The 484,865-nt window shown below is 56.9% G+C and overlaps 141 protein-coding genes across 141 annotated transcripts; 79 read left to right on the top strand and 62 right to left on the bottom strand.

The window, feature by feature from the left end:
- Positions 1–6,573: 6,573 nt before the first annotated feature.
- On the bottom strand, positions 6,574–8,508 carry PLICBS_000236 (uncharacterized protein; the record flags this gene model as incomplete). The annotated part of the gene is made up of 1 exon (XM_018318782.2): positions 6,574–8,508. The coding sequence occupies one exon, from the start codon at positions 8,506–8,508 to the stop codon at positions 6,574–6,576; it is 1,935 nt and encodes a 644-aa protein (XP_018184307.2).
- A 1,756-nt stretch (positions 8,509–10,264) lies between these two features.
- Positions 10,265–11,440, top strand: PLICBS_000235 (uncharacterized protein; the record flags this gene model as incomplete). The annotated part of the gene is made up of 3 exons (XM_018318783.2): positions 10,265–10,458; positions 10,539–11,206; positions 11,265–11,440. 3 exons carry the CDS (start codon positions 10,265–10,267, stop codon positions 11,438–11,440), a joined length of 1,038 nt encoding a protein of 345 aa, XP_018184308.2.
- A 4,813-nt stretch (positions 11,441–16,253) lies between these two features.
- On the bottom strand, positions 16,254–17,690 carry PLICBS_000234 (uncharacterized protein; the record flags this gene model as incomplete). Its single annotated transcript, XM_018318784.2, has 6 exons — positions 16,254–16,256; positions 16,310–16,862; positions 16,914–17,180; positions 17,240–17,380; positions 17,441–17,548; positions 17,599–17,690. 6 exons carry the CDS (start codon positions 17,688–17,690, stop codon positions 16,254–16,256), a joined length of 1,164 nt encoding a protein of 387 aa, XP_018184309.1.
- Positions 17,691–26,195: 8,505 nt separating this feature from the next.
- On the top strand, positions 26,196–31,815 carry PLICBS_000233 (proteasome component M29; the record flags this gene model as incomplete). Its single annotated transcript, XM_018318787.2, has 3 exons — positions 26,196–26,360; positions 26,423–26,469; positions 26,520–31,815. 3 exons carry the CDS (start codon positions 26,196–26,198, stop codon positions 31,813–31,815), a joined length of 5,508 nt encoding a protein of 1,835 aa, XP_018184312.2.
- A 966-nt stretch (positions 31,816–32,781) lies between these two features.
- PLICBS_000232 (uncharacterized protein) lies at positions 32,782–34,474 on the top strand (the record flags this gene model as incomplete). The annotated part of the gene is made up of 2 exons (XM_065599559.1): positions 32,782–33,349; positions 33,411–34,474. 2 exons carry the CDS (start codon positions 32,782–32,784, stop codon positions 34,472–34,474), a joined length of 1,632 nt encoding a protein of 543 aa, XP_065455631.1.
- A 1,381-nt stretch (positions 34,475–35,855) lies between these two features.
- On the top strand, positions 35,856–38,076 carry PLICBS_000231 (putative protein serine/threonine kinase; the record flags this gene model as incomplete). Its single annotated transcript, XM_018318789.2, has 4 exons — positions 35,856–35,937; positions 36,004–36,034; positions 36,092–36,408; positions 36,458–38,076. 4 exons carry the CDS (start codon positions 35,856–35,858, stop codon positions 38,074–38,076), a joined length of 2,049 nt encoding a protein of 682 aa, XP_018184314.2.
- Positions 38,077–39,142: 1,066 nt separating this feature from the next.
- Positions 39,143–40,736, top strand: PLICBS_000230 (isocitrate dehydrogenase (NAD(+)) idh1; the record flags this gene model as incomplete). The annotated part of the gene is made up of 3 exons (XM_018318790.2): positions 39,143–39,175; positions 39,550–40,589; positions 40,652–40,736. The coding sequence occupies 3 exons, from the start codon at positions 39,143–39,145 to the stop codon at positions 40,734–40,736; spliced, it is 1,158 nt and encodes a 385-aa protein (XP_018184315.1).
- Positions 40,737–42,396: 1,660 nt separating this feature from the next.
- PLICBS_000229 (uncharacterized protein) lies at positions 42,397–43,295 on the top strand (the record flags this gene model as incomplete). Its single annotated transcript, XM_018318792.2, has 4 exons — positions 42,397–42,448; positions 42,656–42,702; positions 42,794–42,857; positions 43,042–43,295. 4 exons carry the CDS (start codon positions 42,397–42,399, stop codon positions 43,293–43,295), a joined length of 417 nt encoding a protein of 138 aa, XP_018184317.1.
- Positions 43,296–43,533: 238 nt separating this feature from the next.
- Positions 43,534–44,904, bottom strand: PLICBS_000228 (uncharacterized protein; the record flags this gene model as incomplete). Its single annotated transcript, XM_018318793.2, has 1 exon — positions 43,534–44,904. The coding sequence occupies one exon, from the start codon at positions 44,902–44,904 to the stop codon at positions 43,534–43,536; it is 1,371 nt and encodes a 456-aa protein (XP_018184318.2).
- Positions 44,905–46,149: 1,245 nt separating this feature from the next.
- Positions 46,150–48,277, top strand: PLICBS_000227 (lysyl-tRNA synthetase; the record flags this gene model as incomplete). The annotated part of the gene is made up of 8 exons (XM_018318794.2): positions 46,150–46,371; positions 46,438–46,503; positions 46,559–46,714; positions 46,770–46,988; positions 47,041–47,404; positions 47,458–47,819; positions 47,867–47,991; positions 48,040–48,277. 8 exons carry the CDS (start codon positions 46,150–46,152, stop codon positions 48,275–48,277), a joined length of 1,752 nt encoding a protein of 583 aa, XP_018184319.1.
- Positions 48,278–48,560: 283 nt separating this feature from the next.
- Positions 48,561–49,498, bottom strand: PLICBS_000226 (uncharacterized protein; the record flags this gene model as incomplete). The annotated part of the gene is made up of 2 exons (XM_018318795.1): positions 48,561–49,383; positions 49,476–49,498. The coding sequence occupies 2 exons, from the start codon at positions 49,496–49,498 to the stop codon at positions 48,561–48,563; spliced, it is 846 nt and encodes a 281-aa protein (XP_018184320.1).
- Positions 49,499–51,178: 1,680 nt separating this feature from the next.
- On the top strand, positions 51,179–51,697 carry PLICBS_000225 (uncharacterized protein; the record flags this gene model as incomplete). The annotated part of the gene is made up of 1 exon (XM_065599558.1): positions 51,179–51,697. One exon carries the CDS (start codon positions 51,179–51,181, stop codon positions 51,695–51,697), a length of 519 nt encoding a protein of 172 aa, XP_065455630.1.
- A 547-nt stretch (positions 51,698–52,244) lies between these two features.
- Positions 52,245–52,947, top strand: PLICBS_000224 (erv26 superfamily protein; the record flags this gene model as incomplete). The annotated part of the gene is made up of 2 exons (XM_018318796.1): positions 52,245–52,548; positions 52,619–52,947. 2 exons carry the CDS (start codon positions 52,245–52,247, stop codon positions 52,945–52,947), a joined length of 633 nt encoding a protein of 210 aa, XP_018184321.1.
- Positions 52,948–53,648: 701 nt separating this feature from the next.
- Positions 53,649–54,140, bottom strand: PLICBS_000223 (uncharacterized protein; the record flags this gene model as incomplete). The annotated part of the gene is made up of 1 exon (XM_018318797.2): positions 53,649–54,140. The coding sequence occupies one exon, from the start codon at positions 54,138–54,140 to the stop codon at positions 53,649–53,651; it is 492 nt and encodes a 163-aa protein (XP_018184322.2).
- Positions 54,141–54,577: 437 nt separating this feature from the next.
- On the bottom strand, positions 54,578–55,627 carry PLICBS_000222 (uncharacterized protein; the record flags this gene model as incomplete). Its single annotated transcript, XM_018318798.2, has 1 exon — positions 54,578–55,627. One exon carries the CDS (start codon positions 55,625–55,627, stop codon positions 54,578–54,580), a length of 1,050 nt encoding a protein of 349 aa, XP_018184323.2.
- Positions 55,628–56,840: 1,213 nt separating this feature from the next.
- On the bottom strand, positions 56,841–61,496 carry PLICBS_000221 (uncharacterized protein; the record flags this gene model as incomplete). Its single annotated transcript, XM_065599557.1, has 8 exons — positions 56,841–57,285; positions 57,352–57,885; positions 57,948–58,074; positions 58,135–58,318; positions 58,378–59,496; positions 59,555–60,046; positions 60,105–61,310; positions 61,383–61,496. 8 exons carry the CDS (start codon positions 61,494–61,496, stop codon positions 56,841–56,843), a joined length of 4,221 nt encoding a protein of 1,406 aa, XP_065455629.1.
- A 1,033-nt stretch (positions 61,497–62,529) lies between these two features.
- On the bottom strand, positions 62,530–63,357 carry PLICBS_000220 (uncharacterized protein; the record flags this gene model as incomplete). The annotated part of the gene is made up of 1 exon (XM_018318800.2): positions 62,530–63,357. The coding sequence occupies one exon, from the start codon at positions 63,355–63,357 to the stop codon at positions 62,530–62,532; it is 828 nt and encodes a 275-aa protein (XP_018184325.2).
- A 1,193-nt stretch (positions 63,358–64,550) lies between these two features.
- On the top strand, positions 64,551–65,658 carry PLICBS_000219 (uncharacterized protein; the record flags this gene model as incomplete). The annotated part of the gene is made up of 3 exons (XM_018318802.2): positions 64,551–65,034; positions 65,097–65,330; positions 65,402–65,658. The coding sequence occupies 3 exons, from the start codon at positions 64,551–64,553 to the stop codon at positions 65,656–65,658; spliced, it is 975 nt and encodes a 324-aa protein (XP_018184327.2).
- A 1,453-nt stretch (positions 65,659–67,111) lies between these two features.
- PLICBS_000218 (uncharacterized protein) lies at positions 67,112–68,889 on the top strand (the record flags this gene model as incomplete). Its single annotated transcript, XM_018318803.2, has 2 exons — positions 67,112–67,326; positions 67,410–68,889. 2 exons carry the CDS (start codon positions 67,112–67,114, stop codon positions 68,887–68,889), a joined length of 1,695 nt encoding a protein of 564 aa, XP_018184328.1.
- Positions 68,890–71,415: 2,526 nt separating this feature from the next.
- On the top strand, positions 71,416–73,287 carry PLICBS_000217 (uncharacterized protein; the record flags this gene model as incomplete). The annotated part of the gene is made up of 5 exons (XM_018318805.2): positions 71,416–71,848; positions 71,927–72,030; positions 72,088–72,176; positions 72,231–72,636; positions 72,754–73,287. The coding sequence occupies 5 exons, from the start codon at positions 71,416–71,418 to the stop codon at positions 73,285–73,287; spliced, it is 1,566 nt and encodes a 521-aa protein (XP_018184330.2).
- Positions 73,288–73,707: 420 nt separating this feature from the next.
- Positions 73,708–75,034, bottom strand: PLICBS_000216 (uncharacterized protein; the record flags this gene model as incomplete). Its single annotated transcript, XM_018318806.2, has 2 exons — positions 73,708–73,710; positions 73,775–75,034. The coding sequence occupies 2 exons, from the start codon at positions 75,032–75,034 to the stop codon at positions 73,708–73,710; spliced, it is 1,263 nt and encodes a 420-aa protein (XP_018184331.2).
- A 1,484-nt stretch (positions 75,035–76,518) lies between these two features.
- Positions 76,519–79,172, bottom strand: PLICBS_000215 (fungal specific transcription factor; the record flags this gene model as incomplete). The annotated part of the gene is made up of 5 exons (XM_018318807.2): positions 76,519–76,965; positions 77,027–77,933; positions 77,993–78,838; positions 78,892–78,928; positions 79,010–79,172. The coding sequence occupies 5 exons, from the start codon at positions 79,170–79,172 to the stop codon at positions 76,519–76,521; spliced, it is 2,400 nt and encodes a 799-aa protein (XP_018184332.2).
- A 1,963-nt stretch (positions 79,173–81,135) lies between these two features.
- PLICBS_000214 (uncharacterized protein) lies at positions 81,136–82,453 on the top strand (the record flags this gene model as incomplete). The annotated part of the gene is made up of 2 exons (XM_018318809.2): positions 81,136–81,139; positions 81,192–82,453. The coding sequence occupies 2 exons, from the start codon at positions 81,136–81,138 to the stop codon at positions 82,451–82,453; spliced, it is 1,266 nt and encodes a 421-aa protein (XP_018184334.2).
- A 249-nt stretch (positions 82,454–82,702) lies between these two features.
- Positions 82,703–84,298, bottom strand: PLICBS_000213 (uncharacterized protein; the record flags this gene model as incomplete). Its single annotated transcript, XM_018318810.1, has 1 exon — positions 82,703–84,298. One exon carries the CDS (start codon positions 84,296–84,298, stop codon positions 82,703–82,705), a length of 1,596 nt encoding a protein of 531 aa, XP_018184335.1.
- A 3,307-nt stretch (positions 84,299–87,605) lies between these two features.
- On the bottom strand, positions 87,606–89,469 carry PLICBS_000212 (uncharacterized protein; the record flags this gene model as incomplete). The annotated part of the gene is made up of 4 exons (XM_018318812.2): positions 87,606–88,442; positions 88,518–88,654; positions 88,724–88,977; positions 89,057–89,469. The coding sequence occupies 4 exons, from the start codon at positions 89,467–89,469 to the stop codon at positions 87,606–87,608; spliced, it is 1,641 nt and encodes a 546-aa protein (XP_018184337.2).
- A 2,993-nt stretch (positions 89,470–92,462) lies between these two features.
- On the top strand, positions 92,463–93,602 carry PLICBS_000211 (uncharacterized protein; the record flags this gene model as incomplete). The annotated part of the gene is made up of 1 exon (XM_018328679.2): positions 92,463–93,602. The coding sequence occupies one exon, from the start codon at positions 92,463–92,465 to the stop codon at positions 93,600–93,602; it is 1,140 nt and encodes a 379-aa protein (XP_018172747.2).
- Positions 93,603–97,512: 3,910 nt separating this feature from the next.
- On the bottom strand, positions 97,513–99,219 carry PLICBS_000210 (uncharacterized protein; the record flags this gene model as incomplete). The annotated part of the gene is made up of 5 exons (XM_018328678.2): positions 97,513–98,148; positions 98,206–98,640; positions 98,701–98,872; positions 98,924–98,990; positions 99,048–99,219. The coding sequence occupies 5 exons, from the start codon at positions 99,217–99,219 to the stop codon at positions 97,513–97,515; spliced, it is 1,482 nt and encodes a 493-aa protein (XP_018172746.2).
- Positions 99,220–105,647: 6,428 nt separating this feature from the next.
- PLICBS_000209 (uncharacterized protein) lies at positions 105,648–110,829 on the bottom strand (the record flags this gene model as incomplete). Its single annotated transcript, XM_018328676.2, has 12 exons — positions 105,648–106,912; positions 106,985–107,146; positions 107,229–108,098; positions 108,160–108,213; positions 108,285–108,449; positions 108,502–109,267; positions 109,328–109,490; positions 109,568–109,635; positions 109,710–109,872; positions 109,949–110,046; positions 110,133–110,342; positions 110,401–110,829. 12 exons carry the CDS (start codon positions 110,827–110,829, stop codon positions 105,648–105,650), a joined length of 4,413 nt encoding a protein of 1,470 aa, XP_018172744.2.
- A 1,699-nt stretch (positions 110,830–112,528) lies between these two features.
- On the top strand, positions 112,529–115,856 carry PLICBS_000208 (uncharacterized protein; the record flags this gene model as incomplete). The annotated part of the gene is made up of 3 exons (XM_018328675.2): positions 112,529–112,848; positions 112,921–113,184; positions 113,258–115,856. 3 exons carry the CDS (start codon positions 112,529–112,531, stop codon positions 115,854–115,856), a joined length of 3,183 nt encoding a protein of 1,060 aa, XP_018172743.2.
- A 674-nt stretch (positions 115,857–116,530) lies between these two features.
- Positions 116,531–118,567, top strand: PLICBS_000207 (ankyrin-2; the record flags this gene model as incomplete). The annotated part of the gene is made up of 1 exon (XM_018328674.2): positions 116,531–118,567. One exon carries the CDS (start codon positions 116,531–116,533, stop codon positions 118,565–118,567), a length of 2,037 nt encoding a protein of 678 aa, XP_018172742.2.
- A 2,939-nt stretch (positions 118,568–121,506) lies between these two features.
- Positions 121,507–121,840, bottom strand: PLICBS_000206 (uncharacterized protein; the record flags this gene model as incomplete). Its single annotated transcript, XM_065599556.1, has 2 exons — positions 121,507–121,741; positions 121,806–121,840. 2 exons carry the CDS (start codon positions 121,838–121,840, stop codon positions 121,507–121,509), a joined length of 270 nt encoding a protein of 89 aa, XP_065455628.1.
- A 506-nt stretch (positions 121,841–122,346) lies between these two features.
- Positions 122,347–123,593, top strand: PLICBS_000205 (uncharacterized protein; the record flags this gene model as incomplete). The annotated part of the gene is made up of 5 exons (XM_065599555.1): positions 122,347–122,816; positions 122,884–122,995; positions 123,052–123,142; positions 123,203–123,287; positions 123,368–123,593. 5 exons carry the CDS (start codon positions 122,347–122,349, stop codon positions 123,591–123,593), a joined length of 984 nt encoding a protein of 327 aa, XP_065455627.1.
- A 1,264-nt stretch (positions 123,594–124,857) lies between these two features.
- PLICBS_000204 (uncharacterized protein) lies at positions 124,858–125,179 on the top strand (the record flags this gene model as incomplete). Its single annotated transcript, XM_065599554.1, has 2 exons — positions 124,858–125,134; positions 125,160–125,179. The coding sequence occupies 2 exons, from the start codon at positions 124,858–124,860 to the stop codon at positions 125,177–125,179; spliced, it is 297 nt and encodes a 98-aa protein (XP_065455626.1).
- Positions 125,180–125,391: 212 nt separating this feature from the next.
- PLICBS_000203 (uncharacterized protein) lies at positions 125,392–126,143 on the bottom strand (the record flags this gene model as incomplete). The annotated part of the gene is made up of 2 exons (XM_065599553.1): positions 125,392–125,709; positions 125,775–126,143. The coding sequence occupies 2 exons, from the start codon at positions 126,141–126,143 to the stop codon at positions 125,392–125,394; spliced, it is 687 nt and encodes a 228-aa protein (XP_065455625.1).
- Positions 126,144–153,322: 27,179 nt separating this feature from the next.
- PLICBS_000202 (uncharacterized protein) lies at positions 153,323–153,724 on the top strand (the record flags this gene model as incomplete). The annotated part of the gene is made up of 1 exon (XM_018327290.1): positions 153,323–153,724. The coding sequence occupies one exon, from the start codon at positions 153,323–153,325 to the stop codon at positions 153,722–153,724; it is 402 nt and encodes a 133-aa protein (XP_018173986.1).
- A 1,457-nt stretch (positions 153,725–155,181) lies between these two features.
- Positions 155,182–157,104, top strand: PLICBS_000201 (uncharacterized protein; the record flags this gene model as incomplete). The annotated part of the gene is made up of 4 exons (XM_065599552.1): positions 155,182–155,559; positions 155,614–155,961; positions 156,539–156,601; positions 156,682–157,104. The coding sequence occupies 4 exons, from the start codon at positions 155,182–155,184 to the stop codon at positions 157,102–157,104; spliced, it is 1,212 nt and encodes a 403-aa protein (XP_065455624.1).
- A 1,749-nt stretch (positions 157,105–158,853) lies between these two features.
- On the top strand, positions 158,854–160,321 carry PLICBS_000200 (uncharacterized protein; the record flags this gene model as incomplete). The annotated part of the gene is made up of 4 exons (XM_065599551.1): positions 158,854–159,014; positions 159,098–159,165; positions 159,233–159,238; positions 159,324–160,321. 4 exons carry the CDS (start codon positions 158,854–158,856, stop codon positions 160,319–160,321), a joined length of 1,233 nt encoding a protein of 410 aa, XP_065455623.1.
- Positions 160,322–160,421: 100 nt separating this feature from the next.
- On the bottom strand, positions 160,422–162,666 carry PLICBS_000199 (uncharacterized protein; the record flags this gene model as incomplete). The annotated part of the gene is made up of 3 exons (XM_065599550.1): positions 160,422–161,043; positions 161,179–161,486; positions 161,566–162,666. 3 exons carry the CDS (start codon positions 162,664–162,666, stop codon positions 160,422–160,424), a joined length of 2,031 nt encoding a protein of 676 aa, XP_065455622.1.
- Positions 162,667–164,252: 1,586 nt separating this feature from the next.
- Positions 164,253–165,488, top strand: PLICBS_000198 (uncharacterized protein; the record flags this gene model as incomplete). The annotated part of the gene is made up of 1 exon (XM_018327294.2): positions 164,253–165,488. One exon carries the CDS (start codon positions 164,253–164,255, stop codon positions 165,486–165,488), a length of 1,236 nt encoding a protein of 411 aa, XP_018173990.1.
- Positions 165,489–166,159: 671 nt separating this feature from the next.
- On the top strand, positions 166,160–169,192 carry PLICBS_000197 (uncharacterized protein; the record flags this gene model as incomplete). Its single annotated transcript, XM_018327295.2, has 1 exon — positions 166,160–169,192. The coding sequence occupies one exon, from the start codon at positions 166,160–166,162 to the stop codon at positions 169,190–169,192; it is 3,033 nt and encodes a 1,010-aa protein (XP_018173991.2).
- A 779-nt stretch (positions 169,193–169,971) lies between these two features.
- On the top strand, positions 169,972–171,554 carry PLICBS_000196 (uncharacterized protein; the record flags this gene model as incomplete). The annotated part of the gene is made up of 6 exons (XM_018327296.2): positions 169,972–170,049; positions 170,107–170,239; positions 170,295–170,432; positions 170,485–170,577; positions 170,631–170,640; positions 170,699–171,554. The coding sequence occupies 6 exons, from the start codon at positions 169,972–169,974 to the stop codon at positions 171,552–171,554; spliced, it is 1,308 nt and encodes a 435-aa protein (XP_018173992.2).
- A 924-nt stretch (positions 171,555–172,478) lies between these two features.
- On the top strand, positions 172,479–172,888 carry PLICBS_000195 (uncharacterized protein; the record flags this gene model as incomplete). Its single annotated transcript, XM_018327297.1, has 2 exons — positions 172,479–172,722; positions 172,779–172,888. 2 exons carry the CDS (start codon positions 172,479–172,481, stop codon positions 172,886–172,888), a joined length of 354 nt encoding a protein of 117 aa, XP_018173993.1.
- Positions 172,889–174,692: 1,804 nt separating this feature from the next.
- On the top strand, positions 174,693–175,960 carry PLICBS_000194 (type I transmembrane sorting receptor; the record flags this gene model as incomplete). The annotated part of the gene is made up of 2 exons (XM_018327298.1): positions 174,693–175,404; positions 175,467–175,960. The coding sequence occupies 2 exons, from the start codon at positions 174,693–174,695 to the stop codon at positions 175,958–175,960; spliced, it is 1,206 nt and encodes a 401-aa protein (XP_018173994.1).
- Positions 175,961–180,174: 4,214 nt separating this feature from the next.
- On the top strand, positions 180,175–182,727 carry PLICBS_000193 (uncharacterized protein; the record flags this gene model as incomplete). The annotated part of the gene is made up of 1 exon (XM_018327299.2): positions 180,175–182,727. The coding sequence occupies one exon, from the start codon at positions 180,175–180,177 to the stop codon at positions 182,725–182,727; it is 2,553 nt and encodes an 850-aa protein (XP_018173995.2).
- Positions 182,728–183,247: 520 nt separating this feature from the next.
- On the bottom strand, positions 183,248–184,093 carry PLICBS_000192 (uncharacterized protein; the record flags this gene model as incomplete). The annotated part of the gene is made up of 1 exon (XM_018327300.2): positions 183,248–184,093. The coding sequence occupies one exon, from the start codon at positions 184,091–184,093 to the stop codon at positions 183,248–183,250; it is 846 nt and encodes a 281-aa protein (XP_018173996.2).
- A 419-nt stretch (positions 184,094–184,512) lies between these two features.
- PLICBS_000191 (uncharacterized protein) lies at positions 184,513–186,488 on the bottom strand (the record flags this gene model as incomplete). Its single annotated transcript, XM_018327301.2, has 2 exons — positions 184,513–186,286; positions 186,442–186,488. 2 exons carry the CDS (start codon positions 186,486–186,488, stop codon positions 184,513–184,515), a joined length of 1,821 nt encoding a protein of 606 aa, XP_018173997.2.
- Positions 186,489–187,865: 1,377 nt separating this feature from the next.
- Positions 187,866–189,728, bottom strand: PLICBS_000190 (uncharacterized protein; the record flags this gene model as incomplete). The annotated part of the gene is made up of 1 exon (XM_018327302.2): positions 187,866–189,728. The coding sequence occupies one exon, from the start codon at positions 189,726–189,728 to the stop codon at positions 187,866–187,868; it is 1,863 nt and encodes a 620-aa protein (XP_018173998.2).
- A 524-nt stretch (positions 189,729–190,252) lies between these two features.
- PLICBS_000189 (uncharacterized protein) lies at positions 190,253–191,619 on the bottom strand (the record flags this gene model as incomplete). Its single annotated transcript, XM_018327303.2, has 3 exons — positions 190,253–191,087; positions 191,140–191,273; positions 191,332–191,619. The coding sequence occupies 3 exons, from the start codon at positions 191,617–191,619 to the stop codon at positions 190,253–190,255; spliced, it is 1,257 nt and encodes a 418-aa protein (XP_018173999.2).
- Positions 191,620–192,765: 1,146 nt separating this feature from the next.
- On the bottom strand, positions 192,766–196,074 carry PLICBS_000188 (uncharacterized protein; the record flags this gene model as incomplete). The annotated part of the gene is made up of 1 exon (XM_018327304.2): positions 192,766–196,074. One exon carries the CDS (start codon positions 196,072–196,074, stop codon positions 192,766–192,768), a length of 3,309 nt encoding a protein of 1,102 aa, XP_018174000.2.
- Positions 196,075–198,661: 2,587 nt separating this feature from the next.
- Positions 198,662–203,298, bottom strand: PLICBS_000187 (uncharacterized protein; the record flags this gene model as incomplete). Its single annotated transcript, XM_065599549.1, has 15 exons — positions 198,662–198,666; positions 198,744–198,934; positions 198,995–199,373; positions 199,428–199,453; positions 199,509–200,124; positions 200,187–200,251; positions 200,304–200,354; positions 200,405–200,476; positions 200,542–200,665; positions 200,715–201,058; positions 201,497–202,079; positions 202,139–202,372; positions 202,427–202,706; positions 202,765–202,985; positions 203,043–203,298. The coding sequence occupies 15 exons, from the start codon at positions 203,296–203,298 to the stop codon at positions 198,662–198,664; spliced, it is 3,447 nt and encodes a 1,148-aa protein (XP_065455621.1).
- Positions 203,299–206,003: 2,705 nt separating this feature from the next.
- PLICBS_000186 (uncharacterized protein) lies at positions 206,004–206,624 on the bottom strand (the record flags this gene model as incomplete). The annotated part of the gene is made up of 1 exon (XM_018327306.2): positions 206,004–206,624. The coding sequence occupies one exon, from the start codon at positions 206,622–206,624 to the stop codon at positions 206,004–206,006; it is 621 nt and encodes a 206-aa protein (XP_018174002.1).
- An 8,580-nt stretch (positions 206,625–215,204) lies between these two features.
- Positions 215,205–216,608, bottom strand: PLICBS_000185 (uncharacterized protein; the record flags this gene model as incomplete). The annotated part of the gene is made up of 1 exon (XM_018327307.2): positions 215,205–216,608. One exon carries the CDS (start codon positions 216,606–216,608, stop codon positions 215,205–215,207), a length of 1,404 nt encoding a protein of 467 aa, XP_018174003.2.
- A 1,732-nt stretch (positions 216,609–218,340) lies between these two features.
- PLICBS_000184 (uncharacterized protein) lies at positions 218,341–218,697 on the bottom strand (the record flags this gene model as incomplete). Its single annotated transcript, XM_018327308.1, has 1 exon — positions 218,341–218,697. The coding sequence occupies one exon, from the start codon at positions 218,695–218,697 to the stop codon at positions 218,341–218,343; it is 357 nt and encodes a 118-aa protein (XP_018174004.1).
- Positions 218,698–220,610: 1,913 nt separating this feature from the next.
- PLICBS_000183 (oleate hydroxylase fah12) lies at positions 220,611–222,114 on the bottom strand (the record flags this gene model as incomplete). Its single annotated transcript, XM_018327309.2, has 2 exons — positions 220,611–221,023; positions 221,097–222,114. The coding sequence occupies 2 exons, from the start codon at positions 222,112–222,114 to the stop codon at positions 220,611–220,613; spliced, it is 1,431 nt and encodes a 476-aa protein (XP_018174005.1).
- Positions 222,115–226,616: 4,502 nt separating this feature from the next.
- PLICBS_000182 (uncharacterized protein) lies at positions 226,617–227,906 on the bottom strand (the record flags this gene model as incomplete). The annotated part of the gene is made up of 1 exon (XM_018327310.2): positions 226,617–227,906. One exon carries the CDS (start codon positions 227,904–227,906, stop codon positions 226,617–226,619), a length of 1,290 nt encoding a protein of 429 aa, XP_018174006.2.
- Positions 227,907–228,806: 900 nt separating this feature from the next.
- PLICBS_000181 (uncharacterized protein) lies at positions 228,807–230,990 on the bottom strand (the record flags this gene model as incomplete). The annotated part of the gene is made up of 2 exons (XM_018327311.2): positions 228,807–229,310; positions 229,362–230,990. The coding sequence occupies 2 exons, from the start codon at positions 230,988–230,990 to the stop codon at positions 228,807–228,809; spliced, it is 2,133 nt and encodes a 710-aa protein (XP_018174007.2).
- Positions 230,991–233,545: 2,555 nt separating this feature from the next.
- PLICBS_000180 (T-complex protein 1 subunit beta) lies at positions 233,546–235,324 on the bottom strand (the record flags this gene model as incomplete). The annotated part of the gene is made up of 4 exons (XM_018327313.2): positions 233,546–233,605; positions 233,658–235,032; positions 235,105–235,256; positions 235,322–235,324. 4 exons carry the CDS (start codon positions 235,322–235,324, stop codon positions 233,546–233,548), a joined length of 1,590 nt encoding a protein of 529 aa, XP_018174009.1.
- A 541-nt stretch (positions 235,325–235,865) lies between these two features.
- On the top strand, positions 235,866–238,240 carry PLICBS_000179 (translation initiation factor 3 subunit b; the record flags this gene model as incomplete). Its single annotated transcript, XM_018327314.2, has 3 exons — positions 235,866–236,137; positions 236,203–237,736; positions 237,800–238,240. 3 exons carry the CDS (start codon positions 235,866–235,868, stop codon positions 238,238–238,240), a joined length of 2,247 nt encoding a protein of 748 aa, XP_018174010.1.
- Positions 238,241–241,338: 3,098 nt separating this feature from the next.
- Positions 241,339–245,182, top strand: PLICBS_000178 (bifunctional endoribonuclease/protein kinase ire1; the record flags this gene model as incomplete). The annotated part of the gene is made up of 2 exons (XM_018327317.2): positions 241,339–243,991; positions 244,044–245,182. The coding sequence occupies 2 exons, from the start codon at positions 241,339–241,341 to the stop codon at positions 245,180–245,182; spliced, it is 3,792 nt and encodes a 1,263-aa protein (XP_018174013.2).
- Positions 245,183–245,758: 576 nt separating this feature from the next.
- Positions 245,759–248,288, bottom strand: PLICBS_000177 (uncharacterized protein; the record flags this gene model as incomplete). The annotated part of the gene is made up of 2 exons (XM_018327318.2): positions 245,759–247,774; positions 247,836–248,288. 2 exons carry the CDS (start codon positions 248,286–248,288, stop codon positions 245,759–245,761), a joined length of 2,469 nt encoding a protein of 822 aa, XP_018174014.2.
- Positions 248,289–249,345: 1,057 nt separating this feature from the next.
- On the bottom strand, positions 249,346–250,360 carry PLICBS_000176 (uncharacterized protein; the record flags this gene model as incomplete). Its single annotated transcript, XM_065599548.1, has 4 exons — positions 249,346–249,534; positions 249,592–250,059; positions 250,138–250,277; positions 250,348–250,360. The coding sequence occupies 4 exons, from the start codon at positions 250,358–250,360 to the stop codon at positions 249,346–249,348; spliced, it is 810 nt and encodes a 269-aa protein (XP_065455620.1).
- Positions 250,361–251,493: 1,133 nt separating this feature from the next.
- Positions 251,494–252,853, bottom strand: PLICBS_000175 (uncharacterized protein; the record flags this gene model as incomplete). Its single annotated transcript, XM_065599547.1, has 5 exons — positions 251,494–251,724; positions 251,790–251,894; positions 251,954–252,474; positions 252,527–252,689; positions 252,743–252,853. 5 exons carry the CDS (start codon positions 252,851–252,853, stop codon positions 251,494–251,496), a joined length of 1,131 nt encoding a protein of 376 aa, XP_065455619.1.
- A 1,621-nt stretch (positions 252,854–254,474) lies between these two features.
- PLICBS_000174 (type I transmembrane sorting receptor) lies at positions 254,475–255,851 on the top strand (the record flags this gene model as incomplete). The annotated part of the gene is made up of 2 exons (XM_018327320.2): positions 254,475–255,240; positions 255,352–255,851. 2 exons carry the CDS (start codon positions 254,475–254,477, stop codon positions 255,849–255,851), a joined length of 1,266 nt encoding a protein of 421 aa, XP_018174016.2.
- A 715-nt stretch (positions 255,852–256,566) lies between these two features.
- PLICBS_000173 (uncharacterized protein) lies at positions 256,567–257,556 on the top strand (the record flags this gene model as incomplete). Its single annotated transcript, XM_065599546.1, has 1 exon — positions 256,567–257,556. One exon carries the CDS (start codon positions 256,567–256,569, stop codon positions 257,554–257,556), a length of 990 nt encoding a protein of 329 aa, XP_065455618.1.
- Positions 257,557–259,139: 1,583 nt separating this feature from the next.
- On the top strand, positions 259,140–259,725 carry PLICBS_000172 (uncharacterized protein; the record flags this gene model as incomplete). The annotated part of the gene is made up of 2 exons (XM_018327321.2): positions 259,140–259,223; positions 259,297–259,725. The coding sequence occupies 2 exons, from the start codon at positions 259,140–259,142 to the stop codon at positions 259,723–259,725; spliced, it is 513 nt and encodes a 170-aa protein (XP_018174017.2).
- A 3,202-nt stretch (positions 259,726–262,927) lies between these two features.
- Positions 262,928–263,808, top strand: PLICBS_000171 (uncharacterized protein; the record flags this gene model as incomplete). Its single annotated transcript, XM_065599545.1, has 3 exons — positions 262,928–263,134; positions 263,197–263,426; positions 263,565–263,808. The coding sequence occupies 3 exons, from the start codon at positions 262,928–262,930 to the stop codon at positions 263,806–263,808; spliced, it is 681 nt and encodes a 226-aa protein (XP_065455617.1).
- Positions 263,809–264,161: 353 nt separating this feature from the next.
- On the bottom strand, positions 264,162–266,179 carry PLICBS_000170 (uncharacterized protein; the record flags this gene model as incomplete). The annotated part of the gene is made up of 2 exons (XM_018327323.2): positions 264,162–265,615; positions 265,669–266,179. 2 exons carry the CDS (start codon positions 266,177–266,179, stop codon positions 264,162–264,164), a joined length of 1,965 nt encoding a protein of 654 aa, XP_018174019.2.
- Positions 266,180–267,962: 1,783 nt separating this feature from the next.
- On the bottom strand, positions 267,963–269,051 carry PLICBS_000169 (uncharacterized protein; the record flags this gene model as incomplete). Its single annotated transcript, XM_065599544.1, has 1 exon — positions 267,963–269,051. The coding sequence occupies one exon, from the start codon at positions 269,049–269,051 to the stop codon at positions 267,963–267,965; it is 1,089 nt and encodes a 362-aa protein (XP_065455616.1).
- Positions 269,052–269,155: 104 nt separating this feature from the next.
- On the bottom strand, positions 269,156–269,889 carry PLICBS_000168 (uncharacterized protein; the record flags this gene model as incomplete). Its single annotated transcript, XM_065599543.1, has 4 exons — positions 269,156–269,379; positions 269,435–269,487; positions 269,540–269,738; positions 269,793–269,889. 4 exons carry the CDS (start codon positions 269,887–269,889, stop codon positions 269,156–269,158), a joined length of 573 nt encoding a protein of 190 aa, XP_065455615.1.
- Positions 269,890–270,757: 868 nt separating this feature from the next.
- Positions 270,758–271,400, bottom strand: PLICBS_000167 (uncharacterized protein; the record flags this gene model as incomplete). The annotated part of the gene is made up of 3 exons (XM_018327325.2): positions 270,758–270,787; positions 270,847–271,158; positions 271,224–271,400. The coding sequence occupies 3 exons, from the start codon at positions 271,398–271,400 to the stop codon at positions 270,758–270,760; spliced, it is 519 nt and encodes a 172-aa protein (XP_018174021.2).
- A 558-nt stretch (positions 271,401–271,958) lies between these two features.
- Positions 271,959–277,118, top strand: PLICBS_000166 (swr1 complex component; the record flags this gene model as incomplete). Its single annotated transcript, XM_018327326.2, has 1 exon — positions 271,959–277,118. One exon carries the CDS (start codon positions 271,959–271,961, stop codon positions 277,116–277,118), a length of 5,160 nt encoding a protein of 1,719 aa, XP_018174022.2.
- A 1,998-nt stretch (positions 277,119–279,116) lies between these two features.
- On the top strand, positions 279,117–282,090 carry PLICBS_000165 (uncharacterized protein; the record flags this gene model as incomplete). The annotated part of the gene is made up of 4 exons (XM_018327328.2): positions 279,117–279,271; positions 279,331–279,448; positions 279,521–279,668; positions 279,734–282,090. 4 exons carry the CDS (start codon positions 279,117–279,119, stop codon positions 282,088–282,090), a joined length of 2,778 nt encoding a protein of 925 aa, XP_018174024.2.
- A 504-nt stretch (positions 282,091–282,594) lies between these two features.
- Positions 282,595–283,411, bottom strand: PLICBS_000164 (uncharacterized protein; the record flags this gene model as incomplete). Its single annotated transcript, XM_018327329.2, has 3 exons — positions 282,595–282,977; positions 283,058–283,196; positions 283,274–283,411. The coding sequence occupies 3 exons, from the start codon at positions 283,409–283,411 to the stop codon at positions 282,595–282,597; spliced, it is 660 nt and encodes a 219-aa protein (XP_018174025.2).
- Positions 283,412–284,487: 1,076 nt separating this feature from the next.
- On the top strand, positions 284,488–285,953 carry PLICBS_000163 (uncharacterized protein; the record flags this gene model as incomplete). Its single annotated transcript, XM_018327330.2, has 4 exons — positions 284,488–285,081; positions 285,140–285,185; positions 285,243–285,559; positions 285,645–285,953. 4 exons carry the CDS (start codon positions 284,488–284,490, stop codon positions 285,951–285,953), a joined length of 1,266 nt encoding a protein of 421 aa, XP_018174026.1.
- A 302-nt stretch (positions 285,954–286,255) lies between these two features.
- On the top strand, positions 286,256–286,646 carry PLICBS_000162 (uncharacterized protein; the record flags this gene model as incomplete). The annotated part of the gene is made up of 2 exons (XM_065599542.1): positions 286,256–286,344; positions 286,424–286,646. The coding sequence occupies 2 exons, from the start codon at positions 286,256–286,258 to the stop codon at positions 286,644–286,646; spliced, it is 312 nt and encodes a 103-aa protein (XP_065455614.1).
- A 586-nt stretch (positions 286,647–287,232) lies between these two features.
- Positions 287,233–290,610, top strand: PLICBS_000161 (uncharacterized protein; the record flags this gene model as incomplete). Its single annotated transcript, XM_065599541.1, has 7 exons — positions 287,233–287,367; positions 287,467–287,751; positions 287,822–287,902; positions 287,955–288,457; positions 288,507–289,633; positions 289,682–289,800; positions 289,849–290,610. 7 exons carry the CDS (start codon positions 287,233–287,235, stop codon positions 290,608–290,610), a joined length of 3,012 nt encoding a protein of 1,003 aa, XP_065455613.1.
- Positions 290,611–290,923: 313 nt separating this feature from the next.
- PLICBS_000160 (uncharacterized protein) lies at positions 290,924–293,510 on the bottom strand (the record flags this gene model as incomplete). The annotated part of the gene is made up of 16 exons (XM_065599540.1): positions 290,924–291,107; positions 291,197–291,265; positions 291,324–291,370; positions 291,448–291,536; positions 291,596–291,698; positions 291,757–291,902; positions 291,926–292,037; positions 292,108–292,329; positions 292,403–292,518; positions 292,587–292,651; positions 292,705–292,776; positions 292,831–292,901; positions 292,967–293,042; positions 293,115–293,124; positions 293,183–293,292; positions 293,377–293,510. 16 exons carry the CDS (start codon positions 293,508–293,510, stop codon positions 290,924–290,926), a joined length of 1,626 nt encoding a protein of 541 aa, XP_065455612.1.
- Positions 293,511–294,095: 585 nt separating this feature from the next.
- PLICBS_000159 (uncharacterized protein) lies at positions 294,096–295,381 on the top strand (the record flags this gene model as incomplete). The annotated part of the gene is made up of 5 exons (XM_018327333.1): positions 294,096–294,305; positions 294,374–294,586; positions 294,643–294,750; positions 294,815–295,009; positions 295,082–295,381. 5 exons carry the CDS (start codon positions 294,096–294,098, stop codon positions 295,379–295,381), a joined length of 1,026 nt encoding a protein of 341 aa, XP_018174029.1.
- A 1,223-nt stretch (positions 295,382–296,604) lies between these two features.
- Positions 296,605–297,880, top strand: PLICBS_000158 (uncharacterized protein; the record flags this gene model as incomplete). Its single annotated transcript, XM_018327334.1, has 5 exons — positions 296,605–296,655; positions 296,731–296,816; positions 296,889–297,302; positions 297,370–297,599; positions 297,681–297,880. 5 exons carry the CDS (start codon positions 296,605–296,607, stop codon positions 297,878–297,880), a joined length of 981 nt encoding a protein of 326 aa, XP_018174030.1.
- A 328-nt stretch (positions 297,881–298,208) lies between these two features.
- PLICBS_000157 (uncharacterized protein) lies at positions 298,209–299,476 on the bottom strand (the record flags this gene model as incomplete). Its single annotated transcript, XM_065599539.1, has 3 exons — positions 298,209–298,693; positions 298,803–299,255; positions 299,341–299,476. 3 exons carry the CDS (start codon positions 299,474–299,476, stop codon positions 298,209–298,211), a joined length of 1,074 nt encoding a protein of 357 aa, XP_065455611.1.
- Positions 299,477–301,078: 1,602 nt separating this feature from the next.
- PLICBS_000156 (uncharacterized protein) lies at positions 301,079–301,854 on the bottom strand (the record flags this gene model as incomplete). The annotated part of the gene is made up of 2 exons (XM_065599538.1): positions 301,079–301,755; positions 301,851–301,854. 2 exons carry the CDS (start codon positions 301,852–301,854, stop codon positions 301,079–301,081), a joined length of 681 nt encoding a protein of 226 aa, XP_065455610.1.
- Positions 301,855–304,575: 2,721 nt separating this feature from the next.
- On the top strand, positions 304,576–306,698 carry PLICBS_000155 (uncharacterized protein; the record flags this gene model as incomplete). Its single annotated transcript, XM_018327336.2, has 4 exons — positions 304,576–304,699; positions 304,756–305,294; positions 305,705–305,983; positions 306,057–306,698. 4 exons carry the CDS (start codon positions 304,576–304,578, stop codon positions 306,696–306,698), a joined length of 1,584 nt encoding a protein of 527 aa, XP_018174032.2.
- A 2,046-nt stretch (positions 306,699–308,744) lies between these two features.
- PLICBS_000154 (uncharacterized protein) lies at positions 308,745–314,338 on the top strand (the record flags this gene model as incomplete). The annotated part of the gene is made up of 8 exons (XM_065599537.1): positions 308,745–308,932; positions 308,988–309,408; positions 309,478–309,686; positions 309,747–310,236; positions 311,771–312,376; positions 313,252–313,437; positions 313,494–313,629; positions 313,689–314,338. 8 exons carry the CDS (start codon positions 308,745–308,747, stop codon positions 314,336–314,338), a joined length of 2,886 nt encoding a protein of 961 aa, XP_065455609.1.
- A 212-nt stretch (positions 314,339–314,550) lies between these two features.
- Positions 314,551–315,930, bottom strand: PLICBS_000153 (uncharacterized protein; the record flags this gene model as incomplete). Its single annotated transcript, XM_018327338.2, has 1 exon — positions 314,551–315,930. One exon carries the CDS (start codon positions 315,928–315,930, stop codon positions 314,551–314,553), a length of 1,380 nt encoding a protein of 459 aa, XP_018174034.1.
- A 5,100-nt stretch (positions 315,931–321,030) lies between these two features.
- PLICBS_000152 (uncharacterized protein) lies at positions 321,031–322,819 on the top strand (the record flags this gene model as incomplete). Its single annotated transcript, XM_018327341.2, has 4 exons — positions 321,031–321,047; positions 321,111–321,184; positions 321,250–321,780; positions 321,837–322,819. The coding sequence occupies 4 exons, from the start codon at positions 321,031–321,033 to the stop codon at positions 322,817–322,819; spliced, it is 1,605 nt and encodes a 534-aa protein (XP_018174037.2).
- A 3,429-nt stretch (positions 322,820–326,248) lies between these two features.
- Positions 326,249–328,077, top strand: PLICBS_000151 (uncharacterized protein; the record flags this gene model as incomplete). Its single annotated transcript, XM_018327342.2, has 2 exons — positions 326,249–327,916; positions 327,976–328,077. 2 exons carry the CDS (start codon positions 326,249–326,251, stop codon positions 328,075–328,077), a joined length of 1,770 nt encoding a protein of 589 aa, XP_018174038.2.
- A 319-nt stretch (positions 328,078–328,396) lies between these two features.
- On the bottom strand, positions 328,397–329,862 carry PLICBS_000150 (uncharacterized protein; the record flags this gene model as incomplete). The annotated part of the gene is made up of 2 exons (XM_065599536.1): positions 328,397–329,304; positions 329,436–329,862. The coding sequence occupies 2 exons, from the start codon at positions 329,860–329,862 to the stop codon at positions 328,397–328,399; spliced, it is 1,335 nt and encodes a 444-aa protein (XP_065455608.1).
- A 113-nt stretch (positions 329,863–329,975) lies between these two features.
- On the top strand, positions 329,976–330,794 carry PLICBS_000149 (uncharacterized protein; the record flags this gene model as incomplete). The annotated part of the gene is made up of 1 exon (XM_018327344.2): positions 329,976–330,794. One exon carries the CDS (start codon positions 329,976–329,978, stop codon positions 330,792–330,794), a length of 819 nt encoding a protein of 272 aa, XP_018174040.2.
- Positions 330,795–331,251: 457 nt separating this feature from the next.
- On the top strand, positions 331,252–332,476 carry PLICBS_000148 (uncharacterized protein; the record flags this gene model as incomplete). Its single annotated transcript, XM_018327345.2, has 3 exons — positions 331,252–331,541; positions 331,617–331,890; positions 331,952–332,476. The coding sequence occupies 3 exons, from the start codon at positions 331,252–331,254 to the stop codon at positions 332,474–332,476; spliced, it is 1,089 nt and encodes a 362-aa protein (XP_018174041.1).
- A 606-nt stretch (positions 332,477–333,082) lies between these two features.
- Positions 333,083–335,035, bottom strand: PLICBS_000147 (uncharacterized protein; the record flags this gene model as incomplete). The annotated part of the gene is made up of 1 exon (XM_018327346.2): positions 333,083–335,035. One exon carries the CDS (start codon positions 335,033–335,035, stop codon positions 333,083–333,085), a length of 1,953 nt encoding a protein of 650 aa, XP_018174042.2.
- A 1,560-nt stretch (positions 335,036–336,595) lies between these two features.
- PLICBS_000146 (uncharacterized protein) lies at positions 336,596–338,164 on the top strand (the record flags this gene model as incomplete). The annotated part of the gene is made up of 3 exons (XM_065599535.1): positions 336,596–337,672; positions 337,730–337,831; positions 338,048–338,164. The coding sequence occupies 3 exons, from the start codon at positions 336,596–336,598 to the stop codon at positions 338,162–338,164; spliced, it is 1,296 nt and encodes a 431-aa protein (XP_065455607.1).
- Positions 338,165–338,314: 150 nt separating this feature from the next.
- On the bottom strand, positions 338,315–340,325 carry PLICBS_000145 (uncharacterized protein; the record flags this gene model as incomplete). The annotated part of the gene is made up of 5 exons (XM_018327348.2): positions 338,315–338,602; positions 338,662–339,334; positions 339,394–339,834; positions 339,898–339,939; positions 339,997–340,325. The coding sequence occupies 5 exons, from the start codon at positions 340,323–340,325 to the stop codon at positions 338,315–338,317; spliced, it is 1,773 nt and encodes a 590-aa protein (XP_018174044.2).
- Positions 340,326–341,155: 830 nt separating this feature from the next.
- Positions 341,156–341,890, top strand: PLICBS_000144 (uncharacterized protein; the record flags this gene model as incomplete). Its single annotated transcript, XM_018327349.2, has 1 exon — positions 341,156–341,890. The coding sequence occupies one exon, from the start codon at positions 341,156–341,158 to the stop codon at positions 341,888–341,890; it is 735 nt and encodes a 244-aa protein (XP_018174045.2).
- A 1,001-nt stretch (positions 341,891–342,891) lies between these two features.
- Positions 342,892–343,499, top strand: PLICBS_000143 (uncharacterized protein; the record flags this gene model as incomplete). Its single annotated transcript, XM_065599534.1, has 2 exons — positions 342,892–342,971; positions 343,031–343,499. 2 exons carry the CDS (start codon positions 342,892–342,894, stop codon positions 343,497–343,499), a joined length of 549 nt encoding a protein of 182 aa, XP_065455606.1.
- An 83-nt stretch (positions 343,500–343,582) lies between these two features.
- PLICBS_000142 (uncharacterized protein) lies at positions 343,583–344,353 on the bottom strand (the record flags this gene model as incomplete). Its single annotated transcript, XM_018327350.2, has 1 exon — positions 343,583–344,353. One exon carries the CDS (start codon positions 344,351–344,353, stop codon positions 343,583–343,585), a length of 771 nt encoding a protein of 256 aa, XP_018174046.2.
- A 2,884-nt stretch (positions 344,354–347,237) lies between these two features.
- Positions 347,238–348,356, top strand: PLICBS_000141 (uncharacterized protein; the record flags this gene model as incomplete). Its single annotated transcript, XM_018327351.2, has 1 exon — positions 347,238–348,356. The coding sequence occupies one exon, from the start codon at positions 347,238–347,240 to the stop codon at positions 348,354–348,356; it is 1,119 nt and encodes a 372-aa protein (XP_018174047.2).
- A 1,889-nt stretch (positions 348,357–350,245) lies between these two features.
- On the top strand, positions 350,246–353,886 carry PLICBS_000140 (uncharacterized protein; the record flags this gene model as incomplete). The annotated part of the gene is made up of 5 exons (XM_018327352.2): positions 350,246–351,957; positions 352,014–352,291; positions 352,364–352,369; positions 352,426–352,617; positions 353,468–353,886. The coding sequence occupies 5 exons, from the start codon at positions 350,246–350,248 to the stop codon at positions 353,884–353,886; spliced, it is 2,607 nt and encodes an 868-aa protein (XP_018174048.2).
- Positions 353,887–353,949: 63 nt separating this feature from the next.
- PLICBS_000139 (uncharacterized protein) lies at positions 353,950–354,546 on the bottom strand (the record flags this gene model as incomplete). Its single annotated transcript, XM_018327353.2, has 1 exon — positions 353,950–354,546. The coding sequence occupies one exon, from the start codon at positions 354,544–354,546 to the stop codon at positions 353,950–353,952; it is 597 nt and encodes a 198-aa protein (XP_018174049.2).
- Positions 354,547–356,386: 1,840 nt separating this feature from the next.
- On the bottom strand, positions 356,387–356,972 carry PLICBS_000138 (uncharacterized protein; the record flags this gene model as incomplete). Its single annotated transcript, XM_018327354.2, has 2 exons — positions 356,387–356,425; positions 356,481–356,972. The coding sequence occupies 2 exons, from the start codon at positions 356,970–356,972 to the stop codon at positions 356,387–356,389; spliced, it is 531 nt and encodes a 176-aa protein (XP_018174050.2).
- A 973-nt stretch (positions 356,973–357,945) lies between these two features.
- Positions 357,946–362,536, bottom strand: PLICBS_000137 (uncharacterized protein; the record flags this gene model as incomplete). Its single annotated transcript, XM_018327355.2, has 6 exons — positions 357,946–358,811; positions 358,896–359,010; positions 359,071–359,875; positions 360,687–362,051; positions 362,098–362,160; positions 362,223–362,536. The coding sequence occupies 6 exons, from the start codon at positions 362,534–362,536 to the stop codon at positions 357,946–357,948; spliced, it is 3,528 nt and encodes a 1,175-aa protein (XP_018174051.2).
- Positions 362,537–362,842: 306 nt separating this feature from the next.
- PLICBS_000136 (uncharacterized protein) lies at positions 362,843–363,293 on the top strand (the record flags this gene model as incomplete). The annotated part of the gene is made up of 2 exons (XM_065599533.1): positions 362,843–363,218; positions 363,274–363,293. 2 exons carry the CDS (start codon positions 362,843–362,845, stop codon positions 363,291–363,293), a joined length of 396 nt encoding a protein of 131 aa, XP_065455605.1.
- A 1,128-nt stretch (positions 363,294–364,421) lies between these two features.
- Positions 364,422–365,022, top strand: PLICBS_000135 (uncharacterized protein; the record flags this gene model as incomplete). Its single annotated transcript, XM_018327356.2, has 2 exons — positions 364,422–364,518; positions 364,584–365,022. Coding segments are annotated over 2 exons (536 nt in total), but the record flags the coding sequence as incomplete, so codon positions are not given.
- A 2,475-nt stretch (positions 365,023–367,497) lies between these two features.
- On the top strand, positions 367,498–370,592 carry PLICBS_000134 (putative NRPS-like protein biosynthetic cluster; the record flags this gene model as incomplete). Its single annotated transcript, XM_065599532.1, has 2 exons — positions 367,498–369,516; positions 369,570–370,592. 2 exons carry the CDS (start codon positions 367,498–367,500, stop codon positions 370,590–370,592), a joined length of 3,042 nt encoding a protein of 1,013 aa, XP_065455604.1.
- Positions 370,593–373,870: 3,278 nt separating this feature from the next.
- On the bottom strand, positions 373,871–377,400 carry PLICBS_000133 (uncharacterized protein; the record flags this gene model as incomplete). Its single annotated transcript, XM_065599531.1, has 5 exons — positions 373,871–374,748; positions 374,832–374,919; positions 375,190–375,359; positions 376,582–376,958; positions 377,021–377,400. The coding sequence occupies 5 exons, from the start codon at positions 377,398–377,400 to the stop codon at positions 373,871–373,873; spliced, it is 1,893 nt and encodes a 630-aa protein (XP_065455603.1).
- A 1,544-nt stretch (positions 377,401–378,944) lies between these two features.
- Positions 378,945–380,460, top strand: PLICBS_000132 (uncharacterized protein; the record flags this gene model as incomplete). Its single annotated transcript, XM_018327360.2, has 6 exons — positions 378,945–379,073; positions 379,123–379,192; positions 379,243–379,341; positions 379,403–379,556; positions 379,611–380,123; positions 380,178–380,460. The coding sequence occupies 6 exons, from the start codon at positions 378,945–378,947 to the stop codon at positions 380,458–380,460; spliced, it is 1,248 nt and encodes a 415-aa protein (XP_018174056.2).
- Positions 380,461–382,112: 1,652 nt separating this feature from the next.
- Positions 382,113–383,237, bottom strand: PLICBS_000131 (uncharacterized protein; the record flags this gene model as incomplete). The annotated part of the gene is made up of 3 exons (XM_018327361.2): positions 382,113–382,236; positions 382,289–382,564; positions 382,633–383,237. The coding sequence occupies 3 exons, from the start codon at positions 383,235–383,237 to the stop codon at positions 382,113–382,115; spliced, it is 1,005 nt and encodes a 334-aa protein (XP_018174057.2).
- A 674-nt stretch (positions 383,238–383,911) lies between these two features.
- PLICBS_000130 (uncharacterized protein) lies at positions 383,912–384,969 on the bottom strand (the record flags this gene model as incomplete). The annotated part of the gene is made up of 2 exons (XM_018327362.2): positions 383,912–384,762; positions 384,816–384,969. The coding sequence occupies 2 exons, from the start codon at positions 384,967–384,969 to the stop codon at positions 383,912–383,914; spliced, it is 1,005 nt and encodes a 334-aa protein (XP_018174058.1).
- A 2,338-nt stretch (positions 384,970–387,307) lies between these two features.
- On the top strand, positions 387,308–389,908 carry PLICBS_000129 (uncharacterized protein; the record flags this gene model as incomplete). The annotated part of the gene is made up of 1 exon (XM_018327363.2): positions 387,308–389,908. The coding sequence occupies one exon, from the start codon at positions 387,308–387,310 to the stop codon at positions 389,906–389,908; it is 2,601 nt and encodes an 866-aa protein (XP_018174059.2).
- A 245-nt stretch (positions 389,909–390,153) lies between these two features.
- Positions 390,154–392,748, bottom strand: PLICBS_000128 (uncharacterized protein; the record flags this gene model as incomplete). The annotated part of the gene is made up of 1 exon (XM_018327364.2): positions 390,154–392,748. The coding sequence occupies one exon, from the start codon at positions 392,746–392,748 to the stop codon at positions 390,154–390,156; it is 2,595 nt and encodes an 864-aa protein (XP_018174060.1).
- Positions 392,749–393,348: 600 nt separating this feature from the next.
- On the top strand, positions 393,349–395,541 carry PLICBS_000127 (uncharacterized protein; the record flags this gene model as incomplete). The annotated part of the gene is made up of 2 exons (XM_065599530.1): positions 393,349–395,017; positions 395,237–395,541. 2 exons carry the CDS (start codon positions 393,349–393,351, stop codon positions 395,539–395,541), a joined length of 1,974 nt encoding a protein of 657 aa, XP_065455602.1.
- Positions 395,542–396,028: 487 nt separating this feature from the next.
- PLICBS_000126 (uncharacterized protein) lies at positions 396,029–397,725 on the top strand (the record flags this gene model as incomplete). The annotated part of the gene is made up of 2 exons (XM_018327366.2): positions 396,029–396,917; positions 396,974–397,725. 2 exons carry the CDS (start codon positions 396,029–396,031, stop codon positions 397,723–397,725), a joined length of 1,641 nt encoding a protein of 546 aa, XP_018174062.2.
- Positions 397,726–398,167: 442 nt separating this feature from the next.
- PLICBS_000125 (quinate dehydrogenase) lies at positions 398,168–399,322 on the bottom strand (the record flags this gene model as incomplete). The annotated part of the gene is made up of 2 exons (XM_018327367.2): positions 398,168–398,988; positions 399,085–399,322. 2 exons carry the CDS (start codon positions 399,320–399,322, stop codon positions 398,168–398,170), a joined length of 1,059 nt encoding a protein of 352 aa, XP_018174063.2.
- Positions 399,323–400,430: 1,108 nt separating this feature from the next.
- On the top strand, positions 400,431–401,507 carry PLICBS_000124 (uncharacterized protein; the record flags this gene model as incomplete). Its single annotated transcript, XM_018327368.2, has 1 exon — positions 400,431–401,507. One exon carries the CDS (start codon positions 400,431–400,433, stop codon positions 401,505–401,507), a length of 1,077 nt encoding a protein of 358 aa, XP_018174064.2.
- A 66-nt stretch (positions 401,508–401,573) lies between these two features.
- PLICBS_000123 (uncharacterized protein) lies at positions 401,574–402,083 on the bottom strand (the record flags this gene model as incomplete). The annotated part of the gene is made up of 1 exon (XM_018327369.2): positions 401,574–402,083. One exon carries the CDS (start codon positions 402,081–402,083, stop codon positions 401,574–401,576), a length of 510 nt encoding a protein of 169 aa, XP_018174065.2.
- Positions 402,084–402,479: 396 nt separating this feature from the next.
- PLICBS_000122 (uncharacterized protein) lies at positions 402,480–403,800 on the top strand (the record flags this gene model as incomplete). Its single annotated transcript, XM_018327370.2, has 6 exons — positions 402,480–402,663; positions 402,726–402,777; positions 402,863–403,315; positions 403,372–403,443; positions 403,499–403,630; positions 403,683–403,800. 6 exons carry the CDS (start codon positions 402,480–402,482, stop codon positions 403,798–403,800), a joined length of 1,011 nt encoding a protein of 336 aa, XP_018174066.2.
- A 66-nt stretch (positions 403,801–403,866) lies between these two features.
- On the bottom strand, positions 403,867–406,764 carry PLICBS_000121 (MutS protein msh4; the record flags this gene model as incomplete). Its single annotated transcript, XM_018327371.2, has 6 exons — positions 403,867–404,715; positions 404,767–405,167; positions 405,221–405,578; positions 405,626–405,666; positions 405,719–406,040; positions 406,087–406,764. 6 exons carry the CDS (start codon positions 406,762–406,764, stop codon positions 403,867–403,869), a joined length of 2,649 nt encoding a protein of 882 aa, XP_018174067.2.
- Positions 406,765–407,345: 581 nt separating this feature from the next.
- On the top strand, positions 407,346–408,563 carry PLICBS_000120 (uncharacterized protein; the record flags this gene model as incomplete). Its single annotated transcript, XM_018327372.2, has 2 exons — positions 407,346–407,745; positions 407,800–408,563. 2 exons carry the CDS (start codon positions 407,346–407,348, stop codon positions 408,561–408,563), a joined length of 1,164 nt encoding a protein of 387 aa, XP_018174068.2.
- A 222-nt stretch (positions 408,564–408,785) lies between these two features.
- On the top strand, positions 408,786–410,476 carry PLICBS_000119 (uncharacterized protein; the record flags this gene model as incomplete). The annotated part of the gene is made up of 3 exons (XM_018327373.2): positions 408,786–409,007; positions 409,078–410,150; positions 410,224–410,476. 3 exons carry the CDS (start codon positions 408,786–408,788, stop codon positions 410,474–410,476), a joined length of 1,548 nt encoding a protein of 515 aa, XP_018174069.2.
- Positions 410,477–414,903: 4,427 nt separating this feature from the next.
- On the top strand, positions 414,904–417,791 carry PLICBS_000118 (uncharacterized protein; the record flags this gene model as incomplete). Its single annotated transcript, XM_018327374.2, has 3 exons — positions 414,904–414,926; positions 415,007–417,675; positions 417,748–417,791. The coding sequence occupies 3 exons, from the start codon at positions 414,904–414,906 to the stop codon at positions 417,789–417,791; spliced, it is 2,736 nt and encodes a 911-aa protein (XP_018174070.1).
- A 2,059-nt stretch (positions 417,792–419,850) lies between these two features.
- PLICBS_000117 (uncharacterized protein) lies at positions 419,851–421,113 on the top strand (the record flags this gene model as incomplete). The annotated part of the gene is made up of 2 exons (XM_018327375.2): positions 419,851–419,920; positions 419,987–421,113. 2 exons carry the CDS (start codon positions 419,851–419,853, stop codon positions 421,111–421,113), a joined length of 1,197 nt encoding a protein of 398 aa, XP_018174071.2.
- A 434-nt stretch (positions 421,114–421,547) lies between these two features.
- Positions 421,548–422,069, bottom strand: PLICBS_000116 (uncharacterized protein; the record flags this gene model as incomplete). Its single annotated transcript, XM_018327376.1, has 1 exon — positions 421,548–422,069. The coding sequence occupies one exon, from the start codon at positions 422,067–422,069 to the stop codon at positions 421,548–421,550; it is 522 nt and encodes a 173-aa protein (XP_018174072.1).
- A 3,599-nt stretch (positions 422,070–425,668) lies between these two features.
- Positions 425,669–428,609, top strand: PLICBS_000115 (uncharacterized protein; the record flags this gene model as incomplete). Its single annotated transcript, XM_065599529.1, has 3 exons — positions 425,669–425,964; positions 427,011–427,525; positions 427,684–428,609. The coding sequence occupies 3 exons, from the start codon at positions 425,669–425,671 to the stop codon at positions 428,607–428,609; spliced, it is 1,737 nt and encodes a 578-aa protein (XP_065455601.1).
- Positions 428,610–428,891: 282 nt separating this feature from the next.
- Positions 428,892–430,831, bottom strand: PLICBS_000114 (uncharacterized protein; the record flags this gene model as incomplete). The annotated part of the gene is made up of 4 exons (XM_018327378.2): positions 428,892–429,714; positions 429,770–430,016; positions 430,075–430,209; positions 430,276–430,831. The coding sequence occupies 4 exons, from the start codon at positions 430,829–430,831 to the stop codon at positions 428,892–428,894; spliced, it is 1,761 nt and encodes a 586-aa protein (XP_018174074.2).
- Positions 430,832–432,292: 1,461 nt separating this feature from the next.
- On the top strand, positions 432,293–433,526 carry PLICBS_000113 (uncharacterized protein; the record flags this gene model as incomplete). Its single annotated transcript, XM_018327379.2, has 2 exons — positions 432,293–432,483; positions 432,551–433,526. The coding sequence occupies 2 exons, from the start codon at positions 432,293–432,295 to the stop codon at positions 433,524–433,526; spliced, it is 1,167 nt and encodes a 388-aa protein (XP_018174075.2).
- Positions 433,527–433,544: 18 nt separating this feature from the next.
- PLICBS_000112 (uncharacterized protein) lies at positions 433,545–435,548 on the top strand (the record flags this gene model as incomplete). Its single annotated transcript, XM_065599528.1, has 2 exons — positions 433,545–433,961; positions 435,231–435,548. The coding sequence occupies 2 exons, from the start codon at positions 433,545–433,547 to the stop codon at positions 435,546–435,548; spliced, it is 735 nt and encodes a 244-aa protein (XP_065455600.1).
- An 82-nt stretch (positions 435,549–435,630) lies between these two features.
- PLICBS_000111 (uncharacterized protein) lies at positions 435,631–436,707 on the bottom strand (the record flags this gene model as incomplete). The annotated part of the gene is made up of 2 exons (XM_018327381.2): positions 435,631–436,437; positions 436,498–436,707. 2 exons carry the CDS (start codon positions 436,705–436,707, stop codon positions 435,631–435,633), a joined length of 1,017 nt encoding a protein of 338 aa, XP_018174077.2.
- A 2,158-nt stretch (positions 436,708–438,865) lies between these two features.
- Positions 438,866–440,010, top strand: PLICBS_000110 (uncharacterized protein; the record flags this gene model as incomplete). Its single annotated transcript, XM_065599527.1, has 3 exons — positions 438,866–439,379; positions 439,630–439,721; positions 439,765–440,010. The coding sequence occupies 3 exons, from the start codon at positions 438,866–438,868 to the stop codon at positions 440,008–440,010; spliced, it is 852 nt and encodes a 283-aa protein (XP_065455599.1).
- A 198-nt stretch (positions 440,011–440,208) lies between these two features.
- Positions 440,209–442,258, bottom strand: PLICBS_000109 (uncharacterized protein; the record flags this gene model as incomplete). The annotated part of the gene is made up of 7 exons (XM_018327383.2): positions 440,209–440,396; positions 440,454–440,649; positions 440,861–440,868; positions 440,926–441,429; positions 441,487–441,757; positions 441,837–441,915; positions 441,972–442,258. 7 exons carry the CDS (start codon positions 442,256–442,258, stop codon positions 440,209–440,211), a joined length of 1,533 nt encoding a protein of 510 aa, XP_018174079.2.
- Positions 442,259–443,383: 1,125 nt separating this feature from the next.
- Positions 443,384–444,553, top strand: PLICBS_000108 (uncharacterized protein; the record flags this gene model as incomplete). Its single annotated transcript, XM_065599526.1, has 1 exon — positions 443,384–444,553. One exon carries the CDS (start codon positions 443,384–443,386, stop codon positions 444,551–444,553), a length of 1,170 nt encoding a protein of 389 aa, XP_065455598.1.
- Positions 444,554–445,684: 1,131 nt separating this feature from the next.
- On the top strand, positions 445,685–448,892 carry PLICBS_000107 (uncharacterized protein; the record flags this gene model as incomplete). The annotated part of the gene is made up of 4 exons (XM_065599525.1): positions 445,685–445,851; positions 445,933–447,056; positions 447,108–447,355; positions 447,408–448,892. The coding sequence occupies 4 exons, from the start codon at positions 445,685–445,687 to the stop codon at positions 448,890–448,892; spliced, it is 3,024 nt and encodes a 1,007-aa protein (XP_065455597.1).
- Positions 448,893–449,310: 418 nt separating this feature from the next.
- On the bottom strand, positions 449,311–449,750 carry PLICBS_000106 (fungal hydrophobin; the record flags this gene model as incomplete). The annotated part of the gene is made up of 3 exons (XM_018327385.2): positions 449,311–449,352; positions 449,434–449,519; positions 449,591–449,750. The coding sequence occupies 3 exons, from the start codon at positions 449,748–449,750 to the stop codon at positions 449,311–449,313; spliced, it is 288 nt and encodes a 95-aa protein (XP_018174081.2).
- Positions 449,751–454,294: 4,544 nt separating this feature from the next.
- PLICBS_000105 (uncharacterized protein) lies at positions 454,295–456,720 on the top strand (the record flags this gene model as incomplete). The annotated part of the gene is made up of 3 exons (XM_018327387.2): positions 454,295–454,810; positions 454,873–455,846; positions 455,904–456,720. 3 exons carry the CDS (start codon positions 454,295–454,297, stop codon positions 456,718–456,720), a joined length of 2,307 nt encoding a protein of 768 aa, XP_018174083.2.
- Positions 456,721–458,712: 1,992 nt separating this feature from the next.
- PLICBS_000104 (uncharacterized protein) lies at positions 458,713–459,660 on the top strand (the record flags this gene model as incomplete). Its single annotated transcript, XM_018327388.2, has 1 exon — positions 458,713–459,660. The coding sequence occupies one exon, from the start codon at positions 458,713–458,715 to the stop codon at positions 459,658–459,660; it is 948 nt and encodes a 315-aa protein (XP_018174084.2).
- An 859-nt stretch (positions 459,661–460,519) lies between these two features.
- On the top strand, positions 460,520–461,363 carry PLICBS_000103 (uncharacterized protein; the record flags this gene model as incomplete). Its single annotated transcript, XM_018327389.2, has 2 exons — positions 460,520–460,972; positions 461,034–461,363. 2 exons carry the CDS (start codon positions 460,520–460,522, stop codon positions 461,361–461,363), a joined length of 783 nt encoding a protein of 260 aa, XP_018174085.2.
- A 2,963-nt stretch (positions 461,364–464,326) lies between these two features.
- PLICBS_000102 (putative serine/threonine protein phosphatase) lies at positions 464,327–465,337 on the top strand (the record flags this gene model as incomplete). Its single annotated transcript, XM_018327390.2, has 1 exon — positions 464,327–465,337. The coding sequence occupies one exon, from the start codon at positions 464,327–464,329 to the stop codon at positions 465,335–465,337; it is 1,011 nt and encodes a 336-aa protein (XP_018174086.1).
- Positions 465,338–468,133: 2,796 nt separating this feature from the next.
- Positions 468,134–468,653, top strand: PLICBS_000101 (uncharacterized protein; the record flags this gene model as incomplete). The annotated part of the gene is made up of 2 exons (XM_018327391.2): positions 468,134–468,286; positions 468,369–468,653. 2 exons carry the CDS (start codon positions 468,134–468,136, stop codon positions 468,651–468,653), a joined length of 438 nt encoding a protein of 145 aa, XP_018174087.2.
- Positions 468,654–470,112: 1,459 nt separating this feature from the next.
- On the top strand, positions 470,113–471,859 carry PLICBS_000100 (uncharacterized protein; the record flags this gene model as incomplete). The annotated part of the gene is made up of 3 exons (XM_018327392.2): positions 470,113–470,717; positions 470,774–471,388; positions 471,754–471,859. The coding sequence occupies 3 exons, from the start codon at positions 470,113–470,115 to the stop codon at positions 471,857–471,859; spliced, it is 1,326 nt and encodes a 441-aa protein (XP_018174088.2).
- Positions 471,860–471,934: 75 nt separating this feature from the next.
- On the top strand, positions 471,935–473,689 carry PLICBS_000099 (uncharacterized protein; the record flags this gene model as incomplete). The annotated part of the gene is made up of 1 exon (XM_018327393.2): positions 471,935–473,689. The coding sequence occupies one exon, from the start codon at positions 471,935–471,937 to the stop codon at positions 473,687–473,689; it is 1,755 nt and encodes a 584-aa protein (XP_018174089.1).
- A 233-nt stretch (positions 473,690–473,922) lies between these two features.
- Positions 473,923–475,581, bottom strand: PLICBS_000098 (uncharacterized protein; the record flags this gene model as incomplete). The annotated part of the gene is made up of 1 exon (XM_018327394.2): positions 473,923–475,581. One exon carries the CDS (start codon positions 475,579–475,581, stop codon positions 473,923–473,925), a length of 1,659 nt encoding a protein of 552 aa, XP_018174090.2.
- Positions 475,582–476,927: 1,346 nt separating this feature from the next.
- PLICBS_000097 (uncharacterized protein) lies at positions 476,928–479,019 on the top strand (the record flags this gene model as incomplete). The annotated part of the gene is made up of 3 exons (XM_018327395.2): positions 476,928–477,538; positions 477,725–478,302; positions 478,403–479,019. The coding sequence occupies 3 exons, from the start codon at positions 476,928–476,930 to the stop codon at positions 479,017–479,019; spliced, it is 1,806 nt and encodes a 601-aa protein (XP_018174091.2).
- Positions 479,020–479,774: 755 nt separating this feature from the next.
- Positions 479,775–480,777, top strand: PLICBS_000096 (uncharacterized protein; the record flags this gene model as incomplete). Its single annotated transcript, XM_065599524.1, has 3 exons — positions 479,775–479,981; positions 480,162–480,355; positions 480,585–480,777. 3 exons carry the CDS (start codon positions 479,775–479,777, stop codon positions 480,775–480,777), a joined length of 594 nt encoding a protein of 197 aa, XP_065455596.1.
- Positions 480,778–484,865: the final 4,088 nt, after the last annotated feature.

Below are 484,865 nucleotides of genomic sequence, written 5' to 3'. Positions count from 1 at the left end.
GCGCTTGCTGCTGGACAATATCTGGTCCAGTTTCGTGCAGCTTTCGATCTGCGGCTCAGCTCCTCCAGAAGAATTATCATCTGGATTTTCAGTGCTTTTCCCAGCTCAGGATCAGTTATTGCCACAGCGCGGCAGTGTGGAACGGACGATCTCAGACGCCGACAAACGGCTTGGGGAGGCACTGGCATCCCATGGCTGTTTGTGTGGCCCATTCACCACGCAAGTTGGAATCTCCAGAGGCAAGTCTGAATGATACTGCACATTGTGCTTTGCAGTCTCGCCTCTCGTCACTCGTGCCAATTTTCTTCCGACCATGGTGCCGCGGATACAGGAACCTGTCACAAGGGCCAAGCAGACACAGAATTATTGCTGAGGAGTGATTTTGCATTTCATGTCATCAGAGTACAGGAATCCCCAGAAAGACCATCCTCCCAAAACTCCAAGCCCCAAGCCGGTTTCCTCCGCCTCCACCATGTCCCGCGTGAACCAAAACCCTGTTGTGGTGCACACTGGTTAGCAGACCATTCCAGAAGACAGCGCAAACAGCAAAAGAAAAATGTATTCAAGCCAAATCGCCTCAGAGAAACTGTTGTCGCCATCGGAAAGACCAGCTGTGCTGGCCGAGGTCCCATGATGTTGTGCGTGAGCCCTGACAGCCCGCAGGCATCGCGTCGGCATGTGCACAACGGGCCTCGTTATCTCCCTGATGGGAGCCTAACGAAGAATGAAGAAGATGCTCATCATTGGCGCGAACCAAAGATCCAAAAGACAAAAAGAACAACTTGAACTTACCAGGTAGCAGAAGACAGAAAATGTTTGGAAAAAAAAGTTGCCCGCCACCCACCCTCCCGCACACCCGCCCCGGAGTCGGGCCACCTGTGCAGAAGTTAGCAAGTGATCTGCAAGCGGGAAGAACAGAGACTTAGGTGAGTGCCCGCCGCCACCCTCGTTCCACCCCACGAGTTCGGGGATCGGTCGAATCTGGCTGAAGTTAGAACCGCGCGCACGACAAAGGGGGGATTTGAAACGATGCCGCGGTTGCTGTTGCCCACCCACCCACCCAAAGGTGCGTGAAGAGAGATGCGAGTCGAAATCGGTCGAATCTGACTGCAGTTAGTATCGCGCACATCACAAGGGGAGAATTGAAACGATGCCGGGATTGTTTTTGCCCACCCACCCACCCTGAGGTGTGTGAAGAAGAACGCGAGTCGAAAATGATCGACCTGGAAACTGGCTTCAGTTAGAATCACGAACACCACGAGGGGAAATTTGAAACGATGCCGCGATTGTTTGTTGCCCACCCACCCACCAAAAGGTGTGTGAATAATTATGCGAATCGACAATGGTCGAAGCGAAGGAGATGCAAACGAGAAGGAATCCTGCAAAGAAAGAAGCTGTAACATCGTCCGACCAAAACAAAAGCATGCGAGCAAGAAGAATGATTGTGAAGCTCCACGACGAGGCCACTAGCCATCGGTACGCTGGGAGAACGCAAGGACAAAATGGAAAGAACAGGCAAATGCAAACGACAAACCACCAGACAGCCATGACGCACCACACCAGGACAGGATGAACAAATTGCACCACCAACAAAAACCACACACAAACAAAAATACTGGAAAGACGAATGGAGAAAGACAGAAGGAAAATGACAGAAGGAAAAAGACAAAAGGAAAAACAGAAGGAAAAACAGAATCAAAAAATAAACCCTTCGCTGGCCGGATCAGAAAGTAGAACTGGGTTATCCCCTGGTTCTGTATCATCACTTCCGGCCGCGATCCCAAGGACCAAGTCCTTTAGGAACGGGTAGCCCCCAGTGCCTCTAGAGCAAGTTTAGCACAGTTCTTTTCAGCAGTCTCTTTTTTGGGGGAGGGAATTGGACTTGCCCGGAGGTTTGCCCACCCGCCCGCCAGAAGTATTGTGTCGAAGTGTTTTGTCGGTCGAAGTGTCGAGGCGTCGAGGTGTCGATCGGTCGGCCGGGTACTATGGGAAAAAAGAACAAGTTAGCACTGTTCACGAAGAAAACGCAAAAAAGGTAGACTCAGCTCTTGGAAGAGTTGTATTTGCCAGAGCCTAGAGCACTATGGAAAAGAAGAAGTCAGCACTGGTCACGAACAAAGGCAAACACCAGAAGCAGGAGAGACTTAATTTTTTCACAAGGCAGAAAGCAGTTTGTGTCGAAAAAGCCCACCCGCCCACGTTCCAGAGGTCGAAGACCTGCAAGGCTGATCAGCCAATGTTCAAACGAACATTGAAGGAAGAAGGGGAAGCTTGTTGATGTCGGTGGCCTGGGCCAACCGAGCTTCATGTTGAAGGTCGAAGATGGTCGAGGTCGAAGACGAAGAAAGAAAAAGAAGAAGCCGATGTGGAAGAGGGAAGAAAAGGCGAGAGTTGGGAGGGGGGAGAGAGCTCCTTAAGTACCTCTCTGGGCGGGCGGTCTGGCGAGGAGTGATCGGGGGCGTGCGGACTGGCAGCCAGCTGCACACCTGGCTCACCTCGGCGTGAGCCAATGAGAATTCGGGGCCAGCAGCGATTCAATCTCGAATGTTCGCCTCTGATCCTTTTGGGTAAAGGCCATTGTGATCGCAGTTTGCATCCAGGAGCAGGGAGCGGTCAGGCGAGGGATCAGTAGCAGAGGCGCTCCCCCCCCATCGCCCACCCCCTCGAGGGGCGGGACCGTGAGGCTCTTGGTGGAGCGAGAGATCGGGTATCTCGGCCCCCCATGCGTGTTCCTGGCGTGCAGGGGGGACTGCCGGCGCGATGTGACGCAGGTCGTGATGGGTCCCGGGCAGGGGGGCAGCTCCCGCCTTGGCATTGTCCCCATTGGGGCACCTGGGGATGTGCCCTGCACCATGTTCGAGGTGTTGAGGGGGCATTGAGGCTGTTCAGGGTCCCCCCCACCCCGACTGGCAGCACAGCAGCAAGATTGAAGCCGTAGAAGCACCACACAGTAGCTGTGCCCGCATGTTTGTGCCATTACTGGGCACCTCGCACCAAAGTCGAAGGCATCACCACGCTGGACTGCAAGAGCATGTCCCCATGCTGTCACTGCACATTCCTCTCACGTTTCCATAATGCAATTGTTCCCCAGAAACCGTCTCTACGTCTACCAGTAGCTACATTTCCGTCGAAAAGATACTGGGCCATGCTTGGTGGCTGCTGGTGCGCAGTGTGTGATCCCCTGCCAGGTGTTTGATTTCTGTGCCGCAAGCTTGCCCCCAAATTCAGTGTCACTAGCCCCAGATACCGCATTTTGCTGGGGTGGCCCCCCATGGCACTTTCTGGCCCCGAGGGACATTGCCTGACTGGGTCCCTGAGTACTGCTGCGAGCACGACGTGATCACTCACGATGGCGTGGCATACAGGGCCAGCAGTGCGTCACGATCATGGTCATTGAGCTCATGATGGCGTGTGCAGGCTTCTCAGCGTGAAATGGGTCTGTACTGGAGAATGGCAGAAGAAACGTTCATTGGAACTGCGATCTGGTTTGTTGTGTTTGCCTCTGGCCCTGGCGCCGCTGCCTGTCCCAACAATTTTGCCACAATCTAGCTCCCTGGGTGCGACTGGAAAGAACTCCCGAGTTTGCCAAGGATACGCGGTCAAGAAAATCCCATCAGACTCGTCCCAGCAGTCCCTGTGTGTCTCCAAATGATATTATTGTCACTATTGCGATCGAGGGCTCGTAATCGTGGAGTTCAAGGTGGCCGCTGCGCGTTGCATTGCCTGGCGTTTTTCGGGGGTGCCACACCCAAACTGCCTGGCTGGAAATGGCGCCGATGTTTGCGTTTTCGATTGGCATTCGTGGTCCGTGGAATCGGCCACACTGCTGGGCAAAAGCTTCAGACGTGTCGAAGATTCGCGGGAGGCAAAGAATAAAGTCAGACACCACGGCCATCACTGTGAGCATCACCAAAACATCCCAACTACCCTGCTGCTGAAGTTTTCTTGCCTGCTGAATGCCGCACCTCTGGCAGATAGGTCGGTTCAGGGGGGGTGCAGCAGGCTGGCGCTACCCTAGGTACCCCGGGCCGCCACTATTGCTGTGCACACTCGCCAATTTCTCCGCCGGGGGAAACGCCCGTAAATCGAAATGTATGTGGTAGCAGTGCTGGAAGGTTCTGGTATTGTTCCAGCACAAGTCTGGCGTCCGAGTCCACTCAGAATGCTGCATTTGCGCTCTCAATGCGCTGTACTGTGTATCCCACGTTCACCACGAAGCCACCCCATGTCTCACTCTATGCAATCCGGGGTAGGCTCAATAAGCTTTGAGACATTCGCGCGCGAGTCCAAGACAGCCAAGGGTTCATCCCCAGGGCCTCATCCACATGGAACTGAGACATCTGTAGAGGGCATCAGGCCGTGCCATCGCCAGTCCCCCATCTCCAGTGCCTGCTCACGCACCTCAGAGCCAGACGAGGGAGCAGCCCAGTTCTGCACGCCAGAAAGCGAGAGGCACACCCCTTTCACACGCCCCTGGCACACGCCCCCAGGCAACAATGGTCCCACTGGGGGGCCAGGCACAACAGGACCGCCCCCCCGCGAGGCGTTCGTCTGAAGCCTGCACCCGGGTGATCCCCCCGGTGTGCCGCCGGCCGAGCAACGCCCATCACTAGAGCTCCTCGCTTGAACTGGCAGCCGGTGGGCTGGCCAGCTCTGGCATTAATTCGTGTGGCAATTGGCGCACTAGCTTGAATAGGAAATGCATGTGCGCCGATTTTCTGCGAGGTTCGTTGATCTGTGTGCGCGCAGCTGGTCTGCACTGGTGGCCCACCCAATTCCCCCTTTTGGAAGGGAGGTGCCGCGATCAGTAGCCACCTCGGGCGAATTACTCTGCAAATTGCACTGTTCAAGCGAACTTGCCTCCTTCACTGCCGAGTTTGACGGGATGTGGTGCTGGACTGCTTGGGCACATCGCGTAAAGGTCTGTCTGCGCGTGCCCCAGGGCACGCTATCCCGGCCACAGCCAGCAGAGACTGTATTGAAGTGTTCCAACGCACGTAGGCATGCCTGCTATGAGGCCAAAGTCGGGTCCTGACGATTTTCTTCCGTGTGCGGGACATTTGCGAGGCGTTGTGGTGGTTGTTTCGTGCCCGGCTGCCCGAGAGGCCTTACCCCTGAGCGACAGCTTTGTCCCTTCTCTTGGGAAAGCAGCCTGCTGCCCAACTACAACGGATACAGCACGTAAATCTTTGATTGTAAAATCTGGGGAGAGTGCACACTTTGCGAGAAATCTTGTGTTCGGGGTGTAGCGTTCGTTAGTGGTTGCGTTCGCTGCCAGGCTGAAACCACCCCCCCCCCCCCCCCCCCCCCCCCCCCAAACGAGCACCAGGGACAAACACCAAAACTGGGCAACAACATTTCCCTTCCCGCCAGCCTCGTCGAGACGGGAAGCGCCAGGCTCGAAATCTAGGACAAAGTATTGGGCATCTGTTCATTCATCACGGCAAGGCTGTGGCTCGCAATTGTCGCTGCGCTGGTATTGTGCGGAATCCAGCATCGTCCGCTTCATTGTGTCGTGCCATTTGCGTTCACCGTTTCTGTTGGGGCAAGCGGTTGCGTCCTGTCCCAGAAACGGGATGCTAACCGAGTGCGGACGCTGGGAAAGCTACATCCACTGCACGATTTCAGATTGGAGAGGGTATGGCACTGGGATAATGCACCAAAATTCAAGAAACAAAATAATTCCTGGCTTCTGCCTGCACGATAATGCACAGATCCCCCATCCTCCTGCCCAGTGCAAGATACTCGCCCTGTCGCTCGTTGTATTCTCATCGGGCTGTGCCCACCCATTCTGGGACGCTTCGTAGACGCGGCAGATGGCTTGCATGGCCGTTGGGCCTTGTTCCACTCTCCGGCTGCAGGTAGGCGAACAAACGCGCTGGGTTCAGTCTGCAGGGCTTGGGCAGTCGACCCAGTCCTTCAAGAAGCTAAATATCCAACACCGCTGCAAATGATAATCAATCAATCCCTTCAGATGCACGAGGTCAAAGCATTTCTGTTCCCATGATCCTTTAATGCGTTTCTAAGGTTGTGGCCGCGTTCTCGGCGAGTGTTCACATGGGAGATTGGCTGGCTGCAGCTCGCCTAGCGTTCCAGGCGCACAGCCAAAACGCATTTCCAGGCAGCTGTCCGCCATACCAACAAGCGACCTCGAAACCCCCCCCCCTTTTCTTGAAAACATTCGCAGCAACACCAACGTCGAAGCCCTCAAAAATCCCGACGCAAAGCACATCTTTGACGTCCAAATGGCGTCTCCAGAAATAAGTGCAGACCCCTGCTCGTCCGACGTTGTTTCAAGGCCCGACCCGCTTGTCGCGCGTCCGGGGGGCGTCCAGTCGTTTTCGCGTCCCACCCTCCACATCTCACGTCAACGATCGATGGACCCCAAGCCAAGAAAAAAAAAACGTGGGGCGGCCATACCCCAGTGCTGCCGTGGGGGCGCAAAAGAAATCGCCGACCAACGATCTTTATAATTCGAAAACTACATAATAAATCTGGGTGGAGGAGGCGCAAAGAAGCGGGAGGGGGAAGAAGGGGGGGGGGGGGGGGGCCTGATCCTGAATTGATGCCAGTTCACCAGGTCACATCAATGCCTTGGAGGCCGCCGGCGGCCCGCCACTGCTCCAGCGTCTCCTCATAGGCAGGAATGCCGCGAGAGTCGTGGGCTCCCCTGAGCGTCTTCATCATTTCCTCGTGGGTCTGCTTCTGGCCCTCGTTGTTGAAGTAGCTCGGCCCGCACACCTGAAGCGACGCCAGCCAGGCCACTCGGGACGTGATATGGCTTGTCCAGGCCTCCTCGGCTTTCTTGGCCGGCTCAATAGCAACCGTTTGTGTAGCGTCCTCTGCACGACGGAACGCCTCGGACACAATGTGGGTTGCATGGCGCGACAGAACGTCCTGCACGTACATCCAGTTGGCCGAGGCCGCGGCCTGCGAAGGCCCTGTAAGCACCAGGTTGGGGAACCCATGGGTGAAGACTCCGTGTAGAGTGCCAGGTCCTTCCTCCAGCCACTTTTGCGCAAGCGTTCTGCCATCTCTACCCGTGATGATGGCGTTGGAGCGCCTGCCCGGCTCAGATCTGCTGTCATTCGGGGCACGGTATCCCGTGGCCCAGACGATAACGTCCAGCTCGTATTCGACATCTCCCGCCACAATTCCGGAGGGCGTCACTTTGTCGATCCCCTTGCCCTGGGTGTCGACCAGACTGACGTGGGGGAGATTAAACGAAGGCAGGTATTCATCGTGGAAGCAGGGGCGCTTGCAATATGAAGGGTACCATGCTTTAAGCGCCTCTGCAGTCTTCTTGTCTTTGGTGACGATTTCTTCCGCTCTCTGTCTTAACCTTTCGGTCCGCGGCGCATCCAGGGCGAGGATATGGCCCACGTGTGCCGGTATGTCTTCCATTCTCAGCGGGGGCTCGTGGGGCGCTCCACTCAAGTACTTGTAGGCATCGATGTTGGTCCAGCCATCGTCGACGAGATTCTTTGGGACAGGAATGCCGGCCATGACATGGTGAAAGTTCTTATTACGAGAGCGCCACCAGCCCTCGCCGGCTGTTACTGCTTTCCATTCGTCGGCTGTCATCTGTCTCTGCCCGCGTTCATCGACGGCGGATGGCGTGCGTTGGAAGACGTAGAGCTGATCTGCCCATTTGGCCAGTTGGGGGACGCACTGGATAGCCGTCGCGCCAGTGCCCACGACACCAACCCTCTTGCCCTTGAGTCCATCTAGGTTCCAGTTTTCGGGTGATCCGCCACTGATGCCGTAGTCCCATCGGCCAGTGTGCATCATTTGCCCCTCGAATGTCTCGAGGCTCGGGATCTTGGGCGCCTTGGGATGGTTGAGCACCCCGTTTGCCATAACGACAAATTGCGACGTGGCGGTCATTGTGATACTCTGCTCGTCTGGCCCACGATCCTGGGTCATGGTCACCCTCCAGCGCCGCTTAGCATCGTTCCATTCAACGGAGCGTATTTGCGTACGGAAGACGGCTTTATCAGCCAGATTCCATTTTTCGGCGATGTCATCGGCGTATTGCCTCAGCTCGGACCCGTAAGAAAAGCGATGCTTTGGCATATATCCCGTCTCCTCCAGCAAAGGCATGTAGATAGAGCTCTCCACGTCGCACATCAGGCCTGGATAGCGGTTCCAGTACCAGGTGCCTCCAAAACCGCCTGCCGTGTCGACTAGTCGAATGTCTGCCGCTGCGAAGCCTATCTCCAGGAAGCGTACAGCATACAGTAGCCCACCGTAGCCTGCGCCAAGGACAAGCAAGCGCACGTCGTCTCCATCGCGAAGACTTGGAGCCTGGGCATTAAGAGCCGCGTGGTCTACCCATGGGTCGTGAGCCAGGGCTTTGAGGCGTGAAGACGTGTTGAGATTCAGCTCAAGGTACTGGGCGTTGCCATCTGGGCGTAGGCGTTTCTGCTTTTCTTGTTCGTACTTTTTCGAGAGGAGCGCGAGGTCAGGAGCGCCATTGGTGGTCTGGGGCGTCGCGTCGACTGTCATGGTGGCGCGTAGGACAGACAATGGGTCGCGACGGAGAGGCAAGAGGTTGGTGATTTTGGGTGCGCAGACTCAACTCGGTCTCGGAAGCGACACCAAAGGTCGCAGTAGCTGCTGCAAGACACCACGCGCGCCCGGGTTCCAGGGTTTTATACCATGGCAAGAATATGCCCGCTACGGTCCGACCGTCACATCAGAAATCTGTTGGGCTCTATGCCCGGGACCCAAGCTAAGACGTGACCAACTTCTCCGCGACACCACGAGGCCAACATTGCTGGGTGCCATTCCGACGGCACTAATCTGTACCTTCTACTTATGTGCGTCTCGCGGCGTTGTGCGGCGGAGCGGAGTTATGACAGACGGCACGACTCTTGGCCCGAGACCCTGCATGTCCCAGGAAAGATCCCCAGCGACGGCATGCCAGATGTGCAGCGAGCGCCCGGGCCCTATCAGAACCGACTGCCTTTTTATGCAGCACGTAGCATGCAGCTCGTTGGGGCCACCGCGCGTTCCGCGCCCTCGCGGCCGTTGCAACGTCGATCAGGGCCGCGGCATGACTAGCTCGCTGGGTGGTGTTGCCACCGCACTTCTTCGTGTTCCTCTTCTGCGAGTTGGGATTTTGACACCCAACGAAGAGTGTCCAAAACGACGAGTCATCTAGGCTGGGCCGCCGCCGAGACCGATGTTACGAGATGATATTTGGCGGGCGCTGACGTGGAATTGCCGACAAGTGCCGTCTGACGACGGGTGAGGCGCAAAACCCAGACGCCAACGCCGTGAGGGAGCATGGGCCCAAAACGCCGTGGGATCCCTGTCACTGCAGATCTGTGTGGGGTTGGCAATCTTGTCCCCCATTTGCGTTGGCTACTGACGTACAATTCGTACGAACAATGCGCTTCGAGACCGGACCGCGGTTGGCCAAGTGGGCTCGTGCAGCGCGTTGGACCAGACGTCAATCTGCCGCGAGTTCCAACCAGCCCCAAGATGGGCAACTCAAGTAATACTACGATCGTGGCAAGGGATCACCCTTGCGGGGTTGCTGCAGGTGCCGTTGGCAGGCGGCCTGCTGCATCGTGCAGCCTCGCCTGGCGCAACAGCAACGACCTGGAAAGTTTGGAAACGGCACGAGCTGGAAGCCGCCCCGCATCCCACCGCCTGGCTGTCTGGTGGGTCAGGCACAGAAGTGACTGCAACTTGAAGCTGCATGGAACAAGTCAATGTGACCCAGGCTCGGGGTCACGCAAGAAGCCGACGCCGGGCGGCCATGTGCCCTCGGTTTCATGGTCTCCGGCAGGAGGTATTCTGCCTCGAGTTGGATTTGAAAGGGATTTGTAGATTAAGGTGGTACCATGGCAATATGAGGCTGCTCGCGAGAGATGTCGCCTGGCGTCAGCTGCGGCTCCTACCTGCCTGGGTAGTAGTTTCTCTGTACGACCTGGACACGCCAGCTGCCGTTCCGCATCGACGCCAAGAGGGGGGATACAATGTTCGGTCCAAGCCCACATGCAAAAGCCCCAGTCCCCACCGCATTCCGTCATGGGCGGGCAGTGCCAGGTTGACAGGGAATAGCCCCATACTCTCGGGATGGGCTCAATGCAGTCTAGATTCTACATATAACACAAGAAGACAACGCTCGCCACGGTTTAACGTTGCTCGTTCAATTTCTCGCGCTCGGACGTTGTGCAAAACATTTCTGTGCAAACCGCCGACTGCAACTTTCCGTGTCGCAAACATCACCCTGCGCCCACAACTGACCACCATGCCCGTCGCCCCAAGCTCCGTTCCGGATTTCGATGACCTGCCCAAGGTCAAGGACATGCCGCAGGGCTGTGCTTGGGGTATTTTTGACCAGGACGGCAAGAAGGATCTCGTGGGCACACTCAACTTCTTGACGCCGGAAATTGTCAGATCTGCGGCCGGCGAGGTCAAGGATGGAATGTCCATTTCTCTGAAGTACGGAACCACCTTTCCTCTTTTCCTTGTTTGTCTGCAGCTAAATACTCTCGTGGTGCCTCTAGCTAATTATCGCATAGCTGGCCTCTCAATGGCTTGTCCAAGCTCGGCATTCCCGGCCGCAATCCTACCAAGCACAATGTGCTGTATCTCCCCGAGTCCATGGCCGGTGGCGTCCCCCCCGACGCGCCATCGTGGGACGATGAGCTGTCTTTCAACACGCAAAGTAGCAGTCAATGGGACAGCCTCTGCCACGTCCAACATCTTCCCTCGGGCCTCGCCTACAATGGCAACAAGCCAACCAAGGAAAACCTCTCCGCCGAGACCACCGCTCAGAATACCCAGCCGACGCTCGATCACTGGCACGAGCACGGTGGACTTGCCGCTCGCGGCGTCTTGCTCGACTACAAACGCTACGCTGAGGAGACGGGGCTCTCCTTCCACGCTTGGGGAGGAGACCGACTGACGGTGGAGCAGCTCGAGGCCTGTGCGAGACATTTCGGCGTAGAGTTTCGCTATGGCGACGTGCTTCTCGTGCGTACCGGTGCGACCGATGTCATTGCCGCCCCGACGCCCGAGGATCTGCAGATGATGCAAGCGCAACGCATGAGCGGCCTACACGGCTGTGTCGAGACAGCGCGTTGGATCTGGAATAAGCGTTTCGCCGCGATCGCTTCTGATTCGATGGCTCTCGAAGCATTCCCTCCTCTCAAGGCTGACGGCACCGACGGCGGCCTGGAAGACTTATGTTTGTAACCTTGCATATCCTACTCCAGGCGATCATTGGCTAACAGTTTATTCCACAGTCCTCCATCACTATATGCTGAGCCTGTTTGGCATGTCCATTGGGGAATTGTGGGACTTGAGCAAGCTGTCCGAGTACTGCGCCAAGAGGAAGCGATACTCGTTTATGCTCACGTCGATTCCATTGAACCACCCTTGCCTTATTGGCTCCCCGCCCAATGCCATGGCCATACTATAGATACCACCTTCGGGTATCTACCAAGTAGACGAGGGCATAATGGGGAAGGCCCAGGAACTCGATGCGCAGTTATCGGCTCGTTTGTACTCAGTCTACGCAGCGTTGAGGAATACCATAGTCTAGAGGAAGGTGGCAGTGCACATTCCCAACCCTACTACGTGGATACATACAGAATCATCGATATGGCGGTTTCGTCTTCACGAGGGCGAAGATAAAGGAGCCCAGGCGGCGCTGGGCGGCGCTGAGCGCTACATGTGGATGAGAGAGGGGGAACCCGAACGCAATAGAAATCGAGTATGCCTCGCGCCGGATCCCCCGTCTCGATTTCCTACTGCTCTTCCAGCCCGACACGGTCTATGTCCAGAGATGCTTGGCTGCTTGTTGAGTGTCATGTCACCGCTGCAGTAAGCTTGCAGACCCCGGTTTGCCGCCGCAAGGTGTGGGCGTTCGGCTCGCAGCTGGCGAAGGCATGTCTCGCAGATGTCTTGGCACGGGGACACTGGAGAGTGAAGCACAATTCGTGAACCAGCAGGTGCTCATGGTGTTTCGTGAGGCGCCGGGGCTCGTCCAGGGGCGTCGAGTGCAAGCCTTGCTCCATGATCTGCGAGAACGCGTTGTAGCCTAGTATTGCCATGACCCCCGTTAGAGGAAGACACGGCGTGTCTAACGCCCATGGCCTATTAACGCCGGGCCTGGCGACCCGCGGCTCGGTTTCGCCCGAGAAAGTTGGCAATACGATTCAGGACGTCGGCGGTCGATTTCTGGTGCCCTGGCCGGGGTCGCTGGGCAGCGCGCTCGTGGGCAGAAATCAAACGAAGCTACGGTCATTCGACACGTCAAGTCGAGGAAGCGGCTCGCAGGGAGATTCGTAAAATTAAAGCTGCAGCGAAATGGCGTGCTGCGACGAGCATTTTGGCAGCGGTGTCTTGTCTGGTGGCACGGGGGAAGCGACGAAACGTGGCGATGGGCGGCGGGTGTGGGTGGTGCCCACTGCCAGGTGCCAGGTGCCAGGTGCCAGGTTCCACGGGTGGCGACCAGGGGCCAGCGCTCACAGCTGTTCAATTGTGCGACAAGCGGAATGCGTTACCCTCCCCCAATCGAGCCTTGGAATTATCATCGCAAAGTACGGAACTTAACAGAATGATTTCGAATTGATGCAAGGAGCTTTTTGGAACCCATGTTGCCTCCAAACGTTTGGCCCATCAGCGGCTCAGAAGGGGGGGGGGGTTCAGGCGGCGCCTCAGCTCCGTCGCTGGCGCAGCCGCGTGACGCCCACCAGCTGGCCACACAAACGCCGGATTTATCTCAGAAATTAACCTACAATACGGCCGAGAGGAACACCAAGAATCTCATCGACTGACCGGGTGATTTCGAGCTGCAAGTTGCCGCGGTGGTGTGCAGGCTTCCGTCATTTGCTGCCACCCCCAACCGAGCCGGGTGTGTCTCCCATGCAAAGCACTACAGGTGAATAGCTATCCAAGCCCGAGAAACACCGCAAGAACCGCCAGCTACAGATTCTTCGTCTTCGCGAGAAACACTGAGAAGTGATAAGCGGTGGGGGACCGGGGGGGTCGTGCCTGGCTGCGCCGAGACTGCGGCCCTTCCTAAGACCAGCCAGCAGCTTCACCCGCGTCACTGCGGCGGGGAATCCCAAATGCATCCGAGCCTAGGCAGCAAAGTGTTCCAGAACGTTCCTTTCTCGTCTTCTCCATGCGGATTCGGCATTTGGCTCGCATTCGCTAAAGCCCGTCGCCCTTGCTCCAGAATCCATTTTCCCCTCGCGCTTGCCCGGACGCGCCACAACAACAGCGGCCAATATTGTCAGTGCCTGCCTTTGGACGTATGTTGTACCTCTCGGATCTTTCTACAAATGCCATTCAAGGGCGTTGGAAAGTCTGCAATGATGCGAAATCTTAGGACGAAGGGGGGGGGGGGGGGGGGGGGGGGGGGCGGAAACTCAGGCATCGGGTAGCAGCATCGAGCGAGACGTGTATGGGTTTGTTTGGCGCGTTTACCTACGAGTCAAGGCAGATAAGCATGGAACAAACAGAAACCAAAACACGGAGAAGAAAATAATTTGCTAGAGATAGCTTATCTGAAGGCCTGCTTGGGGCTTTGTAGCACCATGCGAGTCGGGTTCGTTGCGGGTGAACACGCCGATTCCATGAGCAAAGCAGATGGGCTTGACATCGCAAATCACTCTCCCACGCACGTCTCTGCCAGTCTTCCTTTGAGCGCTGTACCCGTGCTTTCCCCCGTAAGCGATGTATTCCGCTGCCCACCATTCTTCATGGAGTACCGGCTTCCACGCGTAATTTGAGCAGCCCCTGACGCAGCTCTGCAGCCCCTATGTAAAGATCCAAGTGCCTGAAATTCGCACCACAGCCCAATGCAACTGAGAGCGCAATCGATGTTCCATTGTCAGCAGTGCTGACCGCTCTCCAACATTGTTTTCCTCATCTGCGGGTGTGTAGGGTAGGACTTTTCGGAGTTGGGCGTAGAGCACCATGTTTGCACCGCTGCCGATCACTCCCACTACGAGGTGGTGGTAGAGCAACACGCCAAGCGTACTCAACGAGTACGTGTCGATGCATTCTGTCCCCATGATTGCAGCTCTTGCAGTACATCCCTGGGAGTTGGGTGTCGGACCCCCGTGAGAGACACGAAAGAGCGCCGTGGACGGGCTGTTGTGAACTGGGTCACCACTGACCAAGCATAGGTGGCAGACAAGCAGTCATCTCTCAATTCGCAACAGATGGCCCTTTGGTATCTTGAGCATGGAGTGTTTGCGGCGGCTGTCGCGCCAGAGGATCATATTGTGAATCTGTGGCGGTTGCTCCCTACGGCAGTTGGAGGGGGGGCGTGCCGGCCACCGAACACAAACAACAGACCCTCGCTCAGCAGCACCGCAATCTCATGCAAGCAGATCATCAGCCATCGCATATGGTGCAGGCTCCTCACACTCCCGGACCTGATGGCCTCGCTCAGATGATAGTCGCCATCACGCCCGGACGTCCCCCTTTGATGCCGACACCCTATCGCGAGCCCCAGGTATGGCACGCAGCCTGCCTGTCGACGGACGCAGCCCTTTCTTTGCGAGATATTTATCGATAAACGGCCCTCAAGACCGCGAAGAATGCGCTATCCCCTGAGCGAGGATCTGATTCCATAAATCTCGCGTTTTGGCCGAAGAGGACGCGGTCGCCTATTCTCGCCGCCACGCCTGGCGCGCCTGTGCCACCACAAACCCCCAAACACTCGACTCGACATTCACAACTCGCTGTCGTCAATTATATATACCCATGCCCCCAGAAACCGACCCAGAGAACGCCGCACCTCTCTCTCTCCTTCTTTCATGTTCACGACCGCAGTGCGTGCCTCGCCAGAGCCAGCCTACTGTCGTGACGCCTACCCGCCCTCCCGCCAGCCACCACGCGACACCAGAACCATCACATCACAGCAACCCCACAGCCCTCGCCATCAAGAATATTCGACCATCACAATCCCATTGCTATACAATCTCTACTACATGTAGTCTTGCAAGGGGAAACGAAACAAACCAAAAACGCCCGCGGCGGTAATACCAGACGGTGCAACTCCACGTGCCTGCCGCCCATCGTGCGGCGGAAGAACCTCCCCGGACCAGCAGGACAACGACCGCGTCGCGCGGCCATGAAAACGCCTGGCCTCTGCCCCATGCGTCCGTTGATTGCTCTTTCTGCCATTCTTGTTTCGTTCTTGAGCTTCTTCATTCTTCATTCTCCATTCTTCATCCATCATAGATTCCAGTCTGTACCAAGTTCAACGCCTAGACACACGAAACAGACCGTTCTTTTCTTGACCCAAAAGAAACGACAGACCCAGAAAGAAAAGATATAATGAAAGAACGAAAGGAATGAGAAAAAGGCGCATCGATTCATGATATCTCATCGACAGGAAAAGAAACGCAACAGACCGCCCTCCCGCACACCCAGAGACCTAGCAACTCCGACGCCCAGCCCGGCCCCCTTCACGACGGGGCCCCATGTCGTCCCCAACACTGACGTACAGGCCAAACGAGCGACGCCAATCCTGCTCCAAGTAACAGCCATATAGCCCTATCCAAAGACAACCTATTCGTACACGGAGAGCGGCCCAAAACGCAAGTAAGCGGTACATGGGATGATGTACATATAAAGGAAAGACTAGGCTCGCTGTTGATGTAGCACACGCCATGATGATAGAAATACATCAGACTTAGGCGAAGGAATAGAAAGGCAACGCAATAACGTCGAGGATGACGACAGACCTGCTTGCTAGAAAGAACGGAACGGATCAGAGGTCCAATCAACTCAAGTGGCCAAGCGTGCCGTCGACCGAAGGAAATGTCGGGAGCGACATACGGACTGGGACAGAACATAGTTCCCCCAGAGCAGCCCAAACGAAGGTACGAGCAATCATCACCAGCGCAAGTATAGAAATCCGAAAATGACCGAGCATGCACAAGGAAAGAAGCAAACGAGCTAAAGCAAGTAAACTGTAAAATTGACTGCTGACCATCCACCGGAGGACTAAAATCTCCAACGCCGGTCGTAATCGAGACTCGGGAAAAAATCGAGAGCGTTCATAGAGCCGTGCAGAGCAATGTTGAAAAATGTCATCCGACGTGTCGATGATAGGATTCAGCCCCAACGCCTCAACGTCTCACCAGGCGAATGCCCTCCCAAAGGTGGAAGGCCGCCACGAACCAAAGAACATCAAAACGAACCCCCCAGCGTTTGCTCGGGTCTGAATGGTCCAGCCGATCTTCAACAAGTCAATGCAGGATCATCATTTACTGACACACGTTAGCACGCACTCGATCCGCCATCTGCTTCGTCTTCAGCTTACCTGCGGCGGGCCGGGCTGACCAGGGCCAGGGGGGCCCGGGGGACCCTGGAGGCCGGGAGCAGGGCCGCCAAAGTGCTGGGGGCCATAGGGACCGGGGCCGGGCTGGCCGGGCATGCCCATGTAGTGAGGCGGAGGAGGCGCCGGGCGGTAGGGAGTACCAACGCCCGAGTTGTTCTGGGATCGGCCCCAGCTGAGGCGCACGCGAGAGTTGCCGATGGGGTAGCCCTGCATCTGGTTGATGGCCATCTCGGCGGCGTGGCGGTGGACGAACTGGACGAAGCCGCAGCCCTTGCCAGGGGGGATCTTGACGTAGGTAATCTCGCCGAAGCCCTGGAAGAAGGATCGGAGCTCATCCTCGGTAACGTAGCCGGACAGGCCACCGACAAAGACGGTGGTGTTGTTGGGATCCGTGAACTGGTTCATCTGGGTGGCTGGGTTATAGCCACCATAGGGAGAGAAACCGCCCATACCACCCCACATCTGCTGCTGAGGCATGCCGCCACCCATCATGGGGCCGCCTTGCTGGCCGTGGCCGCCGAATCCGTGGTTGCCACTGGGAGCAGTTAGAACAGGAATCAGATCGGGCACAGCAGCTGGTACATACCGGTTCTTGGGCGTGGCGGTCGAGATTCTCATGGGCCTGTTGCCGCAGTACACACCCTGCATCTCGACGAGGGCGCGCTGCTGGTCATTCTCGTCGGAGAAGCGGACGAAGCCATAGCCGCGGCTCTGGCCAGACATGGCGTCCGTCATGATCTTGGCAGACTTGCACGACGGGAAGCGAGCCTGGAAGAGTGAAACCAGGACGTACTCGTTGACCTCGGGGCCGAGATCGCCGACGAAAATGCTGTACTCAGGGCCGCGGTCGTCACTGCATCGAGCCTTGTCAGCATCATGATTGAATCCCCTTCCCAAACGGACTGAGCTTACCGGCGGTCAACCAGTCCGCCACCAGAAGCCCAGTTCAGCTTGAACTGACGGGAGCTGTTGGGAACGGGGGTGCCGTTAAGTCCCAGGGCCTTGGTGGCCGCATCAGGAGTGGTGAACTCCACGAAGCAGTAGCCAGCGTTACTGCAGCAGAGATTAGCAAACCAAGCCCAACAATGCGGTGGCTCGATAGTGCCAGCTTACCCGGAGTTCTTATCGCGGATGACCTTGACGTTGACAGTCTCGCCGGCGGCGGAGAGGAAAACACCCTTGATGAAGTTCTCGTCCATCCAAGGCTCAAGCTCACCCATCCTTTCGCACCGTTAGTCACGGGCGACAAATACCCGGGGGGAAACACCAACCAGAGAGTCGTCTTGGGCTGCTCCGGGCCGCCAGGAGGAGGGGGCACAGCCGACATGTCGGTGGCAGGAGGGGTTCCGTTCGGGAAAGACATTTTGGCTGCGTGGAACTTGAAAGTCGTTTGAAGACGTTACTGAAGTTGCGCGTAAGGTTGAAGCGGTTCTTGCCGAAAGAAGTCGTCGACGGAAGTTCTGAGAGAAGAGATCTTCAGACGCTGGAACAGAGAGAAGTTAGCCATGTTTCCTAGCCCCATGGGACTGGGCAATCCCTGATCCGGAGGCGACAGTGAACGCTGGGGGCTCCCATGCAGAGTGCGCCGCCACCTGCTGCCGGTCGTAATGGACAGCCTGATTCACTTGACCGGTTCGGATCGAACAATGCCCTCCTATGGCAACGGCCCCACATCCACGTCCGCACACCGTTCAGGGTTGCAGGCAACGTACCAAAGAGTGGATAGAAATGAGAAACCGTTAACGACAATGTTATCGCTATACAGTCTACACCTGTTAGCTGATATCAAATGGCGCATCGCGGCAGGTCTTCTCACCTATTCGACGCAGTAGAAGCCCCAAAAAGGATGCTGAGCGGTCGTATTGAAACGGGAATCGGGAACGAATCGAGAAAGGCTGGTATCCAGACCTAGTGCCGAGACTCCGAGAAGTAGTCGAAAGACAAGAATTCTGTCAAGACACCGACACGCCGCGTTTGGAGCTGCAAGCGAATGCGTTTGAAGATTCCTGCGGGAGAGACGTAGCAACAGTGCCCGAGAGCTGACCGAAGCTGACGTTCGACGCGGGAGGTCGTTGGAGATTCGTGAACGGAACGCACGCGTTACCAGAGATTCCGAAGGATCGTGGTTGTACAGCTGAAACGCTCTGAAATCACAACCTGCTTGGACGGTTAGCACGGAAGCAGTGGCATGAATTCCCATGCCCGCTCGTGGCCCGGTCTCCAAGATAGTCCTGGCCGCGCAGCTTGGTCGAGTCTTCGCAGTCGCAGCTGAGGAACGGCGCAGGGTCCCCTTGGCTGGCCAGCCGGGTTGGTATCGCCACGATCCTCGTTGCGACTGCAAGTTGCCATACCAGGTGGTCTTCGTAGAGTCCGCGGGCGCGCAGGATGGCATAGCCATTGACAGCACCATTCCAGAGTACACTGCGATTCTAGGTGTGCGTGACTGGCCTCGACGTCGGTGCGCGCCGTCGCGCATGTCCATCCGTGCGGTTTTCTGTGCCGTCGGCCATTCAAGTGTGGGGGATGATGTCCAATCAAGTTCTCGTACATGTCGTGACATGTGCGCGTGGTGTCGTCGCGTCGGCTGCGGTCAAGCGAGCTCGCCTGCGAGGCCGGAGGGTCCCTCAAGCCGGATCGGGGGCATCGCGTGTGAGACCACCGTCGATGGGTCCGCGGAAGTCGGCATGAGCGCAATAGATGGAGCCATCGAGACGCTTCTCATCGTGGAAGAGAGTATGCGCCGCCGCTAGCAGCTGCAACTCGAATCTCGACGGCGCACCGCGCCCGACGCTGCACACGTGGCGCTGTCGGCACGCGAGACCCAAGAGACAGCGCAACCAAAGCGCGCCCGACCGAGTCGCAGGACACACCGCATCGCTGGCCAACTGCAGCCCAAAAGGGTGCATGGCGTCGCAGAATGTGGCTTGGGTCGGGATACACGGCGACGACCCTCGAAGCTGCCGCTTGGGCACCCGGGGCATGCCGCGGCTCGTCGGATCGGTGCGAATTGCGCGCGCGCACGCGATGGACCGGTTCGATGGCCATGGCGTCGAAGTCATCGAAGTCGTCGAAGTCGCGTTGTCGTCCACGGAGGGGTCGCAGTCGGTCGAGGAAGGATCCCATCCGGAGGGGTGGTGCAGGCCAGGCGGGCAGGGCCGCACACAGGGCGCGGGATGCGCACCGGGAGACCGGAGAACCACGAGATAGGGCAAGGGCAACGCGAGGAATCAGCGGAAGGGGATGGGGAACGCTTCAACTCACTTTTAGGCGCCGGCAAAACCAACCGTAACTCTCTCAGCCAATGTCCGAAACACGCGCAAAGGAAGAGCCGTGAAAGGGTGATGGGATTGTGAGGTGAGGGAGGAAAGGGAAAGGGAAAAATGGTCGTGGGACAGCGGAGAGACGGAACGAGCTTTTTTTCTGACGACTCGTGCTAGGTGCTTGCTGTGGCCCTCTCGTTGGACACGAAAGTCTCTTGCACAGCCTGGGCCGCCGGGTCGCGCGGGGATCAGGATTAGGCGAAGGCAGGGGAAAATTGTCCACCAGGCCAGGCCAGGCGGGCGGGCAGGCAGGCAGGCAGGCGGGCTGGGCAGGGGGTGGAGGGGGGGCGTGTCTCTTCCGCGGCCAAGGATCTTCGATCTTTGGGCCAGTGGTTTGGGTTTGGATTGGCGTGCGATGGCTGGGTTGGTGTGGTGGGTGGGCTCCTCCTTGGGCTGGTGGAGGGAGGGATCGCGTCCTGCGGGTGGGCGTCAGTCGGGGTCACGATGCTGCGCCAATGCCTCCAGCTGGGCGCCCAGTCCCGGTATCCAGTCAAGCCGGCGGGCGTGGACATGGGCATTGCTTTTGGGGGATTGTCTTTGGTGAAACACGCACAAACAAATCGATGTCCGATGAGGCAGGCAGACAGGCAGAGCGACGCCTCGATGTCTCCGTTGCGCGGGCCCGACGTTGTTTGCAGACGGCAAGCCAACGCCGAAAGGTACTCGTCGATGTACAAGCACCGGTGCGGGTACGGACGGGGCAGGACGCTGCGTCGTCGAAGTGCTGACGGCCAGGGGGCTGATGCGCTGAAACTGCCGCTCGTCGGTATCGAGATCGGATGCTGTCGAAACAGGGCGCGGACGAGCGTCGACACGGTGATGAGTCGCAGTGCACGCGGTACTAGTCGGCCATGTACAGGAACGCAGGTACGGCAAGGTATCAGTAGGTCAGCGCCCGGGGGCTGCGAGGTTGCTCCTGCGACCAGGGGCAAGCCAAAAAGACGAAAAAAGGACTGCTCTGGAGGGCAAAACAACCAAAGAAATCCTCGACGTGATCAAGCGAAACAACGATGATGCCGGAGCGAGGAAGAGGAAAGCTACGCGAGCGGACGACGAGGGCAGTATGTACTCGTACGAAGGACTCGCGGCGGCGGCGGCGGCGGCGGCGGCGGCGACGGCGACGAGGACCACCTTCACACGGCGTGGAGGGGACTCGCGATGGACAGCGCCGGGCGTGCTCGCGCTGGCCTGGTACAGACAGGTCGATCCAGGCCAGTGGGCGGGCTGCTCGATAGCCGGACGATGGCGTGCGTGCACAGGCGTGTTCGGACTCGTTCGGCTGGGGGAGGTGGTGGTCACTGCTGGGCAATGGGCAGAAGCGACCGACGATGGGTGTGAAGCCGGTGGACGAGTGGGGAGCAGCTGGTGGGTGAGGAGATGTGGAGGAGTGGCGTGGGCGCAGTAAAACCGTGGACGAGGTTGAGGAACTGGCGCTGGACGAATCGATGGATGCGCCAGGGCAGTGCCTTCCTCCAGCAGGCTCGCCACCCGAGGGATGTACCTGCCTGGCGAGCTCCATCCTTGAACTGCCCTGTGGTGTGCCAGGGACGACAGCACAGCTTGGCAGGGCAACTGGTAGCTGCTCGCTTCCTTCCCTCAGCAAACTCGGCCCCGCTGAGCCGGCCATGATGCGCTACAAGGGAACGCGAAATGTCGCCAGCGGGCCTCTGAAGGTCCAGTCGAGAGATGCCCCTGGACTTGGTGTTGATGTCTTGAGGCACAGACATCCCCGCTACCCACAGCACAGGACAAGACCCGCCGAGATCTATGCCCAGCGAGCACAACCGGCATAACAGAATCCAGGAACCAGAGCTGGAACCCGAGACTGTGCTGGGTACTCCGGAACTTACTTCGTGGTCTTGAGACCCGTACCTACATCGAAGACGCCGGCGACTGCCCAGGGGACACCCCGGCCTCGCTTGGGCCGTTTGCAGCATCCATGATCGGGTTGGGTCACGACGGGGCCGCTGGACGCCAAGCAACAGTGCTGCCCGAGCTGTCTCTCCCTTGAGCAGCCCACCTGCAGCCCTGCGCTCCATGGGCTACTGAGGCGGCCTGCTGAGGTGAGGCGCCCGTGCCGTGCCCCTGCTGAGAGACGCCTGGCGGAGTCGGCCTGGCTTCAGCGCTGGGCTGTGTTCCAGGACTCCCGTCCAGGAGGGTGCCTGAGGTCTTGGAGGTGCAACCGTCGGCCTGGGGGCAGCTGCCAGAGCTCTCCCGTGGGCTTCTGGCGCCTGCTTCCTAGAACTTTACCGGATAGGTACTACCTCGCGCTTTCAGGGCATTGCTATACCTCAGAACTTGCAGTCGAATCACACGTGCACATCAGCAATGGCGGTCCCTTCCGCACATGCATCTGGAAGAAGTTGCCCTGTTGTGCGACGGCGAGAAAACGTGGCCGCTGCCGGCAGTGGGAGCCCGCCCGTCGGGAGTCGACAGGCCGGGCAAGGGCGGCGGTCCGAGTCTCGACGACGGGCACCATCCAGACACGGATGGACAGCCGAGGCTGCGCAAGGGACGGACGGGGGAAGCTCCAGCACGGTGGCCGGTACCTGCAACAGCGCTGAGCACAGAGCAGGGGCGACACACAGGGGAGACACAGCATAGCACCAGAAGCGAGTGCTCGGGGCAAGTCCCAAAGCCACTTTCGTAACCTGGCCAAACGAACAAACGGCAACGACCTCAAACGGACCTGCGTACGACTGCTAACATGACTCAGGTACAGTCTACCTTGGCCTGCTCCAACGCGCGACTCCGGCGGCCGGCAACCAGCTGCCCACTCGCCCGCCCCAGCTCGTCCAGGACCTCGTGGAATGCAAAAGACACTGATGGAGCCCGCCTACATGGGTCTCACCTGGCTCGCAGGGCTGTTCTGTCCGCTGACTGGCCCCAGGCCCCCCTGTCGCCGGAGGAGCAGCGTTCGAACTACGAACGACGCGCATCGTGAAATCATGCACCCGATGTGACGGCAAACTGACGACCAGGACGACTGCAGCTCCACGTCGGCCCCGCGGGCATCACTCTCCCTTTTCCTCCCTGCCGAGCGAGTACGAGCACAGGATGCTCGTATGCCCCTCGCCTTTGCAAACACCGTGGATTCCAGCCGGCGTGTTTTGTGGTGCGACCGTCGGCGGCCGTCCCCCCGCTCCGTGAGAGAGGGCGATGGATGGATGGCACATGGAGACGCGAGACATGCGGGATGCCCCCCGTGTGTGTGTGTGAGTGTGTCTGTCTGTCTGTCTGTCGACGGATCCGGCCCCGTAGAGCGAGCCGCCAATAGTCGCAATACCAAGCGCGATTAAATATGTACGAAGCACGTAGTTGCAGCTCGGCTCGCGCTAGCATCTCTCAGAGTTTCCGACACCTCAACTCGCCCATTCCGTACGAAGCAGACGTGCGCGATATCACAAGAGAGACGACAAGGTACCTACTTACGCTGCCTCTGCTGACCTGCAAAGGCGGGCTTCGGCATCACATCATGCAGCTGGGCCTGCGTCTGCGCGAGCCAATGTCGTGCAGCTGCTGTTGCGCAGGTACCGACCGTCCCATCACAAAATACGTGCGTCCCTACAGACATGCAGCGAGACACGGCCAACGCGGACTCGTCTTTTGCATGCCATCCGTCGTGTCTCACCAATCTCGTTCATCTCATTCAACTCGGTGCGACTTCCAGATGCTCCCGCCCATGTAAACCCTCCAAGCCCATCTCGACCCGTGTCTCGGCCGGTCTGCCTGCCCCTGCGTCGGCGTCACTCTGCCTCCTTGCAGCCCTGTTGTTCTGTCGTCACCACGGCTTTTCTCCCTTTGACCCAGCGGGGTTATCAACCACCGCATCGACGAGCCTTGGCCCCCGGTTGTGACAGCTACAAACGAGCTCCAAACGACCTCGAATGGCTGGCCTTGTTTGCCTTGTTGTCGACTGCCCCCTTCCGTGAGGTGAGGTCATTGCCGAATGAGCTGTCAACTACCTGTGGCGTCACCATCCCCCGGCACATGTCTTGGATGAAATGGCGACGATGCCTCCCCCGCAGGTGCTTGACCGTGGCCAACGCCGCCGACCTTTTCAGCTTCCGTCGATACCCCAAGCCCAACCAAGTGCCGTGCCGCCAATTGTCGGCGCGTTCCGCACGTCTCAAATTTTGCTGCTGCCAGCGCCTGGGGGTCTGCTGGGTGCTCCATTCGCCATGTGGTTACGGCCCCTCAGCCACCCCAATCGCGCATTGTCTATGATCTGAAGCCCAACCAATTCCTCGAGCGCCTCCGTGTCGTAGCCCAATCAAACAGCCACTTGGTCCTGTCGTCACGGCGGCCCTCTTGCCAGGCGGCGCGCGCAGGGTTGTCTGTTGGCATCCGAAAAGCACCATAATCCCATGGAAACAGAACAGAGCAGGACACGAGGAGCACCACAATAGCCATCCACCACGAGCCATCCATCGCGGGGTTCGTGTGGCGCACCCAGCAGCTACCAACAATGGGCCCGACAAATGGGAGCTTTTCCCACGCCGCTGGAGACGCTGATGAGGGGCGGCGCGCGTGTGCCTGGTGAGAGATTATTCCTGTGCCTTGCTCGTGGCCAGCCGGAGCTTGGTCGAAGGGCCGCTAGAACAGCACGCTACGGGATCCAACATGCCGTCTCCGAACCACCAGCAGCAAGCGGCTCCGTCCTGGTCAGGCCGAAGCGAACGACGGGCCGCTCTGCCACTCTGCCAACGGAGTCGCCAGCGCGAGCGTTTGCGTGCCCGGGTACATCTACAGCGCTGTACTGTTTGGGCTCTGCGCTGCTTGCCTGGTGTTACCTCCAGCATCCGTGCGCCCAATTTCCGCTGCGGGAGCTTTGACAAGACAGAGCGTTTCAACCAGATCGAGGAACTCGGGCCCTGTTGCACCTGCGCGTCCCGCAGGGCCGGATACCGCTGCACGGGATCGACAAGCGACCCTTGCATGCTGATGGCAACGTCAGCTGAAGGGGCCGGCCTCACGAGCTCGGCATAGCTGAGGCGTCGGGCCTCAACACTGCGTCAAAATGCCACCCAAGTAGTCTCTAATTCCATCTACAAGCCTAATGATCCTGGCCGTGAAGCATACGAACGCTTACGCTTCGCTCTCGTCAAAGACGGGAGCCGTGCTGGTCCGCGTCGTGCGCGTTTGCAGAGGCGCCGTCCAGGTTCATGAGGAGGCTCAACAATGCGCCCCCCTCACAGCTGCACGAATACAGTAGCGCAGGCACCAACAACCTGCCGTCAGCCGCAAGCCTGTGGAAACGAAAGCACTTATCACTTCCCAGGTCCTGAGTACTTTGGCACGGTCAAGAGGCGTGTGTCTAGTCGGTGCGGGGCTCAATGGCTACTAGCTCGCAAAGCTTTTCCCGCCCGTGAACTCTGTTGGCGCCCGGTCAGTACGAATGAAGGTAAAGTACTCGCGACCAATGTTGTTTCCGGAGCAGCAACCGTGATCGCGGGACGTTTCTTCTTGGCAATGGCCCATGGGGCGGGTTTTTGGACGTTTGCTGGACATGGTGGACAGGGCGATATCGCGACTTGATGGCCGCCTTGGTGATTGGGCTTGCCGGCAGGATTCCCCGTCTGCTTTCTGACATGTCTGTGTTGGGCCAATACTCGGCAGGGCGCATCGAGTAGTAACTATTTTGTACTGCCGAGCGTCCCGTAGCCGGCCGTTGACGTTGCCGGAGCTGCGCCGCGGGGGTCATCGACTTCGCCTCGGCACAGCTTCAAATCACCTGGCCGTTCCCAAGCGGTCCATGGGACGACGGAAAGAGTGAACATTCGAGACTGTAGGCCGTTGACATCATTCGGAGGAGAAGACTTGGCTCAACATTGCTGCGGCCATGCGTCCCGCGTAGAGAAGGATCTGGGCCCCTTGTCATGACCAGGCCGAGTATCCCGTTCTCCGAGAGACAGACCGTTCCCTGCAGATACACGAACATATTGGGCTGTGCAAAGTAATGCTGAGGAGTTTGCTGAAGGCGCCGGATCGTCGTCAGCAGTTGCCCTTGGGCCGGTGATGGCCGTGAAGCCAAGATCGCGACCATAACGCATTCCCTGGGCCTGAGCAAGTCCCTGAGAATCGTTCACTACCATGGACACCCTGTCCATGCCTCGACCTGATGATGCTCATTGTCGAGCCCCTTGGGCAACTGCATTCGTGCCTCGTCACTGAGATGCCGTGCCCAAGGTTCAACATCTGCGTCACGTGACGCGATGGTGTGAAAGTACGCGTATTTGGGCAAGGTGCGTCCCGCCCTGAACGTGCCTGGTCGGCTTAGTCATGCGGCAACGCCCCCCAATTCGGCCCACGACTCGTCAGACGGTTGCTGGCTGGCGGCATGACGGGGAGCTCCATCGTCACCAAGGAGCTGCCTGCCTCGTATCCCGTTCACCGCAACGGCGCTCTGCTGCATTTACAAATAGATTTGGCTTTCGGTCCTCCTTCTTTCCTGCCCATTGCCTTGCTCTGCGATTTTTTGGCCCTCTTCATGGTCCCTTTGCGCCACATCCCTGCCGCCCCTCCGAGCCCCCGCGGCCGCCCTCACCATGGCTTCGTCAACAGAGCAGCGGGAGATGCAGCTGGTGGAGAGTGTCGAGTTCAAGATCCTCAGCGTCGCAAATAAAGAGGACCGGCTCCATGAGCTCCTCCAACGATACCTCGCTCCCCTGATCCTCAAGGCGGCTAGTGAACATGCATCCGTGAGGGCGCGGGTATGTCTTGACTCTTGAAGATACCCCATCTCGCCTCTTGAGATGGCGCTGATTCCTTCTAGGTCATACAAATGCTGGCCAGGCTCAAGACATTCATCCAACCTCCTCAGTATGTCAGCTTTTCCCAGCGCAGGCTTCCCAATTTTAACATGTTGCTAGGGTCGTCCTCCCCGTCAAGGCCCTGTTGCAGCAGTACAAGACCAGCGACTCGCCTGTGATCAAGCAGTTGGACTTGTCCTTTATTCAGCACAGCCTTGACAGACTAGATGTGGAGGACAGACGCGGTCTCATTGCAATTGCTCTCGAGGGTTGTGCTCGCGATGAGGGCATGCCGCGGGCTGCAACCATGGTCAACATCATACTTCGGCTGCTGCTGGACCTCCGGATACCGCCGCGAGGGAGCAAAGACGACGAAGCCTTTCGAGCCGCCATAGGACTCGAATCTGGGCAAGATGCAAAGTATCTGTCCAAGGTCATTGGCATCTTTCTACGATTGCGCTCCCCTCTGAGGTTGCAGGCATCCAACCCTGCAGTCACCAGCGAGGAGGCGGCGCTCTTCCCCGCCGACAACCCGGACACCGAGAAGCTTTTCGTCCGGCTCTCCGAGCTAAAAGCAAAGCTTGTGGCATTCCTAGCCAGCGGCGCCTTTACGGACGAGGAAAAGTTCCTCCCAGCTCTTTTCGCTGCTGCGGGCATGGACAACCGCGTGGCGTCATCCGCAGAAGAGATTCTCAAAAGGACATCCGTTTCGATGGAAGACGAGGCCCTGGTTACGCGCCTGTTCCAGTCCCATTCTACCCTTCCTGCCTCGTATCGAACTCGAATCCTTACTCTGCTTTCCAAGTCCGCGGTGTCCACGACGATGTCTGACAGCATCATGGCCGCTGTCACTTTAGACTTCATGCCGCAAACTGAGAACGCGGGCGCATCGTCGCTGCAGCCCTCAAGCACCCTCGAGAGGACAAAGTTGCACAAGGCTTTGTTCCATTACCTGTCCTGGGTTGCCAGAGTTGGCCCGTCGAGACCCGGGTTCTCGATTGGGCCTCCCCTTATTCGCAGCATGCGCGCCTACATAGAGTCTCAAGGCTGGCCGGCGCCCAATCAGACATCCCATGACGATATCAACCTCCGTTCCAGAGCGTACGAAACCATCGGGATGCTGGCGGGAAGCTCCGACATCCCCGTGCAGGAGCGCATCGACCTGGGCGCCTGGCTGTTCCGCTCTCTGTCGGAAGATCCCACGCCTGAGGCGGTTGTGAACATTGACGGTGCCCTCTCCAGTCTGACGGCCATCATCCCGCCGAAAGTAGGGGCCGAGGACAAAACTCTCAAGACCATGCTCCTCACATACATGGCTCTACCTGATGACCCTCCCGCCGTGCGAAGCACACGCCACGCTGTTGTCAAATGGGCAAACCAGTGCCTTCCATTTGCCGACATCTGCGGCCGCTGGATAGACATCCTCGCCGTGGCTGGGCGACAAAACGAGCGTAGCGACGTCGTCGAGCAAGGTCACAAGGGCTTGGACCCTTGGACGTACTTTGCCCACAGCGAGTCTCGCTCAACCTTGCCGGACTGGAAAGAAATGACAACCTCCATCTTTGACACGCTCATCGGGCCGTATCAGGAAACAGAAGACCGGCGCAGCACCAAGACGGTCAATCTTTCGCACAACGCCGTGTTTCAAAACTTCCAAGGCAGTCGAATTGCCGCGTACCCTGTCGCTCTCCGATACTGCAAGAACATCATGCTGCTCTCCGCGCTCGACGACTTTACCATCCAGCCGGACTGGATGCAGGCGCTCGACGCGCAGATCAAGTCGGACGTTCAGACTCGCAAGCGAGTCAAGCAGTACCTCCGCATGGTGGACAGCGCGTATCTCGTGTTCTATCTCAAGGCTTGTCTTGAAGGCGCATTCCTCGAGGACTCGCCCATCGTGGAGGAGTGCATTCGCTGCTTTCTCGACGTCGCGACTCTGAGCTCCGGTGGTCCCATTGCCTACCTGGTGGACGGAAGCATGAACCTCCTGAAGTTGATCAAGTCGAATAAGAAGGAGATCCGCGCTCTTGGCGCGCGGGCACTGGGCATTCTTGCCTCTCATCCTGCCAGGGACGACGACTCGGTGAGCAATTGCAGCATGACTCTGCGCTCAATGTTCGCCAACGCCGACGGTCTTGTCGGCTCAGACGCGAATGCCGCCGAAGGAGCGTTGCTGGCCCTCGGATACCTGAACTCGCGATCCGTTTACTACGATCGTGCGTTTCCCACGGATGTCGAATACCCGCTGAAATACGTTGTCGATGTCAACGGGTCCTCTTCGCTGCACACGGCCGCATTGGAAGCCTTTTCGCAGCTCTGGTCCGCAAGGCTGGCTTTGCCCAGTCCGGATGGCGACTACTCTCTCAAGAAAGTCGTCACTTCCTTATCTTCCGAGGCGAAGAAGGGGAACGAGAAGGCAATTGCGGCTCTTGGCCGCCTTGCAGTCGGCCTGGTAGAACCGGAGACCGATGGCGCCGACGAGAAGACGGAGGGTCGGCTAGCCCCTGGCATACTTGGTACGATAATTGAGGAGCTCTTTGCGCTGCACGAGATCAAGCAGGTCGAAGTGCAATTCACCGTTGGTGAGGCTCTCACGGCCGCCATGGCCCGCTGGGACTCCAATGCTGTCAAGCTCACGATGGACGTCGAGGCGCGTGGGACTCAATTTCGTGCTGACGCGAGGGAGGACGTTGTCGAGGCAGTACTGGCTAAGCTTCTCCAGAACAGCAAAGTCACGAAGCCGTCCTTGCTTAAAGCTTCCGGCATTTGGCTCTTTTGCGCAGTCCAATACTGCTCGCATTTGACCCAGGTGCAGTCCAGGCTTCGAGAAATCCAGGCCTCGTTCATGCGGCTGCTGAGCGCGAGGGACGAGCTCGTCCAGGAGACAGCTTCTCGGGGTCTTTCCTTGGTGTACGAACGTGGCGACTCGGATTTGAAGGCGTCTCTGGTTAAGGATCTTGTGTCTGCCTTCACGGGGTCCGGGACGCAACTCAAGGTCGACGAGGAAACGGAACTCTTCGAACCGGGCGCTCTGCCCACGGGCGAAGGCAACTCAGTCACGTCGTACAAGGACATTGTCAATCTGGCAAACGAAGTTGGCGACCAACGACTAGTCTACAAGTTCATGTCGCTCGCAGCCAACGCGGCGACCTGGTCCACGAGGTCCGCCTTTGGCCGATTCGGCCTTAGCAACATCCTCTCGGAGTCAGAAGTCGACCCCAAGCTCTATCCAAAGCTGTACAGATACCGCTTCGATCCCAACACAAACGTGCAGCGGTCCATGGAAGACATTTGGAAGGCCCTAGTCAAGGACTCAAACGCTACGATCGAGGCGCATTTCGACGCCATCATCGAAGATCTCTTGAAATCCATCCTGGGACGCGAGTGGCGTGTGCGAGAAGCAAGCTGCGCCGCCATATCCGATCTCATCCAAGGCCGCCCATTTCCGCAATACGAGAAGTATTACCGGGATATCTGGACCGCCGCCCTCAAGGTCTTGGACGATGTGAAAGGGAGCGTTCGGGAAGCGGCGCTCAAGCTCTGCATGGCTCTCTCCAATGGTCTTGTTCGGCAACTCGAGGAGGGCAATCACGCCGCATCGGCACAGGCCATGATGAAGGAAGCTCTCCCGTTTCTGCTCTCCGACAAGGGCATTGAAAGCTCGGTACAAGACGTGCAAGTCTTCGCTGCGATTACCGTGCTGAAGATTGCCAAGCATGGCGGCAACGCCTTGCGCCCCTTCATCCCCGACATGGTGCCGCAGCTACTGGGCCTGCTCAGCACCATCGAGCCTGAGCAGATCAATTACCACTATCAGCGAGCCGGAGAAGATAGTCGTGACCAAATCGACAAGTTGCGGTCCCAGATGGTAAACCAATCGCCCATCTCCGAGGCTGTCGAAAACTCCCTTCGCTTCATTAACGCCGACGTTATGACCGAGTTGGCACCGCGTTTGGAGGCAACGATCAAGACTGCCATAGGGATGCCAACCAAGATAGGATGCAGCCGGGTGCTGACGACTCTAGCGACGCGGCATCTCAACGACATCAAACCGGTTGCTGGTCGCTTTCTGCAGTTGCTCGAGAAGCAGGTGCTCGACAAGAACGACGAGGTCAGCCAAGCCTACGCCCGCGCAGCAGCATACATGATGCGGGCTGCCCCAGACGCCGCCAAGGTGCGGTTCTGCGAGCGGTGCATCAAGACATATTTCGATGCGGAGGACGAAAGCCGGCGGCAAAAGATTGCGGATGCTATCGTGTCCATGGCAAAGGTCTCCCCCGACCACTTTGCGGCGCAAGAAACGGAGTTGCTCCCGTTCTCGTACTTAGGATCGCACGACCCCGACGAATACACTGCCAAGGTGTTCCAAGAGGTCTGGAGCCAGCACGCGGGCAGCAATCGCACAGTTGTCCGCTACGTCCCAGAGATTGTGGCCTTGATCGAACGCTGCCTGGATACCGCACAGTGGGGACTGCGACATACAGGAGCTTTCACTGTCGCAGCAATGGTGATGGACGTGTCCAAGGCAACTGACGCGACCGGGGCCATTGGCGAGGCAAACTTGAAGGCCATTTGGCCGGTCTTCGACAAGACTCTGGCACTCAAGACGTTTGCGGGCAAGGAGAAACTGCTCGAGGCATTCCCCAAGTTTGTTGAGCACGGCCAGCCTCTCTGGCGCAGCGACGATCAGATCGCAGCGCAGATGAAGAAAATCGCCATCCGTGAGGCGAAGAGAAACAACGACGAGTACCGCGTCCATGCGTTTCGCTGCCTATGGCAGTTTGCTAGGGGACGGGACGACCTGGCGATGTTGTCAGACATCGCCGACATCACGATGCCGTATCTGGACGAGCTGAATGACGAGGACAAGATGGATGTGGACTCGAAGCAGGGTTCAAAGGACGATTTGACACACAAGACAGCCCGGAATGGTTTGGACGCGATTGCACGAGGGTACGCCCGCTCCGACAAGACAGATTTTCGGGCTGTCGTCCGCGACGTCAGCAAGCACCTGCAGGCGTATCTTTCGAGTCCCAAGTTCTCTGTCATCAAGCGGGAGGTCTGGTATGACTGCGTCAACGACGTTATGGCAGACGCGACGAAGATGACGAAGCCTGCCGACTCGACTCCCGTTCCTTTTGACGGCCAGGGCATCCTAGTATGGTACCTGGAGAGCTTGGACCTGGGCCAGGCTGACGCTGGAACGGAGTCCCAAAGGCTGAAGCGGGTGAAGGCCGTGTCGGCGACGATCAAGGCAAAGCTGGGCGGCGTGTTCGGACAAGCGGCCTTGCCAGTCGGCCTGGAGGCAAGCATCGCGGCGGCGTTGGGAGACGAGAGGGCGGCAGATGTACAGCGAGCGTGGAAGGGCGTGGTGGACGAGGTACGCGAGGCGCGCCAACAGGGAGGCTTTGCATAGCGATGATGAACTTGTATTGACTTGTGTCAGACGTTTGTGATTTTTGACGTGTAGTCGGTGCATGTTTGGCGTCAGCATTTGCAGATGAACTCAAAGAATGTCTCACATCGTGTTTCCAGCGCGGCCTTCTTGAAATCGTCGAACATCAAGGCTGCTGACTGGAAAGATGGCAGAAATGAACATGGGCAAACCAATTCCAGCATATCTTCATGACGCCTAGGCTTTACATAGCTTCAAGCAGGCCCACGTCAAGGACCAGAGCATCAGAGGTGATGTAGGGTAGGCCAGAATGCCAGCCCACGGTGCACGGTTCCCGACAGCGGCTCAGCACTGCCCGGGCCCGAGCAGCGGCCCTGAGCTTCTGAGGACACCCTTGGCCTAGCGGGCCCGCCCCGGGGATGAGGTGGCAGATGGACCCCGCCACAGCGGGTTGCCCGCGGTTGCGTCATGGCGGTCTGGTGCCTGCCCGCCCTTCTTGCCATTCCCTACCGCCTGGACAGCTGCCGGACGTGATGTGACGGTGACCAAAAAGCTCCATCAACCTGCCTTCTCACCATCACCCCTCCGCCACATCGAGGCCCGCCCGACAACCAACCGACTGCGAGCCGGTCGCACAAGCAACCGCCAGCAGACATCGGTCCCGAATCAGGGCCTAGAGTGACACGCCGCTGCGGGCACCGGCCGAGCTGTGACTCGCACAAGCCGTGTGACAAGCGCCAGGGGCATATCTGCATTTGCCAAACTTCGCATCTGGGAGGCAACGGCCGCCCCCCAAACCGACCTCCGCGACTACTGCCATTTTACGAACGAAGACCGCCTCGCCGAGAGCGTGCGAGCACCGAGAGCAACTGTTCCTCCCGCGTATCCGCAGATCGCGACCCCAACGAGCAAACACTGCTGCCGACGACGAACACGAGCCCGCCACCCAACCACCAGAGCTGGCGAGGCAACGGGCGACAATCTGCCATGGATGACGACAACATCTCGACGTTCGTCTCCATCACCGGAGCGAACACAGATGTCGCGCGCGGGTTCCTGCAGCTTGCGAGCGGCGACTTTGAGCGAGCTGTGGGCCTCTACTTTGAAAACCCCGAACTGGTCTCGGGCGTCGGCGCCGGCATCTCGGGTGGCGAGCCTGCTCGTACAGACGTGCCGCGACCTGCCACTGGACGGCCCAACATAGGAAGAGAGGACTCAAGCGGTGTGATTCACATCAGCGACGACGATGACGACGACATTATGGAGGTTGACGACGACGACGACGATGAGGACACAGCTGTCGCGGCTGCGGCCGCGCGGGCACAGGAAGAGGAAGACGCGGCCATGGCGAAGCGGCTGCAAGAGGAACTATATGGCGCCGGTGGTGCGGGCTCCGGCCCCGGCGCCGGGCCTGGCGCAGACGACGTGCGTGCCCCCATCGCGCGGACAACGGAGACGCTGGTGGCGCCCGATCCGTCGTGGGGTGGCGGCGGCGACGACGACGGGATGGGGTCAGCGCTCCTGGAGCAACTGAGAAGAAACCGACATCCGCCTAGTAAGTGCTGGAGCCGCAAAACGTGGGGGGACAACATGGCTGACGTGTGTTTACTTTCAAGCACGATCTGGCGGTCCATTTGGCCAGCGGATCTGGGGAGACGACGGCGCCGCGCCCCGGACCTCTGCAGAGAACGGACCGCACGCTCGGAGACTCGAGGACCTCTTTCGCCCTCCATATGACCTCATGGCTCGTGTGTCGTGGGACGAGGCGCGCACGCTGGGCAAGGAAGACAAGAAGTGGATCCTGGTTAACCTGCAGGACATGAACGACTTCAACTGCCAGGCGCTCAACCGCGACATTTGGAAGGACGCCGCAGTGCGCGATCTCGTCTCGGAAAGCTTCATCTTTCTGCAGTACGACAAGGACTATCCGGACTCGCAAGAGTACATCACCTTTTACTTTCCCCATCAGACCCACGAGAACCCGGACAACTACCCGCACGTGTCCATTGTCGACCCGCGGACAGGCGAGCAGGTAAAGGTCTGGAGCGGCCGGCCGTTTCCCAACGCCGTCGAATTTCACGCCGAGCTGGCAGAGTTCCTGGACCGATACAGCCTGGACCTGAATAGCAAGAACCCCGTGGCCAAGGCAGTAACGCGGAAACCGCAGGTCGTGGATGTGGACCGCATGACGGAGGAGGAGATGCTCGAGATGGCGCTCAAGAACAGCCTCGCAGGGGGTGGCGAGAGCAGCGGCTCGGGTTCCACGCCAAACATCCATGACCCGGATGCACTCACCAAGTCTCCCGGGCCCAGCGGCAGCGGCGACGCAGAGGACAAGGGCAAGGGCAAGGAGGTAGAGCAGCCGGCGGCGGCGGCGAATCCATTTACGCAGATCTCGAGCACGAAGCCGCACACCGAGCCCGACAATGACCCCGCGACGACGACGCGGATCCAATTCCGGCATCCCAACGGGCGGGTGATTCGACGGTTCAGCCTACAAGACCCAGTGCGCCGCATCTACGAGTGGCTCAAGGCGGAGCCGCTCGAGGGCAAGGAAGGCGTCGAGTTTGAGCTCAAGAAGATGCCGCAGGGCCAGGATCTGACGGAGAGTCTGGACGCGACGATTGAGGAAACGGGCCTTAAGCAGGGAACGGTGATGATTGAATTTATCGAGGAATGAGGGAAGGGAAGGGACGCAACGCGGCACGGCACGGCACGCATAGTAGTTGTTGACTGCGCGGCACCTTTTGGCCGAACCGACGGGGGCCTGGTTTAGTTTGCTGCGTTGGTGGGCGGCATTTGCTCAACGAACTTGCATGATGGATGGGTTGGGCGCTCGACAACGAGCCGAGTGCACTCATAGACTTGTACCTAGGGTGGCTTTGTTTCTTTGCGTCGTCCACGAGGATAGAGGCTTAGGCAGGGAAGTAACAGCATGAGTTACTTCCAGTGCGCTTTCTGTGTGTTTGTTGCAGCCTCGACTACTAGACCTGCCCGGTACCCAAGGCTCGGAATGGCCACCGCGGATATCTACTTACATCTCATGAGACCAATCACTCAACCAGCATCGCCGTCCAAACGGACCTTGCAAGCGAGTAGTAGGTACTTACTGGATCAAGACAACAGTTGACGGACGACTGGTTGCCGGGCACTGGGCGGAGAGCCCGCCCCCAGGAACTGGCGGGAGGTGCATGAGGTGCCGAAGCTGAGGTAGGGCTGATTGGCTGCTGTGACAACATCGGGCACCGCCAAAGGCCAAGGGCTGTTTGGGATTCAGTGGATGGATGCCCGGATGCCCTGGCAGGGGGCGGGAGGATGCTGTGGCGCCTCGCGCCAGGGACGCGCCGGTGCTGCTTGGCCAGCTGGAGGGCGGACGGGCAGGGCAGCTCAGCCCGCCGGACAGGGGCGGCTCCAGGCGTCCAGGGCTTGCATCAATCAATCGCGGGCGATGCCAGGCGCCCCTCCCCAGCGCTCCAGCTCCATCCGCCCTCGACAACCAACGGACGGGGACCGACCCCACGGCCCGTAAACAAGGCCGCCCACCACCACCTCCAACGTCGTCACGCACGCCCATCCACCCACTTGTTGTTTTGTGCACCGTTGGATTCGACGTCACCTTGGCTTCCTGCGCAGCGTGAGCGTGCGTGCATGCATGCTTACCTCCTCGTCTTGTAACAGTTCTGTCCCTTTGGTCCACCGTCCCTTTGCGAGGCCGCAGACCATCGCATAACACCTCGCACGAGACACGATTGGCGGGGGACCTGAATCATCCCGCTCCCTCGCAGCTCGCAGCGTGAGAGAGCTCGACCCGCGAGACCGACAACGTTTCCGACACGCGCTGTTGTTCCTCCTGGCTTGAGGCCAGAGACATTGACGAAGTCGAGCTCCCTGCGCCCTGACCGCAAGAAGCTATCCTCTCCTTCCCACACCGATTGTGCGACGAACCCGACCACGCGCGGCACGACGGCGATTCACGGCACCGCACGACGTCGGTGACTGACATACATACGCACGAGTCGAGCTGGGCAAGTGAATGCCGTTGCTCCTAGGGCACCAACGCCATGGCGGACCGGAACAGGGAGGCGGACGAGGGCGGCGAGGCTCTTGATCCGGAGCAGCTCTACTCCAAGGAGTATTGCATCGGTGAGCGCTTGGACCAGTCTGATGGGTATGGCGGCATCGCGAAGCTAACGCGAGCTCTGTGAACAGGCGGAGGAAGCTTTGGCAAAGTCTACAAAGGGTGAGTCTGGCCAACGAGACCGTCCTGGTGCTCGTGCGCAGGCGCTGACGCTCGCAGTGTCGACAAACGAACCGGCCATGCCGTCGCCATCAAGATCATCGACATCGAAAACGCCGAGGACGAGGTCGAGGACATTATCCAAGAGATTGCCATTCTGTCGGAGCTGCAGTCGCCCTACGTCACAAAGTACTACGGCTCCTATGCCAAGGGTGCCGAGCTGTGGATCGTCATGGAGTTTTGCGCGGGCGGCAGCTGCGCCGACCTGATGAAGCCAGGGCTCATTGGCGAAGACTACATTGCCATTATCGTCCGGGAGCTGCTGATGGGGCTGGACTACTTGCACTCGGACAAGAAGCTGCACAGGGACATCAAGGGTAAGTTTGAGTGCTTGAGTTTCGGGCCGTTGGACTGACATCAAGGCAGCGGCCAACGTCTTGCTCAGCGCTGGTGGCCAGGTCAAGCTGGCCGACTTTGGCGTCTCGGGTCAGCTCTCGGCGACCATGACCAAGAAGAACACGTTTGTGGGCACGCCATTTTGGATGGCGCCCGAGGTCATCAAACAGTCCGGCTACGATCACAAGGCCGACATCTGGTCGCTGGGCATCACCGCCCTGGAGCTGGCAAACGGCGAGCCGCCCTACGCCGACATCCACCCGATGAAGGTGCTCTTCCTCATCCCTAAGAATCCGGCACCCAGGCTAGAGGGCAACTTCACCAAGGCCTTCAAGGACTTTGTCGAGCTCTGCCTGCAGCGCGACCCCAAGGACCGGCCGACGGCGCGGGACATGCTCCGACACCCGTTTATCAGAAAGGCCAAGAAGACGACGTACCTCACCGAGCTGATTGAGCGCCACAGCCGCTGGGCGCTGACGCACAAGGGCGAGGACGAGGACAACTGGGACGCGGTCGACGGCGGGGCGCCCACGGAGCGCGAAAAGGTGGACGAGGACATGTGGGACTTTGGCACGGTGCGGCTCGTCGGCGATAGAGGCGGCCTGGTCAGCCGGCCAGGGCTCAACGCTATGGACGAGAGCGCGACGAATGCCCGGTCTGTACGCCGGCCAGACGGCTCAGACGAGACGGATGAGAGGCGACGCGACGCGAGCCCGTCCAAGGCGCGAGACTTTGCCTTACAACCAAGCGACACCCTGAAGGCGGCGAACCAAGGCACATCTCGGCAGACGAGTCCGCAGCGGAAGCCCATAGCGCCGGGCATCACGTCACCCACCAAGGTGCCGCTCCCAGCGAGCCCGATGAAGATGGCGGCACGGGACGGGCCCGAGACGCCGACTAGAGGCGCGGCGCACAAGCCCCTGCCACGGCAGCCGACAGGACAATCTCCAGACTACGACCGGGAGCTCCAGGCCCAGTTACAGCGTGATATGGGAATGCTGAACCTGGCCTTGGAGCCGACCCCGACGGCGTCGCCAACTGGCGCGGCACAGATGTCGATGGCATCGGAGAGGCCGATCCCGCCACCGCACAACAACAACACCCCGTCTCGGTCGCCCAGTGGGCGGACGCCGGTCATGACTATTCCTGAAATACCGCCATACAGGGGCCCTGCGCAGCAACGGGTGGTATCACAGCAAGCCGTCGGGCAGCGGGCGTTGAGTGGGATGAACCTGCCGCCGCCACCGCAGTCACAGTCGCCGGCCCCGTCAGAGGCGTCTGCAGGTCCATCATCGTTCCCGTCGCCGGCGCCGGCGAACCCCAACGGAGAGCTGGACGCGCTCAACGACGTGATATTCCCGGCGCTGGAGGAGGCGCTCAAGAGGCGGCAGGCCCGGCTGCAGCAGGCATATGCGTTTAGACCAAACCAGGCGCCGGCCGGCATGGCGGCGAGGCAGCAGCGCGCCGAGGCGTCTCACGAGAAGCTGCGCAAGCTGGTGTATAAGCTGGCGCACGTATGCAAGGAGATCGATACGTGCGACAAGGCGGAGCCGGTCGGCATGGGGCGCGACGTGGGCAGCTTCCTCGAGGGCCTGCTGGAGGAGATTTTGGTGCGCGTCGAGCCTCTAGACGAGGAGGAGGGCGCTTGATAACCAAGAGGGTATCGCGGGAGGCATTGTGAGAACATACTCGTACAAGAACTTGTAGTCGTGGACGCACGCGCAGCGACGGCGACTGGCGGCCCGTCCGTGTATGTGTGAGAGTTATTAGACGGACAAGGGGCCCCCGTCCGGGTGGAGGCTGCGGCCCGGACTGGACGGGGCCGGATCAAGGGCAACTGGCTGAATGGGATTGGGAAGGAAACGGAAGTGGTGCACCACGGGGCGTTGGAGTAGAGTCGATCAATTGGTTGTTGGGCGCCGTTTGGCGTCTTGCAGGATATACACATTGGAAGCCAAAGCTTCTTGCGGACGCACGCGAGCCAGCGTCGCCGGGCGAGCGCCAATTTGTACTCGTCGTGTTTGTGTAACCGTCGCGGAGCCCTTCGCCGAAGCTGCAGCATTGACTTTCCTGTCCCAGATTCTTTGATGGTGGAGCAGCAGCGTCGGGGCAGGACATTATGCCGAGACGGGCTTAGCGCGCGCGGCGGCAGGCTCGGAGCAGGTTCGCATTCCGCTCTTTTTCCGACGCGGTCCGGCCGAACGGCAGCGCCAAACAGCCTGGAGGCCAATCCGGAGCTCCAGGCGCAGGAGAAGAAAAAAAAAATTCTGGAGGGGCCAGCGCCGGCAATGGCCGCGGCGGCCGCTCGGCCCAAGCTGGGCAACGGTGAGGCAATTGGCGGGCTGCTGGCTGGGCAGAGGGAACGTTCCATGCTGGGGGCGCTGGCAAGCGGGATTGATGATGGATCTGCGGCGGGCATTGCGCTGCTGCTGCTGCTGCTGTTGCCGTTGCTGTCGCTGCCACGACTACCACCACCACCACCGACGTGCGCTACCTACCTAACCCACACCCTCCTCCACACCGTCGGCGAGCCGCATTCACCTTGCCCTTCTTTTTTTCCTCCTCCGCGTCGTCGTCCCTCCCGGTTGTTGTTGTCGCCGTTGCCAGTGTACGCGCCCACGCCCTCTCCTCGACGGATCATACTCTCCCCTCCTCACGCGGACACTCCCGGTGTTTGAACAACCCTTTTTTTAATCCGAATTCGAGTCGCCCATCATGCTGTCGCGTGGCTCTATGAGAACGGCGCAGGTACGTGCAGCGCAGGAGAATCGTGTCTTGTTTGTTCGGTCTGTGTCTGGGTGAGGGCCGGGCGCCCACCACCCACCCCCGCGCTCGCCGCTCGCCCGGCAATTTCGTGCTGGACGGTCATGCGAACAGAGGCGAGGGGCTCGTCTGGCTGTTGCACGCCTCTGGGCAAGGGGACTGAGGCAATTGCGAGACGAGCACTGGGTTGCGGCATTGGGCCGAACCCCTCCCCTCCTCGTTCAACCCGGCCCCCGGGACGGACGGAGATGGCGGGAGGAACGAACAAGGAGGGGGAAGTGACGTCGCGGGCGAGATCTTCCTACGTCAGCGAGAACAGAACAAGAGAATGCTAACGCGGACCCCGTTCTCTCCAACAGGTCCTGCGCGGTGCCACCACTGCCGCTGCCGGCCAGCCGCAGCATCTCGCCGCCCGGTCCTTCGCGACGGTCCAGTCCGACATCTTCAAGCCGGCCAAGTTCGGCGGCAAGTACACGGTGACGCTGATCCCCGGCGACGGCATCGGCGCCGAGGTGGCCGAGTCGGTCAAGACCATCTTCAAGGCGGACAATGTGCCCGTCGAGTGGGAGCAGATCGAGGTCTCGGGCATCGACTCGGTGGGCGCCGGTCGCACCGAGGACGCCTTCCGCGAGTCGGTGGCGTCGCTCAAGCGCAACAAGCTGGGCCTCAAGGGCATCCTGCACACGCCCATCAGCCGGTCCGGCCACCAGAGCTTCAACGTGGCCATGCGCCAAGAGCTCGACATCTACGCCAGCATCTCCCTCATCAAGAACATCCCCGGCTACGAGACGCGCCACAAGGACGTCGACCTGTGCATCATCCGCGAGAACACCGAGGGCGAGTACTCGGGCCTCGAGCACCAGAGCGTCCCTGGCGTCGTCGAGTCCCTCAAGATCATCACCCGCGCCAAGTCGGAGCGCATCGCCAAGTTCGCCTTTGCCTTCGCCCTCGCCAACGGCCGCTCCAAGGTGACGTGCATCCACAAGGCCAACATCATGAAGCTGGCCGACGGCCTGTTCCGCAGCACCTTCCACTCGGTCGCCAAGGAGTACCCCACGCTCGAGGTCAACGACATGATTGTCGACAACGCCTCCATGCAGGCCGTCTCGCGCCCCCAGCAGTTTGACGTCATGGTCATGCCCAACCTGTACGGCGGCATCCTGTCCAACATTGGCGCCGCCCTCGTCGGCGGGCCCGGCATCGTCCCCGGCTGCAACATGGGCCGCGACGTGGCCGTCTTCGAGCCCGGCTGCCGCCACGTCGGCCTCGACATCAAGGGCAAGGACCAGGCCAACCCCACGGCCCTGATCCTCTCGGGCAGCATGCTGCTGCGCCACCTGGGCCTCGACGACCACGCCAACCGCATCTCCAAGGCCGTCTACGGCGTCATTGCCGAGGGGTGCGTTTCCTTTCCCACCTCTTTTGATCCGTCGAGAAATACAAAACTGACTTCTTCCTTAGCAAGGTCCGCACGCGCGACATGGGCGGCGAGTCCACGACGCACGAGTTCACCAAGGCCATCCTCGACAAGATGGAGACCATCTAAGCTGCCGTCACCCACCCACCACCACCGCACCAGACAGACAAAGTCCCCGACCGAACGAGCTGATACCACGAGAGTCTGGAACACAAAACATGGGAGGAATATCTGGCGGTGTGCGCGCGCGCGCGTTCGCGAACCCCGCTGACACCGATCGAGGGGGGCCGGGCGCACGTCACACTGAGGTTGGATTATAAACTGTGTATGACAGGGGAGGACGAGATCGGAGAGAGAGAGAGGAGGCCAGAGTGTACCTATAGCGTGGCATGGAGGGGGGAGAGCCTTTGAAATCATAGAAGTTCTTTTTTTGTTCTGCCAATGCGAGGTGTTTGCCGTGCAGCTGTGAAAGGTCCGATGAGCAGGTCCTTGTGTTCTCTCGTTGGCTCCCGCCCGTCTTCGCGACTTGACTTACAAATCCACCGACCGACGCTATCCGGCGCGAGACGGACCGTCGGGCAAGAGGGGAGGAGGGCTTTGAGCCGCACGACTTTCACGGCCCGCTCGCCTGGGCTGGAGGAGACACAGCGCCGCAGCCGCAGCCGCAGCCGCTCTCTCTTCTTCCCCCAGTAATACCACCCTGCCGTGCCTCGTGGTACCTACCTACCTGTTATACGGCGCACCAACAACAGGACAACTCCCCCCAATATTATTATTGCCCGAGCATGGGACCGACACCCGACGGGGCTGAATCGCCCTGATGATGATTAATCCAGCAGCGCGAGATGGCGCACAGGATGCACAGGATGTACGACAGACATAGGCGCCCACCCGCCCGCCCGCTTTTTCGGTCCAAGTCGCCGATTCGGCGGGCGGGCGGCAGCAGCAGCTCAGCCCAGCCCGAGCCAGCTCGTGGTGGTTGGTGGTGGTGGTGTTGCCTGGTGTTTCCTGTAACTTACGTACGTTGTACGTTTCGTATGTGTTGTACTACACCTGGCACGCCCTTGCTTTGCAATTCCCAATTACCAAGCAAGACGGCGGCCCTGGACGGAATAGGCAGGCCTCAGCGCGGGCGAGACCTGGCGAGGCCAGGCCAGGGCTTCGGAGGAAGGAAGGAGTGTCGTTGCGTTTGTTTGTTTTGGTTGTTTGGTTGCGGGCGGTCGGTTGGTGGTGGTGTTGCGGCGGATGTGTGCTCGTACAGACGGGCTGGTGTTGTGGGCTTTTTTTGGTTCTCCCCGCTAGGTGCAGATAGACCAGGTACTAACTTACGTAGGTTGACAGGATGAGGGAGGGGGCGGTTCCCCTTCCTCAATGAGGGGCAGTTGAGCGAGGGGGTTGGGGGCGGGCGGGCGGGCGAGCGGGAAGTAACTGACTTGGGTGCTCCAGTATTCATGTGCTGCCAGGGCGTAGTTGCGTAGCCATTCGATCATTAGGTACGTGGGCCGGTGGGTTGAACGAACGAACGAACAGGCAAGTTGCCCAGGACTGTACAAGGAGGCGGGGGAGAAGGACAGCCAGAGTAGGTATAAATATTTGGGTCTGGCGTTCCCACCATCTCAACTCGCGAACCTTGATGTCTGCAGTTCTCAACTCCCCTACAGTCTAGCGACGAATCGAAGAGCCAGCCCCCTTGCTACATACAGAAAAGGCCCAAGAGTTGATATTTCCGCTTTGGGAAATATCGTCCTGCCTTAGAAAGCGTCTTACACACACCAAAGCGTCGATCAAGATGACCACCACCGGAGGATGTGCCTGTGGCGAGATCCGCTACCAGTTCGAGGGTGCGTGCTCATCCCCCTTCCACTGCCAACATCACATAGATACGCTGCCTTTCGCCTTGTCCTTGTCTTTTATTGTCTTTATTTTTATTGTTTCTTGTGTCGGCTCGTTGGTTGGTCCTCTGGCGTGGGCAACGATGATGGCTGGCCACTGCGGGGTGGTGGAAAGTGGGAGCTGATGAGCGAGGGGCTAACAACTGGGGGTTGTAGGTGAGCCCGCCGTGACGGCGCTTTGCCACTGCGTCGATTGCCAAAAGGTATGAACATTCCCTTCCTGAATAGAGATGCGGACTCGGAGTCTGGACAGAAAAAAGATTGCTGACGTTTTGTATCTGTGTCTTGATGTAGTGGACCGGCGGTGCGTTTACTTCCAATGCTGTTGTGCCGCGCACTGCCTTTAGCCTCACCAAGGGTACGTTCACACCTCTTACCCCCCCTATAGCATCTCTCATGCCCTGTACACCTCTCTTCACATGCACACACAGACACAGAGGGGGGACGAAGAAGAAACAAGAGAGAGATGGGGGAAGAAGACTGGCAAGACAAGAAGAACGAGTTCAATCCAGCTGACACAAGCACGCACGCACACGCAACAGGCACGCCCAAGACGTGGGACGTCCGCGGCGACTCGGGCAAGATCAACAAGCACTTCTTCTGCGGCGACTGCGGCTCCAGCCTGTACACGGAGCTCGAGGTCATGCCCACGGCCACGTGCGTCAAGGCCGGCGGGCTCGACGGCGGCGCCGCCAGCCTCGGCGGCAAGGTCGGCGTCGAGTTCTACGTCAAGGACCGCGTCTCGTACCTGCCCGCCTGCGAGGGCGCCAAGCAGGAGCAGGTGTTTGGCCAGTGAATGGGCATGAGATGATGCAACGACGGCGACGCACGGGGGGGGAGGGGGCTTCACTGTGCTCGGGGATCTTTCCACAAGGCATCGAGGAAACATGTCAGTCATGTCTAGGTAATTAACAAAGATATCTTGAGTAGTATCTGAGCGGTCGTAACTGCGTGGCGTATGTGGCTGCTGTTCCTGTCCTTGCCATGTGCATATATGCTTTTGTATATGGGGGAATCCTGCGTCTAGGTCCACTCTATGCTTTGCCGTTGACGCCGTTGACGCCGTTTGTTCTATATGGCAGTTCGGCGCTCTCCTTCTTGCTGACGCTACCACCCACCGCAGCCAGGATGCGTTCCAGTCCGAGCTCCAGGTACTCGGTCTCGTGCGCAAAGATGATGCGGAACCAGCCCGGCTCCTCGGCGCCGAACCGCACACCGTCGGCGAGAAAGACCTTTTCCTTGAGCAGGCTGTCCATGACGTCCTTGTCCAGGTCCACCTGCTGCTTCTCGTCGTCGGCGACCCGGTTCTTGAGGTACGCGGCGCCGAGATTCACCCATACGAAGAAGCCCGCGTTGCTGCCAGGGGTGTACTCGATGCCGTTGTCCCGCGCCCAGCGGAGCACGATGGCGTGCTGCTTGCCGAGCAGGCGGCGATTGTCTCGGATAAAAGTGTCCACCCACTCGTCGTCGTCCAGCACGTTGGCCGTCACCAGATCTGACAGCGAGCTTGTCCAGCCAAACTCAAAGACGTTTTGCAGGGCGCCCTTGAGCGGCGAGTTCCCTTGCGTGATGACGAAGCCCATGCGCAGCCCGCTGACGCCAAAGTCCTTGCTCATGCCCCAGATGACGTGGACGAGCTCCGGATCGATGATGCCGTTGACGTCGATGGACAGGGCCGACTCGAAGGGCACAGGCGCGGGCTCCGTGTCAAAGGCGTTCTCGAAGACGGACAGGGCGTAGATTTCGTCGCTGATGAGGTGCACGCGATGCTCCTGGCAGAGGCGCATGTAGGCGAGGAGCACGTCCCGCGGGTAGCACCGGCCGAGCGGGTTATTCGGGTGCGCGAGGATGATGGCGGCGATGCGCTGGCCGCGGTCTTTGGCGGCAAGGATGGCAGCGCGGTGAGCCTCGACGGCGGCGAGGCCCATGGGGTCGACGCCGGCGCCAAAGGCCACGGGCCGGAGCTCGACGCCGGTCCGCTTGCCGACATCGGTGGGGAAGGCGCCGTAGTAGGGCCGGCCGATGAGGATGGCGTCGCCCGGGTTGGCGAGCGCCCACGACAGGTTCTCGATAGCCACGGTGCAGCCGTTGCTGACGAAGACGTCGGCGGGCGTGATGGCGCGGACGGGCCGCAGCTGGCGCGTGAGGAAGCGCGCGACGGTGGGCTTGAGGCGCTTGTAGCCGTCGCCGTAGGTGAGCGCGATGGCGGGGATGCCGTCCTCGGGCTCCAGCTTGGCGCGCATGTGCTTCATGAAGCGCTCATGGAGCAGCGTGTTCTCGGCGACGCCGAGGTTGACATAGCCGCGCTGGTTCGTCTGGGCGTCGTACAGGTCGGCGAGGACCTGGATGAAGAAGAAGTTGGGGTCGGGCGCCGTGAGCTTGTTGGCGCGGGCGGAGAGCGACATGCTGGGCGACGATGGGATGGTGCTGCTGCTGTTGCTGCTGCTACCTCATGCGAGAACGGGCGGCGACGGCGACAACGACAACGAGTGACGTCCACGCATATATACCCAAGGCGTGCGACATCCAAAGGGCTTACACGTTGCAAAATGATGGGTGGTGCCATCTGGTGATAGGGCGTCGTGTTGTTGAGCCGGCGGTGGAGACGCCGTGTGGGCACGATACGCTCAGACGCCCCGACAATGGCGCCCTCTGGAGAACACTGGCCACGCCTTTGCACGGGGCGGTTCGTCGGGAGCATCGAACGAGTGGCGTCTACGTCACGGGTTTCGCCCTTTTCTGCGCAGGGCGCCTCGTGCGAAAGGCTCCATCCGGGATCGTAGTGCCGCCCAAACCTTGACGGTGGCGTGCCTGGTTGCGTCAATGCCGTCCGTTTTTTTCTGATCCGGCCCGGCAACTCCAGATGATGGCCATTGACGATCCTGTCGAAGCAGACGAGCTAGAGCCGCGCATCATGCGCAGCAAGGGCGTTGCTGATGCCCGTTATCGGATCCTTGGGCGATGGCGGGCGATGCGACTCATGGCCCCCGTGTCGCTGGGCTGTGCCATCGGCACGCCAAACAGACCTGAGATGCGCTCGAAGGATTGCGTCCGCACGTGTCCAATGTCCGGTGCGAGCGATACGATGACTGACTGCAGTTCGAGAGAGATGCAGATGGACGATCGACGGGCCGGCGACAGGCATGGATCACAGTTGCCAGCATGCCAGCCAGACTGCCTGCTGCTGCGCTGGTTGACTCACGGTCGTCGGCCAATAAAGTTTTTCCGTGCTCTTCGTCGGGTGCCGCTCCAGTGTAACCTGAGGTGCTGAGGGCGCGCTGGAACTGCCCTGCAGCGCTTGGCTCCCTGGAACATTACAGAAGGCCGTGGGCACCAATCTGAGGCGCAAACAGGGGCCCGGCGGGTGGCTGCCCAGCCCGCGAGTCAATGCCCAGGGACCAGTCGGCCAGGGCTTGGCCGACCCCGCCATCCCCTCCTCGACATGGATTTGGCGGGGTGACTGTATTTTCTTTTTTTGCCCTCCGATTCTCGTGCCTGTGACTCGACGAACCTCTTCGACCATCACACGATAAGAGCGCCGACAACGACGACGACGGCACGGCACGTCTCGACACATTCGCATCCCACGACCCGACTACCCACTTCGCAACGCTCAGACTGCCCGTCGCGCGCCGCAGACCACCGCAATCATGGCTGACAACCAACCCGCGTCCGGCGCGGATGCCGCCGCCGCCGCCGTCGCCAAGCTGCACCTCGACGAGGTCACCGGCGAGATGATCTCCAAGACCGAGCTCAAGAAGCGCCAGAAGGCCCGCGAGAAGGAGGCCGCCAAGAAGGAGAAGCAGGCCGCCCACCCCCAGCCCGCCGCCAAGACGGGCGAGGCGGCCGAGAAGGAGTTGACTCCCAACCAGGTGCGCAGCCGCTGCCCCTGACAGCCGATTGACGTCGAGTAACCCGAGCCTAACATGCGACAACAGTACTTTGAGATTCGATCCGGCGTCGTCAACGAGCTGCACGCCAAGGGCAAGGCCTACCCTCACAAGGTGCGACTGACCGCCGCCGACGGAAACGCTCGGGCCTGATGCTAAACTCGCGCAGTACCACGTCACCTACGACATCCGCAAGTTCGCCGACGACTTCTCCCACCTCAAGAACGGCGAATCCGACAAGACCAAGTCAATCCAGCTGGCTGGAAGAATATACGTCAAGCGCTCCGCCGGCAGCAAGCTCTACTTCTACGACATTCGCTCCGACGTAAGTCCCCTTTCCCACGCCGCTCTCGGTGAGCCGAGTATCTGACATGTCCCAGGGCACCCGGCTCCAAGTCCTCGCGCAGGCCGACAACGTCGACGACAAGGCGGTTCCCTTCGAGGAGCAGCACATCAACCTCCGGAGAGGCGACATCATTGGCGTCCGCGGCTTCCCGACCCGCACCAACCCCAAGACCAAGCAGGGCGGCGGCGACTACTCTGGCGAGCTGTCCATTGGCGCCATCGAGGTGACTCTGCTGTCGCCTTGCCTGCACCAGGTAACACGCGCAGCCACACGGCCGGCCTCGCATCCGCTGACCTCTTGTGCAGATTCCCGATGACCACTATGGCTTCAAGAACCCCGAGCAGCGCTTCCGCCAGCGATACCTCGATCTCATGATGAACGAGCGGTCGAGACAAATCTTCATCACCAGAGCCAAGGTCGACTCCTACATTCGCCGCTGGTTCGACGAGCGCGAGTTTGTGTCGGTGCAGACGCCCATGCTGAACCCCATCGCCGGTGGTGCCACCGCCCGCCCGTTCATCACCCATCACAACGACATGAACATGGACATGTTCCTCCGAGTCGCTCCCGAGCTCTACCTCAAGATGCTTGTCGTCGGTGGCCTGAACAGGGTCTACGAGATGGGGCGTCAGTTCAGAAATGAGAGCGTTGACCTGACTCACAACCCTGGTGCGTTCTTATCGCCTCGGCCATGGTTCGTTTTGATAGCTAACTTTTACCAGAGTTCACCTCGCTCGAGTTCTATATGGCCTACGCCGACGTCAACGACCTCATGGGCATGACCGAGGAGCTTGTCAGCGGCCTCGTCAAGCACGTCCACGGCTCGTACAAGACCATCTTCCACAACATCAAGGGCGAGCCCATCGAGATCAACTGGGAGGCGCCTTGGCCCAAGATCGACATGATCCCCGGCCTCGAGGAGGCGACGGGCGAGAAGTTCCCGCCTGCCGACCAGCTGCACACGGACGAGACCGGTGACTTCCTCAAGAAGGTTCTTAAGAAGACTGGTGTTGAGTGCAACCCGCCCCTGACCAACGCCCGCATGATTGATGCTCTCGTCGGCGAATTCCTCGAGTCCCGATGCGTAAGTTTATCATGCTAGTTACTTTGACTTGAAGCTGACATCGGCAGATCAACCCCACCTTCATCATGGGCCACCCCAAGATGATGTCTCCCCTGGCCAAGTCTTCTCGCACCACTCCCGGCCTGTGCGAGCGATTCGAGGTCTTTGTTGCCACCAAGGAGATTGCCAACGCGTAAGTCGACTCGGCGAGGTATCAAGAAATGAGGCTGACTGGTAGCAGCTACACCGAGTTGAACGTTGCCGCGGAGCAGCGCGCCAACTTTGAGGAGCAGGCCCGCCAGAAGGCCCAGGGCGACGACGAGGCCCAGATGGTCGACGAGACGTTCTGCCGCGCTCTCGAGCACGGCCTGCCGCCCACCGGTGGCTGGGGCATGGGCATCGACCGCATGATGATGTTCCTGACGGACAACTACAGCATCCGCGAGGTCCTGGCGTTCCCGACCATGAAGCCCGAGTAGATTCTCACATGTAGACGGCGAGTTGACGAGATAGAGGGGAGGATTGATCTGAATGAAGCCAGAAGTGCATTGGGATCTTTGAGTTTGGCTGTAGAACGAATGCCTAGCAAAGAATAAAAGTGTGTGGGAATCAGGGTATCTATTCCACCCGAAAAATGCATCTACCGAATCCTCATGTCTAGATGTCTGTCGTGGCATATGTTTTGTACCGTCCTGCGCCAAACGCCGTGCCTATGTAAACTCCGTCTCCGTCTCTCATCCACCATAACAGGGCATGCATGCTTTAGAAGTTGGGCCGGCGCTTGCGGCCGGTGTACTTGGACGTCGCCTTGACAACCTTGCCCTTGCGCTCCATCTGCTCTTTCTTCTTGACGATCCAGGCCTTGCTGCCCTTGTGCGCCTTGGAGTTGTTGGCCTTGAGCTTCTTGCGCGCGTCCATGACGTCGACGCCATCCATGCCTGCAACGACGCCCGTGATGTCGCCGCCGCGGCCGCCGGCGTCGTCGCTCGTGCCCGCCGTGAGGACGAGGTAGATCTTTACGTTCTTGGTGCCCGGATCATCCTCGAGGATGCCTGCGCCGAAACCGGCCTTGACGGCAGCCTGGGTGACCATGTTGCGCTGGTCGTCGTTCTTGGGGTAGAACTGGCAGACGGCGCGGCCGCCGCGGCGCAGCGATGCGTAGAGCCCGCTGAAGAAGCGCGACAGGCGGCCCGCGGGGCTAGTGTCGCTCGTCTCCGCGCTGCAGAGCCACTGCACGGCGGAGATGGAGATGGCGGCGTCGAAGGTGCCCGCGCGGAAGGGCACGCCCTGGCCCATGTCGGCGAGCATGAGGTCGCCCTCGACGTCGCGCTGGAGGGCGACGTCGAGCATGCTGGGCGACAGGTCCATGCCGATCCAGGTGTGCGGGCCGCCCTCGTCCGGGTCCAGCGACGAGAGGATCTCGCCCGACAGGCCGGAGCCGCAGCCGACGTCGAGGACGAGCGAGGGGCGCTGCAGGTCGAGGAGGGAGAGGGCGCGGCGCGTCATGCTGGCTTGGATGTTTTGGATGCGCGACGAGGTCGTGTACTTGCGGGCTTCGACGTCGTCGTAGTGCACGTCGGCGGCGCTGTGGTGGTCAGTATCGCCATGTTCGTCACAACTCTGCCAGACGAACGGGCGGGCTAGTCGGTGAGAGGGCGCGGCGCAAGGAAAACGTACAGGGTATCTTCGGGGCGGGACATGGTGGGCGGATTGGGAGGGCGGCGGCGCCCTTGGAGCTGTGTGTCGGTGCGACGAAGGCTCGGGGTGAAGGGCGTGGGCGAGGCGTTGGGCCCAGGGCGAGCGGGTGGATGGGAGGAGCGTGCGAATCTCGAGAGTCGGGATTGAGGACGGTTATCGTCAGAGCTTTTGGTGGAGGAAGCGGGTGGGTGGTGGTGGTCCCTGACTTTTTTTTGTGGATGGCCGTATCGATAGTGGTTGGCGGCGGGGGTGGACAAAAATAACTGCGTCCAAGTCAGCGTCTCGCTTCATGAGGAGACACTCGGTAAACAGGCTCAGTGCTCAGATGTACAGATTTGTAATGAGAAAACTACAGCTAAATGGCCAATTACAAACTGACATATTAGTGCTCAGTTGTATGTTTTGTGAGCCGCTGCACTCTCAAACTTGTTCGCCTTGGTGCGGGTGTCAGGCATACGCTACGCTTGTGTTTTTGTCCACGCACCCCCAGCATACCCTGCAGTCAACACCAATGCTTCGACCATCTGGAAGCTGAATCTCAAAAGACCGTGTCATTGCTGCCATACTCCCAATTGGAACCGACAAGGCGTCAGTTTGCCCTCGAAAAATGTCTCATGCATCGTGATAATCTTTGGATCCGCAGCCTTGCTGTTGCCTCTCGCAGGGAACCAAAGACGTCCAATCTTCTGAGATACGTTCAGTTTGGCACCACGAATGAGGTCGAATGCCTGCGGCGCTGAGATCCCTGATGGCCTGGATGAAAGCATTGCAAGAGCTGGTGCTTTTCTTGGCTTTGGCGGAGAGAGCAGTCAGGTATTGGATAAGATGGTGCTGTGCCGCGGACCGGCGCGAGACCGGTCAAGACGGCCATATGTCACGACATCGCCATGAAATGATTGGTGCCGTCTCAGGTGAGGAGAGTTTATGACAAAACCTCTATAGATATTGATACTCGCGGCTTGATCAGCCGGCATGAAACCCGCTCCCGTGTTACAAACAACGTTGGCACCCTACCTCAAGTCATATGCAAAGTACACACTGAGAATGTCAATACAAGCGTCTTGTGGATTGGGCAACCCTGCCATGCCATCGTGATGAATCATTCCTAATCTACTGGGGATCGAATCGGACGCGTGGTCCCTGTCACATATAGTACGACGCCTACGCGGTTGCAAATGTAACCACAGCGTCGGACGCGGGGTGAACCAGAACAGAAGAACTTTTTGATCTGCCACTTAGCATTCAACATGATGGTTCAAGTTGAGGCTGTTGCCTACCCCGCTGAGCACGGCTGCCGGCAAACAAAATATGCATGCATGAGGGCTCGGCGATCCGGAAGGCCTCCCGATCGCAAGGCAGACTATCACAGGCATCGAGGGCGTGGTTGCTGCCTGCCGCCAGAGGCATGCTGTTGCGTGAAATTTGCCATTGGATGGGAAGAAGAAGCCGGCGAGTGAAGGCGACTTGAACCAAACGATCAGGCTTGTTGTTGTTGTCAGGCAAACTTGCGCCGTAATCTAATCGAGGAGCCCGAGCTGTTGCAGAGGGCTTTGGGTATAAAGAGGCAATACAGCCACTGGGGGAGCTCTCGCTGAACCCAATCTCGGAAATCATCGACACGAGCGTAGTTTACCTGAGCTTTGCTTGCTATACACATTCGGACCAAAGCAAGACCCCGAGCCATGGCTACGAACGTCCCTGCTTCGACGACCTCGGACGGGCGGGACATCAACGTCACCAGCGACTTGGTGGTGAGTCTCGTCGAATACCAGTGCCTCGCCTCCCACGGCACCGTGGCCGTGTCGGACGCCTCGCAGCCGACGGCAGTCACGTACTGGCCCGGCAAGGCGGTGCTCAAGGCACCGGGCGCCTCGGTGAACAAGGGGCGAGTGCACATCCCCGTGCACGACACGCCCGAGATCCTCGGCAAGACGTACGCGCTCGAGAACATCCTCGTCTACTTTGACGTGGAGTCGGACGCGGCCATTGACGTGGTGACGCTCTACTACGACGCCGCCAAGATCGTGTCGACCAACGTGAACAAGAAGAACACGTTCCACATTGACTTTTCGGCCGGCGAGGCCAAGAAGTACGCCTACGTGGTGACGTCGGGGATTTGCGTCATGCTGGACGTGGTGTTTCCGAATGCAAAGTCGTCGGTTGACCTCTACTCGGTTACGCTGGTGTACAAGGCGACTTAGATGGCTCAATGAAGAGGTCGTGTGGTGGCATGACTGACTGGCTGGTGGACGCTTCATGTTGTTTCGGTGCTGGTGGTGGCTTGGGCGAGGTCTCGGGACGTAATGACATTGAACTAGCCGAGTAGACACCTGGCCGGGCACGAGAGCTTACGCCGTGCTGTGTCTCCAAGTCAGCAACATTGGCGTTGCCGCCGTCAGCTTGCTGTGCTGTAAAGGTGCAATGCTCATCATCAGTGCATGGCCAATTGTGAGTGCGTGATCGTGCGTCAGTGCCTCTTCAGGCTTGATGCACGTCCGGAAACAGGGTCGACGGCGCTTACATAATACGTCTGCGCCATTGGCTCGTGCGCTGAACGTGTCCTGAAGCTCCGTGAGACGCGAAAAGCCCGTACCTACAGCTCCGGGCAGCTCAAATTAAAGCCCCCCCAGGGGCGGCAGCGTTCCTCCACCAAAATCTCCTCCCTTTACTTTCGCGCCTGCGACTCTCCTCTCTCCTCTCTCATGCCCCTCGATACCGTCGCCGCCAGAAACAACTGAGGACGCAAACATGTGGATCCTCCCGCTCATCGGCTACGCCGGAGCCATCCTCGGCTTCTGCTTCCTGACGCTGGCCATCGCGTCGGGGCTCTACTACCTGTCGGAGCTCGTCGAGGAACACACCGTCATCGCCAAGCGCCTCTTGACGCGCCTCATCTACACCGTCATCGGCGTGCAGGTCGCGCTGTGGCTTCTCGACGGCTTCCCCTTCTGGTCCTCGTTGCTGGGCGTCGTCGCGCACGTCGTCTACCTCGGCAACATGCGCCGCTTCCCCTTTGTGCGGCTGTCCGACCCGCTGTTCCTGCTGTCGTGCGGTACGCTCGCTGCTCCCGTGCCCATCCCTATCCCCGAGGCTCGCTTGCTGACGGCCTGATGCGTGTGCAGTCCTTGTCCTGCTCGATCATTGGGTCTGGTTCCGGCACTTTTCGCATAGCCAGACGCGCGCGTACCAGCGTTCCTCGTACTACGACACGGTCGACGTGCCGAGCTTCACCATGATAGCGTCCTACTTTGGCCTGTGCGTGTGGCTCGTGCCGTTTGCCCTCTTCGTCAGCCTGTCGGCCGGCGACAACGTGCTGCCGACAATGGGCACCGAGCCGGTCCGCGGCGTGGATGGCAAGGCCCGCCCGCAGGGCATGGTCAAGGCTGTCGTGGACTGGGCGCGCGGCGCCATCGGCGAGATTGCCGGCTCCACGGGCTTGGAGCGGCCATGAGCGGCCAGACGGCGAGACGCTAAGATTACGACGAAACGACGACATGCCGCGCCGCAGGCCGTGCGTTTGGCGACGAGACGAGACCGATGGTAAGTCGAGACGAATATTTCTTTGGGTGCCTGTCGAGCCATTGTGATGAAGCAACCTTTACGCTAGATTGTATTTGACAAGGCAAAGCCTTGCATGATCGTTTTAAAGAAGTCATAGTTACACTGAATGGATGTTGGGGCAGCTCTGTTATGATGCATGGCATGGTCATGAGCTCTGCTAACATGGATCCAGGTACGATGGGAGACTAAAGCTCCTCACAGACGAGAGCTGGACCCCCGAGGCTTAACAGGAAAGCCGTGCGATAATCTATAGGGCTTGGGCTCGAATTGATGTATGCGGGCGGCACTACTCGAATGACCGACGAGCACGACAAAGCGACTCGAGGTCGCTGCTCTGCAGAGGCTACGATACTCATGGTATCTCATCTGTCATCACAAGGGATGCATCACGCACCCGCACTGTGACGAGTTCTGTCAACAAAATGTTGGTATCAGCGCAAGGCCAGCGGACCGATCCATATATGCTATAATTGAAACACGCCTCATGGCTACCTAGTAATACATTCCCCTGTGGATATCGTGCTTGTTCCGTTCTCTGTGACGGCTGCGCTGTTCCCCAATTGTTGGTCACGTCAATTTGTGCCAACTGCCTTACGAGTCCTTGCCTTTGGACGATCCGTTGCCTTTCCCATTGCCATTGCCGTCCCCGTTCCAAAACTTCTGGTCCACCTTGTCGTCTGGCGCGCGCATCCCGCGGTCGTGCTTCTTCTCAAAGTGCTCGTTGTGCCGGCGCACCTCCTCCTTCTGCTCGCTCGTCAGCTCGTCGGCGAGCCCGTCGCCGCCCGCGACGCTCGAGTTGAAGACCTTGGGCCGGGGCGGCGCGTTGGGCGACGAGCTGGACAGGGGCTCGCCGCCGCCGGTGCGGCCGCGCGCGCCGGACCCGTCCCCCGCGACGACGTCGTCCATGGGGTCGGCGATGGTGCCCGGGTGGTCGTCCTCTTTCGGGTCCTGCTTCTTTTGAATGTCTTGCTTGTTCTCGACAAGGAGACGGGCGGTGGTGGCGAGGGAGCGGCGTGGTGGCACGGTCGCGGCGGGTCGCAGCGGTCCTGAGGACCGTGGTAGGAGGCTGCGGAATGAGCGCATGGTGATTGCTGGATTCTTTGGATCTGGTATTGTATAGAGATTTATTGCAAGCTTCTTGGTCAGGTAAATCTGCAGCTTTTTTGTATGGAAGGCCGTGAGCTGTCAGTCTTGACGCGCGGTGTTCAAGGTAATCGGGCCTCTGAGACGGCCGTGACGTCAAAGCTCTGACATCACCATTCCGAGTAGCAAAGATCGGCGGCACTGCACAAACACGCTGCATACATATTTATGTGTACTCTGTTTCAATTAGACAATTATAAAATAGCGATGGTGAAAATCCTCGTCGATTTGTGCTTCTCTTCTGCGTCAATGCATTAATTGGCCGTCCCGCCTGTCTATCGCAAAACGCCCCGTATATGCCCCCCCCGCGCCGGCTGTGACTGACTGCTCATATGAACCACAAACAATAGATAGAAAACACCAATAGAGGTTATTGGTTACGAAGAGGCATCGGCTGCCACCCGGATGAGGAGCGACCCCATGCCAGCGCTCGTGCCGTAGCTGCGGTGCGCGTCCTGGATGTCGTCCATGTCCCAGACCTGCTTGATGGGCACCTCGACGGTGCCCTCTCCCGCCAGCTTCATGAGCTCCTTCAGCTCGGGCTGGAAGTTCTTGTCGTCACGGGTGATGGAGTAGATCGTGGTCGACTTGCGGGACCAGAATGCGAGGTTTCGCAGCATCAGCTTCATCACAGACAGGATCATCGAGCGGCTTTGGTTCTCCTCGCCGCTCAGCGCGCCGAGGTTGCCGCCGTAGCCGACGAGCAGGCTGGGCTCCGACGAGCTGAGGATGGCGTAGCTCTCGTCGAAGCTTTCGAAGCCGAGGGCGTCGAAGACGACGTGCGCGCCGCCGAGGTCCTTCATGGCGGCTATCCACCGCTTGTCCGTGTACACAAAGGGATGCGCGCCGCGGGCCCTCAGCGCGGCATGGTTGCGCTCTGAGGCCGTGCCGTAGACGACGGCGCCGCGCATCTGGCACAGAGTCATGAGGGCATAGCCCACGGCGCCGCTGAGTCCGTGGACGAAGACGCGCTGGCCGGCCGAGACGTTGGCCTTGCGCACGGCCATGCCGTAGGCCGTGTTCCAGTCGAGGGCCAGGGCGCACGCGACCTGGGGGTCGAGCCCGGCGGGGACGGGCGTCAGGTACTTGGCGGGCACGTTGATGAGCTCCGACTGGGAGTCGTAGACGGTGACGGCGGTGACGAGGTCGCCGGCGCGGAAGGCGGCAGAGCCGTTGGAGCTGGGATGGTCGGCGACGATTCGGCCGGCGAAGCAGTAGCCCGGGGTGAGGGGCGCGCCGCGCTGCATCGGGTACGTGCCCATGCGCATGTTGACGTCGGCGCCGGAGAAGCCGCTGTAGAGGACGCGGACCTGGACCTCGTCGCGGGAGGGGGCCGGCATGGGCGCCGTGGTGACGGCGAGGACGGAGGGGTCACCGAAGGCGGTGACGACGACCTTGCGGGTTGTGGATGTAGGTGCGGCGACCATGGTGATGGATGGAGACGTGATGATGATGATGATTAGATGCGGTATTAGTGTGAGGTGCTTCAAGAGCCGGGAGACTTTGATGTCAATAACTGTTTGGAGTTGTGCTTGATGTCTGCTCTAGCATCAACGTCCTCATCCGTCCGACGACGATGCTTTATATTCATCATCGTGAGACAGCCCGGACACGACTACACGCCGCAAACGATGCCCTTCCATGGCCGTCATACGCATCACCACGCCCCGAGAAGGGTGCAAAGTCACGGTGCAAGGCGCAATGCGGACACCGAAGTCGACGATGCCGATGGCCGCGCGGGCGTCCGGCCCGTCGTGAGGCCTCAAGCCACCAGACGGCAGCAGCCACCAGACGGCAGCAGCCACCACGCAGAGCAGCCGCAAACGCAAATGACGGAATGAACGCCAGCCACACGGGCAAGTAGTCGCTTGCGTTCCGGGCGGTTCGTGTCAGAGGGCTGCGGCGGCTGCGGCAGCAGAGCGGAGCGTTTGCTGGTCGGCGGTGGAGAAAGACGGCCTCCATCGCTAGCGCTCCGAGTCGGGGGAATAATGGGGCCGTGGTGTCGGTGGTCGGCGCGCCGACCTGCCGTGGGCCGTGGCTGTTTTGCCCTTGTTTATGGGGTCGGCTTCGGGGTGATGTTGTGAGCGTGGGGTCCAAGTATTTGATGGCGCTGACAGCCCACTCGTGTAGTGCGTCCGAGCCCTTGGTTGTTGTATGCTTTTTGCCGACCGGCTGTTGAAGGATCCAACTCATCGTCAGTTGAGCTTGGATGATTGACTTTCAGCACAGAGTCCTCGACTTCTCACAGGGGCTGAACGACTGACACCGCTGTCAGCAAACGCCTCCCCTTTCTTCGGATCAGGATGACGGCAACCTGCCCCCTCTCTCCGCCAAGTTTCGAAGCGTCATTTCCAGGAGACCTGTCTCATGTTCGAAACGCTGACCGACTACTGTACCCAACTATTTGGAGATCATTTGAAGAACGACAATGTATTCTATTTCGTCAAATATATGTACGCAGAAGTTGCCAGAATATCCAGACACTGACACACACCACCCATGCGAGCATCCAACTTAGTAGAGGCCCCATTCCACCTTTTGCTGCTTAATGTTTCCGTTGCACTGCATCGTGCCCTTTGCGCCAACCTTGCCGCCCCCGCCAAACTGCCTGACCGCATCCTTGATGATGTCGACGACGTCCTACGCGCCCACGTCAAAGTTGGAGTTGCCCTTGCGGCCCTTGCCCGTGACGCCAAACTTGCACTCGCCGTAGTGCAGGATCTCGCGCTGCGTCTCGATGAACGTGTTCCACGACCCGGACGTGCCCTCGATGTTCTTGACGATCTGCAGGCAGTCCGCCACGGGCGGCGACGCGCCGCTCGTCTGGTCCTCAAACGTCGACCCGCTGCAGTAGTCCTTGCCGTTGGCCACGTTGCAGGGGAAGTTGTCCTTGTCGCGCGTGCCCGACGTCTTGTCGGCGTTTTCCCACGACTTGCGCGCCAGCGTCTCGCTGCACACGGGGAGCCGGATGTAGCCCGGCGTCGTGATGTCGTCCTTGACTAGGCTGTCGAACGAGCCCGAGTCCGTGGGGTCTGCGAGGTCGCCGCCGTTTTGGTCGCCGTTTTGCTTGTACGTCCTCACGGCCCTGCGTCATCTGGTCAGTAAAGACAGTGGGAGCAGTCGGTAGCCATCTTTATCATGACAAACGTACCCGATGATTATGTCCTCCACCTTGATGCCGCCCCAGCTCTTGCCGTCCAGCTCCTTCTCGCCGTTGAGCCCCGAGAACGAACTGTCGGGGCACTTGCAGCCACCGGGAAATCCGCAGTTGGGATCGCAGGGGTGCGACTTGCCGTCCGGGTCAGCCAGCTGGTACAGCCGTCCATCGTGGCACGCAGACTTGAGGTCCTTGGTGTACTTGGAGCCGTCCTTGTCGTCGCAGTCGCGGCCAGTATCGATGATGAAGGGGTGGTGGCCCGAGGCCTTCCAGACAGAGGGGATGGCGAAGCCGTAAAAGGCCCGAATGAAGCTCTCCTCGACCGACTTCTTCTGCTCGTGCGTTGCCTCGTCTGTGGCGCCGTCGACAAACGTGCCGCCGGAGATGAGCGTCGTCAGCCGCTCAATGGACTTGTCGGAGCCGTCAAAGAGGTCGTCGAGGTCCGTCTTGGTGATGTTGTCCCAGACGTACAGGCTTTGGCCCAGGTAGTTGGAGAACTGATCCTGCGCATCGCTGGTCCAGTCATCGCTAGGGAAGGAACCTGGTCAGTAACAAGCTCGACTGCGAAGCGGGATCGTGTGCAAGCTTACACCTTGGACGAGCCCTTCAGGTTCGTGCCAATCAAGACTCCACCGGAAAGAATGGTGTTGAACGCCGTCTTGCCCTTTTCGAGAGCTTGAGGGGTCTTGGAAGCCAGCGCGGGGAGCTTGGCAATAACTGCAGACAGGGTTCAGCGGTTTACGCAAACAACGCCGAGAGGAACAGTGAGAGGCTTACCATCGGAGAAGAACTTGCCGCCAATCATCGGCGTGCCCATGGAAACGAACCCCAGCAGAATGTTCAACCACGAGTCATCCTTCGGCGGAGGCACAGGGGCAAACTTGTTCTCCAGGTCGTCGAGCGAGTTGTCAATCAGGAGAGCAGAGGCAGAGACGAGCGACTCGTGGTACTTGGCATATGTCTGGACATTTCCCTTATTAGTTGACTATCTCACGGTGCATGTAGGAGTACGTCACATACCGAGCTGAGCTTGACAAACGAATTCCAGATCAGCGTGGCGGCTGGGCCCGTCTTGTCATTCTCGTCGAGGTTCTTGCAGTCAATGGTCTGTCTGCAGCTGCTGCCAGACAGGATCTCGCCGCAGTCCGCACCAGGCGGACCGCCAATGAGGTACACGACAAAGGCCGTGAAGCCCAAGCGCGGACTGCCATTGGCATCGTCTCGGTACTTCTTCCAGTCGTCGACAATGTCGCTCCACGCGTCGCCGCCGTCGAGCCCAGCCCAGCGCTCGGCGGGCGAGTAGTCGGCCGTCTCCTGATAATACGGGTCGTCGCAGGTCAACTTGGTCCAGTTGCCGTGCCGGCTGCCCGCATGGCGCACGGGATTGTTGCCCGCCTTGATCTGCAGCTTGAAGTTCTTCCAGCCGTCGACGCCCGAGGGCGCGTCGACGAACTTTTCCAGGTCAGTCGCCCAGTTGACGGAGCCGCCCATGCCGAGCGCCTTGTAAAGCGTGGTGCGCCGGGAGCGGATGTCCGGCGTCATGTACGCCACATATTCCGTGTCGTCGTAGACGAGGATGTTGCTGTTGCTGCCGGTGTCGACAAAATGCTTGTTGACGCGGGACGAGTCGGCGATGATGTCGTTGATCTCGGCGTTGGAGATGTAGCCTGCCGTGTCGGTGCACTCGCCCTTCTTGGCGTTGGAGCTCAGCCGTCCGCCGGTGTACTTGCAGTTGGGGCCGTCGCAGCCCGCCGAGGCCATCTTGAAGGACCGGCCGTAGCTGCTGACGCCAACGACGATCTTTCCAGAGTCGGCGCCCGCCTTGGTGACCATGGCGAGCGAGTTCATCGTCTCAGTCAGGTTGACGTGGCTGCGCAGGCACATGCCGTCGTTGCAGCCGAGTTGCGCGTTGGGGTTGCCCGCGTCCCACTGGCCGTGCAGGTCGTAAGTCATGAAGACAATGTAGTCGACAATCTTGCTGATCTTGTCGATGGGGAAGCCCTTGAGGTACCAGTACGAGGCCGGGGCGGCAATCGAGACGGACTTTCCGGGGAGGAGGTTCTTCAGCAGTGCAAGGAAGGCCACGTAGTTTGTGCCTTCACTCTTATCACCAGGAGGAACACCCGGAATATCGGGGGCCTGCATAGTACAGGGTCAGCGTCCGTTTGAGGCACAGGGGAGAAATACCATAACATACACCCGGGTATTCCCAATCAATGTCAACGCCATCGAGGTTGTTGTCCTTGATGAAGTTGGCAATGTTGGTCGCCAGCTTCACGCGGTTGGCGGGCGTAGTTCCCTGGCGAAGGATTTGGTACGTCTCGGGCTGTGTCGAAAAGTCCCATCCACCAAAAGAGAGAATCTTCTTGGGCCCGCGAAGATACCTAAAGTTGTTGAACTCGTACTTCGTCATGTCGTCGCCAATGCTGATCTGGTAGTCGGGCGAAATGTCGCCAAAGCCAAAGTGCAGGTGCGTGTACTGGGACTCGTCAATCTGCAGAGCGTCTTGGAAGAGACACTCTCGCTTGAACTGGAATCCCTCGTAGTAGCCGATGCTGCGGTATTGGGTGGGCGCGTTTCCCTTGACGATCTTGGTGCCGCAGTTGGAGATGCAGCCGTTGGTGCCGGGCTTGGCTGTGCCAGGGGCGCCGGTGCCGGTGTCGGTGCAGAACTCGTCTGTCGTGCCGCACTGTCATATTTGTTGTTAGCTTGACTCCGCTTCTTCAAGATAATCTCAAGGAACTTACGTGGCCCCATGTGTTGCAGCAGGCCTTCAATGGACACTGGTTGAGATCTGCGAGCTTGGTCATGTCTTTGGGGGGCTTGGTGCCAGGAACCTGAGGGCCGCACTCCGCATCAGCCACCTCGGCGGGCATAGGCGGCGAGCCCTTGCTGATGCAAATGACGGCATCCTTGAAAATGTTCTTGCACCCGGTCCAACCCCAAGTATGCTTGTTGAACTCGTCAATGTCGTCGTTGGTGAGGCTGTTTGCCGCGCCGATGGTGGAGCAACTCTCGCCGTCGCCAACCGTCGTCGTGGCACACGAGCCGTCCTGGTTTGGCTTGGGACGGAAGTCGGGCATGTCGCCGGAGGAGCAGCAGACGTGCTGGCCGGGCTTCAGCTTGGAGCAGAAGCCCTTCTCTGAGTTGTACTTGGTGAAGTCTGCGCCCGAGATGCCGCATCTCTGCGCGAGGGCGGCGCAGCTGTCATCTTGTTGGACCTTTTCGGTTCGGCACTCTGCTCTCGGGGTGAGCATGCCTCTGGCCCAGCGCCGACTAGAGTTGGCGAGTGAAGTAGAGTTTCCGGCGGCCGTGCCGTTCGCCGTGGAGTTGCTGTCCTTGATGGAGGAGAGCATGGGCGCGGTAAAGTGCGTGCTGGCGGTAAAGTTCCGATTGTGCTCAAAGTCGAGGCACTCGGCATTAGACCAAGACTTCAGTGCGGACTGAATAGCCCCAAAAGTGCCGTTGGTGACGGCCATGAAGCCAAACACGTGCTGAGAGTCATAATCGGTGCCGCAGAGCTGCATGGCCAGGGCGTCGCGATGTCCATCAAACTGGTGTGTATCGTCCACGAGAGGATCCAGAGCAAAGGAGCTAATATCCGTGCTGCGGAGGCTGTTGCCGATGTAAAGACCGGCTGCGGTGCCGTCAAACTCAGCATAGAGCATTGTGGTCTTGTTGGACGGAGCATGTCCATTAGCAATGTAGTCGCGCATCTGCTTGATCAAAGAGCGGTACCCGGTCTCAATGCCGGGGGACTGCGACCACCATCCAATCTCATATTTGACCTGGTGCTCCTTGGCAGGGCGCTTCGTCCCGGCCTGAGCCTTTGCATCATTACTCCAGTCATCGCCATATGCAGCGCAGGCGAAGATTCGGTGGTGAGACTCGGCATCGTCCACGTCGTCGTACAGATTGAAGCTGTAGAACATGGCCTGCTTACAGCTCTCAAGCTGATCCATGCTATGTTAGGCAGACCAGTTGGACGGATTGGGGCCCGACACGATGCATCGTTCCGGACACACGCTGTTGAGACCCTGGTAGCCGGGGCTTGCACCCTGCCGCGACGGGGTCTGCCCAGAGACCACTGCGGCAGACAGCGCCAGGCTCACTGCCGCATTGCCCCAGAAGGGAGCCATGGCGATGTATTGTCTAGTTTACAACAAAAAGTGATAAAAAAGGAGCGTCGTTGAGAACTGTAAAGGAGTGACTTGTGCAAGACGACAAGGAAGCCTGGTCGTCTCGACGGCGGATAGAGAGCGAGACGGCAAACGCCATGAGCAGATTCTACAGCAGTCCTAATTATATAGGAGGCTCGGTACTCTCTCTACTCTCCGAGAGAACCCACCGAAGCTCTCCTGAGTGAACGTCGTAGCATCGTGGGCACAGTGCGCAGACCATATAGGTGTGGTCGGCAACGTATGCCGAGGCTCGGTCTTCGTTCCACTCATGGGCTTTATCAAGGCCGACGCTTTTTTCTCACGCAGGAACGCACTTAGTCGTAGAAACTCTGGGTCAAGCCCCTGCTGAAGACCATGCCGACGGGCAGCGAAGGAATCGGAGTCATCGTGCCTGCCTTTCGCGCGCAACGGTGTTGGCGGGTCAAGGTCCAGTGCCTGCCGCACGCAGGACTGGCCCAAGAGTCTGCCGAGATGCGCCGAGATGCGTCGGTCGTAGGGCTGGGCCCGTTTGGAAGAGAAGTCGACCGGGACTCAGCGACTTCCGGATGGAGACTGAACGGCTTGGCGGTGCGGCTACGTCGATCCATCGTCTCTGCCGCGGGGGCGTCCTAGCGGCAAGGCTCGGCGGAGTGGCGATTCACCAGCAGAATGAGTGGTTCGGCCCCTGATTGCCCCCTGACTAGAGCCGAATGTGTTGCTTGGCGAATATTGAAGAATGTGTTTCTCCGCGCTGCATGCATGGTGAATAGGTACGTCATGGAAACGTCCACCAGTCAATGCCCGATGTGCAGTCGGCAAACGCTGAGCATCATCCGGAGCCGACGAGTCGGAGACTCAGCTTGAGCGACCCGGCCCGACAACACTACACACCGCCGAGCGAGTTTTGAGACTATAGGTGTCTGTAATTATGTAGTCTATTGCTGTCGCCAAATTTACCCAAAATAGTATGCCTGCACCACAGCGTCGTCGCTGGCCCGTCTAGCTACTAACGTTAGAGATTGTACATGACCCAGGCTGAACAGGCAGCCAACCACGCCACCAGACTACCTGCACCCAGAGCAGCCGCACCGTCGTCCTTGGGCGGACAGCTGACCGCGGGAGTGGCGCTGCGGCATTCAGTGCTGGTAAGGCTCGATGAGATGCCCGAGGCGGCCTCAGACTCGATACTGGCCTTGCAGGGGCTGGGGGTGGGTGCCGGGCTCGCCAGGAGCGCGCAAGAGGTCACTCCATCGCCACTCAGCTTTGCCGGGACCGGAAGGTACTCCTTGACGTCAAACCCGAGCGCCTGGGTCTTGCCACAATCGTCCCCGGTGGTGATGGTGGTGAGGTTTGGCTGAAGCCCGCCCTTGCGCGTCGTGAAGATGAAGCTCTGCAGAGGCCAATACGTGCGCCTGTGAAAGCCGTGAAAGTCGTTGAGCGTATCGTCATCGTCATAGGCCGTGCCGTTCTCCGACGTAGAGCAGTTGACCCAACGCAATTGCCAGGAAAATTTCCACACGCGCTCCGTGTTGAACAGGTTGGGGATGCCTTTGTACAGAAACGCTGTCGACTCGTTGGGAGGAAGGTACCTGATCCGGAGGCGCTCGAAGCTGCCTTCGTTGGGTGCGTCCAACGGGGCCACCATGTAGTCCAGTGTCGGGTAAAGCTGCTCGATGGCTGCGGGGTTCTGAACGGCGAAGACGACGGGCAGGAGCGGCATGGGCTCAAAGGTGTCGTTGCGCGGGAAGACGACGTCGACCTCTGCACTGCCGGTCGCATCTGCACTTGCTAACATGGCCACCAGGCCGAGCCCGAGAAGGCGCGCCTTGAAGCCGAACATTGCGTAGTCGCCGTGGGAGGGACAGGGCCAGTAGGGCTCAATGTTCAGATGATCAAGGTGTAGGCGAGATCCAACGGAGCAGTGCGGATGCGGAGAGAGATCAAGGGTGTCGACTGATAGGGCCAATTGATGTGCACCGGGGATGCAAATGGCAGTAATGGTCGATGCAGGAGAAAAGGTAGACCACAAGGTCGCGGCTACATCGTCAACGACATGCCGTCAAAGCTAACAGAAGCCTGCAGTTAGCAAGATGAAAACTCCTCGACAAGCTAGGTTGCAAATGCAAAACACAACGCCCAAAAAATGGACATGTTCCGACGGCGAAGACCGAGCGCAACGTCGATCTCCCGGGCGAGCCCCAAGGGGTCCTTGGCAGCTATTTCCAAGTGCCGCATATCCGGGCGGGAAAGGCGCGCGCTACCGAGTAAGCTTGTCTGCCAAGCCGAGCGGACAGGCGTCAGGATCGGGCTAGCAAAACCGATCGCTGCGGTGGTGGCTCTGCCGATGTGGGTATCCGGCTTTGGAGACTCCACGCGGATGCTACATCAGGGCTTCCTTGGGGGCCGAGGGAGAGAGCTAGGCCTGGCAATACTCGGGTATGAGACGGGCGAAGAGTGAAGTAATGAGAAAATGCAGGATCCCGAACTAATGGCGTGTACTATAATATTATACCGCAAGCTCAACCAGCGTCGGCCATTCCCGTTGGGCTGTTTGCCTGCCGAGTTCAACCACCAGACGAGTCCACATAGCACAAACGTGTCTGCTCCGTTTACCTAAACAGGATACAGGGCGTGATGCTTCTGTGGATATCACACTACTGTCCTTCAATATTGGTTGGGCCTGGGAGACGGCACGCGTTGGATCAGTCTCAATTTGCCCCAGCGCCCCGACGAACCCTCCTCGTGGGCACAAAGCCGTTGGTAACTCGACGTTGCCCGCGGCTATGTCAAAGGCAGCACAGTGTTGCGCACTGGTGAACATTGATGCTGAGGCAATTTTGCGCAGTGTGACAAAGGCAAAGGAACGGCCAAGACTCGAAGCGTCATTTAGACTTGTTTGCATGCGGGTCGACGAGGAGGAACAATTACAGAAGAACGTATAAAAGAAACAGCAGAACAGTTGCTAAGATCTCAGTCTTCCCATTGCAAGGACAGTACCATATCATTTTAATCCCATATCTCTTTGCCAACAACATGTATGCTCAGTCTGCCCTGGTCCTGGCCCTTCTCCCAGAGTTGCTGGCCGCCCGCTCCGTCGGCAACGCCCGACGCGGCGTCGACTGCACCTTTGCCACTGGCGCCAACCCGGGCGACACCTGTGACAGCTTTGCGAGCAACTGGGGCATCTCGGTTGAGCAGCTCAAGTCGCTGAATCCCGGGGTCGACTGCGGCAAGTTTGACGGCACCAAGGAGTACTGCCTCCTCGGTGACGTAAACAACGAAGAGCCGACCAAGGCCAGCACCTCCTCCAAGGTCGTGCAGACAACCTCTACCAAGACTACCCCGCCGCCTACCAAGACCACGGCCGCAAACGGCCACGAGCCCACACAGCCTGGTCTGGCCGAGAACTGCGACAAGTTCCACAAGGTCGTTGACGGCGACAGCTGCGACGACATTGAAGCCAAGGCTGGCATCAGCCACGCGCAGTTTGCCAAGTGGAACCCCTACATCAACGACAGTACGTCTTCCTCCATGCTTCGCCATGCCCTTCTCGTCGGGTAGCTGACAATTCGTCTTCAGAGTGCTCCAACTTGTGGCTCGACTACTACGTATGCGTCCACGTCCCGGGAGCCACGACTACGGCTCCTGGCCCTAAGCCGACCGACGACGGTCACTCCCCGACCCAGCCCGGCATCGCCAAGAACTGCGACAAGTACCACAAGATCGTTTCGGGTGACCAGTGCGACGCGATTGAGTCGCAGAACAAGATCACCCACGAGCAGTTCCTCAAGTGGAACCCCGCCATCGACTCCAGTATGTCTCACCTTTCAATATTCTGCGCAGCCCCTGCTCCCCATGTGACATCAGTTGACCATGTCAAACAGACTGCTCGAATCTCCTGGTAGACTTCTACGTCTGCGTCCACGTCCCTGGGGCTCCCGTCTCTGGCGGCCCTCAGCCCCAGATGCCCAACCTCGACTCGAAGTGCAAGAAGTACCACAAGGTTGGCGACGGCGAGGGATGCTACGAGATCAACAAGAATGCCGGCATCACGCTCGACCAGTTCCGCAAGTGGAACCCGACCGTCGATGCCAGGTGCAGCAACCTCTGGGCCGGGTACTACGTTTGTGTTGGCGTATAAGCGAGCTTCGCCATGCACTATCGCACGATCCCCGACACGATGCAAATGAAAAGCAGATAGAATAGACCGGGCGGCACCACCGTCGTGCATCGTTCTTGTGGAATTTGGTTCCGTCAACGCTGTAGTTAGGAATCTGAACCGGTTTAGAACCACGCAGTGCTTATGTTGGCATAATGGCCAGTGGCAGAACTGGAATGTCAGAGAATGGAAACCACTGACTTGCGACAAAAGGTTCAAAGAGGAGCCGGAGCTTTCGCGATGGGCCGCTGAGCGAGGAGCAACGAGCAGCACGAGATCGCCTCCCAGTGATTGACTAGAGATCTGGGCGGGGCGGGACCTTCACCTCACCATCCCAACCAATTCACCGCTTTCTCGTCTCCCTTTGTCGCAGATGCCCTCCCAAATTTAGCGCCCAATGACATGTCAAAGTATGGCAGACCATTCAATCGGAAGCTTCGGGGCCTCGGCACCCTCCCACCACATTTCATTCAGGCGAGGTCGCCTTGGCTTGCTGAGGGGAAATGCCGTGGCGCCGTGCGTTGGAGGGGGCGGGGAGCTTGTAGCTCATCGAGTCCAAAAGGTCGGTGCTCTGGTGTGGAGGGGAAGCTGCAGCTCCAGCAGCTGCGCCTGGGCATTAGTTGCAGGCACAAAGCAAAAAAGCTCTCCTGTTCCGCATGTACAGAACCAAGACTGGAGTCACACAGCATGACGGCAATTGCGACTCTACAATCAAGCCCACGGTGCATATACGAAGGGAAGTTGATGTCCCTCTTTTTCCCGTGGGGATTGCCGGCATGCTCCATGAACCCCGCAAACCAGGGTCAAGCCGCTTCCTGAGGCCTGCCAGGTCCAAGTTCATCGCCTCCGCTGGTAGCGTTTTGCCCTTGTCCCTGATGTCATCGTCTGGCCTCATATCCTCGCATGGCCGATGTACTGGCGGCTAAGGCCCTCGCCAAACTGCAAGCATTCAACCACATGCGTCGGGGTCACATACCGAGATACGAGCACTCGCTGCTACATGCTTCGGGCATGACTAGCCCATGTTGGTGCTGGCACTGATGGGCACAATTCCAGCGTTGATGCCGCGTGGCGCCACAAAAGAAAGTTTGGGCCTCATGGTGAGACTCACGACACAGGACCAGTCAGAACGGCCAAGGCAGTACGCCCAGCACAACCGCTCACACCGGCAGATCTCGCTAAGCTTCTTGTCCAACGGGAGGGCATCTGGGCCGGTTACACAGGTGGGGAATGCCCAACGGGATATTGGAGGCTATTGCCTTCATTCTGATGCAATCGCCCTGAGGAGCTGCCGGTGCCCGAGGGCTATAACCCCCGCACCCCCAAGGCCACGAGACAGATCCCATTGTTCACTTGGAATTGCTCACAAGCTCTTCTTGAGCCCAATTCATCTTCACGTTGCAGAAACCCCATAACGGGAGAGCGAGCCATCAAGATGACCACCACCGTGACCACCACCAACCGCCCAGATGAGTGGAAGATTGAGCAGGGCCTGTCGGGCGCCGTGCTCCCCGTCCTCGACATGACCAAACGCAAGACGGAACGTCTGGCGATCCAAACCTTTGGTCCTCTCACCAAGGACGAGAAAGCAATCAAGTCCGTCGGCAACCGCAACAAGCTCTTTGCTGCTGAACGGAAGGGTTGGACTGGGTGAGCTACCTCTATGTCGTGCCCTTGCCTCGGCCCTTGTCTGCATGCTCTCCTTGGCTAAGACTTTGTCCATCGCACCTTAGGTTCGTTGAGTGGGAGAACTATCCGGACAAGAAGGCTGCGGCGCACAAGATCTTGACCTCTCAGACCTTTCCCCCGAACCCAGAGTTCCAGCTCGGTGCAATTCCAGGCACCAACCCGGTCCTGCCTGGCACTCACTGGAAGATGTGGCACCACGCCATTGGTGGCGAGCTCACCAAGGTCCCTGAAAGCTCTTGGGAGACGGTCCTCAAAGAGAAGCACCCCGATATGCTGCATCTGTTGCAGTTCCCCTACAATGGCGAGCCCCCCAAGCGCCTTGTCACGGATGAGGAAATCACACCCAACTCGCTTCATTTCGTGAGAAACCATGGCGGTATCCCTATCATCGAGAAGGAGGACTACAGTTTTCTGCTAGATGGCCTTGTGACAAAGCCCCGTTCCTTCACCTTGGATGACCTCATGGATGAGTCCAAGTTCCCACGCATGGAGAAGACCATCACAATGCAATGTTCGGGCACTCGTCGGATTGAGCAGATTCTCAAGTATCCTGGACAAGGCGACGAGGTTCCACAAGCACCCTGGGCTGAGGGTGCTATCGGCACCGCTCGCTATGTTGGCGTCAGCCTGAAGAAGGTGATCAAAGCCTGCGGCGGCTTGAAGGACGGCGCCAAGCATCTCGAGTTCTATGGGGCCGACACCTATTTCAAGGACGACAAGACCATGAACTATCTCGTCAGCGTTCCCTGGTCCAAGGTTAAAGCGAACGAGGTGATGTTGGCCTGGGAGATGAACGGCGAGGTCCTCCCCAGGATCCACGGGTACCCACTGCGTGTCATCGTCCTGGGCTACATTGGGGCGAGGAGCGTCAAGTGGCTGTACCGCATCAAGGCCATTGAGAATCCCTCGCTTGCGCCTGTACAGAGCCAGGAGTACCTCTACTTCCCGCAGCAGGTCGGCAAGCACAACTTCAAGCTCACAGACGGCATTCAGATCCAAGAGATGCCAGTTAGCTCCGCCATCATGTCGCCGTGGACCAAGCAAGTCGTCGTCCACAACGGCAAGATCCGTTGCAAGGGCTGGGCCTACTCCGGAGGTGGTCGATGGCCGGAGCGTGTCGAGCTGTCGGCCGATGGCGGTTTCAACTGGTACACCATTCCGGACCAGAACCTGTCCAAGAAGCGGCGATGGACCTGGCGTACCTGGTCGTACGAGCTACCCTGCGACGTCGAGGGCTGGGTCGAGGTCGTCGTGCGATGCTGGGACAACGCCCTCAATACCCAGCCGCCTGAGGTGCGCACGGCGTGGAACTGGGGCTTACATGTTACCAGCTCCTGCCACCGACTCTCGGTCTACAGCGTCAACAAGTCCAGGCCACTGACCAAGGCTCGCCTGGCCGAGTTTGAGAAGGCCGGAATCCCCTTTGGCCCAATTACTGTCCCTCTCGCGTTCCCGGCTCAGACCTGGGAAGACTACGAAAAGTATTGGAATGAGCATGATCCGCGTGATGCAGAGGACGACTAATCCGTCAATTACCTACACCAAGCTGGTGGCTTGCCTTTGGCGCGGACATGCAAGCAGGTCAGGAAAATTGCTCTATCAATTGAATCTTCGTCCCATCGATATGAGATAGCCAGAAAGGAAGGAGCCTGCGCCTTCCGTCCGCCAGTCTGTCAAGGCTCCATGTGATCAATGTGCGATCGGGCCGTCGTTCAGCGGCCGCCATGTGAAGTTTGGGCAAACCACGACGGATTGGTCGTCTGGCAGACAGTGGATATGGTCTCAATAGCTAGCAAGACGAGTCGAGGACGATCACGACTTCCTTCATAAAAGTTCATGTTCTTGCTCAACTGGTAGCGATCCACTACTAACACAAGTGTCAACGTGACTTGATCAATGATACACACAATCTGTTGTACATGCCCACTGCTCGACAATCCATCCAAATCACTGGCAAGACTAGAAACTGCTTCAACACCGCGCCACCTTCTTTGTATGTTGGTGTTACATTGCCTGCTTCGATGTCGCTTGCTGGTCATATGTCCTAGTCGACAGGGACCGCCCGCATCTGCTGCAAAAGTTGTCTTGCGCGCTGCACTTGGTTCCGCACTCAGGGCAAAAGGCTACCGCGGAGTCCGCAGCGCTGGTGCTCCGGGGTCGGGGAGGAACATCTGCCATCGCCCTCGCGGGTTGAAGGTAGGGCGAGGGTGACGCTGGCGAGCCGAAGGGGTCATTGGCCGCATAAGTAGGAGGCACGCCGGGAGGCGGTTGCACAATGACTGGGGCAGGTCCCTGCCCAGGGGACCCAGCTGGTTGCTGCATCTGCTGGCCGCTACCCCCGGCCTGTTGCTTGGCGATCGCCTCGTTCACGGCTTCGTCAACGGCGCGTTGGCTGCGGAGACGTTGGTTCTCCTCAGCATACCGCCTCAGCTCGGCTTCTTGCTGCATCTGGTACTGCCTGTCGGCCTCCATGTAGGACTGCTGTCTGGCGCCATGTCTGGCTGCGGCCGTCGCAGTACCGGCAAGGACGGCCGCGCCGAGAATGGGGGTGCGTCGTCTTCGGCCAAACATTGTACTCTGCTTGCTGCTGGTGGGCTTATACGCCGCGAATCTTGGGTGGAGCAGGCGTCTGACTGCTCTTGGATCGGTGCGAAATTACACGAATGCTACTCCTCGGGGGCAGGCGTGTATTCCAAAGAAACTGGTGTCAAATGTGTTAGCGACACGTATCATGTATGCGTATAAGGTACGCCAGAATAAAGGAATTGTTCGACGTACATTTATGTCGAAGGGTAGGCACTATTGGGTTTGTCCGGCCCAGAGAGAAGACGCAAATGCTCTGCCAGTTCATATATACGGGGAACCCATCGCCACACGGGACGTCAGCGGTACGAGCGGGATGTGTGGCTTGCGCCAATTGACATGGCCACGAACCTTAACGCGCGCTACCCTCACCACAGCCAATCCCGCACCGACTGTGAGATCTCAGCCCCAATCAATTGGGCCATTTCTGGGGGCTGAGCCCAAGCTCTTCGCACCCGCTAACGAGACCGTTGACGACGTCAACGCTGGAGGCCAACTTGAGCGCCGGGCCGGCGCCGAGAGGAGGCAGCGACACATTGAAACCGAGGGCCGCGACATCCGACATGTGTTGGACGGCGTTGCCCGCCCTGCCGATTTCGCAAAACGGATCTCTGTTTTCTTTCACCTGCGTCCAGCTTAACATGTCCCCCCCCAGTCTCTGGGAGGACTACTTGAGCGTGTCCACGGCCAAACCTTTGTGTAATCTGAGTTGTGACTGCCCAACTGCCATTGAAAGAGGTTAAATGGCTTCTGCTAGATAATGGACTCCTCTCAGCTCACAATTGCTTGCCTATCGCAATTTCGTTTCCGGATTTTTACGACTAACGAACCGATGTTCACATGGTCTTGGCTCTGGCAAACTACCCTAGATAGCACATCTTTTGAGCATCGGGAAAGGGACCACGCGAGCTCTGAAGATCTCAGGCCAAACGCAGAAAATCATCGTGATACACCCACAGCCGGTTTGCCGGCTCACCTGCCGTTGCTTGCTTGCGGGTCATGTTCATGAGCGACCGCGACGATTTGATTCACTCCAATGCCCGTGTCGGCATGAGTAAGAGCCCAAACGAGACGCGCGAAGCTTCACGATTGGACACGCTCGCACTCAACGGAGTTGCCGAGGCCAATCAGGTAGCACAAACCAAGCGTTGGGCAACATCCCGTTGGGTTCATCAACCTTCTGCTGCACCAACAGCGAAGATCGCTCCATCCCGTATGCAGGCTCCCTCGGGCATCCCCGCCAACAGCGCATTGGTCACGTTGTACAGAGAACCAGCATCATAAATATGCTCAGGTTTTGCCTTCCGCGAGAACGGAGAAAACGTAGCCGAGGTATCTCAGCTGCGCCAGTACAAGCCGATTCACCCATCATTCCAGATCTTGCGTCGCCAGTGTCTGAAGCCTGTGCTGTCTGCAGTCATGGGCCAGCCAACAGAACATGAAGCCCATGAGCTTCCTACGAGAGATATGGCAGACGAGATTGACCGACTGGCTGATGCCGCGGATGCCAACGCCCAGGAACACGAGCTCACATTTTGGGAAGCTCTGCGGCTGTATCCCAAGGGTGTACTCTGGAGCATTGTCATGTCCACGGGAGTAGTCATGGAAGGCTATGATGCCAAGCTCGTCGGCGCGCTTTACGCCCAGCCGGCGTTTCAAAAGGCGTTTGGGACCCATGTCAAGGGCAACTCGTACCAGATTTCGGCGCCATGGCAAACGGGCTTGAGCAACGGCTCCGCTGCTGGTCAGCTTATCGGTCTCCTCCTCGCTGGTTACCTGAGTGAAAGGTTTGGCTTCCGCAAGACCATGATGGGAGGACTTGCCACCATCGTGGCGTTCATCTTCATGACCTTTTTCGCGCCCAATATTGTTGTACTGGCAGTCGGACAGACTTTATTCGGTGCGTTGGCCTTGGGTTTCTCTCTTTACATGTACCTACTTCACCCTCGTATACTTACTCGTGTGTGGGCATCTCTAGGCGTCCCATTGGGCCTGTTTCAAACAGTTCCTGTAGTCTATGCGTTGGAGATCTCTCCGTTATGTCTACGGCCGTATCTTACAAACTATGTCAACTCTTGCTATGTAAGTGAATCGAAGGTGTTCCATGAGGGAGCGGTCCACTAAGGCCTGGTGTTACAGGTTATTGGCCAGATTCTCGCCACCGGAATTCTGCGTGGCGTACTTGACATTGAGAACGAATGGGCTTACCGGATCCCCTTTGCGGTGCAGTGTGTATATCCCTTAGCCCGATCATGGTCGCCGTCTCTGACATAAAGGTCAAGGTGGGTCTGGCCTATCATACTCATCCCGCTGCTATTCTTTGCACCCGAGTCCCCGTGGTGGCTCGTTCGGAAAGGCCGCTTGGAAGAAGCCAAGAAGGTTTTACAGCGTCTCACTTCACCCCAGAACACCAACTTCGACATCGACAAGAACGTTACTATGATGGTGGCGACAACGGAGCACGAGCGTACAGTGAATGAGGAAACTTCGTACCAGGCTTGTTTCCAGAGCACCAACCTCAAGAGGACGTTGATTGTCATTGGTATTTACTGCGTTCAAACCCTCAACGGCAATCCCCTACGTGGATACTCGACCTACTTCTTTCAGCAAGCGGGCTTGCCTACTACTCAGGCTTTCAATCTGGGTGTAATCGGATATTGCGTAGCCTTGATTGGCGGTATCGTCTCGGTAAGAATGCTCCATGTCAACATTCTGACATCCTTCAGAAACATCACTCTGAGAGGCCTCAATCACTGTACTATACCTATGCAGCGATGCCTTTACCACTAATACTGCCGCTTCTAGTGGATGATGTTGCCCTTTTTCGGGCGACGAACCATGTACTTTTGGAGCCTGGTACTGATGCTCCTCATCATGGTTCTTGTCGGTGGTATCGGAGTAGCGCAGTCACACTCTGCCAACTCCTCCTACGCCTGGGCCATTGGCTCGCTCATCGTGATCTCGTCATTTCTGTATAATTGCTCCATCGGCCCCCTGACAAACACGTTGTGTGGCGAGCTACCATCGACTCTCCTTCGCAGCAAGTCAATCGTCCTCGCTCGATGGACGTATATCGTCACCCACATAGTGGCCGGCGTGCTCACGCCATACCAGCTGAATCCCACGGCGTGGAACTGGGGCGCTAAAACAGGATTTTTCTGGGCAGGCGGGTGCTTGATCTCAGTTGTATTCGCGTTCTTTTATGTTCCTGAGCCGCGAGATCGAACTCCGGCAGAGCTTGACATCCTGTTTGAGACAAATGTTCCGCCGCGACACTTTGCCAAAACCAGGGTGGACTTATCCACAACGCTCTTTGAGCGCGATGTCAAGACGGCTTGAGACAGAGAGTCTGTAATGACTGGATATAGCTCACAGTTGGGGAAGCGCACCTCCACGGCCATTGCGAGTTCGAGCGGGGAACGGGGGATCTGTTATAAAAGCATCTGTAGCAGGGAGTTCTTCGTAAAGATGTTTAGCAAAAATCAGAACTGTCGCACCGACCTCGTACGGCCAACACTCAATTCGCCCTGTCCAACGATCCAGACAATGAGCCATCATCCAACAGGCTTCCAAACATGGCTGCCTCCATCAAAAAGTTCACCTGCCAAGCGTGCTGACTGGCATGGGCCAACAGCCAGGACATTTCATGGGTTATTCCCTCTTCCCAGCACTGTATCAGACTCTCCTGAAGCCCTACACAAAGCTCTCTCTCCCGCTGTTCGTCGACCAAGCCGCCACGAGCATACTCAAGTGGGTCGATCACTAGGCTCGACCATAGCCGGCCCAAGGTATCACAGGCTGGATGGACCTCAGTGACTTCCTTTACCTGATTGCAGGTGTCATGGCCATCGCAGGCGTTTTGAAGTGACCTGCTAAAGCCCGTGGTATGGAGGTTCTCGTCAAACGTCTCGTTCAGGTCGGCCTCACGCTGGTCTGGCTTTGTCCGCCGCACCTTTGCATACCCTAGCACTATGCGTCGGAAGAAGAAGTGGCGGTCGTTGAGCATGTGCCAGGGATACAACTGGGCGTTCATCTTTGCAGTTGGTGTGGTCCATCTCTCCGTGAAGATACGAGCGCAAGTATAAGAATACGCGTCGTACACTGTCCTGAGAATATCCTCTGTGACGACGCCACTGTTTGTAACGTCACTGGTATTCAGGAATGAGTTCATGATCTCGCTGTTACCGAGATCTGAGCCAACATCAACCACATCTGTTGCAGGTGACGAGAAGACCATGTCTGCCATCACAGCTGCGGGGTCAAAGCCACGCTTCATTGCCTCAGCTGCCATACCGATCAGGCTGCTTTCGGAGAAACTGACGACCTGCATTGTGCGACGATCCACTCTTGCTGATTTGCCAGGCAGGTTACGGTAATGCATTGTTTCCAGGTCGACCTTGCCACGTATGTAGCGAATGCCCTGTGCGGCGGCCTTGCGTCGATACGGACCAGCAAATGTCGAGAGAGCGTGACGGTGGCCGTGCCCAAGATCGTTAATTGTGTCCTGGAATTCGGGAAACACTTTGTGGTACCCATGCTCGTAGTAGAAAGCCATGTCGCCGCAATAATTGGAGCAAAGGGTCTCGAAATCGCAAGCACCAATCGCCAGGTTTGCCCACACAACTCCGAAGACGGAATTGTTAGTCTGTAGTGGCAGTGGCCAGTGCTCTGCTCCAAGGCTCTTGAGCATGCTTTGAGGCGTCCGTTTGAGCCCAAAGCCCTTCCTGGGTAGCGCCCGCCCCGCCTGATGTTGCTGTCGTTTCCATGTCTGGAGATCCTCTGACAATCGGATGGCGGCAAGTTCAGTAGCCTCTTGGGGAGCGGACAGCTCCGCGGTGTCGTAGATGTGAGCTATCATGCGTAGCGCTTCGCTCACGAGCCTTTCCACGTCCTCGTAGGTGCCATCTCCTATAAGAGAGCCGGCCTCTACATTGCCGCTGTGAGTGGGAAGGGACTTGGCGTATTGCTCGTGTGATTTCTCGCCCCACAAGTATGTTGCAATTGGGATGGAACTGTACCGAGCCATGTATTTGGACGATGGCTTTAGACCTGGGCTTACCTGGTACTGTGCTGCCTCGGTCTCCATGTTTTCAGATTTTGATGTAGTCACACACAGGTAAGCTGGGGAGTGCAGGCAAACAGGTTGAGAGAGACCTCCCAGAATCATGGGCGGGCTACAATTGACTATTTGAGTGCTATTTGGAACAAGGAGACTGTGTTCGTCCCTGAACCGTACCGCCACAGCACTCCGTATCTGCGACCCGACGGAATATGTGCCTCAATTGTCCTTGAGGTACCAACTCCTTTTGCTTTGTCGCGACCAACAGAGCCGTTGGACAAGTGCATGGGTGGGGTTCTAGGCACCATGGACCTAATGCATCCCGGCTTTGGCCAACGGCTGCGCTCTACCGCGCCTGTATCATTCCGTCTGCTTCTTTTTGGAGTGGCCGGCCAGTTGAGGCTGGGCTACCTGTTGACGCCCTTGCGTGGCGTCTCTGTTCATACCGAAACGCTGATAGGAGAGGGCAGGCGGATGGCCGTGCCTAGGCTCCGCTGGGCGTGAATCAGTTCTTGGCCTTACGCCCGAATAGTCCTGACAGGTTGAATAGCAGGGGCATTTAGTGCGGTGGATGAGAAAGAAGGGGCGCTGTTGCCTGAGGTAGCTCTCATTTGAAGGGGATTGTTGCTCCATATCGATCCCCCTGGGTCCAGGCAATGCACCGACGCCTCCAATTGCGACCCAGTTTTCCATGACGCACGGAGTAGCTCGAGACGACAAAACATATAGCCACTGTTAGTGGTCAAGGCTCGTGGTTGGTAATAGCGGCCACTGGCCAGACTTAGGTCTAATATGGTACTGTACAGTACTGTAATGTACTGTATGTAGCCTTAGAGTATTGGGCTTACGCGATCCCTTCACCTGCGCGGGCTGTTCAGCGAAGGGGTTGAGGTGCGGGAGATGTGCCTGCCAACCGCGAATCGGAGACTTAGTACGATGTAGTTGCACAGCAGCTCCCCCATTCATCCACTTGGGCGCGCCAGTTTTGCGCGCCAACAATGGCTCGACCCCTGTGGCGCAACGACCATCCTGCATGCACCAGCACGAAGTTGCTTGGCATGTGAACCATCACTTACACCGATGGCGCCGGTGTGGCGTTGGACGCCATGAACTTGTCAGGACAAGACGCGCGCATTGGATGCCAGTGAAAGCACGGCTAAGAAGTCCTCCTGGCGAAAGCCAGTTGTGAGCAGGGACAAAGGGGATGGATGCCCTGCACGTGAGTGTTGCCGAGCCCGAAGTCAGCATTCGCCGCTGCCTTGAGCCATGACTGGTGAGTCGTCATCTGCGAGCTTTCCTGGAAGCAGTCCTCTGCATCTTCCCATCTTCGGACAATTGTGCAGATTTACGTCCAAGAGTCTCACCGTCTGGTCATGCACAGCGACCTCGTTGGGCCCTTTGGTACTTCTCCAAACGGCGCTTGCGTTTATTTATTCATGTTACGTTTACATCATCTGAGCCCAATACCTCGCTAGAATTTTGTCATGGTAAGGGTTCTCTGCAGGCGGTGGCTATGAGCCGAAGAAAAGCGCATCGAATGTGTCCAACACCCCTCCACCATTGAACGCATCATCCCAATACGGGTCGAAGCCGATGTCTTTGGATCCGTCAACGGCGCTTTCTAAACCGCTGAGGGGCGTCACCACGGGCATTGCGAGCTGTTGTGCCGGTTGCGAAGGATTTGGCGGGGCTGCTGGAGTGAGGGAGGGTTGCTCGGTGCTGAGACTCAGCGGCGTGTTGTCAACGTGTGTTCGGCGTGACAAGGGGGATTGCATTGACGAAAGTCCCGTGGGGGCGATTTCCTCCTGCCGTTTTGACGTGGCGCTGACAATCTTGATGGTTGCACGCGCCATTTGATCGAAAACGTCGAGGTACGCGCTGGCTTGCGGGCACTTCCCTTCCATATCGGCGAACACCGATTTCGCGGCCAGAACTGTAAAGTCGACTTCGTCCAAGGTCTGGAATGGCGCCAATTGTCAGCTTGAGCAATTTTCTTTGAACGGAACATGGCTGACTTACCACTCTCCCTCGCAGCGTTTCAGAGGAATGAATGGCCTCCAGATATGACATTCCTGCCACAAACAGTTGATGCGTAGATATGTAGGTGTATCGGATGAGCCCTTGGAGATGCAGCTGCCGGTACAGGCGAATCACCTTCTGGCCTGCCTCGGCCACTTTGAGGTGTGACTGGTCGGTATCCTCGTCACGATCCGCTTTCCTCCCGTTCTGCTTTCGGTACAGGGCCTTCTTCAGAGCAGGGTTGCTTCCCCTCTTCCCATGAAGGAGTATGACCGCTTGCCAGTACCCCAACTCTAGAAACAGGGTAGAGTAGGCGACTCCAGTCTCTTCCGAGGTGGGGGTCGAGGCTCTCCATAAATGAAGTCGTTTCTCCATGTCCACGAGCCAAGACCCGAAAGAGTCAAAATGAGCTATGAAGGGGCATGGCGTATTTGTTTGCGCCGAGTAGTTGCGTCTCTTCTTTGCCGCTCTGGCGACTTTCCCCTGGTTGAACTGCAACACCTGTACGATCTCGGATTGGAGCAGGTGCAGGCGGAAGTGATGATGTGAAGCATGTTTGTAGCTCGGGCCATTCGCATGCGGGGGTTCAATGAACCCAGACTCGGTGATGTAATCGTCATCCAGCAATGACGGCAGCTCAGTTGTGATGGCGTGCTCGTTGATGCCAAAAGGCCGGCCCACGCATGTGCTCACGAGGCGGTCAAAAGTGTAGGTGCACCACCATAGGCGGCGACGCAGATCACGGGTCCACTGCGATCGACCGTGCTCTGAGTTCGTTCCCTTGCTCGTGGTTTCGCGCGGGGCAGTCTTGTCAGAGTCGAGGGCGTCGGCGTCATCGGCGTCATCGCTGTCTTCCTGATGAAGACCCAGGTCTATCGCTAGACAGACGGCCACACCTGTTATGTACCTGTTCGATCCAGTCAACAACTGTGCAATCTTGGCAACATGAATGCTGGGCTAGCTCACCTGAGTCCTGGTGGAACTGGTCGGAGCAGTGCAAAGTTGGCGAGCATGAGGATGGCTTGTAGCACCTCTAGTCCACCGTTCGTGCCAGTTAGACAAGCCTCCAGGTGGACGATGGCCTTCAGGTAGTAGTCCTCAGGTGTGCTGTTCGTTCCAGAAGTCTCAAGCAAAGACAGCTTTGACTCCATTTCGTCATGCTTCCCTGGCTGAGAGTCCGCAACCGTATCGGTAACATCGCAGCCCATGGCAAACACCATATTGACGATGTACAGCTCTCTGGAAGTCGTATTCGCCTCGTCGCCATCGTAGACGTTGTGAAGCATGCCCATGAGATCACCTCGGTGGAGAATAGGGATGTGGGGGTTGACATGCTCAAAGTAAAGATTGGCCAGGCGCATCGCTACCGTCTTTGGTGGGAGGGTATTCCGTACGGTTGGTGAATGGCCCAGGCTCTTCGTCATGCCGCCCCTCATTTCAGGGCCCCTGCGTCGGGCAGGCCACGTTGTATTTGCCTCGGCATTCTTTGACGGAGGCTGTTGTAGGGCGGTGAACACTAGTGACGAGAAAGACACACCGGATACCGATGCGAGCCATCCTGACTTTGGGAGACTGAACTCGCTGAGCTCTGAGCCCATGCGAGAGTCGTCTCGAGAGACCAGGCTCACATCTGACGCATCCGAAGGGCTTTCATCGGCGTGCCTTGACTTCTTTGTACTTGACTTCGTTTGATCTTTTCCTTGGGACGCGGAACATAAGAGGTCGAGATTCTCGGATGAGGGGAAGGAAATGTCATGTGAAATGAGGATGTTCTCAAGCTGCTCCACACGACTCTCTAGATAAAACACGTAGCTAGGCGTGGAGGTCAGTGGCATGCCTCAAACACGGCGGAGAGGTTTGCGTACCTGCGGGGGATGGCGCGCTTCGTTATGGGGTCATCGCCTACGCAAGCTACGCCAGCCTTTGCGCAGCTTGCACAGCTTGGCAAACGCTGGTCACACCGGTTCTTGCGCATCCGGCAACGCGTGCACGCGCTGACATTGCGGAAGCTGGCACATTGGCCCGCTTTGCTTCGTCCGGTCGTGCTGTCGTGGTCAAAGTCGCTGTCGTCCTGACTCGGCGACGCTTGGCGACGACGTTTGGCCGATGGTCTGACGCCCGGCGAAGGCGAATCGCGTGTCGGCATTGTGCAGTGCCGTATGAGTGCGGAAAGGATGTCGAGAGATATGTGTGATGAGACTTGGAACCGTGCAAGGCTTGGAGGTGATGGGGTTGTTGCACCAGGGCAACGTCGCTGGCGATTGACTCAGTGTCGACACCAGTGGCGTTGGCACAGCGGGCGGTACCGCTAACGCGTCGGTTCTGCTGCAAAAGCGATGTGGCCGGCTGCGGGGATGACAAAAGGTTCACCGTAGACAGCAAATGCTGAGAAGCCGTAGAATGACCCCTCTGTCGACGTTGTCTGAGCATTCAAAGGATGGAAGGTGTTGGGGGATTGACGCCAAACTATCGATGAGGGGAACTTCGCTAACAAGCGAGGCGGAAGCGGCCGGGCTCTCCCGCCGATGACGGAGCCAAATTTAGGAGTCCACCGGCCCTCACCGGGGTCCATGACCCACCACCGCCGTCCCAACCAAGGCTAGTCCAGGACGGGATGCGAGGCACAACGCGGCAGGGCAGTTGGACTGGCCAAGATGTGATTCAGCGAGGCAGATCGAGGCCGTAAAACTTCAGGTCTTGCCCGATAAAGAGTCCTTGCATGGACCTAAGTATCTCTGGAGTTCTCGAGTGTCTGCCGACCCGCCCACACATGCAGTGACCTGATAGCCAGAGCTCGGTCATCGGATGCCTGTGGTACGTGTTCCCCACGTTTGATGATCCGGCGGCGCAGAGGTGGCAAAGGATTCGATCCACGCATGACTTGCTTATCGTGAGGCACAGCAAACGCAAAAGACAGGTGCTTTGCCCCGCAACCACACGTTTCCAAACCGGCGTGCGCGTCCCAATCAGCAGACATGGCTCGATACAATCGAGTAATTGCGGAGCTCATTGACTCGATAGAATCGAGTAACGGTGGGGTAAGAAACGCGGGGTACTGTGGAGTCGGGACTTACACTACCGGGCACTTCACGATCGGCCAAGTGTGATTGAGAGGGCTTCCGCCCAGTCTTCGCGCTGCCGATGCAACAACTCCGCAATCTCACGACTATTTCATCCGTGTTCCTAGCCGCATTGCCGGCCGGCCTATCATGGCAATGACTAGCTGTTGTTGTTCGCGGTGACATGGCCCAAAGCAAGACGGACCGGCTCAATGCTAGCAAACGCCGACACGTCAAGGGGGAGATTGATTGTGTTGGCACGAAAAGAGACGGACAAAACCCGTCAACCCGTAGCGAATTCGTACCAAGCCAGAAGGCACCACAGATCTACAGCGATAGCCCAACGACAATATTCTGACTTCATATGCCCAATACCCCGCTCAGTGTCGCTTTAAAAGGCCAGCGAAGCCGTTTCTCGCACCCGTCTGTTGTAGTAGGCCCAAACCACTTGTCGCCATTCTATGGCAGGTGCTCACTCCGGTCTCGTTACACCATTCTCATATCTTGAATTCTACGTATCAGATACGGCCATATCTGTATCTGCTATCAATCAGTTCTATCAGCGTTGTTGCCCTGTCTCAGCTGTGCCTGAACTCCCGTCACCATGCGCCGTATACCCTGGACCAGGCCTCGACTAGAGATGCTTGCTGTCCAAACACAGCCCGGACTGTCCGCTGCGCAGCTGATGGTGTGTTAGCATTTCTCGCTCTGTCAGAGCTTCGCTAACATGTGGACCTGCTGTAGCTTGTGAATCATGACCTAACACCAGTGGAAAAGGAACGTCGACAATGGGGCTCATGGAATTTCGTCGGATTCTGGATTGCTGATTCCTTCAACATCAACACTTGGATGATAGCGTCTTCCATGATTTCTGGTGGTCTGTCGTGGTGGCAAGCCTGGCTTTGCGTTTGGATCGGATATGCTACGGCTGCTGCCTTTGTCGTCCTCATCGGGCGTATTGGAGCTGTCTACCATATCGGCTTTCCCGTCACCAACCGAGCATCCTTCGGTATATGGGGAAGTCTGTGGCCGGTCTTCAATCGAGCTGCTATGGGTATGCTCCTTGGTCACGTATCATGTTCCCGGGCACAGGCTGACGTGCATAGCGTGCATTTGGTACGGCGTGCAGGCTTACATTGGCGGCCATTGCGTCTACATCATGATAAGAGCAATCTGGAAATCCTGGGATCGTGAAAAGATGCCGGGTCCGTTTGATCCCGAGGCAAGTAGCGTGCCCGAGTATGTTTCCTTTTTCCTCTTCTGGCTTGGCTCTCTGCCTGCGATATGGTTTCCGGTCCACAAGATTCGGCACCTTTTCACCGTCAAGGCCTTCTTTGTGCCTCCGGCTGCCATTGGATTTATGGTATGGTGTATTGTCCGTGCCGGTGGCGTTGGTCAGATCATCAAGCAGCCAAACACCATACACGGCAGTGACCTGGCTTGGGAATTCGTCAAGGGAATCATGTCGTCAATTGGCAATTTTGCTACTCTCATCGTCAATGATTGCGACTTTGCTCGGTTCGCACGCCGGCCGAAAGATGCGCTCTGGTCTCAGCTCATCGCCATTCCAACATGTTTTGCAGTCACATCTTTTATCGGGATCATTGTTTCGTCGTCTTCCACCGCCATTTTCGGGCACGCCATTTGGGATCCACTAGACATTTTGGCCAAGTTCATCGACGATGGGTCTTCTGCAGAGCGCTTTGGTGTCTTCGTCATTGCACTTGCGTTCTCCCTGGCTCAACTGGCTGCCAATATTGCTGCGAATTCTGTATCAGCAGGAAGCGATCTTACCGCCCTTCTACCGCGATTTGTCAACATACGACGCGGAGGGTATATATGTGCGGCCATCGGTCTTGCGATGTGTCCTTATAACCTCCTTACCAGCTCGAGCAACTTTACAACCTATCTTTCAGCCTACAGTGTTTTCCTGAGCTCTATAGCTGGCGTGATGGCCACAGACTATTACATCGTTCGAAAGGGCTATCTAGATGTCAGAGGCCTCTACGACGCTCGCAGCTCGGGGCCATACTACTACACCATGGGCATCAATTGGCGCGCTTACGCTGCCTACATTTCCGGAATACTTGTGACCATTGTCGGCTTTGCCGGGGCTGTTGGTCAATCTGTCCCGATCGGCGCCGTGTACCTCTACAACGTCAACTTCTTCTGCGGATTCATTATTGCCTCCATCATGTACTGGGCGCTTTGCACGATTTGGCCGATACCAGCAGTGAGCACCTGTTGGATGGAGGTTGGGGACGTTCTCGATGATATAGACGTTGCGTATGATGCCAAACTTGGCGACAATTGCAATGATGCCACGAGCACGAGGGAGGGTAAGTTAGGAGATCGGGCAGATGTCTAGGGCCTTCAGCAATGAGCTTTGAAGAAGAGAGGGATCAAGCCCTGCACTGAAGTGACTTCAGCTCGGGGATGATGGCACAGTGATCATGAGATGACAGAAGTTGGACGAGTGATGACAACGATAGTGAGAAACAGAGCCTTCAATGTCATGCAATTTTCAGACTATATAACGAACTCCTGTAGCGGAGTAAATTTACATGTATGGTACCTTGAAATCCCCCGAAGTCTATTCTGAGCCTCCATACCTGCCTTAGCAGTCTCGCATGCATTTATAGCTGTCAGAAGATGCCTTGTCTCCCCAGCCTTGGTACTTGGCAACCAACGGATATCGGCAGATCTTCCGCGTGAATTGCACCGCCGAGGTGGGGAGAGTCTTTGCCTCAATCTTCTCGGGCGCTCGCCCCTTCTCGACCCAAGACACAAGGTCGTTGAAAGGAGACGGTACGGCTCCTGGGGTAGGACCATAGCCGCAGTGATCGACGCCGGGAGCCAAGAACAGTCGGAAGAAGTCAAGCGTGGCCTTGGAACCGCCCAAGACACGCTTCACTTCCTCGTAGTAGCGCACGCTACCTTGAGGGAAGATGAGCTGGTCAGCCAAGCCGTGCCACATGATCAGCTTGCCACCCGATTTCTTGAACCGCGAGAGATCAGGGTTCGCAGAGCCAATGATCTCGTCGAATGTCTCCCTGGACTCCCGGAAAAGCTGCACCAGGGCATCGGTGTCAACCGAAGCTGTGTCGAACTTGGGATCCCGCTTGACGAAGAATCGAGTCCAGCCATCAGCCACAAAGACTGGCTTGCCAAATCGCGTTCCGTTCGCCTCTCCAGTTTCGGCGAGATTCCAGAGGCTTGCACCAATCTCGAGACCATACCAAAGGCTCTTACCGTGACGGTCTCGGGGCCCATCCCAGATTTTGCTGACGATGGAGGCGAGCTTCTCGTTGATCACCACTTCCTCCTTCGCGCTAGGGCATTGGAGCTTCTTACCGACCACTGTGAAAGGGTCAAACTTGCAATGCGATGGCTGAGTGATAACATTGTCCTTGACTTTGTCGAGACCATCGCATGCTGCAATGCCGGCCTGGACAATAGCCTCATATTCACATTGAGTCGGGAAGTAGTTCTCTGCCTTCATAACGACCTGGGGCCAGAGCTCCGCAATGACGTACTCGGTCCAGTAAATCGCAGGCGAGCCGGCCAGAACGCCGTCAAAGTCCTTAGGGTACTTTTGGGCAGCGACCATGCCCTGTCGACCGCCGGTCGAGCAGCCGTTCCAGTACGAGTACTTTGCCGCATGTGAGTAAAAGGAGGCCGTTACTGCCTTTCCAACAATAGCCATGTCGTGGATGGATCTTGAAGCGAAGTTGGTCAAGAGATCCATGTTGACGCTACCGTCTGCGTTCAAAGCCCAGAGTTCCGGGGAGTAAGGCGATCCGATGAGACCGCCATCGGTTGTGGACGCTGCGTAGCCCTGTGAAGCTGGCTCTGCAAGGCTGACGAGGCCGGTTCCGGCTGCCCAGGCGCCGCCCCCTACGGCAACGAATCGCTTGTTCCATTGGTGTACCGGGAGCCAAGTCTGCACAGACACGGTATCGTTGGCGCCGGTGTGACGTAGAGTGACGTTGACTTCGCACACATTAATGTTGTCGATGGTATGGTCGAGGATCGGGCTCGATTGCGGTTCGGTATGGTTGAGCCTCAAAGCCGAAGAGATGGAGAGGACCTTTGCACCCGGAACTCGCGGGGCCGGTATCTTCGAGCACTTCGCGGCCGTGTGGTCTAAAGCCTCTGCCCAACACCGGTGGAATAACTGGCCGAGGACCAGCACATAGAGCAGCAGTGCCATGATGACGAATGTGTTTATTTGTTCCGCGTCGAAAGCGGCAACAACATGATGAAACCAGCTGTGAAAGGCTGAATAGCTTTGCTTTATATCACCACTCTGTCATCTCTCGGACTCGTGCAACTGTCCGCGGTCAAGCAGGTGTGCAGTACGCTCATCAAGCCGCTTGGCAGTGCTGTTGTCGGTGACGTTTGCTCATAGGCCAGATTCCAAATAGCATGGTGCCGTTACGTAGTCAAGCCACAATTGTCCTGTGTTCAGGGATTTGGGCATTGGCACGGCCATACTGCACCGGTCGTTTCTTTGCGCAACAGCCCAGACACGCGTCTGATGTCAGCATCCTGCCCAGAGTCAGGCAACCGTCGAGTGAAGCCCTGCAGGTGGCTGCATGGCTAGCGTGACAACAGGGATGATCAAGAACACAGGCTCAGCCGCACAACCGACAACCGGGCCAATTCACCTGATGTCAGACTCAATTTGTTAATTTGTGATCGCCGACCATGAGAATCTCCAACAGGTCGGTGTTTGACCTCCTTCCTACGTCGAAGTACTTACGGGAAGGCCTCATGGGGGGCCTACGAAAGTAAGTCGGAGCTCCAATGTAGCTACGTCATGTTCCGGGTTCGACACGGAGGTCACTACCAAAAAATCTGGGACAGATTGCCGGCATCAATGGCTACTGATGTAGATGCGAATGCGCGACATAGACATGAAGTTTTGCCATGAGCCCGCATGATCGGCGAGAATCAGAAGCAAAAGGTAATATGGCAGGGGCCTCTAGTGAAGATCTATGTGACGGCATGGAGTAGGTGCTACCAAGATATGTTCGTGCGACGTGTGCGACCCTCTCCAGTCTGGCGCCGGCATTTGGTACGGATGCTCTAACCTCTCGGGCGCTGAATTGTTTAGTGTGCAGGGCTTCAAGTCGACAGCACTTCTCCAGTACCCATGCAAACGAGAAGCAAAGCATACAAAAAATCCGTGGGATATGATGTTGCCCCGTTCTTACTGCATGCTTCACAGCCGGCGCAACCACCGTAGTGTTTACAATAAATGGATATATCATGGACTTTAAGCTTATTGTATCTGGGATCCAGGTGCTTGTGGCCGTGACCGAGCAGCAGCGGTGAGCCGCAACCCCCGAAAAGCCAGCGCTGGGCATTGCGGGTGAGCCTATGGGGCGATCAACATGTCAATTTAATGGGAACAAAGGGGATGCTATGACATAGTACCATACAAGTACGGCTGTGGCCGTAGCACGCAAAACACCACATGGAGGGGCTTAGGAGAGTGGAAGGGAATTGGGTTCCACTGATGTGGAATCAGTGCATCAGCGACGGACACTGGCCGGTGCTAGGGGCACCTGTGGCTAAGCGCCAACTGGGACTACGACACTGCTAGAGAGCTTTAGTGACAAATCTTCAGTGGAACGTCGTGGTCCCCAAATCCCCATGGAGGCGCAGTGCATCCCCGCGGATCGACCCATCAAAGACCACAAGATTGCGAGGCGAGGGGGACTCGAGATGTCAGACGAGCATCATAAGGTCTTGGTCCTTCGTAAGGCTGATTCAATTGAAGGTGAAGCGCCAATGTTCAAGGCTGAGTGATCCAGCACCCGCGCCACCAAACCGGATCGCGTGCCGGCACGCCAGCCCTTGCATTCATGTCGGGCCGCACGAGTTCGGCAAGTGCAACGTACTGTTTTTCCCTGCCTGTTACCCAACCAATCCTTCAACATGTTCTCATGCGTTGCCCTGATCTCTGATCCAGCGCATGGCCTCTGTTCGCATACAGTGACCCACCGTTTGTCGGTACATGCCAAACCTTGGCTTTAGTCCTATTCCTGTTTCGCTGCTGACCATAGATATGCAATTAAACCCAAGTTGTTTTCTCTAAATTGCATTGGAACCTCGAGACAACTTGGGAACTGGGCTATAGTGATAGCTTAGGAGTGACGGGCTGGCGCTGAATGAGCGCCTCCGTTCGCACAACTGATCGGAGTCTTGGCCAAGTCATGCACCTCAATCATCGCGGGTCAGGCCAGCCAGGGCTTAGATTGTCCATCAATATAAATGATGTGGGCGGCATTGTGTATTTATTCCTGTCCGTTCGGAGAGCACGGCTTCCACCAGTCATTCGCAACTAGAATCCAATTCACTGTTTTAGCCGCCTGAAATCGCAGCAGCGTGTCGCAAGCTTCCCGAGCTCACAACATGGACCCGAGAAACCATGCCAAACCTGCTTTACGGCAACGTTTGACAGCGCCCGACGACGGAGCCCCACGATGCTCACCGCAACCAACGCCCGCTCGACCACCGCCTGTTCTCTGTCTTGGGATGGCCCGCACAGGCACCGCGTCGCTTGCCGAGGCCCTGCGAATTCTAGGCGTTGGGCGCGTGCATCACGGACTCGAGATTTACCAGAAGGAGTTCAATTACCAATGGCGCATCATCAATCGTGCCGCCGATGCCACCTTCCCGGTACTGCCAACGTACACAGGGAAGCCTTTCACAAGAGAGCAGTGGGACGAAGTTTTTGGAGATTACGACGCCGTCACCGATGTCGCTTCATTCTACGCCATGTCATTGATTCACGCATACCCCGACGCCCGCGTCATTCTTGTCGAGCGAGATATCGAGTGATGGCACGAAAGCATTAGCCAGGTAATGAAGGCGTGGGAGGATCCCTGGCAGCGGCGCATGGTACGGCTGCTTGGCCCAATTGCAGGGAGCGACACCGGGAAGGCCAGTCTCAAGTTCCTAATGGGATGGACTGGGTCCAAGCGGGCTGAAGATATGCGCAAGAATGCCCGCGCGGCCTACATCCGGCATTACAGAGACGTACGCGCTGCAGTTCCGCCTGCGCAACTGCTGAACTTCCAGTTCAGCGACGGATGGGAGCCACTCTGCAAGTTCTTGGGAAAAGACGTACCAGATGTGCCCTTTCCGCATGTGAATGACGCGGCGGCGTATGCCGAGTTTCTGCAGACAACAAAAATCGACTTCCTCAAACGACTGGTAGCGAATCTCAGCCCGCTTGTGCTGCTGCTGACGTTCCTGCGTTTCGTGTCGCAAGGAGCGGCCTGGGGCATCTCTAAGTGTATAGGGTACCTAGTACATCTCGTGGCTCCAGAGAGAAAACGATGACAATTTCCTACTTAGTGGAGGAAGGAGAGTGTTAGAACATAGCGATAGTCTCTTTGGAAGAGGGGCGGGTCAAGTCAGCACATGCAGAGCCTTGGAGCCATATCACATAACTGAGTTCCTCGAGTCATTGGGAGCATTCGCAACCGGTGCGCTGTAAATTATGGCTACTCCTGACCAGCAGTGAGGAGCGTCTCCATAGTCGCCTGCGGAGGAGCCAGAACGTACTCGCAATCCAGGTAAGGCGTGGTGTCGCCGTCTTCCTCAAACTCATATGCCGCGAATCCATTGCCCAGAAAGCCAAATCTGTTGATCGAATGGTATTCAATGTCAAAGTCCTCCAAGTTCGGCGTTTCAACAACCTGGAAGAACGCTAGACGAGATCCGGGCCACATGACAATGAGGCCGTCTGCTCGACCCTGCTTGAACCAACTCGTACAAGGGTCCGCCCAACATGTCCGAGCAAGGTATGCCCTACAGTGTTCCATAAACTGCTCCACTACCTTGTCTTTCGGAACAATACGGCGAATATGTTGAGTGTACATCTTGCGGATTACCTGGATGAAGTATTTGCTCATGTGTGTGTGAATCGGCAGGATTGACCCCTGTGCGACGGGTGTGAATGGCCCCGTGAACATGAAATAATTTGGCATCCTCGGCGCCGCAATTCCGATGTATGATTCAGGGACCTCCTGCCATCTGTCTGCAAGATTGGTTCCGTCAAGTCCGATAATTGGGAATTGTGGGCGAAAGGATGTGTCGAAACCGGTGGCACAGATAATCACGTCAACCTCATACTCGTTTCCCTGCTGGTCTTTGAAGCCTGCTGGTGTTATGGAGTGAATGGTTTCGGTGAAACAGGTCGTCTTATCTCCAATAAGAGATTCTAGATACCCGTTGCCCGGTGTCGGCCGTCGGCAACCCACATTGAAGTTCTTCGGGATGATCTTGTCTACTAGTCGCTTGTCGCCGCCTAGCTTGCTGTGCATTTCTCGATAGGAAAACTACCGAGTCAGCAGCCGGGCACTGTTGACATAGAACGGTAATCGATGAATGTACCATAGAAGGGGATAACTTACTTCATTTGCCTCCTGGGACTCCATGGTATTTCGTAAAGTCGATTTGTATCGCTGGTTGAGCTCTCCCTCTATTTGCTTTCGATACTTCAGATACATAGCCGGATTTTGACGCCACTCGGTCTTTCTGTCTTCGGAATCTATACATGTAGTCAGTCACGACGCCCCGATGGCTTGAGTTGATCCAGGCCTGGAGCCTCTCAACTTACATGCAAAATTCGCACCGTGTTTGCCGGCAAACTTCTGAGCGAATCCTGCCGTGATCCAGGTCGGGCTGCGAACCCAAGTGTATAGCTTCGATACATCTTCATACACTGATGCAACAGTCTGCACGCCAGAGCTTCCTGAACCGATCACGGCAACCCTTTTGCCCTTCAAGTCAAACCCTTCTTCGTACTGTGCTGTGTGAAAAAGACGACCCGAAAAGGAGTGGAGGCCGGGTATGTCCGGCCACTTCCAGGCGCTAAGGGAAGTCAGTGACTGCCTTAAGTAAAAGAAGGGAATCTTGACATAATTGTTTTGTCATGCTTGATCTTACGTACTTGAGAAAGCCACCACCATTGAGGAAGATATCGCATCGTTCTTCCCAGTGCCTTCTGCCATCAGTTGTCGCCAGTCCCACCACCCACCGAGAATCAGCATCATCCCATGTTGCCCTGACGACTTTGGTGTTGAGCTGAATGTACTTGTCAAGCCCTTCATCCACTACGATCCCTTTCATGTATCGCCAAATCTCCGGCGCTTCGCTGTAGAACTTCGTCCAGTCCGGGTTTGGGCACCAGGGAAACTGGTAGCTCGCGCTGGGCCCGTCGCAGGCACATCCGGGATACCGGTTTTCGTACCATGTTCCGCCAACATCAGAGTTCTTCTCAAAACATTTGATATCGATATGAAGTCCCTTGAGGGCCTTGGGGGCTTGATGTAAGAAGTCGATTCCCGCCGCACCTGCGCCCATGATGATGACTCTGAACGGATCTCCATCTCTACCAGCCCATCCGTCGCCGACCAAGGTTTGGCCACATTTATATCCCGTTGGTAAGTTCTCGTGCCATTCAGGCAGGTCGACTGGACTCTTCAGGGACGAAGGGTGGGGACCTGCGTGGTTGCTTCCAATTCCGACAGCGGTCAGTTTGCCGTTGCATCCTGAAAGGTCACCCATGCTGTGAGAATTGGGATAGTCGGGGACTTGAGGGAATAAGCCCAAAAAGCGCCAAATCTGGACTTAGTATGCGTGGATGGTCAACTTGCCGTCACAGGAAAGTGCAGCAAGGATAATGAAATATCAACGGGTGGCGGCTGGTCTGCGAATACGGCTAGGAGTGGGGAGTAAATGATATAAAATGTCTCCCAAACATGTAACCCAAGCTTCACGTCACAGCAATGTAACGATTGAAGGACACATGCACTGTGCTCGGCGAGCACTGACCATCGAACACAGAGCGGTGACGAATGAGTGCATTTCATGTCCGAAGCTTGCATCATTGGATCGGAGAGTGACTCTCCGGTTCCACAACTCCAAAGGCATGCATGAGACGCTGGTGGGCGTGGGTGGTTCCATGTCCGGTCGGTAAAAACGGCCAATCTTTAGCTCTCGGTGGCCATCCAGGGCAGACCGATTGATTTGTACCACCCGGGGATTTTTCACCCGTTGACATCCGGACAAGCTTCCCGTGCAGTGTACCTAGTACGAAGTATAACCGCGCCATTTCCACCATCCTCAGCGGAATTGCGTCGCACAAGCTACGGACAGCCTATGTGGGGTAGTCTTTAAGGTCACAGTCGCCACGCACCTCTGGATAACCTCGGCCTCTTCGATTCAACTAGGTTTTCCACTCAACTCGTGTCAATGGAACGGAAACCAGCTGCTTTTATCACCGGAGGCGCGAGTGGACTGGGGAGAGCTGTGGCAACTCATCTCTCTCGTGAGGGTGTTAATGTCTTTATAGCGGATCGCGATGGCATGGGTGCAGATACAACGGCAAGAGAGTGCGGCGGTATATATGCTGTCGTGGACGTCACTGTGTGGGAGTCACAAGTGGCCGCATTCCAGCGAGCAGTTGACCTATTCGGCCGCATCGACTACGTTTTCCCATTCGCAGGGATTGGAGAGAATGATTGGTCTCCTTCCAAAGACGACTCGGGCGAACCGCAGGATTTCAAGAAACCAAACCTTAGTGTTGTGGACATCAACCTCACCGGTGTCTTATATACCGTCTCGATCGCCGTGCAACATTTTCGCCGTCAGCAGCTAGACTGCAACGGATTTCGCGGCAAAGGTGAGCGTGTTCAACGAGATTCCTTGGCATAAGTCCGATACTGAACAAGAGGTTTTGCCTTTGCCCCGATAGTCATTATTGCTGGATCCTTTTGTGGCATTTACTGCTGTCCGAGCCTTCCCATTTACACCGCCTCCAAACACGCGATCACGGGTCTGGTCAGATCTTGGGGCAAACACTTAAGCAAGGAAGGTATCACGATTAACTCCGTCAACCCGAACGTGACAAGAACAAATTTTACTACCAGCCACTTCTACGACACCCTGAGTGAAGAAGATCTGTTGACTCCCATAGAAGGAGTAGTGGAGGCTTGTATTCGGCTACTTGGTAAAAATGGGGAGAGTGGGATTTGTTTCGAAATCGGCCCCAACTATCATAACGGCCAGGGGCTATATCAGCCTCAATTTCCACGTATTTTGGATGAGAAACAACAAAGGGTGTATGACAAGCTGGAGGCGCGCGGCACAGTGCGTTGACCGACGCAATGGCGCCTGAATGTCACTGAGGCTTGCTCAAGGGAGGAGAACTGAAAGAGCTGAAGCAAACACAATCAGTTATTTCCTTTAGAATATCACGCAAAATTTAAGAACTTTTGTCCGAAATGCTTTCTCGTCCTGTCTCTCTTTATGCAAGTTATGACCCAGACTCCACCACGGTCCTGCAGGCCCTGCAACATCTTCAGACACAAGCCGAAGTTAGTTGCACGCTCGTATGTATCGGCTTTCTTGATCGCGACAGATTAGCTATGCAGTCATATGTACTTGGCTCACTCAATAAATGCCCTGTCACGGTCACGCATGTCAAAACTTTGGCGTCCTGACTCCTGAGTGGGCATGCGCGGGAGGGCCGCCCCCACTGTCGTTGCGTGTTGAGTGGGGGCTGCGAACTGTCTGGGGGCACCGGGACGGACTTGACCCTCCCGAGTCCCGAACCTGGTAAGGACCCGCGGACTCGGAGGGTCATGGGCCGTGGTGCGGATCCGGGCAACATGGCCCATGCCATGTTAACGCCGAATGCCCATCACTTAAAAAGAGGTGGACAGGTGTGCAACCATAATCTTTCGCTTGGCATAGGAAGATTGACCATCTAAATAACATCCCGTATTCTTCTACCTCTTTTGAGTTGACAGTCTTGTACATCTCGACATTACCCGACTCGACCGCATTCCAGAAAGCGAATCTGGCGACATACAATGACCACACAGCATCGCACCGCATGTGACCCCCTGCCTGCTGCATGCGATGTTCTAGTCGTTGGTAGTGGCAACGCTGGATTCGTCGCAGCAATATCGGCCGTCCAGTCAGGCGCGGAGCATGTGCTGCTCATCGACAAATGCCCCGACGAGTGGGTAGGGGGCAACACGTATTTTACTGCTGGTGCATACCGCACGACACACAGCGGATTGCCTGATCTTCTACCAATGGTGAACAACGTTGATCATGAGACAGCACAAAAAATTGAGCTCAGCCCTTACACTGAAGCAGACTTCCATGCCGACCTGGAAAAAGTTTGTGATGGCCGCTCAGATGCCGAGCTCGCCAGCATTTTGGTCTGGCAATCAAATGATACGATCAAGTGGCTGTCTCGCCAAGGCATCCGCTTTCAGCTCTCATTCAATCGTCAGGCTTATGAAGTTGAAGGCAAGATCAAATTCTGGGGCGGCCGATCCCTCATGACTGAAGACGGGGGGAAAGGCTTAGTCGCGGACTTGCGCAAGGCAGCACTGGCCCACGGCGTGCGAACGTCCTGGAACACGGCCCTGGTTGACCTTCAACCGCCTCGCCGAATGGGCGACGAGATTATTGCAATGGTCAACAATGCTGGCAAAGAAACTGCAATCCGAGCTCAGGCCATTATCTTGGCTGCCGGTGGATTTGAGTCCAACCCACGAATGAGAGGTCAATTCCTTGGTCCAGACTGGACAAGGGCAATGGTTCGGGGCACTCCGTACAACACAGGCGATTGCCTCGAGATTGCCATGTCTAGACTTGATGCGCAGCCATACGGCGATTGGTCTGGGTGCCATGCTGTCGCGTGGGACGCCAATGTCAACCCAAGCATGGGCGACCGCGTGGCCTCCAACGAGCATACCAAGTCCGGCTATCCACTCGGGCTCATGCTCAATACTGACGGAAGGCGGTTTGTGGATGAGGGTGCCGACTTGCGCAACTATACATATGCCGAATATGGCCGAGCAGTTCTTGGGCAACCTGATCACGTTGCGTTCCAGGTTTGGGACTCACGAGTGGCGTCCATGCTTCGTTCCGAGGAATACCGCGAGGAAAGAGTTGAGCGTATCACGGCCAATTCCATTGAGGAGCTCTCTGAAAAGTGCTTGGCACGTGGACTACGGAACAGGGCAAACTTTGTCCAGACAATTCGGGACTACAATGAGGCGGTGTACGCCAACAGACAAGAGACCTCTTCGTGCCCCCGGAAGTTCAACCCTGCTATAAGGGATGGGTTATCGACCTTGTCGTCATCGAAGAGTGTCGACCCTCCGAAGACGAATTGGGCCCTTCCACTGGACAAAGGTCCCTTCCTCGCAGTGAAGGTTACCTGCGGGATCACGTTCACTTTTGGCGGACTCAAACTGTCGGCAGATACGTCACAAATCATCAACTCGATCAATGGCAAGCCTATACCTGGATTCTACTGCTGTGGAGAAATGCTTGGTGGTCTTTTCTATCACAATTATCCTGGGGGCAGTGGTTTGACCTCGGGCGCGGTGTTCGGTCGCCGCGCCGGCCAAGCCGCTGCACGAAGAGTGTTGGCTATTCGGCAGGGTCGATCCTATCCAGGAAAGCTGTGATGTCGGGTAGAGGAATAGAGTGCTGGAGACGCGATTTTGCGCATCCTGTCCCGCATATGGGGCTTGCTTACCCGCCTTGTCATTTCATTAGATCCAGAGTAGTCATAGACAACTTTTCATGTGTAAATTGCGCTATCCCCGTCCGTTTCGCTGCCTTACACATATGTAGCCTGCGATTGCTAGAAGAAAGCTAGTCAAGTCTAAAGCTAAATAACTGCAACGCCGTGGATTGTGATTTATCACTGCTAAGATGTACAGCCCAGCGGAAGGCAACGGCGATATCACGTACTAGACTCGTACTGCTAGAGCCCGACGGTGATTGACTTGATCTCAAGAAACTCATGGAGTGCCTCCATGCCACCCTCGCGGCCCATCCCGCTTTCCATGATGCCACCAAATGGCATTTCAGCAGCACTCACGAGTCCAACGCGAGCCCCTACCATACCAACATTCAGAGCCTCTGCCACCCTCCACAGTCGGGAAATAGACTCGGTATAAAAGTAGGCGGCCAGTCCCAGGTTGGATTGATTGGCGATCTTGATGGCTTCCTCCTCTGTATTGAACGGTATCATGAAAGCGATTGGCCCAAATGTCTCTTCCTCTGTAAAAGTCATGAGATGAGAGTTTGTCGCCGCCTTCACTATCGCAGGTCGCAAGAAGTTGGGTCCCAGCTCTCTAGCGACTAAATCTTTGGTAAGAAGAATTCCTCCTTTCGAGACCGCATCCTCAAGATGGCTTATTGCCTTTGACATGCCCTTACTCGAATACAGTGGTCCAAAGTTGACGGCTTGATCCCAAACGGAACCGTAAACAAAAGTGCTGTTCACTGTTTTCTTCAGTAGCTCACCGAACTTGTCAAAAACAGCCGCGTGAACCAGTATACGATTGGCGCAGACACAGGTTTGGCCGGACGACCGAAATTTGGATGTCACGAGCCCTGGAGCGAGTGAGCATCGTGAAGCACTTGAAATGAGGGCTGATGGTGGCAACACTTACCTTTAGCAGCCTCCTCAAGGTCTGCATCGTCAAACACGATAAACGGCGCGTTTCCGCCAAGCTCCATGCTTATTCTCTTCATCGATCTGGCACATGCGACATTCAGAGACTTACCGACGGCCGTCGATCCAGTAAAGCTGAGGTGCTTAACAAGTGTATTGGAGCACACCTCCTCGCCGACGGCCGCGGTGTTTTCGGTGCTACAGGGTATGACGTTCAGTACTCCGGGAGGGCCTCCAGCTCTCTCGAAGAGTTTTGCCAGAGCAAGTGCACAAAGAGGCGTCTCTGGTGCCGGTTTGCAAACTACTGAGTTGCCAGCCGCGATGGCCGCGCCAGCCTTGCGTGTAATCATTGCCAGAGGAGAGTTCCATGGTGTGATAGCTGCCACCACTCCCTGGGGTTGCCTGATTGTGAAGACCCGATTCTCTCTTCGTGCAGCGGGAATGGTATCACCAAACGTTCGTTCAATAGCGCCCTCAAACCAGTCAAGAAAGTCAGTAGCGTATTGCACTGACACCAGCGACTCAGTATATGGTTTGCCTAGTTCAAGCGTGCAGAGTGCCGCAAGGTCTTCCCGGTTTGCTCTCAGCAAGTCGGCCCATCGGCGCATCAGCCATCGTCGATCACGGTGTTGCATGTGCCGATACGAGTCAAAAGCTTTTCGCGCTTCATCTATTGCGATTCTCACGTCCTCACGCTCAAGATTTGCCACCTGGCATATCTCTTGGTCGTCTTCTGGGTCTGCGACAGCAGGAAATCGAGTGAGCGGTCGCGTTCGCGAGTTTCGAGCTAGCTTTTCTCACCGAAAACCGAGAAAGTTCGACCAGAAGAAGCGGGTACCCATCGCCCGCCCACGTAGGCGAGGTTACAAACTAAAGAGGGGTCGCGGAACTGATACGCGTGGTGTCAGCTAGCTAGTCTGAATGGGCGATACAACGCAGCGGTAATCGTTTGCACCGCGTTTGCGCCTCAACACGTGCCTCGTACGGTATAACCTTCCGCAGAATGCCAGGCATGCCGGGCAGCTCGTACAGTCAAACAACACGGTCGTAGCAGCGATCCTATCTCAAACGCAAGAGGCGCAATAACGGCCAGGTCCTATAGCACAAAGTTGTGATTAAATCGGCATACTAGCTACGCCTTCGACATGGTCAAGCTGCTAATAATGCCCTCTTCGTCCAATGTCCGGAGCCAAAGACCCCGCGATACGGCTTCACTCGGGCTATGAGTATCCGAGACCCCGGCAATAATGTGGAGTGCCGAGGCACCACACCCACGCAAGGGTTCCCCGCAACTTGGCACCCGTGGGGGGCGGGGGCGGGTCCGGGTTCGTCCATTTCTTCGTGCATCCTCATCACAAGGAGTCTCGCCTTATTACAATACAAGCAACTAGATTCGATCCATCCCAAACACGCAAGTTGCAATTTCTCATTCTCCTGCACCATGTCTGCTACCAACGCAATTACCACTACCATTGAGGCGGCTCAGGCTCCGCAGCTCCATTCTGTCGCTGCTTCCGCCGCCAGCAGTGTCCCAGCTGCCGAAGTGGGGGACGGCGCAGGAGCGGCTTCCCAACATGGCGCGCCTGTCAGAACCCAAACATTTCCGAAGCCCCCCGTCTTCCAGAATAAGCTTGACGAGCGCGAATATCTCAAGGGACGCCTTGCTCTGGCATTCCGACTCTTCGGTCACAACGGATACGAGGAAGGGGTGGCAGGCCACATCACTCTCCGAGACCCTGTGCTACCTGGCCATTTCTGGGTGAATCCATTCGGGGTGCCGTTCACCCATATAAGGAAATCGGATCTCATCCTTGTCGACTCTGAGGGAAACGTCGTGGATGGCGGTGAGAACCGATTGCTCAATGTCGCTGCATACATGATCCACTCGGCAGTACACGAAGCCCGTCCCGACGTCCTCTGCGCTGCGCATTGCCATTCCCTGTACGGCCGAACCTTCAGCACATTGGGGCGAGAAATCGATATTATTACACAAGACTCGTGCGCATTTTACAAGGACCACTCCATTTACAACTCCTTCAAAGGAGTGGTCCTGGCCAAGGAGGAAGGCCACAATATCGCCAAAGCCCTGGGAAAGAATAAAGCAGTCATTCTCCAGAACCATGGACTGTTGACAGTCGGGCAGACAATCGAGGCCTGCATCTTCTGGTTCACAACTCTGGAAGGCTGTTGCAAGACCCAGCTGCTAGCCGATGCCGCTGCTGCTGGTCGTGGTGGGGGCAGGCCCATTGAGATTGATGCTGAAGATGCCGCATTTACTTTTAAGACTATTGGATCGCCATTAGCTGGGTGGTTTGCAGGCACACCGGCATTCACTGTCTTGGAGAGACAATGCGGCGCAGATGTATTCCACTGAAACGTGCCCTAGAGTACGCGAAGCCGGCCTCCAACTCCTTGGTGGTTTCAATGGCCGGTCTGGCTCTCTTCAAGGATCGCGACAGGGCACTGTAACTGCCGAACTAGCTGCAGCTACCTAATGCGATCTGCCATCATTTTAACTACTCCAAAGCCTTAATAGCGCATGCGGTACTTCCTGGTCATGCACTATCGCCCCGAGATGACACAAAGCTTTGAGGCCCGAAAGGCACACTGGGACTTGTTCTACGCGCGATACAGACGGGCAGGGTTTTCCCGCAAGCATGCTTTGCCGGTCCTGACACTCAAGGAAGCTGAAAACTGTAATCATACTCAGTCGGCGTGGCATAGGTCCTGCAGGCCAAATCAAGGCAGCGTTGGTTTCAGCATTTCCGTAGTCGCGACGGGGTGTTGCTTTCTTTATGAGGTTGTGCAGTCTTTGAACTCTCGATTCCTTGCATGTCAGTGTTGCCAATCCTCCGACAGATCCATCCCATCGCATGCTAAATCGGCTGTGGCAGACAAGCCACTTCGACGCATCAAACAATATACCTGAACAACGGGCTCTTGTCCCCCATCTGCAAAAGCTCCTCATTAGTGTACCTCTGTCTGACCTCAGACCCAGACCATTCTGCCTCCCGCTGTCGATTCAACTTCTCATAGGCTGTCTTCAAGACCATCGTTGCAATAATCGCTGCCGTGCACATCCCAAGTCCGAAGCCATACCCAAGCCAGTAGTGTGGTTTCTGCCTCTCCAGATAGAGGTTCGTACCGATAGCTCCTCCGAGGTTCCCTACTGAGATCAGTAGAGCCATACCGATCGCGCGCTTCCAAGATGGCGCTAGATTGTTGCCAATCCATGTGACCAAGGCCACCAATGGTGCGCTCGCGCCGAGGGGTGTGCAGAAGAGGAAGCCGTAAGTCACGCCTGGGAGACCTGGTTGAGGAAGTGCCAAGAGCGCAATGAACCCAACAGCAGCGAGGGCGAAGGGTCCTACGATAAACGGCCAACGAGTCGCATACTTGTCCGAGTAATACGCCAGCACGGGGATTCCTATAGCCGAGAACGCGTAGATGGGTATCGTCAAAAGCTGAGCGTTGGCCGCAGTGTAGCCAAGGTCGAGAATGACAGTGGGGACAGTATAGTTAAAACCGTAGAGGCAGATAGTGTGTGCCTATTCCAGCCGTTAGCCAAGGGTTCCCACAGCGGATGAACTGGGCGACGGTCTGACCAAGTATATTATGATAGCCACCCATATCTTCCAATCCGCAAATGCCGACTTAATTGTTGGCCAGTGGAACTTGTCATGTAGTTCGACTTCTCCAGATTCGGTTCCTGCATCGGCTCGCAGTCGATCGTAAAGGATCTTCTTCTCCCTGACTGACAAGAACTTTGCTGTTTCGGGGCTGTCCGGGAGAAGGAGGAACGGGATCGCACTGAAAGCCACCGTTGCCAATCCTTCGATGAGGAAGATCCAACGCCATCCCGCCAGGTTTCTAATCCCGTCCATGTTTCCGAGGGCGAAAGCGAGTAGACCAGAGAAGGCGCTGGCTAGCGACCCCGCACTGTAGAATATTGCCAGTCGCTTCTGCAACTCGAGACGTCGGTACCATGTCGTCAGAAGATAGGCACTAGCTGGGAAGAATCCCGCCTCCGCCACTCCAAGCTAGAGCGCGTACTTCTGTTAGCAAATGATGCTCTAAGAAAGATGGAGCAAAGAACGTACAGCTGCTCGAGCAACCGTCAGTCCCGCAAAACTTTGCACAAGGCCAAACAGTGTCATTATCGTGCCCCAGGTAAACATGAGGACCCCGATCCAGAGGGATGGTCTGAGCAGCTTAAGGACAAAGTTGCTGGGCACTTCTAGGAGAGCATATGGGATAAAAAAGAGAGTAAGGCTGCGTAACATTAGGACTCATTTTATATCGAAGCATGGCCTATTATCTTACGCAATATTGTATTGCGAGCCTGTGAGATGAAGCTCGGAGTTCATTCCCGCGACTTTTGCATTCCCGACTGTACATTCGTTAGCAATCAAGCCTAAGAACGACCAGAGACACGACTCGAACTCACTGTTGCTTCTGTCCATGTAGCACATGATGTATAGGAAAGTTAGGATGGGAATCACCCGCCAGTCAACCTTTCGTAGCACCTGGGCAACCTCATGTGGTGCAGGGGCGCCATCCCTGGAGCTGCTCTCTGGATCTGCATCTTCAACATGATCTGCCTTACTGTCCTTCTGCATGATGAGGGAGCGTTGGGGATGTCAGTCTATACTCTTTGCTTACTGTAGCGAACATCAGATTGAGGTATCCCAATGCTCGTGGTCCCACCAGAGCTCCGAGTGACAAGTCCATCCTTTCTTATAGTTGCATGGCAAGCTGAACTCCGGCTGTTCGGTGTTTAGGTAGGGAAGAGCATCCGTGCTCAATCATTGCAACGTGGATGACGACAGTCGAAACCATTGGATGACCGGTGTCCTTGCCGTGTGCGCCGTCACCTCCGACGTTAAGGCATGTTTCGGTATGCAGTTGGCTGGTACGACGCCCAACAGAGTATAGAGTGGAGAGCACATGAGTGGACCATTTAACGTGCCAACCCGTTTGAGATTCTGTCCTCCGCCACGGCAATTTTATTGGTATCGTTGGGAGGCCAACGTCACTCCTTCTCACGTTGGGCTGTTGGCACTAGCTGGCCACATACATGTAGTACAAAGTACAGGCCAGTCGTTCGTGTCCCCAAAGGCACGCCGCGCGTACTCTGGTTCCGAGTCGCGGAACACAGCAGGGTGGCCCTGTACGTCGTACAACTTGAGGTCCATATCCGTCGGCAGTCGAACCCCGCAGTAGAGGTCATCGGTTGGCCCCACCGGGCGAAGGGCAAAACACATGCTGCAGATTGCGGATGACGGGGGATTATGACTGGAGTTCCCACCTGAACCTCAACTCGAGCGCGAGCGGATTCCACCCCTCGCTGAAGGCAGGAACAAACGACTCCATTCAATGGACCACAACCTGACCCCCTCTCTCGGACGTGGCGTCTTTGAGCCCCTGCTCGTCTTTCGTAACCGGGTCGGCACGTACAATGGTATCTCCGCCCGACTCGCCGAGGCGGCCAAGGTCCATGGCGAACGCATGCGTATCTTGTCGCACAAAGAAGATCCGCTGTGACACGGTCCATCCGCGCTGCTCTGCATGCTCCAGTCAGAATCGAGAGTGCTTGTATCGGGCAGAACCACCCCGTAGACGGTAAGCTTTGATACCCACCTGTGTGCGTTGTAACTTGTCACCACATCCCGGTCGCCTTTCCCGATGCGCCATACAGGGAGATGCCGTCCGGGGAAGGGGGTCAGGTGTGCTCGCCTTGGTGTGTCAAGTCCCGTGATCTGACACTCCATTCCCTTAGTCCCCCCTGACTCTGTGGAAGATGCGGATTTTGCTCCGGTGGGGTCGCGCGAGCTGACTGAACAATGCATGGATGCCTGGGGCGAGCCGCCCCAAAAGGTCGCGCGACCGTCGCGCGACTAAGGATAATGCATCCGATAACTAACATCCGCATTTCAGCTACTAGGAAACGGTGCATCTACTAGCATGTCGTCTTCGATAGTCGCGCGCGGAGGAAAGGGGGGAGCATTTAAAGGCGAGGCGCCTCCCCTTTACGCCTAACCTCTTCCTTAGATCCTACTGCTATCTGCATTTATCTATAGCCTAAGTAGCTACGTCGATAATATCTACTAAACGCCTATGCCCTAAATAGATTGCGGATCGAGCTAGATATAATAGATATAAGAGCGGTAAATACGAGGAGCGCGATAGATAGACTAGCATTATAAATTACTTACCGTAGATACTTATAGAATAGGAACGGGTCCTTTATATCTATATAGTATAAGTAGCGCTCTCTTTCCTAAGCTTTCCTCCCTTTAATCGATCCTCTAGATAGAACTAGAATAGAAACGACCCCCGAGGCGACTTCGATAAGTATAAGAAACGCATCTTTTACGATAGGTCGAAAGCCCTTAACCTCTTCGAGTTAAAGGATTTCTAGAGGTTCTATAAGGATCAATCGATTAGCAGACTTAGTAACTATATTATTGCTACTTCCCTCTTAGCTCACGCGAAATAATTTAATGCTAGGTATAAATATCATATAGGGAGCGAGATTAAGGAGGCGACTATTATAGAGATTAATTACGTATATACGCCGGCCTTTATATCCTTTAACGCTAATAAGTCTATAGTAGCTTAAGCGTATTCTACCTTATAAAGCGGGAAGTAGCGTTTAGAATATAACTAAGCCTAAGTATAACTATAAACCGGTAGACTTAGACCGAAACCTAAAGGCTCTCTAGCTATATAAGGACTTTAGTTTTATCTATCCTAGAATTCTATTTTAGTTTCATTTTATTCTACTTAGTTTTTATTATAGCAGAGCCCGGAGGAATGCGCTTCTTAAGCCTAGGGTAAAGTATAAGGTACGTAATGATATATAGGCTAGAACTACTAGTACTGACTATTCTAGGATATTTAACTTATTCTACGTTAAACGCCTAAAGGAGATCTAGAGTTCTTCTTTAAAGTAGACTAATGATATATTAAGAATAATAGAGACCTAGAGAATATAAAGTAAGTATCCTTTAAGTAAATAAGTAAGTAGATATTAATACTATAATAGATTTAGTATTACCGGCCAAGAGCATTACTTACTTCGCTATAATACTATCTTCTTCTTATTATAGCTTACTATTACTAACGGCGCTTTAGACTATAAATTCTTTCTTAAGATTGTATAAGGTAAGGGTAACGGGCCTATTCCTTAGTAAAGTGCCTAGTAAGATATACCTATCTATTAAGCGGTAGACCGATAAGGCGTACTTTATACTATAAAACCTATAGGCGAGAACGCTTTTATAGGTATCTTTAAGCGTTTACTAATCTTAGAATACTACTATAATAATATATCTATATATACTATTCGGCGAGAACTCGGTAAGTAACTTAATAATAGGTATTACGCTAGTAGTCTCGCATTTTTCATCAGGCCCTAATATAATACTTAGAACGATATATAGAGACGGAATGATCGTAATATATCTTATATAAAGATAATAAAATATTTAGGACGAGTTATATTGCCTTTATCTTATTATGCGATAGGTTTATTGCTTTTATACGAGAAAGTCCTAACTATTTAGTTATCGATTACTTTTAAGGACTCGGCTAATTTTAGCAACCCGGTCTACCGATTAGTTTACTTATATCATTAGAGATAAAAGTGCTCGAATATCTAGAGGTTATCGTATACAATTAACGGATTTAAAATACAGTCAGCGAAGAAGCTAAGGCTAAGGCGATAACAGCCCGGTAGAATACTATTAAACGATAGAGAAGAAGTACTCTTAAATAGCATAGAGTAGACGCTATAGAAATAAAGTAGCGTAAAAGACTATTATATAGTATTCTATTAACTTTAGACGACGATTATAATTTACTTAATGACCTTATCCTAGAGAAAAGCCGCTTTACGTAAGTAATAATTAGTAATATATCCTTAAGCTATAAGGAATAGCTACGCTATATACGAGACGCCCTCTTCTTGCTAGAAAATGACTAGAGTATATATTATTACCCTAGAGAAGAGCCCGATAAGGGCGCTTGCCGATTCTACTATATAGCATTAGCTAGGTAAGTATCTATATTACTTCTTAAAGAGCATGCTTTAACGTTAATGCTAGTAGCATTAAGAAACGGGATAGATATAATTATATTTATCGTTATCGGAGAGTAGCGATAGCTAAGCTTCTCGGCGTCCTCTAATCTAAGGTTATATTCTACTATTTCTATATAGAATTCTTAAAAATAGATAAATAGTAAGAATATTACCGTCATTACTTATTAACGGTTAAGAAGTATTGCGGCGTGATAATATACTAATATACGTTAATTTAGCCGGCATTTTATCCTATCTATATATAGGCGGAAGACTTATATCCTAGCGTTAGACTCTAGTACTAGGAACGTAACGCTAACGCTTAGAAGTATATCGAACTATGCTATAGCTAGAATTAGACGTGCCGAGGCTATAACTTCATAGCTAACGGGCTAGAGTTAGGGTATAGCTATCTATACGATATATATTATTATAATATCCTAAAGCTAAACTTCGCTATAAAAACGAAAACTTCTATAGAGCATATATCTAACGCACTTCTCGATCTAGTAATAGCTTCTATTAGTAAAGCGGTTAATTTTAATACGGAGTTATAGGACTAGCTTATAACTAACCCGAGCTTACCCTTAAGTAGACCTATAGCGAAAGCGATAATATCTCTAAAGCACTTACGTAATACGATACCGGACTATCTCTTACTATTAGTATTTATATAACGCCTAGATACTATAGTAGACGCGCTAGATATATTAATATAGCTCGTAGAATATAGTATATTCCCTAACGAGTGCTCGATACTAATATAAAAGATCTACTCCTTTATACCTATTAAAGAATATTTATACTAGCGATACGATAGTATTAGCCTTAGAGCTAGCGACTATAAGTCTAAGACTGCTTAGTCTAACCTCAGGTATGGTTTATAGCTATCGTTACCCGTAACGACTAATAGTCTTTATACTCTATTAATGGGATTAGCTATTAACTTCGCGTTATACGTATTAAATATATTATTCGTACTCGATATAATAGATATAAGTATAACCGATAATAATAGCGAATGCAGCAATCCGTTAATAAGTAGTCCTAAGATGCCTTATAGGGGGTTATCGCTATCTATATAAGTTATCGCGCCTATAATCGTAGATAAGGAACCTAGTAGACTCGCGTTAGAGCTTCTATAGGCGTCGCTAGTATGCGTCTTATATAACGTGCCTAAGTGGCTACGCATTAAGCTAAGACTTAGGCTAACGTCTGGCGGTATACTTTAGTCGGTTACTAACCGCCTATAGTCTATTCTCTCCGCCTCTAAAGCTATAGCGCGGCTATGAATTCGAATTATATTGAAGACCGGATCAGTAAAGAGACGGATGGCCCTATGTTAAGATGTAGGATATAAGGAAGACGAAGGGAAGTCTTATAAGAAGCGGAGGATACTGTTGAGGACGGGATAGTGCGTTACTGCTAATGGCTGGGGCTCGGTCTTTGAAGTTACCTGTATGAAGGTAGGAATCAAGCAGGTGCGAGGTGCAGCTGGTCTTGTCCTTGCTCATGCTGGGGTCGGCACTAAGTGTTCTTGCTGCTACGATTGACCTCTGTATTTTACTGTCACTCCTCTGATCAGAATCGGGGTGAAGATAACCCACTACTAATGCTCTTCCATGTGCCGATGAGCTCCGGACCCGGCCAAACTTGTCAGGCCGGCTTCTCGCGGTAGCTCAGCGGGGAGAATCGTGTCTCCCACGGTGACCACCCCCTCATGCTTCTCAAGCATCAGTCACACCACATCTTGGCGTCCCACTCCACCTGCCGGGCGGTAGACCGACAGGGCGTGCTTCATGCTACAAAACCCATGGGGGATGACGAAGCCGCCAAGATTTGCACGCACTTGGGCAGCCAACCCATCCACCTTGTGTCACATTGCAAGAGTCGTTCACGGCACCAGACCGGGCGGTACCTTATCTGAACTGCTCTGTAATTGAGTAGACGGACTGACGGACTGCCACCGCAGGCGGGGCGTGCGGGCGCTGTGTCGATGGCTGATGCGCTGGTTGCGCTCCCGCTGTGCACCCGTGTAGCTTCAATCCGCTAGGCTCTTGGTTCAGGGAGGCATTTGATCAGCTGCACTGCTCGCGGCAGGCTCCAGCAGTTGACCTCCACGATGGGGAATAAATGGGGCGGGGCACCGCCTCCTCGCTAGTGAATCTGGGGCACACTAGCCGCACGTCAGCGGGCCGAAGTGTTGCCGAGCCGTCCCGCCCAGCAGCCAAAGCGGAGATCTCATGTTCCCAGGAGAGCTCAAGAGTCTGTTCAGCAGCGTCGAGGAGATCGGCACGACAACCGCTTGAGATACTGTATTCTGAGCCCACGGACAACAAGGATAACGCATCCGAAGTTGAGTAAATACTAGTGGGCCCTGGAACGGAAGCGGACCTAATAGAGACAGCACAATTGCTGTGCACGCCTGACTCTGACTCCCATTCGTCATGGACATGGAAGGACGGCGAGTGACCAAACACAACGAGGAGCTCGTTCACAGGGAGGTACCTTTACTTAGTCACTAAACAACGCGAGAAGCCCCGCTCTGGTGCGGCCCAGCCTGGTCGAACTTGGGGAGACGAGACGCGTCGCGTGTTGGCTTAGGTGATTTGCTTTTACAGTTCAGTTCAGTCCGCCAACCTTTTGACATTCGACATTCAGTCAACCAATCATCCTCGCACATCATTTTGCTGTCCTACATTGAGCCCGCTCCTCTCGAATTCGATTCGAACGTCGGCCTATATAGAACCATCTCAGATGCACGCTGGTTACGGAACGGTGAGCGGCGGTCATCAGCGGTCATCAGCCTCGCGGCCTTGCGCGCACATGGCCATGCAATCAATATACATGGTCGCGACGGGTGAGTGGCCCATCAGGGCCCACGCCGCGGATGGAAATCATTCACGAGTATGCATTACCACCGTGGACGATCCGTATTCAACTGCTGCGCGAGGATGTCCTTATCTAGAGGTAATACATCCTGATGGCGTCAAAGGTCGCCCCCGTGCGATACACGCGGACCCCGTTCATGCCACTCCTGTAAGTCGCATCCTGCCAGCTGATCTTCGGCGTCTTCTTGTCGTCTAGGTAAACGACGATCGACGCCCCTGCCGCTTGCACTACGAGTTGATATGCCCGGCCTGCTTGGATCGAGACCTGCGCATTCGTCAGATGCGTCCAGCCCCGGTTCGCGCGACCTAGGGTGAGGAAGCCGTCGGTCCCGAACCCGATATAGTATCCGCTGTAGTTATCCACGCCAGGTCCCGGATTAGACGCGCGGAAGATTAGCCCTGCGTTTCCGGTACCAGCCTGGGGAATGGTTATGTTGGCTTCGAACGTGAAATCGGTGTACATGGTTGAGACGAAGGCCTTGCCCTCTGTATCGCTTGGGGTTGCCGCCACTACCCGCTGCCCAGAAGTTTCGAAGGAGCCGCCGAAAGTCGTCCATGCGAAGGTCGGCGTCGGCGACGTCGAGCTTGTTGCCGTGCCAGTTGTCGTCGACGGCTGGTGGCGGCTCCACGTGCTGTTCCAGCCCCAGAGCGGACGCGCGCAGTATGCGGAACCCAGGACCAGATCGTGGTCGCAAGTGGTGTTGCCCAAGGACGGGTTGACATCAAGGAACAACTGGTATGTTATCCTGTTGCGCACGCAGACCCCGGCACACGAGAGGCCGCCGTCGTTGACATACCACTCGCTGCAGTTCCGGGTCGTGCCTTGCGCGATGGGGGCGTTGCTCGGCGGTTGAGCGAGTTTGAGGCCGTATCCGTCGCCGCCCTGCCAGGGATCGATACTGCCAGTCCCGTTCACCTCCAATGTTGGCGTGCCGCCCTGTGGCGCGATGCACAGGACATGCCCCCATCCCCCGTCATGGAGGTTCGAGCAGTTTTGTGTGAGTCCCGCGTTCCAGGACACGAGGGACGTGTATTCTACCCCTGCGCTGATGGAGATGTTTGTGCACGTCTCGTCGGCCTGAACGATGCGCGTCTTGCCACACGCCAGGGGAAGGCAGACGTCAAGACCTGCTCTTATATTCTCGCATTCTGGCAGCGCGGGGTTGATCCAAAACAGACTTGCTGCCGAGATGGACTGTGCTTGAGCAATGGAGTCGCACGTGTCTCCTTGACGCGTCTTGTACGCCTTGCCAGACACGCAGACTGCCTCTGGCGCCTCAACTTGCGGAGATAGCCCGCCCGAGCGTGGTGTGAAGTCGGCGCCGTTGACGGCACAGGCTGTACTTGATCAGCATGTCGTAGCAAAGCCACGGCAGCGTCCCGCCAGTGAGGGTAGCGAAAGGTACTTACTTTGAGCGATGGTCTCATACTGCGACCGCACAGTGGCATTATCGTAGGCCGAATACGGTGAATCTTGCATCATGCTGAATCGTTTCACGTTGCAGTATGAGCACAGCTCGTCCCGGGGCATGTCCGAGATTTGGTCCACGGGTTTGAAGTTGCCCATGATTTCTGCTCGAGGTCAAAATTTGTTCCGTCCGACCCCGATATAGACGGAAGAAGGACTGGGGCATGGATTGGTTGGTGAACTGACCGTTGCAGTATTTTCCAGTGGTAGTGTCCTTGAAGCACGTCTCGTTCCAACGGCTAGAGAGCATGTCGACGAACCCAAGCACCGGCACCCCTTCGGCAAGGTCGGGGGTCGAGCGACAGGCCTCGGCGATGCTTCCTCGCATGTACCTGATAGACTCGCTACACGTCGAGTCGCACATGAGCAAAAGTCTAGTCGAGTTCTGAACCAGGCCGACATATGCAGAATACATCAACCGCCGCACCGTCTCGTCGCACTTGACAGTTTGGTACAGCGCCGCCTCGCAGTTTGGAGACAACCCGGCGCGGCGCAACGAACCCTGCTTGAAGATGGGCCAGCCGTCGAATCTTCTACCAATCACCCTCTCTGATCCCTCGAGCCAGGCCAGGATGGAAGACAGAAACCCATTCTGGTTTTTCGCTGCAATCGTCGCCGATGCGTTGAGAGGACTGACCATTTCCAGGGTGGCCTTGGTTGCAAGACCGTACAGCCAGATGTGGGAGCTCTGCTCAACTCTAACAACGCGGGCCTGGCAGTTCTCTCGAGCCACACAGTCTTGTGAGTAACTTGAGAACCAGCTGTAGAGCCCTGCACTGTACACCAAAATGTCTGTGGAGTCCAGGACGCGCGCAGCCCAGGCCATGGGGCAGGTATTGGAGTCGGCAGGGCAGTCTTCAAACGTTGGATCATTCGGAAAGACGCCTGGCGTGAAGGGCTTTGGGGCTCTTGGCGTGGGTTGAAAGTAAGGACTCTCAGTCTGCATCATGCTTACGAAAACCTGCGACGCGCCTGAAAACTGGTACTGGTAGAGGACGTTATGTTCGGACGCGGTTCCCCAAAGCCATGTTGGCTTCTTACTTTCGACCAGGATCCCTACAAGGCATCAGGCCTTACATATAGATAGTCGAGCAGGTGAATGAGTGCATTTACGTACCTCGCCCGGAATAGACGTCAATCTGCTCCTGTGCCGTGGAATCGAGATCGTGGTCTGATATTCGTGAGCATGTTGCCACTTCGTGTCACCCAATTGGGACATGGATCAGTTGGCACGCGGCATACCTGCAGTCCAGGCCCAGATATTGTCCAGGTACGCGGACGACGTCGGCGTCAGATGGATGAGAAGAGACGCAGCAATACATTTTGGGTTTACCGTGCCGGAGAGCTTGGGACAGTTCTTGGCCTGGAGGTTGGAGCCGACAGAACCTCCCAGGCGTACCGGCGAGTCTGCTCCTCATTAGCTGTCGTGGCCGAGGCCGTGACGAAGGGAATCACTCACTCCACATTGCCACGGAACCCTTGAAGATCTCATGGACGTTCCACTGCACCAGGACAGCTCCCGCAGTAGCCCCCCTAGTCGTGATACTAATGTCGGAGATCTCGACGATGCCTGCGTCGCCAGGCGCGCCCACTTGAAGCACCGGCTTTGGCAAGCGCATGTTCTCAAAGTTTGACCCGTAGGCCATGATCTGAGGCCAGACCTGTCCAACTATCCGACACCCAACAGGAACCCGAATCGTGTCCGAAACCATATAGACACCAAACGGAATAAACAGAATGCTGCTCGTGTTGGCAGCTACCTCGAGAGCTCGGTTCAATGCCGCCGTATCGTCGGACAAGCCGTCGCCTTTTGCTCCGATGGACTTGACATTTATGAATTTTCGAGCTTCTACACCTTCGTAAGTAGGCGCGAACCTCGTGTAGATGTTCGAGTTCGTCCCAGAGGCGGTAAGTCCCTTCGGGCGAAGAGGCGCGGGTATGTCGTTTCCATTCTGAAAGGTCGATGAGCCAGATTCGCCTGCAACCGTGTTCCCGAACCCCCAGGACTTGACGTAAACGCTTGAGCCCCCAGCGATTAGAGTAGAACCCTGGGCGACGTCTTTGAGCGCTGCATTTGTGTTGCTGAACTTGGTGTTTTGGACCAGAAATGACGTTGAGTTCTCCTTCTTTAGCGTGGTAGCGATTCCCACGTCCAGATCTGAAAGGACCGAGTCGACTAAGACGAGAGAGCCGACTCCCTGTCCGGTACTACCTGGTCCGCCCGCCTGTTGTTACCATCAGTCAGCATTGCCTAAGTATCGAGCAGAGAGTTGCACGTTACTCACGCCTCCAACCACCGTGATGCCTGTATTGTCAGAACTTTGTCCGGAGCCAACGATCGTGAGGCTGTGCATGGTCCATGCCCAGTCCCAGTGGATCTGGATCGCAGTACGGCACTTGTACGAGATCAAATAGCGACTTGTGAATTGCTGATTACCGAGATATGCTCTTGACCAGATGTGTTAGCACGCACGAGGAGGTACTCCCGGCCTGCCGCCAGGGATGTATCGTGGCCTCTGGCTCACCCGATGTTGCCGCCGGTAAAGTAAAGCTTCGAGAGCGAACCTCCACTCCCGTTTTCCATGTAGATGCCCTGCACCGCACGTATTAACAGTATTAGCCGGAGCGTTCGTTCATTCAAGAAGCACGAGATGCACTGGAGCGTACTTGTTGGGTCGTGCCGGGCTTCATGTAAAAGTCGATGTCCTGGAGGTCTGTCGCCTGCGCAACCTGCCAGTGGATGCCACAAACATAGGCTTGCGGATCAGTGTTGGTAATATCAATGACGAAATTTCGAATAGACCGCATAAAGTTGTTTTGCGGGATATACCTTGACACGTAATCATGTGAGAACCTCCATGTTCATGCTGCACGTTGTTGAGCGCAAGAATGAGCATAAAGCTTACCACTCGGCGCCATTACCGCCCTCGATGTATACGTTCGTCGATATGACGCCCAGCCCGACGAAACTGGAGGCAGCTAGAATGATGGGCCGGAGAGAAGGCTAGTGAAGTATCCCTACTAGTTAAGTCGCTGGTCACTCTCCACGAGGGTCGTTGGGGCCCAATCCCCGGAAATAAATTGACTTACGTTCCCTATGAACTGGGTATTGTAGTACTGGATTATAGAGGAGCTGACGAGGTAGGTGCCGCTCGGAAAATATATCACAGCTGGCTTGGCCGTGCTGGAGCCGCATTCTCGCCCGCAACGACCCCCATCTGTGACAGCGCGGTTGATCGCGGCCGTGTCATCAGTCTTACCGTCACCTTTAGCACCATAATCTTTGACGTTGCGGAACACCTAGAGCGAAATTAGCTGGACTTTCGCCCAAGATACGCCGAGTCGGGTTTGGCATTACCGTGTACCCTTGCTGAGCATACGGGGCAGCACCGTTCATCAGCATGCTTTCCATCCAGTACTTGGTGGCAGCGGCTCGTTTTACGGGAGCGGAGCCGCTGCCAGGTGCGTCAGACGGCTCTGGGGTGTTCGTGTCATTAGTCTCCCGCCAGTATGTGCTCTTCAGCGTTTCTGCAGTCGCGGTCGACTTGTCGTTTGCCGCTGAAGGGTGCCGTGTCAACGAGGCTACTTTCTTAGCCGCAGCGGCAAGCTCGAGTGGAATAAAATAATCATGCACAGCACTGGAATTTTGCCGCACCGCCCTGCGGTCGCTCTGAGTATCGATAATAGACACTGGTACGGCCGTCGAGTTGGCTGCCGTGGGAAACTTCCACGTATTGAGTCGCGGGTTTTCAACCCGATACTTGTTAGCCCTGCGAAGCGCAGGCATAGCTTTTGCAAGAAGCAGTGCGGCATCTTCGGCCGTTATCTCTTCGGTGGAATGGCTCGCAGCTCGGCTATTGTGGACGTGGGCATGTAAGTGAGCATGCCCACGGTGTCCATGGCTGGCGAGGGCGGACCCAAATAGAAAACAGAGGGAAACAAGAAGTAACCAGAGACCAAGAAAGGAGGGCATGGCACGCAAGCGAAGTCTTCCAAGAAAGAGCGACATAGTGTGGGAGAAACATGAACCGCAGCGCCGTGGATGCCGCGTAGAAGGGCTTGACACTTGCTTGGCAAGACGGAGCAGGGGCGGCGGCCGCATAGTATAAGTCCTCCGCAAGCACGGACGGCTGGTTTCTCGCCTGGTGTCTGGTCAAGTGCCACCACTCCAGTCTGCAAGCCACTAGTACATCAATGTCGCGGCCGAGTTGAGCAGCATCATATACTGGACCCTTCTCGTAGTAGTCGCTTTTGGCGCAAAGCCGGCACGGACTTAACTAGTTTGCCCATCCTCCTCGGAGGCGGCCGAACCCTTCCTGCAGAATAGGCTATGCATGATCGTGGGACAACCGGGGTTGAATTGATGGGTCTCATTTCGCCTGCATCTGGCCTTTCCCCATAACAGAACTTTATACCAGGGACGGAACCAATATGCAGGAACCGGACATTAGGTCCGCGGCCAGACTATTGACGAAAAATTAACGCAGGCTCGTCGCTTGCGCAAGGAATTTCGCATTAGGTGCTCGAATACACATGCCCGCGGCGGACGACATGTGACAGGTGTGTGAGCCCGCTAGAAGGCGACATCGTCATGATATGGCCGCAGGGCGTTGCCGTCACTGTGCCTGTCTGAAGCTCCAGGAACCGACCGATGTACCGCAGTAACAGGCTACAGTACCGAGGCATCCCTTCCGTTTTATGAAATGAAAAGGTCCCTCGGACGGACTGCAGGTTGTGGAATCAAAAGTGCCATGTCCATAAACTGATGCACGAGTCTAATCTCCAGGAACGCCTTGTCCTGGGTGTTCGGTGTTGAATCCCAGATAGTCCCGGAATTGGATCCGGGCATGCTTTAAGGCATTACCTCCCAGATGTTGTCGTTCCTCGCCGAAATCACAGCCCGTTCCACAGCAGTTCATTTCCATGTCGCAGACATGCCGCTCCTTTCTAGAGGTTTCCCCGTGCACACCTTATGCCGGGGCCACGTCCTTCCTTTTCTCTTTCTCCTGTTGACTCTGTATTCTGTAGCCCTCGGCCAACAATGCAGCGTGTCAGTCCCCTGTGAGGTAGGTTGCTGCTCGAAGTTTGGCAACTGCGGCTGGGGCGAGGACTTTTGCGGCTCTGGTTGCGTTGCGAGCTGCGACGCCAAAAGAGAATGCGACAAAGACCGGCCATGCAAATTCGGCTGCTGTTCCAAGCATGGTTTCTGCGGCCTCGGAGGGGACTTTTGCAACAAGGACAACGGTAACTGCGTCGCAGGCTGCGATACAAAGTCTCAGTGCGACCCCGGCTGGGGCTTGCAGTGGTCCAACCTCAGCAGCTGTCCCCTTAACGTCTGCTGTTCCAAGCATGGCTTCTGCGGCACGACGAAGGACTTCTGCGGCGACGAAACAGTAGATCGACCGTCCTGTCCCGGGAACTCCAATGGCATTGGGAGAGTAATAGGTTACTACGAGGGTTGGGCAGTCAAGCGGCCTTGCCATTCCATGGTCCCGTACGAGATCCCAGCTGGCGTTTACACCCACATCAACTTTGCCTTCGGCAGCATAAGCCCTCAAACTTTCCAGGTCATTCCTTCGTCAAGATTGGATGAAGATTTGTGGCGCAAGATAAAGACTGTTAGATATCGAGATGTTGGCGTCAAGATCTGGCTAGCAATCGGTGGGTGGACGTTCAACGACGCGGATCAACCCACACACATGATATTCTCGGATATTGCCGCGTCCACAGGGAAGCAGGATGCCTTCTTTGCGTCACTCGTCAGCGTTATGCAGACGTATGGCTTCGACGGTATCGATATTGACTGGTGCGTGACCAGCCGAGTCTCGCCAATGACGCCTTAGGTCGGCGTGTGCAAATACTGATCTGAACCGCTTAGGGAGTATCCACGCGCTCCGGATCGGAGCGGACGAGTTGAGGACTACCAAAACTTTCCCAAAATGATGAGTCGGCTACGGTCGGCCCTCAAGAATGCGAACACGGAATATGGCATATCCATCACCATCCCCATCAGCTATTGGTACCTTCAGCACTTCGACATCAAGTCGCTTCAGCGGAGCGTGGACTGGTTTAACGTCATGTCCTATGATCTACATGGCGCATGGGACTTGTCGACAGATTATGGAAAAGAGCACGGCGCGTTGTGAGTTGACCCCACGTCCGTGCGTCCATGTGTGCGGCTATATCGCTGACCACTCGTGCGTCCGCAACAACAGCGTGAACGCTCACACGAATCTCACGGAGATTCGCGACTCGCTAGACCTGCTTTGGCGAAATTCCATCCACCCGAGCATGGTAACGTTGGGTCTCGCGTTCTACGGTCGAACAGCCACGCTTGCAAGCTCAAGATGCACTACCCCAGGCTGCCAGTTCCTGTCACCGGGCCTGTCTGGGAAGTGTAGCGGAGAAGCCGGCGTCCTGCTCAAGACAGAGATAGACGACATCATTGACGAGTACGGCTTGACTCCCACTCTCGATACAGCTGCGGCCGTAAAGATGATATCGTGGAGCGGTAACCAATGGGTATCGTTCGACGATGGTGACACCTTCAAGATAAAAGGGGATTTCGCCAAGTCCCAGTGCCTCGGTGGTGTGATGGTATGGGCCATCAGCCACGACAACACCCAGGGGACCATGGCGCTGGCTCTCAACCAGGCGTTGGGCAGAAAGTCCGTCTCGCTTCCCGGAGGCCACGGCGTCAACGTTGCGCTCCGGCTGACGGGCGCTGAAGAGAACCAGAAGAACTTCTGCCGCTGGTCCAATTGCGGCGCTGACTGCCCGTACGGGTTTTCTGAAATTGTCCAGAGCGACGGTTCGGACAAGATCATGCAGGACAAGCAAGACTGCTATACCGGCGCACGGAAGCTGTGCTGCCCCAAAAGCCAGTCGCTGCCGAAGTGTCGCTGGCGTGGATACCACAGCAGTGGCACCTGCAAGCCAGGGTGCGAGAGCAAGGAGGTGGAAATTGGCACTCTCCGAGAAGGGTGCACACAGTCGGGCTACCAGTCGGCCTGTTGCGAGGGCTCCAAATCTACAGAGCCCTACGGCCAGTGTAAATGGGTCGGGGACTACCCAAACTGCTCGCCCAAGGACAAGTCGAACAACTGCCCGGAGGACTACCCTCACGGAGTGGTTGTGACCGATCTCGGGTCCGGCGGAATGCCGGCATGCCAACAGGGGTCGCGATCGCTCTGCTGCAAGGGCTCCGACGTGCCGGCTCCGTTCCAAGGCTGCCTGTGGCAGCGGAACTTCTTCAATAACCTGCCGTCCACCAATGAGCTTTGCGATGACAGCTGTCCGGACGGTCAAATTCGAATCGCGCGGCTCGCTTGCATGAAGGGGTCGTTCGGCTACTGCTGTGCGGGATCTGATACCTATGACGACTCGAATGAGAAGAGATCACTCCCAGCGAGCATCAGCGAAAAGCTGGAGCGCGACCTGGATCGCTTCCTCGCCGATCCGACCTGCCCCAACTATCGGGGACCTCTGCGGCGAGCGACCCTGGCTTCAAGGGCCATGTCTTATAGCGACTTCTATATCATGGCGGAAATGATAGCCGCGGCGATAGTTCAACCTAAAGATAACTACTACATGTTCCAGGCCCTAAAGCGAGGGCTAGAGGACGATGACGCGTATCCAAGCGCGGAGTCTCTGAGCGCCTACGCAGCAAGCATGACGAGTTCGTACTCGGGCAACAACTGGGATGTTGTAGGCTGGGTTGAGTACATGCTCTGCAATCCAGGCGACGCGAAGACCGGCATGGATCGTCAAAACCAGGCGGGTGCACAGACTTGCTCACGCCCAAGCCAGGCGTCGGGCTCAGCAAGCCGCTTGCGACGTCACGGTTCCCGTCACTATGAGCTCCTAGAGGGCGACGTGGGTAGCCATGCGACGACGCAGACTACCGACTCCAAGTATGATGCGCTGCTTGAGTTCGCAAAACGCCGCTTCGTCCCGAAGACGGACGGCCTCGAGACTGCGAGCGGGGAGCCGACAGTCATCCGGGCCATGCAGGGAGTTCTCGACGGCGATCTGACACTCCATTACGGTCGTTGGCTTCGCTACGCTCCTGCAGGGGGCCGGCGCTTTGCGCTCGAGCTCGCGTTCTGGATCGGGCCTTCTCTTTTTAACGCACCGAGCCAAGAGATCGCGAGACGATATCGCAACCCGGCCTACCCCAACCGTCCTCCTCGATGGGTGGTGTTCCACATCCATTTCGAGGCGGATAGTATAAGAGTCGAGAATGCGGCAAGTGCTTCAGATCCCACAAATGCCGAGCTTGAGCAGGTCCGGATGTTCCTGCGCATCCCGGGCACCACTGGCTCCTCCAGGTACAGAGCGGGCGCTACGGTCGTGAACGTGTTCCATTCCGACCGTGTAACCCCGTTCATGCAGGACTCGAACGGCTTTGATCACGAATCCCGCGTCGAGTACGCGGACAATTCGAGGTTTGGTTACAATTCCAGAGCTACCATCTTGTCGTGTCCCGCCGATAGTCGTTGGTACATCGGAACGCCTCCGCCGGAAAACGCCAATCTGCTCGAGCGAACGCTCGGGCAGTTCGGAGAACTCCTGTACAACCGGCATTACGCGGACATGTGGCGGTTTGCGTACATATACCACAACGAGGCCGACAAAGATACCGCCGATGGGAGAGCCATGAATCGACGCCGCCTCACTCCGGACAATTACTGGTTCGGAGGCAACTTCGACGGGGACGGCTGGAGTGAGCGAGGGATGCCGGAGGAATCGCGGGTTCCGCGAACCCAGGCTGCCGACCCCGACTTCCCCATGGACCCTGACACGAACTACTAGTCGTCCATCTGCTCAGTGACTGATGTCTGATCTACTGCTGTCGGTTGCCGAGTGGGAGGGAGCTGTTGGTGGTCGAGGGTCTATCGCAGTCGTAGTCATTCATGATATACACTTGCCTTCAAATGCGCCGCGGCGTCTTGTATCACATCTCGGTCTTCTATATTAATGCTGGTACAGAAGTCCGCACCTCGCTCTGACTTGGCTCGACTTGATTGCTGAGAATCCACGTCTTCACCATCGATATAGTTGATGCCTGGCGCCTCTGCACCTTGCCTCGCAGGCTCACACATACGTGCCTTTGAGTCTGGGCCCTGGCTTCACGTCGCCACGACATGCGACGGCCGTCCTGCTGGGCACCAGAGGGAGAGAGTTTGCGAATCGTGCGAAGGCAAGTGGATTTCACCTTGATGTCACATCAGTCAGTCACGTGACGCCCTGCTCAGTCACTGAGCTAACTAAGAGTCTTGGGAACAATTTCCGTGCCGCCTCTCATCCAAGTTCCGAGGCACTTTCGACTCAAAGCCCAGCCACCACATCGTGATCCTCCATGTCTACAGCTAGCAACAATCTGCCCACCCATTGTCATCATGAGCCCATGATTCTCAGCCGAACAGCGTTCCTCATGCACACCCCGACGGTTTTCTCGAGCATTAAGACCTCGGAAGTACGGGAGGATGTCGAGCCCTGGACCATCCATCGGCGACGCCCGGGACGGCGGCTCGGGCTCCGTGTACAAGACGAGTGAAGCCGCGACGGCGCTCATGAACGCGATATTCGCCCAAGACGTCATTCAGGTCGAGGCACTGTTGATGCGAGACGCGACGCTAGCCAAGGCGTTCGTGACTCACTACCACAAACCGTGTCAAGACGATGATGGGCGAGACGAGTACACCTCGCGCCCCCGGATGGAGCCCGACACGCCACGTCCCCGGACCGAGCCCGTCATCATTTTCGCCGGCAGGGTGCCGCTCTACTTACGCCGTCCGCGACAAACAGGTAGTCGAGCCGCGTCGACGCAGATCCTAGCCATTGCGCAGCTGCTGGTCGACTCGGGCGGTTCGCTCTGCGCAATACCGGACGCGGCTTACTGGTCAGAAAGAGCGCTCATTGATGTCTGCGCCGACTACGACAGCCCGGAGATGATGCATCTCCTGCTGCGCGCCGGAGCTAAGATGCCTCGCAGCACCGAGGTTTGGTCAAGGACTGGCGGATTCCTGGAGCACGGCCGCATGACCGGCGGTATTGGCTATATTGCAGGGTGGAACGGCCATGTAGGGACCGTTCAAGCACTTTTCGGTCTCGGCTTCCAGTTTACGGCCTTCGAGCGTGGACGGCTCGATTATCCCCTCGCGCTCTTGTCTTCATGCGAGCTCCGCCCGGGCGGCGGAACCTGCATGTCGGCACTGGCAATTACGTACGGTCATCGAGACGTCGTCGCTCTGCTACTGCGCCAACTTGGCCAGGCCGAGCTTCGACGAACCCTTACACCGGGGGAATGGCCGTGGAACCCAACCGTAATTGATGCGTGGCTCGTCTGTGCCGTGGCCAAGGCCTGGAGTAGGGGCGAGACCGAGGCTTGGGCCTGGGAAAAGCCACAGTTGCTCGCTCAAAGCGAGGAGATAGTGCATTTACTCCTCGATCATGGCGCCAACCCGGCGGTGGAGCAAGAGTTCGGCAATTCCTTGCTGTTTTGTGCATGCAGGTGGGCGGGCTCGTCGGTGATTGAGCGCCTCATCGTGGCCACGGCAGTAGACGTCAACGCTCGTCGTGCTCATATTGATATCTTCGAAGGGCCCCGGGGTGGCCGCCAGGTGACGGCATTACAGCTAGCCGCAACGCATCATAACCTAGGCGCCGTTAAGAGCCTCGTCGCCTTAGGCGCCTCCGCCCAACTGACGGATGAGAACGGCCGCAACGCGCTTCACTGGGCGCTGATAGACCGGAAACGCCACGTCGTGCCGGAGGTCCGTCGTAGCGGTACGGATGGTTGCGAGGCAGCCGTGGTCTGGTCGCGGCCCCTTGACATCATGGCCGAGCTTCTGCCAGGCGTGACCGACGTCAGCGCGGCGGATGGCTTTGGGCGGACGGCCTTGCACTATGCGGCCAAGTCGTTTCTCTGGGAGGCCATGGGGGTCTTGATACGCAGCGGAGCGGACGGCTCGTTGCGAGACTCTGACGGTTGCACGGCCGCCTTCTACATGGCGAGGACCGCGCCTCTATGGTGGATGGTCAAGGCAATCCGCGACTCATTCCATAACGATATTAACCTGTCGGATGGCTATCTCCTAGGCCTGCGCGCCCTCGGACAGCAGCTTCAAGACTCCCAGGCCCCAATGGGTCTTGACCTGCGATGCTTGAGTGGCCAGACGGCACTTACGGCAGCCTGCCGCGAAGCAAACGTGCCCATGGTGGAGATGCTGCTGTCGCTCGGCGCGCAGGTCGACATCACCGACGACGAAGGGCGGACGGCGCTGCATCACGTCGTCATCTCGGCTTACGAGGTCGGGCCCCTTTACTGGGAGGCCGAGGCGCGTGCTGAAGAGATGAAGCGGCTACTGCGCGACGCTGGCATCGACGAGTCAATACGCGACCATGCGGGGAAGACGGCGGCGGACGTGCAGAGCGCGCTCGAGGCTAAGTGCCGGCCGAATGGTCGCCGGAATCGTCGTCAGTATGAGCCGCGGAGGAGCAGGTCCCACTACGAGTTCTAGCTTGGCCATAGTGATGGTGTTAGCGTAGAAGTGACGTGTGCATGTTTGGTAGAGGACCCAACAAGTCCGTATAGTATTAGTAGTAGATATTTTCCGTCTAGCGGCCGATACGATACGATACGATAATTGTTTAACGTCCGGGAGCTATAGTAATAGCTGAGAGCACCTATTGAGGCGAAGGACTTGCTAGGCTGCTAATTGTTATGTATACAGTGCGTTCCAATCGATTGCGATGTCGTCCGCTTCCGACTCGGTGAGTCGGTCTAGGATAGCAGCCACTGAGTTGGGGCTGCCTCAGGATCACCAAGCATGGAAGAAAGTATCGATTTTGGAATCTGTTTCTGTCTGTCCTTGAGACATGAGAGAATCTTGCGCTTGGTCTGCTCTTGGAAAGACGGGACCTCCGCCACGGCCGGCCAAAGTCTCCCCGTTATCACAGCAGGCAAACGTCGTAAGGCCGCCGCGAGTCCGGGTAGAGACCGGGCAAAATTGCACAGGAAAGAAGCGTCAAACACGGCTTCCCTGATTGGTATTTTGAGGTCGGGGATGCCAATGTAGTGAAAATGTTCGCCGTAGAAATGTTGGGTAATTATATCAGCCGTGAGTGCTGAGAATGCTGAGTTCAAGTTGATCACCTCTGCTGAGTCTACAGCACATTGCAGTCTTTTGCATAGACTGTCAACGCGCTCATGTATCACAGACGCCAGCTCAAAAATAGCACGGGCTGAAAAGTATGGGCTCAAATACCCACGTCGCGCCCGATGATGATCGTGGTTTATTGTCGCCACGACCGATGTCGGCATTCCGGTGGCCGCGACCATCGAGACATCCTTATCTACCTTTCGCACGCTTGGGGCATAGATATCGTTGTAGAAGTGCGGATCGCTTATATGCAGCTCATTTGCGTTGATCCGCACTATCGGACCTTGAATGACGCTGCCCATCAGGTCGCCAGCCCACGCCGTAGTCTAGTGAGGGGGCCTCGTACCATATTTCTCGTGCATCTTCTCAATCTCCCACAGATACGTGCCATCCATGATCACGTTAAACCAGAATTCGTACATACCACCTATGGCCGCAAATCTAGGACCTGGAAACGCTTTCAATGGGTGCAAGTACAGGTTGTATACACATGTCGAGAGGCCGTAGAATCCGATTATTGCCACAGCTGCCCACAGCATAGCACTTAATTGCTCAGTGCCGATCACAGCCACAGGCCCGAAAAGCAAGAGCGACATTTTGTGAGTGAAGTTGCGGGGGAATGTCGTGCGATGTGTCAAGGACAAATGCGAGTTTGTGGGGGACGAACATGTCCCGCATCAAGGAATTAATCGTGGCCGCAAGTCCTGCAGCGGATTCACAAGATAGACAACGAGCGAGACGCGAGACGGACGATCGCCAAACGCCACCCTCTTCTGATGACATTTCATCTGTCCAAGAGCGGCTGGGCCAAGTTTCGCCAACATTTCAGGGAAGAAGACACGAAAAGGCTGACCCTCACACAGAAGGACATGGCACCACACCAATCGGGGCCATCGGCTGGGGGGGGAAGAGGGGGGGATGGATGGATGGATTTTATTACGCCCGGAGGGAAGTCCCTATAGGGCCCTGACACTACAGCTGCGAGCGAAACCCCTTTCCTCCTTTTCACTCTCTGTTGTTGCGTTTTGGATGCACGGACCATCACCAAACTGGCCAGATAAGTGGAGCAGCTTATGTGATACACTACTCGATTACAAGCTTGATATTAACCAGAGCTTAACCGAAGTAGGTACTGTAGCTCTGCGCCATCGCCAGCCCAGGGGTGTTCACACTAAGAAGGTGGCACCCACAGTGATGGAATCTAGCAGACAGGCCTGGACCCCATCGATTGAAATGCTTGGCAACCAACCTCGACCCCAAAGTGGACCCAACGTGAAAAAAAAAAAACAAATTGGGGCTGTTGACTCACGCCAGTATTCGATGGCGATGAGGGATCAGCAACCACGTTCTGGCCCACCTGCAACACGTCTTCGTTTCAACAATAAGGGTAACGAGACCTTTCTGGAGGCCCTGCAGCACATCGGGGCCGACAAAGTATTCTATGCTTCGAGAACATTCCGCAACCATTATCCAAGGCATAAATTGGAGACATCCCTTCTACCCTCCTTCATAAAGGTGCTAGAATTAATATACTTATCCTTTTACTTTCCTTAATCCGTGAATTTCTCTAAGGTATTTTGATGTAAAAATCCGATAAGCAGTACGCACCCGCTCCGGCAGCCAATCACGATATTAGACCTAGATACCGTAGAGACAGAGGGCCGATATTCCTTAAGCAGCTAGAATAACTTCTTTCCAGTCTATATGATCTAGGTCTAGTCTTCGCTAATGCCGAGTGAGGAGTAAATAGTATCTATTGCATTAGCGATAGCGTTAGCTAGATAATATTTAGATATCTCTACTTATATAGCAATTGCACTACGATCGGTTATTAAACTTAACCTATTATAGCTAAAAGATAGGCGGAACGAAGGAAACCTAGCTTTAAGCGTCCGTACGTACTCGCCCGTAGCTACGCGCTAGAGTCGGATCGTCTTATCGTTAGAGCCTGATGCTACGAGCGTCGAATCGGCCGAGAAGGCCACCGAGGTGACCTAGTCATTATAGCCCTCGAGCGTCTGCACGCACTCGCCCGTAGCTACGCGCTAGAGTCAGATCGTCTTGTCGTTAGAGCCCGATGCTACAAGCGTCGAATTAGTCGAGAAGGCCACCGAGTTAACCTAGTGATCATGGCCCTCGAGCTTCTATACGCACTCGCCTGTGGCTACGCGCTAGAGCCGGATCGTGTTATCGTTAGAGCCCGATGCTACGAGCGTCGAATCGGCCGAGAAGGCTACCGAGCTGACCTAGTGATTATGGCCCTCGAGCGTCTATACGCACTCGCCCGTGGCCACGCGCTAGAGCCGGATCGTCTTGTCGTCAGAGCCCGATGCCACGAGCGTCGAATCGCTCGAGAAGGCCACCGAAGTGACCGAGTCATCATGGCCCTCGGGCGTCTGCACGCACTCGCCCGTGGCCACGCGCCAGAGCCGGATCGTGTTGTCGTAAGAGGCCGACGCCACGAGCGCCGAATCGAAGGACCGCACAAACCCCATCAGCCACCAGGCCGTGTGCTCGCTGCCCGTACCGTTACTACTTCGCACACAGCGCGCAGCTCCATCCAGTGGATTCGCTGCGGCCATATCGTACAATGTACGGCTGCTGGCAAGCTGCACTGTAGCGTCCAGACATGACGACATGACTGGGTTGATCAATTCATGTGGCTCCCGTGGGCGCAAATGAGTCTAATTTACGGGTTTCTGCAGCTGCACTCTGTCATTTTGAAGAGACCAGTACCCGGCATTGAACATCTAAGTGCTGAAAAATTGGGTCAGAAAGTTCATTGTGAATGGGAATGCCATGGTATTTCACCATCTGGATCACCAAAATCGTGGCGCATCCAGTCTCGTCATCACAACTACGTCACGAGCCAATTAAAACATTGAATCGACGAGGAAATCCGTCGCAAGACTGCCAGGATGGCATTCCGACGCAACATGACGTTTCCACGTCACTTGTACCGGAGGGAACTCAAATCATAACTCGATGGAGATCAAAACGGCCGGAGACTTGCTGTATAAAGAGACCTAGATGTGCTGTTGTGGCGTGCGTGTAGTTGCCAAGCCCACCACCAACACCAGCACCACGCCAACAATTCACATTCACAGAGTGGCCGATAACAAGAATTTGCAACAAGAATGTCACGAAAGGTTTGCATCACCGCCGTCGACGGCCACACGGGGTTTGCCATAGCGGAGCTCATCCTTCAGCACAAAGAGTTCTCCCGAAAGGTAGACTCGGTTGCCGGGCTGGCCATCAATCCCAAATCGGAGCACGCGCAGGAGCTCAAGAGCCTGGGGGCGATCATCGTGCAGCACAAGCCTGGCCGCGTCCGGGACATGTCCATCACCCTCGAGGAAATGGGGTGCGACACAATCTGCCTGGTTCCGCCCGCGCACCACGACAAGTTCGACATCTGCGTCGAGTTGGTCGAAGCTGCCAAGAGAGCCGCGATCCCCAACGTGCTGCTCATCAGCTCGGCGGGGTGCGACTACGCCGACACGACCAAGCAACCGCGGCTGCGCGAGTTCATCGACCTCGAATCCCTCGTCTTGCAGTCCAAGGGCGACGCCAGCACCCCTACAGGAGGTTCCCCCTGCGTTATTCGGTAAGTTTAAATGTTATGGGCGGACTGGATGATGGATATCCTTGCTCGTTGCTGACTGCCGCTCAAGTGCAGGGTTTTACGCTGAGAATTTGCTTCTGTACGCCCCTCAAGTCAAGGAGGAGGGCGTGCTCCCACTGCCCATCGGAGAGAATCACAAGTTTGCGCTTGTGGCGCTCGGTGTAAGAGCCTGAATGCTCGCCCTCGCCAGCCGGATGCTGACCGGACTTTTCCGCAGGATGTCGCACAGGTCGCTGCGCATGTTCTCACAGGCAAAGGAAAGCATGGCTTCGACGACCGACACAGAGGCCAGATGATGGTGGTTACGGGTATGTCCAGTCGCCCGCGTACGCTTGACACGTTTCCAGTCTCACGAGAAACGCCCGCAGGACCGATGCTTTGCGCGGGAAACGAGCCTGCCACCGCGGCGAGCAAGGCTCTAGGCGCCGACATGAAGTTTGAGAACATCTCTCAGTCAGTCCCATCGACTCCCATGATCTGTGCAACATGTGCCGCGTGGTTCCACGCGAATAGCAAAGCTGACCGTGTCTCAGGGCCGAGGCCAAGCGAGTACTCAAAGCTCAGTCAGAGAGCGATCGATCGGAGCTGCAATACCTACTGGATTATTACAGCTTGGTCCGCGAGGGCAAGACCAACTATATCGCCACGACGGCATTTCATGATGTCACGGGAAAACACCCCACCGAACCGGACGATTTCTTCCGCATGTACGAGGATGAGGTTCGCCCGCGCAAAAGGGCCAAGCAGAATCATAAGTAGATTGAACAAATCGAATCCATCCGTTCCTGCTGTGAAAAGCCTCATGCCGACAGTGCATCGTTGGCCGCATTGTAAATTGAGCTTTTGCACCGGTGTGGACTCTGCCTGGACCAGGGCTAGGCCATTTTGATGTGGGATCGATCGGAGCTCAGGGCTGGAACAAAACAGGGTTCAAGGAGCATCGCCGCCGCCCAGAAACCTTCCAGAGCTGGGCTTCCCCGCAAGGTACATTTGGGTTTGCATCAGACGTCGGTGAGGGCCGACAGGCAATGGGCCGGGCAACGCAGCCACCATCAAAGTTCCTCGCGGCTTTGACTACGGGAAATCTTCGAGGTTTGTTCCCAATTCATAAGTGGAATGCCAACTGTCACTCTTCCACACTGAGGCGCCACCGTGCTCACTGCTGTCCACCCATGTATTTTCATGTGCGTAGATGTATGGATGTTCTCAGTCAGCGACCACCAATTCGCCTCCCAATGCCATATTCTGACATCAGCTTGACTCGTCGAATGCCCCTGTATCCCCAGCAGGATTGCCGGCAGCCGAAGAAGCGCCCTATACGGGCCTTTAGCGACTCCCACTTGCCGGCGAAAACGGATTTGGCTTATGTTAGTGGTAGGACTGCATGCAACGATGTCCAGGCCTTCTTCATTGATCTTGCCTTTCTATATACTCCTGCTCATATACACCATACAGAATTCGGCCAGTGCACGGATGGATGCTAAAACACGCATAACGCTCGATCCGCGTCGAAGGTGCCGCTGCTTTGCAAAGACAATTACACCGATAGATAGTGTCGGCATACAATTCAGCCAAGCAGAGCACACCGTCGGCCCGGCGATGCCCAGCAAGATGGCAACGCGAATGTCTATCTTATAGGGACGGCAACGACGGTCATCGAATGGGAGGGATTCCGTCTACTCACCGAACTGAACTTCCTGTGCGCCGGCGATTACGTGCATCTCGGCCCTGGCGTGAACGCGACGCGCCGGACCAATCCAGCAATTGGCTTGGATGAGGTCCCTCCCGTGGACTGCATCCCGCTTTCGCACTACCGCGAGGACCACTTCGACAGGGCGATGGAAGATTCCCCCAATCGCGCGTTCCCAATCATCACGACGCCACACGCCGCTCGTTGCCTTGCTTCTCCAGAGCTCAAAGACAACCCATTCCGGCGAGTGATCAGCCTGGACGTTTTTAGACGGCGATTTTGCACACCGCGTCCGGTGCAAATGCGTGGGAACGCGTTGTCCAGATCACGGGCATGCCGGGCAAGCGTGTGCCGCCGGGGCCGCTGTCAAAGGCCAACGACTTCCTTGGTGCCGTGCCTCCCACCAACGGCTGGCTGGTTCAGCTAGGCTATCTCTCCAACGAGGCCGACCAGGCGGCGGAGCGTAACTGCGTACTAAAGGTCGGGTACTGCATATATATCTATAGTGGCACGCTATTCGTGGATGAGCTGAAGGAGACACCTAAGCGTCTGAAAGACCAGCAGCTCATGCTCATTTTACCTGTGTGGGGCTACGATCCCGGGACCATCGGTACCGCTGCTGATAGTTACGATAGATGCCGAGCAGGGCCTGTAGCTGGTTCAGCCCGGCAAGGTAGATGTCACGATTCCGATTCACTACGACGACTGCAGCGTGTTTATGTCCCCGGTGTCTGACTTAAGGAGGAAATGGCCAAGACGCAGCGCAAAGCCGTGTGCCTCGATCGTGGCGAGCCGTACACCTTCAACGTGTGGGATTGATGCCGCGCAAACATGGAATTGTTCGTATAGTATCTGCCATTTCGCATCCTAATCTTTGGGGAACTTGGTAAACATGTCCCTGACCTTGTCCAGTGGTGCCGTCATCAGTCCCGCGACAGTCTCGAACGGCGGCTTGTCTGGAGCACGCGGGTGACTGCGCGTCGGCACAAACATCTTTGTGCGCTCAAAACTTCTTGCCAGCTTCTCCGAGTGGCCATCCTCAATTGCGCCCTCTAGAGGCACGAGGTCTTCCTCCTCCTCCTCCTTCATGTGCTGCTTCAAATCCTTGAAGAGGGCCAGGAGCGTGGTCGCAAACCGGGCGTCACCTGGTTTGAGGTTCTGGAACTCGTACAACTTCTCTTTGACCTGCCAGTCGCGGGTCAGCACAGCCAAGCTGGGTGGGCAAATAGAAAAGACTGAGCTATGCGTACCAACTGGTGTTCCTTGCGGTCCTTAGTAGCCATCTGCTCCCCATTAGGGAGGAATTTCTCAAAGGCAGGATACACCACCAGCTCCTCGCCGATGGAATGGCGGGCCAGCTCCCACACAAACAAATTTTGGTAACGCGCCTGTTCGTCCGGGTCATTTGTGCTGATAATGCGGTTATAGTAGTCCTCGAGCTCGCGGTGGTCATGCTTGATGACCCCAGTGGCGCTCTGCGTCCCACCTGCATTCGTGGCGGACACGATGCCGCGTAAGAATTGAGACTTGGCTAAACCCGTTTTCGCGGTGCCACAACTCGCCAATGCAGAGCTGGTCAATGCTCGCCGTAGCGCAGTGTTGCGGAAGCCAGCAATCATGGTCACAACGTGATGTCACATTTCACCTTGAGCGGCTGTTAGTTCACGAATACGTCCGAGAAACGGGTTCGGCCGACGGTCTTTTATATTGCATGTTATACTAAGCGCGCTATAACGTGCGCGCTATATGACGTGCGCTCATCGCAAACGACATCTACCGCAATGATGCGTCTTAATTGAGCAGATGTGGTTGGCGGATTGTCTTGTCCGAGAATGGCGTGGAGGAGTCGGCATCGTCAAGCCCACGTCATCACCAACAGCACCCTATGATCCGAGTCCAAATTTTGGCAGCCGTATATGGCATGGTACGAAGAACAAATGGAAAATTTATCCGTTGAAATGTTAAATCTTTGGCAAGCCAAGAAGTTCTGCTGCCGGGGCGGGTGAGTTTCAATGAAGCCCAGACAGTGTAGGGTACGTGACCCAAGTGCCCATGCGTGAAAATGGATGCACTTCGACGGTGATCAAACAACGCAAATTCAGCACGTGTACTGGTTCTAAAAATGTTTCATGCTCTTTACCTGACTTGTTCTGCTGTGGCGATTCAGTCACTGATTCCGAAGCTCGAATTCCAACACGCTCCCCAGACTGACCGTCAGACCAAAGCTCTCAGCACACTCGTGCAACTAGCGCACCTCACCATCACGAGCGACTCTCCTGTCCACACCGCATACGATCGGAGCCTGCTATCGAGTACTGTACCGAAGTGAACCATAGAGTACAATTCAGGGAAACAAAATAAATTGTCTTGCTCGGCCATACTGCATTTTATTCTAGAAACTAATTGTAAGGGGCCCTAGTTACGGGTGCCAGGCTCGGGGTTTAGCGACCGAGAAGGGCAGCCTCTCATCACCTACGACCGACACTATATCTAGATAACGGTGCTGTGTAATCCGGTGCTAAATTAATGTCGGATATTTATTAGCAATTCCAGGCGGATAGAAGTTCCGTCTCAAGGCGCTGCCGTATCGCGTCTGGCTGCACCACGCTGAGCAAAAATCTGGTACCAGCCGGAGCGAGGCTCTATCTTCCAAGACCCCACCAGCCCCAACGCGCGTCTTCGCTTCTCAGCAACTCCGTGAGGTGGCAAAATATAAGCGCAAACTAGCTCAGGACGAATCTAGCAAGATCCACCAAAAAGTTGCGAGCGAGGCTCGTCGCTTGAACCACAGTGAGAAGAGGCGTCGGCGGTCGGGACCCTGCCGCACATCGATCCAGCCGCCACAACTGTACTGAACATCGAGGAACTCTTTGGATGTCCATGGCTAGACAGGAATGAACATGAATATGCGTATGATTGCCGTGTTATTGCAGTATAAGCAAGGTCAGCACTACGAGCACAGCCCGCAAGTTCTTAATTTACGTCGTGTAAGAGCTTCGGTAGATAATCAACGGACTGGGCAGCGTGTGGTTGGCAGTTGACTCATGACTGAAGGGGAGCCCCACGAACTGAGGGTAGGAGGCCAACATACTTTGGATGGATGACAATGCCCGCTCGAAGTGTGCTTCCGCTATGGAAGCATTTAGTTGATCGGGACCTGTATGAAATTGCACCTTATACAATTGGAAGACTGCATTTAGTCTCAGGTATGGCGACGAATCGTGGCGAACCCTACAGCAGCTGCGTGGTGAAGCCTCGCGATATTAACATACCACGAGCGTTTCAATCATGAGGACGCACGTCTTGACTGCTTATGCGGACGACGCAAAGCGCCAGAGCACCCATTCTACTGCAGGAAAGTACCGCCACGGCTCTGGATGAGGCTTACACCCTCACCGGCCGAAGCGATACACCATATAGTAGTCAAGGGCTTTAAAGCCTTCGTCGAGATAACGTCGGAGAGCTCCTTCTTCTAAAGGATCTACCCGCGCCATTAGGCGAACATACACTCTCTCCCTCCTTCTTTTTGTTTTATTTTATGTTTCTCCAATTCTAGTCGCGATCGAGCGAAGGGTGCTACTACGCCCCTTACTCGGCCGAGGCCCTCCGCTTTAGCTGCGAGACGCAGTAGGTAAGGAAAAGCCTTCCTAGGCTTATTAGAAAGATGAGTATAGACCGCGACAGAAAGTCGCTTACACCTCTACAACCCGCTGACGGGTACGAGGCTCCGACGAAAGAGCGCCTTTAAGCCGGTAAGATACTAGATGATATTTATTTTAAAATAAGGACTCGTCGGAGATTATGGGGCGGCGGGGAATCGGCCTCTGGCGCCTCAGGCAGCACGCCAGTTTTGGCTGCTAACCTAGACAACCGGCAAGAAACCAGCCGCCATACATCTTAATCCAGCAGCATCTTTGTACATTAGAATCAGCAGCCTAGCACGTCCTTTGCCCCAATAAGGGCTTTCAGCTATCACTATACAGTAGCTCCCGGACGTTAAATAATTATCGTATCGTATCGTATCGTTTCGGTCGCAGCGCCTGGCTGGCTGACCGGTGTGGGTCACCGGCCCCACGGGGGGGTGACTGTCTGACCACGTCACGCAACAGCCGCAGGATGCGTGCCCATCCTCATCAACTTCGAAGGGGCGAGCTGAGTGGGTGCGAAAGTGGTTGGGTAGTTGCTTTTTTTTTTTTGAGTATTTTAAAAGTCGCCGTCTGCCCACGGCGGAACAATCGACTGCGGCCCAGGCACTGTATAGATGATTAATTTTGGTGTAAATCTCTGGAGCATCTTTCAGACCGTTGTGCGATCCACGATCTGAACGCAGAGGGGCCGTGTGTTCCACATTCAACACACCAATTACCGCATGAACCATCACAGCATATCCAACTATGGCCGAAAAGAAGGATGTTTACCGGGCCGTCTCCTCCTTCACTGGTGACGCAACACTGTACCAAGAGCTAGCGGACACCATCTGCGTATTGGCTGCACTCATTCAAGTTGTGCCAGAGACGTACCTGCCCGATGACACGACGCGGACGCAACACGTTGTCCCACGCGGTTCGACGACAGAAGACTATTATTACGACGACACCATAGACCTTGATGTTGATGGTTTGGGCGAGTGTTACTTGCCCAGTAGCGAAGATGCGCAGCTGAGTAAATTGAAAGACGAGTTGGTGGACCGTCTCTCCGAAACTTTGGCGAGGTTCAAGTCACCTCCGTCGCCGGCAAACCAGGACGCGAAGCATGTCTCCAGTGTTATCTTGATAGAGAGCGCTGAGCACAATACGGTGACCTTTCTTTGCGCCAAGAATGAGGGCCTAGATGAGCAAGACAGGGAGCAGTTCTTGCGTGGCTGGAAAGATCTAATGGAAAAGATCGCGCGGTCAGGTGAGTTTGAAGTAATTTCAAGGAATGTTATATCGGGATTTAACTAGGTTCAAAGACGATTCAGGAGCTGGCACTTTCTTCCAGGATATGTTCAACTTGGTCATCGCCCAGCAGAAACCGCGTATTCTACACTACATCAGCTCGCTAGATCAAGCGATGAGGTCAATCCAACCTGATAACGTTATGGGTTCAGCCACCCCACAGCCATTAGGTTCTCCAAGCATCCCGATTCCGCTGCTTGAGGAATTTGTGCGCGGAGCTGGAGAGTTACCTGTGGCACATACTCCGACTTGGATCAACAATCATGGCCACAGGTACTGCTTTGCCCTCAACCCTACGGCTGGTCAAGTGCAGTCGATGGTGACACCGACGTGGTCCGATTCTGGCAATCTGGGCCTTCAAATAGATCGGATCTTATGCTCCGCGCGGAAATTATCCAGCGACACGTGCCCCGAGATTGAATGGCGTCCTGAGCTCGAGAATCTCATGAGGAGCGCGCTACGTCTTTGGAGGTCGGAACACGGTCAGGTGGCTCTGAGATCATGGACCAAACGCCAATTTACGGGCGGATCCTCACAACAGAAACTGTTCCACGACTCTCTGCTGTATTTGGCCCGTATCTACTACGCCGTAGAGGTGTTTATGGAAGCAGCTCGGAAGTTTGTGTGTGGTCGTTCGGTTTGTTACGTTTCCGCACCGTTTCTCGCCATACAATGCCGAAGACGAGGTCGACTGGATCCAGCTGACGCTACTTCGAAGACATTGGCAACTCTTGTCGTCGACAAGAGAAAGATCTCACCTAAGGTCACCAGAGACTTGGAACAGAGTTTGCCAAAGCTGTACCAGCAGAATGAGAATGATCGACATACTCACGCTGAAATTCAGGCACTTTACCACCTCGAAGTGCTATTTCCGAGCCAGGATAAAACCTACACCGTGCATCCGTATATTGGCTGCAGCAGACGCTGCTGCTTCCTCTGCAAGGCCTTCGTCGAAGTCACATATCCCGAAATGAGAGTCCGAGGCACCCACTACTCGCTAATGCACCGTTGGGAACTTCAGCAACACTTCCCCAGCGCTGCACTGAGAGGAAAGTTCGAAAATGGCGCTCGAAGCTGTTGCAAACACTCCGAGATGTATTGAAAACAGCACTTCTTGGGCGAGTGAGCCCGAAGAAGGCTCTGGCACAGTCTTCCTTCGGCTTGCCTTCTGAGGCGTCACTTGAATGGGGGCGGTTGGCCAAGATGGAGCGGGCGCACACAAAGACAAAGTATGTGCGCTTACACTCTGACAAATACCACGTCTGACTCTCTATGATAGACGTATGATGATGTTCTTAGAGACCGCCGTCGACGACGATTTCTTAATCGCACCGATTCCGCGGAAACCAGGACTTGTTACTGTCTCCAGTGGACAGTGGACATCATCCAAAGTCATGAATTTGGGCGGCGCAGAGAAACTTCGGTTGAATTTCACAAGACAGAAGCATGGGCTTGAGAAATTGGATGAAATGCCCCCATTAGAATCTTCCAGGGCAAACATTTGCCGCTTCTGCGACAGCGGACCCGCTCTCTTCCGCTGCTGCGCCTGCCGTATGCTATATTGCTCCCAAGCATGCCAAAGGAGAGACTGGAAGACGCATGTTTTCGTTTGCAGGGTAAAAGATCGTCCAAATAAAGTGGACAACCTGCGGTGGTTTCTCAAGCGATACGTTGGCAGAGATCCCGTTGCTGATGAGCCTGAGCTCATGGAGCGTCTGTTTGCTGACGACGATCTCTGCTACACCTTTGGGTTCAATCAGTGTGTTTCGGCCGGCGAAACACGTTATCTGCTCTTCATTTTGCAGCACACTTTAGGGTTACACAAGCCGCGGGATCTGCAGCGGTGGATTGACGAAAACTGCCTGCATCGGCAGTTGCGCGAGTCTTTCTTCCTATCACGTTCGACTCGAGACAAGAACCTTCCTACAAACGAGGCATTCTCATGGTATTTGAATGAGTACACGACAAACCGTCTCTCTCAGCCATCTATCTATGGGAGATATCGACATCAATTGTTCGCTCTCCAATTCGTCAAGGCGTTGTTCCGACTCGCTCCAATCCCGACTGAGTGGCAAGACCTGCCCCCGAAGGAGAATAGGGTTCTACGATTGTACTCCAGGCTCCTACAGCCATTTAACAACATTCCGACCCCCTTTGATCAAGAGTGGCTCCTTTTTGGGTTCTGCTACTGCAGTACACATGCCCAATGCCAGCAGCTACGATCTGCATACTTGCAGCTATCGGCACGACAGCTGCCTCTTGGCCACATTGCTGAACATCTCGGCTGCCAAGAGCATACTATAGACCTTTTCAGAAGTCAGAATATTGACATTGCAAACTTGCTGGACCAAGGCATACGACCTGGACTTCCAGTGCCCCGAGATGTTAGTGCTTATCGACTGGTCGCCGAGGTCAAGCACGCCCTGTCTGGCAGGTTCTGTTCATGCTTCCACCGCCGCAAATACCCCAGAGGTTATGCGTTCTTCGAAAATGAGTCCCATCTATCTATCCCATCCGAAATAGAATACGGCTTTCACGGGACAGAAGAGTGGGAGCGGTGGCAGTTGCTAAACTTTTACCAGCACGTGTTTTCGCTGCCGGCGTTTGATGTAGGGGAACTGCAAGCAGCAAACGCGGCCAACTCTCTGACGGATTACCTCGATCGTCTAGTGCCAGATTTCAGGTTTAAACTATTTTGCAAATACCGGACGAGTTTAACGTTTCCAGCGCTAGGGGCGACTGTGCGGAACAGAGCCACAGGTGAGCGCGTGCATGATGTGGATTACTCGGTAGTCCACGATGTCCAGCAGTCTTTTGGACTATCCAACCCTCTGAAAAGGCACCTAGTCTGCATACGACATGAACACATGGACAACATCTCGCATCTCTAGATGACGAATCCAGGACACTACTTGAGGCGACCTGGACTTACTGCCGGGCGGTGACACAACAAGCTATGTCGTCCGGGCATTTGGGATGATGACGTGGCTCGCACCTATCGGGGCTTTTCTGTTCCTTTTCCTTTTGCTTGTTCGTCTTTCTTTACCTGTTCTTGTGTTTCTTAAAACCCTTGCTGCTACTGGCTGCGATAAGCTGGTTGGTATACAACGATGCCTGTACGGAAGCCACTATCCCTCTCTAGAGCACGGGTTACGAAAAGTTTTGGCAAGGTCAGCAGCTCTCTGACTGTGTTAAAAAGCTAACTCAGACTCCAAAATGAACGTATGGAACCCAAAGTAATGACATATCCGCTCCTTTCTTACGCACTCGACCTGGGTCTCTCCCCTCAAGTGTCATCATTGACATGTCAGTATCATCCTCGGGCATCTCGCAAGTAGTCACCTCCATAACTTCCGTCCTGTCGTGCACAATCGCGATCCCGGCCGGACCGCCTTCCCTTCCCATTAATCCCGCCCCTAAACCGCTATGCCTTGAGGAACGTAGTTCCGAGAGGTTCTTTAGTGCTTGAAAACTTCTATAAATCTAATTAGCTAGTTACGGTCTGATTCTAGATTAGTAATTAGTTAGGATAAATTCCCCTTTTTAGTTTAGTTACGTTATTATATTAACTATAATATAATATTAATTATAATATATTAATAATAATTATAATAATCTAGTCCTATATCTTATTAAGTCTCTTATATATATCTATATTATAATCCGGCTATATTCTAGTTATAACTAATAGGCTACTTAAAGGCAATATTATATTAATATATTTATATATTTAATAGCTTACCTTCTTATAGCTATATTAATCCTCTAGCTATATAATAATAAGGATAACTTATATATTAATAATAATAATAATAAGGTAAAGACTAAGATTAGCTATTAATAAGCTATAATAATATTAATTAAGTATAGCTTATTTAAGCGCTTTATTAAAATAAAGCTTTTAATAAAGCTAGACGAGAATTACCTAGATTTTTATTAAAAATAAGCTATAAAGCTATAACGTTATTAACTTATTTATTAATAAGTAAATATATATCTTATAATAAATAATATTATTAGGGGTTAGCCCTTAAGATCTAAGCCCGGGCCTAGCCCGGGCTACTTACTAAGTTACGTAGCGCTATAAGGTAGAAAGGAGCGCTACGCGGGGAAAAGGGGCACTATAAGCATAAAGGCAGCCAGCCTATATAACCCTATTTTACCTCCTTATAGTACGTTTAATATTAATAAGCTAACCGGCTCTTACTTATTAGAGCTAGCCTTATTATAATATATACTATCGACCGATAGAATAATATAAAGGAATAATAAATAAGTTTATATTAAGTAGACTAGCCCCCTAGCTAGCGCCTATAGCTTAATAAGCGGGAATAGCTTAATAAGTAATAATAAGGCAGTAATTTACTACCTTAAGTATAGAGTAGATATATCTCTTCGATATGCTTAATATAATTATACTTAATGATTATATAAGAGAGGCTTTATTAAGGACCCTAGAGGGTCTAGCTATAGCTATAACCGAGGGGACCGTAACCCTAACTCTAGCTACTATATTAGCTATAATAAGTAAAGCAGAATTAAAGAAGAGAAAGCTATTTATATAGCTAAAGTAAGATAACTAAGTAAACTCTTTCTACCTATACTTAAAGTAGCTATAGTTTAAATATATAATTAATAGAGCAGAAGACTTAAATAGGCTAGACGCTATAGTCTAGTTTAAGGTCTTATATACCCTCTTAGAGCCTAAGATATAAAGTATAAAGGTATTTTAAAGAGAGGGGGGGATTAATAATAAGAGAGACCTTAAGGACTTCTTTTTATACCTTAAGTAAATCTTTAAGAATATATAAAAGAAGGAAAAAGTATAAGATAAGCTATAGACCTTTATATAAAAAGATAAGTAAAGGTTTAAAGACTTTATCTTAGACTTTAAGAGTACCTTTATAACTATAAGTAGCTCCTTTTAGGATAATACTATAAAGTATACCTAGCTATAGAACTCCCTCTCTTTTATATTTAAGGAGTAACTTATTATAGTTATATTAAAACCTAACTTTTATAGCCTTATTTAATAGTTATATATTATTATAGCTAACTTTAAAGTAATTAATTAATTTAAAGAACTTAAGAAAAAGTAATATTAATACTTAGCTAATTAGCGGGCTACTTTCTATAAAGTAGAGAAAGTAAGGCTTAAAAGCGAAAGAAAGGCCCTATAAGTAATACTAATTATATACTATAAAAAGATACCCTTATAACCTTTATTTATACTATAAGTTATAGCCTTAAGCTTAAGAAAATAAAGACTTAAAGGAGTACTTTCTTAAATATAAATAAGTAAGTTAAGTAAGTATTTAATAAGAAGAGGAATAAATAATATAAATAAGGGCATTACCTATATTATAAAGGGAGTAAATACTTAATTCGCGACTATCTTTATACCTTTACTTACTAGCTAGAGAAGAATAAAGTAATCTCGATAAATTATATAAGGTTTAAACTAGAACTTAAAGATAACTATAATATAGAGAGTAAAACTAAGAGTATAGAGTTTATTTAAGGAAATATATTACCTTAAAGTAAAGTTGCGCTTTAAGGCTATAAGAGGTATTAATATAGAAAGAAAGGCTATAAGAGTATTTTAAGATAGACTTATCGTTAGTCTTAGTCTTAATTAATAAAGGTCTCTTATAGACTATATTTATAAATAAGGGGTATTAATATTATATAATAATAAATAAGAAAGTCGCTTAAAACCTTAAATTACCGCTAGAAAAGATCTACCTTTATAAAATAAAGGGGGTTTTTAATATTATAATAAGAGTAATAATTAAGGGTTTAATATAGTTAATTATAGAAATTAATAAAACCCTTTAATTAATATATATTTATATAATATTTAAGCTTAAGTTCCCCTTAATCTTAAGGAAACCCTAGCTTTAATATATAAAGTTATACTCTATCTTATATAAAGGGAAGCTTTAATATAGCCCTTTATAGATATAAGTATAATATATATATAGCCTATACTTAAAAAGTAGCCTTATAGGGGATATTAAAAGTATATAATATATTATCACTATAATTTTTATAGGCTATATAAAGAGAATTTATAAGAGGGAGGGCTATAATATAATTAAGGCTATAATCTTTATTATTAGCCTAAAAGATATCGAAAGAGCCCTATCCTTAAAGCGACTTAAGTCTAGATAAGAGCTCTTATATATAATCCCTTTATATTTCTATAACTTACTTTCGCTCTTTATAAAGTAAGAAATAAATAAGCTTAACTTATATAAGCCTAGTATTAATTATTAAATCCCCTTTAAGAAAGAGCTTAATAGATAAGACTTACCTATATTATATAGAGTATTATATAAAATATTATAAGAGGAGCTCTTAATACTATAAAAAACGCTTAATAACTTCTTAAATAAAGGGTTTACTTAAGTAAGTAGCTTAAAAGTAATAACGCTAGTCTTATTTATATAGAAACTAAGAGGTAAGCTCTATTTTTATTATAACTATAAAGCCCTTAATATAATTATAAAGGTAGATCGTTACTTAATCCCGCTTATTAATAATACCCTTTATAACTTAATAAAGGCTCGCTAATTTATTAAGCTAGATATAATATAAGTATTCTATAAGGTATAGATCGCGCTTAAAGAAGAGTAGAAAATAGTATTTTATATAAAGTATAGGCTCTTTAAATAAATAATTACGCTATTTAGTTTAAGTAACGCACTTATTACTTTTTAACGCTATATTAATAATATCCTATAAGAGTTCCTTAATAACTTTTACTCTATTTATATAGATAATATATTAATCTATATAAATAAGTTACTTAAAGAGTATTATATAAAAGTATAGTAAGTCTTAAAGCGACTCTAAGAGTATAGCCTTTATTTAGACTTAAATAAATATAAATTTAAGGTTAAGACTATAAAATATCTTAGGTTTATTATCTATATAAAGTATAATATTAAAGTAAACCTTACTAAAATAAAGGCAATAATTAAATAGCTCGCCTTAATAATATAAAAAAAGGTATAAAGCTTCTTAAGGTTTATTAATTACTATTAAATATTTATATTTAATTTCTTAAAGATAATTACCTCTTTAATATCCTTAATAAGAAAAGGGGCCTTATTTATATAGAAATAAGAGTATTAATCTACCTTTTAAGCGCTTAAGTAATTATTTATTTAAGCGCTAATCTTTAGCTAATAAGACTTAGACTTACTTACTTTCTTAAAAGTAAACTATAGCGATATTATACTTAATAGTATATTTATATAAAAAGTTAATAAAGAGAAGAAATTAATTACCTTTTATTTATAAAAGCTTTTACTTATAAAATAAAACTACCCTATCTATAATAAGGAAATATTAGCGATAGTCCGCTATTTAAAGTAATAAGATATAAAGCTCTATAGCTATATAAGCTTTACGATCTTTATAGACTATAAGAACCTTAAATACTTTATAATATAGTAATAACTATTAAAGTAATAAGTATATTAAATAAAGCTACTTTTATATTTTAGTTTCTCCTTAATCTATAAGCTAAGGAGGCTAATAATAGTTTTTAATATATTATTAAGAAAGGACTAAAATTAAGAGATAAAGGAAGACTAAAAGGCTTAAGATTTATAGCTTCTCTTAAAGGGCGCCCTTTATACTTATATATAAAGGATATAATTAAAAGTAAGTAGCTTAAGAGATATATTAATAGACCTTAAGCTTTACTCTTTATAGGAATAAGAGGCTTAATAAGATATTACTTATTAAAGTATATACCGCTTAATAAAAAGTAATATTTATATACTAAACTTAAAGCTTAGGCTAAAGGTATAAGTAATAAAGTATAATATAGATATTAAGAGGTACTTCCTCTTTTAAGATTACTTTTAGGTACTTAAGGCCCCCTTTACTTTAAAGGCTAAAGCGAAAGCTACTTTTATAAGAGCGGAAGGACTTAATAAGCTATAAAGGAAGCTTATTTAATAGTTTTATAACTCGCTTATAATTAAGTACTTAAGTAAAGAGGGTATTATAGCTTTAATAATAAAGGAGTTCTATTAGCCCCTCTTATAGTAATATATTAAGAGGTTCTTTTATAACTATAATACTTATAGCTATATTAAGATTTAGCGGGAATATAAAAAGGGGCTATTTAAGCCCTTACTTATATTAAAGTAATTCTATTATTAAATATAAATAGATTTTATTATAGACTTCCTCTTAATATATAGAAGCTACTTCCTTTAAGTTATAAGAGATAAGTTAAGTAAAGAAGTAATCTTTAAGCCTATATTATCTATAAATATAGAGGCTTATATAAAGCGCTTTTTATAATACTATATCTATTTCTATAAATAGCTAGTAGTAATAATAAGTAATAAAGGCTTTAATTAAATAAATAAGTTTTAATAATACTTATATAAGCTAGTTAATATAAAGTAATAGCTTAATATAATATATTACCTTTAAATAGATAAGGGTATAAAGAGAGTTAACTAAAAGGTATAAATATACCTTAAGGTATATATTAACTATAATTAAGATAATTAAGACTAATAGCTCCTTATAGCTTAACTTACGCTAAATTTAAGGACCTTTACCTCTATTAAAATATCCCCGTTTTTCGCTTTATATAGTTTCTATTTATAGTTAATATTATTAGCCTTTACCCCTTTATAAATAAGAGATAGTAATAAAATAACCTTAAAGTAAAGAGTAAAGGTATTTATAGTAAGGATTAAGTAAGTTATAGACCTCTATAAATCCTTTATAGCTATAGCTATATAAGAATAAGAGTAACGCGCTAACTATATATATAGGCTTATAGATAAGTATAAAGTTAAGGATAGAGTCTAGCTAAACTTATAGAACTACCCTTTAGTAAGACTTAAAAAGAAGCTTAACTAGCTTTACTTAAAATATATTATAAATAAAGTATTAAGTCTATATATAATAGAGCTATCTAAGCTACCTATAGGTATCTATAACCGGTTTTATATAGACTAGCTCTATTAAGCTTTAAGGGACCTTATCTTAGGTTAGCGGATTATTAATTAATAACCTACTCTTATAGAGATAGGAAAAGAAGAATACTATTTAATTAAATAAGTCTTAAGTATATAAAAATATAAATAAAGGCGAGGGAGGAAGTTATAAGCCTTTATTAAATAATAAAGTTACTTTAAGTTTATATAAAAGCTACTTAAAGAGGTATAATATATTATAGCCTTTAAGCTCTTTTAATAATAAATAGCCTAGCTATATACCTCTATAGGGGTTATAGTAATTATAGTAAGGTATAAATATATATAGAGGTTTTACTAAAAATATAATCGTTTATTCCCTTAGCCCCCCCCTTTAATATAAAGGGGGGCCGCTCTTAAAAGAGCGCTTATTTTATTATCTCTTTATCTTTATCTTTTTCTTCTTTTTCTTCCTTTACTTTATAAGAGGCGATAACCTCCTTTATTATTATAAGGTAAGTAATAAGGTCTTAGACCTTAGCGATAAAGTTAATAATAATATTAATAACTATAATAAAAGGGGTAAAGGTAGTAAGAGAGGTAAGAGGGGTATTATTAAGGGTAATTATAATAATATTCTTATTTTAGGGTTAATACTTATATATATAGCGATATAAAGGGTTAAAGTTACTTATTTAAGTATAAAGCCTACTCTCTTTAGGGTTAAGAGATATTACTTTATTATATAAGTAATATTTAATACTTTTTTAGCCTTTTTCTCTACTTTATTAATAATAGCGACCTCTTTCTCGTTAGTAATAATAAAGAAAGTAATAATAGTAATAATAATAGCCTTTTAAGTATATTATATAATACTTATAGCCTAAACTATCGCTTAATATATATAGTTAGCGATATAATAGCTATAATAGCTATTAATTACTTACTTTATATAATTTATATAAATAAGCCTTATATATATATAGTATATATATAATTAAGAGCGGAGCTCTTTTATAGGGTTATCTTTCTTAAGCTACTTTTATATATTATATTAAAAAGGCTTATATATATAAAGGAGGTATAAGCTTAAAGGAGGGAACTTATAGATAAGGTCGATAATAGCGATAATAAATAAGAATAATGCTTACCTTAAGGGGCTATATTAATAGGAGTAATAATAAGGAAGGGGTAATAATAATAAGGGGTAGCGATTAAGGGCGAGGGGGATTTAAAGGTAAGTAAGTATAAGCCTAGCGAAAGAAAGAGAGAGGTAATAAAGGCAAGCGAGCCTAAAGGTATATATAAGGGTATAAAAGAGCTAGAAGAGGCGTAAGTAAGTATAGGAGAGCCTAAAGGTAAATAAGAGCTTAAGGGGTTAAGGGAGCTATTAAGGTATAGCGATAGCGATATAAATAATATAAAAGGTATTTATATCTTAGGTTAATAGCTATTATTACGGCCCTATAATATAGGGTAGGGTAAAAGTAAGGGATATACTTTATTATTATTATTATTATTATTATTATTATTATTATTATTATTATTATTATTATTATTATTATTATAATAATAAGGCTATAATAATAATAGTAGTAATATAGAAGTAATAATACTAAAGGAAGAAAGGGACCTCTTCTTAATATAAGGGAAAGCCCCCTTTATATAAATATATTAAATTAGCTATTAACTATATAGATTATAAATACACTAGCTAAATAGTTATTATATAGCTCTCTTATTTAATAAAAGGCAGCGACTTATAAATTAGCTCTTAGTTAAGCAGCCGCTAATAGCTATATATAGCTTAGCTAGCGTAAATAATAATAATTACGCCTTACTTTAAGTACTAAAGGCGCCTTACTTATAGTTTTACTTAGATCTATACTATTCTATAAGGGCCGCGCTCTCCTATAAGTAAGGTATTATATTTCTCTATAATAATCTATAAGTTAATCTCTAGATCTAAGCTAGCTAAAATTTAAAATTTAAGAAAGGATAAAAGGCAGTAAGTAAGAGTAATAGCCTTTAGGATACTTATATAATACTCTTAGTCTATTATACCCTTAAGTTTAGCTATTATATACTTATAGAGTTTTAGTAAACTTAGAGGTATTTATTTAATGATTTTAATAGCGTTTTATTTATACTTTAATTTAAGCTTTTTATAGATAAGAGCTACTTAAAGAAAAGTATTTTCTACTTAATAATAAAGCTTATTTAAGACCTAAGCTAAGATTACATTACTATATCCTTTTTTATTCTTTAGCTTAATAAGTTTATAGTTAATATAAATCTTAACCGGTTCTTTAAGCCTTTAAGTATCGAGCTCGATTAAGGAACTTATAGTATTTAAAGTTTTAAGCTTAATTATTAGACGGCTAGAGACTATATATTTAGCTTTATTAAATAAAGTTAAGGATATTAAAATAAGCTCGATTAAGCGAGGTATATCTACCTTATATTTATTTAAAGCGTTTACTATAAGGTATATAAATAGTAAATAAGGGTTATATAGTATATTTTAAAAGGCTTTTAAATAGAGCGAAAAACGCGTTTTAACCTATAAAGAACTTAGCGCCTCGTTACTTATACTTTAGTAATAAATAAGAGATTAGTTTTAGCTACTAAATAAGTAAAAGCTAAATTAACGATTATAAGATAGCTATAGCGGTATTTAAGGATATATTTATGCCTTAATAAGAGAAGAAAGAAAGCGCTAATATAAGAGCCGCGGATTAATAAGAAAGTTCGTAAATAATATTAATTATAAGTATAGTTTTCCTTATATTAATAAATCCCTTTACTTATAGTAGTTAATACTATTTTATTAGGAAAAGAGTATAGCCCTTAATAGTATAGGCTTATAGAAGGAAAAACGCTATAAGTAAAGATATTATAAGTTAGATAGATAGGGTATATATAAAGAGGGCAATCTCTTACTCTTAAAGGAGATAAAAAGGCATGCCTTTATAGTTATAGCTAATAATAGATATTATTTTTACCTTATTTAAGTTACTTTAATTATAATACTTTATACTATAATAAATAGCCTTACTTTATAAACTTAACTCTTATATAGTTTTATAATATATATAAATATAAGGGTTTTAAAGACTCTATTTATTTAATTATAATAAGAGCTCTTATATAAGCTACTTTAGACTATTAAAGGTACCTTAATTATAGAGATCTTATTAAGTATTATAAGTTACCCCTTTTTTACCCCTATTATCTTTCTTTTTATTTCTAAGAGATAGCGCTATATTTTCTAAGCTAAGATTAAAGCGTATTATATAATTAAATCTTACTTCGCTATTTTAGTGCTTTTCTTCTCTTAATAAACTATAAGTACTTATATCTATTAATATACTAGTTTATAAAGGCTATATACTTATTAGTCTATAAGATCTATCTATATATATCCTTAAAGAGGTCGTCTTTATTATTCTAAATTCTCTCTATATCGTATTATAGGTTAATAATATAGAGATCTCTTTAATAAGCTACTTTTATATTATCTCTATAAATAGCCTTTTACTATACGATAAAGTCTTATAGGGTCTATTATATATTATTAAGGAGCCTTTATATCTCTTAAGTATAATTTAAAACCTAGCTTAAGGTATTCTTCCCGCGGATCTTATTATATTATTGCTAATTATCCCGAACTATTTCTTTAGCGTTAATAATAGTCTTTAAGTTAATATCTTAGTCGTCTAAATTTATAAGGGCTCGAAGGAAAATATAACCTTAATATCGGTAATAATAATAGACGCTTTTTATTTAATATAAGAGAAGTACCTTATAGAGGGCTAAGACATTCTCTTCTAGCTACTATAAGATTACTATATATATCTCGTCTCTGATCTTAACGTTATCGTCTTTTAAGAGATATATAATTAAAGTATAGTATTACTCTATCCTTAATATAATATAAATAATATTAATAAGGTTAGAGTTTATTGCCTTTATAAGGTTTAAAAGGATCTAAATAGAAATATATTAACTAAAGCTAATCGACGAAAGTAATTCTAATACTTATAGCTTAATATAAACCCTAGCTTATAATAAAGCAGCCTATAATATATTTCTAATAGTAATATCGATAATTAATTTAATTCTTTAAATAAACTTAATAATATTACTTACTCCTTTTATAAGCCTTAATAATATAGCGATCTTTACCTATCTTACCTCTATAAACTTCTTTATAACGCCTTATTATATATTAAGATTATCTAATTTAATAATAATACTACTATCTATACTATTTCTAGCTCTTAAAACCTTACTTAAAGTCTATATATATAACTCAATAAGTTTTACTATATTACTATCGTTTTTAAGGCTATTATATATAGAATTCTAAACCCTTTATAATATATATATAATATAGGCTTATTACTCTTTAAATTCTATCTACGATAATACCTTAATATAAGAGCTAATAAGTAAGGGCGAGATAAGGGCTTATAACGATATAGATAGTAAGTTAGCTATATTTAAGCCTCAGTCTAGTAATATCGCTTAATCTTTAAAGAGATATTAATTAATAAGGTAATAAAGCTCTATTAAGTAGCTAGATATATCTATATTATAGTATTCGCGGCTATATATAAATTCTTTAGTATAGTTAACCTTAATTAACGTATAGCTCTTAAAGGCTTAATAGCGACATATTAAAAGATTATATAAGAGACTATATTAATAAAGTTATATTACGGCCTTTAGCATTCCCTAAAATACTCTTTTTTAGCTTCTACTATATCTTAAGATCGCTTATAATTTTAATTAATATAGCTAGGCTTATTTACTAAAATAGCTACTTAATTTTATATATCTAACTAAGAGAACGCTCGCCCTCGCTACTTACGCGCCGCCTTATAGCGAGTTAAGCTAGTAGACCTAGAACGAGATAATTATAAATATAGGCGATAAAAAGCATAAATTTAATGCGATTACCTTAGGGGCTATAAGATCGTCGTCGATAGCGATACGTATATATCGTCTATAGTTAAAGGCACCCTGCCGCTAGATAGAGCTAACTATGCTTAATTTAAGCGGGCAGTAATTACGACTAACTATCCCGCTAATATCATACCGCGCTAATAGGGCAGGGATAGCATAACTACCGCTATAGCCACCACACCATGCCCCGTCCCAGGCGCTATAGTCCGATACGTCACGACGCGGGACCCCTACTTATATATCTGCCCTAGTAGCTATGCTAATGCGTAAGGTAAAAGCAAATCGACGAGGGGATGAGGCGAGGAGGCATCCAGGACAACTCATTTACACTCACAGCTCGGTCACATAGCCCCACAGTATCAGACGCTAATTGCATTTCGGGCGGCAGCCTAGCCCGGGCTCGGCCCGTGAGTTAATAGCTACACTTTTATCTGGAGCTAACCGGCGTCCGTCCGTATCTCCCGAATCGAACTTTACGGTGTTATAACCGCCCAACCTCAGCCAAGCCACGCTATCGGTTTGCTTAACGGATGCCATATACAAGAGTTGAATGGCTGCGGACAAGCGAGTCCATGCACCAGTGTCGTGACTGTGGCGCAGCGGCTCAGGCCGAGGGTACCCACACTTCCCGTCCGCGAAACGGCATGCCTCAAGGGATGCCCAGCGTCTTCGCAGCAAAGTCATGGAAGGCGCCCGGTGACGACGGACTACCCGCTGGCGGGCCAGCAACCAGTGCCTCGCGGTCCGTGTAACACTCCGAGCAGGCCAGGCCCCGAGACGCTCCCGCCGAACCCCCTCGTCCGCCTACATACCTACGTGGCCCCGACACTATCTGTGATGCAAAGACCAATGAAATGCGCCATCCAACATGGCTGCTAGCCGCCCCTCCCTCTGCGCCACCCACAGCCCCGCTCCTTGATACAGTCTGGGTCAGCAGATGTTCCAAGCCTCCTTCAACAGAGGCGAGGCATCATCCAGCGACTTGTATTCAGCTCTGTTCTTCGGCTTCTTCATAGATCCTCGTGCCTTTTCCTTCCTTCATCACGACCCCAAACACGGTCATCACCGGGGTTCCAGCCCGATCAAAGCTAAAGCCCGAATATGGCCCATCCTCAGCAACATGTGTTACCGCCGCCTATCAGTTCAACGATCAAAGCCCGCCAGCAGATGACATGACGATTGAATGTGAGCTGCAATTCGGCAGCAGCAACCTTGGCCCAGAGAGCCATCATTCACTAAAGAATTTGCTAAAAGCGCCTGCATCCATTTGGCCCTGGAAGGCGCGGCTTCTCGTCGTGGCCGTTATGCTTCCGAATGACTGATCTAGCCCTGGTTGTATTATGCTGGCTATTCCTTATATAGTAATAGAATTGCTATCCGATTTCATATCGCTAAATTTCTGCTTACTTCGCTGCGAGCGTGTTGCGGCTAGACTCCTATGACAGACCTCTTGAAGGGTAGCAGTTAATTGCGCGCTTGAATCTCTGGTAGGGACTGTATTGTAGTCGTCGACTTGTAATTCTACTTCTATTCGGGATAGTTATACGCTTAAGTGGGCTAGAGCCTGCTCCTGGGCGTCGAATTGAGCCCGAAGCTTATCGATAGTTCTAGAGGTGTGGCTCGTTATGACCCTATTCGTTTACTGTTAATAAACCTCCTCCTTGCAGACTAGGGGGTCCTTATAGCGTAATAGACGACAGAGCTATAGTAAGTGTCCTTTGATAGCCGGATAAGTCCCTGTTTAGTCTTTCTATCTATGCCTCGTTGAAGTATACGAGGAATCTATCGCGTTTGCTGAAACCTAACTCCGTCGAATGATTAGTTAACCTTACTATTGCAGCCGTAAACGCCTAATAAAAGGCAGTAATAGATTCTAGTGCCTTACCGAGCTATATCTCGTTTAGGATAGAGTCGACTATACTAGGTTCGGTGTTCGCCTCGAGTGTTCTCGTTAGTGCGCCTAACGTCATTAGAGATTAGGAGAGAAGCCCTTTAGCCTGCGAAATAGAGTATGGCGCATCCTTGAGCCTATCTACGGCATCGTAGAGTGCCTTCGCGCTCTATAACGCCGTAGTAGCTACGGCTATTACGCCGGCTATAACGCTTAGAGGATCTATAGCTGATATTGCAGACCGCCTATTGATGTTAGCTCGCCGTCGCCTATTTATCATGGAATGAGGGCGAAGGCTGTTCAGCCGCACTCAGCCCCCTTATCTACGTGATATATCTGGACGGTAATGCGCGCGGGGCCGCGGTAGGGCATCTCTACGTTCAGCTAGTTATTGCGGGCCTCAGTTATAGAAGAGGCTATATTGCGTCTACGAGTATTGTCCGCTACCGCAATAATACCAGTGGGGTAAAGTATCGACCAGCACTTCGGCAATGCTAAAGCGTCTGACAGCAGCTTTATGTTTCAGGGCTACGTTAGCGGAGCTCTCTATATTTACCGTAAGTCTAAGTAGCTATTATACCGGAAGGGGAAGACGATAGGCAGGCCCTAATATAAAAAGTAGATAAGACGTAGACTAAAGAGCGTGTTCCGTACCGGATTATTCCTTTCCCGCCTAACGAGGACTTAGTAAATCGCGATATCTTCGCTTCGCTTAATAGGCTTCTACCTCCCTCGACCGACTATCGGAGCGTAGCACTCTAGGGGCTCGGTGGCTCTAGGTAAGGCTATCGTGCCTAGTTATTCTATATTTGCTGATAATAATAGTAAAACGCAAATCGCTCTTAACTATGCCTACTGCCGAAGCCGCGATCCGGCTTGCTTAGTGTTTTAGGTCTATGCCGATAACGAGACGACGTTTACGTAAGACTATAGGGCTATTACGACAAGGCTCGGCCTTATAGCTAGTCTAGAGGGGCCGAGGCTACTAATAGCCGTGCGCGAACGAATTAAGGCGTACCTATACTAGCTGCTTATTCTAGACAATATGGACGACCTCGCGTTATTTAGAGTAGGCGGGACGCAGTTAATAGCCGAAATGCATAATCTCTATGATTTCGTGCCGTAGGGTCCCGTAGGGACCGTATTATAGACTAGCCGCAATAAGCGGATTCGTAGTAACCTCGTTAGTGCTAGACGAGTAGTTTACGTTAGTAGCATAACGAAGAGAGAGGCGCGAATACTCCTCGAGACGGTTATAGGCAAGGAGATTAACGAGAGTTCGGAAGACGCCATGGCGCTGCTTTCGGAGCTAGAATACTTACTACTCGCGATCTCGTAAGCGGCGGTATATATATAAACGACTAAAACTCCTATCGGCGAGTATCTTTTAATGCTATATAGACGCATAAAGCGGTAGGAGCTACTTAGCAAAATAGAATTTAACCGATATCGTAGATAGTATATGCCGAATAGCGTTTTATAGACCTAGGATATCTCGATTAAGTATATTCGGTAGGAGAATGAAACGGCATGCGATATACTATATTCGCTCGCGTTTATACATAATTAAGAAATTCCCTTTAGCTTAATCGAAAAGGCTACCGATATTCTTAGGTTAGCTAGAGACGATAAAGCCGCGAGAGCCGATAAGTATAATAAGTATAAGGAGAGTAATATAAATACCCGAGTAATTATCGTCCTTCTATAGAACTTCTTATTTCTATACTTACGTATATCTAACGAATAATAAAGGGCGTATGAGATATATAAGCTTATATAAGAGGCTATGCAGTATAATTTATGTTAATAGCGGCGGAGATAGGACTAATTATACTTCTCGAGAATAGCTCTTTAAACGGTTATAGACCTATTTCCGGATAGTCGGCGAGAGGTATAGGGGGAATGCGATAAGTATCTAGAGTATGCGTAGCGTGCCGCCGGATGGGTAGGGTTGTATGGAGGGGAGATAGAAGTAGCGGGCCTTTTAACCTGACTTTCCGGTTACTTATATGATTGTAGGAGGTAGAGAGAAAGAGAGCCTATAGATAAAGGCGCTTATGAGTATCGGAAAGAAGTTCTTAGCGAGAAGCACCTTAATACTATCGCGAGTAGATTGTCACTCGCTGCAACCTACTATAAATAAGGGAAATATAGCGAGGCGGTAGAAATGTAAGTAAAGACGCTAATACTAGGACAAGAAGTACACGGCGAGAGGCATCCCGACACGATCTAGGCTATAGCGGAGCTAGCTAAGACTTATTACTACTAGGGCAATTACTATAAGGCGGATAAAATATCGCTACAGGCGCTCGCACTACGCCGCGAGGTACTTAAGGAGAAACATCCCGACATAGTTAAGAGCCTAGCAGATCGGGCAGTAGCATACTATATACGGGGGTATTATAGTAAGGCGGAGAGGATCTACTTAGACGTACTAGCGCTATAGAGCGACCTATTAGGCGATAAGCATTACGTTACGATCCGAACTATAATAGAGCTACTTATGACTTACTATATATAAAGGAGATACGATAAGGCAAAGAAGATATCGGTAACTATATTAACGCTTTAATGCGACGTTCTTAGCGAGAAGTATCTTAATACTATCTAGAGTATAGTAGAGCTAGCTAAGATATACTATATATAAGGGAGATATAATAATATAAAGAAGATTAAAGTAGATATACTTAAGCTATATCGTAACGTTCTTAACGAGAAGTATTTTAATACTATCTAGAGTATAGTAAAGCTAGCTATAATATATTATATATAAAGGAGATATAATAATATAGAGAAGATCGAAGTAAATATATTAACGCTATAATATAATATTCTTAGCGAAAAGTATCTCGATATAATATAGAGTATAGTAAGTTTATCTATAATATATTATATAAAGAAGATATAATAATATAAAAAAGATTAAAGTAAATATATTAATATTATATTATAATATTCTTAGCGAAAAGTATCTCGATATTATTTAGAGTATAGTAAAGCTAGCTATAATATATTATATATAAAGGAGATATAATAATATAAAGAAGATCGAAGTAAATATATTAATATTATAATATAATATTCTTAATAAAAAGTATTTTAATATAATATAAAGTATAGTAAGTTTATCTATAATATATTATATATAAAGGAGATATAATAATATAAAGAAGATATATATAAATATAATAGTACTATAACGTAATATTCTTAGCTAAAAGTATCTTAATACTATTTAAAGTATAGTAAAGCTAGCTATAATATACTATATATAAAAGAGATATAATAATATAGAGAAGATATATATAAATATATTAATGCTATAGTATAATATTCTTAATAAAAAGCATCCCGATACGATCCGGAGTATAGCAGATCTCGCTATAATATTCCATATATAAGGGAGATACGATAAGGCGGTGCTATATTTAAAGTCGTATCTCCAGTAGGAACTTGCCGAATAATAAAAAAAGAGCTGCAAGCCGCCGCATCCTTACTCTCTACGGTCTGGCCACCATCCGGGCAGGTGGTGTACGCCTGGGTCTAAGGGACCGTCGGATCTAGGCTGCCTACTCTATGGTGCGCTATGCCGTCGCCTAACCCCGCTTCGTCTAACCATAAAGGACTAGATGGCATGCTAATTGAGGAGCTATCTCCGGAGTCACGAGGCGATCGTGAATCAAGAGATGATAAGAGTCATCAAGGATTATTAAGAGGAAAGAAGAGGGAAGACAAAGGGGAGTCGGAGGGGCAAACAGCGCGACATACCGCTGGGGGAAGAGGCGTATTAATAGCCGGGCGCGCATCCGGGCTTCCTACTTGACCGCCCGAATGACTGGCGAAGGAGCACGCAGGCGAGGCAGCCGCTTCTCCGTGGAAACAGCAGTCGGCACAAGCCTGGTTGAGAGCTGACTCCGCCATGGCGGATGCCGGGCGGAGGAGAGTTGGTCGCAAGGTTATCATGTGCGACGCCTCGTATTACCGATTAAGCGCCTAGCCGAACCCCGGTCACGGCAGCGACCTCTCAGTCTAAGTTGGCCAGCATCACCTAATGATAAGCTCATAACGCATATTGCATTAATATATAATCGTTGTCCGCTACGGCATTATAGGTAGAATCGTCCGATCGGTACGTTAGATCCGTCCGCGGCACATAACGTATCCTTTATACTACTAAAATAGGCCTTAGTTAGTCGTTGCCCTTTACCGTATAGTATATTCGCCCGAGGAGTATCTATCGATACCGAGAAGGGGGATAGAGTTAGATAGAATCGAAATTAGGAGAGTCGGGCAGGTAGCGGTTCATCGAACATTTTATATAACTAACCTCTAGATATCTCTATATAATAACGCTCGGTTAAATTAAGTAGGCGTGCCTCATTCGATAGGAAGCTTGCAAATGGATTATTGATGCGCGCTAAGATAAGGTTAGCGACGGTAGGATCGTAAGCGTATCTTAACGCGGATAGTTAAGGGAGTCGCGGTACCGTTTGCGACGCGAGGACTAATGGCGTATAGGCATATAAGGTGACTGCTAGCCGCCCCTCCTCTTGCGCTATAGCGATGCCTGGCTCGCCTAGGTCGCGCGACCACACCCGCATGGCTCACCCGGCTCACCTAAAGTCGCGCGATTGGCCGGAGCGCCGGAGCTACTGGCGCATCTGCCACGGAGTCCCCCCTACTCGCAGATTGACAACCTTCAGCGCGAATGCTTTGCATTGAAGACGTTCATCCTTACTTTGAAGAACAGCTCCCAGGAAGAGCGTCAGTACCTTCTTTCGGCCGCAATTGGCGACGACGGGAAAGTCACCGTTCCGGATCTTGCGCAACATGGTACTCACCACGAGGTTACATTTGGAGGCTCTGCTGTTAGCAATGCGGCAAACATCCTGGAGCGAGCGGGAGGCAATGTCGACACTCCGAACACTTCCTCGGAAGACGAGGTTGGCATTGGCCACTTCATATCATTGGACGAGAACGGTAAACCGAACAGCTTTGGTCCCTCTTCAGCTCTGCACGTTCCGTCACAAAGCGAAAGCGCCCAGTCGCTTCCTCACCCTATCAACTTCCGATTGCCAGAGGCGGAGATTATACAGCATAGGCTCATAGCGAACGCTGCTCTTGCCCGTCAGATGGAACACAACATAGCCAGTCTTTCTTCCATCGATGGCACGAGTACAGACATTGGGCTCCAGCTCCTCGACCTGCACTGGACACGACAGCACCATACATTTCTCTTGACCTATCGGCCCGCTATAATGCGCGATCTCCGGACCTCTGGTCCGTACGCGTCCTCTTTCCTCGTCAATGCCATCTTTGCGTGCTCCAGCAAATACTCAAGCCTGCCCGACATCAGGGATGATCCAAATGATCCTTCAACCGCTGGCCGACAATTCTTCCGCAAATGCGATGAATTGCTAGCCCGAGACTCGCTTCTTACTCTCCCGACACTGCCAACGGTCGTGGGACTGTTGTTGCTCGGCTCAACATTCAATTCCCGCGGGGAGACTTCCAAGGGATGGCTATATACTGGCTATGCTCTCCGAATGGTGTATGACCTCGGTCTACACCTTGATCCACAGCAAACCACGACCGACGCTGAAGACATTGAGATTCGTCGTCGCGTATATTGGGGAGCCTTTGTGTGTGACAAGCTCCAAAGTTTGTACTTGGGCCGCCCAGTGGCTTTGCATCTTTGGGACTCCCAAGTTTCACTAGACTTTCACGACCTCTACGAGGAAAATGAGCGCCTCCAGCTCCGTACCAATCCCGACCTGACCACATCCCATGGCGAAAGCAGCCCCAACATCCTTCTCTACTCTGTTTCAACTTTCCAGCAGCTTTGCTCCCTATCAAAGATCATGGCCACGATCATCAGCCGCTTCTATATCGTCCGCACGACGTTTTCGAACGCCCAAAGAAGCCTGGAGCAAGTCGACCAAGCTTTGCAACAGTGGAAAAATGACCTATCCTCAGAGCTTGACTTCCAGCCTTGGCTGTCCACGCCGCCAAAAAATCCGGCACCAAATGTCATGCTGTTGCATAGCTTGTATTACACTCTGATCATTTTGGTTCACCGCCCGTTCATCTCTGATGGACACCTGAGGTCAACCTCGCAGCCACTTCAATCTTGGGAACGTTGCACAGTAGCAGCCCGGCGCATCACAACAATTGCGACGGCTTACAGGACAGCATTTGGGCTCTTCAATGGCCCTTATCTGCTTGGATATACTGTCTACGTTGCATGCACCATACATGTGCGAAACGCTGCTTCTGATGCCCAGTCCAGCCATGACCACGCGTCTCTTCTCGCAACTGGACTCAAATGCCTCGATGAGCTGTGCGTGCCAAACCCAGGTGTTGCTAGGCCGGCAAGAGTCATTCGCAAGTTGATTGAAGTGAACAATGTCAATCTCATAAGCCCCGGTAAGGCTCCCGTCCACACCACAACATGCCTAAGATGTGATATGCTGCTGACAGGCGGGCGCGGCCAACAGATGACGTGATAGCTGTAGATCAAACTACGCCAAGGCTCGATCTCGACATGGAAGCCATTATGAGCATGTTTCCACTAACAAATGGCCTGGACGGGGAGATGGACGCCGCCTGCCGAAGAAGCCCGTATGAGGAAGTACCATATGATCCTCTCTTTGGGTTGATGGAAACGCAGATGGGTACCTTTATCGAAGATCTGTGAAGCTCCAAAAACGTTTTGGGGATCCGAATGATGCAGACGTAATCGCCAAGAATGCTCCCACGGGCAAAGAGGCTAGTCTTGGGGTTTCCTGTTTTTGTTACGTGCACGACACCTGATTCCATTCCAGAGATGTAATGGGCGGGGCATTCTCCCCCTGGCTCAGTCGTAACGAGGCCGAACAGCAGAGATGCCGCTCGAAGCGGGAGCTGAAAAGAGTCTGCACAGCCTCACCAACATGAGACCAGCGTGACAACAACACGTTACGATCCGCGCCTAACAGGGACGGACGGCAACAATTAGGAACACCATCAAGCCATATGACCTCTACGCAGCCCATCACTAGGCTATACTTGTCGTGCCGTTAGTCCGTCGTAGGAGCAGACGAGACCCGGAAGCGCATAAATCCGCGATGCTAGCGATACCCCTGGCGATCCTGGGGTTTCAGGCGCTTCCTTTGCTCATGTGCCGCAAGCCCATCATCAGACAAACACCTGCAGCGGGGCTCTTTTGAGCTGAAACTGATGACATGCTGTGCGGTCTTACCCTTGTCTTGTAGCCTTATTCCTCACTTCGATGTGGGCGAAACGGCAATGCCAAGCTTTAATGTTGATCATCGGCCGGTGGATTACATGTACTTCGTACGCTAAGCCCGCAAACCTACTCGTCTCAACCAGAAAGCTTTTACGGAGAGTAAATTCTAACGATGCGCAACGATGCAATTTGCGCGACACATGAATCCTGCGTTGTATTTGTCTGGGTCACTAGGGTTCAGCTTGTAAGAGTTCTCGTCATGTTGATGCGCCAGCTCACCCCACGCCTAGTCACTAGTCAGGGTAGGCTGCGGAATGCGACCGAGGGCGGGGATGTGACACTGGCGGTCGCCCGCCCCAGGTTAGAGTTTCTAAAGTGGAAGCAGTTCCTGACTGACAGCTCCGTTGCTTCGTATGGCGGGATTGGCGCCTTGACTGGGATGGGCGGCAGTCGTCAAACCTGCCATCCCGCTCACAGCCCCTGCCCCTGAGACCTGCGAATCGCTGCGGCAGACCGGCTGCGCTACCAGCCGAGTGTGGCTGACATCGAGTCTGTTACAGCGCGCTGCCATCCCGACTTTGCCGTCCCGACTTTCCGTCTCGAACGAGTCAATGCCCTTGTTTCGATGCGTTTGGCGGGATAGAGAAGCATTGAGTTGGCGCTGGCAGCTTGCAGCTCGACGAGTACAAAAGAGCCGGCATCGTCGCTCTTGGCATCCAATACCCAGCACGCCATCAAGACAACTACAAAGCTCACTCACTACAACATTTTTCGCCTTCAATTCATCACGCAGCGGCCGCTTTAGACAACCGACATCATGAAGATCTCCAGCGCGGCATTCCTCCTCACCCTTCTCACCAGCGCGCTGGCCGCGCCTCATGAGGCTGGACCTCCTACCGACTCAAACAAGCGCGATGTCGCCGCCAGAGGCTTCGAGGAGTCCGGGGCCCAGGCTGTTGGCGTCAGGCACGTCGACGACGCGGCCAGTCTCGAAGAACGCGGGCTCGACTTCGAGGGCGATGAGCTAGAGGCGCGGGCCGCGAAGAAGGCCAAGGGCAAGAAGAAGGCAAAGGGCAAGGCGAAGAAGGCGGCCAAGAAGAATGCCAAGGCAAAGAAGGCGAAGAAGGCTAAGAAGGCTAAGAAGGCGGCAAAGGCTGCAGCGACTACCACTGCTGCGGCCAGGGTCACGGACGCCAACGATGCACCGGGCATTGTCTAGATTGATGCAGAATTGAGTGTTGTGCCTATGATCTTGTCTCGCGTGCTGCGCGCGCCTGAGTTAGCCTAGACTGCATCTCGTTGTAGCGACCAAATGTCAATTCTATAAAATGGAGCACTGCCGGGGCGTGAACCGAAAATGTGATGCTGGACAACCTACTGCGCAGGCATTTCAATCCAGGAACAAGGCGCCGCCAGGCTACTCTGCGCAGAGGCCGCCCCCGGGCTGTTTCCAAAGTTAGAACACTCCCCTGTCCATTTGGCCGTGTCACCAGTCACTTTAATCGAGCATCAACACGTGCAAAAAGCTTGATTTCCGGCAATAGATACGCTCTCCGTGGGCACGGCATGTTCATCAGATCACATCAGTTCCCGCTTGAGTCTTTGCCGGGAGCCTGAGACAGGCCCCTTATAACTAGTGCTACTGGCCAATAAGCAGGGAAGCACCCCCCAGTCCAGCGAGCTGCGTTTGATGTGCACGGTTCAACAGGAAGTGTGCGATTGCTGAAACTGGCGGGGTAGCAAACCTGAAGTACGCTGTCCATCCGCCAGGGGTCGTTCCCAAACGCTCCAGATTCCTCTGCGTGCCGTCAAGTTCTTGCTCGCCGCGATGCGCGCAGCGGGGGGGGCTTTGACAGCCCCTTGACACAACGAACATCCAGCTGTCACAGCCTGGGCAGTTGCGCTTTTGAAACATGGCGTTGCTGAAGACTGGGGTTGCCGACGCAGGTGCACGGTTGTTTCGCGGGATCACCGTCGGGCGGTCGCGGGGTGGCAAGTATGGCAAAGATCTTACTCCAAGGCGATGAATCCAACGGATGCGAACATACAAGATCCCATGGCCCGGCTGAAACTCCCGTCTCGAGACGACGACAGCAATTGCACTCCGGATGGGGTTGTGCCAAACGCGTTGACCGGCTTGCTGCTTAAAATTCGCCCAGCTGGCACCCGAGGGTTACTGCCCGTTGACTCCAATGCCTCACTTGGGTTTGGCCGACCTCTACACAAGAAAAGGGCCCGAAGAGCCAACATAACGCTTGCGCGACCTATCCTAAAGTATGTCATTCTGGGATCGGAATGGTAATTGCATCAAGATAGATCTGACATTGAAATAGTTTTGCTCAAACGATGCTCTCATTGCGCACCCTAGTCCGCCTCTGCTGCGTCGGCTCCGCCATTGGCGGCCAACTGCACTTCATATCCGAAGAAATATGTCTGCGATCACCACCTTCGCTGTCGCAATGCGGGCGAGACAGGCCAGAGAAGTTCCATGGCCTAATGCCAAGTGCGCTCGACGTTGGTGACGCGACTGGACCATCGCTGTTCCATTGGGACTTCAAGCCGCGATGCATCACGCCCGATGAAGCGGATGAGCCGTTTTGTCTCTACTCATCGCATTCTTTCGCGAGCGGGCGAGGCATATCCATATTGACTACTCCGGATCGCATCGAGTCAATTATGCAGTTACCGGCATTCGCCCAATCCAACTACTCACACGGTCCTGGGACGCCCGCATCCCCGCCATTCGAAGAACGAGAGCTCCCGGGGCGGGGCCGAGGCTTGATTGCAAACAAGACGGTGTTCCGCGGTGACCGAATCTTCGCGTACACTCCAGTCCTCTTGCTAGACGATGAGGCATACGAGGCCCTGGACGAGGATGAATGGGTCAAGCTTGAGGCGGCGGCAGTTGAGCAGCTCCCTGCAGCGTCCAGGGCGGAATTTTGGCAGCTGTTTGGCCAGCCGACGGTGAATCCCGTCACCGATCGGATCAATACAAACGCCTTTGAGATTGATACGGCTAAAGGCACGTTCTATGGCGTGTTCCCGGAAATCGCAGTAAGTCATTCGATCTTATCCGCGGCACGCTCAATCGCATGCTCATTCGGTCAGCGCCTCAACCACGATTGCCGGCCAAACGCAGCCTACTTCTTCGATGAAGAGAGCTTCACGCACTACGTGCACGCCACAACGACTGTAGCTCCCGGTACCGAGCTCACGATCACATACATCGATCCTCACATGCCTCGGTCGCAACGGCGCCGCAGACTGTCCTCGTCATGGGGCTTCCAATGCACCTGCAGCTTGTGCACTGCCCACGCGAGCATCAGCCAGGAGTCTGACTCTCGGCTCAAGCAAATAACTGATTTGACAGAGAGGCTAGAGAGCTCGCGTTCGAGCTCCAGCGAGATGGCGAAGACGTTGATCAGTCTGTATGAGCAGGAGCGCATGCACGCCGCTGTGAGCAACGCATATCGGCTTGCGGCGAGGGCGTTTTGCGCGGAGGGCCGCCGGTGGGAGACTATCGCTTACGCACGACTCGCGACAGAGCGGACTATGCTGGATGAGGGGTTTCACGACGAGGAGGTTGATGCGATGAGACGCTTGGTGGATGAGCCTGACAGGCAGCCGTGCTGGCCTGGGATGGCCCCCAACGCGACCGTGGACGCTGCGTGGTCCGCGGGGGCCTTTTAAGCAGCTCTTACCGACGCGAAAATGAATGAATGATGCGTGCTACTCGTAGCGTGCAAGCTGATGTGTATTCTCGGGGGGTAGATGTTTGTCGCGGTACTTGTAACAGCGCGTCCAGGAACCTGTTCCTGAGAGTTCCATGCCGGTGCCTGAAGTAAAGTCTGATCAGCACTGTCGAGTCCACAAATCAGGTAGATCCTCTCACGTGATTCCCCTGAATGCACATTAAGCATCAGGATGCTTGAACCAGAGGCTTGCGGTCGCACAATCTTGAAACCACAATCGAACACAATTCCGGTGGGCCTCAATTGCGATGCCATCGCCGATAGTAGAAGCAACATTGCAGGCCACGGCCCTCTCTGCAGCGTCCAACCTCTGCGCGCAGTTCATCGACGCCTACCAACACCAGGTCCGTGATCCATCTCCCCCGAACGGGCCAAACGCCCCGCTAGCGTCCGACTCTGGGCTTACACGCGTCCCCATCGGCAGCGTGCCTTTGGACTGGATCTGTCACAGCTGGTCCGGTTCCTCGTCTTCACGGTGTTGACCGCGCCGCCCAACTTCATCTGGCAGCAATTGCTCGAGAGGAGGCTTCCTGCGTACCCTGTTGATGCGCGCAGGCAAAAGAAGCAGCAGCAGCGAGACGTCGAGCTCAAGGGCCTGGAGGAGGCGGCTCGCGACAGCCACAATGCTGACCATGGCAGCGGCATGGTGACGCCGCGGTTCAGCTTGCGCAACACGCTGGCAAAGTGGTTTATTGACTGCATGACTGCGGGCGCGGTGATGAACACGGTCGCATTTCTGGCCATCATGGGCTTGCTGAAGAGTCAGCCTGGGTCGCAGATCTGGCACAACATAAAGACTGTATGCCATCCACGCCTCAATCTCGACATTCACGGAGTGGGCGGCTAGGCCGACCAAGACGGAGCTGACGTATCGCAGGAAACGATACCGATAATTGTCGCGGGCTATAAGATCTGGCCGATCGCGTCCATCATAAGCTTCAGTTTTGTGCCGGTCCACCGTCGAATCGTCTTTCTGAGCTTCGTCGGGCTGATATGGGGCATTTACATGAGCCTGGTCGCGGCACGTGTTTGAGCGCTGGAGCAAGCATTTTGACTGAAGTGTGACGCGCATTGCTTGCGGGCCAGGCAGCTATAGATTGGTCGCTGTGTGGGATACAGTATGCCTCCTGAGTCCTGTGTAAAATGGACGAGTTTGTGGGCCGCTGTGTCTAGGGTATTGTTGCGATGCGCGAGTCGGGAAACGTCTGGTGATCAATTCGTACCTGAATGGGAGATTAACAGCCGGGCACGTCGGAAGCTCGAAGCTATCGAGGTTCTTAAACAAAAAATTCTCTATCGTGACAGCTTGATGTGTCGCAGCTTGAGACTTGATGCCAACAAGACTGTAAGGTGAGAACCACTTCAAGCATCAAGATGCTAAGTCACCCACTCAAGATGCTAACGCTGAGGCTTCGAGGGCAGGCATCCCCAGCAAAAGCCTGGCAGGGGCTCGTCCACTGACGCATTGATCCATCAACTGCACTCTCCCACCTTCCATCGCACCACCTCCCGTCGGCGGAACAGAATCTGGCCACGGCCCTCCGGCAGTGACGCTGTGCCACAGCTTTCCCGGACGCCAGGAGAAGGCGTGCAGTCATGTCTGAATGACGAGAAGTCTTTGGCGCAGCCCCAGCGACAGAAGGTGGAGCATCCATCATCAACAAGCCTGAAAAGGCACTGCAGCCAGCCCCCTTCAGGGGTGGCGCAGACAATGCTGAGCCCCAGCACAGGGCGCCTGGAATCGCTCCGGCGTGGACGTGGCTCGACTTCGGTCTGAGCCCGAGCAGGGCCGCCACGACTCAGCGCATCCTCATCATCAGGGTTGATCAGCAGCAGGCCCCAGCCGGCCACGGGAGCCACGACGCACCAGCGTAAGTACTGCTGCCGCGGCCCGCCCTCAGCCTCACCACAAGCCCCAGCGAACGAAGCCAAAACCAACCAGTGGATGGGACCTGGGATGGGATGCTGCTGTGTCCAGGCTGGCGACAGTGCTGTGCCTCGCACCAGCACAAGCCTTTTTTGTTCCGATCCATCCCCTGCCACCACTGCCACCACTGCCTACTTTGCTGGCGCTCATCGTGCTATTCCTCTTTGGACGGGGGCGTCGTCCTCCGGAACCCCCCCGGGACCCAAATTATTTCGGTTGGTCCAGCCTGCGCCCCCCCTGGGACACGGCAGGACGGGGGGAGGAAATCTAGAATCCGAGCGTCGGTCGGCGTCTTTTCGCAAACTTCCTCGCAACAAACAATCATCATCATCATCGCGAACTGCAACAGCGGCAGCAGCAAACGAGGCCCCGGACCGGACATCCTGAACCCCGGCCCCCGGCCAACGCAGCGAGCTCCCTCTCCCTCCATCCCGGGCCACCGGCACACTGTCTCACCCCCCCGCGGCGGAAATGGTCCCCGGCGGCATCAACGTCCCCGTTGCGCATCTCTCTGCGCCAAGCCCCTAATAGCCGGGCATCTCCCCTCCCTCCCTCCCTCGCCGTCCCTCCGTCTCCCGTAGTAGTGGTAGCGGCCCGAGTCCGAATTCCGTCCGAAGTGCCGGCCGTACCACCACCACCAGCCCGGCCTCACTCAGCCTGAGTCTGGCCATGTCGCTGCCCTCGCCGTCGACGGCTTCCAGGTCGTCGACGACGACGACGCTGACGGCGCTGAGCATCGACAAGGGCGACGACGATGGCCCCCCGTGGGATGCTCCGGACAAGCCTGCTGCGGTCGCGGCCGCGGCATGGCAGGCGCCCTTTGGCATCATGTGCGTCGTCCCCCCTCCCCGGCATCGTCAGATCGTCGCATGTCGCATTCCTCATCTCGCTGTTGCTGACACGCCCATGCCAGGTCCTGGATCTTCTTGTCAAACCTGACCATTCTCCTCAACAAGTGGCTCATTGACACTGCTGGCTTCCGTGAGTTCTCACCACCCTTGTCCCGTCAACGCCGGCATAGAGTTCATAGCTAACAAGGACCCTCAAGGATATCGTACGTCTCCACTGACGTTCTGCACTGCACCTATTTTTTGTTGTCTCATGAGGAGACGGTCATGCTAACACTCCCACCCGCGCAGCGATCCTCCTGGCGTGCTGGCACTTCATCTTCACCTCCGTCACGATACACATCCTCGCCCGCACCACCACCCTGCTCGACTCGCGCCACTCTCTGCACATCACCCCGCGCATCTACGCCCGCACCATTATCCCCATCGGCGTCTGCTTTTCCCTCTCCCTCATCTGCTCCAATGTCGTCTACCTTTATCTCTCCGTCGCCTTCATCCAAATGCTCAACGCCGCCAACCCCGTCGCCGTCCTGGCCGTCTCCTGGATCTGGGGCGTCGCCGACCCCAGCACGTCGACTCTCCTCAACATGCTCCTCATTGTCGCCGGGGCGGCCATCGCCTCGTTCGGAGAGATTCAGTTCTCGACGATTGGCTTTGTGTTCCAGGCTGGTGGCATCATCTTTGGTGCCATCCGCCTGGTCATGATCCAGGTGCTCGTCAGTCGGAAGGGGATGCGGATGGACCCGCTCGTCGGTCTGTATTACTTTGGGCCGGCATGTGCCATTATGACGCTGGCTGCGGCCTTGTTCATTGAGGTTCCTCGGTTCCGCATGAGCCACCTGATAGATGCGGGCGTCGGCATGCTTGTCCTCAACGCGGCTGTGGCGTTCTTGCTCAACGTCACAACCGTCTACCTGGTACGCAACGGCCGCCTCTATTTGCTGCCGCGTGCGCCACTGGCTAACCTCGTACGCACAGGTCGGAAGAACGTCTGGCCTCGTCATGGCACTGACGGGCATCTTCAAGAACATTCTGCTCATCGCAGTATCTGTTGTCATATGGAACACCAAGATAACGCTCCTCCAGGCCGTGGGCTACAGCCTCGCCCTCGTTGGCCTAATATACCATTGGATCGGGGGAGATCAGCTCGCAAAGGGTTACAGGGCGGTAACAAGGGGTATTTTGAGTGCCTCATCAGGCTTGCCTCTGTTCGAGGCGAGTGTACGACGACGTGTCGTCGTTGTTTCTGGGTGCGTGTTTTGCCTGGGCACACTGGCGATTGCATATAGACATTTGGGGGGTGGACAGAGCCTTATAGTAGCTCCACCACCCGTGTGAATGGAACAAGAGGGCAACGAATTCGAAGAAACGATGCGCAACGTCGCCTCATCACTCCGTTTCAGTTGGAAACATCCACCACTGACAAGGCATGGTCAAAAGCCCGTCGCCGCTGCCATCCCACAGTCCGTTTGTGACGTCGATAAAGCCAGTCGAGAACGCGTCTTGGCCGTTCGCACCCATCTGCGGTGACATGCCCTGCTGGTTCGGCGGCGGCTGGCTCGCGACGGCAGCGAAGCCAGGCGATGCTCGCTGGCCATTGCCGGCCCGGTTCCTTCCCGGCGAAAGCATTAGCACCTCGCGGGCGATGGTCTGGACCTCTTCTAGGTTCTTAGCTGCCTTTGTCCATACGCCCGCCATGGACTTGTGGTATCCGATGCTGAGGCGCAGCTGGTCGCGGGCGATGGCGAGCTTCTGGTCCTGGAGGATGAACTTGCACGCCGAGAGAAGCGAAAGCGTGCCGGTCGTGAGCATGCACACGGTGAAGGGCGAGTGGCTGGATGAGCCGGCGGGAAGGGCGAGAAGGCGTATCTGTGCCTCGGCTGCGTTGATGCACTTCGCCGTGTGAACTGCCTCTAGCTCGGTGGGCGGTCGTGGCGACCCCTGGTCATCGCCCGCGGTCGAGCAACCTGAGATGCACTCGAGCTGGTCGAAGGAGCATTTGGAGAATGGCCTGTGCAAACCGACCGTCGTTCTAGTTGCGCGGCACAAGTTAGCGTTCGCCATCCCCGTTTTGTTGTATGCACATCATCGCCGGCTCTTGGTCGACCAGTTGGGGCGGCGTAGTCTCCAGGGGGGCTTCACTTACGCGTAGACGGCCATCAGTGCCTGGAAGATGAGCTCATCCACCTCGCCATCCGCTGAAAGAGGATTCCTCTTGGCCTCGGGCAGGAGCAGCATCCACCCGTCAAGCACGGCGTCGGCAACGTCGAGCACCTTGAGGGACGACGACCCCAGTAGAGCTAGCGAGGGGTTGATGATGCTGTTTGCCCGTGCCATGGCCGAGGCCATGCCCTGGACACCGCCAATGAGATGCGCAAAGGACGAGAAAGCGCTATCGTCGGGGGCGAACTCCCGCGCGTCAAACTCTGCGAGTGTCTTTGGAGTGGGGATGTTCTGCAACGACAAAGTCAATATATGAAGGGATGAGGAAAATCGGCAGGGACAACAGTCCAGGGCAAGGCAAAGTACTGACCCCGAGCTCGTAATCTGCTTCCTCACAGGGCAAGTCTGTCGTTGGATCTACGGTGTTGGCCCGGAACGCGCTCGACCGCTTGATGGCGGCGTAATAGGCGTCCACGATGTAAATCTGCCACCAGGTCCGGCGGATGCACTCTGCCAGCACCGCATCGTCGGGGGCATGCCGCATGGCAAAGTCACGCAGGAACATGCCGGACTCGAGCGCCATGGCAACCGCTGTGTCCATGTGAAACCGCGACTTCTGCGGCTGCCCCCGCCAGTACAGGGCAATGGAGTAGAGTAGGTGGCTCAGCGCCAGGAAGTAGTCGTCGCTGGCCACGGGCGACTCCAGGATGGCGGCCTCGACCTGCTCCTCCGTCGGCGGCGACACCAGGGGCTCGGACACGCAGAAGATGGCCCCGATATACCGCATCACGACGACGAGCGGCTTGAGACCTGCCCGGGACGACGGCCCATCTCGCCAATAATGCTCCAGCCGCTTGCGGGGCAGGACGCAGGGATGGAAGCGGTGGAAGCACTTGTAGTAGAGGTGGATGAGTGAGTCGTTGGCGACGGAGATGGACGGCGGCTGGCCCAGCAAGGCCGGCGACCTGCCCGAGGAGGGAGGCTCAGCCGGGGGCGTGAAGAGGGTGCCCATGCCAGCGAAGCGTTGGTGATGGTGTTGTTGCTGTTGATGTTGTTGCTGCTGCTGGGGTACCTGGAGGGAGGGCGCAGGTGGCATGTCGAGGGTGAGTCCCCGATGGCTATCCATCGCAGTGGCGTCCGGGCGCGGCAGCGCAGCAGCGGCATGCGGGTTCGGGTTGCCGGCGGCGGCGGCCTGCTCAACGCGGGACCTGCGCGCGGCCAACGCAGCGCGGTCCAGCCCGCCTCGCCTCGACTTTGCGTAACGACACTCACGACCCTCGGCGAGGCAGCGCTCGCACACGGGCTGCGTGGCATCGCACCGGACGTGTCGGGAGCGGCAGGGCAGGCAGGCCAGCGACACTCGCACGCCTCCTCCTCCTCCTCCTCCGCCTCCGTTCTTCACGCCGGCAGCGGCGGCCTCGTCGTCCATGCTGGTGTAGCTGCTGTCGGGCCCGGAGGCGGCGGCGGACATGACGGAAGGCCCGCCGGCATCCGCGTTGCTGCGGTTCGACATGGATAGGGACTCAATATGGAGCTTTGGATGGGAAATTTGACGGGCGTTCGGTGTGCGAGCGAGCACCGTGCTGTCACCCTCGGGTCCCGGTCCGGGCCAATTGGTGTGGTGGCTTCAGATGGAGAGACATGGATTGGGTGGACGGATGGACGGGGGGAGGCGGCAGGCAATTGAGGCTGAAGACGGGCTTAGCATGACCAAAGTAGCCTCGTGCGTCTAATAAGACGACCCTTTGGGCAGAGGAGCTGAGCTGATGTGAAGCACGTGACGATATTTTCAGCTCACGGAAATGGAGTGAGGTTCTCACAAGTTGCGACATGACGACATGAGCGAAGACCTCCCGGCCGATGCATTGCTCGCTCCTCTAGCGCACGTTTATACGATGAAAACAGTGCAGAACGTGCCGATCACTAGATCGCGCATTGACATGCACCTAATTTTCTTCCACTAGTTAATACGTTGATCTGGAGCCCTTCACGTTACCGGCATCTCGTTATGGTCCCGTCGTCTATGTCGCGATATCAACCAGGCGCATTAGGATCGAACCGGCGTCAATGGCACGCCAAACCATAGTGTGCATTTCTCATTCCGCTCGAATGCCCTGCAAATTTTCCCATGGTGGCCAAGCTTTGGTAGGGACCACCCGAAAAAGAGGCCTGGTACATGTAGCATACGGATCCTCCTCCGCCTGTCTCTCAACGCTAGCTCAATAGTGGTTCACCTTTTCGGAGCTCAACATACCGGGCTACGAAATCTGATGCAGAAAACAGGCCCTCTTATTTTTTACTGACAGTGAGTAATCGGAGGTCACTTAACCCCGACAGACCGGACATGATGACGACGCCCTTTCATGTCTGCAAAGAATCTCTCCGTGTCGACGCAGGCAGCCCGTCGCATTGCTCGTGTCATGAAAGGTGTGACGGTCCCGGGTATCCGATTCGGGTATCGGGTATCCGATGTCAGGCGCTCTGCAGAACGGGTACCCGAAATCTTGATCAACTGCAACGCCGGTGGAGTCCACCGCCAAACCAAAGGTCCCTGAGTCCCTGACTCCCTGTGTGAAGTTCAACGCATGGAGCCGCGCGAGGTCTTGCCATGAGAGCCATGATCAACCCGATGCCTGGGCCGTACATGCACTTGCGTGGGCCTCAGCCGCGACGTTCTCGGGTCGCTTTCTCGGGTCGCTCATGGTGACCCTGCATCACCTGCGTCATGCTCCGCCCATCAAAAGTCGCCGGCATGGATCGGTTGGGGCCATGAGTCCATGACACGAGTCCGACGACCTATTTTCTCCGCCCGCCAATTCGTGAGCATGTTTTAGCGATCTGGCTGTATCCAGGCTGGCTGGCCATTCCGACTGCGCATGTTCTCGGGAACTGGATCACAGACACGAGAGATCCGGGGACCCGATTGTGGGTTGACAGTCTGCTCCCAACAACATTGAAGTTGTATAAATATACCTTAAAGTCGACGAGTTGGAGCCAAGATTCTCATCACCATTATCATCGTAATCATCTATCAACAGCTTTTTCTACACGATCACTATGGCATCTCAACGCCTGCTCATTGTCGGCGCTGGCTTCGCCGGCCTCTGGAGCGCCATGGCCGCCAGGCGCCTCATCGACCTGCACAAGGACCTGTCCCGCGAGCGGCCGATTCAGGTCACCGTCGTGGCACCGGAGCCAGAGCTCGTCCTTCGGCCACGTCTCTACGAGGCAAACGTTGCCGAGATGCGTGCATCGCTCGTTGAGCTCTTCGAGGCAACCGACGTCACCTTCATTGCCGCCCGTGTTGGGGTCATCCGTCCCCACGATGGCCAGGTGGACGCTGTTGACAGCACTGGGGCTGATATCACAATTTCTTACGATCGCCTCATCTTGGCCCCTGGGAGCCGCTTGGCCCGCCCGAATATCCCGGGTCTGAAGGAGCACGCCTTTACCATTGACCAGATCGACGAGGCTGTCCAGCTTGAGGACCACCTTCGGCGTCTCGCCAGCGCCCCGTCAGGGACGTCGCGCAACACCATCGTCGTGTGCGGTGGTGGGTTCACGGGCATCGAACTTGCGGCTGAATTGCCCAGCCGTCTTACGGAGATCTTCGGCAACAATGAGAAGTTTCGGGTTGTCATCGTGGACCGCGCGGACGTCATTGGACCCGAGTTGGGAGACAAACCTCGTCCCATGATCGTGTCGGCTCTTAGCGACCTCGGGGTGGAGATGAAGCTCGGCGCTGCCGTCGCGTCCATTGATGCCAACGGCGTCACTCTGTCGAGCGGCGAGCGCATCGACACCGTCACGGCCGTGTGGACGGCGGGCATGGAGGCGAACCCGCTGGTGAAGCAACTCTCTGCGCAGCGCGACGCCATGGGCCGCGTGCAGGTGGACCGCGACCTGCGCATCCCCAGCCTTCCCAACATTTTCGTCACGGGCGATGCAGCCAGCGTCGTCACCAAAGAAGGTGGCCACCTCGCGCTGCAGTCGTGCCAGCACGCCCTGCGCCTTGGTCGCGCGTCCGGACACAACGCCGCCGCCGACTTGCTGGGCATCGAGGGCCGGCCCTACGAGCAGCTCAACTACGGCACTTGCCTCGACCTCGGCGGCTGGGGGTCGCTCATCACGGACGGCTGGGATCGCAGCGTCCACCAGTCCGGCGCTGCAGCCAAGCCCATCAAGCAGTTCATCAACCAGAAGCTCATCTACCCACCTCCTCCGGACGCCTCCACGGCCTTTGCGGCCGCGGATCCGGCTGATGACCCGCCTCCCGTCAAGGCTTTCTTGTAACTCTTCGAATCGGAGGCATTGGGATTCGGTTATGATCATATGTTGAACATGAAGGGAGAAGACACATGCTTCGGCTCGAGCCGGTTTTCGAGTCGCGTGGACGCCCCTGTTTAACGCAAGAATTAGCATTAATAGAGTCAAGATCTTGTTACCAACGGACCAAGTCCGGTTCCGCTTCAAGTTGTGGATTGGAAGAGGCAACGAACGGTTCAATGTCGTGAATCTCGTGATCGCCCTTGGGTTAGGTTTGCCCAGCCGGTACCGGCAGTGAAGGTGACATTTCTAGTGGACTCCGGAGAGCGGTGCCACGACGTCATGGAGTCTGGCGGCAGCCGGAGCTCCACTGCCAGCACGTCGAATCGCCAGGTCTCAGAGGCACAGCAGCCGATGGAGCTAATAACATTAGCTGGAGCCGCCTCTGCCTCGGCTTCATAGCGGACGTTTTGTGCGCCATGGCACCGCCGTCGCCCACTGCCGGCCCTGATGTCGGTCATTGCCCGCGCGCCGGGCTTGCCGGAAGCGGCAACACCGGAAGGTCGGCACTTGGACGGGAGATGCCAGCCACGCGCGCAAATCCCGATCGCGGGGAGGACAAGGGGAGCTGTTTTCTCGAGGAGCTCCCGCACGCATTCTGCCATTGATGAGCACAGCCCGCGTCCACCAAGTCAGCGATGGCGGAAGGACAGGAACGCCCGCGCGCGCAAGCAAGCGACTCCGTGTCGGGCGCCGGCAGTCCGGAGCAGGCCCCGAAACAACAACACAAGCATCGCGGATGGCATCGTGGGCCGAAACGACTCCCGGGCTGGCTGGATCACTTTAACTCGCACGACCTCAAGATCCTCCTCCGCTGCTGGACGGCAACATGGGTCGCGACCCTGCTCGTCTTCATCGGGCCGTCGCTTCGACACATTGGCCTCGCCACCTTCTTCGGGTCGCTGCTGCTCTACATCGTGCCGCCCGCCAGCATCCTCTTCGGCTACCTGCTCGCCGCCTTCTCGCTGCTCTTCGGCATGTGCTTGGCGTGGGCATGGGGCTTGCTCACCATGAAGGCCGCACTGTCTGCCCGGCCCGTCGCGGATACACAGCGACAGCTCCAGGCCCTCCAGCAGCAGGCTGCTGCCCAAGCCCAGCAAACGGGCCAGAGCCCTGCCGTCGTGGCGCAAATCCTCGTCTACGAAGGCTTCATGCTTGATGCCCGCGTCACGGCCGTCTACTATGTCATGTCCTGCGTCTTCATCTACGCGCTGGCGCGTGTGCGCTGCAGTAACGGGAAGATGGTCGCGCTGCAGCTCTTTGGCACCATCATCACGGACCTCTTCTTGCTCATAGGACCCCTGCTCCCTACGTACACTGCTAATTTGGGGTCAATCCTGGTGAAGCCCGGCGCCATTGGCATAGGAATCGGCATCGCCTGCTGCATCCTCTTCTTCCCGCAGTCCACGTCCTATGCCGTGCTCGACAAGATGGAGAAGCTCGTCCGCATGGGAGAGGTTGCTCTCGAGACGACTCGAAAACGACTGGCAGGCGGCGAGCTCCAGATGGAGGAGCTCAAAGGCGCCAAGGCGAGGATCATTTCCACCTACAAGGCCATGGAGCCGGCGCTGTTGTTCCTGCCTTTGGACTTTTCTCGCGGGCGGTGGAATGCCGACGATGTCAAGGCACTGCAGGCACCGGTCCGCGAAGCCATGCTCGCTGGCCTCTCGCTCATCGATCTTCATATCGCTCGAGTTGCGTCGAGGCAAAAACAGTGGACGCTGGAGCGTGCAAGCGACAAACAGGCAGAGGTAACCGAAAAGGGAATCCACGAGCCTGGACAGCACCAACTCCAGGAGAGCGTGGATCTCATGAATGCCCTCAATACCCCCGAGCAGGCTGTCATGCTAAGCCATGCGCTGGAAGGCCTTGTTGCTACCACGTCCGAAATCCTCCAGCTCTGCTCCAAGTCAATACGCCTTTCTGCAGAGTGCATACACACCGTCAACTCCTGTCGGTGGATTGGAAAGCCATCGCAGGCACAGTTTGATGAGCTGAACAGCGAGCTCCGCGCCACACTTACGGCTCTTCGCGCAGCAACGGCGACCTGCGTGACCCAAACGACCGAGGCAATCATTGAGAGCCACGCCGACCTCTTTGACGCCGACGGCCGCCTCAAAACTTCCACTCGCCCCAGCCCGAATTCGATGCGTGGTATTGTCATATCAATGGTTCTCGAAGAGCGCATCCTGGGTACCGCCACGGCCCTCGGCGAGCTCCTCGACCACATCATTAACCTCAACGAGGCGCGCACGGTTCATCGCATCTGGATCCCTTCCAGGCTTCGCTATGCCCTGTCCTGGATCTTCAATGGACGGCTTACCGTCCCCGTTTTCGGCAAGACCGACGCAGCGAACGATCCCGACGGCATGACAGACGTAGTGCCGCTCGAAGAACAGGCGATAGAGGCCCACAGGCGTTTGCGCATCAGTAGGGTCTCGTACGGCTCATCGGCTCGAAGGAGCTTCGCGAGTCGCGCCATCGTGGCTACGTTCAGGTGGCTGTTCAACCCTGCTGGCATGTATGCCCTCCGCATGGTGATTGTAACCATTGCCACCTCTATTCCGGCGGCCATACCACACTCTGCCGGCTTCTTCTATCGCGAGAAAGGAATCTGGGGCGTCATTACCGCCCAGACTTGTCTTCTCGTCTACATGGCCGACTTCACCTTTTCCCTGGTTTCTCGCGGCCTGGGTACCATCATTGGCGGCGTCATGGGCATGGTGGCCTGGTACATTGGCTCTGGAAGCGGCTACGGAAACGCCTATGGTCTGGCAGCTAGCACTGCCGTTATGATTGCGATTCTGATCTGGTGGCGCCTATTTCTGCCCCCTGCCTTTGCGCAAGCATCAATCATGTCGGGCGCCACCTTCGCACTCGTCGTCGGCTTCAGCTGGGACCAACATCACATCCAACAGTACGGCCTGCCGGGTCTCGGCTACGAGGCATTCTGGAAGCGGCTGGTAACGGTGTTGCTAGGCTTTCTGGCCTCGTTCGTTGTACAGCTGTTCCCCAAGCCTCCCTCGGCCACGAACCACGTGCGCAAGACATTGGCAAACACCGTGCGAAACCTCTCGGACCACTACGCTCTGCTACTGTCTCACTGGGGTCGGAGCGACAAGTCGAGTCCGCTGGGAGCGGTGGCGGACCAAATCTCGCTGGACGTTGCCGACACGCTCATGTCTCTTGATGGCGCCATCTCCCTCTTGAAGGTCGAAATGAGCTTCAGTCCCTTCGATCAAAAGTCACTTAGAGCAACCCAAGAAAAGTGCCACTACATCAACCAGTCCCTTGGGCGGCTGCTCGACCTCTCGACGACGTTGCCAAGGGAGCTCCAGGAACGGCTTGCTCATGTCGTGGGCATCGACGACGACCGCGCCATCGGAGACACCATGGCTGTCCTAGGCATCATTGAGCAGGCGCTTCGTACCGGATCGCCGTTGCCAGAGCGCCTCCCGGCTCCGCTGGTTCGCCGCTTCTTCGACTCATGGCAGGCACAGCATCGCCACGCCATACTCACGAAGACGCTCGTGCGCGACGGAAACTACCGTCGGTACTGCGTCGCCATGTCGTCGTACTTTAAATTCCTCTCTACGGTGGATGATCTGGTCCTGATTCTCAAGGGTGTTCTCGGTGAATGTCACGTCATTCACCAATGGGAAGATGTATAGTCTACATCAAGATATAAACGCCACACAGTCACACGGCGAAACAAGCATAGTACAGAGCTTTCACTCAACCTCCCTCAGCCTTGATTTTATCCTTGTGAAACGTAGGGGCCGTCTATCTCGGCGGCGTGCAGACCAGCATCCATCGCACGGGAGGGTGGAAGCCGGGTGTCAATTGAGGGTTAGGACTCACGGGCACTTTGGTCTTTGCCAGCGCGAACATCACGCCAGAGTCGCACATAACAGTCTGCGATCTATGGTTCCTCCCGCTCCCGCATAGTGACTTAACCCGTCGGCTCTTACGGCAGCAGGGAAGATCCCGTCGATCAGTTTGCGGGGTTCCCCTCTAGTCGCAGCGTTGCAGCGACATCGAGGACGGCCAGTGAATTGGCGAATAGCCCAACGCGTACAGACGTCAGGCGCGCCAATAATGAGTGCTGTACAATCGGCTCGGCCATTTCAGTTCAGCGATACGAGAGGGCGTTCGACGCCCGGATTGTCTCTCTGCGACGCCGAACACAACACTAGCCTCCGCGGGGAAACACAATGACGATCGACAATGCATCTGCTATCCCGGTGTAACTCTACAGATGCGCGCCAATGGCTCTATATTCTCCGCATCGTTGTCAGGCCATAGTTATGCGATGCGAACTTTCGAGAGCTCTCATGCGAAGCCAATGGTATAAAAGCCTGCTTTCTGTTCACTCCGGTGCGTTCCGTGGCCCGGTAGCGACAAGCGAGAAGCAATCTATCAACAACATTGCCGTTCTCTCAATCTCAAAATGACTTGGAACCACCAACTGATCCTCGCGTTGCCTCTGGCGAGCGGCGCAAGCGGTTATGTGACCAAGTCGGGCGCTGTGAGTGTCGCGTACTCGGCCTAGTTGATGGCTCACCTCGCGCTGACACCTTCTCAGGGCAAGCTGCCCAGCCTTGGGTGGAACTCGTGGAATATGTATGGCTGCGACATCGATGAGGCCAAGTTCCTTGCGGCGGCACAAAAGATGATTGACACGGGTCTCAAAGATGCCGGATACAATTATGTGAACAGTCAGAGATACCCTTTGCCCCGCGACTGAGATGAACCACGGCTAATATAGCGCAGTTGACGACTGCTGGTCCCTGAAAACCGGTCGTGCAGACGACGGCCACATCAAAGTGAACACGACCCGTTTTCCCAATGGCATTGATGGCCTTGCCAAGAAGATTCATGACATGGACCTCAAAATTGGCATCTACAGTTGTAAGGACCATCGTGACGTGGGCTGGGGTACACTCATTAACACACTCAACAGCTGCCGGGACCGCCAATTGCGCTGGGGGCTATGCAGGCAGCCTAGAGCACGAAGACACCGATGCTGCCGACTGGGCATCCTGGGGAATCGATTGTGAGACTGCACTGGACGATGAGCTCCTGCGCCCTTGCTGACACCATGACCAGATCTCAAGTAGTGCGTATAGAGCTGTCTCGTGCGCAGTACATGAAGCGCTGTAGCTAACTGCAGCAAGCGACAACTGTAACGTTCCCGACAATTGGAAAGATCAATATGTCTTCTGCCACCCAGACCACGTCAAGACAAACTCGAACGGCACGTGCACACCAGAAACGACAGAAAATCTGGCACCTGAAGGGTACGATTGGCGGACGTCAAAGTCGTTTGAGCGCTTCAACCGAATGAAAGACGCATTGGCCAAACAGGACCACGAGATCCTTTACAGCATGTGCATCTGGGGCACAGCGGACATCTTCTCGTGGGGAAACGACACGGGCGTCAATTGGCGAATGAGCGGCGACATCTCCGCCAACTGGGATTCCGTCACGCACATCATCAACCTCAATTCGTTCTACCTCAACTCGGTTGACTTTTGGGGCCACAATGACGCCGATATGCTCGAGGTCGGAAACAACCTCTCCGATGCAGAGGCGCGTTCTCACTTTGCGCTGTGGGCGGCCATGAAGTCGCCGCTGCTGATCGGAACCGACCTCGACAAGCTCAGCCAGTCCAACATCGACATACTCAAGAACAAACACCTTCTAGCATTCAACCAGGACGATACCGTCGGCCCCCCGGCAAAGCCTTACAAGTGGGGTATCAATCCGGACTGGACTTACAACAGCACCAATCCCGCCGAGTTCTGGGCTGGCGACTCTAAGGATGGCGTCTTGGTTCTCATGCTAAACACGTTGGGCGAGACAACTTCGAAGACCGCGGCGTGGTCAGAGGTCCCTGGCCTTGATGCTTCCAATCACCGGGTCACAGACGTGTGGACCGGCGACGATCTCGGCTGTCTGGGCGAATACAAGGCGGACGTCGCGAGTCACGATACAGCGGCTATCCTGGTGGCCAAGGAGCCGTGCACCTGATGTTCCTCCAGCGAGGACCGCCCGAAGCGAGAGGGGAGCCACTAGTTATCTATGAAGAATGAACCGGCGATCACTCCAGGTCGTGATCACCGACTCGTATGTGTTGTTGATGCATCATCACATGAAGCTACCCCTGGGGGGGATATACCTGCAGACATTGACGGCAGCCAATGACATGATGCAGCGACGCTTTCTGTCCGGCTCCAGGGAGCTGTAGGAAGGATAAGCTGATGTGAGACCGCAATGTTTCTTCCAATGCCTTCGGTCGCGTCTCGATGCGGACACGGCAAGTTGACTGTGGTCGAGTGCCTTAATTGCATGATGTATCGCCACCGCTAAGCGGCAGTCCCTTCGAATACTGGCATGCAGACCTCCATCTTTATTGATCAGACGAGATGGTCATCGGTATATCCCTGAAGATAGAGCCTCAAGTTGGAACTGTCGTGGCATGCGTGAAAGTCAAGTTTTTGCATGACTGCAGGTGGCCTCCAGAGGCTGAGGCTTACTTCAATGTTCAGTCGATACTGTTGACACCGCCATCGCCAATCGAGTCGACGCCAATTTACAGCGCTGTTTGGGTATTCTTTGATACGAGACAATAGACCAATGGTAGTGGCTAAGCCTCACGGGCAGCCCGTGTGCAGCTCGTAAAGCGACGCTGACAGCACCGAGTGTCTCACCATTCCGTGTCCCAAGTTAGCATGCGCCGACACATACGAGATCTGCATGAAGGGCTCTTCGCCATGGATTACTACCCGTGTATTGTTTTCTTTTGGCAATCAAGAGCACATAAAAGGCCCAGTGCCGTCCCAACAGACCGTTGAAGGCATCGCTCTCATCTATCGAATCTTCGGCACGAGCATAAAAGCCCAACTCGGTCCGATCTTGGTTTCGTACGCCCAGTTTCTTCAACAAATCTCCAAGATGCAGTTCAACTATCTTCTCACACTTATTGCCGCCGCCGCGACAGGCGCCAACGCAAACGTCGCCGCCACGCGAGCGCTGCACCTCGCCGATTTCCGCGTTTACAGCCAACCAGGCTGCGATGGCGGCAATCTGGGAATAGTCTCGGTTTACGAGGGCGACGTCCGACCCGGTGGTTGCAAGCAACTCGTTGACCACAACATCAAGTCCGTTTCAACCGTTGACATCAACACAAACTGCAAGCGTGCGTAAAGTCAAGCAAACGTAGCTCATTAACTGCAGCTAATCTTCAGCATATAGTGTACTTCTTCACCGACTTGGAATGCAGGGCTGGGAAGGAAGAAGTGACTTGGAAGAAATGCTATGGCTCTCTCGACGGGATCAAGAGCTGGAACATCAAGTGTGATTGAGATACGGCCGGTCCTGTCTATTGGATACAGTTGAAGTCTTTAACCTCCACCCGGGCGTCGCCGGGAGCATCGCAATGAACCTTATATCCAATTCACCATGTCTTCATTGTCAGTCCGTCAGTGGATGTTCGTGATCCATGAGCTGGGCCTGGAAGCGTAATAGTCATATCAGACACGGAAACGAGAAACAGCTTCCCATAGTGAGATTCTTGCAAGCTCAGAAACTGCGGTAAGAGGCGGGCACAGCCTGCGTATAGGGGTCATATATGCCGTCACGATCCCTGACTTTACGATCCTAGGAGGACTCTCACAGCGTCATATAACCCCCATAGACGGACCCAAAAATGTGTATATAGAGGGCATAACCCCAACCAAGTGGTAGAAAAACAAGGCTCCTTCACATTCGGAGGCAGCACTTTGCAACAGAGTTCATGCCTTGCGGAAGGAGGTGTATCAGCAAGTCCGGGAGTATGTCTCTTGCGTCTCTGGGCATGATGTAGTGCAGCAGACTCCCAGAACTAGCACCTTGAATGCGGCAAGACAGGTTGCAGGGGTAGCACGACGTTGGTTGACGCAACGGCAGTGCATCAACCAGCTGGTGGTCTGAACACCGGCGAAATTTGATCATCTGGACTTACCGACGCACGATGCGACGAGTACCTTTTTGCCAGCCAACACGCGGCCTCGACGACTTCCTTCGGCAGCCCGGCCGTTTTCCGTTGCAATTGTTCTGAGCTGAACATGCCGGGAGAACTGTTCCAGGCCTCACAGCACCTGGTTACATCGGCACCAACGTTCCGGCCAACTCCCCAATACGGCGGTTCTGGCTGCCAGAACCCCGCAATACGTCCGGCAAATCTGCAGCCACTCGAGTGCCTGAGTTCAGCTTGGTGTGTCTCGAAATTAGCGTTCATCACAAGACGCCAAGTCTAGCCTTGATCCGAGCGCTCGACAGTGCTCTGTTGAAGATGATCGTGCTCGTCACGGACTGCAATCTTGGCCCCAGTCTAGTCTCAGATCGCTTGGGATCAGGGTCTCAGCCGCAAAGCACGTTCATGAAGAATCGTCACCGGGAGGCAAGTCTATAAACAAGGTCAAAGGGCGCATTTTAATCCATGAGAAAGCCGCAAGAGTGGTGAACTACCCTTGAGCATCCTGGCTGCAGCGACTTATCGTTGGCTGCTGCCAAACAACTCTACCTTCCTAAACCGGTACCCATGCCGTTATGGCTTTGCTGTAATATGCTTCCGCGCTTCTAATATTACACCGAACAAGTAGGGAGTACTGTTGTCGGCTGATAGCGGTCGACGCGTAACCTGAAGTCCGGTACGAGACGCAGCCGAACGGCGATACTTGACGGAGAACGAACAGAACGAACAATGCCGTTCTCTCCACCACGTGGCCGCAACATGTATCCGTACCTGCCATGTTGGGAAGTTCCATGGCCATGAGTCCAGGGACAGGAACACGAACCCGAGGGACGGCCCCGGGGTCACTGTACAGGGGCAGTACTCAACAGTCACCCCAAACAGGCAGATGCAGTGCCTCGGAAAGAATCTACACAGTCGAGATGTCGGCGGAACTCCCAACTATTGAGCGTGTTTCTAATCCAATTGTCCGAAGCACAGTACGTACATGTGAAGATGTCATGCCCCGCCTCGAGGACGCACATGCGGCTCTCCTGGACACATAAATAGATCCTTCGGTCGTCAAGCAGGCCACCTTCATCACCTCAGCACAGCAACAAGGCCCTAAGCTTGCTTTTGACTATACTACACCATTAATTGGCTTTCTTACTTCCAAAATGCAGAGCTTTGGTGCATTCCTCGTGTCCTTGGTGGCCTTCAGCGGCCTGGCTGCCGCTCGGCCTACCGAGCCGACTGGCACCTTCTCAGTCGCGACGACACAGAACCGCCACTACAAGCCCAATGGGCCTCTTGCGCTCGCTAAGGCGTATCACAAGTTCAACAAGCCGCTACCGAAGAAGCTCGCAAAAGCTGTCGACCGTCTGAGCCGGAGACAGAGCACCGGTTCCGTGGTCGCAAAGCCTCAAGACTACGACATCGAGTACCTGTCGCCTGTGCAGATTGGAACCCCTGCGCAGACTGTGTACCTTGATTTCGACACCGGCTCGAGTGATCTCTGGGTTTTCAGCTCGGAAACTCCGACAAACCAGGTCAAGGGCCAGGCTACTTACAAGCCGGGCAGCAGCACGTCTGCGAAGAAGCTCTCCGGGGCGTCTTGGAGCATCCAATACGGAGATGGCAGCACTTCCAGCGGCGACGTCTGGACTGACACTGTCACTATCGGCGGCCTGAGTGTGAAGAACATGGCCGTTGAGAATGCCAAGAAGGTATCCCGGTCATTCAGCGACAACCCAGCGTGTTCTGGCCTGCTTGGCCTGGCCTTTAGCAAGTTGAACACTGTGCGCCCTACTCGGCAAAAGACCTTTTTCGACATGGCCATGCCGAATCTGAAGGAGCATCTATTCACGGCCAACTTGAACTACCATGCCGGTACGTTGGCCCCCATCGTTACTTGCAAGCCATTGATCGTGCGGTTACTGATTCTGTCAAAGATGGCACATATAACTTTGGATACATTGACAGCGCGGAGCACAAGGGCCCCATCGTTTACACAAAGGTCGATAACAGCCAGGGATGGTGGACATTCACCTCGCCCGGCTACGCCGTCGGTGACGAAGATTTGAACTCGGAGTCCATGACTGGCATCGCCGATACTGGAACCACGCTTCTTCTGCTGCCCGACGACGTTGTCACGGCCTACTACGACAAGATCCAGGGCTCCAGCTTCGACGACAACAACGGCGGCTACGTCTTCCCCTGCAACGCGGCGGCCCCTGACTTCAAGTTTGGCGTGGAAGACTCCTCCATCACGATTCCTGGCAAGTACATCAACTACGCCCCCATCGACGAGTCGGGCGAGACTTGCTTCGGCGGCCTGCAGAGCAGCTCGGGCATTGGTATCAACATCTTTGGCGACATTGCCTTGAAGCCGGCTTTGGTCGTGTTTGACGGGGGCAACAACCGCTTGGGCTGGGCTCAAAAGTAAAAGCCGTCGGGGCAAAAGAGTGAGCGAAGGTCTTTAGTGGTCACATCATTGTAGTCGCTGTGTGTTATTTCCTGTAAATGGTTTGAGTTACTGACCACGTGCCGCGGGATCGGCCTGGATGCGATGCGGCTCAATGGTAGTCAGCGAACATAGGAGCAGATGATTGTCAAAAATAAACGTCGCATTGAATGCTCTTCAATCGCCCAGCAATTGTGCACGAGGAGTGCGTCACGGCCTTGATTGACGACTGGATATGTTGTCCACTTGTCGAACCATCATACGAGGTCATCGCGCTGTCAAAACTGGCGGCAGTAGTTCAGCGCGGCCAGTCCAAAGCCATCCTAGGCTCAATTTCGCTGTCGGCCTCCCCGAGTGCCAATACGAGCGTCGACTAAGAACTGCCGCTGTCCAGTGTGTATGCGGACTGGCGTCTCGTGTGACCCTTCCCGCGATGTGGGCACTGGGGTCAGCCGTGTTCAGCCACACTGATGGAATCATTGAACAGAGCAATTTCCGACTAAGTGCATATGACCAAGATGTGCCTGCACCGAGAGGCTCATTTCAAGCCTCCAGACATTCGCCGCAGGATGACAGTGTTTTATTGTTCGGGCAGCGTCTGTCGCTGAGTGAAACGGAGACCATCGGGCCCTTCACGACATGACATGAATCGCTCAGTCGCTGAAGACTCTAGGATGTACTGTGGATAATGGATATGCAGATGTTGTCACCAACCCTGCCGAGGGGACGGCGTTGTGCTCTCTCCATTATGGGCCGTGAAACGTCAGGAACAGCCGCATCAAGTACACGGGCGACATGCTCAATGTACTTCTCTCGCTCATTGCGCCAAAACGGACACGCGCAGTGAAGGTGCAGCGTCGCGGGCACTCCCGTTCCACCAACCCAGGAAGGTTTCTGTCCAACCCACAGTGCCTGGGTCGCTAGCGATGGACCATGTTGCAACGAAACGACTCCTGTGCGAGGTCCAATCGGTTTCGAAAGCGGCAGAAACCTCCAAGCCGACCAAACAGAGCCAGAAGCGACACATCAAGCAATTGCCAAGACAATATCTGCCGCTCGATGCTCTGTATCCCTCATGAGCCGGCCTTGCACATCACAGCGCCCCGCAGCAATCGATGATGCGACATGCGGCACTGAAGTTTAACCGGCAATGGCGCCCTACTGGTTGCCCATGGGTATGGCGGCCATGGGCGCCGCTGGGTGCGCGAGCACTCCTTCGTACGCTCGAGGTCATGCGTCCAGGTATTCAAAGTTCCAATGCTGCTTGCTTCATCACCAGACCGCCATTGAGGGCGACCCCTTTCCCCTTTATTGTTCTGACACATCGAGCGAAACGATGTCGCAAATGCCAAAAAATCCTTTTATGAGAGAGAGGAATTGGCCGTGCCCATTCTGACGCGAGCACGATCGCGCCACCCCTGGCGGGGCTCGTTTGGAACATTGTGCCTGGCTGCGCTGGCTTGGCTGGCAAAATGTAATTATGTGGGTAGTAAAACGCGCCTATTATGTACAAAGGTCCACGACAAGCCTCCCCGTACAATCTGGGTCCAGGGCTCTGTAGCCTGCTCGCTTGGCCAAAATAGCACACGCGCACGATATCCAAACGTGAGCGCCACTACGCGCCGTGGTGCCGACCATCAGCGGCCGACGAAGGATCATGATGACACTGCTCTCCCTCTCCGGTTCCAAGGCGCGGAGAACTGCTCCGTTGTCGCGGTCCTGCTTGCCCGCCTGCCCTTGCTCCCGTTGTGCTTCTCCAAGCCACACTTTGGGGGGTGGGACCAGTCATGTTGCATTCCGCATTCCTCAGGATCGGAGGATTTGCTTTCCTCCGAGACCCACCGACAAAGGCTGTTCCCGTGCGCTCAGCGGACGTCAAGAAAACCTTGAGGTCATCGCTGGGAGAGCTCTGCAGCTAGCAGCGGGGGCCAAGGCGGTCCCCGGGATTCGGTATCCTAAGCCGCAGCTCAACTGGAGCGCTCGGTCGCTTTCCGGCCCCCACGAGAGATGCACTGGCAGCGGGAAAATACGGTGCGGCCGAAGCGCCTTCGTATGTACGTAAGAGAAGGACCGCGGTCCGCCAGGCGTGGCCCAGCTGGGGGCGGGCAGGAAATGAGAGCGCGGTTGATGGCGTGCCGGATGGGGGAAAACCATCTCCACGTCGTCGGGTCTTGACGACGTGTCTGAGCACAGTGCAGTATGCTTACAATGCTTATTCCTAGGAGCGTGGGCGGCTGTCTCGGCCCTCTGCTCGCAAGGTGATCAGTGCTGGGGTGAGACTCCTGAGTCCCAACCTGCATTCGTCGACCTGGGACATCTGAGACCTCGCGGCACATTCCACCGGTCTCAACATCCATTCAAGCCATTACCACGCGGACGAGGCAGACAGGCCCATCAGTGGCATGCCCGCCTGCCCTCATGCCTTAATTCGGGGGGGACTGGACCGCTGGGGGAGCTCGCGGTGAGCCAACTGAATGGTTGTTGTGTCTACTCATCGTGGTTCAGGCCTGGTCCTTGGCCTGGGGCGATGCGCTGACACGCGCACGCATATCCATGCACCCTGGGGTAGGGGAACTACCGGCACCATTGGTCCATCGAGGCTCCCACCCGGACGGGAGGGAAGACCCTGGTACCGTACCGTGTCACGCGGTCCCAAGAAGCACAGCTCACCTTCCATGGAGGCGTGATTCCTGATGTGACACGGGGAATTCGCTTCGCACACGCGACCGTTGGGCCCCCTCCTGCTTCTGCATGTTGGTTGCTCGTGAGCCCCCAAAGCCCACCCGGAGGATAAGCCACGAGAGATTTCGTCAGGGGCCGAGCGATTGCCTATTCAAAAGCAGCGTAAAATGCGCGGCACAGCTGCCATGGCGCATGGGCCGGCCCAGCCCACGGCGCAGGAGCAGGCACCACTGCCGCCAGACATGCAGAAAGTGGCGAGAGGGCGCTTGACTCAAGGGGCCGACCCGCGCAGAGTGAAAGAAAAAAGGGGAGGCAATCAAAACGGGTACCCATTTAGAATACACTATTGGGTACGCCAGAACCTGGCCGGGTTGGGGCATAGGGCTGGCTGGAAGGATGGACGACCGGAGCTGACAGGTGGCGCACTGCGTGACCACTTTCCGCATTTGACTGGTCCCGGTCGTCATTGTCCACGGCTTGCAAGTGTTCACCTTGTAATAGTACAGCTGTACGAAGCAAGGTGGCACCCGTGCCCCGGGGGGGGGGGGGGGGGGGGGCCAGAGGACATGGCACCCGTAGCATCGCCGTGTTCCACACCCAGGACGTAAGTACCTGCCCGCCTCACTTACACCTCTCTCGTTGAGCATGGAGTGCCCTAGCGGTGCAGAGTTCACGCCGCGCGCGGGCCAGTCGATCAAGGTTTCCAAGTGACAGGTAGTTCCTAGCCTCTGGGCCGCACCCGGCACTGACTTGAAGCCCTGCGGTGCAGACACTCGGTGACGCTCGCTGTCTCACTTCCGCTCTCGGCTCGTGTCAGATGCAGATTCCACCGCCAGCGCTGAGTGTGAGGCATTGAGGGTCGAGCAGAGCCCCCGCACCACACACACACACACTTGGACGCTGCCCTTCATCGAGGCTAGCACGTACTCTTCGTACGTATGCTCGCATCAACGGCTCGCGCGCACACACGCGCGAAGGACCGCAGGAGGGGGGTGGCCGGCTCTAATGGCGAGCATTTCTTGCCATTCCTCGTATTCCTCCGGTCCCGGTACGTAGCGCCCGGCACGCGACACAGCACCCGCCTTGGTCTAGCCATGGATGCCATGGCCTCGCCCCTCCCTCCACCTCCCCGGCTGTCGACTCCGTTTCAACCGACACGAACGGTGGCCCTACACGGTGCACGGGGCAGCTGGTCTGAGTTGGGCGAGCCTGGTCTCCTCTCACTTGGCCATATGCGTCTGCTCCTCCGCCTCCTCTTTCGCGTCTCGGTACATGTACTTCGTAGCCTACTCTTATTTAGGTACTCGGTGACCCATCCTTGCGCCGTACCCGCACCTTGATCTTGTCTCTCTCTTTCCCGCTCCTTTGTTGTGCTCGCGTGGGCTATGGCTGAGGGTGCTGTTTTCGTGTTGCTATAACACCGAGACCAAGGACCTTTCACGGCCCTCCGCCGCATCAACCCGCCCCCCCATACTCACCGGCGGTCCGCTTCAACACCCGGCCGCCTTCCTATGATGGGGCCGACACGCTTCGCCAGCGCAGCAGTCTCTGTGCCGTTCGCTATCCGGAGGTTCATGCTCGCCATCTTGCCCCGCCTCATCAACCGTCGCTTCGCCTTTGCTCTTGCCGCCGCCGCGATCCTCGTCACAAAAGTCGCCCACGTCTACTTCCACCTCGATGCCATCCCGACCCGAGACCTCATCCGCTGGGGCAGCTCCTTCTTTCTTCAAGATACCCTCGTTCTAGTTATACTCCGCGTCCTCATCGATGGCCAAGCCGTCGCATCGATCGCGGCGTCCTTCTTCATCAGCTTCGTGGTGCTCTTGGCTTTCATCAGCCTCACCTTCGCTACCACCGCGGGCTCCGAGCTTCAGTGGCGCAATGTCACCCTGGCTGGTGACTCGTCGTCGTGGGGGATGATGGTGACTGGGTTGGTGTCCGCTGCCCTCGTCCTTGCGGGCCTGCTGGTGCTCGCCGCAGTCTCCCAAGCCGTGTTTTACACCGCCGCAGGGATCGCACTCGACATCTTCAAGTGGCCCGCCTCCGCTCTTCTAAGCAGATTCTCGACGAACCAGGGCGAAATCCCCGCGACGTCCGAGTACAAGCACCTACCACAGAAAGACCTCGAGAGCTCGACCGAATATCTCTATCAGAGCGATGACGGTTGGGAGAGCAGTTCACAGGATACGACCCCAGCTCCCGCGAGATCTCCGCGGTTGCTGTACGTTGTTGTTGGCGTCGGCATCTTCGCGCAGATCTTTACGACTCTGCTGCGCCCGGATGACACCTCACTCGTTTACATGTCGTGGACGCTACCACTCATGCCCTTTGTCGACTTTGCTCACTCTTCGTCATCGCTTTCGAGCCTGCTGGCGTCGTCCAGTAATGTCAATGGTACGCTAGACAATGCCACTGCTTTGGCCAAACCTATTCAGTTTTCTTGGCTGCCCAAGGACACGCCTCTTCCGGGTTTCGAGGATTGGTATACCGAAGGCAAGGAACATTATTCGGCACAGGAGGACCCGCTCAAGATCTCCAATCTCGACGACCCTCTCCTCCCTGCGCTTCGCGATATCAACCTCGCTGACGTGCCAATTCGCCACGTCATGTTAATTAAGCTCGAAAGTACGAGAAAGGACGTCTTTCCGATCAAGAAGACCGGGAAGCCATACACGCGTCTCGCTGGCACACACAAGAACAAGACGCTGCCGGAGGAAGCGAACAAGCTGCTCGCGAACCTCACGCCCGCTGCCAAGTTCCTCACGGGCGACCACGACGACGGTTTCGAAGGCAACGACACCAAGCCCGAGCCGAATAGGCGGCGAGGAGGCATCAATGCCAACAACGCCTTTACGACGAGCACATATACTCTGAAGAGTTTGGCGGGCACGCTCTGCGGATTGAGTCCCCTCGCGGCGGACTTCAACCTTGAGCATGCGCACCACGTTTACCAGCCTTGCCTACCGCATATCTTTGGAGCTTTCAACAGCTTGGATCACTCCCGGGACCACACTCCCAAGGCTGGTGCCTTCACCCCATACAAATGGCGGTCTTCCTTTATGCAGTCCGTCACGTTCCGCTATGATAAGCAGGACAAGCTCATGCCCAGACTGGGCTACACAGACGAGAACCTCATGGACTGGTGGTATCTCAAGGGCACGCCCAAGTTTGGCCCCGTCAACATCTCGGACGTCAACTATTATGGCATGCCCGAAGTGGCCATTGAAGACTACATTCGCGATGCCTTTGATGAGGCCAAGAAGAACAACGAACGGGTTTTCCTATCACATTTGACGAGCACGACGCATCACGCATTTGGAATTCCAGAAGAGGAGAAATATGTGCCTCTTACTGAAGACAAGGACTGGAACGACTTGTCGCATTATCTCAATGCAGTTGGTTATGTCGACCGTTGGTTGCAGAAGATTCTTGGCATTCTTGATGAGAAAGGAGTGGCCAACGAGACCCTTCTGGTTTTAGTGGGTGACCACGGCCTTTCAATCGCCGAGAAGGGCACCATCACCCCGTACAGCAACCCGCACGTCGCCAACTATCACGTCCCTCTCGTTCTGTCGCATCCGAAGCTGCCCCAGATCAACATCGACGACGCAGTCCACTCTACTCAGATCCTCCCGACGATCCTCGACCTTCTCGTTGAGACCGGGTCACTATCAAAGTCGGAGAGCAAGGCAGCGCGCGATTTGGCGCGCAACTACGAGGGCCAGTCCCTCCTGCGCCCCCTCCGCAAGTTCTCGGAGCGCAACTCGCAGGGGGCTTGGCAAATTACGGTCATGAACCCCGGCGGCTCGACATTGGCAGTTCGCGACGCGCGCCAGCCCAACTGGCGGCTCATCGTGCCCGTCTTCGGAAACTACGAGTGGCGGTTTACCGACCTGACGGACGACCCGCATGAGGAGCACCCCATCTCTTCATTCGACCTCAAGGCGCTCATGCGCACGCTGGGAAGCGAGAACGGGACGGACACGTCTCGCTGGGTAGAGGAAGCCGCGGTGGTCACGCGGTGGTGGGCGAATGAGAACTACAAGAGATGGCGTTTCCATCCGTAGAGGATCAAAACGCTCAATGAATGGGTGGGCGGCTATTGTTGCAGACAGGAGTTTATGGAGCCGTGGTTATTTGCACAAGGGCGCTTGGCCTGCTGTATTAACAAGACATTAATTAACATATTACCAACAACATACTTAATATGCCTATTCAAGTCCCTCGATGCATTCGCGTGTTGCCCCCGCACTGACCAGCGCGCAGGAGTTTGGGGGCTGGACTTGGATCTGCGGCCGGCGTGGCCAACATGGGATATCGCCGAAATGTGCCTCGCCAGCTGACGTCTTCCTGCACACGCGGTGCTACGAATCTATTCAAGGAGCCAAGACAATCGAGATTCTGGTGGCATTCGTCATCACAAAGGTGCAGCCGTCGGGCGGTTCGAAGGATTCTGGCTGCAGCGGACTCACTAAGCTGGCTAACGGGATCCAATGTGCATCAATTGTATGCATCAATTGTAATATCGACTCGTACAGCCATGTTCGGCTGGAGATACCCTGGCTACCGTGAAGCGCATGTCGGACGTCAGCGATGCCCCAACCCCTTGAGAAACTTCGAGGTAGCCTTCCCAAGCTCTTCCGGAGCCTCAATTGGTACAAGGTGACCAGAATCAGGAGCAATCACCAGCTCAGAGTGAGAAATGACTCCGCGGACTTCCCGCTCGATTCTTGCGACTGGTTCCACGACGTCGCCCTCAGCGCCTACCACCAACGTCGGAACGTCAATCCTCTTCGCTTCAGCCACAATGTCGCTACCCATGCCGTAAGCAGGCCAAGCTGCCTTGGCGTGGTTGTTTCCCTTGAGCATATCTGTGACGACGCGGTCGACGGTGCCCTGTTGAAGCGGAGAAGCCGTGAGCACATTTCGCGTGACGAACTCGGCGCTCTCTGGGGTGTCGTATGCGTGCACCTGCTGCTCGCGCATCTCGGGCGGGAGCTCCAGCGGCGATGGCGGCGCTGGCGAGACAAGAACAAGGCCCAGTAGCCCATCGGCGTGTTTCCTGCCCGCCACCAGTTGGGCAACCTTGGCGCCCATGGAGTGGCCCATGAGGACGAAAGACCTCAATCCCAGCGCGCGAATGACGAGCTCGACGTCGTCGGCGAGGTGCGCAATCGAGTACGCAGACTCGTCGTCGGGGCCTGTGGATTGACCCCAGCCCCGGAAATCCAGAGCGACAACGGGGTATTTTGGAGCAAGAAGAGAGCGGACTTGCGCCCACGTCGACGACGATCCTCCCCAGAAGTGAAGGAGAACGAGAGTGGTGTCGGTGAGGGCGTCCTCGGGCGTGGCCTCGGCCGGGAAAGAAATCTCCGCACGAAGCTTCACGTCTGGTTGAACTTCAACCACCCTGAATGTGGTTTGAAAGGTCATGGCGGCTATCGTGGGATGAGTTTCGCAGCTTGGGGTTCTCTTCCGGGGCGCACAGCAAGCACTGGTTCCGAAGTTGGATCATGGACAGTCTGAACAGGAGCTCGAACAGCTCTTTGAAGGGAAAGTGCGCTTCATTTAAGTGACAAGATGGCCAGTGCTCAAAGTGCCGCCACAGGGTTGACTCAAAGCCATGGCCACCGGCCGAACCTCGCGATAGCGGTGCCGTTGTTTCCGGGTCGGGAACGGGTTCGGCCGGCCGGCCCCAAGATCCGGCCCCACCCGGAACATAGCGATCGCGGCCGGAGCGCCGGCCGATCGACCGCAAACATTGAATGCAACGGAAAGCTGTCTGCAATTTGCGGGGCCAATTTCACATTAATTGGCAGTGGTATTACGGTAAGTTAAATCCTCTACTCTTATTATCGTTGCTCCCGCACGTTATACACGCCGATCCGGCCATTTCGGTCCGCCATGATCAGGGACCTCCCGTCGGCGGAGAACGCCAGCTCCGAGACCGAGGACAAATCGTTGAACTGCTCAAACCCAGGTTTCGGCCCGCTGTCGATGGCGAGAGCGTCCTTGTCGGGCCAGCACCAGACCTCCCGCCCGTCAACTACGTCCAGCACGCACACGCAGCCCCGCGCCCCGATGCCCGTGCCGCTGGCGTGGCAGTACGCGACATACCGGCAGTCGGGGGATATGCACGCCGCGCAGTTGGGTATCGCGAACGTGTGCGTCGAGTTGGCCGACAGGTCCCACACCAGCACGTATCGCGAGGGCACCTTGACGGGTACCAGCTTGAACCCTGTTCCGTCTCGCGACGGGGGCACCGGCACTGCGCGGAACCCGGCCGGGATCCAGATCGAGACCACGACGCTGCCATATGCGCAGAGATCGCAGGGGATGGCGGTGCCAATCTCTTCGTGCTGCCATGGTCGTGCCACCCGGAAAGGCTTGTTGGAGCCGTACCCATCAGTGTTGGTGTCCCATGCCACGAGCAGCGTCTCCTTGTCCGGTGGCGGTTGGCCGCGGCGTGGTGGCCTCGGCCCAGCTGCTGCGACCAGAAGCGGACTCGTTGCCGAGAGGGCCAGCTCGGGATATTGGGGCACAAACGGTAGGTTGGCTTGCTTCAGGTCGATGGATCGTTGCTTAGCGAACGGCTTCTTGTCTTGTGTCGCCGTAAAGATGTCAATCCGACTGTCGTCGCCGCGATACACAGCCAGGGGGCTGCATCCTCCACCGTACGCCTCGGTGCTCGCAGCGGTCCATCTGTCCGCGTCGTCGATGGTCTGCAGGCACTTTTTCTTTCCCCAGTTCCAGATCTCTATCGTCCTGCCGAAGCGAGTCGCGATGGCCACGAGGTTGGATGCTTCGGAGACGATGGAGTGGCTTCTGATCAAATAGTCGCGCGACCGCGACTGTGCTTCCGTGTACGAGGTGAACTTGATCGAGTTCTCGAGCGTGCCGGTCTCGAGATCCCATAGTTTGAGGATGTTGTTGCCATGCTTGCTGGCCAGGATCTTGGACGCCGGCGAAACGTCGAGGTAAAAGACGCTGTTGTTGATGCGCTTGTCGTCCGAGACGATTTGCTTGTCGAAGCCGAGGTCAAACGACGTGGTCGATGCGATGGAAGCTTTGGATGGCTTCACTTCCGGGATGGATCTCTGGCGGGCCGTATTTAAGGCATTCGGTGCCTGTTGCGTGTCGGAAATGTAAGAGAGTGTCTGGGTCGGCGCGGTATCGGGGTTGGATGTTGCGATGGAGGACCGCGAGTACCGGTCGCCGCTGGCCGATGACTTGTCAAACGAATCTTGCGAAGGCGCCCTTGCTGCCCTCCTTCCTTTCATCGGAATCGGGGGAAGCGGCTTCGTCGGCGGTGGGAAGATGCTGTAAGTAGACCCTACGGACGGGGCGCGTGGAATCGATGGTCTGTGTGCTGAGTGCGACGTCATGCCCCTAGACGCGGGCCGCCTCGCATACCCGTCCGACACTTCTGAGCCGTGGGGCGACACCGGCATGGCAACAAACTCTTGAGAGTACGATCGAGGCTCCTGGCTGTAATATTGTTGTTGCTGCTGCTGCTGCTGGTCGGCAGTGGCAGACGTAGTCCGGTAGATGGGCCGCGACGTGTTGAGGGGCGAAGCAAACCCATGGCGGCTGGTGCTGCGCGGACTCAGCCGGTGAAGCTGGGTTCTGTAGCAGCGGGAACAACAATGTGCTGTCAGTCAAAGAACTATCAGACGTTCACCCTCGAAGGTGAAGTTGTCGCGAGCGCGGCGACACCAGACGACGGCGCGCGTCGCCTCCGCGATGGCATCACATCGGGATCGCGGGGGGAAAGGACTCACGCTATTTGATCTACGTCGTCGGAACTCTGGGGAGGAGGGGGTTCCATCTCGGATCAGACGGGGAAATTCAGTGGGACTGGAGATGTCGCGTGCCTGAGCATAACCCCAAGGTTTCCCCGGGTTCCCCGCTTGGCCGGCGGAGCGCACGATGTGTCGTTTCGTCTCGGCGGGAAAACAGAGAGATAAGAAGCGGATGAAACAGCGCACGGCCGCGCGCGTTGTTATGCACGATGGGGTGGATGATGTGGGAAAGACAATCGCAATGGCACGACGGCTTCTCATTGAGAAACGACCCTCTCTGATGCGTCGTCCCGGTTGTGGATCCCGGGGGCGCACACAAATGCAGCAGGCAGCGTCTCGTCGCCTGAATCATGCCTCCTTGATCCCAGCATGTGCGTCCCGTCCCTCCAGGTCCCCCTCCTCTCGTCACAGCCAGGTGCGATGGATGCCAGGCCCTTGGACGGCTACCCCCCGTCCACACATCCGGGCCACGGCTCCCGAACGGTTCGGCTGGAGCAGGCCCAGGCCGAGAAGGCCCGAACGCGGCCAGAGGCTAGAGACGGGATGGAACCATGATAGGTCATGGCGGGACCGCCACCGCGCCACAGGCACAGACGGGCCGGTGAAGACAAGTTTAGCCGCAATATTTCCTAACCGCTTCAGAGCTTCGCGCCTGCGCCGGATTGGCGACGGAGGCGACGGATGACAGGAAGCTTTGGCGACTGGTGCGGCCCGGATGCTTAGCATTCGCATCAGACAAGACGCTCACCTGTGCGACCAGGGCGCGGGGAGCAAGGTGCTGAGCCCCGCGAGGTAATTCTTGTGGACATGGGGTCGGAGCGGGTCTGCTGCGCTGGTAATTGGTGAAGAGAAGCGTCTTTTCATCTCGTAGGTTCCTCACTGCATTTTCTTCGCCCTCCGAGTCATGCCTGCGACTCCACCTCCAGTCCGGAGTAGATTGCGATAATTGGGGCGTCTGATGCTAGCCTGTCAGCCGCTTCGGGGTTCACTTACCAATTGGCGCATTCCTTGGGATTTGACGTGTGCCGGGCCATATCAAAACGTAAGTGAGAGCAAAAGGAGGTGGCTGGTGTTACATGGCTTCTACAGCCAAGGCCACGACAATAAAAGTCTGTTCATCTGCCGCTGCTCCATTCTATCCAACTCGAGTACACTTGAGATAACTACAAGTATGTGCAATGATGCTTCAATGTTACGTACAGGAGGCCCAAAAGCTGGGTGAGATGCGAACCCTGCAGAATGCCACGCGGGTAACTGAAAGGATCGTGGTTTTGGATCGGACCAGGCAAGGGGACCAGAGACATGGCGGCATGGCAGCAGCCAACCCGCAGGGTTCCCCTCATGTAGGCTGAGAGCTAGTGGCCTGCCAACCCGTCCGACCCTGGCCGTTCTACGAGAGAATGTCACTCCGTGTGCCACCACGCCACCCCCGTGTCTCGCAGCGTGTTAGTGCCGCAGTGCACCTCGCCGCCCCGAACGTGATGCGACATGTAGTCGTCGATGAACCAGACTGTCATGTTCGCCTTGGCGTAGACGTCCACGATGGCTGACTCGAGAACGTCGTGGCCGTCGACTACGGGGCCCCAGGGCTTGGGCGCGACATAATCGTGGCCGAGAACAACGCCGTTGACTGCGTGTGGGAAGAAGGCTTGCAGCTGGCGCTCACCGGGTAGCGCTCGATGAAGCCTCGTGGGGACGCCATCCGGGCTCCGTGGCCAGGGGTAGGTCGTATCCTTCCAGAGCGCCGGAACGCGCAGGACATGCTTCGGGTCAAGCGGGATTTCTTGCAGCAGCAGCGCGAGATTACTGTCAATGAACCGTTGGCCATACTCATTGATCTTGAGGAACTGCTTGTCATCCAGGATGTTGCTGACAGTCTGGTTCCGGACGGAGGGGTCAAGGAAAAGCGCATCCTTGTCAGGGGTCATGCTGCCGTTGTAGCTCAAGATTGGAGCAGAGCCATGTCCGGCTTTTCTGACATCTCTCAGCACCGCCAGTGCCGCCGAAGTGTCAGGCACCGCAATGGTGAAGCCCAAATCATTGTGGTACGGCAAAAACTGCACCATCTCGTCGATGTGGCCGGCCACAAGCCAACCCGCCTCGAGGAACAGGGGTCTCTGGGCACCTTGCGATTCCAAGAAAGTGATCATCGACGCAGCGGGGTATTTGTCGAAGTGCTTGCCCAGGAGAACCCGCCCGTTTCGATATGGCACGCCTGATCGGGACAGGTACGGCGGGATCGTCTCGATGTTGCCGCCCGAGTTGATCTCCTCCCACCCAAAGCCCGACCCCGACCCGGGCTGCCACCCACCCACGCCGTCTCCACGCAGCTCGTTGAAGACTCGTCGGCCGTTGGGGCGAGTGGATTGGGCAGATCGGATGAGCACGCGAAGCGAAACGGGGCCGTCAGGGCCGGGCATACTGACAAAGGCGGGCTCCATGAAGTCCTGGCCCCATACCTCGTTGCTGTTGTTGAGCACGCGGAGCGGCGGCGGCCGATGCAGACGGCCCGCAATATCCGTGAGGGACTTGACGAACGGCGCCTGCCACACCGAAACGGATTCGTTCGTCTGGAGGGTCAGGAAGGTATCGACCTGCTGAAGGTGGTGGTGGACGAGCACTGGCGCCTGCTTCAAGGCCACAAAGTCCGAGCCCTGGCGTTGGCCGTCGATAACCTCAAAGACTATCTGCGCTGAACCATCCCAGATGTTCGAGTCCGAAACCAACTCCCGACCGTCCACCGCAAGGGCCAGGCCTTGGGAAAGGCTGGTGGCGTTGAACTCGAATTGACTATTGATCAACGTCCAGCCGGCCGAGTCGTTGCCCGCGCCACCGTGCCCCCAAAAGACTCGAACGCGGTCGCGAGCCGCCTCCGGCATTGTGTGAATCCGACCGACGGCATCCTTGGACAGGCCGTGGATCGGTTGCGTCTTGGCTCGTGCCGCCACATGCGGTGTGATGAGCCGATCGCCGGCCGCATCATTGCAAGAGGCAAGCTCCAAGTTGCTGAGGGGGAGACCGGCGAGATCGACACTGGCACAGCGATGGGTTCGGTCGCCGATGTTGGGCAGAAAGATGGCCCCGTGTGAGTCGGTCCATTGATGCCTGTGTTCGAGGTCCGAGTCGTCCACGGCACCGTCGCGATTGGTGTCGGCTAGAATAACGGGCGAAATGGCTGACGAGTTTGTCGCTGCCAGTGTGACTTGTAGACTAGCCACGGCGTGCAGGCCCCCAAGAAGGAACAAAGACGAGGTTGAGTATTGCATTTCGAGTTCTACGCCCAGTGGCTCGGCTCAAGCAGAGATGCAAAGGTGCGATGTCCCCAACATGAACCGTTTGCCCTGTCGCCAGGGTGTCCATCATCTTATAGACGTCCGGCCAAGAACTCGCGCGATCTGTTGGTGATCACACCGCTGAGAATTGTCACCGTCGTCCATCGTGAGATGGGTAGTTAATTGCCATTTCGAGAGAAAACTTTGCAAAGGTCCAAGGCAGTGAGAGTCGTGATCATTTCCTGTCCCTCTGGACGGAAGTCATCGCCGCCGAATCGATTTCCCAAAACGGCAAGAAAAATGGCCAAGTCCCGGCACTGACTGAGGGCAATGTCTCACTGCCGGCGCACTGCCACGCAGCTTGGGCGGAGGCTCATGACGCGTGCGACCAAAAGCGTCAATTGAACGACATCGCCCGTCCAAACTCGGTGATTATTCTGTTCAAACTCCCGTCTGACAGCCGGTTTGTGGTGGCTATGTCATCCGTCATTCATCAAATCTAAAGCGAGCATCATGGCTTAAAGTGCGAAAATGTACGGTCTATCAAACAGGCCATCCCAGCTCTGCCCACGCCTCTGGTGCCACGACGCCCGGGACGCCCAAAGTCGCCCCAAGAACTGCCTTCCGATGAGTGGCGATGCAATTCCGAGAGTGCGGCTCATCCACCCTAGCTCGCCCTCTATGAACCGCCGGGAGGCCTCATCCATCGGGTCTACTTCGATGCCTGCCATGACGAGCGGCCAGATGACCATCTTGCGCAGCTGAGAATTGGCGTCGGCTGCGATGACTTGCAGGTGATGCAGCAGCGAGGAGCAGTACTCGATGCGCATGTTGTTAACCCCGACGCAGGTGTCGTTGTATGTTGTCGATGCGGACGGCGCCATGCCCCTCGCCACCTCTGTGCCGAGGAGAGACGAGATGCAGTATAAGGCGATTGCTGCCTGGTAGATTGCGGCGATGCGCTGCCAATCCCACGACGCCGTGAATTTCGGTGAAGGGATGTCGAGGCCTTGGGAGGCGATGAACTTGGTCTGCCGGCTCGCTCCCTGTATTGCCGCCATCTTGATCTCCGCGGCCCAGCTCTGGGGCGAGAACTGCCTGATCTGCCGCAAGAGCTCCAGACCAGAGGATAGGCGGTCAGTCCCGGCACCCCCAATGGCATCTCCGTCCTCCTGAAGTCGAGCTCGCTGGGCGTTGATCCGAATGATACACCGCAACAACCCCGACGGGCACGGAATGCACGTTTGAAGCTCGCTGCCAAAGAGCAGTGGTAGCAGGGGCACAAGCTCCAGGTTACGGCGAGCGGGTTCCGTGCCAACCGACGGCGCGGTGGTGCTGCCTATCACGTCTATGCTTTGAGTTCGTCAGATGGCTGCTGCACATGCCAGACAGGAACTCTTCTTACAGGACAAAGTACTGAAGAAGGTTGCGAAACAAGGGCCGCGACATGACGAGGTTCGGCAGCCCGCCTCGCTCCTGAATGATGGCAGCCGCCCCGTCGAGGTGGTGCCGCCAGTTGGTAGAAATGGACTGCTGGATCTGAGTCTACCCGTCAGCAAAGCAGTCGCCAGTCGCGCCAGTCGGCGTCTGATTGTACCTCGGAGAGCAGAAAGACGAAAATGGACACAATCACGGCGTCGCTTGTCTGCGTCTTGGGTTGAGAGAGCGCATCTGCGAGGGTTCGAATGGCGGCGCCCCGATGCGTTTGAAGTCGGGTCGCGAGGATTGCCGTCTCGTCGCCGGGCCGCTCGTTACTGCTCTGGAGAATGCGATGGCCGAGGGCAGTGGAGATGAGTGCTTCCTTGATGGGCTCGGGGAGATCGGCGGCCACGGAGAGAGACGTGAAGAAGGGGTTGTGTGAGCCGGTCAGGCCCGTAGCCAGCATGTCGGGGCAAATATGTTCGTTGTCTGCAGGTACATGAGCGATTGCAATGAGCAGATGGCGTGCATTTCATGGGCATCCTTACAATACTGGATGGCATCAAGTAACGAAGTAATCTCGCTCGACAGGTCAATCGAAGGCGAAACGACAAGCTGGCGTTCACTCGGGCTCTCCTCCTCCTCCTGCGGTCGCCTCTGGTCGCCAGTTGACTTATCTTTACGCACACCGCGTCGCTTGGACCTCGTCTGCCCAGGCGCGATCCATTTCAACGGCTTGTGGTCGTACCCCGGACATGAGACGCCCCGCGCAAAGCATTTGTTGCATCGCGGTCGCGTGAGATCGCACACGAGCCGCCGCTTCAGGCACTCCCAGCACTGCTTCCTTTCCGTCATTGGGGTCTCCTCGGGGCCCGCGTCGTAGGGATTGCCAGGAATAAGGTCATGACATCGTGGTTAGGGTCGTGAAAATGCCGGTGTCGTCACCGACGTGTATCGCACCACGTCGAGAACTCGGGATCTTGACTTGGAGCCCTGACGTGACCCAGCGTGACCACGCGACGGACTTGGATGTGGGCGGAGGATTGTCCAGTGCGCCTTACAGGGCGGAGGGCGGCTCGTATATGTCGCTGTGAGACCCGAGTGGGATTAGGCTTCCAGCTCCGGCACTGAGGCGCAGCGGAAGGCCGGGCCGCCACAATCATTGGCGGGCCACGCTTGACATGTGTGGGCAACTGCCGGTGGATGACTCAAGGTGATGTTTGATGTGACGACGGCACTGCTGTTGCTGGCAACTGTCTGGTCTGAGGTGGTAGTCTCACCAGGTAATCGACGGGGCCCGACGGCTCTGCTAGCGGTTGCCTGATCATTCACGGCTCTAACCTTCGTTTTATTCGTGAAGCCGACCGTGTGCTAATGACACGCAAGCGGTCCAGTCAAGCGTGTCGGGGCGGTGAGGCGGCATACCCAGCATTCAGTCACAGGGCCAATCCGCAAATGCAAGTCCAAGGTCTGACGGGCAAAACGTCGACAATTTGATGTTCAATTTGATGCAATCTTCAGTACACCTAAGTGCTATGCTAGATCTAATCTCTCCACATCTCTCTCCGCTCGCATTTTGATGTGCGGCCACGCCCCGGCCGCACAATTTGTGTTACCATGCGATGCGAGCAATGGGTCCGTTGGGGAACAGGCGGACAACCAGCTTGCGAATCTCGTCCATGCACAGGATGCCCAGGGCGAGAGGGATCGGAATCACCCAGAACTCGATCGGGACCGACGCAGTGCCGAACAGGTTCTGGATGCCGGGCACCTCGGTGACGAAGACGGCAATGGCCAGGCTGATGGCCATGCTGAGGAGCAGCCACGGGTTGCGCCTCTTCTTGGTAACCGGGTCTGCCTGGAGGATGCTGAGCCTCCTGTTCCTGACGGCCAGGATGTTGCCCCACTGCAAGATGACCAGCGTCACAAAGTAGACGCACTGGCCTGTGTAGTTGAACTGCGTCAGCTCGTCCTGCGTGTACCCGTGGAATCCCTCCGAGTAGCCCTCGAACAGGAAGAAAAGCTGCCTGATCGGGATGCCCGCCTTCTTCCAGTAGTACAGAAAGAACATGGCGTGAGCCGTGCACGTCTCCATGAATCCGGTGAACAGGTACGCCTGAATGTAGATCTTGATAGTGATGAGGTGGTCGCGCTTGTGGTTGCGGGGAGGTAGCGAGAGGAGGTCAAACTCCTCCTTCTCCATGATCAGAGATAGAGAGAGGAACAGGTCGGTAAAGACGCAGATGATGATCATGAGGAACGAGCTCAGGGGTAGAGGCACGCCGAAGAAGACGTTGAGGATGACGGGCCAGATCTCGGACCAGCTACCAGCGGGGAGCAGGTAGGCAATGACCTTTTGGAGGTTCTGGAACACAAGACGGCCCAGTCTGATAGCCTCAATGATGGAGTCGAACCGGTCCAGCAGCACCAAGTCGGCTGCCTCGATGGCCACGTCGCTGCCGGTGACAATGGCGACACCGACGTCGGCGGCCCGCAGTGCTGGGGCATCATTGACACCATCTCCCGTCACCGCTACCACATTGTCGCGCTTGCGGAACTCGTTTACAATGCGCAGCTTCTGCTCGGGCGTCGTTCGCGCAAAGACAATCTCGCCGTACTCGCAGATGAGGTCCCAGTCCTCGTTGACGAGGGCGCCCAGCGACTGGCCCTCGAGCAGGAGGCTGCGACGCTCGCCCGCCTCCCGGGCCTGGCGCAGATCGTGGGCCGTCAGGCTTTCCTTCGCTCGTATCGTCTCGATCGTGTCCGGATCGCGCTCGTTGGTGAAGATGCCGGTGTTGCGCGCGATCGCCGCGGCGGTAAGGCCGTAGTCGCCAGTGACCATGAAGAACCTGGCGCCGGCGCGACGGCATTCGGCGACAGTCGCTGCGGTTTCGGGGCGAGGCGGGTCGATGATTCCAAGGATGCCGATGACGGTAAGTTCACTAATGGCGTTGGCCGCAATCTCATCGCTGAAGGCGTTGGTGTTGAGGGCATTGACGGGACGCATGGTCTTTTCGCAGAGGACGATGACGCGCTCAGCGTTCTTCGACAGCGAGTCCTGGTACTGCTTGAAGGCAGCCCGGGCAGTAGCGTCAAGGGGCTGCACCGAGTTGGTCTTGCGCGACCAGTACTTGGTGCAAGCTGGCAGCAGCACGTCCGGCGCTCCCTTGACGAAGACGCAGAACTCGTTGGTGGCCGCAGGAGCCTGAGGCTCCTGATGGACCGTGAGCATCCACTTGTTCTTGGAGTTGAAGGGGATCTGAGCCACGCGAGGCAACTTCGTGTGCTCCTTCTCGCTCCTCTTCGTCATGGAGGCAAACCTCAGGACGGCAGCATCGGTGGCATTGCCCTGCACCTGGCGGCTGGCAACGGGAAGGTGGATCGTCGCAGGATCGAACGTGGCATCGTTGCAGAGCAGTGCGGCCTGGAACAGCCTCAAGATGCAGGCCTCGGTGGTTTCGGTCTCCAAGTTGTGCTGAAAGTCGTTGACAGGAACAGGCTGGTCGATGAAGGAAGCAGAGTTAACATGCATCTCATTTTGCGTCAGCGTTCCGGTCTTGTCGGAGCAGATGACATTGACGCAGCCAAGAGTTTCCACCGTCGACAGGCCCTTGGGCAGAATGTTGACAGCCTTCATGCGACGGGCCACCATCATCAGAGTCAACGCAACGGCCACGGGCATGCCTTCGGGGATGAACGCGACCACGCAGCCCATGACGTTGTTGAGCATGGCCACAACATTCATGTATGCAAAGTGGTCGCGCCTCAGCCAGCCAACCCAAGTGAAGAGGATGAGCAGAGCGAGAACGATGGTGAGGCACACGATAATGCGGACGAAGCGCCAGATCTCGCGTTGAATCAGTGTAGGACGCTCCTCAGCGGAGGCAGTGGCTTTGGCAATGCGGCCCATGACGGACCTCGCTCCAGTCAAGACGACAACACCAACACCACTGCCGTTGACAACGAGTGTGCCCATGAGAGCAATGTTGCGGCTCTCCAAGAAACTACCGTCCGTGCCATCGACAGCACCTTCGATCTCATCAGACTCTCCAGTGAGGATGGCACGGTCGAATCGGATGTCACCAGAGTGACTCAGGAGACGCATATCAGCTGGCACCTTGTTGCCGATCTGGAGGTGTACGATGTCGCCGCTAACGAGCTCGGTGGCCCGCATCTTCTGGAGTTTACCCTCACGCATGACCAGAGCTTCCGAAGGGAGCAAGTCGGTGATGGATTTCATAGTCCTCTGCGTAGACCAGTCCTGGAAAGCAGAGAAGCCGGCCTGAAGGGCGATGACAATGATGACGAGGATGGCGAGGGCGAGGTTGGTCGGCGACGGCGGGTCGCTCAGGGGGCGCCAGCAGATGAAGAAGATGATGACACCGATCCAGAGGACGGAGCAGAAACCACCGAAGACATAACCAAGAATCTTCTTCCAGTAGTTGGTCTTGGGCTTCGGGAGCGTGTTCCTGCCATCGCGCTGGAGGCGGTTGGCAGCAGCGCTGTCCGACAGGCCCTGCTCCTTGGAGACATTGAGCTGCTGGCAGATTTGATCGACGCCGAGTTCGTGAAAGTTGAGGTTCGAGAAGTAGTCTTGGTCGTCCTTCTTGGCAGCAGCCTTGAGGTCGGCCGTCTCGGTGGAGTCGACATTGCGGGACTCGGCAACGTGGATGGAAAGAGTTCGATATTCGATCTGGACCCCTGAGTAGGGGGAGTTGGGGAGGTTAGAGCGGGAAGTAGTCGAGGTTCGGCTGAGCGAGCGTCTGCGGGAACGGGAGCGAGAAGTCCCGTCGCCGGCACCACGGCTGCCAGCACCAGCCGTACGGCCTCGGCCAGGACGAACGTCGTCGTGGAAGGTGATGCGGGTGTCCCTTTCGGCGGCCTCCTTCTCGGCAGCCTCGGTGGTTGTCTCGGCTGCCATGATGGCTATTGGCGGCGGCGGCAGTTCCTGCAGCAAAGCGTCGTGCAGATTCAGGGGCAAACGATCTCAGACGCCGTACGGGGCGGTCAGATGTCTCGGCGGCGCGGGAAATTCAAAATACTGCAACGTTGGGCGATCGTTTGAAAGTGTAAAGTATCGAGACCAACGATGCAGGTGCAGATGAGGTTGGATCTCAAGTACTCAAATGAGCGATATACTCGAGCCCGCGGCTGGTGGCACAGAAGAACTTTGGTTCAAGCGCAGTGCGGCGTTGCGTGCATTCCAGGGCAGGATGCAACCAGATCCAGGAGAGGGACGAGAACTGCCGGTAACTCGAGGTGGCTATGCCTCCCTGCCCATGCCGCCTTTTATTTGCATGCTGACGAGAGTACATCTGGCAGCATGCGTTGCCAGCCGCACGCGTGGGTTCCTTCCTGCGGCAATTTTTCTCTCTTCCATTTGACTTTGCGCATGTACCATCACGTACAGTATCGCAGTGACTGTACCAGCTTGCCAGCAGAACGGGCACCCTTGGGGACGTGAGGGAGGGGGGGCGAAACGGGCGGCTCTGGCTTTGGCTGAGAAAGTGAAGCTGTTGGATGTCCCGTTTTGGGAATCATGAACTCGATTAACAAATCCCGCATATTCAGTGAGCTCACGGACGATATTGAGGGACCAACCACATCCCTCACATTACCTTTTCGTTTCCTATTTGGGAAAGGCAGCCCAGGATTCGGGCCAGGAGGCCAGGCGCCCCATGCGGCTTTGCGGGCGGAGCCCGGGGAGGGGGCTTGGCAGGGTCCTGGTGCTGCTGGTGGGTGTGTCCGGTCTGGCTGACGGGCTCTGGCTCCAGCGGCGATGCCCACTTGCCGTCTGGAATGGAAGTTTGCCGAGCGCGCTGGCTGTGCTGTGCTGTGATGCTTCCGGTGGGCTCTCGCGTGCATCCAGCCCGCCCGTTCCTCTGGCTGGCACTCGTCACATGCGTCTTTCGTACGTACGTCCATGTACGTGCCGACGGGGAAGCGCTCCCGGCCCAAGCCTACGCAAGGTAAGCTCTGCCCGTCGATCGGCGCTGTGGGCGGCCTCACGGCATCGTGGCCCGCTTCCCTGCCCATGGCCCTTCTGCCCTCCCTTCGCTTCGCTTCGCATCCCATCCCATCCCATCTCTCTTTACCCCCTCTGGCATCGCCCCCGGCCTGGACTTTTGGATGAGCGCTCGCGGCTGGCACCTGGCGCAGCCGTTTACCCGCCCTCTCCTTCGCGCTGTATGACCGGATGATGCTGAGGGAATTATTTCGACGCTGGACAGCCGCCGATGATGCGGGCTGACACAGACACAAAGGGACGGCCGTTGGGAATCCATCCGGCTGATGCATTTCGGTGGATCTGCATTCTGCACCGTCGCGAGCAGCTCCAACCCCACGGCCGCAATGGCACGCAACGGGGTGCTGCTGCAACCAGCTCCCCGTCTCATCATCATCACCATTGTGAATGCACGTGCTCACCCCTGCCGAACGTTGCATCAATGGCATGACGCGTCTGTCTCACCGCTCCCGTGCTGCGCACATTCCGCAGCATACGTACATATAAACCCTTCGTCCTGCTGCCGGGCTGCCCACGCTCATCTCGCGTGGTGGCGCTTGGAGCTGTTCGGACGCCCGCGGCACGCCGCCGCCGAGCTCACGCAGCGGTCTGATGTCATTGTGATGAAGGCGGCCACCCCTGACCGCCCAGCTCCAGCCCAGCCTGGTCGCCTGCCACCCGCGTTGGTGCTCGTCTCGTCCCAGGCCCGGTCCCACGTTTCGCGTGAACGCAACTGAACCCAACCGCCGCGGCTGTCGTCCCGACGCCCGCACGAGTTGCTCGAGGGGCTGGCTAGCTGACTAGCTGACCGGCTGGCAGGCTGGCTGGGTCCGGACTGCCAAGTTCGGGATGACGGGGCCACAGTGGGCTACCCGTTGCTTGGGTGCCACTCGTGGTTTTTTTCGTGCCGGCTCTCGTGTGTCAGTGCTAAATATGCAAGCTATTTTTTTTTTTTTTTATTTCTGGGTCTGTTGCTACGTACGGGGTACTGGACAGTACAACCTCAGACAGCTCCCGTCTTATTTAGGTCCTTGTACTCTGGTGGTTTCGAACAGGACCGTATCCATTTCATAATATTACCTCTCTTCACGCAGACGCCAGGCCGCAAAGGGGGCTTGTCTGTGGATGCTACCATATTTTTGCCGCGCCTGGTGGTTGGCAAAATTTCCCCTTTGACGAGTCGCAAAATGCCTCTCCAGTCTCGTGGAGAAAATTCGCGCGGCAACCCGCGGCTCGAGAAAAATCCTGCCCTGCGATAATTCACTCGTTCACCTGGCTGGCGGCTGGACACGCACATGCAGCCCTGCGTGGAGGCGTCTCCTCGTCGCATGTGCTCGCGTGTCATTTTCAGGGGCTCCGCGCCGTCGCTGAGGACGCAGTCGTCGGAACAAGCTTCCACGTTGAATGTCTACATCGCACTGCCTCCTTGTGTTTGCCTCCTCTGCCAATGGGGTTGGTGCCACTGGTGTGATTCGTGTCACCCCCCAACCGTGCTCATGTCGTGTCACGCTGTCATCGGCACGGGTGTCAACGCCCTTGCGTCGCGGCGCCTCGCCCGCGGCGTTCCAGTGACGACCTGTACAAACCGGCAAACTCGCCATCTGCGGCTATCAGGTCTCGTGGCATCCCATATTCTTTCAGCTTGCCGCTGTCGAGCAGTGCCACCTTGTCATACCTGACAACGTGTTCGAGACGGTGCATGACGGCAAGCACGGTGCAATGCCGAAACTCGGACTCGATTATTCCCTCCATGAGACGCTCCGTGTCTTCGTCCATACTGCACGCCTCTCCGTTAGTATCAGTGATGCTTCCTCACCAAGTGGAGCGAGCTACTCACTTGCTCGTGGCCTCGTCCAGAAGCAATATGATGCACTTCCTCGCCAGAGCTCGGGCGAAGCAAAGCAGCTGCCTTTGTCCTGCTGACCAGGAGGCCGCGTCCATATCCGTGTCCAGACCGCCTTTTGCCTCGACAAGATCCCACATGCGCACCTTCACGAGTGCATCCTCCAGTTGTGCGTGAGATAGCTCACCTAACGGGTCGATATTGGAACGAATCGTCCCTGGGAAGAGGAACGGCTCCTGCGAGACCACGCTGATCTTCGAACGCACAAGATCTGGGAGTATCTCCGACATAACCCTGTTACCGATGCAAATATTTCCTCCTCGTACCTCCATCATACCCAGGAGAGTGAGAAGCAGCGAGCTCTTGCCACTCCCTGTGCGACCGCATATAGCGACATGCTCTCCTTGGCCGACGGAAAACGAAATACCATCCAACGTTGGGATATCGTCCGGGCTTTGAAAATTAGAAGTGTCAGCGCCGGCCATGGTTTATACGGAATATCGCCTACCTGTATGCGGACACGAGCTCCGAAATCTCGATGCTGCCAGTATCTGGCCAGCCACGAGGCAACGGTTGCTTGCTGCCAGTACCTTCCAGAGGTACCTCGTCCACGAAGCGTTTGACTCTCGATACGGCCCCGATACTCGACTCCAGGCCGGTCCACGAATGCACCAAACGCGCCAGAGTCTCGCTAAATCCCACGACGGTGACCAGGCTTACACCGACGCTGCCTGTGCTGAACTTGTCTCTCCACACGACGACCGTTGCAACAAGACCGGCAGCAACTGCCGCGACCGTGCAGTCAAGCACAAATCCGAGCAAGTTCTGGATGCAACTTTGTATATACGTCGGTCTGAGGGAGGCGTCGATGACACCATATTGACGGCGCAGGTACTCTCGCTGCCATCGGAATGCGCGTATCGTTACCGCACCGTCAACAGTCTCGGTAAAGCGTTTGTAGAGAGGGGCTTGGGCCTCAATTCCAAGCAGCCGCACCTGGCATGAGGTCTTGAGGTAGATGCTCTGTATGACGTACAAGGCTAGGCACAGAACAGGTAAGAATATTCCGAAATACTGCGAGAACACTTCTATCAGGACGAGTTTTCCGATGCATGCGAAGACGGCTGTGGGCTGTCAGCAACAAATGCATGTACTCGAACTGGAAGCAAAACAAGGGGCCGGTTACAAGAGACGCAGTTAACCATGGCCGACGGGAGCTCCATGTCGACGAGCTCCATATCCTTGCTGAATCTGTTTCCTCGTCAGAGCCTGCCGTACGGCCGTCGTCTAAGCAACCTCGTACCTGTTTAAGAGACTCCCAGAGTCTGCGGTCGACAAGAATCGAAAGGACGCCCTGTTCAAATCGTCAGTTTTTGTGAGCGGTTGTGGAAGTCTTGACTTTACCGGAGCGTTGTCTGCAAGATATCTGCGTGCAGTTTCATCGCCGAGTTGGAGATGATGTTGAGAAACGCAAACCTACATGGAAGGCGCCGCAGATTCAGCCTCTCGATCAAGGTAAAGAAGGTGTGGTTACAACCAACCATGCAGTACCACATGCACTCATGCTTCCCGCAATTCCGAGAATCGCATAGACGCCCAGGTACATGCCGACATTCTGATTTGGCTGCTCTGCGTTGGCAGCAGACCACCACTTGATCCATATTGCTACTAGCTGTTAGCAGCAGGGGACACCGGCTAAGGGGCAGTGGCTAACCGGAGAACTCGGTGCAAAACGTCCACAGCACCATGAACAAGACGAACATGCTAACTGCCGTGTAGCCAGAGCTGGTGAAGTAGTACTTGTATACTTCTTTGTCCCCACGCCTGCGGCTGTCGTCGTGGCTGTCCGTATCGCTCGGGTCCTGCTTTGTGGATGGCGCAAAACCATTGGCGCTGTGTGAGATGACATCGTCTTCTTCTCCCTGCTCTGAAGAGTCATCTTCACCGTCTTGATACACATCCCCCACTGCGTCCCCTTGGTGTATCAACTTCTGTGCTATTAGGCGACCATTATCAGGTCTTGTGTCCATCATATATCCGTCCTTGAGGACCTTGATACTGTCCGCCAAAGCCATAACGGTTTCTGCATCACGAGCTTAGCCTCAGCCTGGTGAGGGTTCCAGTGCGCACTCACTATTATTCGTTGCCAGTACTACTGTAGCATGTGAATTTCGAAGCAGCCCGTCGCTCCCAAGTAGTCCACTCGCAACCAGTCTAGATGTGCGAGCGTCCATGCCGCTGAAGACGTCGTCCAGGAGGACCAATGACTGCCTTGAATAGACCGCGCGTGCGATTGCCTGCCAGCATCTGTCAGCAGACTTCTCCAACTGAAGGAACTTCGATTGTGAGTGCTGGGGCTTTCGACATACGACTCGCTGCTTCTGACCGCCACTGAGGCTGTGGCCTTTGCTGCCCACTGCTGTCAAGTCCCGTTGGCTCAGCTGGCTCAAGTCAGTATCCAAGCAACAGCTTCTCACAACCCTGTTGAACCAAGACTCCTCGTATGGATAGGCCCCAATGACGTTTTGCCGGATCGTCCCATTTTCCAGCCAAGGCTCCTGGGAACAATATGCCGCGCCGCCGTTTTGGTCCAGGAGACGTTCTTCCAGCACAGCTCCGGCAGGAGTGACTACGCTCAGCTCGCCAAGTAGACTCTGGAGCAACGCCGACTTTCCACTCCCAACCGGGCCTATGAGAGCTGTCACGGTTCCCGGTGCGAACCTTAGTGAGATGTCCTTCAGCACTGCGTCGCCGCCTCGGCGCCAGGCGAAACTGCGCTGTCCCGCAGCACCAGATCCGTCACCGTGGTGGTCGGATTCGCCAGTCGTCAACAGCTCATCTGTGCCTGTGGCGTTGTCGCTGTAGTTGCAGTACTCATGTATGCGATCAAAGCTGCCGATGCACTGAATCACAATTGGCAGGCCCTGGACAAACATGACGACTGGAGTCGTGAGCAGGGATATCAGTGCAATCGACGTGAATGCCTTTTCAGCCAGCAGCGACTCGTTCTTCCAGAACAGCGCAATAATGACGTAGACGGCAAACGTCAGCACCGGAGCGAGATTCAGCGGCGTGATTGCTACCAGTGTCAACTTAGAAGGGGGGTTGTGAAAGCATCCAGTGGTGTGTGCAACGTACAAAACAGGAGTGTCGACACCAAAAGCTTCCTGAAGCTGCGCGACGTATCAACTTCCTCCTTTCGCAAGCCCTGGATCGTCTTATGCATGACGTCCGACAAGTTGAGCATCTTGACAGCCTTGATGTCTCCGAGAAACGCCGAGGTAGCTTGCAGGCGCTTCTCGACCTTTTCAACCCACCGGCGTTGGGCGTCTTTGGCCCGCACAGACAATCGGGACGTCGCGGCAACAAACACTTCTCGCCGGTGAGTCCCTATAAACGAGCAATTGAATCGGATCCAGCACATACCAAGGATGAGGACAATAGGCGCAATGCACGCTAGGTACAGCTGTCGCCCGAGAAGCCAGCTCGCGATGCCGACGTCGAGAACGGAAGCCCACACCTCGTGAACGAACTGCATGCCCATGGCGATGCGCTCGACGTCAGTGCCCATAAGCGTCACGGCCGTGGTGTCGCCCCTATCTGCCGCGCGGAGCTCCAGCGTCTTCTCATACACCAGAGCCACGAGGCTTCCTCGCATTCTAGTCCTGAAACGAGAGTGCTGGTATCTGTACGTGGAGTTGCTGATCTACGTCCAGCATAATTGTCAGCGATCCAGAGCAAGTCGGCAGCATGTGGGCACGAACCGCGATCCCAAGGTAGACAGCCGCCCAGGCCGCAATGAGTCCCCCGCCACCGTGCTTATCCGGCCGCGATTCTTCCACGTATCGTATGGTGGCCGCGATGAGAAACGGCTGCGTAAAGGTGAATGCCGTCAAGCAAAGGCGCGGAACAACCGCCGAGAGGAACGGCCATCGATGGCTGACGAAGCTGGCGCGCAAGAGACTGTGACTTTGTCGATGATCCGCTATCCAGGCATTAGCTCCTACGCGTGCCCCCGGAGACATATAAGAGCGCTTCTTACCCTTTCTCCAGGTATAATCAAGCTGCTCATGCGTCGCACTGCTCCTCAGCGCAGTGTCCAGCGCCGGCAAGTCGTCCACAGAGAGGACCTTGGCGTATCCCAGCCGGAATGTGTCCAGCAGCCAAACAAATGCCGTTCTGCTCCAAAAACTGGCATACTCTTCTGGTGAGCGGACAGACTTTCCAGCGGCCGAGGAGTTTCCCAGGCCGACAATGTCAAGCACAAATATCGCTGCAGTCGTTGAAAGGATGAGCATGCCGGCGAACGCCACATCGCTGCCGGGACTCGCCAAGTATAGCGTCCGTACTCGCAGAGCCCAAGTTAGAGTCGAAGCCGTAAGATAGAGGCTCAGTACTGAGGAGCCGTGCAGCGATCTCTGGTGATCAAGCATGCTCAGTCCGAAGGCCGTGATGACGGCCAAGCAACCCAGCACATCGGCCGCGAGCGACGCAGGCGCAACAAGTCCCCTCCCCCGAGCGCGCAATACAAGAAATGCCAGCTGGGCTCCAAAAAGTCCTATGAAAGTCGCCTCAACGACCAAAGTCTGTCAGCACGTTGCTCCAAACCAGGCCGGGTAGCGGACGCACCGCTTTTGTCAGGACCAACTTGCGCCGCAGGGAGAATGAGCGCGGCCGCCGCAGCCTCGAGGTAATTGAGGCAATCGAAAGCATCAAGAACAGTGTATTCGGCATGCATGCCAGAAGCAAATCTTCAAATTGCATTGTAAAGTCGAAAGGCCGGCAGTCGGGGTCGATTCGAGGGCCAAACGCCCAGTCACTGGCAGGTGGGCAACCCATGATCACAACTTGAAAGGACGACATTTTGCTCATCTGCGCCGCTGTCCCATCGCTCCATTGCTCTGCGAGAATGCTTCTATTATGTACGAGTCTCCTTCGTAGCTTGCCATTGCGACGACGTCTAGTTGCCTGATGACATGATTCCCTTCTATACGCTTGCATCACCCGTTCTGGTAAACGCCGGATTTGCGACGCCAGACGCGGGACTCCGTGGCAGATGCGCCAGTAGCTCTAGCGCTCTGGCTAATCGCGCGACCTTGGGTGAGCCGGGTGAGCCATGCGGGTGTGGTCGCGCGACCTGGGTGAGCCAGGCATCTCTGTAGCGCGAGAGGAGGGGCGGCTGGCGGGCTCCTTGTATGGGTGCACTTCATTGGTCCTCCGTCGTAAATGGCGTCGCGACTTCCTCGACCGTCGGCGTCGAGCCGCGCTCGCGATCCTGCTGTCGCTAGCCTTATCCTAGCGCGCCTTAATAACGCTCTTAGAAGCTTCCCGTTAAACAGATGAAGCACGCTGACTTAATTTGACCGAGTGTCGCCGCATAGAGATATCCGGACTTCGCTTATGCAAAACGCTCGACGGTCCCGCCGCTTGCCTGACTCGATTAATATCGATTCCGTCGAACTTCATGCCCCTTCTCGGTATCGATAGACACTTCTCGGGCGATTACGCCACGGGCGAAGGACGACTAACTAGCTAACGCGCTACTAGCAATACAGAGGACGCGTCGTGCGTCACGGACCGATATGACGCTCTGATCGGACGATTCTCGCCATGACGCCGTAGTGGATGAGCGTCGCATCCGTATCTACTAGCGGTGCAGTACGCGTCTTGAGCCTGTTATTGGATGATGCCAGTTCACTTGGATAGAGAGGTGGCTGCCATGACTAGGGTTTGACCAGGACTTGATCGGTGACACGAGGTGTCGCATATGATGACCTTGCGGCCAACACTCCTCCCCCCCAGCCGGCACATGCATTTTACGGCGGGCGGAGACATCTCTCAACGTGGCTCGGGTCGACTTTCGCTCCTACGGAGCAGCGGCTACTCTGTCAACTCAGGATGGAGCATTGGATGAAGCGAAGTGCATTTGCCAACATTTCTCGACTTCTTTATTGACTACAAATCGAGGGGATGTGATAGGAGGCTACACGGCAGCCGTCAAACTCCGGAGAGCCTCAAATGCTCGCGCGCCGCCCTCGACACCCAAATGGGCTCAGGGCTGGTGTGCTCCTACTGCCGGGCTCGACTATCTCCAGATCTCGAATCATCCGCACCATGTTAGCTGGCAGCCACATGGCCGTTGCAGCTCTCTTACCCCATGGCACGTTTGACCCTGAGCTTTACTACGGCGATGGCGACGACAACGCCTTGTACAACATATTCGCGACATGGCCAGAAAACTATTTTAGCAGTCTTCCCAAGCCACACGGCAATCGCGGGGTCGATGAGACCTAAATTTTTCTGGACGACTGCTTCCGCGGCCGCGGCGCGAGGCGGCTATTTACCACTGTCATTCCTGGCCTCAACAAGCTTGAGAGAGACCACTTGCGCGAGCAGGCAAATTCGAATGGTATCGAGCAACACACGGGAAGAACGGTCGGTTTTCGATCAGCCTTGGATTTCGCCCAAGAGCAAGCCAAGTTCGACAATTCACTTGCTCTCGACCTGGCCTCCATATTATATCGTATGTATTGCAATTGTTTTATTGTCATATTATTAGCAACACTGGGTGCTGTTTCGGCAGCAGCTCGGGCTACTCGTGAATAGGGAAAGAGACGGAAAGAATCTGACGAGCGACTTGCACAGTGTTATTCTTTCGAAGTGGAGAGAGACCCAAGGAGCCTGTCGCTGGCACAGGAATTTGGACAACAAAGGCGGGAGATAACATTACAGTTGCAACAGACTAGTCGAGGTACGGCGCAGGAATTTGGACAAGGTCGTTCAACACTGCCTTAGCACAAAAAGTAGCTGGAACTACAATAGAAGTAAACTCACGCGCGTTTCATTTTGTCGGCTGTGCCTTACTTGCAGTGCATTCTGCAGGCGCGCGATGTGGGAGGCATTGTGGCTGGATGAGGGGGCGTTGGTACGAATTGAGAGATGGGTGCGTGCGTATTAATAGAGTGTCAAAAAGAAAGATCTAAGAGCTTAGAATTTAGAGACTCTAAAGACCGACGACCTTTACGCGACCCTCTATGGGTACAAACGTCTTATCGACAGGCTCGTTGACTTTACCCCCAAAGACAAGCTGTGCATTGAGTTTCCAGGAATCAGGGACGCCCCAAGTAGCGGCTACCTTCTCATCAATAAGAGGGTTATAGTGCTGTAGATTGGCACCTAAACCCTCAACCTCTAGGGCGGTCCACAGGATCCACTGCTGCATAGCGTTGCTCTGACTGGCCCAGGCCGGGAAGCGGTCCGCATAGGAAGGAGCCTGGGCTTGCAAGCTGCGAATCGTCTCCTCATCGTTGAAGAAGAGGATGGTACCGGCGGCACCCTTAAACATAGCCATCTTCTGGCCTGTGGGCTTCCATTTGTCCCGTGGGACCATGTCCTGGAGCATTTCCGCTGTGATATCCCATAATTTGTCGTGCTCGGCGCCGAAGAGGACCAGCACGCGGTTAGACTGGGAGTTGAATGATGATGGTGTATGTAGGGTGACCTGGTTGACGAGATCCTGGATGCGGCTCGGAGGGATCGTAAGGTCTTTCGTTAGGGAGAAGATACTGCGACGGAGCCTAACTAGCTGTAACAAGGTATCGGCCGATGGCTTGATGGCAGACATTGTAGGTACGATAGCGTCTTTGGAATAGGCCTTTTGGCAATTGGATATGGAAGCTGGTCTGCATTGACGGACTGGAATTCGTTCTCGGTGCCGGCTAAGGGACGTGCCTCCGGTATGCCGAATCAATTGCACAAGGGTTAGCAGCCGACTAAGGGTGATTGTTTTGTGTGAAGATGTAAGGTCGTTTAGGTCCTGGGGGCGAGGAGGGATGGACGGTTAAATAATATTCGGCCAACAGGTCGTTCGGCCACTTGGCTCGCACGCCACATATTGGAAACAACCACTACAAGAAGTGGATGCTGAAATTTGTGTACATAGTATTCCTCGACGTGGGCTCCTCCATCGGGTTGCCCGAACCCAAGGATTCCGGATGTATGGAGCCACAGGTGCAGTGGCGGCAGGGTCTTCTGGAATCTGGACACTTATGGTCGAGCTGCGCCATGGCTGGACCAGGTTAATCACAATACGCCGAAAGCACCCATTGTCAGCGATTAGCACATTTGAAGTCACCGCGGCCTTTACCATGTGGTCCCGAATGGCCCCTGGCAGCCGGCCTCGTCCGCCTCTTGCGTTATGCCTCACGAACGCCTTTGCGACTTCGGCTCAACTCGGGACGCGGAAGGGCACACCGGCAGCGACAAGCAAAATGGTTGGGGCCGGCTCTACGGCCGTTGCATACTAAATAAGAGATATGTCTAATTTGATTATGCTTTTGGACACTCTGGAATACCGAAAATGCATCCTCCGGCGAAGATTACTACGTATAAGCCGCTGGAATAGCAGCCTTGACTTCATCTATTTACGAGGGAAAGTGGTCAGCTTACGTTCAAAATTTGAGCTAGAGTGCTTGGTCAGTTGCGACTGACCCCTTATCTTTCCAATGGCTTCGAACACTCTTGCAAAGTCATTCAAGGCGATAATAATATCCTGTAAAGCACGCCCAATTTCGTCGAGGGCGCGTTCTGTGCTTTGGATGTTCCCTTGTCCACCGAAAGTGACTCGACACACCACGCGAAGTCTGCATAACTCCATCAACAAGGCGTAAGCAGCCTGCATTACGCAGCATGACGAAGTTGGCATAGTTCGAGCAGGAACACAACCATCGTAAGATGTTGCTGAGGTTGGTAAGGTGCGAAGGTCTCGTGCTATTGCTAAAGCAGACTCTATGCATATTGCAGCTGCTTGTTCGCTATCGTGGGGTGACGGCCATTGTTCATTAGAGGTTGTGACGGCTGCGTCCATCCTAGATCCGTCTCTCATGGTCGAGATAGCAAAAGCGGACGGGCCAGGGAGGTCACAGTGAGCTTTGCTAAAGGGAGTGATATTCCAGAATGCTTTGTGTCGATGCATGCGGATTCTTGAACTGAGCAGGTGAGTTAGGAGCGCGTCTTTCCTGACACAGGTATACCACCCGCACAGACGCCGGGTGGGAAATCAAGCACAACACACCTGGATAACCGTATTCGAGAAAAGTGTCTCATGACCGAAGCGGTGAATTGCTCATTGTTGTCACCGATTCCTGGGGTAGGTGTCGACAGTGAAGACGCAATTTCTTTTCTAGTCGCGAGGTCCACCCACGTGTCAAGCTTGATAAATTCCTCGTAGACCAACGTGCCGGCCCCTTGCAACTTCGAAGGTAACTTGGAACTGGAAATGAACTGAACAGTGGCCGCCAAAATTTGCACTGACTCAATGAACACCTCCCAGGCCTACACCTCGTGAGCGTCGGAACTACTATGCAGTGGTTTGCTCGATACAAACCTTGGTGTCAGAGCCAAATCGTGGGAGCGGTGTCGTGACACCACTTTGGACATCCTCGAGGGGCGCCTAGCAATGCCGTAAATTTAGTTCCCTGCGCCACTGCTCAAGACATGATTATATGCCACTTACATCTTCACGAACCGCGGAGTATACGTGTGCACAAAAGTACTATCTCGTGTTATGGGGTGGAATCGTCATGTCACGTATAGGGATTCAGTACTAACCGTCATCCACCAAGCTCGTCTCCTTGATTCTGAGAACCCATCTGTTTCAGATCCGAGTCGGTGTAATGACATAGTTTTCGCCGTGATTATGGCCTGACTAGTTCTGACCTCCATTTTGAGTGCATTTCCGCGGTGGGCGTACTCGTAGTTGCTAAGAATAAGGAGTGCGAGCAGACTTTCCAGATCTACTGGAGTCTGCGGGTGGAAAGCCGTGCGAACCAGTGCCAGGCGATCGTCAACTGCGCCCCAATCATTGGCCGCGCTGGGATCGATGAGCTCGTAGTCAACCTCGATCTGGTGAAGCGCGGCTTGGGCGAAGGAGTTTGCGAGAGACTTTCTTGCTGACGTGGATTGCGCCGGGTCCCATTGCCTTTGGTCTGGCAAGGGCACGAGTGCTAGGACGGCTGAAATTGCGAGGCTGAGAGGAGAGTCTGAAAGGGTGAGAGGCGTGTTTGCATTTGTCCAGGTTGTTGGATTATCGATCTCAATTGGCGTCACTGCTGGTGGAAGTATAGGGAAGTAGTCGTGTATATAAATGTAATAGGCATTTAATCTCCTCAAGTTAGATCATTGTCCGCGTGAAAAGAGTAAAGAACAAAACGTACATTTCACGCTCACCGGAGTAAAGTCGAACGCAGTCATTTGGTTCTGTCTCTGCTATGCCCAGTGTTTGTGTCTCTGCGCGTGCCTGGTACCCTTTGTGGCCGTCTTGCGGTTGCCGAAGGCTCGCACCTGGGATTGCAAGATTATTGATCCGATCAAGATCAGCATCTTTATGTGCATGTTAGAATACTCCTAGAAAAGAAATTCCAAATGAACACACTCTGTACTAGAACGTGAGCCCCTAGGGTTGAGTCTGGTCCTTGGACACAGATGTTATCACTTCTCTGTGCGCGCGGCTGTCGGCAGCGGCCCCGTCTACTGGGAATATAAGAGCATTCCCGCCCGCGAAGTATACACTAGAAGCACCAAGTAAGCTAGCTATGTCGTCCTTGAATGCTGTTGAGAGCTCACGCTATAGCAGGTTGGGCCACCGTCACACCGTGTTCTTGATGCACGGCTGGACCATGTTAGGTCGTTTCTTGTTTGACTCCTCAAGGCACGTACCAAGGCAAGCATGCCAGCCTTACAGGTGCCGCAGCACCTTTGACCCTCGATACGGCCCGTTGGGGCATTGTGGAATACTGACTTCTTGGTCTGACGCAGTATTGGCGAGAATAAACCGATGGGCCGGAGGCATGGCTCTTCGGCCGAAATCACTTGTATCGATGTTCACAAGTATCCTTCCACGTGCCATATGTTAACGATTCCAACCTGAAGCCCGCGCTCTATGAACTTTAAACGGCGCGGTGATTGTAAACACCGCGGCTTTGACACATGGCGGCGTTTGACCTTTTTAATCCCCGGACGCCACAGTCGCCCCAATTTGGTAGCACACAGCGAGCCGTGAACTTGGCTAACCCCGTGGAGGCAATTTCTAGCGGCACACGATCACCGCGGCTTTGACGCATGGCGGCGTTTGACTTTTTAGATCCCCGGACGCCACACGAGCGGTGAACTTGGCTAACCCCGTGGAGGCAATTTCTGGCGGCATACAGCTCGACGAGCTGCACTAGAAAGCCCTCGTGTGGTTATACGACCTGCCGCTTGAAAAAATTTGCGGATGAGAGATCACGAACGGAGGAGTTGTCAGTTTTCTGTATCGGACCGTTCGCACATGCTGCGGACCAATTGAGTTTGGGGGACCACCTTGTCAGCGGCACGGGGGCAAGCGGTGGGAGGTGGAAAATATGCCATTACACCCAGCTGAAAGGGGAACGCACGGCAAATGGCGATGAGCCAAGTCAACATTCGCTAGGAAATCGCGTGAAGGTTCGTGGCACGCAATTTCTAGAGCATGAGACCGGCCTTTCGGTGGCTGCTATGGGGTATGTACATGTACCAACATGGCATGGTCTCTTGCACAACGAACCCGATTACATCGACTCCAGTGGAGAGGATATGTGAGCAATCGATTCCTGCATCATACGGGGCAACACAAAATAAGATAGAAGCACACATCCAGCTATTTCGCGGTCCTGGTAAGATCTTGCCAAAAATCTAGAGCGCGTTCGAGATGTAGGGACCAGCGGTACTAGCAACCTTGGTGTTAGCATTGATGCTCTGGCTCTAGCTGCTTTCCGTTTCGAGTTCAGTACACTCGTCTACGGTCATTGTTGATATCGCCCTTCCCATCTTCACCGTTACCATCAAACACAACGCTAGGACAGAGAGAGCGACGCCTATCCAGAAACCGATCCGATACCCGACTGCCGACTCGGTTTCTTTATCGGTGTTCTGGCGTTGTATTTCTGACACAGCGAGATCAGAAATACCGAGCCAGAAGGCGACTCCTAAGTATAGAAGGCTGTTGAGCAATCCACTGGCTGCCGCCTGATGCTTGCGAGGCATCGCCGTAGTAACAAAGATATTCGTTACGTTGAAGGTAATGTCGACGCCGATACTGCCACCCAACATTGCCGGAAAGACATATCCCCAGTAGAGTAAATTCGTTGATCCACTTGTTCCTTGGGCAGGAATCAGAGCCAAGAGGAGAGCCGATAACAGGAAGCCGAGGCATGAAATAATCATGAGAATACGGTTGGGCACAATGTGTAAGATGAACCCTCCCGCAACAGAAAGAATTATACCAGCCATGGCGAATGGGGTAAACCACGCAGCAGTCAATATAGGGCGCATGCGCGCCACTGACTCGATACTATTGGACTTGGTCAGCATGCATTGACGAAAGCGATAACCTCGGTAAGGGCTCCTACTAGAAGCTGGCGTTGAATAGGAATAGCCCAAAGGTGCCATATAAGCAAAAAAGAGCGGTCATCAGACGCTTCATGTACGTCTGCTTGAACATTTCCGGCGGTAACAAGGGCTGCGCGGCAACCCAACCTTCAACGTAGACTGCCGCAAAAAGGAAGCCTGCTCCAAGGAGGAGCGTTGTGTAGATGTACGGCGTTTTCCAGCCATTCGGCGCTTGCCCGCCATCAGTGAGCGCAAAAACGATGAGCACCAATCCCGGGACGATCGTGGCGGCTCCAATCCAATCCATTGTCGCGCTCGTTTCGAGATCGACCGCTTTCTCCGGAATGGTAAGCCATCCTGAGGTGATGACAACAAAACAAAGTATGGAGCCAATCCAGAAATACCATTTCCAGGTGAGATACTCCGCGGAAAGCGCCCCAACAAGAATCCCAATGTAGAACCCGATGCAAGCAAAGGAACCATACACTGCAAAGATAAGATTCTTGCGAGGGCCGGGCCTGTATGTCCGGCCTAGTAGTGATAGGCCTGCGGGTAAGAACGCTGCCGCCCCTATACCTTGCATTGCACGGCAAATGATGAGCATGACTGCATTGGTGCTGAAGCCACTGATAAGTGACCAGCCTAACAGCCAGGTCTGTCCGGATATCAACACAAGGCGCCCGCCCCATAGATCGCACAGGCGCGCGAAAGGTTGAAGCAAAGCGGCGGTTGTGAGGCTTGTCACGGCAGAGGGCCATGTTCGCGATGTAGGTGGTATGGAGAGCGCCTCAACAATGGGTGGCAAGGTGATGTTAAAGCCGGCGATAAAGTACTCGCTCATCATCATGGAGGTGACGATGGTGAAGACGAATCCGACCTCTGACCACCAGTGCTCGAATGCCGTCGGGCGTTGACGGCCAAGATCCTCAACTGTCTGGCTCTCCAAGCCTCGAGAGGTGCTGCTCTGATGGCCAGAGTGTTGGGTGATTGCCGCTCCAGGAGCATCGGCTCGTCGATTGTTGGCATCCGATGGCTGGACTACTTTCTGTTTTAGCCTGTAGTTGGCCATTTTTGGACCGGTTTATTGATTCCTTGGCACTGTTATAAAGCATGCAAGTTGTTTGCTGAGTGGTCGTGCTGCTGATCGGCCAACTGACATGAGCTGTGATAAATCTTGTAGAGATGCTGCAACGGTATTATATATGTGTGTGCGTGTGTGAGCGCAACTCCCCTGTAAAGGAACATTGAAGAGAGGTTTATTTGTTCCAATAGCTAGATAGAGAGCACGACATTTTCTTGCATTTCGCGGCGTCTGGTAATGCTTGTATTGCGCTAGAGACAATCGCCGCGGCGACTACCAGTCTCGTTTTACCTACTAAGGATTGTTGCGCACTAGCACGGACTTCGCAGTCCACGGATCCACCTGTCAGCAATTAACGGTCCCCCATTTAACACAGTCCACCGCTTCCGCTTCGCGGCCAGCGTCCCCGAAAAGGGCACGCGAATTGCTGTCGCGACGAGGAGCATGAGTCGTATATAGGAACAGTCCGCTCCATGGCAGGACGACGACATTTGCGACTGCTTTCCTACCAAACTTCACCGCGCCCGACAGACGCACTCTCTACGTCTACGCCTTGGCGTTCGCCGAAACCCACGTGGAACACCAAGCCAATGTCCTCGCCCATGAGGTTGGACATATCCTCGGCTTCCGCCACGAATTTGCAATGGAGACGGAGCAAAACCTACGGAGCATTACGCTTGGGAGCCGTAATTCCGACAGCATCGTGTCCTACTATCCTGATGCGAGTCAGGTCAAAGTGACGCACCAGGATCGCGAAGAGTGAAGTCATTTTACGCACTCAGCTCCGCCAATTATGCCGGCGTGGTGATTGACTACGTCCCGGATCGCACATCTTATCCCTAGAACAGGGTTTGGGCGACATGGTCTCAGCGGTTGGCTTCGGTAAGCGCCTCCCTCTTCAATTACAGATACCTACGGTGTCTTCCGCGACCTGATCCTTGACCCGCCAGGTAAAGATGCATCAATGGCGCATCGACATCGGCTCGATTATGTCGTCGGTCCAAATGCTGAAGAGGAAGACAATGCCAGAATTTTTGAGCGGCAAGGTTGATGCTATCAGCGAAGCCGAAGGATCTGACAGTGCCCTCGATGTATTTCTTCTGTCATGTAGTGCCGACCGTAACGAGACTGTGGGGCACTTCGATGACTCCATCACTACACGGCCAGTGGTCAGGACCAGCTGCAGCCATCCTGGGGCTGTCAGTGGCTGGTCCTCGAAGTTCGACTTGCAGATGGCAACAGCGGCACAAGGGGTGGGCAGGCTTCCTAGCCTTCTGTCGCTGGGTATCGCGTGATGGAAGACGGCGCTGAGTCTTTGGAGCAGTCGCTCTCCTCGCCGTTGGGAGATGTAGACTTTGAGAAGGTGGATGAAAAGCACGGGCCGATAATAAATGCTCTGGGACAGGAGCAGAGCATTAAGCTCCTGTGTCGACAAGGCTGGGAATCGGTCTTGCAATGCCCTACGGCTCAACTTGTTGGGTCGACCCAACCTGGAAGTGCACCTGATCGGCTTGCCGCAATCCCATCCAGCAAAACAGACGCCCGATCACAGGCAACAGGAGTGGTGACGGCCCAGCAACAGGGCATCGGCTGTGCTGACACAGCCTGTGGAATTGGGTCAGCACAACCGAACGGCGCCAAATAAATCACGTATCCTCCCGACCGGAAAAACTCCAGCCATGTTCCTCTTTCATGGCAGTGGGCACGATCTATGGTGTCAAACTGAATTGACACTAGTCTCCACTCGCAGCCCAATCGTTATCCATCTACCTGACGCTAAGTCAACACATCTTGATGAGAGTCCAACTCTCGTTACTTCCGTACGGCCCACCAGGCACGTATTCCTCCAATATTTGGCGGCTTTGGGATCAGAACAATAATCACCGGCCCTGTCTCAGCAACAACGCTACAAAGGTTATTGCAGAGGATTGTACGTTGGTTATCACTGCAGCAGGTCTGTACTGGTAGTGTCGGTCGAGAGCAGAAGAGCAGTCCTCGATTTACGCGTGCAGGTCACGAGCCGCCGGCGCTCTATGCCTGCTACCTATCTAGTAGCTTCACCGTGAAGGCTTGTTTGGGCAGCCACGCAGCGAATGAAGCCCTGAAGCCGTCAGGTCGAAGGGCAAGGGAGGAATGGATGGGCTTCCGAGATGCATGATGCTACACACACGAAGCGACGCCACGTTTGATTGAATGGGTGGGGAAATGCCATACTCTTCGACATTAACCTCAGTCTCATAATTGGGTTATAGCCGCTGCCTTATTTTCAGATTGCTCGCGCAAGATATCGTAGTTGAGCGTAGCGGATGTCCCTGACCTACTGCCGTCGACGCAAGCTTCTGTATCCTTTCCGAGATGACCCCAGCCGATGAAGGGAAAGTCGGCAATGTTCATGGTGCCAAACCCGAGCCACATTGTTGCGTCCATGCGCCTCATGCTGTACCCCTAGGCATCTATACATTACTCAGTCAGCTTGCGCGACCCCACCGGAGCCAAATCCGCATCTTCCACCAAGTCAGCCGGGACTCCTGCTAGGCCAGGCGTCAGCATGGCGCGTACACGGGAGAGCTGCAAGCATCCCGGCCAAATCTCCAATCTGGCAGCCATGGATATGCGTCAGCAGCTCACCTGCCTGATTAGCTCAAGGACTGCTCAATGCGGCGCAAGACGTCAAATGCAATGTCGCAGCGGGCCTTGGCCGACTACATGCAAGTTGAACTACTCAATAATCTCGTCCACCCACGCTCTCCAGTTGTCGTCCTCGCAGAGCCGCTCCATCGACGGCACATCGAGCGTCACCAAGACCTCGTACACGCCGCTCTCCTTCCTGCCTGGCATGATTACACCGGCGCCCATATTCCACGCTTCCTGGGCCCTGCGCACCGCGTCGGGGTATACACCGCCGCCTCCTACTCCGGCAACGGCGCCCCCTTCCGTCCCCGGGATCCCCCAGACGGTATCGGCGCCGAATCGCCGCCACGAGTTGAAGATGAAGTCGCGAGGATCCGCCGCATCCAGTCGGACCCCAATGACGCGAGGGTCGGGTGCCGCGCGGAACATGGCTGTCCGCGTTGCGACAAACTCGTCGTCGATGGTGGCCAGGGCCGTCTCGATGCGATGCACGAGGGCACCCAATGGGTTCCCCGCTGTCGACATGTCATTCGGTGAGGATCGAGCGGCTTCTGCGAGAGTGCGAAAGTCAACGTCCGCCTCCGGCATTGCCACGGCGTTACCCGCATAAGTCTTTGACACTTCTTGAAAGGCACGACTCGCCCACGACGCCGGCATGAGCAGGCGGCAAGCGACCCCCTTCAAGTCTGTCCTATCGAGCTGCTTCATCCGTAGCGCCTTGGCCTTCTGCGCGACTCTAAAGCGGGTGACGGTCGAAAACGCCCACGTCAGCGCGGCAAGGCAGGCATACGTAGATGGGTATCGGCTTTCGGAACCAATGACGCGTGACGGGAGCCACTGCCGCGCCGCCGTCTTGATGGACTCGATCTTTTCGTAGCTGAATCTGAATATCCTCCCGGTCTTCTGGATCGTCTTGATGCTCGGGCTCTGTATCAATGGAGCGGTCGGCCCGCTCAGGTTGGACAGAGTCGCGTATTCGGGGCATCGGCCCATCAGCTCGCCAAAGGATGTCATCTGTAGAAGCGGCGACGTAACTTCCTCTGGCAGGTCTGTATATATATCAATTGGGCAGTCGTGGATTGATTCGACGTCCTCGAGCCAGTCGGGACCGTCGCAGTCTGACACAGAGCGTGAACAGTCCGCAAAGACGGAGAGAAAATTGGTCATTCCTCTACCGTCCGAGATGGAGTGGTGTAGGTAGATGCAAAGGAGCAGGCCGCCCTCAATCACCCGCGCGTGGACCTCCAGCACCGGTATGCCAGGCCCGCCTTCAACGAGCTGATAGGGAACCGTGAAAGACGGATCGACGAAGGCCTTTGCCGGGAACCCTGCCTCCTTGAGTTTCTGATAGGTCCACCCAAAGAGCTTCCGTTGATCGAAGACTTTGAGCGAGACCTCGTCCGCGCTCGTCCTTCCGACGGATACTTTGCCCATGCTCCCAGGTTCGAGAAAGACTCGGGCTGCGTAGTCCGGGAATTGCTTCGAAGCCATGGCCAGCGCAGAAGCGAGATGCAGGCGCAACGATTCAAGTCCAACTCCCTCGGAGCCTCCGCAAAAGGGAAAGCAAAACACCTGCCGTACGTAGGAGCGCATGGCGGCCTGGTTCCAGCTGTCCAGCTGCCGCTTAACGCAGTCCGCCGCCACGGCAGGCCGAGTCGCATCCGCCATGCTGCACTTGTTGGTCGTTTCGACGGTGGTAGTCGTGGAAGAGAGTCGACCAAGAAGACTTGCAAAGATTCCGCTTCAGCCTAATTACATGTGCGTACTCGAGGGCTGTACCACGTCGAGAAGGGAGCTGTGAATCACACAAACCTTGGCCGGGCATTGCACAGAGGGCCCGCGTGCGTCTCGCCCTTTTCCTTCGTCCGGCTTCTCCTGCAGTGAATCGATCGCACAAAAGCTGCGGCCGTCCCAAAGCTGCTCGCTTGCGAGACGGTTGTTCAACCCGCGAACCCTCCAAAACCCGACGGGGCAGTGGGCGGCGACGGCGACGGCCACGACTCAGTTTATGCCCATCGGGCAGGGCCTCTTGCTTGCTACTAGTCGAGTCCCATGACAGGCCCATGACAGGCAGGCAGCGGTGCACCCTGCTCCGTAGGTGTGCGAGCACTATGCGCCGCCGGCGGTCAGCTGGGCCGGGCCGGCCATCCGCTTCCGCTTCCGCTGTGGCAGGGTCTATGATGGGAAGAGCTGGGGGAGGGCCAGGAGGCCAAAGAGGGAAGAAGAAAAAAAAGAAAATGGACCCTTTTGGAGGGTCCTGGGGATGCTGGACGAGCTGGTGGTTGCACTGACACACAGAGATCATTGGCTGAGCGCGTGGTCACGTCGTCTAGTAGTCGCGCTCTCGGATCGCTCCCCGGAGGAGCTATTGTATGAATCGCGCGACGATCTCGCTGGCGCTACGTCACCTGGTCGGTTGGCCCTGGCCCGGCGCCCAACGGGTAATAGATCCGGTGGGATACATCTGGCAGGGGTTGGGTTGGGGGAAAAGTCGAGTCGTCGAGTCGAGTCGTGATCGGCGAGGGATGTCGTGCGATTAAAGACTTGGCGACGGTCCATGCCCGACGCGGATGCACGTTGTCATTTTAAAAATCCGAGAGCATATCGACTGTCTCAAGTGATGTTCATCGAGCGCGAGCAGGGCAGTTGAAGGGTATCTGTCGACACGAGCCCCCGAACGTACAGCATTGATCGCTCTCTCCGCCTCAATCTATCCTCGGCGAAGCAACGACACCCACGCTCGACTCCTGTTTTCTCACGGCAACCCCGCCCTTGGGCGAGGCGAGTTTTTTTGGGGTTGCAGATGTCGCGTGTTGGTCGTCGCACAGCCTGCAGCTGCGAAAATCATTTGCCGACGCACCGCTTCCTTGGGTCGCAGTTTGCTGCCGGGCCTGCAAGGGGATCCCGGGGGGATCCTGCGTCGAGACGCCGGCCCGGGCGATGGAGGGGTCGTTGCTTGCTTGCTTGCCCCGCAGCAGCTGATGATGATGATGGGTGATTCCAGGTCGGTGATGCCCTGCGCCCATCCTCCGTCGCCGCGGCTGCCGCCGGTGCTACGGTCTCGGTGCGGTGCCCGCGCAGGACTGGAGGTATTCGGATGGTTCTGTTTCTTTGTTTCTTTGTTTGCTTCTCAATTGGCGCCCGGGAGAATCTGTACGGTACAGCAACGAGACGGTCCAGAATCCCCAGAATCCAGATCCGTGCCGGGGAACCTGTCCAGTCCCTACTCCTCCCTAACCTCCTCCACGACCGACTCCCCCGAAGACTCATCGCCGCTCGTCCACCGCCACGTCTCGTGCATGCGCAGGCGCCCGTCGGGGAGCACCTCGGGCCGCGAGACGCACCGCCCCGTCATGAGCTGGCCCTCGCGGTTGACGTGGTGGTAGCGCATGTCGAGCGAGTCGCCTTGAGTCGCCACCACCACGGCCACGAGGGAGCCGCGCACCACGGAGCCCCCCGCGTACTCGGCCCACACGATGCTGCCGTCCTGGTGGTAGTGGAAGGTGGTCTCGGCGCCGACCTCGCCGTTGGCCGTGTTGGACGTCGAGCGGAACGTCTTGCCGTCGTAGGAGATGGACATGGTTGCTGATGTGCTGCGCGGCGCTGCGTCGCGGGAAGCTGACCTCGATCGGGGGTGTAAGAATAATGCGACGGCGACTTTTGAGAGCCTGTGGTTCCCAAGTTGATTCGGTTCTGCAGGTAGATTTGAGAGTCAGAAACGAAAAGGGTCTGCATCTACGAAGCAGAAAAGGCGTCGGTGGACATGATCCGCCCCCGACATGGAGATTGAGTCATATGAGATTATCGGAAGCAGCTCCACCGAGCATCAGCCACCAAACAAGGCCATTTGGCCCTGTTCTTGGCATATTTAGGCTCATAATAAGCTTATCCATGATATTGCGGTATTTGAAGCATGCGAGGCCTTCTTCATGCTTCTTGTCACCTTGCATTGCGGCGCAGAAGCGGACAATATTCGACCGTCTTACTCCCTGGCTGGGGTCCACGCTTGTTTTACAACCCCAATTACACTGTCTTTCCGAAGCTTGGTCGAGAGCCGGCCAAGTCAATTGACCAAGACTCGGCTTGTAATGGCATTTGATGCGTTTCTCTTGCGAATGACACGCTAGAGCGAGATACTGCGCGGCTGCAGAAGGTACTAGACAGACAACGCACCGTTGCTATCTCCTCCCATAATACATGCACTGCCGGCCCATACCGCGTCCGAGGTCCGGCCCGAAAGCCCACCCCGCCTCCGGGTCCGGCACCGCAGTCCGATCCCCGTCAGACACCATTGGGGAGATCCGGCGCCGCGATATGGCATGCTCAGAGAAGCGCCATCCGAGGGTTCTCCCTGGCTTTCACAGACATGTCCAGTCTTGACGCAGCAATCATCACACAGAGTGCAACCCCGTAGCTTCGCCGCGTAACTAGCATCATTACACCCGTCACCGTGACGATTCCAACGTCCGATAGCACAACGTCCTCGACTCGTGACCCCGTCCGCGACTCACGACGCCGCGCCCATCCAGCGCACCATACATAATATATGTCACCGCAATGCACGTCCAAGGCACAGTACAGGCCGCGCCCTTTCGCGAGTTGCACAGCGACAAAACTTCAGCCAGCCCCGTCCCGCGGCCGCGACCGGCGTCCCCCGCGCTGTTTTTGGTGAGCCAGGCAACATTTTCAACGTCAAATAGGTCCTCCCACCCTGCCTCATTCATTTATCCTGGCTCGAGAGTTTGGCTGTCTTCCCGACAACAGCATCGAAAGCCGCCCAGCAGGCCAGAGGGCAGCCTCGCTCCTGAGTGTTTTGCAAGAGAGACCCCGCGCCCATCACTCCAACCAAACCACGCACCATCAGTCCCCGAAACTCCCAATGGCAACATAGCTGCCCGCTCACTGCCGAGCAAGAGCTTCTCCAAGTCTTTTCAGCTACCCGTCCCCGTGGTCATGGGCTCGTGGTGGCTGCGCCTCCTCGCAACCCCTGTTTCCCCGCATTCCTGGCCGCAGAGCCTCAGCACAACCCCCGAGCTTTCCGGCTGGCAACTCAACTCTTCTTCCATCCTCACAACCTAACTCTCCTCTTCCATTGACTGCGTTGGCACATCCGCGCATCCGACGACTTGTGTGTTCAAAAAGGTTTCGTCTCATTACGATAAATCTAGTCCGGTCTATGGCTCGTCTATCCGTCTCGTGCCGCTCCGTCTCGCGCGCCGCCCACTCTATACGCGTGGGGACGAGCCCGTCTTCCCGTCGTCTTTCATTCTGTTACTTTTCCAGTCGTCCTGCGGCTCTTGAGAAAAGATAGAGAAGAAAATCCAGCCAAGTCTCGAACATGATGGACCAACAAAATCCAGGTTATCTGGCCGCTCCAGAACGCGCGGGAAGCGACACGACTCAACGCCCGCCTCAGACTCGACTCGGGCAACCGCCGACGCCATCTATATATGCCGGAACCTGATGGCAGGAAAAGGGACAAGGCAAAACATTTTACTCGGGCTTCTTCATGCTCAACGGCTTGGTGCCCAGGCCGTTGGTGTTGCGGAAGAAGAGAACGCCCTTGCCAGCGCCCTCGGCCTTCTCGCTGGGCTCGACCCACTGGCACATGCGAGCGCTTCGCCACATGGCGCGGATGAAGCCCCAGGGGCCGTCCTTGGTGTCGGACCGGTAGTGCTTGCCCATGACGGGGCGGATGGCGTCCGATGCCTCGTCAGCGTTGTAGAAGGGAATGGTGCTGACGTAGTGGTGCAGGACGTGCGTCTCGATGATGCCGTGGAGCAGGTGGCGGCCGATGAAGCCCATCTCGCGATCGATGGTGGCAGCGGCACCGCGGACAAAGTTCCACTCGTCGGCCGTGTAGTGCGGCAGAGACGGGTCAGTGTGCTGGAGGAAGGTGATGGCGACTGCGGCAAAACGGTCAGCATATCAGCGAAAACACGAGAATCGACCCTCGACGGGATCACGGGCGAGACGAACCGAGCCAGTGGTTGACCCAAAGATACGGGATCATGTACCAGACGGCCAAGTTGGCCCATCCGAAGCGGCTGCCGAGGAAGTACAGGACGCTGGCGGTGATGGCGATGCCCAGGTCGCTGAGGAGGATGAGCTTGCCGTCCTTCTGCTCATACAGGGGGCTGCGAGGGTCGAAGTGGTTGACGCCGCCGCCGAAGCCGTTGTGCTTGCCCTTGCCGCGGCCCTCGCGCTGGCGCTCGTGGTAGTTGTGGCCGGTGACGTTGGTCAGGAGGTAGTTGGGCCAGCCGATGAGCTGCTGGCCGATGAGCATGAGGAGGGTGTAGGCGGGGGCATCCTCAGCCAGCTCGCCGAGCTCGTGGACCAGCTTGCCGAGGCGCGAGGCCTGCTGCTCGCGGGTGCGGGGCACAAAGACCATGTCGCGCTCCATGTTTCCGGTGGCTTTGTGGTGCTTGCCGTGGGAGATCTTCCAGGAGAAGTAGGGGACGAGCAGGGCCGAGTGCAGGACCCAGCCGGTGGTGTCGTTGACGACCTTGGAGGGCGAGAAGGCCTGGTGGCCACACTCGTGGGCGATGACCCAGAGGCCGGTGCCGAAGAGGCCCTGGAGGACCGTGTACAGGCCCCAGAGCAGGGCGCGGACGGGCGTCGAGGGGATGTACTCAGGGGTGACAAAGTTGTGGCAGAGAAGGAAGGTGGTGGCGATGCAGGCCATGTCACGCAGGATGTATGCGTAGCCCTTCAGGGCGGAGCGTTCGAAGCAGTGGGCGGGGATGGCATCGCGGATGTCCTTGATGGTGAAATCGGGGGGCGTGAAGGCGTTGCCGTACGTGTCGACGAGGCCCGTATAGGCGGGCTTGGGGTCGGCGACGTCGATGGAGGAGAGGGAGGAGAGCGACGTGGACGAGGCCGAGTGACGAGGGGAGTCGGAGGGCGAGACGGCGGCCGACGACTCGGAGTCGGTGGCAGTGGCCGAGGTGACGGTCCTGCGGAGGATGGGATTCCGGGGAATGGCGGTGGAAGCCATGGTGAGGCAGGCGGACTGGCGATGTCCTGTGTTGTGCTGTATGAGACGAGGAGGGTGGTGATGGTGTTAGACGGAGTTGCCAATGGGCGTTGTTTGTGCTCGCTGGAACCTGTCCGTCTCCTGCCCGGCGATTCTGGCAAACTTCTAAACAGAAGAGAAAATAAAAAGAGAAGGAGAGTGCAGTGTCGACGAGTCCGAGGCGGAGAGGAAGAAGAGAGTCGTGGCCGAACGATCGGGAGGACGAGATAATCTGGGAGGGGGGGCGTGTGCCTGGAAATTGTTGGGGTCGGCCGCAGGGGTCGTGGGTCCAAGGGGTCGCTGGAAGCCGCTGCAGAATAGACGTGTCGCCCGTAGGCGATGCCGAGCCACTGGCGTGACAGTGGGAGAGGTGCGCTGGAGGGTCCCCCGTCAGGTACCAGGACTTGGGGAGTGGCCGAACCGGTGGAGGCTCGCTTCAGTGTCCTGTGGTTCGTATTGGGAGCCTGAAATATCGGCGCTGTTACGACACGAATTGGACAAGCATGGCACATTAATACAGTCTCATATGGTGAGAAACGAAGCAATTCGAGCGTCACGAGGCGAAGCTACATATACGTTGCCCAAGTCACACGCAGACCTCGGGCCAGCCGCGGGAGCCAGACGGCGCTGTGACCGGGCACCTGCGGGCTGGCGATAGTGCAACTGGAGGCGCCCGCCGGTCCTCCTTTTGCCTCCCGTCTCCAGGACCGGTCCGGCTTTGGGCGATCAATCAATGGACGGGACGGCGGACACACCGCCTGGGGCTGGAAAAGAGGGCCAATTGCCTGAATCGACGTCGGTCATGGGACAAGACGGAGCGCAGGAGGAACATTCACGGCGGCAGAGAGCCGGGCAGCGGCTTGCCTGGTGGGTGTGGCTGCATCAATCCACGGATACTGGGTTACTTTGGTGGAGGGAGGTGCTGTGGTTGGAGAAGCTGCTGCTGCCCGTCCATCCACCCAGGGTCCAGGTCGCATTCCATCTTTTTTTTTTTTTCCTCGCCTTCTTTTTTTTCCGCAGCGGGCGCCGCGGTGGCATTTCCCATTCGGGGATCCACCAGGAACAAGCGCCATCCGTGCCGGCATCCATCCATCCATCCAGCCGGCTAGTCAGCCATCGTCACTGGACGGCGCCAGGCGATTCCATCATCAGCAGAAGCGGACCGACGGGGCATGTGAAGCCGACCCAGGCACGCTTGCTGGCTGAGGGAGGCGACAATCGTGCACCTCTGCGTCTCTGATGCCGTGGCGGCGGCCACCAGAGGCAATCGACGTGATTTATCGCGGCCCCGATTGGTGCCTGTTTCACACTGGGCCCCCGACGCCGGTCTGGTCCAGCAAGAGCTGCAGCTTGTTACATCAAGAGACAGGTGTCACGGCGTCGCCCACTCGCCGCGGCGCACGCGTCGTGAGACATGACGCACCAGCCGAGAGCACTCTTTTTCTTTCCAACAGCCACCACGGCCGCCACCACCACCACGACGACGACCAAGACCGACGACGGCGACGTGATAGCGGTGGCGGATACTCGACTCGCTTGCTGACCAGCGATCGCAATTGCCTTGCGCCGGCAGGCGAGTCAAACGACGAAGCCCCCCGCGGGTGGGTTGGCATTTGTGGGTTGACCGACCCTTACCCTTACTCGTGGAGTCGCGGGACGTGGAGCCGCACGACGAGGAGCACGACCCGAACAATATGCTGTTGGCACCAGAAGGGCAGAAGGGGGGGCGTGTGCCCAGGCCGGGCCCTGGCAAGCCCGGCCTCCAGAACCAGAGAATAACCTTATTGCCGAGCGCCTCCCCTCGATCCGCCGTCGCTGGTCGACGTCGCCCAAGCCGGACGACGAGACACAGGCTGGGCCCGCGCATCGACGGTGCGTCCGACTCCCTCGCGGCGGCCAACCACCACCCACACGCGCATATTCGTCTCGCATGTCGGGAACCGCCCTGCACGTTCGAGTTCCTCCTGCTCCTCAGCTGCCGCCGGCGCGAACCATGTCGTCTGCCCTCCCTCCAAGAGCCTGCTGATCAGATGCCCGACGCAGAGATGCATCTGGCAGAAGAGAAAAAAGTAAAAAAGGGCGCACATGCGGGACGGCTCGGCCAGCGCCAGCTGCTGCTGATACAGGATCACGTACTGTATTACCACAGCATACAGCTCGTCCCGTGAGACGCCATCGCGAATAAGGGCGGCCCGTCACATGCATCTCGACGAAAAGGACCAGAACCCTATGCGACGCCTCGATTGGCGAGACCAGATCCCTCTTTGGCCTGTGCTGATAGACTCACGCGAGCCGTGCGCGCCATGCAGACAGACAGACAGACAGACAGACGAGCTGCTGGCCGATGCACCTCGTCGTACGTCCCGGTGGCTCGCGATGCACGCCCACTTACACGGGAGCTCTCCTAGCCGAGCCAGCTTCATCAGGCGGTCAGGTGGACGCCGCCGCGGGCAAGCAAGCCAGCCAGGCAGGGGAATCATCGTAAGCCTAACCCGGGTCTGGCCACTTTCACATGCTTCAATTACAGGGGACAGAGAGCGAAATGGGCATCGTTTCAGCGAGCGCCGTTTGTCGAGCGGCCTCGTTTAGCGGCGCGCATCGGCACGGAGACCAGGCCCAAACACGCGATAGGGGAGGGAAAGAATTTCTGTTGGGAAATTTGTTGAGGGCGGCACCACCTCCCCTCCCGTCCTGTCCTGTCGGCAGCGGTGGCGCGACCGCCGCGCCCGTGCCCCCCTCATCCGCTCCAAGCCCTCCATAGGTGGGCTGTCCAGGTGCCCTACAGGCCCGGCCTTCCACTGAAGCGCCAGGGCAGGGCACCTCAGGCAGTCCACCAACTGCCCAGGTGGCCTTCCCGCTTGGGGGGGGGTGCCTGTGGGGGCCTCCAGCGGTCGTAGGTACCCGGCACCAAACTCCCGCACTCCACGTGTGTTTTCGCCTCCCGGCCCAACTGCCCTGTGGCTTCTTCTTGGCTCTCTGCTTTTTTCTTCCCCTTGCCCTTCCCTTCCGCCCCGCTCGCCCCGGCCACTGGCGGCGGGTCTGCCCGCGAATGAGCTTCGTCGGTGTTCCATAGGCTTGCTGGAGGCGCTCCCCGCGACCCGCCCCGCCGGCGGCGCTCCCGTGCCTGACCACACCGGCAAACCGGACGCTGTGCTGCCAAATTTTTTGGTGCTCGCGCGCAGCGCTGCCCCGCGCTGAGAGCTGGTCTAGGTTGGAAGGGACGCGACGGATGGAAGTGTCGACAGAAGCCGAGAGGATGCGACCATGGCAGTTGTCCTTGTACGTACGCATGGTTCGGTTCATGCTGGCTTGACTGGTCCATCAAGGATGGCTTCAACCTCACATGTGCTCGTTGGTCATGCCCGCCTACGGGCTGTACGAAGTACCGCCCTCCCACATGTTCCGTCGTTTGCTTGCTTGCTTGCATGCTTGCTTGCCTTGCCTTGCCTTGCTGCTGCTCTGATGGCGTCGATCTGGTCGAGCCGAACCCCTCCCCTCCCCTCCTCTCCCCATCCCTTCCCTTCCCAAGCCAGGTCGCCACGTTTCCCGCGCCGGTTTCAAGCCTCTTGCGTCGTCGTCCGTCCTGCGACGCCCCTCCCTCCAAGCCCCTCCTCGTCTCTCTCACCCGTTCACGCCTGAATTCATCCCAGCATCCCAGCATCCCCCAGATCGGATCGGGGAACCCAGGCCGTCTCGCTACTAGTTACACGAGTATCCGTCTTGAGGGGGGTTAGCAGGCGGGCGGACGCGGAGACAGTGCCCATATACGGCGTGCATCGCGGGACTGAGACCGGCCGGCCACACGCGCGAGCACACAGCGGCGGAGATTCAGCGTGCCAAGGCTTTTCCGTTGACGTGGAGGTCGCCGACCAGAAACCACGAGAGAGGGAGCCTTTCTTTGCCGTGGAGCTCAGCTGGTCTCTTTTAGATAGACACCTCATTAGCAAAGTCACCAAGATTTCGTTGAGCCTTGCAGACGATGAGGTTTCAGCCAGCGAGGTCGTTGCGAGGGGCTGGTTGTTGAGATGTGCCTACCCTACACCACTTACACGATCTCCTCGACGCCATTCCGGCCCCCTTGAGCGAGCGTTCAACAGCCGGGAATAGGATAGGAGGTGTGCTTGTTGTCTCGCGACACGGCAATGTAGTGATTGCACAGTCTGGGAATATGTGATGGTGTTGCAATGCACTTTGGTCTTCTCCGCCAGAGTCACTCCATGGTGCATGCCGACGATCTTTCATGCGCTGCCCGACCACGGGGTATTGAATCCATAAATGGTATTCGCTTGTCGTCCCTGACACCCCTCATAGTAGGTGCAGCACTATGCCCTTCGCTAACTAACCTCATGCCAGAGTAAATGCAATATGAAAAAAATGCCGTCGTGATCAAACGCCCGCTGCCAACACTTATATCCAAACGCAGCTCATCCCCCTTTTCCACAGGGGAGGCCTCAGCGTGCAACAAAACACGCTCTGCGCAAATCCTACCACGGCACCAACCTGCCCTCGCTCTCCACCACCTGCCGCAGCCTCTGCACCATAAAGTCCACCCAGATGTTGACCCTCTCCTGCTCCATGCCCTCCCACGCCCGCCTCGCCATCCCGCGGAGCGTCTCGTCCTCCCAGTCACGGTTCTTGCTGCCGTCCTCTTCGCCACCGCCAGCGGCGCCGCTCTCCCCCTTGCCCTCGCCAAACTGCCACTGCTTCGCAGGAGGCCAGAGCGTCTCCAGGGGGTTCAGGTCCGGCGCGTCGCCGCAGCTAAACACGTGCCGGAGCCCGACGCTCTCCTTCCACGCCTGCACCGCGTTCTGCTTGCTCAGCCCGCCGTGCGCAAACGCCTCCACGTCCTCGTACAGCACGAACGTCGGGTCCGCCGACAGCCAGCTCCGGACCTCCTTGTCCAGGATCTTGTACTGGTAGTCCGCCATGCTGGGCGTCCCGCCGCAGTTGGGGCTCGTCGAGTCCTCGTAGAAGACCAGCCCGCTCTTGAACCCGTAACCCGCCGCCGCCCACGCGTGCACCTTTCTGATGTCCCGTGACCAGCCCGCATCGGACCTCGACCCGGAAGCATCGTCGCCTGTGTTGCAACTGGGGCACTGCAGTCGCTCGCCTGGGCGCGGCAGCAGGCGCACCCGGCCGTCGAGCCCGAACCCAAAGTGCAGCTCGATGCTGAAGCGCACGCGGCGCCAGTCCTCGGTCGACGGGTACGTCTCGAGCATCCGCCGCGCCCAGTCCGCGCGCTTCTCCCGGCAGCGGCGATGCACGACGTTTTGCCCGCAGGACAGGCACCGCCGATAACCTAGCGTGCCCATTGCGCGGTGCAGCGTTCGCGGGTTGACCGTCACCTCCACGCCCGCCGCCTTGGCCAGCCGCGTCCAGTTGAACCCGCCCGCCTCGCTGCTGTCCGCCGAGGTCCCCGATTCCGCCTTGCTGCCGCCCTCGCCGTGGTGATGCTGCCCGAGCTCATGTTGCTGATGCTGCGGGTGCTGCTGGGGACCCTCGTCCTCCCACAGGAGCGCCTCCATCCGCCGCTGGTCCGCCTCCGAGACCTTGCTAGGCCGCCCGCGCGTCTCCTCCCACTCCGGGTCACTCCGCTTCGACGACGACGGCGAGCTCAGCGCCGCGTAGCCCTGGGACCGCGACAGGTCAAAGTGCCTGAAGATGGCCGACTTGTTGACCGGCAGGCCCTGCGACTCGAGGTACGAGATGGTGCCGCGGACCATGGCCCTTTTCGGCGTGTTGTCGCCGTGCTTGTAGCCCGACGCCGGCGCCATGGCGAAGGGAGGGCTCCGGGTGTTTCTGGCCGCGGGCGGGGGGCGCGTGTCGACGGTCAGAGACGGGTCGTGAGTCGCGTGTAAGTCGTTGACAGAAGAAGTGTGTGGATGTTTTTGTCTGGCCTCGTCGCTCTGGCGGGCGGGGAGCTCGGTCGTCGACGTGGTGTGTATGACGTCACGTGACCGGTTTTCGGGGATGGCCAGCAGTCGACATCTTGCCGCCAAGGGCTCATCGCCAACAACACAGGACACAACCAACGAGCAGGTTGGTTGCAGCAAAGGCTGAAACATCGTGTGATCTGCTCTCTAAATAGCATAATGTTCATGCTCCTTAATATTGTGGACGTGATGCCGGAGATCTTTGGCGGGCGCCCAGCGCCGGCTCGGAGCAGAATACCACGAAAGATACTACAACGGTACTTTGCAGAAACGGTAAAAATAAGATGAACATAAGGTGAATGTGTACGTCAGTTCATAACTATGTGGCCCAATCGTCTCGGAGCATAGCACCCGAGCGTAAGCATGGATCGAGTTTCCGCATCCAATCGCTCGTCCGACCCTATGTGTCCCATTGACTGGAATAAGATTAAACAATACAGCCAGTGACCTCCTGCTGTCGACAGCACGGAGCTGTTGGCGAGAAGAGAAGAAAAAGAGTATCCAGAAACACCAGCAGCCCCGCGAGGCCACTGGGCTCTCTCATGTAAAAGACGGCAACGTGCCGACAATGTGCCGGCCATCGCCAGCTTGCCTCCAAAGGCCGTCGAGACGACGCCGGGTATGGTCACATGCCCGCAGCCACCATGCTCCGTCTATACCTTGATATACATTACCCGCTGTAAATGAGACTCAGATGATTGCGTCATTAAGATGTGGCGAGATCGTTACGGAGCTCGTGCTTCACGCCTTCCCAGCCTCGCGGACCAACTGCATAAAGCGGTCTTCGGCTCCGACCTCGCCAATGGCTCGGATCGACGATTTGGGGGCGTTTCCTTTGGCTATTACGGCCTTGATCTCCTCCGCCGTCTTGCTGCCCAGGAGCGCCATCTCGCGAGACAGCAGCACGGCCACCGCGGCGCGAACGAGAACGGCATCGCCCTCGAATATGTATACATCCCATAGACGGGCGGCCTCGTCGACGGCGAGATAACCGGTAAAGACGCTCGTGAATAGACCGCCGAGATAGTAATCGGGGTCCACGTCTCCCATGGTCTTTGTGAGATGCTCGAATAGCGCGGCAGACTTGTGGCTGAGGGTTTGAATGACGAGGTTGTAGGCAGACGCCTGGGCGCCGTGATCAGAGGTGAAAAACGACAGCGGAAGCGGTCGATTGAGGACGTTGGCCAGGGCAATGAAGGCAGCCTCGGGGCTCGGCAGGTTCAGCAGCAGAAGCGCAGCAATTGTCTAAACCGGGGTCAGTCAAGTTGAGTCAGTGTAGGCGTGGACGCTACTCACGTGGCTGCCAGAAACGTAACCGATGTCGTTTCTGTACATGGCGTACGCGCTCAGGACGTCCACCAACGCCTGATGCAGGGGTCCGCTGACTTCGAAGATGCGGAGATCTTTCCACGTTTTCTCGCCTGCATCCTTGCGGATCTGCGCAAACCACTTTGCCCTCTTCAGGTCGTCGGGGTCTCCTCTGTCGGCCTTGACACGGGCCTCGAGCTCATTAGCTCGTGCCAGCGCCGTCTTGAAGGACGCCTCGGTGAGACCGAGCTCGTTGCCGATGGCCCGTGCCCAAACATGGCCGCGGCTGCGCGGGGCGATACCCCTCCACCACATGTCTCTGGTCCTCCTCTCCCGGATCGCCTCGTTCCAACGCGGGATAATATCGTTCTCCCAAATCTGCATTGAACTGGCGGCGTTATTGTCTCGGGACTCCACCTTGGACCTACGAGCGGCCTCACGCCGCTCGTCCGCTTTGGCGCTGGCAGCCACCATTTTCTGGTACTCCCTAAGATGGCGCCGTTCCTCCGCAGGGTCCTTGGGGGGCAGCCAGGAAGGCCTGGTCCGGCTAAGGACTGCCTCTTTTTCCTTGGAGATGGGCAGAGGGTCGACCATGATGTTTGTGCGGCGTAGAGGTGGCAGCTCGGGCGTCGACGACTTGACACGTTCCTTCTTGTCGTAGAAATAGTCGACGGGCGTTTGGCTTGAGTTCCATGTATTGGGTCGCCCAGATGCAGACGGTCGCCGCGTGTACTGCTCGACAATCTCGTCCGCATGCTCTTCGAGCTTTTCCGTCAACGCCCTGGCCTCGGCACTGAGCTCGGCGTGGGCGGCGTTCCAGCTGAGAGCGCGGTTCTTCAATGGACTCGGAGGAGGCTTATCGAACCCGTCAGCCTTCCAAGAGGGCGACCGCAGGCAGCCCTGCGCCTGGGCAACAGGGGGCGTGCCATTTCCGACGCTCCGGACTCGCTCTTTGGGGGCGCGTTCAGGCGACGGTGAGATTGAGGGAGCCCTGCTAGGGGGTCGCTCACCGGCAGGGCGAGGAGAGATGGGTACATTGTCGAGAAAGATGCCGTCGGGGATGTCGTCGCCGTCGTCTTCATCGCACTCGTGTTCGAGCTCTTGGGGTGTCTTGCGGTCGCGATTGGCCTGCCAGCTGCCTCGCCTTGGCCTGGGCAGGAAGTTGGGGTCTCGGGCACTGAGTGCCAAGCCGGGGCTCGAACTCCGGTGCCGGCGGGGGACAGGAAGCGATGTCGTCGAGTGGACCTTTGTGAGGACCAGTGGCCGCGGGTCGGTCAGACCCGATGTGCTGGTACTCCTCGGATTGGAGGCGTACAGGCTGTTGTGCAGATTGGGAAATGACCGTCGAGGCCGCGGCACCGGCCGCTTGTTGGCAGCAAGCTGTCTGGTCGAGGGTGCCGTCGGGGAGGGGCCGCGTCGGACAGAGACGTGGTTCGGGCTCTTGAGGGTTGCATTGTCGTCATCGAGGCCAATGTCTTCGAAGTGGCTAATGTCGGCCAGGACGCTGCCGTCGTCGCTGTTGAGGGATTGGAAGGAGGACGACTTGGAGCTCTTGGACGTGGTCATGCCAGGCGGAGAGCCAGGGCTCGACAGGATGGTGGTGGTGATGGAGGTCATGCTTTGTTCGCGAATCATGGCTGGGTATGGCTGCTGCAGTGCCGAAGGTGCATTGCCAGAGGCTTGCAGTGACCTAGCTGGACGCCACGCTTTTACTCGCTTGCGAGCTGCAGGGGCGGCGGGCAGCGTGGGGGGTGCGTGCTGTCGCGTGTTCGAGAACGAGGGGCTGATGATAGTCGGGCGGACGACGTCGGTTTTCGAAATGGAGATTAGAGATGTGCCCGCGCGAGACGCAAATGAGCGCGAGACGGCAAGGGTCGCGGCAGATCCGCGATCAAGGTAGGAGGGATGTGGAAAAGGCCTCTCGTCGAGTATAAGGTCGGCTGTTGGGCGGAGACGGGAAGGATTTTGGCGGCGTCAGCAGACTGTAGCGGGCGTCGATGGCTGAAACGGCTGCAACGACGGTATGCCCCTCGACGAGCGACGGTGCGAATACGGCAAAGAAGAAGAAAGTGCAAAATAAAGTTGCCGACAGCAAAGAAGAGAAGACGTGACCCAAAAAGCCGTAGCGTCGATGGAGTTTAGTTTGAACGAACGAATGGACAGAGGAAGCGTCGACTGAGGGCCGGATGAGCCTGTTGGAGGAGTAAGGGGTAAGGTAACGGGTCACGGTGGAAAGGAAACAAGAGAAGAGAGGGCGAGGGAGACCAAAGAAGCGGTCGACCTCGAGCGAGAGACGTGATGATGACGAAGGACAGACAAACAAACAGGAAAGGAGAGGGCGGGCCGAGCGGGTGGATGGGCGACGGGGAGGTGGACGAGGAGGGTGGAGGAGGAGATGGGATGGATGGAGGCTTGCCCGATCACAATCCAATCCTTCTCCCGGGCCCTGGTCGAGGGCCGCTGGGTGTCGTGCTGCTGTGTGGTTGGAGGATGCCCGCCCGGCGGGGGGGGCCTGCTCCAGGGCAGTTCATGTCCGCTGCAGCGCTGAGGTGGGTGGGCAAGCAGTTTCCAGGTTGAAGCCGCGCTGGGGCGGTTGCAGCACTCGGCCGCTGGAGCACCCGATCTAGCTACTAACTTAGGTAGCGAGCCTGCAAGCCCGGCCAAGCCCTGATGAGAGGGGAGGTCCACCGATCCTCAGCGCAGCTCTAACCTTGCCGGTGCGGGCGGCGGGCGTCCCGTCCAGTAGGCGCAGGCCCTGAAGCTTATCCCAGCTGAGCGGGTGGAGGACGAGGCGCGCGCCAAATTGAATTTTGATTGTCGGTGCAGCCCGCAGCCCGCAGCCAGCAGCGGTGCAGTGCAGCACCAGCTCGCGCCATCTGCCCGTGGCACCCCTCCTCCTCCCCTGGGCTCCCATCTCATCCTGCTCCTCCCCATCCTCCCCCAGCAGCAGCTCAGCACCTCACCGTCGGCCACCTCACGACCTCCTGAGGCGCAGCCAAGCGCGCGCCCCGTCAGCGCAGGTACCGTCCCGCCGTCGGGAGGCGCTGCGTGACCTGCATGTATCCCACCTCATCCTCCTGCAGCTGGCCCAAGCCCAGTCTCCACTGTCTTCCCGCCCATCCCGGGCCCCTTGCGCAACGCCGGACCTGGGCCTGGGATTCCATTGGCCTCGGCCGTCGACGTCTTGCCTCCCATGGGTCGGTTCTCTCTCCTCTTCAGTGAGTGCGCTGGCACAACACAAAAAGCCTGCTGGCGGCCGTCCAGGTGCGGGCCTGTCCGTCCTCCGCCGTGAGGCAGCCAGCGCTGCAGCAGGTTTCGTCTCTTTGCCCGCGCCCCCTCCCGGACCGACCGTCAAATGGAACCATCACCGATCGCATCCCACGCCTCCCCGCGGCACGTCATACATTAGGCATCGCGCGACCCTGCGCCATTGTGCCATTCCAGTCCATGCCAGCCGCAATTGTTCGCCCCGACGCGCAACAATGAGACGGACGCGAGCCGGCTGGCGGCGCAGTCGGGGACCAAGACATTGTCGCTCATCCCCCTACGAAACACCAGGCCTTCGAAAATCGCCCGTGGCGTGACGCTGTCGCAGCCCCAAACCTGACGCCGGACCGTCCGTCGTCCCCCCCAAAAGCCCCCTTGTTTCTCCTGCCAGACCAGCAGCAGTGGCACAGACCGCTGTCGTCTCATCTGCGCCCCCGTGATCGCCAACCTTGTTGACTTGACTTTCTGCGAGGGGCGCCTGTCCTCTCGCCCGTCGGACAGCCCGACGCCTGTGTTTACTTGGGCTCAAAAAATCACGCCCAGAACGCGCTCCTGTGGTGGGCCGCGATCGACCGGGGGGCTTTTAGGCCCGGACGAACCCAAATGGGGACCGTTCCACTCCACCCCGTCGCCGCCAGATCGATCGTGAATGCCAATGCAATGCATCCTCAGCTTGTGTGTCCATCGAGCCGCAGGGGGGGGTGCCACGTGCCGTAGCGGTCCGCCCAGCCTCGCCTCGACGACCAAGCCTCACCATAAAGTGCGCTCAGTCACACTCAGTTGCAGAGGTCGAGGCCATCGTGTGTCCAGGCTTTTGTCTTTCCATGCCGCCCCTTCTATGGTATCTACATTACAGAAAGGTAGTCTCATGAACCCTCTACATGCCTGCGTCCACGCCCTTCGCCTCACATCCGCTCGCGCCTCCGGGGGGCGGCCCGGATGATGTCGTCTACCCTGAGCAGCAACTATGTGCCTGTTAGTCGTGGTCATCCCAATCGCGTTCGGCGTTCTTCTTACCTCGGCGGCCTCGCTGGCCGATGAAACAACTGCCTTCTTCAGCTTGTAGCTCTCGATCACGCCCAGGTCACGCATGTCCGCGATGCCACCTCCGGGCGTCGTAAGGTCCAGTCCGTACGTCGTCAGGCCGTCGTAGATGGCCTTGCGTAGACGAGCCACCAGGTCGCCCGAGTCCAGGCCGGCGTTGTCGGCCAGAATCGTCGGCAGCTGTCGCAGCGCCACAGCGAAGCTAGACACCGCCATCTGCTTCTTGCCCTCGATCCGCGTGGCTGCACCCTCGACCGCCTTGGCCATGACCATTTCGCCGCAGCCGCCGCCCAGCGTCGTCCTCGGCTCCAGCACAGTCTGTGAAAGGACCGCCAGCGCGTCGTGCAAGCTTCGCTCCGCCTCGTCCAGCAGCTGCTCGGTCGCGCCGCGGAGCACAATGGTGCACGCCTCGCCAGCCGAAACACCCGAGAACTTGATCAGCGTGTCCTCGCCAATGATGACCTCCTCGATCAGGTCACACTGGCCCAGCTTGACCTGGTCCGGGTGGTCAAACGTCGACGCAATCTCGCCGCCAGTGACAAGCGCCAGGCGCTCAATGCCGTCAAAGTCGGCGTGCTCAATGGACATGATGCCCGCGTCCGTAAACAGCTGCTCGGGCCAGTTGTAGATGAGCTGTCGGTTGATGAAGCAGTTGATGCCGTGAGCCTTGATCTTGTCCACCTTGGCCTTCATCTTCTCCTTCTCCGCCTTCTCCAGCTCTGCCAGCTTGCTCGTCGACCCGACCTTGACGCGGGCACCGAAGATCTTGACCTTGTCCGTGTCCATCGACGTGTTGGCCACCAGGATCTTGGCCTTTTCTAGTCGCTTGGGCTGGTTCACACCAATCTTCTTGTCGAGGATGAAGCCCTCGTCGAGGTACGACTCGCTCAGCTTGCCTCCCGCCTTCTTGATGATCTGAATGTGGCTGAGGTCCGAAGACTTCTTCAGGCGGAGGACAGCATCGCAGGCGAGCTGGGCGAAGTGGTCGCGGTCCTGAGCCAGGACCTTGGAGCTGAGCGTGGTGCGAGCAATGGAAAGCAGGTCCTTGCGGAAAGCCTCGGGGCTCTTGCTGTGGTCGACCGCAGACTCCTCGAGAGCCTTGAGCGCAGCCTTGCTGGCTATTCTGTAGCCCTCGATGATGGTTTGCGGGTGGATCTTCTTGTCGACGAGCTTCTCGGCCTCGCGCAGGAGCTCGGCGGCCAGAACGGCCACGGATGTCGTGCCGTCGCCGACCTCGTCGTCCTGCACCTTGGAGATGTTGACCAGGACCTTGGCGGCGGCGTTGTCGAGGGCGATGGACTTGAGGATCGTAGCACCGTCGTTTGTGACCATAATTTCGCCAGTCGAGCTGCGCAACGCTGAGGTTAGGGGTTGATCCGGGATGAGGGGTCGGAAGAGGCGGTGGCAGAGGCAGACTCACGCTGACTGCAGGATCTTGTCCATGCCCTTGGGGCCGAGGGTGCTCTTCACCAAGTCGCCAACGGCGATGGCGCCAACAAAGGCGGCGAGACGCGCATTCTCGCCCTTTTCCTCAGTCGTGCCCTCCTCGAAAATCTGCGTCGGCAGGAAAGACTGGCGGGTGGGTTAGCAGCTTGAAGGGACGTACGGTAACTCCAGAGCAAAAAGAGCAGGCATACCATGATGGCTTGTGAAACGGCGTGAAAGAGGGGACGCAGTCTCAGGAAGCCTTGCGGTTGACGTTGTGCTGAAAGTTGGCCCAAGGCTGCCGTTGACGTCCGTGTTCCAGGAGCTCTCGCAAGGCCCCTACTGCTGCAACGCGGCGTACCTCATCCCTGAGGTAGCTGCAAAATCAACCAACCCCACCATGGCCAAAGGGCCCACGTGACTTGCCCCTCGGCCGGAGAATTCGCGGGTCAGGAACATCGCTTCTCCGCCGCACACTTTGTGGGAATCTGAAGAACACCAAATTTGTGCAGCACGGCCCCGACGACGTCGACCGCGATCTCAGCCCAGCCCTTTCTGCGCCGCCCCCGTTGTCCCGTCCTCGACAACACGCGCAGTCATCGGCTACTACAGACTCGATAGTCTCGACTACCCGAGTTCCCCCAGAGACGACGCTGCGACTCCTTCACAGTCGCGACTTTCAAATTTCGACATCGCCCAAGCGGGGCAATTTTCTGCACCCCTCCTTGAACACCAAAGCGACAACGACTGCCCAGGATGGCGCCGTCCTTCGACCACCTGCGCGAGGCCGACCTCGACGATGACGAGTTCAACGAGGATGAGATCGACATCTCGGATCTGCGGGAGAAGTTCGAGGTGCAGCTGGAGATGGGCTACGACACGTTCGTCGTGATCGACGGCCTGCCCGAGGTCACCGAGGACCAGAAGCCGAAGCTGGTCAAGTTCTTGCTGAAGAAGCTCAACACGGTTGGAAAGACGCGGGAGGACTCGATATACATGCCCATGGGCGAGGACGGAAAGTCTCTTCGGTTAGTTTGAGACGCCCTCGAATAACGCGTGTTGAGAAAGCAGCCACTAATGCGTTGACCGACAGCTTTGCCTTTGTCGAGTACTCCTCCCCTGCCGAGGCCGCCGCTGCCACCCGCCAGCTCGACCTGGTTCCTCTCGACAAGAAGCACACCCTCCGTGTCAACAAGATGACCGATATCGAGCGCTACGGTGGCGAGGGCCGCGTCGACGAGACCTACCAACCCCCTCACATCGACGAGTTCACTGAGAAGGAGCACCTTCGATGGTGGCTTAAGGACCCCTCGGGCCGCGGCCGTGATCAGTTCGTCATGTACCGCGGCGAGACTGTCGGCGTCTTCTGGAACAACGACCGCGAGCCGCCGGAGAACATTGTTGACCGCCAGCACTGGACCGAGACCTTCCTGCAGTGGTCTCCTCTCGGCACCTACCTGACCTCTATCCACGCACAAGGCGTCCAGCTCTGGGGTGGTCAGTCCTGGTCGAGACAGGCGCGTTTCGCACACCCCTTCGTCAACCTCGTCGCTTTCTCTCCTACCGAAAGGTACTTGGTCACCTGGTCAAACAGGCCGATCTCAATCCCCGACTCTGGTCACCCGTCTCTCTCGATTGACGACGACGGCAAGAACTATGTCATCTGGGACATCGCGACGGGCACGCCTCTGCGTTCGTTTGCCAACCTGGATCTCCCCAAGCCCGAGGAGGGAAAGCCCCAACCCAAGCTCCAGTGGCCCGCTTTCAAGTGGTCGGCCGACGACAAGTACGTCGCCCGCCTGAACCAGGGCTCTTCCATCTCCGTCTACGAGCTGCCGCGGATGAACCTCGTCGACAAGACGAGCATCAAGATTGAGGGTGTCATGGACTTTGACTGGGCGCCGGCGACGCCTCAGCGCGACGGTGTCAAGACGTACGAGCAGCTCATCTGCTTCTGGACGCCCGAGATGGGCAGCAACCCCGCCAAGGTCGGCCTGATGAGCATCCCCTCAAAGCAGATTGTGCGAACCCTCAACCTCTTCAGCGTCAGCGACGTCAAGCTGCACTGGCAGTCCGAGGCCACGTACCTCTGCGTCAAGGTCGACCGCCACTCCAAGTCCAAGAAGTCGCAAGCCACGACGCTGGAGATCTTCCGCGTTAAGGAAAAGGGCGTACCCGTCGAGGTTGTCGACACCATCAAGGACACAGTCATTAACTTTGCCTGGGAGCCCAAGGGCGACCGCTTCGCCATCATCACCACAACAGAGCCTGTGGGCGTGACCGCCGTGCCACCCAAGACGGCCGTCGCCTTCTTTTGCCCGGAAAAGACCAAGGGACCCATCGCGGGCAACTTCAAGCACCTCCGGACGCTGGAGAAGAAGAACAGCAACGCCATCTACTGGTCGCCCCGGGGACGGTTCGTCGTCATTGCTACCATCGCCAACCAGCAGAGCTCCGACCTCGACTTCTTCGACCTCGATTTCGAGGGTGAGAAGCCCGAGTCGGACAAGGACCTCACTGCCAACCTGCAGCTGATGAACACGGCGGATCACTACGGCATCACGGACCTCGAGTGGGACCCGTCGGGCCGATTCGTGGCCACCTGGGCGTCTGCGTGGAAGCACTCGGTAAGTCGTCGCTCAACGCAACGCAACCCCCGGTTCTCGTTCGGTTGGCGCTAACAAACGCAGATGGAGAACGGCTACCACATCTACGACTTCAAGGGCGAGGCGCTGCGCGAGGAGCCCATTGACAAGTTCAAGCAGTTCCAGTGGCGGCCCCGGCCGGCGACGCTGCTGACCAAGGAGGAGCAGAAGCAGATCCGCAAGAACCTGCGCGAGTACAGCCGGGTGTTTGAGCAGGAGGACGCCGACCGCGGAGCGTCTGCGGACCTGGCGGTGGTGGAGGCGCGCCGGCGCATGCTGGAGGAGTGGCACGCGTGGCGCGCCGAGGTGGAGGAGGACTTGGCGGAGGAGCGGGCGGCGCTCGGCCTGCCGGCAGACCCGCATGCGGCGCTGCTCGAGGCGAAGACGAAGGAGATGGAGGGCTCGGGAGCGGGTGCCGAGCAGGACCGGGTCATCGAGGAGATTGTGGAGGACGTGTTGGAAGAGAGCGAGGAGGTGCTCGGGTAGAGGCGGGCGGCTTTCAGCGTCTTTGCATGGTCACACTCTTGGGGGCTGCATTTGGTTGTACTGGTAAAAAAATAAAGTCGGTCAGGTCAGGAGCGCCAGGGCTCCGAAATGACATTTCAACGAGATGGCGTGGTTGTTCTTGCGGTCTGACGGATTGAGTTGAGTGTGATGTCACGAGCGACAGACCAATTCGGGACTGCCGCAGCTCGGCTCCGTCATGTAAACGCATCTGCGTCAATGGCATTGATTGGTGAGGGGCGTCTCAGGTTTAGATTCTGAGGTTGACACGCCGTGCTCATATACGGGATGGGTATTTCTCCGTAGGTAAGGTGCGGCGGTTTCACTGCCGGGCGCAGAAAGAGAGGAGTGGATTTGCCCGGGCGAGCTTGGATCCCGCTCCCGCTGAATCAGCTCAGTGTATTATGTATCCGTACATAATACTATGTATTTTGTAACACGCACAACGCGTACCGGAGAGTGCTGTGTCACGTTTTAGACTCGCACGAAGTAGATTGCAGGCCGTCCCAGGGGGCTCTTGGCGAGATGGCCATCAGTTGATGCTCCTCCTCGTGGCACATGGACAAGGTGCTTCCGTTATTGCATTTTGGCTGTGGCGAGCTATTGTTGCCTCGTAGCCGCCCCAGCCATCCGCGACAGAGTCGGGCAAACGTCGTTTACGTTTCGAGGCGCCGTCCAAGGTACGCGAGGGAGGCAGGCGGGCGGACGGGGGGTCGAGAGGCTGTTTCGTTTCACACGGGCAGGCGGTTCGGCATCCGGGCTGCAGTCTCAGTAGGCACGGGCTGTGCAACGGCCCGCGAGCCGAGCGAGCGACCTGGGCCGGCGGCGTGGCGCACACGGGCGCACAGACACAGACACGGAGCGCGGATAGATGGGACAGACGGCTGATGAAGGAGCTGGTGTGGGCAAAATTATGGCTGGGCCGCAAGAAGCATGACGATACCTACCTCACGTATATAATGCTTTTCGCAAAGGATGGATGTGTGTACGACCCTGAAAGCATTATTTGCCAACGAAACATCAGACGCCCCCGGTTGATTGACTCGACCAGGGGGACATCTTCGGCCGGGACGAGGCGAGCCACGCGGTCTCGCCATGCAATTTTGATACCATCCCATCGGTCATCATCAATGCGCCGGGCATGGCTGAAGCCTGGCGGTCACCGCAGCAGCAGCCCGCCGCCTCCCTCTCACCGCACCCTCGGCAGATCAATGCACTGTGCCCGTCCGCTCCGTCGCGAAAGTCGGCGGCGGCGGCGGGGAACGGACGACGGAGAGGCAGGGAATCGGGAAAGAATTTTTTTTTCTTCCTTCGCTGTCTGTGCGGGCGGGAGCATGGACCGCAAATGAAGAGACTCATCACAATCACAAACGAGTGTTTCGAACGCGTGAGCGCTTTTTTCGTCAAGGCTATCTTTTTTCTTCTGTATTGTTCTTTTGCTCTCGGCGGCTGGGATAACCAGCGGGATACGTATGCGGTGGCCGACGCCAAGGGCTTTGCTGCGCCAGCCGCCCAACCTACCTGACTGGATGGATGGTGGTGGCGGCGGTGGTGACACTCAGTTCGCACCAACCTGGGATGCCCGGATCGCTGCTGGAATTTGTTGGTGCCGCGCCGCGTGGCACAGCACACTCCAGGGCTGCAGGAATGGGGGGCAGCCAGACGGGAGTGGGCTGGATGGGATTGCCGGGCTGAACTGGATGGTGTGGGCAGTCGGGCGAGACGGAACCACGGGATTCGCTGCGCGTGCACCAAGCCCGCAGCACGCCATTGCGCCAACCTGGAAGGCGGGCAGACTTGGCTGGGCTGGCTGGGCTGGCCGGCTGGGATCGTGGGGATCGGGAGTTGAGGAAGGACTGGAAGCTGAGCCGTCGGGCGCGCGCTTTTCCTCAACTCGAGACGCATCATCAGTCAAGATACCCTAGGTACCCGTACCAGGGGGCCACAGGCACTGGGCAGTCAGCGTTTGGAAAACCTTCCACTGGGCAGGCCAGGCCAGGTACGACGGGCGTTAGGTACGAGGGAGGGGCGGAGGAAACGATTGCAGGTACCCCCCGCCACAGTGCGGCGAGGGATACGATACCCCGCTCCGCCTGCCATTCCAGCCTCCCGCAAGCTACCCGCGCACCCGCAGGGCGCTCATGGCGGTGTCAAGAGAGATTCGGGAGGGACCTGCACAGTGCGACGGGTGCCCCGTGCGAGGTACCTACCTACATGCCGGGGGGACGGGGCACTTCAGGCAGACAAAGACAACCCGACACGCCTGGAGAGAGAGCCTGGCGGGAACGAACCCTGCTCCTGCCCGGTTGCCTGGCTGGGCAGCTCGGACACGAGCCGTCTGTCCGCCCGCCCGCTCGCCCGCCCACTTTCAGGGTGTGGTTGCACCTGGATGCACCTGGATGGCGGGCCTGGAAGCTTACCTAGGTGGGTGGGTGGGCGTACCTGCGACCGGAGGTAGGCGCAGGCGCAGCAGCACAGGCCATGCCCACCACCTACCTGTGCCAGGGCCGCCAGCGGGCAGCCATCCACCTACTGAGGTACCTACCTTCTCTCCCGATCCATGGATCCCTCCCAGCCCTCCATCCACGCCGCTTGGCTTGGCTCCTCTCCAGGGATGGTCGACACAGGCCACATCGGGGAAAACCCTCATCATCCCGCCCTCCGCCTCGTGTCAGACCTGATTTACCTGCCCTTCCTCCTGCATTTACCACGCACACATCCGACATATTTTTCAACATCATCCAACATCTACCGTTCATCACATCCAGCGGCAGCAGCGCCTTCACTCACTTGGTCTTTGTAATTGGCGGAACGGCCGACTTGCTCCTGCCTCTCGCGCTTCTCCGCCCAGCGTCGTCAGTCATCGTCGTCGTCGTCTCCTGATTGCCGGCTCGCTGCCCATTTCGACAACCGCCCGGCCTTTCATCTCCCCCCTTCATCCCCTGCGCCTCTCGTGCGACGGAGCTGGCTGGGTATGGCCTAACGACTTCGCCACGGGCGTCCCTCGCGATCGGTCATTGCCAGAAGATCCAGTCTCCATGTGATCGATCCGCCCACGCCATCCACAACGCCTGCCCGACATGCTACGACGACCGCCCAACGAAGGCCGCGGCGCCTCGCACCAGCAAAAGTTCCTCGTCGCCTTCGCCCTCTTTCTCCTGCCATGGCTGCCGCTCGCCGAAGTCCAGCACCGGACCCAGCAGCAGGCCGTCCACTCTCTTCCGCCGCAGGTCGGAGTCCGCAGCGGCGCCCGGACCGGCAACAGCCAGCCATTGCCTGACGGCGCGGCCGTCCACAACTGGGCTGCCACGCAATACGGCGACGGCAAGCATGACGCCGACATCGTCGACGAGGCGGCCGCCGAGGCCGCCGGCGAGTCGGCGCCGACGCCACGCGACAAGAGGCGGCCGGCCTCCGCCATCCCCCGGCAGCGACAGCATGAGCCCATCATCGATCGCTCCAGACTAAACCACCAGCAGCACCGGCCGCCAGTCGGTAGCAACAGCTACAACTACAATGTCCACAGCGACAGCGACAACAAGAAACCAAACACCAAGAATAACAAGCGACACATCATTGACACCGACGATGCGAGCGCCCTCGCGACTTTGGCTCCGGCTCAGGCCGTCCGAGCACCACATCCCCCACGACATCTTCGGCCCACTAGCATCCCCGCTACCGGGCTCACCTCGCCGCAGAATGCGCGGAGTCTGGAGGACTGGGAAGTGGAAGACTTTGTTCTTCTGGCGACCATCGATGGGACCCTCTACGCCACCGACCGCAAGACGGGCAAGGAGCGCTGGCAGCTCGAGGTGGACCAGCCCATGGTTGAGACTCTCCACCACCGCTCCAACAGCTCCGTCCTCGACGACGACTACAGCCCAGTCGACCACTACATCTGGGCCGTCGAGCCCAGTCGTGACGGCGGCGTCTACGTCTGGGTCCCCAGCGGGCCCGATGCCCGTCCTCGAGCCACCGGCTTCACCATGAAGAGCCTGGTCGAGGAGCTGGCTCCCTTTGCCGACGAAAAGTCGGCCGTCGTCTACACCGGCGACAAGAAGACCACCATGATTACCCTCGACGCCGCCACTGGTCGCGTCATCAAGTGGTTTGGGTCTAGTGGTTCCCAGGTTAACGAGGCCGAGAGCTGTCTTCGGCCCAACGCACTCTACGACAAGGACCCGGAGGAGTGCAGCTCTACCGGCACTATTACCCTCGGCCGGACCGAGTACACTGTTGGTATTCAGCGACGAGAGGATGGGCGGCAAGTGGCCACCCTCAAGTACGCCGAGTGGGGTCCCAACAACTTCGACCTGGACCTCCTTCAGCAGTATCAAGTCTCCCTCGACAGCCGCTACATCACTAGCCGGCACGACGGCAAGGTCTACGCCTTCGACTACGCCCGAGCCGGGCCTGCGGCACCTTTGTTCAGCCACAAGTTCGAAGTGCCTGTGGCTCGTGTCTTTGACGTTTGTCGTCCGTGGGACGCCGCTTCGGAGAGCAACCCTGAGCTGATCGTCCTTCCTCAGCCAACCATGCCATCGCAGGACGCAAGTATCGCGCGAGCGCGCAGCAACAGCATCTTCCTCAACCAGACTGAAACGGGCAGCTGGTACGCCATGTCTGGCCGAGCGTATCCGCTCATTGTCGACGCTCCCATGGCACCCATCAACTCTCAGGACTGGTGGGATGTGGCATCGAGCTGGGATACTGTGAGCGGCCCCAAGCTTTCCAAAGCCCTCGCCGGCACGCATTCACTTGATAGACACCGCGGCGACAAGTTGGATGCACCCGCTCCGCAGGGTATGATCACGGATGGTAGGGAATACCAGGACCAGGACGTCGATATTCCCAACACTGTGCCATCCGGGCTGGAAGAGCCGACCATTGTCGACAAAGTCAAGGGTCTGCCGCAGAGCGCAGCAGACAGCGTCGTCGATTTCATCAAGAATCCGATTCTCTTCCTGCTGTTCTTTGCGGCCCTGATCTACAACGGGAAGAAATTGCGCGGATCGTACACTCGCTGGCGCACCGGCGGTAGCTTCAAGGATGCGGTCCACTACCTGACGTCTGACGCTTCCGCAGAACGAGTGGTCAAAGTGGAAGACGACGAGTCTGATGCCAAGGTCACCCGTGAGGAGTCTCCTGTCCATGTCAAAGTCAATGACAAGGAAGACGGCCAGGATGTGGCCAAGGCGTCTGGGGTTGATGTGCCCACGGCCAACATCGAGAGGCAAGCCGAGACTGTCGACAAGCCTGCCAGCGCAGACGGAGATGCCAAAGCAGACGAGGAAGCGCAGAATGGCTCGGGCGACTTGCAAGCTGGCGCAGGACCGGAAAAGAAGAAGAAGGCGCATCGGGGCCGACGAGGCGGAGTCAAACATCGCAAGGGCAGGGGTCGTGAAGGATCGCAGTCGCGAGAGGACGACGCACCGCCCACCACGGTCGAGGAAGCCGTGAACAACGCCAAGCGACTCGGAGACCGGCCGAGCCTCGAGCCCGATGTCATGACGGTGGCCAACGACATGCAGGCAGTGACGGGGCCCATCATCCGCATGGGCAACATCGAAGTCAACACTGAGCTGCAGCTGGGAACTGGCAGCAACGGCACATTGGTCTTTGCCGGAAAGTTCGATGGCCGCGAGGTTGCTGTCAAGCGCATGCTCATTCAGTTTTACGACATTGCCTCTCAGGAGACTAGGTTGCTAAGGGAGAGCGACGATCATCCCAACGGTTGGTATTACCCGCACCAGTGCCGCCCTGAATTTTCCTGACATTTTGACAGTCATTCGGTATTACTCGCAGCAGATGCGCGATGGATTCCTCTATATCGCGCTCGAGCGCTGTGCCGCGTCTCTCGCAGATGTGGTTGAGCGGCCGCATCTGTATCGGGAGCTGGCGAACGCTGGCAGGACCGACCTTCCTGGCGTCCTCTACCAGATCACGAACGGCATCAGCCATCTCCACAGCCTGCGAATCGTCCATCGCGACCTGAAGCCACAAAACATCCTGGTCAACATGGGCAAAGACGGCAAGCCGCGGATGCTCGTGTCCGACTTTGGCCTGTGCAAGAAACTCGAGGGTGGTCAGTCGTCCTTTGGCGCGACCACCGGTAGAGCCGCAGGCACATCTGGCTGGCGCGCACCCGAGCTTCTCTTGGACGATGATGCGCGTGAAGCCGGTGTCGATGCCAGCACGCATAGTGGCTCGGGATCAGTGCTTGTCAACGACGGCACCATGGCCAGCAACCGCCGTGCGACTCGCGCCATCGACATCTTTGGACTCGGCCTCGTCTTCTTCTACGTCCTGACCAACGGCTCCCATCCATTCGACTGTGGCGACCGGTACATGCGAGAAGTCAACATTCGCAAGGGCAACTACAACCTCCGGCCGCTCGACGTTCTAGGCGACTTTGCCTTCGAGGCCGAGGACCTGATCGCGTCGATGTTGGAGTCGGACCCCAAGCAGCGGCCCAACGCCCGGGAGATCATGTCGCATCCGTTCTTCTGGTCTCCCAAGAAACGACTTGCCTTCCTGTGCGACGTCTCGGACCATTTCGAGAAGGAACCTCGGGATCCTCCTTCGGCGGCGCTTCAGGAGCTCGAACGGCATGCGGCACAAGTTACAAAGGGTGACTTTTTGCGCGCCCTCCCCCGCGAGTTTGTCGACTCCTTGGGCAAACAGCGCAAGTACACGGGGTCGAGGCTGCTCGACCTGCTGCGTGCTCTGCGCAACAAGCGCAACCATTACGAGGACATGCCCGAGGCTCTCAAGCGGACCGTCGGCCCGCTGCCCGAGGGCTACCTGTCGTTCTGGACGCTGCGGTTCCCGATGCTGCTGCTCGTGTGCTGGAACGTCGTGTACAATGTCGAGTGGGAGAAGACGGACCGGTTCCGCGAGTACTATGAGCCGGCGGGCCTGTGAGAGCGGATAAGGCATCCGAGGGGAGGATATAACGACGTCATGACGTATGCCTGGACTGTTTGGATGGGATATGGGTTCGGTCATTGTAGTCTTTAAAAAGCAAGTTGTTGGCATTATAGCTAGGTAGGCTCGGATGGGCAATGACACCGCATAATAAGCGCTTTTGATACTTGATCATCTTCACCATTGTAATTTCCGTCGCCGTGGTCACTACTAAGCAGCGACTGTTCATCCCTCCATCTTTGCAGCCAAGGCAGATGTCGAAATTCTGGTGTATGTCGGCTATTTACCCATCCACGCCAGACGCTGCTGCTGCTTCCACGTTTTACACTTGTACTATCACATCATATGGTGTGACTCGGTGCCACACAGATACACGCACCACTTGGCTACGCCTTCATCGACTCTGCCTCTCGCCCTCTATGCTCTCATGCATGCCCTTTTTGAGACGGTGCCAAACCCCCTTACAACTCCGACGCTTTGACTCGCTGCATTCACACGCCATCCGTACATGACAGACAAGACGACAAAAGGACAAGGGAAGGTGGAAGGGGAGGAAGAAAGAAGGAGAGTTCTTTAACCCCATTGCACGAGGACCTTCTTGCCCTTCTTGCCGCCCTTCTTGCCCTTGCCTCCCCCCGCGGTGTCGTCGCCGTCCTCCTCTGCGGCAGCGGGGGGCGTCGCCGCGCCTGAGCCGGAGCCGGAGCCGCCGCCGCCGCCCCACTGGAAGCCCGAGTCGGCGTGGCCGTAGTCGCGCCGGACGCCGCGGCCGGTCCCGTAGCCGAAGATGGTGGTCGTGGGCTTGGGGGCGGCGGGCAGCGCGGGGAAGGCCTCGCCGCCGGTGGCGCCGCGCGAGCCGGTTGCCGTGCGGAGGGGTCGAGATGAAGAGGAGGCAGAGGCGGGTTGAGACGAGGACCCGATCCACGAGGGGCGGGCGGCGGCTGAGCTTGAGGAAGACGAACCGCCGGCTGCGGAGGCCAGCGAGGGAAACGCAGCCGAAGAGGGCGCCCTGATGTTGGTCGGGGGTGCGGCCCAGCCTGGAGGCCCCCGCTGGGCGGTAACGGGTGCGGGCCCTCCCAGACGGGTGCTGTTCTTAAGCCTGAGCACCCTCGTGGAGTGTTGCTGGGAGGGGGCCGCGTTGGGGACGGCGGGGTTGGAGGACGAGGCAGTCGCCCAGCCGCTGGAGCTTGACGTCGCGCCGTGCATGCCGCTCAGACCCGGCAGGCTGGGGTAGTCCTCGTTGATGGCGCGCCAGTCCTGCCACGCCGTGCGCAGGTTGTCCGCCTTGGTCTTGTCCTCGAACAGGTCCGCCACCTCGCGCACCAGCGTGCCCAGGGCGTTGGACGACACGTCGGCGAAGAGCGTGAAGAAGGCGTCGATGAGCTGCGGCGCCGTGAGCCCGCCCTTGCGGTACGACGAGACGTGGTTCCGGAACTGGGCCACCTTGTTGGCGTCGTTGCCGAGGAGGTTGGCCGCGCGCTCGACCGCTGCGCTGTGGCGGACGAGACTGGCCCGCTCCTCTGGCGTCAGGTTGGACGTGTCGGTGATGCTGAGCGAACCCATCGCGTCGACGGCACGGGCCTGTGCGGCGTTGGGGGTCGCTGATCGCGGCGTCGAGGCGGCTTGCCGTGAGGAAGCAGCTGCCTGTGCGGGCGTCGGAGCCGAGAGCTGACCGCCAAACGTCCGGTTCGACACAGATTGAGCCGAGTGGATGGCCATCTGGCGCTGAAACGCAATCTCGTCCCGGCGCAACGGCTGCGCAGACGTCGGCGGGACCATGTCCTCGTTAGGGGCTCGCCCTCGACCGCCGCCCGTCCGTCCGTCTCTGCCTCTACCGCGACCTTCGCCGTCCCTCTGGCTCCTGCCGCCGCCGGCACCTCCTCGCCGTTCCTGCTGATATGATTGCCTTATATCAAAGGCAGAAATGTCCACGGTTCTGGCGTCTCTGCCAGCCGTCTTGCCGCCGTGCTCGCTCAGCTGGTGGGCCTGCAAGTCCAGATTAGACTCGAAGACGACAAACTTCTTCTCGAGGCACTCGGCGTTGGAGCACAGGTAGTGGTCCTTCTTGAAGTGCTCCTCCAGCGCGTTGTAGTCCCGGTAGTAGTGAGGCTGGCGCGAGTCGCGGCGGTCGCAGAGGAAGCAGCGCTCGTGCTTCATGCGGCAGTGCTCGTAGAGCTTGTCGTCGTCGTAGAAGCGCTCGCCGCAAAAGTGGCAGAGCGGATGGCCCTTGAAGCCCGTCTGGTCGGCGGCGCCGGGCTTGTCATCGCCGTGGCGCATGTGGTGTTCGAGCTCCTTGTCGGAGAAGAGCTCGTGCTCGTGGGTGAAGACCTTCTTGTTGCGCGTGCACAGGTCGCACATGCGCTTGCGGTGGGCCGACTTGACGTGCCGATGGAGGTCGGGCCAGCCGAGGCCGGCAAAGTCGCAGGACGGATCGGGGCAGTTGTACCGCAGGAGGAGGACCGTGTCGCCCACAATGTCCTCGTTGGTGTACTTGATGCCGATGTTGGTGTCGGTGGTGGTGATGTCCTTGTCCGAGTACTCCTCGAACCGCTTCTCGGCATCGTCGGTGAAGATGACGTACGGCGCCGGTGTCTGCGTTGCACGGCATGTCAGTGTGGAGGTCCTGTCACGGAGAAGGGGAGGGATGGCGTACCCGACAGTGGGCGCAGTCCTTGGTCTTGTATAATGCCCTCATGCGCAGCCCACAGATGTGGCAGGTCGTGTGGTTGCAGGGCGCAATGGAGTGATGGGCCACTGGGTTCGCGCAGATGAAGCACACTTCGGCGTCATCGTCATCGCCGGCCGTGCCGTTCGCCGTCGCGGCAGCTGCCTCGTTGATGGGCCGCTGTTGGCCGTCCGGCCCGGCGTCGTTCGCCGCATGTGCCCTCGCCGCAAGTGCCGCGACGTCCTGAGCGGCCGGGTTCTGGATTGAATCGGCACTGCCACCGCCGGCTCGCTGTCCAGCATTACCGTGACCGCCTCTGCCGCGTCGAGCGCCGCCGCTCTTGTTGCTTGCGCCTCCTCGGCCTCGTCCCCCGCGGTTGCGGCCTCTGGAGCCCTCACCGCCTCGGCCGGCGTTCGCAGGTGCGCCCTCGGGAGCCACCATGGCCGCGGATCGCAGTGCGTTGCCAGCGGCTGGAGTGGCCACTCTGACGGGGCTTCGTGAGCGCGGGATCTGGGTCGCTGATGCTCGTGGCAAGGTGCCGTTGGGTTGCTGCGCCGATGGCAGCGGGAGGTGCGATTGAATGCTCGCGATGTCTTGTGTCCGGGATGAGAGGGAGGGCGTGTTTCTGTCGTCTGTCGCTGATGACGTTCAGGGCTGTCGCTGCGCACGCTACCTAGCGTAGGGTTCAACGGTCGCTGGAGGCGGTTGAAATTTTTGGTGTCGCGGGGACGGAGGGAGGTTGAGGATCGGAGGGGATTGATTATGGAGGGGTAATGAGCTGGAGTTTCTGCTCAGCCAGAGGTAAATAATTACAGCGGGCGGTGCAGCACCTTTAGGTTCTTTAGCGGCTCGCTCAGCAGCTGCCCTCAGCCACTGGCATCAAGCACGGGGCGAGGCGAAAAAACGCCTGGCTTCTGGAAATGCAGGGTTCTGATGACTCAGCGAGCGCCGTCGACTTCGTCATTTCGCATCAACCGGCGGTTTTCTGAACTGCACTGCCCATCCCAGCTGGGGGAGAAAAGAGTCATCCGGCAAGGACCCCGTGGCAGTGGTTTTTCGGTCTGATCCCTGCTGTGCTCCTCCACACACGCGCTTGGATGGCAGGCCTCACCGCATCCATATTCTGCTTCGTCCGGCCCCGGACTAACACAGCAAGTGATCGTCCGCCACACAGCCCCCGGCAGACGGCCCGAGCCGGACAAGCACCATCGCCTCACTGCGCAAAGCTGCTTCAGATGCATCTGGTACTGTAGTGATCTTATGCATAAGACGTTAGGAGCCTCTCTCCCTTCTCCCCCTTCGACATAGTGAGCAAATGGAATCCACCGTCGCGACCAGCTGTCACGCACTCCCTCTCGCCTTGGCTAATGCTACCCGCCCATTTTGCCCAACAACCGTTCGCAAATTCAGTCAAGAAAGGATTGGAAAATCAACCTAGTTACTCCCCTTTGCGCCGGAACCGCACAAGGTGGTTAGTTCGCTCCGTGTCTGAAACCATTCACTCCTCGCCGACCGGGTAGAGGTGGTGCCCTATTTCCTTGTTCATGCGAAACATGTCCACCCTGGCCTGCTTGAACACGGCCTGCATCTTGTCGTCGCATCGAATCTGGCGCTTGTCCTTGGGGTCCTGCAGGTCGTTGGCCTTGATGTGTTCCCACAGCTTCTTGACCACCTGCGGGCGCGAGAGCTGCGTCGGCTCGTTAACACCCGTTATGCTTGACCTTGACCAAACGGGGTGGCCTACCTGGGTCTCGCCGCAGAGCTCAGACAGGGTCGCGCTGAGGATAAAGGGCTTCTGGAAGCCACCGCCGCCCTTGCGCTTGGGGGCAGAGTCCGCGCTGCCGTCGACCTCGCTGTCGTCGTCCTCGCCGACCTTCTTGGCGCTCTTCTTCCGGGGTGCCTTCTTCTTCTTGACCACCTTGGTGCGGTCGCCACCGCCGCGAGTCGAGCGCGCTCGTGCGAGGCTGTTTTCCTGCGCTTGCAGGGCCGCAGCGAGGCGCGCGTCGGCATCCTCCGAGGGCGTTGACCGCTTCGCCTTCTTCTTGGCCGGCTCGGGAGAGGCAGAGGGGTCCGTCTCGGCAGAGTCGGAGACGCCGTTGGCGGCGGGCCTCTTATTCGGGGACGGGTCCGGCACAGACGAGGCGGGGGCGTCGTTTACGTTGGCGCCAGACACGGCATCGAAGCGGGCCTCGATGAGTCGCTTGATGGCATCCTGCAGTAGTGGCTGACTGTTAGCTTTTCACGGCACGGAGAACGGCGCGAGACGGTCACATCACGTGGGCGATCGCACCTTTTGGTCGGTCAGGTCGCGTCCGCCGAGGGAGGCCTCGAGACCCTGGCGGACCTTTTTTCGCGAGATGGTCTCGAGGTCGGCGGTGGCGAGGATACCGTCGATGATCTCGGTGAAGCGCGCAAGCTCGTCGGGCGAGACTGCGACGCGCGGGAATGAGCCTCTGCGGTCAAGGGGTCAAAGCATTTGGGGGAGGAGAGAGAAGCTCACGTGGCGCGCTCATGGTGGCGTGGGATGCAGTGCGGCGATGGGATCTGCAGTGTCGGACACGAGGCGACAGGTAACAATTCGCGACGGCGAAGGCGGTGCAGCAGCGCGCGAGGTGCTGGTGACGAGGAGCCGAGCGGGTTGCGAGGAAGACGCCTCACAGCATAGCCGGCAGCAGGCTGGCGCGATGTCAGGCTCCGAGATGCAGTCTGTGCGACGCGAGGACTGTGCGACGGGGTGGTGGGAAGGGGCCTTTCCAGTGCCGGTGTCGGTGACGGTGGAGGCGTACGTGTACGTGGAGGCGTCAAAGCTAGATGCTGCCAACGGCGGGCGTGGTCGCAAGCGTTGTCGTGTCCGCTACCGCGCCGCAGAGCGTCCCTTGGGCGATTGACCGACGGGTGCTGATCGAGGGGACCGGGCTGGCAGGACACGCAAAGGCAGCGTGGCTGGATGGCGCGAGTCGAGGAAACGAGGCGTGTGCGTGACAGGGTGGAGATGCGGCAGGCGGGACGGCACGAGCCTGCAGAAGCGCGGCCACGATGACAGCTGCCGGGCAGGAGAAAAAAGAGGCGACGCCGACGCGGGGTGACGTGCCGGAACGAAGGAGACGAGGCTCGCGGGCGAGGGCCAGAGCCGATGTAATGGGATGGGTCGGCGCGGCGGCGGATGGGGGGGTTCGGTTGGGCTGATGTCCGGCGGTTGGAGTTGGAGATGCAGGGCGGAGATGGCGGGAAACATGGGACCTTGTGATGCCGGGCCGGCCTTGGGTCATGTCATGTGTGGCTGGAGCCCTGGCGAGAGGCTGAAGCGCTGCCGCCGCGTGTGGCCGTGTGGGGGTTGCGGCGGTCCTGGGCACTACCTATCTAGGTCGCAAGGCGCCTGAGCCACACTGCTCTAGGGACCTGTGGCGGCGGCGGCCAATCACGGGCCTGAATTGGCCAACAGCCGGCCGGGAGGAAGCAGCCAGCCAGGCCAGGAAGAGCCTCATCGGGCAAGCGTCCCGCGTCACGTGCCCGCGGACGGAAGGAATCGAGGCATCCAAACCAGTCTCACGATGGCTTCATTTTCCTACTTGTGCACACATGCCATTGTTTGATTCGCACGCCCATCATCATCGTCATCACATGAAGCTCGCGAGCGGCCCGCTCCTCACGCCCGCAGATACTCGCACACGCGCTCCGACCACCGCGCCGCCCCCTTGTACACCCACGTCCCCGGCGCGTTGCCCGCCTTGAGCCCGTCCACCGCGTCCGCCAGCTCGCCGCCCAGCCCTTCCTCCTTGATCTGCCGCAACGGGTACAAGTACGTCTTGAACGAGAAGAGCAGCGCCTGCGTCCGTGGCAGCCTCGTGAGCGTCTGCAGCTCGACGCGATAGTACGACTGCCAGCAAGAGTCAGGTCAGTTGACAGTGCCAAAGTGATGAAGCAGGGTTCAGGTAAACCGACCTCGTCTATGTTGATATCCGCGTCTTGCGCCATCTCCTCTGCCTCCTCGCTCGTCATGTGATTGCCGCTGCTATTGTACAGCTCGCCGTGCGTTTGGATCGCCCACTACCACCCCTTACCGTCAGCAACGCGCAAATCTCGCATCCCGGACGTGCCGCACTTACATTGAGTCGCTTCACGCTCTTGCCGACCTGCATCTTGGCAAAGAAGCGCTCCATGCTGGCGCCAATCTTCTCGTACGATGGCACCGGCGCGTGGATGTCCTTGAGCAGCTTGCCCACCTTGGCCGACGGGTCAAAGCCCGAGGGGAAGCAGCAGACAAAGGCAAACGACTTGTGGCCCTCGGGTGTCTCGTGCAGCAGAAACATGTCCTCCTCGACCGTCTCTCCCAACACGCGCAGGGCAGTCGCCTCGTCCTCGGGCGGCGCCGTCGGCCACGCCTTGCCCGTCACATGGTTGGTGAAGTGCTTCCCGTCGTTGGACAGCCCAAACATGGACGGGAACCGCGTCGGAAGGTACTCGCTCATCAGGAACGTGTACAGTTCACTCACCGCCGCGACACCGCCGGGTAGGCAGCCGTGGACGCCGCTCCCGTGCTTCTCGATGAGGTGCCGTCTGTGCTTGACCCTGTCCAGATAGTCTCTGTCGACCGTGATGAGGTCCGATGCATTGTCTGCCTGCAGCCCTGCAGCCCGTTTCAGCAAGGCGACATAGACACCACCCGTTGAACAGCATACCCATGGTAATGTGGTAGACGCGCTTGAAGTGCCTGAACTGCTTCGGCTCAACGGCTCTCCAGTCAAAGTCGTGGAGTGGTTCTATCACAACTTGAGGCGCTGGCTCTTCCTTTTCCGCGACTTGTCCATTATCGGAGCGGCCATTGGTTCGGCCGCCACGCAGCTTGACATAGCAGTCAGAATCATCTTATCTGTTCGAGTGCTGGTGCGACGAACCAATTTGTATATGCATCCGAGAAGGAGCAAGCTGATCGCTCCCGCGACGGCGGTCGACGACAAGCCGAACGGGATCGCGCCCGCAAACCCGACGGCGCTGGATGCAGGCATTTTGCAGCGAAACAAATGAAGATGGCAATGAAGACAGAAACGAATGAGAACCCGTCCAAGTATGAGAGTGTCTGGCATCACGTCGGCAAACCCGCCAAGCCGCCATCGCGCTCCGATGCCGCTATGGCCATGCTAGTCACGAGCCCCTCACGGCGCGGTACGGCGATTCACAGCCAAGCAAGCCAAGTAACGCGCCGGCAGAGAAGTAGGGCGCCAGTGCTGTACTGCCGTCGGGGCCGTGGCCCATCTTTTCCCCCCAACGCGTTCACTCCGGGCGCCGTGGTGGTGGTGATACCCCACATTCGTCGGCGTTCGGAATCGCTGGATCGGGCATTTAGAGGGAGAAGGGCTTCGCCAGAGGGCGCAGGCGAGCCCACCGGACATGGCGCCAGGGCGCGGGCGCGGGCGCGCACCCACGGATCTGAGCCCCGGATGGATCACGATAGCCGGGTGAGACTGTGATTGGGCGATGCGACTCTCCAAGCCTGGAGGGGGCGATGATTTGCAGATAACGAACTCGTGCTGTACAGTAAGTACGTGTGTTATTGTCATGAGTTGGGATAGGTGCTGTTGGGCGGCAAGGCACGACAGTCTGGGGAATCTCCATGCGGGGAAGCAGCTCTGGCGATGCCCGCGGTGGGGGAACGGACGGACCCTTCCCAGAGCTTCTGGAGATTAACATCCTCTCAGGAGATAATTGTTGACATGCTCGTGGATGGGAATACAAGGTAAGAACTTCAGGCGCAACGGAACCCAAGGGCATCGCTCCTCAACGAGCGCGAGAACATCGTGTCGCCCCCGTAAAGGGCGACGTCCACGATAAATATCCCAATCTCGAACTATGCAGTCTTCGGGAAAGAGCCTTAAAGATGGGCCTCGCGTACCGCGCATCGCATCGCCGCCGGCCTCGTTCAGTATCGTTCCGAGTATCACCGAGAATTGCGCGGCAGACCTATACAAATGCCAATTATTCATGATGGCTTCGCGACATAAGGACGACTCATTCAGCTCGTCCGGGGCTCAGTAGTTTGTATAGCCACGCCGATATAAGACTCTGATCAGTACGAGCTGCATGGCGTGATTCAGACTTTCCGTTAAAGAGCCGCCGATACCTGCCTCTGCCAAGAACGGGCTTAATGCATGCTGGGGCATCTGTTCCTCAAGTACTACCGCCCGTCGGGTATCGATAGTGCTTTTAATAACTGCGTGTACCCCATTAGAGGCGGACGCGAAAGTTTGTCCATCTATACCTAGGTTCAGCTGGCCTCAGAGGAGGGTTGGTTTGTATGCGCGCTGCTCCTGCAATGGGCCGGACTTGATGATGCTGATGTGTGACCTCAACTTTCCGTTCCCAAGATTCCATGGACGGCGGCGCAAATCCGCGACCAAACTCTTCACATGGCCAATATTTACCATCGCCATTACCCCAGCATGTTCCAAACCAACAAGCCATTAGCCCTTGGGATCGCCAAAGTCACTCGGAGGCATACTTCAACGGGCGCCACGTCGACGGCGACGACTGGACTGGACGCAGGATACCCACCACGGGGTGGAGGCAAATTTTCTTGGTTTCATGTATCCCGAACTGGAGAGGGATTGTTGTCGTCTGAACTGAGACGACATGCGGTCCTCAGGCGTGGCCGTCGCTCTCCTGGTCCTTGCGTCGACTGGGCATGGCCGTCATGGCCAGGTACAGGATGACGAGGCAGCACCTGACGCAGTGATCTTTTCCATGCCCGTCGAAGCCAACGAGCAACTTCAGCGCAGCGGCCCAACGGAACTTGCTCTTACGTATCTCAAGTACGGGACCCCAATACCGCCGGAGCTGGACGAGCTTGTCGGGGAGCGCTTGGACACTGCCTCCAACAGACAACGCAAGCGGTGGCCTCCCCCGTCTGCGCCCCTGTCCTCGCAGCTTGGATTCCGGGGACGGGAATACCTCATCGAGGCGCAACTCGGCACCCCTGCGCAGCGACTGAATCTGCTTCTAGACACCGGATCCAGCGACTTCTGGGTCTTCAGCACCAACACGCCCGCCCGCGCCGCCGGACGACGCACGAGGTACGACCCGTCCAAGAGTATGACCGCGCACAAGTCCGACGGCTACACATGGGCCGTCACGTACGGGATCGGTTCCGCGGTGGGCGGCATCGTGTACTGGGACTCTGTCACGGTTGGGCGAGTCACGGTCCTGAGACACCCTGTTGAGTCCGTGCAGGTTTTGACTCCAAAGGTCGAGCTCGCCATGAGTGCGTCCGGCGTTCTCGGGCTTGGTTTCGATAAGCAGAACAAGGTGCGGCCGAGGCGTAGACGGACCTGGTTCTCCAAAGCGAAGCGCAACTTCAAGGAGCCGCTGTTTACCACGCGTCTTGTTAGAGACGAGTCCAGTTCGTTCGCCTCTCTGGCCCGTTTCCCGTTTCCTCGGTGCAACAGCTCGTCGGGCGAACACTCATTACCTTGGCGAGACCTACAGAAGTAAACAGGCTGACTTTGAATAGAAGGCACGTGCGACTTTGGATACATCGACGCGTCCAAGTACAAGGGCAACATCACCTACACGCCCGTGCTCGGCAACACTGGTCTCTGGAGCTGGTCGGCCAGCGGCTACCGGGTAGGACAGAGCCCATTCCAAGTGCAGGACATCCGCGGCGTGGCCGACACGGGTTCGAGCCTGGTGCTGCTGCCGCGAAGCATCGTAGAGGACTACTGGGCTCGAGTGGCGGGCGCAAAGTACAATCGGGCCGCGGGAGGGTATACATTTCCGTGCAGCGCGACGCTGCCCGACTTTACATTCGGGGTCAAGGACCAGATGTTCACGATCTCGGGGAGTGACATGCATGTGCGAAATGCGCGGAACGGTAGCAGTTCGGCGATGTGCTTTGGTCTGATACAGAGCAACGGCGGCGGGTTGACGGTCTGGGGTAACCCTGCGCTCCAGGCGGCGTTCGTTGTCTGGGATGTTGGGCGAATGCGCCTGGGGTGGGCGCAGCCTGCTTAAGACTCGGTTTAAGTCGGTTAGCATGTCTTCGGTGGCTGGATATTTGTCTTCATCGTACTTTGTACAAAGCATTGTGAAAGCTGCACAGGTGTACGAAGATTGGCGAAGACGTCACAACTCGAGCGGCTCGTAATTCGTTCTGTCGCAGGGGCATGTTGTCGCGTGTAAGTGAAAATCTGGTGAGTTCTCCTCGGATGGGCAGCTTCGTATTCTTCGCGTGGCAAGCTAGTCCGCCTTGGTCGTAGCTGTCTGCCTCACTGCAACTTGCAAGCCTTCGTTTCAAGTGCCATCACAAATGCAGCCGCCAAGCGTCAGCAGTGACTCACGCACCAATTCCATCAACGAGGCTGAATTGACAGACAGTTTTCAGATCGACAGGCGACAAGCTCGCGTCGTCAGGGACTCCCGTGGCTTTCCTAGTATCTCTTCGGATTGGGGAGACTGAAAGGATCGCGCACCCGGGATACGGAGTCAGCGACTTTAGCCTCTGGTGACACTTCAAGACCATCACCCTGCCGCAAAACGTCAGCGCTTTCTCCCAAGACCCATCAGCGACCAGCGCATCTTTGACGCCGACGAAACGCCATTGCTCTGCCAGAACGACAACGGTACCCTTTCGTCTCACGAGGCGCGGCGAGACGGCTCAGGCACCCGAGACGACGGGGCAAGTTTAGAAGGATCAGAAGCTCTTACTGGGCGTGCTCTCGGTGTGACCATGTCGGCTCAAATGCAAGATACACGCTCAGGGACCGTCGGTCCAAAGCGGCGCGTGGCCTACATCCGCACAGTCATTGACAAAGACACCGACTACAACGAGACAGACTGGTGCAACCTGCGCACATGGCTGCGCTTCTGGGTCGGCAAGGAGGCTCGCCCGCACCCGTTTAGCGAAGAGGCAAAGATGAGATGCGGCGTGAATACGACGGACATTCGGCATCATTATATCCTGGCTTATCGGAATGCGGCGGACGAGTTCGTGCTGGACTGGCTCATTGGCTGCTCAACAAAGGGCAGCTTCCGGCTCAGGCGACGCGACTTTACCGTCTACCTGTCACAGGCGCAGGCGAGCGACCCGGCGAAGAAGGAGCTGCTTCAACGGCTGCAGAGCGAGTCCGTTTCCGTCCACATCGTGCCTTTGGATAAATCACGAGAAACACTATCGCAGGATGAACCCGATGCATGCGAAGAGGCTTTACTCTCCGCGAGCGACTACCTCCTCGAAACATACCTCTCACGCGCGCAACGCATCTCCCCCTTCCACAGCCTGTGGCGCGACTCGCTACGACACGGCCACCGGGAGGCGTCCAACGCCGCCGAGAGGAGCAAAGAGTACTCTGAAGGGGGCCGGCTGCGCGTGCACATGGGCGGGTATTCGTCGAGCTCGTGCTCGTACCCGCCTCCCAAGACCGATGCCTGGCGGCGCGCCCACGACGAGGCGTGGCGCAACTACGCGTGTCCGTCGTGCGGCAAGCGCTGCAAGAGGAGCAAGGGGTGTCGGACGACGGGCGAGTGGTGGACGGCGGGCAGGTCGGAGGCGGCGCGGCGATGGGGCGAGGACGTGGACACGTCGGCGCCGCGACCGCCCGAGTTTGAGAAAGAGTGGAGGGACCTGAGCGTCGAGGACGTCCTGGCGCGGTACGGGAAGGGATGGGGGTCGCGCGTCGGCTGGAAGTGGCAGTCAGTCGATACCTTTTCGGGGGAATGAGGGTCAATAGGGGCTGGGGCGAGCATCTGAGATGAGGGAAGCGATGAAAGGGCGTGCACGTGGACTTCTCAAGCGGGCGGGAGCATTCTCGTTTGAAGCGCCATGTAATAGATAATACGATAATTACGCTCATGCTACTAGCGGGGCTTGTGCTCGTCTCTAAATTGGCGATCCGCAACTCAATATCATTGGAGCCAATCTCGAATCGCCTGGTGGTTACGCGTCGGGATGGGACGGCCAAGGCCGCCATGGAGTTGTTAACTTGCTAGGTTGGACGCTTCTTTCGGGCTAAACAACGCTCTTCAGGCTTGGGAAGGCCGTTCTAAATACAGTCCTTTGGGCCATGGCCCACAACGTTTAGACAGATCATACGTTGATGCCACATGCAGTGTTGAACCGACGTTGTGGTTCCCGTTGCCCGACGATGCAGGCTATATTCATTCACAACATGAACGAATGGAAGCGTAGCAAAGTCCACGGATGACCGGACAAAGCCCGAAGTATGAACAGAAAAGCAACTACCATGACTGAGGGCAGGCATAGCTGTCCCTTGTCCACGGGGACATTGCTCAACATCGCTCCGATGGTGTAAGTAAACACATGTGGTGGTGCGCAGCCAATGAAGATGCAGCGTATCGACAATCCCCCCTTCTCCTATTCCCGGCTATGCACATGTGGACTATATAGCTAAAATCTTAATCTCAAGAGCGGCCGCTATGTGTCCGATGTCGAGCTCAAGCAACGGCGTTCAATTCTAGACGTGGATTCTTATCCCTGGAGCGGGCCAGTGGGTCCTCGAGCGGAACGGGCTTGCCGCTCTCTCTGCCCACGGCCGCCGAGAGGCACCGGCATCAAATTATAAAGTTTCGGGGAATGCAATGACACCGGGAGGGCCCAGTTTACGGCGAATCAGCTCATTGCGCATCACCCAGGGCCATATCCACCTGCCAACGCGGCCTCTTGCGATGGATGGCCAGATGGCCACAGAGCCTCACACGACCGGAGCCCCTGACGCGTGGGCCAAGACGCTGCTGGGAAAGGGAGCTAAGCTGCAGCTCAGCAGAGATGTACCCAGCGCTCGCCGGGACGCATCATCAAGACGGCAGGCGACTCTGGATGGCACAAGACTCAACCCACGGCTCTCGCAAGGCGGCGGACTACGTTTACGCTTTCTGACAACCTCACTTGGCGAACCGAGATGCATCCATACGACGTGACGAATGTTGCTGCGGTGCCTCTTTGCTCCACAGCATACCGCCCTGCTTTTATCGCCGGGAGCGTACGTCGGGGGCCCAGATATCTACTTTGCTGGATTGGATAGCCCAGGTCAGCCCACACTGTCGTGAAGCTCTCTTGCTCCCGCTGGACGCGGAAGTGGATGGCGGCTTCCCTCTCATTGCACCCCGACGAGGTCAGGCCACGTCCAGTCCGGTCATAAGAAGTCACCGCTTCCCATCTCCCTTGCTTCCACTTTTCAACTCCATACCTACCTGGTTCGACAATCACTCTTTGCACCTCGCTCGCTCACCGACCAACTGTTCATCGCTCGACATCTCAACGTCAACCTACACCGCTCGTTTACAATGAAGTCGTCTCTCGTCGCCTACGCCCTCACCCTCGTCGGCTTCGCCGCCGCTCGTGACTATGAGGGCATGCCCAAGTGCTGTGTACGCCTCGACTGAAAGATGCTCTGTTGCAAATCCAGTGTATTCTTGCTGACGTTCCGCTCGTATCGGACAGTGGCCCGGCCTGGACGAGTGCGTTCCCAAGGCTCCCTGCAAGGGCTTCGACGACAAGGTCTGCATGTGCGGACCGGCGGCCCAAGCAGCCTTGACGAAGTGCATGACGGATGCCATGATGAAGGGCACCTGGACGTGTTCGGGAGCGGAGCTCGGTGAGATGGCCGGCGCCACCTCTTCCTGCGCTACCCTCACTGCCGCTGCTCCGACCACGCAGGCCCCGACCACCAAGGCCAGCACCGTCGCGCCCGCCGTTACCACGACGACACCCGCGCCGTCCTCGGCTGCCGCCCCTACGAACGCGAGCTCGGGCTTCAAGACGTCGACGGCGACCGGCACCGCCTCTCCTTCGGCCATCACTGCTGGCGCCAATGCCGGCCCTGCTGTTGGTGCTGTTGCGGCTGTCATGGCCGCCGCCATGGCCTTCTAAGTGTGCCCCTGGTCAACCCCGACCTTTATTGCAGTCGAGCTGCCTCTGCTGTTATTGAACATCGGTGAAGGAGGATCGCACTGCCAAGCGATGCCACGGCTGCGGGCCTTGTGCTCCTACAGGCAATTCTGACCGGGCTTCCATGTGGGCTGGGGAGCGTCTTGACTACGGGCATGATGGGAACTATGTATAAGGTTTCGCGTCACACAATTGGAGGTTTTATTCTTCACCTTCCTTTCTACAAGCCCAGCTTGCGTTTGCTTAGACCTAGAAAGCGACAATATAATGCCTAAAGTACCGTGGAGATTTGCCAGAGCATCGTAGAGTTGCAAATTACCAAGTCTGTGAGATGGACGTCGGGGAGTTTGGCTCAACCTCTACAGCGGAATCATGACGAAGCGTGCAGCTTCGCGTCTGGTCTAGGTTGACGTCAACCATGCTAAATTGGAGCGCCATCTTCATGTACTGGTTTGCCCCCAAGCACGTTGTCTAATACTCGGGTACGAGGGAATGCGATGACCCTTCGTGCATTCCACGGAACTGGCTTTCCTCTTGCGAGAATGACCTGAGGCAGCCATGTTCACAGAGAGTACTGAGCTTAAATAGCGGCCGTTGCATGAAATGATTCAGGGGTTCGCTGTCAAGGCAACAGCCTATTCCACTGAACACAATTCGGCTGGCCTTATAGCATTAAGTGCCTATCCACTCACATTTCCTGTCACGTCGAAGATGGAGCGCCGCCGGACATAGTCCGAGGCGAACGGCAAGGGGAGCAAGATCGAACAACGACCATTCATCTCTACACATGTATAGAGTAGCCAAACATGTAGCATGCGATTGATAGCGTAGCCTTTATACAAAACTCTGCTAAGCTCTGCTAGGCGTCTAACGTGTATCGTCGTATGAGCCGACTGCGTGTGCAGTTAAAGACCCGAACATCTCACTGTCTCGACGAGCTACGACCACCCCCACGGCTCTGGGAGGCTGATCCGTTTTTGGCCTTCTTTGCTGCCTCCTCCGCTTTTTCCTTGTCGCGCCTCTCCTGGTTCTCCTGGCGCTTCTGCTTAGCTGCCTCGGCTGCCTTGTTCATGCGCTCTTCCTCCTCTGCAGTAGGCTTTCTGATGCTGCCGCGGTTGTCTGCCATGATGTCGTCTTGCACTAGACGTTTGAAGAACTTGGCTGGATGGGCGAGAAGGTATTGGACACGATACTCGCTTTAGCGTTGATGGATTTATTGATGGGTGTAGAGATAATTCGATGAGGATGATGATGTTGCTCGGTAGGCTCTGCAGAGTACGCTGACCGTCGGCGGCGACAGGTTCGAGATATATAGACTCGATGTCTACAAGACGTCGCCATTGCTTGCCAGTGAAGCTCATGGTGCACCTGACGGGTATGTTTGCGGTGTTTCCTATTTCCACGCTCGATTGCCGCGCCCGACGACGAGTTCCTGTCGGAGTCCCTTAGCAGACTGGAAAGTACAAAGGACAGGAGCGGCGCAAACATCAAACCGCTGGCCCCCTGACGACGAATACTGGATCGACATCTAGCAAGCCGCGCCCATGGGAGAGCCAAACTCGCATGACCTTCCGACAAGATCTCCAATGCAGCTTGCTCATGGAAGACCGCATGGGAAAATGTTTGGCGTTTGCATACGTACTCCTGTAGGCGCGTCCCATAACAAACAGCTGCGCAACATGAACATGGCCAAAACGCTTTATGGTGATCGTCTGCCCTTTAGTTGGTATGATTCCATGCATCCGCTTTCAGTTAGGTTTGCCGTTCTGGAGGCTTGCTCAGCAAGCTCTGTGTCAGCCACCTGCTCGTTGTTCTGCGTGTGCTCATTCGCAAAGGCGCACGGAGAAGCAACATGATACCACATCCTGGCCACGAGGGACTGTCAAAGGGTGCTTCGATAAGGCGGGCTAGAAAAATCACACCGTCGACACAGTCTAAGGCCAGAGGCCAATGTACCCATTCTACGCCTGACCTCTTGCTTACGTCTTCGTACACTGGTAATGAAAGGCATCTGCGGATACCGCCAAAAGATGGCGTACCGTCAACGAAGAGATACCCCGGGTGAATCTCCACCAGACAATACATCGCGACTGTCGCAGTCCGTTGAGACCCGAGAAGTAAGTTGGTAGCCGCCGTGAAGCATCGCCCCGCAGAGTAGTTATACCCTGTCAGTCTCTTCTCGTGCCGCCTGCCGTGACGGTTAAGCGCCCACGTCCCATCTTACGTCGCCCAAGCCGTGCCTCAACCTCCTATGCCTCACCCCGCCCGGAGAACGCATGCCCACCCACCAATCGGACAGACCACACACACCGCATGAGCATCAAACAGGTGAGGCTGAACTTGTGCAATATGCCCTTTTGGCCAGGATCTTACTCTTTCTCCTCCTCTTCGTCTGCCGTTGTGTCCTCTTATCATGAGAGTGAACAAAAGACGAGGCCCGCTCGCTGCCCGGCAGAGATGTTGAACAAGCCATTCGTCGACGCACCGCGCGAAACAGGCCACGCCCGAGCCGGTCCTTCTGCGCAACCCAACAACGTTCCGTACTTTGAACGACGGCCCCCGCCAAACCAGACCTCAGGCCCCAATGCAGTTGCGATACCCGCCCCCCGCTCCGCCGTCGCTCCGGGTCGAGCACCGCCTGTGTCACCCGACGGCGTGGTCGAGAACGATGCTGCAGCACCACCAACACGACGCTCATCCGTCCAGTCGGTGCAACTGCCACCTCCCCCAGCGAGAATCATCAATAAACTGCAAATAAGACCACATTCGATCAGACGGCAGTCGCTGCCTCGTCACCGTGTCTTTCCCAAGCCTCCGCACCCGGCATGGGAGCCGCCACCGCCGCCATCAGTGCCATCAGAGAAGAAGCATTCCGGACCGGACACGCAGCTCGACAGCCTGCACATCAAGTCGCACCCTAACCCCGAGCAGCGCATCCTCAGGATCGTCAGCGAGTTGCACCGACCCTACGGACGGGCCAAGCCCGGCGCTGACCCCGTGGACGTGCACCGCGCGGTCCCTCCCACTTCACGCCTGAAGTTCCATGAGATTCGTAAACAAGACCCCGTCCAGTGAGAAGAAGCATTCTCCTTTTAACCCGTTTTCCTGTGTACCATTGCTGCGAAGGGGGAAAGGGACTTATCTCGCTGCACTGTGAAAGTCAAGTTGTTGCAACGGCTCATTCATGTTTATCGATGCGTATAGGCTGCTCTTCTTCAGGGCGTTCAACGGCCGGCCCGTCGTCTACGGCAGACCCGTCAAGTTCAACAGATGCTGGACGAGCCGCGAGTTTGCGCACGAGCTGGAGGCGCACTACTACCATCGGTGGTGGTTCTTTCGCGCTGTGAAGCCGACGCGCATCAAGTTTGTGTACTTTGTCGCCATCGGCACCGTCAGTGATCCAAGCAGCTCCAACACAAACCACATCGAAGGACTAATGCAATCGCAAAACAGGAAACAAGGGGGAGCCATTCAACAATATGGGCTCGCTACCGAGACATCATCCAATACGAAGGCTCCCGCACGCTGCGCTACTTCACCTACGTCCTCCAAAGCGCCCGCACCGAAAAGGAAAACTACGACTCCACGCTGACGCACAACCTGCTCCGCCTCCGCGACGACATGAACGGCGAAACCTGCGAAAAGTACATCCTCGTTGAGATTATAGAGCACATAGCCGCCCAGTAAGCACGACTGTCTTCTTTCCCCTTCCCTTCGCTTCCCTTCGCACCCAACCTACCATACATACCACGTTGCGAAGTAGCTACGCTGTGTGTGTGCAGTATCAAATGCTGAGACGAGGAGCCGTTCCCCAAGCGCAGGGTAGTGCTGGGGTACATCGTAGCTACCATTGCCTTGAGCATCGCCGCGGCGGTCGTTTATGGGTACTTTCGGGAGGACTGGGCGGGCTCGTTTTCGCTTGGTGCGCTGGTTGCTGCCTGGGTCACGCTGGTGCTGGGCACGTTCGCTGCGTGGGAGTATTTGGGGCTTGAGAAGCTTCTAGATGACGAGATTGAGAGCCGCACTGGCATCTGGAGGTATGACGAGCCGTCGGGTAGGTTATGAGAGGTCTGCAGGCTTTCTCCCAGCCTGCCCCGTCGCTGGGTAGGCCGCTTCCGAATATGTGCGAGATGGGACATGCTCACAGTTCACATCGACTTACACTGAACGCTGTCAGCGGATGAATGACGACCGAGCACACGCTTCATCAATGCACAGATCATTATCTTTTGAGTAGGTACAAGGATCGCAGTCATGTCTACCTGACCGCAAGTCGTCAATGGCCCCGTTTCCACCCGGAGCTCGAGATCCTCCCAACGCCACCCGATGCACCAAACGCCACGCAGTAAGCAAGTTGACAAACAAATCGACAAGCAGACAATGAATGATCAGAAAGATTCGTAGTGAGGACGAGCCACCTACGCGGCGCCCATCTCAATGTGCTTTCCTTTGACGCTCTTCCACTCCACCAGGACCGCACCCGTAATGGCCGCAGCCGCAGTCGCCGCGCTCACAAGGAAGCAGTTGGACAAGGCGCTGTTGAACGCGTGCACCACGCCATCGAGATACTCGGCCGCAATGATGTCCCGGATCTTGGTCGCTCCCGCATCCAGAACGACACCTGGGTCCACCTGGGGCGCGTACTCCATCACAAAGGCAGTGAGCCTGTTCGAAAAGACCGTCTGCCCTGCCGTCACAAAGAGCGCGCCGCCGAGTGACTGAGCGAAGATGATGATGGCCGTACCGGTGGGCACGTCGGCAATGTCGAGCACCACTTGCACAGCCGTGAGAGGCTGCTGCATGCCAATCCCGACACCTGCGCCGGCGATGATCTGGAAGCCGATCCAGGCGGCAGCGGACGACTCCTTGTTCAGTGTAGACATCAGGCCGTACCCAATTGGCATAAGGATGGCAGCGCCGATGATGAATGGCGTATAGTATCCCCAGGACGTGACAATGATGCCAGATCCGACGGTGAAAAGCACCACGCTGAGCAGCATGGGAATGTTCATGACGCCTGATGACACGGCCGAGGCGCCCTTGACCGCCTGAAACCAGATGGGTAAGAAGTACATACTCAGCAGAAAGCACGCGCCGATGAAGAATTCGAATATGGCCGACGACCACACCGTCCTCTTTTTGATGATTCGCGGCGGCACGGTGGCATTCTCCTGCATCTTGTACTGCACGTAGAGGAACACGAGCACGAGGACGACGCACAGCATGAGCAGCGACGTGACGCGCGAATTGTCCCACGCGTACGTGTGTCCTCCCCAGTGCAGGGCGAGCAGCAAGCAGATGATGGCGGGCATGAAACAGATGGTGCCGATGGGATCGAGCTGCCAGAGGATCTGCTTCCAGGTGCGAGGTTCCTTTTTGCGCTGGGGGTCGTGGAAGAACACTGAGATGACTGCGACCGATACGGCACCGACGGGCAAGTTGATGTAGAAGCACCAGCGCCAGGATAGCCGGTCGGTGAAGACGCCGCCCAGGAGGGGCCCGGCGACCGACGAGATACCCCACATGCTCCCGATGAGACCGCTGTAGAGGGGTCGCTTTTCGAGAGGCACAGTGTAGGCGAGGATGGTGAGGGCGCCAGCAAAGATGCCCGCGGATCCGACTCCTGCGACAGCTCGCCCGATGATGAGTGTCATGCTGTTTGGTGCCAGGGCACAGATTAGGCTGCCTCCTTCGAAAAGGCCAATGACAGACAAGAATACCCATTTGATGCTCCAAAAGGTATAAAACTTGCCAAAGAAGAGTTGGAACGATGATCCCGTGAGCATGTAAGCCGATCCATACCATCCCACGTCGTTGAGGCTGTGGAACTCGTCGGTGATGCGCGGAATGGCCGTAGCAATGATGGAGTTGTCTACGAAACTGGGGTGAGCAAGATGCATGCTTCATGGGCAAATGACGACATACCGAGGGCCATGAGAAACACGGAAAAGCAGAGCGCCGTGATGATGAGCGCCAGCTTGAGGCCCGTGGCGTACTCTTGCCCGTCCTCACGCTTGCCTGGCTGGTTGGCAATGTCGCCGCTGTCGCCGTTGACGAGCCCCAGCATCTCTTTGCTCTCCGTCGTCAGGGAAGGTGGCTCGCCGGGACGGACCGCATCGTATGGTACCGTGCCCAGTATTATGCTGGTGCGTATCTGGCTGTTCCTCATGCTGTTTCGCACGCTGGACCTGGCGGCGGCGCGCTCAGGGAACTTGAGGCTCGCAATGGTGCTGGGCGTGGCCGTCATCGTGGGAGCATGGGACTCGTCATCGGACAGCCAGGTCTTGATGCTATGGGCCATGTAGTGCGTCTCGCGGTCGTCCAAGAAGTAGCGCGACGACATGGCCATGGAGGTGGAGAGCGAATCCTTGGGCAGGTGCACGCTGAGACGGGCCAGCTCTGCCTCGGTCAGGGCCCTTCTCTTGGAGGGATCCATGGCAGCGGGCTCAGAGTGGTTGTTGGTCTCCGGCATCGAACTGAGATGCAAGATTCAAGCCTGGCAGATCCATCACACGGTGCCATGTGGTCGTGTCCCGACACTGCGGTTATATATATGAGGCGGCACTGGGGGACTCGCACCAGCCGGCTGGGCTACGTCAGCCTCCGAGTCGAGATGGTGCGGGTCCGGAGGACGTCGTCGGTGGGCTTCCGCCGCGACAAGGTGACGAGCTGCGAACGAGCGAGTCCGAGCCATGGCCTGCAGGGATGGCGACTGCCAACGGCCATGTGGCAAGCGCATCGAACTCGGCAGGGATCGCAGTGGACGGGGCAAGGTGGGCTGTCCTAGGGCCGGATGCGGGAGTCCAGATGGATGGCGGAGGCGAAGCCATGGGTTACACCACGAGACGCTCCTCGTTCTCGCTGCCGATCTGGGAGCGAGTTGGCTCTGCAGTTGCCTGCCGGCCCGGACGCACGTGGAAGTCTTGCTGAGCATGGCCCATTGACCGGTGTCAAACCATCTCGTCCCTTGGCCCTCGGGACTTGACACTTGCTCCGCCAAGGCGGCGATGATGAATCCACCGCGCCATGGCTACGGAGCTGGCGACGCCCAGGAGCAGTCGAGCAGCATCGCGCAAGCGGGCCAAGCGCGCCCACGCCGGAGTCCGTAGAGGTCGGGTTCGCTCTCAGCGACACGGGCGCGCCACATGGGGAGCTGGGCCAGTCAGACGGGTGGGGACGTCCATGCATGAGGCGGGAGATGCACGGCGGATGCAAGAGAGCGCTGGCGGATGTTACCCCGTCGTCTTTCGCACCTCGCACCTTCGCACCTTCTGCCTCGCGTCTTCGCTCTTTCCCCATCGCGGGGCGAGAGCTGCGCGCTGCCGCCCACACACACACTGAAAGCACGTGACCCGACTTACACCGTCAAGAGTCAAGAGCCCAAGAACTCAACCCCAGCAGAAACGCTTCCATGTAATCGAACACACAAAAAAAAGCTCTGAGAGCACATTCCTCAGATTCTTCGTTATTGACTGTATCACGGACGCAAAAAATTAATCGACCATTTTCTGGCGAGCCTGTCCAGGAAGCAAGTCTGCCAGCAGAGGTGCGGCAGTGTGGCACCCCTGGCTAGGCAGGCCGTCGAGCAACGGAGATGCACAAACGCCAACGCGGAGCCACTCCGGCACCAAGGCATCGCCCTTGCCAGTCCGTAATAGCTCGAATGGCCCGGCATTTGTAGCTGCGTGTTTGCGAGAGCATATCGATCCCAACGTCATTTTCCAAATCTCTTCCTCTCCGGTTGGTGACCTGATGAAGTGTGTCGACGTCACCCAAATATCGACGATTCGACACGCAGTATATCCAGATCAGGTTATGAGGCCCCATAGCTGTCCCATGAGGCCCCGATAAGAAGAACACAGTTCCAGCGTCCACAACATCTCCGATGCATCGACGGCCTCGATGCTGCCCAATGGGATCGCGACCATTCTCCCACAGCTAGGCTCGCAACTTCGCCAGGGTCAAGATTTTACAAAAGGTACCAATACACGTGTATTACCATCCTACGAAGCCCAGTGTCTGCGCTTCCTCTGCCACCTAGCCACAGGCCGGCCAGCAACCACATAAAAGTGTCCCTTTCAACGTGATGATTGATCCATGCTGGCTCCCCGACCGCCACAAAATCTGCTTGCCAGTCTAGTCCCTACAAGTGCCACGGATGCAAAACGGAGTAACAGTTCAACCCCCCACGGCCTTCGTTGTGCGAATACACGCCATGCTCAACCGTCATTCTCCTTGCTGTCTCCGAACGGCGTCAGGCGCACGCTCGAGCTGCATCGCTGCCGCTCATCCTCATTTTCCATTGCGACCCCAGATGCTGGTGTAAAGTTGCGAATGCGCTTCGGACCCTCCTTCAGCGTCGTCGCGAGTGCGTTGTCGAGAGTCGCGTCGCCAGGAGCCATCTTCAAGCAGCTCACGTCTGGCCCTTGAGAAGGAGCGCAAATAGTATCAGGGCATACCCGACCTTGCGGGCTATTCGATTGCGACGACACCGTGCAAACAGGCATACCACCTCCCGCCGGGATGAACAGTTGCTGTGAGACCCGCCGCATGTCAACGTGGTCCTGTGCCGAAGCCATGGACATATCCGAAGGTGAGTGGGCCCTGGCATGGTTTCGATTCTCTTTACGCGACTTGACCTCCATTGCAGGTTCCAAGGAAGCCTGCCCTTGTAGCTGGAAGTGCATCGGCATTGGTTGGTTGAGCAGTGAGTTGGTAAGGGAACTGGCCAGGTCCGCAGGAATCACAGAGCTGTTCGAAAGCATGGGAAAGGGCACCGCTGCATACTCACTCAGCAGTTGGCATAGCTCTTCCCTGTCGTTCCACGTACCTTCATTCTCAAAGCTTCCGAGGCCGCTCGTCGTTGGCGTATTCGTGGGTACCCGAAGATGACCAGAGCCGTCCTCCTCCCGTGCGGCAGCAAAGTTGGCTGGCACGACCGACTGTCCCGACTGATCCCCGACGCTCCTAGGCGTGTAATCGGGCATGCTGATGTCGGTGCTCACCCTTCGGTTGTTCTGCCGCTGCGCTGCACCCTCGCTGTCCCACGGCGGGACACCCTGGCCGTTGGCCACCAGCCACTCGAAGTAGGCGTTCTTGTTCGACAACGGATCAACCAAGTCTCCATCTGTACGCTCCACCAGACTTGGAAAACTCGTAGCGTTCTGCGCCCCGACCCGTGCCAGAGGCTGAGGCACCGTGGCTCGCCGCGAGGGTGCCGGTACGCCACCTCGAGGCAGGCCAATCCGCCGCCGCGGGGAATGCGCGTGTGAGTCCGCATCGCCTGAGGGATACGACGGGACTGGCATCGACGACGTAAAAGGCACTCGCTGCCACAGAGAGGCGTTGGGCCACGCGATGCAAGCTGCTTCCAGCAAGTCTGCGTCGACTTGTTAGAAAACAAAGCTGCAATTTACTCCGCGGCATACACACCTAGAGGAGCGTGCTGGAAGGAAAACATGACAACGTTCTTGACCCGCTCCATGGGGAGCGACAGCGAGTCTCGCGGGAACCCCTCGCTGAGGATGAGTTTGATTCGACCGACGTCATCAGCTGGGCTCCAATGGCTCTGCTGGAGCAGCTCTCGTCGGAATAGCGGGAATCGCAGTGGCTCTAGCTTTCCAGTCTTTTCGACATCTAAGAGTAATCTCAGCTCCGCCTTCTAGAAGAGGACTGCGGTGTGACTGACTACAAGTGTGGGCAATGACGTGCGGCGAGCAATAATCTCGGTTCAGCGTCGTGGATCTGCTCGCGTCAGCCCTCCCATATCATACCTAGGTCCTCATGCCATACGAACGCTAGCAGCCGCCCGTCAATGTACAGTCTTGCCTCAAATTTGACGGCCTCGCTGAACTCGCTGTAGGCCCTCGTGAATTGGCTCACAACGGGCGTGGACCAGGAATGGATCGAGACCTGGAAGTTCGATCCGGCGGGGAGGCTGGGGATGAAGCAGCAGACCGTCGGAAGGCCCAAAGATCCATGGGTTTGGGCGAACTCTGCACGTCATCAGCGACAGCCAAGATCGAGACATGTGGCTGCCCACCACGTACCTGCGTCGTGCACGACATGGCAAGTCACCTTGAACTCTTTGATGGGGATCTTGCAGTCCGTCGGGAACAGCAAAATGTCCCAGTCCTGGTACCGCATAGTGACGGGGGCTGTTGGCGACTGCAGTGCGCAAATATATGGCTGCGAGTCCCAACGTTGGAGTAGTAATCGTTGTGGTGTTGATCATTCAAGCACCGTGTCTTGACATGAGTGCGTCCTTAGGTGACTGGCGAAGGATCGTCCCAGGTTCTGTGGTTCGTTGCCGTCCGCCGAAACTAAGTGAAGCGATCTGGTCAGGGGCATTCATGCCGACAACGCACAGCAGGAGAGAGCGGTCTGCCTTCGGGCCGAGTATCTTGGGACGACGAAGACGCGAGGATAGGTATAGAAGTTGCGGCTTGTGGAATACCGACCGCAATGCTCGACAGGTCAGGTCAGGGTTGCCCCAGGACTGGTTCCGGACGAACCGCAGGCAAGTCGTACCATCGAGAAATCTAGGGAGCTCCTCAGGTCAAGCAGGTGGTCTGGTTATTCCAGGGAGAGATTGACCGGGCTTCGCGGCTGGGACCTTGAGCAAACGACGCAGCTAGCCCCGAGATTAAGCAATCGTCCGTCATCGAGCGGGGGCGTTTAGAGACGCTCCTTCCGGGTGTCAAGGAGATTGGTAGAGCCAAACAAGAAAACTTAGGCGACAGCGAGCAAGTGCAGGCGCTGACATGGCACGTCAATGGCCACCGGCCGCAGACGTCGACATCACAGAGCAAAGTCGGTGACAAGAATCAAGTCGGTCAAGAAGGTAAGGACAGAGGAAATTGCAAGCATAGGTAGGTAGTACACCAGGCACATCATGGCCTCGTCAGCCGCCCTAGACCGCACCTGCTCATCAGGTTGAACCATGGCCCGCAGCACACTTTGTTGAGTATTGCTGTATTCCGCATCTAATTTATGTACAAACGCCGTCCGTCGATCAAGGGTCCTCGTCTCCGGCCATTCGCGCCTGCAGAAAGGGTCAGCATGTACAGTTCGCCGTGCAGGCGTGAAGAGCAGACCACCTACCCTTACGGCCCCAGGACCACCCAGCTCCCGCTCCAGTCCTCCCTCGAACTCTCTCGGGTACGAGGGCTTGTCAGGGTAGTTCATGTACACGACGCTAGAGACACCCAGGAAGACGGCGATGAAAGTGCCGACCATGATGAGGCCCGGGCCCGTGGTCGTCCAGGTGTACTCCCACGGGGAGAAGATTCCGAGGACGTCGTTGTCTTCGTGAACAGGTTCACCAAAGTTGCGTCGCTCTTGCGGGTCCCACCAGGTGGCATAGGGGTCGCGGAATTGGCGCTTGATGCGAGGGGGGTTGATGTAGCCGCCGTTCTGTACTCGCGGTGTCAGTACCCATCCATCCTTCACCCGACTCCGACCATGCAATTGCCACTGACCATGCCGGGGTCTTCCGCCTCGCTGAGCACCGGACGGTCGGGGTACTTCTCATCGAGAGTCTTCTTGTCGGTGTAGGATGCCGGCGTGAAGGCCCGTCGCTGGGCGACCGGCAGGCGTCGTGCGGCAGCGAACCCGGTGCGCAGGGCCGACGCCCGCGCAATTCGTTGAGGGAGCATCTGCGAGGCAATTGTCAGTGACCGGGCCCGCAAGTGGTCGCGCGAGGCGGCAGCTTTGCGAAGCCGACTTACCGGGGGCGGTTCGCGATGTGTGGCGCCCAATTGCTCGGTGACGATGGCGGCCTTTTTGAGTCGAGCCGGGCCTTGCTGCGACGAGGTTGTGGTGATGGCGGCTTCCGGCACTAAGAAAATGGGTGCCTGAGGCATCCACTACAAAACATGCCTCTCCCCTCCAAGGCCGCCCACCCCAGCCCGAAGCTCCAGCAGCAGGCGCGACTCGAGAGCAAAAGCAAGGTACGTACCTCTGCTCCTCCGCGTAACGCCCCCCCATGTCACCTGCTCCCTTTCCATCAATTTCTCTCCGTCTCAAAAGTTTTGCTGACGACACGGATTTCTTGCACAAAAACCGCCGCCGGCCACGCCACGGGCCTCTGATCATGTGCAGATTTTGTATGAATATTTGCTGAAGCGCTACGATTCCATAGACCCTAATTTCTGCCCTGCCAATGTTCGCCCCGTCGAGATCTCGCCCTCTGCGTCTCCTGGCTCCACCTTGCTATGATGCCCGAGACCGCGTCGCCCAAGGTCCAGCCGGCCGTGGCGGACCCGGATTCCTCGAGCGACGAGCTGTCCCCGCCACCAGACGACGCGTCTATTGAGGAGCTCAAGATCGGAGATGGCGGTTTCGCGTCGCTAACGGCAGAAGACGTCGATGAAGACGCGACACCGCATACAAATGGACACGTGCCGGCAGAGCTCAACGGTCACCACGACGGCTCCGACGACGACAGCGAGCGCCCTGCGAAGCGTCGCAGGACCCGAGACTCGACACCTCCCCCGATAGTGCGGAAAATTAAGATTGAGTCGCCACCGTGGAAGAAGGCCGAGGCCGACGGGCCGACATCCTACACTGAAAACGGCCGCCGCAAGTCCGGCCGAATCAACACTCTACCCATCGAGTTCCAGCCCCCAGGAAAGAAGCGGTTGACGAGGCAGTCCATTGGGGGCAAGCCTTCTGGCACGCCAAAGAAAGACACAACACCGGCGTCGATCAAGGGGTCCAAGTCGGTGCCCGCTAAGGATAGAACGGCGAAGAAGGCAGCGTCTACACCAAAGTCCGCTTCCAAGAAGCCTGCAGCCGAACCCAGGCTCTCGAACCGGCCGCGGCGGCGTACGCCTTCCCCTCGACCTCAACCAACACGCCACTCGACCCGTCCGCGACGAGCTTCACGCCTTGCTGCCGATTCCGATACGAGCCCCGTCAACGACTCCAAATTCGGCTACTACGATGCCAGCGGTCGATCGCCCCGGTCTAGATGGCGCATCACGCCGGGCGTCATTCCTCTGGTCCACCCCGACCAGGTGCGGAAAAGGCCCAAGATCGGCACGAGCTTCGAGGATTTCTGGGCGCGCGCGGGTGACATTCCCGTCGAAGACGGCGGTCTGCAGGCATCCGAAGATGGACCGCCATACACAGACGACGTTGCGTTCAAAGAAGCGCAAACGATCCTGCGTATCGAACACGAGGTCGAGCCGGGCGGCCTGCTCTCCAGGGAACGATGCTCCCTCTTTGCGCCCGAGAGTGAGGAGGAGCCGCCGCGGCAGTGGGCGCGTCGGGATCACATGGTCAAGGCCATGTCCAATTTCCGCAAGCTGCTCCTCGCAGAGCAACAACGCCACCGTGCGACAGCCAAAAAGCTTGCCGAGGCGTGCCGCGACGAGTGGTTGCGGCGACAGCCCAAGTCGGCCGAGCAAGTCGAAGCCGAAGAACGCGACAAGTGGATACTGAGGTACAGACTGGTCATCAAAGCGCTCTTTGGGACATGGGAAAACGTCAAGGCCCAAGTTAACCAGAGGCGGCTCGAAGAATGGGAGGCGGAGGAGCAGCGACGAGTCAAGGCGGCGCTCAACGAGGCTGTCAGCTTGTCCGAACAGAAACTCCAGGCTCGACGCGAGCTGGACTCTGGGATTCCATCCGACGAGGACGGCTTCGACGACCTCAGCGACGACATGAGCGGCAGCGGAAGCGATGGTGACGATGATCTCCTTTCGGACGAAGACGGCCACGACGACGCCGATAGCGACAACATGTCTACCTCGGACGATGACGAAGGAGATGATCTCAAGGACGTGGCGGACGAGGCACTGACGCAGGAACAGCTGCGAGCCAAATACGCGAATATCCCCGATTTGGAGCCGCCAGCGTCTGATCAAGACGACCGAACCAGCGCCGATCCTGCCGCAGCCGAAACGGACGCCGATGCCGCGCATGAGACCAGCGACGAATCCGTGGACATGGATGACGATCTTGGTTCCAGCGATATGGGCAGTGACGACGACGGCGTATCAGACGACGGCGACGAGTCGGCCGATGAGTCTGAAGGCGAGGCCGGAGGCTTGCTGGGGCTGTTCTTTGGCAAATCCGAATTGAAACAAATCAAGGATCAGGCTCCAGCAGACACGCCCATGACAAACGGAAATGACACCGACGTTGTCGACGCCGATATCAAACGGACAGACGGCGCCGAGGAGGCCCTGCCGGGCACCAACGGCGCCGTTGACGACGACGATGCCATGTCGCTCGTCCGCTTGCCAGAGTCCGTGAACGGTGACGCCTTTGAGGATGACCAAGCGGATGGGGCACCAGTCGAGGGCGCGACGGTTGAGAAGCAAACCTCTTTGGCGACAGCTGATGACCTGGCTCCCGTCCAGGACAAGGACGACGAGGATGACAAGGAGTACGTCCCGGAGCAACAGTCCAATGGCGACGCACAGCGAAATACTTCTCCTGCCGAGGATGTGTCTATGGCAGACGTCGACCAGCCAGGCGATGCTGGTGAGCAAGAAGCTCTGACCGAGAAACCCGCCAGTCCTGAGACCGAGCCGGTTACGAATCCAGCCAGCCGAGACCCCAGTCAATCACCAGCAACGTCAGAAACGAAGCCTTCCGATGTCGACGGTGCCTCAACAGCCGATCTCGCTGTTGCCAAAGTGGGAAAAAGCCGATCCCCGTCGCAACCGGCATCAGAGAGCCACAAGACCGAAGTCCCTTTTCTTCTCCGCGGCACCTTGCGCGAGTACCAGCGTGACGGCCTCGACTGGTTGGCTGGTCTATACGCCAATAGCACAAACGGTATTCTCGCAGACGAAATGGGTCTGGGGAAAACCATCCAAACTATTGCTCTGCTTGCCCACCTTGCATGCAACCACGAGGTTTGGGGCCCTCACCTCGTTGTCGTGCCCACCAGTGTGATGCTCAATTGGGAGATGGAGTTCAAGAAGTGGTGCCCCGGCTTCAAGATTCTTGCATATTACGGCTCACAGGAGGAACGCAAACGGAAGCGCCAAGGCTGGAACAACGACGATATCTGGAACGTGTGCATCACGTCGTATCAACTGGTGCTCCAGGACCACCAGGTGTTCAAGCGGCGACGCTGGCATTACATGATTCTCGACGAAGCGCACAACATCAAAAACTTCAAGTCTCAGCGGTGGCGCACGCTCCTCGGGTTCAACACGCAAGCGCGACTCCTGCTCACAGGTACGCCTCTGCAAAACAACCTCACCGAGCTGTGGTCCCTCCTGTTCTTCTTGATGCCGTCAGAGAATGGTGTCGGCGGCTTTGCAGATCTACAGGAGTTTCAGGACTGGTTCCACAAGCCCGAGTCACAAATCTTGGAGAGCGGCAGGGAGCAGATGGACGAAGAAGCCAAAGCCATCATCTCAAAACTTCACAAGGTCCTACGCCCTTATCTGCTCCGACGTCTGAAGGCCGACGTGGAAAAACAGATGCCAGGAAAGTACGAGCATGTTGAGTTTTGTCGCTTGTCAAAACGTCAGCGAGAGCTCTACGATGGCTTTCTTTCCCGAGCCGATACCAAGCAAACACTGGCATCGGGCAATTACATGTCCATCATCAACTGCCTCATGCAGCTTCGCAAGGTCTGCAACCACCCGGATCTCTTCATCGACCGGCCCATCATGACTTCGTTCCGTATGGCCCGATCTGTCCCTACCGAATACGAGTTTACGGAGCGCACGGTGCGGCGCTCGCTGCTAGCAGCACCGCCCATGGCAAAGGTCAACCTCGGTTTCTTGAACCTGATCCCTACAGAACACGAGCAGCTGTCCAGTGCCAGAGCGGAGCGAATCGCGCAACTGAGCTCGCACCGGACGCTGATGGACCTCAGGGAGACGCAACGGGGCCGCGCCCAGAGCTCGTGCATGACCCTCGACCCGTCGACGGTAGAATCCACCATTGCCTACCTCGAGGGCGCATCTCGGTGGGGCCGTTTCGAAGAGCTCCAGCACTGCGTCTACCTCAATGCCCTCCGCCGTCAGCAGAGGCCAATCTATGGCGAAAGTCTGCTAAAGCTCGTCAACATAGAGGCACACCGACGCCCATGTCGACCGCGTCCAAAGGTGCCTCGGAAGATCATGGCTTGGTTCGAGGACGACTCGACATTCGTTCGCAACTTGATTCCAAGCCTCGACCAGCGAGCCGATAGCTTCAAGACGACAATTGAGAAGTTTTCGTGTGTGACGCCGGCCGTCGTGACGCGCGACCTCGAACAGCCAATGCTTGGCCGAAAGGGCGTTGAGGCGTTCACAGACGCTGACCTGAAGCTGTCGGCGCCCGTCCGATGGGCCCCGTTCATGCCGAAAGAGGCGCCGCCAGATCCGTGGCATGAGGCTCGCATGCGTCTTAGCATCCAGTTCCCGGACAAGCGGCTGCTCCAATACGACTGCGGCAAGCTCCAAGTGCTCGACAAGCTCCTCCGCAGACTCCAAGCAGGCGGACATCGGGCGCTCATCTTCACGCAGATGACCAAGGTCCTGGACATTTTGGAACAGTTCCTCAACATCCACGGCCACAAGTACCTACGGCTCGATGGTGCGACCAAGGTGGAGCAACGCCAGATCTTGACTGATCGATTCAACAACGACCCTCGCATCCTCTGTTTCATTCTGTCAACCAGATCTGGCGGGTTGGGCATCAACCTGACTGGCGCCGACACGGTCATCTTTTACGACCAGGACTGGAACCCAGCCATGGACAAGCAGTGTCAGGATCGTTGCCACCGAATCGGACAAACGCGCGATGTGCATATCTACCGGCTCGTCAGCGAACACACGATTGAGGCCAACATCTTGAGGAAAGCATCGCAGAAGCAGATGCTGGACGATGTCGTCATTCAGGAGGGCGAGTTTACGACCGACTACTTCAATCGCGTGTCCGTCCGGGACGTCTTGGGTGAGAAGATTGATTTCACGAGCGAGGGTGTGGCGGCCGCGGACGCCGCGCTCGACCGCGTCCTAGGCGGGCCTTCGGAGAGCAAAGACCAGCGCACCGTGGGCAGGGTTCTCGAACAAGCCGAGGACAGGGAAGATGTGGCGGCAGCGAGAATCGCCGAACGCGAGATCCAGGCAGACGATGCCGACTTTACCGAGAAGCCCAGCGGCCCCGCTTCGGGAGCATCGACGACACGGCAAGGCACCCCCGCCAAGTCGGTACTTGACGGCAGCGTTCTGGATGGCGTTGACTCGGTGCAACTGGACGAGGACGCGGAGTACAACGCCTGGGGTGACAGGGTTGGCAACATTGACGAGTACATGCTCGGGGTCATGGCGGCGGAGCTCAAGGGCACGAAGCTGGAGCTTCCCAAGGACAAGAAGAAGAGCAAGAAGAAGAAGGGCAAGGATACGCGAAAGCGATGAGAGGCATGGGGCAAGGCGTTTTTTGGTTGGGTTCCTGGCTCACCGAGGGAACCGGGCTTGTGTCGATGTGTCGATAAGGGTAGGCATTTGGGATAGTGTATTATAGTACGAAGCATGGCAGGGGGCATGAGGTTATATGCGGGGACCGTCTGCATTGTATCTACGGCTGGAGTTTATGGGCGGGACGGCTAGCATGCAAAACCGGCGCAGGGTAGACGCGGACGGGAAGGCCACGGCCGGGGGACTCGGATCGCTGTCGAAGTTTTGGGCGTGTACGTTATTGAATGGGACAGTGCGTGAGCGGCACCTCAGCCAAGCAAGATCCGTGATTGCTACCCTGGACGACGCGCAGTGGTATGATTTCGAGCAGGACTCGGACGCTCAATGCAAGGAGACGCACTGCGTTATGGTTCACCGATGAGCTGATGGTGACGACTCATGGCCAGTGCTCACCCGGTGCAGCCGCCGCGGGCCGCCGCCGCGATGTGTCGGGTTTATGAATCATGGCCTCGGCGCAGTGATCATCGCACGCTCCGGGCAGAGCTGCAGCTTGGGATTTCAGGGGCTGGCGACCACGTTTATGGTGAAACAGGATCGGTGCCGGGGGGTTGTGGGAAACGCGGGAAACACGGGCGGGGGAGGTCCTTGGCTGAGCTGCTCATGATTCTACTAAATGGCCGGCATGGAGAGCTCGAGACGGGATTATTGAGTGAGGGCAGCGGGCGTCGTCGCGTGCGTTGCGCGAGCTGGTGTGGATGTGTCCACTGACGGAGTTGTGTCGCGGTCGAAGGTTGTGTGCTGTAATACGGCGTACTTCCAGGGGAGCTCGGAAACTTATCACGGGTGCCTGGCAAAGCTTCCGGTGTTGAGACTGTACCTAAAATACAGCTCCTTGGGGAGCAGTTTGAATCGCACAATGCACGGTCCAGTCCCATCGAACGGTGAAGCCAGAGTTGCCCTGGCCAGGCAAGCTCCCATTATTGTGCTTGTTGGCCGGGAGCTAGGTGAGCTGTATACAGCCCGTGGGTGCAGCATCATGTAGTAGCAGCAGCACCAACCCAGATCCAAGGCGCGCGGTGTGGGGTGGACTCCAGCGGCCAAGACGCCCGTCCCGTGTTCAGAGGTTTGACCTTGGAAGGCCCACAGGTACCCCGGAAGTAACTCTCCTAACCCCGTGCGCGTTCAGGGGCTCGCGCCGGCAGTGACATCACCTGCAAGGCACGCCATCGCGGGTACCTGGCTGCTACCTTATCATCCTTGAGGATGGCTGCAGTGAGGGCCCGCCTGCGGTGGGCACAGTGGGTTCAAGGATGCGCCCGGTGGCAGCGATCGACCTGGAAGACAGGCTGTTTCCCAGCGTGGCTACCTACGAGTCCAATCAGTGCCCAGCAGATGGCCTGGACGCGCCAGCCCTCTGTCACGGTCATTCAGCGAATAACCCCCACCCCCTGCGACACCTATGGAAAAGTGCCCAGGACAGGTGCAGCGGCAGCAGAATAGCAGGGCACCAGCAGCACCATCAGCGGCGACCGGACCAACCAACCAACCAAAGAGCCCCTCGACGTCGTCGGGTCCCGTCCCAGGCCATCCTCGATTCGAGGCCATCACCGACTGCTTCCCTCTTTCCCCTTCATCCTCTCGCGTCCCCCCCCGGCCACGACATACGGCTTCCACGACGGCCAATTCGGCAGCACCCGCGGCTTTTTCCTACACCGAGTACGCATCCCGAGACGCGCCTCGAGCGACAGGCGAATGGCTTGCCCTGAAGGTCCTGTTGTCACCACGCACGCCACCGGCACCGTCCGGCCCTGAAGAAGCAACGACGCGGCCGCCACATCACACCACCTCGCCCTGCCCCTCGCTCCCGGCACCGTCGGGATAGCGAGAGAGAGCCTCCTCCTCGCGCGCACATTTATCCCCGGCACAGTCCTCCTCCATTGTCTATCGCCTAGCAGCGCGCGCGCGCGACCACCAGCTCCCGGCGGACCACGCGGAGTGATGCAGCCGGCAAAGGGGAAGGCCGAGCCGCATGGACGCAAGGCAAAGGTGGGAGCAGCCACCACCACCACCAGCAACAATGCCCTGGACACGACGAGCCTTGCTAACGCGCGCCGCCATGCCCAGCTTGCCAATTCGTACCAGCAACTGTTGGAGTGCGTACCGTCCCGTCTCTTCCTGTCTGCCTCGACGCGCAATGGCTGACCTCTCGCAGCGAGTTCTCGACCAACGAGCTCCGGTCCGTCGGCAACTATACCCTCGGTCGCTTGATTGGAAAAGGCTCCTTTGGCAAGGTGTACCTGGCCTCGCACAAGCTCACCAACGGCTCCAAGGTACGAGTCAACGGCCGTCCTCGAATCCCCCAGGGTCGTGTTCGTGTTCCCTCCGCTGACCTGCCGTCCCAGGTTGTCCTCAAGTCGGCGCACAAAGATGACTCGAACCTCGCCCGCGAGATACACCACCACCGCCAGTTTGTGCACCCGCACATTGCGCGGCTGTACGAGGTCATTGTGACCGAGTCGCTAGTCTGGCTCGTGTTGGAATATTGCTCCGGTAGGACAGCGAGGACACAGACCCCCCACCTGTGCGAGACGCGGCTGACACCTGACATCCCGCAGGCGATGAGCTTTACAACTACCTCCTCGAACACGGGCCGCTGCCCGTCAACAAGGTCCAGAAGATATTCGCACAGTTGGTCGGCGCCGTCGCCTACGTCCACATGCAGTCATGCGTCCATCGCGACCTCAAACTCGAAAACATCCTCTTCGACAAGCATGAAAATGTGAAGCTCGTCGACTTTGGCTTCACGCGCGAATATGAGGGCAGGACGAACCACCTGCAGACATTTTGTGGCACGATATGCTATGCGGCGCCCGAGATGCTGCGAGGCGAAAAGTACGCGGGCGAAAAGGTCGACGTCTGGAGCCTCGGCATCATCCTGTACGCCCTGCTCTGCGGCGAGCTGCCCTTTGACGACGACGACGACAATGTGACGCGAACAAAGATTCTCTCCGAGGAGCCTCCGTACCCCGACCACCTCCCAGCCGAAGCCGTTCCTCTGCTCAAGTCCCTCCTCTCCAAGCGACCATTTCCCCGTCCGGCACTGGAAGACATTCTCGCTCACCCGTTCCTGGCCGAGTATGCGGCCCCACAGCAGGAAATCCTCAAGATCAAGACACAGCCGCCCTTTTCGACTGCGCTGGAAAAGGACTGCCTGCAGCGGATGCGGAGTGCTGGCGTCGACATCGATGCTGTCATCGAGAGCGTCCTGGCGCAAAAATGCGATGCTTTGTCGGGCTGGTGGAAGCTCTTGCTCGAAAGAGAGGAGCGCAAAATGGTCAGGCGAGAAAAACGACGAAAAGAAAAGGAGGCGGAGCGAAGCCTCCGGCGTCTATCGGCGGCATCGAGTCGACTCGAGCGCATGGCGCCCACGCTGCACGATGTGGACGAAGACGGCGGCCTGACGAGCCAGTTTATTAGGCTGGGCGAGTCCAGCGGCTCCCGAAGAGGCAGAAGCGAACGCAGGAGTGCCCACTACTATCCCGACTTCACCATCTCTGACCTCCCTCAGCTGCCCGAGGCCAACAGAGAAAGCGGAACTTCGTACGAAGACATGCCGCCGACGCCGATAGACAAAGATTCGATTCGATCCGTCTCCACGTCCCGCCATCGTCGACCGATTCCGCCTCCAAAGGAGGGCATCCTGCGCAGCGCGAGATCTAGAGGTTCTACGCTTCACCTAGTCACCACATCAGACACTGTGCTCAAGGAGCAAGACGAAGCGGGGGCGCAGAATCGGCAACAGACGAACGGGCAGAAGACGAAGAAGAAGCCGAGCGAGGCCATAATCGCCCACTGGAAGCACTGGACGCACTGGCTACTTCAGAACACTTCACGACGGCGCAAGGGACATGAGAGGCGGACGAGCCGCAGCACCCCCAACCTGCACATGAAGGAATCGAGCGCCCACAGTAGCAAGGATGCCAGCCCCCGGCCGCAGACGAGCAAGTATCCCACCACGGGCTCGCCGGCGCAGGCTACGGTGCCGCTTCCAAAGAGCGTCGTGGCCAACGGCCATGCAGTAAAGGGAGGCCCGGCGCAGGGCAGCTACGTCCACAGGGGAACGACGACGTCGCGGTCGTCATCGCTATCGACAACAGCGCACGCCCATCACCCGCGACCGCGCGTTGGCACGTCACAGTCATACAAGCGACAGTCGCTGTCACCATCGCCGTTGACTCCCCGCTCAACGATCCGCCGTTCCTCTGCGGGCCTGCGTGGTAGGAAGTCGACGTCTTCGTCCATCTCGTCGGTCCGCTCGATGCACCACCACCACCATTCCCACTCCAAAGCGTCGTCGACGAGCTCGGCAGGATCTGTATCGACCTGCAAGACACCACTTGGTCGCGGGCACTCGCCGCATCATTCCGTCAAGGTTCTTCCCGCGACACCGACGACGACGTCGTTTCCATCCAATATACGGCTTGTTCTCGGATCGCCCGCACCGCCGCCCCTGCAGCTCTACAATGAGGGCATGCCTAGCAACCAGCCGCAGCCACCGGGCTCACCCAATCCCTTTTCATCCGGCGTCCTGTTTGCCAAGCGGAAAAAGAACATCTTCAAAGGGCCGACATTGAACTTTGGCGGTGGCCTCGGCATGGCTGGCGGAAGAAGCGGATCGGCGCACTCCCGAAGCGGCAGCGGGTCTGCACGGGGGCGTCCATCTGGCGAGATCACCATACAAGAGGAGGAAGAAGACGAGAACGCCGTGGCAGAGGACCCGGACGAAGACATCGAAGAGGTGGACATGTTCAACCCAATCGTCGGCGGTCCGGGCGAAACGATCGAGGAGCAAATCATTGAAGACGAAGACGAGGAGCCGACGACAACAATCAACATCAACAGCCCGACTTTTAAACACGGCGAGGAGGCAGCGACAGCAGCGGCTGCGCCAGAGCCGAAGCCGGTGGCCTGAGTTCGCGATACCCCCATAATGACATATACACGGAGATGGCTTTCATGTGTGCAGCTTTTATTCTTCATGCCCAAACTATTGTGAGATATTGGAGGAGTGGGAGTGCAGATACCCAGCTACGCATTGTGGAGGAAGTATAGGCACGGGGCATCATTGGGTGCGTATTCGCGAGCGTGGTCGAGCGCTGGACCTTGGAACAATGCACAAGCGGCACGATGGTCGCGGGGATATAGAAGCGAAGTGTGCCCGTTTGCGATGTGTACTGGACGTCAATTGCTCGGAGTGGAAACGAGCGCGGCAGATGTAGAAATCACTCGTTGATGGGGTATAGTTATGCAGCCTAGATATCCCAGTAACTCCGATCCAAGCATGCCTAATGATGCCACTCGCCTAGACTGCACACGGTACAGCTGGCGGATATTCGTCCCACACAATGTCCAAAGTCTCATCATCGTACATGCCCCCGGCGCCTCCTGGCTTCCCTCAAGGAACAAAACACGCGCCCTACTCGTCATGCTCGTGCACGCCCCTCTTTCGCTCCGCGCGGCCCGCCGCACGCAGCTTCTCGACGACGCCGGCGCGCTCCTCGCGCAGGGTGACCCAGATCCAGAACCAGGTGATCATCTCGAGGAACATGAAGGTGAAGAAGACGCGGTTCTTGAGGGCGTCGCCGCCCCAGCCGGAGGGGCGGTAGATGGAAGAGGGCGCGGACGCGGGCGAGGAGGAAGAGGTCGATGTCGAGGGCGGGACGACGCCACCGGTTGCGCCGGCGGCGGCGGCGCGGCGGCTGGCGCGGGAGAGGGAGGCGGTGCCGAAGATGGGGGACGAGGGGCCGAGGAAGTAGGAGTAGAAGACGAGGGCCATGGAGAAAAGGGAGCGGAGGGGCGCTGGTGGGAGGCGCACGGCTGGTTAGCGGAGTGGTCGCGCGCGAGATTGGGGGGGAAGCTTAAAGGGAAGATGTACGTACCTTGGGTGCCCCAGTAGTAGAGTGCGCCGAGCTCCTCGGGCATGGAGAGGGAGACGAGGTCGCTCAGGCCGAGGAGGGCGAGGACGACGGCGAGGAAGGCGAGGGCGGGGGACTGGGCGTCGAAGCCGCGGACGGCGGGCTGTTTGTTGAGAACGAGAACGTGTGAGCCTAGACGCCACGGTACGAGACGGGAGAGTCGTGGGGGAGGCGACGTACCATGCCCATGCTCTCGCCCATGACAAAGACAATGGCCTGCTCGTCGATGGTGCGCGGGTTGGTGAGGAAGAAGAAGGCGAGGGTGAGGTGGAAGAGGGAGACGGAGGTGATGATGGTCTTGGCGGCGATGAGCGGCATGGCGGGCAGATTCTGTCTCTGTCTCTGTCTATCTCTCTCTTTTTCTCTCTCTCTCTCTCTCGCACTGTATATATATATGATTCGTGGACGGAGGAAGTCGAACGTCGCGCGGGGAGCGAGAGCTGTCGATGAGGTGGTTTCTTCGTGGTGTCGCGGGTTTGAAACGAGGGACAGCAGCCGGAATGGACGCGTGTAAATGAGACCCTGTGTGCGACGGGCGGGAGTCGGGAGGGAGGATGGCAGGTAGGAGGTGGGAGGTGGGAGGTGGGAGGTGGGAGCCAGCGACGGACGTGGCGCGGTGGGCGAAAGGCGAACGAGGGAGGAAGATGGCGGCGGCGGCGAGCGAGTCACGTCGGGGCGAGGGTGTGAGTTGTTGAGTTGGCGATGCAGCCTCGTTTTTTTTCTGGCTGCTGGTGTCGTCATGTGCCTGGATCTCACAGTGCGCTCGACCCGCTGCAGGATGCCGCTGGTTGGTAAGGTAGGTAGGGGAGCACGGGACGGGCGGGAGTTTAACATTGCAGGTTGGTTGGGTCCTGCGTTCGGAGGTGTGCGTGCCCCGTCTGCAGCGGGTCAGGTTGTTTTGGAGCCCCGTGTCGGACATCGCGGCCACTGGGAGGCCCCTGGAGGGACACGCAACGGGCCTGCTTGGCAGGGGAACCTTTGGCCCTGGGAGCACCTGGGCAGCTTCGGGGTGGTGCGTTGGGTGTGGCTGCGACGGGACTCAAGCGTTGGTGAGGCTGCGCTGTGGGCGAATGTCGGTGTTGTGGCGCATGCAGCTGTGCCCTTACGACCTGGAAGCTACCTACAGTGAGCTTGTCGTCGAGCTGACGAACTGCCCAACTCAGCGGTGCCACAGCTTCAAGCTCACTTGAGCTTCACTCTCAATAAACCCATCCGTCAACCTCGGAGCTCACACACTCGTCCACCCAGCCTTATCGCAAAGATCCAGCCAGACGCACACTATATCGCATCCTAAATCGCCAATGACGCTTCCCTGAGACCCTGTTCCAGATTCGTCCTGCAGCGTCCCACCCCACACCCGGCGTCTTCGTACCTCCAGACTCCAGAGCTTCATCATGGCCGGCCTCGACGCGGCGCGGCACATCAAGTACTGGCAGCGATGCCACACCTCCTTCCTGCCGTCCGCCTACACCGCCAATGACTCCACGCGACTCACCTTTGCCTTCTTTATCGTCTCGGCCCTCGACCTGCTGGGCCCCTCCGCCGACGCGGCCACTTCCCCTTCACCGAGTGCCGCGGACCGGGCCGCCGTGCGCGCCTGGGTCCTCGGGCTGCAGCACCCGGACGGCGGCTTCTGCGGGAGCCCGACGCACGCCCTGCGCGACCAGCCGGAACGTGGCGCGGCGAACCTGGCGGCCACGTTTTTCGCGCTGCTGCTGCTGGCACTGGCGGCTGGCGATGAGGGCGAGGCGCGGGCGGCGTTCGCGGGTGTGGAGAGACGGAAGCTGTTGCGCTGGCTGAGGCGGTTACAGCGGCGTGACGGGAGCTTTGGACAGGTACTGTGGGAGGGCGAGGCCGTGGGCGGTAGGGATATGCGGCATAGCTACCTCGCTAGCTGTATCCGGTGGATGCTACTCGGCGAGGGCAGCGATGGGACGGAGGAGGATGTGGATGTCGAGAGCATGGTTGCGCACATCCGGCGATGTCAGGTGAGTTGAAACGAGGCTATGACATGGGATGACTACGCGACATGCTGATCGAATGTAGACGTTTGACGGAGGCCTTGCCGAAGCGTCAGAACATGAGTCCCACGGTACGTGTCTCCGGCCCTTGAACCATTGTTCCTACGGCACTGACTTTGCTGTCTTAGCCGGCTACGCATATTGCGGCATCGCGGCACTCTACATGCTAGATCGCCCAGGGGCATCCTCTTCAACGTCTAGAGAGGCAGCCATGAAGGCAGGAATCGGGTGTCGTGACAGGCTGGTTCGCTTCCTCGCCCACCGCCAATTCGAGTATCTCGCGACGCAGGAAGAAGATGACGACGCAAGTGATGATGAGAACTTCATCGAGTCCAAGCTCGGCGACCTGGACCTGGACGACGGGTGCGCCTGCGTAGGCTTCAATGGGCGGTGGAACAAGAAGGCCGACACGTGCTACACGTGGTGGGTGGGCGGCACGCTGGCGGTAAGCCCTCCCCCCCCCCGCCGTGACGAGGCCAAACATGGAGGGTAATCTCGAAACTTCATGAGACTGACGATGGTCGTGGCAGATGCTCGATAGTTTGGACGTGGTCAACGCGGCACCCTCGCGGCGGTACCTCGCCGATGTCACGCAGCACCGCATCGGCGGTTTCGGCAAGGCCGTTGGTTCCCCGCCGGACATCTACCACTCGTACTTGGGGCTCGCGGCACTGGCGGTGCTGGGCGAGTCGGGCCTCAAGGAGTTTGACATAGGCCTGTGCTGCAGCAAGGATACGGCGCGCAAGGTCGAGCTGGCGCGTGCTGGGCTGCTAGAGAAGGAGAGGAACGTGTTTGACGGGGACGGATTCTGGGAGGCGGTTGGCCCTCCCGGGCGGTAGCATTCTACAGACCGAATGGGCTGGAATCGACGTCGGAGAGCTTGGGTGCAGAATCTCCTGATACCTGTAGTTCGTGGAAGATGTGCCCGGGTGAGCTCTGTAACATAACAGAATGGTCACATTGCCAGGATGGAATGCTTGTAAGCCGAAGCACCAGAGCACAGTGCGATTTAGCTCGGCAGCTGTGGGAACAGCTCGGAACCCCTGCCATCCGAGATTCAGCCGTCGGAATGACTTCATACTTTCCGCTCCAGACCAGGACCATCAAAATCGCGAACCCTTCTTTTCCTGCACCCGCAGCCATGTCGTCCTCGGAGTCGTCGTCGTCAACACCGCAAACAGGGGCCGACGCCGGCCCCTGGGACAACAAGACGAAGCAAAAGTTCGAGACGTGAGCCGCGCCCGACCCAGACTCCAGCGCCCCCTCCGCCCACACCGACACGCCGTCCCGCAGGTTTCGCTGACCACAGGCGCTCGCGCGTGCGCACGACGGAGAACAGGAAATCGAAGAGCGAGTTCTACGACCCGTGCCAAGAGGCCGCGCAGCGGAGCTACAAGTGCCTGTACCGCAACGGCGGGGACAAGAGCATGTGCGGCGAGTACTTTCAGTGCGTTTGCCATTCCACGACCCGCGACGTTGCCGGAAAAGGGACGAAGACGAAGACGGCTGACACGGCGATTGATGGCTTGTAGGGCGTACCGCGACTGCAAGCAAGCTTGGGTACGTGTGTCCCGCCGACGGACTCGAACGAGCGCATACGATGGAACATTGCGAGCTGACAGTGGCAGACTGAGCGGAGAAAGAAGGAGAGTGGCGGCAAGTTTTGGTGAGGCGGCACAGGCGTACACGACGAAACGACTTCACTCTGAGCATTCTGTCGCGTGGAGAGCATAGGCAGGCGATGTAAGATACTGTAAAACACAGAATATTGGAGGCAGAACGGTTCCCAAATCATGTCGATATAAGTTCTCGTGAGACTTTTCGCAGAGACTGTTTCGATCCTGGGTAGTTTCGATGGACACCGTGATGTTTTGCGAATAGTGGACAGAAGTTTGTCCAACTTTTGCCAGACGTGACAACGACATGCCGTGTCAAGCAAAAACGAACGACACACCATCAACGCGTGTACAGTGCGTCTGCATTGCGCCACACGGTCCCCTCAACTGCGGTCAGGCGCTGTCCCTCCAAACTTTCATGCTGGCACAGCCCTCAGTGAGAGCTCTCGACTCAACCACACCACACGGCGTGCACCGGAACCTGCGCCTCCGACACACAACCATGAGCCGCCAACGCCCTCGGCTGAGGAACGGCGTCGACCTGCAACTCCAGTCGGCCTTCCAAGAGGGCAACTGGCCCGTGGCCATACGCCTGGCCGAGAAGCGGTGGCGCACCTTCAACGACCAGTACTTTGAGGTGAGGGAGGGACGGACGATGGACGGCGCGCCGTGCGGTCCAGGCGACCTGGCTAGCTGCTGCTCCAACTCGGTGAACCGGCGCTGACCGAGGCACCAGATTGTCAAGATTTGCAGCGAGACTCAGCTCGATGACCCTGCCGCCAAGTTTGCGGCCGTGGCGGCCGTGAGGAAGTACGTCGAGGACGGGACGGTCGTCAAGGACGTTGACGGCATTGACCTGCTCGAGTGGGCCACCCTCACGCTGCTCGACGACGACGACTTCCCCGAGACACTAGGTCCCCTGCGAGTGCGTTGCGTAAAGGCCTCGCCCAAGGACAAGTCGGCCGCCACGCGCTGCCTCGAGTCGTGTCTGCTGCACTGGGACCTTGTGAGCGCGCAGCAGGTACGCCGTCCTTACCCCGTCGGACTGCTCCTGGCGAGCGATCGAGGCCGAACTGACGTGCGGTGCCTAGATTGCTGCCATCATCGACAGGTCCTTTCCCGCCGAGAGATCCTTTTTGTTTTGGAACATTGTCATCACGCACCTGCTGGCGGTACGGGTGCCGTACCCTCCTTTGCGCACGACCAATGGCTGACGCTTCGCAGAAAAGCCCCCAGTCGCCGCCGGAGAAGAAGAAGCTGTATGGCATGCTCGCGCAGAAGCAAATTGAGCGTGCTGCACAGCTCACCGAGCAGGTACAGTCCACTGTATCAATGCCCCAAAACCAGGTACTGACGATTCAGGCGAGAAACACCAACGCAGAAGACGCGCCGCCGACGCCACCTGCGCGCAGTGTGAGGACGGAAGAAGAGATCCTTCTGCTCTATGACGTGGTGGAGACGCACGGCAGTGCCGACGACTTTACCAAGTTGCTTGCCAGCCCCGTCTTCAGTCCCGTGTCCCAGTTCCGCCTCGGTCGCAAGGAGCTGTTCCTCCGGGTGGTGGCCAAGCTGCGACGAGAGGGCGATTGGCAAGGCGTCTTTGACTTTTGCCACGAGTGCCTGTCTGATGCGGACGAAAACGACGAACCGACGCTGCTGGCTTCCGACTGGAGTGTGTGGAAGCATTTCATCGATGCGGCAGCACAGCTCAAGAGCGTCAACCCGGAGTATGTTATCCCGTGTCGTCAACGGAACGCGGCTGACTGAGTCTGCTAGCACGTCAGAAACAGCGCGGGAACTGCTTCTCTTGCTCGTCAAGTCAAAGAACCTGCGACCTATGTACAAGCGCAACCTGCTCCTTGCGCGAGTCTCGGCCGCCTTTAGCCTCGGTCCCAATGATGAGGACGACCTGACGACCGGCCAGCCGTCATCATTGCGGCTACGTGAGCTGATCAATTACATTGCGCACCAAAAAGGCAGTTTAGCTTGCTTTGACGACGTCAGAGGCTTTGTTGAGAGACTCGACCCGTCCGCAGTCAAGCATCTTGCCTACGACCATGTTCCTCAACTGGTTTCAGGCACTACGGACGCTCTGGAGACCGCGAGGATACAGGTTCTCTCGCTGAAGCTACAGTATTTTGCATTGACATGCCTTGCCAGTGTCTCGCAAGTGCCCGGAGAAAAGCCTAGCTCGAAATGCATGGTTTGCGACGCCGAGTTCGGCTCGGCACTATGTGCCTCCTGCTTGTCACACATCGCTCAGCGCGCTGTCCAGCAATATCAGTCATGTACCAAGGAGCTGGCTGGTAACGCGTCTGCCGAGAATGAGGTTATCCCAGAGCTTGCCATGGCCGTCGCGTTGTCCAACATCAGGCTGGCCTTCAATTCTCAGCTTCCTGGCTACAAGCCGTCAACCTTGCCTTCCACGCAACATCTGTTGCGAGCGCTGTTTATGCTGGAGCACCAGTTCCATCTCACACCAAAGCACAGCCAGACGGCCCTGCTTCTGGTCCAGCTGCACCTGCGCCTCGGATCTGCCCACAGGGCCAGGGAAATTTGGGACGAGCTTGCTGTCAAGCGCACAATCTCTGACGCCCTCGCGCCCATCTTCTACGATCGCCTGTCGACAGTGTCGCCGCTTGTCATCTCGCCGTCAGACAACTGGGGCTGGCAGCTGATAGAGACGCTGAAGCAGCACTACACAGTTTCGCTGAAGCTTAGAATGCCCAGGCGTCTCATTGATGCGTTTGAGGCTGGCAGTTATGGAAGCATCTTGGGTATGCCCCAGTATATCGAGGACCTGCGGAGGAGCTGCACGAGGGTGATGAGCCTCGTTGAGGAGGCCAGGGCGGAGAGGCTCTTCGGCCAGCCTTTTGGCGAGGTGCTGACAGACTCAAGATTCCGTAAGTCCCGATATCGTTCTGCACGCGAACTCTTCTAACACAGCGTAGTCGACGTGTTTGACGGTCTCCAGCTTAACGAGCTGGTCGATTACGGGTCGTTTGCCTCGTGGGAGGCCAGCACTTGCACGCCCATGCATATACGATTGCGCCTGGGACCTGGGCCCTCGGTACGTATGCCAGCCTCCATAAGATCGTGCAACGCTGACGCCGTACAGAATGAGAGGTCGCACTTGTCGCTTCTGTCTGAGGCATTCCACGACGTACTGGATCACAAACCCCCGACCGTGTACAAGGCGTCGGCGACAGCCACTGAAGCGGATAACACCTTTGTTCTCGAGACAATGGCGCAACTCGGTCACTCGATGCCCAAGTTCCTCCGCGGTGCGGCCTCCAAATCCACGGCTGCAGAGCTGCTGTACTTTGAGGCCGTCAGCCTTCTCTGCACGTTGATCCCGCTTTGCACCAGCATTGCTCGAACAAGCACTCCGCCCGATGGGCTCAACCAACTGGCGGAATCGGTGCTGGCAGCTTTGGAGACGTTCCGCGCAGCCGCTCCACAAAAGAAGCAGGACGGGGTGGACGACGCAATGGCGGCAATGAGCTCACTGCACAGCGTCGCGTTGCTGCGAGACACTGCAGTGGCAGTGAAGCTGACAACACAGTGGATTCAGGCCTTCAACGAGCGGGAAAAGGAGCGCGACAGGTCTGGCAGCAGCAATCTGCACAAGGAGGTGATGGCGCTGGTCAAGACCCTGGAGTCGGCCGCGCAGGTCGCGCTCAAGGAGGGCAACGAGCTCGTCAAGAGCTGGAAGAGCGGAGTGGTGGAGAAGATGGACTTTGTGTCCACACTCCGGCGATGGGTTTTTGACGGTGACGAGACGGGTCTGGTCGGCCTGGTCGAGGATGGAACGGTGCTGGAGCTTGCGAGGAGTTTGAGGAGCAACATTGCAGGGTGGCAGCAGGTAAAATGGGAATAGACGGGCTAGAAATGCATATTTGAGACAAACACGATTAGCAAAGATGGGTTTGCGACCTGCCATGCACGCGCAGGGCCAGACCAACGCCACCGCGAGGTCACTTGAGGCAGGCCGTATTGGCAGCCGTGCTGGCGTGTGCTCCTCGTAATGGCCGTCGGCCTCGCCGGCAGGTATGGCCCTTGGAGCCAGGAGTATGGCTGAGGGTCACGTAAACCTCGTCATTTTCTGGAACATCAACGCAAGTCCATTTGAACAATATTAAGCCGCTCAATTATCTACGCCACACCGAACGAGAACCTTGTCGCGGAAAGCGTCACTGAGCTCTCTTGTGCTCGACATGATCGGGAACAGCCTCGAGGTCAACGCGATTCTCGGCGTGCTTGTCGTCAACATCTCCAACGACCTTTGTCCCGCCGCTCAGCTCCGCCGTCACGGCGGCGGAGTCGCCCAGCCGGCCGGTGTCGAAGATCAGCGATACCTCTTCGATGGTGAGTTTCCTGGAGCGCGTGTTAGTCGGAGAACAATGATGCGTTGACCGGGGATTCGCCCCAGGGGAGGTGCCGTGCTGTGGTGCGATTGAACTGACCTGGTCTCTGGGAAGAAGAAGTAGATGAGGACGAGATAGACGCAGAGAAGGCAGATGTAGACGATGTAGCTGCGCGGTCTTGTGTTAGTTGTGAAGTGTGCGGGGAGGTGTGTCTGCCGGGACGTACTATTTCCAGGAGATGGAGGATAGGGCAACTGGGTTGACCCATTGGTTCTACGGGGGAAGAGCAATTAGTTTCTCATCAATGCTGCAATCGGGGGTCATGAATACGGCCTGGCTTCCGGACTTACAAACGCCTGAGCCACGCTCTGCACGGAGAGCATGATACTGAGACCCTTGAGGCGCATATGATAGGGCAGGATCTCCGCGCCGTACGCGACTAATGAGTTTCCGTCAGTACAGCCCGAGCCACATGATACAGCGAAGACAAAGACATACAAGGCAGAGGCGTCCACCCAATGTCGTAGAAGCCGTAGTAGATGAAGAGCATGGGCACAATGGCGATGCCCACAGATCGCTTGTTATCCGAGGCGAAAGATCCCTGTACTCATATCGGCCGTTAGCAGTGCTCGGCGTTGAAGAATCCTGGAATCACGTACCGATAGGCCTGTCATGACTACGTATGCGAGAAGCATGCCGATCGTGGAGGCCATCCACAGCTTCCGTCGGCCAACGCGTTCGGCGTTGAATGCTCCCAAGTATGAGAGGAAGAGGTTCCAGACGGCCAAGCCGCCATTGATCCCGGCTGTGGGGGTGTCAGCAACTAACCTTGTTCGAGGAGGGAGGGGTTCGGCGTGCATATTTGAGTGCTGTCCGTGATTCCGGCAATCTTGAGTACTGGGGCGAGGTAGTACGTGATGATGCCGTTCCCGACCCAGTTCTACCGACAGGGTGTGAGCCATAGGTACAATAAAACAGCATGTTAAACGCGGTGTTTTGGGGGAACTCACGGTGCCAGTGGCCATTGTGAGGAGCACAAGCAGGCGCCGCCTGTTTCCAGGAGTCTTGACAAAGTCGCGGAAGCTCGTCTTGGAGTTTTCCTCTTCGAGCTGGATGGCGTAGCAAATCTCGTTGTATTCGTGCAGGACGAGCTCGTCCTCGGTGTCGCCGTTGGCGTGGTACTTTGCGAGGATCTGGATGGCCTTTTCCTTCTGGCCGTGGTGGACGAGCCACTGGGATGCGTTAGTAGTGATGCCAATTTGCATGGGTACATGTAGTGGACGGTGGGGATGGACCATTGCATACCCTGGGACTCTCTGGGATGAACAAGAGAAACACCATGACGACGAGAGGGGCCATGATCTGGAATAGGCAGGGCGCGCGCCATGACCAGGTGGTGTCGCCCCAGCGAAGGGATCCAACTGAACGAATCTGTCAGCGGCTGCCTCTTGGATGCTATTGCCGCCGAAACAGTGTATGATTGACTTACAGCAGAACCACGCCGCTGCGATGGACCCAAAGTAGTAATTCGGGTAGAACGAGGTCGACAGAAGGCTAGTGGGACCGTTAGGGCCTGATACTCAGAGGAAGGGGGCGGCGACACGTACGGTCTAAGTCGTGGATGGGCAATCTCCTGCAGCAGTGCAACGGCAGTGATCTTTCCGAAGGGGCCCGCAGCGCTATGTTGACGTCTTGTCAGCGCTATGCCGTGTCAGTGGAAATTGAAGCCCTACCCGACAAGGACTCTGCCGCCAATGAACATGCCAATGTTTGTGGCAAACGCATTGATGAACGCGCCGAGAATCTGGATCGACGAGCGTTAGCTTCACTTGCGGACCGTTCAAAGCTTCCCTGGAGAAGATGTCATACCAGAAGGAGGGACCCGACTAGGATAGCGACCTTTCGGCCCCACCTGGAGTTGATGATGGAGCTGATGTAGGGGGTTCTGCGTCGAGAGTAAACACAATCGTCCATTCTCACTGCGCCTAGCACTAGGTTTGCCAAGCTTGGCACTCACACGATCGCAGCTAGATAATTGGCGTCAGTAAGGCCACGAAATGAGAGGCGGTGACATGTGCGACTTACGCAGAAACATGCTGGCCGAGATAAGGCCCAACAAGTTACTGTCGGGGTGATTGAAGTAAGTCTGCCATTGCGGAATGGTCTGGAGCCCATTGAGGAGCGAAGCATCATAACTGCGCGGAAAGACTTGATGTTAGCCAACTGTCCAATGTGCCGTGTCGTTGGTGGAGGCAGCATGCAAGTGTCCAGGCACGTACCCCAGATAGAAGACGCAAAAGTACAGGCCCGCGCAGTGCAGCACGTTGACCCGTAAGCCAGCGTCCTTCCACCATTGTGGATTGGTGTTGTTGCGGTAGCGCGTATACGCCGGTTCGTTTGTTGGGCTCGCCATCTTGGATGCCTCAACTGTAGCACGTATTCGCAGCTGGACCCTTGGGACGGGGAATCTCGCGCTGGCGACGAAGTCGAAGAAGTCGTCGGCATGTCCACTTAATCAAGGAGATCGTGACCCCAACTTTCATTGACGGTTCCGAATGGCCGGAAGCCTTGCTGCCGGTTGCGGGGTCCCCATCTTTGCCGGGGTTGCATCCCGCGGGCGCCACATTAGCGCCTCTCCACGAACCCCGCTACCCCACGATGTCATCCGGGGCACTGGGAGGCTTCTGAGCTCGGTCACCTTCGGAAGGAAAGGTCTCGACGGTGGCTTTGTGGCGGACGTGGCGGACCAAGGGCCGGCGGGATGAAGGCCGAGCACACGGCACCCTCAGCTGTAGCTTGGGACAGAATCCGAGCCTCTCTGACCCCGGAGCTCGGAACGGCAAGTATACCCAACGCCGTGGTTCATTTGTCCGCTTCTCCAATATATCCAAGCCTCTTTTTAACTAACAGCGTTGCTCGAGCGCACCAGCCGCCACTGGACATTTTCCCAACGCAAAGCTCAGTTCAGGGGTTCTCTTCAAGACCAGACGCGCGCAACATGCCTACAGAAACAATCACCGTTACGCCTACTCCCACGTGGGTGCCGCTCAAGATTGAGGGGCTTGTCCCAGCGCCATACCGCACCCCAAAGTTCAACCTGAGGGTTGTCCCCTTGCACCCGACCTTTGCATGTGAGCTTCAAGGCGTAGACTGGAGCAAGGACGTTTCGCCGGAGCTGTACCAGGAGATCCGCGAGATCGTTGACAAGGTTCGACAAACCAGCACAGCAATGGCGTATAAGAGAATATGTCAAAACTAACATGAGCTGTTGGCTAGTACGGAGTAGTTGTGTGCCGAAAGACGGGTCTTACCGATGAAGCACACATCAAGTTCTCGGCCAACTTTGGCGATCTGGATGATGTCAAGCCGTATCAGAAGGCTGGCCGCACGCATCGCCTTGCGTACCCTGAGCTTTTCGATGCCGGAAACATCGATCCCAACACCGGCGACGTGGCGCCCCTGACTGCGGCTCAAGTTATTGGGAACAAGGTGAGCATAGCTTGTTCATCAGCCTTCCATTGATGGACCAGCTGACTATCTACTAGGCCAACGAACTTTTCCACGTGGACTCGTCCTTCAATGGACGCCGTGCGGGACACTCTCTCTTGCTTGCTCACGTTCTGCCACCTCCTGGCACGGGTGGTTCTACCGAGGTATGCAGGCATGCATGTTCAGCAGGCCGCGTACTTTGAAGCTAACTTTGTGCCAACTCTTCAGTACGCCGATTCGCGAACTGCTTATGATGAGCTCCCAGACGCGACAAAGAAGCAGATCGAGGGTCTCGTGGCCAACCACTCCCTGTTCCACTCGCGCAAAACCGTCATGCCTGAGTACTTCAAGGATACCGATCCCAGCAAGCTCCCACTGAGCAAGCACAAGCTGTCCCAAACCCATGAGTGGTCTGGCCGGAAGGTATGACCCCAATCCAATCTCAGCCTGTCCCTGCTGAAAAGACGAAACTAATCGGCTCGGTCTCGACCGTAGAACCTCTACATTGCTTCCTATGTTCACAGCATTGAAGGACTGGACGATGCTGCAAGCAAGGCCTTGATCGCAGAGCTGCTGGCTCATGTCCAGCAGCCCCGGTATCGAGTGACCATTGACTGGCACCAACCTGGTGACATGATCATGTGGGACAACACTTCGGTCATGCACAGGGCTACTGGAGGCTCGTATGAGGGCCAGCACAGGCGCGACATGAGGCGGACGACGGTCAAGGATATGAGCCGGGACAAGTATGGACTGAACGGTGACGGCGCAGACTGGCGCGTCGGTCTTCCTTGAGAGCTTAGCAGCTGCGTTCGGCGGCGTTGAACGCCGGAGACATTGTTCAAGTAGTCTGACCGCCCAAAGCCGGGCACTTGATCTTAGGCAACAGAAAACACTTCATTTCATGTTCACTTGCTATCATAGACATTACTAGGCAGTGCATGCACCGATCTATCCATGACAACCCATCCGTCGTCAATTGGTACCGGACTGGAGGAGAATGAACCTAAACGCGCAATTGTCGATCAGTGGTGGGGAAAGCGCTTACAGTGCAGAGACGCCCTGTCGAAAGGTTTAGTTAGGCTTGCCATCAATCCGGGAGGATGCGCGTACCCGGGGCGATACATGACCGTCATCGGGATTATGGCCAGCCGCCGTCGCAGCCAGACAGACAGGCGACAATTGTGGAAATTGAGGGTAACCACCCGCGCGATGTGATGTGCCCCGAGGTAATCGCATTTGCTCCAAAGGAGCGGGCTTGGGTCTACATAAGTGCGTATTTATTTCTGTATAGGTCTGGTATCAATGGCCTTCCGTTGTGTTGCTTGCCCTGATCCGCGAGAGGCCTTGCGGTCGCAATTAAGCTGCTCATTCATGTTCAGAAGACGACCCAGTCGGTCTCGTGAAGCTTTCATGATGCCTGCCTGACGACATGGAGCAGCCTTGTCAGTGGTTGGGGTACATCATCAATCTGATCCATGAGCTAGTGCTTGTGTATTTTTCTTCATCTGCAAGTGTACTACTGAGCAAGTGTCCGTAGTTCACTAATGTTTCAACTCCTTATCCGCGACCCTGGCCGCGACCAATAATTATGCGCCTCCATCAAGCTTACGTTTCAACTGTTTACCCAAGCCCTAGTTTAGAGATCTTCCTGGTAGTGCACCCTAGCGCCCTACGGTCGACGCCTTGCTGTCCGTCTGCCGAAGGATCAGGGAGAAGTGGGGGGTCCATCCTGTAAGTTTAATGAAGGATAGGAAAGAGACAAAAGCAACTGTACGTCTCCTTTCGTCCTCACATGGGCGACGGCTTCCGTTGCTCTCTGTCTTGGGCTGACATTCACTTCTTGCGTGTCGTGCGTATTTCTGCTTCGCTCTGCACTCCTTCCCATCCCTTTCGTTCATTCATTCATTCATATAAGATCGGTTCAAAATAAAGACAGGTGCTTTTTCTTGGGTAGCGCAATGCGTCAATCATCTTTCCTTGGGGGCCTGTTGACAGGCAGTGCTATCGTCATTCCGATGGCCACCGCCCACCTCGCTGCTTACACGGATGGCATGTTTTGTCCGGAAGTATGTCGGTTATGATCGTCCTTCTTTATTCTAGTATCTAGTGGTACCCACAGCGACGAGACTTACACGGTGTAGAACAAATACAAGGGGCCATTGGCCAACTTCACCGACGAAAACCTCGTCGTCTTCGACCCTCTCTACGATCTTGAGTTCGATAGCTGGTATTTGGATACCCCTCTTGCACTGAACGGCGTATGTCATACCCATGCAATTGCTGATTGAGCTTTCCCCAGGTTCCTATCCAAAGGTCGCAACTGCCACCTCGCAGAACCCACTGGCGTCTGGGAGATTCAGGCCAACTCGCAAATCTCCGTGCCTTGGGCAAACTGGCAGAACTCAACGGGCTTCTACGCCGATGGCAAGGAGGAAAACGAGCGCCCCAGTCCCTACTCAGTGACCAACCCCGAGGTTGTGGCTCAGGGCCTTGTGAGCGAATCGAAAGGCTTGAAGTCGCCGAATATGCACGCCGCCAACAAATCAACTGCTGCTGGAACCGCGATTGCGGTTTCCTATGTCAATAGCATCTGGGATGTATCCATGGAGAACTTGGTTGTTGTCTCAATTGCATCCGAGACTCCCTTTGAGCGGCTCGCGAGCTACAAGATTCCTGATCTGGCCGCATGCGAGTCCTGCATATGCGTTACAGGGTGAGTTCCTTTGGGAGGCACTGGGGTGCTACTCGTATGCGCCCTTGACTCACAAGTCGAAACAAAGATGGGTTCCCGCCGGATTCGGGCAGCAGAACATGTACATGGCCGCCCACAAATGTCGCATCATCAATGCCAGCGGCGGCAAGACCCCCAAGATTCCCAGCGTCGTTCCCGGTCCTGGAGTTGTTGGCCCTAAGCAGATGATTGCGTCATTTCAGAAGTCTGGCAACAATGTGGAATGGAAGCAGGGCGAGCAGGTTCCCACGTATTCTCCCCGAATGGGGTACTTGAAAGGTACGGATTCGCTGCAACCCCGATCACCCTATTACCGTGGCGAGTGGTGCATTTGCTAATGACGATTGGTCATGTATGTAGATGCCCAAACGGACATATTCGGTGATGGCCTAAACAACCCTCCGCAGTCTTCCTCGGCGTCTGCGACAACGACCCTTTTCACGGCCACGAGCTCTGTCGCCCCCACTCCCGCTTCTAGCTCCAAGATACCTGATCAAGTGGTAGGGTGCTCCATTCCAAAGCGCCGCCGTATGAGGAAGCACTCGAGATCACTTGCTTAAGGCGTTTAATGGCAATGAGAGTGGATGACTTTGAGTCACAGGAGGGAGAAGGGGGAAAGTTGGTCAAGAACAATGAACAGCGACTCAGAAACACTCCCTGGAGTCGTAGACGTGACAGATTATTTAGCTTCTGCATATTGCTGGCATTCGAGGTTTGTAGGCGTTTCGACCTTTCCTGCAGATAGCCACAGCCTGAGTGTCACCGGCATGGCTACATGTACGATAGCAACAGCTCCACTCTTTAATGGGTGGTCCCTGCTTGGTCCCTTCCTGCTTGGTCCCTGTCTGTCAGGCTCCGCCGCTGACGAGGCACGGTCGCGATTCAAAACTATGACACCTTTATCACCACTTTGCCAAAGTGCTCTCCCCGTCTCATAAACTCAAAGGCCTCCCTCACCTCCCCAAACCCGAATGTCCTCCCCACGACTGGCCGGATCTCTTTACGCTCGTACGTTTGCAGCATCTCCTTCATCCGGTCACTAGGCCCAATGTTGATGCCCTTGAGCGTCGCGTTGCGGTTGATCAGCTGTAGTCCCACGGACGGCGTCTGACCGTCTTCGCCGGCGGCGGCGGTGCTCGTGCTCCCCGTCAAGATGCCCACCGCGCTGATGTTGCCGCCCTCGGCCACGGCTCGCAGGCTCTGCTCCATGGTACCCGGTCCACCCGTCTCGACGATCACGTCCGCGCCCTGTCCGCCTGTGAGGCGCAGCACCTCGGTGGCCCAGTCTGGCGTGGTCTCGTAGTTGATGGTGTGCGTGGCGCCAAGGACCTTTGCGCGCGCGAGCTTCTCGTCCGACGATGAGGTCACGATGCCTATGTTGAACGTTCCAGATCAGCGGACTCTGTTCTGCGATGCGTACGTATAAAGGCAATCGACATGGGTAGCGGTCTCAAGCGCGTATGTAACAAAGGCAAAACTCACTCGTCAGATCCAATGCACGCGCCTGCTCCAGCGCCGCCACTGACACACCCCCGGTCCCCTGCATCACCACTGTCCACTTGCGGCCCTCCCGCGGCTCGCCCACGGGTCTGTCCCAGTTCAGCGCCATCCACGCCGTGAGCGGCGCGAGCGGTAGCGTGCAAGCCTCCTCGAGATCGAGATACGGTGGCGCCGCGACGAGCCCGGACGCGGGAAAGACGCGGTACTCGGCCAGCACGCCCGGCTGCGGGACGCCGAGTCCGGAGGCGATGTGCTCGGCGCGCGTGGGCCCCGTGCGGTGCGTCGGCCGCACCAGGCTGATGACCCGGTCGCCGGCCTTCCAGGGCCCAGCGGAGCCTCCACCGCCCGTGCGGACCACGGTGCCGCTGGCGTCGGAGCATGGGACGATGGGACTCGGCGGCGTGGCGTATCGGCCTCGGAAGTCCCCCGAGATGACTTGCGCAAAGTGTCAATGGGCCATTGTCCTCCCTCCCGCTGTGGCATGATATTGCGCCGGAGAGGGGGTGGTGTGTTTACGCACGTTTGATGTCGCGGTAATTGAGCGAGACGTGGCTGATCTTGACCAGCACTTCTCCCTCGCGGAGCTCAACCGGCTCGGGCACTTCTTCCAGGCGGAGAGCGTCAAGCCCGTCCATGAGAGTAACCCACTGCTTCATCGTTGCGGCGTAGGTGCGTTAGGTGTGTGTGTACGCGCAGGAGTAGGGACCTCAAGAGTAGGTAGTGCCATTCACCGAAGGTACAGGCAGAGCATTACACTCCCCGTTGTACCGCAGTGATCTTTAACATTGCGAATACACATGGTCCGCGGACAACGAACCGATTACCGATGCTGATTAATTGAGAATGGTCGCTTAAGGTATAATCGGGGACCGTCAGGGGGCAACTTGTACGGAAATGGGGCGGTGTAAGCCGCTGGGACGATCCTCGGAACTTCGGGATCTTCACGGTGCCTGTCAGGTTCAACAGAGGTCTCATCTCACATTTGTACTACCCTTCGGCCCTAGAATCAGCCGTTGTCCCGATTAACAAAGAGTAGTGCTATTCATAGAGCCAACTCCTGCTAGTTGTAAAGTCAGCAGCAGCAACGATAGCAACGATAGCAACAGCAGGAAAATGCAGCAAGAGGCAGCGCACCGCTGCCGTCGACTTACGCAGTAAAAATCGCTGGCGTAGTATGAATGTAGGGCGCGGCCGAGAAAAATGTAGGACGATTGTACAACTAGCAAAATATGGCTCTACGAACATGAATAGCACTACTCGTAATACAGACGATCGTCATGTCTATCTACCCATGGCGAAGACGCAACTCCGTTACTGCCCAGCTATCCGGTAAAACGGGTGGAATCTTCAGACGAACCGTGCCAAGTGGGTCGCGGTCCACAAGCATGGCGGCTGGAATACATGTCACCGACAAACCAAACCGCGATGGTGGCCTGGGCCTGGGCGCTGCATGGGGTCTGACCGATATTGACCCGGCGAGGGCGAAATGGACCTTGGAGTTTTGTGAGCGAAGTGACATCAAGTCCGGATATGGGAGGGCCAGAAACTACGTCTCGTTCTGGGAAATTGTCCTACTGAATTAGAACACCACCCTGAGGGGAGAGGGGTGGTCGCTGGATGCCTCGGCTCGATCTGGCCGAGGTCTTTCCCTTCCATCGGCACCAGAAATCTTACACTGATTGACCGTGGAGAGATCCAGCCATGAGCACAGGTCTGGTCGCTGGCGACCACTTAGCTCTTGTTCTGATCTGTTACTGTTCGCTTAGGCAATGGCCAAAGATGGCCCATGAGCAGCTTCGGTAACCCACATGCAGACACCTGCCTGGCGTCATCTCCGTCATGAAGCGTGTCTCCGGGCAAAACAATAGCACGCATTGTCATTCATACACATTAAGGTCGACTATTCTGGGTCCCTACTCCCGTTCCGACGTTGAACTCCTGGCCGCCACTACCACTCCACCCTTGTGGCCCCCATGGCGATCTGCTTCAATATCCTGAAAGTGATATGTGCTGGGCCTGCGCTGCGAGGTTCCGCCCAGGCTGGGGAATAGCCTCACCAAAAGAAGACGTGTGGTTGGGAGACACGTGCATACGATGCCCAGGCAGATTTCCACCGTCGACCACCGGGACGTATCGTAAAAGTTCCACGTGATATTCGTTGTCGACGCAAAGTATACGAGCGCTTGCAGTCGCAGGATGCTCACAACCGTGACACTGACGAACGGTTAGCCACATCTTCCAATCAGGTAGTAAGTCTCTTACAATGTTCCTAGGCAGAACATAATAGCGACGCCCGCCTTCTTTTTCCAGTGTAGTTGCAGACCCCGGAGCTGCGAGAGCGGGATGGCGAGGATCCAGAGGTCAAAGGCTATATTCGTTATGGCGTTGGACCAGGCGATGGCGTTAGGCTCAACGCAATGGCCCTCATGTAGTCCATCCCAATGAGTCCAGAAAAAGCTGATGGGCCGACATTGAAAGATGCCGCAGACGACAAATGCGACTCCCCAGGCGACCGTCACACCGAACGTTATCCATAGGACGCGGCGAACTTTTGCTGAAGGAAATATGTGGATATAGAAGCAGATGATGGAAAGCTTCGTCAGGGCCGTTTCCAGGAAATACAAGACGCACACGGCCCAGAAGAACTTGAGGGTGTCTGTGATGTCGTCGTGTGATAGTGTCCAGATGTCCCGGCCCAACCCGTTGGCCGTTGTTCCGAATACGTTGACGAAGATGCTGGGCGTCGTCGCGACAACCGAGGCAATGATGAACCAGTCGTCAAGACCAAAAGATATTCTCTCGAAGAGTTTATATCCGAGTCGAGCAGCCACGAAGACCAAGACCAGAACTGCCAGCGCGATGGTGATCGTGGCGAGTTCTTTGGTCCGATCCCGCACGGGCTCGCCGCATGAGGTCGCGGTGAAGTTTCTGGTGGCTTCATTTCCCTGTGAGTACTTTTTTGCTCATGGATATTACTTTGCTGCGAGGCCAAATACCTAGAGCTTCAAGGACTGTGCATGCCTTGGTTACACATGCTGTGACATTGCTTTGGAAAGCTTCGCTTGTGCAAGTGCAGGTTTGGTTCGCGCAGATACCGCCAGCCAGGGCCGTGCCGATACATGCCGCCTGATGGACTTGGAGTCAGATTCATGTTCGCCATGTCACTGTAGACCGGGTCACGTACCGCGCAGTCTGGAAGGGCCATGCTCGAGGCACGTCGTGTATTATTCACGGACGAGACCGGAGTTCACGCCAACTGTTCGTGATGCACCGACACTGCTGCGCAGTGAGGCTCAAAGGCTTCAACAGCGTGTCGACAGTTTGCGTTGAAAGGGGGCTCTCAGTCTCTATCGAGGACTCAGTAGCCTAATATCTCGATGACGGAGGGCGCCGCCTTGCTGACGCCCGACAGGGTTCCTGTCGCCTGGCGACTGCCAAGTCCAATGGGCCAGAGTTGACGCCACGCGACCGCGGGGGTGTAAACCGCTTGAAGGCCTAGTGTGCTTCCAGACACACACCATCAGATGTCACATTGAATGGCGTCAGGGGCATAAAGCGCCAGGCCGTTCGGCTGGTCCCAAAATGAGACGGTGGGTGCTGCCCGCCCTGCCGCAGTGGGTGCTGCCATGCATCAGCTCCCGAAGACGTTCCTGCATCCCGACATTCCCGGTCAAAGACAGAGTCAAAGCGACAAGCCACGTTGTCGCTGCGCTTAATGGGTTGGGGGAGTGGTATCTCGGTTTCAGCCATGCGCTGGGCGCGTGGCTGCCAGGGCACGCGAAGCCGTGGCATCTGGAATCTTGTTCGAGAACAGAGCAAGACTTGGACCGGGTTAGTCTCAGCCCTTCTCGATCCTTGCACTACATCAAGGCGCAGCCGATACCACCCATAGCAGACACCAAAGCCCCCGACGCCTCTTGTTTGAGCGTGGGAGCAGTCCGGGAGACGAAACTCCGAGGCCAGCGTGAGCCGTGACAGTTCAAACGCAGCCCTGATGACGAGTCTGTGACGAGAAAGGCCACTGCATCACCGTGACCCAGCCTAGTCGCGGTCGCTTTCCGTCACGGGAATAAGAGGAACGAGGCGAAATTCTAAGGCCGGATCCGAAGAAAATTGCAGCCAAACACCGCCAGTGCCGCCAGTCGTGAAACAATATGCAAAATAGGCATGGTGAATGCCCAACAGAGCAAGGTAGCCCGAGCCGGCGCGCGAGCCGCGAATATCGTGGAGTGATCGTCTCACACCGGGCCGCTGACGGGTTTGTCCAACCGAAATGTCCGAGCGGGGTTCCGCATTTGACGCGAGACAGCTTGTCAACTCTGCTCAGCTTGGCTTTTTTAGTTCCTCGCATTCCGTCCAGTCGCGGCGATCGAGTGGCATGGGGTTCAGACACCCTGCGAAACCTAACCCATCACGCCTTCGACCCCTGTCTCCCAGCCAGCGCCATCAACAGTGTCAGGCTTGTCAGGGACAGTGTCGCATTCGGTCAGCAAAGGAAACAGTTTTAGCCTGAGTGGTTGGTTAACACAACTATTGGCAGCCACATGGCGCCCCTGCTCGCCACTGAACAACGTTGGTGTGCCTCGCCTGTGACCCTGGTCGCCGCCCCCGGGTTCACCCCCCACGGTCGATCTCAGCGAGCCGGGCATGCGGGGTGACTGGAGCCAGCCTGGAGCCCGCACGCCCAGGCTGAGGTGCTTGCCAGGGTCATGCACTCCCAAGAAAGATGAAGCCCCTGGGCCAAAGGGCAAATGTTTGTCTCGCACTTCATCAGTCCTGTCTCACAGTCAGTAGCCCCCGCTGCCGTGTCTGCCTGCCTTGTTGGCAGCAGATGACGCCTATATTCACTACCCGGTGGCATACCTGCTCACAAACAGAGATCAAGGTTGAGAGTGCAAAGACCAGGGCACACGACTAGCTAGCGACTTGAGTACCGTCAAAAGGTCCGATACTCAAAGTGTTCATACGTGGCCGCCTATGACTCTGTGCTGCCGGCCTTACATCGCGAGCCTGTCGTGATCACATCCAATCCCTCACCGGGAGGCGAGCGTAATTGGCATTTGCAATAATACTCCGGTGTTAGGTGTCCGGGCTGAGGAGCACGCACTTGAAGGTTGACCAATAGAACTTGGATCATTGTCGAGAACAATTACCCCACGAAAAGTCGTGAGGGGAAGTGGAGTTCCGCGACATTCCCGGTTCTGGCCCAAGCCACGAAGAACGCCATGGTAGAGCAAGTAAGCGTTTAGCCGATGGCGAGCCTCTCATTTCAACGGTTCTGTCGCCGGTGGCCAACCATCTCCGGAAAGCAACAGTTTGATGCACGCTAAAGGGCGAATCGGCTGGAAAGGCAGCTTCGTGATGACGCCGCATAATGACGCTGCAGAAGAGGACCGGGGCTCGTCACCGCCTGGTCGCTCGAGGAGAACACGAGGCAAATACTCATCTAAGGCTTGGTAAATGGTCATTTTATCTGAGCCGAGACGCCTGCTGACGCGCCTTCAGTGTGCAGTGCCGATCGCGGAAGCTGAAGGTTTGTCCGTTTCTTTCCTCGCGGTCCGCGCAAACGGTCTAACAAACAGCTTTCAAGTGCTCTGGGAACGAGCCCTGCCAAAGGTGTTCTGGTAATGGGCAACCATGCATCTATTCCGATGACCCAGCGGCAGCGGCAGAGTTCCTGCGCCGCCATAATCTCTCCAAGCAGGAGCGCAGCTCGTGCTCCCGGCCGAGGGGCCATTGCCTTCCCTCAACGGAGATGGAGGAGCGTATGAAGAGGATGGAGTCGACGCTCGAAGCTCTAGTCAGTCGCTTGCCGACGGGCAACGAGAGTAGGAACAGCACGGAACCACAGCCCCCGGACGATGACGATGGATTCCAGGGTTCGCTGCCTGCATATATCTCCCTTTTGTCGCCGCGCTAATCGGGGGCTCTGCAGGAGACACGGCCTTCCAGGCTCCACTCAACGCCTTCAACGCGAATCTCGCATCGATTCGAGAGAAGCTGGGCTATCAAGAATCCGCCTCGCCTCGGTCCCACGAGGAAGAGATGCGGTCGGCTTCGCACCGGGCCATTTCACATTCGTCACCTACGGAGTCAAGCAGCTCCAAGTCCCTGGAGAACATCCGCTGCGGGCCAAGGCATCTTCCTTTTCCTAGCAAGGCGGAATACGTCCAATACCTCGACTTCTTCTTCAACGACATCAATCCCTGCCATCCCTGCTTGAACGAAGCGGACTTTCGCTCAAGGTGCCAAAGCCTCTTGACGACTCGCACCATCGACCCATCCGATGTTTGTATCCTTGCTCTGAACTACATTCTCTTTGCCTGCACAGATATCCTGGTCCATGTCAGCCCCGTACAAGAGAGAGGTAGACTGCCTGGGTGGCGGTGGTATCTTGCTGCGGACGAACTCATGCAGAAGCGAAAGATCAGTGGTCGTGGCGACCTGAGCTTGGCACAGTTCCTAGTCTACGAAGTAAGTCGTTTGCCCTCCGCGAGGCGAAAGAGTACGCAATCTATCTCAGGACCCCTGCTAAATTTCAACGAGGCACTTTACCTTACGCATGCCGACAAGGCAAACGCAGCTTATAATGTCGCAGGCCTAGCTTGTCGTCTTTCTTTTCAGTTTGGACTCCATCAGCAGAGGCTATGGGGGACTGGTTGCTCACCCTTCTTGCGACATATGCGGCAACGGCTCTTCTGGACGATCTACTTTATAGATCGACGCATATCGTTAAGCTGTGGACGGCCATATGGCGTGAGGGACTCCGATATTGACGTGGATTTGCCCGCGATGATCGACGACAAGGCATGTGGAGTGTTCGCGTCACGGTCGCTCCCCGACACTCTGAAGAACCGGTGCTAACAGCTCACCCTACTTCTCAGGCTTTGTTCCCAGGCCAACCGTTTCCCGAAACGCATTCCGAGACTACACATAGCGCCTATCTTTCATGCATGGTTGCATTTGCAAAGTTTGCCGGCGAGATATGGGACCAAGTCTTTGCATTCTCAGGCCCAGACGGTCCGGAGCTCGGAGAGAAGATTACCGTTCTCGATGCGCGCATCCAGTACTGGCTCAACACCACGTTTCTATCCATGCCTTTTATACCTCGAGGGAGCAGCCCGACGACGCGCCAACTCTGGCAGCAGTCCCTTGTGCGGACGGTTAGTCCTCTTGCCCACAGCTCCCCCACGTCAGGTTGCAAATGTGCATGAAATGCTTACCAATACTCTGTAGCGCATGAACCACCTACGCCTCTTGCTTCGCCGACGGAGAATGGTATCCTTAAACTACGGCACAACGGATGGGCTTGTCTGTGGTGACGTAGCGATGGACATCATTCGGGACATACAAGCCTACGCAATGGAGGTGGACAAACCGAGCTCATACAGGTTCCATATGGCCATCTCGCTCGGCGGAGCAATCATTGTCCTGGCCACTCTTCTTTGCCGAGACCTCACGACAATCAACCTACAGGACCATCGACCATCTTACACAGAATCGTATCACCTCGGAATGTCTATGCTTCGCGACCTTGCCGTCACGCTGCCATCAGCAGGGCGAATCATCGATGATCTGAGAAAGATTGTCGATGTCGTGGATCTCATTGTTCAAGACAGAACTCCTGGTGCGTTGCAGCATGAAGACTTTACGAACCTTGTTCCCCCAAACATGGATGATCTGCTGCCGTACAGCATAGTCACAGCCGGGCGGGACATGGACACGGATCAGCTGGAGCAAATTTACGGAACGGGAAGTACGGAAATGTCAGAGCTGGTAGGCGTGGATCACGGACATGCAATGCCGGGTGTGTGGGACTCTTGGGACTCATTGGAACTCATGATGACTCCAGTTGGCCAGGGCGTTCCATGGGTCTGAGTATTTAAGAATGAAAGTCGCCTCCCTCTCGCGAACTGCAACATGAGAGTACTACTCTCGACCATGTGTACATATCAGAGAGAAACTTCAACATCAAAAACTCTTTGCAGCCCTGCCCTGAGTTCTTCCTCCGCAGACGGCCCAGGCGCGACCAAAGGCTTCCGAAACCCCCCGCCAATTGCCTTGTCCACATGTATACGCATGGCTGTCTTGATACCAAGGAACCCCTGATGGATACATCCCATTAGAACCTGTGCTATAACGCGGTGGGTGAAGGGAATATGGAAGCATACCACTTTGTTGATGACAGAATCTGCCTCAGTGACGAGGTCTTGCAATTTCTGTGCCTCTCGGAGCCTACATGTAGTCGGGAAGTCAGAACGCAGTTCCTAACTGCTAATGCGCGGAAAGGGTGCACAAACATCTCAAAGTTGCCAGTTTCCAACGCCTCTACGCCTGTCTCGTACAACTTGACACAGGTCTTTGGGTACAAATTCGCCCTGTTTGCCAAGAGGAAGCGGTATTGCGGTCAGTACAGAAATTTCGGGCGCCACAATGGATGCGGCATCACTCACGGTCCGCCGATACAGCCATGCTGTCGTCCAACCAATGCAGGAAGGAGATAGTCCGTGGAGCCTGGGAGGACTAGGAACGGCAAGGGGTGACGTGCTCGATATTCGGGAGTGTTGACGTGAAGTGCTACACGATGGCCCTTCGCAATGTTGCAACATGTAAGCTTCACGCCTCTTCAACGTCAGACGATAACTTGAGTTAGCAGAAATAATCATCTGTAGCCGATGTAATGCGGAGTAGGAAGTCGCGCGCAGACGTACACAATGTTTTGGTGCTCCCTGGCAGATCAAATCGTCAGCTCATTGCCGCCTCGGCGAAGCAGCTTTCATGTTGTCGAGTCACCCAGTACTCACGAGAGTTTCATCAAGATTTGCGCATCCAGGTCAATTCCCCCAGCAGCAAAGGGGATCTGCCACGGCTCAATGGTCAACGTTATGCGAGCTTGAGGAGGGACAGGCAACGACAAGACAAACATTGTATATGAGGACGGGTAGTGGGCTTTCGTCGGCAACCGAGGTAAAGAAACTGGCTACTGCAGCTTTGTCCTTGCCATAAACAAAGGCAAAGTATGCTGACGCCACCACAATGCTAGATGTACATGCCTCATTAGCAACATGGGTAGGGTGGAGTGCTTGACGAAGCCGCAGTGTTTGACTTACACCGCATCTGCGCCCGCAGAAGCTGCGTCTTCTGCCTGGGCAATACACTCTCGCACACTCGCACCAACTGCGCCTGCAATTACGGGGATCTTGTCTTGAAGGCCAGCATCTCGCAATGACGCTTTTGCGCGCCTGATTAGGGCGACACGTTCGTCGCACGCAAGCATGGGCCCTTCGCCCAGCGTCCCTCCGACCAGGATCCCAGCACCAGCCTTGCCAATGCGAGAAACGGTGGAGTCAAAGGCAGCGATGTCGATTTCCTCAGTTCCGTCTTTGAACGGCGTAGGAACCGGGGCATAGACTCCGGGTTGAAGACGAATACGCTGTTGGGCGAGCATGATGAATTGTCGATCGGTGCTTTCGTACTGATTGGAACACAGACAAACAGCAATACAGAGCCACCCATATGATACCAGCACAGGTCCAACGGCACCGAAATGTAGGGAAGTGCGGCCAGGGACGCGGAACTTACACCGGCCACTCGGCGCAGGCGTCTCCAATTCCAGACCCCGCTGCACTGGCTGACCATGCTTGAGGACCCTGACCAGCCCGGGCGCCGCCACCATCACCACTCACCCCGCCACCACAGAGTTTCCCGAGCCAGTTTCCGAGCTCGGAAAGCCACGACTGCCTTTCTGCCAGAAAGCTGCCGACCTGGGATGGTGGGGTAGCTAAGAGGTATCCCGGGCGGACTGCACGTCGGTTTGGTCACGGGAGTAAATACGCCAGGTTGGTCGCGCTGGTTGGATCGTCTTGCCCGCGATATTGCGACAAATGCTCTGCAGCGACCCCAGCCCAAGCCCTGTTTCCAATTATGGCACCTAACGATGCTGTGATCACCGGCTTCACGGTCCGGGATCTCCGATGGCCAACTTCGCTGGACAACATTGGAACAGACCCCATGAACTTGGCTGGAGAGAATTCGTTTGGCTATTTGCAGTATAAGACCGATTCTGGATTGATCGGTACCGGATGGTCCTTTGCCAACGGCCAAGGTAATGAGTACGCACTTCAAGCCGCTACTATGTGTGACGTTGTGGGCTAACAGACAGTGCAGTGTCCTTTGCACTGCGATCCGCTCCCTTGCGCCACGTTTTGTCGGACGGTCGCTCTCCTCCATCACGGCAAACATGGGCGAGACCCAGCGCAAGATCTCATCCGGCCAGATTCGCTTCATGTCTCCGGAGCGCGGCGTCCTGCAGCTAGCGACAAATGCCGTACTCAATGCCATCTGGGATCTCTGGGCAAAGGCCGAGGGCAAGCCACTCTGGAAGCTCGTTGCCGACTTCACGCCAGAGGAGTTTGTGCGAACGATGGACTTCCGATATGTTTCCGATGTCTTGACGCCTGAACAAGCTCTGGAGATGTTGAAGCAACAAGCAAAGACCAAGGCCGACAGGATACAGCTTGCTCTGCAGAACAAAGCCGTTCCCGCCTACAATACTTCAGCCGGCTGGCTAGGTCATTCCGACGACAAGGTAAGCAGTGACGAACTAGCATAGTTGCAGCTTCTCTACCTCATTTGCCGTTACTGACTGGAGCCAAAGGTGCGCGAGCTGCTCAAGAATGCCATGAAGCAAGGGTTCCGCCACTTCAAACTCAAGGCGGGTCTGGGCATCGAGGCCGATCGCAAGCGATTGGGTTTCGTCCGCGAAGTTGTCGGCGACGAGGGCATCCTTATGGTCGACGTCAACCAGCTCTGGGATGTAGACCAGGCAATCGAGTACATGAAGCAATTGGCCGATCTCAAGCTATGGTGCGTGAAGCGTGAAGCCACTGGAAAGGCCGGGTCGGAAAAAAACTGATCAATCCTTAGGTTTATTGAGGAGCCGACATCTCCCGACGACATCCTCGGCCATGCCAAGATCCGAGCTGCGCTGAAGCCATACGGAATTGGCGTCGCGACCGGCGAGCACGTCAATAATCGTGTAATGTTCAAGCAGCTCCTCCAAGCCGAAGCCATCGACGCCGTGCAGTTGGACGCCTGCCGGCTCGCCTCGCTCAACGAAATCCTGACAGTTTTGCTCATGAGCTCCAAATTTGGCGTGCCCGTGGTCCCGCATTCCGGGGGAGCGGGAATGGTTGAGCTTTGCTCCCACATCAGCACCATCGACTTTGTCGTGGTGTCCGGCAAAAAGAGCATTCTGGAATACACCGATCACCTACATGAGGCCTTTGAAGCGCCGGCGGCCATTACGCCAGAGGGGTACCATGTCACGCCGAGGGTCCCGGGCTACTCGTGCGACGTCAAGGAGGCCCAGTTTCTCGAGTTTGAGTGCCCCAATGGGTCCTTTTGGTCATCGAGTGTGGGACAAAAAATGCTCAGCGATCCATGGCGCGGAGTGCCGGGGGAGCAGTCGTCGTGACCCCTCCCTGCTACACAATAGATCAAGAGACAATGCGTTCAATGGATTATGCCATACATTTCGCCGAACGGGGGGCTTTGCCTCTTCGCGGCGCCCATTAAATCGCGGACTGGACGTTGAGGCTCGGCGATGTGAGTTTCACGCAAGCCGCCGGAGCATTCGGCGCGCGGAACAGGGGAGAGTTGCAGGAGGCTCGGATTTGCCCCACTATGTCAAGGGGGTGATGCATTTGAAGCCTGCCAGAGTGCCAGCACCGCTCAGCGCTAATAATAACGCTGGCACCGCCCCATCGTCTCCTACGTAGTCCTTGTTTGACGCGTCATCGACGCGTCTCGACGATAACGAAGGTCTGTCACTCAATTCAGACTGCTCTGTGAGCTTGGTGCCCGGGCGTGTCTCTCAATCCTGTTGAAGCCCAATATACGTTGGTGCATGCGACCGTGTGTTATCCGCGAGGCGATCGCAAACGCTTGTCAGTTCTGCCGCGAACGAGTTGCACGACTTTCGGCAAGGCGTCAAAACCATGCCTCGGAAGGGACTTCAAAAGGTTCGCACAGGCTGCGCAACATGCAAGTAAGTCACTGCCACACATAGCTCAACCTCTGTTGTATGCAATCTCCCTGCTTCTGTGCATTAACTCACAGAACCACCCCCAAGGATCCGCAAGATCAAGTGTGACGAGGGGCGCCCAGAGTGCCTGCGCTGCAAGTCCACTGGCAGGCGCTGTAGCGGCTACACGCCGCCCCGTCCGGGGTCATACTCGTGGGATGACCTTCTCAGCCGCTCGCCCCAATACCTCCCCACAACGATGCCAGAAATGGACAATCAGGGACTTGAAGGCTTCGTATTCTTCCGTCAAATCGTGGCACCCTTGCTTGGCGGGGACTTGGGCGGCTCATTCTGGACCTATACAGTCTTGCAAGTGGCTCATAGTGAGCCGGCAGCGAGACATGCTGTCCTTGCCATTACTTCATTGTACAGGAGATTCGGCGACCAGGACCGACAAACGACGTCCGAGCCTTGCCACGACGGCAGCGCGTTTGCCTTACAGAATTACAACGCCGCCATTCGGGGCATCGCCCTGAAAAGCCCTGCAAACTTGGAGGTGGTGTTACTCGTGTGCACGCTCTTTGTCTGCATCGAATTTTTACGCGGCAACGTTCAGGCAGCAATAAGTCATGCCGCCCATGGCATATCACTCCTCAACTCCTCGCAAGCCAAGTCAGAAACGACTCCAATCTTCCGTCACCTAAGCATTTTCCCACACTTCTTCGGTGCAAGTGTCTCGAGCTTCCCGGTTCTTGCCGATATCGAGCGTCATGCAGACACTTGCAAGGGCGGGCTACCTGAGGCTGTAGAGTCACTTGATGAGCTACTGTCACGTTCTGTGAGGCTCGTTAGAATGACCGGTCATTCCCGTCTGAGCGCACTTCCAGGGGACCGGCCCTGGCAACTTCTCTTGCGTGATCAACAGAACTTAGAAGCCGACCTCGACGAGTGGTGGACCTCATTCAACGTTCTTCGTGCCACTGGCCACGAATCTCCGTCTCCAATCCTGGAAATGCGCTACCTCGTTGCCAAAATATGGACCAGAGCATGCCTTAACCCGGACGAGATGGGTTACGACTCTCATATCGACGACTTTAGGCGCGTCGTTCAGATTGCCACGGAGGTCCGGCACGCGATCAACGTCGTAGGAGAGAACAAGTTCACCTTTTCCATGGGGTTTTGTCCACTACTATACTTTGTGGTCCTTAAATGCCGACACTTAAAGCTGCGCCTCGCGGCGCTGTCGCTGATGGAATTGCTCTCTTGCCAGAGAGAGGCATTATGGGACTACAGGATCATGAGCGCGGTGGGAGTGCGCATCATTGAGATTGAGCATGATATTCGGATCACGCCAAATGACGTTCGCGGTTGGGAAGCATTGGACGAGAGCATGCAAGTGCCGCCGAAAGACAGCCAACGGATACGAGACAATGAGCTGGAACCAGATATGCACATGTCTGCAGATGGTGACACGAGTATGGCGCAACGGAAGATTCTGTTTCTCCTTCCTCGTACGGGGGGCGGCGTCGAGGTTCGTTACGACCAAATTAACTTGGACAATGGTGCTAGTCGGGGAAAATAAAAAGTAGTTCTATTCGTAGAGCCAATTTTGCTAGTTGTAGAGCCTGCAGCAGCAATACGTAGCAGCACAGCAGGGACGGCAATGGCAGCAGCAATGGGCAGCGCGCCGCTACCGTCCCATGCGCACAGTAAACATTGCTGGCGCAGCATGGCGGTAGGGTGCGGCCCAGAAAACACGTAGGACGGTTCTGCGAATGTACAAGTCACAAAATATGGCTTTAAGAATAGTACTACTCGAAATAAATTCCATAGCAGCGGTTGAGATAACGTTGCTCCTATAATGTTCTGCATCGCCGAGTTCTTTGCGCTCGAGCGTCACTTGGGCTCGGGCTCCGTACGGCTGGTGGATGAAGAGTGGCGGGACGCGCTTGGGTGAAAGCAAGCCGTGTTATCTGGTTGGCTGGTTCGGACTTGCCCCACACCCAAGGACTGAGCTCGGAAACCCCCTGCAGGTGCAGACACTGGAGGCCTGTGGCTGAGCGTCGGCGCGGCTACGTCCCCACAACTCAACCGGGAGCTCGAGGACTTATAAGTGTAAGCCAATGTTCCGTCTGCCCTTCATCAAGGATATGCCGATCTAGATTTCGTTTAAAGTCTGTTGTTATGCTTTCTTCTACAATGTTGCGTATGTGCTTTCTTTCACTTGCGTCTCTGGCTTCAACGCTTGCTGTCCAAACAATCGGACCTGGAGCGGCACTGGAGGCCCGACAGTCACAAACCGTGCCCGCGCCAACTACTACTCCAGCACCGACGGGAGTTATTACGACGACGAAATACATCACTATCGATGGGCAGACTGATTCACACGTTACGATTCCTGGCCAGACTATTGCAATCGCCATCCCCACCTGCGTTCAGACCATCACTCCAGACGCGAATGGCTACGTCCCGCCGGGAACCTGCGGCGCCATATGGAACTATTATCCCAGCTTCCGCGCAGCAGTTGCTTTCGCGGCACTGTTTGCAGTTCTAGTTACGGTACACATATGGCAAGCCGTGGCATACAAAAAGGTTCGTACGTATTCGATTTGTCCTCCTGGCAAGAATGATTCACTGATAACTCGCAGAGGTGGTGCTGGGTCATCATCATGGCAGCCATTTGGGAAATGATGGCGATGACCTTCCGGTCTTTGAGTTCAAAAAGCCAACAAAGTGACGGAATATTCCTCGTATTCCAGATATTTATTCTACTGGCGCCGTTGTGTAAGTGGCTCGCAAGCCCACAGGCGCTACAAGACTTGATGTTAGCTAACATAACAAAGGGGTGAACGCCTTCGCGTACATGACTCTCGGCCGCATGATCTACTACTTTCACCCATCGCGTGCCATTCTCGGAATTCCAGCTGTCGCCATTGCCGCTGTGTTTGTCTTCTTGGACATTGCTTCTTTCGTCATACAACTCGTCGGCGGTGGCATGGCCAACCCGAGCGCCTCACCTGAGAAGCAACAGCTCGGCATTCACATTTACATGGGCGGCATTGCCTGTCAGCAACTTATGATTGTCATCTTTGTCGGCCTATGTATCGTCTTCCAGCGGCAGATGCAGAGAGCGGATGTCCGAAGGCTCTTCAGCTCAGGGTGGGGTCAACTATTGTGCGCCCTATACTGGGCACTTGCCATGATCACCATGCGCATTATATATAGACTGGTTGAGTTCTCTGGTGGTGTCGGCGACAACAGTGCCCTGAAGACTGAGGAAGTGTATTTCTACGTTTTGGAGGCGCTACCGATGTTTCTTGCCTTGGTCTCGTTCAATGCGGTCCATCCTGGGAGGGTTATGACTGACTCGGAGTCTGACATGCCAGGTCTGTTCACCATGATGAGGACCAGAATCATGCTGCGGAGAGGGAAACACCTGAGGCTGAAAGAGGCTGGTGATTGCGATGGACAGTCGGGATGGGAGATGAGGTAGCGCGAATGTTCGTTGTTTGATCCTCACCTTATTAGGCACCATGTCGATGCATGATCAAACAAGTGAATGCTGCACACGGCCGTTATAATTTAGCCAACATTAACATGCCCCAATGTAATCTGCCTCATCACGCAATCTAATATGAGTCAGGAGCGGAGATAAACGATCTCTTATCTCCGTATAGTCAGTTAAATACACTGGTGGTAGCATTCTTACTTCTCCAGGCTTTTCAGGAAGCGCCGGCGAATATCCTTGGCGTACTCAATGTTCTTCTTGGAGCGCTCTCGAGAATCCCGAGCTCTTCTCTCCAACCACATATCCCTATCCTTCACAAATGCCTCCATTCGGTCATCGTGCTGCTTCACCATCGCCTTCTTCCTGTCGTCCAGGGACTCCAAATTGCGAGGTTCGGGATGCTGGCCAGCGGGGAAGTCTTGCTTCCGGGGGATGCGCTGCTCTACGGGCAGAATGTCAAGGCGAGGCCCCGGAAGGGTCTGGTACCAGTACGCGGTCGTGGACCAGTCGTCTCGCAGATGGTTCGCGTGACCCGACTCCATGGTGACTCGAATCTTTTTGTTGAACCGGATTGGGTCGGCGAGATGGAATCGGTAGCTGACCTGATGATTCGGTACGTCTTCCTCGTGGATAATCGTGCCGCAGAAGGGGTAGTCGTTCTTCTGCATGCCCCATCCCTGGCTAAAGTAATCTTCGCCGCCGGTACCATGCATCGAGGGAGGCCATGTGTCGTCATCGATAAAAATCATGTCGTCGCCTTCACCCCACCATGTTCCCTGAAAATGGGCAACACTTTGGTTGCAGCCAATGTACTGACCGGCTCCTTCCGTCTCCAGGATGACGTAGTTGTCCTTGCCATCAAGGTTGGGCACCTGCGTCTCCAAGCTGTTGGTTTGGACGCCCTCGGGAGCCCAGCCGTTGGTCGGGTTCTCGCGACGCCAGTTGGCATGGAAGAAAAGGGTGTCCTTGCTCAACGGCTCGGGGAACAGCTCGTAGTCAATGTAGAAATACTGGATATAGGCCTGGTCGTTTTGGTTCTCGATTTCGACGCGAGCGCGCTTGTTAAAGGGCATCGGCAAATAGCAGTTGAAAGCAGCCGCGCCTCCAAACTTCTTCTCTTCTGATGGCTTGACAGAGACGGTAAATGGGAGCGATTGGAAGTTGGCTGCCATGGAATGCCCAAGGCAAAAGAAATCGCCAATCGGGGCCAGAACGTTGGGCGTCTCGGAGTCGTCCCAGTACATCTTGATGAGTACTTTTCGGTAATAGTCAGGGTCGCTGACTTCGTAGTTGAGGCCGAGAGCGTTGTGGACCTCCATCATTGCCACGCCCGACTTTGAGTATGGGATCAGGCCAGGACCAACAATGCGGCGGCATGTCTGCACAAACCAGAGGTGTGTGATCGTGCCGGGACCTTCTATGTCGGCCAACACAGCAGTTTCGCCTGGCTGAATCACCCAGGCATCTTCGTTCAAGCCGCTGTGGTCCCAGCTCGACACTCGACCAGTGCGTGCCGTCTTCAACTTTGCGACGTTGTTCAGGAGGTCTCCATTGAGAGAAGACATGGGGTTGGCCATTGTGTCAGCAGGGTTGATGGGAGAAGAAGGAAACTCAAGCTTGAAACGAGTGAGGACTTGGATACTTGTTTGGGATCTGACACGGATTGGGATTTGTTCGTTCCTACAGGTGGGCTTTTATAAGCTGCAATGGGCCACAGTCCTGATGGACACGGGCGTTTTGTGGGTTAAGGAGGCGAAGCCCAGCTGTCTCGCGCCTCTGGTGACTAGATGCTCGGCTACCACTCGCCGGGCCCGACAGTCACACTAGCCAGAAGTTCGGTGTTGATGCGATTGGGAATCCAACCGTTCGTGAGTGGTGAAGGTGCTTCCACTAGTCACCTGAAAGACTGCTGTGGTCCCACCAAATGTTCCATGGTCGTCAGCCCACCAGTTTCCCGCCCCAGAATCGCGGAAGAACGAATCTTGAGGCGCATATCGTTCCCGGCTAAAGCTGCTAGTGATTCAGCGCTGTGACGCCCTCCGCGAGGACCCCGCCAGGGCGCCCCTATGGCCAGACAGGAGATGTGGACGGCTTTGGCTTGGGACCCTCGTCAGGGATCACGATGTCGCGGGCCTCGCGGGGGTGGACTCATCTCCGCGACGTGGCGTGATGACGGGTGTGGGGGACAGTTCCACTGCTCCACACCCCACACATCGCAGGTTTGCGCCTCGACTCTGGTATAAAGGGCCCGTCGCGGAGATCAGACACTAAGCCCGATGCCCTGCCTCTTCCATCGCTGCGCCGAGTTCGAGGTCCAGACATTGCCCAAACACAGGAGTGGGTTTCTCGCATGGACTATCTCCGCGCTGCATCCCATGAGGATGCAAATCCATCGGATTCACCTTCGGCGGCTCCGCGACGGCGGACCCGGACAAGAACGACAACGGCATGTGACGCCTGTCGAGCCAGGAGGACCAAGTGTGACAGCCAGAGGCCCCATTGCGGCTACTGTCGTATCCGTGGTCTCAAGTGCCACTACGAACAAGCCGCGCCTGGCCCAGCATCCCGGTACGTTTCCCCGCAACTCTGTGGCGGACGAGACCCTGGCTGACCTCGCTGCAGGGTGGAGGTTGAGTTAGCCTCAATCAATAAGCGGCTTGACTACATCACAAATGTCATTTCCCGCGGCGAACGGGCTTGCCTCGTCACGAATGAGGCCACTGCAGATCAACATGAGCACTGTAGTCGAGAAGACTACGCTTTCACTGGCGAGGAGAAGCTGCCGTTCCAATTGCTCGGGACCGAATGCATGATGACCATCCTTGGCCTTGGCCCTGGCTTTGCCACAAAGGTCGCGAAGCTTGAGAGGAATGCACCAGCGGTGGGAGTGGGCACATCCCCAAGAGTGCGCTTTATCCAGCAACAAGAGGCTCTTGCGGCACTCGCGGCTTTCTCGCAATACGTCCACGTCTGGTACCCAATCCTCCGTCCGGGGTTCTCGGAGCGCTATCTCACCATCATTTCGGGGCCTTTAACCCCCGGCGCTGAGTCGTGTCTGGTGCTGCTCGTCGCTGCAATTGGCACGCTTGCCCAACAAGACGTCGACCTGGGTGGATCATGCAATGACGGCAGCAGCGAACTGTTTCTCGAAGCCGCCATGGCGTCTCTACCTCCAGCGCTCACCGAAAACAGCATCGAGAGTGTCCAGTGCATGGTACTTCTCAGTATCTACCACTGCTGCTTGTCCAAGCCTTGCCAGGCATATGACTACGCCATGGTTGCCTCGTTTAAGGTTCAGAATCTCCTCAAGTATGTCGATGCAAGCGACGGAGAGTTATACGAGCACACGAAGCGGGCTTATTGGGCGACATTGCTTCTAGAAAGCGAACTCCGCGTACAGTTCGATGTAGTTGCCAGTGGTATTTGGAACCACGATGATCACGTCGCGTTGCCCAACAGCCGCCGCGCATGGCAGTTCGATTTGGAAGCCGGGTCGCCTCAGGGCTCGATAACCTCTCCAGCAAGCATCGTGTCGGCGGAAGCGACCCAGACCGATCAAACTCAGTCATATTTTCTCGCAGAAATAGCCATGAGGCGCATGCTGCACCGCTGCAACACTGCCATCCGCAGGACGTCACGAGGCGGCATTATCTACGCTCCAAAAATTGCACGAGAGCTGGAACTGCAGCTGGACGAGTGGTATGACTACCTACCCGAGACCGTACGCTTCCAACGGCTTGAACTCAACGACGTTACACCGTCGCCTGATTTCGCATCAGTTGAGCCGCTCGGCAACTTTCTCTGCGTCCAGTACTACTGCTGCAAACTGTCAATATACTGGCCTGCAGTATACCAGTGCATGGAAGACGGCATTGCCACGGCCGAAGTGGTTGAACACTGCGAGCGGTTTTTTGATGCCTACATGCACCTAATGCCAAGCTTGCTCATCTGCATTCGCCACTGCATCGTCAATCGCTGGACACTCTATGCTTCCATATTCATGACGTCGATGGCAGTTATGCACGCGTCTCAGAGTGAATACCTCAGGACAAACTGTGCGGTCGACTGGTCTCGACTTCGCGCTTGCCTGGAATCCACAAGTTCGGTGGACAGACGAATTATTGACACCAGCCCCTCACTGTCATTTCTGGGTGAAGCACTGTTTGGGCGAGTGGCAGAATCATGGTCGTAGTTCGTGTTGAACAGCAATTGAGATAGAATATGGAAGACGCATGAGCTCATGCTGTACATGTCTAGCCAGGAACTTCGTCTACTGTTCTCGGTAGTTTGTTCACGTCTAGGCCGTCATACACATGAACGGCTTCAAACACGGCACTGCCTAGTCCTCCCGTCGTGAACGCACTTATGCCTCCCGTCCTTGGACCACACCTCTCGGAATAGACCATGGTGGCCAACGCAAAGCGATCATTTGCAAAAATCTCCAGAATGTTCCCGTCGGAGAAGATGCGGATTTTGAGTTTCTCAAGCGACGCTTCCTCGCCTGGAGGTCGCTGGGTCAGGAGAGTGAACGGTCCAGCATCCATGCACGTATTGACCGCTGGGTCTGTTGTTGAAGCCGAGCGATCCACGGAAATCGTCTCCGTGTCAATGCAAAACGTAATGGACGTACGGACGGAGAGATCGTTTGTATGGCGGACATGGAAGCCGACAGTCTTGCACCCTGGCTGTACCGAAATGATCGCCTCGAGCTCCCAATTTGCTGATTGAGCTTGAGAAATGACTTGATGGGTGATGAGGTCCGACATGGGCAATGTGATGACATTTTCCGACTCTGAGACGTCATCGCAACCCTCTCGAAGTCTCGCCATTTCCTGTATGGGTCGCACGCCAAGCGTAAGAATCGTGACCGAACCATCGGACTCCCGTTTAATCTCAAATGGAAAGATGTCGGATAAGTCGCTTCGCATAGACCCTTCCACGTTCCGTATTGTGAGAAGGAACATCTCGCGCGGAATGGCAAGCGAACCGTTCCACCCTTTTGCCTTGGCGGCTTCCAAGGATATGTCTTCCTCTGGGATCCAACCGTACACTATACGTCGATCACTCACGGGGTCGTGAAAGGAGTTTGCAGCGTAGTAAGGCCCGTGGTCAAAGTATCCGCCGTATTGTGGCCGAAGTTGCAGCCCACTAGAAGTGGGAGTGAGCTCTCCAGATAACCACAACTGTGGCCGTATAGTTCGACTGGGTGCTGCTGTGGATCGAGGCTGGCTCTTCACCTGCGGCTTTTCCACATCCCCTTCTGCTCCAAGGAGGAGGAAGTGACGAGTTTCTGAGTCTGAACGAAGCGTGACGAGGTTGACGCATTCCCAATTGACTCCATAGTTGCCACTCCAATGATTCGAAGGCTGAAATCTCGGGGGCAAGCTCAGTAACGTGCCACGATAGTTCCAATCTTCCGGGTTCTCAATGTCAATCTCATAGACGAAGACGTTAGGCCCCGACCCCTCAACGCCGCCAGCAATGAGACCGTAAAGGTTTGGTGTCGGCGTGCGAGGAGTCCGGACCGTCGGCTGGAGCTCAAAGACGGAAGGGTCGCGAAAGCCTGTGACTGCTACACCGGCTGGCTCGCCAGGCAAGATTGGATTTCGAGGCGATTTCTCCCAGGTAAGTCCTCCATCATGCGACGATGCTATCGCCAGACCAGCTGCATTTCGCGGGTAAGGTGGTGTGCTCCAGTGAAACGGAAGATGCTTGACAGAAGAGTAGGCCACTCGCAATGTTTTGTCTGAAGCTTTAGAGGGCGGAAGCCAGCAGCCAGTAAAGACGCCTTCACAATCGTAGGTAGCGCCTGGAATGAGCGCTGGGGACACAGAGGCAGATACCCAAGTCAGCATGTCCATAGATGTGGCGTGGCCCCAGGACATATTCCCCCATTGGCAGCTCGTGGCATTGCCTGTGTATCGTTAGCTCAGGGCTATACGGTGGAAAATATCCCTAGGGGGGATTTGATGATACATTGGTAAAAAAGATGATATATTTTTGTCCATGGATCGTACCCTGGAGCACATGGGTCGTTTATCCAGCTGGTTGCGAAGAAGTGGAACTTCGGCTCTTGAGCAGACCTCTGTGGTCGTTCCATGGCGAAAGGTCTGGCTGGGAAGTTGGTAAGGGTCCTCTCAGTGTCGCCTCTTGCCAGCATGAAGTCACGACCGGACCGCCACTGGTTTATACTGCAGAGTGACGGGAAGGCGGTTCATTTCGCGCCCGAGATAATTCACTGGTTCTAGGATCTCTGCACTGTTGTGGTTGAAAGCGAATTGACCCCATGTAGCTGGTTGAGTTCAGTCTGAAGGTGGAGTGGAGATCGCGTTCGCGGACGATGGCTTAGCTCCGCGGGCTCAGGGCTCGCCGGGTGTGGCCAAGTCGGAGCTCCGGCCGACCACCGCAAGTTGCAACTCCGCAATCCGGAGGATTGCATGATGCGGCTCCACCCCCAGCTTTGAACATGCATGCATTCACTACCCCGGATCAGCAGACCCAGCATCACGGTTCCGACTTCAATGCAACCGATATGCCACTCCCTTGCTTGTATAAGTACATGCACAAGTCGTTCCAAGGCGACAAGACTGTCGAATTCAACAAAGGAGCATGGTCTTGCAAGCGCCCAATCCTGACGGTTCCAACCTCCTCACGTTACCAAAGCACTCTAGTTCAACATGACTCTGATCAACGGGTAGGCAGATCCTGCTGTGGTCTGATGTTGCGGGTTCGGCCAACAGCTAACCGATAGGTACAGTGTTGACTACTCTGTAGTCAACCCAGAGAACAAATGGAAGATTTTAAAATCGCAGTCGAGATTTGCTCTCTGGGGTACGCAGGGACTCCCCCGTAGTCCACGTTTAATCCCAGCCCATGATCTAACATGCCTCGCCTAGCCCTCTTGATCTCATCCGGCGTTGTCATGCAGGGTTTCGATATCGTGGCTGGCGGTCAGCTTGCCGCCCTGCCTGCGTTCAGAGAGAAGTTTGGTGTACATCAGTCTGACGGGACCTACCTCATCCCGGCTCACTACCTCTCTGCCTGGAACTCCATCGCTCCAGCAACCGAAATAGTTTCAGCATTCATCTTCGCGCCTCTTTTAGATCGATTCGGCCGAAAATGGGGTATATTGGCTGCATCGCTCATTTCGGTGGCGGGAGTACTTCTACAGCAACTTGCCCCTGATTGGAAAGTCCACCTTGCCGGCCGAGGCGTGAACGGCATCGCAATCGGCTTGATGTTCACAATTTCGCCACTCTGGATCGGAGAGACGTGTCGCCCAGAATTACGCGGCTTCTTTCTGTGCTTCTTCAACACGAGCATCGTCTTTGGCCAATTTGCCATAGTCATCGTCAGCCAAGGCAGCAGCCACATCTCCGGGAGGTGGCAATGGTGGCTCCCAGTCGTTGCCATGTATTTTTTTCCAGGTAAGCCTCACCATCAGAAAGCTGATGATAGCGAACACTAAAACATTGGCCAACAGTGCTACTAACTATTTCGTGGCCGTTCTTTCCCGAGTCACCTTACTGGCTTGTTCGCCGCTGCCGCACGACCGATGCAAAGCGAGCACTTCGCCGCATCTACGGCTTTCAAGAAAACGAATACTACGATATCGAAGTGGCGCGGTTGGAGGAAGAGATACGAATTACGAACGATCTCCATGGAGACGTGGATTCGACACCTCCTCATCGGTTCCTAGGCATAAACGTACAGTTCGAAGTGGAATGCTTCAACGCCACGAACCGGAAGCGCACCTTTACCGCCATCTTTGCTGCTTCCGCCCAGCAAATGATTGGGGCCACGTTTGTAATTGGATACGCAACATACTTCTTCGAGCTGATTGGCATCAAAGATTACTTTGGAGCCTCCATCGCCCTATACGTGGTTATGCTCGTCGCGAGCTGCGCCGCCTTTCCCCTGACCGAGATATACGGCCGTCGGTTCTTGATCGTTGGCCCACAGTTTGTGCTGTGCTTCATGCTGCTCATCATCGGGATCCTTGGATGTGTCCCTAATAAGAGTCGAGCAAGCTGGGGCATAGTCGGCATACTTTATGTTTGGGCACTGATATATCAGCTTTCGATTGGGGCAACAGGATTTGTCTTGGCCTCGGAAATTGCCACCATGCGTCTAAGAGCAGCAACTCAGGGACTAATCACCATCACTAACTCGGTATGGGGGTTGATCATGCAGTTCACGGTTCCTTACATGATCAACCCAGACGCTGGTGACTTGGGCGGGAAGGTTGGCTTCATTTTTCTGGGGACGGGCTTAATCGCAAGTGTTGGGGGTTGGTACCTGTTTCCTGAAACCAAGGGCCTTGCTTTCGAAAAGCTTGATGAGCTTTACGCGATGAAGGTATCTCCGAGGCACTTCAAGCAAGCCAATGAGCTTCCGGAGGTCAGATCCTCTCTGGCAGGGCCAGGCAAGGCTAAGGAAGAGGATGTTAACGTAGAGCATGTCTAGCTTACGGCCACATGATATGCGTCACTTTGCGGTGTTACATAAGTCTGACCGTGGGCTGATGACATGCTTCTCTCTCACCACGGACACTGCATTGTCAGTCGGCGCCATGCACGCACCAACCACTGGCATATGTCATTTCGTTAGTCCTGTGCACGAATTTCTGTATCTTTTCGTGAAGGTTAGATGATGAGCGCAAGATTGGCAAGAGGAGTGCTGTTCGCACAGATAGAAATGTTGCACTAGACTGACAGCCAACAGACTATATACATGTAGCGCGGATCGCCTGTGGGATAAAGTTCACATCAACACACCCGCTATTGCCGTCCAACAGCTCGTCGACAACGAACTCTTCGCACACCTTGCTGGACACCTTGACCTGCATTGTTTGGCCATAAGGGCAGGGAGAAGTCTGTTCGAGCTTGATGCTTCCAGTAGTGAGCCACTCAACCTGAACACAAGTGCCGTCATAAACGCTAGCCGTCAAGAAAGCTTGATTGGGACAACCACCGCTCAACCACTGCTTATACGAGACACTTTGGCCCAAAGCACCGGCCAGCGCCATAAGAATGAGGTATGTCTTTGGGTCCTTCCTGGCTGTTAGGGGCTGAGAGTTTCACTCGTAGCCGCTTGGAGTCTTACCATTGCGGCACAGTTTAACGCTTTGGCGCTAGAGTTGGGTATGGTGGGCTAAGTGAAGGCGTGGTACGCGTGGAGTATAGATGAATCGATGGCCGAGCTTGGCTATCGGCGTAAGGCGATACTCAATCTTCCACGACAGTTCTGCCGAGGCTCTTATATCCTCTCGTAGAGATCTATATATGTCTAAGAAGCGGGCGCGTGCAATGACAAACATGTTACAAATTGTAGTGCATACCCGGGGCGGCATTGATTCCACATCATGTACAACGCCAAGCGTGTGGTAATCGTGGTACAGGTTGCACGGCCAGGGGCATTGCCGCTGCTCTCTTTCCTCATTCGAACGCAGCGGAAACGGCCTATCGGAAAGCCCCGAAGCGTCGCCTAGAGGCGCCCGTGTGATCACTTGCACCGAATGGCTCCTGTTTGACAGTGAGAGCCGTAGGCAACATGTATTGAGCTTCAAGCACAACATATCGTGAAGAAGACTTAGGTTGCATCGGAGGACTAGCTTCGAACAACGTTCTCTGTACATCAATTGATACGACCATTTACGTAGTAGCTGTAGCTCCGTCAGGCTTTCAGAGCCCGCTGAAGACGGCCGAGGCCGCCGCCCCACGGTGAGCGAGCATGCGGGGAATATGAGTGTTACAGTGGGCTCCACCAGGCTACCGGAGAGATGCGGCGCCCAAGTCCTTTACTTCGTCGCGCCAGATGCCTACAACAAGAAACCCGTTGCAGTAGTGCAAGATGGCCAAAGCAACAATCGGTCTTTAGTCATTTACGTGACGGTTCATGCATTGTGGGCGGTCCATTAGCAGAGCGCCGCATACACTAAATTTTACGATGACACAGTCATTGCACGTCTACCGTCACACTGACGAACGCGATGAGGGAACCTGGCGCTACGCAGAAGGCGGATGAAGCCGCGCTCCAATTTTTTGAGGATGCTGTCAATTTTGACGGGTCACTGACAGACGGGGCATACGTGCTGTTTATTGGGGGCCACCTTTGCCACTTGCACTGGAATCCGAACAAGGTGCAATGCAGCGAGAAATGGGAGTCGGGCTGTCCCCAACTGCGCTGCCATTCTTATGCCCATCGATATGCTATCTTCTTTTACAATTGCATTCGCCGACATATCTAGCTTGTGGAAGATGAGCAGCAAGCCTTACGCTGGGTGTGGTATCCTTCGGGGTAAGGCGTGTGTACGCTCTCAAGAATATGGTTCTGAAGAATCTTGACTTCGCGCTCGGCGTACAATGTCTCCAGGGCTCTAGTCTATGTGGTCCTGCTATCCATATTGCTCCGATGTCTACTCTGCGCAGTACTCGCTTGGAACATTATCGTTACTGCCCAGCTGCCAAGGCGAAGGCTCGCGAAGCATCATGGATGACGGACGGCGAATCACGATACCACGTTCATGCCTGTGGCAGCATTGTTACATCAAACAGCCAAGAACGACCGGCTTTACAAGTGGCGACGCGCGCTGTCCATTTCCTGGCAGAAATGAGGGCATTCGCGACCCAAAATACAGAAACCCCCACCAGCTGTGAGCCTGAACATTCGATGAACGGATCACGCCAAGAGCGCCGAGTCAGTCCAAGGCTGGTTCCTGTGGTCTAGACACGAATGGAACTGGGAATGCCTTCACGACCCGCCCCTGGGGAAGCGGAGTAAGAGGTCCGCTTCCTTGTCTTCTTTTAAAAAAAATTATTCCCCGATGTTGAGCGGGCAGAGCCGGGCACGACGGGTTTGGTGGTCCCCACAGCACGCCGGCCCCGCCGGATTGCGGCGGCACGGAGGCGTTGTCCGGTCCCGATCAATCACCAGCGCAGTCCCCTCACTGTTTCTCCATTCATCAAGGTTTGGGGTCACGCTCCGTAAAACACCGTCCCTTACGTTGCCACGCTCATGGCATGTCATGGTGAACTCACAAGTTAGTAATGCTTATGCCCAACTTGTCCAACTCGAGGGGATCAAAGTGCACGGTCGAGCCCCCGGATGGACGACCGTCGCCGGACATCAATGATGGTGATTAGTGATTGCGCATGAACCGATGGCCTGAGAACATGAAAAGCAAGAAGCAAACGGTAAACAGGTAACCGCATCGGTGCTGGCGGGAGTTTCCAGGCCTCTGGCGCCGAGCACGACGGTCGCATCGACAAATGCCTAGTGGCCAAATGGCCCGGATGGGACCAGTCCTACCCAAGCGTGGCTAGCCAGAACTCAATGCAGCACCGTCTTCGGTGACGTTTCTCGCGCCGGTCTTGGGTTGGGAATAAATGAAATGGGCATCACGCCCCCGATGGCCCTTTCTGGCATGGAGCCGTTCCTCTCTGTTCCATCGTCCTGGTCCTTGCTGCGCTGCAGGTCCAAATGAATGCGAATAAAGCGCCGACGAGCATGTCTCAGGCACAGACGCCAGCCAGGGCGTTCCCTCCCTCAACTACCGACCAGCAGGCCAATCGTGAGACATCCCGGTCGAAATACTCTGTCGTTCTTCCCAGACGTCTCGGCCGGCCGCATTACTCGAGTGCGGGCAAAAGCGCGACCGATGCGCCAACGCGAGAACAAGACACTCTGCCGAGAGGCCTGGGGGCAGGCGGTCGCTCGCTTGATGCAGGCGACACGTCCCGATCGAACTTCCAACAACGTACCATTCCAGACGGTACCAGCTCGACAAGGAGTTTGCCGGCACGACTCAAGAGCGGCATGGAGAAAGTACAGACCGAACCGAGTGCGGAGGGTGCGTTCTCCCGGATGGCCGAACATGCACCGGTGGGAATGTTCATGGCGGACGCCGACGGGCGCATCACATATTGCAATGAGATGTGGCGGCAAGTCTCCAAACTACAAGGCCACAGCGACACGGTGACGGATTGGATGAGCAGCGTCAATGACGACGACAGACAAACTCTCGAAACCGCATGGCTGAGGTTGATTGACGATGGGGAGCCCATTTCCGTCGAGTTTCGGCCCAGCAACCAGGAACGAAGAGCAGACCGGCCCGCCGACGCCTGGTTTCACCTGAGTGCTTTCTTTGAGAAGCAGACCGAGGGTATGCGACAGTGTATCCTCGGTTACGTTACAGACATCACCTCACGAAAATGCGCCGAAAGCATAGAGAACGACCGACGGGGGCGTGCGGCGGATCTCAGACTTCAACAAAGCAGCTTCATCGACGTTATAAGCCATGAGATGCGCAATCCGTTGTCCGTGGTCCTTCAGTGCGCAGAACAGATTGTCAACAACTTCTCAACCTTCATGTCGCAGCGAGATGCGGACGAGACCAGCTCACAACTACAGAGCTGTCTGGATGCCGCTGTTACCATCAACCTGTGCGCAAGCCACCAAAAGCGAGTCCTCGACGACATCATAATCCTGGCAAAATTGAACTCAAACTTGCTATCCGTTACCCCGGTCGACGAGCATCCGATCAAGGTAGTTCAGCAAACGCTGCGGATGTTCGAGCCGGAACTCAAGTCCCTGGGCATTGAAGTTGAGTTCAAACTGGACGACAGTTTCGACAAGTATGGCATCTCGGAGATCAAAATGGATCCCCCCAGGCTACAGCAGGTTCTCTCCAACTTGATAAACAAGGCCATGGAGTCGACCCAAGGACGAGAGAGGCGAACAATCACCTTGACAATGAGCGCGTCCAAGGACCTCAAAGAGGTGACCGATCAAGGCGTCGTATACTTTGACAGGTTCAGCCACGAGCGGACAGCAGGAATACACGTCAAGAAGGACGAATGGGGCGCTGGCGAGACAATCAACATACATTGCTCGTTAGAGGATAGCGGACCGGGTCCCACCGAGGAACAATTGCGAGCTCTTTTCGAAACCTCTCAGCCGGGGAATCGGCGCTCGCATGGACTACAAAACGGCTCGAGCATTGGTCTCTTCATTGCCAAGATCCTGACCGAGACGCAGGGCGGTCAAATTGGCGTCTCAAACACCCAGACAGGCAGCAACCTCTGCTTCTACATCCAAGGTCGCAAAAGCACGAGACAACCAGCGCCCAACCAGCACACCTCGGCTTCCGAAGTTGGACTTGGAGATGCGGCACCAGCGACGCCTCACTCTCCAAGTCTAGAAGGAGAAGCACCCACAAACCCTCCTCTCGACATTCTCATTGTCGAAGACAACGTTATCAGCCAGCGGGTTTTGCAGAAGCAGCTGCGAAACACTGGCCACCGTGCTCTCGTGGCTAATCACGGCCGGGAGGCTCTCGAAACACTCCAAAAATCGCGATATTGGGTCGGCCAAGAGGCAGAAGGCATCGATGTCTCAGTCATTCTCATGGATCTTGAGATGCCGGTCATGGATGGGATCACCTGCACGAAGCGAATCAGAGAGTACGAGAGAGACGGCACCATCACAAAACACATCCCCATCATCGGCATCTCGGCATACGCGCGGTCGGAACAGATAAAAAACGCCAAGGCAGCAGGCATTGTAAGTGTTGACGATCATGTGGCGGCATGTGTGAGCGAGGCCCACTAACAGAGCTGCAGGATGATGTTCTACCGAAACCATTCCGCATCCAGGAATTGATGCCGAAAATGGAGGTTCTGATGGGCCGACGGAGGAAGTTTTCCTTGTGCCCCAATGCTTGAAGAACATCGCGGCGTTGGCAATTGAAGATGCACCCGCTCTTTGGGTGGAAATTTAATGATGGACCACCGAACAAGGAGAGCACGCAGTTACAGCCGGTGTTTGCGGTGAACCCCAATGACGCACCGACCGCAAGGCCGATGCAGCGCTTTGTGTCTCCCATCGGGTCAGTTAATATTTCTGCTCTCGCGATGGGCCCGACGGTATGCCCGCTTCACGTCAGTGTCGCGGCATGAACCCGGCCAGGCTGGTTATAACGTCTTTGGGCGCGACACATTTGAAAGGATGGTCCAGCACCCGAGCCACCATCCCAGCGCCTAGCTATACCGCGGAAGCCCCGTCCTGCCTCGCCATATCTCGCTTCCACTGTTCACGAACCTGGTCCAACAGTCCAGGCGTCGCGCAGACATCCACGGCGGACCCAGCCATAGCCCTGCCAACCCTCATGGCCCTGTCAAAGGCCCCCCTGGTGCTTGACGCCTTCTCAAAATCCGGACTGTGTGGCTGCCCGCCGTCGACGCCCGGAGGGATCGCAAAACTCACGTTCATGCTTGGCAGAGCGTAGCTCAAGTTCCCCTGATCCGTACTGGCTTTGACCCAGGTGAACTGCCCAGGCAGCGGCAAAGGCGGATCGGGCACGCCAGGCAAAGCCTTCCAGTACTTGGTAAACGCCGCTGCGAGCACGCTGTTGGGGACATGGTCCAGGTAACCCGGAACAACTTCGATATCGACAGTCGCCCCAGTGGCCTCGGCCCCAGCCCTGAAGCACGCCTCGACTTTGGATTGCAGCTCACGCAGTCTTGATGCACTGGTGGCGCGAAGGACGGCGACGCCGCCGGCGTGCTCATGGATGACGTTGGGCTTGTTCCCGCCGTTGGTGATTTGCAAGCCGATGATGTCGTCAGGGCGCGTCTGTTGACGCAGCACTGAGATGGCGTTGTACGCGACAACCATGGCGTCGAGTGCGTTGATGCCGCGCCAAGGGCTGCGGGCAGCATGCGCAGCGCGGCCGTGGTATGCGACATTGAGGTGGGTGAAAGCGGTTGTTCGGACCATGGGACTGTTGTTGAGGATCCCCGGGTGGGAAATGATGGAGACATCGACGTCTCTGTAGGCGCCGGCATCGAGACATTTGATCTTGCCGCCGCCGCCTTCCTCGGCCGGCGTGCCGACAATGGTGACCTTGCCGCCGAGACGGTGTCTGCGAAGAATCTTGGCTGAAGCGAGGCCTGCGGCCAGGGAAGCCACGGCGATGAGGTTATGGCCACATGCGTGCCCTAATCCTGGGAGCGCATCTGGGTGGTTTTGTCCTGTTAGCATGCGCAGGTAGCGTGTTTAAAAGGATGAATGGAGAACGCACCCATTTCGGCGTTGAATGACACTGTCGGGCCAGGTCTGCCGCTGTCATAGACAGCCAGCCACGCTGTTTCCATGCCAAATGCCGATCGTGTGACAACCCAACCTGCCTGCGACTCCATGAACTTGGTCAAGGCATCGTGAGCTTTGTGCTCCTTGTAACCAAGCTCAGGGTTGTAATGGATGAAGGTGTTCAAGGCCCATAGTGAAGGTTCCAAACCGTGGATGATGTCGTCAATGTCTGGCAGGTACTGAGGAACTTGTTCGGGGTCCTCGACCTGTTCGCGACCCGGTCTGGGTACGAGAATGAAGCCGTCGTCTTCTTCCATCTGCCACATGGCACCTTGAGGAGCAGGCGGACTGCGAGGAGATGAGAACTGGAACAGGCCCCTCATGACGATTTCAGGTGACAACGTGCGCTGTGACCCCATCGTGGCGGTTGGTTTAGGGCTGAGTCAGCGGCCGACTGCTAAAACCAAGCCCTGGAAACTACCCGAGCCCCCTGAGCCTTCGCCCTTTCCTCCCTGAACCAGCACCTCAAATCATGACAATCGACAAACACCACGTGGCGACCACTCTGAACTATTGGGATGACCCCGGTGATGGCTCCAAGCCCACGCCAATTTTCATCGGCAAGGGCAGAATCAGCAACAAGCGACCTCACAAGGCTCACGACTTTGTCGTCTCCGACGTGAGCGGAGAGGAGGATCGATACACGCTCGACGGTCAGGGGTTCCAGTACTGCCAGCACAAGAGTCGCGAGGAACTGTTCACGGATGAGCAGCAGATACGGACCACCTACTACCCGGAGTGCGAGCAGCTCGTCAAGGCCATCACGGGCGCACGACAAGTGCACATCTTCAACCACAAGGTGCGTCGAGGCCCGACGCAATGGCACCATTTGGGTCTGCACAACCTGGCCAACCGCGGGCCAGTCACCAGGACGCACGTCGATCAGTCGTACGAGGGTGCTGAGCGACGGCTGCGTTGGGAGCTTCCCGATGAAGCAGACGATGTGATGAAGAAGCGGTACCAAATCATCAACGTGTGGCGGCCGATCCGACCCATCCTCAAGGACCCCATTGCGGTGGCCGACTCGAGCTCCGTGCCCGACGCGGACCTGGTGGGCGCTGAGATGACGGAAGACGGCTTTGTGGGCGAGTCGTGGGTCGTCCGCCACAGCCCAGGGCACAGGTGGTACTACAAGCACGGCATGACGCCCGAGGACGTGCTTCTCATCAAGTGTTTCGACTCGGACGAGACCGTGGCTCGTCGGGCCCTGCACTCTGCGTTTGAGGACCCCGCATACAGAGACTGCGAGTCTCGACAGAGCATCGAGGTGCGATGTCTGGTGTGCTACTAGTCTGGGTGCCAAGGGGAACCGTCGACGGCACAGCGGCATTTGCTAGAGCTGTACCAAATACGAAGGCGCTAAAGGGGCCCATCGGCATACACTGCCACACCGAGCTTTGTGCGGACTGCGAATGAACAGGTGGGCAAAAGGCGCTTTGCAATCACTAGATCAAATACTTCCACACAGCGTCAGTGCGTGGTGTCGATAAGACGAAGGAAGAGGGGAAGCTCGATGAGGTGGGGTTTGGCTGTGTGCCTGTGCTCTAGCCCCTCCTCACCATACAGCTTGGCGCGCGTTAGGGAGTACGAGCGATGCTACCCTGGGCATTATATATTGCTCAACTTCTCGTAATCCGTGGAACCCGAGTCCTGGTCCATCTCTTTATCGAGCCTCTACCGGCATACTCGATATTCGTTTGGTTGTATCCAGTACCCCTTGGACACAAACCCATCAACCATCATCCACCATGGCTCCCGTCCTCGACCCCCCGCAGACCATCGACTGGATGGGCAAGAAGGTGCCCGTCTGGTCTATGCAGACCATCAACTACGGCCTCCTTCTTTCTCAGGATCCCTCTGAGATTGACAAGGTGGTCAATGCCTGTCTGGAGGACGGCTACTTCTACCTGGACCTCCAGGGCATCGATGGCCGCCGCATGTTGGCCGACCAGCAGGAGACGCTCAAGCTGATGAAGCGCTTCTTTGACGCGCCGCTGGAAGCCAAGAACGAGTTTGGCCTCATCTCGTCCCATCTTGGGTGCGTTGCCTGTTCCTGAATGGCGACCCTGTCATTCACGGACATAATTCGGATTCTGACACACGCCTTTTACAGCTACGAGCCTGTCGGCAGCCGCACCGGCGTCGCGGCCGGCACCAAGGACGGATACGAGATGCTCAAGGTCTCGCGAGACGAGATCCAGCGCGACAGCCCCAAGATCCCGACCACGGTCAAGAACAGCGGCGACCTGCAGATCCTCGAGAACGCCATCGGCAGCTGCAACACCGTCACCAAGGTCATCCTGTCGGCCTTGTCCACCGGCCTCCACCTGACGGGCGCCGGTCGCTTCGAGAACTCGCACCGCAACGAGCGCCCGTCGACGACGACTGTTTGTCCCCCTCCTCTGCGGCCTATTTGCCAGCTGGACTAACGCGGATTGCCCACCTCAGCTGTCCATGATGCACTACCTGCCCTCGGAGCTGGCGGGCGAGAACCGCATCGGCCACCAGAAGCATACCGACATCAGCACGCTTACCCTCCTCTTCAGCGAGCAGTGGGGCCTCCAGATCCGCCCGCCGGGCACCTGCGGCGCTCGCGAGATGGGGTTCGTCGCCCCCAAGCCCGGCTGCGCCTTTGTCCACGTGGGCGACTCGCTGCGCTTCGCCAGCGGCATGAAGTTCCAGAGCTGCATCCACCGCGTCGTGCCCTTTGACCCCACCGAGCACCGCTACTCCATCGCCTACTTCCTGCGCGCCGAGGACGACACCATGTTCATCGACTCGGAGGGCCGCGCCATCACCGCCGGGGAGTGGCACGACCAGAAGTTCAAGGCCTTTACCGACCCTGAGCTGTGGCAGGCCATGGCGCCCAAGTCCATGATCCTGGGTGGCATGAAGGAGGACGGCGAGGACACGCCCATTGATCTGCCTGCTGCCAAGGCGACGGCCCAGAGCGCTGTGCCGACCAAGGCATAATCGAGTGAAATGGATCGCCGTTCTCTACGTACCGTAGCTTATGAATGAAAGAAACAAAGTCACAGTACTCATGGAAGTATCCGACCGTGTGTTCGTTCTCCGCAATCAGCCAGCTGTGGAGTGGCTTACAGCGCTCCTTCGCTTACACGTGCTAAGTCGACCACAGGCAAACATGACTACCCTACGGCTGGAGCAATGTCAATATTGACGTCGCATCGACCGACTCGACCTTAATTAAACTCCTCTATTTAAGATTATGGACTAGATCTTTTGTGGCGGCGACTTGCAGTTGAATTTCTGGGCTATCTTTCGTGGATGCAGTTCAATGAATCAAGCCACAGCGAACCGCGAAAGCGTTTCGTCTTGTCCAGCGAAGGACATGGAATGATCTCCTTGTCCAATCTCCCCGATTGAACACCAGCAGTACAGCAGACTAATGCGAGATTCTTTCACAGCGGCGGCTTAACTTTTCGTCAGGTAGTTTTTCTATTATTTGGGTACTCATGCAGGTTCAAAGATCAATGCACGCCGGTGAAAGCATGGCACCAGTCTCTAAAACTGCCACACACTACATCATCCCGACATTGACATGGACAATCGCACTCTTCACTGCTTCTCGTAAATCGTCGTGGCGTTGGCAAGGAACGTGTCAAATGCCCCATCACCAGTCACCGGAGTGATCATGTTGGGGCTGACCTCGCCCTTGTCATTGAGGCCGCTGACCGTCTTGGCCTTGGTCTTCGTGACCCAGTCTTGAGCCGAATTGAACTCCTTGGTGGCCTTGGCCTTGTCGCCCGCATCGATAGCGTCGAGCATGGCCACCAGGTGCTGGCACGCCGTCGCCCACTGCATCGCGACGGTCGCCCAGGGAGCCGAGTCCGTGGCAAAGCCCTTCATCGCGAGGCGCGGCAGAACGTCAGGAAGGATGGTGATGAACTGGAGGCGATTGCGCAGCGCCTTTGTGCCGTCCTTCTTGTCAGAGGACGAACCTTTCCGAGCGGCCCAGAAGGCGGAAATGTCCTTGTTCAATTGAGGCGCGTTGACGGTGGGCGTCCGGTATGGCCAGTTCTGGTTGAGGTCGACAAAGGCGACGAGGGCGTCGTGGACCTTCCCTTCGCCGCCAGCGAGTTCCAGCAGCGCCGCAGCCATGGACTTGTCGGCGTCGTACGCCGGGCCGTTCCACGTGTAGTCGCCGTAGTTGGCGAGCGCAATCATGGATGCATACGCTTGCACCATCGGGTTCGAAGTGAAGCCGAGGAGGTGCTTGTACAGGTCGGCATCACGACCGGTAAGCGGGTTGAGGAACAGTCGGTTCGTCTTGCCGTCATTGACAGGGAAGTTGTCCCAAAAGTACAGCTTGTCGGTGACATAGGTCGAGTCGGCGCGAACGACGCTCTCCACGGTGACGTTGGGCGAGAACACGCCCTCACCAGTCCATTGAATGCTGATGTTCTTGTTGAGCTGAGTTCCAAACTCTTCCTTATAGGGGTCAGGCTGGCTTCCCGCGTAGTTGGTCGGCACAGTCTGAAGGTTGAGGAGGCCGTTGGCCTCGAGGTACTCGGTCTGGATACGGTTCAGGTAGTAGGCCTGAGCGTCGGCGATCCAATGCCAATCGCCGTTGTCGGGCCACTTCTTCTTGTCCGAGTCGCAGTGGAACTCCAGCGGGATGTCGTCGAGGGCGATGTAGAAGCTGTTCACACCGAGGTCGCGAACCTGGTTGAACTTGGTAACGGTGGTGTTGAAGTCGTCATCTGAGGAGTAGCACAGATCCAGACCAGGGGACAGGGCAAAGGTGAAGTCAACATGGTTGGCCTCGGCGGTTGTGATCAGCTCCTTCAGCTGGGTCAGGTCGTCCGAGCCGTACGGCTTGCGCCAATCGTCGCGGAGGAAAGAGTCGCTCTTGGGCGTGTAGATGTACGTGTTCATCTTGTGCTTGCCGTAAAAGACATACTGGTCGAGACGCGCCTGGTGGGACCAAGGGACGCCGTAGAAGCCCTCAATGGAGCCACGGATGGCCATGAGCGGCCAGTCGCGGACCTTGACGCCGGGAACGCCATGGCGGCCCTCGGCGAGCTGGCGGAGCGTCTGGGACGCATAGAAGGTGCCGCGCGTGTCAACGCCGTTGAGGACGACAGTCGGCTGGTGCTCATATTTGCCCGTGGCGAGGACATAGCCGTCGGCGGCCAGACCCTTTGCGGAATCGCCAGTGAGGCTTTTCGCAGCGGCGGCAGCCACATCGTTGTCGGTCTCAGTGCCGACCAAGATCTGAGTGCCGTGGTTGGTGGTGTGGGCCGAGACTGTTGGCTTACCGCCGGCAGCCTTGACGACGGCCTTGATTGTGTCAATGGTGGCGGCGTCGGTGGCGTTGCCCGTCACGATGGTGACGGCCCCTTTGAGCGAGATGCCGCAGCCGGTGGCGGTAATCTGCTGGGGAGCCGGCCACAGCTGGGGAAGCTTGCGGGCTTGACCCTTGTCGTCACGGACATTGTTGACAACGGGGTTAGCTTGCACATTGGCAAGCAGTGCCAGGAGGCATGCCACGCGGTTAAAGTGAACCATGGTTGTTCGCTGGAGCCGTGCCGGTTTGCCAATGCAACATCAAGGGAAACGCTTTTATATTTATATGCACCCGCGCGACCCGATTAAATATCCGCCGGGAGAAGATCGCGGCCTGTAGTCAACATTGACCATTGCTCATGATCGGCCAAGGTCATTCTCGTCGTATCGTGTGAATGGCACGGCAAGAGCCGGTGGATACAGACGGGGAACATTGAACGCAGGGAGTGCGGGGAACTGATGTGGGCGGAGTGAATGATGGATAGCGGCGCCCCAGTGAACGGCCCTGGGCGTAACGGCACGGACACTGAACTGCGGGGGATCATTCTGACCAGTGGTTTTTCCTCCGTTGGAGCTTGGAAGACGAGTCCATGTTCATTGCATCACGGGCCTCTCGCACGAGGAAGCTTGAAGCCAACTTTCAGTTAGAGATAGGCACAGTCTGGCATCTCGGCACTCTTGCTGTCTCATGAGCGAATCCCCAAAGACTCAATCCAAGGGCCTTAAGCTCAGAGCCATTTTGGCCGTCGTTCTCAATCTAAGCCATCCCCTGTCCCGCTTACCGTTACAACGTTACAAGGGTCTTGATCTTTATTAACTAGCTAAGCTACCTCTGCAACGTTCCCGGCTCGACCACGCTTCAACTGAGGGGAAGTGAGGGGCGCTGAAGCGCGCTGCCTCTGTCTCTTGCTGACGTCAAGGTCCCGCGGACCGCACTCTGCCTGGGATCTCAGCACAGCTCATCATGAGTTACTGGTGTCGCCGACATCGGTTGAACGATTACATCTCGTTGAAGTTCCATTCGGCTGGTTAAATCATCGTCACTGACTCGTTCGGCATTGAGCCGGCGAGCGATGCTACAATGGCACGGCACAGCCCGCATTGCCTTTGCTGTCGCAGATTGGATAAGTCGTCTACATCGGCAAAGGTCATGACAGCCGACGGGTGCGTCGCGCCCCTTGCACTGACATGACAGGCCATTTTCAGTCTGCTGAGGGCTGGGTGCGACAGGTAGCAACGAAGCATGTTGAACCCTTGCAGATGAATCAAATGTCGAGTCTGAGGTTAAAGAGCCGGCGCGTTCGATGTCGTGCACTGCCAGGTAACATGTGGCGTGACGGGAACGTGGCCAGTTGGCTCCACGACCCCGACGTTCTCTCCGCATTCATCACCGGCCCCGGCGCCCCAACAAGCCACCCCCAGAGCCACAGCGGCAGAGTGCCCACATGCCGACTTGGCCACCAAACTTCAACCCCAGTGATTGCTGCGTTGGGTGCGGCGGCGACGGCGGCGATGGCCTCAGCTGCTCTACATGCTGAGGCTGCTGCCACTCACTCCCGTTGCAGGATGCCGTGTCTCGTACACGCGAGATCCTCGATCCCCGTTTCGGCAATGCCCGCGTCGAAAAGTGGAATGCCGCAGCGTAAGGCTGGGGGCCAAACAGATCCTTTCTTTTAAAGATAGCGCAGCCCTGATTCGATCGGCAATGTGCGTCCAGCTTTTCTCAACAATCATCTTGGATCCCTCAGCTTTCGGAGTGACGCGAGAGCAATCTTCAACACGATGCAGGCCGTCCTGGGACCGGCCATGACCTGGCCGACTGTGCTGGGCTGCATCGCCGCGCTCGGGCTCGCGCGACTGGCATGGCTGATCACATATCGCCTGTACCTGCATCCACTGTCCTCGTACCCCGGCCCGCTCCTCGGCAAAGTCACTGGCCTGTACATGATTGCGATGATGGTGGCAGGAAAGGCCACCAGCAGCCGCTACGAATGGCACAAGAGGTATGGCTCAGTCGTGCGCACGGGGCCCGACGAGCTGTGCTTCGCCGACGAAGCCTCGATCAAGGACATTTACGGGCAGAGCTCCAATCCGTGCCCCAAGGCGGCGCCCTTTTACAGCGGCATCAGCTTGAACATTGCCGACTCGGTCTTCGCCGCCGTGGACCGCGGCGAACATGCTCGGATGCGGCGCCTCCTCGCCCACCAATTCTCCGCCGCTGGAATAAGCCAGTGCGTGGGCGAGATCACCGACAGAGTGAAGATGTTCTGTGAAAAGCTTCGAACTTCAGCACAACCCGTCGACGTTCACGATCTGACGCACGACCTATACCTCGATATCATCAGCCAGCTCAGTTTCGCCAAGTCTTTTGACCTCCTGAAGGGGAAGCACAGCGACGGTGCTCGAGACATGGAGACGTACTTTAGCATCGCGCCACTGTACGGCATTTTTCCGGTGGCGAAGTACCTCCCCTTTGGCATTTTTGCAGCGGCACAGCAAGCAAGACCACGCATCGTGAAATTCGTGCAGTCTTGTATCGACGACTTTCGTGAGCGAATCGCGTCCGAAGTAGTGGACACGGGTGGGCTTTTACGACAGATGATGGAGGCGCAAGACTCAGAGGTCCCAGACGGAGACGTTCCAAATGCTGGCGCCAACAAGTCCTTCTCGGATGCAGAGCTCATCGAGAATGCCGTCTTGTTTCTCAAAGCAGGCAGCGAGACCACCGCTACGACTCTCGTCTATCTCATCTACGAGGTGGGCATCAGGCCTGCCGTGTACTCCCGCCTCGTAGAAGAAGTTCGCGCCGCTTTTCCGGACAGGTCTACTTCTCCGGACCTGGAAACTGCAATCAACTTGGTAAGTTCGCGACAATCCCATCAAGACGGCATATTTCGCTGACGATTTGTTGTGCAGCCGTATTTGAACTGCGTCATTCAAGAAGTCCTGCGCCTGCGAGGTCCCGCATCTGCAATGGCGCCTCGGATATCACCAGGAAAGGTCATCGCCGGCAAATACGTACCGAAAGGTGTCGGAGTCAGCAGCCAACCCTTCTCAACTCAACGAGACCCAAAGGTCTTTCCCGAGCCTTTGGAGTTTACTCCGGACCGATGGGAGAGTCCCACTGCCGCCATGAAGTTGATGCAGCGGCCATTCCTCTCGGGACCCCGCAACTGTATCGGGATGCATCTCGCCCGAGCGCAGCTTGTGCTAACCGCTTGTGCTCTATATCAGCGCTTCGAGATTGAGGTTGACCGCACGCGTACAACAGATGACATGATGAAGCTGCGGGATATGGGACTCCAGAGCCCCATGGGAAGGCAGCTTTGGATATCTGTGAAGACCATATGAAGGCCCGTGGAAGGGCCAAATATCCCTCTAGTAACTTCAAGGGACAACGACAAACATGAGAAGGCTCACAGTAACTAAGCACCTGGTAGCAAGGATTATCGTGTACACTAGTTACGACCAGTCAGGCTCCCCATACTCCTGCTCCGGCTCTCACTGCAGCATAAACACAAACGCCACGCCAACGACAAAGACTATCATGGAGATTGAATGGCCCATCTGAGACGCGGCGCTCCGAGGGGGAGGAGGAGATCCCGAACCTCCGGACGAGGACTCATTGGCCTTGCGAATGTACGCCACCGTGGCATTGGCCCACGTGTAGGTGCTGTATGGAGCACCGTCTACGTCACAGACGAGCCCCTTCGCCGGTAGAGTCCTGTTGTGCCAGTAAGCCGCGGTGTGTTCAATCGTGCACACCGATGGCTGGGACAAGGTCGTGTGCTAGGTGCAGCGTGTCAGTCGAGCTGTTTCGTAACATTTGCAGTGATGTGAGTACTCACACCGAAGCCATTGACCACGAGCATTCCACTTCCTTCGAATCCGCTACTCACATTCTGCGCGGACCGAATGGGCGTGTGGCCATCGTACTTGTTCGTAGCGAAGAGGATCGGGTTCTTCGTCTTGGCCTGAAAGTTGCCCTTGTATGCTCCAGCTGCCTGGGACTTCCACTGCCCGCAAGTCATGCTCACATCCGTGTCCGTGCCGTCCATGACCTTGGTCACCTTCGATAGCTTCTCCTGGATAGGTCGGAAATCATCCAGGCTCTTGATCCGAACAGTCCTGTCCCCGCAGTGAATGCCGTACAGGGGCGGGTAGGTTGAGATTGTCCCGAGCAATGCGGTCGTCATGTCCTCGTATACCGTATTAAATGCGGGCGTCTGGGTTCGATTTCCGGCTATCAGCGCCAGCAGCGTTGCCAGGTTTCCCCACGAGTTGGGACCATAGATGGCGTTGGCGAAGAAGCCGCGCAGGCCGGCATATGTCAACGGGGAGCTCCCGTTGACGGGAATGGGGTTGGTCTTGAGCCGCTCTGCGATCTTCCACGCCGCAGCCTCGAGCTGCTCACCGGTCAAGTTTGCTCCAGCCATGGGGCATAGAGTAGGCCCTGCCTTGACGCAGCTGAGGAACACTTCGGAGAAGACTCTGTCTGCATCGGACCACTCTTCAAAGTCACTGTCGCGCGAAGTACCCGTTAGCTCTAGTGTTCGTGACTTATACAGGACAATACGTACGCCGGCGCATGGTAATATTCATGAACATTTTGGACGCCATCAAGGATGACCTTGTCAATTCTTTCGGGATACATCGAAGCGACTGTCGCGCCCAAAGTGGTACCGTATGAGAAGCCTAAGATGAACAGCATGGTGAGCAGACCGTTTGGCGCCACTTGTGATTGAGGTCGGGGTGCAAGCTCACCCCAGTAGCGGAGCATGCCGTCTTCGCCTAGCGCATCAACGACACTGATGAGGTCTCGCGCGACAGAGCCAGTTCCAAGAAACGGCTGGGTCTTCTTGTGCGCCGTGTAGCATGTCTCGGCGTTGGTTGTGGCTTGCTTCCACATTTGCTCCAGAGTCGAATTGGATGCATCGTACCACGTCGACTCAGCGGCGAGAAATTTCTTGACAGCAGCCGCGGTCTCGTAACAAACTTCGGGTATAGTATTGCCCGTGCCACTGTCCATGATTGTCAGCCATCTTGCAGAATCCCGTTGGTCATGACTGGGCCCGGTCACTCACCGAGGATCAAAGGCGGCGAGGTCGTACTCAAAGCCGCTAAGACTGTATTCCTGGTCGTTAGTGGTCCTGATACTTAGTCGTACTTATGAAGACACATACACTTGCAGCAAGCCGCCCTGTTTGCCCAGGCTCGTTCGCCCATCGGAGCCGGGACCTCCAAAATTGATCAGGATAGTGCCTTTGGCAGGCTGCACCTTGGCCTTGATCTTGGCGATTTGGAGCTTGATCGTCTCCTTGCTGCTGGGCGTGGTGTAGTCGAGAGGGACCGTAAAGTCCGCACATTCAGTGGGCAGCGTCGTATTGACAATTGTCTGGTTGCATGGGCCCCATTGTATCTTTGAGTCTGCCCGCGGGTCCAATTGCTGGGGGACGCTGGCGAGCGAAACGGCCGCGATGGACAAGAACGAGGTCAAAAACTTGGTGGCCATGGCGAGGAGGGATTATGTACAACACAGGTTGGGGCCCTGTGTTCCTGAACAGCTGATGCGCCAAGAATCAAGCTTGGCGATGGGGATGGCAGCTTGGCGCTCTTTATGCGATTTTGCTGTCGCGGCAGATCCGAACCGCGGGCGGTCAATGCGTTGTTCCCAGGCAGACCTATCGCTCAGCCGTGTCGAGCGGCTCCATGGTTGAGCAAGGAAATGCATCGTGCTGTACCAAGGGGTGCTAGCCCCGATCGCGAGTCAGCAGGATCGAGGATCGTTGCTTATGGGAACGGCCGCGATGGCGACCGGCGGGCGGTCTAGAAGCCAGGAGGTGAATTGGATTGCGCGGCAAGGACACCAATGGGGATGCCCGAGTGGACGACGAGGAAGGCATCAACTAATGCATCATGAAGACAATAGCCGTCTCTGCCGACTTACACCGGTGTCATTCGCTGGGAGGCGATATCATGAGATTCATGACCTTGCAACACTGCAGCCAAGCTTCCTGTCGCGTCGGCCCGTTCGGCTCTCGGGTGCCTGGCGGCCCATGCAGCCCGTTTGGGAAGTGGCCGACACGGCCCCCAGTGAGCTGGCTGACGCCGGAGCGCGCCACGTTGTGATGCGCTGCGCGAGTATTAGAGGTGACGGATGACGTCGCGATAGAAAAGCAGCGGCCGGCGTACAGTCGTGTTGATGCCCATCCATGTGCAAGCCGCCATCTCATTTCCACACTAATTCTGCTCGAACGATAACGAGACTTCATCAAATTTACGCGGACCATACTCCTAGTCGCCTGTGAATCACTGACTACGGGCGCTTAGACAGCAGCAAAGATGTCCACAACGGCCCCCGACGACGCCCCCCCTCCAGCGTATGCTGAAAAGCCGGGGGACGTGAGACCCGTCGACGAAAAGGCCGAGCAGCACGTCGAGCCTCTTGTCGCACAACCCGCGCAAGGAAACGTCCCCGGCATAGCGGCCCGGCTCGAGGTCGACTTTACGCTGCACAAGATGATGGCCCAGATCAAGAAGGCCGGGGAGTCGGCGGGTTCCGTCTACACCGTCGACTACAAGACGTTAACCTCGCCCCATCTCATCTTTACGGAGACGGCCACCGGCACGCGCATCGGTAGTGGCACGTTGCACCCCATCTCGATTAATGCCGGTTACGAGGTGCGCGGAGAAAAGGGCAAGCTCAAGGCCCTGCGGCGCATGCACACGGAGTACACGCACCTCTCGCGCGCGTATTCACAGACGGGCGATCTGGTGGCAATGACTTGGGGCAGCGAGGCCGACTTCACGACTTGGGACTTTATCTGCAAGGGGCCGGACGGCGTGCCGGTGGCGCGCTTCGCGTCTAACTGCTGGGCGCGGAAGAAGGTCGGGGCCATTGAGTTTTACGGTGCTCGTGGGCTGTCCAAGGAGGCCCAAGAGGAGATTCTCGTCACGGGCCTAACGCTGTATTCGTGCATGATTCTGCGCACGTCGAGTATCTTGTCGTTCTTTGGGGGCATCTTCTCGAAGCCAGGTCCGTTGCCCAATCCGGAGTCGGGCTCGGGCAAGACGTAGGAGGAGTGTTAAGCCTTATTTCATGACCACCGCTAGGGAGGCCAGCACTGTTTGCCAGTTTTGTATGACATTGGCATGAAGTATATAAAGATATCTATAGACGTGGCTCCGCTCCAGGCGCAAAGACGGTTTGTTGGCGCCACGGATGGTTTGAGCTTGGGCACGCGGGCGCCAATCCACAGCGCATTGCAACGCTGTTGGACATGGCTGTGTGGGTTCGCGGCAGGGCTTTCGGCTTGCAGTTGCAAAAATATGATGCTCTTTCTCTCGTCTGGCTGTGCGGCAGAGCGTCGAGGACGGATGCATTGAGCCTGGCCATTCCGTTGAGCTTCGAAGTTCAATTGACGGGCTGGACTTGCTGATCAGTCCTCGTCTTCTCCTGGGAATGCTGGTCAGCGGGCGGTCTCGCCCACGACCCGTGCTTCCCCCAAGTCCAGGCACCATAAATGGCACGAACTGACCCTCTCAGCCTTCTCGGACCAGCTTGGAAGCTATTGCCGGCCCTTCTTACCGGGCCTCTCGGTCCTTCCAGGCGAACATCCTGAATCGTTTTCTTTCGCTCGGGCCTGTGTTGGAAGGAGTACAGGGCCCCAAAGGAAAGCAACTGTTTCATTCCCATAAAAAGCGTGTAAAGATGTCCAGCGCGGCTGGCAAAAGGGGGGCCTGGGCCAGGAGCCTCTTTCCCCTGGTCGATGCAATACCTACTTGCACCAACAAACCGCTGTAAGCCAATGGCATAAATGCAGGAGGTTACTTCTGAGGCTTTTGTGCTGCAGATGCAGGTGCAGGCTCTGCTGGCTACGCGCGCGCGTGGGACTGGCGGTACCAACACGACCTCGTGCCGCCAGCCGCCACAGATCCATGACGATTCATGCTCGCGCGTTCGCTGCGACAGCGCATCATATATCTACGGCGACTCTGTTCCATTCTACCATCTGTAATACAAATCCATCTCTTTATCGACACGTGTCTGCCTTGACACGGCCTGGTCTCGTCAAACAATGCCGTCGAACAAGGACCGCCTCTACGTCGCCTTGTACGCCCGTGGAGGCAAAGTCAAGATGCCTGGGCTTGAAGACAGGTTAGACTCGAACCCATCATCATCTCTGCCTTTTAAGCCTGAATTCTAACAGCAGCTAGGTACCATTGGGCATTTATCATCGGGCCGAAAAAAGAGGAAGACGACAGCGAAGGCAACAGGTGCCATGTACAAGACGGCATCAGTTCTGTTGGCAACCCGCCCACCCCACAACAGGTGTGGCGATATGAGAACCGGGAGATCCGTATGGTGCCGACGAATAAATTGCTGGTTCGCATTTTGGTCGGTAAAGTAAAGAACAAGGGCCGATTGGAGACACTTTTCCAGAGTACGCCAATTCGATCCAACATCGATGGCTGGAACTGCGTGGAATGGGTGAAGGAGGCGCTCGAATCAGCTGGCCAAGACCGCGAGGCTCTAGGTACATCTATCACTCGCTGGCAGTCTGTGCGGGATACGGCTATGTGGTATGTTGAATCCAAGCACAAGGCTGGCCGATTTGGCGAGCACTACAACGCCAAGGAGGCACCAACCTGGGATATGCTTGGAGGGTCAGAACTCATCCCCTGACCAAAGCGTATTCCTTTCTGCACAATGGTAGCGGCCATGTCGGTCAAGGGCGTTATTTCACATAGCGTTGCTTAGCCATGTTCTCAAAATTGAAAGTACTTCTGCCTAATGTTGTCCATCTCGAACTCGTATGGCATTGGGTTCACGTACATGTCTATCTCCTCATCCGAAAATGCGTTATAGATGACCATTTTCGCGCAGATATACTCCCAATACGGAGGCAGCCACCCTGATGTCTCCCAGTCGATGATGCCAACCACGTCATCCCCGTTCACCAAGATATTGCGCCAACTCAAGTCGCCATGCGTAAAGACTAGTGTTTCGGGCGACTGTCGATAAAAGGCGAATAGATCATTCAGGTCAGAATACTCCGGACCCATGCTCTCGCTGCTGACGACTTGGAAGTCTATGTTGTTCACGAGTGCCTGGTGAAAGTCACGAACGGTGGCAAACGGGCCCCAAAACAGCGTCGACGGCAATCGAGGGTCGCAGAAAGGGCCTCCCTCGACGCCAGAAACAACCGTGCTTTCAGGCACGCGGCGTATAGACCGGAGCTCATTCACCATCCCCCGCAGCTGGTCGAGAATCCGCTTCTTCGACTCGTCTGAACGGCTTTGCCATCCCCGCCCTACCATTTGCCCGTCGATACGGTCCATGACAATATAAGTTTTGCCGTTCTGGACGAATGCGCAATGTACTTTCGGCACGGGGATCGATGTTTGTTGGGCCACGAACTGCATGGCATGGGCTTCGGCCAGATTTTCGAACGGGTACACTTTGATGCACCGTCCGAAGACGGTCAACAGGCCGGGCGGCCGCTTCCACACCCGCCGAATGTACGTTTGATTTCTCATTTTGACGAAACATATCGTCAGCCATCGGGCTAGGGGCCCGGCGCCGATCGGTTTGGTTGACGTTGCGGCGCGGCCGCTGGGCTGGCTCTTCTCGCTCTTCCGCGGCATTTCAGGTCGAGACGTGGATCGATGGAGACGGCGCGCCGCGAGGAGGGCTCATCATCGATCACCGTTCACGCGGGAGTGGACACCGGCTTGCGGTGTAGGTCATAGCTGAAGGTTGTGCTGTCGCGCCGCGCCGCGCCTTAGACAGGCTCTGTTGCAGGAGGCAAGCTTGCGACGATGCAGCAAACTGGGTTTGGACCGCTTGAGACGCGGGACCGCTGCTTACGTGATGGCGGCCAACCCACTGTAAGTGCCTACTTCGCATTGATGGACCCGCGCCCAAGAGCTCTAAACTTCGGCTCTACATGGAATGCGCGTCTAGAGGGTCGGCACTCACCCGCGCTTTCATCACGACGGCCGCGCTTCGTTGGCTACAAATATGGAGTTCGTGGTGGGGAGTCTCGAGTCACGCCTGTCCATGGAAGCTAACAACGGGCGCTGTTCCAGGCCCGCGTTCCAGGCCCGAGCCGTGATTGACAGAGATCCACCACGCCGACAACAACCGACGATTATATCGCTCTGCCTACAGTTACGAAGTACTTTCATCCGCTTCTCACACTTCTCGTACTGATGGTGCATGTGATGCATGGCATGAATCGCAGGGCGAGACGTAGAGGCGCCTCATGAGCCAGCCTCCATGAGCGTTTCCCACCATTCATTGCGCGACACCCGCGCTTCTCCTCGAAATCCAGCTGTCTTGGCTGCAAAATCGCCGATACCCTAGAGCAGGATTTCGGCCGGACGCGATTCCCGCCGTTGAAAATCCCCCTACCCAGGTTTCCTGGCGCACATCCTGGCTTCCAAGAGGACGACTCTCCCGCTACCATTCGATGGTGCTAGAATTCAGCCAGAGTCGGAGCGCCATCTCTCCTTTCAGTATTTGAAGCCGTCCGGATCTTTGCCACAAGCCATCACAGCGGGGGTCTTCAACGGACGAGGCAACGCCCGTCCACCAACGACTGCACAGTGACAGCCCGACAGGGGCAACACTTCTCGCGCGTGCCCTGACAGCACAATCTTCAACAGCCACAGGGTCCGAGCGTGACGCCACCCCCAGTGCTAGCGCATGTTCCTTCAGTCCATCTTCTCCAGTTCAAGTTGGGACGTCCGAAGATGCATGCTCCCCAGAGCGCCTTTCAGAATTGACATCCGAGCCGTCCGATCCAGTCGTCCGCATGCAGTGGCATTCTGGACGATCTTCGCATATGCAAGTTGGTGCGGGGACCCCACGTTTTCTCGCGAGAGAGCGCGCCCCTTGCACGGGAACGAGCTTGCCGTGACCAGTTGGAAGCAATGGTGTGGTGTCGACGGTTTCGCACCCGCCTCAAGCGACGCCAGGTACATTTCCACAACATACCCATGTAGCTTCGATTCGATGTGGGCACACAACGAGCTTGCAAATGTCCCTGGTCACAGGCAGCGGGTTGGCTCACCGTGGAGCGTCCCCGCATCCTCATCGATCAACAGCCAGGTGCACCTCGTAACACGAACTCGACTGGGTTCGTGCCGTACCACCAGGCATGTTGGTGAGGGGAAGAAATTGAGGCTCGGGTTCCACCGTCCCGACTTGCATCGACTTAAAGGAGAAAGCACATGCAAAGGAACTAAGGATTCTGCCACCCTGGTGGCTCACAGCCAATCGAGCAACTGCGCCCAGAGCTAATCAACAAACGCGAGCCGCAGAGTGCAAAATAAGCAGCTGAGCGTTGTGGAGGCGTCTAAACACGGAATCAGCACTTCGTGGATACAGGGTTGCTGCTGCAGAGTCGTCCGATTTCTCGGTTGCACGCGGACGTCTTCCCCGTGGCAAGCCTTTGCGTTGCCCGACAGCTCCCCCACAACCCCGCAGGCCCTGGTCAGTCCCGTCAACTTTGGTTCGTAGTGCCGGGGCCAGGCGAGGCAAGGCGAAGGGGTCGCTTGGTTAAAAGGTGCCACTAGCGTGAAACGCGGCGACGAAGGAGCTTCTACAACAAGGTGTGGGAACCTAGGACCAGGATCTGGGGTTCGGCCTCTCGAGCGTGTTATACTTGGCTGGAAGCCGCAGCAAAGCCGCACACTTCTCGAGTCCCACAGTGATCTGCGTAACCAAATCGGCAGATCTAGGTAGCACAAGGACAGCACTGGCTTTCTGTGGGGGTCTCCAGTCTCTCGTCGCTGTCGGGCATGTTGGAAGTCACGGCCGTGAACACGATCCCAACGGCCAGCCCAGCCTGCCTCCAGACCAGAGACTGACTCGAAACAAGACAGGAAAATATCTCGTTGTGTCATGAAATTGTAAAAGCCATCGTGCAAATTTGCAAGTGGGCTTTTGATCAGTCGCCTCCCGGTACCCGCTGCGGGCTGGCTCATACGTACCCGGCCCTGAGGGCTGTCAATAGTACTAAAATGTGGCTGAAAGCCACCTGTGGACTCAAACCCGCGTGGTCGGGAACAGCTGCGTCGGCAACACGCGAGTCAGACCCCTGACCTGCTATGCAGGTTTGCAATCCATTATAATGGACGCAGGCTGCGAGCCACCAGTGTCTCTCGTTTTCACTGACTGCAGTCTTGCATCTGATGGGCATGCCCACTTGTCGCTTCCCCAGCCGAGCACCATCGCGGCTCTGGTGCGATAGAATCGTAAGGATCCATTTTCTTCTTTGATCTCAAGATCTCGGGACGTTCCGATCAAAGACACTGACATGTTGTTGTAGGTGTAAAGCGGTATCGGCTTCAACAGCGATTCCCGTGAACGGAAAAACACTCGGCAACACGCCATCCATACAACAAAGCCACCGCTATGGCATCCGCGGATGGCTCCGATAATGCGGAGGGCACGGGCAAGATCTTTACACCGGTCGTCATCTTCATCGCCCTTTCTCTCTACAACGTCGTCGAGCTCAACGTAATCATCTTTACAACCTTCAAAAGCCGCAAAAGTCTTTACTTTTGGAGCTTCCTCGCGGCCACTAATGGAATCGCTCCTCACTCGATCGGCTTCCTGCTGAAGCAGCTACTGTCGCCCGACTATTTCGTCCTCTTCATATCCCTCGTCTCCGTGGGCTGGGTTCTCATGGTGACGGGCCAGTCACTCGTTCTCTACTCGCGCCTGCACCTGATATTGCGAAACCCTTTCTACTTGAAACTGGTTCTGGGCATGATTATTACCAACGCTATCGTCTTGCATGTTCCGATTATCATCCTCATGTTTGGCGCCAACAGCCCGCAGGCAAAGATCTTCGAATTCCCGTACAGCGTTTACGAGAAGATTCAGGTTACCGTATTTTCGCTGCAGGAAATCCTCATATCCTTGATATATCTCAAGGCTTGCGCCTCCTTTTTCGAGGTCCAGGGTGCTCTCCATGGGAGCAGCGTTCGACGGATCCGCAACCATCTCTGGATGGTCAACGTCGTGGTCATCCTGCTGGACATTCCTATTCTCGTCCTCGAATACGCAAACTTATATGTCTACCAGACGGCATACAAGGCCTTAGTCTACAGCATCAAGCTGAAGCTGGAATTCAGGATCCTCAACCAGCTGATCGAGGTCACAAAGAACCGTGACCACAACTCCGGATCGCACAGGTTGAACTCGCACAGGGGCGTCGGAACCAAGGACGCAGCAGCGATACACATGGAGACGTTAAAGGGCGCCGATGGCAATCACGGCAACATGTCGACATCTCAGGCATACGCCTATGGCAGTGACGACGGCCGCCAGCTGGGGAAAGCGCACCCGGATAACGGGGTTCTGATGACCACGGAGATTGTGGTGCACAGGCTGAAGAGAATGGACGACGATAGCGACAGCGCAGATCGCAAGTCGTCAACAGGTGGGGAGCATCGACACGGAACGAGGAGGGCCGTCGATGCGTCCTCCAAGACGTCTTCAGAGATCAACCTGACTAGGGAATATTGACGCTGATGTCGACGGCTCGGTCTAGTGACAAGAACGGCAACTTCGCTCTATAATTAAGTAATGTAGTAATAAAGACAAAACAGCGACTGAGTCAGTCCCTTCTGTTACCGTCTCCAACAAAGCACGGACGTTAGGTGCCTCTGCGAATTGTATGATCCTCGGGAATTCTGCGGCGGTCGCGTTGGCGTCACGACAAGGTGATTCGTCTGGCCGCGCTCACATCTCGTTTTTTCTCTACGACGGCCTGTCGCGCTAGCGCTTGACCGCCTCCCGCACCTACGCTGGCGACGCTTCAAGGCTGATTGAGCAGCAGATATTGAGTCTGTGGCATCCTCAATTTCTATGCAGGGCGTCAAAAGTTTCTTCGGTCTACCTGTCGTGAGTGGACAGGCCCAAATGCTGTTCCCTGCCAATTGCGCATCGCAGGGATACCCGGCCGAGGCGGCGAACACGGGCCGGGCCTGAGAGGCGCCGCCATCGTCGCCCATTCTGAGCAAGATCGGTGTGTCTCGGGTCAGAGAAGGTGGCGCAGAGATCGTCAAAAGCACTGTTGTGCAGTGGATCTCTGTAGCCTGGGACGATAGTGGGGACGATGTGCTGGCAGGCTGGATGCATTTGAGTTGTGGGTGAGAGCTCCCTGCCAGGTGCGAGTAATGAGCGCTGTAAACACGACGACGTTGGGGTTGCGAGCCCGCTCCCCCTTTTTACACCAATTTGGGTTCCTTCTCCGCGTTAGACACGCAAGGGCTCGCAAACGGTCTTAACCAAAATGTTAATTTTCACTTCCTTGCCTTCCGAGATTCTCGATCAGATCCTGGTGCTACTCCCGCCCGAGGAAGTCATGGTGTTTCGTCGCGTGTGTCGCTTCGCCGACGCATACATCCAGGGGAACGCAGGTCTCCATTGCGCCATCTACAGACGAGCTTTTGTAAGTGGGTTCGCCCGTTCCCGGGATGCCGTTTATTCATGCCACGGACGCGCCTTGGTCGATGCACGTGAATAGCTGACATGGCGTAGGGAAGACATCAAGGCGACAGCATCAGTTGGGAAGACCTGCAGGAACTGCTGAGGCTGTCCCATGAAATGCGCAGGGGCTAGTCTCCTGGTGAGGCTCCCGATCTGGCTTTCGGGTCAGCGTTTGCCCCCCATGCGGGTCCTGATGGGTTGGTGTTCATGTTGATAGTGTCTGCAGCCGGCCACCACTTCCTTGCCCCGAAAATGAGTGCTTCCACTCATTCTGAGTCTTCCACCTGGAAACGATCATCGCCACCGCTCATCATCGTGACGTTCAGGGGCCACGCGGTCACAAGGGGCCGACAATGCGTTGACTGAAGGAATTTGGGGGCCGTCGCGAAATGGAAGTCGCCGAGGGCTTCAGGCCCACCGCGACCGGCTTCCACGGCAGCAACAGCTTTGTCTGTCTTGTCGCTTCGTCACCCCCAGACCGCGTCATTGCCACTTGATCCGAAGCGCCTTCTGCAATGCTGGATACTTCTGCTGACTAGAGGAAGGGGTAACCAACTGGGAGGGCTTGTTCGACTTCCTCGGCCGATTTTTGCCGCTTGTTGAGAATCGCCGTCTCCGCGAACTCTCTGAAGTTTGCTCCTGTGGCACCATTTCGACAGTGCTGACCTGGGCGACTGGGGGTTATATGCCTCGAAGAGCAGGGAGCCAGGGGTGAAACCGCTGAAGAACTCGATGACTAATTGGCCGATCACAATAAAACTGAGAGGAAGCAGGGCAACACGTCGAATTCACGAACCTCTGTACCAAGGTGCTTGTTACGTGCCTGGTGGGTGTGTTCGGCCAATGTGCCAGTGTACCAGTGCATCCATCAATACTGCGACGCAAACTCACTGAGTGTTCATGGCTCCAATCACACACCGAAAATGTGGAAGCGACTGTCGCCGCTCCTGCGCGCGCCAAGCTGGAAGCGCACGGCGGCCATCAATACGGTCGGCATCATCATCTTGTGGGCATTTTTGCTGAGCATCCTGATATATGGCTGTGTTCGCACTGGCAGACTCGAGTCTGCCTTCAGCCTGTATGAGGGGCCCTGCTCCCGGTCCAAGACGTACAACCTCCTCCTGCACCTCTTCCTCAACATCATCAGCACACTTGTACTCTCCTCATCCAGCTTTTTTATGCAAATTTTGAGTGCGCCGACTCGCAGCGAGCTCGACACCGCGCACGCTCGCTCCAGCTGGGTCCATATTGGCGTTCCGTCGCTGCGCAACTTCCTCTACCAGCGGCCGCTCAAGCTCGCGTGCTGGCTCCTCTTGGCTTGCAGCTCAATTCCGCTACATCTTTTCTTCAACTCTCTTGTCTTTGAAGTGAGAAATGTGCGGGCGACCTTTGGGATGACCATCGCGGCGGAGTCGTTTGTACATGGTGCGAAGTACTTTGCTCCGGGCGCCAGCCTGTGGAATACAGCCGTACCGTACAATTGCAGCATCCTCGGGCTCCCAGGTCATGAGAAGAACGACAAGCTCTGCCGACAGTCGAACGATGACGACTCGTCAATTTGGAGGTCTGAAGGATATGCGCCAGGAGAGGAACTCATCTTCCCCGCCATGTGGATGAACGAGAGCTCGGCGACAGCGGCAAACCTTACCCTGGCGGCAACGACTGCATCCAATTGGGATCGCCTGGATCCAGACGCGTGCCGCAAAGAGTTCTTGTACTGCGGTGACGGCAAAGGCATGGAAGACTACACGAATGTTGTATTGGTGGTCAATGCGAGCAATAGTCCTGCATCAGGATGGTCGCGCAAGCAAGTCTTTCCCTCCATGAGCAATGCCGACTCGACGTTCTGGAAAGCCATTCTTCCCGAAGAGGAGTCGAACTCGCTATGGCTGCATACCAACTGCGTGGTCATGTCGACCTTTGAGGGCGGAAAGTGTCGGAATTCCTGCAAAAGTAACCTCGGCCTCGAAGGACTCACGACGGACGACATCGATATCGTCGATCCCAGCAGCAACCCCCACGATGCGGCATGGTCTTTTCCATTTTGGAGCCGAAAATCTCTCGAAGAAGGAATCCTGGACGCGCAGATGCGCAGTGGCTTTGATGCGCGATACGACCAGCTTGACGTGTCTTATTGCTTGGCCGAACGGGCACCACAGCGATGCCAGATTGGTGTCTCCAACGCCCTGCTAATGGCAATCGTCGTGTGCGTCTCAGTCAAAGCGGTCAACTGCATCCTGATCATGGCCCGCTTCGTGTCCCGAGAAGACAACCATCCTCTTGTGACGTTGGGCGATGCCGTCGAATCCCTGCTCCGACTCCCTGACCCGACTACTGCGAGGATGTGCACCCTGGAAATGAGAGACATTCACGTTACTTGGGATCGACTTCTATCTCGTTTCAGAAGCAGCAAAGGAGCGGAATACAGTGAGGCAGCCGAAGGAGCACAGCTCCTCAACGGAGAGCACAGCCACAGACATGTGTCGCCGCAAGCACGGCAATGGCGCCGAGAATCATCGCGATATTACCTCGTTGTTACTGTCGGCTCATGGCTGCGAGCATATGCCATCTTTGTCACTGTACTGATCGTGGCACTCTACTACTTCTCCAAGGCTACTGGCGGCACATTCAGGATGTAAGCGGGCCTCTCATTAGCAAAATACAGAGCCCGGGACAGCTAACGGTCAACAGCTCAGGAAACTTTGGAATAAGCGGCAAGAACAAATTTGTTACACAGGATCAAGGCTCATCAGATGCATATTCTGGCGACTTCATTCGCATGGTATTTCTCGCCAATGTCGCTCAATGTGTTCTTTCCATATCCTACTTGAACTTCAACTCCCTCATCACGCGGCTGTCTCTGGCCAAGGAGTGGGCTCTAATGGGCACCGGCTTTCGCCCCTTGCGAGTTACCGATCCAGAGGGAGAACAAGTCTCGACACATTTCTTGGGACTGCCATACTCGTGGAGTGTGCCGTGCATTGCCTTGGGAATATTACTGCACTGGCTGGTCTCTAACTCATGTTACGTGTTCATGACAGACGGAGGTACGTTTCGGATACAGGCCTCAGCAGAATTCCGATGCTGACCAACGTGACGCAAGGCTTTTACGGGTCCTGGACCAGGTCTCCGACAATGAGAGACAACAGCCTCGGCTTGTCCGACTTCGGGTTCGTTGGCCTAGGGTACTCGACCACGGCAATCATGGTCTCTATTATTGTGTTTGCTGTTGCCATCTGCATTCCGTTAGTTCTCTCAGCCCGAAAGCTTCCCGGCAACATGGTCATTGTTGGCAGTAACTCGCTCGCCATCGCTGCCTCATGTCACGCTTCTGCAGCGTCCACTGCCGGGCGTCGAGACCCAAGTGCAACTGAGCACGAAGTCACAGGGGAGACAACGGGTCTAATGAGTGTCAAGAACGGCTGTGAGGAGTCACTGACGATGGCCGTGGGGGACACCCATACCACTGGAAATGATACTCTGCCCGAGCTATCTAAGAGCAAAGTCAAGTGGGGGGTAGTCAAGATGCCTTTGGAATTTTATGAACAGGTTTCTGGGGACTTGGATGTCATTGCAGTAGGGCACATAAGCTTTGGCGTTGAGACCGACCATGTACAAGGCCCCGTACATGGTAACTGGTATAGTTAGGTGCTTACTTCATGCGCAATATAGATGCTGCTCAAAGTAATGATCCTTGGAGTTCACTCTTCACATCTGTCTTTTATTGTCCATTCTCGTCGTTTACCGTACCTCGTATAACGTACAGCGTTCCTCGGGTATCGTTTAGCGTGCAACGTTTAGCGCTTGTTCCACATCGTTCGTCGTTTACCGCTTGCCGTTTACCGTTTACCGCGAAACCTTACCCAATCGGTATTGCCCGGACTCATACATGCTCTTAGACCTACGTCAGCCAGCGCCTGGACCACTTGCTAAGGATATGCTGAATGGCATACAACTCACATATATATACGAGGCACTATTCCTCACATCGATCCCTTTCACCAAGCAACTAGACAAGAGAAACAGACACCCAGACTCGGCCATATCAATTGCTCATTGTCCTCGCTCACAGCTCTTTTCCACAATGTCATCTCTGGCACAAGCGATTGAAACTACAACAAAAGGGTTCCTGAAAAGCTATGTAGACGCCAGTCAGACAAAGTCCATGGAGGCTTTGGCTGCCTACCTCACCGATGACTGCCGTCGACATGTCGGGCCGCCCGCGTTTCTCATTGCAAGAGGCGCGCCACCAGACTACTCGATGTCCAACGAAGAATACGCAGCAGAGTTCAACGGCATGGAGCACTACCAATTCGAGGATCACGTCCTCTACGACCTTGTTGTCGACACGCAGAAGCTGAGAGCAGCTGCAAGAAGCGAGATTCTGGTGAAGTTTAACAGTGGCGAAACAGGCAGTCGCAATTTCGTGTGGTTCTTGGACTTCAACGAGGATGGAAGCAAGATCGTCAAGGTCTACCAGCATAACGACGTGGAGGAGGCGAACAAGTGGCTGGATGGCATGAAAATTCGGAAAAGAGAGGCTGCCAACGCCCGCCTGGAGTAGCTAGGCATCAGTGCAACTCTTCGTCACAATACATGCAAAGCCAGAGTGTTGTGGATGCAGCGCCTAATATTTGCTCCTATAAGGGTTCGGATCGTTTGCTGTAGCGCGGATTGGCCATTCGAGCCATGTTTCCCAATGCGGTCCCAGATGGCCGTTCACGAGCTGGACCAAGCGCGCACCCAGGTCCGCGATGAACCAATGTTCTGCGCCATAGTGCAGGAGAACAGCGAAATGGGCGAGAACCACCAGCGCCTCTGGTTGCATGTGCTTGAGGAGCTCGACGTATCCCACTGGTACTGCAACGAGCCAATCTTGGATGGCGGCCCACGTCGTATGTGTATCGCTCAGGGAAAGCGAGTCGAACCTGTCCTGGAGGTCTTCTACCGCGCTCCGACACATGGACTTGCATACCGGTTCCAGATGAGCCTGATCCAGATGATCCAGGAGGGTATTGCACTCGTCCCGGGAACGCGGACCGCCACTAACGTCCGGTATCTCCCTTTGGCAGCTGCGGGTGAATCTTTGCTGGTCTTGCTCCGAGAACATAGGCCACGCCGACCGAGCTATAGCATGAAGCCCGCGGTGGATCTCGATAGATTGCGTGAGGGCATCAACGGCCAACCGGAGGTCATGCAGTCCTTCGATGCGCACCTCAAACATGGTGTGGTGACTCAACAGCCCCGAAAAGAGGAACATTGGTAGGCATGTCTCATCGCACAGGATGGGGCGCTCGCTGTTATACAACGTAAGAGCTCGAGTTTGTAGCCTCTTGGCTTCGTACAGATAAAAGCCGTTGCTAACTCTGTCAACGGTGCTTTTATGCGCCGCCGCGTATGCCAGGAGCTCGTCCAGGAGGTATGGCGTAGTCCAAGCTGTCTCGACGAAGAGGGCTAACAACTCATCCAGCCCTGGGTGCACCTTCCTCTGGTGTTGATAGAAGTCATGCTCGAAATGGCGTAGCAGGCGAAGGTGCAATGCGCTGAAACGCTCGTCAAGCGAAGTATATGGCGGTGGAGGTAGGGCTGTGGCCAGAGTCGTCGTGACTGGCAATGAGCTCAGGATAGTGTGCTGGCCCTTTGCGGTTGTCGCTCGCACTGCGTCCACGTTCGCTCGGCTGGTCGGGGCTGTAGAAACGTCGTCGGCTGGACATTTTGTCGCTTTCTCGAGTATAAATGAGCACTCGAGGCTGGCATGCGAGCATTTGCGACACACCGGACGTGTCTCATCGCATTTTACGCGCCTCGCTTTGCACTGCTTGCAGCCCAACTTTGACTTCTTGTGAAACTTGCGCATATCGGCAGCCACGAGATCAAAATGATGGTTGAATGCCTTGTACGAAGTACGCCTAGCGAGCTCTATTCCTCGAAATGCATACGAGCTTGCATGGAAAGAATGACGGCTGATCAGGAATGATGGAGATGTGGCAGCTCTTGCGTCTGGGCTGTCTGGCCAGGATGACAGTGCCAGCAATGGTATTGACCAGCAGCGGTGGTGCACTCCATGTAAGCACTAAGACAAACGTGGGCAAACGGCAAACGATAAACGATAAACGACAATGAGTCAGCGTCCGTGAACACCGCAAAAGCTGAAGCTCAGTGTCAGCTGTGCCAAGGTTCAACCAACAAATCCCCGTGTGTTTGGCTCACGGCGGGACTGTCCACTGAAAGGCTTGTCGTGAGACTCGCAGCTTTCCAACCCCCGGCCTGCAAGAGGATCCTGGGACTGATCGGCCGGATCTAAACTTTGTTCGGACGCACCGAGTGCTTCCACGTCGTGTTCCATGTTGCCCATTCGCCGAGCCCACCAGCAATGCTCTGTACCTAGCAGCAATGTTGGGCGCACAACACAGCAAAAAACAGCCACCAGCCACCACTCGGCTGTATGCATGGCAAGCCCGACGTCATTGGGACAAAGCCAATTAGCCCCACGGGCGGCTCAGGCGAGAACGGAGGTGGCGGCAATTACTCATCAGCGGCGTGGCTGGGAGCAGGCGGCGTCGCGGGCATTGTGATAGGCATTTGCGTCGTTGTGGCGGGCCTGGTCATTTGCTCGATCTGGGCATACGGAAGACCACGACATGGATCCAAACAGTCAAGGCCCAAAACGCCACATCTCGAAGATAACAGCAACGATACCGGCCATGTCAAGTCGGAACTGGATTCCACCGAGCAAGCGTGACCAGAGTTGGAGAGTTCGGCGAGATATAAACTTGACGCTGCGAAGGGTAATACGGTCATGGAGCTGGAAGGGGACAACACTCGCCCCCGTAGCGAGCTGCCGACTCATTGAACAAATAGAACAAGTAAGATCCTAGCCTTGACGCATGGTCCTCTGCCTGGGCCTATACACCTTTGACGGAAGCCGAAAGGGCCTACTGTAGACGCGGGGGTTATCGCAACGGCCCCACCTAACCGATGCCCGACCCGCCCGGCCCGCGCGGGCGACGGACCCCCGACCCGTCCACTGCGGATCCGATGGGACAAGTAAAAACATTATGCTCCTACGGTTCCTGGAAGAGGGCGTATAGAATCGTGGGGAACTAGAAGAACGCAATGAGCCTTTGTGCCGTTACCAGAACAGCAGGATGTACTTACAACCGTAGCAAGGAGCAACGCAGGCGGTTTGTGGCAATATTCCACCACCAGTTCCATCCACCGAGCGGCAGGCCCGTCGCCCTTCAAGCCCGCGGCAGCATGGGCTTGCCTCAGTACCCACTGCGTGCCCCACCAGGCATTTGCCGCCTCCGATAGCAAGGTCACCCAGATCAGCGAGAGGCCGATGTAGATGATGCGTCGCTGCCATGGTCCCAGTCTGTCCGCTAGGGGAACGGGCTTGGCGGATGCACTTCGCGCGCCGGCAAACGGGTCGGACTGGAGAAGCAGCCCCGCGACGAGCACCATGGTTCCCTCCACGGAGAACTGTATGTGCGCGGTGAGGCCTAGTCGCGGGTATGGCGTAAACGGCACGACGAACCCAAAGAGCAAGCCAAAGGCAACGAGGCCGCAGCCGTGGCGAACAAGGTGTAAGGGCATTCGGCTTCCGCTGCTGCTCGCAGCGGCAGCTTTGGTGGGCGATTTGGGAGGCATTGTGTCGCAATGAGTAGGCTTGCTCGCAGGGGGCTTGCTAGACCGAACGTGCCCGGTTCCCATCGCGATAACGCCGGCCGAGTTAAATATATGTTTCCCCCTCTTCGTCGGCCCTAGTCGATCCAGCCTCACAGACCCTTTGCATTTACATTCCGCTCAATTTGACAGGTGCTTGTGCTCAGCTCACGGCGCTACCAGGTGTCAGCTCCGTGTTTGCCGGCTGAACAGGCTGATGTGAGGGCTCCCATCCACACCGCATGGCTAGCTTCCGGGGAGAAGCTCAGATTACATGTGGGGATCGAGTGCCGGTTGATCCAGCGTTCACAGCCGCTCCCGTCCCCATTCCCCATCGTCCCATTCCTGACAAGCCTCGCCGACCCTACAGGCTCGACCTACCGTTGGAGCGTTTACCTGAAGCTACCCCGAACAGAACGGAATATCACACGATCCATTCCGGACGAACCAGTCATTCGATTGGAACAACAGCCCCAAAGTCTATCTTCAGGCTTGAACGTGTTGTGCGTCTGCGAACCACGGCAGAGCAAGGGCGCACACATTAGCGCTGACGCTCACGGCACCAGGCACGGCAGGACCAAAACAATGGCGACCATTCTTCGTCCAACGGAGGGAGCGACAGTAGGGTCAAGCACACCTGGGTAAGCTTTGTTTCGACTGTGATGGCGGCAGAGTGTCAGTTGACCACCCTGGCTGCACAAGCCGCAGTAGTCCAGTCGGCCGAACCGCGCACGCTCAGTCAGTTCCCGCCGGCGCAACATTGGCGGTTGCCATATACAGCGTGTTCTCCGGATGCGTCGGTCGCGGGTATTGGAAGCCTCTCACGACTCGGCCACGGCTACCCGAAACCCTGTAAGCCCAGCGAGTGCCCGACGCCCCGTCCCTGCAACAGGGGATGCTTTGCAGAGGATCCACGATGCTCGCCTTGCGAACGCCTTCGCCGTGATGTAGCATGCATTCAGGGAACAAATGTGTCGGAGAACATGCCCGGCAACTCTAGATCCTCAAACAGCCAGAACCCTTCCGCCGGCACCAAGGGATCCTCGAACTGGGTCAAATCTTCGTACCCGTACGCAGAAGCGTCCGCCAAACTTGCTTCGCGAGGATCCCTTGAGCTTGAAGAAGCTTTCGGCCCCTGCAGTAGATCTGGCGACTGCATTTGAAGCGACATGCCATCAGCCGTCGTGGCGAAGTCCCACGACTGCGAGTCTTTACGCGCGGCGATAACCGATCCGTGTCCACGGTCCGTCGAACCCGCAAACCCAACGTCCCACATCTTGCAAAGCTCAGGCCCAAAGTCCGTGAAGAAAATAGCCTCGTCGGGAGACAAGATTGGCGGCCGTCTGGAATAGCGCGGCTGTTGTTGAACTGCCTCCTTGGCTCTGATCAATCCTCGCAGCGCTCCGTGAGCCGAGCCCCATCGCTTGCCGAGCTCCTCGAGCGCCACCTTGACCACGTTGAACTCGTGCTCTGCCACCTCCTGCAAGCATTCGTAGCGAAACCCAGTAAGTTGATTCAGGCCCGTGACAAGGGCGTAGAATGTAAAGACCGGTCCAAGATAGCGCAACTGATCCCTGCAGATGAACTCCTCGATGATCGCCACAACGTACGACGACGCAAGAAGACAAATGGTTGGAGCAGACGCCTGCGCCTTCGGTGTTCGGTGGAGCAAGGTTAGAGAGACGAAATAAGGCACCGCCAGTTGGCGCGCTTCAAAGTTGTATGGCGCGAGTGCGCATGCTTCGTTGTGTTGGTGGACAATTTGCAGCTGTCGGGGCAGTTGCTTGGCCCACCGAAACAAGGCATCTTCGAAGCGTTGTCTGACTGAGGGAGTGAGGCTTTGTCGCCTGTGAGCCTCAGCTATATCCCCCATTTGCCTGCAGATAGAAGCATATGCAATGAACAAACTGGCTTGGATGTCCTGCACAGCAAAGTCTTCCAGGCTAGGTGGCTTCATCGTGCTGTCTTCGAGGTGGATCGTCCGTGGTCTACCAGTCCCGACCGAGATGATGCTGTCGCGAACCTGCGCACATGTATCAATGATCTGAGTCGGAACCGTCGTCGATGGGCTTCAATTGCTTACAACCAGCGTCCACCACAACCGGCGGCGGAAGCTCTTGAATGGCCCATCGGCCGGTTCCTTGTGGAGTCCCACCTGGTACGCGAGCTCAACGCCAATGCGTACCCAAAATCCGCTGGTGTTGACCGAGAACTTTTCGGGACCGGTCGGGTTCCACCACTGCAAAAGACAGACGGCGACAATGGCAAGCGTCGTGTTCTTCTCATGTCCATGAAAGAAGAGTGCTCTCGCTCGCTCGTAAAACTCGGGCGATGATGTATGCACGAGCGGACTGGACAGAACTCGGCTTCCAGCGAGAAACACGGCTTGAAGGAGCAATAGTGACGGCCGCCGCTGGTCAGTCTCCTCTAGCCATCGCCTCTCGACTATCGGCGTCCAGGGGTGACAGTGTTCCATGAAGGCGTCAATGAGGCTCTCGCGCATGGTTCGAGACGGGAGATCGAAAGCCTTCCTGAGTGCCAGGAAGCGGACGTCAAGGTGTGGAAGCCCGTGCTCTGGGTCGAGGCCCGTGTGCGACACATGCAGAGGCTCCGTGAAGGGGACCTGGTCTCCAAGATACTCGCTCCGCCCATCATAGCTCCGGTCGACGGTGGGTATCTCGTAGGCTTTATGGGCCTGCGAGTTCTGCGAGATAGGTGAATGCGGGGATGTAGCGGCACCTGTGATCCGATGGAGCCCAGTGGTATCGAGGTCTGAGATGGCCGTGAGACCAGTGGTGCCCGTCGTGTTGGGTGTGTGTTGCTCAGGGCCGTCGCAAGCTGGGGGACTGGGGCTCAGAGTGTATCGTTTGCGCTTCCTTTGGTGTGGTCTGGCACCATAGTCAGATCGACTGCGTACATACTAGAGTGATGATTGATTGCAAAAACGGCCAGGATTACGGACCTACATGCATAATTGCCGAGCTTGCAGTTTGTGCAAGGCGGGCCATCTCCTGCCAGGTCACACTTGATCTACAGGATGAACAAGTGAGCTGGCTGTCTCTCACGTGGGTGTGGGCGATCCTGACCTTCTTTTTGTGACATATAGAGCAGGCTTTACTTCCCTTGGCTTGGTAGGGCATTTCTTCTCGGCGAGCTCGCCAGCAGCGATCATGTTGGAAACGGAATGCGTACGACGGAGGCTTGCGACGTGCGATGCCGCGTTAACGGCCGCCGGGCAACCCCACGGGGCACTATGCGGGGTAGTCGCCGCCCGTGGGCCGAGTAGTTCCAGCACCAACGGTCACTCGGTCCGTGGAGCGCCGTCATCGGACCGCCAATGAAGCAAGCTGCGCTGCCAAGATGCGACCGATGAAGAGTGCCAATTGAGTTTGATGCTCTGTATGGAGCAGCTGTGTTCTATTTGGTACGAAATACACTTTGTAGGGCATACATAACCGCGCGTGCTATGATGGCATTGAGCCCTCACTTTGGGCGGCCTTTCAATGTTGGCAACAGCGTGGCCCACGAGCAACAGCTATTCCTCACAGTCGCGGCTTGCTCACAGCAGGACGAAAACCAGCAGCAGCGTCCCGCGGCAACTCAACGCCCCATACAATCCTACAATCCCAATTTCTCCGCTCCCTTTCTGAAAGGTGAGTCTCGCTGTGACCTGCGTGCATGACCCCGGGCAAGACGAACTCGCCAAAGCCTCCTTCGCCACGGAGCACCCACCGTTTCGCAACTTCAGAAGCAATCTCCTCGCTGTCTCGCTGGGCGTCTAGCGCAAGCAAGACACCACTAATAAGCCACCCTAAAGTGAACATTTGCTGCCGTCCGTCTGCCAGGGCTGCTCCAATGTTGTCCTTCAGAGGAGCCAGCTCTTCGAAGAACTTTGAACAGGATCGCTCCAATGCGCCTTTCAGGGCGGAATCGGCTATTTTGCCAATGGCATTTCGCATCCAATTTGCAATGATGTCGCAGTGATCCTTATTGAGAACATGTCGGACGACCTCGCTGGCCAGCACATTAGTTGTCCCTTCCCACGTCATATTGGCGGCGGTATCGCGGTATAGGCGAGAAATGTTGAACTCGGGATCATCGGGATCGTCAAGGTAGCCAACGCCGCCCATGGCTTCCTGGCACTCTTGCAGGGCCAGCGTGCCGACCTTGCAAATGATGGCCTTGGTGGTGGCCGTCAAGGTTCGAAGAAGAATCTCTGTCGGCCGCCCGGGCTCGGGGAGAGGAAGATGAGCGAAGGCGCCTAATTCTGGAAACCCGTAATCTGCAAAGCTGAGCAAGGATGTCGTGAAGAAGGCCAACTGCATCGCGCCGCGGTGTTTGACTTCCATGGTAGACAGGAGCCTCAGGTGCATCGGAAATGTCCATAGAGGCTGGTCCAGGACTTGGCGCGCTTTGGCAAACGCTTTGGCGATGTGCATGGCTCGCCTCCAGCAAGACAGGGCGGTGATGAAGTTGTGCGTTCTGGTGACGTTGAGCAGTAGCGCAATGGTCGCGATTCCCTTATCCTTTGGGCCAATCATCCAGGCGCGAGTATCCTTGAGCTCAATTTCGGCTGTCGGAAGCTCCTTGGTACCCATTTTGTTCTTCATCCGGTGGATTCTGGCCCCGTTTGTTCTCTCGTACGGCTTTCCGTCTTCTCCCACAGCTGTGGTTCTTGTTGGCGCAAGGAACAAACTGAGTTCCCCAGACTCAGTCTTGGCCAAGATCAGGGCCATGTCACAATCAGCCGCAGATGTGAACCACTTGAAGCCGGAGAGAAGGTAATCCCCCTCATCGATGCGGCCGATTTTGTTTGACTTGCTTGGTAGGGGAGAGTAAACAGCGACCGTCTCAGAGTTGCGCACATCGCTGCCTCCGGGCCGTTCCGTCATCCATTGACTGGAGACCCAGGCATCGTCGCGAGCGATGAGCTTCCTAAAGACCTCGTGAAAGGGGTGATCGTCAGGCAAGCCGGGTAAGTGACGCATGACCAGGCGAGCAGCACCGCTCGTCATGGAGACTGGGCATGATCGTACCCCCGAGGATGCAGAGAAGATGTAGTTGCTGCGAGAATCAGTATTGCGCTGGCAGTGCGGATGAGTGCACGTACAAGGCATGTTGCACCAGTCGCCTAAGTGGCCCATTCCCTGGTTCATAGCCCAACGAGACCACGCTAGACAGCGGTAAGCATCATCGCATTACGAATGGCGAGAGGACCTCCTGCTCGGGTCTTACCCATTTCTTGCGCCCCACTGGCCAAGTCTTTTCCAGCCCTCCGAGGTCACGAGCTTATCATACGGATATCGACGGCCCCAGACATCGTATTGCTTCACATAAGGCTCCTCCTTTTCAGAGTTGGCGATCCAGGCAAGTACATTGTCAGACACTACCTCGTCACCAAACTTAATCAGCTGAGGGGTGATGTTTTCGACGAGCTCTGGACCCAGGTAGCCATGTAGCACGCGTTGGAAATATGCGTCGGAGGTAACAGGGTTTCCCAGGGGTGTGGGTTGCAGCCGATACCCCGTGTCAACAGTTGATGGTCTCATTCTCGACGAATCCATAGTCTCGACGTGTAGGATGCTGCCTGACTGCCTGTGCTTTGCGTTACTCATCATAAGACATATCCTGTATCGAATTATATGTCAGATGGTAGTTTGTGGTTTTCGCCGGAGAAGGTGTGCCAACTTAAAACGCCGAAATTCGCCGGGCCCCCTCCGGCGATTTTCGGCACCACCCTGCTGCACCCTGTTGTCCTCCGGGACCGGCCATTGTCACGTCACATGAGGGAGACTATATCTAAAATAGGGCTGTACCAATGCAATTGGACCGGAAGCACGGACAGCATGGCGGAAATGGAGGAACTCGTCCCAACCGTCCGGTCCTACGAGGCCCCGAAGCCCATCTGGGAGCCATGCACACCCCCAGAGGCCATTCCCATGAATCAGTATCGCAAGCACATCAATGAAAAGTTCAACGTCAACTTGAAGAACTCACAAGAGCTACAAAAGTGGTCGATTAGTTCTCCGCAAGAATTCTGGATCGACCTATGGTCCTACGTCGGCATTGTGCCAGAACTGGCCCCATCGACAACGCGAGCATATGACCCGGCCATACCCATCGACAAAATTCCACCATTCTTTGAAGGATCTGTTATCAATTATGCAGAGAACGTCTTGAATCAGCCTCAGCTGCAAGGCAATGCCCCAGCACTGATCGGATTACGTGAAGGTCAAGGCCTTGAGGGTGAGCGATGGTCGTGGGCGGAACTGCGGGAGCAGGTCAGGGTCATCCGAAGTGCTCTGAAGAGAAGTGGCATCAAAGAAGGACACCGAGTCGCTGCCCTTATTTCCACGTCCGTCTGGTCGGTTGCCATATTTCTTGCTACTGCAAGCTTGGGCGCAATATACACGTCGATTGCTTCTGATCTCGGTGCTGATGTAAGTGTTCCGAGGCAGGAAAGAAACAACCCCGAACTAAGTATACTAACGCCCATGTAGGGATGCATATCACGCCTCCAACTGGTTGGAGCGTCAGTATTGTTTGCCGACAGTCATGTCACATACAAAGGGCGTCAACGTGACAGTGTGGCCAAGATCTCTTCTATCCTTTCACGATTGCCAACCAAACCGAAGGTTGTTCTGATCCCACTCCATGACAATACCAGCAATGAGTATACGACTATGTCAAAGTTTTGCTCACTGTCGCACCCCTCTGATGGTCTGGAGTTCAAGAGGTTGCCCTTTTCCTTTCCCCTTTACATCCTCTACTCCAGTGGAACATCCGGACCACCGAAATGTCTAGTCCACCAACACGGAGTCATACTGCAACACAAGAAAGTCTCAAAGCTTCACAACTCATTGAAGGCGGGAGAGGTCGTCTTTCAGTATTCGGGCCCCTCTTGGGTTCTGTGGAACATCATGGTTGGCCACTTGTCGGTTGGCACCACACTTGTTCTTTACGATGGCTCGCCAACCTTCCCTGCACCCGCGCACATGCTGGAAATAGTGCAAAGGCACAGAGTGGCCTACTGGGGGGTATCCCCACGCTATCTACAACAGCTAGAGTCTAGTGGCGTGGTGCCAAGAGAGAAATTCAGCATCCCTGCGCTGCGAATGGTCCAGACTGGGGGTTCACATCTGGCCGCTGCCCAATATCACTGGTTCTATGAGGCCTTTCCTCGCACGATACATCTCACCAGCGTCACTGGAGGCACCGACATTGCGACATCGTGGATAGGCACCGATCCTGCAGGCCCATTATACCCGGGTGAGTTGCAGCTGCCGATGCTGGGTCACGACATCGATGTTGCGGACCCTGTGACCGGCGAGTCCGTCAAACATCTCGGTCATGCTGGCGAGATGATATGCCGGCAGCCCTTTCCTTCGATGCCAGTCTATATGTGGGGAGACGAAGGGAACAAACGATACATAGCAAGCTACTTTGAGCGATTCGACTACCCTTGCTGGGCGCAGCACGACTGGGCAAGCTTCAACCCCGTGACTGGCGGGTCCCAGATTCACGGTCGAAGGTAAGACGGGCAATAGCTCACCCCAACAGCGCAATAAGGTCAGTGAATGAATGCTAATTGCTTAGTGACGGTGTTCTCAACCCGCAAGGCATCCGTTTCGGTTCCTCGGAGATCTATTCCATCACTGAAGCACATCCATTCACCGACATTATCGACACGACTCTGTGCGTCGGGAGACGACGCGACGGGATTGATAACGACGAATCTGTCTTCCTTTTCGTCATTATGCGGGAGGGTTTTCAGTTTGATGGCACTTTGGAAACAAGTCTACGGGAAGCCATCCGCGCCGGGTTGAGTGCGCGACATGTGCCGCGCTTCATTATCCCTGTTTTGGAAATACCCGTGACGGTGAATGGCAAGAAGGTCGAGACACTGATCAAGCAAACAATAAGCACGGGTAAAATTCCACAACGAATTAGCTCGACTGTGGCGAATCCTCGTTGCCTGGAAAGCTTCAGGCGCTACTATGTGCTTGAGGAGGGCAGTGTCCGAGCACGCCTGTGAGAGCTTACATGTGCCGGAAGACTCGAAATCGGTAGATTATTGCATCCAATTACCGTCAAATAAGTTATGCATCACCGTAGGGGATGTGCTACTCCTTTGTGTAACCCATCGTGACGGCACAGTGCCCTGGTGCCAGACTTTGCAACGTGATCCGGCCACAAAATTGACGCATGCATCGACTAACGTGGGCTTGCTGATGTGTAAAGGAGAGTGCCTAATGACTGCTAGTCATGCTCTAATATGACATATCCGAGAGTCAACGCCCGAGTCAATGGCATGGCGGCCAGCAGCCAATAAAGCCCCCGCTACCAACCACGCTGTGTGCGACATTGTCGGTCCTTGGAAGGTGCTCCTCTCCTCAAACGCAGCAGGATGTACCTACTCGAGAACGCGTGCTCGCCCACATCATCAACTGTGACTGGCAATGGGGATCGCTGCTTATTACTATGACGATACCCCGTGGCAAAGAAAACAGGAAAGTGAAAGGTGTGCGTGGAATCACTCGCAAGATATCTGTGAATTATAGCGCACCTTGCGACTGGCCGTGCTTCCGTGAAGACCGGAGTGGTGGTAAGCTGCAGGACGGACATCAAGGTCCAGAAGCAGGATGACGAACATTCGGCCAAGGCATGCGCCCAAGGTGGGCGTGAGTTGTGCTTCAATTTGATTCGTGCCTCAATCAAGAGTCCAGTCTGGTTGAGCGGAACGCAGGCGAGCAGCGACGCGAGTCAAGGGGCCTGGTTCGGCAGCTGTCCTTGGTAAAGGCTAGTGACGCAAGAAGTCTGCCGGAGCGGGCATCATGCATCCCACCCTGAAAGGGAAGTAGGGACATCCACCATTATCCCTTGCTGCCCGTACATCCTCAAGAACGCGAGCCTACGACTCGCAGTTGCGGTCCGTCGTACGGGCGTGGCTGGTTCGGTGCGGGGCACCCTCCTCCTTACGTGCTCGTCAACGGCAGGAACCGTACAGCCCGCGGAAATACTACGATTCAGTCAGCTGTCATGTGGAAACCCAGCTTGAACCAACGAGAAGCCAAACGTCTTCAATCGCTCAATCTAACGCTCAAGAGCGTTGAACAATGCGGACAAATAATCGGTCAACTCGCCACGACAAAGTGTTCCAGTGCACCACTGGGACGTTCCACCTAGGAAAAGCACAAGAGTTGGGCCCTGTTCCGGTCAGTGGTCTGACGACACATGCATGTATATCTCTACTTGCTGGCAGCGTCTCTTTCCAAGGACCACGCCGGGTGCGATGCGGTACATACGTGGTCCTGGAGAGGGATTGAGGCCTCACGCAGTCCTTAAGCGATTCTCGGAGATGATCGGATTTGTACTCGTCGTATAGAGGTCACCCTCGGTATCATCCCAACCTCCGGCAGTTTGTGATGAAATCGCAAGCTCTCGTTCATCTACTATTATACAGAGTATCTTGTATACCTAGCATGGATAGTGTTATTCGGAGAGCCAACTTTTGCTGTTGTAGAGCCGTCCTACGGGTTTTTCGGCGAAGCCCTGACCCCAATGCTTCGCCGGTGATTTTGTGTGTTGGCAGAGGACGATAGCGGCGCTCTGCCTTTTGCTAGTATTTTGCTACTATTCCTACCGTTGCTGCCTTTGTTGTCGTTGCTGTCGTTCCTGTCGTTCCTGCCGTTGCTGCTGCGGTAGGGCGGGCTCTACAACTAGCAGAAGTTGGCTGTACAAATAGCACTACCCCCTAATATTTAGCTAGCATGTACCCCATATTTCATCACGTAAATGGGATCCAGATCCATGTTCCCAGGATACCTGCGCCAAGTCATTATTACGACAGCGGCACGGCAATTGCCGCGAGGGTGCGTCGGATAACCTGGACCGACTCATACATGCACCATCATTCGCGGTCTGGTGACCCACGCGAGACGCAGAAGACAGGTCACCTGCATGAACAAGGGCCCGAGAGGTTCACGGCAGTGGTTGACTCTCCAATCCCGATACGAGGTTGAGACAGCATACCGCACACATCATCGTCGGTCCCCGACACAAGGGCGGGAATAGGGGGCTGAGCCAAGTCTTTCACGTAAGCATGTATCCGAAGAGTTTGAAGCAATCCAATGTCATAACTGACTTCTGTATGCTTGGAATCGAGAGAAGCTGTCTTTGTGTTGACACGTGGACACGTCTCGTAGGCCTTTGGCACACTGGCATGAGCATTTTGATCACTGGAGATCACGCCACTGTGACAACCTCAACACGCAATATGTTGATCTATTTCGTCCGACATGTCTCCATGGTGGACATCTCGACCGACCCCCCAAAGGTCTGGCGTTGAATTTCATGTTAACCCGCATTGGGAGGCGCTTGTCACGTCGCCAGTTGCAGGCTATATACACAGCGTAGGACACGCAGGACTTCTGTCATAGTCGGCAAGACATCGATGCGCCCATCGCTTAATTAAGTCCAAATTCATACATCATTGCTCAGTTTCAGTGCTATGGACTACTCTTTTCTGTCGGAGAGCAGTGGTGCTGACATTGGCCAATTTGTTGCCGGCAATGCAAGTCGACTCGGGAGCAAGACCGCTATAGTTGACGAGCAGCTCTTGATCTCATATAGCGAACTGGACCTTGCGGCCAAAGCTCTGGCTTTGGAGCTCCTGCGGCATGGCATCATGCCCGAAGATCCTGTCGGCATCCTGAGTAGCTTTGGGGCACATCACATTGTTGCTCAACTTGCGGTCGTGTACGCCGGAGCGACCTGCGTCCCATTGGACCCAATTCGCCTTGACCGAGACCTGGAGCTGCAGCTACAGCTGGCAAAATCGAGACTTTTAATCACGGATGAGTCGTGCCACGGCCGCGGCCTGTCGGCCCACAAGATACCGGTCGTTGTCAGCCGAGAACCAGCAGATGGTGAGAAGGGAGTCCCAGGCCTGCCGCGCACCCTCCCCTCCGACTTCCGTTCTCATATCCTCTTTACATCTGGCACAACTGGAAAGCCTAAGGGTGTCCAAATTCACGCTCGTGGTATCATGAGACTCGTCCGAGATGAGACCTGCAAGCCCGACTCCAGCGAGGAGGTGATTGGCCATCTCAACAGTACTTGCTTCGACCTTTCGCTCGTGGACACCTGGGTTGCTCTCCTCCACGGCGCAACGATCGTAATATTGGATCGACAGGAGGCGCTGAGCCCGGATATCTTTGCTCGCACTTTAAAGGAGAGGCAGGTAACCTACTTGCTGATCACAGCCGCCTTGTTCCGTGTCATCGCGGCAGCATGTCCGATGGCCTTCTCGGAATGCAAAACACTTATTCTGGGCGCGGAGGCTCCAGACATGAACTCATGCAAAGTCGTACTGGAGAACGGACCACCTGGGCGGTTGATCAATGGGTACGGACCAACCGAGAGCTGTATCCTTGCACTTGCACACGTTATCACTTTAGATGATGTGGCCAAAGGCTTCTTGCCAATTGGCAAGCCCATCAACCAGACCGTTTCATACGTCCTGGATGAATCTCTGCGGATGGTGGCTGGCAAGAACACAGGCGAGCTCTATCTCGGCGGGCAAGGCTTATCTCGCGGCTATCTCGACAACCCTGAAGCAACGCAGAAGGCCTTTATACCAGTTTCGGGGCTCACGTGCAGCGGAGACGCGGTATCTCTGTACCGTACTGGTGATCTTGCATATACAGACGACGCAAACAACGTGGTTTGGCTTGGCCGGAAAGACCGTGAGGTCAAAATTAGGGGTTACCGGATCAACTTAGATGTCATCGAGACCGAGCTCTACCTAACAGGCCTGATCAAGACTGTTGCAGCGGTGAGAGCGGAGCCGCTAGGTTCGAATGCGCCGTTGCTCGTGGCTTGCATCACATATGCCTCGCCGGAGTCGAGCAACGATGCTCTGCTCGCGGAGGCAAGAGCCCGTCTTCCAAGCTACATGGTGCCTCAGCTGGTGCAATTCGAGAAGATGCCTCTGACACCGAACGGGAAGGTGGACAGAAAGGAAGCACATAAGTTGCTGATGGCGATGCTTCATGGCCCGCAGAGTCGGGACGTTCATGACGAACCGAGAGCGGTGCTTGATCTCACGGCCTCAGAGAAAGTATTGAGGGTGCTTTGGAGCCGCAGCCTCTTCACTGTTCCGGAGCATATCCGATTGGAAAGTGACTTCTTTACCCTTGGCGCAACATCGTTGCATGTGGCGTCGCTGATTGCCGGGATCCGAGCAGAGCTTGACACATCGCTTCCAGCCCGCCAGATATACGAGCATTCGACGCTGCATGCTCTGGCATCACTGCTGGACAGGAAGAAATCCGAACACGCCGCTGATGACTTGGACAAGATCAAAGACGTATTGCGCAACGACGCCGAGACCCTGTGGAGGGACATTCCAATCCCGAAAGGACCGCCCGTGGACTGGCTCTCCGCGGGTGAGGGCAAGGTGTTCTTGACGGGAGCCACGGGCTTTGTCGGCGCGTACTTGCTTTTCGAGCTGATTCAGTCTCCCGAAGTGCGAGCTGTCCGATGTCTCGTTCGCGCAAAGACTCCTCGGTCTGCGTTCAGAAGCTGAGCCAGAACTTCCACAAGTATCGGCTTCCGAACCTTTCCGAAGAATTGATGTCAAAGGTTGTGGTCGTTCCAGGGGACTTGTCCCAGGCCAGGCTGGGTTTGAGTGAGGCAGAATACCACGAGCTAGCCACTTGGACAAGCATCATCTATCATGTGGCAGCTCAGGTCAACTACAATGAGCCGTATACTGCCACCAGGGACGCCAACATCTCGGGCACGCTCAACATACTCAGGCTTGCCGTCTGCTCACGGTCAAAGCCGCTCCACTATACGTCCAGCATAGCAGCGTTTGGTCCGACGGGGCTCATCAGAGAACAAGTGAAGGAGCTAAGTGAGGACGATCCCCTTACGCCATACCTTGAGACAACCATCCCATATGAGATGGGGTATGGGCAAAGCCAATGGGTCTCGGACGAAGTGGTCTCACATCTGATGCGCCGTAGCTTCCCTGCTGCGGTGTATCGCCTCGGCGTCGTGTTCTGCAACAGTGGGGACGGTGTCGGCAACCCGGACGATTTTGCCAGCCGGCTTCTGGCAGACTGCCTGCGACTAGGTATATACCCTTCACTCCCCGACCAGCGCAAGGAGTTGCTGCCAGTCGACTATGTTGCCTCGGCGATGAGGCTCATATCCTTGCGCAATGACAACCTCGGCAAAGCATATCATATCACGCCAGACGCTCAGAGCAGTATTGACATGAACGAGCTATTTCGTCTTGCCGCAAAGCTATGCCATGTCGACCTGGTTGGCTTGCCATACGCCGAATGGGTTGAGCGGCTGCGGCGAGCAGACCAATCCGGGGCGAATCCGCGGTTGAAACCCTTACTGCCCATGCTAGAGGAGAGGGTGTATGGGGAGCGAGCACGTTGGGAGCTATATGAGGGTATGGCTCGGTTCAAGAATGACAACACAGCTGCCGCACTGAAGAAAGTGGAGGGATATGAAGGCCTGAGACCGGCAGCAATCGACGCCAACGACCTACGCAAATACTTTCACTTCCTTCTAGTGGTAGATTGAAGGTTGGAGTTGGGCTACCGCGACATGTTGACAACGGACCTAAACTGACATACAGTGCACACTCAGAGAATGCCATAATAAAATTTCGCCGCGTTGTACCTTGCAGCGGGTTAGTGCAATGTTGCTTTGACTTCTACTTGCCATCACTGCGCTAGCGACAAGGGAGCGTGCCTTTGATGCTGGCTTTGAACTTTGATGTGCACGTTGTTGGCCTGTACGAACGTGTGTGCCGACCGAGTATATCTCTAGTGATTGTCGCGAGTGAGCTTACATTTTAGGACGGTGTGACTCAAACGTTACATCCCGAAATGTCAACGCTGGCCGAGTAAGAACCAACAACAAAGGTCTATAAAAGACCGCAACTTGGGAGCGGTGGTTTTCTTTGTAACACCACCCGCATTACCACCGGTATCCGCTGGCCCGGTCGGCGGGCTCTCACGCTCGAGCCGGTCTCCCGGCACGGGATGGTCCTGTGCCACCTGCACGTCCCTTTGGAATGACCTCCTGTCATTTGGCTCCATGGCGACCGTAGCTTAGCCCCCGTTCGAATCGGTGTACTCTGTACTACGTCTCAGCGAAGCTCACAGCAGCCTACACAGAGACCTTGCCTTGACGGGTGCTCGCCTGGTTGCCACACGTAGTATATGTAAGGACGGTTCGTCCGATTACAAGCGCGAGCGAGTCAGAGGCCAGCCGGGAGTGTTTGCAACAAAATGCAGTTCAAAAGGCTGCCAGATCGCCACGAAGACGGGGCAGACTGTGGCGAGACTTTATAGACGCTTCACGCGCCACGGCATTCAGGCGGCGGAAGCATGTTGGCCCTTTTTGCTGGCGTTGGTTGCATGACGCAGGCGCCGAGCATTCCTGGCCAGCATGTTCTCGGAGAGACGCGAGTGCTTTCCACAAAATGGTAAGCTGATGGCTATTCAGCCGGCTACATTCGTGAGATTCCGATCCTTGGTGCCACCCATCTCTACCCTGACCTCGCTGTCGTCCCTTTTGCGGCGTACCTAGGCTGAAACGAGTATTCGGCGGCTCAACTCAACTTTAAGTGTCAATGGCTGGCGTCAAAGGAGCTGGATGACAGGGCGCCTCGGACAGTGAACAACAATGATGGCCATTTGGACGACGCTGACTGCAACGTGGATCTCATCAAGTGCTGTCTGGTGGGACCGCGGCTTTACGCGTCAGCGCTGAGCACACCGGGATCTCTCGGTGCAACAGCGTACGGGATTTATACTGTAAGCTCTTTGTATGCGCTTCGACGCAAAATGTGCAAACTTTCCGGGGTCGGGACCTGTGTGATACCTATATGAGCATTGGCCAAACTCAAGGCCAGCGGCCCAAGGCCCCAGTGCCAGGAGATTAGTGAATGACGAGGAGAGTTCCTGGCGAGACCTGGCGGGGATAGAATATGTGGGTCTGCCAGAACAGCCGGGAGACCGTGCCTGGTATTGCAGGGCATTCAGGCACCAACGCTTCGCCGCCATGCTGAAGTGCATCATGTGTGTGGACGCGCCGTCAGACTACCCGTCTCGACCGGACACGTTGAACGAACGCAAATGCCGGCTTCGAGCCCCCGACGCAATATTTACCGTCATGCACGGTTCAATCTCGCCGCCCTTCTGCGCCTAGCTGGGACGCTTCGCAAACAGCCATGCACCTGCGATGAAACGCAAACGCCCTGGTCCGGCGCCTTCAGTTGGGCAATACTCCTCACGTTTGCCGACGGCGTTGAGTGGGTGTTTCGATCCCCAAAGCCCGAAGGGGTCGTGATAAGCCGAACGACTGCCTGTCGCGTTTTAGCCAGTGAAGCTGCTACGCTGAAATGCGTCCGGCAGAGCACATCAATCCCAGTTCCCGAGGTGTTCCACTACTGGTAAAGTGCCGTTTCCGTGTCGCAATTGACGGTTCCCACTGACCAAGGCGCGCAGTGCGACTTACCAAAACGACGTCGAAATCCCTTACATTCTCATGGGCCGCGCTCCTGGCAGGCCTCTTGCGACGTGCCATTGGCAAACACCGGCCCATGAGCGCTTCACACGAGGAAGAGCTACCGATTCTCGACGCGCTCTTACGCAACTCGAAAGGGAACGAGTAATGACACAACTCGGTCGCTTTACCTGGGAATTGTCTCGATTAAAGTTTCCGTTGATTGGATCGATTCTCGAGCAAGATGACGGAGGCTATAATGTCGAGGATTGTCTTTCACCAGGGTACATTTTCCATGGGCGTGAGGACCTCGAAGATGTCCCGCGCGGCCCGTTCTCCCAAGAGTCCATCTACTACTCCTCGCTGGCGTCCGCTCTCCTTCTACAGGCAGAGCAGCTCCCGATGCAGCATCACATTCTTTTCGCGCCTCTTCCAGTGCCACAAGAGTACCCTGATTACGCGACATTCTATCTCGCTCAAATGCTCTGGAACGACTACGCCGCTGTGGGAACAAACCAGAGTCAAGCAGCAATCGCATGGCATACAGCCTCGCGGCGTACTATTTGCGCGGTGAGATTGTCTCTCATGTCAACTTGCCACAAAGCGAGACGAGTCTTGGCTACCCTCTGTGCCACCACGATCTAAGCACCCAAAATATCTTCGTTGACGGCGACTTCAACATCACTTGTGTCATCGATTGGGCGTTCTCGTCGACAGTGCCATTGGCCCAACTACTCTCCACCCCTGGTCTGCCACATCCGCGGGATCTTACCACCGACGCGGCTCTGGTTCACGCCTTCCGGTCAGGATTTGTTGAAGAAGGAGCCAAGCACAACCTGCCACTTCCAGGGTGGAGACACTGGGAGATTAGCGACATGGTCTCTCGCTTCATGCTCCTCGTCCGCTTCGATGCATTGCAGGACTATCACCATCTACACTCTCTCCATCAGCTTGCCTTTGGTCGTTCTTCTTCTGAGACAGACAGTCTTCTGGCCAAATTACGTGAGATCAGCATTCACCCCGACTTGCTTGCCTTATCAAAGACCTTGCAAGCGGACGACGAACCCGAAAGTGAGATTAAGAGGCGCAAGACGGAGTACTTTAGTGCTGTCGGGAAGGAACGGTTGGCATTGGCGGAGAGTATCATGCAGCTATCCCGCCCTGATCCCTTCTTTGTCGTAGATAAAGGTGTCTGGACCAAACTCCTTGACGGCTACCCGGTGAACACAAGTGGTGCTACGACAGCAGAAGAAGCCGAGAGACAGATGGCAATCTTGCGGGCGCACATCGGCGATATCTTGGCAGCCGGATTCCCTCAATAATAGCTGTGATGGTGAAACTTGGGTCTAGAGTGTAAACCTTTGCGCCGCCCTTAGACGTCCCCCGTACTTGTAAAAAATAATAGGTAAAGGAATCATCCCAACACAGATAAACCCTAGCAGCGAGTTGCCCCAGCCCAGCCCAAGCGACTGGTACAAGCTCCCACCGGCCAGTGGAAGAAATGCGCCGACAAGACTTCGCAGGACGGTATTCGCCGCAATAGCCGAGGCGGCGTAGTGCGGATAGCAGTCTACCAGGTATGTCGTAATGGGCAAGAACAGCCCGAGGGCGCCGAATCCGAAAGGCATAAGTGAGAGAATCGGTGCAATCCAGTGCGTCTTGTAGTATGTAGTCCACCCGTACCAGAAGAAGGTGATGGGGAGGAAGAACCCGAAGAAGATGGATGTCGAAAGTCGCATTTCAGGCTCAAACTTACCGCCGTTGGCTTCGGCGAGGCGCACAATGGTCTTGTCTGAGAGGAAGGTAATCACTATCCAGCCGAGGAAGTTTCCGGCGCCAATAGAGAGGTACACTAGCCCAGTGTAGCCGACGTTAAAGCCGTATGTGTCCATAAAGATGACGGGGATGGTCGTAAAGAGTAGGTATAGGGTGCCGTAGACAAAGGCGATATATAATGACAAGAAGAACACGTGCGGCGATAGGACGAGCATCTTGGTGGGTCGAAGGAGGCCGTCAAGTAGAATCCGGTGCTTGGTCCGCGTTTCAGTGGCAGCATAGCAGCTCCGCAGGTCATCCCTGCCCAGCTCTTTCCGTAGGCGGACAACTTTGCGCTCGATCAGGACGTGATGACTCGTTTCCTCGTTCAAAAACTCAATCACCACGGTGAGCATGACGGCGACAATCAGGACGATCCAAAAGTCCCAACGCCACCCGATCGTCTCCGCTACAAAGCCTCCGACTAAGGGTCCTATCGTGGGCCCTAGGTACGTCAGCTATCAAACCTTGTGGACTGATATCATTCCTCACCGAACAGAGGTCCCAAGATCCAGGCGCTCATAGCAAGACCGCGTTCATCTGCCCTGAAAAGATCACCGATGACACCGCCCCCTAATGTCTGACGACAGTCAGCGTTCGTACAGTGGGGGAATAGGGGTAGGATCCTTCATAATACCAAGCAGCCAGCACCTCCAATTCCACTAAAGAAGCGAAATACTATCAATGCGCCAATGTTCGGTGCCAAGGCGCACCCAATTAGCCAGAGACAAAAGAAGATGTTGGATGCGCAAAGAACCGGTCGGCGCCCGTATATTTCGCACAGCGGTGCCAGAAAGAGTGGCCCAATGACATAGCCGAGGAGGTACACGCTGACAGTCATCGCACTCACGATCTCGCTCTCGTTGTGGAATTCCTGATCAAGTCTTGCCAGTCCAGGCGAGAGGATTGACGATGCCAAGGGCGTGACTAGAGTCATGACCGATAGCAAGGCCACAAGTGTCCACTTCCTCCACTTGTTGAAGTTTAAGGGCATTTCGGGGTCGCTCTCACTGTCCCAGCCTATAATGCCTTGGTTCAGATCTGTCAGAGGGATGGGATCATGCCGAATTCCTCCCGTCTTGACATCATCTGCGGATATGCTAGCAGTCTGTTCCTCTACATGTCCGAGAGACCCTGCTCTCGGGAAGGTGTCTCCGGTCTCGGCCTGGCCATGTAGTGAGCAAAGGCCGACATTCAATAGACACTGCAATGGATGGAACGAACTGTGGCTTTCATATCGCTGCTCTCAACACCACCAGTAGTAATTGTGCAGGTGCCATGTTGTCCATGGCTTTGTTGTGTCACGTTGGCCCTCAAGTTCGTTGTTAGAGAGTTGGCCTTTTCGCTCAAGTCTGAAAAGTCGGGTCGCGGACCGTTCATTGCCTTATTCTTCCACTCTTGCCGGCCTGGGCTATGTGGACTTGGGAAGCGAGTCGGTCTGAATATGACGATCGCGATCCGACGGGTGGCTTGTTGATGGACAATGGAGTACACATGCGACGAGGGGCAATTTGGAGTCAATGTCGTAAATCCCTCGGCGGCACAAAGAAGATGCTGACCACAAGCCTTTAGCCATGGGCCAAATTGGCCATAACAAGTATTCTAAACATCATTATCGACATTACTAATTCGTTCAGGCGCGAGACCCAATCCCCTCGCCGGCAGAAGTCCTTTGCATCAGCGCTAGCTACACACTGCGTGTCACCAGACGGTCTGTTCTGACCCCTGAGACTTGCCACAGCGGTTCTGGCCGTCCGCCACTACGACCTATCTCAATGGAATCATTTGGCACCGCATTTCCGGACTAGAGTGTGCTTGGTAATCAATGCGCGCGTGCTGCAAATTGCAGTGATTCCTGGCACGCTTTATGGACGGCTTCGCTGGACTCCAGCAGGTCTCCGCGGAAGTTCCGCGGGTGTAATGAAAGGCAACCAGCGAAGGGCTGCAATGTGCGACTAGAGGCTTTCGTGACCCTGGTCCTGCCAGGGCAAGCGTACTTATTCATAGACTGCGAGTGTATCCAAAACGTGTTTATGCTAAACTGCAACATTTCAATGACTGCTGCATGCAGGTTTCCCGTTCACCTTGCGTTGTCCGCGACTGCCCGGCTCAGCTGAACAATGTCATGACGGCCATCAAATCCGGTCATACACATGCGTGAACCCCCTCTGTGCCATGCTGTCATCGCGTGCCAGATAGAGTACATGATTCAACCCATTTGCAGCGGTCACGGTGATTTGACCGTTGCCAACTGGCGGGCTGTCGCGGACCACTGCCGAAGTGCCCCATTGGCCGTTAGCCCTTGTGACCCTGCGCAGGTTGTCACTGCTATCTGCGTAGTACAGATACACATTGCCTTGAAAAGGAACCGCCGCAACGGAGGTCTTTGCTCGAGCATCGTTCGTGGCCATGATTGCAGCGGTAGACCTTTGGATGGCGTTAAACTCGGTCAAGCGGTTGCTGTCGCTGGTCTGGTATACAACAAATCGTTCATCCTGGCCTTCATCGTACCAGGCGCCAAGGGAGCTGTTGGAGGCAACGGGACTATCCATGGGGTATGTAGTGGTATTGCCTCTGACGAGATGAAGTTCCTTAAGAGAGACGTTGGACTCCGTTCCGCTGAGCGTTCGGGTCAGTCCCCTTGCTAGCTGTGCCATGTACAGATGAGATATATCACTCACGAAAGGAAGTAGACCCAGGCTGCGTTGGCTGATGATGAGGCTCCGACCTTGGTGTTGGTTATGTCGGTGGTCTTGAGTGACATATAGACGGGAGAGACAATCGAGATGCTGTTGTCTGTAGCCTTGCCACCCGGCACATTCGGGACGGTCATAGCGAGCACCACGCTGACACCACGCAAATTGGTGACAGCAAGTTCGGAACCATGCACAATGTATCCTTCAAGGTCGATGTCACTTGCGGCAAAGCCATAGTCTGAGTCCGCAGCATCCGTGGCAGCCTTTAGTGCGAGGGCGAGCTGGGCCGTGGATGTGTTGTAATAGAGACGGATGGCTGTCTCATCGGGGGCAGCCGGGTCAAAGGCGGCAGCGGCGGCAGTCATTTTTGCAATTGGGGCCGTTTGATACAAAGGTTCGGTAATAGCGACCTAGTGTTAGGCCAACTATTGTCTGGGATTCAATAGGCCCTGTAAAATAGAGATCACGAAGTTCTTCCAGCCTGGGCTACTCCACAACGGATATTTATGCCATTGGGATGGATTCGTCGGCCTCGCTTAAGGAGCGAAGCATGTCGTGGTGGCAGGCTGAAAGGCCTCCACATCGGTTCGTATCGGTGTGGCCCGCTTTGAAGCCTCAAGAGTGCATGATGTGCCACGAAATCTGTGCCAAGGCCAGCACGTTGCTCTCACCGGGGCGTCACACAGCGTACGGTGCGCTGCGGTAGACCCTTGTTTCACGGCGCTGCGTCTCGCCTTCCAGCATTTCCTTCTGCGTGTCTCTTGTTGAGACGGTACATCGTTCCACGTAAGCCATAACATGAACTGATTCGCAGACTGGCGTGAGCAATATGCAGGTGTCCGGGCCGTGCCGCCACACCGAGAATAAGAAACGCTCAGATCCTCTGACCGCTACATGTAGATACTAGCATCAGTGCTTCTACCTTGACTGAACTATGGGCCGAATGGGCTGAGTGGGCTCTGAGTTCCGCTGTAAGACCAACCGAACAATCATCCCGCGGAATTACGCCGCCAGGCCCCCTCAATTAGGCCGCCGTATGTGACGCCGTACCTGCGACCTTCTCTCAATACTCAACGCAGGGCCTCTTGAGCTACTAGGGGAGTTGCTGCAACTTTTTCACGACTCAGCGGGCACGGCGATAGGGGACCTAACCAGCGTCGGATTCATCTCAGTCTGAAGGGTACCATGAACTCGAACTTTCCTGAGAAATAGCGTTGGCAGTTTAAGCTTTTTCTTATTACCTACATAAGAGATGCAATAAGCATTGGTCTAAATATGTGGCGCCTTTTCTGGACTCCGGCCTCATACATAGGTAACATCATACTGCTGACAGCATCCCCGATTGGTTGAGCACGAGCCTGTTGAGTTGCACCTCATCAATCGGAGATGTCAAACCCAGAACTGATACTACCTCTGATCCCACGCGGCCACAAGCTAGCCCTCGCACTAAATTAAGCTCTCATGTCGGGCAGCAAGTGCATGTCTATTGTCTACCGTCTATCCGCTTTGCCGAGGGGACTTCAGTGCCCCGCGTTGGTATTGACCCCGCGTCAACCGTTGCCGACCCTTGCCTTACCCCACACGCTAACAAACTTCAGTCCCGGCAATTTTGACACCATCGATCAAAGCTACCCCGCACAAAGCTCCGAAGCCAGGCACGCCCGGCCAATACTCGTCTAAACAGAAGGCTTTCTCCAGCAAGCAAACGCCGGCCAAGGCCCGTCCAGTATAGCCAAAAACAATGAGGCTCCACCGCTTCGGCGATTCTGACGGAGTCGACCGCCGGCGTTCACCAACACGGCGGACGATTGGCACATACATAACAAGCACCTTTTCTTGAACGGTCTCCATATGGGATCGTTAGCTCGGGAAGCCAAAATCTTTCTGAAGTTTGTCGTGAGAGATCGTCATGTCAAAGGAAAATGTGTCCCATCTTGAGAAGTCGGCGCCGACATCGGCCGTCACGGACCTCAGCGCCGAGGACCAGGCGTTCTTAGACTCCGTGTCTGCGAAACAAGAGGCCAAGATATATCAAAAGGTAAAATAGTCAGTTCATCGACGAAGACGCATGTGTTGACCATGAACAGCTCGATTGGCGCCTGGTCCCGGCGTTGAGCATTCTGTACTTACTGGCCATCATTGACCGGGCCAATATTGGTGCGCCTAGTCTTCTTCGCTTGGCCGCATTTCCTGTCTAACGAGCCTAGGAAATGCAAAGATTGAAGGACTAGAGAAGAGTTTGGGGATGAGTGGCACAGATTACAATGTTGCTCTGGCGCTCTTCTTCATCTCCTATGTCATCTTCGGTTAGTTTGGCTCCTCCGTTTACAATTCATTTATAGTGATAGCTTTGGCTGATCTTGACAGACATACCAAGCAACTACATTCTAAGCAAATTCAAGAAGCCCTCCATATATATCGGATCCCTGGTCATATGCTGGGGAATCGTTATGACTTTCACGGGAGTCGTTCGCAACTTCGGTGGACTTTGCGCCACGAGGTTCCTCCTCGGCGTTTTTGAGTACGCCGTTCACGCTCATCACAATGTTTCAGCTCCTACTAACATCAGATAAAGGGCCGGGTTCTTTCCGGGGGCAAACTACATTGTCGGACAGTGGTACCCGCCACACAAGACACAGACCCGAATCGCCATCTTCTACACGGCCAGCGCTGCGTCGGGTGCTTTCTCTGGCTTGCTGGCGTACCTCATCGCCAAGATGAACGGTGCTGGCGGCTACGAGGGATGGAGGTGGATTTTCATTCTCGAAGGCATCGCCTCCGTCGTCGCCGGCTTTGCCAGTCTGTTCCTGCTTCCGGACTCGCCCGCCCTCTCCCACAAGTGGTTGGCGCCAGACGAGATCCGGTTCCTGGAGCTCAACCACATCAAGTATCGCGGACGATCCGCAGGAACGAGCCACAAGGTGGAGGCGCAGACGCTGTGGAAGGTCATTAAGGACTGGCAGCTCTACTTCCTGGGGATGGTGTTCATGTCCAATACCGTGCCCAACTATGCCTTGAAGTTTACGATGCCCCAAATCATCCAGAACATGGGTTTCACGTCGTCAAACGCCCAACTGCTGACCATTCCGTGAGTCCTTTGACTTATCTGTGCTGTTATAGAACAGTTTGCTGACACTCGAAGTCCGTACACCGTGGGCGCAATCTCGGGCCTCGTGGCTTCACTGTTCGCCGACCGACTTAAGTGGCGCATGCCATTCCTCGTCGGCGCGCAGGTCACACTCATTGTCGCGTATGCAATACTTGTCGCCAAGGCGGAGCACATCAAGAGCAACGTCCCGCTCTGTTACTTTGCTGTACATCTCGCGTGCGCCGGGCTGTACCCCATTCCCCCGGTGTCAGTGCTTGGACCGTCAACAATCTTGGGCCGCAGAAGAGAGCCATGGGGGTCGGGCTCATGGTCATGATTGGCAGTGTTGGAGGCGTGATTGGGAGCTTCATCTACCTGGATCGCGAGAAGCCCAAGTACCCGACAGGGTTCGGCACGTCCTTGGCGATTGCGGGCGCCGGGGTGGTCTCTTCCTTGATCTTGGAGGTGACATATTGGCGTATAAATAAGCGCAGGGCGAAGACGAGTGAGGATGAAGTCCGGGCGAAATACTCTGCTGAGGAACTGGAGCAGATGGATGACCGCTCGCCGTTATTTAGGTACAATCTATAGGAAAGCTCTGCGGGAGGTGGAAATGCAACGTCAACTTCAACGGGACATTCATTTTGCGTGCATGTCGTGCAAATGATGAGGCGCCTCCAGACATGGATGGGCAGTGCATTCACAAAGACACTTGGTTGTGATGATGAGTCCAAAAGCCGTTCGGGTCCAATCATCATCTGGACCCTGCGTTTACTACCACATCACTATCGGTCGCAAGCTCTTCTGTTCAGACTGGCGCAACAAATCCAGCCTCAAAGGCGAGTGTGGCATTGATGCGCCGTACAGGGTCCGCCCACCTATCGTGCCAGCCGTGAGGGCGACATGTTCCTTTGTGCATCGAAGTCGTTCAGAAGACTTGCAGCACGCACATCACTGCAATCCCACATTTGAGTCTCTGCATCGCCTTAGGTCTGCGGACAGCACTTTCTTCCGCATCTATGATCTCTCTGTGTTATATGGGTTGCACAGCAACGTCCGTTATAAAAGATGAGGCTGCGACTTATTTCTCTCGTCGTTTACTTCACGCCAGGCCTTGCTCTTCGCCTTACCTTTTCCCAGAGGACCAAAGCTCACCATACCTTCGGCCAACCTCCACGTGAAAATGCCATCGCGCAATAATAGGCCCCCGGCGTGTGATCCCCGACGCTGCTCTTCCACCATGCACGAGGCAAGGCCACCAACCCCGAGTGTCAACCTTAATCAGCCACGACAGAGTCAGTCCTCGCCGTCGCAACCTGGCGACACGCGCAGAGTCAGCCTATACTTGGCTGTCTATAAGCAGGCTTTCGGAGAGCTGTACCACTGGGCACTAGCTGCGCGATTCGGCCACGGGCCAAACTCGGCCTGGCACATCTTTGAAGTCATCCAGGGCGTCGATTCCAAGGGTGGTGGGGGATGCCGCTATGTACCTGTCCATCATCGAGCAGATCCCACGCATGCGGTCAACTGCCTCCGGCCTCTGCGGAAGCTGGCAGTCATCCCCATGTCCCGTTGGGAGTGCGTGGTTGGAACCGTTCAACGGGCAAGGGTCCCTGGGCGAGGGGCCGCGTGGAACTGCCAAGACTACGTCTTGGATATCTGGGAGGGCCTTTTCCATGCTCAAGTCATCACGTATGCGAAGTGGTCTGAGTCGAAGGAGGTGATGATGGAGGTTTACGGTCCAGTGGCAGGACGGGATGCAGAGTCCTGGGCCAGTGGTGCGGCAGATGGCCAGAGCGGCGGAGGGGGCAAGGCGTCAAAAGGGTTCAAGTCTGATGAGTTTGTTTGCGAGTCGGACACCGAGACGAGACATCGGTGAGCGTCTTTGTCTCTTCACAACTAAAACAGTGCTTTCCCACATCAATTCAAGTGCCTTCTTTGCGTTCTGGCTGCTCTTTGTCTGCTCTTATGGTCACCCTTGTCGAAGATTCAAGCCTCAATCCTGCGGACACATCCCGGTTGCACACGGTCGAGCACCTTGGCCACCTCGCTCCAGATCCGTACTTGCCAGTCGCGTCCGTCTTCATTGGTGAACCACTCTGGCACAAGATCGCTGCCCACTCGTCAGTGCTCGTACGCATCGCAAGACATTTTGGGGTGCTTACTCGCGAACTTCGCATTCAGTTAGATACTTGCCGTGGCTCTCTTTGTCCGCGGCGAGGCCATGCAGCAGGGTTCGGCTGCCTTGCTCGGCCGTTCGGCCCATGAGTGCGCGCGCGAAGCCGATTTGCAGCTTGATGGCGAAGTTTGCGTTTCTGTCTAGCCCAGTACTGCAGATTCCAGGGTTGATCCAGTTCATGACGACACCGGTTCTGGATACGGGTGCCAGCTCGGACAGCTGGCGAAAGGCGAACAACGACAGCATCTTCGACCTGGGGTAGCTAGAGGCAGCGCATCGCTTCGTTAGTGACATGGGGGCAATATTTTTCTGACTGGATTGGTAGCGTACCTTGCATCCATATGCGGCTCCCACTTTTGCCTGTCCCGCAGGTCTCCCAGGATGTTGCCGCGATCCATCTTGGCGAGGGATGGTTGGGCGTCGAATGCGACGATACTCCCAATCATGGCAATCCGGGGCACCGTGGCGTACTTGGCCGCCGTCTTCTCCATGTGTGGCAGAAGTAGCACGGCGAGCAGCATGGTGGAAATGACGTTGACCGTGACGCTCGTCTCGTTACCCTCGGCCTCCGTCCACTGGCCCATTGCGACCCCGGCATTCTCAATCAGGCCGTCTATCCGGTCGAGGTCTGTCTGTGCCTTGGCAGCAAACTCCACGACTGAGTCGTACGACGCGAGGTCCAGCCTCCAGACTTCCAGCATTCCACGACGACCTGTGGCTTCCTCGATATCCTCTTTGGCGGCCTCGCCGCTTCTTGTGTTGCGCACGGCCATGATGACGCGGGCGGAGCCTAGGCTCACGAGATGCTTGGTCGCTTCTAATCCGAGTCCGGCATTGGCACCGGTGACGATGAATGTGCGGCCATGGCAGTCCTCTGGAGTAAGTGGCTGGGGCAGAGTCTTGTATTGTGCTTTGAGGAGGTCGAAGAACGACATTGCGTATGTGAGATGTGAACAGATTAAGAGAAGGGTGTTTCTTCAAGTTCAGTCGCAAGTCCATCATCGCAATATCGGTCCATCTGCCTCTATATATGTATTTCAAGACCATTTCCTTTGCCATACCACGGCGTCAGTGGCTTTGCTTCCGACGTCAGGATTCGGGTTGCAGCTGGTGCGGGATGGACTGGACTGTGTGTATTTCGAGACCAAAATCCGTAAAGTCCGGGTACGTCGCCACCATTGGTTAGGCAAGTAAAAAAGGGTTCAAATCCGGTAATTCAACCGTATAATTTAGTGCCGATTTAATACTTAGCGGGTGTCAATGTGGGCTTTTAAGCCGGATTTAAGGTGCTTATTCGCTGGCCTGCATGAGGGTTGAAGGTCCAGTCTACCCTGAACCAGCGGTGACTTGAGGCAACTTGCACGATGCAAGGAATTCTCCTTCTGCGGGAGACGGAAACTTTAATGGCCATTCTGGGAGGGCTCTTCCTTGCTACTGACATCGGCAATGACTTGGGATTGATCTGTTTTCCACTCATCGACGGGGAGTTGTGCGTACCGGAACGCCGGCTTGCGCTCACGGCCAACGTACTGCGATGCCCAGGATGGCCGACGAACACAAACTCCATAACCGGTGGTGTGATGGCTTGCGGAATTCCTCTATAACGTTTTCAGATTACGACCACCATCTTCGTGCCTCCCCCTCCGCTCTCAAGTATCTCGTGCACTTGCTGCAATTGATCGAGGCCAAACTCCCGGACGGGAATCTTAATCTTCCCATCCTCCACCGCCTTGGTCAGCTCCTCCCAAGGCAGCGCGAGAAAGTCGCTGGGATCGCCCGAGTAGCCCGTCAGGCGCCGTCGCTGCGGCAAGTCCGTCATGGGCGCGAAGTCATCCAGCACCCACCTGCCCCCCTGAATGCCCGTCATGCACACCGTGCCCTTGGGGCGCAGACACTTGGCGCTGTCCTTGAGCGTCGTCGCGCCGACCAGCTCCAGCACCTTGTCGAACTGCGCGGGCACGCGGTCGGCCAGGTTCCCATCGTCGATGAAGACATCCGTGGCGCCAGAGTCCTTCAGCATCTGCGTCCTGGCCTCGGAGCGCGTCGAGCCCGCCACTCTTCCCGCGCCGAGGTACCGCGCCAGCTGCAGCGCGGTGAGGCCGACGGAGCTCGTGGCGCCGCGCACGAGGATGCTCTCGCCTCGCTGGAGGTCCAGGCCCTCGACGAGCGAGCCGTACGCCGTCTGGAACATTTCCGGCATCGCCGCGAGCGTCGCGACGGGCAGCGAGGTGTCGGGGATGGCGCGGACGTTTTGCTTCCACGGGCACGAGTACTCGGCGTAGGAGCCGGGGATCTGGCGCCCGAGGCCGCCCATGCAGGTCGCGACGCGGGTGCCGACCGGGATGTCGCCGGGCTCTGGCGCGGTGCCGGGCGGGTACCCGGCGACGGTGCCGATGAGCTCGATGCCGATGATGCGGGGGAAGGTGATGCCGGGAGAATGGCCCTGACGTGTAAACATTTCTGCCTGGGCATAAGCATTGGGACGGCGCGTGAGGGAGTTCATGGAAACACACCGGCTCGATTGATGCCAAAGGCGAGCACCTTGACGAGCATCTGGCCCGGTTGCGGGGTCGGCTCCGGCACCTCTCGGAGGTTGAGCACGGAGACGGGTCCCGGCGCGTCGCATATGACGGCCCTCATCATTTTGGCCGAAGTCGTGGTCGCCATGGCAGACGGTGAATACGTAGCTGGGTTGTTTCTGGGTCAGATGACTTTGTCAATGCCATCAGCAGCTTTTGAGCTCAGACTCGGCTACATTTATGCTTTGCCCGGCTCCGTTTGACGCCATGTCTGCTTCCAAGGGCGCGCAGCGCTTATTAATCTCGAATGACATTGTTCATTGGCAACGCAGTCGTTCATTGCGTTTACGAGACGACCATCTGGTAATTCTTACACACTAACCCTCCCTCATGAGATAGTGGGTGGTACAGAATTCCCTCCAATACTCACGCTCTCCTCTCCCAGCCTTCCGTCTCACATGCCCACCTCCACCGGCGGTGACGAGGCACACTCGATGCTCAGGCAGCATGGTCGACGCAATGGCATCGCCATCTATTAACGCATTCATTTCCATCGGTTGGCCGTCGATGATAGTAGTCGCCCGAGATACCGCACGATACCGCAGTACCTAGGCATTTGTCGGGGACTTGCTGGCGTTGATGCGATAGGCATTCGATGTGCCAGCGATCCTCTGCTGCGGGGCCTGAATGCGTAATTGTGACTACGTGAGTTGGCGAGGCTGCGTCCACCTGGTAGAGATAGTAGCTCGCCGCCGGGGTGGCCGCTCGAGCCGAGGAGCCGAGCACGACGCAAACAGCACAGGCGACGTGTAAGAGGTGCATCGTGGTGGTGGTATTGCGGCTGGGGTTCAATAGGCACACCGGGTTGGGGCAACGACCTCGCGAGAGTCGATGAAAGTACCATGAAGCCGAACGAGAACAGATGTCATCTCTCCAGCTATTTCTGCCAGGCTATATCTCCTCGTTTTACAGATGTATGGCCCACGTCACACCAGAATTGAGTGGTGGAAGTCATCGCAGGATGCAATCCCCCACGACCCGCAATCGAAGCCGCGGGCGCTTCACGGTGAGCATCCTGTGGGATGCGCTTTTGTGGAATGGTTCAATCAAATGCGCGCTGAGTAGCACTTATAGCATGAACTCAAAACTGTTACAAAAGCTGGGAGAGCCACGATAGCGTCCTTAAAATTGACGATGGCACGGCGACGCTGGATATGCTCAAGGCGTGCTTTGACAAGCCCGATCACAGGCGAGACGTGCCTAGTTACAGTGGGCCTTGATACGGCAGCAGAAGAGATGTGAAAGATCTGGGCTGGCTGTTATTGGTGTGAAGCCAGCATCACTAAAGATGAGATTGACGGGGAAAATGCCGTGCGACGGGCATTGGCAGCGGACAAGGTGTGTGCCACTGGGTGGGCGGGCTGAATCGCCACCGCTGTTGGAGACGACTTACATGACGCGGCCCACCGCGTACACTCGCCTCGCCGCGCATCCAGCGCAACGGCGGCGGCTGAGCAACTCGTTGAAAGCTGCCTTCGGTACAGTACCCGCAGCTGAAACACTGGGTCATTGGCGTTCTAGGCACCCGAATATCGAAGTCGCGGATGAGATGCTCCACGTCGTCGGGTCGGCGCCCGTAAGCAGCCCGAGGCGGGCAGGCAGCTGCCTCGACGTTTTATTAGTGATCGCAGTGGCGCTTCACGCTGTAACGGCCTGGAAAGGTTCGTCCGGGTGTTGCCTTGGCCGCTGGAGCACCACTGGGCAGCGGAGCCGGGCTGTGGCTGTGCACATGTCTTCAATCGCAAAGACAACGCTGCACACTGGGCATTGTCACATGCCACACCGGCCCAGGGACGAAAATGTCGATGTATACCCTCGGTCTGGGGCATTAAGAATTGGCTAATCTGCCAATGCCAATGCTCCATTCTGTTGGGACAGATCCAAGGCAAAGGAAACACACCGACGCTGAAAGGCGGACTTGCCTGGCTAGTGCACAGCCACAGATTGACTGCGCCACACTGTCGGTACTTTAGCTCCGGGCGCCACCCCACTGGCCGGACAAGTACCGCCTTCGGTTTGCCCCCCCAAACGACAACTCGACATCCCCAACCCATTCGATGGGACCAGGTGACGACAGCAAACCCGTTCCTGTGGCGGCGCGCAGTCGTCCCGGTGGCGTACCGTACACGGCACTATCCTTGCCCTGCCAACCTGCCATCCTGATTTGGCGTATGCTTCGTCGGATCGACTCACACCCACTCGACTGTCGTGGCCCGCCGCGCAACTCCCGTCCACGAGGCCGCCCATCATGGCGAATCACGGCTCGGCCTCGGGTCGTATAAAAGACGGTGACGACGACTCCCCCGCGGCGTAGACCCGGCCTGTCTGTCTCTCCTTCCTTCATCCGTGACATCTATACCATGGGCGCTCTGTTCGTCACCTCGCCCAGCAGCAGCACCACCCTCTCGCGAGACGCTGCGCCCGCCATGTCCGCCCCCTCCATCGACGCCTCGCTCGACACGCAGGGCCTCGCCAGCGAACAGCGCGGGCTGCTCGACCTCATCGACAAGCTGCAGTTTGCCCAGCTCGACAATGTCAAGCTGCCCCAGATCGTCGTCGTCGGCGACCAGTCCGCCGGCAAGAGCTCCGTGCTTGAGGCCCTTACCGGCACACCCTTTCCGCGCGATGCCGGCGCCTGCACACGCTTCGCGACCGAGATCCGTCTCCGGAGAGCAAAGGAGACGACCCTCAAGGTCTCCATCATCCCCGACAAGAAGCGCCCATGGGCCGAGCAGGACAAGCTCCTGCGCTATGGTGGCGACGTAACAGGCGATACGCCCTTTGAGGCCATGATGCGGGATGCCACGCAGCTGATTGCGCCCCGCGAGATTCCCGGCCGCTTCGCCGCCCGCGATATCCTCGTGGTCGAGAAGAGCGGCCCGGACATGCCTCTCCTGACCCTCGTCGACCTGCCCGGCCTGGTCCGCGTCGCCAACCGCGACCAGTCCGAGGCCGACATCCAGACCATCGAGGCGCTCTCAGACCACTACATGAAGAGCTCCCGCACCATCATCCTCGCCGTCATCGGTGGCAACAACGACTACGTCCAGGCGCCTATTCTCAAAAAGGCGCGCCACTTTGACCCCCGCGGCTCACGTACCATCGGCGTGCTCACCAAGCCCGACATGACGGAGCGCATCGGCCTCGAGGAAAAGTTCCTAGAGCTCGTCGCCAACAAGGACCGCGAGAACAACTTCAAGCTCGGCTGGTACGTCCTCCTCAACCCGGGCCCCGGCGAGCAGTGGCTGGCGCCCGAGGAGCGCGCCGCCCGCGAGGCCGACTTCTTCACCCGCGGCCGCTGGTCGGCCCTCCCACCGCACATGTGGGGGATCGCCTCGCTGCGCCAGACGCTCAGCACGCAGCTGCAGAGGCACATTGGCCGCCACGTCAAGACCCTTCGCCGGCAGATCCAGCAGGCCCTGGAGCGCTGCGACGGCCAGTTGCGCGCCATGGGCTCCGCCAAGGACACGGTCGAGGAGATGCGCTTCGAGATGGGCGAGCTCTTCACCGGCTCCAACAACCTCGTGACTCCCGCCGTCAATGGCAACTACAAGAACCCCTTTGGCGAACGGTTCTTTGCCCGGCAGTCGAGCCCACGGGGCACGCCGCCGCATAAGCTGCGTGCGCGGGTGCGCGAGGAAAGCGAGCGGTTCGCGCGGCAGTTCCGCCAGCACGGGCGACGCATCAACTTTTCGGCCTCGGCTCCTCACGGCGGCAACGCGACTGACAGCGACGGCAGCAGCACTAGCCTGCCCGCTGCGGGCATGGTCGGCGACCAAAGCAAGCGCGACTTTGCGCTCAACGAGGTCGAGCCGCTGCTGCGCCAGATCCGCGGCAACGAGCTGCCCCTCGACTCGAACCCCCGCGCCCCTTACATCCTCTTCCAGGACTACTCGCGCAACTGGCCGGTGCTGGCGCAAGAGTACAAGGACAACCTGGGCGTCATCTGCAACGAGTTCCTGGCCGAGGTCATCGACCACGTGTGGCCACTGCGCATGCGCGACCCGCTGCGCTACCACTTCCTCGAGGTGAAGATGCGCGAGCTCATGGACGGCGCCGAGGCGGAGCTCGCGCGCCTCACCGACGACATGGAACTCGAGGTGCAGCCCTACGACCCCGAGTACGAGGAGCGCCTCATCCGCTGGCGGGCCGAGGCCACGGCCGACGGCGGCTCATACACCGAGGCCGAGGAGGTGCTCGAGAAGATGCTTATCTACTACGACCTCACCGCCCGCATCTTCACCCGCAACGTCATCACCCAAGTCGTCGAGCGCCACCTCCTGCTCGGCATGCTGCGCCTCTTCAACCCCGTCGAGATCCTGCGCATGCCCGACAAGACCATCGAGTCCATCGCCGCCGAGAACAAGGAGACGCGCGAGCGACGCGCCGCACTCAAGGCTCAGAAGAAGGCCATCGAGGAGGCCCGCAGCATATGCGCCAGCCTCGCCATGCGCAGCGACCTGCGCGCCTCCTCGTACGGCGACGACTCGGACGAGTATGTCGCGACCGACGATGAGGACGCCCAGAAACAGCAGCTGAGGCGCGCCGCATCCAGCCGCCGCTCCATCTCCTCCAACAAAGCCGCTGGCAGCACACGCACGGACTCTATCCGCCGCCCCGTTCCGCGCGGTGACCCTCCCCAGCGCTCCTCCGTCGTCACCGAGGCAGCCCCAAGCCAGCGCACGCCTGCCGCCCCCCCGCAAGAATCGCGGCAGAGCACGCACGGCAGCGTGAGTTACGCCGACAGCCCCATCCATCAGCAGCAGCCGCAGCAGCAGCCGCGTGAATGGGACTCGGCGTACTACACCTCTGCCGGCGCCGCGTCGCAGCAGCAGCAGGCACCAGGCCACGCTCCCCCACCGCCGCCCCCTCGCCCGCAGAAGGTGGGCTTCGAGGACGCAGACCGGTACTACGACACGGCGGCGACGCAGAGGGGTGATGGCGCGGCGTCTCCCAACCAGACGAGGAGGGAGAGCGCGCGGTCGAGGCTGACGTCGGCGATGAGGCTTGGCTCCACGCAGGCGTGAGTGTGATTGATGGTACTATGCACATGGGGCGTGGGTTCGGGAGTTTGAAGGGACATACCATAGAGCATCTATTCCGTTTGAGTGGATGATTCTGCACGACATTGGCATATTACTCCGTTGGTCTGGAACTGGCATCATGTATTCTAGAATAGGCTACTCCAACATAGAGACTTTCCAACAACTCCCATTGACGCCAGAGTGACTGTGCAAGCCAAGACGTACTGGAGAGTACGGCCCCCACCATCTCATGAATCCTGCTCAACAATAGACCGCAGCCTCCCGTGCAGCTCCGCCAGATGCGACCTCCCCTCCTCGTCCGTGTAATTCTCCAGCACCTCGCGCCTCATGACCCGCCGCGGCGCCCGCCTGCCCGTAAACAGCTCAAACTGCGCAAATCCCTGCTCCGGTAGCAGGTCCAGACCGTCCATGGCGACCCAACCGCGCGAGGCGGCGTTGCGGGCCTGCGCCAGCAGAGGCGTGTTCAGCGTCTTGTACCCGAGCTCGATGATGACGCCGCCCGTCTGGTGACCGAGCCACTGCTCGGGAAGCTCGAACTCGGGCGATGGGGTGTTTCTGATGGGGTGGGTAGGGATGCAGGAGATGATGATGGACGGCAGTCGGCAGTCAGAGGGCCATGGCTCGTTCAATGACTGGAGGATGCGGAATTGCGTCTCGGACCCGTTGCTGAGCAGCTCAAAGTCCCTTTTCTGGAGCAGTTGCCGGAAGTGGGCAGCCATCTTCTCTGCGTTCGCAGGTGTCCTGTTGTAGATGGCAATGTTCTTGACGCCGACCTGCAGCATGGCGTACGTCGCAGCGCGGGCCATGCCGCCGGCTCCGATGATCAGGCCCCATGTAGTCGGTCGCACCGCGTTTGCCGGCGACAGCCCACGCCGAATGCAAGCTCGAACACCTATCCAGTCCGTGTTTTCTCCATAGAGAGCCTGGACTGGCCCAGCCCGGTTGACCCCCCGAAAAAGGTCGGCACCTGTGGGAATCGACCCATCTTGGTTGAGCTGTCGGATGGGGATGAGCGTGTTGACGGCGCCAATGGCCTGGGCGTGCGGACTAAGGGAGTGCGTGAGCGTAATGACTTCGACCTTGAACGGCAACCCGACCGACGCTCCGCCAAAGTTGGGGTCCTGAAGGAGTTGCTTAACGCCACTCAGGGACGCGCTCGAGAACGGCTCATAGCGATGCGGTATGCCGCAAGCCGCGAGCGCCGCGTTGTGCATCGCCGGCGACATGCTGTAACCGACATTGGCGCCGAACACGTACAGCTTCATTGAGTCGTACACAAAGGAGGAGTACAGAGCCCTCGTGACTTCTTTGGCCGTGATGTAGGGGAAGGGCGCCTGCCCAGCGTTACTTGGATCCACGGGCTTCGCCGCCACAAGTGTGAGGATGGGGTTGAAGCACGTCGAGTGACGGCCAATGGGCCCCGAGTTGTACGCGATGAGGGGAATACCATCCCCTTCGAGCAAAGAGACCCTGGCCCGTAGCCGCGAAATGGCAAAATTGTCTTCCATTGCCATCGCGAACCGTACCAAGCGGACCATGTCGCACCCCATCCGGCAAGCCTTTTGGTACCACGACAGCCAGGTCGGCGAGTCCCACGGCTGTGTGTCCGTAGAGGTAAAGTAATTTCCGATCAGCTTGGAGCGCCTCTTGGCAGACATGATTCTCGAAATGTCCGCGCTGTCCAGGCGAAGGTCGACAGTGAGCATTTCGGGCGCCAAGCACAGCGCGTGTGTCAAGAGGTCCAGGTAGAGCCGCAGTACTTCGTCAATTGTTTGCTCTGGCAGCTTGATGTGAAGCAGAATCGGCAGCATCGTGCTTCGCCTGACAACGGCGACAGCCTCGGTAATGTCGTTGGCAATGACAGGGAACAGGTCCGGTATTGCGCTGCCGCCTCTGGCCACCACCAGGCTGTTGACAAAGATCTGTACGGCATCCACGCCGACAGTAGAGTCATGCCACTCAGCGTGGCCGCTCAGCACATCGCGCATGTCCAGAGACAGCGCGTACGTAAACTGTCGCTGTTCCGGAGAGATGCTTGCCAATGGAAAGGCTGACTCGAAAAAGGGTATCGTTCCCGCCGGGTAGATGAGAGACAGAAACTTGAGAAAGTGCCTTTCAGCTTGTTGCAAGGCGAGATAGGGTGGGGGTGCCGCTGGTGTCGCGCCATCCGGCTCTTCTCGGCCGCGTGTTGCTGTATGGATCTCCGAGACATTAAAGAACTCGAGATTGGTACATGTGCGGAAGTAAAAGTTGGTCATGTTGAGCAGATTTTGCGCCGTGGTCTTGTCCGCAATCTTGAGGTAGTCTTGGATGGCGTCGACACTGCGAACGACATGGACGACGGGGTTCGTTGCGGCGAACCGACGCAGCAAGTCCTGGATGCGGCGCTCCATCCAGGAGCAAACAACAATGGCGCCCGCGGGGTTCTGGCGCAAAACATCATCGAGGACCTCGGCTTGCCTCGCCTGGCATTCGGCCGTCCCATTCTTTTGCTTGAAGCCCGCGCTTGACAAGCTTGTGGCGCGTTGGAACGCCGTCTCCAGGTCGACTATGCGCTTCTTCAACGCGGATGCTGCCATGATGGCCAAGGTGGACTTGCCGGCGCCGCGAACGCCGACGATGACAATGGACGCATCGGATGTGAAGGAGGGGATATCTCCACGGACGGGACGGAGCGGCGGTGTCGGGGTCCTTGAGGCGCTCTTCGGGCCATGCGACGGTGTGAAGCCATGTCGCGATGCAGGGCTGGAGTCGCTCGACACGCCAGGAGAGACGCCGTCGTGGGCCATCATGGCTGCGAGGGATCTCTTGACGCCCGCCATGATGCCTCGCTCAATGCCGCAGCGCTCATGTTCCTCGGTCAGGATTGGCGTTGCGAAACGTGTCCGAGCATACGGAGTCGAGGGAAGAAGAGTCGTCGTCGAGCCACGCGACCCCGCGATAGAGGAAGTAACTTAGTGAGCGGCCGCAAGGAAGCGCTACCGTCGCTGCCACGGCTCCGTCTGGGGAAACCGCGATGGGGCGTTCGTAGCGGCGCCCGGTAGGGGCAGGCGGGGGATAAGCGTTTATCCGGCGCCCCTCCACCACCCAACTGCGGCGGCGCCTCCGCCGCTGCGCGTCTCTCGCCCAAGCTCGAACCCCGGATTTGCCTCCCCAGCTTCAACGGCTTGCCTGCCGCGTTGACGAATGACGGCGCCACCATTACTTACACGTCCGGAGAAAGCGGCGCGTCGTCGGTGTGTCGCGGCGTCAAAATCACTCTGCCATCGCCGCGCAGCTCGACGACCAGAAACCATCCCCCTCTTCCGCCCTGCGCCGCCTCTGGTCGGACGACGATGAAGCCAGCATCCGACCCCGCGTCAGAGCCGGCAAACGACAGTCCGCTGTAGCAAAGTTTCGCCTCTTGATCCTTCGCGTCGAGGATGCCGCCCAAGAAGAGGGCAGCAACCGACGCAGACCCATCCAGGAGACCGGACGAGCAACCTTCGGCAGCCAAGAGACAACGCGTCTCGCTGGCCTGTGATGGATGCAGGGCTGCCCGCGAAAAGTGCGACGGAACCCGCCCGCAGTGTCAAACGTGCGTGTCGCAGAACCGACTATGCTCGTACACGCCCGCCTCAAAGAAGAGGGGCGTCCAGACGGGGTACTTGAGGGCTGTCGAGCTGTCGCTCGCATGGCTACTGGAGCAGGTCCCAGGCACCGAAGAGACGCTTAACCAGCTCCTTAGCCAGAGCGACGGGTCGGGCCGAGCAACCGTCGTCGTCAACAAGGACCACATCAGCAATCGCCTTCACAAGCGCTGGACCAAGAGTCGAATACACAAGGAGATTGGGCGACTCCTGTCTGATGGCTCGGCCCAGACAACGGAGCCCTCCCCCGAAGAGACTGGCTCCGACACCGAGCAGGACTCGCCCTCGTGGCTCAAGGCCGCTGAATCTGCCTCGAGCTCGGCCTTCTACAGCACGAGTCCACAGGGGCGCATGCCGCCAGCGACAGGTGCTGCCGATGTCGCAGCAGCGAGGCATCGACCAACGTTACCTTCCAACTGGCAGCGCCTTGTCGAGATATACGTCGCGTACACGCATTGCTGGCTACCCATATCCAGCAAGAACGACTTGTTCGCAACAGCGGCAGAGTATGGCGCGTACCCGACGCCACACAGCCTGTCCGGGACGGAGTCGACATGGTCGAGGTACGCCGAGCTCTGGGCAGCGTTAAGTGTTGCCGCCTTTCAAGATGCGCACTCGCTCGGCGCGTCGACAGACCCAGATCTATCGCCAGCGCGCATTTTTACCATCGCCCGCAGTTTTTTGCCTCACGAAGATGGGCCTTTTGACACGTCCATCATCCGCGCGAGCCTTCTGCATGCTCTGATACTCATCGGCCGTGGAAGCCACTTTGCGGCCTCGTTGTTGGTCGCGAGAGCCGCACGGATCCTCAGCCATCTCCGATCCACCGATCCCGCCATGTCGAAGGCATTACACTTCGAGTCCCTGTTCGACGCCTGCGTCGTCTTCGACGCCATCACCTCTGCCTGCTTGCGGCAGTCGCCAGAGCTGGCCGACTTCACTCGAGATGCTCGTTCGTCCACGAGTCTCTCTGTCGACACGGACTCGCCCGAGAACTGGACGCCTGTCTACGGGTTTGGCCATCCTTCACTTGGCGGCGAGCCGGCAAGCCCTCCCAGAACACAGCCAGTCTCCACCCTGTGCCAGCTGCGTCAGTTTGCGCACATCCTGGCGGGCGCTACTGACCCGCGCTTGAGCCAGTTCTCGAGCAAACAAGCAAACACGGATGACCTCGTGCAATGCTTGAGGCCCCAATTCAGTTTCTGCAACTCCGTTATTGCGGGAGGCTCCACTCCACTGCTGCCGTCTGCATACCTGGTCAAGGCCATGTTTCTGGCGACAACGGTTCGGCTCGTTCCCGCTCACCGCTCATCGCTGCTATCCAACGTCTTGGAAGTCGTCGAGGCCAGTCTGAGCAATTTCGGGGCCTGCGGCACACCACCACTTGTTGGGGCTCTGCTATGCCTGGTACAAAATAGGGGCACTGTCGACATGCACGAGTCGGAGAGGAAAAGGTGGACTTGTGCGTTAAGTACGATGAATGCAGTTTGGGCGCAGGAGGCGGGCGAAACCTCTCGTGTGAACCATTCTCCGGTATCAGGGCCACCAGGGCCCGAATTTTCAGGCCATCGAGACAGCCTCCCATCATTTACCCAACGCCGTTGGAGCTCTGAGCGGTTGGACGCAGGGCCGGGGTTGCTGGCGGAGCCCACCATCCCGCAGGGTTATAGATTATTCCCAGCCGACGCGAGTCGATCCATCAACATCCCTCCACCTCCTATGGATCAATTCGCGTCCCCTCGATCAGCACTGAGAGCTGTGGAAGCTGAGGGCAACGAGAGCGGGCCGTTCCAGGAGCGCTCTGGCGCAGCCTTTGCGGCCCCGGGGCCACTCGGCCAAGCCATTGACTACGATGCCATTCTGGACGAGCTGGGTACCATTGACTACACCGACGGCATCGGCATGGATCCCCAGTTCATGGTCAACCTGGGCTTCGCGCCGGGCTGCGATTTGGGCGAGATGTTTCAGGGAGACTTTGGCAGTTGAATCTTGACACACCTGCATCCATCCGTCTGTCCACACATCATCGTCGTGTCTCGGTGCCTCGCCGTCGCCTTGACGGCCCTCTCTGCAAAGAGATTGCCTCAACGTTTAGCAGTTCTCGCGAGGGAGTGCCGCGGCGGCTGAATGTCCGCCCTCGTGGCGCTGGATATTCCTTTATCCCCACGCTATCGAGGCTCCACACGCACTCCTAAACACGGTCCAGCCAGAGCTTCTCGAAAACGCCCACCTGTCGTCACCCCCGCACCCCAGGTTCGACAATCTCCGTAGGCGGTGCATCTGTGGCTGAGTGAGTGCCGTCCCCATGGGGTTGTTGGATCAGCGACGAGGCACTCGTCAATTCTCATCCATGCACGTTGGCCTCGGAGCCATCGCCATATAAGTCAACCCCCATGGACGCAGACGGCGCTGCATCCCCACGGGCTTCGTTGTCGTCGACTACCTCTTGGTCGTACTCGCTGCATCGCCCACCATGACTATCTTGGCCCTCAAGGAGGACCGGCCGACGCCCAAGGCCGTCTACAACTGGCGTGTCTATGTCTGCGCCGCCACCGCGTCCTTTGCCTCGTGCATGATCGGATACGACTCGGCCTTTATCGGCACCACGCTCGCCCTGCCGTCCTTCACCTCGGAGTTCAAGTTTGCGGAGTACTCAGCGTCGGGCCTCTCACTGCTCAAGGCAAACATTGTGTCTGTCTACCAGGCGGGTGCCTTCTTTGGCAGCTTGGCCGCCTATGCCTCGAGCTACTTCCTCGGGCGGCGCAAGTCGCTGCTGCTGTTCGCGGCCATCTTCATGGTCGGGGCGGGCATGATGCTTGGCGCAACGGGGGAGCGCGGCACGGGGCTCATCATCGGCGGACGCGTCTTGGCCGGGTTCGGCGTGGGCGGCTGTTCCAACATGACACCAATCTACATCTCGGAGCTGTCTCCGCCTGCAGTGCGCGGTCGGCTCGTCGGCCTGTACGAGCTTGGCTGGCAGATTGGCGGCCTCGTGGGGTTCTGGATCAACTACGGCGTCAACACCACCATGGCGCCGAGCCGCTCGCAGTGGCTTATCCCGTTTGCCGTTCAGCTGATCCCTGGCGGACTCCTACTCATCGGTGCGACGCTCATCCCGGAGTCCCCGCGCTGGCTCTTTTCCAAGGGCAAGCGCGAAGAGGCCATCAAGGGCCTGTGCTGGATGCGCAACCTGGACCGGAGCGATATCTACATTGTGGAAGAGATTAGCTACATCGACGATGACCTTGAGCGATACCGCCGCGAGGTTGGCGCTGGGTTCTGGAAGCCTTTCCTCTCGCTCAAGGAGAAGCGGATCCAGTGGAGGTTCCTGCTCGGTGCCCTGCTTTTTGTCTTCCAAAACGGTAAGTTCTCTGAATGGCACGCGGCTGGTCGCGGCAATGCATGCTGACGTCTACAGGATCCGGCATCAATGCCATCAACTACTATAGCCCCACCGTCTTCCGCAGCATCGGCGTCCGCGGCACCAACACCAGCTTCTTGACGACGGGCATATTTGGTGTCGTCAAGACTGCTCTCACCATCGTCTGGCTGCTTGTCCTCATCGACCACATGGGCCGCCGCAAGCTCCTCATGATTGGTGCTGTTGGCGGCTCGCTGTGCATGTGGTTCATTGGAGCCTACGTCAAGCTCTCAAACGTGAGCTCCAACCAGAGCTCCGACGGTGGGTTGTCGTCCGGAGGCATCGCCGCCATCTTCTTCTTCTACCTCTGGACGGCGTTTTACACGCCTTCGTGGAACGGCACGCCGTGGGTCATCAACTCGGAAATGTTTGACCAAAACACGCGGTCCCTAGGCCAGGCCAACGCGGCGGCAAACAACTGGTTCTGGAACTTTATCATTTCGCGGTTCACGGAGCAAATGTTTGACGCGTGGGGCTACGGCGTCTACTTTTTCTTCGCGTCCCTCATGATCATCTCCGTCTTCTTCGTCTTCTTCTGCGTGCCGGAGACCAAGTCGCTGCCGCTCGAAGCCATGGACCGCCTGTTCAAGCTGAAGCCGACGTGGCGGGCCAACGAGATCCTCATGCAGGAGCTGCAGGTGGAGGACGCCGACTTTCGCAACAACGCACAGGGCATAGGCTGGGAGAACGAAAAGGACGTCGGCGCGGAGCAGATTGAGTCGCGGGACAGCGTGACTGCGACGAAGTAGTCGCCTTTCTGTATTTAATTAGGGGTCCTGTCACAGACAGGCCAGTTGCATATTGAATGGATACGTGTCTGTGCCACGTCGACACCGGCGCTGGCACATGAGCGATATCCTATGGACTTGCTCACTCACATGTATCCGTCTTGTGTGACTGTCCACGACAGCCGGTGAGTGGCTCGGTGGAGTCTCGGATGTCGCTTCTCCCCGCTGTGTTAGCCAGAGGCAGGAGTCCACGGGGGTTGTTCGCACACGGCGGCGTGTCCTATACTCGAAGCGGTCCCCAGGCACAGGTGCCGTCACGGCGTAACACTCCTGTACCGCGAGGCGTGCCTTGTGCTTCACTGCACTTGCCGCTTTGCACAAGCCATCACATATACCGCAGCCTGCCTTGTGGCATAACTGTACTCTTCCATCATTACCGTTTATTTCTATTTCGTACCCCACGCTAAAGCCTCGACTGTGACCTCTGCGCCACGCTCGCCGCAATAGCCTCCTTGACCTTGTCCACGGGCAGGTCCTCGACCGGCCTCCCGGTCCAGTACCGGTCCTGCTCCAGCCCCTGCCATATCAGCGCCTCGGTCCCCAGGATGACCTGCCAACCGTGCCGCTCCGCGAGGGTGCCCAGCGCAGTAAACGGCGTCGGGTTGTAGCACATTTCCAGCATGGCGCCCTTGATCGGCTGCGCCACGTCGCCTGATCCCGCTCCTACTTGGACTTGTTGTTGGTGTTGTGGTGGCTGTGGTTGCTTGGAGAGGAATATCTCGGTGATGCGCCGTGCCAGCTTCTCCTCCTCGGTGCGCGGCTCAAAGTCCGGTACGCACGCGACAATCGCCCCCGCGGCGGGCAGCTCCCGCGCCTGCTCCTCCGTCGCGACGTGCACAAGCCCATCCCCGTACCCGCGCGCGGCGCAGTCGCGCATCATGTCGGCCACCTCGGCGGCGTCGCGGTTGACGAGGTATATGTCGGCGGCGCGCATCCAGCGGGCGAGCGCGTAGATGGCGCTGCGGGCGGCGCCGCCGCCGCCGATGACGAGGGCCGGCTTGCCGTGGTAGACGCGCGCCGGGTCGGCGACGTTGCGCAGGAAGGAGTCGCGGATGCCGATGACGTCGGTGTTGGCGCCGCAGAGGAGGCGGCGCTGGCCCGAGGGGTCGGCCGGGTCGGGCTGCAGGAAGAGGGTGTTGCAGGCGCCGACGGAGCGGCACTCGTCGGTCATGCGGTCGAGGTGAGGGAGGATGGCGACCTTGTTGGGCATGGTCACCGAGGCGCCTGTTCCATCCACATCACATCATCTCATCAGCGGCTGTCTTCAAATCTCACTGACTGTTGTAGAGTGAGTGTCAAGGAGGAGGGGAGGAAACGTACCGTAAAAGTCAGGGTGCCGGACCAGCCGCAGAAAGAGCTGCATGTCGCACGAGTCGAGCCGCACCTGGCCCCATCGCAGCCCCAGGTTCTCGTAGATGACCTGGTGCAGGAACGGCGAGAGCGAGTGCGTGATCTTCTGGCCGAAGAGGTAGCCGTGCTTGTCCAGGGCGGACGTCTCGCGCTCGAGCTCTCCGAGGGCGGCGGGCTGCATCTCCTCGTGGTGAGTTTGCAGCGCCATGGCTGGCCGTTGGTGAGCGTCTGCTTCAGAGTCCAGACGCGAATCAAGGACTGTCAAACACGCGTGTGGTGCTCTCTCAGCCAAGCGCGTGCGTGCGGGTGCAGACAACGGACTCGAAGGGCAGGCAGGGGTGGTGAGTGAGAGCTTCGCAGAGGTGGTGTGACTGGACTGGACTGGACTGGCCTCGGTCTCTCTCATATGCAGTGCAGACGGCGCTCAGCTACCCCGAAGCATCGCCAAACCTCGGGACCGGGACGTTGCACTACCACCTTTTTCCCCCTTGCTTGCAGGGCCACCACGGCGGAAAGCGTATCCAAACAAAAGATTGCTGATTACCGTCCAGCAACGAAATCTCCCTCGCCTCGACAACGAATATCCGTGGCAAAGAGTCTCAGCTGCGAACGTACGCCTGGCGGGCGGGGAGGCGCCGCGCCTCTTCTCCACTGGCCGGGGCCGCCGGTGTGGGTCCGGGGCTGGAGCGGCATCCGCCCCGCCCGGCGGGTAAGTCTTTACCCTCGGCCGCCTGCCTAGTTGGGCAATAATCTCGGCGGCATCATAGCGGCGTCACAGGACTCACAACGGCGTCGACCAGGTGAGCTTCCAACGCTGGCGAGGCGACTCTGGGGCCGTGAGGGTTGCCCGCTGTTGCATAGGCTGAATGCCGGAGGGTGTGACGACGGTGGTTGAGGGTTGTGCTGGCGATCTCGTGGCTACACCTTCATCCCCTTTGCCGCGTGTAGCCTTTATCCGCTTTTGATGCTTCTGGCTCCTCTCTCAGCGGTGCTGAACGGCTGTGATGGGATTGTTGGCCTCGGTCTCTTACGTGTTTGGTTGGGAAGAGCTCCGTAGATACGAGACTGGAGACGTCACGAATCGACTCGAAGTGTTATTGCCGTTCCATCTTGCTGTGGCCGATGAGTGACGTGGACAAACGTGTCGTTACTCTGTCCGCCAGATCAGTTGCAACCCTGCTTCGCCTCACACTCCATCATCACAACCACCTCGTACACTGTGGACTGAGAGTCTAGTTGTAACATTTACACATGTACATGCAGTGCATGCTATTGTCCCATTATTCCTCACTGCACACCGCAGCATATCGGCAATAATGGCCATCAAACGAGCCATCTGCACCATGTCGCTCGGCCGGTGCTTCGCCGGCCACTCCCTAGCCCACAAGCTCGACATGGCAAGACAATACGGCTTCACAGGCATCGAGCTCTTCTACGAAGACCTCGTCGACCTCACGCGCGACATGCCCGGCGGCGACACCGAAGCCAACCAACTATCAGCCGCGACCTCCATCCGCAGACTCTGCGCCGAGCGCGCGCTAGACATTATCTGCCTGCAGCCCTTTATGCACTATGAAGGCCTCTTGGATAGGGAGCTGCACGGGCGTCGGTTGCAGGAGATGCGCTTCTGGGTGCAACTGGCGCACGCGCTGGGGACGGATTTGGTTTGCTTGCCGAGCAGCTTCTTGGCCGCGGCAGAGCTGACCGACGACATGGACAGGATAGCGGAGGACTTTCGAGAGCTCGCAGACCTTGGGCTTGCCTCAACACCGGTTATCAGATTCACGTACGAAGCCCTGTGCTGGGGCACAAGAGTCGACACCTGGGAAGCAAGCTGGGACATCGTCCAGAGGGTTGCCCGCCCCAATTTTGGCATCTGCCTAGACACATTCAACATTGCAGGACGCATCTACGCCGACCCAGCCGCCGCGTCGGGACGCACACCCGACTGCGACGCCGCCGTCGTCAAGTCCCTCAGCCGGCTCGTGTCGACCGTCGAGCGCAGCAAGGTGTTCCTCGTGCAGCTCGCCGACGCGGAGCGCCTGGCGCGACCGCTCGACGAGGCTCACCCGTTCCATGTCGCGGGCCAGCCGCCGCGCATGAGCTGGTCGCGCAACGCGCGGCTCTTTTACGGCGAGACGGCGCAGGGTGCGTACCTGCCGGTCAAGTCTGTGCTGGATGCCCTTGTGCATGGGCTGGGCTACGAGGGCTGGATGAGCTTTGAGGTGTTTAATAGGAGGCTGGCTGATGAGGATAAGGATGTGCCGGAAAAGATGGCAAGAAGAGCGGCCGTGGCGTGGGAGAAGATGGCGCGGGACGTGCACATTGAGACGGCCGCGGGTACAAGCGGTGCTACAGCCGCCGATCACGAAAGGACGCAGGCAATGTTGTAACGTATCATCCCACTAATGAGGGCATATGTCCATATATGAACGATCTATGAACATTGAACCAAATTTTTACAGCCTGGACGACCCGCCCTTGATCTTGATATGCCGCGCCGCAAACTCAATCGCCGCCGTATACCCAAAGACCCCCATCCCGCAGATCACCGCCTCCGCCTTGTCACTCAAGTAGCTATGCTTGCGCCACGGCTCCCGCGCATGCACATTCGACACATGCAGTTCCACAAACGGCAGGCCCGTGCCCAGCAGCGCATCCCGGATAGCGACGCTCGTATGCGTCAACGCGCCAGGGTTGATGATGACGGCGTCGGCGCGCAACGCCTCGGCGTCGGTCGCCTGCTGGCCGTTGACCAAGGGGCCAAAGCCCGCAGCGGCTTGGATGCGGTCCACGATGGCGCCCTCGTGGTTGGACTGGAAGGCGTCGACGCAGACCGAGAGTTGCTGCGCCTGGGCCTGTGCCTGGGCGAGGACGTCGGCGAGGGTCGTGGAGCCGTAGATGTGTGGCTCACGCGTGCCCAGCAGGTTGAGGTTGGGGCCGTTGATGAGGAGGATTCTTTGTGCCATGTTGATTTGAGTTATCGGTATCTATTGCGATTAGAGACCTTGCTATGCCTGCACAATGAGATAGCATGAGGTCCATTTATCTGGCGCGTTGCATCGTGTCGTTCAAGCCGACATCTCTGCCACTTACACGCTCAACCCCACAACTCCCCGCACCGACGGCTTACACCCACGGCTAAGCCTTCATCCACACAACATGAACAGCTACCCCATCATCTCCCCGCCCTCTGCTTACGACGGTCTGGTCCGAAGCAGGCCCATTCAAGCAGCGCTTTCTGGCAGAATGACGTCCGACAGCATGGCCGCGGCTGTTGGTCGGCCTGCCCGCCAGCGATGTCGCAGCGCAATCGTGCCTTGCTTCATCAACATTGCCAGGCAGTCAAACCCACGACCGGCGCGATGGACAGCCAAGAGCTCGACGAAATTCATGCTTTTGCCGTGCAGCTGGGCAAGGATGCCGGGCAGATGCTCATGCAGGCGGCCTGGCGGCGCGTCGACGGCGGATCGGTCAATGGGGCCAGCAGCTCCAACGAGTTTGACGAGAAGGAGAGCTCCGTAGACATTGTCACCAAGACTGACCACGGTTCGAGCTGCCATCTTCTTGACTTCTGTACTTATGAAGACTGCTAACTCGCATTCCTTCAGCGGTCGAGGCCTTCATCCGCGACTCCATCGCCGCCAAGTACCCCTCTCACAAGTACGATACAACTCCATTCTCACCGAGACACCACCGCAGCTGCGACTACATCCACGGGCTCCACGACTGACTTTTGATGCATCAGGTTCATCGGCGAAGAGACCTACTCGGCCGGCTCCTCGCGCGACTACCTCGTCGACGCCTCCCCCACCTGGATCGTCGACCCCCTCGACGGCACCGTCAACTTCACCCACCTCTTCCCCATGTTCTGCGTATCCATCGCCTTCGTGGTCAACCACGCCCCCGTCATCGGCGTCATCAACGCGCCCTTCCTCCACCAGCTCTTCACCTCGTGCCGCGGCCGCGGCGCCTGGCTCAACGGGAAGCACCGCCTGCCCCTTGTGCGCGATCCCGTCCCGCCCCTGCCCGACAACGCGCCGAGCGGGTGCATCTTCTCCTGCGAGTGGGGCAAGGACCGGAGAGAGGGGCCCGAGGGGAACTTGATGCACAAGGTCGACTCGTTCGTCACCATGGCGGCGGAGACGAGGGCGCGAGAGGGCCGAGGCGGCATGGTGCATGGTGTGCGGAGCCTCGGCAGGTGAGCTTTGCCAGTCGAGTGTTTTTGAAGAGACTTAACTAACTACATGAACCCAGCGCAACCATGGATCTGGCCTACACGGCCATGGGGTCGCTCGATATCTGGTGGGAAGGTGGATGTTGGGAGTGGTGAGTTCATCTTGCGCTCGAGCCAAGTTTTCATCAAGTCTGACGCACCCCCCAGGGACGTAGCGGCTGGAATTGCCATTCTCGAAGAGGCCGGCGGCCTGGTCACGACTGCCAACCCTCCCGACAACCCGAATGGTGCTGAAATCCCCAAGGCTCAGCTCGGGAGTCGCCTCTACTTGGCAATTCGGTACGTTTGTCCGCTCTAACTGAGACAACGGCATGGACTCACCATCAAACAGGCCTGCGGGTCCGTCTGACAGTGAGACCGCCTTGGAAGCGCAACATCGTGTCATTCGCCAAGTCTGGAAGAGAGTTCGACCTCTGAGCTACAACCGACCAACCGCGCTACAAAATTAGAGCAAATAGAGCAACATGAAGCACCACAAGGGCCAAATCTTGAGCCATCTCAGCGTCGAGATGCCCTCAATCTCCCGCTGTGACGTACTCCATGCTGTCAAGGCCTTCCATGCGAGCGACAAATTCGGCCTGAAGCCGCTGTAGGTACCCCGGCAGCGACTCTTCGCTCCCCGCGTCCCTGGCTTGGCGGAGGGCATCGTGCAGGTTCAACAAGAGTTTTCGGCGAGCGACAAGCTTCCGGGCCTCGGAGCTCTGCCGGCCAGCCTCGCGTTTCTGTCTCAAATCATTGGCAACCTCCTCGGCCTTGTTGATAAAGGACGCTGGGAACCCCATGGCACGAGCTAGGTGAATGCCGTAATGCTCTGTGTCATTGACGGTGCCTGCCGTGGCCTTGTACAACATTTGCAGGTGGGGAAGTCCTTCTGGCGTCTCGGCCGTCGTGGACGCGAGGTGCAGATTGAGTACACCTGGCCGCTCCCCGAGCACCTTTGCCAGCTCAATGAAATGTGTGGCAAACCAAACAGATGCCCCAGCCTGAATCAACGCCTCTGACATGGCGATGGCGATGGCGAGGCCATCTCGCGTGCTAGTCCCTCGGCCCAGCTCGTCGATGATGGCCAGGCTCTTGTCATCAATGTTCCGGAGAATGAAGGCCATCTCGCGCATCTCGACCGAGAACGTAGACAGGCTCGCCTCAATGTTGTCGTCCATCGACACTCGGGCAAAGATGTTGTGAATGATGGGGAAAGCGGCGTATTCCGCGGGCACAAAACACCCGACCTGTGCCATGATCTGCAGCAATGCCACAGCTCGGATATAGGTACTCTTGCCGCTCATGTTACATCCAGTGATGATGTGAAAGCAGTGCTGCTCCGATGCGTAGTAGTCGTTGGGAACAATGTTCCCCGAATGAGACTGTCACTAGTGAGTTTCTGCCACCATCACACAACGAAATGGATTACAGACCCTGTCAAGAATCGGATGCCGGGCGGCTTTCAGTGCAAGTGTCGAGGTGATATCCGGACACACGTAGTCCCGCGTCGCGGACAGCTGGGCGAAAGACGCCAGCATGTCCACCAACGCGACGGATTCGCAGACCTTGAAGAGCTGTGACGCCCCCCTCCGGAGATTGCCAACCAATTCCTCTATCACAACGTCGCTGCGAATGACTACTTCATTGGAAGCATCGGAGAGTCGTACGTTCAGCTTGATGAGGTCAAGCGTCTGGCACTCGACATTGTCCTTTTTGCGAACGACATTGACAAAGAGCTGTGGCGGTGCTCCAAAGTCAAAGTCAATGGCTTTGATCCGTAGCCAGTACTTTCTCCCATTGTCAAATTTGAGAGCAACGGCAATCTTGAATTCACCTGCGCTCAAGGTCAGAAACACTGCTCGTTATGAGAAGTCGGGCACAGCCAACCCTGTATCGCGTCCACGTGCTGGTGGATTTCTTCGGTCAGCTCCTTGTATGTTTGCCGGGCCACATCCAGCATGCCATTGACACCGGATTTGACTGCAAATGTACGTTGGTTGCGGAGGTCCAAGGGCGACTTCATATACCTCACGTCGGCTTCGATGACCCGTTGGATGTTGGCCAGAATGGGGCCAGTCACGCCGGGACAACACAACTCGCGAACCTTGACGAGCAGCGCGCTCTGGACCGGAGCCAGGGCCACAAATAGTTCAGGGACGGCTTCTAGGAAGTTCTTGAGCATGAGCACCTGGCCAATCTGCTCTTCCACAAGCGAAATGGATTTGCTGGTGGGAACAATGATCAACTGGTGTCGTCAGATATCATGCGCAAGGGAGGGACGGATGGGCTTACCTTTGTGAGAAGTTTTTCGACATCGTGGAAGAGTCGCAGCGCTGCGGCCCGATCAGTCAAAGATAGCAACCTTTCTCCATGAGACTGTCAAACCTTTGCGAACCTCGCGGAAAAGCTCTTCTCGCGTGGTCAGCTCCTCCAGTGCATCGAGTCTGGGTCGAAGGAACGTCTCGTGGCCCGTGGGCGGTTGAAGGATATTTCGTCGCAGCATACGGGCTCCCATGGGTGTGCAAGTATGGTTTAGCAGGCCATACAGCGATTCTTTGGACTTGGGGTTGTGCGTGTTCTGCATAATCTCGAGCGACTGGATGGCGGCCACATCAATCATCATGGTGTCCTCTGACGGCTGGTATCGGATCCGAAGGGAATGAGGGGCAAAGGATATGGTGAACTGGTGCTCAATGTACTTCATGGCCTGGTCGTGTCAGCGAGGCGCAGGGAGACACACGTGGCAAGCGTACCGCAGCGAAAGAGCACACGGCATAGTATTTGCCTTGCAATGCCACTTTGATGGGTCCCACGTCACTGTGTGGTGCGAGGTTCTGGATGTGCTCGTGGCCCGCGTTTTCTGACCAGGCTGCTCGGTCAAAAGCGTGCGAGGTGGCGTCGGGCACCAACTCCTGTATTAGAGAGAATAGCGTGGTGTTCTTGGCTGGCGGGCAGGCCGTCGACATGAAGACAATTCTGGAGGGAGATGCCAATTGGATCTTGTGGATCGTCTTGACGTAGGCCTGGTTGTCACATATTTGGCTGAGGATGACTTCGCCGAGCGAGACATTGACAAAGGCGACGCCCACCGCCGGTGTGATTCCTCGCGCTTCGGCGAGTGCACACACAATATTCTGCTGCTCGCTCAACCCCAGTATCGAGGCCGTCGTTCCCGTGCGAGGCCTCCGGCCGGAGGCAGTACTCGGCCTGGTGGTTCGCGAAACCGTGCTGTACGAGGTGCTGGGTCTGGCACTGGCCAACGACGGCGTGTATGGACGCGCATTCTCGCTGTTGTCCGTGATATGCTGGTGCCCTTGCAACGAGTCTGACACGGCACTGCTCGGCACCTGCGACTCGAAGCTGCCCTGGAAGTAGGCCGACGATGCAGGCGTGGCAGAACGCCCGCTGTTGCCATACCGCGACGATGACATGGTGAATGAACGCTCTTCTGGGGAAGAGAAGACACCCGAGAGAGACACAGCACCGGTATGGCTGTCGCTTGGGTCATAGACGCGGGCGCGGGATCTTCGGTGGTGCAACAAAATGACATTGACCACAAAGACGAGCGCGGGACATGTAGCCAGTTCCGGGCAACTTGTACACGCTGCAGGGAGTCACGTGTGACATGGCTACGTATGCACCTTCTCCAGTATCACCAACATTGTGTCGATACTTCCTTCCGCGTGCAGTCGATGATAAGTCCTCGTCGACTGCCGGGTATGTCCATTGTTCATTGTTGAGGAAGGACCGGCGGAAACCTGCACAGGGTCCTTCCCGAACGGTGGATTTACGCGTAGGCTGGACCCCACTCCGGGCCGGCATTTACCCGTGGGGCCTCACCGCTCCACCTCGTGCACGATGCCTCGCACAGGCTGCGGCGTAAATCTACACACATGGCCCGGGCTCCAGGCCTCACTTCGATATCGCGGAAATAGTACGCGACACACGACTCTATCAGACGATTCACAAGGACCCCAGTACCAGTGGTCCTGCTCTTGTGCCGCGAGCCACCATGTTCGGTATTTTGGCGGCCGTCACGGTCCCAAATGCTGGCGTCTACGCTACGCTCGATGACCTGCTAGGCGACCTCACCAACCGCACGCAGAAAGACGGCTACAAGATTGTCAAGCTCCGGTCGCATCGGAGCCGGCCTGGCGAGCCCGTCATGCGCGTCGATCTCTGTTGCGAAAGGGGCGGTCAGCCGTACAAGTGCGCCGCGACAAAGCACAAGACGTCGACGAAGAAGACGGACTGCCCGTGGAAGGCCAAGGCCGTCGACCGCAAAACCGTGGGTGGCTGGGTCCTGACAGTCATCTGCGATCAACACAACCACGAACCAGGGACGCCGGAGCCGCCTACCCCTTCGCAAGGCAGCGAGGCCGAGGACAATGATGCCGAAGAAGACACGCCTGGTGAGCAGCCTTTGGAGCGCGACGTCTGACGTGACAAACTGCTGACTGTTGCAGCTGAGGGCCCTCAGCCCGATCCCGAGACTGCGGCGGCACTCCAGGTCGCCGGCGTCTCTGACTCTCTTTTACGTCTCAGCGGCGACACCTTCCACAAGTTCAAGAACGACTATCGAAAGATGTCACAGCCTGACCGCATAGGCATGCTCGCCCAGCTGCAGCTACGGATCGCCGCCATTTATGCCCTCCAGAACGAAGACTTACAGCGGCAAAAGCGACAAGAAGCTCAGGACAGGCGACACCAGGAGATTGAGGAGAGCAGGAGGCGAACAGAGGCGCAGAACGAGGAGAGTATGAGACGAATCGCATCGCAAAACGAAGAGCGGACAAGTCGACAGCGCAACCCGCCGCCCAGCGCGCAGGCTGGCGCGCAACTCATGTTCCACAACGCCAATGCCCGGCAAACTCGCATGCTGCAGAGGCGGTCCCGCGGGCAGCAGCAACCCCAGAACAATTCCCGGCAATATGCTCAGATAGCACCGACTCCAGCTCCTCCCCAACCACAGTTTGAGCCCATTCCTTCAGAGACAGACGCGGCTCCTGCGACGACTGTTACACCTGTGCCGTACCCTCTCAACGTTAGGTATAGGGTCTACCCGGGTCCTCCCAAGCGGATCCGCGGGGGCCGGCAGTCGCAAGGCGGCATGGCTGGGCAACGGGCGCAGCAGACAGCGCAGCAGAGCGGCCATCCAAACGCATCCGGCCCTCAGCAAACACCGCAGCAGTCTTCTCAATCGACACCGTCCATCGAGTCGAGCTCGTAGCTGCACATGAGAGAGCTCATGGAGCTGGTGGGCCCACCGCGGCGCTTAACAAGCGCGCCGCTGCCGTTTTGCCTGATGGCGTTAGTGCTAAAGTGCATCGCGCTCACCGCCCAAATTTTCTGGGTTTTTTGCCAAACCACCAAGAAAAGTCCCCGCCATAGGCACGGCAGCGAGAGACTCGCCCACCGTCACCTGCACCTCCGTACGCATTCCAGCTTTGCCATGGCGACAATTGTTCCGCCGCCGTCCAAACGGCAAAGACGGGAAGATCTCGAGAGAACACAGATTCAGCAGGATGTCACCGCCGCGAGTGGCCCTGCCGGGTCGTTCAAGGCTCGGTTCCTCGACGGTGACGGGAAGCAGGTCTGCGATGTGATTGAGGTGCCCCTTGCGGACGCTTCCGAGAAGAACCTGTCGTTGCTGCTGAATACGTTGTTGGCAAGGGTACGAACCGAAATGCGCCCTGCTCTTCTACTACCCAGGGACCACGGCTGCTGACCACCACGACGCGCAGGAAAGGGAAGACTTTCTCCCCTACCGATTCCGTATCCATATTCCCGACAGCGATATCATCGTGGACCAATATCCGACCGACCTCCTTCAACTGTTACGCAGCCATGGCATCGAAAACCCGTTCGAGACGACCGTCACTCTGACGGCCGAGCCGCAATCCGTCTTCAAAGTACAGGCCGTCACACGCATGTCGCACAGGATACCGGGCCATGGCGAGGCGATTCTCGCGGCACAATTCAGTCCCGCGACGAGCTCGCGCCTCGCGACTGGGTCTGGCGACAAGACGGCTCGGATATGGGACACGGAGACCGGCACGCCCAAGTACACCCTCTCCGGACACACGCATTGGGTGCTCTGCGTCGCTTGGTCGCCCGATGGCGCTCGGCTGGCGACGGGTAGCATGGACAAGTCGGTGCGGTTATGGGATCCGCAGACGGGCAAACCCATGGGCTCGGGCCCCCTGACCGGCCACGCGAAGTGGATCACGAACATGGCATGGGAGCCGTATCATCTATGGAAGGACGGGACGCCGCGGCTCGCCAGCGCAAGCAAGGACGGGACGGTGCGCGTCTGGGTCGTCAACACGGGGCGGACGGAGCACGTCCTCTCTGGACACAAGAGCTCCGTCAGCTGCGTGCGGTGGGGAGGCACGGGGCTCATCTACACGGGCAGCCATGACAAGGCCGTTAGGGTATGGGACGCGGAAAAGGGCACGCTGGTGCACACGCTGTCGGCGCACGCGCACTGGATCAACCACCTGGCGCTGTCGACCGACTTTGCCCTGCGGACGGCCTTTTTCGACCACACGCCGACGCCCGCCACCGACGAGGGAAAGCGCGCCAAGGCCAAGGAGCGGTTCGAGAAGGCGGCGCGCGTGCAGGGCAAGATCTCGGAGCGCCTGGTGTCGGCCAGCGACGACTTCACCATGTACCTGTGGGACCCGTCGCAGGGGACAAAGCCCGTCGCCCGCATGGTCGGGCATCAGAAGCAGATCAACCATGTGACGTTTTCACCCGACAACACCCTCATCGCGAGTGCCGGTTGGGACAACCACACCAAGCTTTGGAGCGCAAGGTATGCTTTGTTGATGGCCCCGTCTGTGACTGTTTCGCTCGGCAAATGGATTGGCTAACGTGCTGTGTTGCAGGGACGGCAAGTTCATTAATACGCTGCGCGGCCATGTGGCGACGGTGTACCAGTGCTCCTTCTCGGCCGACTCGCGGCTGCTGGTGACGGCGTCCAAGGACACGACGCTCAAGGTGTGGTCGATGGCGTCGCACAAGCTGGCCATGGATCTGCCGGGGCATGCCGACGAGGTCTACGCCGTGGACTGGGCCCCGGACGGCAAGAGGGTAGCCAGCGGGGGCAAGGACAAGGCCGTGCGGTTGTGGCAGAATTAGAATACGCGAAGCGATGCATGCATAGACAACAAACGTCGGGCTCGTCCCGCACAGATGACAAACGCAGGCTACCTCGGGATACATGTGCACGCGCCAACGCGATGGACAAAGGGGTGACATGCAGGGACATGCTGCGCGGACTCGGTCGCGTCGTGGCAGCCCGAACCCGATCGTTCGGGTCACGGTCTGTGGAAGGCGAACTTTTGGACCGGGGAGTTGCCCAGCCAGGCAAGTCTGGAGGAGGGGGTGCCCTGCCCTCCCCTCCTGCAGTCACGAAGCTTGTGCCAGGCATAGAGACAGCCTGTTGGACGCGCTGAGCCATGTTGGCCGAGTGGCGCCCAGTCCCGGCCGCCGGGCACAGAGAGGCAGGTGATTTCGTGCCTGGCTGCCTGGTGCCGCCCGAGGCACCTCACGGAATTGCCTTCCCGGGGAGACGTGCGGGGGGGGTTCATTGCTGGGCTTGAACGTCGCGGGAGGATAATATGCTACCCAGCCCTCAGGTGCCGCCGCCCACAATGCCACTGTGGATCTGAGCGCCCGGGTTCACTCTGCTGTGTAGGTGGTTCCTCAGCTGTCTGCCGATCTCTAGACAGGCGAGGTGACGGAGCAGCCGTCCACTGCGTTCCCAGGGGACCCGGCCCCGATGTTCTCCGTGTAAGCCGTTCATCAAGTCGACTGCCACTCGCTCCCCTGATGGTGGGGCCCCCATACAGGGCAATCGGCGTATTGTCCGGAGTTGGTCACATATGACACGTTCCCTCCGTACGGCCGATGCTTCAGAAGAAGTGGAATGATTCGCAGATCGGGGTTCTGTGCGGTCGACGTCCTGTAGAGCCGCAGCAACCTTGGCATGGCAAGCCATAGGTCTAGGGTAGCGGTGCATCGCCGGCAGAATTCGTAACAACCTCGGGGTAGAGTCACGTTGTCGACAAGGTTATGCGGGCTCAGCTTGACGACGTGGCCAAACCTAGAAATCCAGACGCATTCCGGCTGTGAGAGGTTTGTTCTCTGGGGGGATGTCATTGTTTTGGTGCAACTGGTCGTGTTCCCCGCAAGTTGCTGCGCCTGCGAACTGCCTCATCCAGCTGACGGAGCCTGCCGATTCGGTGGCGGGATACTCAGGCTCAGGGCCAGGTCAATCGAGCACGATGGACAACAAAAAGCACAGCGGGAGGGAACGATGGCAGCCGTCTCGCTGATGGCTGCCTGCCCCTTGGAACGGCGCGCCGTAAAGTTGCGACGGTTCGATCGAAGACAAAGATGGCGTTGGCCGCCAGAGGCTCTCACTAAGACAGACAGACAGCCACACCCCGCCGCCGAGACGCGGTCCCCTTTGACAGGTGTGGAGGAGGGCGTCAGGCTGACAAGCAACACGGGTTAGCGCGCGGGGAGTGGCGGGCAGCCGGAAACTTTGATAGGGATATCGCGCGACAATGAGAGGCCGAGTCGAATGATGCTGGCGGCTAGTGGTGTTGCTATTCTCACCACTTGCGGAGGGCCGGGTGCTGGCGGGGCCTCCCTCCCGGGTGTTGTCTAGGCCCCAGAGTTTGATGCCGCATTCTGCCGACTGTCGATGGCTTGCCGTTGGTAGTGATGGCCCAACATCAACGACGCGGCGGCTTGCGCGTTTCGCCATGGCCCTCGGTCACTGTACAGTATTGCGTGCTCTGTTCTAGGGGCGTCAACTGACGCGCGCTACAGCGCAGGCATGTGCGTTGCCCCCAGTTCTAGACTTGCTCGACTGCGGCCCGGATCTGCAGGAGGGCAGGCGGGCTCGGATTGGGCCGCAAATTGCAAGCAGCGGCATCAACAGCAGCTGCTGTGAGCTGCATGCAGGCCCGGCCCGCGCTGGGCGATGACCGATGACCACCGCATCCGCATCCATGCCGGGCGTCGAGGTGCAGCGCGCTCCTGCGCGTGTGGGCGAACAACGTGGTCTGTGCTGGGATACCAGCGTTACGTCAGTCGCATCCTCGAACGAGAGCTGTCGCTTGCGCCACATGGGGACAAGCTCTGGGCAGCGTTGAGGTTGAATAAATGGGCCGGCGATGGAGGCCATTGGCTGGCCAAGCATCGGCGTTCGTTGGCGACTGGCTTGGGCGTCGCGTCGCCCGGGAAAGGCGTTGGTGAACGTGTGACTGTAACGTCGTGCGGGAGGTGTCATGTATGTATGCATGCACATGCATGGAGGCGACGGGCGACGGGCCCTCATGGAGGTTGCGGATGGCAAGACAGGCGAACAACAACCGAGCGCCCGGAGCTGGAGGACGGAGTAACGGCACCGGACGGGGGGTTCAACAGAAGCTACCCAACTCGTGGGCGGGTGGCTCCACGGCTGTGTAGACCAGGACATGGGCGGACGGGGCAGGACTGCACCTGGCATGCCATGGCGCAGCATGGCACAGCATGGCATGGCATCGTCTGGGGATGCGGCCCAGCACGGTCTTGCCGCTGGCCTGGTTTGGGCTTTTGCCGGCGTCGTGACCCGCAGCGCCTGTCCGGGGGAGGCCATCGATGGGTGTCCAAGGCGGCGGGAGGCAGCCGTGGCCGGGCGGGCGCGCAATTGCCGCTTCGGTCCGCAGTTGCAGACGTGGCTCCTGTGACGAGCGATGAGTGATGCGTCTGACCTCGACGAGGCCCGGGCTTCTGAGACAAGACACGCAAGGCCCGACGAGGGACAATGCCGATTCACGGCCTGAGGGCCGAAGCATGAGACGGCGCAATGGCACCAAGTGCAGGCGGGGGACCTTGTTCTTTGGTGGCGATGCAAGGGCCAGACCACAAGGCAGGGATCGAGTATGGCAGTGGAAGTGGCATCGGCGCCGCGGGCAGCCGCTTGAGCTTGGCTCCATGGCGTGGAGCTAGGCCGGAGCTTGGCCTGAAGCTGGCGCGTCGAACGAGTCGTCGAGAGCCGGGTGAGGGAGAGGGAGCCCTGCCTGCGTCGAGAAGATTCGCTGCGTCTTGGATGCCAGACCGGGCCGAGACTGGACTTTCGCCCCCGCCCATCCATCCGCCCGTTCATCATCGGCTCGGCCTGTATTCCGCCGTCGCCATCGGCAATGGGCGGCAGCTTTGTTGAGAGGGCCTGGCAATTGAGGGTCAGTCGCATCCTGGGAGTTGATGGTAGCATAGTAAAAAAGCCTACGCCGGGACACCACCACGATACCAGGCTGGCCTGGCTGGCGTCCTGGCGGGCGGACCAAAGCCTCCAGAGGCCCCCGTTCTGACCCTGCCCCCAGCCGGGTGGGCGTGCGTGGGAGCATTCTCCGATCCATGTTCGATCTGGGCGACGTCAAAGTGGGCAGAGGCTGTTTCCTTGGGTGACGAATTACGTCAATGTGCTGAAGCTGACGGATTGTTGAGTTGCAGCTTCAGGCCCGGCCAACTGAAGGAAGACTGACAGGCTGGAAACCTGCAGAGTGAAGGACAAAGTCAAGGACGCCCGCCGGCTCCGCGTGTCGAGCCAACGTTAGTTTTTCGCACCGGCAGGCGCGACGTTAGCAGAAGCTTGTTTGTTCTTTCCTACTTGAGTGAAGCATCAAGTATTTCATGTACTGTACATTCTACCTACGAAGTAGAAGGGCAAGAGGCAATTACCGTCACGTCTCTCCTTCCCTGCCCGGCGGCCCCGCTGGCGAGAACACCGCAGGCCGGCCACAGGCATGTATCAAGTAGCGACAGGTACTCGTGCGTCAATTGCAGACTGGGAAGGGACGTCGGGCACTGCTGTGACTTGGGTTCTGCTCGATTTCCCTCGCGTCTCAGCCTGGAGCTCAGCCGTCACCCTCTGGAGCTGAGCAAGAGCCCCCAAGCAGGCCGCCCACCCACTAGGTGATCTGGGCATCCGCACCTCAGGTACATTCAAGTACCGCCGCCGCCGCCTGAGGCGCCAGTGCCCACTGACATGCGCTCCAACTGCGCCGGACGCTGGTGCCCGCTTCTTTTCTTCTCGCCCACACACACACACACCCCCCCATCTAAAAGCGGCCAAGCTGCTCCCCCAACTGCATCCGATCCTCCCCCAACTTCGGGCTCTGCATCTGCGACACGCAGCAAGCAGGCAGGCAGGCAGTCGGCCAAACAAGCAACCTCCCACCTCGCGCCCCAGCCAGAGAGAAAAAAAATATCACAGCATACCTAGCCCTCTCCATCGAGCACAAACTGGCCCTGCTCTCTCGTCAGCCATCATCCCACTCCAGACGCACCGACAGCATATTAATACCCATCCTCCACCCCGGCCGCTCACTCGGGCTCACACGGCCCAACTGCGTCATCAATTGCTCCACATGCGCCGGATAAAGAGGAGCTACCTCGACGATTCCAGCACCACCACCCGAGGAGAGCATCTTGATTGCTCTCCAGTCTCGCCAAAACCCTCACAACCCTGAGAGTCAGCTTCGCCTCCGGCGCGAGCCCTGCAGCTCAACATGACCGTCTTCGTCTGCTCCCTGTACGTATAACTACTCGTCAACGCTTGCCCCCGCGTGGCCCCCGACTCTTGGCTGACAAAAAGTTTGTTTCTCGCGACAGCTTCCTCCCCAAGACGATCCAATTCAACCTCCCCGGCACGCCGCCACGCCGCAGGAGCGAGATTGGGCGCTCTCGCGCCAAGACGATTCCGCCACCCACCAAGAGCAACAAGACGACGGAACCGCCGGCTGTCGAGACGCAGCCCAGTCTCTTTGCGCCCCAAGCCGACCTCACGCCTCCGCATACGCCCGACAACGAGGAGTCGCCTGATCCCTTTTCCAACGAAGATGGCTTCCGCATTCAGTTCCCCCACGACCTGGGTTCCTCGAGCGACCCGACAAATAGGAATTGGGGCTCCCGTGTGAACCAGCCTCGCTCCCGCGCCAACTCGCCGCCCCGTGCCGACCTCTTTGAGCACAATCACACGCTGCAAAAAGCTCGCGAGCTCGGCCGCCGTGGTGTCGTCCAGCCCAAGCCGCTGATGCGCAGTGACAGCGCCGACAGAGTGTTTGCCTCGGCCTCATGGACCGTTGTCGACGCCGATCAGGGCAACGGTGGCTTGCGCAACGCCGCCGAGGCCGCGGCCCGCGACGGTGCCCTCAGCGACTACACCTGGGTTGGCACTCTCGGCATGCCTACCGATGCCCTCGAGGGCACCCAGCAGAAGCAAGACATTGAGGATACCTTGGCCACCGAGCACGACATGCTGACCGTCTTTTGCTCCGACAAGGACTTTGACGGCCACTACACGCACTTTTGCAAGCAGATCCTGTGGCCCGTCTTCCACTACCAGATCCCCGACAACCCAAAGAGCAAGGCATACGAGGACCACTCGTGGAAGTTCTATGTCACCGTGAACCGCCGCTTTGCCGACAAGATTATTGCCAACTGGAAGCGCGACGACGTCATCTGGATTCACGACTACCACTTGCTGCTCGTGCCTCGCATGGTGCGCGAAAAGTTGCCCGAGGCCAAGATTGGCTTCTTCTTGCACGTCGCTTTTCCCTCGTCCGAGGTTTTCCGTTGTCTCGCCGTCAGGAGGGAGCTGCTCGAAGGCATGCTGGGCGCCAACCTCATTGGCTTCCAGATCCACGAGTACACGCGCCACTTCCTGCAGACCTGCAGCCGCATCTTGACTGTCGAGGCCACCCCCGAGGGCATCCAGCTGGAGGACCGCTTCGTCGACGTCATGAATCTCCCCATTGGCATTGACCCCGTCAGCCTCGACAAGCACCGCGGCGAGACCGAGGTCATGGAATGGCTGCAGACTCTGCAGGAGCGGTACAAGGGCAAGCGGCTCATCGTCGCGCGGGACAAGCTCGACCATGTCCGCGGCGTGCGACAGAAGCTGCTGTCCTACGAGCTGTTCCTCAACGCAAACCCCGAGTGGCGCGAAAATACCGTCCTCATCCAGGTTGCCCTGTCGTCTAGTGAGAGAACGGACCTGGACGCGACCGTCTCGGACATTGTGACGCGCGTTAACTCGTCGTGGGCCAATCTAGCGTACCAGCCCGTCGTGTACCTGAAGCAGGATATTGACTATCCGCAGTACCTGGCGCTGCTCACCATTGCCGACGCCCTGATGATTACCAGTCAGCGCGAGGGCATGAACCTCACGTCGCACGAATACATATTTTGCCAAGACGGCAAGATTTACCCGCAGCAGAAGCACGGCTCTCTCATCCTGTCCGAGTTCACCGGCACCTCGTCCCTCTTCAACGGCAACGAGCTGTCCGTCAACCCATGGAGCTACCGGCAGTGCGCCCTCGCCATCAAGGAGGCGCTCGAGATGGGCGAAGAGGAAAAGACACGCCGTTGGGAGGGCCTGTACGAGGCGGTCGCGCGTCACACTGGCTCCCACTGGTTCGGCGAGCTCCTTCGTCGCCTGGACGAGGCGTACGAGGCGCAGCACAAGCGAGACCAGACCTCAGTGCCTCGCCTATCGATGCACCGGCTCGCAGCACAGTACGAAAAATCCGGTCGGCGCTTGTTCCTGCTCGACTATGAGGGCACGCTGGTGAGCTGGGGTCCGGTAAACCAGATTATTCCGGTCAGCCCGCAGCGAACGCTCGACGTGCTCAACGACCTGCTCCTGGACGACCGCAACATTGTCTACGTCATGTCTGGCCGCAGACCCGAAGAGCTTGCTGGCGTGTTCCGCATGGTGCCGAACCTGGGACTCATTGCCGAGAATGGGTGCTTCATCCGCGACTGCGGCTCCGAGCAGTGGATCGAGATGACGGACAGCAAGCACATTGAAGAATGGAAGGCGTCGGTCAAGCCCCTGATGACGTACTTTTTGGAGCGCACCCCAGGAACCGAAATAGAAGAGCGGCACTGCAGCCTCATCTTCCACTACGACGCGGCCGAGGACCCGAGCAACGCGGGCTGGCAGGCGGCAGCGTGCGCCAGCCACGTCAACGACGCGTGCGAGTCTCAGCACGTGCACGCGCTGACCATGGGCAAGTCGGTCATTGTCGAGTCCACCGACTACAACAAGGGGACAGCGGCGCAGAGGGTCTTTGACTACCTCAAGGACAAGCACGGCACGGGCCCTGACGCCAGCGCCGTCGACTTCTTGATGGTTGTGGGCGACGGCCGCGAGGATGAAAAGGTATTCAAGTGGGCCAACAAGCTGCAGCGACGCGGCGCCGTGGACAATGTGTCGACGGTAAGCATCGGCAAGCGCAGCACCGAGGCGGAGACGACCCTGACGCAGGGTGTAAGCGGTAAGTTTGCTCCATGTCCGCAGTGCGTGGCGAGCTGGAAGATGCCGTGGCTAATAGAGACTTCTGATCCAGGTGTTCTCAACTGCCTGCAGCGACTTGCGTCCATCTCGGAATAGGGCGGCGGGTGCTGACGTGTGTTTGACTGGCTATTTCTTGCAAGGCGTTTGGGGGCTGGTACGAAAGGCATGATATACAGGGAAACATGGGCGGACAGGGAGTTACCGGACACGACTGGAAAAGCAGCCCGGGCCACGACGCGAGCTGCGACTCGAAACAAGAAAGAATGCCCCAACGGCTGCCTCGCGGCACGCGACACGCAACATGCGATGACACCGAGTCCCGGAGACAACAATGGCTTCGAAGGGGACTTGTTACCTCGTCAATCATTCGCATGGATCCTTTTCGCTGTACACTCGTTTTGCGCCCCAAAGAGGAACTGCGGTGGCGACGATGATGCATATTGGGAGACGGGGCTAAGACATGAGCAGGAGGAAGAGGGAGAATGACGATGTGAGACGTGGAATGCGGAACGGCGATGTAGCTACGGAGTAGGCAAGGAGTAAACGAGACTGACGAGCGTCACTATGCTGTGTCGTGGCAGCTTTGTGAATGCGTGTCGTTGGTGGAGATGTGTTGGTGGGCGGTGAGAATTGCTGGATGGCCGTGCCGAGACAGGCATCACCACACGTGGCCGACTGCCCGTGCGAGTTGTGAATCTGACTCCGGCGGGCCGGCGACGGCGACGCCCGGAGCGGCCTGTCAGATTTTGGGGGCGAGGTGAGGCGAGGCGAGGTGAGGCGTTTGGAAGGGTGAGCGGCTGACGGAGCGAGGGGCGAACGAGCAAAGTGAGCCTGTTCGTCAGCCTGGTGCTGTGCCTGGATAATTCCTCATCCGTAGACGAAACAGGTTGTACGCGTGTCGGGTCTATATGTGTTTTGCATGCAAGTCCGACCATCTGTCGGTGAGGGCCCCGAGGTCGTGCCCGGGGTTTCGGCTGTCGAGCATGCAGGGACGGGGCACGGGGCGTGCGAGTGCCGGGTTTACCTTGATGGCTACAGCTGGCTCACGGGAAGAGACGGGTGTACAGTACAGTACTGTACTACTGTACAAAACTAGAGTGAGTAAGGGTAGGGAGGGAGTGAGAGAGGAAGGTATCGGGTGTTGGCGGCGGTGGGAACAAGGGTTCTCATGCGGTTGCTTTTTGACGTGCATGGATGGAGGGGCTTGACAGCGTTGAGGTGATGCACGGATAGGCGCTGGACGGGCCTGGGTGAGGTGTGCGGTGTTGGTGGATGCCCGTACCTTTACCTCATGGAGAGGCCGGGTTTCGGCTGCCAGCAAGGAGACACGGATGCGAGGATGCATGCAGGGCATTCGGACACCAGCAATGGAACAAACACCAGTGACATTGACCGAATATTCCCGTTTGCGCCGTGGAACGCGTGCGCCGGATTCGAGGGCCTCGTCACCAGCGTGTCTGTCAGCGCTCAGCCAGCGCATCTCACCTGTCAGGGCAGTTGTCGGCGCTGGAGGCATGGACGCAGCGGACCGCTCCAGGGCGCCGGTTCGGAGGCCAGGGGGGGCCAATTGCCCCTCCGCGGGCCTCTGGTTTCAGCAGCACAAGCAGCCCGTAACACGCGACCGGCACAGCCGGATGCGGCAACCAACAGCGCGCGCTCAGCAGGCAGGCCCTCCCGCCTATGGAATCACGACCCCGCAGCCCGACATCGGGGGGCCCGGTTACCCAAGCGCAGCTCCCCTCGGGCATCCACCACCTCATGGGTTCAGACGGTAGGAGTCAGAGTCAGGGTCCAGCAGTTCCTGTTGTGTAGAGGTGGTGGTGTGGCGGGGGCCCTGGTGGAAACTTCTCACGTCCGCATCGTAACAGACACCTTGATTCTTTTTCTCCTTCTTCCCTTTCGCCTCGTTCTCTCTCCCCCCCCATACTCATTCCTCAGGGACATTGGACCTTGCTTGCCCACGGCGACTCCCAACTCCCTGCGCACGAGCGGCTGCTGCGTCAATTGGACACTTGCGGATCCGAGCTCCCACTGCATCCCATCCCCGTTGTTGGCGTGACCCCATTTCCACCGCCACTGGCATCATCATCGTCACCGACTTCACCACCGCACCACCGCCACCACCACAGAACACCGCGACACACAATCTTTCGCCATGGCTGCCTTCCCTCCGCCTCCGGTCAACACCATTGACTGGTCCAATGTCGGCTTCCGCGTCCGCGAAGGTTCGTTGGCCGTCTCCCGCGCCGTCCAGCGGCCACACAGCTGACAGAACTGCCCTCCCTCAACAGTCAACGGCCACATCGAGTCGACCTACTCCATGGCCACGGGCGAGTGGACGCCCCTGCGCTTCGTCGCCGACCCCTTCATGCGCATCCACGGCATGTCGCCCGCCCTCAACTACGGCCAGCAGGCCTACGAGGGCCTCAAGGCCTTCCGAGGCCCCGGCGACGCCGACATCGCCATCTTCCGCCCCGACCGCAACGCCCTCCGCCTGCAGCACTCGGCCGACGTCGCCTCCATGCCCCGCGTCCCCGAGAAGATGTTCCTCGAGGCCTGCCGCGCCGCCGTCGCCCTCAACGCTGCGTTTGTGCCCCCGCACGAGACGGGCGCTGCTCTCTACGTCCGTCCCCAGCTCTACGGCTCCAGCGCCCAGCTGGGCCTGACCGCCCCCGAGGAGTATACCTTTTGCGTCTTCGTCATCCCCACGGGCGTCTACCACGGCTCCCACCCCGTCAAGGCCCTCATCCTGGACGAGTTTGACCGCGCTGCTCCCAATGGCACCGGAAACGCCAAGGTCGGCGGCAACTACGCACCCGTCCTGCGCTGGAGCGACAAGGCCCGCAAGGAGGGCTACGGCATCACCCTGCACCTCGACAGCGCCCGCCACGAGGACGTCGACGAATTCAGCACCAGCGGCTTCATCGGCATCGTCGACAAGGGCAACAACGACGTGACCCTCGTCGTCCCCGATTCCACCTGCGTCATCGACAGCGTCACCAGCGACAGCGTCCTGCAGATCGCCCGCAGCTGGGGCTGGAAGACGGAGAAGCGCCCCATCAAGTACGGCGAGCTGCCCGCCTTCACCGAGGTCGTCGCCGCGGGCACCGCCGCGGCGCTGGTGCCCATCCGCTCCATCACCCGCCGCAAGCAGCACCAGGGCGCCGCCACGCTGCCCGCCGGCCCGCGCGTCACGGGCGACGCCGGGTCGGAGACGGTCACGTACATCCCCGACACGCAGGAGGAGGCCGGGGCCGCGTGCCTGAAGCTGCTCACGCACCTCAAGGCTATTCAGCTGGGCAAGGTCAAGGACGAGTTCAAGTGGCGGTTCCTCGTCTCCGAGGCCGACGGCAAGGTCGCCGGTGCGGAGAAGAAGAACGGCAACGGCGCGGAGCAGACGGTGGACCAGCTGGATTAGACGCATCCATCTTGAAAAGTTCCATTTGTGCGCGTGAAGCTGAGAGGTTTGTCAGTTGGAAAGCGTTTGAAATGTGGGCTGGGCATGTATTCAGGGCCGTCGTGCTCGGGGAGGAGGCTGAGAGGCGGCCCGCTGACCCGCGGCCGTTGTGGTAAAACGAGTGGAAGAAGCCTTGAGAAGTGTAGCCATTGTCATCTGCACGCTGCTGGGCGCCCCTCGCGTATATTTTGGTAGTGCCGGGGAAAATATGTACAGGAAGATTTGCTCGCTCGCTTGCTCGACTGCCTCACGAGTCATCGTGGCCGTCGCCGACGTCCTGCCACCACGCGCGACGCCGCCTGCCATATACACCACATCAAGTCCAGCTTACCGCGCGCATGAGCGCAGCGGAAAACGAGTCACAACAAACAAGAGGCACAAAAAGAAGAACGCGCTTAGAAGAGCTTGTACTTGTCAATGGCCTGGGCGAAGCCGTCGTCGATGGGCTTGATGAGGGCCTGGGCGATGGCCTGGAGCTCGGTGGGGACCTTGGAGACGACCTTTGCGGAAAAGTCCTTTGTGGCCTTTTGCTGCTGCTCGAGGTTGAGGAGGATGATGGGGCTGACGACGAGGAGCTTGTCGAACTTGGGCTTGGCGGCGATGATGGCGGTGAGAGTCTTGTTGACCTGGGTGGCGAGGTCGCCGGTGGCGCCGGCGAGGTCGAGGGCCTCGGGGGTGGTGAGGGGCTGGGAGGCGTCGGCCGTCTTGGTGCCCTTCTTGATGTCGTCGAGGAGGTGGAGGGAGCCGACGGCGATGGGGATGACGCCGATGATGTCGCCCTTGAAGGAGGCGGCGTGGTTGCCGAGGTCGACGGTGTCGGCCTTGATGGTGTTGATGGCGGAGACGATGGCCTTGCCGTCGGCGAGGGCGGTGGCGGCGAGGGCGACGCCCGTGAGGAGCATGTTGGAGACGAGCATCTTGGCGGTTGCTTGGTGGACAGTGACTGAAGATGTCCCTTGGTGTGGTGGAGATGCGGCGAGGTTGATGAGCGTTAGAGAGAGCGGGAGAGAAGGGAAGCGACAGCAACGACAACAAGCGAGTCAGAGGGAAGCACAGACGCGAGAGGGATCGTCGGGCCGTCTTTATATATATACGAACGAAGGATGGGGTCGCAGTCTTCCCGCTCCGTCAGTGTCCGGGGCGGACCAGGCGTCAGACGAGACTTACACGGGCCAGCAGCACCAGCATCACACAACTACTCACGGAAGGGGGATCGTCGTCATTTCCTTGGCCCTCCCACCCTCCACCTCCACCCCCCGGTTCGGCCGCCAGTCCTGTGGGCAGCCCTGCGGGTGCTGCATCCCGAACCCTTCAGGCCTTGCCGCATTGGGGGTCCTCGTCCGGGGGGAATGGCGCCATGTGTGCGGTCGCGCGTGTGTGTGGGCGGAGAACCCGGGGGGAAAGGAGCAGAGTTGGCAGAGGAGAGTGAGATCCGGTGCCTGCCTGCCTGTGACTTGGCGACGATGTGCCGACTCACATTCACGGAGTTTCCTTCGTCTGCTGGGTCGCTTCCCACCCTGCGGGCCGATTGCGCATGTAGGTGATGCAGTATGATGGAGCATGTGCCGTGCTTGGACTCTTGTGTATGGAGCATGCCTACAACGTACTCATGCCATGAACGTCCCGCGTGGCCACGCGCGCCCTGGGTTCGGCTTTGCAATTCTGTCCTGCTCTGTCTCGGGTGACAATGCAGTGGGCGGACGCCGGGCCCTGCCTACCTCTCTGACCTCGCTCGCCCACCGGCAACCCGGATGACAGGCAAGTCAAGCGCCCAGGGCGGGCCAATTGTCCAATCGCGCCTCACCCCCCAAACGGGGTTTCGTACGGACATGGGACACGGACGCGGCAGTTTGCGTGCTGATCGCGCCAGGGGAAAAATCGGACCCAGTGCCAGCGCCGCCCGCCAGCCAAGCGATGGCGATGGATGAAAGACGTGCTGCTGGTGGTGGGCTTGCCTCGCCGGGCAAGGGCCCCCCCTTCTGCTAGCGCGGTGTGGGGGATCTGGGGTATCATCAGCGGACATGGGGGGGTCAGGACGAGCCGCGGCAGTCGAGGCGTCGTTGTGGTGGTGCGTGGGCCTTGCTCTTTTTCATGTGCCTGTGGAGAAGACCCGGCGGCACGGGCGATGCAGTGGCGTCCACGGAAGGAGGCTCTCTCATCTCTCTGGGTGAGGAGGAGCCCGCCATCCCGCCCGGTGCTTACGGGCTGCCGGCTGGGCGCGAGCAGGGGTTTTTCCTCCAGCATGGTATGCCGCGCCGAGAATGCCAGCCAGGGCGGTGGGCGCACGTTGTCATGTCTATGCCTTTGAGGCTTGGTGCCTCGTTTCAAGGCCACGCTTGCGGCTGGGGGCTGACAGGCACGAGAGGCTCTGGGGGGGAAGGGCGTCGAGCGTGAGCCGAGTTTCCTGCGCAGTTTCGTGTTGGCCACGCGGGACATGTGAATGAGAAGTGAGTAGGACGTCGACCAAGGTAACTAAATACGCACACTAACAAGTCTCCGAACCCACCGGCTCAGCTCGACGTTGCATTGCGAACGGGTGAACCAAAAGACAGCGTCGTTCAGTGTATATTGTATGACGGGGGCACTCGACCAGCCCAATCTCTCTGTGTTTCCCCGCCGTTCAGTTGTTTGGGTGTCTCGACTGTTTGTGCATCGAGATGCTTCACGGCGATGCAGACGTCGACGCCTCGAGATTCGCGACACACGCGAGGCACACAGCCAGTCACATGGCAGCCCCCTGACGCTGGAGGAACGCCTCTGGCCCGCGGCGCAAAGGACAAGTTCGGAGATCGGGGCCGCGCCGCCCGAGTCTGACGCGCGGGGTGGCTGCATCTGATGGCGCCACCAGACGCCGCGATGAGCACCGTCGCGAGTCTGTTCCTACCTTGGAGACCGATAGAGAGAGCCATACTCTGGAGCGTGTCGGACGGGACATTATGCGTCGCTTCCTGGGCATCTAGGCAAGGCAAGCTAGGCGCCGGAACGGACTCTCCTAGCTTGAGGTTTGGGTTCCCGCCTGCCACGCCTGATCTTGGGGCTGGAGAGAGCCATGAGAGCCCAACGTGCACGACCTCGCACATCCGGGTGGCGACCCGTGGGGCCCGATGTGGCAGCTGCTAGGTACAAGTACGTGCATGCAGCACCCGTCAGCTCTACCCGTGCCTTGGCAGGCCTATGCGTGGCCAAAGTCGTTCGACGTCGCTCGGGGGTTCTGCTGAAGGATGCGTGATCGCCAGTGGGCAACTCGTCCACTCACAGAGCGACAGCCTACTCTCTACCCACTGGCCCACGCCGTTTGCTTGGGCGTCGCGTGGGGCCCATGGGTAAGGTGCATTCCGATGCTACGGCGGGGAAGCGCAGGTCCGCGTCTCACTGGCTGCCGCTTCGTCCCGACTCTCGAACTTGTTTGCGGACGGACGGCCGCTTTGGGGTGCTTGCTGTCACTGTTGTTATTGTTGTTGTTGTTGTTGCTGCCGAGGGAGAGGCGGGCGAAGTGTGCTTGTGTGCGCTAGGTGGTCGCCAGGGTTGACAGCAAGAGGCAAACTAGTCCGTGATTCATTGCTGCGAAACGACTCTATCATGCGGCGAGCGGCGTTAACGCTTCTGGTACGCACTTGCATGAACGTCGCGACGGGCGGAAAGAGCCTATTTTGAGTGTGTTGACCAGGGCCAGCGTCCAGACCAGAATGCCGCAGCGAGATGGCGTCCAATCGGATGGGTGCTCATTGATTAAGTGCCTAGTCACAACTCAAGACGGGGTGAGCATGCTGCAATCCATTTACCCTGTCAGCGCGTCGTCGGGGGCACTCTTTTTTATGTGAATGCAACGTTGGCGCCGGACCTGCGCCGGGGTCTGACTCCGGGTGCCGGACCGATGCGAGCGGCCGGCGACGGAGCTGTGGGGCCGTGCCTGTCCCGCGGTCGGCGGAAAGCAGGGGACAGCAGGTCTTGTGCACTACGTGTATGAAATGCGTGAAAGGACTTCATTTGGGTGACTGAGTAGAAGCGAATGCGGTCGTGCGCCTTACAGGCGTGCAGGCTGTGTCAGCGTTGCCATTTCTTTGTTGACGGCAAGTACTTCGAGACCATCAATGTGCAAGCCGGGGAACACACGACCTGTTCGCACAACATGCAGACTTGGTGAATCAACAGTCCTATCGCATTGTGAATGAATGTGCCGCAGCGGGAAAGGAGTCTTTGATAGAGTGCTGATATCGTGATTTCCCGTGCGAGCGGGTAGCTGTGCTGCCATGGAGCAAGCGTATCACGGTACTGAACAGCTCCATCACAGCACTTTTCCCTCAGCAGTCTGAACTACAATCATCTCGACATTGCTTCTATAAAAGCCATTAGAGATCTCATAAGGATGAATCTATTCCTTTCCCAGCGTCGGGCGCGTCCACAGCAACACCTCAGAGCAGAGTACACTCGTTTACCGGCAATCACACACACACACACACCCCGCTGATCAAAAGGTGCGAGCACCGTTACCACTCACCGTTATCAAGCAGGAGTGATGTGCTACTTCGAGCTGCAGATCATCTTCTGTCCCTGTGAAAAGGGCGAGGACTGCCTCCTGAAGCGCATGGGCCTGAAAATGGTCCACGGACGGGCGGTTCACAAGCTCGGCAGGACATGGTGCAAGCAGGAGAACGCGTGGCTGCCGCGCCTCATCACGAAGCCTTGCAAGCTCGCCAAGGCCAAGGGAGAGACCATGGGCTTGAGGGATTGCCCGGACTCGCTGCGCGAAGGCGAGTTCGACGTCATCACCCACTATGTCACGGACGAGGCTTGTCACGAGTGCAAGAACTCGTGTGCTGCTCGTAGGAGTGGACGGGTGGTGAAGCGGACTAGGAAAGCGAAGGAAGGTCAGGAGGCAAAGCCTAGGGCTGCTAGGAAGCGGTGATAGTTGTCTGCCGGAAGATGGTAAGTGGCCTGGCTCGAGATCGTACATGTGCCGGTCCGTCTACCACATCACCAGGTGCAGTTGCTTGCGGGGCCGCTTACGCCTTAGAGCTGCCTCCTTCGGCTGAACGACATTTGGGAAGTTGACGACATATAATACCCGTGTTCACACAATATGTAAAGCATTCGCCTGAAACCAGTGATGTTGGCTACTTGGACTGTCAGGGGGCCAAAGCGTGGGCATTATGTTGTATGTACATATCGTCTGTAATTGCCCTTAGTTGCAAGCAAGGTAATTAATACCTTCGGACTAACGCGCCGTTAATTATTCCGCTAGTAGACGCATTGTCGATAGCATTTACTTGAATGTTCGGCGCCTAAAGACGCTACCATATCCATTTCAGGATCCGCGTTTATGCTGCCGAGGCGTCAACCGTCCTTTCCACCGTACTTTAGAGCATACTGTAGCTCCCACTAGCAATGGTGGCATTCACAATAAAGCAAGGCGCCCTTGCCGCTGGCACATAGGTCTGAATCGACTTATCGGCGTCCATTGTGAAAGTGCGGCCCTTGCATTGTTTGGAGACGAAAGGGGGCTGGTGCTGCGATTGGCGATGCCGCGCTTAGACCCGGGATTTAAAGTGGCGCAACTCTGAGCTGACGACGACCCGCGAAGCCACCCACGAACAACACCAGGCAGCACAATTGACGACTACACCTGTGACGACGCTGCTTCACTTCATGTACTTGTACATGGCGGATTACCTTGGTCAATGGGAGGGAGAGAGCGGAAAAGATGAGCTCCGAGCAGACAGTAGACGCATCGACGCGGGCACGGCAATTGACGAGGAGGCCGTACAAGTGGACGAAACTCGGCTGCCGGACCTGCAAGTCTGTTTCCACATCTTCCAAGAGAAAGGAGAGATGCAACGCTGACAATGGCTTCTCGCCAGGATCCGCAAAGTTCGCTGCGATGAGACCTGGCCGACGTGCCACAACTGCAACAACACGGGCCGGCGCTGTGATGGCGTCGCCTCCGCACCCCGCGCGGCGCCGAGCACACCGGTCGTGACATTCACCGCGCCGTTGACGCTCTCGCACTTCCCGCCCGCGAAGGCCAGCGGCGGCGAGCTCGGCCATGGAGTCGGTGCGTACCTCGACCTGTTCCAGCGCGAGCTCGTCAGCTGCATCGTCGGAAGCCGGTCGGCGTGGCGGCGGCTCGTGCTGCAGGCGGTGTTCGAGGAGCCGGCGCTGGGCCATGCGGCGGTTGCGTTTAGCGCCCTGCAGAAGGCGACGGCAGCTTCGCCGTCTGACGAGGGGATCAAGCGCTTCGAGCGTGTGTCGCCGTCGCTCTCATCGGACGAGGTGCGGCTCGCGCTGCGGCACTACGAGCGGTGTATCCAAGAGATGCAGCGCGTGGTTGGCAGCGGGAGCCGTGACAGCCGGTGTGTGAATATCGTGCTGCTATGTACGGTGATTTGTATAGGTTTTGAGTTGTGTATGCATGAGCCACTGGTTGCGCTGAGCCATCTGGAGCATGGGCTGAACATAGCCAGCTCGAATCACTCATATGGTACTCATCCGAGGATTCACAGTTCGTCGTCCGTTGACTAACCTTCTGCACAGTCGACGCCGATCTCGCGATGGCGCTGTCAAGGCTTGACCTGCAGGCCTCAATATTCCTCGGCCGGCGATCCCCCACGTTCGATGCCGCGCGCGTGTCCTCCTACTCACTCTCTGCTGAAGGTGGCTACCAAGAAGCAGACCGGGACCTAACTTGTCTGACAAGCCGCTTGTTCAGCTTTATGAGGGCCGTGTCCGACCACTTTCGGTACCGGGAGCCCGGGTCGGTGCCGCTGCATGTTGCCGACAAGGTTGGCAGGCTGGAGGACGATCTCGCGGCGTTCCGGGACAGACATCTCGCGCCCGGGACGGCCTTTATGGAACGTGGTTCGCTGGAGGAAACGACTCTGATTCGCGTCAAATATCTCACCACGAGCATCCTCCTGGCCACGTGCCTTGCCGTCGAGGAAGCCATGTACGACTGCTTCACGGCGCAGTTTGCCGACATCGTGACGCTCTGCGCGGGTCTTCTGGATGGCTCGCAGCGGAGGGTGACGCCCGCAGGCCATCGCGACTTCACGCTGGACATGGGCATCGTGCACTCGCTGTACGTGACGGCGTGCAAATGCCGTCACCCAGGCATCAGGCGGCGCGCCATGGCGCTGCTGGACGCAGTGCCGGGGGCGGAGGGCGTGTGGGAGGGCAAGGAGCATGCGCGCATCGGGGAGCGAGTGATGCAGCTCGAAGAGTGCGACCTGGACCTGAACCTGAATCGGGACCTTGTGCTCAAGCTGTCGACGGATGCCACGGACTCGAAGCCTATAAGTTGGGCGGCATGGGATCTGTCGCGGGTTCCGGAGTGGAGGCGCATTCACTCGGTAGATATATACCCCCAGCTTGGCCTGCGGCGCGCAAAGGTGAGCTTCCGGTGGCGGCCGAACGGCATGGATGGGGAGTGGGACGATTTTACGGAGGTGATAACATGGTAATGGTGTTGAAAGACTGCACGGTGCCGCTTCACAGCAGATCACGTAGAATAGATGTATAACGCTGCTCGGCCTGCGCTCCAAGGAAGGCGCGTCTTGCTCGATTCGAGATAAATGTCACGATGAAGACTCTGGAAACACATTCGGCCATGCGGCATTATAGAAACCGTGCCACAGAACTGTATACATCACAAATACGACCCAATAATGGAGACAGCTGCCCGATGGCCGTTCGGCCTAACGAAAGGTCAACAGTGAACGAATACGACCACTGATCCAGCCAGGTTACTTGCCGCCAACTCTCTGAAGTGTTTGCCGCAGCACTCGTGGCTCGACAGCCACAGCCCTGCCGTGCCCGTCCAGCCGAAACACAAAGTCATCGACCGCAACCTCCCCGTACATGAGCTGGTCCATGGCGCTCCACTGGCTCGCCCTGGGATCCAGGATACGCGGGATCGACGAGTTAAAGTCAGACGGGACTGTCTGCAGGACCGCCCGGAAAGCAGCCTTGCCGGGAGCGTACAGGCCCGTCGGATACAGCCTGATGGACTCGATGACGCCGCCCTTGGTTGCGTCTGCGTACGCCTGCGCGACCTGCCTCACATCCACACCGTTGCTGATCCATTGCGTGACGAGGAGCCCTGGCCCCTCGTCATCAACCGCCAGCACGAGCGACGAATTGACAGCCGCGTCCGCAGTCGCATACCGTCCGCAGAACTTATCGCAAGCCTGGCTCTGACTCACGCCATCCAACGCGGGAAGCAGCGCCTGCAAGACCGTCTCGGCCGCCGCCGTCACGACCGGCCCGGAGTCGGGTCCCGCGGCCAGTAGCGACACGACGACCTGGAACTCGGGTACAAGGACGAGCAGCGCGTTGTACTGTCCGTCGCTGCCGGATTTTGTGTACAGGTCGACGGCATAGCCGGACGTGACGCGGCTGCGCGTGCGGGCGATTTCCCAGGGGGCGCCGACGGAGGCCGAAGGCGAGGCCGTGTGGGAATGGGGCTTCATCCAGTGGCGGGTGGCGAGGCGGGAAAGTTGCTTGCTAGTGAGGAGGGCACGGCCGAATACAGCGAGGTCGTGCGAGGAAGAGTAGAGTCCGCCGGTGCTGATGCGCGTTAGTGCTGCAGGATAGGACATGTCGCAGAGAACGGCAAGCTCACGAAACCTCGTCTCCCAGGGGACGGCCCCAACCCGAGTCTCCCGGAGGGATGACGCCGACACCAGAGCCGCTGGGGCTGGCTGTGCTCGTCTTCTTCAGCCCCAGCGGTCGGAGGACGCTTCGAGCAAGGACCGCGTCGTAGGGCGAGCCGGCGATGGCCTCGACGACGTAGCCGAGGATTCGGTACGCTGCGTTGGAGTATACCGGGGCCGTGAACGGCGGCAGGACGGGGCGTCGCTTGATGAAGCCTTCAAAATACTCTGCCGACGACGTCAGCTCTGTGTTCCATGAATCCTTGGCGTGTACATGTGAACGTGCCCTTTCGGTTGCACGGCGGCTGGCTCGAGTTCCCAGCACATGTTGGGATCTCGCTCGGAGGCAGAGGCGGCAGGCCGGCCTCTTTCCACGGAAAGCCCTGGCTGACTAGATCGGCATTGTTGTCTGCCCAAGGACCATCATTAGTACTCCCCTCTTTCTTTTGGCATGGTGCACCAGTAGTAGCCTTACAGTCTCGTCCAATGCCGGATAGCTGGGACGCCAGCGCGCCAACCGTCACATCACGCCACTGCACACGCTCAACCGCATCGTCTGCCCCCGGCAACGCCGCCGCCCGCCTCAGCTCGGGCACAAAGTCCGTGACAGGCCGGTCCCGGTACTGGGCGCCGCCGTGGAGCAGAAGGGCGTACACGGTGAAGAGCTTGGACACGCTGCCGATACGGTAGACCGTGTCCGCAGCAACCCTGCTGGTGCTACCGGCCGAGGTGTTGAGCTCGGCGGCCGTGTAGTGGAAGTCGAGGATCGGGGAACTGCCGTCATCGATGGCGGACACGGCCTCCAGCGAGAGGGACGTTGCCTTGCCGGTGAAGTTTCCAAATGGGGAGTGTCCGCTGTCGAGGGCAGACTTAAGGGCGGAGGAGATGCTGGCTGCGGCCTCGCGAATGGCACTGGCGGCGGCGAGATTGGAGGGCGCCGGGTAGGCTGGGCCGAGGAGTTTCTGATCGAAGACTGCAGTGGCAGAGGCCGAGGCGGCCAGGATGGCGAGGGGATACATATGGGAGAGCATGTTGACAAGAGTTGCTGATGCTGTCCATCATTTCGTTTCCAATGACTGTTCAATCCGAAGCCTTATATACACTTCCTTCCACCATTCCCAAGATGCCGAAGGTCCATGCAATTGTGGTTCCCTCCGGCCGTGATTTGTCTCCTCGCGTTCGACCCCTCAAGCAGAGTTAGACCGCTGACGACGACGGCTGCTCCCCTTCGCGCATTTCGTCGCCGTGGATCGCAAAATTGCTTCATGGCCGAGAGGAGGTCAAAAGAGCGAGGCTGATGAGCAGAGTTGCCGGATTTGGTGACGGTGTCGAGGTGCGCTATGCCTGTTTCTACGTTGGTCGCGAGCAAACGAATCGGCGGTTTGGGGTGGAGCACTGGCTGGGCTGTGCGGTTCGGCAGGCGGGGGACGAGACGGGGGCCGCGCGCCCTTGCCTGCAGGACATCTGCTGGCCTGGATTCTGCTGCCTGGAGCCGTGGTGGCGGGAGGCCTGCTGTCAAGAAGCGAAGTGGGCGAGCAGCGTAGTACGAAACTCCGTTTTGCCTGAAGCTGCTTCGCCGGGATTCAACTGTTGTCCAAGTTCACCCACCGGCAGACGGTCGCAAGCCGTCTGCCCGGCATAGATAGTCCAGGGCTCCAGGCCTCGCGCGGGTGTACGCCCGCCGATGAGCATGTCTACCTGTAGCCGTGCTGTGCTTTGAACGCGCAGAGCCGTTGTTGCAGAATCTCCTGCAGATTCCCTCGGAGATCCCCGTAGATCTTCAGCTCTGCGCCTTCAGTCAAGCGCAACGACGCCGACTCCCTGGCCCATCGGCGTGCGTGGCGTGTCTGGGGGCCACAGCCGATATCCAGCGGGGGCTCCTGGGAGACGTTTCCGCAGCGCGATGCCATGCTAGTGGCTGCTTCAATCCATCGCGGTTCGGGGCATTCGTTCCCTGCAATGACGCCGCTGTGCACAACTAGCGGGGAGAATGGGCGATGCCGTGCCGCAAGGCGCTGCCTGCTTCCTGTTGTTGTCAGTCCTAGCTACATGAGCAGTGGATGGACCATCCTTTTCAGGCCTAGCAACAGTGGACAACAACTGCTAGTACTCGTTCAGTACAGTAGCATGCTCCTCGCGAAACGGACTATTCTAACCCCGTGAACATTGCATGTGGTGCGTTGAGATCCCTTTGCGCCTGCGCTTGTTCCCAAGTAAATTATTTCACTCACTATAAGCGATGACACGCGCACGTGCGGCTTTAATGTCGGTGCTCGAAGTCGGTAATGTCAGGCTTTAATAGATCGGTGCGTGGATGGGCCTTCCAAGTTGGGGAAGAGAGCTCCCCAGAAGCCATCATTGACGCTTGGAAAGACTTGTTACTCACGGCTGTTATGCATGGTGACCATGTTAAATAGCTGCCGTCTTAAGCAAGCACAGCGCGACCTCAACTCTATTTTATTTCTCCATGCTCTATCTCGGCTGCAGCTGCTATGGCACCCCCAACTCCCACCGGCACCACGACCTTTCACGTGCCCTCTTTGGGTACCATCAAGGGTCTCATCTTCGAAGATGGCACTCGGCAGTTCTGTGCCATTCCTTACGCGAACCTCACCAAACGCTGGACACGCAGCGTCTTAAATACCTTGCTCAAAGACGGCTTCCACGATGGAACACAGCATGGGTACGTAATGCACGCCTTACATCTTGAGACAAAGAGATACTTGGTAGCTTAACGAAAACCAACATAGTCCGATTTGCCCTCAGCCTCCAGAATATGCTGTCGAATTCCACGATATGGTCCCAATCAGGAGATGCTCGCATTTTAAGCCAGACGTTGAAAGCGAGGCGGACGCCCTCAACTTGAACGTGGTGATGCCTGAAGGCGTCGGCCCTACGGCGCGCCTTCCAGTCATGGTCTGGATTCACGGAGGTTCGTTCATTTTCGGCGCGGCAACGCATCCTGGGTACGACATGGTCAACCTGGTGTCGTTTTCCAACGCACGAGGAACTCCAATCGTCGGCGTTAGCATCAACTACCGGGTCGGCCTGTTTGGGTTCCTCGCCTCTGCTGCAATTAGAGACGATCTTGCAAAAGATGGCTTTAAGGGCGTCGGCAACTTTGGCTTAACGGATCAGCAAACTGCCTTGGATTGGGTGCAGCGGTATATTGGCGCGTTTGGCGGAGATCCCGGCAACGTCACCATCTTCGGCGAGTCGGCCGGTGGCATGAGCGTTTGCCACCACACCTGGGCAGCCAATCCTGCCACTTTCCACCGTGGCATCAGTATGTCGGGCAGCCTACACACGTGGCCAGTCTGGTCGCTGGAACAGCACGAGAGGCGATGGAACGTCCTTCTGAAGCGCTTCGGCATTGACCCTCTGGCATCGGACGCCTTGGATCGGCTTCGCGACGTCCCAGAAGCCGAGATTGCAGTAGCAACTTGCCCGATCGAAGGCACGATTGATGCAACGGGCAACATGTGTGATGACGGATGGTTCTACGCCAGCTCTCCCTCGCCGGGAAAGTACACATCGCCCCCTGCTTGGCTGAACTCCTTCATGATCGGGAACGTAACGCACGAAGGCATGATCTTTTCCCACAATCTATCGGTGCAAACGCTTGAACTTGCTCGACAGCGACTGTCCATCTTTCTCAAGGAGCCCGAAATAGAGCTGGTGCTGCGAGCATATGGCATCAACCCCAGTGCCAGCACAGATGACTAGAAGAGAAACTTGGAGCAGATGGTTGCTGACGGTCTCTTTGGCTTTCTGGACCGCAAGCACGCTCAAGCATCTGAAATCCCTATCTATGCGTACCATTTCGACCAGAAGTCGACCCTAGATGGCCTCTACACGGGCCTTGCCCACCACGCCATCGACATCGGGTACGTTTTCCTGAACATGAAGGAACAGATGACAGACGGTCAGCGCCGAATCGCATCCAAAGTCGCTGGCGATTTCCTCGACTTCGCGTATGGGAGGGAGCCCTGGGAGCAATACAACAAGCGCAGTCGCTGGATGCGCTACGGACCCGACGACACCTGCGCCATGATCAGCGAGGAGGAGGCTGAGCCGGTTCGCAAATACAGCAGGATGAATGCGATTGTCAATGCAGGCATCTTTGAGAACTGGGTCGCTGCCATGGACGATTTGGCCAACGTGAGATGGATGCTTGGGTCGACGTCTAAGACCCTACTCAGCTATACAACCTAACATATCCGGCTCCAACAGCGTGCTTTCCAGGGCGTATATTCCTACCTAACATTGCTTCACGTTTCAGGATTATCGCCGCTGTCATGGCTTTAGATAGAAGTAGAAAGTAACTCGTCATTTCCTGACTTCGTATACATTCCTCCTCAGTGAGGTTTACTACCATTCTTGGGATTCAGGCGGCGAACAGCTCGGAGGACAACGAGATGCACATACGGACACAGCAGGGAGATCTAATAGTATTACCATGTTGACCGAGTAAAACTTATCTTGGGCCTAAGATAAATGACTTCCTTTCTCTTCTGTTACTGCATGTGGCCGGTCGCCATAGAGAGTTCAACAAGGCCCACGGATTCTCTGCAAAGCACGGCGAGAAAGCGCAGACTAAGGGTACCAACGATGTTGTTCAAGTGAGCAACAGTTCAAGTAAGCGACCGCGGGCATACATGACTAGTCCCGACATAACCGAGCACTGACCTTGGGTCTGTCGCGTGGACCTCCTGAATCGGGTAGCATTATCCACCTCGATGGGTAGCCCCTGGATAGTAAGTTACCGCGTCCGTTACACTTATAGACAGCGCCATGTCGCACACCCGCACCACTGGCAGTGTCTCAAAGTTGTTCACCCTCACTACCCTGCGCCACGATGTCCGCCCCAAAGTCGGATTTCGAGTTTTTTGAGCTCTGCCCAGGTACGACGTTCCATCAACTAGGTCGGTAGCTGCCTGCTCAAGAGCTAACGATGGCTGCGCAAGGCTCTCCCCCTGATCTGATTATCGCAGCGGCGAGGACTATATGCGATGCGTTTGTTTGTCCCTGTGCACTGTCCTCGATAAGAATATGCTCATAATTGGGCTTACAGTTTCTCCAACGATCCACTGATTACGTGGCTCCGTCCAGACAGGAACGGCTGGTGCTCGACAGACCCCAAAGTCCTGACCTGGCAGGTACGCAGGGTTCGTCAAAACATGGTAGATGGGCGAGTCTTTGCCTTGAGAAACAGATCAGAAGAGGCGGAAAAGGGCAAACCACTTGTGCTCGCTGCTGTTGCGTTCGTGATGGAGCCGTTTACCTTCAAGCATTGGTTGCTGCGACTAGTTCCGCGATTTCGATTATGGGTGTCGAATATTACCAAGCCTGTTCATGATGGCTCCGACGACGAGGTTTGTTCTAGTCCCGACGCCAAGATGGAGAGGCACTGCTTATTGAGTATTGCAGCGCACGACACACATGCTAGTCATACATGACAGCATGCTCGAGTCTATGGAAAAGAGATTCCGCCAACCTGTCACATATATCGAGGTAATTGCTGTCGACCCTGCCCTGCAGGGCAAGGGTGTGGGCTCCATGGTTGTTCAGGAAATTCTGGCGCTGGCGCCGGCGCGAGTTCCCGTCGTCCTTGAGTCCACCAGCCGGAGAAGCGTACCGTTCTATCAGCGGTTTGGCTTCAAAGAGATAGGCAGCGCCGTACTCACGCCTCAGCGTGCTATGTCTGCGCCCGACGAATGTACGCTTTGGTTCATGGCCAAGGACTGAATGCGTTCTACGAGAGGTCAGCACATCCTCGTCGTACATGTATATTAGTACAAGTACGGTCGCCAGGCAGCCAAGAATTCCGTCAGAAGACTGCTAGTTCAATCCCGCGGGCCCTCGCCGCCTCGGATATGTCAAAAAACTCGTCTCCCTTTTCGCTGCTTTCCTCAAGCAGACTCTGGGCGATTACAATGTTTTGGGACGGATCCCGGAAACAAAGCTCCCTAACTTTATCAAGAGCAAGAAGCCACTTTGGATGCCGGGACAGAATGGCCAAGTTGCAGCTGACCACCATGTATGGGTAAAACATGCCGTTTGCGAGGAGCAAGTGCGTATTCTCCGGCTGTTGAAGTCCCAGCGGCAGAGTGTCCAATGACGCGACGATTCGATATACTAGGTGCTCGTCGGATGGCAACCCAGAGATGGTCAAGCTTCGGTCTTGCGGTTGTGCGGCATCGTTCGTCCGGGTGGTTGTCTGTTCGCGTGATCTACGGGCAAGAAGAATGCCGCAGAACCTCCACACATCCCAGAACGCCGCCTGCAGCAGATGACCCTCATCTCCACTCCAGTGCCAAAAGTCGAACTGTGCCGCGGGCTCATGGACCCGGGCAAAGATATCCAGGAGTGTGCGAGGAAGGGCTGTCATCATCTCTACACCACCAGGCAGGGTTCCGGTCGCCCGGCGTTGGTGCTCGCGCAGGCGCTTCCACATGCCTATGCAGGCCGTCTGTCGGCCAAAGACAAAGTCGGGCAGGTCCATGACCGCGATAGCCTCCAGAACGTGGTACGTCGAGTCGTCGGGTGGAGGGGTGGCTGGTTCTTGGTCGTCGGCTAGGCCAGCAAGATCGGCCATGCACTTGAGCTGACCCGTCCACGGGAAACCCTGCTCAATCTATAGGAGTAGTTAGCCCTAGTGGCAAATTGCTCAGCGCTGAGGGGTCAACTGACGTACCGACAACGTGCAGAGGTGCAGTCCTGCACGAAGTGTACCTCTCTGCATGGAGCCTCCGCTGGGCCGGTCGAGTAGCTCGGCGCGAAAGGCGCGAAGTGTGCTCTCGAAGCACAGGAAGAACTTCTCGACACAGCCCTCGTCGTGGAGCAGCTGCAGCGCCACACAGCCCAGAAAACAAGCGGGAGACTCGTTTGACAGATCCACCATCATCTCGTTCAACACAGCATCGGTCGAGGAGCAGTTGTTTATCAAGTACAATGTCGACCTCTGGACTATGCCTGGACGTCAATAGCAAGTACAAGGCGAGACATGGAAGAACATACATTTGGCAAATAATCGACGGCTCTCCTCACTGTGAGGATCCCAGCTCCTGCCTAAGGCGATGTCATCAACGAGCAGTGATCGCGGCGGTCCCGAAGACGAACTGCGCGCAGTCATGGAGACGGCGTGGGCGGCATTCTTCGAGTCATCCGAACCCGGGCTTGTTCGCCAGCGATCATGCTGCAATCCCCGGGGGCTGGCGTGTACAGAAGCTTCCCTCTTTCTCACAGGCAGCGTCGAGCCAGCCAGATGGCCGCGCGAGGCCACACCCCAATCCCATTTGAGATTAAGCGGATATCCACCACAGACGATAGCCCGGTCTTTGCAGACGAGACAGCCAGGCCGAGTTTCGTCACATTTCCGCCGACGTTTCTTGCAGTTGTCGCAGCCGCCCCGCGATCGTGTCTTGCGGGCCATGTCTGTGAAGTGTCAATTGGAGTGGGGGTGATGATTGGGCCGTACATTCAGTTGAGCCGGGGGATTTGGAGAATCTGGGGAATCCGGGGAAGCAGACCTGGAAAACGTGGGGAATCCGGGGTGAATCAGTTCAGCGGCGGGGAATAACGTGGAACTCGCTGAGGGGCGGATGGAGCTCCCTTTTAAAGGATGGTCGCTATGGCTGGCTGCCACGCAGGGATGCAGGAACCGCCGGCATGGCGAGTCAGCTGCAGCATTAAACTTCACATCCCTGTCCCGAGCACTTCGTGTGAATAAGTCGTGTCGAGCCTTCGAAGACCATAGGAGATGGAGAGATCGGTCATGCTGGGGTTTGAAGTTCCCGAGTAATAGATACTACGGTCAGACGAGATTTTGCCCTTTTTATGTGCCAGTGCGAGTTCGAGTACAGAGCATGGTCATATTGACACTCTTCATCTCCCAGTACGTCTCCCGGCTTGGGTGATTAACTTCAACTATCTCCAAGGTGAACTAAACCAGGAATAGCAGCTCCACGCACCTCCAATCGCGCATAAATCAACCACTCCGCTTTCTGAGACAGACTGTGAGTGTATCATCGCACTGAGTGCTGGTAAGGCCGGCTTCCGGGGTCGCGATAAGCGACCCAGAACAATAAAAGCGAGCAAGACTCCGTGCATCTGTAGTCGCAGACGACCAGCGCAGTCTTTAATCGTGTGGTCATATTCCAGTATCCCGTTCACGTCTCGTCTCAGTCAATGGTCGAGTCAGTCATGGATCCAGGACATTTCAGCATGCCGCCCGGCACTGTCCGTCTGATCAATGGTAAGCTCGCTCTGTGTACCAGCGGTCCTCCGTAGAACCAGCCCGTGGCTAATGCATCGCGTCTTGTTAGAGGACGGAGAGCTGCACAAAAGAGATCTCATCTTCCAGCCAGTTCCTACGAAGGACCCGAACGACCCTTTGGTGTGTGACGGGACGACCACCGCCCTGCCCGCGAGAGACTAACCGCGCTGCAGAATTGGACGCGTTCGAGGAAGCTGGTTAATTTCGTGCCCATCCTTGTCTACACAACCATGATGTTTACGATGTAAGGTCTTCGAGGGTTCTCACTTGGACGACTGGATGCTGATCCCTTGCCCAGGGCTGCGATACCAGCCATCTTCTGGGTGCTCTGGGTTCCCGAGTTTGACAGCAATTATAGCGAGATGAACACATCGCTAGCAATTGCCTACGCTGGTACAAGTGTAGGATGCGTCTTCTTCATCCCAGTTGCTATTAAATACGGCCGACGATCTGTCTACATCGTCTCCCTAACGGCGATGCTTGTCTGCACCGTGTGGCAGGCCAAAATGACGACTATCGTGGAGCTTTATGTGTCTTCCTTGATACTCGGAATGGCTAATGCCACAAATGAGACTATCGTCCAGATGACAGTAGGTGGCACTCTACTGCGGTGGCGATGTGCTAGCTAACGAGGGTTCAGGTGGCGGATATGTACTTCATCCATCAGCGAGGAACCGCCAACGGCGCCTACACAGCCATGGTCATGACTGGCGTACGAGACAATCTTATACGTCTTCCGTTCCCTCTGTTCCACCACTGACTGTAGCACTAGAGCTTCCTCAGTCCCATGATCGCCGGTTACATAGCTGCGGATGGTAATTGGAGACGATGCTTTTGGATCGCATTCGGTATTGAAGCCGTCCTCTTCGTGTTCTTCTGCCTATTCTTCGAGGAGACCAAATACATCCCACACATCGAAGCAGAAGTACCACTCAGTCCGCGAAACTCCGGGGAGAATCCTTCACAAAAGTCACCAGACACGAAGCCGGCTGTGGACGACTTGACCTGTGTTTCAAACCCACAGGACCATTCCGAGCGCATCGACAAGACGATACCGCTTCTCACTTGGCGCCAACGCCTACGTCTGATCACCAAGACTGACGAGTCGCTCTGGAATCTTACATATCTTCCTTTTTTTGTGGCCTTTCGGTTTCCACTTGTCCTGTACACTGGACTGCAATACGCGGCCACTTTATGCTGGATCTCCGTTCAAGCCTCTGTCATCTCCATCGCATATGCACAGCCCCCATACAACTTTGGGACCATCGGCATCGGTAACATGAACGTCGCCATCTACATCGGTTGCATCTTTGGGGCAGTCTATGGCGGTTTGCTGTCGGACTGGTCTGTTATTAGGCTCGCCCGTCGCAACCACGGCTACTATGAGCCAGAGATGCGACTTCACCTCCTTCATGTACCCGCCCTCGCTCTCGGTGCAGGGTTGATTATTTTTGGCATCACCACAGCCAAGGCATGTTCCTCACCCTGGACCAGCACTTTTGACGAGAACTAACCGCCCAAAGGGAACGCACTGGATATTCCCGAGTATAGGCAGCGCCATCTTCGGCTTTGCATGCGGCAGCATCTTTGATCTGGCAATCACTGTGCTCATCGACAGCTACCAAGTGGCAAGTAGCTCTGTGGTTTCCAAGCCCCCATTCTTCTTGTCACTGACCATCGTCTCAGATCACCGGCGAAGCTTTTGTAGCTGTTGCCTTTATCCGCAATGTCGTTAGCATGGCTGTTTTCTTTGCCATTAACCCCTGGATCGAAGCCCAGGGCCTGCAAAACATGTTCATTGTGATGGGAATCTTGGCTATTGTCATTGGGTTTGCTCACGTTCCAGTCATTATCTGGGGAAAGCGTGGTCGGGAGAGAACGGCCTCTCGGTATCTTAAGCTCGTGGAACTCAGGAAGCACTCCCGTGTCTAGGGCCCTGACAGCTATCTCTGCAGAGTAATCTCGTTGCCCTCAAGAGTAGCACAGTTGTCTTATTCGTCGAGCTTGAAGAGCACCTTGTTTTTCTCCTTGCATTCATGCATGGTGCATCTCCTCTATGGCTGTCCCCCGTTTGCCCGATCTTCCCGCTCAAGAAATTTCAATCAATTTTGACACGAGCGTCACGAGCGTCTACTTGCTGTTCGCCGTGACTGTTGGGATCGGGTCCTTCTCGCCTGCGTCAGAAGTGTCGCTGATAATGGCATTCGGCTTCTCGATCTTGCGGATATCCGTCCATCCTAGCCCCCAAGCAAAGACCAGCCCGGCAACACTGACGCCGATGCCGAGGTACATGACGTGGTCAATGCTCTTGCTGTAGGCTGTAAGTACAGCCGTAAGTCGTGTGTCAGATACCAAGTCACGAATGCCGCGCACACCAGCCGCGACGATTGCATCCGGAGTGCGGCCAATCTGTTCGGCGCGCTGCTGTAGCTCGTGTCGAAGGCTGTTGCTGAATATGGCGTTGGCGGCGATGAGTGACGTGGCGGCCCCGATATTTTGTGTGAAAATAATGATGGCCATGGCGAGTGGAATCTGCTCCGCAGGCACGAGATTCTGTATAGCAATGTAGGGCTGAAGCGCAGACATCACGTCAGCGCAAGGTATGTCTGCTGGGAGGGTGTACACTGACTGCCGCGACCGTACAGCCACTCCCGACACCATACAGAATCTGATACCCGACCCATTGTGCTACTGTGGTCCTTAGACTGAGTCTCGACAGCAACCCATAGCCCACAGCCGATGTAGCAGCCCCCACAAGTATGAATGGTAAATAATAGCCCACCACAGAAACTGCGCAGTGAACGCCATTAGCACACGGGGCAACAATGGTGAAGCAGACACTCTTACTCAAAACACCCGAAATCATGGTGAACAGGACCATGCCCAGTGTTACCGGCAGCATATGCACCCCGCTCATCAACGGCGAGTCGTTCAGAATAGCCTGAAAGTAGATTGCAATGTAAAAGTCGGCCACAAGGGTGCTAGACAGGCTGAAGAACATGGTCATAGCGGCCGACCAGATGACGCGGTGTTTGAGCATTGTAAATGGCACCATGGCCTCATCGCCTTGGCGCCGTTCCCAGGCAATGAAGAGGCAGAATGTGACCGCGGCGCCGGCCAGCAAGCCAATGACTACGGAGCTGTCCCACGGATAATTGTTCCCGCCGTACTGTAGACCTAATAGGAACATAACGGCCGAGGGGCAGATGAGGAAGAAGCCTGGCAGGTCCAAGGATTTGACAGCCGTGCCGAGCACTTGGAGAGCCGGGCGCTTGGGCTTTGGTTCGGGTATCGTGTTGAAGAGAAGGAACCCACCGACGACGACGCCGAAGGGGAGATTGATGTAAAAGCCTAACAGAACCGTCAGCTTGCGACGGGCTCGTGCTGGGGAATGAAACAGCGACGTACACCACCGCCAGGATGCATGAGAGGTAAAGGCGCCGCCGATGATGGGACCTGTGGCCAGGCCCAATTGGCCAATGCCCATATTGACTCCCATGAAGAGCGGCTGTCTCTTTGTTGGGAGAACGGCAGCGATAATTGTCAGCGCACCGTTAGCCACCCCGGCAGAGCCCACACCGGAAATGACACGACCGACAATGAACATGGCGGACGACTGGGCTGCTCCGCAAATGGCAGATCCGATCTCGAAGATGATAAAGAAGAGAAGGAACGTCCACTGCGTTTTAGTCCAGGTCAGCTGCTTGTACTCCTGGACAGGGCAGGCTTCAGCTGTCGAAAGCGTTTGCAGGGCATACCTTGGTGGAGAACTGACTATACAGCTTGCCGGTTAAGGGCTGAAAGGCAGCGCTTCCAAGCTGGTAGGCACCGCCGTACCTGCGCGCCTCAGTCAGAATTTGACCCTGTGCCCAAGTGTCTGATAATGAGCCTACCAGCCGACATCCACCAACGAGTCGAACTGAGAGGTAATGGCAGGAGTTGCCGTCGAGATGACAGCAAGATCGAGAAAGAACAAGAAATAAGCCAGAGTGACCGAGGTTAGAACGAGGTAAAGCGGGAGCGCCGTCGGATACTCGTACGGAAGCTCCGTGTGGTCATTGTAATGCGATGCACTGACATGCGCTGTTTCCTGCTGCGGCGTTAGGGCAGTCTGCCGAGTGTCGTACAGTGCTACGCCATCACGGGGCCCGTTTGTGGCTCTGGGTGTCGAATTGGCCATCTTAAGAACGTCTCCTATTTCTTTGGCTCTTGATGCGCCTCCAGCGAAAACGCCGCGCTTCGCCGCGCGGCTCTGAGCAGACTATATACACTCCTCGCGGCATCGCCGCCCGTCCTGTCCCGTTGCAATGGCATTCTTCGATTATAAATGCACTGAGTTTGCGCAATTTCGTGCCCGGTCATGTTATGTGAAGTCCATCTTGATCGGGCTGTCATTCAATCCGTCGCCCAAGTACCACACCGTACGCACCCGCCTGGACCGGACTCCGCCCGGTGTTGCAATTCCTGCTGTGATAATGATGTGCCTGGAGTTCGGAATCCGAAATCCGGAGGCCCGCCTGTACTTTAGTGTCGCTTGAGCCCATTATGACCAAACAAGCAAGCGCCGAGCCGGCCCCAGATTGTGGTGTCAGAGCGGACTCCGATAAAACCAGGCCATCGACAAGGCTTGGACGCAGCAAAGGAACTGTGAGCTGTGCAATCAATGGCGAGACGAGGACCAAGTCATTCCGGGCCCCACGGCCTCGCATGTGCAAATTGCTTCAAGTCCAAAAGCAAATGCATTGCCCGTCCTGGCGCCCATGGCGGCGCACCAAAGACTTGCCAACGATGCCACCGACGCAACGAGCAGTGTCGCCCGTCTGACTTGATCCGGCGGCGCGCTGACAATGAGGACCTGGATTCAAGGACCCGAATTGGCGAGCTGGTACGCGAGATAGACGGAGTTATTTCACATTTCCGGGCGCGTCATCCCGTCCGCACTGTCATCGATGACGAGCGCGACGACGGTCACAGGCGTCACAGTCAACGACGGCCTGACTGGGAACCCTTCGCGGGGCCCTTCGCGGGGTCCGAATCAGCGACGACTGCGACGCTCGCGGACAATAATGGCCGGACAAAGCAAGCCGGCGCTTGGAAATGCTCGGTGGCTACGTCTGACTCGTCCAGGCTGGAAGCAGATATTGATGAGCTTCTCTCCAGCTTCCGGTCGCGAATGCTGCCGAATTTTGCGTTTATGGATCTACCCGCAGAGCTTGCAGCCCAGAAACTGCGAAAAGACCGACCCTTTTTATTTGGTACCATTCTCCACGTGGCGATGCCGGCGATGGTGACAGCGGACAGAGTCATGAGAGACAGGGAGCTCGACAGGTCAATATGCGAAGCCACACTGGAGCTTGAGGAGGGAGCCCAGTCCGGCTTGGCCAAAATGGACTTTCTCCTCGCTCTATTGACGTACCTGGCTTGGGGACGGAGTCTCGCCTTTGACGGGCTCCGTATGCCACGGCTCATGATGCATGCCATATTGCTGGTCAGACAGATGCGACTGGATCAGGCAGTCCCTGAGCGGGGGCACATCACGGAACCCGTTGCCGCGTTGTTTGCCGGCGACAGCGGCGGCGGCGGCGACAAGTTTGGCTACGCGGGCCAACTGACACCGGCACAATTTCTGGAGCGCCAGCGTGCCGTCCTCGGGTGTTTTGTGCTCAGCTCCGCCGTGTCGGCCTACTGCGGTCATGTTGATGCTCTTCGTTGGACGACGCACATGGAGCAAGGCCTTGCGGCCATCAGCGCAAACAAGGCATGTCCCACAGACGAAGCGTTCGCTCTGCAGGTCCGTTTGCAGCTCCTTGCCTACCAAAGCAATCAGCTCCTTCGACAGCATGACTTGAACCCAGGCTCTAGCGTATCAGAGGCGTCAACATCTCCCGCTCTCATGTCTCTCGAGACACATCTGGAGCAGCTCCACAAACTTCAGCCGGGTGTGTCCTCAGGCTTGCTGTATGGGAAGTTGGCCATGGCGCACGCACACTCTGTAGAGCTATGCCTCAATCTGAGCCTCTACTCCCTCGCGTCGACCGTGCCGGTCATGCTGCGACAGTTTGGCAGGATGACTCGCAGCGGACCTACGAGCGGCTTGTCCGAGGGCACGACGGATAGCAGGACGGCCCGGCACGAGCAAACACAGCGCCTCTGGCAGTGCACGCGCTCTGGCAAAGCGTGCGTGTCGGCCATGCTTGGCCTCTCGCCGTCCGAGCTTGCAAACGTCTCCTTCATCCAGTGGGAGCAGCTGACACGCTCTGTCGCCGTTCTTCATCATCTCGCCACGGAGCTGGAAGACCCGATTTGGGACCGACAAGCAATGCGTGCTGACGCTGATGTGCCTGGGCTTCTCGACGGCGCTGTGAACAAGCTGCGGCTAGTTGCCGAATGGAGAGGGGAGAAGGACCCCGGCGACGCCTTTACCAGCTTGGCTTGCAAGTTGTGCAAGTGGTGCTCCGATGGTTATGGCGTGTAAGTGGATGAGCCTTTTAGCGGCAGGTTGCGGTCGCGCGGAGTCGCACTGATGGCTGTCTCATCTGAATCACTCGAGCAGTCGCATCATGACGCGCGCTCCGCCGTGTAGTGATCCGCCTGCAGTCTGCTTCAGAGTTCCACACGTGCCTGGACAACCTCATGATTCATGGGCATTGCCTCGCGGCATGGCCCTAATTTGAAGGCGAGCGTTGCCACCACATGTCTGTACATATGTACGAAGCACAGTAAGGCTAGTACTGGGAGGGTCAACCAACGGAGCTGACATGGGACCCCTAGAGTAGTGGAGCGCGCCACTGCCGATGCCTATCGGTCGTTTGCAATTGCCATTCAATCCTTGTTGACGGGTGGTGTGAGACATGTGGCCTCGCAGCGCTCTCCGCAGTGGTATGAGAACTTTGCTTCGGGCATGAACCGAGCGAGCAACATGGGGGTCATGGGATGAGTAGCTGTGCAGACGCTGCCCGACTGGTCGGCGGTTTCATGCGCAAACGCATGTTCGGGTAGCCAGGAGGCATCAGATTGGGTGCTTGCAAAAAGGCACCGTGACTGCGCCGCCGATTCATCCTACCTCTTCTTCTTCAACCCCATGGTTGCCGGGTCACACCTGCGGCCCAGCACAGGATATCGCACATTCCCCCCTCGCCCACAAGGCACCACCGTGTTGTTGGCAGGCTCGGAGAACAGGCAGTGCTCGAGCACACCGCCACGGTGAAGTCGCACAGCATCCGGCGGTAGGCGCACTCACGGGCGCATTACACTGATGCAGAGCATCGGCGACGTTGCACACGGCGACGATTGCCGCCCTCGCAGAGCCGCATGGCGCGCGGCCTGAGTTTGCACCTCATCAGGCACACTTTGCAGGGCACTGTACGCTCTTCAACCTGGAAGCTTGTCCTTCGCCCCCCGTCGTCCGCCCTCTTCTCTTCTTCCCACAACCCCTCCGCTCCCATCCGTCGTGCATTAGTTAGACTTTCTTCCCCTCATCCCCACAGCGCCACGCCGGTCATCTTCCTCTAGCGCCCTTTGACCTCAACGGCTCTGGCTCCCATTGTCCTAATACGGAACGGGGCCTGACGACTGCATCAGATAAAGCTCGAGGTGCAACCTCAGCATGTCCTACCGCGGCGGTTTCGACCGACGCGGGCGCGGAGGCCCCCGTGGTGGAGGAGGCCCTCGCGGTGGTGGAGGCCATCGCGGTGGAGGCGGCCCTCGCGGTGGAGGAGCGCCTCGTGGTGGCTTCGGCCGCGGAGGTGCTACAGGCCCGCCAACAGTGTTCAGGTATGAAAGGCATCTCTACGTCCTAATGACCCTCACACAGTCCTTTGGACGCTAATGAGACCATTTCCGGTCGGCACCCAGATCTCCCGGAGGACTATGTGCTCCAGACGCGACAGTAACCAAAACAGAGGACGCTATCCAGGCGAGCCGACGAGCCCTCAGCCTCGACAGCCTTCAGCTCAAGGCTGCCTTTCCCACACGGCCCGGCTACGGCACCAAGGGCAAGGCCATCGTTCTCTGGAGCAACTACGTCACGTTTGCCGTCGCCCCTAAGCTCGTTCTGTATCGCTACGACATGTCCATCCAGCCCAGTGCTCCCAAGAGAAAGACGACGCAGATTATTCGCCTCCTGCTTCAGTCGTCCGAGCTCAACCGTGTTCGAGATGACGTCGTTACCGACTTTCGGTCGACACTCATATCTCGTCAGGAGTTTCCCGATCAGGCCGTGCAAATCACGTATCGCGAGGAAGACGAGGACGATCCCGCCGAGAACGCCACGGTGTACACGGTGACGCTCCAGCGCACCAATGTGCTGTCCACTTCTGAGCTCATCGACTACGTCACGTCGACGAACGTGTCGGCCAATTACGACGCCAAGCTGCCCATGATTCAGGCTTTCAACATCTTTCTGAACCATTACGCCAAGTCGACCGGCAGCCTTGCCACCATCGGTTCGTCCAAGACGTTTGCCATGGACCCGGCCGCCTCCGACCAGTTTGACCTCGGCGGTTGTCTCACCGCCATCCGCGGTTTCTACGCCAGTGTCCGCGCGGCCACGGCCCGCGTGCTCGTCAACGTCAATGTCAGCCATGGAGCGTTCTACCAAGAGGGGCCGCTCGATCGGTTCATCATGACGTTTGGCAAGGCCCGTGGGTTCTACAAGCTGGAGCGCATCTTGAAGAAGCTCCGCGTAACGACAAATCATCTCCGGGAGAAGAGAAACCGGAACGGCAAAGTCATCCCACGGGTCAAGACAATCATTGCCTTGGCAAGCCCTCGTGATGGCCAAGGCCTGCCGCATCCGCCGCGCGTGCGAGAACACGGCGCGGGTTCAAACGGGGTTGAGTTCTGGCTTGACGCTCAGCCCGCAGCATCGTCTGCTTCGTCCGCCGGCACGAAGAAGGGAGGCAAGGGCAGCAAAGCGGGCCCGCAGAAGGCACCATCCGAAGGCCACTATATCTCGGTCTATGACTTTTTCTTGAAGAGTAGGAGCGCACCTGGTTTCTGCGGCGTTTCCACCGCTAACAACTAGACAGCGCACAACATCAAGATCGCCGACCCCTCCATGCCCGTGGTCAACGTCGGCACTCGCGACCGGCCGTCCTACCTTCCTGCGCAAGTCTGTTCCGTGATTCCAGGCCAGGCAGCGCAAACAAAGCTCGACCCTGGCCAAACGCAGAACATGATCAGGTTCGCAGTCCGGCGGCCAGCCGACAATGCCACGTCGATCGTCAGCCAGGGTCTGAGGACGGCTGGCCTTTCTCCTGCCACCAACCCGCTACTGGTACGCGACGCCTGACTGACTACGTGTAGCCAGTCACACTGACAGCCTATAGGCCACGTTCGGCGTCACTGTCGGAACGGATCTCGTCACCGTCCATGGTCGCATTCTCGCTACGCCGAGGGTCCTGTACAAGGCCAACCAAAAGGCCCAAATGATGGCCGGCGGTTGGAACATGGTTCCCCAAGGCGGCCCGGCCCTCAAGTTCAGCACTACTATGGCGCTGAGGACTTGGTCGTGCCTGTACATTGAATTCCCTCCGGAATTCTACCACGACGCGCATAAGTTTACGATGGAAGGCCTCACTGATGTGATGAACAAATTCTACGCCGTCTTAGTAGGCACTGGAATCGCCGCCAGCACCCCCATGAAGCCACAGCGCGTCCGCCTCCGCGACGAGGAGGACCCGGCTCTAGATCAGTGTCTTCAACGCGCTGCCAACTCTTTGGACCTACTCTTCGTGGTACTGCCTGCCGGCCCGATTCCTCTATACAACCGCATCAAGTATCTCGGCGATGTCAAATATGGTATCCAGACAGTTTGCTGCGTCGGCAAGAAGCTTGCCAAGGCTAGCGGCCAAGACCAATACTTGCGCAACGAGGCTCTCAAGGTCAACCTCAAGCTCGGCGGCAGCAACCAAGTCGTGGAGCCCATGCGAAACGATTTGATCGCCGATGGTAAAACGATGGTTGTTGGCATCGACGTAACCCACCCTTCTCCGGGCTCCAGCTCTGAGGCTCCCAGCATCGCCGGCATGGTTGCCAGTGTGGACAAGTCCATGGGGCAGTGGCCTGCTGCCCTGAGAATTCAGCCCCAGAGACGACAAGAAATGGTGGCGGATCTCAAAGACATGCTACTGTCTCGTCTGAGGCTTTGGCACACCAAGGGAAAGAATGCCTCGCTTCCCGAAAACATACTGGTGTATCGCGACGGCGTCTCCGAGGGCCAGTACCAGCTCGTCCTGAACGAAGAGCTGCCGCTTCTTCGCGCTGCCTGTAAAGAGATTTATCCAACTGACGCACAGAAAAAGGGATTGCCTCGCATGACTGTCGTCATTGTTGGAAAGCGGCACCACACGCGGTTCTACCCGAGCTCGGAGGCTGACATGGATCGTTCCGGCAACACCAAGCCCGGTACCGTTGTCGACCGCGGCGTCACCGAGGGGAAAACTTGGGACTTTTTCCTTCAGGCGCACGCTGCACTGCAGGGCACTGCGCGGCCGGCACACTACGTCGTGGTGCTGGATGAGATCTTTCGTGCGAGACACGCGCGTTCGAGTGCCGAGGCGGCTGCCTCGGATGAGCTGCAAGAGTTGACGCAAAACATGTCCTACACGTTTGGGCGCGCGACAAGGGCGGTCAGCATTTGCACGCCGGCCTACTATGCGGATATTCTCTGCGAGAGGGCCAGATGCTACCTGTCCAGCCTGTTTGAAGGATCGACCAACGCCTCTGTGACGGACACTGCTGGTGGCGTTGGCAGTGCGAGTGATGACATCAAGACGCACGAGAAACTCAAGGACACGATGTTTTACATCTAAGGGCGAAATCTCGAGGCTTGGGTACCTCTTTGGCCACGGGATGGAAAATGGCGTTTGGAGCGTCGGCTTGATCTGCTGCCAGTTCAGGAGAGGATGAGGAGCGAGACCTCATAACGTAGCGGACCATGCCATTGGGATATAAATACGTGTGCGACAGCCCAGATTGGTACATTCAGGACACACGAGCGCTTTAGGGTTATACCAGATTGATTAAGGAGCATGATATAGGGCAGCGTTTCAGTCTCTCAAATTACAGTTCTCAGCACAGGCACTGGCTGTGCGAAGATGACATGATGTGTTGCTTCCGTGACCTCGTAGCTCCCTGCCCCCACAACTCGCACCGGAAAGCATGGCTGGGGCACAGTTTGTGTCCGGAGGACTGGAGACACGAGGTGCCAGCTCAAGATCGAGTCATTGCTTAGGTGCCAGGGGCCTTGACGCAAAGGACGCCCTGGCCGAGCTATGGTTAAGACAATGTTAGTACACGCTTCATCTTCCATCTTCGTAGAACGCAACGCTCTGCGAAGGTTTATGGACATACCACGGGAAGGACGCAGCAGCGGGCGAACTTGCCCTCGGCCGAGCAAACGTCGCGGAAGTTCCGGGCGTCTCGGGGATACTCGTCGGCTGCCATGGAGTGTCAATATTTTGCTACTTAAAGGACCAACAGTGGGTTGCTCCCAGGTTCCTGAACTCACGGGACGTGCAGTCGAGGTTCGCGACGCCCAGGACGTCAGTGGCGCAGCACTGCTCGACCGAGTAGAGGCCGTTGGGGCACGCGTTGTAGCTGCCGTGGTCGTTGGTGGGGGCAGCCATGACGGCGCCGAGGAAGAGGGCGGTGAAGGCGAAGAGCTTCATGGCTGCGGCTTTGATATGTGATGTGTGAAGATCTGTGCGGGAGGTGTTGGCTTGGAGGATGAGATGATGGAGGGTCAGCAGTCGATGTAAACGAGAGAGAACGCCTGCATTTTATACCCTCCTAGATGAGGATATTTCCTTATTCTCTTCTTCGATGCGGGCCACGAGCCGTCTTCCGCGCGCAGGATCGCGAACTCCGCCCACATATTGCTGCCACTGAGCTGTACACACCGGCAAGGCACCGTTCAGCTCACCCGCATCTGCGTTGACAGACATTGCACATGTCCAATAACGATCTCCGCCCCAATGCCGTTGCAGTAACCGGCTCCGCTCCTGCCGCACTCCACAGGTGCATCGGAATGCTACCTTGGTGTTCAGGTAGACCGGGCTGGGCTTCGCCACAGGCACGACCAACACGTCACTCTGCGGTGACAACCTGCGGAGATGAAGCCTGTCACTTGTGCCGTACGTTGAGTGAGCATCAAAAGCCGAGACGGATGCAATGGTAAGGGGCGAGAGCCGCGGCCGGCAACGCTCAGAAGCATCCCTTGATGTTGCAATGGGCATATTAGAGTAGGAACATTAAGCATTGTGCATATTCGGCCTCAGCACGGTCAAGTCATAGTCTTGAGATTGACTGCGGCCGGGACAAGGACCCGACATGGTCCAGGACCTCAGGGGGCAGACAAAACGCAAACTCGATACACCAATGTACAAATTCTGGCGCCTTATCGGAAGCCGCCAGAGGCTTCGCCAACTTGCCTTGCCTGCACGTGTGTATGTGTAGTGCATGGAAGCTACATCATTTAGTTGTTGGAACTTGTAGTCCTGAAAAGCAACTTGCTCAGCACGAGGGCAGCTATTAGTTAGCCTATGCACAAGCGCCAAGTACGAGCAATCCCTCCGGCGGCAGAGTGTTGGTGGAGGCAACTAGCTTGCGGCTTGGGATGAACATACATATGCACCCAAGCAAATAGATTGCACGACGGACATGAACAACGAACGCTCAAATACGAGACTGCATCACAACCGCGCCAACTTCAAGGCTGTCCATGCTACCCTGTCGCGTAATGATACCACGCACTGACACCCATCCACCTGCACCTCCCGCTTGACTAATGCGGCAACGTCAGTTAGCCGGTTGCGGCAGAGCCGCCGGCCTGGCGATGGCCGCTTTCGACCTCCTGCGCCAAGTTTGGGTCGCAGCGCATAGCTTGCTGCCAAATCATCGCCACGGCTCGGAGCGTCGGGCGGCCTTATGGCCCGCGTATGTTGCCGCCGTGCCTTTTTCTCGCTTCGCCTCGTCTCGCCTCACTCTCCACTCGCGTACATGGAACCCTACCCATGCCAATGCCAGTGCTTGCTTGCATCAGCGCTTCAGCAGCCCTCGCTCGGCCCGGTCTCCGGGCCGCGATCAGCAGGTACATCTTACGGTTGATAATAGAGATGTGTTGTGGACAAGAGGCGGCGGAGAATTTCACGGGAGCGGAGGATTTGGCAATGTTCCGAGTCGAAGAAAGCGAACAAAGAGGCGAGACATGCATAGTCTTCGCTTCCATGGAAGCCTCGCATTCGTGCGTGCCACATCGGCAACACCGACTCAGTCCTGCAGACACCATGTTCGGCCCCAGTCGTGAAGAGTCGGGTTTAAAGCGGATGCTCCAGTCCTCTCGCCCATCTCAGCTGTTCAGCTCTGTATCCTCACAGAATCACGTCGGGCTCGGACCATCGGACTCGGTATCGCGGAGACCAGGTGGCCAGCAAACACCGTGCGGAGATCTGGCAGAGCGTTACATTTTGTTGAGGTGCCGTCCGCCATAGTTGCTGCCAAGACGGCTCAGCTCAGCACTACCAACACCAGCCTGTTTTAGAAGCGGGCCACCTGCATAAGGGCGATCCTGTGCCTTGCCCCGCGGAGCTCTTTCCGGATGTTAAGCAGACAATGTGCTTGATTGCCAGAGTCGAGAGCGCACGGTGAGATGTTGCCGCGATCATTTTCCGGGCTGTCATGCACTCGATGACCGGCATCGACCGGAGAGAAAAGGCCACGCCAGCCTCTTGGCCGTCAGGGGCTCCAGTACACAGCGGCATGGCACCGCGTGGATACTTCTTGTGAGACGCAGAGGGAGATGGCGGAACGCCTCAGATGCGATGGTAGCCGGGCGTACTTTCGGTTTGCAGGCAAATTAGCCCGCCACAGAAACGCCTCGAAGGCTAGAACAACTCTGGGGAATAATTAACAAGCGCATAGACGCGCAAGCGCATAGACGCGCTTGAAGAAGTGGAATAATTAACAAGAGCATAAACGCCCTGCAGGTGAAGAAGTGGCTTGATGCTGTGGCGCTGGTGGTGAGGCACCCCACGTTGGTGGGAGGCTGCATTCCTCTTGATGCGCGACACGCCCAGGTCAACGGTTGAGTCCCCGAGGCCAATTCTCACCGCTTTGTCCTCTAGTGGATCGCGGGCAAGGGAAGCAAGGTATGTTGGACAACTCGCGAATCACCACCTCCGCTCCCTGCTAGAGTCTCACAGTTTCTATCTTGGTCCCATGCGGGATGGTTGACAAATACATATGTGTATGAAAGGACGGCGGATCAAGTCAACTCCTCCTGAATAGCAAATGACCACTTTTCCCCGCCTGGACTGTTGTAAAAATTCTTCGATACGTAGCACGTTAAGTGTCTGTGGAGTCGAAAGGTGCTGGGAGGAAGGAGGAGACTCTTTTTGCGTGTCTGGACTTTCAGCCAACAATTTCTCGCAACACCCCCTCGGTCGCGATGCGCTTGAAACACTTGTCGGTGACCTCTTGCGAAGCTCGGATTCGCACGCCGTCTGTCTTACGCTGGGAGTCGACCGTGCCCCTGCCGGAAAACCTTGAAAGCCCTTGCGGCTGGCATTGCACGGTCCCTTCCATGGCCCTTGATGAGAGCGGATCCCCACCGGCGTTCAGGTCCCCGTACGTACTACCCTACGGCCTGGCGCCTGCAAGCTGCGTGCTGCGTGCTGCAAAGCATCATGTGGTTGGCAGCAGCAGTTCAAGCCTCTTTTGGCTCGACGTGAATGTCTGCATTGCATATGATATCACATGTGCTGGGACGCAGGAAACGGGCAAACGGCACGGAAAGCAGTTTGGAGCGCGGTTGTTCAAGTTGGATGAGGTCATAAGCGTGGCGGGCCCGATGTGGACATGCGTGCTATTGAACCACCAGACGTGTTGGCTACGAAGCAATTACCGTTGTCCCGATGAAGAGGCCAGCCTTCCGAATTCGCGATCCGAAAGCCGCCAGCCACAGTGGTGACTGATGGGTCCACGATACTGCCACTCCCGGTCGAAGTATTTTGCTCGGAATGCGTAGGCAGGGAAAGCGTGGCGATACTGCGATGGCGTTGCTGGTCTGAGCGCCTGGATTTCGCGCAGCCGAGAGTCAGAGGCTGGTTTGGACGTACCGGTAGTGAAACGGGATGCTCCGCCGGCACGGACGGGCAGGGGAGGGGACGATCGGCTTGGATCGCGTGAGGCGGCACAGGGGACGCTGGGAGACAAGGCTCTGACCAGCCTTGCGTAGGCGATGGCGAGACGGGACTCTGCCCGACAAAAGAAAACATGCCTTCACATGCCAGCGGACTGTCTGCCGCGCTGGACGAGCACTGCACACCTGAGTGGTCAGTGGCGGATTGTTCCTTCGCGGGCTCTCTGCAGCCGCTTCAGGATGCAAGGGCTGGAGATTGCAAGTGAGACATGCCGACGCGTTGCCGATGTGGACGGGACGATGTAAAGCCGTCAGTCGATGGGGCAGGTCGGGAGATCATCCGGTCCCTGTTTGCAGTCTCCCGATCGTCCGGACTGAAGACTCAGGACTCAGCGCCTCATCTACATGCCTGATGGGCTATGCCAGCCGAAAGAGGGCGGGGCAAACATGAACAGGGCCTCCAGGAGCCATTGCGCGGCGCAGCGCCCCGCAGGACGAGCCTGGAGGTCCCTTGTTTGCCAAAGCCTAGAACGAGTGGCGATCGCAGAAGCCGCAGAGACGAGACGTGGTTTACCAGGACAACCCAGACCAAGACCTCAGGCTATATTCCGCTTCGTGGCAGCAACTCTGTAAATCCGTTCTCAAGATCGCTCGGTGTGCCAAAGGAGACGCCTACCTATGCTATTCTCCGTGCTCCCGCCCGAAGCGAGAGCATGATGGATCGTCCAGATGGCGCACTCCAATTAAAGGCCCGACCCTAGACCCCCAGTGAAGCTCGTAGCAGCGAATCGTAGCGCACACGTGCACCGCCATCGCCGTCTCACACGCGACCGCCCGACAACATCAACACCGACGAGGGCAATGGCGGCCGGCATCGTGGCAAGGGTAACCACACCCACGTGGTGTAGCGACTACGTGAATTAAGCATAAAGAGGGACCATGGATTCACGTGCGCCTCGCCCGTCGGGTGAGAGGGCAACGAGCACCCTGCGCGACGATCACGGCAGCGACCGCCCGACCGTCTCACAGAAATCTCACTCTCAACCACGGTTCTCGAGAACAGCGCCAGGAATCATGGTTATCGCAATCGTTGTCGCCACTCTCGCGGTGGCACTCAACGTGTGGCCAACGCACGGCGCCCCAAACATCGTCGTCAACGTCACCGCCATCACCGGCACCATCGAGTCGGACTGGAGCGCCACGTTTTACTCGGATCGCGAGCCTCTCCTGCTGGGCAACGACGCCGGGCCAGACACCGGAGGCATCCGTGCATACAGTCTCAACTCCGGCACGCCCCTGCGCGAGCACGCGTCGGCCGTCGTCGGCCGAACCAAGCTCGTCACGTCGGTCTATGACGTGGGCGGCAAAGACTTGGCCATCACCATTGCCCAGCCGGACTCGGTCATTCGCTTGTTCGAACTCCCGTCACTGAAGCTCATTCAGGATGCGCAGCGCCAGCAGCTCGGCGACTGGTCGGCACTGTGCTCGTGGAAGAGCAGGGCCGGGAACCAGTACCTCTTTCTCTTCGGCAAGCGCCAGGCCGTGCAGCTGCTCGTGCGCGCGGACAAGGACAAGCTGGGCATTTTCGAGGTAACTTGACCACAGCACTAGTGATGTAATGAGCTTGTGTCTGATACGGTACGTGACCGCAGGTCCAAACATTCGCTGTGCCTTTTGAGGCGTCTGGCTGCGCAACGTCACAGCCGTCGTCAGAGATGTACATATCCACCGACGACGACAAGGCTGTCTACGTCATGCCGCTCCAGGAGTCAACTGCTGCGCCCAAGATCTCGCGTGCCTTTGACGCCCCAGACGATGTCACAGGGCTGGCCGTCTACGTGGCTGGCGCGACCAACACGAGCCACTATGTATTCGTGGCGGCCGAGGACTCCATCGCTGTGTTCGACCACGAGTCAAGGCCAGTGGGTACCTTGAAGTTGTCGGGCTACGACGGTATTGAGGTGCAAGGCCTTGATGTATACCAGGCATCAACTTCGCTATACCCACAGGGGGTCATCTGCCATGCGATTGAGTCCAAGCAAGACACCGGATTTGGCGTCACATCGTTGGACGGCGTGTTGGCGAAGCTCGGCATCCAGCCCAACACAAAGTATGACCCCCGTCGTCCTCAAACATGCCCGCGCAAGTCTCCTGTGTGTGGCGACTGTGGGTTCCATGGCTATTGTCGCAACGCCAGCAAGTCTGCCACGTGCGAGTGCTTTGCGGGTTTTGGAGGCTCCCATTGCGAGAAGAATACGTGCACCAACGACTGCTCAGGCCGCGGCAAATGCGTCGGACCTAACCAGTGTAAGTGCGATAAGGGATGGGGCGGGATCGCTTGCTCGTTTCTGCTCGTGGAGCCATCGTTTGAAACGGACGCTGCGGGCGGAGACGGCGATGACCCTGCCATCTGGATCTCGCCGGCGTCGCGAACGGACTCGCGCATCATCACCACGACGAAGTCGGAACAGGGCGCTGGTTTGTCGGTGTTTGACCTGTCGGGCAACTTGCTCCAGACCATGCCGGCTGGTGAGCCCAACAATGTGGATGTCATCTACTCCTTCAAGGCGGGTAGCCGCACCATCGACCTTGCGTTCGCGGCCTGCCGCAAGGATGACACTCTCTGGTAAGAAATGGCGTTCGCACTGTTGGCACTTCAAATGGCTGACGAGAAACGCATCAGCCTTTTCGAGATGCTCCCCAACGGCACACTGGCAAACATCCCCGGTGGCATCCACCCTGTAGTCACTGACTTTTCCGTCTACGGGTCGTGCACCTATCGCTCGCCCAAGAGCGGCAAGCAATACCTGTTTGTCAATGAAAAGTCGGCGAGGTACCTCCAGTACGAGCTGTCATCTACGTCTAACGGGACCCTTGAGACGACCCTCGTGAGGGAGTTCAAAGGCGGATCGGGCGGGCAGGTCGAGGGCTGCGTGACCGACGAGCAGAACGGGTGGATCTTCCTCGGCGAAGAGCCCTCTGCATTGTGGCGGTACGACGCCGAGCCTGACTCGCAGGCCACAGGCACCGTCGTGGCCAAGATTGGAGACGGCCATCTCTACGGCCATCTCTACGGTGACGTCGAGGGCGTGACGCTGGTCATGGGGCGGGATGCCCAGAAGGGCTTCGTCATCGTGTCCTGCCAGGGAGTGAGCGCCTACAACGTGTATCGCCGGGCGCCGCCGCACGAGTACGTCACGACATTTACGCTCGTGGCGTCGTCGGATGGCAAGGTGGACGCAGTGAGCAACACGGACGGTGTCACGGCCGTGGGCACGGCACTTGGCCTCGATTTCCCCTTTGGCATGCTCGTCACGCACGACGATGCGAACCAGCTCCCCAACGGCTCAACGAGCGCCCTCGCAAGCTTCAAAATCACAAGCTTGAGCAAGATCCTGGGCGCAGATCAGCTTAAGAAACTGAAACTGCTCGACGACGTAGACGCGAACTGGGATCCGCGGGCGGCGATTCGCACCAACACCGCCGCTGGCCTAGAGTAGGCCGTTTTCGTTGCCACAACGCAGAGGCCGATGCAGTGCTGGATGTTTTACAGCCGCAGGAGACGCCGGTTTTCCACTTTGCCACTTTACACCAGTGTTTCGGGGTCTCTCAACCTTGCTAGCTGCGCTTGTCCTGGTCCGGCGAACGCATGGCGCGGACCCTCACACGGCACGAGCCGCCTCTTGACCAGAGCGCCCTCCCGCCCGTTCCAAGACACGCTGCTTTGCACGACCCTGTTCGCGCCACAAAAGCCTGGCGCACCCTTGGCGGTGAAGGCTGCAACAAGTGGCAAGGATTCACAGTCTCGATGCTGCGTGGTGCGCAGTACGTACAGTATCCGGAGTACATATTTGCAGTACACAGTTCCGATAGAACCAGCAAAAGTAGTTAAGAACAAAACGAAAACAAAACGACAACATCAAATGGAGAATCCGAGACATGTGCTATGAGCGCGCGGCTGTTGATATCTTGGCTGACATGGGTCCTCGGTCATGTGTTGAGCGCAAACCGCCGTCTCCGATTGTTTCAGATTGGTCTATGCATTCAGTGCCAGGCGGCTGGGGAGAGACCTGCAGAAGTAGATGGGACTCGGTGTCTTGCTTCATGTTCACGGGCTGTGCCGCCACCGTCAGCACGACGCACGGTCCGATCCGCACAAGAACGCCGACGGGCCGCGTGCATGTTGATCAAAGGGAGCAAGGGAGAGAGTCCACGAGCAAGTGCTTTCCTCGATGGCATTTGATGTCGACCACCGCTGTTGTGACCATTGTGTTTGTTTAGGACAAATGAGAGCCCTCAAAGTGGCCGGCAGGAGCACTCAACCAGCTGTGACGTATAGAGGTCAGCTAGGCATAGTCTCACCGGTTACAGCGGAGCCGCAGCGGCATATACCAGTCGCGATGGCCAGGTTCATTTTTTTCCGTATCCGTCCCAACGGTTCTCTATCCAGACATGTTAGGTATGGTTCCAGAGCCGCAGCATGTCGTTTCACCGACCGCCTTCGGGGAGCGTAGCGTCCACTCTGTCTCTTATCCAGGCTTTGTAGCGAGGAGCCCACTTCTTTGGCAGATGGAGAATCCGATGAAATATTTCAACACCGTGATAACATATTTGTTTTGGTCCGTATTCTACAGCTTTAGGCAACTTCAGTTCAGTATGGTCCAACACGACAAGAAATCCCCGACTGAACTATACGACCTTGTCAGATGAAGTGAAGCTGGAGGAGTCCCCCGCCCGCAGGCTGCCCTGCCTATGGTCGCCTTGCAGCTATGGGGTAAGGGTGGCCGAGTTTTCACCTTGATACTTGGCCCAACCACCCGCTACGCCACTTGTATACATCATTTCGTCCTCAAACACGGCACGGCTCAGGCGCAGCGACCCCAACGACCCAAGTTGATGAAACATGCTTATCATGCAGAGGGTCTCCGTTGATGAACACGATGTCGTGTTGAGCGTTGTACGAAAACAGCAAAGTCCACGCTGCAGATGTTGGCAAAGGATATCATGTTGGCCACGGGCTGGCCAGAATGCGGTACACCCAGCCGCGCTACTGCATCGGCTCATCATGTTCAGCCACGTCGCGGACTGGCCAGCAATTGCCTCGGTCATGACAAGCGTCCAAGGGACTTGATTTTGGTATCCTGCAACGTCTTTTCCCTACCGATATGGCTACAGGCCAACTTGGGATCGTGTCTCGGGGTAACAACTCGCTACGTAATGAATTGTTCGCTCATCCACGACCTTCTGCATGTTTGGGATGCATGCCCAAGAACATGCAGACAGTGCTCCAGCTCCATTTCGGACATTCACATGAGGTTTCACTGAAGAAAGCAGGGCCGTCGGGTTGACGGAGGCAGAGTTTCCCGAGCCTGCGCGAGATGAGCGAGGAGCAAGTATAAAGACGAGGTAGCCAGGCCTCATTTGAACAATCTGGACATCAATCGCTACAGACAGTCCCCTTCATCTTTGTCTGCTTCCTTTCATACGCTACAATGAAGCTCGCCGGTCTCGTCTGCATCATCCCACTCCTGGCGGGAGTGTCCGCGCAGGATGACGCGGATCGGTCCAAGTACTCTGAGATCTGCCCCGACAAGCACGAGGACAAGAAGACGTACGACAATGGCTACGAGATAACCTACCTTTGCAAAGCAACCGGCAAGGCGGACACGCTTCTCAGCACGGACACCATCAAGAACCCAGACGACTGCGCTATGGCCTGCAACTCTCAGAAGGGTTGCAAGGGCAGTGCGTGGCGCTACACCAACAACGAATGCACCCTCTACTCGGAGGGAGAGACGAGCGACGCAGAGCTCCGTGCGAGCATTTTTATGCGCCGCGAGTCCCCCGAGGAGGAGGAAGAGAAGCCAGAGGAGGGAGAAGCCGAGGAAGAAACCCAGCCGGTGGATTGCAGCGAGACGGAGCACGCGCTGAAGGACTGCGAGGCGAGCGAGAAGGAGCTGACGGACAAGCTGGCGACTTGCAACAAGGAAAAGAAGGAATGCTGCGACGGCAAGAAAAAGTGCGAGGACGAGAAGAAGAAATGCGAAGACGAAAGGAAGAAATGCGGCGCCGACAAGGCCAAATGCGAGGCCGAGAAGAACAAATGCCAGGCGGCGCTCAAGAGCTGCGGCAGCGGCAGCCAACACAAAGCCAAGGGCCCCGCGATCCCCAACTGCCCGCACATCCACGGCCAGACGGCGCGCTACGGCAACCGCAACTTTGCGACGTGGTGCAACCACCTGCTGGGCGGGGCGCGGACCATCTACAAGCAAAACGCGCTGCCCTTTGAGGAGTGCCTGGCGGCGTGCTCCAAGGACGGCGGGTGCAAGGGCGTGCAGTACATTCTCAACACGGACGCGCCGTGCAAGATGCAGGGGGTCAGCAACGGACAGGCTGGGCCGGCGACGACCTGGATGATGGTTGCCGCGGCTCTGCGCTAATAAGCATCACAGGGCTTCATGTGCCTGGACCGCCTCAGATTTTGGCTGGGGAAGGAGGCGACACACTGCCCAGTGGGATTATGAGAGGCCGCTCATCAACAGTTATCGGACAAGTCCATGGTCAAATCTTTCATTTGTTATGTTTTCAGCAAGCACACTCGCTCGAAACGCTGCATTGTTATTCGGAACTGAAGAGAAGACTGAACTTGAAAGTCACATGGGGGGAATTGGAAACCAAGGGTGGAGTGATCTGGCACTGTTTGGCCACTACACGCGAAAGCACGACACTCTTTTCATGTTGCGCTGGTGTTAGTCTCGCAGTGTAGCACGGGTTTGAGAGGCTTCAGGCCGCAACGCAATCCTTGGGCTCGGACCAATCTATCATTCATTTTCGAGGCCGATGATGCTGGGCGCGTATTCCACGGAGTTCCGTCCAGGGCCTGGAACCCGTGAATTCGTGCACTTGGGGGCGCGAGCTGACATGATCGGGGCCATAGCCCATTCTTATAGTTGAGTGGGGAGGGGTTTGGCGACATGCACGATCAATCAGAATCTCGCATTTCATCATACTAAAGTCTTACATACAGGCCTCTGCCTTTGTCGGCTGGCTCGGTTGGCCTGTTCCACAGGCACCAGCCGGCCCAAGACAGGTTGAGCTTGACCGGAGAAGCACAGGCATAGAGCGTCTTAAGTCCGCGTTTGATGTTGTCGCCGCCATAGCCTACGTGTATAAGAGGCAAGGCACCTCCCATCTGAGACGCGTGTGGTGCAGCGAATCCAGGTGTCGATACCATTTCGTTTAATACCTACAGGCCAGTGACCGTAAACTTGGCATCGCAACTTACTAAACTTGGACCCCATGGATTCGAATCCAGTTATTGTTCTGGTCCCGGGCGCCTTTCACCGTCCATCGGTGTGGGGTGCCGTGGCGCAATCGCTGGGCAAGGCCGGCTACACGGTCCTGAGCCCGGGCCTGACGGTTTGCGGCGACCTGTCGTCAAAAACACCAGGCGACTCGGCATGGGCGGATCTGGCCGACAAAGGGCCTCAGGACGATGTTGCGGTGATCCATGAGGCGTTGATCCCGTTCCTGGATCAGGGCCGAGAAGCTGTCATCGTCTCCCACAGCTACGGCAGCTTGCCGGCGACACTCGCGGTCGAGGGCCAGACGGTCGCTGAACGAGCCGCGAGAGGGCTACCTGGAGGCATCAAGGGTTTTGTCACGATTGCTGGGTTCGCATATCCGGTTAGGGGCAAGGGCATCGCGGGAGATGAGAGCGTGCCGCCCCTCATGCCATACCATACCTTGGACGTGAGACAGCCCCATCTCTCTTCATAATCGAGGCATCGAAACTGATACAGCCCACACGCAGAATGGCATCGTCCATCTTGGCGAGACAGCCAAGCCCCTATGGTACAGCGACCTCACTCAAGAGGCGCAAGACGCTGCGTGGGCCGACCTATTCAAGTCGCAGTCTCGCAAGAGCTTTCTGCTGTTTCCGCAGTACATAGCCTCTGACATCAAGGTGCCCAAGACGTACGTGCTCACCGAGGAGGACAAGGCAGTGGATCCGACATGGCAGGCCATGTTTGTCAAGAATGGAGGCTTCGATGCCGTGGTTAGGCTGAAGTCGGGTCACACGCCTCTGCTGAGCATGCCGGACAAGGTGGTCGAGGTCATTATTGGTGTTGCGAGCGGGTAGACACCTCGCTCATACAAGTGCGGCCGTCCGGTTACATGTATTGAGGTCACAGCCTCATAGGTGCCCATCGCTCACCACTGCATCTTGTCTGATCATTTGGAATCCTGAACGAGGCTTCCTGAATCTTGACAGTCGTAAAGTCACGTGTTCTCTTCGGAATCACGGCCGTACGTTGCACAACTGACTCGCAAGAGGACAGTGCAGCTGCCGTGCCCGTCTTGCCGAGAGGCCACGCCGCAGCTGCCACGGGGGGCACGGGCCGCCCGGTGATCCCCCTCGCTCGACGGTTCTTCAGTGCGTCCCCAATTCGGGGCTGAATAGGCTTCCATGTCTTATTCTCATGCAAGCAGTGCCTGGAGAAATTCGGAACGGCGGCGGGCGACTGCGACGCGATATCTGATGACGATGCAGGTTTGGGGACGGACATCGCGTGGTTTGTTGTGCAAGGGGGCTGTAACCCTGTAACTGCCCGCGCACTGCCAGGCGTGGGCTCCCAGTAAGGGACCTGCGTCGTTGGTACGGTAGGGTCGTACCGGTCCCCCCCGGACTTGTCGAATCTCGGCCAGATCGGCGTCGGCGCGTGGGGATACGGCGCCGTGCCTGGTCGCACCCGGGAGCATGTCGGAACCCCTCCGGCGTTGCAACAGTGGAAGGACCCAGGCACTGTATTGTCGGCTACTCGGATTGCCGTAAAAAATTGGGACGCTGGAAAATTTACAGTTACTGGAGTCCTGGCTGGACTCACACAAGTGGCACAACCCGACGGGGCCCCCAGCAGCCGAAGCGACAGTCTCGGCTCGTCGGTGCTCTCGGTTGGCCATCCGACAGCACATTTCACTCACTGGTGTGCGTCTAGGTGGATGTTTGCTGCTGCTGCGCGTGGAGCCGGCGCGCGCTTGTTCGCTTGCGCGTGGCGTCGACGCCGACCAACATGCCAAGCTACATACACTCACTCCCAACGTCTGAGGGAGGCCAAACGGCCATGATGCTCGCAGCTACCGTCTGCACTCCCCAGACGCCGCGCAACCAACCCACTAACCCCCTGCTCCCCGCAGAAAAGGGGGTGCTGCTCCTGCAGCCCGCCAACGCCCGCACCATGTCCGGGCGGGAGTGCCAAGCTGCGTTGGCGGCACCTTGCTGGGGCTGGCGGCGTGCCGGCAGCGTAGTATTGCGGGTAAAACTGCTCGCCGGTGGTCGGTCGCAGCATGGCGCCGAAGGAATCGAGTACGGTTCAGCGTTGTAGCAGTGCCGTATCCTGTACCATATTGACTTGTTATTGAGCTCGAACCACGAGGGCAGTGGATGTCAACCACGCAGAGTCCAGCCTTAAACTGGGAGACGACAAAAACGATAGCTACTGTACCGTACAGAAGAGCATCGCCGGGATCAAGGTGATCAGCGCAGTTCGACGGCAGCGCGGGCAAAGCCGAGCAGGGCCAGGCAAGCAACAACGCAATGCACGACACCTAGACGGCGAGGGACGAACAGGGACAGCCTGTCAGGTTTCAAGCCCAACAGTCACTCGTCATCGCTTTGCCGGCATCTGCAGCCGCTCGAGACGGCGGGCGGCCCTGTGGCGCCCGCGCTAAGGCTGAGAGGCGCGCATGTCCCGATTCGGTTGTCAATAGAGAGCCTCAATAGCCGCAACCACACCTCACCTCACACGTGCGTCTAAGTCAACGACATGCCGACCGACTGGCCGGCCAGCAGTGACATTTGCGATGCTTTCCACGGTGCGCGCGCACCTTGATGCCACGCGGCGCTGGGTTGCAGTCGGCTTGGCCGCATCAATTGCTTCCACGATGGCTTCGACTTGACTTCTATTGCGAGGACCTGAACTCAATTGCTCTTTCACAGCCCAGCCGCCGTCCCTCTGAGTGCCTCATTGACCCGTATTGCTCCTGGCCCTGGAATACCCCTCGCCTCTCGCCACGCGGGCGTCGTGCCGCTTTTCATCCAACCACCTGCCTCTTGAAGCCATAAAGTCTATCGGTGAATCCCGAAGCGAAAGCCGTCGAGTGCGCCCTGTCAGGCCAGGGGGGGGCGTGGCTCGCCGGACACGAGACGAATGTACTGTACCTGTCAAGATTGACTCCCGAGAGGCAAGCCGGCCACCCCCTTGCTCCCCCCTGATAGCGTCGCGAGGAACCTCGAGCGTCGGGAGGGGTGGCTCATGCTCGAGCATGGATTCATGGGTCTGACAGTTTATGCTGCGTCCACGCCCGCCAGGACTCCCTCGCATGTGGGGAGCCGCACAGCATGTAGGGATGGTACGACGACTGCGTCTGGCGTGGCGGCGGGAGTATGGGGGACCGGGGGGGGGGACTCGACGTCTCAACTCTCAACGACATCGCTGGCGACAAACAAACACTCTCGCCTCCTCTCAACTGCGGGCGGCAGACGTATTGCCCATCGTGACACTTCTTGTCCTTCGCCACCAACACCTAGACCCTCCCACGCTTCTGCATGCGCGCCCGCGGCGGCTTGCAGTATCGGGACTAATTATCCCACCTTGATGTTCGTCTCGCTTGTTCGTCGCCCCTCCCCCTTCCGTCCTTTGTCCTGAACAGCGAGCGCGGCTTATTGACTAGATCAGATGAATAAACGCGCAACCACACCTGGCTGGACCCAGAACATGACGCCCGCTCTTCTCGCACGCCCTCGTCGTCGTCGGTCCTTTTCGCCTGAGCAAAAGCCTGCTTCCTCTTTTCGACATCTGACGATTCCCAACAGCCCGGTCCCGTAAGCCTTGCATCCCCAGCCATCAGCCAGATATATCAAGGCCCTTCCCCATCGTCCGTTCTGAACGCCTTCTTGTCTTGAGTCTTCATCACATACACACACTCCTCATCCAAAGCGAAAGGAACAAAAGAGCCACTCCACGACACTTTGGCCCTGTCGTCACATCGAAGCACAATACACCAACCATCACTGAAGCAACTCGATCCGAGACTTCGCCCGACATGAGACTGTCCGTTACCGCTGTTGCGGCGATCCTCGCTAGCGGCGCCATCGCCTCCCCCTGGTGCAACCGACCCGGCCAGCCATGCAAGCGAGAGGCCATGCCCGAGCCGACCCTCGCTCCTCGTCTCCCTGAGCCCGAGCCCGAGGCCTGGTGCAACCGCCCTGGCCAGCCCTGCAAGCGGGAGGCCAACCCCGACCCTTGGTGCACTCGCCCCGGTCAGCCCTGCAAGCGACACCCCGAGCCGACCATGGCCCCTCGCGCCCCGGAGCCCGAGCCCGAGGCCGAGCCCGAGGCTTGGTGCAACCGTCCCGGACAGCCCTGCAAGAGGGAGGCCAACCCCGACCCGTGGTGCACTCGCCGCGGCCAGCCTTGCAAGCGCGCCGAACCCACCCTGATTGCTCGCGTCCCTGAGCCCGCCCCCTGGTGCACTCGCCGAGGCCAACCTTGCAAGCGTACCGCCGCCCCCGTCGCCGACAACGTCGCCCGAGAGCCCGTCGACCGGGTCATCGACACGCTGGCCAACGTGGTCCGCTCCGAGGGCGAGATCGCCGCTCGTGAGCCCCAGCCCGAGCCGTGGTGCAACCGCCCCGGCCAGCCCTGCAAGCGAACCCCGGGCCCGGACGTCAGCAACGCCGTCGGCGGATCCGCCTGGAGCGCCAAGCGCGCCATCGCCGACCTCATCCAGCTTGTTGGCCGCTCCACCGGCAACCCCGAGCAGTACGTCCGCGACCTTGGCATGGAGGAGGAGGTCAAGCGGTCCCCCGAGGCTGAGGCCGACCCGTGGTGCGTCCGCCCTGGACAGCCCTGCCGCCGCTCCATCGTCGACCTGAGCGAGGCCCACGAGGCCGACAAGCGCTGGTGCTACCGACCCGGCCAGCCATGCCGCAAGGCCAAGCGCGTTGCTGAGGCCGTCCTCGGCGCCATCGGCAGCGAGGACCTCGCCAAGCGCGACGAGTCGGGCGCGCTTGAGACCATCCACAACTTTGCCCGCGAGATCGCGGACATGTAAAGCACTCCTCGGATCCCACACGGCCTGTTCCCTTTTCGTTTGACATCATGGCGCTGCAAAAAAAAAATCTTTTTTTTTCCATCCTCCGTGGACGGCGAGGCAAGCTTTGCCGTCTCCTTTTACACCTCTCGTCCAGCTTTCAGGCTGAGCAGCTCGGCTCCCGGCTCTGTACATTGCAGGGGCTGAGCTGACGATACAACCGCATATATACTTCTCTTCTCTTTTTTTTTCTGCAGCGCCTTGACATCAGACGATGGGTCCGCCCACCAAGATGCCTCTAGACGAGATTTCCAGTCTGAAGGGGAAAAGACAAAACAAAAACCGAACAAAACAATACACGCACAAAGAAAAACACCACAATGAAAAGAGAGAGCACCAAGGACCCCGATGGTCGACATGAGATGACTTGGCACCCGGCACAGGGCAAATCCGGCAACGCGACGAACAGTCGCGACGCTTTTCTTCTTCTCCTTTGCTTCTTCCCGCGTTCTCAGCACTTGGTGACGAGGGGTGTTGATGCTTCTCCATCGACATGTACATGTTCTCTTTTCGGCGGGCCATGGTGGCACGGGAACGGGCGACGATGGCTTTGGACTACGACAGCCGCGAACCCGAACACCACGGCACGTTGCTTTTACACTTTGCGCGCACACGCAACGGGGACTCCTCAGAGGGGCAGTCTCGATGCGAGCGCGTCTTTCTCTAACGGCTGACTGGGAGGCATTATGGCGGCGCATCGGGCGTTGATTCCTACTTGGGCATATGAGTGCCCTGGGCCTGAGGCCAAATCTGGGAAAACTTTGGGACCGGCTCGCTTGTAGAGCTGTGATGCAGCGTCTTTCTCTTTTTTCTTTCACTTTTGCGCCGCTTCATGGGCGCTGATGTACAATACGGTCACAGAGTAGTCTCTCGCCCTGCGAGGGGGCCAATTTTGACTCTTGTATATCATGCTTGCTTGCTTGGGTGCTTGCGAAGTTGTGATAGTGGAGATGATGGTGGTGCCTCGTCACTCGTGATCCGTGCAGGTCGGGACTCGGGACTTTGTAGCGTGAACGGTGTCGTTGATGTCACGGGGTGATGGAGACGACTCCATTCACCCCTCTCAAGGGCCTACGAGGACACGGACGGCGGAGATGCACACGATCACAGAGCAGCGTCGTGCGTTTCAGCCCGGCGTTGCCTTTACGTAGGCCGGCGTCCGAGCGAGCTGCTGGTGGCTGGTCTCCCGCAGTTTCCGTGCCAAGGAGTAACGCACCGACGCGGATTGCGCACGCCGTCGGCGGCAGGCGGCGACGCACAGGCGGTTTGGGGGCCGCCCGCGGGGACGGTGACGACGGCATCACGGCATCACGGCAAGCTGGTGGGATGGGAGGGGTTTGACGGACGCCGGACGTACACGCACGGGGCAGCAGCAGCAGCAGCAGCAGAAGCAGCGGTGGCGGCAGCGGCCACATCGCGACCCCTCACCAGCGGAGAGGTCGGAGGACGATGCCGCCCCGGCATCCGACGTCCACGAGCGCGAGGACAGCTGGCGCATGCGTGCGCTCGCACGTCAAATACGAGACAAGGAGAGTCAAGTGAAAGGGGGTGGTGGGCGAGCGAGCATGTACGTTCAATCATTGCGATCCTCCCCACGGAAAATCCGGAGAGCACCGCACCCAAGATTGTTCGATCTTCCTTCTCCATCCTCAGTCCCCCGTGTAATTGCAGTCGTGGGCGTCAAGAGCGGTTAAGCCCGAGCCTCGGGCCATTGTAAGTGTCAGAGGGACGTGGACGTTGATTGTTTTGCGTTGTTCAATATGGAGAAGAAAGGAAGAAAAAGAGAGCAAATGGCGCGGACGGAGGTGGAAGTTTTCTTTGGCACGGTGGTGGTGGGTGGGGCGGGGGAGTTGGTGCCTGGGAATTGGGGCAGACAGACTGGCAGAGAGACATTGGCAGGTGGTGGGCGGGTCCAGGTACCCTGTGGGGCGGCAGCCACGAACGCTGACAATAGAGGCATCGAATCGAGTTGACGAGAACATCCGCTGCAGAATCGACAACGCTTGTCGAACGTTCAAACACATCCCGATGCAATTCTCTCGCGGAACCAACGCCGAGCGTGACGATTTGAATGCCAGAAAATGAGTCAGCTTCATCCGAATGCCGTCGAGCAAACATGCGCGCGCGATGACGCCCAGCGAAGGAGGAGCGCGCCGCGACCAACAACAGTGCAGTCGACCAGCAGAGCCCCAACACCAACACGCGACCAGTCGCTTGTCAATGATTCGGGCATGAGAAACGTCGACTGAGCTGTCGCGTCAATCCCCCCGGTCCGCCAACCAAAAACCCATGTCGGCTTTCCATGTGTCCTTCTGGAAGAGTTCCACGCCCAGGCTTGACTCAGGTGACCGACCAACTGGAGCTCCTGGGATATCTATCCAGCATGGGTGTGTGGTGGCCTGTCGCGAACGCCTGTGCCTTGCTCTCCTCGGCTCAGTGTTCTCGAGCAGCGTAAGCTTAAGCTCAATCTTGTTTGCTGCCAGGGTCTTTGGCTCGGTTTCCCGCAGATGGTTTCCAGAGACAGCGGGCGCTACTCCCGAAATGTCTTTGGCCGGCGACACGAGGCGGCTGAGAAAAAAGGTGCTTTGGATGACCCAACCCAACCAACTTGTTTGCTCGCCTGCGCGCCTGCGCGGGGTCGCATCCCGTACCTCGTCTGCGCGGTGACTCCCAAGAATCACTCTGTTCCGTTCTCACCTTCAGACGCGATCCGAAGACAAGGCCCCCGACAGAGAGGCGCCTGGCCAGCTCCTCGACATGGCTCGACCCCGCGTCCCTACCGTGTACGCCTTTAGCCAAATCATCCTGCGAGGCGCCTGCGTCGCGCTGAGCCTCGCCACGTTCATCGCGTCGCTGTACGCGACGACAAAGTACGGGTACGGCAGGGCCGTGTCGGGAGCGTTTGCCGCGGTACGTTTATGCTTATTGTCGCCGCCAGGCTTCACGAAGCTCGCAACGTGTCTTGACTAACATGACCGCTTCTATTGCCCAGTCCCTATTGGCAATCCCCGTCGACATCGCCGAGATCGTCGGCCTCGCAGACACCAAGCGCAGGGTCGGCCGCTGCACCGAGGGCGCCCTCTGCGGCCTCGACTTTCTGATGGGCACCATCTGCGCCGTCGTGCCGTCGCTCGTCTGGCTGGCAGAAGTCGGCTTCAAAGAGTACCATTGCGCCTCAGACAAGTCGGCGGAGGAATGCGACAGGGAGGGCAGGCGCCGGCGGGAGGCTGACGACTACGTGTTTGCGGCGTGGATGATGCCCATGGTTGTCGCGTGAGTTTTTCTGGCCGTCGCGATGGCTTGCTGACCTGCTTGGGCTATTGCATTTACTGACTTGTCTGCGGGGGCAGGGCGCTTCACTTTGCGTTGTGTGTCTTTTCGTGTGTCGACTGCGGCCGGAGGAGGAGGAGGATGAGGAGAGCCCGGGAGCGGGAACGGGCACAATAGCGGTGTCGCGATGGCGGCTTCTTGGCCCAGGTGCGGGAAGGCCGTGTCCGTCCTTGCCGCGCCATCCTTTGGAGCGTCCTTTGTCGAGGCTCCATCTGGCGCTTCCAATCCCCCGCAACCGTCTGATGATACTGTGCTCGCCCATTGCAATCAGACTTCCTTCTCTTACCAGAGGTATGTTACCCTGCCCCTACTGTGATGCACAGCTGCGCACTTCTACGGCCTGGGGCTCCTCAACTCGACCCGTCGACGAGTGAAAAGAACGAGCGCATGATCAAGCAAGCGATCGTAATTGTAATACCGGGAAATAGTCATAGCTACTGCGCAAGGTGACGAAGATATTTGTCTGCTGTTCAATACTGTCATGCGGTGAGACCCCCCATCGCGGACACCGAGCCAATGGCGTCTGGCAGGCTCGAACCAAGATTGAAGTGCTGTGTGCAATGCCACTGGCCTGGGGCGATGACGGCGGCAACGGCGCCCGCAGCGAGGTGCCCACTGTTTCCCGTCGCAGCACAGTGGAGCGGGGTGGACGGGCATGGTTGATTGCCCTGACGGCAGGAGACCTGCTAGGCAGGTACCTTATTGACCTAGCTCGGGCATGGAGGGAGGCTTCGGGCTGTACCTGTTGTTGCGGGTGGTGGCTGAACCTGGGATGGCCTCCGCCTACTGCCTGAGCCGCGCCTGCCATCTCGCAATGGGTGGAGTGAGCTGGCGGCTCCCATCCAGTGGACGGGAGGGGACCTAGGGGATCCATGGATGTGCAAGGCCAACGCCCCTCAGAGGTACGTAGGCACAGCACCGTACTTAGGTACGGCTGCCAAAGCCCACTACAGTGGCACCCGGCCTTATCAGGCAGCGCAGGTAGTTGGTAGGCAAGGTGCCGGGCGGCAGGCAGACGCCCGTCCCGCTTTCCCCTGCTCTTAGCCCGCTGCGCTGGCCGTTAGTGCTTCGGTGCCTCCGCGACGGCGACTTACACCAGTGGCGGCTCCTGCCAGTATCCAATCCCTCCGACATGGACCTGCCGCTTTATTGCGCCCACCGCCCGTGCCCTCGCATCTTCGCTCCTCCATCCCGCTTCCCATCCTTTCAACGAGACGGAGGGCCTCGCCGCGGGCCCGTGATGCTGCGCTGTGCTCGCTGACGAGTAGCTCTGTCTTCCGCGGCTGACGCTCACGACTCTCGCGGCGACACGGCACACGACAGACAGGCGGCCCAACCAGCATTCGCTTGCCTGTATCAGCCTGCCTGCTGTGCTCCAGCCCGTTGCCGTCGCTTGCAACGTCGAAATGGCCACGCCATCCTCGCCTCGCCTGAGCAGCATGCTCAAGTCGCCCTTTGCCGCATCCTCGCGCTGGATCAACAGGCGGCGCGGCAAGACGAGCGACGACCCGCCCCCGATGCCTGTCTTGCCTGCCCAGCGGCCTCGTCAGCTCACGCCCACGCCGTCATGCGAGAGCCTCATCCCCCACGCTGAACTCGCCATTGCCGCGAGCCCTTTCTTCCAGAAGCTGCCCGCCGAGATTCGTCGCCAGATCCTCATCGAGGCGTTTGGCGGCCAGACGGTGCACATGGATCTCCTCTACGAGTCGCCCGTGCCGGACCATGCCTCTACGACCGGCGACGTCGGCCACTGCGGCATCCCCATCTGGGACGTCAAGGAATGCCACGAAGCGCGCCTGGGAAGCAACTCGGGCAAGCAGTGGCTTTGGCGCGGCTCCGTCTGCCATCGAAATCCGCCCACGCCTGGACCGCCCGGACACCGCGTGCAGCCGTCGCAGGACCTGTGCCGCTTTGGTGCTGTCGGCAAAGGCATGTGCCAGCTGTGGCCGGGCGAGTATCCCGCCAAGTGCTTCATCGGCGCCATGGGCTGGCTGCTCAGCTGCCGTCAAGCGTACGCGTCTTTTCCTCATGGCTCGCAGCGATACTGCCTTTGCTAACACTCCCCAGGTACATTGAGGGCATCGAGGTCCTCTACGCGACCAACACAATCCACACGGCCAGCAAGGAGCTGCTCTGCCACATGGACCGCTTTCTCTTGCCGCAGCGGCGCCTTGCCATCACCAGCGTGGAGCTGCTGTGGGAGATGGACTGCCCGCCGCTCCAAGACACGCGGTACGGAAGCCTGACGTTTCCGCAGTTCCTCGACGGCGTTCCGAGCATGTTCCCGAGCGTCGAGAGCCTTCACCTGACGGTGCAGTGGCGCAACCCGCGACCCGAGCGCTGGGGCATGCCCAACCCGACGCAGGCCGCGTTCCAGACGGCCGAGGAGACCATCATGCACCCGCTCGACGGCATGGTGCGGCGGCTGGGCCCGCACGTGCGCGACTGCTCCATCGCCATTCCGAGCTCCATGTACGGACCGCGGCGGCGCCGCGCCAAGATGGCCGGCGCCGTTGTCGAGCAGGCGTGCTACGGCGGCTGTCTCGAGCGGTATTGGCGGCCGCTGGACGGCCCCGAGCACCGCGACGGCTACTGGGTGCGGCACGGGCACAAGGACATTGCGCTCCCGTACATGAGCCCGACGGAGATTTGCATGGAGGACTGGATCCTGTTTTACGGCGTGTTCGTCACACGCCGGTGTCAACCGTTGCCACGAAACCATTGCCGCCCTGTCAGGCCGCCTACCATCAGGACGTCCGTCATTAGCCCGTCAGCCAGCGCACGTTGATCCAGCGGCGAATGTGCGCCATGGCGCTCGACTGGTCCCAGCTGACGAGGCGGGCGCCAAGGGCGGCGGCACCATCCGCCGTTGCCTCGAGATTGAGTTTGGGGTCCGCCGCCGACTAAACTCGAAAGCCGCAACCCCACTGTCGAGTGTCGACAAAGGCGCCCATGACGCAACCCGTCTTGTTCGCCTCACTGAGCCCGCCTGTCCATCCGTCGATTTTTAATCCGTCCCATCGCTCACCCCAAGCCGGCCGCCGCAGTTCGTCGTTGGGCAATCTTCCCCTCATAGCCGACTGGCGGAACTTTGCCGAGTCGTGGCTGTGCATGGATCGCGACGCGCTCTCCAAGCTCACCCCGTCGACGTGAATCTCAGCTTCCCCTCACCCATCCGTCATTCTCCCACCGCGCCCTTCGTACAGCGCGCCTGCCGCCGTCGCCACCATGTCGGACCACATTGCCGCGCGTCTCGCCAACCTCAAGCCCTTTGGCAAGCAGGGCAGTGACGATGACGACCAGGGCGGGCAGATTGACATTGACAGCGTGGGCGGAGGCGGTCGCCACAACCGCAAGACCGACCACGCCAAGGAGCAGCTGAGGGTGAGCCGCGCGCTCAGAATCTTTCTCGCCAAAGAGGGTGTCATCGCCGAGAGGGATGCGGCCCTGGACACGGAGCTGCAGAGCGACGCCGTGCGGAAACTGCTGAGCCGAACCTCGTTTGACGCGCCCGAGGACCTGCTCGTCCGCTCTCACCCTCTGCCCGAGTACTTCATCAGCTCCAGCCACAACACATATCTCATCGCCCACCAGCTCTATGGTACCTCGTCGGCCTCGGCTTACGAGACGGCTCTCAAAACGGGTTCTCGCTGCGTCGAGATCGACGCCTGGGATAACAGCGCCGACGAGGAAGAGCCCAAGGTCACCCACGGATACACTCTCGTGTCGCACATTCCCTTTCGCGCCGTTTGCGAGACCATTCGCAACGTCTTTGACGAAGAGAAGGCCCTGGCGGCGAGCGACCCGGCCTACACCGTCGCGCCCATTCTGCTGTCGCTGGAGAATCACTGCGCTGAGCACGGGCAGCTCCGCCTTGTGCAAATCATGAAGGAAGTGTTTGGGGATCGCCTGCTGAGTGAGGCGGTGCGTGAGCTCGGCCACCGCGAGCAAGAGGACACCGGCGAGCATGTGTCGCTGCAGGAGCTTGGCCCTCGCATTGCCGTCATTGTCGAGCACCACATCCCGGGCGAGGTCGAGGACAGCGACAGTCCGTCCAGCTCCGAGTCGGACGACGAAGAGGAGAAGAGGGCGCGGAAGGAGTACAAGGCCAGCAGCAAGGAGAAGGAGGCGGCTGCCAGCATCATTGTGCCGGAGCTGGCCGAGCTTGGCGTGTACGCGCAGTCCGTCAAGCCGAGCGACAACTCGTGGTACGACCCAGGCCAGCTCGTCAACGGGCCGCACCACCACCTCATCAACGTGTCCGAGTCCGGCCTTGCCAAGCACCTCCCCGCCAACTCCTCGGCCATTGCCATCCACAACTCGCAGCACCTCATGCGCGTATATCCCAAAGGCACGCGCATCGGCTCGTCCAACCTCAAGCCCGTCTCCTTTTGGGGCATCGGCGCCCAGATCTGCGCGCTCAACTGGCAGACGTTTGGGACGAGCAATCAACTCAACGATGCCCTCTTCAGCGGCTCTGAGGGCTACGTCCTCAAGCCAGCGGCGCTGCGCGCTGGCGGCAACGGTGTCATAAGCACGGGCCGCAAAAAGAGGCTCCGCCTGCACGTTGCTGGCGCGACAGATATTCCGCTACACGAGGATCGCGAGGCCGACTCCATTAAACCATATCTTACGTGCAATCTGTACAGCCCGTGTAAAATCGATGGCGAGACGAATAAGCGCAAGACGTCGCCGTACAAACACCACAAGCTCGGCATCCTCCACCGAGGCGACAGCAACCCGCCCGCGACGGACCCCCTCTGGCACGAGACGCTCGAGTGGACGTACGAGGACAACGAGCTGGTGTTTCTGCGGATGCTCATAAAGAGTGATGACGCGTGGGCAAGAAACCCCATGTTTGCGGTGGCCGCGGTGCGCCTTGAGTACACGGTGCCCGGCTGGAGCTTTATCCGACTGATGGACATGAAGGGCGGCGAGACAAAGTGCACTGTTCTCGTCAGGTTCGAGGTGGACGATGTTTAAGATGCAATTGCGCGGTGTGAGTGGGACACCCCCCAGCTCCATCAGTCTGGAGGCTCATGTCAGTTTTATACAGAAAATATCAGGATACATGATGCTAGGAATGAATGAGACGCCCCGCTCTACACACGTCCAGGCACAGCCACTATGCTGCTCGACTTTGTGATTAGGGGACACCTGTTGCCTCGCCTTGAACGCCGTAGTATTCTCCACGGTGCTCGGCGTCCCCGCCGCCTCTATGCGGCGCTGTTCTTCCTCGCATGGTACTTGATTAGGGATCGAGTCTCTGCCGTCGTCGCTCTTTTAATGTCGAAATGCAGCTCGCGGCCTGTGTGCTCCCAGGCCCGCCACAATCTCGTACCCAACTCGAACTCCCAAGTGCATCGCACGCAGATAGTGGCTGACCTGTCTGGTTGCACCATGTAACTGACCAGTGCATAGTCTTGATCTGTCCCTTGGTTCGCGTTGTACAGCACCAGTCCCCTGAGATTGGGCATCCTCGATGTCGCGCGGACCGCATGGTAAAGCACCTCATGGTCCATCGCCGGGGCTTCATCGATGATATCTTCACCGAGCAGGAGCGTGAGCCGCTGCAGAGTCTCCCAGTACACACTCTCTCTAGGCACGGCCACTGGCGTATAGGCGCACGTCCCGCACAAGAAGGGGTGCGTGCCGACGCGGTACAGAATTTCGACGTGCCTCAGGCGCCTAGCCATAAGGGCGAGCTCAGCACCAAGTTCAGGCGAGTTGCACCTCTGTCTCACGTGCTGGTCGAGGTAGACTGGCCGATCAAAGTCATACTCTTGCACCTGGTGCAGCCGAATGTGGGCGAGACGACGAGCTGCAGAGGCACACTCGAGACGTCGGAGTCCGTCGTAGACATCGTATTCGAAGTCGATCTTGTCGTCTATCGTGGCGTGCGGCCAGATCTCCCACACAAAGTCTCGTACCGACGGAAGGCGAAGGAGCAAGTCGAAGAGGACTTTTGGTGCGATTTTGCGGACTGTGAGGCTCGGGACACACAGGCTAGTCACGACCGGCGCCACGGGGAAGGATTTGGCGGAGCCCTCGGTCGCGTGGCGAAACAGCTGGCTGAAGTTCCAGTCGAGGTTGACGTTGAAATCTCTCTCGGCCGATCGGATTATCTGGTCCCTCAGTGGGGGCGGCAACCAGGAATCGGTGGGCGTTCCTGCCAGCTGCAAGGTTGGATTTGCCTGGATAATGCTCTTGGCGGCTGCCGCTTCGCGTTGCCAGAGGCTAAACGTCGGCGCGATGATATAGACTGCTAGTCCCCAGGGAGAGGCGTCGTCGTGGGGATCCCAGAGACTCAAGGCGTGAAAGAAGAACCACAACGAGTGGGTAAAGGCGACGTTATTGTCAAATCGTTGCGAGAAGATGAAGGCACTCATAAGGGCCTTCTCTCTGAAGCCTTGGAGGGTAAGCTCCAGCATCTCGCGCACGACCAAGGCCGGAACTCCCGTCGTCCAAAAGGGAGCGGGATCCTGGAGCCCGGGGGGGAACGACTGCCGGGCCGGGCGGACGCTTTTGTCGGGGAGCTCGATGATGAGGTTGATGCGGCGGACATGCTTGCGGCGTTCGCCTCGGACGACGTCTCGAAAGGTGTCGATGTCGGACGACTTGACATTGAGGGTGCCAAAGGTGTGCTTCTCGAGGTGGCGCTGCCATTCCCGGCAGACGGTCGCGTGTGAGGCGAGAGGCTCGCCCGAGTCGGCAAGATGTTGCCATACTTGGATGCACAGCTCGAGGGGTAGGCTATCCCACCCTGCGGGTGCCGGCTTCTTTCTCTCGTCGTCGTCGGCGTCGCCGATTTTCAGAGCAGGCCTACAAGCCAGAGAGCGAACGCACTTAAAAAGCCTTCTAAAACAGGGGCCCATGGTGGGATTTTGTTTCGGAGCGTGAGCAATGAGCTATCGCAATGATTTGGGCAAGGCCAGCCACCTGCGGGAGACGCTGGCTCTTTCTTATATACCTACAATGCGATTGTCATTACCTACATGTAGACAGCGGTCTTGACCCGCGACAAGATATAGTGATGTTTCGACGTCGAGTAAAGTTCACGCCGATTCGCGACTATGTACGAGTTCTTGGGTAAACTCGAACCCGTCCACAGAGCCACAGTCCTAGACAAAAGTCAACCTGGGTCTTTCCCCTAGCAATACGCTTCGGACTCTCTGCAATAACGTCTCGCGGCTGGGGGCGTCATCCAGCGAGCCACGCAACCAGCATTCACGAACATTGGCCATCCGGGGGTGACGTCGGACTTTTTTTTTTTTTGGCTTTGAACATGGGAAATGCCTGGACGCCGCCGACGTGTAAGTCATCCGCGCCCCTTTTTCGCCCCGCGCACAATTCATCTGATTGCCTTTTTTTGTTCTTTTTGCGCGGGTGGCGGCTCACGGTCAAGCCTGCAGTCTCCTGCAGATACATTCGTTCTCCGTACGCGCGCGCACCACACAACGACACCCAAGCCGACGCAGGCCGGCAGTTGGCTCGGCCTCGGCAATGAGTCTTGGATGCGCCAAACTGTTCCACTCTTCTTCGCCGGCGTGTGATGATGGCCCGCGCGAAACGAGCGACGATTCCTTAACGTAAAACTGTCTGCATTTCCCCCGCTTTGTCCCCCTTCCCCCGCCCTCTAACTACCTCCGGCGGCGTCGTCGTCGTCGTCGGGGCTCGTCAAGTCACGCGACAGGCAGGGGCGCTCCCCCGGGCCGTGCCGCGCAAAACGCTTATCTCAGGTTTTGCTAGTATTGCCTATCTGCAGCGCAATCCACCTGCGTGCGCCCCTCCCCCGCGGATAGCCAGGCTGAAGGAGAGGGTTACACTACGTCGGGAAGCGTAGGGATGCGCGCGCGCGCACGGATAAGTCGAGGCCCATCGGGGCAATGACTGGTGGTGGTCAAGGATGACCCGGCCAGCCCAGCGGGCCAGCGGCATTGTGTCCGTCGAGGCTGGCAGCGTGTGCCGCCTCGGGCCCCTCGCGCGCCGGGCGCCTTTGGAAGTTTGGATCAGCGGCGGAGTAACTTAGTAGTGCTGCTCTATAAGTTTGGCATGGGCCCAATCTGGAGTCGCGCGCTGTGTCTCAGATGCCTCGCGGGGTCTTTGTCGCGAGTACAGACAGGCATCTTGTTCACCTTCACGGCGGAGGGTTGTCGTTCAACTGCTCGTTACGTCTGGCTACGAGAAAACGATCGTGCTGAGCTAGCACTTGGACATCGACATGGTCGCGAAGCCGGTGTCTGGCGGCGTCTTCGCCACGGACAAGCTCACCGTGGACACGTCCGTCGGCGTCGTCCTCCCTTACGACGATGCTTCGGAGGAGCGAGGAGGAGCACAAGCAGAAGCAACAGCGACACCAACAGCCGGCAAACAAACAAACGAGCCATCACCCCCCGGGAACAACCCCTACGGCCAGACGCAGCGCGGCCTCTCCCCGCGGCACGTCCAGCTCATGGCCATCGGCGGGTCCATCGGGACGGGCCTCTTCGTGGGCATCGGCGGCGTGCTGTCCAAGGCCGGGCCGGGGAGCCTGCTGCTGGCGTACGCGCTCTGGGGCGTGCTCTTCGTGTGGCCGTGCAACCTGTGCGTCGCCGAGATGTGCGCCTACCTGCCCGTCCGCGGGAGCATCTTCGAGCTGGCGGGCCGCTTCGTCGACCCGGCGCTGGGCTTCGCCATGGGCTGGACGTACCTGTACGCGGGCGTCATGCTCGTGTGCGTCGAGTACAGCGCCGTGGCGACGGTGATGCAGTTTTGGGCGAGGGACGTGAACCCCGCGGTGTGGATCGCCGTGGCCATGGTGGTGTGCGTGCTGCTCAACGTGGTGGCTGTCAAGTGAGTGCGTCATGGTCGTCTGCCCTCCTTTTTGTGCTGGCAAACCCTCTCTCTCCCCTTCACGTTGACGAGCGTTGGGGGCGAGAATCTTGGCTGCTCTTGTGCTTCGTTGTTTCTGGGCAAACGTTCCTCTCCCCTTGCACAAACTCCGTTTCTCGGTGGCTAATACTATGGATGTTGTGGCAGGTGGTACGGCGAGGCCGAGTTCCTCATGGCGTCGACCAAGCTCCTGCTCCTCGTCTTCCTCATCCTCCTCACCCTCGTCACCATGTGCGGCGGCAACCCGCGCCACGACGCCTACGGCTTCCGGCACTGGACCGGCGGGCTCGCCATGCAGCCGTACCGCGTCGAGCACCCCGTCGCGCTCGGCCGCTTCCTCGGCTGGTGGAAGGCCACCATCTACGCGGGCTTCACCATCTCGGGCCCGGACATGATGGCGCTCGCGGCCGGCGAGATCCGGAACCCGCGCCGCACCATCCCCCGCATGGCGCGTCTGATCTTCTACCGCCTCGTAGGCTTCTACGTCGTCGGCGTGCTCGCCGTGGGCGTCATCTGCAGCTCGCGCGACGAGCGGCTCATGGGCGCGGTGCACGGAGGGAGCGACAGCGTCGGCGCGGCGGCGTCGCCGTGGGTTATTGGCATACAGAACTTGGGCATCGGGGGGCTGCCTGACATGATTAACGCGTTTATCCTGCTGTCGGGCTGGTCGTGCGGGAATGCGTACCTGTACGCGTCGTCGCGGACGCTGTACGGGCTCGCCAGGGGTACGTATGACGCACGCCTTGTCTCTCACTCTGCAGCCTACGTGATCATGAGTCTTTGAGCGGAATAAGTTTCGCACTAGCTGACAAGCATGATCTGCAGATGGCCAGGCCCCTCGGATCTTCCTGCGCTGCACCGCCTCGGGCGTGCCCGTGTACTGCGTCCTCGCCGTCTCGCTCGTCACCTGCATCACCTTCCTCGTGTCGTCGACGTCGGCCGTCTCCGTCTTCTACTGGTTCGTCGACCTCACGACCACGGGCCTCATCGCCACCTACACGGCCATGCTCGTCGTCTACCTGGGGTGGTACCGCGCGCGCCGCGCCCAAGCCAGCGACTCGTCCCCTGGCGGTAGCGCGCACCCGGCACACCCCTCACGACTGCCGTACGTCGCGCCCTTTGGCCCCTGGCCCGCGTGCGGCGCCCTCGCGCTCGGCTGCACGGCGCTGCTCTTCATCGGCTTCGACGCCTTCGGCCCGTTCAGCGCGCAGGCTTTCGTCACGAGCTACTTTTGCCTGCCGTACAGCGCGGGCCTGTTTATCTTCTGGAAGGTGTGGCGGCGGACGCGCCTGGTGAGCCCGCGCGAGGCAGACCTGCTGGCCGGCAAGGCCGAGGCGGATGCCGAGTGCAGGGTTTGGGAGGAGGGCGGGCTGGATGAGAATTGGCGGGCGGTGCTGGCGGCGATGCCGTTTTGGCGGCGGTGCTGGGAGCGCATGTGGTAACGGCGTTGTCGGGGGAGCACGGCACAAGGGGTCCCGCCCCTACTTCACCGATGGCAGTGTCTGTGCTCTCGATAAGCAGCTATTCAAGCTCGAAGACTGTGTTTGAATGCAGCTCTGTGGGTGTGCTGTCCACTCATACCGAGTGGCCCTCTTCAATGCTTCCAAAACAGGCAAGTTGGGCGGACCGAGGCCGGCCTGGCTGGCCCGGGCGACCCACGTCCCCGGCCCGGTCCGTCCGGAGCCCCCGGAGGCGCTACCCTACACCATCCCGGGTTGAACAACGGCGCGGGACTTTGTTGCCGCTCGTCTGCTGCTGGATCTCGTAGGACGAAATAATGAATGCTGTTATCATTGCGCCAATCGAGTCTATCCGAGTTACAGTAACTGTGTGATGCGTGGCGACGAATGGATATTCTTCAATACCGAATTCTGTACGGAACAGACGGCGCAGCTGGATGGTCTGCCTCTGGTCACGCAGCCTGGCGCCTGCCAGCTCAGCCGCCGCCAATTATTCCACCACTCACACGTCTCATCGGCGGCCTCCACGCACGTCACTTGACAACCGGCCTCGAACCCTCAGCGACCACATCTCATTCACTCACTCACGACGGGCCGCTCATCCGCGACACAACGGTACACGAAAGGAGTCATCTCCGCGACCTCCTGGGCACCACCAGTAAGCTCACCCACACACTTACTCACTCAGCCCCTCCGTGAAGCCAGCCCGCCCGCGTAGCCTGCCAGTCAGCCCAGCCATGGCTACCCCCAGCGGCGACGACCAGCTCGCCACGTCGCTCCTACGCGCCGACCTCGTCCCTGGCTGCGCCTCCGGCCTCATCCCCTCCGACTTCAAGCCCAGCACCGCGCTGGCCGTCGCCTACGACGGGAAGCAGGTCGAGCTCGGGAACCTGTTTCGCGCGTACGAGTGCAAGCTCGCGCCGTTTATCAGCTTCGAGCCTGAGGTGCGGAGCTATATTCCCTTCTCCTCTCCCCTCTTCCCCATCCATCAGCGGCGTAAGGAGGCCGAGAGAGTGCAAGCAGCCCCTTGCCTCCAGTGTGTGCGCGTCTGTGTGCATCGGTGATATACAGGGGCGCGTGGGAATTCACAAGGCTTATACTGATGACGGCATTGAATGAGACAGGCCAACGTCCCGTCGAGCGCGTCCTACACGCTCATGCTCGTGGACCCCGACGCGCCGACGCCCGAGGACCCCAAGTTTGCGTTCTGGCGGCACTGGGTGCTCCCCGGCCTGCAGCCCCTCGCGGGCGTCGACGGCGTCGTCGCGCAGACCAAGCCCGCCGTGACCGACTATCTCGGCCCGGGGCCCAAGGATTCGTACGTTCGCCTCTTGATCTTGCCTCACTCCGCTTCCTCTCGTGAATGTGCTGCCGGCAGGAGGACTCTGGACGGGCGAGGACGGTCGAGTGCCGGCGAACCAAGCGGATGAATCGCACTCACCCAAACACACCCCTTGGCACATGAGTAGAATCACGACATCTGCGAAGAAGCCACTGGCAGCGAACAGTGGAAAACGCGCAGCAGAACTAACGAAGGAACGCCGCAGGTCCAACCCGCACCGCTACCTCTTCCTGCTCTTCCGCGAGCCCGACGGCCTCGACCTCACCGAGGCGGACGTCGGCGGACACGAGTTTCCGCAGCGGCGCTCCTTTGACGCGCCTGCCTTTGTAGAACAGCACAAGCTCACCCTCGTTGCCGTGAACTGGATGCGAGGCGCGGGAGACGGATGGGCCGAGTAGACTGGGCGTATCGGGAGGCTGGATGCCGAGCAGAACGAGTTGCTCGTCGGAGAGTCGCTCGTAGTAGGAGCATCGTGGCATGGGGCAGGCGAGGAGCATGGCCAGCGAGGCGATTCAAAGTCGGCGGTAATTGAAGGGAAGTTCCGCCTCGGCGTCTACGGGGGACGAAAATAGCGTCAAGGGCCAGAAAAGTCGGCGTGTAGTTGGCGTTTGCGCCATTCAGGATGTATTGTCTAATGCTTCACGGGCGCGTGCAATGACAATTCGGTCCGGACTCCAGAAAGGGTCTACGCACAAGGATGAGAGTGGCGGCGGGTGGTGGTGATTTATGACGGCGCCGTTGACGAGAGCCTTGGCCTGGCCGGCGACGCCGGCGGTCCTAATTATAGGCCCAGGACGTTGAACAAACCGTCGCCGTGGAGTCGTGCCGGCCCCGACTTCGCTCCCGTTAGATGCCGTGATGCGCGATATTCGGCAGACGTGCAAGGCTGCGTCGGTAGTTGGGCTGCTCTCGGCGCTCTGCTCGGCTAGCAAGACTTACATCCGTCGGTGTGATTTTGCCCAAAAATATCCTCCCTGCTGGCCTCTGCGTGCTCGAGAGCGCCGATCGAGAGACGCTGCCGGCGCGCCACCGGTGCATATCATTGTCTGCAGATCTTGATGACATCAAGGTGGATGAGTTGGCATGCGCCGTCCAGACAGGCACACAAGTCTTGATGAACCTTGACCACCAGGATGGCGACGACAACGAGCCGGCCAAGGCTCGGGCAGACCAGCCACGAGGGAAGACGACGGGCCGTCGCATTGGTAAGCCTGCATGATGACATCCAGATCAGCGCGCGCCGCGACGCAGAGATTGGCCTGATGGTGTGATGCGCGTGTGAAATCGGCCAAGGGCGGCAAGGGATTGGTGCCGGGCGCACGCAGCATTGGCAAGGCGAGGATCGACGGCGCGAGGCAGACGGCCGTCCGTCGCCATGTGACTGTTTCTCAACCGGCCGTCGTAGCACAGTCGACACAGCGGTCGGCGCGGCACCTCGTGGATGTGAGTGGGAGAGCCATCCTGGTACAACGGCCTGCTTCTGCTCAAGATCAGCGATTATCGGGGCAGAAGCAAAACACACGTTTCCCTTGCGCGACGCTCAGACGCACGCAAGCCTCGTCGCAGGAAGCAAAACTCATGCCCGTCAGTCGGCAGAGCATACACACGGCCCGAGGACCTGAAACGAGGACGAGCTGAAGCGCAAGCACGGGTGCTCGCACACTGACCCGGGGCGCAATGACCCGGGGTCGACGCGTGCGGCGACGAGCTCAGGTGTTTCCGGGCCGTCACGACGAGCGTCACGATGAGGCGAAGAGGCGGCGGCCGGCGAACACGGCCGACCGACAGTGGTGCAGCGGACGGGGTGCGCAAGGGGGCGAGCCTCAGCATCACGGGCCACCACCCCGGCCGTCTAGAAGGCCAATGGAAGGCCCGAGGCCGTGGGGTACGGGGGACGAGGCAAAACGGATGGGACGCACCAGGCCGCCTAGGGTCCGGCCGATGACGTTTTATGACCCGTTGCTGAGCAAACAAAGCATTCCTGGTGAGGCTGGCCGGCAGCAAGCCTGGGCGTGGGAGCCAAAGACGGCGCGACACCCGTCCCTCGCCGTGCGAGAGGGTGAGCTCTTTCCACGCCCGGCGGACAGAGGCTCTCTCGATACGAAGGATGGCAAGGTGTCTGCGCCTCGCGACGGCGCTTCACGTGCACCTTGGCGAGTTGACAGGCAGGCGGACGTGTTGCCCGTTTGATAGCACGTCCGCCCGCTGACGAACGACAGCGCGGCGTTGGTTGGGCAGCTTGACAACGGCTGGTCCCTGACCCTGCCGTCCTGCTGCGCTGCCTGCCCCTCCCTCGCAAACCGGTCAAGGCGTCCACCGCGAGGCGAGGCAAGGGATGCCGTCGCAGCGGGCACGGGGACGGGTACGGTCGGGGCAAGCAGACGGGGGGGCCATGTTCTGTTGTTGCTGTGACGGGACACGGCGCACATCGCAATTCGAGCGTCATTCCTCGTTGGGCGGGCGCGGCGTCTGTCAGGCCGTCTGCCTCGCTCCGACCTCGTACAGTGCAGTGGTTACTGTACCGTGTGCGTGGGGACGGCAGAAACGGTGGCAGCAGAAAAGCTGCGCACGGCAGCTGAGCGCCTCCCTCCTGGGTGGGCGGCGGCGGGCGACCCACGGCGGGAGAGGCAGATTTCGCTCCCTGACGTTGTTGGGGGCGACCGTCGACAGCGATTACTTCTGGGTCGGGCCTGTGATGAGGGAGGGAGAGCGGCGGCGCCTCCCGTCTCGTGCCAAGCCAAGTGACCAGACTGGAAAACGGGGACCCCCTTCGCCGTCGCCGTCGTGGCTCGGAGCGTACGCCCCATCTGCTCAATGCTCACTGAGTCGACGGGCGGCATGCCATGCCCCTGGCTTGGCCAGCTGCCGCAAAACGGCCGACGAAAACGCAGCATTGGAGGCCCGTCGGGGGCGGGCATGACGGCCACCGTTTGGCCCATCCACCAAACCGTACCGTACCGGACGGTCAGACAAGGCGCATAGCGAGGTGCCGATCCATGACATCAGTTGGGGCCACGGCCCTCCCCTGTCCGGGTGTGTCGTGTGTTTCCTGTCTCGGCGTGGCTGGCCGATGCCCTCGTGTGTGGTTGGACGAGGCGGCCAAGCAGGCTGTCAGGGCGACAGGGGGGGGCTGGCTTTGGGACGTCGGTCGGTGTGCCATTTTCCCTCATTTCCCATTTCCTTTTCCCCCATCCTCCCATGTGCCAGTGTGCCAGGATGCCATGCCATGCCATGCCATGCCATCGGTCCCCCATCATTCCTCCACCTCGGCGCGGGCGGTTTGATTTGTTACCCGCGCGTAGGCTGGGCGCTGGGCCCTCGCGGGGCGACAAGACCGCAGCGCTGACTGAGCGTCATGCGCGGCGGCGGCTGTGCTTCTTTGCCTTGGGCCTGGGGGTCGTGTTGGTCGCCTGCTGCTGTGCTTGGTGCCTTGTGCTTTGTGCGTGCAGGCTTGCCATGTGGTGCGACGACGTTTGCCCTTGGTCAATGTAGCTGCCGAGCACGAGACTCGGTGCATGGCATGTACGAAGTACTGTAATTCCCTTGGCCGTGAGAGGAAGGGGGGGGGGGGGGAACGTATTGAGTACGAGGAACGGCAGCCGCCGCCCAACGGCGCCCGCATGAGGCAGGCGGAGGACCGCGAGAGCGTGCGCGTGCGCGCGTGTCGACGCTGTCGTGGCGGCCGCACGAGTTTGGTGGGCGGGTCGTCCATGCGATGGTTGTCGTGCAGGACAGGACAGGACAAGGCTTGTCAGGACAGGGCTCGCTCTCCCCGCAACGCCCCCTTCCGTTCTGCTGGTGTGTGCAGCCGCATGGACGTACGGTTCGGTTCGGTACTCTTCGGGCACCCCTGGTCCTGGTCACGGGTCTGGTGCTGGTGCTGGAAACAACGGCAGTGACGGGCAGCAACATCGTTGTCGTCGTCGTCGTCGGCGTCGGCGGCGGCGGCATCAGGGGGACGCGGAGCCGCGCCCAACAGCGGTCGACGGCCACGGCCGGGAGCAGTGGTGACATGGATGGATGGATGGATGGATGGATGGTTGGACATGGACGAATGGATGGAATGAAGGAATATGGAGCCGGGCGAGGCGGATCGCTGGCCCGCTGGAGAAAAAAAGACACAAAGGCTTCCAGAGCAAATGACGATGGCCAGCTTGGTAGCCCGCGATTGGGTCACGCCGGGGAGCAAAGTCGATCCTGAGGTACAAGAGCCCAAGTACCTCGACAATCGTGACTGATGCGCGGCCAACAAGCTGGACGTGCAGTTCGAGTCAGTGACCTCAGGAGCCGTATGCTGCCCGTCTCACAACAGCAATCGCCGCGCATTTCGAAGCAGCTAGCTGTTGCAGTATAGCACCTCTTGGCGAGGGCAAGACGCATTGCTGAGGCCGGTGCCGATCCACCCCACGGAGGTCCCTCCCATTTGGCTTGCCCCTGTCCCGTCCCGCGCAGTGCACTGTGCAGTACTGTGCTGCACGACTTTGCG

This window comes from Purpureocillium lilacinum (genome assembly GCF_023168085.1).
Source record: "Purpureocillium lilacinum CBS 284.36 DNA, scaffold_1, whole genome shotgun sequence".
NCBI lineage: Eukaryota > Fungi > Ascomycota > Sordariomycetes > Hypocreales > Ophiocordycipitaceae > Purpureocillium > Purpureocillium lilacinum.
Note: the sequence above shows the minus strand (reverse complement) of the source record. Positions and strands in the feature narration are given on the sequence as shown.